At 41.7% G+C, this 487,587-nt stretch overlaps 6 protein-coding genes and 1 long non-coding RNA gene across 13 annotated transcripts; 4 read left to right on the top strand and 3 right to left on the bottom strand.

Annotated features, from left to right (window-relative positions):
• Positions 1–70,403: 70,403 nt before the first annotated feature.
• On the bottom strand, positions 70,404–81,510 carry GDF6 (growth differentiation factor 6). The gene is given in 3 exon segments (XM_038129879.1): positions 70,404–70,950; positions 70,952–71,402; positions 81,073–81,510. Coding segments are annotated over 3 exon segments (1,200 nt in total). The 5' UTR covers positions 81,410–81,510; the 3' UTR covers positions 70,404–70,538.
• Positions 81,511–113,971: 32,461 nt separating this feature from the next.
• LOC119697080 (cytochrome b-c1 complex subunit 7) lies at positions 113,972–118,583 on the bottom strand. Its single transcript, XM_038127187.1, has 4 exons — positions 118,497–118,583; positions 117,225–117,296; positions 115,351–115,517; positions 113,972–114,211 (listed from the first exon to the last, which is right to left on the bottom strand). The coding sequence occupies exons 1-4, from the start codon at positions 118,513–118,515 to the stop codon at positions 114,134–114,136; spliced, it is 336 nt and encodes a 111-aa protein (XP_037983115.1). The 5' UTR covers positions 118,516–118,583; the 3' UTR covers positions 113,972–114,133.
• Positions 118,584–118,893: 310 nt separating this feature from the next.
• MTERF3 (mitochondrial transcription termination factor 3) lies at positions 118,894–135,241 on the bottom strand. The gene is made up of 7 exons (XM_038127186.1): positions 134,333–135,241; positions 131,883–132,035; positions 130,712–130,901; positions 127,561–127,708; positions 126,279–126,350; positions 123,369–123,530; positions 118,894–121,055 (listed from the first exon to the last, which is right to left on the bottom strand). Exons 1-7 carry the CDS (start codon positions 134,655–134,657, stop codon positions 120,861–120,863), a joined length of 1,245 nt encoding a protein of 414 aa, XP_037983114.1. The 5' UTR covers positions 134,658–135,241; the 3' UTR covers positions 118,894–120,860.
• Positions 135,242–135,336: 95 nt separating this feature from the next.
• PTDSS1 (phosphatidylserine synthase 1) lies at positions 135,337–164,097 on the top strand. Of its 2 annotated transcripts, none has more exons than XM_038127183.1 (13): positions 135,337–135,677; positions 141,069–141,160; positions 142,661–142,705; positions 144,826–144,950; positions 147,958–148,116; positions 150,720–150,871; positions 152,773–152,914; positions 153,823–153,935; positions 155,393–155,458; positions 158,288–158,387; positions 159,563–159,631; positions 160,162–160,231; positions 161,590–164,097. In XM_038127183.1, exons 1-13 carry the CDS (start codon positions 135,499–135,501, stop codon positions 161,700–161,702), a joined length of 1,425 nt encoding a protein of 474 aa, XP_037983111.1. In that variant the 5' UTR covers positions 135,337–135,498; the 3' UTR covers positions 161,703–164,097. The 2 variants fall into 2 exon arrangements, with proteins under 2 accessions (XP_037983111.1, XP_037983113.1); XM_038127185.1 differs by having other exon boundaries at positions 161,593–164,097.
• Positions 164,098–164,183: 86 nt separating this feature from the next.
• LOC119697081 lies at positions 164,184–164,998 on the top strand. Its single transcript, XR_005255715.1, has 2 exons — positions 164,184–164,486; positions 164,725–164,998. It is a non-coding gene; the product is annotated as an uncharacterized LOC119697081 (long non-coding RNA).
• A 50,085-nt stretch (positions 164,999–215,083) lies between these two features.
• Positions 215,084–275,235, top strand: SDC2 (syndecan 2). Its single transcript, XM_038126887.1, has 5 exons — positions 215,084–215,412; positions 262,960–263,071; positions 270,719–270,852; positions 271,661–271,796; positions 273,001–275,235. Exons 1-5 carry the CDS (start codon positions 215,353–215,355, stop codon positions 273,162–273,164), a joined length of 606 nt encoding a protein of 201 aa, XP_037982815.1. The 5' UTR covers positions 215,084–215,352; the 3' UTR covers positions 273,165–275,235.
• A 10,174-nt stretch (positions 275,236–285,409) lies between these two features.
• Positions 285,410–487,361, top strand: CPQ (carboxypeptidase Q). Of its 6 annotated transcripts, XR_005255819.1 has the most exons (10): positions 285,410–285,493; positions 303,611–304,069; positions 315,095–315,302; positions 338,728–338,935; positions 378,844–378,955; positions 392,303–392,394; positions 403,344–403,545; positions 431,726–431,928; positions 434,320–434,403; positions 487,346–487,361. XR_005255819.1 is itself a non-coding variant. In XM_038128054.1 (9 exons), the coding sequence occupies exons 2-8, from the start codon at positions 303,643–303,645 to the stop codon at positions 431,884–431,886; spliced, it is 1,410 nt and encodes a 469-aa protein (XP_037983982.1). In that variant the 5' UTR covers positions 285,410–285,493; positions 303,611–303,642; the 3' UTR covers positions 431,887–431,928; positions 434,315–441,784. The 6 variants fall into 6 exon arrangements, 5 of the variants coding, with proteins under 5 accessions (XP_037983982.1, XP_037983981.1, XP_037983983.1 ...); XM_038128054.1 differs by lacking the exon at positions 487,346–487,361 and having other exon boundaries at positions 434,315–441,784; XM_038128053.1 differs by lacking the exon at positions 487,346–487,361 and having other exon boundaries at positions 434,320–441,784.
• The last annotated feature ends 226 nt before the right edge of the window (positions 487,362–487,587 follow it).

Below are 487,587 nucleotides of genomic sequence, written 5' to 3' on the forward strand. Positions count from 1 at the left end.
CCTGTAGAGCCAGCAGCTGCAGCAAGGGCTGGCTCTAGGAAGAATTGTCTCAAATTAAATATTTTGGGGTCTCTCTCTCCAGATTCTAAGAGAATAAAGGAAAGACAGGTGACCCAGTCTGGACAGAGGAAAAACTAGTTTTACTGTTTTAGCTGTTTGTTTATTTCCAGCTTATGGCCATGCAAAGGGTTGTATTTTCTCTAGTGCCACAATTTAAAAAGCTTAGACAGTTCTTGGGTCAAAAAGAGATGTATGGTATGAGAAGTTAGGGTTCATTCAGTCTTAGATGGCCATCTCCAGAAGCACAGTCCTGGGCTTGCCATCCTTCTCATTTTGTGGATATCTGTGGATATCTGAAGTTAGTCATGCGTCTACTAAAGTCCTTTTTTGGGATGCAATTAGGCTCTTTGGGTTATGCTTTAAGTGTCTTCTATGCATCTGTACACACTTAAATAGAGATTGCTGAAAAGTGAATGCACTTAGCTGCAAAATCCAACTTGGACAGTTTCTAGTTGGTGAGCTCCATGTGAACTGTTCCTCTGGCACAGGCATCAGTCCATCATGTTTCCCCCCAGGGAAGCATTGGGATATGCTGCCCAGGCCTTGCAGGGAATGCAAGGAAACTGTTTCCTAAGTCTGCCTGAACTGAGGCATTAAGGGAAAAATGTACCTTCTGACCCAGCAGAGTCCAGAAGTGCAGCCTGGCCAGTTGTGTCACTGCTCCATTCTGCCCATGAACCTAGTTTCATTTCTGCATCCTAAGACTGGGGACAATCCAGGTCTTCAGTTGATGCAGAGGTGGTCAAAAGCCAAGATCTAGCTGGTCCACCAGTTTAAGTATGACCTAATCTTGCAGGACAGAAGTCAGATGGGATACCTGGGGTTTTCAAGGATAAGCATGACTGCTGCAGAGAAGCTTTATATTTAAAGCAATAAGGTGTTTCATTAGATAGTGCTAATGGTTGAAAGTTCATACATGCACACACCTTGTTGGCACTGTTTGCCTCTGGGAGCACAAAGGCGCAGGAGAGGCATGACCCAGAGCCCTGTCAGTTCTCCAGTCCACCAGGACACTGAGGGGTTTCCACTGGTCTCATTCTCCCCAGTTGCAACCTGCCTGCTTCAGCAGTACCCAAGCAACCCTTGGCACGTGAGCTTCTTCCCAAACTCAGGTTTGTCAATAAGATCACCAATGCTGAGCACTTTATCAGTCATAAGGTTACCAGAAAAAGCAGCACCAGAAGAAGAAATTTAATTTCTTTCCTGCTGCACTTGGCTTTCTCGTGTTGGGTGACTTTTGGAGACTTCTTATATCTTTAAGGAAATAAGACTGAATCAAAAAACTAGGTTCCACTTTTGCCAGCTAAATTTTCTCTCAGAATTATCCATTCAAAAGCCATCTAAATTACTCTCAAGCCAGGAGTTTTCCCAGACATACTTCAGAGCTAAAAGGACAGAGTTCTCCCATTGCAAGCCTTATTTAGTCATTTACCTCTGAATTTTTGAACTGTTTTCCTTTCTTTTTCTATAGCATTAGTAAGTCATATTTCACAGCATTCACTGTGATGAAAGCAGACTGGCAATAGTTTGACACCAGACCAAAACCCATTTTTAATATCTGAGAGTTTTTTAACCATCTGACATTCATCTGTTCAAAATGTGCAGCAGAATCCAGCATTGTGAAGCAATGAACTCTGAAGTTTTGGGTGATACTGGGAAAATTTATAGAAGCAGATTATTTCAATACCAAGACTTCATATTAGCCTGGGAGGGAAGAGAGGAGTGGAAAATGAAAGAAACAGAGAAAATGATTTAACCTAGATCTAGCTTTCCTCTGTCCGTCCTGTTTCCTAAAACAGCAACTGAAAAGCTGGAGGTAGCTGGACACTCCCGTGCTTCAGACATTTCTTCTTTCCTTCTCCAGCATGACTGACTCTATCAGGGTGAGAACAGGTCCAGTAGGGCTAGCAGCACCAGAAGCTGACTGCAGCAGGGTCTCTGGGATATTTCTGATCATTACAAAGGGGTAAGAGTAGATCAGAGCATGCAGATCAGAGCATGCAGTCCCACAGTATGCATTGTAACCCAGCCTCCATGCTAGACTGGTGTTTTGGCTGAAGGGCTGGTAAACCCCAACCTCTTCAATCTGAGAATGAGGTAAGGTCACTAAGTCTGAACAGAAATGCAATGCAAACTGGTTCCCAGCAGACATTTTTAAACTAATTTTTCAATCAGCTGAGCCTCCAAAAATGCTGTGTTTTTCTTTCTTTGCATCCAGTCATTTAAAATATTATAATAGGAGACACTTTTGGATTACAGCTCCTTTTGGAAGTGAATCAAACCTCTTTGCTATTTCAAAATAAATGCTGAGTTGTTTCAAAGACATTAATAATATTACGTCCAGTGGAGATGTACTACACTTTTCAGGATGCCTAGTTTGTACTGACAACAGTTCAAATATATTTATGTTGTCCCATCAAAAACTCAGTAGTTTCAACTTTCAAGAGGATGTTTTTTAAACATCTCGGGTAAATGGAGAATTTGACTTTCTGCCCGGGACACCCTGAGAGCTGCTCCTTACAAAAGAAAAAAAAAAAGGGAGAAAAAAAGCAACTAATAGGATAATAAATCCCAACATTTTTCTCTAAACAAGAGTTGTTTTAGTTAAACTAGCATTCACTTCATTTATAACAGCTCCCTACATTTCTTTAGGCTATTGTATTTAATAAAAATCTCTGGAGTCATCCATCATTATGCACACTTTACTGATTTCACTTTAAACATTGCTGACTAAAACTTCCATTTATCAAGCCTGTTTTGCCTAGCAGTTGTGGGCTAATTTATTTTCACTTTGAAAGATTTGGTATCTTTGCAACGAGCCTGGGTGAAATCAGTGTGTCCACCCTGCACACAATAACACCAGCTGCCATCTCTCAGGAGCCACCAAAGGTGAAGGAGGAAGCCTGGCAGGGATCTGAGTCGGAGGTGTAATGAAGCTTTGTGCCCATGGCACAGCACAGGTAACAGAGGCAGGCTATGGTTCCCAGGGAATACAGGAATACAGAGGGAGAGTTGGGGAAGTCTCAAATCTGGCATTCAAAGGTTGTAAGGAAAAAAAATGAAGCACAGGTAAGTGTCAAAGGTTTGTAATTTTGAAATTTGGCGGTCATATAAAACCAGAAATTCTAGATACAAAAATATAAGCCAGACTTAGGTAGCCAGGCCAGCAAAGAGTAAGGAGATGTTTTTCTGAGCAAAGAGAGATTTGGGGTTCCTTCTAGCCTGAAAGATGCAATTTCTCCCATGTGAATATCTGGGGTCATGCTCCACTTTTGCCTCTACAACATGATTTCTACAGCACCAGACAACATAAACTCCAGTGAGAAAACATGTGAAAGGAAGAAATCTCAGAAAGCCTCTTCCATGTTTGTTCTGTCAAAGCAAAAAGACATCCCTGCCTTTGGCAGCTGCATGAGCAGAGCCCTGTGCTCACGTCTTCCTACACCCAGAGAAGAAAGCACATGATGACCAAAACCACAGCTCTGCTGGGGTGGATGTAGCAGCAGGAACGGGAAGTAGGCTGCACTACTGTGACAAAGGGATTAGCTTGCATTTCCCTAGTATACTGAAGGGGCTGAGATGTACATCTTCAGCTCTTACCAATACAATCAGCAGCTTTGCTGTGTAGCCTTTGCAAGTTGTCTACTGCTGGCTGAAAAACTTCAGTAATTTCATTTGACTCAGCGCTGTAAAGAAAGGCTGCATTTTGTGTAAAGCCAGCATTGACTCATTCATAATTCTACATTACCCCAAAATTATTACTTCTCATAGGTTTTCTTCATATGCATTTGAATTAGGTTCACCAAATCATTTAAAAGATCCTCTGAAAAACACAGGGTGATTACATGTGAGAAGAAACCAGCTCAGCATTAATCAGGCAGTTCACCTCTGCTCTTCCTTTGGGTTGCTGCATGTGATGGCAACAAGCGGGGTTTGCTGGAAACCCTTTGTTAAAACCAGTAATTCTTAGCAACACCAGCAGCCACTTACCAGATTTCAAATGTAACACATTCCTCCAGAAGTTGTTTTTCTTTAATTTCTTTCAGAAATTTCTAAGCTGACACTCGCAGGCACACTGAACATCAAAATGTAGTTATAAATATCCTACAAATCCTAGGAAATAAACTGGCCAGTCTTATAGAGCTTGTGTTTTCTTCTGACTGTTGTACTGGGGATTCTCCTGCACCACCCCTTGGTCTGAAAGTGCCCCCCACCAAGGCCTCGGGCATGTCACCTGAACTTGCTGTTCACCACTCTGTAGAGCAGCAATGCCAGCAGAGCCCTCCGAGCTGTCCTGCAGATCAGCGGTGTAAGCTTTGGAAAACACACCAGAGATGGAAGGTGCTCTGTGCTGGCCAGGTATTACTGGGTGCCCTTCTTCACCATCATCAGTTCAGTGGAGCCAGGACAGCAGAGAACCTGGACCCAAATACCAGCTGTTTTTTCAGAGGTCTATTTTTTCCTGTGCTTAGTGAAGGTCTGAGGACAGGGACATCTTTTCTGACACAGCACAAGGGAGGTGAAGAAAAGAAGAGAATCATACAATCATAGAATAGTTTGGGTTGAAAGAGGCCTTTAAGATCACCCATTCCCACCCCCTGGCAATGAGCAGTGACACCTTCAACCAGATTAGGATGCTCAGAGCCCCATCCAACCTGATCTCGAATGTTTCCACTTCAGTTGGGCTGTCAGTCATGTCACCACAAGAGGGGAAATGTGGAGAAAGGTCAGTCTCCCTGCTCCAGTGATTTAGGGGTTTAGGGACATTTCCATGGCTCATGGCTGCTTTCTGATGCATGGAGGGAACATGTAAACAAACAGGTCAAAATGTCTGCCTACAGAGGATGATGCCCAATGCAGTTATTTTTCCCACCTAGTGTTTTTGCTGGGAAGTTTTCTCCATGGAGGAAGGAAGACACACAGCAAATGCTGGATTTGAACATGCCACAGTTTGTTATGCAGGTTGTTAAGCAGCCTCTGGTTGGTAGATTCTTATAGACAGATGCAAAGGACTGCAATCAGCAAGTATGGAAAAATACGCTACTCTATTCCAAGGAAGAGAATCTTTCCCCCTTCTCAAGAGCTGGGTTATGAAGCCATCTGTTTCTAGCACAGGAGCAAATCCTGGATTAAGCAGTTTGGGTTGTGCCAAATATCCACATCAGTGTGTAGTTTCTAATTATTTTTTCAACTTCCACAAATTTTGGAGCAATGAGATCTCAAGGTTCAAGAAGCTTATAATTTAAAAGCAAAGATTTAGCTGAGTTAGCTTTCAGTATAATGGGGTAGTACACAACTACTGGTTCAACTTTTGGCAACTTTCCTGGAGGACCCCTTTCTGTTTTGTTCAGTGACAACAAAGATAAAAAGAGGTACATGATGGGGTTTTTTTCCCCCATCATAATTTACATCTCTAGTATATCGCATTTAATTATCTTTCTTTTCTTTTTTTCATTTCTTTTGATAATCTAATAGCCACAAAACTTTATAATATCTCTGTTTCTTCTGTTTCCATTATTCCTTTCAACTACATCAGCCATCTGGCAGAAGAAGGGGTGACCAGAAATGAATGTGAAATTCTACACTCTTGATTCAGTTATGCTTTAATACTTCATCTTTTTTTTTTTTTTTCCACTACCTTCCTTCTATGTCCAACATTTTGTTTGGATTCCTGCACCTCTGCTTCCTGCAAAACAGAGGTGTTCATTGAGCTGTCCACAGTGGTTGCTACAATTTTATTAAGGTTTTTTTGAGTGGTTGCACTTGATTTAGGAGCTTGTTGTGGGTCTGAAAAGTTTAAGGTATTTGCCTACAGCATGTGTTGTTCTTCCTCTGTCTGCCTTGAGTTTCATCTCCCACTGAACTGACCGATGATGGAGCATTGCAGCTTCTCCCCAAATATCAGCCAGATAGATACAAGGGTCAGCTGCCAAGTTCACCCTTTTACATTTCCCCTTTTTCCAAGGCATTGACAAATCCAACAAATTGTCCGGCCAAATTGTCAGCCCAGTTTGGCAAAGTAGTTAAATGTGTGCTTGTTTGCTCTGTTCATAGAGATGTTTGAATGCATGTGTGGCTCAGGGCCAATTCATACATTGGGACTTCAGCACATGCTTAACCTTAAGTACATGCTGAAGTGTTGAACAGAAATGGGATGGGAGTCAATACCAAGAATCCTTTTGTCCATCTTCCCAGTATGTTAAAAACCCAGCCCTTATCTTTGTTTCATTGCTTTTTTGGGAGAACTTCTACACATGCCAAGGTGTCCCCAGATTTGATATAGCTGATTCGACTTCAGCTGACACCTCACAGTCCTTTCTAAGGTAAAATAACTAAGAAGATAGGAAAATCACTTCTTTGAGAGGGATCTTTCTGTATGGCTTTAGATTTTATTAAGCCCCACAATAGCCTAACTCAAATTTCCATTTAATCCTTTGCCAACCAATGTACTTATTATTGAGAAATTAATTCATTTTTAATTCCCTTCTCCCATTGTATCTATAAGATTGTAGAGTTGTTTTTTTCTGAAAAGACATCAGCATAAAGATAATGCTGTCAAGCTCCTTCTCTCAAGAATGCCTGACTCTGTGGTTCCTGGGCACACAAACACCAGTCGTGCTGGTAACATCAGGGTCCTGCCTCAGGTTAGCAGCTCGTGTAAGTCTTCTCTGCTGGGCTAGTGTTGTCTGGTTTTCACCCTGTGATAGCATGACAGCAATGAAAGAAAATGTTTGCTTGCTTTTAGCTAAATCCAAAAGGCAATGCTCACATGGGCCTTTTGGTCAAGCCTGGAGGGACTCTAGCTGGAGCTGTTTATTGAGTGTGACTTGGGTAGTTACAGATTCGTGACTGCAAAACAGAAATGGTGGTATTTTGTATGGGGGAATTCCTCCCGAATTGTATAAGGGTTGATACAAGAGGAGCTGCTCAGAAAAGAGAGATTTCTACATCTGGCAATATTGGATTTCATGTCTGTAAAGCAAAAACGAAATTATGCACATAACAAAACATAAACACGTTGTAAAATGCATTCAGACCAGATTCCAAACACATTGAACACTGCATGATTTAATGATGGATAAACTCAGAAAAATACCCCATTGGGGGGAAACTACAGACTCCAAAATGACAGCTGCTATCATTCCAAAACAAGTAATTGTTTATAAATGAATATTTTTCATGATAAATTATTGAATTACATGAAAATCAGATGACTGCCTTCTGCCAAATTTGTTTTCAGTTTCACAAGACAGAATGGAATGTGCTGCAGATGGTGAGTGAAATTAAAAGCTGCTGGTCTTTTCCCACTAAGGGCTGATATTTTCCCTTAGACATTTCCAGTATCTCATAAACCTGCTAAATAGTGGTCCTGGGGAATGGGTATCTAGCTAGATATACAAAATATTTTAGATATATAGGATTTCAGGGAATCTCTGCCTAATCTGAGCCAGTTGTAGTGTTAGCTAGTATTTCATATTCATTTTATGTTGATTTCTCATTCAAACCCACAGAGCCCCAGCATGAGAACCTCTAATTCTTGCAGAGACTCTCAAGGTTTTGGGGTTTTGAAGTTCTCCTTTATATTCTCTCTTGTTTGCATTTGAAACATTTGAAAATACACATTTCTTTACATGTGTTTGTCTAGTTTCAGTTGAGTCCTTGCCTTCCCCCCACATTTTGAACAAGGTAACAATAACTTGAAGTGGCCATTTCAGCCGAATCACATCTTAGACTAAGTCCTCCAAGTGAAGTTTCCAGCACAAATAGTGCTGAGTTTTTTTGTAAGAGAGATGGCCAAGACCACAGAGACCAGCTGATCCTTAACAGAATTTTCAATTCTGCAAAGTCCTTCCCTCTGTCAGCTGCTCCAGTCACAGGGATGAGTTAACATTGGTGGCACAAACTCTCTGCTGGGAACAAAATGCCACATGTAATCTATCTTGTCCCAGAGAGCCACTGGGGCAGCTGAGCTAAGTCCTGTAATTGCAGGCTTGGCATCAGATCAGAATTTTAAAAGACAGCACATCTGTATCACATTTCTTTACACTGCTTCACATAGCTTCCTGACTGCTGTAGAACTGGATCTTCACTGCATCCTGCTGTCAGGTAAGCACAGCAAAAACACACCATAAGGACATCCCTGCTTCCCCAGCAGAGAAACATAACTGGTCCCCATCCCAGAGGGCCACAGCAGGGGTAAGGCTATAGCAACAAGAAAGTGAGAAACCATAATTTCTCTGATAAAACCTTTCAGTTGCTCTCAGACTGTGGCCCAGAGATCACCTAAACTGTAAATTGTATCTTTGTGGTCAAAAAATCCTTGTCTTTTCTGCTTCTTACCTTTCTAGTAATTTTTAGCCCATTGGTACACTGGTCACAAGCTCCTTGCTTTAACTACACTTTGTGTAAAGAAAAGGATGCTGTTGTATTTGAATCTGAAAGCAACTATCTATGGTTACACATATAAGTGCATGGTTTTATATACATGCACATATATTCACATATACTCACACAATTTGGTATCATACATCTTTTAAAGATGTATGTCTTTTTGTCTTGTCATCAAACTTGTTTGTCTGTGTCATTTGACAGAAAAATAACTGCCAAATTTAATCAAATTACAACAGTTTTAAGAAGAATAGCTTCTTTGTTGTTTCCCCCCTTCTGAACTTCACCTACATATCCTTCTGTACACTAAACTCTAGATTCACTTCCCTCTACTCTATTTGTAAATTATCTAAATCATTGTGGTGGTGCTACAGACAGCATGATGAAGAATGGGAAACCAGATCAAGTAGTACTAGGTAATAAATTGAATGCCCACAAGCTCATTATGAGGAGATCCCCATCTTGACATAAGACTAGTTGTCACAGCAGCAAAAATAAAATACATTGGAAGCTTTCAAAGGTACACAAGGGTGCATACAGACTTCCTCTGTTTCTAAAGACTAAAACCTGAGGGGCATTTCTCTGCCCCTTCTTTCTCCTCTTTTTCTCTTATTTTTTTCAATTTTTTTTACATTATATTGCACTGAAGATCACTTTCTAGAGCATGCTCATGCCGTAAGTGAATTCTGACATCATTATGTGATACAAATCTCTTCACAAGTCAAGCATTCACCACTTAAATAGTTTTGCTTGGTGAAAGCTTGTATGTGATAACCCTGGCTGTCAGTTGCTTCTGGATATGCCATTCTGTTTCTTTTGATGTTTTTTCTCAGAGCCAGTTGAACAGATCACCCTGTGATGAGCTTCAGACTTAGGCAAACCCACTGACTTTCACCAGTAACAGCAGCAGGCCCCAAGCAAAGAGACTCCTGCCAGACTGTGCAGAACAAGGTTGGATAAAGAGGGCTTAGCCTCTCCACTGGAAAAGGGAAGGACAGAAATGGATTGAGGCTTTTAGTCTTCCTGATCCAGAGTTAAACCCTCACAAAGCCTAGTCAAGGTTATCCACCTTGCATTGCAAAGGAAAAAAGAACATCTTCAGATCCATAAATAATCAGTCCCAATGATAACACTGAAGCAATTGATGACTAGCAGAAACTGCTGTTATTTAGCTGCAATGGACCAAGGGCGAAGTTGTACATTCAGCTGCTTTCACCTTTTCATGACTATGCGTGGTTCAGCCAAACCATGTTGTGGAATGTTAAGTTGTGCTGCATCAATAGTAATGGACCAGGAATTATGACATGTTTTATGTTATCATTCATTTAAAACAGATAGTTTAGATTTCAGCCACAAGCAAAAGTTTATATATAATATATTTATTACAAACAACAGTGAACACTTAAGAGCTATTATTTTAAATCTAAATGACATTGTGTTTAGTATCCATTTCCTCCAGCTCTGCAATGTGCAGCCTGTGGTGTCTGTCATCTTTCCCTGGAGTTCTCCTAGATACGAAGTGACAACTTCTCTCAAGTCACCAGAAAGAGGAGAAAATATGGAGCCCTGCTCCAATGAGCTGTTTCACATTACAAGAATTTACAATGAGCATCTGACAGAAGAAAAGCAGTGGAGCTTGAGAGGGAATATCATGCAGTAAATCGCTTGCTATTATCTATGTTGACAGTATGGGGCGGGGAGGACAGTATTTAAACAAAAAAACACATAAGGAAACACATTGAATAGGTGAGTGGGCTCCTTGTGTACAAACACTAAATGGTGCTTCTGAAAATCTTGCCAATGTCCATTTTATAGACAATATTGGGTCTGGACATACAGCTTGTGCAGAAAGCAGTAAATGGTTGTGGAGAAGGAAGGGACTGTGGGTCCTCTTCTGACACCACCAGCATCCACAGCCAATCTCTGGGTCAGCCCATGCAGCTGCTGCTTCTCCAGCCCTTCTCATGGCTGAGCACATGCAAGTGCAGAGGATATCAAACCCTCCTGTGCCCATTGCAGGCAGGGAACCCTGTCTGCAGCCCTGGAACAGCCACACTAGCCAAGGCCACCATCGCCTGCCATCAGCAAAGCTGTGAAACGGAGCCCCGTGCCCCATCCTGCCCTCTCACTGCTACCTGCCTTTCCCATAACAGCAGACCTGACTAAAAGCTTCCAGCTTACCTGCTCTTTTTCCCTCCTTGCCGTACGCAGACAGCCTGCCCTCCACAGCCAAAACAAGGGTCACAGGTGCTAACCAGAGAGGAATGGGTTACCTAGATCCACCTTAAAAATGCCTGACCAGTGAAACCAAAACCTACCATTCTGAATTACGTTTGGTTTAATGATTTCTTTGAACAAAGGCAGTAGTGGGTTGTCCCCACCAGTGTGATGGAGATGTTGCACTAGGCAAATCTGAGCAGTCCTTACCCCCTCGGTGTTCACAACATGAAGTGTAGATGAACTGCAATACAATATGTCTCAGGACGTTGCTTCGAGTGGAAATAAAGCAAGCAATTTAGAGAGTTTTCAGGTGCTTCACATTTTCATTTTTGGCTATCTACACAAATAAAAATGCTTAAACTATTATTCAGTCTCCACTCAAAGTATAATTTTGACATTTGGAAATCTGATTTTGTGATCAGAAACACATGTAGAATAGAATTTAGAAGTCAGCAAAGACTCCAAGCATGATTTTATTGGGAGCTTGGGTATGCCCTTCAGAGTAATTGGGATGTGGAATGTGGAAGTAGTTTTTACAGGAAAATAGGGATAAGGCCTCCTGTAGCCAGCCCCAGGCAATGGAGCGAGTAAAATATAAGAAGAATTCACATTCAACTTGATAATAAGGTTTCCTAGCATGTTAATTAAATGAAGTCTCACATCCCCAGCCCTGTTGTTTTAAACATTTTAAGGCATTAACATTGCACAATAGGAACACAATTTCCCCTCTCTCCAGATGTCTATACTAATTTGATTTTCCTAGTTGTTAGCTTTAAACTTTCTATGAACATGAAAACGTATCCTTTCAGCAGTGCCGTTGTATTTTCCCCCCTTCATTTTGGGTACTAATTGGCAACAGTGTTTTTTAAAAATAAATTCTTCAAATAGGAAAGCTTTGCTGTTTATCCTATACTGAGGCACTGCTTTCCACAGCTTGACTTTGAAAGAAAACAGTGGGAAAACAACATCCATTTGGTCCTGAGGGTCTGAGCCTTCACAGATAACATGAAGGAGATTTAGGGAGTGAGGTAAAGCCAGAGGAAACCTCATAAATCATATCCCATCTTTTTGCTCTTTAAAGTATTGGCTTAACTGGGAATAAGTTACTAAAATCCCTTTAGGAATGCAAGTGTACACACCTCCTTTAAGCTCTGTGCAGTGACTTGGGTGGATTGAGAGGCAGTGACTCACCAAAGCAATTGATTGTATGGGACACAGGTATGTGTATGTGCTGGCAAAATGCTCTTCTGTACAAATGGGAGAACTGGAGCTGTGGTTGTATATACACTGAGAGAAAGCTCTGCAGCTGGTGAGGAAGGCACCAAGATCTTCTGCACTCAGCCATTTTATTCAGGCATTTCTCCAGGACTTGGACAGGGATCATAATCCTGAAGATCATTGTCACCGGTTCAGGGTTCATTTCAAAGCCAGAAGCTGAAAAATCCTGCTATCAACTTATTATTGCCAGGAAAAACTTTTACACATTGGAGACAAAGGAAAACCTTTACTGGCAAAACCCACAGCTTTCTTATTTTAAAATTAAATTTAGAAATACGATTTAAAGACTATAAGCATAGATAGTCATCCCTCTTGTTTGGTCCAGAGTATCTTGGTTCTCTTGTAGGAACCATTCTAGTGGCAGACAGGCCAGAAACCCCAGACTAGGTTTGGTTGGGATAGAGTTAATTTTCTTCATAATATCTTATGTAGGACTATGTTTGGGATTTGTGATGAAAACAGTGCTGATTATACAGTATGCATTAGTTATTGCTGAACAGTGCTTGCACAGCATCAATGTTTCTTCTGTCTCACACTGCCCTGACAGAGAGTAGACTGAGGGTCCAGATGAAGTTTGGAGGGCACACAGCTGAGGCAGCTGACCCCAGATGACCAAGGGGACATTCCAGAACATATTATGTCATGTTTAGTTCTAGTTCTGGGATGGTGGAAGTTGGCGGGAACTGCAGTTGCTCAGGAGCTGGCACTGGTCTGTTGGTGGTGAGGAATTGCTTTCATTTGCATCACGTTTTTTTTCATGGCTTTGTTTGGTTTTTTCCTCTTTCTTTGTTAGTTTTTTCCTCTTTTTTTTTTATTATTATGCTCTTCATATCTCAATTACTTTTCTCACTTTCATCCTTCTTCCCCTCATTCCACTGTGGGGCACTGGGCAAGCAGCTGTGGGGTGCTTAGCTGCCTACCAAGTTGAAACCACAATGGTCCCCAAATTTAAACTACATTAATAAAAGAAACCAGAAGTTTGACTTTGACCTGTGCTGTGTAGATCTCTGCGTTCTCCCTGGTGCAATTTTGGACTATACTACACCATTTTAGTGAGAAAGCATTTTCCTATACGGACATGAGCTATTCCATGTGGCTGTATTCAGAAGCAAAACCAGATTCCCAAACCATACTATTTGTTTCTGTAGTTTTAGCTACAGATTCAGTCCCAGATTCACTCCCAACCCAGAACAGTGGGACCCCAAAAACTTCACTGTCACCTTCATCCTGTGAATTCTTCTGGAGCTTACTGTTCCCTTCACTCTTCAAGGAGCTGAGGAAAAGCAACATTCAATATCAAGGGTCCCTCTCCCCTCCTAATTATTTCTGAACTTTGGACAGACAACCTGACCAAAGTTTCCCTTTGAGTTTTGCACATGGCCTAACTAAACTCTACATTGAACTGTCTGTCCATAGCTCTCAACAGTTCTTGTGTAGACTCAGGACCTGAAGTGCCCATGATCTGTCACTGATTTGTCATGGGACAAAAGTATTTTATCCATATCTCTCTTCCAAATTTTAATCCTAATTATAAGAGGAGCCCTGTTTGCTTCATTTCTGAACCATCCCCTAATCGAAGAAATACACAAGAATTTTCATGGAGGAGTTCCTCCAAGCTTTTCAGGCATGTTACACAAGATGAAGATGTATTTTACTTCCAAATGTTAATATGGAAAGGTAGTTACATGGGAGACCCTGTTCTTCTCCCCTGAAGTAAGGGCTAAAATCCTCCATAATATATAAGGATTCAGGTTTGATTCATACTTTATTTGGAAAGGCATTGAAAGCAAGGCAGTGAAGTGATTTGTCTCATTATAGAATCAGGTCAGTAGCAAAACCTCAACCCATTCCCTTGGGTTTCAAAATTTTTCAGTCACCTCCTCAAATGGGCTTAGACTTTAATGGCCAGTCTGAAATCATATGGGATCACATGAATAATTTTTCTCCTGCCTGGGCAAAGGCTTCAAAGAGAGCTCAGCAGCAAGAGATCACACTTGTGGCATTCAAAAGGGTACTGAGTTCAGATGTGAAGTATGGAAAATCAGATTTCTGAGAGACTTGTTGGTAAAATAAATTATAATGGGAAAACACAGTTAATGATACTGCAGTCATTAAAAGGGTTAGAGATTTTTTAACACAGTATGCAGTACTACAGGCATAATCTTATTAGAATTTTTAAGCCCATCAATCTGACTTGTCTCAGTGAAATGAAGGAAATTCCTTCCACTGCGGTGGTAAATGTTTCATGAAATGGATTGGGAAAGCCAAAGCCTATCGACTGGAACTGGTGAGGGATGTAATGGGCAGCAAGAAGGGCTTCTGCAGGCCTATCAACAGCAAAGGAAGACTAGGGGAAAGCTAGGCTCAGTGCAGAATGGTGTAGGGGAGCTGGTGATACCGAACATGGAGAAAGCTGGAGAGCTCACTGGTTTCTTCACCTTAGTCTTTATGGGTAAGAGCACTCTTCAGGAATCCCATGCTCCCAAGACCAGCCAGAAAGCTCAAAGCAAGGAAGACTTACCCTAAGTAAAGGTCAATCAGGTTAAGGAACACTTTAGGAAACTGAACATAGACAGATCTGTGTGAACTGAAGGATGTATCTGTGATTGGTGAGAGAGCTGGCTGATGTCTTTGTGAGGCCATTCTTGATTATGTTTGAAAGACCATGGCATACAGGGCAATGCCTTGTGAGGCTACTTAGAACAGAAGCTTGACAGTGTTAAAGGAATAAAATAGGTATTTCTTTGAAAGGCCTTCAAAGGATACACCTTGGGCAGTACAAGAGCCTGGCTGAGGCTACACCGAGATGGACACTGAGTCACGAGTTTTCACACTTTTATAAGTTTTGGTCCATTTACATGTTGGGGTTAATTGTCCAATTACAGCTTCAGGTTATGAAGTCCCATCCTCCCAGTTTGCTCTCCTCAATTTGCTGTTGTTTGTACTTTTCAGGCCTGAAGCTGCAACAGTGTCCTTGGTTCTTGGGCTGGAAAAGGATTTTTTTGTCCAACTAAACTGTGAGGAGAACTTGCTAACACTTTATATCAAGTTCAATTATATACTAATGCAGTACAGAATCTGGATAATATGAAAGCTGAAACTTTAGGCATGTTAAGGAGAAACTTACGGAGAGGTTCCTACGAAATGAAAGAGATGAAATATCGCTCTATATTGGAGAAAGGCGAGATGGAGGATCAGAGAACCCTGGATCGGGCATCCACACCTTAGTCATTGGGAAGGTGATGGAGCAACTAATCCTGGAAACCACGTCCAAGCACAGAGAGCGCAAGAAGGTGGTTTGGAGTCATCAGCATAGATTTACAAGGGGTAAGTCCTGCCTGACTGAACCAATAATGTTTTATGATGAAATGACTGGCTTGGTGGATGAGAGGAGAGCAACAGTTGTGGTCAACACTGTGTCCTGTAACGTCCCTATAGACAAATGGAGTAAGTACGAGCTGATAGATGATGGTGATTGCAAACTGGCTGAACTGTGGAGCTGAAAGGGCTGCGGTTAGCAGTATAAAGTCCAGTTGGAGGCCAGTCACTAGTGGTGCACCCCAGAATGGATCTAGGTCCTACACTGTTAATTATTTTCATTATCACCTGGGTGATAAGGCAGAGTGCACATGCAGAAACTTTTTGGAAGATACAAAACTGGGAGGAGTGACTGATAAACCAGAGGGTTGTGCTGATGTTCATGGGGCAGGGACAGGCAGGAGAATTGAGCCAACAGGAGTCTCAAGGAATTCAAGAAGGTGTGAATTCCTGAGCAGGAACAGCTCACATGCACCAGAGCATACTGGAAATTGACCCAGTGGAAGCCAGCTTTGCAGAAAAGAGTGTCTTGAGAGTCTGGATGGACACCAACTTGACCATGAGCCAGGAATGCACCTTGTAACAAAAAAACCCAAACAAACAAACAAAAAAAAATAGAGCAAACAGCCTCCTGCATGGCATTAGGAAGAATGTTGTTGCCAGGAGGCTGAAGAAGTCAATTCTTCCCCTCTGCTCACCACACCTAGATGCTCCACTTGCATCCTCACATCTGGACTCCATAGTACAAGAGAGACATGGACACATGGGAGCAAGTTTGCTAAGGTGTGTAAGGAACTGCTCACTTGTCATATGAGTGGCTGAGGGAGCTGGGACTGTTTACCATGGAGAAGAGAAGGCTTGGTGGTAATCTCACAAAGCTGATGGGACACAACAGAGCTTTTCCATATTGCTTAAGTTTGCTGATCTGCAGAACATTGCATCATGTGGAACAAGTCTATCCTATATCATGGGTAGACTTTCTCAACTGAAGAGATACTGGTTTCTGAAAAGGAGTCCTTTGATCATGGGGGATGCCATGTGTATCTTGTCTGTAAGTGCTTCTTGATATGCATATTGAGACACTAACCCTAAGGATAAAGCACAAAATATGGCAATGCAGAATATAGAAAAAACCTGTTAATTTCCATTCGTAGTTTTGGCTTCCTCCTTCTAAAGAATGAAAAAAACAAACTTCAGCAGCCATATCCAACTGTATTATTCCTCATGACAGCATAAAATAGTGAGATATCTTCACAAACTAGATTAGGAATCATATTTTATATTGCTGTGTAAAATTGCTGAAATTACATAGAAATATTTATTGTGGATCATAAGTTATTTTTTAAAACTCCAAGCTATTTTTTCCCAACACTATCTGTTCAGGCTACTGGGCAAGTTGTTACATGAATAAATATATTTCCTTCCTCTGAAAATGGAATATTAAGTGCTGTTTTATTGTTATAAAATACAAGTTGATCACACAGAGATAATTATTCTGACACCGGTGTGCACAAGAGTATCATTGTACATTGAATTTCAGTGTGTAATATCGTATAATGGTAACATGGCAATATGTAATGGGCACAGATTGAAATACAGGAAATTCCATTTGAACATAAGACAGGCATTTACTTGCTGTGAGGCTGTTTGAACACTGGCACAAGTTGTCCAAAGTGTTTATGGAGTCTGTCCTTGGAGATACTCAGAACAAAAGTGGACTCAGCCATGAGCAACCTGCTATAGCTGACCCTGCTTTGAGCACAGATTTGGACTGGATAACCTCCAGAGGTTCCTTTCAACGTCAGCAATGTTGTGATTCTGTGAAACGCTGTGATTAGATTACACAAAATCTGAAATGAGAAGTTGCTTGCAAACCTGTGCGCTCCAGCCACCCAGAGCCAGAAGTGAACCAAGACTCAGAGTGCTGAGAAAGACTTCAAGACTCTTTGAAACTGAGGAACCTCAAAGAGTGTCTGAACTGTAGTGGCTGGAAATGCCAAGATGTGACCCAGGCACATACATATGCTGCCTTGGCTTCAGCAGTAAAGGACACAGGACACAGTCCAAAGGTGAACCACAGCTTGGCCTAGTGAGCGGTTACCTGGAGAAATGAAAGAACCAGGTCTCTGGGAACATGTAGCAGAGTGCCGGGGCACCTACAGAGCCCAGTTGCATTCCATTGCTCTGAATGTCCCTTCTGGACTGCCACAACCATTTGTGTGCCCTTCAGCATGGCATTATTAGGCTGGGGGTGAGAAGAGAACACAGAGTGAGAACAGCTCAGCTTCCATTCCTAGAAGTTTTCAACTGCCTCAGACTGTAGAAATCCCTGAGAAACCTGGCCTGACCTCAGAGTTTACTCTTCTTTGAGCAAAACATTAGTCTAGAGACCTCCTGAGATCCCCTCCAGGCTGAGTTACCTTGAGTCCTACACACTCACATTTCCCTGAGTTGCTGGATGAATTGCAGAGCTACCCAGTTCTGCCCAGCAGTGTCCCCGGCTGATCCCCTGAAAAGTCAGCATTGTGTTCAAGCCACGACACTGGCACTCACCTCTCAGGTTTTCCTCTGGGATGTGGGCCATGCTGGCAGTGGCAGAGACATTTACCCTGTGGGGAGCCAGGCTGAATGTCCAAGCACTAAGTACTTCTTGCTTTTCAGGGACACTGTTCAGACCAACTGCTAATGACCGCTGGATTTGTACGGCTCACCAAAGGGTGGGTGTGGATGTGAACCCCCCACGCCAGGTCTGAGAATGGTGCTGCTCAGCAGGTCCCACCCAAAGAATGTTTTACTGAGGTGGTTGTTTCCTGCTGGCTTGTCTGGGCCTGTGAAATGAGTCCTGCTGACCTGCTCTTACTCACAAAGGCCTTTCTCTGATTATTTTTGTCTGGGAAAGTTACTTCTATTGTCTCAGTTTATTTATTTGTATCTGCCAAATGGGCATTTCACTTTCAGTTCTGGTCAGAAGTCAGAAAGGAAGTGTCTTGGCTTTTCCCACCAAAAAATCTTGGACGGCATTCCATGGTGGATGACAGAAGACAGCTTTCTAAAAATTTAACCCATTTTAAATTAGTTAAATTAATGGTATTATGTGAATCTTTCTCACTCCACTGCCTGCTCTGTTCTTTTACATGAGCAGATAGTGTTGTGTGTTGAGAACAAGCTGTAGTAAAAGGTTATGTCAATATTATCACCATCCTTCTTCCTAGGACTCTATCAGGACCCAGCGTTTATGTATTTTTTCCTCATTCAGAGTCCTTCCTTAAACCCTCAAGACTTTTGTGTGAACAAAATCAAGTCTTAAAGATTCTGAAGTAAATAGTTTCATTTACACATGGTTGTGTGTGTCTGTAATAAGATCTTTTAAAATTGGTTTGAGATACCGGACAAAATGTTCCTCGCTAATAGCTGGTCTTACATAGCAGAGTTTTCTTTTGAAGTATCAAGCATGGATACATGATCCTATTTAATGGCAGCACTTTAAATTGCAGGCTGGCTAATTCTATGTGAATTCTTCTCATCTGTTTCATATTTCTCATACACGTTACTGTAAAACAAGCTGTACCCATTTCTGTCAGTGAAACCACTGTCCTAACCTACCATTTTTCTTAGAATCTGATAATAATGGTTGACTTTACCTCAAGAGAAAAACCTACAGGCAAACATGTCACACATAGCACAGTTTGACTAAGAACAGATACGTGCCACTGGTCATAAAGGGTAAACACTTAAGACATTTAACCCAGCTGAGCAGTACTAAATGGAAGGCAGTGGTCATCTGGCTTTTGAGTCACCTAATTGACGTGTCAGAAAATAAGCATTTTATTGACAGAAGGTGATTGCAGAGAAAAGTAATTTTTCATTTAAATAGCCAGATACTTCCCTTCCTCCTTCCCTTTGTATTTGCAGTGCAGGGGAACATTTTGTTAAGAAATCAAAACCACCAAAACCAGACCCTTTGTTACATTATTTTTGCCTAAACAGCTACCTTCTGATAGTGATTTTCCTGACTGCAATCATCTATAGAGGATTCCAGCATGGAATCATTTCTAAATTATGTTTGCCCTCAACTTTTCAAAATTTGGATGCCTTTTGAACCATGTTAGGATTCAACTCTCCCTGAGAAACCCCTCAAATCTCTTGCAATGCAGTGGTAAATCTTGTGCAATGAAATCACCCAGTCTTACCCCAGTGTAATTCCACTGAAGTTGCCCTTCCAGCTTCTCTTTGGTACCAGCTGGTGATAGGTAATGGGGAGAAGAGTGTTGAAAAGTAGTCCTGTGATTCTTATGAGAGTCCCCAAAACAGTTTCAAGGATATTCCAGTGCAGGGCTGTGAGGTTTTTATTTGGGCTGTATGCACCACACTTTCCTTCCTTAGTTCTCCTCGGCCATGGCGACACCCTCCTGTTGGTATAGAAGGTGAAAGATAAATCAGCTGAGGGCTGATTATCCTGTAAGGACTGACTAGCCAATGCTAGGCACGTGTACCAACATGGACAACTCTCCCTGTGCTAAAAAGCCACCTGATTTGATTTTGAGCTGGTTTGCCACGAGGGCAGATAAGGATGACTGCAAAGAGGCAAAAGCTGTCACCATGGTTTTCCAGTGCTTGTCTCAAGACCCAGATTCACACCACACCGCCCTAGGCACCCAGCCCCGTATCTACTTACAGGAGAAAGACAACCCACCAGTGACCATCAGGGTTGTCTTTGTCTTGTCTGGCCCATCTGGGTTCTGCCATGTCAGATGCCTCCCTCATCACCAGGGTCTAGGACTGCACTGTATCTTGCCAGACTTGCCAGATGCTTTCCTGCTGCTTGCCCCACCACCACAGGCTTCCCCAAGACACCTATGCCACACAGAATACCTCTAGCTGTGCTGGTGACAAGTATCCTTTGGAGGAGATCTAGATCCACGGTAAGCCAAACAATTTTTTTTTGTCTCAGAAGCCTTCAGTGACTCTGCCCAGGGGAAGCACAAAGAGCAGCAGCTACCATGGAAGAGGGCTGAAGGCGAGGACAAAGAACGAGGATGATGACAGAGAGGAACATCTCACCTTTGTCCTGGTGGAGGGTGGCTGGAGATGCTATGACAAGGCAGCCCTCTACAGCCCAGGGAGCTAATGCTGTCTGACTGTAGTCCTCTGTACAGCCCCGCTTCCCCACAAAAGCATAGCTCCAGCTGTTTACAAGCCCTGTTTTTGTGAGGTTGAAGGCACAGAGATATAAGTTACCACAGTCTGGGAGAGCACTATGCAGTGCTGTCAGCCTGGAGACTCACTCTCAGTGGAGATAAAGCACTGCTTCCCCACGCTCTTGAGAGGAATTTTGCAGATGTTGACTTGCATAAGTTCTTTTCTGAGCAATACTCTTAAAAATTTCTGTTGATAAGGACAGGCAAACTATTTTATCCGTCATACCTAGTTATGATGGCCCAACACAATACCTCTGCTTTTGGAGGAAGCAATGAAGATCAGCTAAAATGCTGTGCCTTCCCATGCAGTGAAACCATCCTTTGTGTGCTGTCCAAATTGGGTTTGTGGCATTCATAAGATTTCTTGCCTATGAAGCTGCTAAGAGATTAAATCAACTTTTTAAAAATTTTGCTATTTACATGCAAAGAAAAGAAAAGAATTGGAGCCTACTCATGTTCATAAAGCCATTACACATCATAAAACTCTACAGGATAATGTTTCTCTACATGAAATGTAAAGTTTTTACATGTCTGTTTTTTGACCACCGGTCCCACACACTTTGTTTTGAAGATGAAGTGGAGTTGTTAAAACTGTCACCATTCTCCCTGCTCCTTGCAAGGCCTGTTTTACAATGTGTTGACTCAAAAAGGCCCTTAAATATGTGCTCAGTGGGAGTCAACTGAGACAGTAGCCATGCTGGCTCAGCACAGCAACTTATATTTAGCATCTGAGTATTGAGCATGAGATTTATTTTCAGAAGAAACATCCAATAATAGAGATGGCTGTTGTTTTTCTCTTCCGTTCAAATTCATCTAGCAAAAGCAGAAATGTGATGAGTATCTGAGCCAATTTCTATTTTAAGAGCCACTTAAGGAGGTATTTCAGCTAGACAAAATAAGAGGTTCAAGACAGTGACAAATGGGTATGGACATAGAAATCATTGCCAAAGTAAAATGTTACAATATTAATTAGAGGAAAAGCCCTTTAAAATACCATCCTACTACTCATTACTAATATTGGTTGTTATGAATACAACACAGTTCTGCTGGGTCATTAACTCAGAAAATATCTGAATGATCACGCTACCCTGGAGAGCTTCGACTCTACATGCTCTCAGGGTTTCCTCTGGAAGTAATATGTTTTCAGAACTGGATGGGGATTTAGACCATTCATCCTCTTTCCACCCAACCATAATTCTTCTCCAAAATATGTTATATACACTCTTAAGGAGAAACTTAAACTACAGGTATGTTGGACTGTCACCATAGATATGTGTATCGTGGAACAGGACCTCTCCTCAGGGCACTTCCTATGCAAATAGACATGTGAACAAGCCCGGGGGGCTATAATGAGAGCTCTCAGAACAAAGATAAGTTGATTATGTGTTCCAGATTTGAAACCCCCCAATGACATCACGCCCCCACTTCCCAAGATCATTTGGCGTAACATCTGTGTGTAATGCTAGTGCGGTCTTGATAGTTACTGGAGCAAAATCTCAAGTAACATCTGTGGCCTCATTAAGAACCAGGCCTGTTTGCCTTCCTTTATAAACGACTTTTGGCTTGTGTCACCCGCTGATTTGTGACTTGTGTCTGTATTTGCTCTGTTCCTAGTGATTTCAGTAAATTGAAAAGTGTTCAAAATCCCTGAGCCCTGTAGATTCCTGTCCCATCTCTGATCTCTTCTCACCTGAGCAAAACTAGAAAGAAATGCTTAATGACCCAAATCCAAAAGTATGTGATTTCTACAGTTGTTCTAAAATATCCCTGCTTGCATTTCAGTCCTGTGTGTAGCAGGGGAAAAGTGCCTGGACAGTGTTTTCCTGGAACTAATTATGCCAAATTCACAGAGGCATCTGGGATCTAATTCCCATTGATTTCCTGGGATGTCTAAAGCTCTTTGTGAATGTAAGGATGAAATCTAAGGATGAAAATACATTCTCATATTACTAGTCCTGGGAGAGATGTCCAGCAGGAACCATAGGTTTTGCTTGCTCATGAACTGGCAAGCATCAAGGCATCTCATTTGGTTTCGCTCATTACTTTCAAATAAATCATAATTTTCTCTAAAAGCAACCTCCATTCAAAAAGTTTTTGTGTCCAAATACCAAAATGGCTCATCTTTACCTGGCCTACTATAAAATATTTCCACTGCATTTCAGGAGACAGAGGTAGATGATTATGAGCCATGTCGTGGACTGTTCTCTCTCTTTCCACCTTTTCCTTCCCTAGCACAGGCAACACACATGTCCAGCTCCCTCCTTGATGTTATGTCCTACATACCAGGCAAACACAGAATATGAAAACTCAAATTGCTATTAATTTTACAGAATCTTCCCTGCCTCTCCCTTCTCTTTTTCCATCTGAGGACTGACTGTTGGAGCTCCCAGTGTCATCCATGCCTGGGGATCTGGGATGGAAATAAATAAAGGTTGATTTGGAGCCTCCAGGGTGCCCAGCAACAGCCCCCTGAGTCTCACCAGAAAAAAAAAAGACAAATATCTTTGCCTGTGCAGGCTTCTGAAATGCCAGAGTTACACTTAGTGACTTATCAAATCATGAAGTCAGTGTCCAGCTAGGAAGAAGTTTGTATCTGATGCTATATGGCATAGCAGATAGTGTGTTAGCACATGCCACACATGTTCGGGCACAGACTCCTTATCTGAAGCATAGTCATGTAGGGAGAGGAAAATATATTTTATGACAAGAATTAAATAATCTAAAACCAGGCATGTTTTCACCTACCTTCATGTTTAGGCACTTCTATTACCCATTGACCACTTTCTGGCAGTTTATTTTAATCTCTCAAAGTATTTAAAATTACACCTCACACCACTGTACAGGGTCATAGGCAGGAAACTCCCTGGAAGGCAGATGAGGATGTTAGGCTACCCAAAAATGGGATATAGGACCCAGATGAGAGATGAAGAAGCAGTGGAGATGTTTTCCATGTACCTCTGGTATCAAGCTTGAGGGAGGGAGACAGTCAAGCAGACAATCAAGCAAGCACCCTCCATCTCTTTCTTCCTTTCCACTGTCCCCAAGGAAATCTGAGCCTGTAACACGGGCTTGGCATGAAACCTGGGCCTGATTTTCAGGTTGTTAATGCATAACACAGCCTTGATAACTCACTGAAATCAAACAAGATGGTAATTTAGACATGCTAGAAATTACCTATGGTGCGAGAAGGGAAAAGCTTCTAAAAACTATACACTGTGTGGTACATCCATACACACAGCTCCCTGTTCAGAGCTCCCAAAGAGGAGCAGCCTTGAAAAGAAAGGCAGGCCTGCAAAACATTGCACACACAACATAAAGAAAAATGGGATACTCCCTTAAGCAGATAGCCCACCTCCACTATAGCTGGTCATATGAAATATGGGAACCAAGTGGCAGGCATAGTAGAACTGTATTGGTAAATTTAGTCTTGCTGGTGAAAAAAATCCACCAAAGACAAAACGCAGTGTCAGAGGTAAAGTAAAATCAATTAGAAATAAGCTATTTCAAATCCCATTGTGAGGAACAATTCACTGCATTATTACTGTTTCACCCCAGGTAATTGCAATATATATATATATATATATATATATATATATATATATATATATATATAATTGCAAGTGGTATGACAATGCTGTGAACATTGGCAGTATAGCAACAGCAGATTTGTCATTTCTCTTATAGCTCCATATTAGTTCTGAGAGTCAAAATAACCTTTTTGGAGGGGCTGGTGGTTTGTTAAATGTGGAAGAAGAGTTGCTCTGGCATGGAGCTTGCACTGGGACCCTCCCCGGGTAGCACAGCATGACAGGCCCTTGGCAGCTGCAGCCAAGGCCTCTAGGAAACCTCTAAGTTTGAGGTTTAAGAAAACCTCAACAAAACAAAAAAAATTTAACAAAATGCCCAACACATAATTTGGTTTAACAAAAAATGCCCAACAAATTAATTTGACTTTCAACATGCCTGCCCTAAGCCTGTCACATCAGGCTTTATAATCAGCTGTGTTAGCTGGATGGGAGAAGCACAGGCTGGGGAGGGCAGCAGGACTGGACAAGAAGCCAAATTAAGCAAAACCAAAAGGAGCTTTGTAATTTCTGCCTAAAGTCCCATTGGACAATTTTTTTTCCTCACTTTTTTGTGAAGCTGGTGCAAAGTTCTCACTCTCTGTAGTGAGGTATAAACTCTAGCAGGTTGGTGAGCGTGCTGGCAGAGAGATGCAATCAGCCAGTTTTTCATTTTTGAGCAACTACTAATTTCTAAAAATGTCCACTTGAAGCATGTAATAAGCACGTAGAAAGGAGTTCTTTCCAGGCCCGTGGAAATGTTTATACTCCCTCTTCTGCCTAAAATAAAAATTATGGGGCAAGTTCCTGGCTGGTGAAGCTCAGTGTGACTCCTTTGAATTTCTTGGCATTTTTCCACCTTCTGCCAGCTGAGAACCTGGACATCCTTAGCTGTTCAGCAAAGTCGGCAGAGAGATGAAGAGAAAGAGCATCATTCCCAGCCACCAAATGCAAACATTTCTGTGCTTTTCTCACTAAAAAACGAGCTGCCTTAAAGATGAAGAACAGGCTGATTCTTACAGCCTCAGCCTGCAAATAGGAGTGTGTGTCCACAAGAGCTCAAAAAGGAAAATTCCATTCCAAATTTTGGGCCTGATAATGCAATCAATAAAGAAATAAATCTGCTGTATATAGTCAGTTAAATTAGAGTTTTAGCAAAAGAGAGATCATAATAATGAAATTCCTCTGAAATTTCCTGTAACTATATATTTGTTTATGAACATGGATCTGGTTGTGTAGAATTTAGAAAAATAAATATCTAGCATTTACAGTAATTAGATCCCAAAAAGTTTAGACTTATACATTTCCAGTGAATAACAGAGTTCCTATTAAATAATATATTTCTTCACCTCTGGAAGAGATGAAAACTAAAATTCTATGGCTATGCAATATACAGAGATATAGGCAAACATGCATGGGGCGTGTTTCTCACACATCACCTTCTGAAGGCATTTCATATATTGTATAAAGTTACACACTAACTACATATAAAAGGAGCATAACTCTGCAAAGCCAATAAGTTAAAGGTTAAGAAATTCTGGAATCAAGGATACCACTGCATATAAAAGAAATTTTAAAAAATTGCCCAGTACAGGAAAAAAAATCAATACTTCAGATTTTCATCCCAGTTTGGAACAAAAATATGAAGCAAACAAAAACAACAATAACAAAGAAGGAAAAGCAAAGGGAAAGGGAAAGGGAAAGGAAAAAAGGAAAAGGAAAAGGAAAAGGAAAAGGAAAAGGAAAAGGAAAAGGAAAAGGAAAAGGAAAAGGAAAAGGAAAAGGAAAAGGAAAAGGAAAAGGAAACCACTCAAAAAAAATTTCAATCACTGGGCTTCTCTGCATGCTGAGAATTGTGGCTTTTTGTCAATTTTTGCCAAAGATTCCATTGGCCAGTAGGAGAGCATGCAAAAGAAAAAGCCAAAGGTCTACAGAAGCAGGTGCTCTAGGAGACATTTTACCATCATCCATCCTGTCTCCTCAGCCTGGGTCAGCTCCAGCCTCTGCTTCACCACCATGCGCAGGATTAATTCTGTCCAGCTGCTCTTTCCCACTCTCCAAACCCTTTACATTCCTCGCTTCCTGTCTTGCTCCTTAGCTGGGAGGCACTGGGAGCACAAGAGAGATGCACTCAGCTTTCTAGGCTGTGCCTGGGGCACCAGGACCAGAGGAAGAAATCTCAGGAAAAGCCCTGCTCAGTCCCTCCCTGCCTGAGCTATGCTCAGGGCAGGCAGAATATTTGGGATAAGAACTACCAAACTTTAGGCAAAACATACACAGATGTGGCAGATTGATTTTTTTTCACAGCCTCATCAAATTTGAACACCTTTTCATGGGAACAGAAAAAGGCATATTCTGAGCCCTTAAGTAATTTTAAGACACAAGGGACAAATGCAACGGTGCTAGAGATCATCGGGAGAGTTTCTTTCTTAGTCTCTTATTGATAGAAATGCCCAGACTACTTAATTTGATTATTTTCCCAGCTAATTCAACATGGCATGGGAATTTCAGCCCAAATATTTAGGTTCAGTCATGTGTGTGGAAGATGAACTTATATGGGAAACTTCTAAGTGGAAGTTGCACTTACCAACTCTTCCTAGGAAAGCCTGAAAAACATCCCCCACTACTGCCTGATGCAAAGAGAACAAGGAACATTTTAAGAGAATTTGTGATGAACTGTATAATAATTGGAAAGGGCAATAACAGTACCTGATAATACCTGACAATAACTACAATGCCTTAAGATTGTGGCAGGGGTCCTAGGCTCTGCATGAAGCAGACACCTGGCCATGCTGTTGTGAGAGTGCTCCTGAGAGACTCCCTGTGCTGCATCCATCAGTCTTCAGCCAGGACCTAGAGCACTGCTTCCTCCTCCCCATCCCGGGGCTCAGCAGCTGTCCTCAGACAGCAGCATGACCTCACACTCAGCATGCCCCACACAGTCCCTGCCTCTCCACCCTACCCACCAAACCCATGTCTCCTCTCTTGACAGCAGGAGAGTTGCTGCAAATCAGAAGGCAAAATAGCTGAAAATGAAAAAGATTTTCTTCTCTCAGTCACAGCATCTCAGGGCAGTGGAGAGCCTGGTCTCCTCTCACTGAAACTACAAAAATTATGGAACACCTAGAGGATGCTGTGGGTGTAAACAGATTAATCCTTGCCCTTTGGGCATGACCAAGTGATGTGTGTCTAGGTATTGTGCACCTTAACAAAAAAGAAAACAGAATAAATATTTGAATTTTTCAGTCTAGGGGAACTTAATCACAGTGCTCTCTGACTTTGTGTCTCAGGTGTTCCAGCAAGCCCAACGAGGTGCCCATGGGAGTGGGGCATTTTTGCCTTTGAAAATAACCCTGGGACACACCAGCAAGGTCTTCAGGAAAGAGTTTGTTTTGGATATTCAGCTGATGAACTTTGCAGTAGTGATACTCACTGAAGTCAGTAGGACAGTACCTGAATTGCTGCAACAAGGAGATGACATCTTGCCCCAAGCATTGTAGACTAATGGTGGTGATGGGATTGGTGCCCAAGCTATGTAATATGAAAAAGAGGATTGAGAGGAGAGGGGTCATTATGCTTCCCAGGTATAACAAGCAAACTCATCCTCTGGCAGCAGTGAGGTGAGAGCAGTGTGGCAGGAAAACAGCAAGGACCGCTCATCTCAGGGACCAGTCATCTCAGGGGAGCTACCTTGGTGGAGATGCCCACCTGAACAATGCAGCTGAAAGGGACAAGAAGGGCTGGATCAGAAGCAACAGCTGAAAAGTGTAGTATTTAACTACTGGTTTCTGCAGGAAGGGGGAAGAGGATGATTGTGGTTATGGCTTGATAGTCTTGTAAGAGCCTGCTGCTTTCTCAAATAACACGGAGTGTGCTCCGTCAAGCAGGAGCCACCAAGCACCTGCTTCCCCTGTGCCTGCATTGGGAGGCTGGGCCAAACATAAACACGCAGGTGAAGAGGTTGAGATGATGAAAGACAATAGACCATTACCAGGGACTTAATGGTGTTGTAAAGGAGATAAATGTCTTTGAAGTAACACCCTTAAAACATGTGACCTTTGGGCTGACCTTTCCTTTCAGATTATGGTATGCAGATTGTTTTATACTGGCTAGAGCAAACAAAGCAAGCAGAGCTAGCATCTCAGCCCCTGTGATGGGAAAGTACTTGGACATCATATCCATTTAGACAGCCTGTTGTTTACTTTAGCTTGCCAAAAGTAAAACTCTGTCACAATTACTGCCTTTCAAGACACATATCTCACACTCCAAATAAAGCAAGTGTATTATTTTGACCAGAATTTCATTAATAAGGCCAAATCCTGAAGACAGAGAGCCCAGCCCAAACCATCCCTCCAGTGATCATAGGCTTCCTCTATTTTAGAAAAGCACTGTTGTGATTGTATGTCACTGGAGCAGGACGGTCTGGAGGACTGAGGTGAACCTGAAGGGGTCACCACTAGAAAGAGCAGAGATGCTGGAAGCACAGTGCGTGAGGCACTGATTGAGACTGTGAGAAAATGAGCAGATCTTACCCATTCCTCTTTTTCCAGCTGGGAGTGTGCCAGCATGAATCTGCAGTTTTCTTCTATGTATAATCACAGCACTCATTTATGCGATTAAGATTGCAAGCTCTTCCAGTCACCAGCAGATTTTCTGCTTTGTGTTTGCATGGTGCTTGGTATAACAATGCTTCAAGCCACAGCTGGTGCCAAACACATAATAAATAAGGGTAAGAAGAATGCTGCAAATATTATTTGAAAGGTTACATGCACACAGTCTTTGCTCCTCTATACACTTTGAGAAAAACCAGAAAACTGGAGTTTTTCTGAATCCAGATGCAGGGAGCTATTTCTGGTCTGCAGAGGTAAAGATGGGCACTACTGAGTGAGGAAAAGAGAACAAATACTGGCAAGAGACATCCCTCACCCCTTTCAGCACCCTTGTAAAGCAATTGAGTCAACTGTAAAGAGCAAGGTCTGAAGATGCAAGCTAGCCTAGAGTTGTCTGCTAGGGCAGATGAGACACTGGACGTGCAAGGAATTGCCGGAGCTTAGAGAAACTGGGCTGATCAGTGCATGCAGAGCTGGAGGGGCAGCACTGGGAATGGTGCCAGGGCAGGGGGTGGAAAGGGGGCCATGGTGGGCTGGGCATGTGGTGGTGCACCTTCAGCAGCCACAGAACAGACACCCGTGGGACTTCTTGGAAGTCTCAGAATTGTGGAGGAGAATGGGGCTCACAGACCTGGGCAGCAAAGCCTGATCAGCTATGCCTCTTCCCCTAGCTGTTGTCAGATGTCCTACATGCAGCTCCTGGCCACTGACCCCACTCCTGGAGCTATGTGAGGAGGCATGAACTCCTGCACCTATTTGCAGCCACATGAATGCAAAACTCGAGAACGCGCCCTGTGAGTAAGTGCTGCCCGAGCCAGGGAGCTTCCTGAAATAATACTCTGCATTGCTGTCCCACCTTCCTCGCTGGGGCTGGGGACATGTTGCAGCCCGCTTCATCCAGCTGGCCTGGGGTCATGCAGGGCCCTGGGGCAGGGCAGCCCCGCAGGGCCGACTGGGGCTGTCTCTGTGCTTTTACCTGTGTTTATTTGGCTCTGATTTTTTGGTGACCCAGTAGCTACAGAAGAGCCTCGGCACCAGGGCCGTTCTGGTTACCCCTTTCAGAAAAGCACCTGTGTTTTCAGTTGGGAAGCAAAGGGATGAGTAGGACCAGCACCTCGGTAAAATCTTTTGAAGGAAGTAGAAAAGCAACTCTAATTACAAAGGGACTTTGGTGTTAAATTGGACCCTGGTCTAAGTTGAGAAAATCTACAAGCTTTCTAAGAAACAAATAAAGGTGCTATATGGATATGTACGTCCCAAGGACTTGATCCATAATTTTTATATGCTCGGCATGTTTTATTCTAAGCTAGATTTTGTTTTCTCAAGCCTTGTCATTTAAATGTCTCTCAGCTGCAAATGGTCAGAGGTTAGGAGAGGGCTTGGAAGACGACACTATGTCTGCTTACCCGTACTTATGCTGTCCCCTAAACTGTTGCTTTGGGATAGTGAGTTAGATGGATCTTTGCCTAATGAACTTGGCTGCTCTCAAGTGCTTATAAAATATATCCTATGTTTGCATGTCACACATTTCAAAGGGGTTTGGGTGGGATTTTTGTTTGGTTTGTGCTTTAATTAGCTGCAAACTTCAGTAAGCAGCAAAGCCAGTGGTATTTGCACATAATGCAAAATCCATCCTCAGACAGAGCTTGCTGCTGCTTTTAACCTTCCCTGATGCCAGAAAACCTTCTCTGTTTGTGCCATAGCTGGAATCAGTGGCATGGTGAGGGTGGGAGTGGGTGGGGTCAGACAGGCATCCCTCAAGGAAGGCACCTGGGCTGGGGGATTTTCTCCTCTAGAACCAAAACAGAACTTGACACTGGCATGTTTTTGACTCTGTGCCACAAACATTTGCACTCCACAGAGCTTTCTTAATTTGGCTAGATGGTATTTATCCACTCCTTGGGAGAGATGGCTGAGACTCCAGGCAGTTTGATTTATGCCAGTTGTTCAATTTGTGACAAATGCTGTCAACAGTTGTTCATTTTAATTACTGTTCTTGGGCCCAGATGTCTCAAAGATGAGCTCAGCACCACATAAATATAGTAAATACAGATAATATTAGCAACTCAGCTTCCTTTCTACAGGAGGAGCATGAAGCAACCTACTGCCCTTTTTTCCCAATATGTCTCTCCCCTGTCTGCCTGTCTTCAGCATGGCACTGGACGCAGCAGTAGAAAGGGGAGGTGGATTACCTTTCCTTCCTCTTTGCTGGTGGGCTGCTCACGCCTGCTGCTCCCACACTAAAATCACACCTTGATTTTTTCATCATATAGGTACATATTACTTTGCCCAGACTACACCAGAGCAAGCCCTCTGGCCTCCACAGCAGAGCTCTTCTGGTCCTCCAGGCTTTTGGCAGAAATGGGAGAAACAGTGGAAACAGCAGAGCTCTCTGCCCGCCTCTGTGCTCTTCAGTATTACTAGAGACCATTGCACCAAAAGGGAAACTATAATCCTAAAAACATTTCAGCAGGACCACTTTCTCAAGGCCTTTGTTCTCTCATTGAGTATACAACTCACTATATGGAGAGCTTTCTTCACGAGAGGTTCAGTGCCTTCCTCATCCCAGCTGGAGCTGGGCTCAGAGAAATGGCCTTAAGGTGATTAATAGTCCCAGGTCATGCATCCCCCTGTCACCTGTGCTGGACACTCCATCACTCCATCACTCCTGTTCAACACTTTTTGGAAAAGGTCACGGAGACTTTGGGACTTTGGTAAAACTCAGGAGGGATGAATACAACCCTATATCCCGACCCAGCTGTGGAAAAGCTTGTTCTCCTCTGCTTCCTCCAGGATAGTGGATGTCGTTCACTAAAACTTGTTAAAAAGTGTATCCAAAGCCACAACGGGATTCCAGTGCCTGTACATAATTAATAAGCAATATAGGCAATTTAATGTCTTTATTCTAACTAGCAGCTCAGAGTAGGAATTCTTTCAAGAGCGTTAAGCCATGGAAGCAACGTTAGAACCTAAGCAAATTATGAGCAAAGTTGTTTACCTTGTGAAACCTCTCATATGTTAATTTTGCTCCTTGGCACTTTCTTAATTTTTTACCGCTGACTCACACAAAAGACTTTTCCCATGTAATTGCAGAAAGCACTTCAGACAGCTCCTGCCTTTGGCTCTTGCCTCCTGTCTCCACTTGCACAAGGAGGCAAATACTGTCCTCTACCTGGCAGGGGTGGGGTTTTACATGCTTGGCCTCCTCCAAGTGGGGTCAGGGTCAATGCCAGGGAAGTGAAGTCCATGATCATCTGAAGAAATACGGGTGCATTGGGAGCCCAAGCCTGAACTGACTCCGGGTGCTTTTTTGGCAGGATGGATGTTTCCCATTGTGGGTGTCTGGGGCTGTGGCTGGGCTCCGAGAGGACATGCTTCTGCCTATGGGTGACAGCCACCCTGCAGCCCTCCCCTGAGCTCAGGTCACGTGCCATCGGCATGCACATTCAGGGGATGAAACCTGGAATGTGACACCCTGGGGTCTGGGGCCAGCTGGAGGTGGGAGGACAGAGCCGGGAGCGCGTTATGACACTTGTAATCACACTGGACACATACGGTTATATTTAAGTGCTGGATGTCTGCTGGCTGAGGAGGCCGAGGCAAGACTGGACTTGATTAGACATAATGACAAAAATGGACCAACTGTTGCTGAGAAAGCCTCTGCAGCAAAGCATTAGCTCTTTGTTATTGAGATATTACTGTCTGAGGCTTCACTGCTTTCAACTCCCCATCGTTATCTTTACAGACTTCCACTGCACTTTAAATAGGTTCCCAAGTTCAGCTCTTTGCCCTCGGCCATAAATTTAACACACTAAATATTTTCATCTGCTGTAGAACACACCACACTGTGGAACTTGTTACTTCATGGCAAATAAATACAGCTTGAAAACAGGACATGCTTTTGAAAATATTTTTTTCAAAACTATAACCCTTCTCACTGTAAAAAAGTTAAAATCAACATTTTCGTGTCTGCGTTAATGTGTATCTTTTATTATACAGTCAGTACTGACCGTACTTCTCCGTATCTAAACATAATGTAAAAAAATTAACAAGTTTAAATCATTATTTAAATATTTATTTATTTATTTGCCTTGTTGAAAGATACAATAAATGTATTTATTTTTCAGGCTTCATTTAATATAATGGTTTTGTATATGATTACATTTATCTGCCTGTGCTCATACGCAACAAATACATCAACTTATCTTCTGTTGTGACTAAATGCACTTTTATATTATCTCTAATATGCCTGAGTTGTTTCTATTTGTTCAAAGGTACCAGCAGAAAAGTGGATTTCTATGCAAAATTTTATACGGGACCAAATAACGCCCAGTTAGACAAATCGTTAAAATATATAATTTAGTTCTTTGATAAATTAGTGGAGATTTTACTTAAGAGTGACCCTGAGAGAGTCTTGCCTTTACTGGCAACTGCAGTAGCTTTTAATCTTTGTGCATTATATAAAAACCTGCTGAAGACTCTGTACCTCCACAGCCGAGCTTCCTGAGATTTATGGAGGCAGAGGTAGAACAGGCAAGAAGCAACACGCCTGTACCTAATGGCTAGGGGACTTCACTTCACTGAGGGATTTTACATGAAACAGTAGCTGGATAAAAACCAGTGATAGACAGAGAATCACAGAATAATTTAGCTTTGAAGATACCTCTGGAGGTCATCCAGTCCATTCCCCCCATCAGAGCAGGGTAAACTTCAAAGTGAAATACAACCTCAAGTTAGATCAGGTAGTACAGGGTCATAACCAGCTGAGGTATGAGTATCTCCATGGACAGGGTTGCTCTTGGGTGTACACAGTAGAGCAGCCCTGCCCAGATAACTACCCTACAAAAGTCATGCTTTTTGCTTAGTTTCCTCCCAGCCCTGTAATTCTGGCTGTGCAATGCTGCAGTTTCTACACAGACCTACAGGCCAGAGAGAGATGAGGGTACTTGCCTGAAATGTGGGAATGTGGTTTAAAATCCCCTCAGGCAGAGGAAGCCTCAAACCCTTCCTTGAATGGTGGTCCATCTGCTGTGGCCAGAAATGCCGCCGACCACAGGCTTTCTTGTATTATTGATTCAAGTCCTGTGTCTGTTGCTAAAAGCATTCGGATGCTGCTTCATCCCCTCCCAGCAGCTGTACTCACTCAGGGGAGTGCCCCAATCCCAGCCCCATCCCTGTCCCTGTGTGGAGGCTCTTGCAGGCCAGCGCTGCTTCTCCCCACAGGCAGCTTTGCTGCTGGATCTCTGCAGCTAAGGGGCTTGGTCTGGTGCAAGCAAGGCAAAAGACACCCACTCAGAGGGGGCTGCTCCCCTCCTTCTATTTGTGAGTCCAAAAGATGTCCTCCTGGTCTTAATCACTGAGGAACAGAACTCAGCCAGCAGAGAGGTGCTCTGGGACAAAAGGTTTTTATCTTCCATGTTTGGGGATGGACTCCCTTGCTTGTGAGTACCACTGGAGAGAGTGCTTCTGTTCAAGCAGCAGAGACAGCAGGCTCCTCTTGTGGCCTTGGGGCAGTGCTGGAGGTAGACCAGTTGGTGTGGGCATCTTACAAACCCTCTATTACCACCTGCTAGAGCAGGTCCTAGTCTGGGGATAGAGACCAGGCAGCAGCTTTCATCCATGCTCCAGATGCTGAGCACAGACAGATCTTCAGCCTGATGGACACAGGCAGCAGCAGGACTTCAATCAGAGGAGATGATGCCAAAGTGAGTTTAGTCCTCTCAGCCACACTCCTGGTATATATTGCAGTGGCAGTCTTAAAATGCCCATTTATACTTTTCCCATGTTACTCAGGATTTCAGGGTCACACTTTTTGTATGACTATCATTAGGAAACTGCTTATGCATTTAAAAAATAATTAGAAAACAGTTGTTAGGAATCACGCAATCTTGTGCCTTACTCAGATCCCTGATGCTAGCAGTGTGGTGTTTTCTGGACTGAACTTTCTTTACAGACCCCTACAGCAGCCAAGGTTGAAGCGCCAACACAAATCTTTATTCCCCCCTACGTTTTCCATAAGGAGTAGTGGGACCACAACTGTCCCCACAGTGACTCGAACATGCCCAGTTAAATATGGATATTCCAACCTTCTGTAGATACAGTCTACATCCCTTACCTCAGTCTGCACCCCTACCACTGCAAGATGCAGAAATCAGGTCTTAGCTTGGCCAGCTCCACGCCATTCCCTGCCTTTCATTTGTCCTGTGGTATGTAACAAGTACTCAAACACAGAACTCTGCAAAGGATCATCTCGGGCTAGGTCCATGTCCTCCTCCTGTGCAGTTACCTGCTTTGGTTATCAGCACCACAGAGATGGTGGTAGTGCAGTCCAAGACTCCAGGCAGGGAGAGACAAAGTAGGCGATTCCCACGTCAGCCCCCAACTTCAGGAAGCACAACAGAACATGCAGTGTGCTCCCTCTGGCGAAAGGATCCCACACAGATAATGGTATGGAGGTGTTTTATGGGGATTAGGGTCTATTATAAAGGTATATAGCATATTACATAATATAATTCAATATGTTATTTACATGTAAATATGCTTTTTATTAATATATATATGCCCATATGCATACCAACTATTGCTGTTAAATAGCTCATATTATGTAGACATGTAATATTGCATATATTATTCTGGTGGCGACAGGAGCTGAGACAGATGTCTCTTGACCTGGGACATATTCTGCTTATCATGCTTTAGTGCCACAGAGCTGCTCTGACTATGATCCTGCTGTTGGGAGTTGATCTACAGGGTTCAAAGCAGAGCCTTTCCAGAAAGAAGCACTCTCCTGGAGCATGGAGCAGTGCCCTTCAGTTCTATGGACTTGTAGCCTAAAGGATGAGGATTTTGTGCCTGGCTGCAGGGTAATTGTGCTGCAGGATATTTCAAAAGGCACTTTTGTTGATCAGCAAGCAAGATGTGCTCCTTGCCTCTTTGGGCATGATGGAAGTCCCAGCTTTTTTTTTTTTTTTTTTTTTTTTTTTTTTTTTACATCCTCTTGAGCAGAGATTGGATTTCCCATGGGGAAGAAATCAGTGACTCAGAATGAGGGGTTTTTGGTGTATAGTGTGCTTCTTTTATTCTTTATCCTCAAACGGTGAAGGGTGAAGTGGCATGGGGCAGTCCCCATTTGGGAGTTGGCACCAATGAGGCAGTGATCAGCCTAGGAGTACTCAGCCCTAAGGTCTGCATTGGACCAGGAGGGAGGAAGACAGAGAGCAAACTACCCCAGAGCCCTCATCCTACAAGGAAACCCCTCAAGGTCACTTCAAAGCACAGATGATGGTCACACACGCACAAAAATAGTGTGCACAATAGCACCATCTTGTGACTTTGGCCATCAGATTGTATTTCCATGGCACCATATTACCCGGGGGACAATTTCCTCTCCAGTGCCTGGGCTGCTGCTTTCCATGCTCTTTTCATAAAATCAGTGGTTTCAGTTCTTCTGCAGAATCAAAAACAGTAAACATGGCAGAGTCTTTCAAAACTAGTCCTGCCAATCTCCCATATTGTTGCTGGTGTGACCCTGAATTTTAACATTCCTATATTTCAGTAAAATTTGGTTTACTTTTTTAGTTATTTGGCACATATAGCACTACTATCAGATGCTAGGAGAACTCCCGCAAACCAGTTATGAAATGAAGCATTTTTCTGGCTTTCTTGATAGTTTGTTCCTATTCCTTGGAAGCAATGTGTCACTGCACTAAGCACATTGCTTCAGGTCAACAATCCCACCCTGATCACGGTCCACTGCTTCTTCCACTGCCACTAATGCAATATTCCAAAGGAAATCCCCTACTCAAGAGTAACCTTTGAGGGAAGCCAACCATGTTGTCACCCTTTTTGGCTGGCACATAGAACAGTCTTGAAGTAAGCAATAAGAAGACAGAATTACAGCCCAGAACTACCACGAAGCATAAGTGCCCAAAGTATGTCCTGTTTCCTCTGCCTCACCTTTCTTTTTTATTCCTTGTTGCATGAGAAGACAAGCAGTGACAGAAAGTTCTTTTTCATACTCCTGAGAGAATTCTGAAGGTCTTGGTTGGTTTGAGGCAGCACTGAAGTAAAACATAAACATGTGAGCCCAGAAAAAAACCTTCCTTGCTCCATTCATCCAAAGCAGAAGGAATTCAATTTATGGATTCCTCTTCTCAACCAGCTGATAGTGATGCTTGCTTATGGCTCACTCCATGACACAAGCCTCTCCTTGGCTGCCTGCCAGTGCCTGCACATCACACTTCAGTCATGCTGGCGACAAAGGTCCCATATACCCCTTCCACTGTGCTCTCCAAACATCTCCTGACTTTTTGTCCTGAGACATCCAGCACATAGAGTGCCTATCAAGATCCACTTCTCCCAGTGCAGTTCAAGGGCAGGTCTGGCCTCACAAGGGGCCCCTGGCTGGGTAATAATTAGCATTGACTCCATGATTCACAGAAGGCTGATCAACCTCTATCTTTATTAAAGAACCTATTGCTTTTTTTATATCCTAGTTCGCTATAGGTCAAGCTAATTGGTCCTCTAATTAAAACACTATCACCATTGGCTAATTAAGAAAGCACCCTTTGGTAAATAAATCTCCATAACACATGCCACATGTTCACAACAGGCACAGGAAGTTAAGATAAGAATTGTTTCTCATTCTTTTCTCTGATCTTCTCACAGATGAGATTTCTCAGGTGATGCCTGGGAAAGTTGTGTGTTTCTCTCTGTGGCCAGAGAACTTCTACCGCACAGATCAGCTCCACACTTTACACAACCTCATGAGCTTTGGCCATCTCTCTTTGTGTGGCTGATCTGTGCTGTACCAGCAAATTAATGGACACCTTCACTGTGATGTATTCAGTTTGTACTACAAACTCATCTTACAAGGCAAACTCATCTTACAAGGATGTCTAATATTACAAAGTCATCATTACAGTTAAATATATACTGACTACTTGTTAGGTTATTTTGAAATATTCTGTTTTGATATGACAAGGGGTAATGGTTTTAAACTAAAAGAAGGTTGGTTTAGATTAGATCTAAGGAAGAAGTCTGGTTTTTTTTACAATGGGGATGGTTAAACACTGTTACAGGCTGCCCCAAGAGGCAGTGGATAACCCATCTTTGGAAACATCCAAGGTCAGATTGGACACTAGCTCTGAGCAACCTGATCTAGTTGAAGATGTCCCTGTTCATTGCGGAGGGGTTGAACAAGATGATCCTTCAGGTTCCTTCCACCCCAAACTATTCTGTGATTATCAGACACAATTGAAACAGCAGTCACCTTTCCTTTGTAGATGAACAAAGCATATCTTGAGATCAGTCTTATCTGCTGTTTCTGCAGTTTTGGTTATGCACTTGCCTAGAGTTTGATACTCAGAAATTGTTGCAAGAAATCATCCAGAAATTAATACCAAGATGAAGAGTTTCCTGTCTAACTACATATGCTGGATGTGGTCAAAGAGCTGGGGCATTCTTCATGACCTGTTTGTTGTCCCTGTGGTTTTGGAATGCCCTGGTCCCCTGAAGGCCTAACTCTCTGCACATCCAGTGCAGATCAGTGCCACCAATTCAGGGCCACTCTGGCTTCTTGCAGAGAGAAATGCTCAGATGGAAATCTGTGGCTTCTTACCCCAGTTGTCATTTTGTCCTGGGCTGAACCGCCCCTGAACAATCAGGTTGCATCCGTTCTAGCAAAACAAGCGCAGCCAAGGCAGAGCACAGCACTGGCACATGGTGGTCCAGACATTGTCAGCATAGGGCTGGCTGGGCCCCCCACCCTGCCCCAGACCTGGCAGCTTTTCCCTCCTCTGCCTGTTCCGTGAACAAGGGTAGAATGTGAAAATGGTATTTTTAAATTACGGTGATTTTCATTTTGTGAACTTTAATTTTGAAGCACTAAGATCTCCACTGGATTTCTTATGGGTGAGTCCCAAAATGTGACCTAGTTGTGTATTTTATTAAATAATTTGTCATTGTTACTGCTTCTGTAAATTAAGATATGAGATGAAGTGTGCATCCTTTCTGGCTGGAGTAGAAGAAAGCCTCTACTGGAGGAACAATCTCTTGGGTGTCTGTTTTTTCAAATTCTTTTTCTTGTAGAATATTTTAAAATTAGATCAGCAGTTTTTTAACCCAATTCTTCTGCCCACATAGGCATTATGTCCCATGCACCTTACCAGCAGCCTTTCCTGTGCTGAGGACTGCTGAAAGGGCCAATAAGGAAAACCCAGCTGTGAAGTATTACCTTAAGCATAATTTGTTTCCCTAAATTTCCTGAGTGTGTGCTTTGTTTCAAAACTTGAGGAAAAGCCAGCTTTTCACTCAGGGAAGAAAGCCTGAGAAGGTGCTCTTAGTGAAGGTGGTCAACAGATAGATTGAAGATAATATCTCCCCAAACCTTGCTGTCTCAGCTGCCTGCAAGGGCTCATACCACACCAGAGAGGAAAGAGAAGCAATATCAACCCCTCTTGCTGAAACAGCTTCACTTGGCAAGGAGTTGTGAAAGATCATTTGGACCACAGGGAGAGAGCAAGCAAGAGTGCTCTCGGCCTCAATCATCTGCCTGGAGAGCGACTTTGAGGGTTTCATTTTTGCCCTAACATCTATTGTTACAGTTCCTGGAATGCCTTTTTAAACTACAACAATTAACTGGTTCTGGAATGACTATTTAACATACAACAATTAACTGGTTACCGGAGCAAGACTGCCACCCTCCCCTGCAAACTCCCACAGAGCATAGCAGGTGCAGGCAGCAATGGCTCAGGCCCCTTGGCCACATGGCTGGAACAACTTCCAGCCTAGGAGAAATGCCAAGCTCTTGTAGGCAGCCAAATGGAGGTGAGGTGCTCTTCAACAAGCCAGTGCAGAGTTTTAGGTGCCTCTGGGCTTGGTAGATGCCAGAAAGAAGAGTCCTTTCCCAAGCCTCTGCCCGACTCTGCTTTCTCAAGCCAAGCCCAGTCCCTTTGCCCCGGGCTCCACATTACTTCCATGTCCTGTTGGCAGAAGGCTGCCCAGCAGTCACACCTCTGAAGGAAGCCCTAAGCAAGGCCCTCAGCCTCATCCCTTCCCATGCCTGTGGGACCTCTGTGAGCAGATTGCCCATCCCACTTTTACTGTCAGAATCCACTGTGGCAGCCAGGGAGGGACTTTTCACCTCTTCCAGCCTGTGCTGAAGCTCAGGTCCAGGAGCCTTGCTAGAAGCAGAGGTCAGTGACCACGAGGGTGCTGCGGGTAGCAATGGATGCACTCCTTACCCTGGATGGCCAATGTCACGGCATGCTGTCATTGCCAGAGTGTGGCTGCTGTGGGAATCAAGACACAATGTGTGCCTGCTGGGGCCACATTGAGCTGGGAACACATTGGCATAAGGAAGTTAATTCACAACAAGATTCCAACAAGATCTAAACATTTTCTATCAAATCTTTTGGGTCAATATGACCCTTTAAGGGTGGTTTTTTCCTCTGCAGAAAAGTGGGCCTAAAAATAAATTAAGTTTAAATGTGTTTTTGTCTACCATATTTTAGTCTATCAGTTTTGATAGGGCATTTCAGCAGTGATAAAGGACAACAGAGGGGTGACACCAGGGTAGAGCCCATCCCTGTGCCCACAAAGAGCTCACTTTTCCAGCTCCTGGTCCCCAGCACAGCAGCCTGCCTCTCCAGCCTCCTTTCCACCTGATGCCTTCTTTCCTTCACAGCCAGTCCCTGACTCTCTGCCCTCAGGCATCAGAGACTCAACTGCTTAATATGAGCCAATGAAACCTCTGTTCCAGGTCTTCTCACCATCTTGTCATCCTTTGTTTGTTTACCTGCTTCATCTCCTGGTCCTTACACACAGGGCTTGCAGTGCTCCTATGGTCCTAACTCAAAAGAAAGGGGTTTTTGAGGGTTTTTTTGCAAAAGCATAATTGGTAGCATGGCTGCTTCAGAGGAAAAGGTGCAGAGGATTCTATGCTTGGCTATGTGCTCTCTAATGTGTTCTGTGAGTCTGAGAGAAGGAATATCTAAAAGGGCTTGCAGAAACCAGGAATAAGAAGTGAAAGAAGATTCCAGGATACAAGCAGAACAATTCTGAGACATGCTAGAAGAAAATGCTAGAAGTGTATACCAAGGTGAGGATTTTTGGTGCTAGGAAAATGGTCCCTCTTGCAGAATCACTGATGAACATGTAAAACTGATTCAGTGTGAAACACACAACTCAGGAAGCATACATTCCTTTGACTCTTTTCAAGGATTTTGAAAGATGAGAATTTTCTCTCCCTCTCCCTGTGTGCACCAAGAGTATGGCTCAACTCTCAAATCCTATCTTGTCTTTACAATTTGCTCTTTAAAAAAAAATCAATAAACACAAGCTTGTTTCACAAGAGGAAGCAGCTCTCTTGTATCCAGGACTGATGTGAGTAAAGTGCTCCAATCTAATTGCACCTTCTCCTTACCATGGAGGTCTTACAGGACTGCTGTTCCCATCAGAGCCAGTCCAGACAGAGCCCAAGCAGAACCTAATAGAAAGAGCTGTGTCAGGACATTCTTGATGGCATTCTCAGTTCACTTGAATGTAAATGGCTGCCTCCTCAGGAGCCAAAGCAGGCAGATGGGCAATCCTTGAAGGTGAGCACCAAGGCCCACTCTTCCTGTGGATTTGGGCAGTGAGGACATGCTGTGGGTATTGGATTGGTGGCCCACAGCAAGTGGGCTTTGAGGGCAGTCTGACCTGTGTGGCCTGGACCAGAGCAAGGAATTGCTTCCTGTTGTTCAGGGTCTTTCCCCTTTCCCTTTTCCCTTTCCCCTTTCCCTTTTCCCTTTCCCCTTTCCCCTTCCTCCTCCCCTTCTCTGTCACCCTCTCTCCCCCCTTCTCTCTCCTGTTCCATTTTTTTTTCTTTTTGTGTATCTAAGAATTGGGAAATGTTGGAAAGAGGAAAGTCCAAAGAAAACATTGGGGCAATAAAGAAGACCTGGTCGGGGGAGAAACCATGAATGAGTAAAGGATTTTATACCTGAATTACATCTGAGTTTCGCATCTGAGTTACTTCTGTTTCAGGGATGAGGAAGTGTGGTTTCCCCAGTGAGAAGGTAGCAGCAGGGTGGCTGGGGGTGATTCCCCAGCAGCCGGGGTTGCAGCAGGGGCAGAGTCACCTCTCCTGACACTGGGTGTCCTGAGGGCCCAGCCTGTCCCCCCCAGTAGCACCTCAGAGAGAGCAGTGAGGGTGAGAGGTGCCTTTCTCAAAGCAGAAATACCAGACATCCTCCACCTTGGAAGGGGGACAAAGGGTCAGAGGAGAAAGGCTTGTCCATGAGAAGATAGAAACAGGTCAGTTTTCTTCCCGTTTCTGCTCCTGCAGGATTTTTTAGTGAAAAATACTGAGCTACACTAAACACTTAACTTTTCTGCAACTATAACAATAGCAAAGTAAATTCTTGTGATTTGCTTATAAACCAAAGTGAGTTCTTTCACAGTGCACCTTTTTGACAAGTCAGGAAAATGTAGCTTTTATCTAATGAACACCCTCTGCCCCCCTCACCCCCATGCACCACACATACTTTCCGAATCCCAGACAGCTCACAGATATCAGTACAAAGATGAAGGTAAAACAGTCATTACTTGCATGGCTAGGGGGCATCTGATGTAAAGTGCATTCCCTGGGTTTTGGGTTATGGTTTGTAAAGAAGTGCAGAACACTTTCATCTCCCCTTTCAGCCTATCTGTGGCTTCAGTTGACAGGACAAAATGTGGCACAACAGAGCCAGACAATAAACTATTGTACAGTGGAACAGGAAGCAACAGGTAGTATTTAGAGGAATTAAATTATTTTTGGATCTGATACTGATAATCAGTTTAGGTGAGGGGTATCCAGTGCAAATTTATACAACATTTTTAAAAGACTGGGAGCACTAAAGAAACAGATAAGTTAAAGTGCAGTATAAATGAACCATTCATGAACTCTGAGACTTCCTTGCCTGCATACAAGGCACATGAGAACAGACCTGGTTGCCTGTCATCCTGGACTTTCTTTAATTAACAGTTGTGAGCCATTCCTGTGCAGCATGTCTGACACTGGTGAAATGGCTTTGTGCCTTTTGCAGAGGAACAGAGAACATATTAATATGTCATTCCTGGAAATACAAAAAAAAAAACTGGCTATCTTTCTGTCTTTGAAAATCTGTATTTCATCCAAATAATAATGTGAAACCTTCACATGACAGTCATCTATTAAAAACTGAGGCACTGGAAGTCAGTCTAATGTGCAGCTATTTAAAACAGCTGCTAGAGTAACACTTATTTAATTAATCTAAGCTTTGTGACATCCTGCATGTCTGTGAAATGGTTCCCATTCCAAAGCCATGCCACTTTTTGAAAGTAGCCACTGTAGATGGGCCAGAGGTCCCACCCCTTGTTCTAGGCAAAAAATGCTGGAATCACAGTGGTGTGGGTCAGTAAAGTTTTCTGCTCTCATGGTGTATATTCATATGTAGAAAATGCCTGGGTCTGCAGCCCTTGCTTCAGGTCTGCTTGGCAGGACCCCTCCCCTGCAAGGCTGTGCTGGGCACTGTCACCAGCCAGGCAGCTGAAGGGGAAGCAGCACTGATGCTCCCTTTACAGGAAGGCAGGGGATAAGAAAGAAAGCAGGCTCCTCCTGGTTATCTGGTAAAAGCAATAAAGGGCTTTCTACAGCTGTCAGGATGACCCAGGGAAATCTACCAGGCACCATCAGCTTGACCCTGTTTTCTGTCCCAAAGCCAAAGAGCTGACACGTCAAAACCTTGCTGTCAATTCCTGCCTGAGCCCAGATCTCTGTGGGGGTTTATCCTGCAAGGTGCAGAGCACCTCTGAGCAGGAGCCTGGAAACCCTTTTTTCCCTGAGAAAGTATTTGCAGTCAATGGGGCCCACAATGTTTGTTCCCATCGTGCCCATTTTCGCTGTCATTCTGCAGTGTTTGCACTTGATACAGGTATATTTTCTATGGGGTGTGTCCATCTGAGGTGCCCTGTCACCTGTTCAAGGCATGCATTCACCTAGAACTACATAAACAGACTTAAGTCAAGTGAAGAGCAGCCCCAGAATCTATTCCATCTAGCCCCAAACAGCTATTGCAAATAAGGAGATTATTTGTTTGTGTGTGCTGTTCTCATCTGGCCTGGCCCTAAGATACCATCAGTACACGTATGTGGAGGAAGTCAGTCAGAACTGAGCTCATGCTGTCAGGGATCCTGAGAAATGAGGGGAAATCAAGGACAGATGTAAAAAAACAGTGGTTTTTTTTTTTTTTAAAGAATGAAGAAAAAAAAATCAGATATTTTCTGAGGATCTGTTGTACCATGTCTGGAGACATCCAAGGGTAAAACAAGAAATTCAAATTCTACTTCAAGTGAAAATATTAACTCAAACTTTAACATGGAGCTGCTACCAACATCTTCATTTTATATCATGTAAGCACATATGCCACCACAGAGCTATTAATTTCCATGCACAGAAACTTTTGAAGGCACAGCACCAGCTGCTTAAATATGTCTATAATTATTCACGCATTAGCACCTACTGAATTAGCAGCATTAGCACCTACTGAATCATCTTGTGTGCATTTAAATGAATTAAGGCTGGGATTTAGTAGCACTGGCCTGGGAGGCTGCAGTTGCAGGAGTTATGGATGCAGTGCTGCTTGACCTGCAGAGCAGGTGAAAGGTGTTGCAAACGCCTTTTTGAAAGAGCCTGTCCTCTAACTGGCAGCAGTGCAACCCGGCAGGCAGTGGTGGTTGGCACTGAAAAACATTTCCTCCAATTCTTTGTTTTTGTTTCAATTGAGGAAGATTCTTATACCCCACCCCCCCTTTTTTTTAATTCCTGCCCTCTTCTTACTAGGCCCCATTAGGAAACTCACATTTCTCCATCCGTCTCAGAGCTTATTTTATGTGGAAATACTTCAAAACTCACGCAGCTCTTGTTCAGTTCCGTACAATTGAAAGAAGTTCAAAGTTGGGCAGGGCACCAAGTCAGCAGACATTAATAACATTACTTGCAACCATTCAAAACCTGTCATTTGTTAAGTCTGTCCCTCTCATTCCAACAGGCATAAATCATGTGTATAAATGAGCTCCTACCCACAAAGGAGAGTTGATTTTAACATCTAAGCCTGCGCTGTCACCATCAGGATTTTTTCTTTCCCCTATTTTATTTTTGAGTCCAAGACCAGAAGGAATGTGACTCAGTGCAAATACACCTCAGGAACGTTTTGGGAAAAGAAGTGAAGCAACTTCTGCATGAAAACTTCAGCTCTTGCCACTCAGATCCCACATACACATCCAGCATAGCAGAAGCATCCTTCACATCCCTCTGTCAGCACCTGCATTCATCAGGTGCGGAGAGAGGCTGCCCAAGGGGAGGGCAGTGGGTGTCCCTGCTGCCTGAGCCATGATGGGGCTCTGGAGGCACCATCCTCCCACACAACCTATCTCACTCTTGCCACCTGCTCTTCAAGCACTGAGAAGTCTGTGTCCAGTGGTGTCCTTCGGCAAAGGAGTTGCCAAATCTAAAAAGAAAGTAAATCTTGACACCACCACACCAAATTGCCATGGGGCTGAGGGCTGGTGCTTATAGAACATCCCACTCATCAGGCAGCCCTCAGCCCTGCTCTCACCCTTCTCCTGCAGGCACCTACATGCTGCTTCCTATGAGATAGCCTCCGAGGCACTGGGCACTGACCTCACAACTTGAAACACAAGAAATTTCATTTAAAACATAAGATAAAAACATTTTTATGTGGAGGGCAGTCAAGCACTGGTACAAGCTGACCAGGGAAGCAAAGTCTCCATCCTTAGAGATATTCAAGGTCTGACAGGGCACAGGCCTTATCAATCTGCTGCAGCTGATGATGGTGGAGCAGGGGTTGGACCAGATGATCTCCAGAAGTGTCTGTCAGCTTCAGATATATTTCCATACTGTGACTCTGTGACTTTGCCTCCCATCTACCCTCAGAGACTGAATTTCTGCTGTGTGCCTCCCAACTCTGATACATCTTTAGTCCAAAGCACCTTGCTGTGGCCAGAAGATGTCCTCTACTGTACTGTGAGGCAACAGCCTGGAGAGCACATTCACCCTGGGCAGGAGCGTCTGCTACCCTGCAGGTTATGGGAGAGAAGAGGCATCCTTCCCTTTTCACGCATTTCTGTATATTCCCTGCTCACGTCTGGTGCCCACAACAAGGGCTGGGAAACCAGGCTCTGGAAGGAGGTGGTGCCCAGGACTGTGCACAGCTGCAGCCCTGCAGCACTGTCATCTTCCCACACACACACAGTGTCTGAGCAGCACATATGGCTGTAGATGATCATGGCAAGTGCTGTCCCAACCACAGGCTTCCTGCCATGAGAGATCATAGTGACTGGGAAATTGTAGCTTTCTGGGACAAGCATTACAAAGAAGCTCTTTAGAACACACTCAAGTTTTTTGTGCTCAAGTAGGTCAGAATCACTCTAGCTTTTTTGTCCATATTTTTTGTCCATACTTTCACTCATTATGAACTTGGGGATTTGAATTCTCTTTAATCTGCAAAAACACCTAAGGATGATTTTTGCTTTAGCGAGAGTTGTGGAATCTCACTCCCTAGAGATATTCATTTTTACATCTCTGGAGCTAGGCAAGATGACTCCTCTAGGTTATGAGTAAACTAAGAAAGTGCTAAACCCAAACCTATTTGGCACAGTAAAATCCAGGGACTGTATGACCACTGTGACCTCCAGCGTCCTTCTCAAAGTCATAATGCATCCTCTGGAATCCTCACATCAGTCTTCTTCTGCTGATAAGTTTCAAACCAATTAGAAGTTTCATTTAGTCACAAGTTGCTTGGGCTTCTTCTTCCTAGTGAATAATCTTATGTGCAATACAGCAATTAGGCTATTAAGAACCTCAGCAAAGCCTTTGCTGATTTAAAATGCTGTGCCTAGCTGGCTTCCCAAGATGGTGAAATGCTTTGTAGATGCTGTCTTCAACAATTTCCAATCTAAGGCTTGTTCCTTTGCCTTTTTGGGAAACTTCCAGACGTTGCTTTCATTTTTTTGCAAAGCCTTCAGCTCATATTTTATACCCTCTTTTAATTCCTTCTCTGACATCTCCAGCTGCTTCAAGTCTTAATTCCAACTGCAAAGTCTATGGGTCTTGTTATAGACCTTGTCTGTGATTTTTTTCTTTCCCTAATTCCAGACAAGTAATTTTGATATCTCCACCATTTGGTTCTTCTCAGTTCAATGACACCATCAGCTCCCAACCCTTTTGCCATGATTGCTTTTCTGCCTGGCTCCTGGTTGTGCTTCCCAACCCAGGCATTACAGGGAGTTCTCCTGCTCATTTCAACTAAGAAAAGTAGATGGCAGAATCAGGGATTTAGCTGACGTGATCCCACTCAATTACAAAAATAAAAATGAGAAAATATGTTCTACAATCATGTTTGGACTCAAAATAGCAAGATACAATTTCTTTGCTATTTCTGTCCCCCATTCCCAGGCAGTACTCTACTCCAAGACCACATTACAAACACTTCCCTCTGGCTGTCTTTAGCTGCTCTGCCATTTTTGCCTACTTTTCTGCTGACCTGGTTTCATTTTTCATGTCATGGTTCTTCAGCATGTAACAGTCAGGCACTGGCTACCTGCCCCCAGCAGAACCTCTCTGCCCACACAGCTTCCCTCCCACCAGCCCTGCCTGCTGCCCACTGTTTCATTGATGGATTTTTTTTGTTTTGCTTGTCATATACTTGCAACGAGCTTCCCCATTTCTTAGAAGTAATGTATAGGATGATTTATGTTGCCTTGAGTTGTGAGTAAGCCTAGGAAATGTCCCTGGATGAGCAGGACCTTTGCCATCAAACAGCTGTACCCAACACACCCCCTTTCCTGCTACATCAGTGAAGGGAGAACTGCAGGATACTCTCAACCACAGGTAGCAGTGGTGTCACCACCTTATCTCAGCCATCCTGACTGACAGTTTCTACTTCTACTCCCTTTCTGAAGTTCTTGGGTCCTTGAAATGAAAACAATCTGTGGCCAGAAGTGACTGATACAAGGGATGAAGGTACAAAGGATGAATTCCATGTGAGGATGGATTTATCAATTATTGCTTGTACCTGTAAAATGCAGGAGCACATCTCATGCCATCCTCACCACTCACCTCCTGACTGCTTACTACACTTTTTGCTTCAGCTTCTGAACTCAACCCATCTTGCTCCTTACAGATGTAGATAGATCTAGATCTAGATAATATAGATATGGATATATCTACCTGCGAAGGCCAAGGCAGCAGCACCAGCTCTGGTCTCTGTCAAGGCACCAGCTTTCCCTGGAGATAAAGGACACCTGCCCAACAGCATCTGTAGGAGCCTGTATCAGAGCTACCAGCATCCATCACCCCTAGCTTTAGATATGCTGCTTAGAAGTGCTTTGGGGTCAGTTAGGGACCAGTCTGGGACACTCTACTGTCCAGCAAGCCAAGCTTTAAGTTTTTCAAAGATAAATATATTTCCAGAGCCAGACGCAAGCAGCTTTTACAACATCTACATTTTTTGCTTTATTCTATACCCTGTTCCTACTATCTCAAAAGACTAAAATTTGATTGCTACTGTCCTGGGAAACCAGAAACTGACTGAAGACCAGTTAAAACATACTTGTTTTTTTCCTGAGCCATCTTCAAAATAGCAATGAGTTTTGCATGTTTGCAAGGGTACCAGAAAAAGAGGATCAGATGCATACATAGCTTAATCACCCCCCTCCTCCTTCCACCCTCACAGGCACACCCAGAGCAGAGACCAGGAGGAACACTAAAAAGCTCTGTAGAAGTATTTATTTTAAAAATAGAAGCCATAGCTCAGCTCCACACTGACTTGCATGACAGTTGCCCGTGCTGATTCTTTGCAGGGGTCTGTGAAGCGTTGCCTGTAGCAGCCAAAGAGGCTGATAAACCCCTGACAGATCCTGCAGGGTTGGAAGGACTCAGCACAGTGATTCTCAGAGCCAGCCAGCACCACCACTCTGTATTGACATTGGCAGGGCTGCGTGGGTCTGTCAGAGGGAAACTGGTGACGTCATGCAGCCTTCATCCCTCCACGGTGACCCACATCAAAGGCAGTTTAATTGCTGCCCAGAGGAATGGACATTCTGTAATATACAATGAATCACGTTTTGAAGTCCTAGAAGGTCATGCACAGCTCCTGGCAAATCCAGTGGAGGAAGGTGATGTGGATGACAACCCTTTACAGCAGATCCCAGAGGGATAGTAACTGATGATGAACTAGCCCCCTCAAGGGCTTAGCCCTGCATACTGTAATGCCTGGGCATGGACTTATCAGTAGCTCTGCAAGGATACTACACACGATCATGGTTATCTCAAGTGTTAACACAGCTCGAGAAAGAAAATTCTACGGTAAATGTTCTTGTAATTGTCAGAAATTACTAGGAAGGTTAAATCAGTTGAATATCTATGTCGTTGGATTTAGCTGCACACAGCTTGGGACCCCAGTGATGTTCCAGGCTGCCTTTCCAGTCCTGTGAATCCAGGTCTGCTGGGCAAAAGGCACGGTCCTTTGGCCATGCCTTCCAGCAGCGAGCTCCCTTCGCACTCTTGCTTCAGCAGTACTGCACCAGCAAGGGCATAACCAAGGACCATTACTTGCTTAGCCATACCCTGCTCTTGGAGAGCTGTAATGTCTAATTGTATCTCAAGGCTAACTTGAAGCTCTGCACTGACATTTAAATAGTGCTCTTTGTTGACCCCTGTTACACGTATCGATTTTTACTTACAATGTTACACACAGATGCACACTCATATGCCTATAAAAATAATGTGTTCTTCATGACTGGATTAAAAAAAAAAAAAGGTAAATAAAAATGTTTGTGAGGCTCCCTTGCATGCCTAGGTCTGCAAAACATTATTTAAAAATTGCAAAGTCCAGAATATGCAGGGGGATATAGCATCCCTAAAGTTCAGCCTTATTGCTCACTGCTAGCTAGGCCTATTCAGAAAACCAGGACTCTATTTCATAGGAAACATAAAGGTCAATATATTTTATTTCCCTATAGAATGAAATCGAAATACAGTATTCTCCATGGATGCTACCATGAAAAAACAGACTTAGAAGACATCTGGTGGCCCTACAGGTGACCTAGATTCTCTAGTTTAGCTGAGGGGGTTGAATCTCAGTCTCTGATATTCCAGGTTCTCTCCAAGGAAAGGTAAAATTCCTTCTGAATGTGAGAAACTTACTCAGCAGCTTCATTTGGGTAGTGCTGTGTTTTAGCAAAATGTTCTACAATTATATTTTTGGATGAATCTGTGATTCTGTGAAGCATTTCCCACTAAAAGCCTTGTTCAGCTGGATAACAAATGTTTTATTCTTGTTAGTCCTACAGATGAACTCATTGGAGTCACACCTTGTCTGTCCACGAGTACCAGCTCCTCCTCCGCTTTAGTACATCTCAGGGAGGAAAGATCATAAACACAAGAGATGCAATTGGAGTTTCTGGATATCTGAAATCAATTGAACATGTGTGGGAAACTCTTAGGATAGAAGTGAATCTGCCCGCTGGTGCAGCTACCCCTCCCAAGTCCATCCTATGCAAGGCCAGGGCTTGTTGGTCATGTACAGGCACCGAGTGCCTCTGAGCCCACCAGCTGAAGGCATTCTGGATTCTCAGCATCTGACAACACGTGCAGGTACTTCAATATACTGAGAACACTAAAGAGCAGGACGTTTGTGAACAGCTGCCTGGGAGACAGAGGTGAGTGGAGACCTTTGCCTTTTTTTATGAGCATATTGCAGCTGCTGGCAGGTCTCTGTTCACAGTTGACAAAACAGCAGAGGAAAACAAAGGAGGAGAGGAGGCCTGTGTCTGCATCTGCAAGGGAGTGGGAATCCAGAGATTATTCACTGCAGCTGCAAGCTTCATCATGGGCAACTTCAGCAGGAAGAAATTTCCTACTTGCCAAAAAGATCACCTCAAAATGTTTAGTTGTTCCGAGCTGTGCTAAGCAAAGTAGAAAAGTCATTATTTCTTTGATCAACAGTTCATAGTGGGACTCAAAATGCTGAGGCTGTTTGCAAACTCATTTTCAGCAGAACCTTAAAAAGTTAAAGGCAGAGCTGGTTCAGAACTGGTAGTTATCATGTGGTGATCCACTCTCCCAACCAGGTTCCAAACAGAAAAGTGAGGATTTTCTCTAAAAACCTGGCAAGTCATGGATTTCCTGAGTCAAGTGAGAGAGCTGCTATTTGCATAAACCGTTTTCAAAGTCCTTGTATGAGAGAAGAGTTTCTTTCTGGTCTGAATACAAACAAATCAGAACATGGAACTCCTCACCAGACTCACTCCAGCTCCTCTGGCCATCTCAAAGGCAAAGCTGATGGTTTGAGAGGAGCTAGGGACAGATTTCCCACTGACATCACTTTCCCAGCTATGGCAGGAAACCACGACATCTTTATTGTTCAGGTGTTTAATGCAGTCAGAGCAGTCAGTAATAAAAAGTAATGACTCTGTGTATGTAACACAGACCAAAATCCAATGAGATGCAATTCTGTGCAGTCCTCAGGCTCCCTCCATATGCTGCTGTCAGTTGCAGTCCTCTGCTGTGTAATTCTAGAATGTCTTTTTCCTATGAAATATAATTGCCTGTGTCTTTTCCTGAAGATCTCTCCCATGTACTGCAGGGTGCACGCTGTAAGGACCTCCACAGAAAGTGGACACTGGAAACCATGTACCTAAGATTATGCTGCTCCAGGCACTCCAGATCACACCTACCTGCTGCCTCCACTGAAACATGTTCTCAGAGCTCATATTTTCTACTACTACTGCTAGTAGGAATCCTCCCACTGTTTATTCTTTCCTGTGTGATTAAGTCAACTTTTTTAGAAAAGCAGTTTTGCAGGAAGTTGTACTTTTGAGGGCATGCTTGCACTCCTGCTTAGACGTAGAGCCAGTCCTAGTACTACAGACAGTACTACCCATACTGCAAGCTTGGCTCTAGTACACAACACATCTGTCACTAACCCTGGGGCCCTGCCCTGGACAATGATCAGCGCTGTGCCAGGAAGCCTTCTGCAGTTCTGGAAAACAACCTCAGCTCCCTTTTCGAGATATAGTGGATAGGATGTTATGTTCATGTTTTGACACAGTAAGTAGGATTTAATTGCCTCAGCACTGGACTTTTTGGCTATTTGAGATGCCCCAGCCAGTGTAACCTGGCCCCAAGCAGCTGGAGAGTGGAGTTTCCCATAAACCCTCTCCCCACCAACCACCAGAGGATGCCTTGGTGTATCAGGTCCTCTCAAGTGTCACTAGATATCTACAGCTGGGAAGCTGCACTGGCTGGTTGGTGCCTTCACTAAGAAACTCCTAAGGAGAGGTTAGAACACAAGTATAAATGCTTAAATAGACACTCATGGTTTATGGCTGAGCTACTTATTTTCTAAAATGGTTTGGAAGTGATTTTGTTGTCTAACTTAATTTGCAAACAGCAGTACATCAGCTTACAGAAGTGAATGTGTATTTTTTTCCCTGTCAGTGAGTGTGTGTGTGTACCAGTTCCAGCACACAGGTAACACTCAAAAAGCACCTAAGCAGGTGGAGATAATGTAGGTCTGCCTTGGCTCTAGATATAGGTCTTAATTCCTTCAAAGTCAGGAGATGCTGGGATCTGAGGTTTTGCAGCAGACAGAGCCCTGCAAACCTCAGCTTTACTTGCTGCCTCCTTCTGTCTCCCGATGTGGAATGATGGAGGAAAGCAAGCAAAACTGATTGCCAAGTGGGCACAACCCGAGGGGAAAATTCCTCCTAGTCTCTGCAGGGGAGTTCATGTCTATGCTGGTGCAAAAGGCCTACTTACCTCAATCTTTGCTTGTCCAGTTCCAAGTGTAATTAATTGACATAAAATTATCCAGCCATTTTTCAAATCCTGACCCATTGTTTGAATCAGTGACCTCCTGCAGCACCAAATTCCACAGGTTGACTACATACTGTGTGAAGTAATATTTCTATCCATTTACTAGCCATTAATTTCTGACCTTTGGGAAATCTGAAATATGTATGATCATGTGAAGGATCTTGAGCCATTCCTGGTTGTGTGTTGTGCAAAACACATTTGTTCATTTAATCAAGCCCTGAGTTCATTTGGCCCCAGCTTGAGTGCCAGGCAAGACAAATTAGCCCAGAAAGCAAGAGAAATAGCAAGAAGCAAGCTGCCAGCTGTTAGATGAGCAAACAGGGAGCTAAAGAGATTCCCAGAGCCAAATTGTTATCTTATTTATGCTAGCATAAATCTAAAGTAACTGCACTGAACTACCCTGGATTTATCCTTCTGTAAAAGAGATCAGAATCTGACACTCTCTTTGGAAATTTCCTGCCTCCGATTTCCATTCTTCCTAGAAACAGAATGAGACACCATTGTGCCACAGCTTTGTCAAATATTTCTTTACAGAAAAGTATCAAATAACCAATGGTTCTGAGGAAAAACAAAATCCCTTGCAAAACTTACAATAATCAAAAGAAATCCCACAGTTTTACAAATCCAGAGGTCGCAATACCAAGAGAACTAGACAGAATTAATTTTTAAAGTGTCTTTGTCTCTTTGGTACCTACAACTATCTGCTTCTGTGAAACCCGCTTTTGGGTCTCAGTCAATCCTAGCTGTGGAACTGAGTTGGATCAGTGGGAAACACAAAAAGAGAGCAGGAATGGAGATGTTGCCAATGAAAGAGAAAGAGACACAGGCAGGTTTGAATGTGCCCTATAAATTCAAGGTCCCTCTTGTTCTTTGCTTTATTTTCTCTTCTCACTGTCCCTTATAATTTTATCACAAGGTTACTGCAAGAGCAAAGCAAAACACAAATATTGCAAAAGAAATGCAGAACAGGTTAAGTGATATAATAGTATGTTATTATGAACCAGCCTGTCCTGAAAAGAAAATTACTACTTCCCTCATTTCCAGTAAAGTCCTCAGCATATTTTTTCTCACACATACAGTTTTATTGCCAGGGTGTTTTATGCAAGATGTGCTCAATTTGCAAAAGTAGGTCTGAAAAGTTTCTTAAATTATTACCTTGCAAAACATTCTAGGGTATTTAATTGAAATGGCATCACTCTGTTTTAAAACATTGCAGTGTTATATAAACTTGACCTGTAGCACCAAAGCACTCATTTTTCTTTGCTGCGTCATACCCTTGAAATGTGTGTGTACAACAGCCTGACTTCTCCAGCTGAAAAACAAATGCAAGCCCCCATCAAAAAATAATGACACTGCCACCTTTCCTCTTGTCACTGAGACTAATAGAGGAAGAAGCTTGAAGGAAGAAGTGGCCTCATCTTAACTACCAATGGAAAATGAGATTGAATGAGACAGGTATTTAAGTATACAATTGTGCTCTGGGTCCAGATCCCACTTGAGCAGTCACAGAGCTCTGCCTACAGCCCCAGCTGGCAGCCAGCTCTGCCTGCCCGTGCTCGGGGGAGCGGAGGGCAGGAGTGAGGCAGGGGGATCACATCAGGAATGTGGGGTCAGGGCCATGGGCAGCAAGGGGACAATGCTCCCAGAAAGACCTGGGGCAACCCGGGAGAGCTCACCGTCTCACATGGTGGTTATGTGGATGGTCTCCAGCTAGCCCTGCCCCTCACAGGGGCTGTGGATGTCTCCAGCTGCCTGCCAGGAGCTGTGTATAACCCTTACAAAGCTCAGGAGGGCATAGCCCCTCATTCCTCCCCCTTCTCCACACTCTGATGGCTGTCCATCCTCCAGGACTGACTTATCTTCAGAATTAAAGAAGAGGAAGGCACAGCTCAGAGCAGTTACTCAAATTGCATAATTGTGCCGTATGTGTGAGGACCAATAAAACTATTAGGTGCTGGCATCAAGCCAAGAATCCATTAATGACAAACTGGTATCTCTCCAGGAATGTAAAATGTTTTATTAAATAAATGTTAAAACCAGGAAACTTTCAACTTCTGTCACGAGGTAAAACTTCATTTTGACTCTGTTGGAAGAAGGGATAGCCAGGAGGTGGGCAAGGAAACTTAGTTACACTGATAAAAAAACTATTTAGTACCAACAGGGGCTGGTGGGCTGTGTTTTTACAGTGGTTTACAAAGCATGATGAATGAAGATCAATGCTTTAATGGGATCAGCACGCTGACTAGATGGAAAGTAAAGAAAGCAGTGGTATGAGCAGGCAGAAGGTTCTATCATGCAGGATGACACTCAGAAATCAGCTCACTGAATTTTGTACCTTTTCCTGCCGGGCATCACTGCACTGTTATTTACAGTTTTCCAGTGAAAGACACCTGCAAATCAGAAATACAGACATTTAAGTTCCCACAATTCACAGGAGGCCAGGGAAGTGGTCACAGCACCAGCCTGACAGAATTCAAGAAGCATTTGACAGTGTTCTCAGGCACATGGAGTGACTCCTGGGGTGTCGTGCGCAGGAGTTGGACTTGATGATCCTGATTGGTCCCTTCCAACTCTGCATGTTCTATAATTCTGTGATAGCTGAGACACAGAAGGAATGAATCTCTTGGAGCTCATGAGGAAAAGAGAAAGCATTGTTATACGGCTACTTCCAGGTCATGCCATTGAAAGGATCGTGGTGCACCAAAGGTGGGATGCAGGACAGATATTAATAAGGCTAAGAGGTGACTTAATGGGCAGCTAAAGACGAAAAACACATGACAGGAAATTCTGAAGGCTTTCAAGGGCAAGACTACTGTGACTTTTCTAAACTCATGCACAGTCAAAGTCATTGCAGAGAAGCAGTTAAAATATATATGCCAGATAGAGCATTGCATAGAGATAAGAGAGCCGAAAATGTATTGTGAGGGTCAGTATAAGCTAGTGTCACCCTTCTGGGAAAGGGTGGGATATCCACCAGAATCTGAAATCTGCGGTGACAATTCTGGGTGCAGCCTCAGTGGTGCCCCCAGCCCCAGGCATCCCACCAGGTGTTTCATGCTCTGCCCAGTTTTGTCTGCAGGGAGCCCATGGAACTTCCCTCGCCCTTCAGCTCTGAAGTCGACCTGTCTGTTTGGCAAGTGGTGCCCCAAATACACAGAATTCTTCCATCCAGGTCTTCCCCAAAGAAGGAACCTCTTTGGTGAGTTCAGAGCACCCAAAATTTTAGATTTTCAGTCCAGACCTGAAACTGTTCCTGCAGCCTTGACAAATCTTCTCATGTCTGTTGTTCCTATCCTCTGCAGAGGAAAATCAGTCTGAGACTGAAAGAGGTGGATGTGGTCTCAGTTGCAGGCTGTGTATGAAAGGCACCTGTGTCACACTTCCATCCAGCTTCCAAGGCCAGCATTAGAGTCTGAGGAGAGTACTCAAGATAAAAGAAGGTAAAAGGAGCAAGTCTGCCAGAGAGAATGTAGCTTGCCATCCCCAAAGGCGGTGTGCTTCTGCCAGGGCGAGGGCGGGAGCTACAGCTTGAACAGAAGTGGAGAGGCAGGGGCTTGTAGGGCTTGGGGGGTATCTGCAAGGGGTAGTAGAGGGACAGTAGAGCACAGCCTAGATCAAGTCCTGTGGTGATTGAAATCCCGAGCTATGGGGGGCAGATCATTTGGGTGCGCTTTGGCCCAGAGGCAGGGGTTAGCTGAACGCTGCCATTCTGTGCTTGAAATTTTACTCCCCCATTTGCTCTCTGTTGATTTTTACGCAGGATGCTCATCTGCACTGACATGTACCACTTGATGACTGCAGCTACATCTATGAGGAAGAAAATGGTTTAGAGCCAGATCCTCAGCTGGAGTGAATCAAGCAGATGTGGACTCTGGCCAACTGAGACCATGAGTGAGATCTCCCAGTTTTTCATCTCAAACTGTTATATTAAACTAAACATAAGATACAGTAGTTCCCTATCTTTGCCTTGATTTTGCACACTGATGTTTTGTCCAACTTCACGTGCCAGGGTAAATACAAGGAAGGTGATCACATGAAAATTGTTTCCAAATTGCCAATGACTCACCCTCTAGACACTTGTAAGGAAATGTGGGGATAGTTGTCACCACTCACTGTTTTAGGAAAGGAGAACCATAATCCATGAGATCCTGCATAGATAACAGACCTCAAAAGGTCTTTATACCTGCACCCCAGTGTACAGGATCTAAGAGCCAGCCCTGCAGGTATGAGAGGGTCTGGGCAGCCCTGCCCAGGCACTACATCTCTTGAAGCTCAGTGGTGAAGAGATGCTGTGGCCCCACAGGGCCCTGCCCACAGGAGAGCACCTGAGGCTGAAATGAGAAAGCAAAGATCCAGCAGTTCACCCTTTGTGGGGATTCTGCAGAATGCCACCATGTCACTCTCCATTCCACACTGAGCCACCTGAAGGCTGCTGTCACTTCTTTGGTAATATTTGCAGAGCTGGTGGGCTCTGTGAGGTGATGGTAGGAGGTGCTTTGCCCTGCCTTTTCCATTAGCACCCTAGTGTGAAAGAGACCATTATACAGCTCCTTTCAGAAAGACAAAAGAATCCCTCAGCACCATGGGCCCTCCACTGGTCAGGCAAGCCAACCAGAAAAGTGCTTTCATAGGCAGACAAAAGCTTCAAACAGCCTTTGCAGCACAGTGGGTGTCATACCTGGAAATCCAAGAGGAGCCATGGGTGTTCCAGCTCACCATGCCCTGGGACAGACCATGGGCACTTCCATCATCTGCAGTGCCCAGAAGGGCACCTCACACCCCAGCCATTCCTCTGAGACTGGTTAAATTTGCTTTTATGCCATTTTGAGAACTCAGGTGTGCTGCATGAAAAACAGCAGTTCTATATAAGGCATAAAGCCAGCGTCAGGCCCCTCGGCTCAGATTCCTTTGGAACAGTATTTCAGTGAGGAAAAGGTTGTAGATAAAAAAGGTGCTGGGTTTTTTCCCTCCAACAGCTTGCAAATAGTACAGAAGTATTCACTGGTCTGGACTTCCTGACTCCATAGAGATTGGTCCTGAGTACAGCCCACCTAATAAACTGATGAACAATGATTGTGGCATCCAAGGGTGGCCAGTGACTTGCTGGTCTGCAGCACTCAGGGGAGGCTCTTTGGTTTTCACATCTGGCCAAAGTCTAACATTTGTGTGACCTTTCAAAATCAGGGGAACTTTCCATGAAATACACAGGCAGCCAAATATTTAGGTCTGCAGAGTTACTGTGTGACATTACTTAGTTATCACAAACACAAAACTCAGGAGAGACAGAGATGTCCAAAATTTGGATAACATGTCAACTCTTCCCATTAATGCATTTTCTCTATTATTAAACAGAAACATTATATTTCTCCAAGGGCTTAGTCAGAGCCTGAGTTTGATAGGAATAGATATCCGGCTCCATCATCCCAAGGTATTGATCAGGACTGTCCTACAGCATTTATGTGCCCTAATTACAGACAGTCCTCTCCCTATAAAGGCACCCCTTCTCCTGTCACAACAATGCTGAGCACTATTCCTCTATAAAGGAGGAAATCATGGAAATCAAAGTCTGTGTTTCCTTCCAGGGTCGATCACAACACAAGTGCACCACACTTACTCCCCACCAGCACCGGTGGCATGCCCCTCCACCACCACCCACGGTGGGCCACAGCAAGACCTGCCACCAACTGCTGTGCGGTAGCCTTTGGGCAGCTTCCAGCAGCCACTTTATTCCCAGGGTCACTTCACTGCCACATGAGGCATACACCACACTTTCCAGCTGGGATTGCTTTCCTCACTTTGGAACAGGTGCTGTTTGCAGAGCTCCGACCTGCTTTGTTGCTCTGGCACACGAATCATCATCTTCTCATGGAGCATCTGCTGCCTCAGAGAAGTGACATGCTCCATCTTCTCCCCATCCTAAATGGGCAGCAGAGATATCCTCTGTAAGGTCCAGGAACTGAGAAGGGCAGGAAATGGAGATGGCCAGGAGCTCTTTGAACTCCCTCTTCTGAAGTAAGAGCCTCTCACAGTGACTAGATACGTTGGAAAGCCATGAGCAACTCCATCAGCTACCCCAAGGTCCCCATGAATGCTTCAGGGGTGTACATGAGCCAAAACCCAGAGCAGAGTGTTCACTACACCTAATTACAGCTGCTGTAGCTTTTTTTCTAACTTGACATTTATGATCAGCCCCATTCCACACACACTTTTGGGCATCATCACTGTTTTGATTTTGGTTTGATTACAAATATTTAGAACTGGGGCTATGCTGTTAAGCTGTTGCTCTCATATAAGTGGCATGACCTCCTGTCCTCTTCTAGCACAAATAAGAGGAATAAGAACCCTGCAATTGGTTTTCTACCTCCTCTTTTTAATTTTTTATAATTTTTATGTTGTTAATGAAACTAGCATTTTAAAATACAGTGCATTTTTTTTGCCCATGGAACTCCAACTTTGCCATGTTCATGCACAAAGGGGACAGGAATATGCATGGAATATGTTGAAAATTGCAATGCCTTTATAGGCAGAAAATATGTTGAAATTTCCATACCCTACCTGCAGGACAACATCTGTCCCTTTTTTTCCTGTTTTCAGTCCTTATTGCAACATGAAAAACCTTTTAGAAATAGTCAGTAAAATTACTCTGTAAAATTATTACACAGTTACACAGTAAAAAATTACACAGTAAAATTATTTTCTTCATCAAGGTACATTACAGGCTGTCTGCAAAAGGGAAATGCTGAGCTGCTCCTAAGTCTCTACCATGGGAGCTACTTATGCCTGCCCTCAGGTCACATACAGATTTCTCTGCTTCCCACAGCCTTCTAGAAGGACTCTCTTTGAATTTGTGGAAACAAGGGACGGGTTGCACCATGCCAGTTATGTCACTTTAGGTGAAACAGGAGCCATCAGCAGGCTAGGGAAAAGCCAATGCAGCTGAGCATGGTGTCTGGGTTTGTTGCTCAGCCATGCCAGGGAGGCGTGCCTGGCAAAGGCACAGTCCCTGCTCTTGGTGTCACTGTCACGTCACAGGGAGCCCCGTGGAGCACCAGGAACCAGCACATTCACCTGCACCTGGCTCCTCAGTGCTGAACCTGCCAGGGCTCAGAGCATCCCAGCTGCCCCAGCCGCTCCTGCTGCCGAGGGGAACAGTTGCTGATTTTGAAAAAAACACCAAAACTAGAATGCTGGGGTGAGAAGGGTTGCTGAGAAACTGAGCCTGTAATGAAATGAAAATGTTCACTTTTTTTTGGAAAAAATTAGGTCTTTAGGATTTTGTGTTTTCCTATTTTGTTTGGTGCATGGTATTTAAATGATGGAGAAGGCAGAGATGAAAAAACACAGAAAGTGGTATTTTACCTCCAACCTTCTTTAATATCAACAGTGAAATTTCTTTCAGTGATATTTTTTCCCCATAAAAATCTCTGTTATTCTTCTTAGGAATATGTCTGTTCCAGTGAAGGGGCAGAGCTTTGCATTGTAAAAATTGTAGCCTTTTTTATGTAAAAATAAGAAAGCAAAATAAAAGCCGCTGGGGAAAGCTTTTTTTTTTCTTATTTGCACACCAGTGAGCCTCCACTTTTGCTATCAGGATTTTACCAGACTAATCCTTTGTGGGGGGTGGAATGGTGTGAATTGAACTAGCAGAATCCCTAGGTTACAGTGCACCTGAAGATAACAAAATTTGTGTAGCTATGACAGTGATGCTAGGCTTTGAATCTGGGACTAAGGAAGGAGTGACCAACATGGAAAAAGCCACAAGAGGAAGAGGGAGAGGAAGGGGGAAATAGCAGATGCCATCATCCCCAAGAGGCATGGTTATTGGCTGCACAAGGTTTTGAAAATCAAACTAAGGGCAAGAGGAGTAGAATCTGCACAAGAAAAAGCAGAGACAAGGGTGTGAGAAGGGAACATTGTTAGCCTGATCACAGGAGAGAAATTGTTATTTACTCACTGTGCTTGGCTGGGATGGAGCAGAGCAAGGTCGGAGCCTGGATGGGTGCAAGGGAGCAGAGAGAGTGATCAGCAGCCCAGGAACAGCAGCATTGAAAAGGATGCATCCCTCCTGGGCAATGGTTTATGCTTGCTTCATTATTTTAAGTAGGCTGAGGCAGGTAATTACTCATGAGTCTGACCATGAGGTATTTAACAGTTGAACCACAGAAGAAGCTGTATGCACAGCCTACCTCTGCCTGGCAGAAAGCATAAGTTGATGATTAATACAGCTTAAGTCACATCTCACTTCTCCCATTGGCCAAGGGCCAAAATGAGCCCGTTTTCCTTGAGGAATAGGTCTATCATGTACAACTCAGCTCCTGCCTGCTTAGGGATGCTGTGAAATTACGCCTGCACCTTGCCAGACCATGCAGGACCCAGGCAGAGCTGCAGCTCCTCTGTCCAAAGACATCATCGCTCCCATCCAGATGCTCACTGCAGCACCACAGCCAGACTGAGCAAGACGTGAGCTGTAGGTGGGTGCTGCACCCAAGGGGATCTCCAGGTTCAGGGGATCCCTGGAGACGTGGGATGCAGCCCCAGATTCAGGGGCTGGTGTCTGGAAGAAGTGCCACACCCTGAAGCAGCATAGGCTATGTTTTCCCTGGGGACAGGAAAGGGCAAAGGCATGGCCATCCAGCCCAAAAGCAGCCCAGCCTGTTTGCATATGTTGGCTTGTCCACATGTACTTGTGGGTGTAGAGCTCAGCAACAGCTTTTTTTTTTTCAGTTGCACTATGCTCATTGTGATAACAGGAGGCTTAATTGTGAACAGCACTATGAAACCAGTGAAATAGATGTAAGTATTAGCTGATACTCAATACCAGGAATGACCTGTCTTTTATGTCCTCTCACTGTTCTGGTGGAAGCCTACCAGAATGCAGGACACATGTTTTCCAACTCAATAGCAGGTATCCAGCTGGAGAAATGTGTTTCCCTGAATTATAGCCATATGCTATATATCCCACTTCAACATATCATATCATGTTCCATCTGCACAGAATTTGACACTGCATAAAACAATCTGCTTTGAATTCAAATGCATATACTTCCTCACACAAAACAAAACCCTCTAGCAAGGCTATGAGTCTAAATGCCTCAGAGCTTCTGGCAAAGCTTGTGCCACAAACAGAAAAGACCAGACCCAAAGCTGTAGGGAGGAGAGACATTATCTCTGGGCTGTTCCATCTGAAACAAATTCTACCTTCACATCAAGGAATTTGTCCTGGTGGTTGCTGATAGAGAACAGAGCAGAACCCAGAGCAAGAAATATTTGCAAACCCGCTAGGACTACCAAGCTGTACAAAGCATAATGCCCTGGAGTACATTGTCCTGGCCTTCTCTAAGCTACTCTGAACCTCTCACATCTGTAACAGTCTGGCACTTAAGGGGCAGCTTGAGAGTAGATGCCTCGACAATTTCTAATATCACAGCTCTCATAATTAGAGAAAAAAATGGGTTTTGTTGTCTTTTGAGCAAATGTGACTGTTTTCCAATTGTCTGCCACACTTCTAATGGCCCCAGGTCAAGCCCATCTTCCTTGACATCTTAGGTGTTCCTTTTAATGCAAAGAGTACCCTTCTTCCTGAGGTAAAATGTGAAGTCAGAAATACTTGAGAAGCCTTTAATTGATGAACACTTCTTCTTTTTTTCCTCTTTCTCTCTCAAAACCTTTCAGCCACACCTACAGTAGATGCCTAATATTTCACAGCTCTGCTGCCTGTTTTGTCATGAATTTGTTTGCATTGTCTCCCAGCAAAACAGCCTTTGGCAGAGATACATCCCAATTTAAATAGGTTTTTAGACTCTACTCTAAAAGAACAAAAAGAAAGAGCAACTGGATAATAGAAAGAGTCACTACACCTTCAGCGCTGTTAATGAAAATATTCTGCTTGTAGAATATTGACAAAAAGGGACAGGAGTATGGTTTACAGAATTCCAGCTCCAGATTATGGTAGTAATTTATTTCTCTCTAAAACAACAAAGCAAAAAAAAAACATTTGGGAGCTTGTGTCATACTGGAGGTTCGTCTTCACTAATCAAAGATGTGTGTAGGAGAGTTGATCAGCAGGTATGCTGTGCTCTGTTCACAGCTGTGCCAAGGGCCTGCAGACACATATACAAGAACTGATTCCCCTCATGTCTGCGGGGTTTCTGGTTCAAGATGGACCAGATTTTTCATTGCTTTTATTTGTCTGGTCACAGTAATATCCAATACTCCTCTCTACAGCTCCACATCTGAACCAATATGAAATAAATGACAAACAGAACGGCAATGTTAGATTAAAACTCTTGAGGACACAAAACCTAGTTTCTGAAAAGTATTTCAAGAGTCAACTGTAGGACACAGCTGGCTGCAGAACATCTGCTGCAAAGTGCAGATAACTGGTTTTAGGCTGATTGAGGTTTGAGAGATTTTTGACCAGAATTGGCAACAGCAGCAAATTGTGCCTGGCGAATTCACAGAAGCACATTTTTGTCATGCTATGACCCATTGTCTGGTTTATGATGGCAACAAGAAACTCTCATCCAGTGCCGGACCCCATCTGAGTGGAAGTGAACAAAGGGACTCCCTCATTGTGAAGCATTCATCTGGCTGCATCAAACATAATGCTTTATATAAAGTTATGAGAGACATTTATTCCACTCTGCTCAGTACTAATGACATCCCAGAAAGCATACAGTCCAGTTTAGGTGCCACAATAGGCATCAAAATAAAACCCCTTTTTCCCATTTCAAGAGGAAAATTCAGATCTGTATGTCTCAAAGGAGATAATTGCAGATGAGTGCATAACAGTTTTTAGTTCTCCTCAGTGTCAGGCAGTTTATGATGTATAGATCTCAGGCACTGTGGCAGTGCAGAGTTCTCCATACAACAGCACCTTGGGAGCTCTACTCCCTCCTCTTTTGATGGCAAAGGACTGAGCAAGGCCCATCCTGGTAGACATATCTGAAAATATTTTTCAGAACACACAGAGAAAGAGCTGGCCCTAAGTGAGTCTTACATAGGTACTTGTTGTGCCCAGATATACTGATGTCCCAGGTCATGTTAGCCTGTGGCCAGTAGGCTACCAATGATCCAGAAGATACCAGAAAACGATCTGTTAGATCATGATCCCTAAAACTGGGAACAGCACTTTACCTGAGCCCTCAGTAGTCTAGATGTCAGAATACTTCTGACACCTAATATTCCAGTTGTTATTCTCTGAAATATCCTGGGCAACTAAATGAATCGTTCATTACCTTGTATTCAGAACTCATTTCGCCATACAGTCCAAATTCTCTCTTGTAGGAGCATTATTAGCTAGGGTTATTTTTTTACATTTTGCTTGATGTTATCCTTCCTTAAGTGTAATATTTTATATGAAGTGCTTTACTGTATATTATTGCTACTACATTTCACTGTACTTCTACCAAACTGTCCCTTTAATGTAGCAAAATCACGTTGGTAACTTGCATGCTTGAGTTGCATGTCACTCTTACCAAGAAGAACATGAGACTCATTAGATATGATTTGTTCTGGATAAATTCACACTGGATATTTTTATCATATTATTATTCTGCAGTTGCTATTTTATGAAGCACTTGAATTTTCTGCAGTAATTCTCAAAGTATTGGAGGTATCTGAGACAGGTTGTCTGGTCTGTAATTCTTGGTACCTTTCAAATCTTCTCTGTGTCCCCAAATATACTTGTTAATATTTCAGAAATTCTTGTGGTTAGTTCTTTAATTATACCAGAGTAAACTTCCCCAGGACTTCCTGGTCTGAGTATGTGTCCTTTATTCAAAGGTTCCTTCACTTCTCTTCCGTGAGCTGCATTTCAATTCCCTTGCTAGTTCTAAGTGTGTTCAGCCTCTCATATCAAGTGTCTCCTACTTGCAAAGGTGGTGTTTCACACTTCAGCCCTCTGTCATTTGTCCTTTGTTTAACATCCCCATGAAGTGATAATCCTTTTCCCTTTTTTCCTAATTTCTTTTTCTGATCCCTTTTTGCACTCTTTATACTTCAGTCCTTCTCTTTTACTTATCCTAGTAGTGTCTTTGCTCACCTGTATATGATGGGTTTTTGTCAATAGATAACACAACTTCTGACTCAGACCCCCTGATTTTGTCCAGTGCTGTCCTCCTTGCCAGCAGGATATGTTCCTATGAGACTTTTAACTAAGAATTTCTTCCAAACTGCCTGTTTTCTTAAGATTCTTTCTCCTTTTGGCTCCTCCCTTCAAAACTCTTCCTATCAATTGCCCGAAGTGAGGAAATCTGCCATACAGGAGTCATTTGGTCTTGCTTTCTTCCTCCACAGACACCTGAGCTCAAATTGCTTTCTAGAAAGTTTCTCTTTAGTAATCATATCTATCATATCTTATCTGGCCATGTCTCCCATAACTGCCTTAATACTTTGAAAGAAAGAGTTGTCCAAACACATTCCAAAAACTTGAGGAACTTTTTGCGCTGTGCTGTTAGGTTTTGTTTTGTTGGTTTTTAAATTATCTGACGGCGGATAATCTAGTTAGATAAAGTTAGATTACCACTACCTCATATCCTCAGGACACTCCCAGAAGTTGCTCAAAAATGTGACATCAACCTCATTCAGTAATCTTTAGCAGGGTTTTACTGTTCCTCTGTTTCATCTCCAACCACTCTGTCTTTCCCTCTTTGCGGCCTTCGAAACATTCCTAATAAACCAGGTAATACTCTTCCCTTTTTTACTGCCTCCACTTCCTACACAGATTATATTCTCTCTGCTAATATTGAAGTGCCACAATTTATTTCACTGAGCCTATGTGATGCTGATTAAACTGTAGCCTTTGTTGTGTCCCAAGACTTCTTGTTCTTCCTGTTTATTCTCCATACTCTTACCATTAGAGTGAAAACATCTCAGATGTTTGGCAGGTTGCCCTTACATTATCCCTTTCATTCTTCTATGGCCCTCCTGCAACTTCCCACTTCCACCAAAGCAATGAGTTGTCAACCAGACCTCTACTTTTCTTACTCACCTGAGGTCTCTCCTGCCCACTCACTCGAACTCTGCTGTCCTAGGAGCATTTTCATTCATTTTTCTCTAGTAATAAAATTTTCACATTCTGGAAAGCAATGTCTTTTTCACTGATTTAACAATGCTCCATAGGATGGAGATTCTCCCTAAGGACTTCCTAAAAAACAGTGCAGAAAGTTGTTAGTCTTGTTGGATAAAGGTCCACAGTCCAATTTCAGATTCCTCAGTTCCAGAGAGGGGGTTGACAGCATTCATAGTTTAAACAAACCCTAGTTGTGTCAAAATGCTAACACATAGGCAAATATAAAGTCCTGTGCTCTGCATCAGGCTGATGTGCAAAATTAGGTCTGGGTAAAACCTTGGGAGAACCGTTTCTAATTCCCAACAGCATAATACATGAAATGGTAATGTATATTAACTAAGACAGTGGTACTTTTCAAGGCTGCAGTCATCAAGCAACAGGCAGGTGATGAGTGTAGCAGAGACAATATGTTGATTCTCCTCCCTCACAATTATGAACAGCTGGAACATCCTCAGTTTACAATGGGTCTGACACTGCAAAGAAACAAGAACAAATATTTGGAAATCTAATCACATAATATAGCTGAATGCTGACAAGAGGACCCTGCTCTAGGGGAATACACTCCTTTATAGCACATGGTTGCTATGTGAGAGAACAAATTACATGCTATTGATACCTGCTGTCCTGCTGCCCAGCCTCTGAATGACTGACAAGGGTGAAGTTCAGTCACTCAACTTCCTCAAAGCTTCAGACATGTTTCTGAAGCAAAGATAAAGAGTTTATGAAGAAGAGGTTTCATTCAATGTGATCAGCTCAAATAATATTTGAGGTTAAACACTGAGTTGTTAAAAATCAACATGCTTATTTTATAAATGCAGTAAACAATCCAACCTCTCATCTGCACGGAGATAACAAGCAGGAAGACTGGATCTGCTCTTGATGGGTAATTTCCAGCTTTTCTCCCCACCAAAAAAAAAAAAAAACCAAAAAAAAAAAAAAAAAACCACAAAAACAAAAAAAAAAAAACCAAACTTTTCAGAAACACTCCCCTCTGACAAATAAATGTAAGAGGGAGTCTGTGGTCCAAAAAGGAGCTTACTTATAAAAGGGCTTAAGTCCCATGCTGGTTTTTTCATTCATGTACTCAGAATTTGTTCCAATGCATATCTGCGCTTCAAAGATGAGTCAGTGATTTTCTTGTGCTTGAGCAGCACAGCCAGTGTGATGGATGAATTGTATAACGTCTGTTGATAAGTATCACACCATCAGCCAGACCAACTTCAGCTGTCTTCTGTCCCTTGTTGTCTATTCCCACTATTTCATAGATTCTGCTCCCTCTTCTGGCCAGCAACATAATAAAAGAAATAATTTCCCCTTTTGAAATGTGATTTTGAGCATGGGGAGTTGAGAAATGGAAAAGAAACTTCATATTACTTTGGCAGGACAAAGAGATCTGAGCTGTGTATCCACTGCATTTCCATATTTGGATTTCTCTGTAACAAAGGCTTGCAGTATTTGTAGCAAAAAAGCTGAAAAAATAATTACAGGTATTTTTTGTTACATTTTCAATTTACTGGGTATCTCTTGAGGGGAGAGCAGGAGAGAGGACGGGAAGTGCAAGGAAAGAAATACCATTGCTCAGCTTTGCTGTATCTATTCACTTCTCCCTCTCAGCACGATATTGCTCCTTCTCAGATTTGTGCAAAAGAATACTGCAGAACTAAAAAAGGAAGTGAGCAGAGATCCCATCTTTAGGAATAGCAGACTTGCCAAAATGGGTTCAGATAATGTTATATTAGCTACAGGATGCAGAGCACATGCTCAAAAAGGCCAGTGTTTTCTCTGCTTCGGTAAGCAATATCCAAAAGGTGCGCCTCCAAAGCAGATACTGCAGTTTCTAACTATCTTTGCCCTTTTTCTGGTTTCTCACTCCTCTTGGAGATTACCAACCGCAGGCATTTGGGACAAAGGGCTTTCAAACATTTTCTGGCCATTAAAGACATCTCCAAAAATTCAGCTAATGTAGAAGAAGGTACAAACTGCACTACACTGTACCCCAGGAGAGAAAAACGTCACCTCTTTAACAATTTCCTTTGATGGAAGTTTTCTAAGGCCTCCCACAGCTGAACTTTGCCTGATGAAGCTCCCCAAAGCCATGTTTGAGGTGGAGCAGAAAGGACAACTCAGTGACAGCACAGCTTGCCACCACGCGTGTGATGAATGGGCTTGCAACAGAAGCGATATTGGTTTTTACATGGAAAGGAAATTGCATTGAAACTCTCAGTGTATGGTTTTAGCCAAAGTATTGTCTGTACACACAATAATTCATTTGCTCAATAGACAGCAAAATAAAGAAATTATTCATTCAGCCTTCTCTAGCTGACAATTTTGTAAAATTTCAGATTTTACATCATGTTCATTTCCAGTTGACAATGTCTTACATACCTCGATTACCTTTCCTCAGAGAGTATACTGCAGCTTGTTGGACATCATTTGCCCATTCTTTCCCTCATAAAGAGAGCAGAGTCTTGATCCACAGCAGACGAGTGAACTGGTGTGGTCAGAACAGCAACCAAAGTTCACACCAGTCAGAACTGCACATGGTGAACCTCACTTTAGAACCAAAGCCCTTTTTAAGCTATAATTTCTAAATCTACTATTAGTAATGGACTTGAAACACTATTAAGTACTAGAAAGCAGTATTCCCCTGGCAGTTGTACCAGCTCTAAGGCTGGAGTCTTCTACAGCTCTCTGAGCTGCTGCTATTCAAACACTTGGGCCCGATTCTGCACTCCTTTGTTCAAGCACCAGTCCAAGGGAGTGAAAGCTGGTCAGAGAAAAACGTGTGGGATCAGATCTTGTGATATGGCAAAAAAATTCCACTTTCCATGAAAGGAACCTTGTTTTCAAACACATTCCACAAGGTGAGCAGCTCTTTCAGCCCTTCTGCATATAAGATGAGGCTTTTATTTTTTTCCCTGAGAGTGGGGCTCACAGCCCCCAAGCTGCCTGTACCACCTCTGCACGCATCACTGAGAGAGGATCCTTCTCCTACTGAAACGGCTAGTCATTGAATAGTTCTTCATTATCTAAGAAATAGCCAGGAAATATTTAATAAATATATTACCCATTGCATCAAAATAAATATCATTTATAAAACATTCATTGTCTTTTGCTCATCATCATCATCATCATACAGTGTATATTAATGTCCCCAGTACAGATGAGATTTACAAACGTTTGCCTGAATTTTTTCCCCTTAATGCATCTCCCACTTACAATAATCATTGCATAAAATGCATAAAAACACAATCCAGCTTTATGCCACTGGCATATACCAAAGACGAAACTAAAGATCTTGTGAGAGTACAAAAAGTCTTCAGACAGGAGGAATGGCTTTAGGTGCGCCTTCAAGTGGCACTTGATCCAACTCAACTCTGCAGCATTTTAGAATTAGAGCCAATATTTACTTGAGAACTCAGAATTACTTAATCAAATAATAGAACATATAAAAGCAAGCTGACTTTTTGAAAAAAAAATGTTTAATAATACAATGATAGTTGTAGTATTGTCCAGTAAAGGTGTATTGTAAAAATGGTCTGAATATTAATTTACCTCAGATAACTTTAGAGCTGTAAATACTTGCATTATATTGAGGTAGACAGTAAAAAAAAATTATTTTCTCCATTATCAGCACAGAATTAAAATCTTGTAATAATATCTTAAGGAAATGATAATGTTAAGCAAGGATGAAATATTTGATTAATGCTTAATTCTGTACAACTCAAATATAAACTTTAAAAATATTAGAAATTATAACATTTCGAGTGCATATCATATTTTGTACATTAAAAAAGAAATGCATGTTGTTCATCTCCATTTTGCACTTTTCAGTCTGTTTAAATAAACAAATATTTACAACTTTTACATGAACAACAGTGCATCCAAAGCAAAATGTGCATTTTAAATTAATGCTCCTGGTCGAGTCTTTTTATTAGCATTTTATATTATTATTCTCTTCTCTTTTTTATCTTTTTCCACAAGTTTGTAGCTCTGCAATACCAGACAAGCCAACAATTCTAGAAATCGGTGGGGAAAAGCCTGAAACTACGAACATAATAATTACATGAAGAAAGGGCTAGGCATAGCTCCGAAGTGCACTTTCCTCAGGTGAAGCCACAGCTGAGACCAAAGGTGGGAAAGAACCAAAAATCTTACATAAAACGCCTTTTCCAGCGCAGCATTTGCATATAACACTGCCACAAGTTGCGAGGGCGGCCGGGACACAGCTACCCAGAGACCTGGCAATGGCATCCTCGCACTCTTCGTGGGACCCGAAGCAGTTTCCTTTCCAATCCACCCCGGCTGTGCTTTCTGCAACACTTCGCTCTTCACAGTGTGCTGTCTTAAAATAGAACCTAGCTGATAATTACAATCTTAAGCAACTCTCGGTTGTTTTTCTCTTTTTTTTCTCCTTTTCTCTTTCTTTTCTTTTTTCCCCTGGGGGGGAAGAGAGGAAAAGGGGGGGGGGGGGGGGGGGGGCGTAGGCAATTTCTGGCTGGTAAGCTTGCAGGAATGTGAAAGAGAGAGGGCAGAAATGAAACAGCCCTCTTCAGAGCAACTTCAGAGAGAGGGACCAGTCTGCTCCCTCTCCCTCCCCCGACTCTTTTTGTACTTGGTAAATTGCCTTCACCTTTGGAGGGAGGAGGATAGATCGCCAGATAAACCCCGGGGGAGGAGAGGGGAGCGGGGAAGGGACCGGGCGGGGGCCTCGCCGCCTGCCCGGCCCGCTCGCCCTTCCCGGCCGGCAGCCGCGACGCTGCCGTAGCCACCGCGGGCAGCCCCGGCGCCGGAGAGCCGCCGCCCGCCCCTCCGCCGTCCCCTCCGCCCCAGCCGCGCTCGGCCGGCCGCGGGACGGGTCCCGCTCGCCGCTGCCGCCGCACCTTCGCCAGACGCAGACCCGGCCGCCGCCGAGGGGCGTCCCGCCCGCTACCTGCAGCCGCAGGACTCCACCACCATGTCCTCGTACTGCTTGTACACCACGTTGTTGCCCGCGTCGATGTAGAGGATGCTGATGGGGGTCAGTTTGGTGGGGACGCAGCAGCTGGGCGGCGTGGAGCCGGGATCCATGGAGTTCATGAGGGTCTGGATGATGGCGTGGTTCGTGGGCTCCAGGTGGGAGCGCAGCGGGAAGTCGCAGACGCCCTCGCAGTGGTGGGCCTCGTATTCCAGCGGGGCGATGATCCAGTCGTCCCAGCCCAGCTCCTTGAAGTTGACGTGCAGCGGCTTCTTGCTGCAGCGCAGCCGGGACTTCTTGCCGTGCCGCTTGCCGTGCCGGCTGGCGAAGGCGGTGCGGCGCTGGCGCCGGGCCGGCGGGCGGCGGGCAGCGGGCGGCGGGGGGTGCGCCCAGCTCGGCGCGCAGCTCCCCGAGGAGGCTCCGCCGCCGGGCGCGGGTGAAGACCACCAGCAGCGCCCGCTCCTGCGGCGGCCGCGGCCGCCGCGCGAAGCCCAGGCCCCGCAGGTCGAGCCAGCGCCGCGGCCCGCGGTCCGCCGAGGCCCGCAGCTCCAGGCACAGCCGCTTCCGGGGCCGCTGCTCCCGCAGGCCCTGCCGCACGTCGAACACCTCCCAGGCGGCGGACGGGGCCGCCCGCGGGTCCAGGGCGCGGGAGTCGAGCGGGCGCGGCGAGAGGCAGGCGGAGAGCTGCACGTGCAGCGGCGCGGCGGGCGGCGGGCGGCCCCGGGGGGCGCCGCGGAACAGCCGCAGCTCGGCCCCCACCAGCTCCTCCGTCTCCGAGAGGGTCGACACATCAAACACATACTGCTGCCGCCTCAAGGGAGCGGGCGAGAGATCGTCTGCGAGATAAAAATAATTACAGTCAGTTGCGCTCGGGGGGATCTGCCGAGAGGTCTCCGAGGCGGGGAAGGGAGGGAGCACCGCCGGCTTGCCCGGCCGGGGCCGCTTCTGCCTGCCTCACCCCCCACCCCCAGCCGGACCGGGATAGGGAGAGGGCAGGGAGAGGAGAAAGGAGAAGGGAATAATATGGAAAGTATGGAAGAGCCCGCACCAGATAGGAGATGGCTCTCCAGCACTAGGGGCAGACCCTGCTCCGCGCACTTCCTTTGCCTATCAGCCCCATATACACGTATCTGTGCTCCTCTGAGGAAAACCTGGACTTCTTTTTTGACACATCGGTGTACATAGTGCAGCTCAGAAAGCAAACCAGATTCCCTTGAGCTGCTTTCCAATAAAATGTTTACAACCCAGCAAATACAAAAATTCCCAAAGCCCCTGTGTTTCCCCAGAAGCTAGTAAAGCTTGTGTAGATTTCTATAGTAAAAGTGTCACTGGAGCCTCTGTTCAGCAGCCCCTCGCCGCTTTCCCAAAATCAGCCCGCCCCAGGAGTAGAGACAGAGGCTAAAGAAATATACACCCGCCTGTAATTTATCGATATCAAAGGTCATTGCGATTCCTAATCAGTATGTTTCACAACCTCGGCTCTACATGACAGATCTCTGGGAACCTCCTGCGGGGCAGGAGAGACAAGGGGATGATTTATGCAAACCAAAAACCTTCAGACGCGACACGGCGATGTAAAAAAAAAAAAAAAACCACAATGCAGATTAACGTGCACTTGTGCGGATTAGCACACTCGACAGTCGCCCTGCGTCGCTGCGTGTTCCCCTAGACGTCAGCAGGGAGATGGAGCGTAGAGTGCAGCACGGACAGGGGGAATTGCTGGGAAAAAGACCTGCCCCGCAGCCAGGCCACGGGATCCTCCGGTGGAGCCCGGCTGCCCGCCGAGCGCGTCCCCTCGCCCCGCAGGGAGCCGCCGTGGTTGGCCCCGCCGCCCGCCCGGACCGCGCCGCGCACCCAGGCGGCATCTCCGGCTGCGGAGCTGGGCGCCCGCCGGGCTCTGCACACCTGCCCGGCTCCCGGGGCAGCGGCCGGAGCACGGCCGCGCTCCCCGCCTCGCCCGGCACCGTGGCACGGGGAGTCAGCGAGGAGAGGGAGTTCCCGAGCCGGAGCTTCCCCGCCTCCCGGGGTCTGCGCGCCGACGGGAGCGATGCGGGATCGGTCAGGCCTTTCAGGCATCCCGGAAAACTTGAACCCGGGCCTTTCGCATCCCTGCCTCCGCCTCCCACTTCAGGCTTGTCTGTTTCCTCGCGGTGGGGCTTCTCCTTCCCAGCAAGGGGCGAGAGGCAGCCTGGTCGTGCATCCCGCTCAGGGAGTGCGGGAGGAGACTGAAAAAAACACCAGCAGAGCCCGAAAAATGTCGTCACAGTGCAGGTGACGACAACAGCTGCTTTATTGAGCTGTGAAAATAAAAGTGAAACCCATCGGGAGCTGCCTAGAGGCGCTGGACAGTTTCATCATCACTGCGAGTACAGACCAGGATTCGGTCCATGAGTCTCCCGTGGGTTTTGGGGGAGCGTGGGGGTAGTTCTGCCCTTCACAGGCGCGGGCCGTGGGCTGAGGTGCACGTGGTTGCAGGAGGAGGGTCCAACAGCTCAGGAGATCTCTGGTATCATTGCCTCCTCCTTCAAGGGGGTCCTGGGAGCTTATGAGAAAAGCGGATGAGCCCTCGGGTAAGAAAACGCAAGTCCTCCTCCTTCTTCTCCTCTTTCTCGTCGTCTTGGTGGTTTTTTTCTGCATCCGACATCTGTCAGATACCCGGGCATCCGACAGGGCGCAGACCGATCTCCTGGCCCTGCCGAAATGCCTCAGACCTTCGTTCAAGGGCTCCAGCGACCGTCGAGGAAACTAGATCAGCATCTTCCTCCGTGGCTTTCCCCAGCATCGGGATGTGGGCAGAACCCGGCCTGGGCACGGATTCCCTTTTAATGCCTCTCGTTGCTTAGGGGATGGAGAGGCGGGTGTCACGCTTGGTCTCAGAGAGAGATGCTCGCTCTCTTTGGTACTCCCAGTCGCCATGGGGTGGGGGTGAGGAGAGTGCTGCCTCCAGGCCTCTGTCCCTCCGGAGCAGACAGCCCCACGTACATTCTTCCTTGTCCTGTTCTTGACCAGCGCCACGGTCCTGGGGTCCCCCCTATCTCTGCCGCGGTGCAGGAGCAAGGCAGCACTGCCCGGCAGTCTTAGCTTTCAGGGAAAGGGCAGCCCTTTCCCGAGGGATGAGGGGACACGAAGGTGACAGCGCCTCTCCCCTTCCCGAGGAACCGTCACGCAGGTGGCCTGTCTCGGCGCAGGAAACAATCCCATTCGGGGGTGACATCCAGGCATGCAGCTTAGACGGGAGGGAAGCAGCGAGAGGCTGAATTCCCCACATGTCCCCGCTGCTGAAAATGGGCTTTAAAGGGCCTGCAGACCCTTGTCACCCGGCGGTGCAGGAGGAAACCAGCTCCGGCACTGTGGGTGCCAAAGGGCTAGCTCAGGGATGCTCCCCAAGCAGCATCTTTTGAGACTCCAGTTTGGCGAGGGTTTGGGGCGTTGCACGGCTGGTCCAGGTTGGTCGGTGGCATGGCACGCTGGCGACACGGCCGGTTTGTAGAGAAATGTGCCCCCGGCCAAGCAGATCTGAGACGGGTTTCAGCAGCACCGAAACTCTGTGCTGGAAAAGTCCCACTGGCTCAGGCAGCTGCCGGCTCCCGTGCCTCTCTCGGGAGGGCAGGGAAAGGGGCAGGGCTGCCGGTTGTTTCAAATAAGCAGCTTTGAATCCGATCAGATAAACGCTATTTATTCACTCTTGTAACCTAATAATTCCAGATGAATACATAATCCTAAACCAGTACTGGCTCGCTCCCAGCGCAGTCGAGAGGGTGGGAAAAGCAGCGGAGGGCGGGGAGGGAAAGCGGGACCTCCGGAACCTCCACAAAACGAGGAGAGACTGGTCTAGGTTGGGGACCCTTTGTTCCAGGGAAGCTGCTGCCTTCCCAGCACACAAAGAGCAGCAGCAGAGAGGGCGTGGGGACACCCTGACTGTCCCTCTCTTCCCGTGAGCAGTGCACAACGGATACGGGCTTGTCCTCTTCAGTTTTCCTTTAAACCCAAGGAGCGACTGGGGTAAAACCCGGGGTTTCTAACAGCCAGCTCGAGATCTGCCTTCTTCTCAGGCCAGCTGAAGCTGTCCTTACAGATATCCCCGTTACCGAAATACTTGGTGCGAACAGCAAGGTCATCCCAGCTGGGCTGGGGAAAGCCACATTGCAGAAAATGCACCGGGGAGGTGTGTTTATATTTGTAGCGTTAATGTAGATGAATGTTCGCTCCGCAGTCAGTATTTGTTCTGTTTCGACTCTCCGTAGTTTATTCTTTTTTTTCCGGGCGAAAATAAAATATTGGGAGTGGGAAGGAGGGACAGAAGGAGGGAGTAGGTCTAGCTGAAATTTAAGAATGTGCCAGTGGCAGATGGGAGAGAGCAGTCCTACTCCGTTCTGCCCCCCGCGAGGCGCTCGGGCAGCGGCGTGCCCGGTGCTCCCGCGGCCGGGCCGGACCGGGCCCCCGCCCGCCTTCCCCCACGCTTTCCTCCGCGGCGCGGTGGCTGCAGTTTCAGCATCTCCGAAGCTAAATGAATGACTGGGTTGGGACGTTTCCCTCAATTCCCTGTGTGAAGCCTCTCCCGTTTCCCGGGTCGCTTTCTCGCCGCAGTCTGGGCTTTGAGGAGAGACGGGGGTTAACGAAGGCTACACAAAGTTTCCCTTTTCATGGCAGATCAGGTACTGGGCTCCCAGCCAATTCATCAGGGCTCAGATCTTAACTTTACATCACTGCAAATTATACCCAAACCACATTCAAGAAGAATTTTCCCATTCCCAAATTCTCTTTCAAGCCATATTTAAACTCGCAAACCAAAAGCACATTTTCAGTTTAAAGACACTTTGCAGACACTCGCATAACAATAATCTGGAAATTAAAACATATATTGTCCCTAATTGCGAAGGTCTGCCCACGCGTTGTCTGCGGAGTCGCAAGGCTGACAGGTATTTCTTTCGGAGCATTACCCAAGCTGTGGAAACAAGGGGCTGACTCTCCATGTGTGGTATTTCTCTGGGTTTCAATTCCACATCTCCCAGCGCCTGCCTCGCCGCGGTTTTTTATTACACAGAGTGATTAGATTTAAATGTATCGTTCACTTCGCTATCGAGTAACCGAGAAAGACCACACCTTCCTCGGACGAATTCCCAATCCTGCCAAAAAACACTAACTAGTTGTTGGACGGCTGTTTCTTTTTGTTTTGTTTTGGTTTTGTTTCTTTTTTTTTTTTTCTTTTTTCCCCTCCTCGGAGCGGGGAGGCACCTGGCTGTGATGTACCTTTGGTCACCGCTGTACCGTACCTGCTCCGGGAAGGCTGCCTGCCCTTGCCCCATTCTCCCGCTCGCCGCCACCTCCCCGCTTGCCCCGAGCAGCTCTCGGCCCTCGGGCATTGAGGGATCGCTGCAACACCCCGGGACACGGGGGACACGCAGGGCTCCGGGCCCTCGGCTGTCGGCATCGTCCCAGGAGATGCGCCGAGGCGGACGGGAGCTTCCTCGCGGGGTTTCTACCTGCTGTAACAGACCTTAACCCGGTATCTTTCCCTTTGCGCATTTGCGGTGCTTACGCGACCCGAAATACTTCGACTGAGGAGGATTCCTCTGAAATTATTCGTGTTGAGAAAATCGGCCTGAATATTCCCAGCTCTTGGAGCTAAGAAATGAAGCGAAAATATTACTGAGCGATAAATGTGGAAGCGCTAAGATACAGCAACAGAGAATACAGCTCTGGCCATAACTAGCAAAGACTGAAACATCCCCTTTCGCTCATAAATCAGACTTCAGGCGCGAGAGGACTCCTACCCTCAGTTTCAGCGTGCCCCGAAATCGCAAGGAAAGCAGGGTTTTCTCCGATCGACCGTTTTGGGGTTTTTTTCTACTCTGAAGGGAGGAGGTGAATGAGGAGGGCGAGGCGCCCCGCTGCCGTGCCCAGCACCGAGTGGCCCTGGCCTGCGCCGGATTTTCTCCCCGCGGGCCACTCGGCTGCCGGCTGGGGCCAGCCCAGCTGCGGCACAGCATCTCCCCGCGGGCGGCGGAAACTACACAGCTCCGAGGCGGAGACCTCGGACCTCTGTCCCCCACGAGTCCCCCTCTCAAAAAAAAAAAAAAAAAAAAAAAAAAAAAAAAAAAAAAAAAAAAAAAAAAAAAAAAAAAAGGAAAATACCCCAAAAAACTAACCAACCAAGCAAACAAAAAAAAACCCAAACAAAAAAAAACAAACAAACAAAAAAATCAACCTCTTAGCAAGCCCCGCAGGAGGGTTTCTGGATTAAAAAAAAATATATATAGTAATAACGAAAAAAATCAGGACCAGGTCCGAAATGAGCCACCGGAATAGTTTGATATGCGTTAATTACTCGTCCTGTTAGCAGAGCGGCTCCGCGGCAGCGCACCGCCCCGCCGAGCTGCCTGATCTGCGGAGCTCCCGGCGCCGCTTCCCCGGGCCGCCCTCCCGTGCGCGAGCCCCCACGCCTTCTCCAGGGACAACCAACAAACGAAAGATAAACTAAAAAATACTCCCCCCGCCGCCAGCCCCTATTGAGGTGCAGCCGCGGCTGCCGAGGGGACGCTCTGCTCCGCTCCGCCTGCGCCCCGGCCCCGCGCTCCGCTCCCTCCCGCAGCTGCCGCGGCGCGGGGGGCGAAACACCAACCCCGAAGCACCGCCCGGCACAGGCAGCGCGGAGCCGCCGCGCCCCGCCCGCCCCCGCCACCGGCTCCGCGCCGGGAGGCCCCGCCGGGCCGGGCCGGGCCGGGCCGCACCGAGCCGAGCCGAGCCGAGCCGGGCCGCTCGCTCCTTTCCCGGGAGCACGGCGGGGATGAGGAGCGGCAGCTCGCTGCCGCGCTCCGGCCGTCTGGTCTGCATTAGTGTTTTTATAAGGGGCTCAAACAAATCGAATACAAGGTCACCAAATAATTAACAGTTGTGAATTCCCTCCCTTCCCATTAAAATACTTCCCTGTTTATATTTCATTTTCCTTCTGCCAACGACAACACTGCTTGGGCAAAGCGCTGCACAGATTACACTACATTGCAGCTTTCGGTCCACCCAGAAACCCGCTGTTTTGCATAAATATGTTTTACTAGATGAACTTCAAGTGAGATTTACACTCTTTTCTTCTGCCACATGCACAGCCGGGCCATTTTCAGTTTCTGCACACGGGATCCCCCTTTCGTCCTAGCCGTCTATTCACCACCCTCACAACCCTCATGGCAAGAGCAAAATAACGATGTTCGGATCCTTGCCCATTCGAATCAGCCGCCTCCCAACTGGAACGCGAAACTGCATAAAGAAAACGGGGAGGGAAAAAAGAGATTATCTTGACCTATTTCGATGCAGCATTTCGTCTGCGGGAGCCCTGCCTTGGTGCCGGTGCTGCGGGCTCTGCAGACACAAAAGGGTGAGGCGAGGAGCACTCGCAGCAGCCAGCCGTCGTGGCAATCCCTTCCCACGGAGATCCTTTCGAAAATCGTGCTCCTTCGCACTCCAGCTATTTCTTTTTTGTTTTCGATTTGCTCCCAGTCATGCCGCGTTTCTTGCTAGCTGTGGGATTGCTTGTTTATAACTCCCTTCTCCAGCTCCCTCCCGCTCTCTCTCTCTTTTTTTTTTTTTTTTTTCTTCCCCTGCCTGGTGGAGTCCTTGCAGCTCCTAATTGTCCTGCCTTACTGTGGAGCTCCAATGCTGGGGGTCCTGAGGCCAGTGAGAGCACCATCTGCGTTTTAATGAGTTACTTCATGTGCCAACAGTAATTTTCCTACATTCAGCTAGGTCCTGTCTGATCTTGCGACCGTAACAAGGGGGAGCGAGTGGGGGGCGGTAGGGGGTGGAGAGGGGGGAATCGCAAACCCTTTCCCCCCTTTCTCCTCTCTTTTTCTACCGACGGGGGAAAAATTATATCTGTATTAAGCAGTAGTGAGTCTTCACTCCCTCTCGCCCTACGCTGAAAACGATCTTATTAGCTTCAAGCGAGAAGGGAAGAAGCGAAGCGACGGGAAGCGGCTGTCGGTGTCTGCACCGAAGCGCTCTGCCCCGCAGCCTCGGAGGGCGGTGGCACGGGCGGGCTCGGGGCTGCTGCGGCCGGGAGCTGCTGCCGGTCAGAGCCGAGCGCCGAGCGGCCCCGCCGGACACGCAGGCACAGCCGCCCGCCTCGTACGGAAAGGGTATTTCTCGGCAGGACTAAAAGTTGCTTCGCGCTCCTCTGCGGGCTGCTGTCCCCCCGAAATGCTGCCATGCAGGATGGCGTGCGGCAGGTGGGACGGGCACCGTCACATCCCGCCCGGAGCTGCCGCTTAGGTAAAGAGCAGCCCATCTAATTGGGTCAATTTTGGCGGCTATACTGTCTGCAAATGAAGTGACAGAAAATCTGCCCCCCCTTCCCCGCTTTCCCTGAGCAAAGACTGTTCATCATCAGCACAACTCCAGCTCGCCAATTAACTGGGCTACGAGCCCACGGGGAGGTGGGCAGTAAAATAGCTACCACTTCAGAGGAACGGAAGCTCTCTTGAAGTTTTTTGGTGATGTGCCATCGGCTGGTCCACTTCATTATGGGAGACTAGACAATATTTGATATGTTATGACATGAACACTCAATTAGATCACTGAGTTGAAATACTCCAATCAGTGGCTTGATGCTAAGCAACCCTCAGAAGGTCCAGCAGAAGGTCACAGCCTGTGACACATCAAATCAAAATCAATGGGGAAAAGTGAGGCTTTTCCTTAATCAAACCAGGACTTCTGTTAGCAATTCGCTTCCCCCGGAGTAGAATCTCACATGCAGCGAGATGAGCTAAATTTGTTAAATTAACTGTCTTTCTTCTGGTTATCAAGAATAAGATGATATCGAGCGCGGCTCCATTTCCTGCGGCTCGCAGAATTAGCACCCCGTTTCCTCTCCTTTAGGGGGAGCGGTCCAGCTCCTTTCTGACGGCTGAATTTTCGAAACCGTGTTTCTAGAAAGCGGGTTCTCTTCCCCCCACCCCCGCTTTTAACAGCGACGAAGAACACAACCCCCATAAGGCGAAGGCGGAGAGCAAAACCCCTTGTCCCCTTTCCCCTCGAAAACGTCTGGGGGCTTCCGACCGCGAGGGGCACACACTGTGGGCGCTTCCACGCGTCCTCCCGAGCCCAGAGAGGCGCGACCGAGGAGGGAGGCGAAGAGCCCCGCCGAGCTCCCTCCGCGGGAAGAACTCCCCCGAGGCAGGGGTAGCAGTGGGGCAAGGGGCTGAGCCTTGGGTGCCGTGGGCGGGGAGAAGCTTCCGGCGCGGGGAGGCGGTGAAGGGGGTCGGTTTGGGTTCCGTTCGATTTGGTTTGGGGCGATCGGCTTCTGCAGCTCCAGGGAGCCGTGTGATTTTCCCGGCGCTGTGCTTTGCCCTAAAAAACGGCTGGGGCACGGCGGGAGGGCAGCGAGCTGCCCTGGCTCCCGGCGCTGCCAGCCACCGGCAGGTACACCAGTGCCCGAGGAGGCGCCGACGGAGGGGAGGGTCTTCAGATGTGAGAGAGGGGGAGGAACGAAAGCGCAACCTTCATTAAGAACCTGTTAATTAGTCTGTTCTTAATGGCTCACAACCAGGGTAAAGAAAAAAGCGGGGGGGATGAAAGGGGCAGGGGGGCGTTTTTATGGAAGGGAAATTTTACTCTGGATCGACGAGAAATGTGCACCCGCGGCCCCGGGTACGGGCGATACGACGACGAGAGAAAAGCCCAGGAGGGCCCCGGCCGGGGCTGCAGGTCACCGAGGGGGCCCGGGAGCCCGGCGGCACCGATGCTGCCCGGGAAGCTCTGCGGCCCGGGGTAGCGGGCCCCGCTGCCAATCCCGGCCCGGGGGTGCGTGAGGACCAACCCCGCACACAGCTCAAAGGATGCGGCCCTGGAGCAGACGTCAAGTCCGGCCGCCCCTCGCTGAGTCCCGGTACCGGGCGGTACCTGGGCTGCACGCTGCCCCCCCGCAAGTGGAGACGGAGGGTCCCAGTCCCTGCGCTCTCGGAAGGGGCCGGGGCTCTTCCAGGTAACCCCGAGAACGCGACCCGAAGCGAGAGCAGCCTCAGGCAGAAGATCTTTGCCTTCGGTCAGTTTAAACTTTCTTTTCGCCGTGCAGCCGCGTCGATAAGAGCCACCCTTTCTCCGGCGGGTGGAAAGAAACCAGAAGAGCGATATTTAATTCTTTTTTTTTTTTTTCAAGGTTGAATTTACACCCAAATTCCGCCTGCAGAGCTGGGGCGTGTTTTCCACCACCCCGTGACGATTCGGGGAGGAACACTCGTGTTTCTCGCACGCAGCACTCAGGGCTGCCTCGACTCGGCTTTAGTGCCGCGGGGCCGTCTGCTTCACAATATAAGACCGCGACTCCCAATTTACCGAGAGATCTGCACTTGCCTGCAATACCGGGGCGGGGAACAGCACCGGTGACCACTCCACCGCGCTCCCCACCGCCCCAGCACCAGGCTCCGCGGGAAGGCAGCCTCGTACCGTGGAGCGCAGCGGGAGGGGGCACCCGCAGCCCCGGGGGGACCGTGAGGGGCGTGGGGGGGCAGAACTTACCTCGTCCCCTGTCTACAAAACTAGTGATGGTGTTGGCGGATTTGGACGACTGAAAAAAGCTGGCGTTGATGCCCAGTTTCTCCGCGATAGAGTAAGTCCTGAACAGAGACAGCATGTACTCGTGGGGTTCCGCCCGCGGGAGCGCCCGGTCCATGGCGTGTCCCCCTTGCCGCGGGCGGTTTTCCCGTGGGGACCGCGGCACTCTGCGGCTGCGACCACCTTTGGAGGAGGCGGCGAGCTCCGAGGAGGCAGGGAGGGAAGCCGGGAGGCAGCAAGGTAAATCCCAGAGGAGGCTGGCGAGCAAGGCGGCTGAGAGCAGGGCCCGGCGTGCATTCATAGCGAGAGGCGGCGGCGGTAGGGAGGAAGACGAGGGCGGCCCGACGTGCGGCTCCGGCGGCCCACGGAGCGGCGCGGGGACTGCGCGGCGGCGTGGCGCGGAGCGGCGACTGCACCCGGGCGGGCTCGGCCCGCAGCCGCCCGCCCCGCCCCGTGGGTACCGCCCCGCCGCGCACCGCCCTGTGGGGGCACCCAGCCCGCCCCCGCGGGGCGGTCCGCGGCGGGGCGGGACACTCCGTGGTCGGGTGCTCGGGGGTCCCTTTGCTCCCTCCCCGCTGTGTTCTCCACGCGGGAAGCGGACGCGAGGGCCGGAGAGAGATGCCGCGCGTCTTGCTGCCACCTCTCGGGTACCCCTTCTCATCAACCCAGCGGTGCTGTCGTCTGTTCAGGTGCCTCACAGGTTCTCCAGGTTTGAGTGTGGGCAGATTCGTGTGATGCTAATGATTTTACTCGAGGCTCTTTGTATTCCCGTGGCTATGTGACCGAAAACTTGGCACAAAGCAGGGGTCTTATAAGAAGGAGAATTTGGTGACAAGTGAGGGTCTCACCTTGGGATGTGCCAGGGCTCATCCAGCAAGCAGCCTTGAGGCTGGCCCTGACACCCGTTAAAGAAGGAAGGGAAAGCATAGGAAGAGCCAGAGATCATTCTCCTTGACTCGAAATCTGCAAATCAGCCACCAAGAGGGGACCAGCCCAAGTGGAGCACAGTGCCAGGCTGGGGCCTGGCAAAAAGCAGTGCTGGGCACCACTGGGCAGTCAGCACTGTCAAGATAATCAGGATAGCCTGAGGCAGGCAGGAAAGATTCCTCAAAGCAGGGCACACATTTGCCTTGTCCTGGGCATACAAAAGACAGCAGTGGAGCAGAAGGACAAGGATTCAGAAATTCACCCACCCCTTTTCATTTGGATTTTCCGAGGTGCATCCTTCAGCATAAAACTGGTGTCAGTTCTCCGGTGGTTTCATCCAGCCACCTGTCCAGGGTTCACAGCCATGACAAAGCACAGTAACATGCTTGCATTACTCCACCTGTCCTGATCACTACTTTCTTCTCCTTCGCCTTCTCATCCTCCTGCCTGAACCATGGCACTGCTGCTGCAGGCAGCCACAAACCACTCGCTTCCACTTGCCCGTGTGGCTTTCCTCTGCCCTGCGCTGAATGTTCCTCCTTTCCTGTCTCAATCTCCCACTGTCCACTTCTTCCTACCTCTCCTATCTGCCCCAGCTCTGCCACTGGTGGATTTTCCTCTACTTCCAGTGAGAGGTCGTGTGTGTTTAGCTGTGAAAGCCTGGTCCATAGTAAATAAAGGGAATCTGAGATCTCTGACCATGCTCCTCCATCGTCTGCCGTTCTTCATGCAGTCACACGCTGGACTTGTGGACTTGTCTTTTTCTTCCCTGTCCTCATTTTCTACCAAGAGAGAGCAGCTCATGCCTGGGCTTTTGGCACCACTCCCAGTGCAACACAGGATCAGTGAGATGAGGCAGACTCTGACAGGGCATACGAAGCAGGCTTCTAGCCCGGCAAATCCCAGTAGGGTGCTTAGTCTGTAGGGTGCTTAGTCCCACTGTGTTCCCTATCTCCTCCGGAGAGATGCTGGAGACTATGAGGAACACAAGGGGAACATTCAAAGCAAGTGATAGGCTCAGGTTCCAAGTGAACCATGCTGCATCTCTACTAGAAAAAAAAGATAATTCCAAGACAGGAGCTCACACTATCCTGAAGCCCTCCATAAATGGCTTAGAGAGCTCCCTGGTGTGGTTTTGGCCCATGCCAACTAGCACTTTCCCAGCCAATACCCAGGTCTGTTACAAGTTATGGCTTGTGCCAGGGGCTGTCCCTAGATGGCCACTTGGATGTGGCCATGTGGATGTGGGACACATCACACAGCTGGGATTAGAGAAAAGGGCCCATCAATGCCTTGGCTTCTTTTTAGCACGATAGATGTACTGCGAGGTGCTGGCAGAAGAACTGTGAAGAGACAGGGCTACAAAAAAGTATCAGTGACAGTGCAGAAATGAGGCAAGTGTTCTGCAAAACCATTTCCCACTTCATTCTGTCCCATTTCTTCACCCCCTTTTATTTATTGTGCTTTCACTCCTCCTGTGTATCCTATGGTTTCACTGACACCCTCCTGACCACTACCCTCCCTTTTCATCAGCTGCTTTCTTCACTGGGAGTGTCCCCCCTCCTCCTGTCCCTTTGGCTTCTCTTTTCTGATGCCTCACTTTTGTTGCTTCTGCTCCCCTTTGCCACTCCCATCCTTTTTGCTTTGTACTTAGCATTTTGGCTATTTTTTTTCTTGCCATGACCCAGTTCCTTCCGGAGCCTTATCATCACTTTTTTGTTTCCTTCTGCCCCTTTTGTGTCCTATTCACTTATTCCATGCTCCTGCTGGCTATCTCCAATCAGCTGCCCAGCTCCAGTTTCTCCTCCTTCAACTTCTGCCCAACCCTAGCCCCCCAGGCTCTTTCTTTTCTCTCCTGCTGTATTTCATTGTCCTGTTTTTCTTTTCTGATATTGTTCCCACTTCCCACATCCCCTCCTTGTGGTCCAAAATGCTGCTGCTGCACGGCTGCCCTTTCCCACTCTCACTCTGCTGGTTTCCAGGGTCCCCTCTGGTGCTCCCGGAGTGTCTGTTCCCTTCCTGCCTTTGTCTCTTGGTCTGTCTCTCCTTTTCCCTCTTTGTTCTCAGCTTTTTCCTCCCTTGGCCTCCTCCTCTCCCAAGGGGAGGTGGTTTCATGCTAATGCAAAGCTGCGAGGTCTCAAGAGCAACTTCCATCAGCCTGATTTAATTCCTACCTGCTGCTTTTGCATGTTTTAACGCATTTTCTAAAATTGACTTGGATGGCTGCTTTGCACTGTCACTTCTTCATCAGGGGCCTGACTTGAAGCCCTCTGCAGCCAACAGGGCCTTTCCTCTGGCTCTTGTGACCTTTCAGGCAGTGTGGAGGGTGAGGCCCCGCTGAGGCAGATGCCCCCCGTAGCACTCCAAGGCTGTTGCTTAGCGGGTGAGAGTGCGCACAGGTAGCAGTAACATAAATAGCCAGAAATAGGCAGTGCTGCTTTCCAGCCTGTTTCTCAAAGCTTTAGGTCGCTCAAGGTTGTCCCCGTGCCGTTTTGGAATACAATGCTATTGTTCAATACAGCTAATTGCCAAGACAGTCACTTAAGGGAACGACAGAGCACGGAACTGTGGGGATATAACAATTGTGGCGCCTCATGGAGCAACACAGTCAGGTCACCGAGAGGAACTTGAATATATTGAGCCATCTTAAGAAGCTTTGGTTTTGAATGTCCCTGAGAAAACTGTGTGGAACTGGACCTGAGAACTGCAGGCAGGAGTGGGCACTTCGTGGGGCAGCATGAGAATGAATCAGCGCCTGTGAGACACTTGAGATCCCCGCTGCAGTGCATGGCAAAGAGTGAAATAATGGCAGCAACAATGAAAAGAGTAAAATAATAGCAGCCACCAGGAAAGAAGAATAGTGTTTTAAAAACTTGTTTCCTTTCTGGTTTTCTCAACAATAAAAGTTGGCCAGATTTCAGTTTATAATTGCATTATATATATTTTGTAACTTTTTTTAAAATTTCAAATATGTTTGTCAGAACTAAAGCAATTTGGAGACTGCAAAAATGCAGTTTTAAAACTAGTTTTTCATTAATTTGCTTGCACTAGCACACATCCCATCTTTCACATTTTTTCTTTCTGTGTATTTGCTGTTCTGGGGAAAAGTATAAATGAATGGAGACAAATTTGAAAGTCAGGAAGCAGTCCAAATCAAATGCGATTTCTTTCATCTGGAAGTTTAATGGAAATTTTTCTTGCTATAACCATAACATGAGCAGCCATGTTGAGGAAGAATGACAGAGGTTAAAATTCATCCCTGCAAAGTGGTCAAGCCAAGACGTAAGCATCACTCATTTCACCTCTGGTTTGTGGTCATTTGTAAGACTTACTGTGGTAGATAAGGGAGATGAGTACAGAGTTGATCAGTTTGTAGACATTCCCCCTTCATAGTTTTTTTTTGGGGGGTTTTTTGGGGTTTTTTGGGGGTTTTTTTGTTGGTTTTTTTTTTGCATCTGGGCTGATGCTTGTTTTAACATGAACGATCTGTTGTAGGATTTTTATTTCTGTGAACCAAAATAATTTTTTATTAGGATGACTAGAAAATGTACCCCCTCAAACTATGGGGTTTTTCCCCACTTTAGCACAATAGGCTCCAAAAAGGCTGTGGTTACACCACATAATCAGGAGGCAGAGATTCCTACCAGCACAGCACTTAGCACATTTTCCAAAATGCCCGTGTAGTCCATATGTACTGGTTTTCAGCAAAACACCAGCCTCCACAAGCCTTGGCTTTGAAAATGGGAATTTTTTTAAGGCCCTGGTTCTGAGGCATTAAATTCTTACCCTTTTAGCCTCAGCATTTTTAGCACCTCTAATCTTTTCTGCAGTGCTCCTGAAAAGGTTGGTTTTCAGTGCTTCACACTGGCAGGAATATTTATTTTTCAGTAGTTATATTTTGGCCCAAGAGTTGTTTGCCCTTCCCCATATGGATCTTCCCTTATGGATAATGGGCCATCTCCTCTCCCTGCCTCCCTCCCAGCCAGGCTGCCCTGCTCTTGGCTGAGAGTATCTTCTGAGATGGAGCACCAAGCCCCTTCTCTGCTGCCCACATGCTGGACCATCACATTAGTCATTTTTTTTTCCTTACCACAGAAAACCATCCTTTTTTCCTAAACATATTTATTTCAGCATGCCCCGTCTCCAAACCATCAACACAAACCTCAAAAGTCTAAGCAGATCAAGATTTTTATTTGCCCAAACTATTGTGCGTGAACTAATAGCAGCCAAAGGAGCATACCCAAATAAATAGGGTTGCTTTAGGAGTCTGAAGTACCTCCTGCATTTTGGTCCTCCAAAGAAAGTCCTGTTTCACTTTCCAAGCATCCCACAAGGGATCTGCACTTCTCCCAGCACCCCACAGCCTGCAGAGCTCTTCCAGATGAGTCCCCCGTGTTCTAGCTCCGTGGAGGCTTGTGCAGCCCCACAACATGGGGACAGGCTTTCCCATTTCTCTTCTTTTTGCTCCTGCTTTTGGCAGTTTGTCTTTTCACAAGAAAAATCGGGAGAAGGAGCAGAGCTCACCCTATGCATCACTGTTGCTTTTTGCAGTGTTTTATTTTGCCACAAAACAGTGGCAACTTTGCTTCTCTGCAAGCTCTCTGCATTTTTGTTACCGTCTTAGATTAGAACCACATTGTCTCTCACTCACAGTTAAAAACTTCTTAATACATGGACGTGAAGAGTGAAGCCACTCCTGCATTCTTGGTGCATCAAAACACATCCTGACATCAGGAAAACAAATTGCAGCCTATAGATCAGGAGAAAGGGAAGAAGTTTGCAACAGTGATTCTGCTTTCATTTGCTCTGGTGTAGAAAATTAAAATGATGTAGGAAATTGTTTTTCCTGTTTAGGATAGATTTGATTTTGAAAAATTACTGCTAACTTTGTAAACATTAAAATAGACTCAATAAAGATGTGAAATTTCACACAGGGGATCCACAATGTTTGTGTAATTATAAGCATATGGTTACTTTACACGAAGTCTCTGTTATACTTTTATTTACTAGTGCTTGGGGAAAACAGAGGTTCTCAAATTCAGTGTTTATTTACATGTATAGGCAATGTCACAGTCTCTATTAACCTGTCATAATCTGTATTTCTGTCTGGGAACTCCAGCTATATAAACCAAACCCCCACTCACACCATCATTACTAATTTGTTTAGGTACTTTGCTAAATCAGACAATTTCTGTAATTTCTAAAGAATGTATATCCTGCTGCTGGTGGCAGGAGGAGAACTGCTTACCACCTCAGTGCCTGCCTATTTCAGCTCTTGAGGGGGTAAAAGTGAAAGCTGTTGCTTCGATGCAGTTTTCTTTGTTCTGAGGAATTTTGAGGGACTTTAATTTGTTGTTTTCTTTTTAGTCTGAATTTCTGTGAGGCTATGAACCAGCCCTGGAGGACACTCAGCATTTTTTCTTTGATATCCATAATTCCTAATTTTATAGGACACAAAAGGAACTCAGATCCAGCAGGATTCAGCCCTCAATTTGTGGGCTGAATTACATTAGTTTTTGTCTTTTATACTGAATGGCCATATGCCTAGGGCTGTTCTTTGCTTCAGCAAGTGTGGGAGCTCATTTTAGAAAAAAGGTGAAATAATTTGCAGACTTTTTTTGTACTTTTCCCACTTTTTCCTTCTATGTAAGAATATGTACAGTTTTGATGAGCTAGATTTAACCGTGCCTTTGGGTTTTTTGGGGGAATACCTCAGCTCAGACTTCCATCTTTGGCTTCACTCAAGCTGGTGCTATTAAATGATGCTTGCTGTTATGAACGATCAGAACCACGAGTTCTGACTGGAGAGGGATGGGGACATAGAGGAAATTGCTTTCAAAAGAAGATGAAGGAATCTATTCAAGTGTTGCATCACTGCAGTCTGGCCTAACAGCATAAAGAAATTTATTTGCATTATTTTATTTTACAATTCCTTTCTCACCCATCTCTTTTTCCTTCACGTCCCTCTTGTCACTTCAGCACTGCATGGCCACGTGGAGCATGGCAGCAGGGTTTTCTCACAGACCCTGAGATGACTTCAAGATGTCTTGGTTACTGTTCTGTTACCAGTTCTGGGGAGAAAATGAGCACTTATCTGACACCTCAGAGGTGTGGGTACCAATCTCATCCCTACTCACACTACCTCAGGAGTGTCACATGTGTCTCCTTACTGTTGTTTCTGCCTGTTCATTGTTTCAGCTACAAAGCCTTCAGGACAGGATCTGCTTCCCACCATGCCACTGTCACATAATTATTTTCTTGGTAGGGAAAATTTAATTTTTCTTTACATTAGTTCAAAGCAATCCACCAGTGGATTACTAGCTGTGCTGAGCCCACTGGGTGTTGCTTACCGCCTTCCCAGACCACAACCTGGAGCCATTTGCCCTAGAGAAACCCTTCAGGAACAATGCACGAGAGTCACTGCATAGAGATCCAAACCAGGGAGGTGCCAATGGAATAGGCTCTGGCAGACAAAACAAACTCCTGGGATATATAAAATTCATTTTGACCCTTGCTTTGATATTGGGAGGAGACGGGTTGCAGCAGTCTTCAGGCTGGGGATATTCCCTTGTCCAGAGAAGTTGTGCCTGAGGATGGTGGCAGTGGAAGGAGAGGCACAGGCTGAACTCTGTGATGGTGACAGCTGTCATGGTAATTCCGCTCTTTTCCCCTTCTTTTTTTTTTTGCTTTACTGAAGAGAGAGTGAAAGGCAGAGAGGGGAAGAGGAGGGGATCAAGAAAAGACAGGAAAAGGAAAACTGATAATGGTTTTATATCAGAAGATTAGATGCCAGCTTGATCTTCCCCATTGAATAAAGGGACTTGCTGTGAATTCTACTCCATCTCAGAAAGCATCCCCACATGTTGCAAGTGTTCCTTTCCCTTTACATTTCTTTTTTTTTTTTTTTTTTTTTTGCATTTTAAAATCTCTGTAATTTTGAAAAGCCACTTTTCTTATCCCTGTCACAAGAGAGGCAGACACAGCAAAAGGAAGCTGATGACTTGCCCTGGAGAGAACATTTTTTACAGTTTAAGTAATTCTCCAAGGAGCAGTGCTACAACACAGTCCCATGCCTGCCAGCAGCCACAGGGAGCCTCCATGCGCCTATCCCAGCCAGCCATAGTGCCCATCCTTCATAGGTCCCAAATTAACTCAGCTATTTTGTTCAGTAAAAGATGATTAAACAAGCAGTAAGATGTTATCATTAGAGGCTTCCTATTAAACTATGACTATAAATACTGGCATAGGAACGATAAAGCTTCCTCAAGCTAAGCATGTCAGAAGATAGTATTTCCTTCAACATTGTCCACAAAATGCATTGGTTGACCAAAGTGTTTATCAGTGCTACCTCTTAGGAAATCAACAAGTTCCTTTTCAGTTGCTCTGACTGCTTTATATTTAATGCAGTAATGTGGTTACCTATTACATAAAACTACATCATTAAATAGATTTCTCAAACCATTTTAACACCACAAAGGCAAAAGACTTACTCAAAAGAATGCCAAGGATCAAAAAGAAGCATTTGCCAGCTAGAGAACAGCAAAACCCTCTTGCCCGTAGCATATTTTGTTTCCTTTGCAGCTTAATCATAATTCTGAATTCCCTTATTTTTAATGCTTGCTCTGGGATTAATTAAATCAGCTGGTCTGATCCTGGAGCTGCTGTTGTGTACATTTATTATTTCTTAATGTATGGTAGGGTTTTTTCTATATACAGGAGCAGTGGCAGCAAGCCAGAGCAATGCCAATGTCTGTATCAAACAAAGAGCTCTAAAGCAGAAGTGTTTGTTGGAGTATTCTTCTTCCCCACTGTTGCCAATGCTGCCCTGGCATGGGAAATCACTTCCACACCTCCTATACGTGCATGGCTGGTGTGAGCAGACACCAGTGGGTCAGGAGGGGACTGTCAGTGATGGCAAAATAAGAATATTAGTGCCTTTACAAGTAAAATTATGGGCATGGCCTTTATCCTAAGTATTTTATCTGTGCCAATCAAGCAGCGAAAAAGTCCTTTATAAATGCCAAGCTGAAACTGCACAAACAGTGTAGATAGCAACCCTCATGCTCACTGCGGCTCAAACAGAATAAATGTACAATGGCGTGGGAGGTGCTGCTTTGCCTCTGAATGCTTGAAGTTTGGACAGATTTGCTCACTTTGGGTGTGGGCCCAAAGCCATCCACAGGCAAGGGGAGTGGGCTGGGGCAGAGAGCTGACCTTTTTACTGCAGGGCTGGCCTACGGGCATCAGAAGAAACCTGCTGCTGTTCAGCCCGCAGCGCCTTTTCATCAGCGCTGCTCTCACTGACAGTAATGGGAATTATGGTTGCAGTTTAACTTTCTCATGTGCCAGGGTATAGCCGCACACAGTTCTCCTCTTTATAAAAGAAGACCAGGCACTCTATAACTGCTAAGAACAGGCTGTCTGAAAGGTGTTTTATTAACTAAAGTTGGGGAAGAAAATGAAACTGAAAAGAATACGACTGCATATTAAACTACATGAAGTGGTCATGACAACTGGGAATCTCAGTATCATAAAATTTTAACAGCTGGATGCAATCAGTGGGGATTTTCCATTTTTCTTTTTTTGTTAAGCTTAAGAAAGAAAAAGAGGAAGAAGAAAAAAAGAAAAATAAAAGCTTCATTTTACTCAAGCAAGCCTTTTATCCAGCTCAGCTTTCTTTGCTTAATAACAGAAGTTGTCTTTACTTCTCTATAAATCTCGGCACTGCCTGTGCTTAGCTGACATCGTCCTTTTCCCGAGGCAGGGATTCCACAACTGGAGGTGTTCAATATCCCCAACAGCAGCACGACAAGGAATGGAAACCAGAGAAATGCATGTTATAGGGAGACTTCCCCTGTGTGTATGCAATTTTCAGAACTTACCAAATAATTAATCAAAATCAAATTTTGCCTCACAATTCATCAAGACTCAACTGTTCCTGAAATCCCACAGTAGTTCTTCAGCAAAAGGACAAAGCTCCACGGTAAGTCAGCAGAAGCACCTTAATGTTTGGCTGGGCATCTTCCATTTCATCGCTGTAGTCTCAGCCCAGGCTTTCACCTAGGTACCTTTCTTTCTTTTAGCACTGCTTGCTTCCTGGTAATGTCAGCACTTGCCTTGAGGTAGCTGAAGAAACATTTCACAGCCTGAGCTTTATCAGACCTATAAAAACAGAGGGCATTACTGAAAATAATGTAATGGATTTCCTACCCCCACAAAAAGCAATGTTTAAAAAACAAGGTCAGAATTGTATATAATTTATGGAATGGTATTCCTTGATCGCTCCACTGAGGACTGGCTTATTTGTCCAGGGAGTAATAGGATATTATTCAGCATACCTGAGTTTGATGGCTCTCTGTCTGACTTGCATGGTTTTGCTTAGGCAGCCTTATAAACAAGCATGTTTCCTCAGTTCACGGTTGTTTCTGTGTCTGTTAAAATGCAAACGGACTCCAAACTTCTGACTTCACCTTTTAATGCTTACATGTGCATTTTTTGTTTACTAAAATAACTTAATTTTTCCTTTAATGATGGCTCATGAAGCCTACAACAGCATCCACACATCTGAAGAAAATCTTCTCTTGTTGCATTTTCAGCCTCCCCAAATCCCACTTGTCTCCAAAGTCATAGGTTCTCCAGAGCAGAGGTTGAATTCTGTATAAACTCCTAAGCCCTTGTTTTGAGGACTGCGGATGGGCTTTGCCTCTCCTGAGAGACTCAGCAATGCACATTCATACTGAGGGTCAGAGCAAGGCAGGATGGAGCTCTAAGGATGCAAAAAGAACAGATGTCACCTGGGGAATTTTCACCTTCAGTCTCACAATTCCTTCAATGGTTGCCCTAAATCATGTTTTCCATGTTCTTCCACAAAATAATTTGGAAACACCTGTAGAAGGGCCAAAATAAACACTAGCACATGGTGTTTGGAAAATGTCAGGGGCTGCGCTTTGATGAGGTGGCTGGGAAGGGAGCTGAGCACATCACCCGGCAGTGCCCATATCAGTGAGCTGTGGAGAAAACTGGTGGGCAATGAAATGCTGCCTGGGCTTGGTGACTGCACAGACCCGGGATGGGGACCGTGTCTGGACTGTGACAGACTTTTGAGTGGTGGGCTTGCTTCAGTCCCAAATGTCTCTGACTGAAATAAGCAAGGATGCTGCGTGTGCTTTGAGCAGAGATGTAAACTCAGAGCCACTAGCACAAGTTAAATGATCAGAGCAAAGACACAAGAAATTTGCTTTTCTGTGGAGAGCCAGTTAAAAGTACAACCAAACCACCATGCTTGCACTACATTATGTATTTCAGAGGCTTGTACAAGGCACTCATGGGGATAAGGCTTTTTTCCCAAGAGAAATTACTGCTCAGGGGGTCCTCGGGAGGATCGCCGAGTCATTCCACACATTGCTCCAAATGAACTAGCGGCATCCAAGTGAAAACCCGGGCAGTCGGTGAATGAACGTCCTCGGAGGGAGACGTCTGAGTGAAAACAGGCATCGTACTGGCACCTGATGGGCGTCACCACTGGGTGACACGAAATGCGCTCTGTGGGGCCGGCACTCCGGCTCCGAGCAGACTTTTTCCCCCTGAGGCCAACATCTGAGGAGGGCGCGGGCTCTGCGGGGGACACGCGGCGGAGGGCGCTGCTCCCTTCTCCTGACCTCCTCCTCGCACCTCCAGCTTACGGACGGCCCGGAGAGCGCTCCGACCCCGGCCGGGAAAGCGGCCAGAGGAGGGCAAGGGCAGCCCCTTCGCCCAGTTCCCGGGACAGCGTCCCCGCTCCGGTGCAGCCCCGGTGCCACCCAGTCCCGCCCGGTGCCGCCGGTGCCGCCCTGTTCCCCCCGGTGCCGCCCGGTGCCGCTGGTGCCGTCCCGCTCCCTCCCCTGTCCCCCCCGGTGCCGCCCGGTGCCCCCCTGTCCCTCCCGGTGCCGCCGGTGCCGCCCCGCTCCCTCCCCTGTCCCCCCCGGTGCCGCCCGGTGCCGCCGGTGCCGCCCCGCTCCCTCCCCCTCCCCTGTCCCCCCCGGTGCCGCCGGTGCCGCCCCGCTCCCTCCCCTGTCCCCCCCGGTGCCGCCGGTGCCGCCCGGTGCCCCCCTGTCCCTCCCGGTGCCGCCGGTGCCGCCCCGCTCCCTCCCCTGTCCCGGAGCGGCCGGGCCGTGCCCGGGGCGACAGCGCCACCTGGCGGCCGGAGCGGGCCGCGCGGCCGGCCCCGGGGAGCCCCTCCCCCACGGCCTCCGGGGGTTCTCCCGGTTGGGATTCCCGCTGGGACTCCAGCTGGGACACACAGGCGCTGGGACACACAGACACTCCGCGCTCTGAGTGTCCCTGAGCGCCGCTGTGACAGTCACACGGGCCTTTTCGAGGACGGTTCCCTTAATTTTGTCTCCATTCCCTGGGGCGGCGCTGCCGCCCTGGGGTTGTTCTGCTGGAGGGCCTCCACTTCCCAAAATTTTCTGGCCTCCTTTTAGTGTCCATTTGTTGCACGTGCTCATTCCAGTCCCCAAAGCAGGAGCCCGCAGACCGATTTTCCCATATGACACTTGCCTTGCATGCTGAGAGGATCTAGCAGGAATGACAGCCCCGATAGGGAGCAGCTACAGAGAGCATCCGAGGTGAGGAAACCAGAAAGTAAAAGCTGAAACAGTGGGCATCCAACTAAATCACACAGCAGGATTATGAGATAAAGGGTTTTATCACAATAGTGAAGAGGAGAAATGCAGAAATATGAAAAATTGAAAGTTATTTTCCTACACTTAGCATAAGTCTGGAAAGAGTGAAAAGTTTGGAGAGAAGCAGCTCAGTATGCGCTGGTCTGTGGGTGTTGGCGACCCGATGGGTGCAGCAGCTATCCAGGGGACTCCTGTGGCCTTTGCAGCAGGTGTTCCTGCAGAGAATACAATTTTTCCAATGATTCATGCTTTTTTTCCCATGTCCTCACAGGACAGCTTTGTAAATAAACCCTGTGTGAGCTCTGCCTGAGACTACAGGCTCACAAAGGTACCCTGCAAAATGATAGAGCCAGCACGAGGTTCAGGAGCGGTTCTGTAACTCAGGCAGACCTGGGCACATATATGAGGTTGTCCTGGAGCCAAACCCTGCCCCACGTGTCACTCACTCACCAGTGCCAGAAACACCAGTTTTGTTTCCAGATTACTCTTTGCTACAGGTGTAAAGTGCTAGACCACAGCTGTGGCAGATGGAGTCATGTTACGTTCAGTTTTGTCACCTCTGCTAGATAGCAATGACTTCTGTCAAACCATCAAGAGGCTGGCAACGCAAACAGGCACAGTAATGTCTCACAGAGCCTGTCTGTCTGCAGGAACCACATACAGGCCAAGCATCCATATTTCATGACATGATATATGTGGCTCTGCTTGCACAACCAGGACTCAGGTGCAGAAGTGAGGTTCTCCCGTGGCACCTGAGCCCTGCAGGTCCTTGTTTCCACTCCTTAGAAAGTTTTCTTCTTGACGTAGAATGAACTTCTAATGATTTTTCTTTTCTAACATTCACATACATTCGGTTCTTTCAAGTTACTGATGAGTGTAGTGGCCTGCTTTCCATTTTCACAATGTGTTTTGCCCATGAACTTAATTTTCTCATCAGATTTTGAGAGCTGCAGAGGCACTTGGAAAGTTCTTGGCTCATATGCACTGCGCCAGACCACACCTTCTCCTTGAGGAATTCCCAGGCTTTCAACTCAAGACTGTGATCTTTGTAAACCCTTGTCTGTGATGTCTGAATATTTGTAATAGTTCTCATTGTTCAGGATTTAGCTCCATCCAAGTGCATGGGGTGACTTGCCATTCACCAGCAGATATGTTCCAGGCTTCCTCCAGCAAATTTTTCTCACCTCTCCAAGCACGGCTGCAGGTCTGCAAGGGGTTTGCGAGTGGGAGCAGAAAGACCACTCTCAAACCCAGTCTCTCAGGGTGTGAGAAACATGGAGTCTTCAAACTGTGCCTGGACTACTCAGTGCTTTGTAAGATTTGGTGCAAGAAAAGGGAGAGCCCGGCATTTTCAGTGAAAGACAAACGCCTACAGAAATAAATAAAATTTAAGATTAATGGTGCTGTAAGGACAATAATTGCAGAACTACATGCTGGTAAATTGTTATCACACAATAATACATATGGCACCAGCAAAGAGAGTCTCTGTTTTCTTTGCTTAAGCATATGTACTACCACACATTTATAAAAGCAACCATTCCTATTCCCTTACACTGTTTGGAATATGTTTGAAACACACAGTGAAGCATGGGGAAGTGTCCAAAAAAGTTGCATCTGTCTGGTTTATGACTGACAGGAAAGGCCAAGCAATTATCTGAACTCCTGATGGGACAATTTTGTTCAGATGTATTTTGGGGTCAGGAGGCAAGGATTTCATCAGAGAGAGTTCTTCAGCTTATGAAACATACAATGTGTCCAAAACAAGGTCTGAAGTTGATTAGACATAAGTATTCAAAAGGAAATGATTTACATGACAGCCCTGGATGTATCGTCCTCTCAGTAAGATCTGACCCAGCAAGGCTGAGATAACTCACTTATGAAATAGGGCTTGTGGACCAAATTAGGCATTTTTTTTTTCTTTTTCCATTGTAATGTTTTGCAGGGAATTAGTATATAAATCTTCAGGAACCAGGTGGAAATGTAGGAACAGTTCCTCAGCTGGTGTAAATGAGCTAAACTCCACCAACTGGAGTGCTGGAAAACCAGGGCCGAGGTTTCTAGATGGGCTGGCAGGTTTTGCTGTGTTTTGATGCTGTTTGGCAGGGGCTTTGAAAGAGGCAACACAGTTGCCCAGGCAGTTAGAAGGCTGCACATGTGCGTGGCATGTGCTGCATCTTTTTCTCCAATGCAGCAGATGCACGGCTCTGTCATGGCCACCGGGTCCTGGGGGGTCTGCTCAGGAGAAAAAACGTTTCCCTTGTTACACAGGGCTTTGCCACCATGAGTATTTTGGGGACACCTGCTGTTGGCACTAAGACGCAGCAAGAGCATGAGAATTTTGTCTGGTGCAGCATTTTCCTCCTCTTTTTCACCCACAAACCATAGAGGCTGAGTGCTTTCATAGGAAAAGATCACACAGAAAGTATAAAAAATAGTACTTGCCCTTCACATCTCCTCTTCCTTTTTCCTGTTGCCTTTTTTGGGGAGAAGGCAGGGTGGGGATGGTAGGACAGCAGACAAAGCAGTCTATTTGCAAATGTTTCTTTCTTGATGTGTTTAAATATTGTTGTTTATTTCTATGCATTCTGCATTTTAGTCTTCCAATTCTGGCATGCACATGGAGTTTACTGTGAAAGATTGAGAATGAATATTTTTAAATTCAAACAGGTTCACTTTTTAAAGCTCTCTTCTCACAGATGAGACCTCTTTCTCACATGTTCTTAGAGGGCTTTGCAAAGGTCCCTCATGTTTTTAGCAAGACAGGCTTGATGTCTCTGGAAGATTTATTAGGAGTCGCAACTTAATCAAGGAACCAAGAAAGATTCATTTTTCATGCAACGTGTACAGCATCATCACCTGAGAAGCTCAGCACTAGTAAATCTTGCTGGCATACTGTGGAGGGTGATCCCAAATTTTCAGACTCCCCAAATGCAAACTGAAGGGATACACTGCTTTATGTCTCCTTCCAAGCTGAAAAGAAATATGTTTGAGAAATAAGCCCTTTAGATGGCAATTTAATTTGGGGCAGATGTGCCCGACAGCCATGACATCATCCTAAGGCAGGTCTTTTCTCCTTCTCTACTCGCCCCCTCCCCAGCTTTACAGGAAAGGTATGGAACATAAAGGGATTTATCAGGTGTCTTATCATAAATGTGCTTTATATCCTGAAGTGCATCTGTGAGCTGGTTCTCATAGGTAAAACCAACTGTTAGCTTTGAATAATGACAGATAAACAGAAAAAAAAAAAAAGATTGTGTGCAGGAAAAATTTCCAGCCGTCATGTATGTTGTGAGAAAGAAGAATAAAACCAAGTATACATATTTGGTCTCTAAGCATGTGATTCCTTTCAATGTCAGAACTGTCATTGAATTTGCTTTCATCTGAAAGGAAATTCAGCTCTGCATTCAGCAGCAAGCAGTGCTGTTCACTGGGCATCTGGAAAGCCATCTTTGGCTGAGAGACGAGGCTCTGTCCATTTAATCACTGGCACCTCTGCCGAGGCAGCCAACACAGGTGGACAGGAATCCCGCCTGTCAAGTGTTTTTGGCTTTATAAACTCCCCTCCTCAAAACCTTCAGCCACCACCACATTAATTTAACATCGATTAACCATTATGCCTGAGGAACACATGGATGTCAGAAGTTGGGTGCCAGTGGCCTGGGAAGTACCCAATTAATTTAAGTACCTCTTTGGAGAATACAACCCTGGAGACTAAATCACAGCCTAGGATCAGGTGGATTTTTGAGTCTAAAGTCCTAATCTAGATGTGTTTTGGGTTACCTAGATCTTGCCCCTATTTCATACCAGAAGAATTATACTAGTAGGACAAAACATGGAGCTTCAAGCTGTGGCAGGCATAAAGGAATATTGTAACACACTTTTGTAGGTGTAGCATGGAAAGATTTTGTCTCAATTTTCCATAGATGTACTGGGGAGCATAGAAATCCCTGAGTCTTTTTTCAGAGTTTTTTATGTTGTGGTTTTGTTTTTTTTTTATGTGGAGGTCTTTCAGGTTTCAAAGAGCAGTAATGTCCAGCCTTCTGGAAAAAAAACAAAAAGACCTCTTGGTATAGTGCAGCTTGTAAAGGGGAATAAGACACCTCATCACTTAGCCAGTGCTTGTGCTCCACCATGCTGAACCCACTATGGGACAGAAAAACCCCTGTGCTTTCACCACACAAACCCTCCCTTGGGTGAGGGGGAAAAGTGCCTGCTGTGAGGAGAAAGGCTGCTGGGACAAGGAGTATTGTTCATCACTGCACGGTGCTTGCTGGGAGAACAAGATGATCTGTGCTGGTGCTAATAAACCAGGGGAAGATTGTCATGTCCATAAAAGCATAAAGATCTGCCTAAATGAAAAAAGAGGAAGGAAAAAATGCTAAGTGAAAAAAAAAAAAAAAGCTAATTTCAGTACTCACTCTTTTTGCTCTTTAAATATCTGCAATGCTCGCAGGGAGTGCCAGGAATACCAAAAGGTTGAGGAAGGGTGAGTGCTAGCAGTCTTGGCCTTTTCACACTTGTTGCTGCTGAATCATAAAAACTCCACATAGCTCCACATAGCCCTGTTTGGGGCTGTGTGAGCTGTTGCCAAGATAGTGACATCTCTGGACCAGCACAGCTTTCCAATGTGGAGAACTGCATTGATCGTTCTGAGGGAACCAGGGGGTAAGATTTATCCAAACATAATAGAAATTGTGTATCTGGGGAAAAAAAACCAAAACAACAAAAAACCAAAAAACAAAACAAAACCAAACCAGAGATCAGGATAAAATTAATTTTTACTGCAACCATTTATTTCTTGGCCTTGTGAAAACTGTTTCAAGTCATTGCCTTTCTTTAGGAGGGTCAGGAGGCCAAGTCCAATGATAAATACAAAACTCTGAGATCATTATTCCCTTCTTGGACTTTAACTGACGAAAAGCTCCATTCTGTTTGGCTGGGCTGCAGTCCAAAGCCCAGTGACCACCCTGCTGCAACAAAATGCTGAGTTAGGGTATTCTTGAAAATCGAAAACATCACTTATGCTTTTCCTGATAGGAAACAGATAAAAGTCCACTGTGTCTCTATCTTTAATTGTCCATACCGTTGTGGTCCTCTTCCTCTAGGCTTAATAGACCCCAATTGCAATTGAAGGGTGTAGCAGCTGGGGCTCTTGGTGCCAGCAGAGATTTTAGTGCCAGGATTTCACTCCTTGAAGGCAGGGGAAGACTGGCTGCTGGCCAAGCAGCATGTGGGCAACGCTGCCTTAAGCCTGACTCTGCTGAGCTTGTGCTGCTGGCTGAGCAGTGACTAAAACACCCATCTAGGTGCTTTTTAAAGGTGTCTACCAAAATCTGTGTTGAGAATATCTTCTTCACTGGTATTAGCAACATCTACAGGATCTTGGTTAAAGTAATATTTGCCTTGTTTTAATCTGGGGCATGAATTCAGTGCCCCAGATTAAATTTTCTGAACAGTCTTCAACACTGATTTCCAGTTATCCTGTGTGTTCAAGCTGGAATATTTTAATGTTAGACTCCACTTCTAACATCCTTACTTCTAAGTAAGGATGAGCATTTCAGGACAAGAAGAAACCCAAACCCTTTAAACCTATCCCCTTCCACTGCAGTAGGTGAAACTCACTTTCCACAAGAATTCCCAAGCAAATTATGGCAAACTTCTCCAACTTCTCTGCAGCTGCACTGGCAGGGGGCCAGCAGGCTAAAGGCAGTATCATGTTGAATGTAAAGGTGTAATATACATAGCCCAGAGCTACCAGCAGAAAAGGCTCTGTCCTGAATCCTGTGGCTGCAGAAGCTGCTGTGACACCCAATATACACTCAGCCCTGGACAACCAAAACTTGTACTAAAAACTATTTGTCTCTTCCCTAGCAATAAAGTTCTGTCACTCCTGCAGCATCCTCTCCAAGCTTGAGGCTGAAAAGCGCAGTCTTCTCCTGTGCTCTCCCAGGAGAATGTTCCTTTTCCCACTGGCAGATCCTTCACTGAAGGAGGCTTCCCCATGCATGTGAGGGCTGCACAGAAATGCTGATCCTTTCTTGAATCAAGGAGAATGCTTCTCACCTTGAATTGGCAGCAATCCCTTGGCCTTTCTGGGGCTGTGGGTGCTGCTGCTCTCACTGTTGGCTCCCAGAGATGTTGGGTTTTCTTTGAAGCACCCACATGAAGATGCAGCATGAGAGAGAGGGAAGGAGCCTCACTATGGGGTGCTCCCTGCAGAGGATGCTGCCTTGCTCTCCTCCTTCCCTTCTTAGCTGTTTCCTTAGGAGCTTGGTGCATTACAGACTCATGATCATTGCAGACCCCAGCACTGATCAGCAGAAAAAGACAGTGGATTTAATAATTTTTTTTACAGTTTTAAAATAGCAATTGCCCAACTGAGTGGGGCATATGAATGTTTCCCCCATGACTTTCTCATACAGGCAGCTAAGGAGAGATGAAATCATTAATCAGTGGGTGCACAAGTGGTTGGAAAACATGCTGAACTTATCATGGTTTGTCATCAAACTGGAAATTCATTTTTAATAGGGTCACCCAGGGTCTGTTTGGGGCCTGTTTCAGTTTGATATTTTCATTAGTAACTCGGATAATGGAATAAAGTATGCTTATAAAATCGGCCCATCACACTAAGCCAGGAGGATTGTGAGCATATTGGGGCCCAGGATTAAAATTCAAAATAGCTATGAAAAATTGGAGAGCTTTTCCAGAATCAACAAATGGAACCAAAGAGAGATACATGCAAAGTGCTAGGAGGTCAAAAGGCCTCATATTGAAACAAGAAGTGACCAACCAGGCAGCAGAAGAGACCTGGAGGTGAACACATCCCAGCTGACCACAGTGACACCCACAAGGGTAGGTGTGGGGTGTGAAAGCTAAGGGCTGAGTGGTAACTTCATGGCATTGGGAACTTCTCTCCTCAAGTTTTGCATCCAGCAACTGGACATCACCTTTTAGAATAGACATAAATGAAATAGGAAAGCCCTGAGAGACCATCAAGGGTATAACAGGGTTTGTAAAATCTGACCTGTGAGGAGAGATTGAAAGATCTTGGAGTTGTTTAGTCTAGTGAAGAGAAGATAGATAGGTCCAAAGGGAGTGGGATAACAGCCTTCAATTTTTTTTTTCTGTAAAGAGGATGAAAATCTGTTATCTTTATATCCACTGAGAGTGGACATAAGAAGTAATGGATTTAACAGGATGCAAGGGAGATTTAGCTTAGATAGTAGGACAAACTACCCAGCTAAAAACAAATATAAGCTCAGGAGCATACTGCCTTTGACTGGGGGAGTGCAGTCGTTAGAGGTTTTTAAGAGCAGATTAGGTGAATGGCTGTTGCAGACAGCCTGTTACAGTTCTTCTCACCTCAGCACCAGAGAATAAGCCACAGGGCCCTTGTTGGTGCTGCTTTATCTTTCCCTGCAGTAATTTGCTGGAATTGCTGGAGCTGAAGGAGCTGTGCCAATAGCTCTTGTTCTGCTGCTCTGTCAGGAGGAAAACCCAGCCGTCTGCCTGGGCTGTGTGAAAGCACCATGGCTGGTACTCACACAGGCAGGAGCCACAGCTGCATGCTTTTGTTTGTAGAGCAAGTCATTGCAGAGCTCCACTTCAAATCAAGCAGTCCTTGGGCTTCCTTGCTCAGTTGGATCTTCCCTTAGCACATCTCCTAAGGCACCCAAAGGCAGCGATGAAGTGCTTCTCTCAAGCCTCATTCCTGATGTTTTAGCAGATTTGGTCTTGGAGGCAGCTCTCACAGACACTGTTCTAACAAGACTGAGTTGTAAACTAAGTCAACCTCCATGACAGTTCCTAATTAAAGGGAAAAAAGTAAAACATCCAAGCTAAAAATGGCAAAGGCAACCACACTGCTGTGTACATTAAAACAACTGTATACCAACAACTCATTGTCTTCTGACTTCCGTTCTTTTTTTTTTTTTCAGAGTGATACAGGCTGTGATAAAATATGCTTTAAAAATCAGATTGTTAAACAAGATGTGCAATCTGCTTATTATTATAGGTTCTACCCCAAGCTGTGAATCAGTGCCTCTTCACTATGGCAGTCTGAGATTATTTAAGCATATAGGTTTGTGTTCTAGGAAACAGTGAAAATTGTCTACTCAATGATAAATAATTGCTTCGTCTTTAGAAGCACTTGTTATCACCTCCTCATACTGAATATTTTTAGTACTAGCAAAGTATCTTCTTTTCAGCTCCCTTGAGACATCTGTTCTCCATATGGTGGACTTGCCTCTGCTTACACAGCCGGTTTCTGGGAAGGAGTCTCCTGGTATGACAAATTGGAATTATTTCCAGGTCTTCAAACACTCCACTAGTTCCTGACTCGTGTAATTGAGCCTAACAAGTTTCTGCAATATTGTACATGTTTTAATCCCTCTTGCCTACCTAATTTTTGTCATATTACCTCCACTGACAGCAAGCTGCCCTTAAAACATCAACACCAGGTTGTCGGCAGCAAAGAGCGACTTAGGAGCCAGTGCTGGTGCTGAGCCCTGCTAGGGTATAACACCCCACCATGCTGTGCTGCCCCTCTGCTCCTTGAAGGAAATCTGCTGGAAGCAGCACTGTTACCCCATCCTGGCCATGACCGTGGGGCTGCCAGCACAGGAGCACAGCCTCTTTGCGCATCTCTGCCAGATCCTTAGCACTGTGACTAGTGCAAGAGAAATGGGGCTACCCCCCATGTCTATGGGCCACACTGTTTGCTTCCTGTGGTTGCTGAACTGTATTCTGTGAAGTGAAGACTCCTACAATCACACAGAAAGGAGACAGCAGTTTTTTCCTCTTTGCTTTGACAGCAAATGCCAGAGGATGAGAGCTAAAAAATAATCACTCATGTTTGTGTGTTAGGCATACATCTATAGTTACCCTCTCCTTCCCCACCGTAGCCCTGATGTATGGGTACTCTCTGACCTTGCACTATAAAACACATGCGCTATTCAGATATATTTCCTCATACCTTATTACAGAAACTGCCAGTTTGAATCTTTCTAGAAGCTGTTGCAGTACAGAGAGAGACAAAGCTCTGTCAAGTGATTCATTCCACACAACGTGATATTGCAAGTAACAGTGGAGGGAAACCACACAGATGATACTTTAGGAGCAAGACTTTCAGTAGAGGACCAGTGTAAGGCACTGAATATTGATATTTCCAACTCACAGTGTTTGTGCATTTTAGTAACATTCAAAGCTTTATTTTCCTTCCATGCTTGGGGAATCAGGGAGGTGCTACACCAGCAGAAGGGAAGAAAGTTATGTGCATGGGGAGGAGCAGAAGCAGTGTGGGGAACACTCCAGAGCAGCAGGCCCTCATCGTGCTGAGCCCCCAGCATGCTGCTGGAGGGGGGTTATACTGAATGAGCTGTGATTTTGTCTTGAAAATCTAATGCTTTCATTAATTCACACAGTATTTTTCCCCAGATCCACAACTAAAACTCTAAGGATACAATATGTGGTCATGAGAAATGTATCTAGGCATAATATTTTTTTCTATGGTAAATATTAAATCCTTCTTAATTAGAAAGAAGTCAATTGTTTTGGCAGCAGAGTGCCATATACAAAGTACCCGGAGAATAGAGAAGTACTCCGGATCCTTCTGAGAATAATGGGGGCAAAGTAAAAGCAGAGTAACCCAGATGAAAACTAAAAGCAGAGGAAAAAAAATGTTTTTCTTAAATCCTTGATTAGTAAGATATTAATCTACCTGTCTTTTTATTCTTTAAATAAGATATATGGAAAAAAGATTTTGTTTCTCACAAATTAATAAGTGGACTTGCTTTTTTGAGATAGCTCAGAAATCTGTATTTTGTGGAGTTGCAAATAAACTTTGCTTATGAAGCAGCAGATAGGGCACATTCAGCAAGCATGTAATTGCTTAGCTTCCACGTATGAGACAATTTCTGCAGCTAAACAATATTAAATGTTTCAGTAAATCACTGCATCATTAAGGACCTAAAGGGCAAAGATGTGTCAAACTGAGTATGCTGCTTTGTCTCAACTTTTCCTACATCCAAGGTTACAGCAGGACAGTTCGGTGGCATACTCCCAAACAGCGAGCCACTGCCAACATTTTCTTAATGGGATTAAATTCTGCCTTGTTACTGTACAAAGACACATTTTAAGTACACTTGGCCATTTATTTGATGTATGATTCTCCTTGGCTGAATTGTTAGCCTGGAACTGTGAATAGTAAATTCTTTATTTCATTTCTTGCTGTCGTTCTCCTAAAATTTATGCAATTAGGAATAGGAGATATTAATAGAATGGAGAAGTAAGATGGATAATTTAGAAATTTTCCCTTTCCTTTAGTATCTATATAAATACTTGAATAAATATGAGGAGAAGCAAAGCATATTGATGTACATACAACTAAAAAACATTGAATTGATAAACAGTTGTCCAGAAGAACTCTTCTGAGTTGACACCCTGCCTTGAAGAATTGGAAGGAAGGGAATACATATGACAGCAATACTACCCACAGCTAAAACAAGGCACAGGCTGGTCACAGACAGGACTCAGAGGCTGGGATGGAGATGGGCATGGAACTTCTGTCAAACTGGGCCTCTGGTACCTTTCTGCTGCAGGCAACAGAGCAGCAGGGATCATCCCTACAAAGACATCTTTGGGCCATGACACACATGGCAGCCGCAGTCACAGCAGATTAAACATGATGAAAATATTTCTGGTTGCTGCAAACACTAAATTAAAATGTAACTAAAGGGCAGTTTTCTCCCCCTTGAAGCTGGCCAAGAAAACCTGTACTGTGGCCCAGGCTTACCAGGCTCTTTCCTCCCAGCTCAGCAGCAGCGCAGCAGCACGGCATAGCCTGGCTTCCCCTGCCCTGGACCCCTGCAGCGGGGATTCCCACCAGGTTCAGCACATCATGTGAGTGCTGCCTGTTGCAGAGGTGGGGAAGAATTAGAAATTAGGAATTATAATTAGATCTATTACATGTAGGTGTCATCTCCAGGCAGGTGACACCCATGCAGGACCCCAGCCAGCAGCTGGAGACCTCTGCATTCCCAGGAGCGGGTGGCTCACCGGAGAGCAGCCATACGCTGCAGTCTGACAACAGTCAGTATCCACTCAGACACAAACTCTTACTGAGGAGTTGTTAACATCATAAAATACATTCTACAATAATTTCTGAGAACTCCACACTCAAAATGAACACGTCACAACTGAGACTCTACTCCTGCAATTGTCCTTTGCTTGCTAAAACATCAATTTATTAAAGACTTGATCCTGATCTTATTTCACAGCTATATAATTCCACTGCTATGACATTATCCCAAAAGACTTTAGAATACAATGCATAAATGTGGAAAAATTAGGAGGATTGCCAAATGGTACATGGGCAGAACATCCCTGGATTTGATCTTGATACTGAAGATTATAAGCCTGATCTTCCCTTCTTGAAGACTGGTAGAAACCAGGGCATGTGTGTGTTGCAATTGCAAGGGTAAATATGAGAGGTTAATTAAGATAATGACTTCTATCACAGATCAGTGTTGTCTTCCATTTGCTTATATTCTAAAAAAACTTCCCATTTCTGTGTATAATCACCAAGGATGTGCGTTGGTGACTCAGTGTGCTTTGTAATGAAGCACAGTTGTCCAGCTCTTTCCAACAAAGGAACAAGTCAACAGTACCAGGGTCTGCACTGCTAACAAGGACTGCACCACTTCCAGTGCAAAAGCCACCATTGGTAGAATTAAAACAAATTTATGGCAAAAATTAAAACATTTATATTTTAACATCTCCAGACTTTATTAGGTGTTCTTTATACAGTCATCTGGTATGTTTAAAGGGTGAGCAATCATATAAAAGGAAATATGGTCATAACTGATTGAAGTAATAAAACCCTGAAACTAAATAACATCTCATAACTCATTACACAGCATATATTAGATTTCATTACATCAGTATATGACTTAGTAGTAAATTCTCCTGTTGGTCATAAACCTCTAAAGTGTTGTCATCCTGAAAAATGAAATTAAAAAAGGGAAGAAGACAATGCCAGGACATTCTGGTGGTGCTTGTACTGTTACAGCACAGCCCCACCTTGCGTCAGGGTGAGCTGGCCTTGACTGGTGATGCTGGAGATGGATGATGTGTTTTTCCCCACTGTTATCATTGTGTCCAGGACAATGCCACCCCTCCACCTGGGGCACTGGCATTGCCAGGCGTTCATTTTTGTGTAGCTGACCTAATGCTGAGTTTGTCACCCTTGTGTGCTGATGAAGCCACCTGCATCTCTGGCACTGGGCAGCTCTTGCAAGGGTGGTGGCTGAGCACACCCTCCCTGACTGCATGCCTGTCTGTACAGGGGTTCAGGAACCCCATGGAGCAGGTGGTGGTGAAGCAGCAATGTGCTGGTAAGAGAGGCCAGAGCCGTGGGCTGGGAGCCTGTGTTCCCTCTGCCGTGGCACTGGGCAGCGTTAGCTGCTGGTGCTGTTTGCTGCTGACCACCCCGGGCAGGCCATGTGGGGATGGTTGCTGCCCACCCAGCTTCCTCAGCCTCACCATGCTTCCACCTGCTCTTGCTCACAGCCTGAGGTACTGCTGCAAGCTGGCAAACATGGCTCTGTCACATGCCCTGGGCCGCAGGGAGCTGGGTGGACACCCCAGCTACTCACCACTTGGGCAGATGGCATGGCTGGAGCCCAGTGGGACTGTGATCTGGGGCTCTCAGAAGGGACCTTGGAGAGGCAGTTCACCAATTCATGTTACCCATGGAAACACCAGCATGGGGGATTTCCAAAATCCCCTCTTTTTCTAAGGCTGAAGCATCTCCCAGCTGATTTCCAAAGGCCATTCAGGATGCTGGTGCCTTCCCAAATCCTTCAAAGGGCTGAGCAGAGGGTCACTGATGACCTGAGCATGCTCCATGAGTCCAGTGACCTGCTGGGGTGTTTAAGGGAGGTAGCAGTCACACGCAGCGAGGAGAGGAGCAGGGCTTATTTCTGGCATGAGCTCACCACGCCCGCTGCTTGTTTGTGCTACAAACAACAAATGCTTCCGAGAAACTGCACAAAAATAAACCTTTCAGCTGGGGACAGGCTCTCCTGGCCTGTAGCTGGACAGGCACCCAGCTACAGCATCAGGGACCTGCTCCCCATCTTCTTGCAGCTCCCAGAGTCTTGAACTCATCTTGCACTGCAGCACAGCACCAACACTTCATCTGGAGCTCTAAACTCCAGCTGCTCTGGCCAGGTCTGAGCAGGGGACCAGCCCTGTGGCTGGGAAGGCTGATTTCCCCCCAGCGCCAGTAAAGTGGCAGTTTTTACCCAGGTTGCCTTTTTCCATTTGAGTGTAAGGGCTGGCATCTGTTGCCTCAGGATCAGATGGGCTTCTGCTAGTGAGGTGGGCAGCAGGTCCCTCTTTCTAGGCTAGGAGATTCTGCCAAAATGATTTCTGAGGAGATTTGCTGCAGCAAACCCCTTGCTGCAGGGCTCATCTCTATGCAGCATGCCATAGCTCAGGTCTAAGATAGGCTCTGAGACATGTCCACTCAGGCATAAGCAGAGACTGTTGTGGCTCTCAGTGTCAGCTGTGTACAGTGGATATCCCCCTCTACAATTCCCCAAAAAGCTTTTATGTTGTTTTATTTGAGAACCAACCTCCCCTCCTCCATCTGACAGTTTATAATTACCCAAAGCAACTGATCGGCAACTACACCATTTGCAACATCTGGGAGATCTTAAGGCAGATCCCAGTCCAAGCTGCAGTGATGTAATTGTTTTGCTGGGTGAAGGATGATAACTCTCCCCACTTAAGATTATACTCCTTCAAAATAATCCAATGGTTTTTTTGAGGCTCACTTATGTCAACACGTGCTTTATTGTGTCTTATGTGTTTTTAAAGTGCTGGGTGGAAGCAGCTGAAGGAGAAGTCCCCTTTCGAAGCATACCTCCTCTTGTTCTTTTTGAAGTAGCTTGTTGAATAAGGCTTTAATGGCTGTTTTGGACACATTCAGATGCACCACTGGGTTTGAGATACTTATGAAAAGCTAAGGATGGAAATTCATGAAAGCGATCCCCCAGAGCTCCAAAGGTGAAGGTGACTGCACCCCTCCTTTCCATGAGAAAGAGCAAGAATCTGTGACCAGATAAAAAACGTACTTCTGAAAGGAAATATGGTCTGTTACTTCTATTTTTCTCAAAAAAATTTTGGCATTGTTGCTATATAAAATATATCAATAAAGCATGTCCAGTTGCTGTCAGTGCAGCCCCATGTCCTGACTTTGCCCTGCCCTAGGTGCCTAAGTGCCCCTAGGCAGGGATGACTGCCTCCATGGAGCTCCGAAATGGTGATCTCACCCCTCCTCTGGTACCTTGGCTTTTGCAGTGTGCAGAGCAGAGCTGAGCCAAGCCTCACCTGGCAGCAGGATGCATCTTGCTTTTTAGTAGAGCCACCTCCACACTGTCACAACAGTGTGGGGAGCTCCAGCAGGCTGGCTGAGTGCCGAGCATTGCTGGGGGCCCACTTGCACATTAATGGAGTTTTCACCCACCTTCTTCAGGATGAGAGACTGCAGCCGAGAAACACGGAGAACTTGGAGAATTTTTGGTTAATTGAAGCAAACCAAACTGATCAAGCTGCTTTTATGACTATTTCATAATAGTATCTTTTTAAACTAATACTCCACTGGGGAACGCAACTTGCAGACAGAAAACCCTCTGAAGTGCCTTGAAGAGATCTGAGCTTTGGACTCTGAACTTTGCTGCTTATAAACAATCATTTCAATCTGCTAGGCTGCAGTGGGAGTATGAGGCTTCATAAAAAGGCTTAGGTGTTGGAATACTGAGTGCAGCAGTGCTTAACTCCACATCTCACTATGCAGCCGCCTCTTGCAATCCAGAAGATTTAGACACAAAGAACCAGATCCTTGCAGGCCAGTGGGGAACCACTTCAGGAAGGGCTGAGGAGAGCGCAGCCCAGCTGTGCTGAGTTACCTCCTTCTGATCGGGTTTCAGGCTCCAGGTCCTTTCCCAGCACAGGAACCAAAGCAGCAACAACAATTCCAGCACCTGCTTAGGTTTTGGAAGAGAAAGATCCAGTGCTCCTCTTTTGCAGCAGAGATGTGAGCATCCAAAATTCAGACCTACCCTGTAACTGTGAGGGCATCTTCTTGAAGATGTTCTGGTTTTCGTGAAAGAAACAGATGAGGTTGGGCTACAGGAGATGGATGCTGAGCCATGTCTGGGCACGCTGGAGGCAGGGCAAGGACAGCTTGGGTTCCACTCACAGTAAGGTTCAGTGGATGACCTTTAAATATTCTTTAGGGAAAACTTAAGCCTCAATGAGTGCCATGAACTTGGCATTCCCAAAGTTAGGACACAGAGGTGTCACTCTCTGCAGTGGCCTGAAAAATGCTCTTGCCTCTGTAAAACCACCTCATACCTCTCTCCACAGGCTCATACTCAGTGGTCCCATTTCCCAAAATGCATTGAGCCACATTTGCACATAAATGCATCAACTCCACCTCATCCTCAGCACGCACCTCCAAAGCAGGCAAAGGGGATTGAGGTCAACTTATATTCCTCATACTTCCTTCAGATCCCTGCACGTGATTCCCTAATCCTGGGTCTACCTCAACCCCTCACCCACCCTGTATTCCTCACTCAAGCCCTTGGCCTATCTCCCTGACCCAGTGCCAGGGCTCAGGTACCACAGGAGAGAGCAGGGCAGAAGTTGGTGGGCAGTGATTGCCTAGACAGACAAGTGCCTCTAGGCAGGTGGAGTCAGGCATTGCCCTTATTTTGAAGCACATGATAAACCAGCTTAGAAAAAAGCCCTAAGCAACTGATTTGAGTCCTCGTGTCTCCTGGTACAGTTTAGCAGATTTTTCATAGCAGAAGAGAGATAACCAAAAGGATTAATAATCCCACTTGCACTCCAGAAAATATGTAAATATTATGTAAAATATGTAAGCATTCACCAAGAAGGGAACTGTGAATACACACCTTTTGTGAAGAAAAAGTAATTGAGCTGACAGGCTACCAACATAACCTAGCATTAAATCACCAGTGAGCAGAAGGCATTGAGGGCTCCTTCTCCAGACATGTCTTAACACGTACCTTGCCAGGAAGGCAGAGGTGCAGATAGCTTTCTGGCACCTTGGGACAGCACACTTGCCTGTCACCTCATCCCATTAACACCAGCAGAGGTTCTGGCTGCCTCAGGAACTTCTTGACACTGAAGGAAGCTTACAGCTCCACACAGCCTGCAGGGGAGTTTGAGGAAAGTTTTGGGATCAGGCCCCATGTTATTTAGATGCTAACACACTGTTTTACAATGAAGTTTGTGGCCTACAATTTTTCAAGATGTTAGCCCTTTGGGCTGTAGATAGCCAAGAGAGGCTATGAGAAGTGAAGTCACTCTGGTGTCACCCTGGAGGGGTTGCCTCTGCCCGTTCTGCTGCCCAGGAACAGCCCTTGCCCCGGCCACAGTTTCAGTCCATGAAAACCGACTGCCAACACTGGAGAAGTCCTGAAGGTCATCTTTGACCTTTGCTATCTAGAGAAAATGCCTCAAGTCAGAATGTGTTTACCATACTAATGCTAAAACACTTCCATTAAAATGACAAGCACGATGTTTCATCAAAATTCTTATGGGATTTGTATCTGCTGTAGCTCTCATTCAGATGGAAGTTGGATGTAAAACAAGCATATGTTTCTTGTTACAGTGCTGAAAAAAATCCATTGTTTTGGGGTAGACCAATTCAAAATTTAAGGAAATCAGTCTGACATAGCAAACATGATCTTCAGCAATCAAAATGTATTCTTATATTTCATTATGTATTTAATAAAGAGAACTTCAAGTGAAGCACAGGTTTGCTCAAAAGTGATGAAGAATAATTTAAGCTAAAACTATCATCAAACTGCAGGACTAGCAATGTCAGCTCAGACTCTTAATTTTACACACATAATTCGGATGTGGTGAACTACAAAAATACCTCAGTAATTTATGGAATCCCTACAAAATTTATATCCAAAAAACTACATTAACAAAGGTGAAGGTTTCAAAATCAGGAACAAGGAGATGCAAGATTCGCTGTGGCATTGTACATGATGATATGACCTTAAATTGCAGGTTCACATTTTAGGCACTCTTCTCATTCAGAAATTCTTTACAATCGTCTTCAGTACATGACTCATCCTTGCTTTCTGCAAGTACCAGGTACAGGCCACAAATACATCATCTTCTATAGAAGTACTTTTGCACTTACCACCAGAGGAATGAGGATAGTGAGAATCCCTGTGAAATTTGCTCCTGCTACCACCACCTGTAGTAACCATTGTGTGTATGGATAAATACCAGCACTCGCACCTAATATTTTCAGAACCGATGAACTGAATCCAGACATAGATGTGATTACTCTGCACTTCTGCAGATGCAGCTCCAAGCACAAATATATTAAGCACTTAGCAAAATTCTTACGGAGCTTCTGTGAACCAAGTGTCTTGCTTAGTATTACAGAAGAACCTTGTGATAGAAGAATAAAGAAATCCCAGTTCTCCAAAGCAGAATGTCCTTTCCTTCCACATCAGACTATTTTCCTTTCCTTTTACCTTTTCTTTCCCCTTCCTTCTTCTTTTTTCTTTCCCTTTTCTTTTTCCTTTCCTTTTACCTTTTCTTTCCCCTTCCTTCTTCTTTTTTCTTTCCCTTTTCTTTTTCCTTTCCTTTTACCTTTTCTTTCCCCTTCCTTCTTCTTTTTTCTTTCCCTTTACTTTTTCCTTTCCTTTTACCTTTTCTTTCCCCTTCCTTCTTCTTTTTTCTTTCCCTTTTCTTTTTCCTTTCCTTTTACCTTTTCTTTCCCCTTCCTCCTCTAGCTAGCTGACCCCCTTTACTGTTACTAAGCTTTTCCTTAAAATGAGGCAACTTTGCAGATAGCAAGCTGATGGCTGCATAGGCCGGGATGATTCAGAGGGCAGGATCCCACAGAGAGATGGACAGGTGGGGTAGAGTATCAATACAGTGAAATTGCAGCTCTGAAACCCCATTTTTGCAAATGCATTCCTTCCCATCCAGATATTTTTAACTGCAAGCATTCAAAATTGGGAATCATGCTGACCCTCCAACTTGTCACCAGCACGATTCAAATGTTACATACAAGAAAACTCCCATTTCTTCAGGCTAAGATTAATGCTTGTCAACTCAGTGTGTACAGAGGGGAACACCAGAAGGTGAAATACGAAATGTCTCCCAAGCTACTCATTCATTAGACAGTAGCAGAAGCATACAAATCTCACACCACATATCTTAAAGAAGAGTTTGGTCTTTAACACAAAGCTGCTATAGCTAGCTCCTGGTTCTCAGGCAGTAGATGCCACTTTTACACAACCTCCTTCCTCCCTATTCCTCATCATTTTTAGGTACTCCTAAATGTTTCAAATACACACCCATCTCTGCCAAAAAATGGCAAATAACATTTTCCTTACCAATAGCCTTCCAAGATACAACTAGACAATAGTAAATTTTTCAAAATGCTTTGACAGAAGACTACTTCAGACATTATCGAAATTTAAAGTTGAAAATTATCAATTCAAATCAGCAGCATCTGAAAACTCATTTAAATAAAGCCTCAGTGAACAGCACAGCTCTTAACATAGCTTCCTTTTTTTCCTCTTTGCCTTGAGCTGCCCAAAAGATCACTTGGAAAGACGCTTTTATTAACTTCTACTACTCACCTCTGACTCTTTGAGATGTTACATTTGAGAGTAAAGGGGTCAGTGATTTCAGATGGTTTAGGCCAACTGTGGTGTGGCTGCTTCGCACTTCACTCAAAGGTCAGCCTATTTTTAAGGACCTTATGCCAACAAAGCCCTTTTGTACAAACCAAGTAATTGTTGAGAGGCTTTTTTTGTAATCAAAACCTGTGGTCAAATAAGCAGATAGAGTCATTCCACAGAATGCTAGCTTTTGTAGAAATTTGACCAGCTATGCTTTAAAAGTACTACTTTCACTATGTAATTAAGTCTTCTAATATAATTCTAAGAGATAATGAAATAGTTCTAATTTCATTAGAAAGCTATACCCTTAATAATTCCATAAAGAGAAGTGTGAAACTTCATGCCCTATTTGTCTCTTGGAAGAAAATCATCAAGTTCCTAAAAACACATCAAATTATGTATGGTTTGATCATTAGATTTTACTACAGGAGAAAAACAAAACCTCAAATTCTTAATATATTTTCCATGCAGACTTAAGAGGAATATTGGCAATGAAGGTATTTTTGCAGAATTTTGTTTTGCCACATGAGGCTGTCAAGTTTTGAGGGATCATTGTATCCATCCTACAGGTGTAAGGGACTTAAGCAAGCAGGTGAAGGTTAGTAGCAGAGTGATCAGCAAAGCTAAAAGCTTCTAATCCAGTATTTTATTTATTTGGTCATACCAATTCAAAACTGCAGATGTGGTTTGCTCCTTTTTCTTTTGGTAAACTGAGTGTTGTATTTGGCAGACAAGCATGCACAAGGAAAAGGGAAAAAAGCAAACCTTGAGGCCATCATGCAGGATTCTGTACTTTATCCAGAAGGTTACACAACAGGCTGTGAATTTCATGCCTTATACCAGTATCTGCCTCAAATTCACACTACCATTGCACTATGGAAGACTAAACTCCAGATTTTCAGCCAGTAAGGGTCAGTATTTTCTGGATATGAATCACTAAAAACTAAAGCATGCTTTAGGTGATGAAAAAACCCATGAGAGATTAACTATATTAAGTGCTATGCTGTTTAAAGCACATCAGAATACCACTTTTACTCTTTAAAAGTATAAAAAGTCTCAAAAAGCTAAAGTGAGACAGTCATTATGGTTTACATAAAAGTAGTTTTTAAAGCTTAACAATGTATATGGTATAAAAAGTTAGCGAAACATTTCCTATTTTATGATTAATGAATCATCTATATTTTCCATTTTTACAATATATATCTGCTTGGGTACACAGAATATTACATCCTGCTGTCTCACAACACCATTGTAACATCAACCACTGGTTCAGTACTGTTGTCTACAGTGACAACTGACGAATGAATACCAAATCTCTTTAACTTAAGAGAGCAACTAGCACCAACAGCCTTGAAAATTTCTTACCTAATTCTACTACTGCAGAAAACAGCTGTATGATGAAAAGAGCAAGAATCAAAAGCTGGAATGAAGACTGCATACCAATAAGCTAATGTGTAATGTATATGCTCACAGGAAAGATCCGAACATTAGCTTGTTAACATTGAGAAAGAACTCTTCCAAGATTTTTATAGTTTGACATGTTTATTTTAGTTGGATGAACAGACTCAATGAACAAGCTGAAACAGTATTCCTCAGCCCCACGATTGCCTCCCTATGGACTTTTACAACCAAATGTTTAAAATATCAGAAATATCTGGGTATTTGCATGAAGTAGTTCAATAGTTACTTCTTGTTCCATGCTTCCCTTTCTTGTCTTTCACGGATTACTTCTTTTAGGTATGGTTCAAGATAACGGTGATCCTGAAAAATAAGAGATATTTAATAAGTTTTATATTTAAACTTACAGCAAGGTCCAGAAACACCTCAAGTCATTCCTACAGATTGTTTCTTTCTCATTCCTTCGCAGGTTTGACTAAACACCAACCTATCAAGGAAAAAAAAAACAACGAACCAACCAAAAAATCCAGTCTTACTTACCCTGGAAAGGTAAACTTTGTATCTGCCAAGTCTGTGATGACAAGTTCTCAACTGCAGCAACCACTAATTCGTAATGCCTCATTAACATTAGCAGGCAAAGTGATGCTTACAGCTATGCCTTTAGAAGCTGTTCCTTTTGGCAGACACACAAATGTACACGATCCACTTTAATTAGTTCAAAGTCCAACAATAATACTCCAGATAATCTCTTTTTGAGCTTAACTTCTAAACAGCACTGTAAACTTGTATTTGATAGAACACCCTGACCATGTTTAACACTTACAAACCAAACTGCTGCTTGAGGAAATATGTGACCAATTATTCAATGTAGCAGTCACCTAAATATGACCTATGAGAGCAAAAGAAACAGCTTCTGCTTATTCAGAGATGCATTAATACCTTTATACTCTCCTACAGTCAAAAGCTTGATGATAAAATTCCTCTCTGCCAGGTAAACTTGAGAAAGCTGAGGTGGACACTGACGCAAAGTCTGTCAACTGATTCACTACCAAAAAATAAATTTTAGTTACATCTGATAAGGAAAGTTCAGTTGGTTTTTTTAAAGTACAAGGTAACACTTATTTTAATGTAAAATCTTTGGCTCAAGATTTTCTGCAAGATTTATTTCTTAATCAGAAAAGCAGGAGACCTTCTTTAAGAATTCCAAAGCTATTTACATTGTATTTCTTTATCTGACAGTTTAGAAGAAGTATTTTGTCTGAATACAAACAAAGTGCTGTGATTCTGAGCTACAGCTTAAGTTTCTGTCATCTTGAGAAGAATTTAGTAATTCATACAGAAAAACAGATTTTTAAACTGCAATCAAAAGTGTTTTCCAGAGGTATTCCATGAGCTATTGACTCACTCACTATAAAGAACAAGTGTCTCCCCGGAGAATGAAAATCCCAACCACCAGTCCTGGCAGTGCCATTTAAGAGCTGCACCTTGGAAACACGCCATACCTCTTCATACTTCACCCACTGGTCTTTGGGAAGGATCTGATGTTTCAAGCTCAAGTCCAGAGCTCGCTTTATGCGAAATACTCTCTCATTGTACAGATTTTCTGGAAGTCTCTTCAGTGCTTCTTTTACATCATCATCTTCATACAGTGTATCATCTCGCATTAGCCCTGTACCAAGAAGAATTTACAGGACCACGGAATAAATGCTCTTCAGTAAGATTTAGGATTGACACTTGCCCATGTACCATGGGCAAAACACTTCCAGCACAAAATTATGAAGAAAAGTCAAAACAATCCAGGAGAGCCACTAACTGCTCAGAGAGAACATGCAACCCTAAACACTGACTTTCACAGACTCCATTTATTTTTTCCACTCCTTTTCTTAAAGAGGAATAAGGAAAATGGGTATTTAATTTAATTCAATGTGTTTCATGAGAATATACATATACAGAACAAAAATTTCCTTGGATCTAAGGGGTGAACTTCTGTGCATCTAATTTTGTATTTTTGTTAAAGATGACTGTCCAGGTAAAGGGTTTTTGAGAGCTCTGAATCCATGAGTCTGTCAGCCACTGATGAGACTCCTTCAGTACTGAAGAATTTTTTTTCTAAACTGCCCTGTTCATAATGACCAGACCTCTGCTGACTATATTAAGCTATGGAAACCTATTGCTCTATCTTGGTGTGTGAGCTCCAAATTAGAAGTTAAATCAGGGAGAAACACCCAGTCTTCTCAAAACTAAGCACACCCACACCTTCTGTGGAACGAAGGATTCTCGAAACTCAACCAACCTCTCTGTAAGGTTCAGTATTAACAAAATAGGACAAAATATTACTTCTGTGGCATTCCAAGATGATTACTACAACACACCAACTGACTTATGGTTAAAGGTTTTCATCTCATGTGACTGATTTGGCAGTAGTGTCTCAACAAAACAAAAATTTATTTTGAGTCACGTTTTCTCAAATTCAATTTTGTAATTTATTCCAAAGGCACAGGGAGCACTGCTGCTAGTTTAATCACTAATATTAAATTTGGTGCTTCTCTAATTTTTTACTTGCATTTCCAGATAAGCAGCAGAAGTAAGAATTTCAGCAGACAGGCATTATCAAGAGGAATTAAGCACTGCATCTTTGGAGGAAGGATCTAAGCTACTTGTTAACAGTTTTCCTGTAATTTTTTTTAACTTCCCCAGGGCAGGTATGTTAACTTCCTTTAAGAGATTTGCTTGCATTTGGTGAGCAATAAATTGCAGCATCTGAATATTGAGATTCTTGTCATACAAGAACTGTTCTGCCATCTAAATGGCTGAAACAAACTCGGTAACAACTCTGAATAAACCAAAGACAATACCATTAAGGGACCCGCTTCTCCTTAAGGAAGCCCTGTTTTGACACCTATTCCACCAGGCCAGGGTGATGCCAGCTGAAGTTATGGTGACACAAAGGGCAGAATAACTATAATCTTTTTTGCACTTTCATACTTTGCATAAGTACTGCAGATAGGCTGACTACTATCAGTGGGAACCTCTCCAGCTTCAAGGGCAGTCTTTGGGTTAGAAGACACTGGCCAGGGAAAGTGACTCGGTGGGGAAATGTAAATAACTGAGTTTTCAGGACTGCTCTGTGAAAGTTCTTTCAGCAACCCCAGCTTAGCCTGTTATAAGTTAATTCACTGGAACATGAGCAAGCACAGAAATAATGGAAATAACAGAAATAACTGAAGCTATTGCTAACTTTTTTTGCCACAGTAGCAGCAGCTAGTTTTGATCAAAAGGACTTATGCCAACCTGCATGTACATATGCCAGCTATGAACCATAACTAGTTTGAGAACTGTTACAGTCGCAGTTTTTAAAACTCAGTGGAACACTTACCGTATTTGTTGAACCCAGCTGCATTGTAATACCACTTGCAAATCTTGTCTAACAGGCGACCACCTCCTGCAACTGAACATGACGATCATCAGTTGCACAGCAAGGTAAAATTCAACATTTACACATTCCTGTGGCAGTACACAAATATTTGCTGGCCTCCAACACATGCAGTAATGTAACACTGCATCAAGTCTGAATTTGACCATACACGACTTGGCCCTTCTCAGCATCACATAACTGACACTGAACTCATTACATACAAGAGATTAACCCATTTCACTGAATCTGAACATTGGGCTGCTTCAAGATTTGGAAAAATGCTACCAATTCCTCATCAAAGACAGCAACAAAATTCTCAGACTCTGTAACACTCACATGAGCCAAACCCATAGAGTCTACATAAAGCAAAACCATCAGGCTTTTCCAGTAATTTATCTAGGTTCTTTGGCTTTCACTATGTGACTTCAAGCCCAGCATATTATTATACTGTTAACCTTCTGCTCTCCTCTCCAGATACTTGAATGTTATTCCTTTTTCAAGGAGCTGCCAAAGTCAACCATGAAATCCACACTAAAACCTCAAATAAACCCCAACCAAACAAAAAAAATATTAATCAGACAAAAAAAGAGAACTTCACACCACATATATCACGCTTAGCTTCCTTTAAATGTGTTTTGGGATGGCAAAGGTGCTTTTACACAAAATTAAATACCTCAACAAGGGGTCTAGAAGGCCACGAACGGCACGACACGGACAGTGCAGCGCGGGCAAGCTGTTTTACGGGACTTTTAAGTCATCTGTCTTACCAGGCATCCCCAAAACATCCCAAAAAAGCTCATTAGAGCACTACCTCAGCAGGTTACTTAGTTATTCATTCGTCCTTTAGGGCCAGACGAGGAATAACCTTAGACCGACTGCGCGCCGAGTCGGTATCCGCGCAGGACAGCAATCCCCGAGGGCCCTCACGAGCAGCCCAAGGCTTCCTCTGGTGCTCCCGGGCACTGTGTACGCCCAGAAGGCTCAGCTGTCGGGGCCAGGCTCCCTCCGCTGCCACGGGAAAGCCGGCGAGGAGACTCGCCCGGCAACTGTGCAACCGGCACTCGCTGTCCCTGTCAAGGGCATACGGTGCACACCGGCTCCCCGGCTCCCCCTCTCCCCGTCACGGCCCGCCTCGGTGCCAAGCGCGGGCCGAGGTGAGCCCAGCACCGCAAACGGGAAGGGGTCGGGGAGAGACCCGGCCCCGCCGCCCCCTCAGCGCCCCCGCAGCCTCACCAGGCGCCCTCGCCGCCATCTTGACCTCGGCGCAGCGCGCGGCCTCCTGGGTAAGGCGCGGGGCGGGGCGGGCCCGCCAATGCCCGCCCGGCGGCCGCGCCTGCGCACTGCCGGGGGCGCAGAAACGGCGACAGAGGAAAACAATAGAAAATAAAAATTACCTTTGTAAAGCACGCTAAGCAAAGCAACCATGGGTCACGCCAAGGAGCAGAAACCTGCCTCTGCTCAGGTATCGCAGCCGCCAGGGGAGCGGAGAGCACAGAGCGCTGCATCTGCCCACGCCTGCCTTCGGGAAGGGAGCACTGCGATTTGTAACAAAATGTGGACGTGGGGGGAGCCCAGAAAGAGGTAGTAGGTAACGCAGTGGGCAATTTCAGCCAGAAAAGTTTATGGTTTCTTTTTTTTTTTTAATCGTAAAGCCACAAAGTTTTTGTCAGGATGCTCAAAAAGTTCTTCGATCCCCCCCCTCCCATTTTAGCACTCCCTTTAAATGTTTTGCGTCCATTCTTCATCGCGGTTCGGGGAAGCTGGTTCGGCAGGAGCTTGCGCATTCAACATTCCAAAGAAACTGGTTTAGCTGTGGCAGCAATCATTCCCACATTTAAAAATATTAAAGGAATTTAAAGCCCAAATTTTGAGACATTCAAAATGTACAGAATCTGTAATACAATTTCTGTTACAATGGTAATACATAGTAATAAGGCTAGTGGAGAAAATCTGCAAAAATTAACTCCAACATTATGAACCCACATATTTTCTATTAACATTTTTACGGTAAACATTATTTTTTACAAGATTATTTGAAGATTACCGTTTGTTACTAGCATTTAATACTGTCAGAAATCCAAGTAAGCATATTGGACTTTGGATACTTTTATTTAACAGGAGGAAATGGGGGGAAGTGCTTAGTCAGCACATTTCAGCCACCATGAAATTTGATATGCACCTCCACCAAGAACTGTCTATTTAATAGAGTATTTCAGACAATCTTCCCATGCCAATGGAACAGAAAACATGAGAAAAATTACAAAAGAGATCATCTCAGATATATATTGCAGAAAATGAATGTGGTTTTTCAATGTGTTTCAAGCACTTGTTAATTTGAAATAAGAATTTATCCAAAGTCATAATCCAGAGATCACTACTATTCTCATTCTTTAAATCTCTTTAATCTTACTTTATGTCACATCTATTAGTAGAATTTAGCCTTTTGGATTTTATTCTGCTGTGTGCATAAAAATTGCTATTTTTAGCTTCAACAGTGAGGTTTTAAAACATTGAGGCATTTTCATTAAACAAGTTTAAATCCAAATTAAAACATCTGGATTTCAGATTTCCTGAGCTGCTTTTAATGAAGGAATTCAAACTTCTAAACAACATCAAACAATTCTGCATGTGGATTAAGGCAGCTTTTTCATTTTTCCCAAATACACTGTGAAGCATTTGATAATTCCATATTAACGTGCTTTGTGTTATGATAAGATTAAGTATTTTCAATATCCCATGATGCCAAATGTCAGAATTTACTTCAGCTTTTACAACTGACCAACTCTATCACCTTAATATATACTACAGCCTCTTTTCATGTGGTTACTTGTGTATTAAAGCCACACAAATCTCATTGGTATGGGGGGTGAAAAACTGAACATGGGGAAGAGAAAAGTAACTAAAAGTTCTTCTAGATTTCAGGGACACTAACAGCTTTTTTTTTTCTTTTTACAATTTTCCTAAATTCCGTTTGCTGGGGTTTTTTTTGACATTTCTAACCACCTTTTAGGATGCTAATTTCAGCAGCCAGCTTCAAAAAGAAACACCTTTGTAGCCTATTGAAAGAATGCCTTTCTGTATGAGGAGCTTCACATATTAATGGTGTGATTCTTTCTATCATACAAGGAAAATAATAACATTATTAGCTCAAGCAGGTAAACACAACATTACTTCACTACCACGCTATCTTGCTATTCTAACTTTTGGGGAAGAGGGTGAAAGGAGAAGATAACACAGGGCAAGACAGGGAATAAGTCACTAGCTAGTTTTCCAATCTCCCAAAATTCTGCCATTATAAAAAAAAAAAAGTATTTGAATTTACCTTTCTGTTAATGTGCTGCATCATCCACTCTGAATTAAGTTAGTGATTAATTAGAAGGCTTGCATTAGTAGCAATCATCATAATGGCTCAATCCTTCTGAAATACATTTTTAAGTTACTATAAGTAATACTGTAAGCCTTTAAATCCTACACGTTTCATAAACAAGGACTTCTTAAACCAGTAATTAAAAAGTTAAGAGACCTTAAGGGGAACTCGTTTTATAAAGTGTGTTTATTTTACAACTTAATTCTATAATTTTTTACATGTGTTACTAATCAAAGTGTTTTTAAGAAATTTTCAAAGTCCTGCATAGACGCTTTGGCAATCTCTGTACAAAACACCTCATCGGGCAAGGATACCAGCTGATCCAGGGAGATGTAGCTGGGTTGTGCTGGGTCATACTGGGCTCTTCCCAAGAACGCAAGAAACATATGCCTCTCTCTGATTCGTAATAGCTTTGAGTTGAAAACCTAAGAAAGAAAAAAGGGAAAATTTTTTTAGGTTGTCTAAATTTCAGACCCTGAGGCATCAAAAATAAGAGCATTTTTTAGACAACCTGAAGATCTAGGAAGCAAAAAAATAATAGGTTTATTTTCCTTTAATTTACGTCAAACACCAGGTAGGTTACATTTATATATAAAATACGTTTATTTTCCTTTAATTTATGTCAAACACCAGGTAGGTTACATTTATATATAAATTATCTAAACTCTAAATAAATACTTCAATACAATATGCTGACATACACAACAAAAAACAGGGAGTGATACAAAAATCCTAATGTGCTTGAGAGTTGTTTCTGTATAACAACCATATTACTTTTGTGTAATCACAGCCAGGAAAGTGGAGGCATTCAGTAACAGGGAGCACTTTCCCTCTAGCATCATACAGATCCAAATGATCACTGCTACAAGGAAGAAATGAAGAGGTGACCACATGGCATAATGCAAATAACAAACTGGCACAGTGGCAAGGGTAAAGGTGAGTGGATGTGACTCCTGTCATGATAATGTGGCCAAGAGGCACAGTGTGGTGGTTCAAAGCAACCATTTGTCTTCTGCTGCACAGCAATGCCTACCTTTGAAGATACCTGCCACAAAAAAAAAATAATCTAGACAGTCAAAGATGAGAACAATGGTAAGAGAAACACAAATCAGCAGAACATTTAAAAAGAGAGGGAAGCGGGGAAGATGAGATGCACAGTTAAGTCGTAAAAGCAAAGATCTAAGCTCATTCCTGAGCAATACAACAGAATAGAGAGAGATGATATAGAGGCAATAATGATGAAAATATGAATAGGAAGTAGAGATTTTACTAAAAAAGAGACTCCATTAATGGAAGAAGAGCTTAATGAGGATGCAAACTAATTTGAACAAGGATGGAAAAACAAAACTACTGTTCCTCCTCTGCCTTCCTTGAATTTTAAGAGGCAGTCAAAATACTGGAGAAAATAAAAGAAACACTTAACCACCATTTATAGCTTACAGAATGGTTACAAGAGAACTGTAACATCAGAGAGAATTTGACCAAAAAAAATCCTGTATACTTCCTATTTTCAATATTACTGTCATTGAGGATAAAAGTGAGTACAGATGGAGATAAATAGGCATTTGTGAAGGCACAAGTTAAAGGCCCAACCATATATAGACTGATGTGCACTACCTGTATCCTGGAATTCACAGTTTTCCAGGGTGAAAGGGAAGAACAGGAAAGAGAGGGAGAGACTGTGCCAAGTATAAGGAACAGAGGAAACATTCCCCTTATCCTACCAAACAAAAGGAAGAAAAGTAATGAGGTGAACCACCATAAAGCCAACAATAAGACAGCTGAGAAGTGAGCAAAACTTGCGGTCACTTACAGATCAAGGAGGGCAAACTGACAAAGATGAACATAAAAGCAAGCATCCTTGTTAAGTAAAGATAGATTAAATAGTAAGATAATCAAAATCCTGAGGAATGGTTTTATTCCCCCATGCAATTTTGGCTTTCGAGCCACTTAGATTCTCTCCTAAACTTGCTTTAGAAAGAAAACTACTGCTGTTCAGAAGCTGTAATTTCTGCTTTCATTTTTGCCTTGTAAGAAGATAGTGCAACTGCATGTAGGCATTGAATGAAGTGACTAACACTTTCAGCTTTTAATTTGTGATGAAATAGCAGTAATGAGGAGGTAGAAAAAAAACCCCAAAATAGTAATTAAGAAACGAATCTATTTTCAATCCCATGGTATTTTAGCAATTGCTGCAGCAATAAGAAGACCAATGATAATCTGATTGTCTAATGGACAGAACTTCTCTTATCTTTACACTGTATTTCCAGATCCTAAAATTTCTAAAGCTTATTTTTTAACTAGACAAACCTGAAAGAAATGTTTATATTTACATATATATATATAATGTTATCTACTGAACAGATCTTCTGCATAATCTGCCTTCTCTTGTGTCTCTTAGGTAAGATTTCAGGACAAGCAAATCCCTAAGCAGGCAGTAATCTCTCTTGCATGAACACAGACGAGATGAGCATGACTACCTCTGTTGAAAACCTTAAATATCACAAGGCTGTGGGTAGTGATGTCACATGTGCTAAGGGAAAATAAGCACCAGTTCCATATGGAAACCCTCAATGGTTTCTGGATTGCTAATAAAAGTTATCCCTATTAGAGTAAAAGCCACAGGCTAGCTGAAGAATACACTTATGTTCTGCACAGAGCAAGGCTCCACCTTCAGCACATTAGTGAAGTGGCTATGACAAGAGCACCTACAATTTATTCCCAGATTAACAGCTCACCTGAGGAAAGCGAGTAAGCATGTGGTGGGGAATGCCCATTATGTTGTGTAAGTAGTCAAACGTCTGTTTGAGTCTCTTTTTACTTGCAGTTAAAATCTTGGGAGTTTTACACACTATCTGCTGAATTTCATTACGTTGAAAACCAAGTTCAATTTGACAAACCTGAAAAAGAGCACAATTTTATCTTTGCAAGTACAGCAAACTTAGCTTGTTTTAATGTGCCACTGAAATAAATTAATGCAAAATTCTTCTATCCTTTTTCACACAGCCACAAGAATGCAAACCACAAAAATATCTGCCACTTCAGTTCTTCTAAAGTCAGACAATGCAAATTATTTATTGTTCTAGATAAAAGTGTAATTGTTTTATAGAATAACCTCAAAATAAAGATAACTTCTGTGAATGTCATGTATTTTTCAGTTTGTCTGAGATATGAACAAAAAAACCACATCTCCATATGTATGGCAGTTAAAAGCATAAAAATTCTCCCCTAAGAGTCCTTTATCATTTTCAACACCAAGCTGTCAAAAGACTTTCTTCCTGTGGAGCTGATGAGCTCTGAAAAGCACAGCAATCAAATAGCTAGTGACTACTTTTGCTAATGTGTTACCTCTTTTGCTAATGTATCCAAGGTACATTTTTTAAAATAGGGAGTATAATCTCTATAGTCTTCAACTCAAGACTGCTGAACCTAAAAGAGGTGTGTAGAATACATAGTGTATTTGATTTATTCTACAGTTCAATAAAGTCTCAAGTAAGATGTCTTTTTCAGAGACTGCCTTGACTTCAATTATGATTTCCCAAAAGGCAAACAAAACACATTTTTTCAATAAAATCATGAGCACTCCTCCCAAAGTGCAGAATGGCAAGCAATTCATTGAGTTGTTGAGAAAGAATTCAGCATACAAGAGTGTCTGTTAACTCAGTCATTTCTTCTATCCTCCAGTGACACTTACAAGCAGCTTGTTTTCAGTTTAGTGGGTGTGCTTGCCAGCTAACATAACCAGACTTTCATATCAAACTAAGGTACTTCAATTGGCAAGAAGGTGGTGTTTTTGTTTGCCCAGTTTGATGGGCCAAGACTGCAGCTCTTTTCCAGAACTGCTTGTCAAATGGAGGGAAAGGCTTGGAATCTAGGTTTTGAATTTACCTTAGGACTTCCAAATTCTTACAGGGAACTGTTTCTAGAGGCAACTATAATCAGGTCTTTCAACTCCTCTTTTTAGCTTTTCTGCTTTATAAATATGAGTGCACCACACAAAATACCATTCAACTAAGACAGCACTCAAGTATGGAAATAGGTGTTTGCACATGAGTGGTATCTTCCATGGACCTGAGCTGACAGGGGTAACTTCCTGCATCAAGATACACAACCAGAGTTAAGACCCCATGTTAAATCACTGCAGAGATAAAGCTGGGCCCACTACAGAGGTAATTGTGGCAAGAATCTTGAGCTTTTATCTTCTACTCCATGACATGGAACAGCTCCCTCGACATGATCAGTGACCTCAGGTGTAAGTTGCTTTGACTGCACTCAGTCTGACTGCAAACATGTTTAATATTCAGTAACTCTCTAGGCCACACATGCTAATATCCTTATTGCGTAAGCCTCAGCAATACTCAACAAAGTATGTTTTATTCCCACAACAGGCAGTGGTAATGAAAGCTTTGACAGGTTTTACCCTGTCAATGAATCTCTAATTGTGCTTGATTAAACCCTCAGAGGATTGATTAAGCAATCCTTCAGCACATTTAGTCCATGACTGGTATCTTACGACAGCCAAGATCAGCTACTGTACTTGTTTCTAAATAACAGTCCGTTCAGAAGGAGGGATACAACCTGATCACTCCTGAACTGTTGGTAAGTGATTTCACTTTCCAAGTACTGTCCTCCCACCACCAGTTTAGGACATACAGGTCTGAACACAGATTCTGAATCCAATCTCCCGAAAAGCTTGAGCTTTTAAGAATTAGTAGATTCCAACAGTGGGGACCTAAAAATCCTTCCTTTCTTTCCCTTTCTCACACATTTTAAAAATAGAGGTGCTATGCTGTATTTCTTGGTAGATAAACAAGATAGTCACAGAGAACTAAAGACCTCAAAAACACATTCATTGTAATAATGGCTCCCTAGCCTGTGGAAACAATGTGTGTTTAAAAAGAAAGCACTATTAATTAGAACAGTCTGCTACTTTCCAGTCTCCTCCCTTACCACACACACATTTCAGATTGCAAGATTTCTACAGTTTAATAGTTTCAGAACACTGAGTCTGTCTGAAAATTATACATTTTGATTTATAGTTATTTGTTATAGAATAATGGAATTTCACAAATTGTTACACTACATCATGCTGTTTGGCCTCGATGGCTTTACAGCACAGTAATTAAAGCAATACACTTACATTTTCAAAAGGGAAAGGAATCCCCATGGGTTTGAAGTTATTTACCCAACAGTTGTTAATAACGACCATCTGCTATCAGACAATAGGTGTCAAATGCACATTTTGGCAGGCTAGGTACCTGCCAGGAGAAAAATAATCAACTGCACATTTCTTGCTCCTAAATACTCACAGGACAATCCAAGTTAGCAAAGAAACATAATAATTAAGAGGAGGGAAAAAAAGACTGAGTATTTTTCTACTCATTAAAAAAAGGGTAACCATTTATGTCATCATACAGCAACTTTTGGCAGGAAGGCAATACATCAGAGTAGAAGAGAAAATAAGGTAATGCTCCATGCATTCAGCTTGCATGCTACAGAGGAAAATACATTGTTTAACAGTTATTTTATATCACCACTAAAATTATTTCATTAAATTCTTTCTGTACACAATCCCCTGCATGAATTTTATCTTCTGACAACTCTTAAACTATATACAATACACTTTTCATTTCTATTCTTAATCTCACCTGAAGATTTTCTTTTACAGGCTCTATTTTGCCAGTCAGTAGCCTTGGAAGACGAATTACCAGATCCTTTGTCTACAATCAGAAAAAACACATAAATTAAAGAGTTTTACTGAAGGCTTCTTTGTAAATTTATCTGTGAAAGAAAGATCCTATATAAACTGTTTTTTTTTAATTTAATTTTGTATTTCATTTTATCTCTACACCAAGGATGAGTTTGCATGAAACAGAAGTATGTTAAGATGCAAAACATTACTTAAATATGTTCTTTTGGAAAACAAAAAATAATACAATTGTAAAGCAGACAGGAAGAGGGAGTACAAGCATGCATCAAAAGGAGAAAGTACGCTCCATTGCCCAATTTCTCTCAGCCCTCAAGTTGTTTCTTCCCATCTTTTTAAAAAAAGTAAACAAAACACTACCCGATGGAGGCTATAAAAGGATTTTTTAGTGGCAGTGGAGCTAACTTCTGAATCTGGTTAGACCACAGTGTAACAGCACTACAAGAAATACTCTGCATTCCCTGAAGTGTCTGATTACTTGTAGTCCACCGTGAGTACAAGGCAGTGGCTAAACTTTTTTCCGAGATTTCTCACCTCAAATTTGGAAAGGCCAGCAATAGCGCACTGTAGTAGCTATGACTGTTCAGCTAACAGAAAAACCCAAGATTCCATTTGGAATTTGGTATTCATTGCAATCCCCACCTACTGCAGGACACAACTAACACTGCCCACTTACTCCAGGCAAGTCCAGCTACTACCTGCCCTGAAGATCCCAAAGCACGGTGCTGAATAACCGCTAAACACGTAATGTGGTATGGACCCATGAGCAAACAGAGGCCACTCTTGGTGAGCTGAGCATTTATCTAGATCAGATATTCACAGATTAGACTATCTTTTAAATTCTTTAAGTATGTTAAAGTATTTTGAAGAGATGAAGAGCACCAAATAATTTTCCAGAAGTTAAAAGAGCTGCTTGCTGTTTCAGTAATTAAAAAAATTCAGTCCTTTGACTCACGTCAAATAACAGAACTGGACATACACATGCTTATTTGATAATAACCTGTAGAAGGTCATCTTGAGAAACTGTACTTCAGGTCCTCTGAATGATAGGGGTCCATATCAATTCCACAGACAGTTAAAACCATGTTACCCTTCTGTAACCCTCTAGTGACATTACTGATGTTAGCACAATGTTTGTTGATAACCTTCAAACACTTGGAGTATTCATATTTCAAGACCTTACAACAGTCATTAACAAAATACCTGAACACTTCAGTCGTTACCTTTTTTACACTGAGACCAAGTTCATTTTTGAAGAAACCCAGTCTGTTATCCAATCTTTCCACTGAAAACAACAGTAAATATGGAGCTCTTGAGACCATCTGAGCAATTTCTGACTTACCAAATTTTTTTGATTTTAGGTAAGCCACTCTAGAAAGAGAACAAAAACAAAATAAAATCCAGTGATGAAAATTATATTGCCTCCATTTATTCAGTGATCACTTAAATTCCTCAGTGATATCTTATAAATGGACAGATGTTCTAGCATTAACATGCAACTCTGCCAAAAATAATTAGGGTGAAATCTGCAGTTATCGTAAAAGCAAAATACCCTCCCTTCCAATTAATTAGAAGTAAAATAAACCTCAGAGCAGAATGTCAATACTGAAGACAGATTTTAATTCCTTCCAGCTGTACTTAAGCAGATAACTATGTTAGCCTACAGTTAACTACCAGTCTGTCTCCTAGATTGCAAACACATTAATAGGGTATGGACAAGAAGATATATACAGCCTTTTGCTATTTTAATGAATTCCATTTCTACTGCTGAAAGAGTGGAGTCCTATACCTCATACACTCCTGTTTTGCCAATAGCATTGGAGTAGAAATATCATACAATGATGCTGTGTGTAGAGATATTGTCGAAAAACACATTTCTACATCAGCTGAAGTTGTGTTTGCCACAAATAGGTCCCTACTTTTAGTCACTGGTCTAACAAGTGAGTAACAAACATCTGGTTGTCAAAAAGCAAGAGGAGTTGACTAAAGTTTTGATATTTAACAGAGCTTGCTTTCTTTCCTTCTTTCCAAGTCAAAACTTTTTCCAAACTTTGATTTCAGTGAAAGTGAAATCCTATTTCAAGTACCCCTTGCAGTAGATGATTAGCGCAGCTCCCAGAAAAAAAGGCTTGAAGAGGGGAAATACCGCACACCAAGTAAAGAGACACAATTAATCCACATACTACCATGTACTAAACAACTAAACTACAATTTGGAGAGGCTTCCTCTGGTTATAGATCAGAGTAGTTGCAATATGAGAAGTATTTGCAGTCAGAACAACTTAGAGCATACAAGAATTGGCTTATCTGGTAGTAATTAAGATAATAAATGGGTTGCAGAATATTCTGCAGAAGCAGATATTCAGCAAAAAATGGGCTTTCTGTTAAACCATGTCTTGTGGAGAGAAAAAAATAAAATTACCTTCCAGTCACTACAATTTCCCTCTTTCCACAAATCCTCAGAAATTAAGTTATCACAAGCCTAAAACTCCCAGATGGAGGATATAAAACAAGCTCTAGAGGACCAATTCCTAACGGAGCAGGCACCCCAACACAGAAGATAGCACCCTAGGCTCCAGACAATGACAATGGAACTGGCACAGCTTCCAAGCATCCCAGAAACAGCTAGATGGGCAGATTAAAAATCAAACCTTTTGGCTGTCCTGACACTACTCCTTTTCTGTTAACAAGTCATTAAGATTCACACTTGAAGTGTTTCTTTCTGGAAAGGCAAGAAACTTAAAAGAGGAATGGCGACATAATAGTAACCTGACTGTAGAAACGAGAATATTCAAAGGAACACAACTATCCAACCTGGCCAAAGCTTAAGATACATCTGTGAGTGCTGGCACTGAGGTTAGCCCTCGTTCCACTACAGGGCTCAGCAGTTCTATGTAGCATGTTAACAGTTTTAAGTCATCATTAACACCAGCATAAAACAAAGCATCTGGTGCAGCTGCAGTACAGACACTGATTTGCAACTGTCAAAATTGTCAGGAATTATGGAATGTTTTGACTTTTACAGTGTTTATCTGAAGTCAAATGCCAAACCTATTGAAATTTGTGTTTTGTTTCCTGGCAACATGGCATCCATAGCAATAAAACATTCCAGAGTGATGTAACCAATACTACGTCCATCTGCACTGAACTGTTTATGCAAAGGTGATACTCAGCTTTCAAAAGACAGCTATTTGAGACACACTCACTTCACAGCCTTTACAGCACACTTACTTTAAAGCTTGCAGGAAATCATTCACCAGTGTCAAACTTACAGAAGAATCATACTGCAGAAAATTAAGGAGAAATCTGATTGCTCTGTTTAGCCTCTTCTTTACTAACCAGCCAGTGCCACAGGAGTGTCACTCAAAATAAAATCTGACTTGATTGAAGATTTAGGATATTTATCACAAAAAAACCCTCCAAACCTCCTTTCAGAAGAACATAAGCAGTCTGGTCTGATATGTAGACTCAAAACTACTGCTGGAAAATGACACAGGGTATTTTTTTGGATATTGTTTCTGAAAGGACACTTATTGAACACAAGATTAGAAGAACAGAGGGGAAAGAATTTAGATCTATGTTACACAAGAGTTTACTCATGTGCCTGTTTCTGAATACCTGTACTCTCAGATTTCTGTTTCAGACAGAAATGCTACTACATGCAAGAGCCAAGACGACAGACTTTTTCTCTGGAGTACTGCGAAGTTTTGAGTTCATGTTAAACATGCACATACATACACACATGAGTTGTTCTGAAAGAAAACTATTGAATTAGGAATAATATTATAAATTAATGTTAATTTTAAGGACTGAAGAACAGTATAGGGCCATACAAGTGTGACACACATACACACACGCAAATTAGTTCTTTGTAGTCTTGTGTTGAATTTCAGCTCGAAAACAGGAAAAAAATCACCAAAACCCCCTGCTGCTATTAGATGTCAACACAGAAGAGATCTGGTCTGCTTCTTTGATTGCAGAACTCATGAAGTTTCAAATTGTGACTGAAGAGTTTAATATTGTTCTACAAATTTACGTAAAGCCTCAGGGATGTCATTTTGGAAAGAAAGCTGACAAAAGAAAGAAAGTAAAGCAAGTGGCCTAAGATGGCAAGCGGCTTCCTCTGAGGCAGATAGACAGGGATGGGCAGTAAAATTTGTTAACAGGCAGTTTTTAGGTGGATGAAGGTGTTTCCTTATGATACCATCACACATTAGTGCCAACAGATGGGGAGGCACAAGAACACGGAGCCAGGGGTTGAGTAAGAAAGGAGGCAGCAGGCAGCACAGGTTCCTTCAGACATGGTTCAACCAATTGGGAAACCAGATCTTCAAGCCAAGGGGCTTAACACCCTGCTACTACTTGAAAGGCTGACCTGGTTTCTAAAGCTTCCAGATCTTCACCAAGGATGTATGGATTTTTGGTCAGGAATGATCCCAGCTGATTGTCTTCTACACCCACATCCTTAAGAAACAGAAGTATTTTTTTTACATCTTTTTCAAAGTCCAAGGTCAGTAAGAGCTGACCTGCCTTTTGACGTTTCTCCACTTGGGATAAGTCAACTCCTACAACAAACAAAATTAGAAGTTGTTTTAATTAAACACAGACCCTGCTTTCTGTAAGTGTTTCCCAAAGGCATGCTGGAATTTATAGGACTACTCAATTTTTTGCACTGATTTTGCATACTTTAATTACTCAACACAGCAAGGCTACACCACCTTGTGTATTGTGGAAAGACTCCAGATAAAATAAGCAGTCATTTTAGAAGCTTTTGCTGAGTTTATTTTTTCAAGACAGACCTTTGCAGTGAATCCTGCATGTGCCACATTTAGAGACCTGCTCTTGTTGCACAGAAGAATGTGTGCATGAAATTTCCAAATCTGTTATAAAAGGGAAGATGACCATTTTGCAGTGAAGTGACTTAGTATACTGACTCACACATGACAATTTCTTACCACATGGGGACAGATTCCCCCTCTCAAATATTAATTTCTCCAGCTTCTTTCTAGTCTTCCTTGCATGTTTGGGCAACAAGGTGGTGAGAAAGCTTGAACTTGGGTATCTCTGTAGTACAAGTGTTTTTTGATGAGAAGGAAGGCTCTTGTCAATCTCTTCCCTTGCCTCTCCAGGGTGCTGTGCCTCACTCCTAATGTTATGCATAGCAACCATTCTCATTCCTTCCTTCCAAGGATGAAGAGCTGCACCTTGTTTTGCAGCAAATTAAAGCATCCTTAACCAGCCCAAAAGAAGAAAGACCAATTAAATTACACAGTGATCCCCACCTCCTGAAGCTGTGGGAGATGCCTCCTTCTAACACGCACAGCACTAAAGGACTAACACCAGCCAGCTTTGTTTCCCAGTAGTATGGCATTGCTAGTGACACAGTCCCCTCTTTTTGTTAACCTGGATAACATTCTGCAGCTTTTTACCATTGGTCACTGTTCCCATTTTCAAGTTTATGAGGTAACCAGTAAGAGCAAAGCACCAATTACAGGATCTGCAAAGCTCCTGCCACAGGGAGACCACACAAACAAAATCACACTTACCTAGGTGGACAAGTTTTGCAAGGGTTTCTGAGTGATCAACATAATCTCGGAGCGTGGAAGACTGAATGGGGAGAAGTGGTTCTGCAATGATCTGTACAGCTTCTTCCTCGGAAATCACCTCCAAAGCAGATGAAGGTGGGATGTCATCCCAGTCTGAGAAACAAATATAGAAGACCCAAATGCATTTTGTGAAAGACAAAGACACTCCCACCAAATGCTATACAAACCTCTTAAAATCTTTTCTAAAATGCAGGAACACTGTGCCATGTGATAAACAGCCAACCTATTATTTGAAAACATAAAAACATAGACTCTGCTCCCAGTTTTTGCCTCTGTTCCATCTCCTGGTCACTGTCCATCAACTTTTACTCATATGGCCAAATCTGAGAGTAGCACCCAGCGAGCCTGTCTTCAGTCTGCTGCCTAGACCACTGCAGACAACAGATCAGATCACCCTCTGGAAAAGGACTGTCTTTCACAAATGTCTTCACAAATGCATTCTTGCCTGATCATAGCCAGATAAAAGGCGACTGCAAAGATTATTTTTCATAACCTGACCAGCCCACTACTTTGTGGCTCTCCTGAATATGATGCCTGAAATGCACCTGTTTTAACTTTCAATGTATTTCATAGCCAACTCCAGCCAAGCTATTATGTCTTATCCATTACAGAAAGGCAGCTAAATGCCACTATCTCTAATAGTAAAAGAAGTAACTTCCTACTCACTAAGCTTTCAAAGGGAACATCATTATGCTTGTTTTCCCCTAAGTGTTCCAAGTCACAGAACTCAGTATCTTTAAAAAACAAATTCTCTAAACAGATCTGTTTTTCCATTGATAGGAGCTCACAGCAGCAAGATTAAGATTGCTGTTTGCAGGCTAGCTGCCAGCATCCACATCAATCATCAGTTTGATTACTGATCCGATGCCCTGATTATAAACTCTTCAGGAAGGGGATTTTTGGTGCTCTATAGCTTTGTATAATGGCTTCTGAGAGACCAGGGTAATACTCTCCCAAGTCAAGAAATAAAGGCATATCAGAACTCTACTACAAGTAATTCCAAAGTAATTAGCATGTGCCTAATGCTCCAGGAAGAGTTGCAAAGACTAGCTTCGTAACTGTTGAAGGTCTTGTCTTTTTCTCATAGCCTCAGAAACAAAAGCACAGTAAAATATTTTCAGTAACATTTACACATTGAACAGGAACTCTCTAGGAATCTATAGAAATATCAAGTGGTTTTTTTTTCAACTTTTTGAGGACGAAACCAATATACAATAAAGTCCGTTCTAGACGCATACATGTCTTTTATTGCCAGTTTAAGGTCCTTATACTTCCTATTGGGAACCACACTTCAAATTACCAAACCCCCCCAAAAATTATCAATTATGTTTATTCCATTATATAGACTGTCAATTGGGCAAACACACACACACATTCTCCAGTCAGTCTGCTGGCAGATAAAAATCTGGCAAGTGGATAAACTGCATTGAAGGTGCAGCCACATACCAGCTGGCTGACCCATCACTTTGGTGCAGCACTGTTTCAGAACCAGTACACACACAGATCTCTGGTGCAGGTCTGAGCCACCCCAAATAATAAGCTCTGTATAATCCAGGCTGGCTGGGCTCAAAGCAGAATCTGAACATACAAGGCTGCTTAGAAATTCAAAGCAAGTTTTCTCAGCATATCCAAAGTAATTTGAAAGGATGGAAATATTATAATCCTTGTTTAGGTGTAAAAGTAGGGGGGGAAGGTGAGTAAATTTCCTCAGAGCAACAACACCAAGGCGCCGCTGCGTTTATCTCCTTTCGTGTCCTTTCCTCAGAAGACAGCTGGGCGAGCATTTCTCATCAGAGCAGTGCCTAAGGAGGCTTCACACCACTGCCTCCTGTTGGTCATCCTTGATCCCTCAAACCGTGGAGTGGGAGCGGCTTCAGGCGTGCAATCTCCCATCCTCGTTCAAAATAAAAAAAAACAAACCCAAAAACAAACCAAGAAAACAAAACAAAACAACCAAACCAACAAAAAACCCAAACAAACAAACAAAAAACCCCAAACCAACCAACAACAACAAAAAAAAAATTTAAAAACCACCAAAACCAAACACCCAAAAACCCCCAAACCAAATCCCTTTAGTTTGTACCACCACATCTGTGAGGGAAAGGCAAACAGATGCAGGTAGGGTTATGAAAACTCCTTCAAACGGCAGCTCCAGACCTACATTTCTACCCAAAACCTTTATCTCACTTTAAAGGTATTCTTTGCATGCCACATCGACCATAACTATCTGAATTAACTAGGGAGATAAGCAGAAGTGAAAGTCAGGAACTCCACATACATATTTTAGGCAAACAGGGCAAAAAACGAGAACCCAGCTGGGGTTAAACCGCAGCATACTGAAAATATAATTTGAAGATTTGGAAGAAATGGTATCCCTTAAAGCCTCTTACCTTCGTCCAGTATTTTCGCATTCAGATCAGGTAATATTTCTGCTTTTGCTTGTTCCTGTTGTACTGAAGGCAAGTTATTTTCGGGAGAAGAGAAGGATGCATCCTTGGCGCTGCCGGGCGGGGAGCAGCTCCCTGTGGACGCTTGCCTGCACGCCTGCAGTCTGCGCAGAACAACCTCCTTGCGGGCGGGCAGCGCGGCCAGACAGGGCAGCTCACGGCAGGCCCCGGCGCAGCCGCCAGCCCTCAGCCTCCGAGGAAGCTCAGCAGCACGGGCCGCGTTCAGCAGGCAAGCCCAGCGGGAGACGTGCCGAGCCCACACAGCCATGGTCCACCTCAGCGCAGCATCCTCAGCACGCTGTAGGCCGAGAAAGGCTGCGGAGTGGCACAGGCGCCGCCGGCCCCGCCGTAGAGCCGGGAGCGTGAATCCCCCGGGCGTTACAGCAATCCCTCGCTACAAAGCACCACCTAGCTGCCTTCAGGCTTTAAACGCGCGACAAACGGAGGAGCCGGGTCTGAGGCCACCGCCCGCCCCCCTCTCTGACAGCCGTTCCCTTGGGAGCACGGGGGAAGCCCAGCCAGGACCTCAACCCACCCAAGGGGACGGGGCCCTCCGCGTAAAGCCGCGACCGCACACTCTCCACAGGGCGGGGAGGCTGAGTCGGGCCGCGCCCGCCGTCCTCCCCTCGCAGGGTTCCCCACGCCGGCAGCTGCTGGATGCAGCCTGCGGGAGAAAGGGCAGTGCCGCCCGGCCCGGGAACTGCGGGACCCACCAGGCCTCCCCTGCGCGGCACGGCACGGCACGGCTCGGCGCGGCACGGCCCACGTGTGCGCCCCGCTCCCCGGCCCGGCCCGGGCGAGACCACTCGGAAGGAAACGGAGGGAGGAACAGGCCGCAGCGTCCTTCTCTCCGCGTGTTGTAAAAGGGCGGTGTGGCCCCGCCGCCCCCCCTCCCGCGCTTCGTTGCTCTGTCCCTCCCTCGCCTCGTGGGCGCGGCAGGGCGAGCTCCTCCCCTCCCCTCGGCGCGGCGGGCGCGGCGCTGCCCCGCTCGGCCCGCTCGGCTGCGCTCGGCGGGACGCGGCGCGGGCGGGCGGGCGGCCGGGCTGGTTCGGGCCGCGCCGCCCCGCGTAACCACAGCCGCGCTGAGACGAGGGAAGAGAGGGGGCGAGATGGCGTCGTGCGTGGGGAGCCGGACCCTGAGCAAGGACGACGTAAACTACCGCCTGCACTTCCGCATGATCAACGAGCAGCAGGTGGAGGACATCACGCTGGAGTTCTTCTACCGCCCGCACACCATCACCCTCCTCAGCTTCACCATCCTCAGCCTCATGGCCTTCGCCTTCACCAGGTGCGCGGCCGCCGCCGGGAGCCGCAGCCCCGCCTCTGGGTGCCGGCAGCCCCGGGGCGCAGGGGGTTCCCGGGCAGGGAATGGGGAGGGTCGGTGCCGCAGGGGCAGCGCGGCTCCGGCCGGGCCGGGCCGGGCCGGGCCGTGCCTGCGGGGCGCTCCCCGGGCGGCTGCTGCACCGCCCGGCACCCGCGCCCCCTGCTCGGCAGGCCCGTGCTGGAGAGCGGGCATCCTCCCCTCCTTTCCAGAGCGGTTATCATCCTTACTGCGTTTCCTGGGAACTTATTAATCGTTTTGAGGATCCCCGCTGAAGTCTCTACTAAAATGTGTGTTTCAAGGAGTTGCCAGAAATGGGCTTTATTAGGCTATCGAGCAGCCCCGCAGTGACATCACTCGCGTAGATGATTTCCCAAGCGTGCGATGGACGGCAGTGACTGTTCTGCGGCACCGCTTCTGTACCCCGCGCTGTCTGTGGCACCGCTTCTGTTCCTCACACTGTCTGTGGCACCGCTTCTGTACCCCGCGCTGTCTGTGGCACCGCTTCTGTACCCCGCGCTGTCTGTGGCACCGCTTCTGTACCCCGCGCTGTCTGTGGCACCGCTTCTGTAGCCCGCGCTGTCTGTGGCACCGCTTCTGTAGCCCGCACTGTCTGTGGCCAGCCTCAGGTTGGCTCCGGCCCTGGCACGGGTGGGCTTAGCCACATCCTTCGCGCAGCACAGGCAGGGAGGGCTCTGTGGGCATCACCCCTGCAGTCATTTGTGGCGGTACTGCCAGGAACGGACAGGTTTTTCGGGAACCTTGCTTGAAAACAAAGAGTATAGCAGTGCGGTCCGAGGGGTATCCTGCATGGTTTTTGAAGTTGCGTATAGTTTTTGTTGCCTTCTACTGGATGTGAAGATGATTGTATAATCCTGCTGTAGACTAAGTTGTGTAGTATGTAGGCAGTGATTCCTGAGAGGTTTTGGCTAGGTAGTGCAGTGCGTTTTAGGCTCATTTAAACTTTTATATCATTGTGTGTACGCAGTCATGGATTTCAGTGGTCTTGTGGCTTAAACTCTGATGATGGTGAATCCCCCCCTTGAAAGTCACCTTAAAACATTAATTCATGACAACTCTCCATTTGATGTTAGAAGATTATTGTTTGTCACTAAGCCTGATACACCGTTCAGTGTGTAATCTCGTCTTATTCTAAGAATTCAAATGTATAGTTTTCATCAGCTGTGAAATAATGGCCAAGCCTGGCTTGAGTTGAGACAGGAGCTTAAGGAAAAGTAAAATAGTGTAACTGCAGATGGTCTGAGGTGTGCCTTTTCTTGTTTCAACATGTGTATGGCCCCAAGGGAGATACTTTTGGTGAGCACATCCCTTGTCCTACTTGGATCCTTTCTTAACTCCAAAATCAGAGACATATTTCTGTGCTCTACTACAATGTTTAATTACAGACCTTTGCTACAAGTGCTCCTCATCCCCTTGCCTGATCACTTTTCTCCCTGAAGGGCTAATTTAGGTCAAACTTCTGAGTCACTAAGAAATTCTCATCACAGTGTCATTCTGGAGGATTAATGGATTGCACACCTTTGGGGAAGGAATTTTGCCATTAATTCTTCCAAGCAGAAGATGAGCTAAGAAGAAATTTCAGCACTTTGGAGTCTTCTAGGCCCAAATAAATTTCTTCACTTCTGGCATGTTTGTTTGCATTTTTCCAAGAGGATTGCTGGTTTGTCTTTCCATTTGTTTTGCTGTCTTTCTAACTTGACTTCTTCAATTTCATTTTCTTCCCTCTGTCTCTCTCTACCTCACTTCCCGTGTTTAAATACCAGTTGACTTGTCTTTAACTCTCCTCTATTTTTTCTCAGGTTGTAGAAGGTACTCTGATTTTACTTTCTCACCTCTCCTCCTCCTGCTATTTTCAACTATTGTAGGAGTTTCGTAGATCTCCTGAGTGATACCAGAGTGCTGCCTCTGAGCCTCATTTGGGACACCATCCAAACCATATACACTCTTTGAGAAACTGGGGAAGAGGAGAAAATTTCCCACATGCTTTTACAGTCTGTGCTTCTTTCCATCAGCTTATTGCATTGAGTCTATACTGACTCCTGCAGTAAGGTGATATTTAAGTTCATTTTCCCACTTCCCTGGGTGCCAGGCACTGTAGACTTCCCTCTGAGGTGTCACAAGTGATCCTTTGCTTCCCCTGTGCTGTCAGTTGTTCCGTAGCTCTCCTGGGCAGTTTGTTGAGTGGGGGATTTTCTATGACAGATTCATGCCGATGTTGAGAAGTAAAATTTATTTTTTCAGGAACTTCACCATAGACAGAGGAAATTCTGTGTTCCTTAAATTCTTGTCTCTTCTGTAATTGCTTCTTTGTGTCAGAATTATGTGGAGGGTTCTGAAAAACTTAGAAAGTGCTTTCCCCTTGTGTGTAGCCATACATAACATGAAGTCCTCCTTAGGATCACTGAGACCGGCTGCTACTGTCTTTGAGCTGACAGATAAGGGTGAAACTGAACTTCAGATAGCAGCAATCTTCAGGTATGATGATGATAATAATATTAATAATAGTGGTCCAAAAAAAAAGTGTTTTTAATTTTTCTATGTTAAAGTAGGGAATAGAGGGTATTTTGTTCTTTAAAGCACATCCTTCTAGTGCTTCTCACAATGGCTGCAGCTTCCTTGGTTGTTTCCTGCTGAATGAGCCAGACAGAGGCTCCTCTGCTTCCATCCTGTGCCTTGGGGCAGTGGTGGGGAGTGGCTCTAGCTTTCCCTGTCCTCTTCCACCCTAGACAGAGGTGTGTGGCCCTCTCTGAGCCCAGAGGCAACCGGCAGGAGTGAGTCCGGGGGAGATATTCTGTGGGACACAACAATAGGACTGAGAAAGGTGACAGACTAGTGACTTCTGGTATGAAGCTGCCGGGGCTTGTAGAAGCAGGAGTAAGACCTGTAGGATGTAGGGCTGTTGTCTTCCATGTCCCTTGATTAATGGCCTTGATTAAACTGGATTATTGTGTATTTAGGTTTGGCTGAGTTTATGGAAGATGTTTTTCCTCTTTCTCCCACATTCCAAATTTATTGTCCTAGCTATTTTTTCCTCAATTGCGTATCCGCCCCCCTCTTTTTTTTGGTAATGTAATAACTCACTCATGGACATTTTTGTAATCTACTGCTCTGGAGAAGAACAGAAGAGGGATAAAGATTATGCAGTTTTTATACACTTTGGTTTTTTTTATTTCTTCTCTAAAAAGCCACAGAATTGATAATGCCCTTATAAAGTGGGTTAAATTTGAAAGAATTTTCATCTATCCTCCCATGTAAGCATTAGAAACCTTGCTTCTGCTACATGAATGCTTGTATTTCAAAAACAGAGTCAACAATTCTTGGGCTATGTGGGAGATGATTTAGCACATTTTCCCAATTGCAGCTTGTTATGATTGCATCTTTCCCTTTGGCATTCCCCAGAATAGTTCTTCCAGGTAAACACTATAATTCTTATACCAGCTAGTGCACAGCAGCAAGATTCTTGCTCACACCTGTTCTTACCTGCTCCTGGCAAGAAGATAGGGTGTCTGTCCCTTGTTAAATGTATCTGCAAGCCAAAATAAAATGCCTTCCCACTTACTTGGAATGATTTGTAATTTTACTTTGCATGCATCTTTGTTGATTTTGGGGGGAAGTGGTGCCAACATGAGTAGGAGAGCTTTTCTGAAGCTGAGTAGTACTCAGAATCCTGATATGCAAAGGTGAGGACCTTTAGTCTCACTTGGTGCAGAAGTTAAATGATGTGATCACAATGTCTTTCACTTCTTTGTTGGCCGTGATGAATTGATGTGATGCAACTGTAGTTATTTGTTCTATCTAAAAAAAAAAAAAAAGTTCATCCTCTTGGTGGCAGCCATGACAGAATGTTCCAGTGTGTTATTTACATGTGTTAAAAGAGGGATATGGTTTTGCTGTCTGAGGCATCAGAGCTGGAGGCTCTGGCTAGGAAGTGCACTGGATGGCGTAAGGTCTTGGGATTGCCAAGGGAGCCTGAGTTAAGCTCTGGGACTTGGAGTTCACAGCTGGTATAAAGTGTCAGCCTGTGCAGCATGGCTGCTGGAAAATGACTGGTAAAGCTGAACTCAACTGGTTTAAAAAAAATGCCGTGGGGAGTCCCTAAGGCCTGCAGAGAAACCATTTGTGTTTAATGCACTTTTTCTTTCCATACATTTAAACTGACACAGTGCTTAAATGCCTCACAGTGATGAAAGCCTGCTGTCAAGCTGTTAAGGTTCAGTTCTGAGGAAAAGAAAAATTATTTGGCTAAGTGAGAAATATTTTCCAACTGCAGCGAGTATCTAATGTGGAGAGCATTTATACTGTCTTGGATTCTTTACTGAACCATCCAGAAATGTGACAGATGCTCTTCCAGGAAGAGCTGTATACCTTCAAAGTTTGCTAGGAATTCTTTTGTTACTGTGTTGTGAATAAATAAACAAATATATTCAAATGAATAGACTGATCCTAAGTACATGCTAACTACCCAGATAGTAAAACTTTGACTTTAGTTGTAGTGGGTGATATATTATAAAATATTCACTATTTATGTTACGATAGTCTGAAGTTTGTTTGTATTACCGAAGTGTCCCACAAGCTGTCTGCTGGTTAGAAAAGTTAGGTGAGAGTTTGTTAATCTTCTACCTGCCTGAAAAGAAAGGGCTCTGTCAAGTTTGCCTCAGCATTCCAAACTGAATTCTTAGGTCTCTCTTCTAGCTATAATGTAACAGTAGCACAACTAATGCATGATGCTATATTCAGAGCTTTGGCTTAATAGATCTAAAAGCAAATTGACATGTTTACTTGGGTCTTTTAAGTTGTGCTGTGTCTCTGTTACAGATTCTAAGCTGTACATTCATTATTTCTGAAGACTGATTGTAATAATTGTTTCTCATCTCAGGCATTTGATGTTGAGGATCAGCAAAGGGAAGTGAAAGGTGCTGCAAGTAGCACCAAAACAGCAGAAGGAAACCTAAATATTGCACCCAGGCTTCCAGAGGCTTTAGTTTAGGTGCAAAAGTTGCTGTGTAAAAATAATTTGATGATGTTTCTATAAAAATTAAAGGAGGAAGTTTTTTTTCACCTTATGTTAAATTTGGTCATTGCTTCTATACTCACTTCTAACAATGCTAATGGCTTGCATGTGTTTACTAAATAGTTAACCCTCTTGTAAGAAAGGGACACCCAGAAGTGTAGTGTGAAAATCATTCAGTGCAATTACTATCTTAACTTGTTACATAATAGGCATGCATATTTCTTGTATTTAATTTCCATGTATTCTTTATTTAAATAATATATCTTGAGAGCCTTTTGACTTCGTCCTTATAATGTACTTTAATACTGTGTTGTCTATCTCTTTAGGGATGATTCTGTACCAGAGGATAATATTTGGAGGGGTATCCTCTCTGTGATTTTCTTCTTTCTAATCATCAGTGTTCTAGCTTTTCCTAATGGTGAGTAAGGTTTATACAGCTTGTACTTCATGGTTTTTTTATGTGAGTTTCTCTTTATTGCCACTATATTTACTTTTACTTTTATTTAAATACCAATTTTCAGAGTATTTTTTCATTACTCATATGAATTCTTTTATATTAAGGAACAGTCTAAAAATGGGTTGCAGTCATACTGAGCAGAGATAAGTATTATTTATAGCTTGTTATTTATAGTCTGTATTTAACAAGGAAGTCAAGTTCTCAAAATCAGTGTCCTATTTGCAGATGTGCAGTTGCAGCTCAGATTGTAAGTAATGATGCTAACAGACCCTTAAATAATGTTTAGGAGAACCTTGCCTCAGTGTGTTTCAACAGAAGTGTAATTCCAAAAGTTCTCAGCCAAAACACCTTACCAGAAGATAGTAACATAAATGGTTTAAGTTGCATTTACAATGTAAAACCGCAGTTGCTCAGTAGAAGTTAAAGTTGCACAAAAGTTTTGGTAGTTGTGTGAGGAGCAGAAAGTATAAAAATGTGAGAACATTTGTGTGTCACTTAATTCTGTGGAAGAAATGCTTATACATGGTTTGTCTGTTTTGGTTTTTTAATTTTTGCTTTTTTCTGTCAGCAAAATCGTGATTCTTGGGTCAAGTGTAAACTGTCTCACAGTTGGCAATGTTCAGGAAAAAACAGTGATCATGTTCAGGGCAGCTTTGTACTGCAGAGTTGGGATGTGTTTTTCCCATATATTAAAAATCCTACATGCATGCTTTTCACAAAGTGCTGCCTGAAAAACTGAATGCCGGAGAAAAAGGAGCTTGATGCATACAGTGGTGAAAGAGTGGTCTGCAGTGTGTGCAGAAAATATTTGTTGAGCCACTTCTTGCTACCTAAATTTATAATTCATCTTTAGACGTTCTCCAGTTTCACCAGATTTACCTTCTCTGCTGTTCACATTAGCTGAGAGGTTTTTAGTCTAATAAATTGGTTTCATCCCTGGCTCTAGAGTAAATAATTTGACACCAGTAAAGAGCATAGGTGTGTTCCTTCTTGTCAGCTATGTATGATACTCAGTTTGGAAATTTCAGGAGGCCTGTTTGGTAACATTTCTTGTTGATCTGAAGGCTAAGCGCCATGTTTCTTTCTTAACACAGACAAATTTGTATGGGATATCTTAATTGTGAGCAAGCTGCAGTCTGGAAACCAGGTCAGGACATCCTCAGGTGACACCTGAGATGTAGTTTCTGCTGAACAAACAGCATGCTACTGTAATGGACATGGCTCCATTAAAACAGTGAAAAATTGTCTTCATGTTACCAACTGGCAGTCTCCTTTTTCCACTTGGAAATCTGCTGATTTTTTTTTAACAGCATGGAGCTCCAGCTTTCAGGTGTGTTACATAGTTTGATGAAGAACTGATCCACGCTCATGCCAAGTAGTCACATGCGATATACTCAAAAATAAATGTTGTGGTTTTTACTGCCTGTCTAAGCTAATAAGCTTTTTGTTTGCTGTCTATAGGACCCTTTACACGTCCTCACCCTGCTCTATGGAGGATGGTTTTTGGTAAGTTTGTGTTTCCAACTTCTGCATTGATTTTGCAGGACCTGCCTTTTTAACTTTCTGATGAATGGAATTGTCATGAAACATAATTGTGCGTCAGACTTGTGTGAATGTTACTTTCCTCCTGCTCCTGAGCAGTTGCTTATAATCTGTTCTTAGTTATGTTTGGGAATATCATTGTAGTTACTCTATGTCAGGATGATGGAAATGAAATCACAAAAAGGGATCATTCATTCTGATACAGTTTTAATCCTGTTTTGTGCTTCCCAGTCTCGTTCCCCCACACCTTTCCTACTGTCAGCTCTTCCAACCCCAGCTACTGCATATACTGTCTGACTCCTAAACACAGTTGAATAATTGGTTTCTTTTCATTATTGGCAAAATATGCTGTTACTTTATCTGTTTATTAAATTGTAGCATTGCATAGGTTAACATTTATTAATATTCTTGACATTTCTATATTCATATTCTTATTTCATTAAAAGTATCTATAAATATCAGTTGCATTCATAGTTCGAAAAATAATTCTGTTAGCTACAAAACTAACAAGTGAAATCCTGCTCCTTAAATATCTGAATTACACAGCAAAATCATGAGGAAGTTTATTTTCAAATAATTCAGGGTTCACAGAGCATATGCTAGACTGCACATTTGATTATTCTTTAGGCAGACTGAATGTTCCTCTCTCCTGCCACCTTATATCTAAAAATAAGTAGGTTCCTAAAGTAGCTGATTACTCATCTGTTGACATTGAGAGCATACTGCTGATAAGACAGTACTCATTAAACAAACCTGCTTCTTGGAAAGTTTGGGAAACATTACTCCTGCTGGAAACACTAGGTCCTACTGCTCACTTCAAGTTTCACCACGTGTAGAGTGAAAGGTCATTCTCAATGTTGAAACTGTCAGAGCTTGACCCCTGTACTTTTGGGAAAAGGCTGCATGCAAAATCAGGAGCAGCATTTTTCCCTTTGTAATTCTCCTTCTTCAGGTGTGGCTCATTTAGCTGTGTTTGAGTTATCAGACCCTTCAGTAGATGAAGGGCAGGACTGGTGCATCCTCAACATTTCCAGATACATCCTGGCCTGCAGGCTGTGCTTCATTTAGCAGGGTGACATCTGTTGCCCTCGTGTTCCTGGGAGGGACTGTGCAGGACCGTATAGATACTTCCTGTGCATGTGTGTTTCTCTGAACAAAAGTTACTTTCTGGTGTACACTGGTGGGTATCAGCGTGTGAGTCCTGGTTATAGTTTAAAAGGCCTATTTAGACTTGCTGCGGTTTATTTTGAATGGCAGATCCTAAGTTTATTCACATTAATCTTTCTGTCTTCCATGACGTTGCTGCAGAATACATTTGAGCCTCAGGAAATAGTGTTTGTATGCCTCCTCCAAATGTGGTCTTGGATATCTGGGAGCTTGTGAATAATGTAAAGATACGGTCCCAACAAAAGCTTCATCTACCCACAGAGCTATACACCTAGGAATCAATTTCTAATAAGTTTTTCTTTTTTCAAAAAGAATTCTTACTCAGACTGGAGGAGAGAAATGGTACTCCTAAATGCAATCATGTTTCATAATTTATAGTGGTGTGAAAATAAATAATCATATTTATCTTTAAAAGCTTCAGGCAGCAAATTTTCCAGCTCACAAAAGTAACTCAGACATGCACTAGTTTATAATTACTCTTTATTACCAGCACAGCTCAGATTTGCCAGGTGGCATTATTAAATTGATCTTTATGTTGAAATCTGTGTAAAGGCTTAGGGACCTACATTAGTGAGACCAAGAATACTTAAAGCAAGAGCTAATGCAGTCCTGGATCCTAATGTATCTCTTACTAAGGAGCTTCTGGATCACAGCCTTGTACTACACATGTCTAAATTGACTAGAATGATTTTATCCATGCAGTTGAGCATGTGTTCTATCACTTGTCACAGGAGGGGATATGAAGGGCTGAGTGCTCAGACATTGCCATCTGACTGGTGTCTCTTCAGCTTTTCTGTATGTAGCTGCTGCATATAGAAATTCATTTGTAGAACAACTGTTTGAAAGCAGCTTTTTGAACTCTGTGTTCAAAGCAGTTTTGTGAGTGAGCATGATTTTAAAATTGAGTCTTTTTGCAGGTCTCAGTGTGCTTTATTTTCTGTTCCTGGTGTTCGTGCTCTTCCTCAACTTTGAGCAGGTAAAAGCAGTGATGTACTGGCTGGACCCTAATCTTCGATATGCCACAAGGGAAGCAGATATTATGGTATGTATCCATGGCACTTTATTGTACATACTTTAGCCATGTTTTATATGAGTGGGAATGAATAAATCTGAATTTGTCATGAGTTGTGCAAGTTTCTGCCTATACTTGACACTCAACGAGTCCTTTGTGTCAGCAATTTGTTTACATTGAAATCAGCTGGTGTGAAAAAGAGTCTTCTCAGTATATTTTTTTTCCTAGTATAGATGTCTGGATGAGTGTGGAATTTGGAATAGGATATTTGTTTGCAGTGGGGTGGCTTTGGATGCTTTTTGGTAATAGATATGAGCATGGATACTGAAAATGGACTTAGCAAGGTAGTATCTAAATGAAGCCTGTATGGTATGTGTCCCACATCAGTGTTTTTGATGCCACAGTGCTGCACTCAAAAACTTTGGTCTCATCTTGCTGCTCTGAGCTTAGTAAATTACTGTCATGCTATGGAGCTTGTGGAGTGTGTGTTTGTATGGCAGCTGCAGGACTCAGCTCCCTTCCAGTCAGTCAGCAACTGAGCACTGATGCTGTTACCATTGGGAAATTATTTCCATAGACCATAACCTGGAGTGGCACAGAAAGCCAGGCTTGTTCTTCTGCTCACTGAGCAGCTTGCAAAGAGAACATTCCCCTTCAGGTGGGGACACGAACACAGGGAGCTGAGCTTGTAAAAGGAGGCCTGGGAGAAGGGTGTGAATTATGCAGGGAGGCAAGCAGAACACAGTGTGAGCAGTTGGGCACCAAGCAGAAGAGGAAGCTGCATGAGGAGGCAAGAATCACCAATCTTGCCCTCCTCACTATCACATCAAATTACTCCTCATCATCTGACCAACATGTTCCCTTGACCTTGCGTTTGTGCATCTGTCCACCATGGTCATCTGTTGAATACTAGGTGCTTTTATAGGACTCATGCCTCATGAGTAGGAAAATTGACTGTTTGTCTTTCACACGTGGCAATTTACTGCTTATGCAAACCAATGCACAGCACCTCATCAGCAGTGGCTGCAAACTCGTGCCCTGTAGCACATAGGGGAATAGAAATCTTTACAGTGCAGTAAGCTCATGTTAGCTGATTGATAGTGAGGGCTGCGTGCAGGCTCCTTGCCTGGAAAACTGCATGCTTCAGGTATTGCACCTCAGCCTGTCAGCAGTACGTGCTGTGCAACTCTGGGCTGTGACTTTGGGTTCTGTGAGGAACCTCCTGTGCTGTTGGAGAGGTGAGGGCTGCCTGCCCTTAGGATGAGGGGAGGGCACAGGGCTAAATGGAGCCCCAGCACCGGTGTCAGTGGTGTTGCTGAGCAACAAAAGGGTGCTGAGACAAGGAATGTGTTGGTTTGTCAGATTCACCTGGCTCTCCTGTCATTTAAATTAGAAATAGATTCCAGCTAGGGGAGGACTAGTATTACTACTGGCACAGACCCACAGTACAGCAGATTCCCTAACTGTAGTCAGTGGAAGCTTGCCCTGGTCTACTTTGCAATCCAGATATTGTAATTTAAAATTAGAGTAAATTTTTAAAGTGCAGCTGTAATGAGGGCTGCGGCTTGGTTGCTTGCACACAACTAGCAAAGTTGTTTGGGTATAAAAAAAAGTTCAACACATTTCACTATATGGCTGGCTGAACTGCAGCTGGAAAAATGAGATAGAGAGGGAAAAGCCCCAGTAAATATAAAAGCAAAAAAGCAAGAGCTGTGGAAAAAACCTTACTTTTGGAGTAGCCTCATTGTGTTCACTTACCATAGGTATCGTGGTGTAGCAAGGAGACTGCACCTTCTGTAGTGTATTCTGTGCTTCTCATGCTGGCAAAGGAGCCAGTTTCAGTTCTCCTGGTGCACAAGCTGCAGGTTTACCATCCCTAGAACAGGTGGTGCATCTTTCTCTGACCAGCAGCACAGGCATGCACAAGAAAGCACCAGCAGTAAGGGTTACTTAAGAGTAACCTACACAACTCCTGTCATCCCACAGTGGGACTTAGCTGCCTGCTGATAGACTGATTGATATGAAATAGTGCATTCTTCTCTTTGTGGTGGCCAGGATTTAGATCTTTCTCTGCTATCTCATCTTCGATTTGATTAGTGTTCATTTGTGCAGGATTAGCAATAGTTCTGGCCTGAAAGAGAATTCTTGATTTAACAGCACTGAGCAGTGCTGAGTTGTCACCTGCAGGTGGCAATGTGTATTTTAGGAGGATTGAAGAGCAGAGATTTTTTAAAATGTGTGTTTCCTGTTAGGAAGAGTTCAGTTTGTGCCCAGTGATGAGACAGAACCCCACAAGTGCAGCCTCCTGATGGCATGCATTTTTTTTCTTTTTGGGCAGTGATTTCTAGCACTTGCTGTCCAACATGTTTTGAGAACCCGGTTCCTTTGTCATTGGTGACTAGAATATTAATTAGTATTCTTAAGGAATCTGCTGCTCATCTGCAAAAAAAACGTTTGCAAGTTCCCTTTAATCTTCCCCTAAATTTTTTTTCAATCCAAGCCTGGGACTGAACATCCTCAATATGATTGGGTTATAGGAAATTGCTTTCATGAGGAAAATAAGACACAAATGATACTCAAGTAAACATTGACATGAGTAACATTACATCAGAAACTGAGAAGGATTAGCCACTAATGAGCCACATCTGAATACCAGACAGCATGAATGTGGAGAAAAGTGGTTCTTTCAAATCAAAACTCCAAAGAAAATCAGTATTTTCTGGAGTATTGTCTGCTGGTTTTATTGTTATGGATTTTATTGTTTTTGTCGCTTCTCTGTCACTTAGGAAGTGCATGCTTCTTCAGGCACCAAGGTTCCATTCTATTTCCCTTTAAATTAGAGCTGTACTGTGATGGCACTGAGTTTTAATACTAGAAGTTTTCTGCCACAATTTAAAAGGATAAGAAAATGAAATAATGCTAATTTTAATACCTTATCATTCCAGGCTTAATGCACTGGATGGAAAGCTGTTTCTTCTTTCTGAAGTTGTGTGTTGCTGGAGTAATTTTGTTCTGGTTTTTTTTCTTTTCATAACAGGAGTATGCAGTGAACTGTCATGTTATCACCTGGGAGAGAATCCTCAGCCACTTTGATATATTTGCTTTTGGGCATTTCTGGGGCTGGGCTATGAAGGCTTTGCTGATTCGCAGCTATGGGCTCTGCTGGACTATTAGCATCACCTGGGAGCTCACTGAGGTAGGCCACTTTCATCTTAATTATCAGCAAAGGTACGAGATATTAATTGTTCTTGGAGGAAGAGTGAATGTTACTAGAAGGATGGCTTCTCAATTTAGGTTTACATTTTAAGTCTTATAAGCCAGATGCTGAGTAATTTATGCAGCTGAATGAACAGACAACAGCAAGCTGGGTTTTATGTATGTGATTTGTTACTGCTTGAATAGAAAGGAAGGCTAGGTCAGCCTATTTGTGCCATTCATAATTTATTTTCTGCTGTTATGGGGATCATGCTACTTTTTCTACTTCACATATTTCCTGATTCAGAGCAACTGTTCCCCTTTTTCACCTTGCAATATCTGTGATCTACTCTCTTGGTCCCTGTACCTCACATACAACAATATCACACATTGTGTATAGTCATGCATAATGTACAAGGGAAATGGAGTTGAGGGATCTTCCTGATGTAAACACCTGAATTTAGTCTTTAAAATCCGTTTTCTGTAAAGATTGCTGTCATGAGAATGCTTGGCTTATCTGACAAAGCATTTGTAAATTTGGAAACATAGATAAGGATTTATTAGTCTAAAATTAAATTTTGTGTTTGAAGATCCTGGTGCTGTGAGTTCCTCTTCAAAATATGTTTCTGTTCTGTGGCATTGAAGGATACTGTGTTTTCTAAGTGATTTTAAAATTGCTCAAGATTGGGATTTCACAAGTAGCCATTCACAGAAAAACCTCAGCTAGTTATTGTACGAATTTTTTCCCTCTGGAAAATAATGTATTTGGATTTGTTTCACTCTTACTGTTCATCACACAACTCTTGTCTGCAATTTGACACAGAATCAAATGTCTAGTGTTCCCCTTCTTGGAAGGCAGATTATTGGAACAGATAATGTGTTGGACAAGGTTCAAAACCTAGATATGTTATCACCACTCAAATAGATTTTTGATAAATTAGATAATTCAGGAGAGTAATTAGAAACCTCCAGAAGTTATCAGGGCAGTTACATAGCGATTTAGCTGAGTATTTCCTATTAGCATTCACAGATTGCAGCCAGCTCCTTGTTCAGAAATGGGAAACTTGGCTCATGCTCCATACTGTTGGATTAAAGTTGGGAAGCAGGCAGACCTTGGTCTCTCACTGTGAGAAAGCAGCTAGAGAGCCTTAGAGGCTGTCAGGCTAACACCTGTGCTCTGGATCTTGCTGCCTCATTTTCTGTAACTTCCAGCATCTTTGCCTGGATCTGACTGACATTTGTAGGCTATTGCCCCTCTCGGGCTAAATTAATGAAAAATATGAAAAGGAAACTTTACCAGGACAATGAGCAACACTGTATCACTTGGTTCCTGAAGAGAAACTCAAATTTTCTTTTTTGTGAAGGTTGAAATCCATATAGCTGTGTCAAAGAAAACCAACTGCTTTTGATACACTTTTGCAAGAGCTTTCACAGGAATTGTCATTGCCAGTATTAGTCACTGTAATGTACTATAAATGGGCCAGCATTCATTCCTGTTATACACAGAAAACATTCTTGTTCCTTTTTTCAAATCTGATGTTTTTCCAGTACTTTATGCTTACATCTCTGAACAAAAGATACTTTATTACAAAATCATACCAATAATCTTCCACAGCCACAGTGCACGTACATTAACTGGCAAGAATTGCACTGTGTTTGTGGAGGTACATTCTTTATGTACCTCCACAAATACCTCTATGTATTTTGTTAATTATCTCCTTGAGTATTGCCGAGGGGCTGCTTAACACATGGCTGTCTTGATTTCCTGTCCATAGGTAACTTTTCCAGTCTATTTTTTTTTTGGATTGCAGTGATTTTTCTCATAGAATAACAGAATAAAATTATATTTCTTAAAGGAGAAAGAGAGGCAGTGAATCCGTTTCTAGCTCTTGGTAAAACATGTTTATATCTTGCCTTAATTCTGGCCAGTTGTTCCCCTCACTGCATCAGTAGAGTGGAATGTCCTCTTAACTTCTTGAGCCATTCTGTATTAAGTATAGCAGCAAAGCTTGCTGAAATGTTGTCTGAAATGTTGTTGAACTCTTAATTTTTTTATGGTCACTAAATTTCCTGAAAATAGAGTTTTGAAATAAAGAAGTCCTGTGTTCTGAACGCCACCATGCTTTAGTACTGACAGCTTTTACAAATGCATCCATTTTTCTTACTGCATCTTGTTGCTGGTTTAGAACACTTAATAGTTAATACTATTCAGCAAAAATGAAACAGAGATTCTCTTAATTTTATTTTTTTAAAGCACAAACCACCTTATTTCCTCCAAGAAACACAGTAGTTCTGCTTGTTTCATACATTTCTATTAATGTACTGCGTATCATCTTTGAGAAGCCAAGAGCATGATATCCTTATATACAGCATAGCCTCAACAGGAAACAGTTGAGAAGGAAATCTCTGATGCCCCTTGTGTGATTCTGTTCAAGGCCTTCTGAAATCAATAGAAGGATGTCTACCAAATTTCAGTGGCTGTGGCTCATGCCCTTGAAGTATGCTGTGTACTGACAAGCTGATTTTTGAATGTGTACTTTAAAAGTGAATTTATATTAATTCTGTGCTGTTCCTCACCCAGAGTCTTTTTGCTGTATTCTATAGCTCTTCTTCATGCACCTTCTGCCTAATTTTGCTGAATGCTGGTGGGATCAAGTCATTTTGGACATCCTGCTTTGTAACGGGGGTGGCATCTGGCTGGGCATGGTAGTTTGTCGTTTCTTGGAGATGAGGACCTATCACTGGGCAAGCTTCAAGTAGGTTTAAATTAAAGCTTGATAAGCATTGTTTTGCATGTATAAAAATAGCATAGAATCTGCCTGTGCTAACAGTGCTGTAATTTTATTTTAAATGTTGAATATCAAACATTCCTGTATGTATATGTTTGTAAATGTGACTGTATATATGATTTTCCTTTGCAATTTTAAGTTACAAGCATCGATGCCAATGCACAATACAAAATCATAAAGCTATTTGCATTTTCAGTTTATTTTGTATACATAAAACTTTGAAGAAGTCAGGGAGCAAAAGCAAATTGTGATTGTTTTCTCATCATACATTTTTTAGCTAGATTTGGGCTCACCTTGGTGATGCATTAGTGTGGCAATCTGTCAGCACTAGTTGTAATTGCAGTAAGGGCAGGGGGCTGATGGTGCCTGTGTTGTGAATTGCTTTACCTCATTGCTGACCTTCTAAAACAAATGGAGTAATTGTAAAATAAAGAGGTATTTGCTGTGTAAAAGGGCAACAGCTTATGGCCTAGTATGTCAGTTCCTAGCTGTCCAATTGTGGTTTCTTCCATAGCTTTTTGCCCCTCTCCTGCCTTCTTCCCTGCTAGCTGGTAGCAAGCATGGTTATCTGCACATTACCAGTGGTATGCATGAAACAGGGTCAAGTGCAGTGAATTGCCTTGAGAGATGGAAAAGGAACTCAGATCTTGACTTCCAAATTTGTACCTTGTGTGAATTTCTGTACTGCTTTCTTTTTTTACTCACAGATTTGTTAATTACCATCCAGCCTTTAGTCTGAATTCAGTTTTCCTGCATTTCTATGAAAGTTGATGGTCCTTCTGTTTTTAGAGGGTTCACTGAAAGTTTAAACAGCAGACTATCTATGGCACAACTAGACTTTACTGTCTTCGTGGAATAATTTTTCCTCATGGTCTTTTAAATGCATGAGTAGATTTTTCTGACCTTTGACATGAAGATGCTGCTTCATGAGAATGAGCAGCTTTTGCTTGTGCCCTTTTAGTTTATTTTTCTTTTTTTTTTATTTAATAAATAAAGATCTTAAAGTTTAGAAGATTCTCCCTAATCTAAGCTCTCTGTAGTATAGAAGAACACAAATATTGGAAATATCAAATCTGAGGATTTTTTTGGGTTGTTTTTTTTTTTTTTGGTCTAGAAGGGCCAGAGAAATAACAGGGTGAAAAATGGCTTCTAGTCCTGCTAGTCTTCCTTCAGAAGAGGAAGCTGAGTTTTTCTTAGATTCTGTGTCCTTTGGATGCTGTTGTTCATCTGAATTAATATTATCAAAAGCAAGAATCAGTAACATGTCAGATGAGCCTGCATTAAAATCCCTTTTCAAAATGGAATTTAAACGCTTCCTAGCTTTTAACACTGTTATCACACCTCTCCAGGAGGTCCACATGCATCTGCATCTGCTGAGCTTATGTGTGCTGGAGGTGTAGTATCATTAAACCTGTGGAGCCAGTCCCTGATAAAAATAATGAATCCGACAGATTCTTGAAGGATTAATGTCAGTGAGCTCTAGAACAAGGAGTGTTTGGGGTAAGAGCAGTGACAACATAAACTAGGAAGAAATAGCCTCTAGATTTTCCAAGGAAGTTGCAGAATTGCTGTCCTCATTTCTTTATGAAGAGAATGATAAAAGTGTTTTGTAGTTAGTTACTGAGTTACTGACTGAGGATAGAGAAGGGTAGACTTTTATACCAGAATACACACCTTGACTGACATGCTTAATAGGTTATTTTTCTGAATTTCCCCTTGCCTGGTACATAATTGTGTCTGAGAAGATCTCTGCTGTTGGTCAAAAAAAAGTGATTGTTCCTCAGAAACATCAGTAACAGGGCTGTTGCTTTTTTGTTTTTTCCTTCTGGCATATTCCTTGTATTTACTCCAGCCATTCTTTTTCCCAGGGACATTCACACAACCACAGGGAAGATCAAAAGAGCTGTGTTACAGTTCACCCCAGCCAGCTGGACCTATGTCCGCTGGTTTGACCCAAAGTCTTCATTTCAGAGAGTGGCTGGAGTCTACCTTTTCATGATTATTTGGCAGGTAAGAAATAAATTCTGTGAAATCAGAGCTGACATCAGCTCAGTTACTTGCTGGCTATGTTGGACTAAAAAATATCCCGATGGAGTGTATGTCTGTTACTGAAGCATGCAGTTAAATGAATTGATAATGAGGAATTGGACAGGGCACTTTCATGGGAGTTATGTGGTAGTTCAGGAGTGTAATTACAGAATCTGTGGAAAAAGCCAAATGTTACAGATTGCTGTATTGGCTTTTTGCAGTTGACAAAGATTTAAAAACTGCTCGTCAGTAGGGTTTAGGTGGTGGAATTTTAATTTATTTTGGTTTTGTTGTGTTGATGTGGCAGGGGATTAAGTTTGGTTTGTGTGGGGGGTGTGTGTTTACTTGTTTTGCTTTGCTTTTCCTTTCCCATTGACTGTTAAATGGATCAGTGGTACTCAGAATACTGTCATTGATCCAGCAAGACTCTATAGTGTGTCACAAATGCTTTAAAATCTTAAAACTAAAACTTTTGTGATTTTTAAAAAAATTTCTTAATTTAGTGTTTTAAAGGAAAACCTTAAATATTTAATAAAGTTGTCTGAAGTTTGGTTTTCTTTTTTAATATATGAATCTCTTCTGCTTCGCTCCCAAAATTGCTTTGGTTATTTGTACTTGATTTAGGATGTGCAAACTATCAGAAGACCTCTACAGGGTGAAGTAGTGTCTGGTCCCTTAATGAGTTTTGGGAAAGAGAGCAAATACTTTGATAGAGGTTTCTAGGGGAGAATTTTTTGTTTTACTAGTATATTACTTGCTTGTCCTAGCAAAAGACAGAGCAGGAATTCCTTATGTTTTAGTTTCCATATTAATCTTTGCACGTTTTCTGTACTAACTCATTAGGAGTTATGTAAGTTGAACACTATTAACTAGCTTTTTTTTTGATCTAGCTAACTGAGTTGAACACATTCTTTTTGAAACATATCTTTGTGTTCCAAGCAAGCCACCCTTTAAGCTGGGGGAGAATTCTCTTCATAGGAATCATTACAGCACCCACTGTAAGGTAATTTTTTTGATTCAGTGTTTTTTTAGTTTAAAGTAGTTTAGCTTCCAGGCATCCAAGAACTACATATAGTTCGTGAATAAGTATGGCACATTTCACAAAATGTATGTTTTTGCCACCATGAAATGCAAAACAATCATCTCTTGTCAATAAAATGTATTTCCTCACAAATAAACTGATGAAGTAAAATGTACGTAACAACTGTGTTGCCATAGGGATACAGAGCCAGTCTGTTCCTTCTCCTGTTTGTGTAGCATCTCCCTGTTTTGTGAGTTAGCTGCATATGTTATCCTTGAGGACTGCATGTGAAAGTATTCAAGTTAATGACTCAGGTGCTCCCAAAAGTGTAGATGAGGAAAACCAGAGCTGTTGGTTTTTCTAACAGCTCCTGATTGTGATTGAGCAGTAGCTTATTGTGAGAACAGGACCATATATATGCAGCATTGACAGCTGTATAGGAACATGAATCTGCTTTTTGTCATACGTGCCATTTTACCTTAATAGCAAAGTTCCTTTTTTTTCATTTTCCCCCCATTCCATACTTGGAGGTAGACAGAATACACACAGATCTGAAGTTAGCAGCAGAGAATTCCCTGTTCATGTCCAAAGTGATGTTAACTTGGACAGTTAAATGGCAGCCATGAATTGGTTATTCCTCAAATAGTGTTTTAAGTTATATGCAGTGATTTCACACTATTAATTAAAACACCCTGTGAGCTCTTGTGTAGGTGAATCTGTATGTTCTTTTTTTCCTTTGTAGCACTTGCACACCTGTAGAAGTCTTTATTCTTTAGCAGTCCTTGTATTGTTGGAGTAATAACACTTGTCTTCCCCATCTGTCAGTGGAAATCAGAAACTAAAAACAGGAACTTTGATTCCGCTTCTTTGGGATTCCCCTCTCTAAACTCCTAAATTCTGGAGCATAGAGAGCAGAGCAGAATGGTCTCCATACTTCTACTGTTCTTGAGAGGAAAATATGCCAGTGGTTAGACCATTCAAACAGGATATGGAATAGCCAGCCATATTCTTTCAAGATTCAAACCCACATTTCTCAAAAAAATGTGGTTGTTAATAAATGAAAGACGATCTGTGGAAAAAAAATGAGGGATTCTCTAATTCTTTTGACACTGTTGCAGTTTGCCTATAAGAATTGGAGACTCAATGGAGAGGCAGGGGACAAATGTTGCTAGCCTACTAGTTCAGGTACTTTCCCAGTCCTTGCTCTCAGGATTGTTTTCTGTGTTGTCTCAAGCTATTTGCTATATGTGATAATCTGTCCTACTAGAATTGAAGCCATCTGGTAAACATCCAGAATGATTGCATGTGAATTTAACCATCAGCACTTCATTTTCACTATAGATACATCTGTAACACTTTTTTTTTTTTTTTTTTTCCTAAATGTAAATATTCTGGGAACTTTCAACTTCACTGAAGAATTTTCTTTCTTCCCTTCTCAGGCAATACTATGCTTACCTCACAGACACACAGTGCAAGAGGGTGGGAACTCAGTGCTGGGTGTTCGGGTAAGTGTTCTTGCTGCATTCCTGAAGCACTTGGACAGGTGTCAAGGATGGGTCCAGCACAGGAACAGGCAGTTCCCATAAAGCCAGTCCTTGTCTTGTTTTGGTTTTGCAAGTTCAGAGGAAAGTGGAGGTAGAACATGGGAAGTAATGGAATGAGTAAGGACAACAGAAGGAATAAACTAGGGACTGCTGGATAAAATTAGGCTCTTTCAAAGCACCATTGGCCTTTCTGCCTATATTCTTAGTCAGGTGAGAAGGAAAAAGCTTTTACCTCTACAGCTTGCCTTTGCTTGATGGTTGTGAGGGTAATGTTTCTCTGGCTGCCAAGGTGGGCATTGCTGCTGTTAGCAGAATCACAGCAGAGGACAGTGAAACAAGGCATGGTTATCCACTGTTTCTATGACTGTACTATGAGCCATGGTGACCTTGATTACAATCTCTTTTTCTCTTAGAGAATACCTTTAAATGAAGAATTTGCATGGCTGCTTCTGAAAAATTGTTAAGGACTACAGAACCCATCATCCTTGGTCCAAAGCTCTCACTGAACACATTAATGTAATATGTGTTAATAAATAGATACCCAAATATGTCTGCAGGATTGCTTAACAAGAACTGGAATAGAACATTCACCCACAGTCTGATCTAATAATGGGAAATGTGCATGGAATAAGTATTCTCCTTCCTAGTGCTTACTTCTGTAATCTGCTAGAAACAACAGAGCAACAAGAGTTCCTGTTGATTTTGGAAAAAGAGGAGATCTTCCAGTAATGTAATGTAATGTAACCATCTAGAATATAATTTCTGAAGCAATTAAAAGAAGTATATGGAACTTTCATCTCTGTGGTAACCAAGACACTTCTAAAGGCACAAATGGAATTTTAAGCAGCCTAACTACGGGTATAATTAAAGTTAGTGCCTTTCATTAGTACGAAACTCTGTCTTTTCAACTTGACATAACTATTGCATCACTCTTGATAGATGTACAATAAGTGATGTAAAGCATGAACACGGCCAGTGCAACAGCCCTGCTGAAATTGCACTATTTTCATTAAGATGAAGCCTTTCAAAAAGAAAAATCTGTTAGAATGTTACAAGACCATTTTGCTTGAATGAAAAGTTACCATATTTAGTTCTATGGAGTACTCTCATCACCCTTCAGTAGGACAGTAACACCCTTCACTGTTAGCGTCCTTCTTTCTCTTGATTTACCACTTCATCAGCTGTAATAGTTTTCCATTGTAAAATGTGCTTAACCCAAGTATTCTTGACAGGAATAACAGAAAAAATGTATAGGTTCAGGGCAAACAGCTGTATTTTTTTTGAGTCCTCATTAAAAATAGCCTATTGTTTTGTTTATGCTTTTGAGTGTATCATAACCCTATGCTTGTTTCCTGATGGTGGTCTTTCTTTTCCCAGTCTAGTTTCATGATTTTTTTTACTCTGCAGCTGGATCAGTAAGAATAATATAAAACCAAGAAAGAAAAATAATTAGTGACTAAAGAGGGGAATGCTGCTCTCAATTTTTTGCTAATATGTATATCATTGATTTATGTTTTGGTCAGTTGAGTGATATTGCCACATTTTTAAATTTTGCCCCCACTCATCGTGCTGGAAGTCACATTAAATAGTACAGGGAAAGCGGTGATTTATTACTTGCTCCAGGACCATCTCTGCAATACGAGTGATTTAGTCAAGCACACATTTACCTTCCTCTTTCATGGGGGAAGCTGGGTCTTCCCTGACAGGCAGTAGTGCCATGTTTTTGTGAACTGGTTATTGAGAGTGCTGGTAGGGAATGTGTCCTGCAGTGTCAAGCTTGGGAGACTGGAACACTTGACGTAATGTTAAGTGTTTCTGCACACAGGTGAGGAGGAGTTTTCATACATTGCTCAGATGTACAACCTTAAAGTCTCTACTGAACAAGCTAACTATTACACTTTAAATTTAATAGCGTTTTTCATTATTTGCTTCAGATTGAGATGAGTCAGTTTCCTACACTTTTAATGCAGGTTTTTAGTGTCACTTTTCTACACTTGTATTGTTAAACATATGTAATTTTCTCTTCAGGACCTATACAAACTAGATTTATTTTCATGGCAGACAGTAGAAACTTGGATTCATAAACAAGTGGTGGAAAAGCCTTCTTAACTTTGAACCTGAAAAGATGTAAGCACATGGTAGCAGGGGGAGAGATGGAGATACATTTTTTGATTCTTTTAATGTCAGAGAGGAAAGTAAAAACTGCATTTTTTTTTCTCTCACAATCCTCTGAGGTTGTTGTGTGGACCTGAGTGCAAAGATAAACCAGAGCCAAATGCATAGATTCTTGGAGAATTTGAAATGTTTCAAATGAATTTTCTCATATGTGAAAATATGTGCAATATATGTGAAGCAAACAAACTGGACAGTTTAGAATTGTAGTAAATTTACATGTAGTAGAGAAATAAAGCACAGTTCTAGTTCATCCATCAACGGAGTCTCTTGGGTATTCAGCATGGACAGGAAATTCATATGTGGTGAGAGCTGAAGCACAGTGGTAGGCACAATTGAAGATTCTCTGCTATTGGCACACACTTCTTGTTCCCTTGAGCCCCATGGAACAGTGAACTGCCTGTCAGTCACTTTTTGTGTGCTGTTTATGCTGAGAAAAGTATAGAAAGAAAATTACATTTGTCAAAGAATTTCAGTTCATGGTGCTGTCAGGGAGGCGTGTGCTCACTAGAGGGTAGTGCTTGCTTAGAGTTGACAGTCTGGGGTCTGAGTTGTGAACATGTGAGTTAAATCCTTAGTGTTTTTAATCACTCTCCCCCTGCCTTCATTTACCCACAGGGTAATTGCCTTCCTTGAAGCTATTGTGTGCATCAAGTTTGGACAAGATCTTTTTTCCAAAACACAAATACTGTATGTTGTGTTTTGGCTTCTCTGTGTGGTAAGTGAAATGTCTCATGTGAAACATAAAGCATGACAAAAGCATTGAAAGCATCTAAATGGCTTCCTCTCTGGAACACTGGCAGCAGGGGATCATTGTGGGGCAATGCTGGTAAAGAGCCTTATGCATGTCCTAGTAAAAACAAATGCTAGATTGCTTAGAAGTCACATTAAAGGGACTAGAATAACTTATTTTCTCATTTCTTGACATAGCAGATTACTGGTGCTTAACAATGAAACAAACAGTAGTTCTAGGATGCTTTATCTTTATGAGAGATGATGTCAGTTCGATTAAGCCTAGCTTTGGTGGAGCTTGCTGTAGTGCCTGCTGGAAATGAACAGGAGTTAATGGATAGTGTTAATAAGCAATGTGTGTTGTGCTACACTGAAGTCTTACAACTACATAAACAACCCTCATTTATCAAGCAAATCATTCTCACTAAGCCTGTAACTTTCTGTACTTCAGTGTGATTACTGCAAATGCAGCATGAAATGCCCATTTTATAACAGTAAGTGGACGTTTGTCTTGCCAGACTTGAAACTCTGATGCCAAGCACATTTTTCATGGTCAGTGGAAAATAAGGCATTTATAATGGGCTGACAGATAAATACTTCTCTCTTCTAATTGGGAACACAGTTTGAACAGGTGATGGGGAGTCAGAATTTATTGTTCTCTTATTTAGCATGGTGATTTCATTCTTTATACTTCAGAGGAGAGAAGTATTGAATTGCTTCTCTGATCAGAGTACCACAAAACCAAGTATGTAACCTAGCCTGAAGCATGGGCAGAGAAGGAGAATTTTGTTTTCTCCCAGTCTGGTGGTTTCTGATAATATACCTACAAGTGCCTATCAGCTGCCTTTGTGTGATGACTGTACAGAATGTGCACAGAAATCCTGCTGGCAGTGTTTCCTGTGGGTGATCTGGATGTATTTTCCTGCTCCCATTGAGAATTGTTCTGCCTACCCCATGGTGGCAGGCTCAACTTCAAGCATGTAGCTTGAAGTTGACGCATGAGTCCTACTCATCCTGACAAAAGATGCAGGGAGGAACGGAGCATGACAGTCTAAATGTGGCATCTCCAGGGACTCTGAGACCTTGAATCAGCAAGGAATTTGGGAAAAATTATACAGATTGTTTTTCTTGTTGTTCTTTTTCTTCTCCTCCCTTGTTTAGGCCTTTACAACTTTCCTGTGTTTATATGGAATGGTTTGGTATGCAGAGTACTATGGCCACCGAGAAAAGGTACTTACATAAAAGAAGCCTGATTTTTTTTTTATTCCAGAGTTAAGACTCCAAAGCTCCTAGATTTTGGAATTCTTTACCAGAGTTAGCATAAATAGGGATAAAGGGGGGATGGTCTAGAGTGTAACTGAAGTCAATAGAAAGAGCTCTGAATTCAGCAGGCTTTGGACAGATCCCAAATTACACTGTGGTTTCTAAAGAATGCTGTCCTCTTAGTGACTCAAAATGAGGCCGTAATTTTAGCAAAGCGTTCAAGGATGAATGGTTAGCTAATGTTCCCATTGTACAGGTGGAATGCTAGGGGAATATTAAGAATACTTGGTTACACAAGAGATCATGTGGCAAGTGGTGAGTTCTTACTGTAATCAACTATGTGGCGCTTTCTAACTAGGAAGGGAAAAGTCCAAAGTACTGTCTGATGTTTTATGAGGAGTTCTGCTACAGTTTCTAAGTTTCTAAGTTGCAAATGGGAAGAGAACTGATAACATGAACCACCAGAATCCCAATGACATGCGTCCTTGTTTTTGCAGACGTTATCAGAAAGTGAAGACAGTCCATACAGTCCAGATGCTTCCTGGCTTCATTCTAAATTCAGCAGAGGTATTGGTACTTCTGTAGCTGTATTCCTGAAATGGTATAATTAAAACTCAGCACTAGAAAATGAGGCTTGAGAAACTTACCTAGTCTCAGCTGGACTTGTTTTAACATCTCTGCAGGACCAATGCAGATAAATCATCTGCAGAGCTATTTTTCTTTGCTCACTTTTAAATTCTGATTCTTGGAAATGTATTTATTTTTAAATGTGTCGACTGATTTTTTTCTGGTGTTACTCCAGGCCATTATTGTAGGTGTTGGGCATTATGCATTTCATAACTGTTGTGAACAGGTTTTCTCTCTGAACATTGCATGTTTGATTTGCTGTACTTTTATTTCTTCTTGGTAAGAAATAGTCAGCAGTGGGCCCTGGAGCTTGTGTTCTTACTTACACTTGCCTTGTCAGTGCAGCCCTGATGGTCGTAAGCAGCTTTCTCTGCACTAAGCAAAGGCAGCTTCTTTCTGACTTCTTTTCCCTACAGCAGAGGTATCTGCCTTCTCCATAGGCTTTTTGGTGTGGTCTTGCTTATTGAATAAATATCAGAAATTCACACCTGGAAGTTCTCTGTCAGAGTTTATGTTTCAGGTGTTTGTAAAATTAAAAGTATTTCTTATTTATCATAAGCTTGAAAAGCACCTAAAGCAGATCTTTATATTTCATACATAATTTTTCTGGATGTTTAGAATTCTCAATTTAGTAAATTTGTGGACTTTTCTATTTTGGAGAAAAATGATTTGCATTCAGAATGTTTTTCCCATTTATGCCTGCTGGAGAAATCTGACCAAAAAAAACCCTTCTCTGTAACTTCCTCTTACTTCATTAATTACAGGCTTCAAGCTTCTTTCACATTTTCTTCTTGATTTCTTGTTTTGGTGCCCACTGCCTCTCATTTTTTCTCAGAATAAAACATATTCTGTCACTTGAAAGACTGAAATCTAGAAGTGTACTCTTAGAAGACTTTGCTTACATAATTCTTAATTTCTGCCACTCAGAAAAATGGAGAGGTTTAATTATTGATATGATTTAAATTGGAAGATGTTTCACCACTGTACTCTGCTATAGGAAACTTCGAATTTTTTTTGGGGGGGAGGAAGGAATTTTACAGGAGTCTTAAGAATTGCTTAAAAAAAAATAGGCCACTAGATGGAGTACAAGTATCAAGCAATTTGTATTAGCCTGAAATAATCCATACTGTTAACACTGTAGCTCTAAAAAGCCTTACTGCCTTTCAGATAGGAGCTTGACAATGTCAACTAAATAAATAAATAAATAAATAAATAAATATATATATATATATATATATATATATATATATATATATGTGTGTGTGTGTGTGTGTATTAAATAAATATTTATTTCTCAGCAGGTGCTGACAATAGTCCACCAAAACATTCAGTCAACAGTGAAAGCCATTCATCTAGAAGGAGGAATCGACACTCCAAATCAAAAGTATCAAATGGAATTGGCAAGAAATAAAAATGGTATCTAAAGACATCCTACAGTGTGACCAGAAGTGACAAAGAAGATCAGACCTGGCTCTGAATTACCAAATGGAAGATTGATTTTTAAATTAAAGTTTGAAAAAGGAGGTGTTGAAGAGAAGGATGTTGAAGATGGAGCCACCAGTGTAGTGCAGATCATTGCCTGATGACACTTGCCATGCACTGATATAAATCTAGTTTCTTCAGTGTGTGGCAGCAAAAGTTCATGAGGGGTATACTGGAAAAAAATGTCATTTTGTCATAGCAGGTACTCCCTGTTTTGTGTTCAGGTGTTGCAAGGTCATTTTTAATACATTAATTGAGGACTTCAACCCAGAGGTTAGTAAACTGATAGTGAATTGCTGTAGTTGATTGCATTTTTTTTGTTGGTTTATTGTGTTGTTTTCTAGAAGAGTATGCAACCCTTTGACTAAAAGCAACTCTGCCCTTCTTTCTCAGTCTCACAACAAAACTTTCCCATGCAACTGTTAGTAAGTATTTAAAATTTTCATATTGCTTGCTTTTATTCAAAGGTTCTCTAGGCCTTATGTTTTACCAGGAAGGAAATGGGTCCAGGTTTCTTGTAAAGGATGTGAAATTGATCTTCAAACACAGAGGTTTTTTTTTTTCTACATAGTCCTCGTGCTTGAGTCATACATATTCATTTTTTTAAAGTTTTTAAAATACATTTATAAAAATCTGCTTCATAGTAGAGGACCATGCCTCCTGTCCTCAGTGACAAAGGTCATGTTATTTCATTGTTTTTCCTTCTCTACTGTAGTGTATTTTGCATTTTCAAGTGTAAATATGTCTTTTTTTTCATCTGTGCCACATTGTGTGCAATATTTCTTCCTACTTCCTTCTATTTGCTTCCATCCTAGCTGGACCCAGAAATCTTGTTGTCTTCAGACTGATATCAGAAACTGCTTTGAAGGCTCAGATGCCCTACTGAGCTTGGTGATAAGGCAGTTTTTTTTACTGAAGCCGAGTTGCTTACCATCTCCATAAACGTAATTATTTGTGAAGACTTGCAGTAGTCTTTGGTGTCTGAGAGGCAGCATGATGTGATAGAACCCATTGCTCTGGTGTTTCCTATCATGCATCAGATATTCAAAAGCAAAGTTTCTCTTTCTTTTCTTTCTTGCAGGTTTTTTTTGTTTGTTTTTTTTGGTTGGTTTTTCTGTTTGTTTGTTTTTTGTTTTGGTTTTTTGTTTGTATTTTTGAGAGGGGTGATTTGCTTTTTGTCTGGGTATTCTTTGGGTTTTTTTAATGTATTGATTGTTATATCTAGCAAAGTGGATAGTTCTCCAGCAGTGAATGTAATGATTAAGTCAAGAAGTAAGCAATCATGAGCAATCAGTTTCTGTATTAAGTTATCAAAATGTTTTAGTGCCAATTAAATTTTGGGATTCAAGGCATTCAGAGGGGTAGGTAGCTTAAGCAAGGATAAGTAATACCCATTAGTTACTTAGTCTTTATGAGAAAATAGGATTTGCTTTTTCTTTGACTAATGTTACTGTGATTTGCCACAGGCTAGGTACTAAAGAAAAAATGCAGCAGAGACTTCTATACAAGTGTATGATACTGTAAATAGAAGAAAGTATCCTGTGTAATCCATCAATTCCTATGTGCCACAGATTATCAATGTTTTCAATGCACTTAAGTGTTGCTGCTGAGCTCTTCAGAGGCCTTTAATTTCCTACCCTACTTTTCAATCAAACATGGAGCATACAGCTTGGAAAGTAATGTAGTAGAAGCTGCTGTATCATCATCATTGCCACAGTGACATTTAATGTTACATGAAAAAATATGTTAGGAAGACTTTCAGGCTCTCGTACAACTACTTGGTTTTCATTCATGCTATAGCAATTCCATATATTGCATTTGTATTTGTAATGTACTACATATTGATGAATGTATTTGTAGATTTTGTTGGATACTGAGACTTGTTATTTCTTTTATTTCCTTGGTTGAAAACTCAGTCTGTGTAAGACTGAAGAATGGCATTGTACATTTTCTATTGATTCAATACCAAAGCAAGAGATTTGAAATCTAATAGTTTAGGTATTTTAAGTACTGTGGTTTTCCAGTGTGAGAGCCTGTTTTGTATTGCAAGGGGTATACACACCAACTATGTATACAAAGCTTATGTGTGTAAACAGTTGCTAAAGTACAACATCTGCCTGGCTCGGGGACAAGCACATGTTTTGTAAATGTAGGCCTGGTGCTCACATTGCTGAACTGCACCCTAAAAATACTGGAAAGAGAAATATTGAAGTGTCATCTTGATGGAAGCTGACTTCTGTACACTATTACAACAGCTTTGTCCTGAAAAAATGTTGTTTGACAACACATTTAAATTATTTCCAATTAAGTATTTTTACTTTAAATTTTTGTGTTTGGTTGGGTTTTTTTTTTTTTGTTGTTGTTGTGTGGTGTTTCATTTGGCAGGGGGGTTGGGAAGGGTGTTGTTTGTTTGGGGTTTTTTGTTATTTGTTTTGGGTTTTTTGGGGGGGGTTGAGGGTTTTTGGGGGATTTTTTTTGTTTTTGCTAGTAGTTTTGGGTTTTTTTCTTTCTTTACTTAAAAAGAGAAATTGCTAGGGAAAAGGGAAACGTAAGTAAATTATTCAAGTACTGCTTGGTAAATGGCACTTTTTCTCCTCTGTCAGCAGTTCTGGCTGGAATTCACATGTGTTCTCACAAATCCTCCACTGACTGACAAATGTATTTTCAGCCCATCACTTTGGATCTGAGCTCTGCACTGGAAGGCATTGGAAAGGTGCTTTTGATCACTGCTGTAAAATTAGTGATCTCGGTTTTATCAGCTGCTGTCTATGTGTTTAACACCTATAAATGACAATCACTGAGCTGTTTAGCAACAACAGCGAGTTCTGCTGCTTGAACAGTGTTTTGTAACAGTCATGGGTGTGCTGTCCTGTTTTAAACTACTTGTTCTGCCATAGCCTCTCATTCCTACTTTCCTGCTTCTGATGTTCTTTCCTTTCTCTGTCCTCCAGTGACTCCCGTGCTGCTGTGGAGAGATTGGAATTGGCCCTCCAGAGGCTGTCCATCAAAGTCAGTCATTGAAGGGAGGCTAATTTGAGGCAGCGTGGTGTAAGCAGAGGGTAGTGGCAAGAACTTTAAGTGGTAGATTAAATAAAAATGGAGAGTTTGAAAATGGATTTGTACAATGAACCAGAGCTTGTGTTGAGTACTGAATTCCAGTATTAAGGTTGCTGCACGGATCATACACCACATCTTATTAAATATTTTGAGTGTGGTTTTGACCAATTCTTTTGTTACTCTTCTGTGAAGATTATCATTTGATGTTCCAGCTGTTAAAACTTTTTTTTTTACTTTGTTATCACAAGAGGACACAGATGTCACCACATATTTAATAATTTTTGAACAGAACTTCTCTGTATTGATTGCAAAGTATTGTATTTTGCAATAATTGTGTAAATCAACCCATGTCACTGGTATGTGTATTTGTCTGTACCTGTAAGGCATAGGAAATTGACATACTGCCTTTAGAAGCTCTTATGTTTTATTGTAAGTAAATGAATTTTGACAAATGCAGTGGTTCCTGAGCAGCCTACAGTGCACTCTAAGGTTTTGCTGTAATTTATTATTTTGGAGCAGCTGATCTGATAACAAGAACAGTTGCATTATCCCTTCTGCAGTTTTTCTAGTGTACAGGATCAGTTCTTGTCTTACTAGTTCTTTTTGGGTTTTACTTACTGTTGGATGGGAGAGCTGAGTTGCAAGATGGTTCACAACAGACCTTCAAAGAAGAAACAAGGCCTCCTGTACAAGGACTGTAGGACAGGCTGTCACCTAGTAAACAGCCAGTATAAAGGTGCCACTGAGTGCCTAAATCACTTTGCTTTGGCTTCCACTGCTGACAGTTCCCACAACAGCAGTTTCCAGTTCTGTTATACCTAAGACCTATTGTGAGCTGTTGATTGCTCTTCAGAGCCAGATGTGTAGTTTGTAAAGCAGCATAGCCTTCCTTTTCTTCTTCAGTTCCTTCTCTATACAGACATTGAATACTGGGACTTCCTGATTTGCTGGGAAGGACTTTCCTTCAACATGACTTACCTTTTGAATTCTGGTTTACAAAGAGGCCATACGTTCTGAAGTTGTAGTAAAGTTGGGGATAGCCTGACTTAAGCTGGTTCATAGTGTGGGAAGAACAGCTAAAAGTCAAGTCTTCATTTGTAAACCTCTTCTGAAGGGTGGGAAAATACCTGATTAAAAAATTTATAGGAGCCACCTCTCTCAGAACACTGCTTACTACATTAGAGAAGGGGAGCGGAGGGTGTTTATCTTTTCATTCTTCATTGAAGCATTAAAAATAGTGGGGAAAATTGGAACAGTAGAAGAAACTTTGTATAAGAAGCAACACTTCAAAAATGTGCTCCTTTATAAGCATGGAGCTCTACTGCAGTTGAATGATCAATCTTTGTTTTATGCCTTGGTAGTTGCTGTTGAAGGTGGAGCTTAATCAGCAGTGCCAGATGGGCCTAGTAGCTTCATTTGTGCTCAGTCACCCTGTGGCACAACTTGCACACTATTAAGATCATATGATTTGACCCAGACTAGAAGCTGGAGCCAAAAGCTGGCAGTGTGATTGAAGTAGGTGTTGGTGTGCCTAGTTCAGTGTCTTGAGTGCTCACATTCAGCTATGTCTTGTTAATGTGTACATGGGCCTAAGCACTACTCTCCTGAGCTACCTGTTCCCTCTGGTATATGCTGGAGCACCCTAAGGAACACACAATTAGCTTTAACCAGAGGTTTGTGAGCTGCTTGGATGCTCAAAATACCTCTTTGGCTCCCTTTGTCTGCAGGTGTGATCTGCCTTCTTATCCACATCACAGTTTTCTTCTCTGGAGCCATGGCAGGCCCTAGTCCTAATTGAGTAAATTAAAGTAGTTCCCTAAAGGTGCAGTTTCCCAGTTGAGTGGAAATGTGTTTTGGACAAACACCCTGCCCATGTTACTATGGTGGTCAGGAATTGGGCACTTAGATATTACTCAAAGAAAGTAGGACTAGAAAACCATAAGCTCTTCATACAATGGGCTGAAAAGTACAAGGACAACCATGCTCCTGGCTTATGCCCAGCAGGGTACCTGGTCTGTTACCTTATGCCTGCTCACTCATCTGTCAGTGCTGTGGCTGTAGGTGCACCTCAGGTGTCTTCCCCTGTGCTTTCACTTGTATGAGCCCCCCCTGAAGCCAGCTGATAGGCTCGGCTGCTTCCAGCTTTTTTTGGACTGAGTGACACACCTTTCAGACATGTCAGCACAGCTGGGGCCAGAGGGCTTACCATTGGCAGTGTGAAAATAATACATAGGCTTTCAGGCTTGCTCACATTTTCTATTGTACCAATGAAGCCAGTACCCTTCCTGTACATAAGAGCCATGCATAAACCATGAGGGTGAGTCTAGGAACCCACTTTGGTCTGGAGAAAGTAGTTTGGTTTGGTTGGTTTGTTTTTTTCTGGATGATTCTAGATCTAGATTGCTTTTTTACAATTATGCTATCCATTTGAAGAACATCACAAAGAGTAGATCTTGCACAAGTCTTCTGTTGTATCTTTGTGACCTGTCTGTTCACTTAGGGCAGCTGCTCAGCAAAATGTATCAAATTCCTTTGTACTCTGAGTCCAAGTCATGATTATCTCAAAGAACTTTGGAAATTTGAGGTGTTAATTTTTATTTCCAGCTCCTTCCTGTGTCTCTAATTTGGATTGTATCTTCTCCTGTTTCTGTCATTTCTCAGTGAAAGACCAGAATTGGTCTCTCATGCTTGGATTTTGTTTTCCTCACAAAGGAGCAGTCTTGCCCTCAACAGTCTAAATTATATTATGGTAAGACCAAGTCAGTTTTTACTTCAATGCAGAAAAAAAAAAAGCAAGTGTGGGAAAGAATGCAAATTATAAACATTGAATTCCTATAATCAGCAACAATGTGAGTGCCAGACTATACTAAGGATACACATGGGTTCAATTTTCATCGTTTTTGAGGATCTCAGTTTTCAGATGATCATGAAATAAGTAGATGGCTTATTTAATGTTTTTAGAGTAGGGGAATTTACAGCAGCAGCATTCCTGTGGCTGTGATCCAAAGTATGTTCTACAACTGCTATGCCCTCCAGTTCAGTATTTTAGTGGATCTTGCTTAAAAAAACAATGCATAAAATAGTTGTGTGTGTTTGAATATGTACATATAAATCTACCAGATGAACTTTCTCATCAAAATGCTCAGAGCCTGGTTCAGTACAGTCTCTGTGACAATGACTACAGCACACCTGAGCGTTTGGAAGCATCCAAGTCTGTCTTTACCCCTGGAAGCTCCAGGAGCAGTAGGCATTAATCTCAGTTGCAGCCCCTAGGTGATGCTGTAACACAAACACACAAAGAATATGACCTGGATTTTCAAATGCTGCTTCTATATTTGGGCTACTGGCTTTAGCCACCCAGGCTTGGTTTTAAAGATTTCATAACTCCCGTTGACTTTAATTACAAGTGCCATGCGCACAGTCCTGCAAAGTGCCCTTGTTGTCAAACTTGCTACAGAAAAACCAAAGCAAAATAAAATCAAATGAGTAGCTTTGAGAAGACTTTTATTTAAAGCATTAAATGATAGCTCTAGGCTTTGGAGAGCAAGAGCAATAGACTTCTATTCTGGTTTCTACCATACACAGACTACCAATTTCTTGTCTGAGTACTTTGCTGATTTGACGGGAGCGCTACTTTCTCCCGAGGATCTTTGGGATGAAGCTCTGTGCAGGGTTCTTATGGCTTTCCTCCTATTCCCACTGGGCTTTGTGTAGGGCACCGGGAGGGATAGGATGACTGCTGTTTGAAAAGGTGGTTTGGTTTTTGCTCCCAGGAGCTCAGCTGAACCAGGGCATGATCTCCAGTGCTGCCCATTCCCTTGAGTTTGTGGCTGTAGCCATGAAGTTGTGAGTTTATCTCCTTGCTCAGATAAGCCTGTCCCTCATCCCTGGGATGCAGATTGTTATTGCTTCATGTGTTTATGAGGCTCAGAGTTTTGGATGACTCAGAGTATTTATCAGCAACCATTCAAAACTTCATACCATCTGCAAAGAATTCCCATTTCTCCTTGAAGTGTCATTTTTTCTAAAGATTTGGAAAATCCTTCTGGTCACAAGGCACCCAACTTGTACCAATTACTATGACTTCTATCTATTAACACTAAGATGGCTATTGGGGGAAAAAATCATTTAACTTTTATATGGTCAGCTGGAAGAAGAAATTCCAGCCGTCATTCCTTGCAGGAGGAAACAGTGCCCTTACTTTTCTCAGGCTGGTTCTGCATAGGGAAGCCACTAATATAGGTAAGCCTGTATTGGTTTTTGTTGTAGCCTGACTTCAGTACTTAATGGAGAGTAAAAAGAATACAGTGAAAAATATTGCTAAGAGTAATATTTTTCCATTAATCAAATAAATAACCTGGAAGAAAGCCAAGACCTTTTATTACATTAGCTGAAACATTTAGGTTTGTGTTTTTTCTTATTTATGTGCTGTAAGGGTTGTAGGTGATGCAAAATGATGCTTATAACATTTAAAATACTATTATTTCTATACTATTATTTCTGCCCTTTTGCTGACTTTGCCTTATTTGGCTCCCAAATCCACATCTATGCATTCCATTTGCCCACATTTAAAATGCATCTGGAATAGCAGGACAGAGGTTGGGGTGGAGAAACCAGCTAGAGCTGAATTGCAATTTCCTGGTGACATGTTCTCTAAACATCCCAAAATATCTCTCAGGGTGAAATGTTCCACTTGGTGACTTCGGGTTTCGGCAGCACACGCTGTTCATTCAGTCCCAGTGCTTCTCACGGGGATGGTAACATGATTACCAGTAATGATCTTTCATGCTGTAGAGTTTTTTTTCTTGTACCACTTCCATCTTGAAGAAATTTCTTTGGAACAATGCACAGGTCACTGCAAACTTGATGGGGGGAGTGGCCAGTAAGTTCATGTTAAAGAATAGAAATGGGGACAAAGGGTAAGTCACTTGTCTACATTTCCTCAGGAAGCTGAAGACAAAGAGAAGAGTAAAATCCCAGACCTTTGGGTTCCATGCTGTTATCTGAAAATTACCATGGGACTTCCTAATAAAGGGCTTGCGTAGTAACTCCAGGAATATTATCCACATCTCTTAGTCCTTAAAAATTAAAATATAATGTTAGATGGAACAGGAGCAAGGTGATACCCCCTCCATTGTTATATTCTGATCTTCATTTCATTTTGTTTCACTGGCTTACTTCAGTTTACCTACCTTTTCCAGTGAGCTTTCATGACCGATACCTTGGCTGTTGATGTAAAATTAGGGTTTGCTAAAGGTGGATCAACACACATAGGGCAAAGTAGAAGATCCTGCATACAAACTGGGAGAACTCATTGAGAGCCCTTTGGAGGAGGACTTGGGGGTTCTGGTGGGTGAAAAACTTGACATGACCCAGCAATGTTTGCTCCCAGCCCAGAAAGCAAAATGTGTCCTGGGCTGCATCCAAAGCAGGGTGGCCAGCAGGGCAAGGAAGAGAATTCTGCCCCTCTGCTCTGCTCTGGTGAGACTTCACCTGCAGTGCTGTGCACAGATCTTGGGTGGACAACTCCAGAGAAACATGTTTGCTGTGGGTTTTTTGCTCAGGCAATGCTTTCCTGCATGAAGAAACTGTAATTTGTGAAAGTGGATGATTTGGTAAAGGCCTGCCACTAACACCAGGACCTTAAGGCCCTCATGGTTTTGGTTTTGCATTTATTGCAATTGCTGAGTGAGCTGATCTTTGCATGAATGTTTTCCATATTTTGTTATAGCAAGAATTAAAGAGATAATGACCCAGGTGTCTTTGTACCAGGTTAAAAAGTTTAAATTCCTGTTTTTTAAATACTGTTCTTGAGCCTGTCAGACCCTGGTGTTTGTTTCCATCAGCCATGCTCTTCTGCCTTGACACATCAGAGATCTTTCATTAAGTACTAATTACTTTTTGAACTTGATAAGAGGATAACAGCCATTTTAAAGTGAAAAGAAAAAGGAACTAAAATAAAGTCTTTGAGCTGGGCTCCTGGCTCATCTCCATCTTTCCACCTAATATGGTTCCACAAGGCTTCAGCTTTGGGCGGGTGACAGTCTGGATCAGCCTCTGTTCTGCTCCCCTAACAAAGACTTTTCACTCTTCTCCCTCGGCAGCCACATCACTTTCTGTCATGCAGCAGTCAGCCTCTCCCAGCAGCAGATGGGATGCTTGGATTCATCTCCACTTCAGACAATTGACAGAAGAGCCTCCATTAGGTACAGAGTCCCCATAGACTTCCTTACCAGTCAAGAATATTCTTTAGGCATCTTCAAAGAGCAAGGGAGGTTGTAGGTGGTTTAATCACTCTCTGGAGTTGCAGGTGACCTCCAAAGGAGCCTTCACTGCTAAGAGCAGGTGTGTAGCTACACCAGCTTTCTTCACATTGCATCACCTCCTGCGAGCATCCAAATTACAAGGGATGAGTCCAGGTACATACTCCTGGTGCTCCACTGATTTGAAGCATCCATCTCTTTTTCTCATTGGTCCTCACAGCATGATGCAGTTATCTAGATACAGGAATACTGTACTTCAGCAATGGATAATTCCATCTGATGAGATGGGAATTACATGTCACCCCTTTTCCTGATGGTGTGCTTTTAGGATGCTGCTGATACTCTGAGCCATTACGGCACAAAAAAGGGAAACTAAGGGTTCCATGCTGGAATGACATTCACCTGTTTTCTTACTGGACCTGCTAAATTTGAGGCTGCATTCCTACTAGTGTGATAAGCAATATTCAGCATGGCAAAAGATAAGAAACAAACATTTATTTCTTTCTGCTTTCAACTCCCCCAAGCTGTAACTCATCTTCTCCAGCTTCCTTCAGCTGTTAGAAGAGGGTTAAACAACCTCACTAGGAAGCAGAGAACTTTATCATAGCTAAAGAGGATTAACGCATGCATAATCCCCTTACAAAGGCACTTGCCTTCCAACTCCAGTGTGTAAAAATAAAAAAAGGATTGGATCAATGTTATTTTTCTTATATCTAATTCAAGAACAATAGAGCACATTAAGTAATTAAACTGTTCACCTGTAAGGTGCTTAAAAGCAAAGCTGCTGGCAGATATATAATTAGCTCCAGTTAGCTGCTTGCTTGTTTACTTCTGTTAATTTACCCAGAGTGGGGTCTTTGGGCTTGGAGCTTTATTTAGAAAACATTTTATTACTGCATGAAGCAGTGCTGTGGATAGGCAGGGACCAAAGACAGAAAAACAGAAATTAGATAATTTACTGAGCCAACATACATGCTAATAAATGATATTTCAGGTTCTCTTTGTTATGCCGTCCTCAGTTACTGGCAATTTATCTTTCGTCAGAACTACAGTTCCTAATAGGTTGGGTAAAATCACCCCAAATGTTACTAATTTTCCTGTGTTGTCTTTCTTCTGCGGAGGACCCAGTCTGTTCTGCTTGTCTCTGCACATGACATGCAAAACAGCAGGCTTTCAACTTTCTTTAAAGGAAGGATGACTTAGAAAGATGCAGAGCTGTGCATTCCCAGACCATGACAGCATTCTGAAAACAAGGAACATATCAGGACTACTCTCTGTACCATTTTCATCAATGCCTGTGAAGGGGTGAAGAGCAGGATTTTTGCCTGGTTTCCCATGCCACCTCTGCCAGACTCCTGACTGCCCAAAAGCCAGGGGCTGTGGGTTGACAGACCACGGCAGGACAGACAGACAGACCTTAGTGGGTGGAATGGGAGAGGAGAGAATGGCAGGCTGCAGCTAACAAACAGCTCCCTTGTCATGAGCTACAGGCATTGTTGCCCATGGGTCAGGACAAGTAATTCTGCACGGGTTTTATAAAATGTCTTGAAAAAATCTGGCAGCACTGGGAAAACCAACCTTGGGAATGATTTGCAGTTGTTTGTTTGTCTGTGTCAAGGGGTGACTCTACAGAAGAGCCCACAGTGTATGTGATCCGAGTAAGACATATGGGAGGCTGGAAGATAATGACTGACACCAGGGAGGAGGGGGAAATAATATTATACTGATGTTGTGTGAGCACTGTAGAGGAAGTGAGTCTTTAAAGTGTGAAACCTCTAGCACTGGAAAAGATAAGCAGTGCCTGCAGAAATCAGCTTGTGGGATCTGTTTCTCTTGCTAAGCTGCCTTTGAAGATTGAGGGGCTGTTTTGCTTTCAATACCCCCAGGGAAATTTTTCCTCCTTTCTAGTCTTGCCATTGATCTGAGCTACACTCCCAGATCTGTAGGTGTCTGTACTCCTGTGGCAGGCTGTGATAAAGCCCAGTGGTTTTTTGAACAATATAAAATGATTGTACTTCACCTCCCTTTAGGTCTCGAGTTCAACGGCCACAGGAGACTGAGCCTGTCAGCAAATGAGCCCTTCACGGCTTCTGCTTTCTTACTGAAGTGTTGGTTTCATGGCTCCTGACAAGTTCATCTCGATATAAAAATGTGTGCAAGTTGACTCTTCCCCCTCCCTTTTTCCTTTTCCTGTGGAAAACTTTGCTGTCCCGTATTTACTCTCTTGCTTGGGGATCAAGGACTAAACATGTGCCTGCCAGCTCCCCTGCCGAGTCCAGGGCTCCACCTTCCCTCCAGGGACTGCATGTTCTTTAAGAAATTGGTTGATGTTGAAGTGGCCTTGGACAGACTAAAAATCTGGAGAAGCTCCTCCATCACAGAATCATAGAATATTCTGAGTTGGAAGTGAGCCACAAGGATCATCCGGGCCAACTCTTAGGTGAATCACTGCCTGGTTCAGCCTTTCCAGCTGTCAGTAAGCAGGAACCAGATGTGGACAGCTGCTGGTCTAGTACAAGGCCACCAAGGCCGGGGCAGTTTTATCAAAGGTGGATCCATCCATCCATCCATCCATCCATCCATCCATCCATCCATCCATCCATCCATGTGAATTCTAAGGCCAAGTTACTCAGGTTACCTATTTACACCCACAACTTACTAGCTTTGATTCAAAGGTTGAACTAGAAGATGTACTATCCTGAAGATGTTCTCTTTTTAACCTGTGTCTCACAGAGAGGCATAAGTTGCTTAATGCAAGGTTGTCATCTGGTGCCTGTGACACTTGACTGGTGTCACAGCTCAGTATGTCCAGGGACATCAGACCTACCAGCTCAGCAGGCATGACTGCATCAGCTCCCCCAGCCTACAGCCACACAAACACCTTTCCTTGCACAGCAGCTGCGGCCTTCCTGAGTGGACCCAGCCAGAGCCATGCCTGGAAAGCTTGGGACCTCTTGTCCTGCTCTGCTCTGGAGCTTGCACACCCCCAGCACTGCAGGATGTCACAGCCCACCTGCTGCTCCTGCTCTCAGCTGGCAGCCAGGCACAGGTACAAGGCCTTGAAACTCAACTCGGGCAACATGCACAGGGTGGAAAAAGGACAAATCCCAGATATATTGTTTTCCCCTTCTTTTCTATCCCTTAATCTTTCCTCTGGCAGCCTATGTTTGACTGATAGTGAGTCCACATCAGCTAATTACAGTGTCCTAAGTATCTCCAGCTGTTCCTTGACAAATGAAGAAATTGTCAGAGCTTGACCCTCATCAAAGAGACTCCTGGTCTCCTTTGGCTTTCCCCACAGGGCATGGAGGCAGCAAGTGGCACACTCAGCCACTGTCACATGCAGACATCCTCTCTTCAGCCTGCACACACAGCTCCACATCAGCAATGGGGAGTCCTACACGGGAGCCCCAAACCAGGCTTGAGTGGGAGGCTGCAGGAGTGAAACAGGGTCTTGTTGACCAAGCAACAGAGCCGGCTACCTCAGGGAAGACAGAGGTGCTGTGAGTGCAAGAGCAGGCCAAGAAACCAGTCAGCTCCATCAGAAACACCTATGGGAACAGCTGGGTCGGAGCAGGAACTTGAAGCCACATCTCTAGATGAGAAGCTATAGACCTTGAGAGACTGACTTGGAAACGGGACAAAAGGTAGCAATTGTGTTTGTTTGCCTCGCCCTCTGACTTCACCCTTCCTGTTTCAGATGGGTCACCCTGACTTCATTTTCTGACTTCATGGAACCACGATGAAGTCTGGATAAGAGCACTGAGGGCTTTCCTGGTAGGTTTGCAAATGCATTTGGGCTTGGATTCCATGGGGTGGAAAAAAAATCTTCAACTGTATTTCTTTCCCCTGGTCCTGGAGTATGGTGTTTAATTTACAAATCTTTCAGGCTGCGGGCAGGTTGCAGTGGTGTGACCAAAAGGGCCAGAATAGGAGTGCATGGGGCTGTGGCTGGAGAAATCTGATGTGGGGTTTTCCAGTTAAGCTAAATCTCTTCCTCCCCAGCAGGGTTAAAGTTAACTCAGCTGTGCAAACTCATTTATATTCAGCCACACGTGGCTATAAATGGTACTTTTTGTTCCTGACAAATATGAATATAGTATTTGCTCTGAAAACTCACCATTTCTCATGAAAAATCTTTCTCCCTTGCCATTTGTCTCCAAGATGTTGAATTTTACTTGGCAGATGGACAGTGCAGGAGGGTGGCCATGCTGCGTGGGAAAGAGTGAGTGAGTGCCTGGGATATGGGGCATCCTCTTTTCTTCTGAACTCTTGTGCAAGTTTTACTCATTTAATATGGTGAAATGCAAATGGCAAAAAAAAAAAGTGTTCATCCAAACTGTTGAGGACAAAGAGAAGATATCCTCCAGTGAGAGGATGGACAGAATAGTGGGTGATACAGTCCCTGACAGAAAACTTGTTTCATCTTATTTTCCAGCTTGGAGATTGGATTTAAATAAGGGAGCTGACAGGACTCAGCGCTGTTATTCAAAGGTGTAGTGTATTTTTTCAGCTGCCCTTTCTGTACTGCTGGGTCTGTAGTCTGGATATAATGGCCTGGCACACAGACTTTGCTAACTAACTGGAAGAGAGTACACACATTCACTTGACTGGTGGTTGTTACCAAAGAACATCCATCATGACTAGTAAGTCACGGGACCCATGATATAATTTTTGATAGCATTAAGAGAGCCATATCTAACACATCTCTCAATTACACAGGCACTCTTGCCACTGCATAACAGAGCTAGTTGGATGGGGTCTGTCTCAGTCTGGAAGGTACTCAATGAAGACTTTTTCAAGGATTTGAAAATTTAAGTTTTAAAACTTTCCCACTCTCAAAATCAGCAGACTGTTGTTTTTGTTTTAATTTTGTTCTGGAATTATCATCTCAATCCTTCAAAAACTATAACATTATCTACATAATGCCAGTCAGACAAACCCATCTAAGAAATTTCTGCTTGAGCTTTGGAAATAATGGAAAAACTCTCCATATGAATATTTCATGTTGTAATGTCAGAAAATACATATATATAGGTGTGTGTGTGTATATATATGTGAACAACTGCATATCATTTCCCTTGCTCTGTGAAAATAATGAAGAAAGATTATTGGATAATACTATGCTGTTGGCCACAGAGCTGTTGTTCTCGGCACAGAAGGGCTGACTTTACATTCTGTTTACAAACCCAACACTTTAACCACAGGCACAGAACTGAGGAGCACAGGAGAAATGGAAAAGCTATTCAAAAAGCTGGCAGTTGACAACGGGATCTTGAAAAATTATTTCCTTGGATTCAACTTAATTTCTTCTTCCCCCTTTCCAGACAGGACTCTGCTAGGAGACAGTTTGGTTCACTGTGGTTGAACCAGCTGTTGAAATCCCAGCCAGCTCCTGAGTAAGCAAAACACTAATCAGAAGCTGCCTTCAGCAAGCTTTGCTTTCCTGAGCACCGCTGTCTCCTCACTCAGGCAGCGTGCTGCCCATCACCAAATCAACAGGCATCTTACTCCTGCCTGGCTCTTGAGCAGGTGCCTCTGCCTCCTGGCCCCCTGCTATGCCCTGACAACCATCCCCCTGCCACTCCCTGTCCCCCCATTCGGTCCCCTCAAACCATCTACAGCAGTGAAAAGTTCCTTATGCTCTGATGGCTTAGACTCTAGACTTCTGCCAGCACAACACTGTTGGTCTAGGACCAGGGGTACTTACAGCCCTGACAAACAGGACATCTTTGACCAAGGGGCCAGCAGTCAGAGCCCTCCTGATGGGCTGTTCATGGCCTGGGCAAGGAGGTGCTCAGGGAAGCAGAGCTAACTGGAGGCAGTTTCTGATTAGTTTATAACTCATTCAGGAGCTGGCTGGGATTTCAACAGTAGGTTACAAATCCTATTCAAGACCTCAATTCTGTCTGCTCCTTCACCTTAGAGTTAAGTGCGTCTGTGCACCTCCAAGACTGGAGCCAGCCCTGGATTCAAAGGCTGATTCAAAGGCTTGAGAATTCAAGCTCTGAAAGTACAGGCTGTCATTCCCATTATTATTTTTTTGCAATTCCATTCCCATGTCCTCACCTTTAACCAAATGGAGGATATTCCAAGGCAGCAGTACAACACTGCATGCCCCCTCTCCATGCCATTTCTTGCAAGACCAATCTGCATTAAGAGGGGCTGGTGTTTCCCTGCTTGGCTGTGGAACACTGGGTGTCCCTACCATGACTGAAGGGGGCACTGCAAAGCCACCCCACCTCTTCCAGCTGCACAGACACAAGCTCAAGCTTGCCCTGCCATATGGTTCTGCTGCTAATTGTGTGGAAACTGCAGAGATGCTAAGGCTGGACACACAGATTTAGCAGTTTAAACATAAGCCTAGCTAGGGCTTGCACTGAAGTCCTGGCCCTGATGTAGCACCAGACACGAGGACACCTGTGGCTGTGTACCTGGGGTCCTCCTGCTGCAGAGGTGGCCCCAGCTGGATCTCTCCAGTGGTCCTTCTCACTCACATGTTCTGCAAACTCTTCTCCAGTGATTAGATAAGAGTGCCCATTGACTTTCATTTCAATTGTTCGTGACTGGATCAAAGGATGTATGCTCTCTTTGCTTCAATTATGCAGTTTGGGCTAATGTAGTCCAGATGGCTATTTCATCTCAGCCTTTATATTTATTCATGGCCTTTCTATTTAACTTTCCTAAAACAAATACTCACTTGTAGGCATATATTAATTCAAGGAAAAGAACTGCCTCAATCAATATGTTGAGGTTAAGTTTCTATACCACAATAGGTCCTATGTACATAATTTCTATTTTTATTACCCCACTTCTAGCCTCAGATATAGAAGCAATTTCTTTAAAGTGTTTACTTTGGCTTTTTTACAAATTTACAGAAATGACATCTTCTCTGATTATTAGATTTACAATATGCAGATATTCTTTCATTGACCTTTTAGCTAAACCCTTCTGCAAACTTTGGCTGAATATTAATAAATTTGCAAAAATACCAAGGAGCCCAAATGTTTGCCAACATGATATTGCACCATCTCTGACCACAGCATGCCTGTCCAGCAGAGGATAAAATTTGTTGTTGAATTTATGTGCCATCTTGCAACCAATGTGTGAACACAAAGAGTGGAAAAGCTCAAGAGACCACCGAGACAAAAAGTTTTCAGTTAGCATTTACATCATCTTTTAAACTGGATCCGCAGGTTGGCTGTTGTGAGTTGGCTCAGAGGCTGCTGGTGGAGAGCCGAAGGCAGCGCCTGGCAGGAGATGTCCAAGGAGGGGCAGTGCCTGGCTCTGGGCTCAGCCAGAGGGAGGGGACATGGGAAGCCTCAGTTTAATCTGTCTGGTATTTAATTTGGGCTTTTGGTCCTTGTCTGGATAACAGGGTTGTGATTCTCTTGGTACACTTACAATAAGAATATCTGAAACTCAGCTGCAGCCAGGCAAGATTTTCATTTTGGGTAATCTGATTTTAGCTTAGGGGATTAGCTGCTCCATAGTCAATGGCCAAATCTAATTGTCATTGTAGTTTTTCTTCTGGAGCCAACAAGTGTTAATGTCTTACAAGCTGGGCTTTACTTCACACCTTCTCTTCTTAAGCAACCTCTCCCAGAGCATTTGTAAACAGAGGAGGTGATTTCAGACCCAAGCATGAGGAAAATGGTAGCAATCACTTATCAATTTTTCTGTTGTGTGAAACGGACACAGTGGGCCACCTTTTAACATTCTGGATATTAATATTGGCCTAAAAATCTTATATATATATTTATATTTAGCATTTGTAATATAAACATACTTTTCATGACATAGGTTAGATGAAGTTTTCCAGAACCAGATCCTCTTCAGCATTTTACACCCATATTTTTATGTGTGAGTGACTGCTCCAGAAATCAGTGTGAAACTGGGACAAGACAGCTCTCCAAGTTTCATTAAAGATTATTTTTTTGGTTTGTAAAACAGCTTCCTCCAAAGTTTGTTTGATTTAGAATAATAATTTAAAAAAAGGATGGTGAAGCAATTTATGACAGCTCTTCCCTTTCCTGCCACCCCTGTTAAATCAAAAAGACAGTTAGAAATGTAGAGTTAACCTAAGCACAAATCCTAGCCTGAGAAGAAAAGGAGACAGCAATGATTGTATGAAGACAAGTTTTCTGTAATGCCACTTTCTTTTTGGTTGGATTTCTACACCAAATGAAGCTAAGGTTTAGATCCATAACCTGGCTGCTCTCAGAGAAATTATTCCAATCTTTACTAAGACTAAAATCAGGGAAAAAACGCTGTGATGTCTTGGAAAGGCAGATAGATGAAAGACAGCTTGCTCTGCTTTGTGTGGAGGGATAGCATTGCTAACACCACATGAATGTAAAAAAAACATCCACACAGCGATGCTCACCAGCCTTCAGACTCTCTGCCCATGGAGCTCCCTGGGGGAACCCTGAAAAACCAGTTTAAAGTCCCTCCCAGTCCATGCTTCAGAGAAAACCCCAAAAACTCCTGCCTGAGAATCTAAGTGCTTTCCCATGAAATTATCTCAGACTAATTGGAAAAGCAGTAACAGTATGCAATTGCCCTCAATGCAGTGATATTTAGAGTTTGCCTGCACAAATTAAAGTCCACCCATGTGTCAATATTTCTCCAACTTTTAGGCCACTGGCGTGCTTACTTATCCCCAGCCCCGAGCAGCTCCAGCTGCTGTGGGTGAGCACACCCTGTCTGTGGCTGCTGGGATGGATGGAGGCAGGACCTGCTCAGCTGGGTGCCCTCTATTCCAGCCTGTGGAAGTCTCCATGTACCTAATGTGCTCCTGCCCCACTGCTAGCCAGCCTGGGTGAGGTGTCTTGTTTGTATCCAATGGCATGGGTAAGACTGGGGCTGGCCTCAGGTGCTTGACCCAGGGCAATATTTGTCCTTTCAGTTGGGGCCTGCTCTGCTTACTCCCATCAGTTCCCTGTCAGGAGTAGTCGCCACTGGCAAGGAATTGTAAGTCTTGGTGGCACCACGTGCACAGATGGTGTGGGAACAGGGAACAACAGGGAACAGAAGAGAGGATATGGGATATTCAGGGCTTAAGAGATAGTCTTTCCAAGGAAGGATGGGGAGATTATTTCACTTCAAAGCCCCCAATGGCAAAGGTCTCAGTGAAGAGCCTAGGCTAGAAATTCAAACTTCAGCTTGGTTTCAGAGTCACTGTGCATACCCTGGGCAGTGCAAATACTTTTAGTTACTGTGGATACAGGAAGAACTGTTAATTAGTCCGTTTTCTGGGTAAGCAATAAGTATTACAATAAAATCTGGCCACAAATTTGGTGGTTTGGATTTCTGTGTCTTAAATAATATCTTTGTGAACATGTTTTCTAGATCTCTTCCCAGACTTCCCATGGCAAACTACCCAGTACTTTGGAGTGTAGGCTTGCCCAGGGCCAGCAACATGGGAAGTCAGCACAGCAGTGCCTGCATTAACAGCTGAAATCTTCTGCAAGAATTTGGATTGTAAATGTTTAATCCTTCCTGTGGTTCCCGCCCCCCCACCCCTGTAATGATCACACAGAATTTTCATAACCCTTTATGTGTTGAAAAGAGGAGCCAGGTTTCTTGCTGTTTACTGTTATGCATAATTTCTCAGATTCACTTTCCTTTATTGTTGTAGTTTTCTTTCCTCTGTTTTAACTCATCCCCACAGGCAGTCTTCAGCCAGATTACTGACAACTGATTTAATCAGTGTTATAGGGATGAACTCTGAGAAGGTCTGATGGCACAGCATGAGCTGCCTGGAGCTGGCAACCAGTTGTAACATACCCCAAGTAACTATCCTTTTCCATTTATTTTTGCAGTCTTGAGTGATGATGCTCGTCTTCATAAATGGATTGGTTTTGGACAGCAGGATGCTACACTGTTTTGAGACTTCATTATTATTTTAAATAAACACCACTGAAGTACCAGGTGGTAATTCTACTAATGGTCGGAAATCAAGTCCCACACCCACCTTGGACAGGCCAAGTCAAATCTTCTTTTGAAGACGATTTTAAGAGTACCTCTTAAAAGAAAGATAGTGAAAGATAGTGTGAGTGCTGTGCTGTAGAGCTGGAAACAAGGCAGGCCATTAGGAGCCTTGGGTAGGGTGAAGGGGAAAGGACTCTGCATGGGTCAGCTTGCACCTTAGGGCAGGTTGACTTCTTCTGGCAAGGGGCTGCCTGGGAGGAGTGATGCATGTGGCTGGCTCTGAGTCAGTGCTGTTACCAGCTCCTCTGGCATGACATCACTACTCAGGAAGCATTAATTTTAGCAACAGAACGTGACTTTGTGTTGAGGGGAAGTACACAGAGAGCTTTGAGTAAAAAGCACATGACTACAAAGGAGTGTGATTACTTCCGAATTGTGAAATAAATGAAAGTGGCTTGTGTATTGTCTTTCTGTGGTGCTGCTTATAGACAGCAGTTGTACGGCAGCACTTGAGTTTCCTTTCTGGAAATATGCTGCAGACCACAGGAAATTGCTAAGTTTAAATAAATGTGTTTATTAACTATATAGGAAAACTACCAAGTCTGGACCCCTTGTGATCACATTTCCCATTACATTCTGGTAACTGTTTGAAACTCAGGCAAAAATCCTGAAACTCCAAATAGTAGAAGCCACATGGGCTGTTCCTGGCTTCAGCAGAACTGCGTGAGGATTTGAAGAGGGACTGAAGCATGGAGTAATGCAGCCTTAGATATTTTGTCCAATCTTTGCAGCATGGGATCTCAGATGGCTCTGGCTACACAAAATTTTGGATTGCAGCTCTCCAGTTTCCTTGCCATGTTCTCAGTTCCCTTACCTTGAATGTAGACTAACTTTGCATTAAAGAGATAATTGCTTCTGGCAAGTTGGAATGTGGTAATTGCCATGTGCCAGAAATTGCTGCAGTCAATCATGCCTGCTTCTGAGATCCTGCCAGAATTACCTGACTCACCTTGGAAACCCAGCAGGTAATGGCAGGATTGTATAAACTTAATACTGCCATGAGGGGAAAAAGGAATCCCGTGGAGGCAGGCACAAGAGGCTGCTGACCACAAGACATAATGGAAAAATATAATGCCGAAAAAAAGTTGTTTTAAGGCCGTTTGATTCATTGGTTTCCTCTTTAGAGATGTAAAAGAAGTGAAGAAAACCACCTCAGAAATAGAAGAGAACTTGACAGTACCCATAATGAGGAATAAGGAGGAGCCTTTTGCCGCCATAGTGTGGGCAATGACTGACTACATGCCATTATCAAAGGTTAATATCTGAAAACAGTACTGGCCAGCATTTCTGTGACTGTACAATGCTCTGAGATTCAGCTGTTTGATGCTGCCTGTCATCCTCTGGGAACACAGCTGGTACCACACAGATAGAAAAACACAGAGCCTATAGCTTCCTAGGAACTTGGGTCTCCCAGGTTGCTACAAAGCAGCCCAACAACTCGTTGAAGTCCTTTACTAAAAGGATCAAGCTCCATCTTAAAACCCATTAGCTTATCTTGTCCCTACTGCCTGACTAGGAAGCTGACCCATGACCTCCATGTCCTTGGATGGTCAGGTAAGATTTTACAGAGAGCAGCTCTGAGGTCTCGCTTTGCTAAGCTGAAGGAGCCAGCTCCATGCATTCCTGTCTATTAAGAGGAGCCTGGCACAGCCAGAAAGCCAGAGAGGTGGAAATACTCTTCTGGAAGATTTTGAGGTGTTATTCCCTTCATTACTGAGGTCAAGGAGCTGTCTAGCTGTGCTGCTTCTGTCCTGACCAGTGGTGCTGGTGACATGCCAGCTCTGTGCCATCCCATGAGCACATGGCCATGGAGGGCAGAGCTGAGCCCTGTGTCGCTGAGCAAGAGGAATTGTCTGACTCTGCCAGGGAGGAAATGAGTTCAGGCCTTAAGGACAAGGCAGGTCATTCTTCTTTTGTGGAAGGAGCTTTGATGTCCAGTTATGATGTCCAGTTATCTGTCTGTCCAATTAAGAAGCAAGGCTCGTGAGGGCTGTCCTGCGGGAGGGAGGCTGCTGGCCTGAGCCACTGCACTGCCCAGAGGTGCAGCACTGGGGATGAACCTGGAGGGCTCAGCTTGGCTGATGGACACCCAAACGCCCTGCAGATCCCTCCCGAGGCAGCCTCTCCACCAACCTTTTAAAGAGCTGAATCTCAACATAAATTTCAAAGGCGGTTTGAACTACTTGCAATTTTGTATTAAAGCTATATTATGCTTGAAGGCCCAAGTGTCCATGAGGGTTGTTCAAATGCTATTTTTGCTTCTGCAAACAAAGGAACTCTTGATATCAAATGAGTGACTACATCTCCCAAGTATGCTGTCCTGTCTAAATATGGAGATATTAGTAAGCATTTGTTTTCATTGTCCGAAAAAGGAGGAATTGCTTTTTCTTTTTTCCCCTGAATTTTAATAGAGAGAAGAAAAAACTTCTGGATGAGGACAGTTTTTTAATTTTCCCAAGAAAAATTACTTCTGTGTGTGCAACACTGGCCTTGCTTCTGCAACAAAAATATTCTTTCAGGATATTTTGATGATGTCCCCTGAGGGGACATCATCATCAGCTGTTTTCCAGATGTTTTAGCCTTTCTTAATCATACTCTCTCACTGGCCACAAGATCTGATTCAAAGCTGAAGAACGTCATTCCATCCGGCACAGCCCTTCTGAGTCCGCAGGAAGTATTTGGTTTTTGCAGCTTACAAACATGAATTTAATTAAAAGATAAACTGAAATAAATCTATTTACAGTGCAGTTATGCATACGACACACCATTCATTGGCAGTCTAGACCTACCAGCATTGCCACTAGGTGATGCATGTTCAGTTTTTATCGTGTGTTTTATGCATCAGGTTGAACTTCATAACCCTGCCCTGGTAAATGCAGGGCGCCTCCCTATCCTCAATACTTGCTATCATCAGAAAATGCCCCATCTTGCTACTCACCTTTCTGTATAGGTCATTTATAAGTCTATTGATCAGCAGGTCCCAGCACAAATTGATAAAGTCTGTCCGTGACCTTCCTCCACTGTAAAAAAGTTGTCTTTTGTTTTGTTTTTTGTAACCAAGCCTGCAGTGGCCTGAGGCTCTGGTGAGGAATATTGTCAGAAGCCATTGGTCAAGAAGCAAGGTGCTCTCATTCTTTGCATCCGCCAAGAGTCAGCACACAGTGGTTTCCCCACCAGCTCCACGACGCAGGGGTCTGCCTTTACCCTAAACACCAAGCTTTGGCTTTTAGCCTGAAGATCTCAACCAAAAAGAGTGTTTTCCCCATTGCTCCACTCTCTGTGTAGTCATTTATTCCTCCATGTAGTAGCAGTAAACTGCTCCTTAATCAAAACCGTACCCTCCGCATCCATTTCCTATTGAACAATAATAATAATAGTGACTTGTATATTTCTGCTCTTAAAAGTAAATTGGCTCTGTGTGTCTCAGGGAATTTATGCAGGGCCTATCTGGGGGTGGGGGGGCAAGCTGTGAATGAGGCCCCTGGGTTCTCCCTGGAAGCCTACCATGGAGATGACAGCCCTCTGTGTGACTGGAGTCATGTCTGCTGCACACATGGCCATCCTGATACTTTCTTTGCTCCATCAATGGATGTAGTCTCCGAATAGCAAAACAAAATGTAGGAGAATTTTTTAAAAACTAAGCTCTGACTATTTTTATGAACAGGCCTGGGGATTTTTTTGAAAAGTAGTTTTTTGGAAGCTTGGGGATTTTTTGAAAAGTAGTTTTTTTCCATAATTTCTGTAAAAATTGAAACACTTTCTTTTCATTGTTCTTATATTGTTTCTCCAGGAATCTTTGTTTTAAGTCATGTTGAATTCAATGAATTTATCTTGTTTTCATTCATTAAGGACCAAGTCCTACAAGCACCAGAACATAGCAGAGCTTTGTGGGAAGTAGGCATATCCAGCTTTGTAAGCACTATTGCTCTTGTTAGCTTCCTGGAAACATATCAGCCAGTATTTTTTCCTTTCAGAGGGGAGGGAAAAAAAGAAAGATCCTGTTTATGTGGATGATGAAAATAAATATTTTTTTAATAGATGCCAAATGTTAGGCTAACAACCTTGAGAGTTTGATCACACCTCCTAAAAATGCAGATGAAGGAAAAACTCTGTTAAAAGTTTTTTCATGTTTTACTCTGGATTTCCCCAGTAATCAGACTCCTGGGATTTGCATTTTTTGGGAAGAATGATGTGGTGTGGCCCCTTGGCTTCACAGAGGCTGAGAGTGAGGTGTCCTTTTGCCAGACTGAAGACAAGACTTACCAGCTCCTTCCCACTTCCCTAGCTCCTGTGCTGGTTAGAGCACGTCAGAGCAGAAGTCATGCTGAGGTCACAATGCCACCAGCATCCTAGGATGAGCCCAAGGCTCGTTACTTGCCTGTTCTGAGCACCCACTGTCACAGTTTCATCCTCCCCAGCCCTCTCATTGTTTCTCCAAATATGCTAGCCAACTGGCAACTGGGATAGCACCATCTTATTTTTGTGTCCATGTCTCAGCATTTTGCTTCTGCACTGGGATTGTGACCCCATCCATCCTTGACCTGCCCATGACAGGCTCAGACAGGAGGAAAGAGTCCAAACATGAAAATTCTCCAAAATGTAACGCAGAATAATTTTTCTGCCATTTATTTTTTTCTGCTGTCTACCACTGCTGTGGAAGAAGTCCACAAAAGTGAACAGCAGAGTAGGTGGATTATGCAAGCCCACGGGCAGTTCCTGTTACCAATGACCCGTCTCCAGGGGCTACAGAGTCCCACAGAGTTGGAACGGGAAGTTTTTCTGATGTGGGAATGCTTGAAATTGTTTAGGCACCTGTTCACATACTCCCACAAGTCTCAGTTAGAGGGAGAAAGAGCCACAAAACTTAGGATGAAAACATATACATTGGAAAGTAGGAATTGGTGAGGCCTTTATTTTTTTGCATTTGTAAAGGAAGTAGATGCAGGTAAGTAAAGAAAGGATTCTAATTTCTTGGTATTTGATTATTCAAGGCAATAAGAGGTACAGCAAAAATCCAGCCTGCAGTTTGGCAGAGGACAATACCATTATTCCATAGGAAGTAGAGACCATTTATTTCAGTGCTCTCTCTTCCTGATTTGTAACTCCCATGTAAACTTTACACAGACTTCACAGAGCAGGACTGTGGCAGGTTCAAGGAGTAAGGTCTTTCCTGTACACTCACATTAAAACAAAACTTGTATTTGCCAGAGGCAGCCTCCAGTTTGTTTTCATAAAGAGGAAGTGCAGTGAACTTCTTCATGGAGGCTTCACTTATGATCTTCCTCATTTTATTTGCACTTCATATTAAAATAGACCTTTTAGGCTGAAAGTTGATGATTCCACTTTGTACTCGCAAAGCATAACAGAATAGTGTGAGATGAAAAGTAGAGGCTAGTCCAGAATAATACATGGAAGAAAACAGCTTCAGCTGCAAATGCTGAACCAGTCAGGATGTGAAAATAATTTCTCTCCTTCAAGTTGGAACAAAAATGTAGCAAGAAATATAATGTCCAGGTGGCATGAGCAAAAGTCCTGGGATCAGATGCTTAAAAACAAAGGAAATTGTTTAAGTATATGAAGTTTGTCTTAGGAGCTGTGGAGGGCAGAGAGGAAGGAATCATTTGCTAATTGTGCTATACATTTTAGAGGTTCTCCTCATTTATTCTAGTCACATACATATGCACTCTTTTACTATGGAGAGCTATTTAGCCTGCAGAGAACCACATTTCAGTGTGCATGCATTGTAAAACCACTATAGGAAGAGTGTTTAGTGAGCAGCTAATGACTTCCTTAAAAGGATAATACAGTTAACAGTTGAGAGGATGTACAGCTAAATATGGCCTTTGTAAAACTTAGCAGATTCCATTAAAAAACAGACATGCAGGAAGTGTCTAGTTCCTATTAGAACTGATTGTACACAGTTGCATGGGAAGAAATAAATTTAGTGTACAGAATTTTACATCACATCCTTTGAAAGCATTGAAATTCTCTGGGGTCTGCAAATCTGTGCATCTGGTCCACATACACACACATACACACACAAACAATTAACTGGTGTGCCCTTACATTAAAGGAAAATGTGCATCTCAAACTCAGTCTGCACATCCCAAAGTGAAGGGGAACATCCTACTGACTGCAGCAGGCCTGGGTGTGGTTACACCTGAACCTTTAAGTTAGGCTCTCCCCTTACAGATCCTACACTCACCCAGAGGGACTCCAGGTCCACGTAAAGGAGGGGGAAATCCATCCCCATAATTTCTGTGTTAGAAAAGCAATTCCATTTTCTTATTTGATATAATTTTCTATTTTGAAAATTAAAACAGAGCTAATGCTAAAATTTCCTTCATTGGATTAATCATTTATTATGAACAGCAATTATGCATTCAGTCTTACTCAGGTTAAATGATTTTATGAGACTGTGTTTATTTTCAAGGTATTTTCAAGGAAAATATTTGGAGCCAGAATCATTTAGCACTGAAAGGTCGCTGTTCACAGGAACCTGAAAAACCTTTCTCAACTGTATTTGAAATGATTTTTTAATTCATTTGCAAGGACATCAGAGAATCAATTTGCCTCTAGCCACAGTCCTGACGCCAGCAGGTAAAGCCAAGGAAATGACCCAGAGAGCATCAAGATAAATCTGTGATGAAATCCAAGGCAGAACTGCCTACCGGAAACCTAATGAACTGGACTCAGAGGACCTTCATGGACCCAAACAAAAGCTTTTTCTTCCCCCAGAAAGACTCAATTTCCACTGACACAGTGAAGCTTCAAGCTTGTAGTGTGAGGATGCCCCAGCTGGGTTCAGGACCTTAGGAAGGAGTGAAGTTTCAGGCATTTGAACAGCAAGGGCTCTCACTGGTTATTTGTGCTGCTCTGCAGACTACAGTGGGAACAAAACTCATGGGGCTTCCTTGCTCCATGCTGCCTTGTGGTCTGGCAGCTGAGTGATCAAGGAAAGAAATGTTTAAAACAAATAGTTATAGAATTGTTTATGTTGGAAAAGACCTCCAAGATCATGAAGTCCAACCATTAACCTGGCACTGCCAAGTGCACCATTAAACTAAATGGCACATCTACATGTCTTTTAAATACCTCTAGGGGTGGTGACTCCACCACTTCCCTGAGCACCCTGTTCCAATGCCTGACAACCCTTTTAGTGAAGAAGTTTTTCATAATATCCAGTCTAAACATCCCCTGGCACAATTTGAAGCCATTTCCTCTTGTCATATAGATTATTACTTGAAAGAGGAGACTGACCCTCTCCTCACCACAAACTCCTTTCAGGCAGTTGTAGAGAGTGAAAAGGTCACCCCTGAGCCTCCTTTTCTCCAGGCTAAACACCCCCAGCTCCCCCAGCTGCTCCTCACAGGACTTGTGCTCCAGCCCCTTCACCAGCTCCACTGCCCTTTTCTGGACACCAGTCTTTTGAGTAGTGAGGGGCCCAAAACTGAACACTGAACTGAATTCAAGTTGTGGCCTCACCAGTGCCTGGTACAGGGGGACAATCACTGCCCTGGTCCTGCTGGCCACACTGTTTCTGATACAGGCCAGGATGCCACTGGCCTTCTTGGCCACCTGGGCACACACTGGCTCACATCCAGCCACTGTCAACCAGCACCTCCAGCTCCTTTCCAATGGCCACCTTCCAGCCTCTCTGCCCCCAGCCCGTAGCACTGCCTGAGGTTCTTGTGACACAAGTGCAGGACTTATCACTTCACCTTGTGGAACCTCACACAACTGGCCTAAGCCCAGCCTTGGCCTTCCTATCCTCCAGCAAATCAACACTTCTACAGCCAAACATCCTTTAAACATCTTGCTCTGCAGCACCCCAAAATAATTCCTTCCTCTGGTGCCCAATCCATCATAAACAGAGAAGTTAAAAACTCAGATTAACAGAAAAAAGCAGCAGCTGTCGAATCGTGGAAGGAGTCCTTCTTTGGCAGGTAAATAACAACGTATCACTGGTAGCAAATATTTTTCATATTCCAAAGAGAATATTAAACCAGTGTGGCAGACACATCTGGGCTCTCAGTACCAGTAAGCAAGAGGGAAGTGAAGAGTATCACTATTGCAAAGAAGAAGGTTTAAAAACGAAGTGGAATTTTCATTGTGAGGCCTGGGTTTTATGTTGTATTTTCATTACTACAGATGGCTTTGTGGGGAATATGATGGCCATCCTGCTGTGATGGATGAATTACATTCAATTTAGAAGCCTGAATTTCCAGTCTATAGGTTTTGAAGAAAATAAATAAACAGTTTCACACAGGAAATGAGCAGAAGTCTCTCTGTGGCACAAAGCATTTGCACATTATTGATTTGTGATCTGATATTTAATGGACTACCTTGTGTTGAGAATATGCCACTGACATAAAATTCACAAACAGCACAACAACTACCTTCCTAAGAGCCCAGGCAAAATGAGCGCGGTCTCCAGCATCTCTTGTCAACCCTTTTCCAACTCTGCTGAAGTGCTTGGGCTAACAGCTACTCTACCTGTGGCTTTTGCATAGTTTATCCAGAACTGGAGTGATACACTTACGTTTTTACGCACATAAAAATATAAGCAGGTTATAGATGCGCTGCTTAGAAACCTCTTTTAGCAACAGAATCATTATGGATGTGCTTCTGCTCAGTCTGAGTCAAAACCACTTAACAAGGGCTAACATGAGCTGCTGCACAAGACAGTGACTGGCTCTGGTGGGCCTCTTGTAGGGCTGTCACCAACCACTTCCTTGCCCTTCCAGCCTAACCAAAAAGTCACTGATATTATTATTAGCACAACAGAAATCCTAGCACATATTAAAAAACCTTAGAATTTGCCATATTTGCCCAAGATGTCAGGGAAGGCTCAAGAGTTTCTTGCCTCTTCCTTCCCAGAATCAGTACTTCTGGTGGGATTTAGGCTCCTAGTCCAAGGGCAAGCAGCAGCTGCCCAGTCTCATGACCTGTGAGGTTTACCTGGTGTCATTGTGGAGGGAGTTCATTTGCTCAGTTCTGTAATGTCACATCACTTCATGTTCTCAGGCATAAGATCACCAACAGCCATGGCTGTCTCTGGAGCCTTCTCAGGCACAGTGGCTGTCTCAGGAGCATTTCTTCCTCCTCCTGAAGTCTGGAGAAGTTGAAACTTTGTGCACCCAAGGTGACATCCTCATACAGCCTGAGCACCCCCAATCACTTTCTCCACTTTCTGTGAAGAAGTATACAGGAAAGAAGTAGTCTTCTTTCCAGTTGATGGTTTGTTCACCCTGTTTCATTATTCTCTGTTGCTCTAAAGCAGGGACATGGCAGACACCCTCCAGGCTTGTGACATGCTCTTCACAATACCCTTAATGGGTGGAGAACCTGCACTGTCCCTTTTGTTTCATATGGCTCCGTGTAGGGCAATGTGACTTTTCCCAGCTTGTACCATTTGGTGCTGCTTCTGTGTGCAACCCCAGTTCAGGCTCCCCAGATTTTCTGCCTGATGCCTCTTTTCCAACAGAGCCATAACAGTGGCTCCAGCTCAGGAGCAGGTCAGCCTGTCCTCTGTCAAGTCAATTCTGCATTGAGTGATTTCCTTTGCCTGTCACACATTAAACAGGAGGCTTCCAGCTCCCTACTACAAATGTCTTCAAGACACAAGTCCTCTCAGTAAAGATGATAAGAAAAACATGGGAGAGGAAGAGTTTATAGCAATGAGTGAAGAAAGAAATTACAACTGTCAGATCTGAAGTGACTTTTTCTCACAGTCATTTTTATACGCTAGCACAGTGGCATGTTGAGACTCATGAAGTTACACCACCACACTTTGCATTAACACCACAAAGAGCCATCAGCCACTGTCTTCTCTGTAGCAGTGTTCAATCTGGGAGGGTCAGCCCTTCAGGACTTGCCCATGTTACCTGCTGGCAGCAGGAGCTGAGGGAGGCAGTCCGATGATCACATCATGTCTTAAGATCACACCCTTGTGCTGACTGCCCGAATGATCCTTAAACAATATGTAAGATGACCCTAGTGATACAATCCTGTGGAAATCTCAAGTATATCTTCAGGGTAAGGGTGTTCTCCAGCAGCCTCAGCAGAAGCATGGGTGCCCATCCTTCTCCCAGACTAGTTCACCAAGATTGTCCCAAATCCCTCCCACAATCTGCATGGACACTGAGGCCAACACCTCTTTAGCATGTCACCACTGTTATCAGGCTTCTTTTACCTATGGAGATGGACTACACCATCTCAGTTAGTGATTTGGGAAAGCTATGAGGCCACAAAGCATCTTCTAAAGGGCTGTTATCCTAAGAAAGGCTCCATCAACAAAAAGAAGAGCCAGGTCTCAGCCAGGCTCAGGACACCTATGCTGGTCTGGAAAGCACTAGGTAGGCAGGCCTGGAGGTCACACAGAGGGCTAAGAACCTTGCCTGTTACTTTCCTCCATCTGTAGCCAGCCAGAGTGGATGAAGGTGTTGATGAAACCAGTTATTGCAAAGCTGACATAAAGCAAACAGCCCAGCTGAGAGCTCATTAGCCATAAAAGAGGATGAGGAGTGGAAAGTGCTGGTCACTGCTGGTGGTCTGCAGCCCAGGCTCCAGGGCTGGGCCAAGGAGAGCCTAGCACTGAACCAGAGCCTTGCTCAATTCCCTGATGAGCTCTGGGAAGAGAAGGAGAGGAACAATGTCTGAGGTCTCTCCCAGAGTGTCCAAGACCCAGACCAACATGCTACCGTGAGTCTCCACTGGCAGTTTAGTTGAGGAGGAGGTTGGAAATGTAGTGCAGCAACAGACCTTGACTGATGACAGATATGTTGACTGTGCATTTAAGTGTGATCTTCTGTCTTCATCTTACTTTTATACTCACTCTCTCTTGCTTGCAATCTCTGAGTGAAGCCAACCTTTGTTAGAGTGGGAATATAAACCCTTATTTTTACGCATGTAAGTTCAAAGCCAAATCATGCAGCCATAAAGAAGACAAACAGGACATACCATGACAAGCAAAGAGACAGAACTCCCACTCAACTCCTCAGAGGCCACTGGCCCCTGAGAGGTCTAACCAAGGGGAAGCCACCCTGCCAGCCACCCCAAGACATGCCCCAGCACAGCGGCAGCATCAGTGATGCCTTAAGTTTGCAGCTTCTATGTTTTCAGATCCTGTACTGCATTAGTGTATAACTCTGAACTCCACAGAGAATGTTAGTAAGCTCTCTTCACATTTTGGTCAGACAAAACAATTCTTCCAGGCCTGAGAACCAAGGTCATCCTCACCGCCTCAGGCCTGAAAAGTATAACCAAAGTGAATTGGGGAGGAGCAAATTGAGGAATATGACTTCATTACCTGACGCTGCAATTGGAAAATTAACCCCTGATATGCAAATAGACCAAACTTACATCTGTCTGAAAAACTCGTGACCATTGTCCGTTTTGGGTATAGTCTCTGCAAGGCTTTTGCACTGCCCAAGGCCTTCAATAAGGCCTATTGAAGGCCTTCAATAAATACCTGCTTTATTCTCTAACTGTGTGTAGCCTCTGTTCTGGGTAGCCATTCCAAGGCATCATCAGCCCTCACCCCAAGGTGACTGGGGCTCCTCTCTCTGCAGAGCCACCTGGCTTCAGTGTCCTCAGCCCCGTGTGCCCGACCCCTTGCACCTGAGTGTGGACAGCAGGAGCAGTGCTTCACCTTCAAACTTCAGAGCACAATCATGCATGGGGGTTTGAGGGTCTTTCTCAGGGAAACATGAACAGATTCCTCCAAGTGATAAACAGCTGCAGCATCGCAAACCAGGGGCAGATCAGCCACTCAGGTGCTGCAGCAGCACCTCCGCAGCCTGTCACCCACACTGAGTTCCCAGAGAGCACATCAGGGGCAGCCCTGGCTAATTACTGGGGACATCCATGCTTAACAGGGGTCAAGCCCTGGCCCTGTCTTTCTCAAAACAGGCTTAATAATTATTAACTTCAGGCTGGAAGAGGAAAAAACAAATGTTAACTAATAACCTTGATTTCCTAGTACACACAAGCCATGGGGTTTTAAAAAACATTGTCTCTGCTTGACTTTCTATTTGCCTGGGAAATACTGATCTGATGCTTTACCCCCTTCCTGCAGTTTTATACCAAGGGAAGGACAGAAAATCTGGTGTGATGAATCAACAGCACAAAGTGAAGTCACAGATGTGCCCGAGTCAGTGGGTATGTGGCCGCACTGACAGAACCAGGACTTCCTTTCTTCCTCTTACCTTATGAATTAATTTGCCTTCATGTCAGCTCACTTGTAACTAAACCGGCTTCTTTTCATCCTATTTTTTAATGATGCACTCTGCAGCACTTCATATAGCCTGAGGTGCTCAAATGGCATGTAAATGGATATTGCCCTGCAAGCTTCACTCTGCCATACAATTGCTATCGTCTCTTAAGTCTTAAAAGCCTGGGCATGATGTGAATTACAGGCTTTTCTTCTCCATGTAGAGCTCACAGCTTATAGTCCTAAATTACATTTTGTCAGCCTGTTGTCAAAGCAAGATAGAAGACCATTAAAAATAAGCTGCAGTTATGTAAGTGTTCATGAGTGTCTAAATATTAATGTCAGGATTTTGCATAATGGCAATGCTCTAAATAATCCTTTTTAGCCTTTGTAGTTTAATCTTTGTTCATATTTTATCCATTAGTTACCTCTAAATAGCATGGTTCTTTTGAAAAGTAAGAGGCTGTGAATAACATTTACTGAAATTTCAACATTCTTGTCTTTCACAGCCACAATCGGAAATGACTCTGTTCCTGGGGCCGCTTGCTCTTTCGTATTTTAATTGCAAATGAACTACACAACCTGCAGCAGTTTAAACAAAACCCAAACACAAACCAAAATAATTTTTTAAAAAGCATACATTCCAGTGCCCATCTCCTGCTTCTACCATCTGCAGAGGTATTTGAAATCTCAGACTGCTCACAATTATGAGCACTTAATTCACACCACTGTTCTACACAATGTTATTTACCAACTTCCAAAGCTTACCAATAAAATGCTGCCTCCATGACAAGGTGATGAGATTAAATGATAAAAGGCAGGAATTGAAAGTTTCATATTGTGCCTAACTAGCTGCCAGTGTCCCCATCTGATTTGTTGTGTCAGTGAATTGCTGGCCTTGACTGGAAGCCCCAGCAGTGGGATCCATGGATGCTGGATGCTGTAGCATCCAGCTGTGGAAAAGGAGTGTTTAATTTGTTTTATGTGATCTTGATATGGTACAATCCTACTCTACCAGGGCTTTCATCTAGAAAAAAAAAAAAACCAAAGATCAATACCTGGATGCAAGAGGTGTAATGTGCTGTGAGCATGGTTTTGGTCAGGGAAAAGTAAATTCTCTAAATATCCTAGCCCTCCCTTTCTCAACAATTGCAATGACAATCTCATTGCTTCAGTATTTTGTAAACAGCCAACTATATCAGCTGGTTATAAAGTTTTGACATTTGTTTCCAAAATGCACAGTAATTATTTTGTTAATTTATGTTTCACTTATCTAAATAAAAATAACCAAGAAAGAGGGATTGATAAACTGCAAGAGGTCTTCCAGCACGAGAACTGTTACCATTTAACTCACTCCATTACCATTGTCTAGGGCCATAGACTTTCTCATGTCCCACCACTGTCAAAGGAATGCCACACATATAGCTGAGAAGAGCATTAAGGAATTCTTCACCATTAGATTTGTGGACAAGGTTATTTTCTAGGTTGAGACAGCCTCATGTCTGAAAATCCTACTGTGCAAGCTTTGCCACTGTGGTTGGGTTCTAAGAAAGGTCTGTCATGGGTACAGGCTGTTGAGAAAGCACTAAACGCTGGTGCTGAATGATTCATGGTATCACACTGGAGCCTGTTGCAGAAATAACTACTGAGAGCAGAGCATCCCAAACTCTGGCCTACAAAGCAGATTCTACAGTGTGAATCACTGGGGAGTGTTTCTCTCTCCTTATTTCCAGATCCTAAATTACTTAAAATGTTGCTAAAAATATGACTATTGCCTAATATTACCCTTATAAGTAGTCTTTTTGCAATGTCATCTTGCAAGCTGTATGGGGAAATTCTCCCACCCATGTGACAAATATATTTGATAACTCTTCAGAATCTAAATATTCCACTGAAGGCATTCACTTTCCCTATTTTAAGCCCATTCTTCCTACTTTGGTCAAATGGAAGTGAGCATTAGATCATCAACAAGGTGAAAAGGAGCCCTAACTTGCACTTCTTGTTAGCTCTGGAATCTCTTGATGTAGGGAGGACTTGCAGGAAGGATGCACTTCCAAGCTTTGCTTTTCCACAGCCTTGAAATCCGGGGGTACTGGAGCTGCTCAGTCCTCAGCATGAAGAGTTGTGGAGCAGTGAGAGGGGCACAGCACGGGGCAGTGCTGCCCAGACCCAAAATGTCTGGGACAACTATCACCCTTTTTTGGAAGTACCCATGGGGAATAGCTGATTTTATCTTATATCAGAGCTTCTGTTCACTGCAATGACTCAAATTTTCACTCATATTACCCAGGCTCTCCAGAGCACTCCAGTGTCCTGAACAAAAGCAGAATAATTAGGTACACTGCAGTAGCTAAATATTATTTTATTCTGAATATCAACTTTAAAGAAATTGACAATAAAAATTCAGCACTCTAACCTTTTTTGACAAGGATTTTGGACTGCTAATGGAGTACTAAATCAAGACAGCATTAACAGATTCTGCACAATAATGAGTAACACCTCAAACTTTGCAGAAGGATTGCAAAATTGTATATTTTTACAGTAAATGCCTACAAACTGTTTGTCCATATGGTATTTGTACAAGGTTAATATTTTTTTCTGGTTTTGCATCCACTCGTGTCCCTGTACAAATGTGGCTGTGTATGGAGACACATGAGGTCACTTGGTAAAAGCAATCCACATTTTTAGTGTATTTTTTTAATACCTGGGTACAGTGGAATTTTCTTACTGACATTTTTACAGTATTTGTACCACTGCTCATGCCTACAAAAATTCCATGGAAGTTGATGATGAGCTGTAGAAGAAATGTGTCTTTGCAGCAGAATGGCATTGTTTTCTGTCTGCTGTTCTCACCTCTTCTCTTTAAAATACTTCAGCCATCTAATCCAGGATCAGAAATGACACTGTGTCACTTAAATTGCCAATTACATAAAACAGGTCCTGAAGAGTGAGTGGCTGAAACAAAAAGCAAAAACAAACAAACAAACAAAAACCCCCAAAAAAACCCCCAAAAATCCCCCCAAAACCAACCAACCAACCAACCAACCAACCAAAAAACAAAAAAAAAACCACCAAAAAAAGCCAACAAAAAAAAAAAATTGTGTTGTTGTGTTTGTGCACAACCCATATTCTCCAAATCATGTGTTCAAGAGTTGTAACAAGCACCTCTGCAGAAATGGGTGAGGGCTCACAAGCTGACCTGCTAACCACTGCCCAGGACAAAGGATTCACACAGCCCCACAACATACACTTTACTATCATGGAAAATTGGAATGCAGTACCTAGGAAATACTTCTAGGGGAGTCTGCAGAGAACTCTCTGTGCTGCCTAATATTTTGAATGGGGCGAGGTTTTTGCAGTCAGAGCTATGAAGCTCTGATATCCCCCTGATGTGCTGCTGCCTTGGGGAGGAAGGCTGGGGGAGAGGGGATGGCCAGACACCATGCCATCCAACACAGCTGGAAGTGGAGGAGGGATGATGCCCACTCCATGCTTTTGGATGTTTCCAGCCCTGTGTAGGATGTTTTACTGGGAAATGCTGGCAAAAGGTACCTGGAGACCTCTGCAGGATGCACAGGGAGGGATGGAGAGAGAGGAGGGATGCAGGGAGAGGCACAGTGGTGTGGGCAGGGAAGCAAGAGCTATTGCCCAAGCAAGGGCTGAGGCACTGTACCCATACCCCAGGCCAAGGAAACTCCTCCCTTCTTTACTACCATGTCTTACACGGGGCCTGCAAAAAGCACACATGAAGACACATGGAGTAGTTCCTATTTTCAGCAGCTGCTGCATGCGTGCCAGAAATAGGCTGTTAGTTCTTTTCTGGCTTCCAGTTCATGTAAACGAAATACAATGAAAGGAATTGCTGAGCAAAGGCAGAACTGGAGAGAAATGCAAAGGGCTGGGAGACTGTAAAAAATGAATGGCATCCCTGCCCTGCTACCCAGCAAGAACCACTGCATGGCATCACTGGGATTCTACCAAGTACAGTCACTGACCAGGCATCACATAGTTTCCACCTCTCTAAGCAAAAAAAAAAAAAAAAAAAAAAAAAAAAAAAAAAAAAAAAAAAAAAATTGCTATTTTCTCTTTGAAATCCTTGGAAACTCTGCTAGAAAAAACTCTCTAATCCTGTTTGAACAAGTGTGATTTTATATTCTCAGTGTTTGCTTTGTGTTGCATTACAAACTCCCATAGCCACTCACTTGAAAAAATGATTGTGGCTCAAATGCATTGAATAGTCAAAACCAAACACTGTTTACTCGTCTGATTGAATTAAAAGCATTCTATTTAAAGTGTTTACAAAATCTTCTACATGTAATAGGGATTCACTGCAAAGCCAGAACAGCATTTTTATGACTTTTAGAAATCGCTGCCGAGGAATCGGGGTAATTTGATTATGTTAGCAAGGCTGTTTAAAAATTCAGGAAATTGGGACTCTGTTCAGTAAAATGAAAATAGGTTGTAGGAAAGAGATACTTGGGCATTAAATGCTACAAGGCGTTCTGCTGTAAATTGCCAGATGTTCCCATTCGGTGAACTGAACACAGTGAAACGTTTTGATTGAGGATTGCAGCATGCAGTACAGAGTCATCAAACCTCCCTCAGGCAACGGGATGAAACTCCTCGTACCCTGCTGGAATCATTCAATGCAGTAAGTTCCTGTAAACTCTCAGCTCACTGCATGGAAGTGGCTCACACAACTAACTCAGGTCACATGTTTAGAGTTTGTTGCTTTGCATCTCATCGTCCTATGCATATGCTTGACAACAGGTACTGGATCTGGACATCTGCTTCTCATTCAAAGTCTGCCTGTGTGCATGAGCCATTTAAAATTAGAATTGCTGTGAAGTAAGTCCTGAGGAATTTGAGTTTGTATTGGATTTTTCACACTTGGGGTACGTAAAACTGCAGTGGATATCCATCAGCTGGCAGCAACCATACAGCAATATTGCATAGGTAATTCTCAGGCACGGCAACTCCAGTAGCTCTGGATGGCTCTTTCATTTTGTTTAATGGTCAAAAGGAATTTTGGTGACATTGCTGAGGTTACACATTTACTTTTCTGTTTTTTAAGTAATGCCACAGGATTGATCCTTGACCTGGAGGGCGACACAGAGGTGACCTCCACCTCTGAGCCCCCCCTTCCTCCAAAGAACCCAGCTGGGTGATGGGCAGAGCAGAAGCCTGCCAGCCCTGGGCTGTTCTGCCAGTGCCACCCTCAAGAACAGGATTTCCTGTGATTCTGAAGCAAATTTTACCACTTGCCTGTGTTTCAGTTTTAGTAGCAGATATACTGAGATCCCCTGCTGCTTGGCAAAGATGCATCACTGGAGGAATAACAGGAGGATTTTTATGCAATGGACACAGCTCAAGAAGATACCAATGCACTGAACCCACTGTGATTTTGGCCTCATTTCCTGCTGAGATAATTACAGAGCTTCTGAAATTGCTCTGCACCAGTGTGGCGTTTGAGGGGCAGTACCACAGGCAGAGGAGCGTCCAACAGGAGAGGTGCAGTGGTTCAGCTGCTCTCTTGAACCTTACCTCAGGGTCTGGTTCTGCTACCAGAGGGCAAGTGAGGACTATTTGAGCCGGATTAACACTGAAATCCAGAAACCACCAAGAAAAGGTCATTCTTCCCTGAAATAGCTGTGGCCATGCCCGGGTCTCCCTTGAACCCTTCTTGCTGGTATCAATTTCCGTGGGAGGCTGAACATTTCCCTCCCCTCAGGTGTACAGATTTTGGATCAGATACAGATCTTCAGGAAAATGTACAGTTTCCCTTAAGTCAGCATGCCAGCACTCTTGCCTTCCTCATGTTCACCATGGTGTGAGCAGCCATTTCTGACTCCACATGATGCTCGCCCACTCTTTATAATCAGTTTCTACCTGTCCTCCCTCACTTTTGTAGAATTTACTGCCAAGCTGATACAGATGTGAACCTCCACCCAAGAGGTCATAACTGATGAAAATCCCTACACTGTTCATACCTCCCAAAGGTTTTTCTTGAAGCACTTTTATCAGCAGCAAATTTAAGGTCAATTTCAGATTTACATTAAAAAGGCACACCCCTCCTCTCTTGCATTGTCACTACTTGGTACAGCTTTCTAATAATCTTCAAAGACCAGGTCAAGACTAGAAAAACGGGGCTTATGTAAACTTTAACAATTTCACCATGAAGCTGTATCATGATGAGGTTACTTTTCTTAATTCCTTTTTGTTGCTGCTGTGACCATAAACTCCAGTGCTCCTGGGAGAGGAGTGCAGGCAGGGCAGGCAGCTCAGCAGAGCAGGCTGCAGAGACGAGCAGGAGGCCCGGTCTCCATGGCTGTGCTCATACTGTGCTGCACCATGGACCATGCAAACACCCGTGAATTACAGAGGCATCAAAATGCAGCAAGCACTTGCAAACACAAGTTTTGCAAGCATGTTGTCATCACAGAGAGCTGGGGGTGCAGGAGCTGCTTAGATGTTGACATGAGGAAAAGCATCCTTGTGAGGCATTTGTGGACTTCAGCCACACTCTGGCCTGCAATTGACACCAGCCATTCAGCAGGTTTGGGGATCTCTTCAGAGAGAAAGGACCCACAGTATCATGTTTGGAGAACTCCCTACAGGGGCTTGCCTGTTCTCATCAAGTCAGATCCTCAGACATGTACAGGTGGAGGAACTGAGTCCACCCTGATCTTCTTCCTTTCCTATCAAAATCCAACATTGATCCTGGCAGTAGCTCTTTCTGTGCAAATCTCTTCAGCTGCCAGTACCTGGGCAGGGTTGAAATCAAGCTAAATGCGCTCGTTCAGCTTCATCTTCTCCAGGCAGGACTGCCTGCAGAGGCTGGAGTCGTGCCCCATTGCTGCCCATCGCCCACTCAGCACTTCACAAAGCCCTGTGAGGGTGCTGATTCTGTGGCGCTCTGTGGGCACAGTGATGTTCTCATGGCACGTAACTTCTCATGGGTGAGATACCAGAACACCGGGAGACAGCAAATTGAATTTAGCCTCTTAATAGCATTTATTTAGATTTGCTTTAGTAATGGGCAAGAATAAGGGCCTAAGAGCCCAGGAGACTATAATCCTTTTAGACACTCAAGCTCCTGAGCAGAGTGAGGTGAATCTTCCAATGTCACGTAAAAGACTTGAGAGACTCAGAACCACAGGAAATGCAGGGAATCCTGTTGCCTCTGAACAAGGCAGCAGATGATGGATGGCTCAGAGGTATTTTCCTCTCCTGCTTTTTGGTACTGCTGGGCAGAAGAACAAGGGTCATAAAGACAAACTGAAATGGCATGAAAAATAGCTTTCTAATATCTATAACAAGCTTTCTCTCTTTTCCAGAAATTTTGTGAGAAACAAGAGAGATTTTGCTAAATCTGCACCTTGATTATTAAGGCTTGAAGACACAGTGCTCTAAGCTGCTGAAAAGGTATCAAATCATTCAGCAAGGGATTTATCAAAACATTTAAATGTACTCTTCATAATGTGGAGTGGAACTAGTGTCCTCGATAAGACGCTTTCTTACCAAGTTAAATAAGAATGTAGGACTTTTGAAACAAATCAGCTCTTGGAGTCTACTACTGTCACTGTGTTTTTTCATCTCAGGAAATTTCTGGGGACTACAACTGGTGAAGATTTATTTCATTGTGTACTTCTGAAGAAAAATCCATGCTAGAAAACAAGGGCTTGAGCTGTGGCAGATGGTGCTTTTCTGAAGAAGAAATTAGTGTTTAATAAGGACTGCAATAGTGCAAACCAGATGTTCATCTCACATTTTATCTTTGAAAGGATTTGGGAGGATGCCATATAGATACATATGTGCATCACAGATCTTGAAAAAATACACAACTGGATCCCCAGAGGCTCATTAAGGGAGGAGTAACTTTTTGTGAGCCATCGCACTCCATCGAAAAAGCAAGGTCTGTTTAAACTATGACTAAAGATCTCTTAGGAATCCCCTTTCACCTCTCACATGGACAGGGCAGCAGTCCAGAAGAATAAGGGTAGCAGCAAACTGGTTTACCAAGGAAAACGGTGACTGTAGTTTCATCAAGTATTTTGGAAACTAATAATTAAGGAATGAAGGCTCATCAAGAAATGCTACTCTTACTGGGCTTTGTCTAGCTCTCCGCTGGGATGCAGACGTGACTTCCTAGCCATTCATACTGTGAACAAAACACAAAGCTGTAGACACATTGCTCCTGCTACATGACAGCCTCTCAGCCTTCAGTGTGCTGTCCCTGTTTCTTCCTGGGCAGTGGAGAAGTGTTCCCCCTCCTTTCTCCTTCCACCTGCAGCTGAGCCACCTGAACCTTCAGCCTCATGGAAGGTGCTCCTGGCAGAGCAGAGGCCTGAGGTCAGAGCTCCCAGCCTGGTGCTGAGGTCTTGCAACAAGATAATTTTAAGCCACATGTGGCTGTCACTCCTCTGCCTGGGCCAGGGACACCTTCCCACAGTGACACATGGCCTCAGCAGCACATGGACAGCACAACTGTGCCTGTACTTCCCCACAGGTACCAGCCCCTCCTGCCACGCATCCCCAGGGCTGGCCGGTGTGAGAGTGGCTTCACTGGCAGTGCTGTAGAAGATTATTACCTTGCCTTGTCTCCCTTTTGCACCTGCAGTACACAAGGCCTTGCTTCCAACCAAGATTCTCTGCCTTACTACCTTCACTGAGCAAAACCACACCCTGCTGTAGAAAATCAGCCGTGGATGGATAAATGTCTACCCACCTGGGAAAAATCCAATTAAAAATGCAGGTGGCCAATACTCCAGCTGCAGGGCAGCACTGTAGCTCCTCCCAGTGCTGGGAGCAGCATCCTGGGACAGACAGAGGCACCCCTGCACCCTCTGAAAAGAATTACTCCTTTGCTTGTGCTGCAGGCCTGGCTCCTGGCTCCTTACGGGGTGGGCAAATTTCAGGGATTTTGTCCTATGTCAGGGGCCTGGCAGCACCCATGGCTGCCTACCTGGGAGTGAGAGGAGCTGGGAGTCCTGCAGGAAGAGGCTGCTTCTCCAGCAGTGCCTGCTGAGCTGCTTCTGTCCTTACTACAGCAGCAGCTAGAGTTGGTTTTATTCCAGTTTTTTAAACAAAGATTTTGTCATAGCACTGAGATAATGACCAAGAGCCTGAGCATTTTAGTTGGCTCTGCTATGGTTACAGGTCTCTTTCCTGCAAGCCAACAGGGAGACCAAGTGGGTACATGCTCCATTTGTTGAGGAAGCACCTCTGAGTTCCTGCTGCCCTCCTTTTTCACATCTCTGCAAGTCTCCCTCAGCATGCAAACAAATTCAGAAAGCGAGGATGCTCAAGTTATGTGAGACACATTGGAGAAGCACACAGAAAAATATCTTACCTAAGAGTCCACGGTAGATGTAATTACCAGAATACTTTTTCTGGGAATGGCAGTTGTACTTCTACATATTGCTGGCGCATTCAATGCCATGGTTCTTTTTGCAGAGTTCAAGGTATAATACATGAAGAAGTTTGCAATATGTATTGTATAAACACAATAAATACATTAATTAATAGGTTTTTCATTGAGAGGATGAGATACATCTTGCACCCTTAAATTGTTTGATAACTGGTTTATAAATTCCTTTGCTATTAGTAATTTGTAAGTCAATTAAATATGTCTGCACAGAGGACCTGGTTGATATAAAAGGCAAGAATGATTCTCAGATTGCTTGTACTTTCATTCCAGTTCAAGGTCTCCTCGCAGTGGGGCCAGACACTATCCTGTAAACAAAAGGGTTATCTTTTCCAGATATTGTTTTCTTATGACTCAGATACACAACTGAACTCCTGTCATTCAGTTCTGGAGGAAATGCTTTAGTTTAAAATGCTCCCACCAGAGTTCATGCTTAGTTGTCTCACCTTGCAATTAAAGCAGGTGAGGAGTGAAATGATTACTGACGTCTTTAGGAGCTCAGCTGATGCAAGGTTAGTTACTTAACTCAGTTATCTGCTAGAGCCCTTGAACTAAAATAAAGGTTATTCTCATTGACAGCATCTTTTGTCTGTGCAAAAGCATAGGAGGACTCATTAAGGACTTTAATCTTTCAAATTCTTAGGAGTTGCACCAAAACCCTGTGGCTGCTAAACGTGTCCTTCCTGAATTAGGATTTAATGAATTAAAAATGTTGTTCACTACAGAAAACAAGAAAGAAAGAAAAATAGTAAGTGTCACCATCTAATATTAGTGAAGAATCTGGAAGGCAAATAGATATTATTTTTTTTTCAATGTGAAGATATTTGCAAGTTTTTCCAGCGTTCCTGGGGTCCTACAGAAGGACAAGCAAATCCTACTTCTGTAAGTAGCTCTGTAAGTTCCTGTCAAGCAAATCCTACTTCTGTAAAGAATCTCCTAAGAACAACAGAGTGAAAGCATCTGTGATCTCAGAAGTGAGGTTTACTTTAGAGAGACCACACCAGTATTCAGAGCCCTCCAGCACAGGCTGGGAGCATGGGCTCATTTCTGACCAAGTCATTACACCTGAAAATCAGCAACATCCTCTACCTCTGTAAGTCTCTAAGGCTTTGAAAGGACAAAATTATTCTCCTTCTTCAAGCCTATTGCTGTTAACATGGGAAAGTCCTACCAAATTTCAACTAACTGGTTGGAACTGTAGGAACATCTCTATGTGCTCATTCATCCCAGATGTGGCTGTCCATTACCCCTGTTCTTCATTCATCAAACATCTAAACCTTGTCTCGTGGGACAGAAGCAATGATCTTCCTTGTGCCCAAAGAGCTGTAGCTGTTGTAGCGTTTCAGGCAATGTCTAAGCAGATAATTTGAATAGCATGTGTGTTTATGATTTTCTTGGCTGCAGAAGAGCTCTTCTTTGTTCTGGATCCTGTCCTGAAGGATTCCAACACTATGCAGTGTCCACTGCAAATCAGCATGCTGGCAGAGCCTGCCACTGCAAGCCAGCGTACAGAGGAAGGCACTCACAGAGCAATCCTAATGACACATGTGGGAATATTCAAGGGACTTCTGTTGCTCATATGGGTTGCCATTAACAAACATGAATCTTTACCATGAAGTTTATGACTGTGCCTACTACCCCATGTAAAGAAAGAGGGGAAAGAAGAAAGCACCCACTGCATTTGTCAAGGTGATAATTCCCAATCCAATGCACATTAGTCTTTTTTCTCCCTACCGCTTGCATCCTTCTCCCTCCCTCCTATGCTCCCATTTCCTTCCACCACTACAAAGCCCTTCAAAGATCAAAGTCATCATTGACCATGAGTTTCCACAATGTTTCTGCTTCAACACTGGCTGGGAGCCAGCTGGCATGTGTTGAAAACCATCATCAGAATCTGTTTAATTACTGTTCCCAATGCAGTGTTTTAACAAAACACTGTAACGGACATAGCTCCAGCAAGCTGATGCCCAGTGATGAGACACTGCTGCAGCAGCACAGCCATGACTTTGATGTTTGCTGTTTTAATTCTTTTTTATTCCATACTATTAATCTACTTTTTGGCCTGTTTTCAAAAGATAGCTTTGCAAGAATGAAAAAGGGTATCTCTAAAATTTTCCTCAATTTAGTATAAATTTACTATTAAAATAGGTTCCATGTTAGATTTGGATTGAAAATATATCACTCACAAAAAAAGACACTCTTTCTACTATGTCTCCTTGATCGGTGACCTATTTATTGTTGGATAAGGACACTCTCCTGGCTAGCCTTGGAGCTGCATGTTAGTATGATGATTGGCTGCTCCAGGCAGTGCTTGCAATTCATCCACTTTTTAAATTAGGCCCATTGTGGCCGCATCTAAGCCTTTTCATGACCTTTGATATGTGTCAACTTCTGGTCCTTCCCAGAAGCACTAGTTGGCTTCTGCAGCTCACACCTTCTCTGGGTTCTACCCTGCTCCAGGCCCACGTGTTTTTGCTGCCTCAGGAAATCACAGACAATAGGGGCCAGGTCAGCCATGCTCCATGCAGACAGTGGCTACCTTCATTGAAGGACCTCATGCTGTACCAGTGGCACGCATTTCCTTTCCCACCACAGTCTCAAACACCTGCAGGCCACATGCTGCCTCAGTGAGCAACACTGTCTGGCACCAGGGTGCTCACAGCTACCACTACCATTGCAACAGGACAACCAAAACCTCCACCCTCTTCAAACTGCAGCTAGACACTCTTCAGGTCAGTATCTGCATTGTGTCTAAGACTTTGCACCTCCAGAGACTCTGCCTGTGAGCCTCTGTGGTTACACCCACTGGGTCACACTGGATCTCCTTGAGCATCTGCACTGTTGCCTGGAATTATACCACAGGATTGACAGCTGCACTGCTCCAAACCATGGAAACTCAAAGATTAGTCTAAACTATTTGGTAGTGGGAGAGCATCCCACCAGAGCGCAAGGGAAAGGTGACAGTTCCACTGTGCCACTCAAGATGGAAATTATGTCTGTGAGGCAGTGGCGCCATTCACCGAGAGACATCGTCAGAGCAGCCTCTGGCTGATGTACAAGTTATCTCTCTTTTGAGGAGTGAAACTGTTCTCATGACCACTTTGACAATGCCTATATACCTGTTATGCTTCTTGTCACCCAGAAATTTGAACTGCAGGTGCCCAGGACTGGAGGACAATGACAAGGCAAGTCCTGCAGCTGAGGACACTGCTGTCCTGGCAGACATGGCACTCGGCTGAGGACATTGCTGTCCTGGCAGATGCATCTTCCCGTGAGCCAGAGAACCACTCCTGCTGCTCTGCAGTGGACAGCCTCTTTGGCAGCTTGAGGGACTGTGAATAATCCTTTTGAGCTCCTGCCACCAGTCCCAAAGTGTGATCAGTACATAATGACGCCAATGGCAGAGCGTGAACCTTCTGCTTTGAGCAGCTGGGTTTGAACAACAGTGACAAGAAAGAGCTGGACGTAAGGGACATTCAAAGGGCTCTGTCCTCCACACAGGTCTCATGACAGGAATGTAATTGCTACATCATATCCCAGGACAGTGTTGCACACAGGTCATTTGGGACATATTACCATGGCATCTTTACCTTGCCCCTGTCTCGTGTGACAAGTACATCTTCTTGTCCTGCTTCGCTTGCTGCATCACACAGCCGGATGTGGAACTCAGCCCTGAGAAACCTCACTCCCAGCATCTTGCCACAGGGCTTTTGCCCATGCCTGGAGCAAACAGACTGGGGAAAAAATGTGCCTTCAAGACAACCATGATGTTGGACTGAGAATCTCAGCAGCCAGGGCCTGCCAGCAGGACACAGCATGTGTGGTGGCCAAGACTCACAGTACCATGCCCTGGGACATGGCCATTTCATAACTCCTCTGCTGCTCCTTTTTGTATACTAATACACTTCATTTCCTACATGGTGGCTTTAATCGAGGGTTAACTGCTCTTCAAAAAGACATCAGAATCTTCAAATCCTTGGTCACCCTATCTCAGCAATTAGGGTCTGAAAAACAATCTGGGGATTATCCTGAGGATGAGCATAACATCTTGTCCTTGGAGAGATCAAATGAAAATTTTATCATAGATTTTGTCATATCCCTGGAGGTGGGATTTTCCCCAGAGATTTCTTGCACCTTAACTGGGTATTCAGTTAGAAAGACCGCACACGGTGTTTAATTTTTCTGCTTCCAAGATTTGCTTGACCTAAGATGAGAGCTATGAGTGGAGGGGAGGAAGGGGAGACAGGCTGGGCAGGAAACAGAGTCCAGTGAACTTCTACAAACCTTAAACAACTGCAGTTGGCTGGCATTCAGTATGTGAGATGGACCAAGGTTCAGGGTGATTTATTTTATCTGGAATTGTTTCATGTCTCTGGATGTAATGTGTGGGGTTGGCTCTCGCTCCAAAAGCAAGTGGTCTTCTGAAGAAGGCTTTCAAGACGATCTTTCATTTATCTGTAGGGCAGCATTTGCCTTCTCCACATTCACAAATTTGGAACTAATTCCCTGTATGACATAGCATTTAATGAGTTTGTCTCCTGGATTCTGCAAAGCATTTCAAATACTTTGATGGCATTTTCTCTTTAGTAATTAATATCTTATCAGTGAGTTTTGCAGAGAACAATGGCCTGATTCTCCCCCAGTGGTGTTTTACATCTCTGTAGCCTCACTGACTACAAATGAGTTACTCCTGCTTCACATAGTGGGAGATGAGAATTAAGACCTTAAGCCTACCACTATTTAATCACATGCTTTGAACTCATTTTCTCTCATTCAGAATCTGTCCTTTGCTTGTATCCCTGCATAATTGCCATTTTACTATCTTACAAAGCTGGTCATTATTAAGAATGTGTGTACTAACTACCCTTTGATTTAAGAACCCCAAAACGAGGGATACTCCAGCCAGGGGAAGCCCCCCACTGCTCCATCTCATGGCAGTAGGTGGTGGTTCTTCTCACCGGGGTACCAGACTCCCCTGGAGACTGTTCTACAAGTTCTGAGGGAGAGTGGTTATTATTTCATTTCACCCCTAATAAACAGCTTTTTCTACATACCTGAGGAGTTTACAATTAGACTCAAAAAATAAAAGCTTGCTGCAGGAAAATGAAGCTTTTTCTCAAGCACGAAAAGTCCAGCTGCATTTTCTCTTGAAAACAGCCAGACCATAGACTCTCCTTGTACTGTAGACTAATTTGTTTTGATGCTCACAGGATGTATATCCTGAAGTTAGAATAAATATGCTGAAACATGCACAACCCGGACACATCTTTATTTCATTCTTTTGGCTCTGGATCCAGTTCCATCCTGAGAAGGTAAAAGCAACACCAACAGAGAGAGAAACAGAAATGCAAAAAACCCAGATAGTTGTGATAAAGCTTGACATAGATGCTCACTTGCTGTTGGAATATATGTTTATTTAAAATATATTTATATCTGAACAACAAAGTAGGAGCAGGCAAGAGGTAGCAGATACTGTTTTAAAATACTTTCATTAATTACACAAAAATCTGGACTAACTTTAGCATGTTCAGTGAATTAAATGGGCAAGTACTTCAGGATCTGTTTACTCTCGTAAATTAGGAGGTGATAAGTGGTGTCAGCTAATTCTGGTGATTTTTTCATGTGTGCAAGCATTACTCATATGGGTACAGATTTCTAGGGCCAGACAACAGAAATTAGTTAAGTGGGACATGTTGGGCATTATATATTGAGAACAATATGAAGAAAATTTTTGCCATAAAAACATTTAAGCTACAAAACAAAGTGCTTGAAGTTGAGAAAAATCAAAATTAAGGTTGTCCTTGCAACTAATGCTTTTTGATGCCATCTTTAATTACAGTCGTCTGTGTCATTGTCTCCATGGCTTTACATTTCTGCAACAAAGTACTGCATGGATTGTACTGCTGCATGGGTCTTACTGACAACATTATCTCTCACTGAAAAGCCTTTTATTTATACTGATCAGCCAATGCAGAGCGTTGGGGCTGACAGACATCTTCCCTTTGCTATTTGCTGACAGCAAAGGAAGATGGTGCCTTATGTCTGGCAGTGTGATTTCAAGGTCTGGAGGAGAACGCAGTTATTCAATGTTGGAAGTTACCATCTTGTCTTGGTCAGGACTGTATCTTCCCCTTCTCCTCCCAGCCACCCCAGACACTGCAAGGTATGCTTTCCTCCCTTGCTGCCCCCATGGGTATCACCTACCATGGGCCTGATGTCCTGACATTTGCCCCTCTGTGCCAATGTCTCCTTCTACCCTCACTCCTGTCCTTCTCCCTCCCCACAGCCCCCCTACATCCCCTCCCTCTTCTTCTTCTTCTTCTTCTTCTTCTTCTTCTTCTTCTTCTTCTTCTTCTTCTTCTTCAGTCTCCAACTCTTACAACCACTGAACCTCTCTTTATTCCTCCATGAGTAAACCAAATTCCTCTCTCTTTCCCCTTGCTGCACAGGCACACACAGCAGACCTTGTCTCACAAGTGCCAAGGGGAACTCTACAGCCCTTTTATTTGGAGACCAAGCACAGAAAGATTTCTATGGCTCTGAGCTGGAACATGTCCGGCCCAGATGGGATTTTTAGATGTCAGAATTTAACAAGTCTCTACTGAGCATGTACAAACTGCAAAGAACAGTAATGCTTAGACATGGTCCAAAGCTGGGAATAATTTCCCAAATGTGTTGAAAAGAAAATTTCTAGTGTTTGGTTGACTTCTTTTGCCAAATTTTTGTGCTTTCCTTCCAAGCATGGAGGTAGAACATCTTCTTAGGGAAATTTTGGAGGGAATTTGTATTAATATAGACAAAATAACACTCTTTCTCCTAACCTTGCTCTTGGAAACAGATGCAGCATTCTTGATAAAACTTGCAAAACAAAAATAAAATGAAACAAACTAAGTCAGCTGGAGGTTGATACCCAGTATAGGAAATTTCAGCTTGCTGCATTAAATTTTGGCAAATGTATAAGCAACTGACAACAAGATATAATAATGAAAAAGTGTTGGGCAATCACTGCACCTCTAATTCATAACTCCTACACATTTTAAGATAATGGAAATTACTCATGTTCATCAGGAATTGAATAGATGCTTCTGTAATTACTTGTATTATTCAGTTAGCAACAGCAGCCAAATGTATGTCTGACTTTCATTAACTTGAGCAGTATACCTTGCAGTATTAAAATCTATTTCAATTCAACCCTTCTGTATTTTTCTTCTGATGTACTGCATACAAACCTTAACTATGATATCATCTTCTGGGATAATAAACTAAATCAACAACGCATTTCATTTGCAGAGATCATCACATATGAGACATTTTCAGGTATGCAAAAGTCTCAGGCAAATACTGAGCCGTGGCTCTAAACAGAACTTTCAGAGATAAAGAAACACCTTTTCTATTTTAAAGGTACATTTACAATTGTCAGAGTGGTAACTTTTACTCTGTTCAGGAGGCCAGCACCAAGTGACACTGAGATTCTTACTGCAGTTAACGTCCAAAGACAAAGCTTCTGTACCCAGGACAGAAGTGGAGACTCTGGCCAAGTTTTATAATTTTTGGTAGCTCCAGCTGTCAGCATTGTGTCATTCACTTTACTTATGGTTCTTGGTAGGCACCTACCCTGGAAAAGCAAGGCACCTGGGGCATGTATTTTACATTTAAAAGATTCAGCGAGTTGCTGAATGGCAGGGGATGAGCCCTACTCCAGGAGTGCTGCCAAAGCTGGACTTTATTGCCAGGTGTAAAGGCCATCTTTGAATCTGGATTAATGACTGGTTCAGATGTTCCCCTCTAGGTAGGGGGTCGGGACTTTTTGAAAGTAGCTGTCCTGGAAAGCTGGCTGACACCATTCTCAATTAATACAGATGACTTCAGATCCCCCTGCTGCCCTCACATCCCCCTGAATCCCCTCATTGCAGCAAAGCCCCCAGCCCAGGTGCATGTCTCTATCTCTTTGCATGGATACTCACTCCTTTTGTTGCAGAGTGACAAACACAAACCAGGCCCATTTGCAGGCTGCTTCTGGACTGTTTCACCCAACTCACCATCTCGTAGGAGGCTGCTGCTTGTGCTCTGCCTTTAATGCCAGCCTTTTATTTTCTTATTACGTCTTCCTACCACTATACTTGTCTATGAAAAATGAACAAAATTAAGTTTTGTCAGCTGCATGTTTCTCTTGTCAGCTGTTGCAGGCCAGGCTCAGACTTTCTGCTGCATTCATATAAAGCCTATTGCTATAAACCCCATACAGTCCAGCTGTGCAGCCCCAGAGTTGCCACAGCAGACACAACAAGCACTGGCTGCTCAGCAATGCCCTTAGCTCCGGCTGCGCTGTTGTTTCAGCTATCAGGGATGCCTGGTTTTGTGCAGACATGTTTTGAACTTCATATCTAACCAAAATAAAACTATAGATACAATAAAAATTAAATAACCTGCATATGTCTATGATTCAGAAACCGCATAGCAAAAGAGGCCTTTGGATCAAAGACGAGCAAGCATGTCCTAAGGTATTTTGGGGCTGCTCAGAAGAGCTACCCTTTAGAACAAGAGCCTGTTGAGGAAGGATCCATGTTTATGTAATTACACTGTTAAGAACTGATGGAGAAAAGAATCATTCATTAACGTGTTACCAAAAATTGCTGGCACCTCTCCTGTGGTTCAATGGCGCCATGAGTACCAGTCTCATTCTACCACATCCCTGAATTCAGATTATACCACAGAAATGAACACAACTGCACTTAAAAATATTACATAGAAGAATATTACTTAGAAATATTTCTATAGAAGAGATGAGCAGTTCTATTGCTCTTAAATTAGAAGCATAAAATTTGGGAGTTTGGGGATGTGGTAATAAATCTCTTTAAACTGTCCTACCAACACATTTTAGCAAGATTTTTTCTGGTCATTGTCAGTGTGTCTTCAAACAGATTTAATGCCAGCTATATTTTTCCTTATCATAGGTTCTGTCTCTCTTTGAATAAGTTATTTGAGAAAATTTGCCCCTTCTTATGATCTTTGAATGTGATGCCAAGTCTACCCCATCCTGGGCACAAATACAACCAGTCAAATACAACAAATACAACAAGTCGGTCATTTACATAACAAACAGCTCTGGTCAACACCGCCTTGTCACCCACTGCAGTGTGAGGCCCAGGGCTGTGCTTTGGGTCAAGCATGCTCAACCTCAACTCGTATTACCAAACAAATCTTAATGGAGAAATGGCTTGATTAGGAACTCTCCTCCCCATGTAGATCTCTTTCCTTAGCCCTGCTGGCTGTGCAAGTCACCTGCAGGATTGGCCATGAAAAAATGAATGCTTGGGAAGCACTCAAAAAATTGTGATGCACATTTATCCTCAATGGTGCCTTGGCAACCATGGGCTGGAAACTTGCTCCCGAGATTTCTCAGCTTGCTTTTAGCACCATGTATCTCTAACTATGACTCTTCCCTAAAATTCCAGTAAAACTCTCCCTTTAGGAGAGACCCAAAACTGAATTTTCAAATTTGGTGGACATTTGGATCTTCTGCAGTTGATAACCACAAAGTACACACTACACTTGAGGTGTTCTTGTATCCTTCCAGCACATAACATATTTTGGAAAAAAAATGGCCTTTGTTGAAGTTTGTCCCTTAATCTCATCTGAATCCCATTCCTGCCTGGTTTGACTCAATATTGGTGTGGTGACTGGGTGGCCTGTGCCCTGTAGGGCTGGGGGACCCAGGGTGACACAAAGGCAGCAGGGTGAACACTGCCTGACAGTCTGTGTAAGAAATGCCCAGGCCTGCAGCTGCTTCTCCATGGCACCACATGTGGAAACGCTCTTAATGCTCTCTAGTGCTCTCAGACAGAAGACCAGAAGACTCAGGAGAGTGGGCAGGGAGTAAGTGGGATACAGGACAATATTTTGTTATTTCTGTGAACTACAAGGGTTAATTGTTTTCTATTTTTTAATCCTCATGCTCATTTCTATCTTTTCAAATCACCTGTCTGGCTTCTGGTCTTTAGCTCTGCTCCTTCTAGCATTAATGTGTTGCGTCTATCTTCATGTTTGGCATCAGACATAGTCCCCACAGAGGCTTAAGGATTTGGAGGTTTTGCAGGTCTTAGCCCCGGATCCTTCAAGGGCACTGGTGGTCCACGAGGAGCCCATTTGTTGCCATCATCTTTGCCTGAGGAAGGCCTTCTCTTCGTTTGTTGCACATGATATTTTGATCTGTGACAGACTCTGCCAAGTATGTAAAACCCTGATAATCATGCATTGTAACGTGGAAGTAAAGCTGAGCTTGGCTTGTAAGTTAAAAGACATGCCTGTTAAAGAACACTAAAAAATGTTCAAGAATGCTAAAAAAAAATACCCTAATGTAGTAAATCACCTGCCCCTTGGTGTCTGATGACCCTTAGGATGCTTCCTGCAGGCAGCACCTTTGTCTTCACATTTGCTCTTTCATGTTTTTTGTTTCTAATGTGGTGTTCTGTTTTCCTACTGTTAAGGAATGCTTTTTCTGTTTCCCCCTTGACTGGGGGCAAGTTGCAACCTCTTCATCTCTCCCCTCCCTGCAGACTGGGCTGCCTGTAAGACCCCATGCCTATGTGAGGTCCTACAGATTTTGCCCAAACGGGGTTTTACTCCCTTTGCTTCACTGTACTTCACTCACCCACATCAAACAGCGCTGAAATTGTTGCTTAGTTGTACTGAAATCCGGCTGCCTACAAAGGAAGGGGATACACAGAATTAGGTTTTAAGTATTTGCAACATACTTTGAAGAAGAAAGATTATATTAAACAATCTGTTTAATATAAAGAATATATTAAACAATCTGTGTATGTGACACCAACAAGGAGCAGACCACTGAAAATCCGGTAGGATTGCAGTGGGGAATGCAGCCTAAAAATCAATGACATGGCATGTCCAGAAGGTGGATCTAGAAATAGCAAGTGTGGTAACTGCTGAGAGGTATCACGTTCCTGGGAGTGGGTCGCACAAAGTAAGAGCAATCCAGGCATGGCCAGCCCCCTCTCTGAGGAGAAGGATCCTGCATTGTCCCAGCACAGACCCAGCCACTGCGCCCACGCTGCGCAGGGATCGCCAGGGATGTGTTTGTCTGGGAGAGGCTGGGAAAATGATGAGTGGGGTGAGAGACTGCTTGTGCCAGATTATTTTATTTTCTTACATGGCATGCCTGTTTTGATAGGAAGGCAACCAGATTGAGAACTGGAGGCGGTTGGGATCTCAACACAACCCGTTGGCCAAAGTCCTTCACAGAGCACAGGGTAAGCAAAGTGAAGGGCATGGAAAAACATCTGCCTGGGGAAAACATCTCCCCAGGGTTTCTCCCTGGGCTTTTCTTGCCCTCTCCGGGACCCGGGTCCTCTGAGAGAGATAGGTTTTGCTCAAACAAAAGAGACCATTATGGTCCTTGTGACCATTTGATTCAGGCTATAAAATGCTGTTTGCTACCTTCTGACTTAAATCACCAGTTGTAGTTTGCAAGTGAGACTGAGATATTTTGCTTTCCTGCTTGTTGCTCCTTTCCCATGTCCAATGACTGATCTCATGTGCGTACACGTTCAGTGGTGCAAACATTCTGGCATATGCAAGTGGATCGGGCTGAGGCTCCTAAGCTATGCAAAAAGCACTATTTTCCCCAGTTGAGAAATACCATGGACTAGTTGTAGCAAGACTTCTTGTTTTGGCTTCTGGAGAACACATTCTTGGTGCTGTCAATTCCTGCAATATTTATTTTGAAGACATAGCTTCTGGATCCATGTAACTAGCTACAAATCGCAGCCCTCTCTTACTTTACCACCCCTCACCCTTCAAAGTTTCTAGTCTTCTTGTTGAGGGCAAAAACTGTAAAAAAATGAAACCCGAGGTAAAAAGCTAAGTGGGGATTCACAATGAGCTGGCATTTTCGGGAGAGCTCCGCTTCCCGTGATTTTTGACCCCTCCATTTTGCTGTTTTTCTGACACTTGAAGCTGCCACCGAGGCTCACCGGGGAGGGTGGCGCGGAGCAGCGGAGCGAGCCCCGGCAGCGCAGCGCTAACAACACGCGGCCGGATTTCTCTTGCGAAGGGGGAGCCTTTCCACGTCCCCGCTTTTATACGGGGCCAGCCTTCTCTTAGTCGGTCCAGTAGGTCCGCGGCGCTGCTCATGTTTTCCACTGGGGGGGAGGACGAGAGAGGGGTGACGAGGGCGGAGGAGGAGGAGGAGGAGGAGGGAGGGGGGGAAAGTTGCTTGAATTTGCGAGGGGGCGAGAGCCGGCGGTGGCGGCGCGCTGCTTCTTTCCACTGGCTGGGGGAGCTGCCAATCTGTGTTGTAATCCTGCAGGAATTTCTGCGGGGTTTAACTGGGAGCCGCGGCGCCGCCGCCGCGCACTCGGGGCGGAGGGAGGGCGGCGGAGCCGGCAGCGCGCAGCCTGCAGCCCGCGCGCCCCAGCGCCGCGAGCACCGGGCCCGCCGGGCAGCGCCGGAGCGCAGCGCGGAGCCCAGCGGCAGGAGCGCGGCGGGCCGGATCCGGGGCGCCACCGGCCCTGCCCCGCGCCCCTCGGGCGCTGCCGAGCGCCGCCGGCCCCCGGTTTCTCCTTTGTGCCCGGCCCCCGGCGGCCGCCGCGCCGGCTCCGCGGGAATAATGCGGGGCGTGTGGCTGGCGCTCACCGTCAGCTTCGTGGCCTGCGCCTCCGGGCAGCCGGTGAGTGCCGGGGCAGAGGGGAGGGGGCGGCGGCAGCCCCGCGGGAAGGGACGGGACGGGACGAGGGCGGCCGCCTCGGTTCTGCCAGCCGAGCGCGGGGCGCGCAGCCCGAGCCTTGCCCCGTGGCACCGCCGTCCGCGGGCACTGGGCTGGCTCGGGGGGCATCTGTTGATAGTTGAGCGGGCTGCAAACGGCAGGCACTATTCCGTCCCACCCGCCAGGAAAAAAAGAGAGGACCCCCCCCCCCCAAAAAAAAAAAAACCAACCAAACAAAAATTCCCCGACTACAACAATCCCAAAAAGCAACAAAACCTCGAACACCCCCACGAAGCCGAGAGGACCACCCTGCCGCAGCGGAGCACCCTGCCGCCCTCCAGCGAACCTCTGCCGAAGTTTGCCGCGACGACCCAGCCGCCAGCCGGCCCCGGAGCCCCCCCGGTGCCTCTCTCCCTGCCTCTCCGGAGGAGGGGCGGCTATCCGGCGGCCGCGGGGCGCCCGAGGGGCCGCGGCGCGGGGCTGGGTCCGGGAGCGGGGGCTTGTGCCCCGTTCTGGAGCAGCGCCGGGAGCCGCCGGGCCGCCCCGTGTCCGAGCGGCCGCCCGAGGACATCGCCGCCTCCCCGGCTTCGTAGAGGTGAAGTGGAAGCGTCCCTTGCAAAATCCACTCCTCCGGGCCCGTGGCTAAAAAGAGAAAAAAGGCAGCAACTACCCCTGGCTGCGCGGCTCGGACCTCCCAGAGCCCTCAGACAGAGCGCCTTGCGCGCCTCCCGGCCAGCCCCGGTCCCGGCTCCCAGAGCCCGAGCCTGCTGCGCGCCCGGCCGGCCCTTCCGCAGGGGCTCACCGCGAGGTGCTCGGGATAATGCTGCTGTTTACACTTTTTCCGTGCCACGAGTGTATTCGCTAACCGGGCCCTCCGCTTAATGCAATTAGCTCTGTTGCCGGGATTTGTACCTCTGGGAAAGCCTCTCTCCGGCGAACCTCCCACCCTTTCGTGGCAGGAGCCGGCGAGGACCGGCCGGAGGGTTTTGGTCTTTTCCATCTGTGGATCTGAGATTGTCTTGAGGGAAGGGGTATGCAAATGACACTGGTGCAGTGTTTGGGCAGATATTAGGAAATGATAAATTGAGGTTTCAATATGAAATTAAAAAAATGCCATAACAATTTAATCCAATTAAAATGAGCCGCTTCACTGAACTAAATAACGTCACTAGCTTGGGTTAACTTTTGAAGTTCTCTAGCTGTTGTATAAATTAGCCAAGTCACAGCCTTCATAAAATCTGGCTCATCGTTACGGATTTCTAACGGTACAATTGCAAAACACTTTCTTAAAAACTGATTTAAAAAGGGTTGGGTAGAACACTGACCTTTGTTTCCGCTAAGTATAACTGTGCTGCAGAAACACCCTTGGCTAATGAGCTGTAATATCCTTTAATTTTATAGAAATACTGTTAGTACGAAGTTCTCTGATGGTGGAGTAGCTATTAAACTGCCGCAGTAATTAGCAGAGTATTAAGTTTGATGGGTTTTTGCCTTAGGATGAACACACTGTGGCAGTGTGAGGTGGGTTGTTGGGGCATATCCCGTGCGGTGTGGTTCAGGGGGCATGGGGGGGAGCCTGCCTGGCTTTGCTGCAGCGCCCTTACTGCTGCCAGAAAGTTGTGGAGGGGCTGAAAAAGTAAAAGGAGGTTGGTCTTTTTCCTTTTCTTTCACCTCCCTTCTTTTTCCTTTAATTGTGCCTGGCAGCAGCTTCATGGCCCCTTAAGATAGGATTTTGTAGACCAGACTCTGCGAAAAGACAGATGCCAAATCTGTGTTCTCTGCAGAAGTCTGTCCTTGTCATAAGAAGAATTCTATGTGGATGCTTAAAAAACCCTCCCAGCTCTCCAGACCACTGTCAAATGGATTTAGCTCTAAATTTCTTCATGTTTTTAGATTCTGCTCTTTATTATTATCTAGGCAAAACTGTAAGGTAAAAATCTTGTTTCTGGTGAAGTAAATTATCCACGAGTCTTCTGAGCAGAGGAGTGGGAAGCTGCAGCAGATTTTGTTTCTTAAAGCAATGAGTTCCCTGTGTTTGGTCCGCATAACCAGCCAACACTTTTACTGGGGTGGGCCAAGGAGAAGTTAGCACTATGTTAAGAATGCCCTGGAAGTGAGACCTGCCACCGAAAGACGACCGGAGTGGTTTGTCGGTGCTGGGTGCGCGCTTTGTGTGCCATGATGCGGGCTGTCGCACCGCAGCTGTGCTCTGCTGTGCCGTGCCAGCTCTCCCGGGGGAGCAGCTGCTTCAGGACCGAGCTGTGATGGAGAGGGAGAGAGGGAGCCCAACCTGTTAGTGCCAGCGTGCACATGGTGGCAAGTGTTACCCACACCAAAGCTGGTGGATTGCAGCTGGGGCTTGCAGAGTGCTTTGCGCAGTGTGCAGTGAGACGTCAGATTACAGTGGGTTCTGGTAACCTATGTGGGTCTGGAAGGACATGGGAGATTTACCCACACTTGGCTGAATGGCAGAAAATGTGCTTTCTAGCTACCTTGAAAGTTTCTTGGTTTGCTTATAAGAGAGGGAAAGACAGTGACATGAAACTGTTGGAAAGAAAAGGCAAACTCTGCGAGTGAGAGGCCTGATGCACCTTTTAAAAGGTTGAGCCCCTGAGCCCAGTCCTGATGATGCTGGGAGCCAGCTTTTGCTGATTTTAATAGCACCAGAGAGCAGTGCCAAGTAGCCAGCTGTAGTTGTCAGCTCTCTTTCGGAAGAGGCTGACAAACCTTTGCATTTCATTCTGGTTTGCAGCAGTGGGACGAATGGTTTTCCAGAGCTTGTGTGACAGTCGCATCCTCTCTGCATGCCCAAGTGCACATTGAGAAACTTTGCTGGCTAGCAGGCTGTGCTGCATGATGCAATGTTATGGTGCTGCTCTCCTCGGAGAAAGTTGAGTCCATCTCTCCCCGGGAAGCATCTGGAATCTGGAGAATACTTCACATCATCAATACACGTGTGTGTGGCTGGATTTGGGACTTTGAATGAAACAGAGCATTGGGGCATCACCTGAGTGGTCTTTTGGTTTCTTGTGTAAGCATCTGATTGCTGAGTTGTTAGCATAAATGCAGTCATTGAAAGATGATCCAAGGGTGATATTTGGTATATTTTTCAGAAGTATTTAGTATTTGAGAACCATGATGCTGTAATTTCCCTACATTTGTTTCTAATGGTTACTTTGGTTTTGGAATTTGGAAAATTGATGCTGTGTTGGAGAGGAGGAATTTTTTTTTAAAAAGGCAGTTAGACTTCAGAGATAGTAATTAAAGAAAAAGAAGGGCTGAAGAGATAGCTGGTATTTAGATTTATAATGTGTCTCTCATATGTGTGTTAAATTTGCTTTGTCAAATAAGTTTCAAAGAAGGGAGGAAGTTTTTTCAGTCTTCATTTATTTCTACCCACCTCCAATTCACATGTACCTTTTCTTCTCACTGTAGAATTAATAAATGTTCATCCATTGCTTTTTTTGTGGTTTGGCAACACCTGGAATCTGCCGTGTTTGCTTCCCTTGCTCTGACTGAACGTCTGGGTTCTGCCATCCAACAGCTGACTGCACCACCATGCCGTGGAAATTCTGGGGTACTCTGGGGTTTGCCACCAGTCTTGGGTATTACAGCTACCCCTTAGATGGATGTTCTCAGGATCCACTTTCTGGAAATGGGTTTCCCTCTCAGGTTAGATTATAATTTAAAAATTAAATAATTAAATAACAGATGAATCTTGACCCCAGACCAAACACTGAAGTTCCTCTTTTTAATATCTTAGCCCTGCGGTCTGCGTTGGAACTGACTTAGTATTGAGGCCTGAAGTGCAGAGATGTTTTCTCTGCATTTTTTCCTAGATCCTTATCAAAGAAGTAGATGAGAGCATCATCTTCAGGAACAAGTCAGGACAAATATCTTAGGGTTTGAAGTTGGGGGCTGGGATTGTGGTTCTTGGGCAGATAACACCTCTGTGGTAGGTTTGAGACAGTTACTGCAGCTAATGGAATAAAGATGGTGGACTTTGGAGAATGTGGAGTAAGTCCGGATTTTGCTTGGAGATTTGGTGGATCTATGTTTCTGTAGTCCTAAATTAAGTGTAATCTCAGCATGACAAGATAAAGACCTAATTTCTTGACTAGTAGAGGTGCAAGGCATGAGAAGGGACATGTCAAACATGCACCCATGATCTAATGCCTCTGGGAGGGTGGGGTGGATGGCCTGCCATCCTTGGTGGGGAACGTGGCATTTCGGCAGGGCTTCCTGAGCTTGGAGAAGAGCCTGCAGAGAAGCCAGTCGTTTGCAGAGTTCTCCATTTGCGCTACTCTTTGTGGCGAGTTGTCTTTATAAAATGTCAAGCAGAGGCATATGGATGGCATTTATTAATTACATTTTCTCACCAAATTGACTTTTGCCATTGAGCAACTTAAACATCTTGCTTTTGGCAAAGAATTGCAGGCTTTAGTAAGGCTCAACAACTGAACAAAGAGCTCTTGTCTTGTTATGGAGAAGTGCACTTTTGTCTTTTGAATAGATTTGTTTGACAGACTATGATTTTTAACATAAATGTTGTGTTTGAGATTGGCAAGCTTATCTGAGACCTCATATAAGACCTTACTTGAATCTGAATCATAAAGATGCCCTCTGTGCTGCAACATTTGAGAGAGGATGCACAAGTCATAAGCAAGTGATTTGGTCCACATTCAAGTCACTTTGCAGTCAGTGTTGTAGGAAGCATGAGAGAATTACTGGAGGCTGTTGTGTGAACAGCTTGTTGTTTGGTTATTTTCAGTTCAAGCTTACAAGATGGTAATAAATTGCTATCTATAATCTTTTCAAGACTAGTAATTTATTCATAGGTTACATGACACTATTCAGTGATTTGGGAACATTATTTCTCCTGCTCACATTGAAGTATAATTTGCAAGCTCTGGAGTACAGACTGCATTGGTGTTTGACCCTCTAATAATGACAGTTCTCTGTATGTGTGTTGTTTTCTTGATTAGCTCAGCCCTGGGGGATACTTTGAAAAGCATACTAGATATTTAGGCAGAAAAACAGAATATGTGTAATTCTCAGAAGTACTGGAATACTGATTGCAGTGGGAGAAAATGTAGCATTTAACAGCCATTTGCAACAAGTGCATTTGCGCTGAGCAAATTATTTTTGTTGATGTCTCAAGCAGGAGTTTCATTTAAAATGAAATAATGACTAATAGGGTGATGATGAATCTGCAGAAATTGCCCTTGTCCATAGATAGGCTATTAGAGTGTAGTGTATATAAGCTGTGCTTAACTAAAGCCTGAGCTGGTCTGCTCCATCTTAAATCACTATTTTTAGTTTATATATAAACAACTTCTGCAGAAACCTCCCTTCTAAGCTAAATTGTTTTGTTCCCAAGGTGAATTGATTTGGGGAAGTTCAAATAAAAACCTGCTTGGCTGTGTTTGAGTTGTGATGGTGAAGATAAATACATTGTACTTTTATTAATAGTAAGGAGACAAAGGGAGTTACAGAAGGTCAAATAGCCTGTGGTATACACAGGCACAGAATCAAAATGCTCAGAGGCCAGCCTGTGATTAACAACCAGAATATATTGTGTGTATTTAAATATTGTGTTGTCAGACATGTTTTGTTCCCGTTTGATTAACCATAATAATGCATAATTTTCTCTAGAGGTGCTTCCACACTAATGGAAGTCACTTGTCACCTTTGAGATCGGTGTGAGGTGACCCATCCCTGTTATATGAAGTGTATTACAGAAGTGTGACTGTCTCAGTGTGGACTGAGAGGACTCACTCTCACAGAGCTGTAGGAAAGAGTGCTGCTAAAGTAATATAGCCTGGGAGATGAAGTACTTCTCAGGGAGCAGTTGGGTGCATGACCAGTGTAGCCTCAAGACTAAGGATGTTTCAATAGAGAATAAAAAAAATGTATCATACTTGCTGCCACATGAACGAATAACCTAACCAGGTCTTCCCTCTCCTACCTTCAACAGGATCTCTTCTCGTATGTCTTTCCATTAATTATACAAGTAGAAGCAGGCTTTCCTCTTTCCCTGGGCTGAGCTGTATTAATTCCAGCTGTGTTGATTCTTCAGTATCTGCAGGAGTAGCTGGCTGGACACGGAACCTGAAGGGCACAGCCAAACCCCACTCATTTTGTATCTTTTGGCTTTAAGAGCTGAGTCCTGTTGGCTTTTTGGACTGGGCTCTGCAGGGGAAGGCTAGAAATGGGTTTGGATACATGGTGTGTGTTGCGGGCTGTGGAGATGAGCAATGTCCAGGAGACAGATTCTTCCCTTTCCAGCTTGTTTATTTGTGCTCACTCTGCATTCAGAGATTCCAGAATCAGTATGTCACTTAAACTGATTACCAGGTGGAAGCATCCACAAAGCCTTTCCATTCAAATCCTTTTCAAGTGTGGTTCCATGTTCTAGTACGTAGTCACTGGGGTGTGACATTAGTGGTGTTCTTATAATTCAAAATGAAAGCCTGCAAGGGAAGCAAAGCGGAAAGGTGAAGGTAGTTTGCAGTAATGGAAACACACCATCTTTGGAATAGCCAGAAATTGAGTTTCTGTTGAATATAAATTTGTGACATTGCATAAATAAAAATAGATATGTCTTAGCCTATAAATAATAATAATAATAATGTATAATTCCCGCAGCAAGGATGTGCATAAGACAATGCTGCTGAGAAGCAAGATTCTGACGATTTTTGTGGAAAGCAGATTGCAAAACCTTCAGGTCCTATCCTGCCCGTGGACTGAATCTTCTCCCATTTGGGACCTCAGAGGCACTTGATACTTGCCGGTGGTGGCAGTGCAAGCACAAAGGAAAGCGTTTGTCCAGCAAGAAGGAGGAGCATCCATGAACAGTGTGTGTGAAATTTGGTTGTGCTAGTTACGGGCTTGTGTAAATGTCATTGAGAGAAGGTGTAAAGTTCTCAGGAACTGCTGAGGCAGTGTCCAAAGTTAGAACATCAGTGCTTTAGAATATTTGGTAGCTTAAGCATATGTAGCATCTGTAACTCACAAATCTCCTTCTCCATGGTATAACAAGAAAAATTGCTAGTCCTGGAGATAGACAGGAAAAGTTATTATAGTGCCATGTGTATATTCTAAATTCTTGTCTTTGGTGAAGCTGTTTATGATTTTCCAGACATGTGCTCTTTGATTATTTCTCATCCACGAAGGCTGATTTATTTTTTTCAGTGTGATATCTAAAATGTCATGAAATGAAACCTCTTGGGGTACTTTTGAAATTATGTGTTCACAGAGCATTCAGCACTGACCTCTCTCCAGCTGTTGCAGCTCTAGCTTGAAAGGTCTTTGAAAGTTTGTGTGTTTTATATAGAACTTTATTCTATATGGAGCACTATTTTACATATTTTTTTTTCTTCTGTTGTGTGTGTGTGTCTTTCAAGTGTCAGGACAAGAAATGCCCCAGAGAACATGCTTCCCAGTTAAATAAACAGAACAAAATTTCTCTCAAAATTGTGTTAATAATTTTCTTGGCCTGAAAGTGTGGAAGGGTCAGTCTCTCTGACTATACTTACCAGGAAGAAATGCCTTAAACAAAAGGTGTTATTTTCATTTTTTTCCTTGTTTCTTCACTTGTAATTTAATACACCAGTTTCATACATTTCTCCCCATGTGTGTGATTTGATCCTCAGTAGCTCCCATTGGTGCTTTTGGTTTGATTCCTCCAGCCTTTTCCACAAAAAGGCCTTCCACAGCCTTTTCTCTGCCCTCAAAGCCCTGGTAAGGGGACAGGCATGGTCATCACTGCAAAATGTGAATGAGTTGGAAAAATTTGGGTCTAAGCAGAAAAACTGGGAGTAGCGGTTAGCATAGGTCTGTTCCTGACCTGACCAGGCTGGGAGGTCCCACCAGAGCTGCTGTGACCTGAATGGACTCCTGGCTCAGCAGAAATTGTCTGTGTTGCAATTGAATTTGCCTTTTAATGGCTTTTGACCAAAATATTTCAGTGGACATGCCTGTCTGCTGCATGGAAGCATGACAAATGTCTCCAGAAATTACCAGAGAGTTTGGCAGTGACCAAGCCCTCTGGCAAACCATGAGATGGTTTTTGCTCTTCTGGTATAGGAGCTGTGGTCCTTCCTGCAGCACAGAGCATCCATTGGTGTGCCGAGGAGAGGAATGCTGTGAAGGTGTTGGAAGAAGGAACAAGTCTGATAACTGACTATAAAGAGATACATTATTTCACAGCCTTAAATAAGGAAGACTCATGATTAGTATTTGGATCATGTTTTGACATCTCATTATTGCCTGATGGTCTGACTGTGCAGTGTTTGAGGGAGAAGAAAGTAGGTTCCCTGGTCACCTGGTTAGAACAGACTTATCTCCTTAAAGTCTGCAGGTGCCAGGGGAGGCAGGGCATGAAGCTGAGTTGGCTCGTTGTGTCCAGTCACACTGCCTATTGCAGATGTTTTTTCCTGGTGCTGATTAGCCCAGCCAGCCATGCCCTGCTGAGGAGCAGGGCTGTGTCTGCAAGGAGGATCTTTGCCTTTGGTGGGGCTCAGGCTGAGTAATAAATAGCCTTTCTGCTGCGGTGGAGAGGCAGTCGTGTGCCCATGTCCTTGGCTCTCCCTGATGGAGGGAACTTGTGAGCTTCTGGTAACACAGAGCATTTGATTCAAAATGGTTTGAGAGAGTACTCTTTAACAGTGTTGCTGCCATGAAAATGCCACTTCTTATCTGTTTCACAACTCTAGGGCATTAGAAAAGGGAAATTACCTTTATTTTCTTTTGGTTTTGTTCTTATGATAATTCACAGCTTGAAAAGCTTATTCTGCCCTTGGATAATTTGTGTTTCGTGCTTAACACTAATGTTGCTTGACCATCTCTCTGCTGTTTTATCAAAAGCTGGTGACTTGGCATCTTGATGTTGGTCTCTTCTGGTGGACACCTTAAATTGGCCTTCTGCCTGATGGCATAAACTTAATAGTGATGTAGATTTTCTTTTTTTTGAGACCCAATAATGTTGTCTGTGGGTTAAAGAAGTCTTCTGGGTTTCTGAGTATTTTATGATGCTACTGACTTCATGTGCCAGTCAGTATTTAACTTCAGAGAAAGAAACGTGGTGGTTCTATAATGTACAGGTAAGAGTCTCTGTGATTCTTGTTTGCCATTTCTTCTTGTTTCACCTAATATCTGAGGCTTGCTTCCTCTGGTTTACATGGGTAAATATATTTGACTTGAGGAACCTGATGAGGACTGAGGAGAACTTCTGGCAGACACTGTCATTCTTAAAAAAAGTAGGTAGGATCCCTTGTCATGAAGGTTGTTGCTGCACAGACAGTTGGAGCTGGCACAGTTCCCACATAGTAAAGTTGCTCACATGGCATTTCTGTATTTGTGATCAGAGATGAGGGGTCCTATGGGAGGATTAGCAAGAGTATTTTTGGGGATTTCTCTAGAAGAAGCTTCCTAGAGATGCACAGAAAAAGCTAATCTCTCTCTCTGTCATTATTCAATTCAGCTAATCTAATTGGAAAACCTCCTTAGAGCAGTCTCTGGCAGCTAGCTGTAGCAGCTGTACAATTAGTAGTGTCACCTAACAGGAGAGCAAAACAAGGAGCAGTAGGAAACTGGAGTAGGATGTTTCAGTGTATCTTAAGAACCCTCCAAGGACCAAGCTTGCTAGAGTGAATTCAGCTGTGAATTTTAAGAACTTAAAAACCTGAGGAAAAGTTTGAATTTTCAAAGACTTAAAATTCTGAATGACGTGATGAAATAGTTTTGATGTTTGGCCATTGTTGTCAGTTATTTATAGATTGATATTTTTTAATGAAAATTTACACAAACATGACTGGATATGGGTCTGGTGGGCTCTACTGCCTATTCCTCAGAGTGTAAACTACTGTTCACACTGAGCAGGGAAGAGGTATATAATTAACTGAGCACTGTTCAAGCTGAGCAGGGAAGAGGTGTATAATTAACTGCTTTATATGTATGGAGACATTTCTGTGGCCTTTTTCCTCCCAGCTTGGCTACTGGCTTTATTTGCAGATGGCCCTGAAGGCCATCAAGAGCAAGAGCTGGCATGGAGGAGAGCACCAGCCCCATCGGGAGGTGATGGAGCCATTGGCAATGATGATCCCTGGTTGCACAGTCCAGGGCTGTACCTAGGCACAGGAGGGCAGAGGCAGGTTTGCATTTGAATCACCAGCTTGGCACTTTACAGCTTCACATCGTTAATTACACTGATGCTAATGCCATTTAGCCATCTCTGTATATTCAGGGAGCATTTAGATAAGAGTGTATGTGGGGCAAGTTAACGATTTAGCAATCTCTGTGGAGTTACGTGGTTGTCCTATTTGGAATGTGTGACCTGTGGTTATAAAGGATAGGTTTTGGAAGTGCTATTAACCAAGTGGCATATGTCAGGGACTGGAAAATCTAGGCTATTTATAATTATCCACAGGTGGAGAGGGAAGCAGCAATGCATAATACCAGTAATAATTATCAGCAGTATAGAAGTTCATCTCTTAAGCCTTTGGGTCTAATGCACTAAAAAGTATTTGATCAGAAGTCTGGCACAGCCTTCAAATGGAGCCGTTCAAAGGCGTCCTGACCTAATTTTGCTGCAGAAGTGTGTGAGTCTTTCTCATTCCCCTAATTTCTTGCAGAAGGTTTCAATGATAAAGTCTTCATCCTCTACACGTGCATATATTTTACTGCAGAGCTTTTGAATAAAAGCAGCCCTTGCAGGCCAGGTGGTAAATACAGTGCTTGGCTTAACAGAAAAGACATTCAGTTTATCAGAGACATGTCCTCCTGTGTTTTGCAGTTGTCAGTTAGCTTTCCTTAAGACTTCTTTTTATTTGCTGGATTAATTTTTTATTTTTTGTGATTAATTGAAGTTCAGTGCTGGCTCTGTACCTATGAGTAAAGGCTTCGTATTATGCTGAACTTCTATTTTAGTGAAAACCTCTAAAATGTAAAGCAGCTTATAAATAAAATTTGCTTTCTTTTCAAGGGAAATAAATAATTAAATTATAAGGCATTGTCCATGTAGCTATGTAAATTTATCAGTTAAAGCATAAAGCATAAGTGCTTTGACTTTCCTCTGAATAAATCAAAGTAGATGTAAGACATGTCTTAATGGACTTTTGTCTTCAAAAGAAAATGGGGAGAAAACAAGTTTATTTTTCAACAGTGGCAAAATAGAATGTACTGCAGGGATGGGCAGTGCTCGGTGTTGTTGTCTGTGTTGGTGTAGACTGTTTCTATGAGAAGATAAAAACTAACAGAGCAACGTAAACTGAAGGCTTTTAAATTCTGTCTGACCTGTCACTTGTGCAATTTCTCATGCCATTATCACCACGGTGGTGGTGTAAGACTACCAGTTTCCTACCAGAAGTGTTTCTTTTTGTTTAGTGTGGGGTGTTTTAAATTGTGCTGGTATTTCTGAACTATAGAGTGCAGTACACGGTAACTATAGTGCGCTTAATTGTAATTTATAACTTAAGTTATTTATTTGCTCTTTTTCTTTGCAATCTCTTGTCCTTCCAACCTCATTAGAGTGATTTTTTTCTTTCCCTCCTACTGCTTTTGTGCTATCAGGCACAAAAGGTAACTGTTAGCATTGGCACTGCTCTTCAGTCTCATGTTGCAAGTACAAGATCCAAGAGCTGAAGAAAAGGTAGATGAAAATCTGGGCCGGCTCTGGGCCTTTGCCCACGTTCAGGAATCCTTCTGCTCACTCAGCTTACAGCAGTGAAAGAGAGGGAGTGGGGAGGAGTTGGTTGTGAGTGACCAAAGTATTGGCAGTGCTGTTGGCAGGAAGGGGATGTTGGACTGCTGACATGTCTTGGCCAGACGTTAATTAAAGGAGAAGCCTGGAGGTGACTGGTTTGGGCTGGAAAAGAGTTGCTGTATCAGGGATGCTGATTCCATCTTTGACTCTTCAGCCGTGTCCGTTCAACAGCACTGGAGCACGCAAACCAAGCGTTTAAGCAGACATGGATCATTTGAGCACTGCATCCCGCATCCCCTTTGCTTTTTGGAAAGTGAGTGTGTGGAGCCAAATGTTGCAGCTTGGCATTTCTCTCTGTTCTTTGGATTTTCTTGGAAGATTTCCGTGTTCTCCCTTCTGACTATGGAAGGATGGGAATGCTGGGTGCAGGTTGCTCCTCCTCTGATCTACAGCCTCGCTTCAAAACTTATTTTGTGCAAATGACCATTTGTCTGTTTAAGTGATCAGTAACTGTGTTTGCTCAAATGGAGGGGGAGCTGTCTGAGGTTGGGACTAGCTGAAGTGTCAGATTACCGAGGGCACTATAATCAAGGTGACAGCTGCTTTCCTTATGCTGTACTGAAACAAAATACCTCAGCCATTCAACAGAGCCTCACCAAATACATTAACTTCAGTGTTTTTACTCTTTCCACAAGTTGGTGGATTACTTAGCCCTCCTGGCTAATGAAATACAGGAGTGCTAACCTCTCTCCATGGATACCAGAGGGGAAAATGTTGAGTGTTGCTACCCCAGGAGTGCAAATGTGTGCGTGAGCTAATGACCGCACTCAAGGCCTGCATTGCAGGGAGGGAAGTGGTTTCTCCCCGAGTGCTTGTGCTCCCTCTGGAGATGCTGAGCCTGGCACAGGGAGGGCTGGGATTATCTGTGGCTCAGCAGCTGCTGTGTGGATGCACACCTCTCATACCCTGTGTGGTGAGCAACCTGTTAACCCAACCCTGTCTCCCTCCCACCCCTTCAAGGTATTTGCACTTGCCCTTAAGTAACCATTTCTTTCTTTGGCTTCTTAAGCTGACACACTTTGACGCACTGGGGGGTGAAAAATGGGAGGTGCTTCTTGAAATAGCCTTGTTGTGCTGTATAGGAGAAGCCTTGTTTGAGGAGCAGGCTGTGAGAGTCCTCTCTGAGCTGAGCTCTTTTTTTACCTCCCTTTGAATAATACCAGTTTGTTTTATTTTAAAGAAAAACTCATGTGGGTGTCTTAGCCACAGAAAAAAAACCCCACAAAAATACCTTGCTGAGGTTTGGGTGCAGTTTATTTCCAGTAATGAAGGGCAGGCCTGTGTAGGAAAGATGTTTATGTGAAAGAATGGGATAAATAAGATTATTAGAATATGCTGGTCCTGGGCTTTATTGTGGGACTTCGAGTGAAGCTCTGGGAATAATCATCTGGTACAAAGCCTTTTCTTAATATTCACCCCTTCAGAAAAGATTTGGTGTTTGGCCTTATTCTGAGAGGAGTCAGAGGGCTGTAAGCTGTGGTTTCCTTTGAGGCAGAGGAACCCTTTCTCTGGCACCTGAGCAAGGGTCTGCATGAGAAGAAGAGAGGTTGAACTGGGAAACCTGAATCTGTGGAGACAGCAGGAGTAAGAGACTTAAAAATTGCTGGGGGATAAAGCCAAGAATAATCTTCTAATTGCTGAGCTGCACTGTACAGAAAGCATAGCTTTAGCTGTAACATCCAACTGCCACATCCCCTCTTGGGTTAGGAAAGGCAAGAAGAAGGAGTAAAGGACTCTGAGAAAATCATCTTGAGTCAAACTTGACTCACACAGATCTGAAAAGAGCGCTAGGAGTTTCACTGAGTATATTTTAATAGCTGGCTGTAACAGGAGGGAAGCTGGGCAGCCTCCGGCTGCAGAGTTTGCAGGAGACTCCTTCCTTGCTCCCTCCCTGCAGCCCTCCTGGTCCTCTGCACTGCCAGTGTGACTGAAAACCCACCTTTGCCTGGCCAAAGAGCCTCCAGCTTATGGAAAAGTACATTTGTGTTACTTCACTTGTGGTCAATTCCATGAAATGTTTCCAGAGTTTAGAGCATGCACTGAGCAGTGCTGATACTCCAGTCAGGGCAAAGAAACGGGATGAGAATTAAGTTATTGGCAGAGCATGAACTTAGTGTTTTCTGCGTTTCAGCTGCTCAGCTATTTCAAAGCACCTAGTTTATCCTTTTATCTTTTCTCAGTCACACCTAAGTTGAACGAAGCCTATGCTCTGCAGAGACTCTTGGAAGACATTCATTTTGAAGTGGAGAAACTGCTCACTAGTGAGCGAGCATGAAGATCTGACAGACAAGTTTGGTATCTTGCAATTTTTGCTCACAGAAGATCTGGAGCACAAGGTGCCCCAACAGCAAATTCCCCATCAGCAGACTGGGTGATGCATCCAGGCTTTCCTGGGGAACTGTTTAACCTTTGCAGGAGGATGGCTGGGGTGTGCCAAGTCCCTACGTGTGCAGCAGAGACCCCATATGTCCCTATTGTCCAAATTATTGAGATTTTTTTGCTTTAAAATATAAGCAGAATCTGAAATTGTAAGGCTGACTTATCATGTGAGGAGACATCTTCCAATGGAGGGGGAACAAACCAAGAAAATTAGAGAGTTGTTTTATTAAGATTTTTAAGGTTTTTTTTATTTTATTTTTCCATAATTATTTTTAATCCTCTCTGCAGGCCATGTAAGATGCATCAGAAGAAGGCAATGTGTTCATTAGGTGTGGTGCAGGACTTATGATGACTGACCAAAATGAATAGGCTTCACTGGATGGTCATTGAGTACATGCTCTGGAAATAACTCCTCCGTTTTCTCTTGGGGTTTGGGAAATGAAGGGAGACTTTCTTTCAGCCCTTCTACTTATTTAAAATAATACCGTGGCATGCCAAGCAGAGCAGGATTAATTTTTTTCTAATGCTGGGAGAAGAAGCCTGTGATTAAGAAACTTGGCAGTATGTGACTTAGTTTTCTTGTTTTTGATGCTTGTGTTTGTATGCTAGGGTGTTCATAAAAGCATAAGAAAGTGTATTTTTGGGAAAGTTTTGAAATGGATGACATTTTCCGAAAGGACAGTGTGTCTCTTGGCAGCATCATGGTCAAACAAGTAAATATGTATATATACTATGTCATACCCTCCTCACTGTGATTGCAATTCCAGGCAGTCTTGGAAATACCACAGATATCAAATCCAAGTATTTTTTCTCTGTATTTCATTAATTTCAAATTACTTTTTAATTTTATGATAATGGCTGGGTTGATGCACAGTAAATAAATACACTGGATTTCTAGTAAAGTTAGCGTAAGTTAGGGGTGAAGTAGCCTGGAACTCCAGTGATGTCTCAGCACTTCCTGTGAGAAAAAGGTATCAACTTCTGTTCACTTTTACCTCTCAGCTGACTCCTGCCAGCAGAGCTGGTTGGGGTGTCTGTATTTCCAGTGTGTAGAGATCTTCGCTCAACTAATAAAAAGTGTCAAACTCTGCTGAAGATTTTGTAGAGGAGATGGTGTAATGCTGTGTTATGCTGCTGATCTCTTGCGTGTACAGAGGGCTCTGAGAAAGTCAGGTGGAGAGACACAAGGAAAGATAAGAGCCGTGGTGTGACTTTACATGCTGAAAACCATTCTGTGACTGCTCACAACTTAATTAATGCCATTCCAGAAGATTATGCATGTTTTGAAAGTGGCTGCAACAGTAGATAGGAGAATGGCAGCTTTCCCTGAAAAGGGAAAACCTTGAAGATAATGCATGTACTGTAACTTTTGATTCCTTCTGCTTTTGGTTTTGTTGGGGTTTTTTTTGTTTGCTTGTTTGTTTGCCTTTGTTGCGTGGAGGATGTGGCTGTGGTCATTTCCTCACTCTACTCTGTCCAAGGGCCAAGTGAAGCCCTGATGGAAAGTCAATGGGTGCATGGCATTGTCATTCCCACTACATGTTTCAGAAGGTGAAAGAGCTGACTTCTCTCCAGTCCCTGAGCCGCTCACCTCCTCCAAACCCTTCCTTCATCAAGGAAGCATGATAGTGTTGCAAGTTATGTGAAATGAGAGAGATGGTAATGGTGGGACTTCAGAGGATGACCCAGGGAAGTGGGGATGTTCTTGTGTAGCTCTTGTGGAAACAGAGGACTGCCTTCACTAGGAGAAGAACTGGGACAGACTGGCATGTTGGAGCTGACTGCTTGGGTGATAAAAACCACAAATACCCATTGTGGTATTTAACATCTGAACTGATATGGCTGTCATGGCAATACTTCGGCATAATCTAAGGAATTTCTAGTTCTTTCTGCAGTAACAGCAAATCAGTTATTACTTTGTTATGCTCATGTAGGAAATACACTACCTGTATCTTATCAGTTTTATCTTTGAAATCAATGTTATTCAGGGCTTTCAACATATGAATTAACCAAGTTGAAATCTATGTGCTACAGTGCATATGGTTGTAAATTCTTACTTACATGGTGAAAATTAGCTAATATTTTAAATGAGATATTAAAACTTACTTAGCTCTTACCTAATAAATATTTATTAGCTGCTAAATATCAGTCATTCATGCTTGATGAATGAGGTTCTCCAGGAGGCAGCTTCAGCTGGGAAGGCATCTCTTCCTGCCCTCCCTGCCCAGATCTACATGAGGCAATGTATTTCCCACCTGCTGCTTTTTGCTTGCTGTTGGAACGTCCCATTTCAGTGCTTGTCAGTAGGTCTGGATGGAGATGTGGGTATCTGGCACTTCCCAGCACTCAGAAAGGGGCTAGTTCTCCAAGACAAATCCTTTTAGAGATACGAATTTGTTTGTTTCTCAGGGAGGATTGAAATGGATCATCTGCTCAAGCAATGCTGTGGTTTTTACTGATTAATTTAGGTGAATATTACGCATGTCACACGGCTGAGTTTCTGAACACATTTTTCTTTATAAAATCTGTTTGTAAATGTCAATAGATTAATCTCTGAAGCTTAAGCATCCAGAATTGACAGGTGTCTTTTTAGGACCAGAGAGTCTTTGTGGAGAGGGAAGTAGGAAAGCAGTACTGAAGTGAAGCATTAGTCTATTTGGGATTGCTATTCAGCTTTAGTGTCAGAGGATGGCTGGGTGTTCTACAGATACCATTATCCAGAACATCCAGAATGTGTGAATGCATATAGAGAGGTCAGGTTGGAGCAGGCAGGATATTCTTCAGGACAGGTAAACAGTAATTCATCTGTATGCATTATAGCTGTTTGATGGCAAAGGCAAAACTCCATTTGTAAGGCAGAACAAAGGGGAACCAAAAGGAATTGCCTAGGATTGTATTGGTTTGTTTCTTAAAAAAACAACAGACTGGTACAAACGAAGCAAAAGAAAAGATCAGCCCCAAAATTTGAACTGATTTTGCCATAATCAGCAAAGGCATAGCAATCTAGCCTCAAACAACGGCTTGGGATGTGTTGCTGGGTCTTTTGAAAAGAAATTATTGGTAAGTGGTCCTTTGCTTATGCTTCAAGTCGCAGTTTGCTGCAGGCTTGCCTTGAGGAGTCAAAACAAGGTAGGGACTTTACTTTTTCAAATGTACAGTTCCTGTTGCCTAGCAGTTCAGGGATTTCCATGCATCAGCATGATCTGCCTGGATTATGGAGACAGATTTAGTTATATACTTTTACCATATAAAAAAGTCAGTGCTTCTTGTTTTATTAATTTCCTTTTCAGTCAGTGTGTTCCGTGTGAGGTTGGTTTTTTTTTTTTAAAGAAACCACAGCATATAAACTTTGAGGATTAAAAGTAACTTTCAGGGGCCTAATTCTAAATATAAAGCATATTATTATACCAATCAACCTTCTACTAAATCTGTATAATTTCTTACTCAATAACAACACCTAATTACAAGGCAGTTCTCTGGTGTGTTACACTTGGTTTGTAAACTGTGACTGTCACTTTGCAGCTGAACTTACCCTTTGAATAAAGCCTTATGTACCACCAGAGTTAATATTTAAACCAAACCACCCGCTTAAAATTGTACCCCAGTTACATTACATTAGAACCTCTCATAACAAAGTGAGAAGGTTCTCGTTTTATAGCATAAGCTGCTTTCCCACCCTCAGGCAGCAAACTTGAAGTATTTTAAGTCTTCTGCTCAGAAAAAAATAAGAGTCTAGACCTCCAGCTGCACATGGCCATCTCAGCACCACGAAAATAGAAACCGGTGCTATCCGAAATGCATAATTCATCTGGTAGCTTGCAGGCATTCATGCAATGCAGCAAACTCAGTGGCTCCTTGTTGAGCATGCTGTGGGTGAACAGCAGCACTGGGCCGTGGTACCTGCGGTTGTGCAACTGTTCCCAGACTCTTCTGTCTTGTGCATGGTGAGAAAGGTGCCCTAAGGATGAAATGGCCAGCCTGGTAGGGTCGCCTGGGCAGTCAGAAACTCCTCTGCTTTGGGGAATTACAGGCTGACCTTGCAGCCAGTTAAGGGGAAACCTGACCTGATGTCTTGGTTGAATGCAGAGTGAAGAGTTGTAGAAATACTAAATCTTAACTTTCTGGTATCCTCTGGATGAAAATGTATTGGTTCAGGCTTTGTAAAACATGATTATGTTCTGAATCTGTATAGGAAAAAGCAGTTTTGTAAGCTATATGATGACTTTTTTTCTTCCTTCTCTCTTTCCCAAAAGCCAGTATTTGTTTCTCCCCCTCCATCACATCAGTGTTAGTCTAATTACTGAAAAATTGGGATGGTGCTCAGTGTTGAATATTAGAGCAGTGCAGCATAAAGTAGCTCATGTTAATAGCATCTTTCACCTTGTCTGCTTCTGAGCAAAATTTACTGGAGCATTTACTAATTTCTATTGGGATACTTAGTATTGCTTTTACTGTTGGTTGTACCTGAGCAAATGCCATTGACTTCAGTGAAGTTTGTGTTGTAGGAATTGGAAATCTTATTCCAGAGGGGAAAAAGGAAAAAAAAAAGCTAGAGCTTTTTGTTCTTAGAGATTCTGAAGGATGGAATAACCTCAGGTAGGAAGCAGCTTATGGAACGGTGTTGTTTTTCTTAGAGTGAAAGCATGACAAAGATAGCTGACCTGTTACTTGTTTTGATAATAAATACATGCACATCTGTTTCTCTACTACTTTGATTTAGAGGAATAAACATTGAGCAACAAAAATAAATATGGTATGACAGAAAAAGATAGAAGTTTAGGTGGCATCTCAGCCAAGAAAGGAAATGCTTTGAAGTATGTCCTGTAAAAGTGCATGGTGACAAGCACGCAGAACTTCATTACAATGCCTTTCAAAAGAGATTTATTTTAAATACATTTCGCCAAAGTGATTCTTAAAAAGAAGTTCCTTACATGCTCACAGCTCTCTTCACTTTTCTTCCAGGCCATTTTCTGTAGCTATGACTCTGTGTGCACACAGTATATAGATTTAGCAGAACTTCATTTATATAGGAAAGGAAGGTGCTTTGGTCATGCTTGGTATCCATTGATAACTTCAATAGATGCAAGCAAATATTGACTGTTTCATGGTTATGGCTTAATGAAATTAACCCCAAATTAAGTTGATGCTTGAACTGGCAAAATGGCATTCAGAGAACTGCGACCATCGTAATTTCCCAACTACATCCCTAGTGCCCACAGTGGGGTGGACAGCCCTCTTGCCTGAGCTCTGCCACCAGCTCCCCCTGGGGATCATGCCCCAAGCCCCCTTGTCACCTCTGCAGAGGTAGAGGAGGGCTGGGGTGGCTTCGAGGCTCATGGTTCTGCTGCCAACTGTGTTCTTGCAGAGGAGCAAGTGAGCTGAGCAGGTGAGTTTGGCATGTGGCTGGACGCCCCACACTGCCCCATGGTCCCTGAGCCTTTCCTCATCCCACACCAGGGGGTCTGGGTGGCCCTGCCATTGGCATGTGATGGCCATGTGGGATAAGTGCTGCCTGTGGGCCCAGGGGCCGTGGCTTGGCCATGTGGCATGAGTAACAGAAGCCAAGATAAATTGGGATGCTTGAGGATTTCAGTCATCAAGGGAGAGAGGTTGAAATGGCAGTGATTCCTTGTGCAGGAGTCTACCTCTATTAGTGTGCAAACTTTGCTGTGCTGGATGATGGTCTTTATTTTGCTGCAATTTAGGAAAATCCCAGTCTCTGCTTATGACTAGATACTGCTGAAAAAAAGTCTTTTGGTTGCATAACACTAAATACTGGTTGATCCATCACCTCACTTGCATGTCTTCAGCTTCTGATGATTGTTGACCTTTAAATAAAACTTTGTGTGACTATGATGGCGTTCGTGTTGTGACAGGTAGGCTCCTGGGCGTCATGTTGGATGTGTGCAGTAGGTACTGTCTAGAGAGGCTGGTGGTGATGTTCAGGTTAGATGGATCCCAGATGTTATTCTTTTGTTTCTCTTGCATGTATCTCATTTTTAGGACTGTTCAGTTGTTGATGATGCCAAATAAAAAGATCTTGGGGGCAAGCACTTACTTGTATGGTGTCCTGAAGTATTCTGGAGTTGTAAATAAGTAAATAAAAGAAAAAATAAAGAGAACTTGTATTTTCAGATGAGTTTATTTCAGCATGAATCAAAAATTTAAAAAGAATCAGATGCAATTCATGACTTAAGCACATGCTCTAAGTCATTAAGCCCATTGAGCAAGCCCAGATGGAGTCCCTGGTGGGACTCCTTGTGCATAAAGTGAGACATGAGTGCAGGCATCTGATAAAGGTCCAAGTTCAGAGGCACAGGTGCAAAATCCAGAAGTAATAGCAGGGTACAGGGCCAAAACTGACCAGATATGTTCCTTGGAGAGTTTGTTTGCTCTATTGCTCCATAACTTGTTTTCACAGTTTTGGATTGATCCAAGACAGGCCAGAGCATGCTGTTTTCTGCTGCTTAGTTTATTTATGAACTTACAAAATAATGTAAGCAATTTTAGTGCTCTGAAGGGAAGAGAGAATGGTACAAAATTCAGTATAAGTATGGAATGGTGTGAACACTTAGACTAACACTGCACTGGTTGCTTTATTCAGTGTTGTGTCAGTGAAAAGATGGAAGTAAGGTGAAGTCGCAAAGTGTTGTGTTGAGAGGAGCAGGCTGAGTAGGAGGAGCTGAAAAATGCAGAGAACAGGCAGCTGGCTGCTTGCAAGTTTGTCCTAGGAACTGTTGCTTCCTATAAAAAGTAAATTTTGTATACTGAAGGCAGTTTACGTGCTGTGTTTGGCAGTAAAAGTTAGGAATGCAGCTGAGATGGGGGATGCAGATCACTGCAGACAAATATGGGATTATCTCAGTGGAAAAGATGAGTAACTCCAGAAGAAAGTGCTCATTTACTTCGGTCAGCCCTTGAGAAGGGAAATCAAAATGACAGAAGTTCGTGAGTCTTAACAAATCTTCATTGGAAGAAAGGATGTTTCTTCTGTGCTTCGCATGAAGGAAGCCAGTGGTTGTGATTGCCTGTGTAACTCTGTTAACTCACCATTCCTATGTGTGACTGAATTAAAACATGTGTCATGTTCCCATTTCAGTTAAGTAATACTTTCCATTCCAAGCTCTCCTAGCTAAGTATTTGTAAAGCAGCCCTGCTTTTCTTACTTGGTAACTGGCAATTGTCTGCTGTGCTCTCTTTGCCCTCACCCCTGCCCCAAACTCAAATGACTGAGCAATGTAGGGATGAACCCATGGGGTCTCCCCTGTCTCTGGTACTGCCACACGGGCCTGGTTGAAGCCCAGGCTTTTGGATGGCCACTGCCTTGCTCTTGCTTAAGGATACTCTTCAGGGCAAGATCAGAGGATGTTTGCAAGGGCTGGAGTCTCACTGTGGCATCTGGGAATCTGCAGCTGAAGACTTTGGTCTAGCATTGAGCTGGCCAGCTCACACCAGCTGTAGGTACTGGTGCACATGAACCTCAGCAGCGTTGCAGAGTGGGTCCTCTAAATCTGTGTCACATGTGTCACACTAATTCTACTTCTACATACTCACTGTCCCTGAAAATTGTTGATGTTTCTGGTTCTCCTGTTTCCTACCAGAGAAGCTTTGGTGCTTTGTCCCATGTAGATCAGGTGCAGATGAGTTCTAGTTTATTGAAGCCGAGAGTTTGCTTGAAGCTGCGCTCACGCACGTGTTCCTCTGGAGCTGGATGTTTTGCCTCTGGCCTGGGGAGCTGGCAGGATTTGTAGGCACATACATACACACATATAATGAGTGCAGTAAGGTTGTACCTCTGAAGCCTGTAGTCAGTTCTGCTCTGTTTCAGGGGATTTGGGTTTGTCAAATCCTTCACTCTCTGCTGTTAGGCCTGATGACAGATGAATGTGATTAAAAAAAGATCTGGCTGCTAACTGTTTGAATTCCCAGGTGGCTGAATTTTCATGTAATGGGACTTTCACCATGATTTATCCTCTTGGGGTGTATTAGCAATGAAATGCTGCCTTTCTGCAGTCACTGTTTGATTCATTATATTTTGTTTTTTCAGTTGCTCAACCTTTTTATCATTCATCTTTGCTACTGGGTTGATTTTGCTACTGTAAAATTTGAGGTACTCTATTGCAGAGAAGCTATACTAGAGAATTATCCCTTTATTTCACCTGCCCTAGTACATCCTTTCCTTCCTTCCTTGTATCTCAGTTTTTCTCACTGCCATGCCTGCTGCTGCTATGGGTGGGTCTGTCCTTGGCAATGGAGGGCTGGGCTGCTCCTGAGGCTGCCTCACCAGCAATGCAGGGACAGTGGTGTTTTGGAAGTAGAAGTAACTGGTGTAGGCTAAGTGGCAAAATGAATTTTGGTTTTGGCAGATCTGCTTTACTTGAGGAATTCCAGTAGCCGTGCTTCAGATACGACTCTTGGGGAAGCAGGTTTCCAGATTGTACTGGCGTGGTGACTTAGCTGGTGCCAGCTGTTGGTGTGACCTCTATTTGTTCTTCAGAGTTTGTGACACCTGCTGGAATAATGCTTAGAAAAGCAAAATAGGCAGAGGAAGTTTTTCCACCTCGCCTTTTCCAAGTGAAGCTTCAGCTTTGGATCTCTCTCCTCTCAATTATGCCATGGGAATACACCTCAAAAAAAAAGTGTTTTGTGAGTTTGAGAGCACAGTGTAATCTGTAGTGTGGGATTTCTGTTAGCATGTCCCCTCACTCTGCTTTACTGGCCTTTTGAAGAACTTGACAAGGAAGGTATAATTTATAGTTTATTACAGGTTTATATGGAAACAACAATATTTTACCATTGTCTCCTATTTTTCTTTCTCTTCCAGTAATTCAGACTACTCAATTTTAGAAGATGTATGCATTATAAATCAGTTTTCTGTTTCTATATCCCCCACATATATTTTGTGGGAACTTTTTATAAAATATACCTTTTTTAACATTGCTTCTTTCTATAATTTTTTTGGTGTTGTGCAGAGCTGAATGAGCATTCCTCCTGTTTCTTGAAGCATCTTGCCTTTGTTAGTGTATAATGTTTCTGCAATTCATTAAGCTGTATATGAGTTTCTTCCTAGTGAATGAAAAGAATTGCAGGTATTTCAGGAATCTATGAATAGCTATTTCATTATAAAAGGCTAATAAGAGGGGAGCATTTTTTTTTCCTGGTAATCTGAGTTTCAAGAGAGGTGAGTACTGAGAGCTCAGTGTTACAGCCTCCTTGCTAGAACTTGATACTTCAACTGTGTAAAAGAAAGCTGTAGTCTTCAGTGAGATTGCAAAGAGATAAAAATACAGATCCAGGCTGTGTCAAGAGTATTTCTCGCCACAGCACTGAGTGAGCACTGAGGTCTCTTTATCTAAACCATAAGTGACAGCGCTGTTGCCTTCAGCATGACCAAGAGCTAAGGTAGAGAGAGGAGGGCTGGATAACAAGTCCCATTTGAGTGCCTGTAAAAAGTAAACAACTAAATTACTTGCAAATTCTATAGTATGCTACAAGTCTTTCTCTGTTAAGAAGCATTAAATAATTCTGATTTGGAAAGACATCTCAGGATGACCATTTTACTTTTTAGAAAAGGAATTCTGCTAGATTGCTTTGCTTTGTGTAGTGAATTGTGGTAGCTGCTGTGAGAGCCCTTCAACCTTAATGCCTTCCTTTTAGGAAGTGGTATTGGTAATGGGAAGTTGTTCAGATTAGGTTGTATAGGTGCCTGGTTTCTATCAAACAGCTTGGCAGGAGTTGCTGCATTCCCTTCTAATAAATTTGTTCCTCTAATGGCATCTCTTTCTAAACATAATCTCAGATGACATGCTGTAGTACAACTGTTGTTTCATGACTGTTCTTAAGAGCACTGCCTTTAAAATGTGGAGGCTTATTATGATTTAGTTTCTTTATGTTTAATTTTTAAGCAGGGGTTCTCTTGAGCGAGATACTCAGTTTTACTTAAGGCACATAATAAGTAGGTATTCGATGTGGATGGTTGTTTTACTGGCTATGGATTTTCACAGTATAATTAAGGTTAATGTTTTCCTAAACTTATTTGGTTCTGTATCCTTTTCCATTAGTGTCTGATATAAAAGATAGGTTTGTATGCTACCTCTGCTCTATTTTTTTTTCTAATGTTATTTAATTATTTCTAAAAGAAAAAAAGTCCCTCAGGTTTCACGTCAGTGTTTCCACAACCTATAACTTTAGAAGAATATGCTAAAGCCTGAACTTTCCTTTCTTTACTCTTGTCAGTGGTTGTCAGGAACAAGTTCCCATAATTTAGGGATGCCTCTCCAAGGGCAGTAATATTATCTGTGCTTTGGATTCAGCACACACAAGGTGGGATGTCATGGTTTAACCCCATCCAGCAACCAAACACCAAGTGAGATCAGGGAGAGAAGCTGAAGGGTAAAAGATGGAAAACTCATGGCTTGGAATGAATACAGTTTAATAGGGAAGGCAAAAGCTGTGCACACAAGCAAAGTTAAACAAGGAATTAATTCACTACTTCCCATGGGCATCCATCCCCAGGAGAGCAGGGCCCCATCAGGTGTGATGGTGGCTTGGGAAGACAAATGCCATCATTCCAAACATTTCCCTTTTCCTCCTTCTCCCCACTTCATTTACTGAGCCTGATGCAATATAGTGGAATAGCTCTTGGGTCAGTTTGGGTCACCTGTCCTGGCTGTGTCTCCTGCCAGCCTCCCATACAACCCCAGCCCCCTGCCACTGTGGCAGTACTAAAAGCAGAAAAGGCCTTGGCTCTGTGTTCAAGCCCCTCTCTGCAACAACAAAAATGAGATTGTTGAAACTATATTGCTGTGTTGTCAACCCTGTGTTCAGCCCGAACTTGAAACACAGTCCCATGCTAACCACTGTGAAGAAAACCAGTTCTATCCCAGCCAAAACCAGCACAGAGGGTTTCATTACAGGTGCTGAAGAGGGGACATCTCTCAGTCAGTAGTTCCAACAAAATGAAGGTGGTTTTTTTCCTGCTGCCAGAAGCAGCCCTAAGATTTTGCTGTTTAAGAAAGTTACCCCAAATAACTTCAGTCTAAATTTACGTGCAGTACTTATGCTGGATTAATTTTGAAAATAACACTCATTCCTTCCCTAACTAAGAGACATTTGATTTAATGTTGCTGGTTCAAGGTAATATCAGGAAGACACAAACAAAAAAATCTTGCCTGTGTATTTGAAAACAGTGGAGACATTTAGATGATGTCTTGCTTTACACAGGAAAAATTTTAGGCCCAGGTAATAGAGTTCATTGAGCAAGTTTAAACTTGGAACATATTTTCTGCCTATAAAGGACAGAACATAGAGCAAGCAGCTTGCTTACAGCTTTTAGATACCTGGGACTGTCATTGCAGCAACAACACTTCATGGGAAAATCAAAGAAATATACAAGTATACTAAGTTTTCTAAATTTCTTAATAAAGATTTAAAAAATGACTGAATATCTAAAGAAAGATTTTTTTAAAAATCCTGTGTTCCTTCCCCTGTGCCTCATCCTGTGCTGTGATCCTCAGGCTGTTGTGAGGAGTTTGTGTATTGTTTTTTGTTCATCATAAGAGGTACTTATATTGAAAAGAAATTAAAACCCCTGTGGGAATGGCTGTTCTGTAGGAAACTGTCCAGGCTTCCTAATGGTATATGCAGTAAAGCTTATATGATACTTGCACTAAAGTTAATTGCTCATATGTTTAATTTAATCACAGAATTCAAGCTTATAAAGGAATCAAAATCTGTGACTTGTCCTTTTCTGGTGATGGCTGGACTTTTTGAGCAGGGTTTTGAATGCATTTCTTTTGTGTGTATGTGTATGCAGGTTTTTGGCGTTTGTTTAAAATCTAAAATGATCCTTTTATCCCCTTTGGAATTATTGCAATAAAGCAAAATGCCTATTTTTGAATAGAAGTGAATGAGGTATGGTATACAGTATTTGTTTTTCTTTTTTCTTTTTCTTTTTTTTTTTTTTTTGACTGGCTGTACAAATTTAATTCTGCATGCCATGCTGCAGTGTGTTAGTAGACAGCCTGATTTATGGTTGAAGAAAAATACCATTGCTAGTGTTTTTGAGAGCCTGGGAAGGAAGGAAATAGGTAACCTTTCTGGTTGGTCTTTAGTGGAGTGCTCTGAAATGCTTGGACTTCAGTCAAGAGAACAAAAGCCCTCTTGTTGGTTTGTGCGGTTTTGGGGTGTGCCTACGCCCTAAAAATGTCGTAGTGGGATTTATTTTGGAAGCCTTATTTGGAGCTTTCATCACCACCTTGATGAGGAAGGGAGAGCTACTATCGACTCCCCTGTCTCTCCAGTTTCTGGCTTAATCCAGCCAAGACAGAAACATCAGTAACAGTCTGGGCAAATTCTGCCTGGACCTGTCTTTCTGGCCCTGAAAAAAGAATGAGATGTTCACCAAGATTTTTTGCTGATGTCTGTGTAAGTCTGGCTGATGATCTGTACAATGGGAAACTCTGGAAGTAGAAGATCAACCTGTGTTTTAATACAGGCAACTGGTAACGCTTCACTGTGCTGTCTTCAGCTGCTCATTTTATACAAGATCCAGTTTGGGATTGCAGCCTTTAAGTCCTTCCTAAAATATTTTTCATTATGGCAAAGGGGAGGAGGATTGTTCCTCCTGCAAGAAGCTGTGGCTGATGCAGCAGCCTGAACTCCCACAGCCTCTGACACAGATGTGTTGGAGGCAACAGGGGAAGAAGGGACCTGATGTCTAGAAAAGCTCCACTGGGAGAGCTCAGACATGTATCTTCACTGGTGCAGGAGCTATTGCAGATTCTCAGGGTTCTCTTGCAGATTCTCACAGAAGCAAGGATAACCAGTTTAAGCAAATTAAAGTTGTGGGGAAGTAGAACATTGTGGGGAACCAAGAACATTTGGTTTCTTGGTTTTCTACTTGTTAAAGAAGTTTTTAATAGATCTGTGTTACAAAGACATTAGTGTTCATTTCACTTCTTGAAGCAGAAAGTTACTTAAATTAGCTTTAAAGGTTTGGAAACTTTCTGTGCCTGGCATTTTTAGTTAAAAAAATCACCATGATAGGGAAAAAAACTCTGAGCATAAGTCTTGTATCCTGTGTAATCATCTTGCACGCATGGGATGCAGAAGTTTAGGTGGATGTCTGCTGCTGTGAGGAGCTGGTGGGGATTTGACTCGCCAAAGCTTGCCTTACAGTGTAGGGGTCCTGCCACTGAACGGTGATAAGCTGAACTTTGTTTATGTTGCAAAGCTGAGCATTCCAGAAGTGTTTCAGACATCTGCACAACTTCATTCAGAGTCTTCTGTCTCATATGCCACAGACCAGTCCCCAGTTCAGAGACAGCCTCCTCCTTCTGCCTGCTAATCCAGCCCTCCCATCATGGGACACAGAAGACAAATAATCTTAACCTTTTTGTGACACTTGAGTAGCTTCTGGCACTGGGAGGTTTGCACGGTCTAGTCCTGGAAGGTGTGATGGGACCTGCAGGAGGCACTTGTCCATCTGAAGGAGGAACTGGGAACAGGGCAGTATGCCTGAGGCATCTCAAGCTGTGCTAGGTGCCTGTGTTTAGGAAGCTCAAAAGGACTCCCCTGGCCACAGCTACAAGCTTTCCAGTGATTAAAATAGGATTTTGGGCACGGAGCTTAATACCTGCCTAAAAGTAGGTGTCTCTAAAGCTGAATGCCCCACTATAAGCCTGGCCCTGTGGGCAGCTGGGGCTTTCCAGGAATGGGTTTTAAATTCTCCATGCTTGTTTGTGCTTCTTCTCTTTTCCTTTTTCTCTGTTGCTGATGAACAGCAATGGTACTTCACCTTGGGGCCAGGAAGCACACCAGTATCCTGTAATTGCCTCTCAGACATTTGTTGGGAAGTTGCTTTTGTATAATTGTCTTGTTTTGTTCTTGCCTTGTTTGTTCCCACAGCCTCCTATTACATTAGGACAGTTTGTCCCTTTTGGAAGGTTTTCTAAGCCACTGTAAGGTAATTTCATCTGTGCTGACCAGGACACCGTTGTTTGTAAATGCATTATATGCAGGTATCCTTAGGGGATTTTCATACTGTCTGGGCATTTATCAATAGCCTAGGTCTAAAATGAAGACGGTGGCACAGGAGTAGGAACTGGAGTGCTGTCTTACACTGAGGGAGTAAGTTCTTACTGTCTGCATGTAGAATAGGTGTGCCTAATTACAAGAAACTTTAAGCACTTTTTAACACAGTCTCAGCTCCCTTTTAGAGGTTGGCTTTAGGTCAACTTTTCTGCTTTTTTTTCTGTAACTGATAGGTGTACAAGGCTCTTTTACATAGAAGAGAATTGTGAATTTTGAACTGGTTTGACTGGTTTCTGTCCCGTGGCATGATAGATACAGGATATTTAATTTAAGCCTTAGTAGATTATACTTCATTCTCATTGTGCATGAGAAAGTACAGTGAAATACAGAGTCTGCAGGTTTTACAAACCATTGCATCCTTCTGGGATAGCACAGGTCTGAACAGTTGTGTATCTTAAGGATTTCAATGATTGTATCACAGTGCAGCTACTCCTTTGTTTCCTTTCCTCAGAGTGGCACATGAAAAATCTTGTTTCTAAGGCATTATTTTCAGCATGCATTCTCTACACTCTGGATGGTATTTAGAAGGGATCTGTGTTACTGTTGATTTCATGACTGTATAGGGTAAAATTAAGAACTGGAGGAGAGTTATAGTTCTCCAAGTGTGGAACAACATACTTTTCATATCCATCAACAAGTGACTATAAGAAGCAGTGGGGAAGGTAAAAACTTTACCTGGAAGATTTTTTTTTGGCATGTAATGCTGTGCTAATTATCCAGCAGAATTGGTTTTCTATACAGCTAAGTCTGCACATTTAGTTTCATGACAGTGACATGCAGGTGCTTATATAGCTGGAATAGCTGCTGTTGTACATGGCCAGAGAAATACAGCTGCTTCTAGCTGAAAGACTCTGCAGTCAGGAATTATGCTGTGGTTGCTGTTTTCCCCCTTCCTTATAAACTGTCCAGAGAAATGAGTACTTGCTGTTCCAGCCCAGGGACAAGTCACCTACTTGGTTGGGTTATACTGTGTCATTGCAAATGAACAGAGGTCTCTTACTGAAACCATTAGTTGCACAAGTATGTGTCTGGAGCCCCAAGTCACGGGGTTTGGGTTTTTCTTCAGCACATCTCCTGGCAGCTCTGAGATACTGAGGTTTTTTCAGAGTCTTGTAAATGTGCTGCTGTCACAGTAATTGTTCCCTTGGAAGATGCAGATAATATGCTGGTTTTGTAATGTGCCTCTCTACCATTATTCCAAAACTCACTCAGACCTACTGGAACCTGATGTCATACATGCTGTTTCAGTCAGAGTTTGACTCCCTTGCTTACCATGTATTGGAAAGACTGTTCAACTGTTAGCTGAGGAGTCTGAATTCAAACATAAAATCAGGACTGTGAGCACCCTGCTGGAGTATGCCTCTCTCCATTGATGTGTAGAAGGACCTTTTGGTCCTAAATTTAGATGCTCTGCATAGAAGTAAAATTAGGTGCTTGAAATGCAGAGTGACTTTGTCTCTCCGCCTCCTCAGTCGCATTTGAGAGTGCCAAAGCTCTGACCTGGATTAACCAGCATGAGGCCAGTGGATTCAAAATTTCAAGTGAACTTTGTCTGTAGTGAACAAACCTAACTGTACATAGATGTTGAGAGGGAAAGGCATGTGTATACGACTCTTCAAGGACTTGCTTTGATCCTTTGTCTCCCTGCACCAAGCAGAGGGACACAGTGAGTAGGAGTAGGTGCAGATAACACTGGAAAAATACCTTAGATTTCATCCAAGGCTTCTGTTATGATTCAGGCTGTGGAACTTCCTGTGAGGCTGGCTGAAACCCCCATCCCATGTAGGAGACACCATTGAGGTTTGGTGACTGACTGCAGGGGCAGCAGCAGAGCTGAGTGAGGAGCAGTGCCCATTTTCTGAGCTCCTGGTCCAGCCCACCATTCTGGGCACTTGCTAAGCACTCAGAATTTATTTATTAATAAATACATAGGGCAGGGGTTGCTTTTAAAGTAGTTGTCAGCTGAGACATGTGAATTCAACCATTGATATCCCTGTTAAGAACTGTTTCACTTTTGCCACACTGAATTGAATGGTGTAACATAGTGTGTTTGTGGGACAACCTGTATGATCACTTCAGTAAAAGCGAGGGTCTCTGTCACATGAAGCCGGGCATTGGGGCAGGGTGAAGGTGTCACCTTTTTGGTATCAAAGAGGTGAACAGGTGGTGATGTTAGTCATGCTTTATATACCATGTCGGAGAGAACTCTGCAACAATCTGTGCAAAACAGAATTAAGGAAGGTGGAAAGGCTGAGCGTTAATCCACTCTGGAAGCTATCTCTTGCCTAAGAGGGCTGGCCTGGGCCTGCTCATGTCCAGCTGAGGCAGCAGTGTAATCCAGGTGTGATCCTGTCACAAGGTATACTGAGCCTCTGGGAACTACCTGTCTTTAGCTCTGGCCTCGCTCCAACCTGGGTCAGAGTGCCCATGTCTCCTTCTTGGTCTTCCTCTGATTAAATGGAATCACCTTCCATTTTCTTGAGCAAGGACATCAGCTGCCGATCTGCATAGCTTTTCGGCGTAGTGTCCATGTAGCTTCCTAGAGCAAGGGACACTGACACGATAAGCAAAATTTGTCAACATTGTTAAAAGAAGTAAGCCTTTGAATCCCCAGCGCCACAGTCTTAATCCCCCAATCATTACAACGTCAATCAACAAGTCTGAGAAAGATGTTGAGTTTGATGCTGTTGCTTGGGATGGCTTCCCAAGCTGGAAGCAGCCAGACTCCACTGGTGTCATGGGACCACAGCTGCATCCTGTGCTTTCTCTGAGCACCTCTCTTCTGAGGTGCTGAGGTTTCAGAGAGTAGGAGGATGAGGGCTCTGATGGGTTACTCTTATTTTGTTTTGGCAAGTCCTCAGGGTATTTATTGAATGGTGCATTCAGAGGGGAAGTAAAATGCCAAATAGCTGCCATAACTGGATGTTTCACGGTACTTTCTGTGCTTTGCTTTGAAAATACAAGCCTGAGACTTGAAGTGTGCCAGGATCACTGTGAATGCAGGCTGAATCTGTGTTTAATTCCTCTTTAGTGTTGGGGTATAAATAAGAAGTATGTGCCCTGGAAATTTTTCCAGCTACTCGCAGAGAAGCAGTAATGGAAGCTCAGCATTGAGACTGATTGATTACTCACAGATTATGGAGCAGAAATTGCAGACAGTTTTACTGTTTAAACACTGCTTGGTATTAAACCACTTTTATAGCAGATTGGAAATGCAGATGTCCATTTAATCTGTTTGGCTCCTTCAGTGCTGCATAATGTCGTGAATGACAGCCTTCTCCAACAAAATGGAACCTTCAGCTGTGTGATTCAGTGGAGGAGGCTTGAAAGTCAGGGAGAAGCTCGCTCCTTTTAGCGACTCTTTTAGTGACATGAACTTTAATTTACAGATGATAGGGCTGATTATAAATTGATAATGGGCTATCCCAAGATATATAGGATACCGTATAGCTTGTTTATACATCAATAGTGGATATTAAATTTGTTTCCTAAGATATTGTAACGTAGAGAAATGGGGTAAGATACTCTAAATTATACCTTTATTTAAATCTCATGTATTGATTTAAAAAGAGAACAGACAAAAAAAGCAGTACTGTTGCACCCCTCCCTCTGTATGCAGTCTGTATGTATTGAGGTTTTGTGGTCGGATCTTTAAGTGCCACTTTTATCCTTTTTTTCACCAAGTGCCAAAGGACTGCTTTTGGCTGTTCCCAACCCAAGTGCTTTCCATTTTGTGTTACCTCTGAAATGTGGCACAGAGAGTAATGAACACAGAGAGGGGAACAACACAGCCCTCTCCCATCCTCAGAAAATGGGGTTTCAAAAAAGCAAGTCCCAGTGGCTGGCCAGTGCCTTGCTGGGCTTGCGTTGGAGCTGCCACAAAGCAAGTGGGGACAAATTAGTGTCCAGTGGGCATGTGCCTGAAGATGGCTTGCTGGAAATCTCTCCACAGCTTTCTGATGACAAAATGAGATCTTTTTTTTCTCTCTGAGTGCAAATGTTGTGCCACTTCAAACTGGCCCCGCTGGGAAAGTAATGAAGAAAATGCTACTGAAATTTTGTGTAAAAGCAAGCTGCAGCTTGCCTGAAGGGACGCCTTTGGCTCCCAGTGCCATTTGCTGCCTGCCCGAATCCGGTGGCTGCTGAGATGGTGCATGTGAGGAGCAGTAGTGTTACTGTGGTATGGCCAGGAGCTGCTGGCACTGTGGGCAGGGGTCAGGTGGGTTGGACCTTTTCCTCTCCTTTCTGCCTCATGGCCTGCCATAGAAAAGGGAGTGACCTCCAAAGCAGATTTTGATAATATTAGACCTGCAGAACATGGCTTAGTCTTTTTAAAATTGTAGATCACCTCACAAAGGACATGGTGTTTGGGGAGAAAATAAAGAGCATGTTCTGACTTTCTGGGAAGCATTGAGGCTTCTGACACAGATCTCATTCCAGAAAGTGAGACCTGAGGCATTATCCCACTGCTTTGTGCTGTGTTTCATGTCACTTTTTTTGGTGATGTTCTTCATAACCATTCATTTCCCCCCCTTCAAACTAACTTAAAAATAATTAAATGGAGGCTTGTTAAGCCTTTCAGTTACACACATCTGAGCTGTAAGCCAGTACTAATCGGCTCTCCCAGCCCACTAGAGGTTTCCTAGGGCTTGCTGCGTGGGCCTGTGTGTGTGCACATGTAATTAGTGGAGGAAGGACAGTCCCGGTCAGGAGCTGGGCTGGGGCTGCGGTCTCCAGAGGGGGCTGTGCTCTGTCAGGATGTGAGGTGAGCAGTTTCGGCACAGCACACGCGGGAGATGTCAGCATATCTTGATAAGACAGTTTTTTCTGCAAGTGAAGTGCAGCTATGTATTTCGCTGGACAAGTATCATTACTTTTGGTGGGATATGTCCAGTACAGACTCATGTTTCTTAAATGAAATGGGTTGATGACTCTCCTTTATCAAATAACAGTAGCTATTCTGTTCCTCTGCCTAGTGGTCCTTGTTTATCATGTCATTATGAAGTTGAGTGAAGTGACATGACTTTACTTTTCAGCAGAAATGATCTTCACCTTCTCAGTTCTCAAATGCTGCTTGGTCATCATCTGCCCTTTTTCAGTTGCTGTCCCTGAGAAAGGCATAGGAAAGTGTTTTTCTGATCTTTTCTGTCTTGTCAAAGCAAATAATCAAATGCTGCCTTCCATGATGTAACATGTTGCAATTGCCTCCTTATATTCTTCTTCCTCAACTTCATTATGTTCCTCCATAAAAAGCTGCTTCCATTTTGTTGTTTGAAGAATTGTATTTATCGATAACTTCTTGATCTAATTTGCTCATGTATGTTTATGAGGAAACCTGATTTACACACTTCTTGCCCTACCCTTTGAGGAGAGGTTTATTCTTGATCACTCCTGTACGTTTTCTACTAAAACAACACTACCTGAGCATTCTATACTTCTAGCTGTATGGATGCTTCTGTTTAAAGGTTGCTTTGTGTTGCATTGCTGTCATTTGGAATGCAGTTCTTGACCTCTGTTTCCTTAGATGTACACATGCAAGTTTGTGCTAGTAATACTGCAAAACTATTCTACATTGTCTTGAAGTGGTCTGAATGTCTTGCTGTATGGTCTCCCTAAGCAGAGTTTTTACATCTTCCCTCTTTGTCCTTGGATTTTTTTTTTCTAAGCTCATAGAATCCAGGGAGGTGAGCAGGTTTGTGCAAGGTCAGGTCTGTTGAGCAGCTGACATCCATAACACTTAGACTGATTAAACCCCTTTTTCTTTGTTCCATTTCTAAGTGCTGGGTGACCCTTTTCCTGAAGCAAACAGAAACAGGAACTAAGAAGCTTTCTAATGCCATCAGTGTAGCTACCTTTTTTATTGCTTGCAGAGAAAAATGTGTGATTTGAATTAAAGTTTTGTTATTAATCTTGGGATACCCTGGCAAAGTGCAATTGCTTTAGACATACGCAATGAAAACTGAAGGGAATTTGTCCATTTGATTGACAGCTATATGGAGCAGATTATGCGCTGTATTTTTGAAGCAGAACTGTTGGAAATAAGGTGCAGATAATTGGAATACCTCTGCACTTTATCTAGAAAAACACAGGATTGACAGGTTACTTATTCATTTTGTCTGCTATTTTTGCCAACCTTTAACCATGTTAAGTAGCAGAAAGATGTCAGTGCTGAATGAGTTACTTCCATAGGACATTGGTTAAAAGCTGTTTTTATGGTACTTGCAAGTATTGTAGAATTTAAAACTTATAAAACATCCATTCTTTCCATTCTTTCTCTTCTCTCCACAAGGTACGGGTTTAACCAGGAAATAGGAAAGTTGATCTAATATCTAGAAATAAAAAACTACTAGCAAAGACTTGGTGGATTAAAGTTTAAATCTTTCTTTTACCCTTCTCCCTGGGCAGCTTCCACTGTGTATCTTGGTCCTCAGCTGGGAGTCTAGTCAGCAAGTGTGATACAGAAATTGGTATCAAATCTAAATCTTCCCTGTGCCTGTGTGTGCTGTCAGTTTAGTAGATTTTATGATGTGCCCTTCGATTAAAACGACTTAGGTTCTAGTAGTTCTGATGACACCAAGGGATAGTATGGGTTACTGGGCACACAAGCTTTCAAGATACGAAGCTTCAGAGTAAAAGTACAAGCAAGAGCTGCTCCTTCAAACAGGATCGCCTCGTAAATATTTTTGTGGTAGAAAAGTAGAAGCAGCATGGATGTGGCTGCTCGACTGTGGCTGTTCATAAGTTTCATCCAAGGAAGACTGCTGTGCTAGCACTGGCCTTCTCCATTGGTGCCTCCAGGCATGAGCCTGCAGAAGACCATGAGATTGCTTTTTGATGTATGCTGATATGTATCAGGTTGAGATTTGCTTTTCCTACCATGCCAAAGAAATCTGATCCTCAGGCTGGAGACCTTTATCTGATAAGGGATTTAAGAATTGAGCAGAGTGTGCAGGGTTCCAAGTATGAGTTCCAAGTATGAGAAATTTACCTCTATTGTTCTCTTCCTCAGCACCCCCATCCCCAGCCAGGTGATGTATTTTCTTACTCAGTAGGTAAATACCCTTGCCAGGTTCTGTTTCTCCACATGGATTCAGTCTGCCTTGACTGTTGTGCATTCACGTTGCCCCCTTTAGGATGTGGCTCAGGTGCATGGAAGAATTCCTGGCAGCAGGGCAATGTTCTGTAGGCTATTAGAAGCATAACAGGAAAGTGGAGGAAAAAAAGAAATAAAAAGAGAATTTGACAGACCTCACTCTGGTTTCTGCTTAGTTGCTCCCTGTTTTGTGCTGTATTGTAAGCAGTGCTTTAGCAGTCGTACAGACAAAGCCTAACAAAGAGACTTGCTTGCTGGCAGAAAGTTGCTTAAAATAACTTACTGAGGATAAAGAGGCTGCCCAGGTCAATAATGCTGTGAAATCCTCAATGTGTAACAGCTCCCGGAGGTTTTGTAGGCATATAGATTTTTAAAAGCTGTAGACTGTTGATAAGGCAGTAAAGATTGTAGAGTGGTGCTAACCTTGTATTGATGGTGCTGGGACAGATATATGAAGATTTGAGATTTGGCTATAGAAGTACAGAAATCTTTGTTCCCTCTAGCAGAACTCTGATTTAAAGTATGAATGCTAGAAAGAAAGATAGAATTCTTCTTTGTTAGAAGATACTTAATACCGTTAAAGAGTCTTTGTTGTATTTTACTCTTCAGTCAGATCTATGACTGTTAAAAATGCTGTCAAACAACTTACTTGGCTTGCTTTCCACTGAATCAAGGGAAGTAGATTTGTCAAATGCAGTGTAATTTATCCTTACCTTCATTAGGAATGTATTAATTTTTTGGTGCTCATTTTATGTAGCATTATATTTAAAACATCAGCTGAAGTTAATCGATATGAAGCTTATTTCAGTCCTATTAAAAGTAGTTGCTTATGAGAACTTGGAGAGATTGTTATCAATAAAACTTCAATTAAATCAACATCGTTCTTAACCATGCTTTAAACCAAAAAAATTATGTGCTGTTTGAAAATAGTTCCTTATGTAATTCCAGTTGAAACTTTAGTTTTGAGAAATTCCTGTATCTTCAGAATTTTTTGATCCATGTTCTGCGATGTGCACAACTCATAGGGAGGCAGTAGCACAAGGGAAAGAAAGAGGAAAGGGGAGCCTGTGTTGGAATTTCGGCGTCAGCCTTTCCACTGCTTGTGGAGTAGCCCTTTTACAGTGCCGTTTCAGCCTGATGCACTCCATGTCCATATACATTTGTGGGGGGGTTTAAGAGCAGACACATTTGCTGGTTCTTCTCAGGAATAAAAATGCTTGTTAATTGTTACAGTGTGGAAGTGCAGTATGGAGGCTCCCAGCAGACTGCCTCACCAAGGCTCTGCCTTGGGTTGTCTTGCTGTGCAGTTGGTATGGGCAACCGTGTGGGGAGGCATTCCTAACTCTACAGTTAAAATTCTCTTTCAGTGGTTCTGCTCAGTGTATCTATCTAGTTTCTGAACAGAGCTGTGGGCTGTGGATATCTTCAGAAGAAATTGTCCCCATGGTTTCCTTGTCTAGTCTGATGCTGCACTGCAAGCCCCTGAGAGACGGCAGGAAAGTCAAAGACAGAGGGAGGGTAGGAGAGACAATCCTTCCTTCTTGCGTCAGCCTTGATGGCTAGGAATTTGTCTGGCATTGCTTGCAGGATGCTGTGTCCCCCTCAGCACTACCTGTCTGCTGTCTCTGGCTGGGGAGCCAGGCGGGCTTGTGTCAGTACTGCACCAGTTCCTTCTCCCTGGTGGTGGAAGGAGGGGAGTCATGCCTGAAGGGCACCATAGCAGACAGAAGACTGCTTCTGCATAGCTTGTACAAGCCACCCCATCTCTGATTTCACTCAACTGCTTTTACAGTGGAAGTTTTTAGAATGATGTTTTATCCCGTGTGAAGTAAACTCATTTCTTATCTTTGTAGGCATCAAAGAGGATATGAAAACCAAGCCTTTGTAGCAAAAATTCAGTTAAGTAAGATGGGATCAGAGTGCTGAATCCAACAATTTAATCTTGGAAACCAGTGAGATGAGTTGACACCTGGAAATAGCAATAAAATCATCTTTGTTGTCTTTCTGTTTGGGGATCTGGAATACAAAGAGGTATCTCACATGGATGTACCTGGTGTCTCAATGCTGTCTGTGTTTGCTGTTGGTGTCTGAGAAGCCTGTACCAGTGGAAGTAGTAGTGATACCATTGATCCATCTGGCAGCAGAGACTGTGGCCTAATTTAACCAAGTTTTGAATTTACCAGTGCTTTTGACCTAGGACAAGTTAATCCTCTACCTCTGTGCTTCCAGCCACACCAAACAAGCAGAAGTAGTTACCTAAATAAATAAGTGATTGTTTTCCTGGACTGGAAAAAGAAGTCAGCATATCCATGTTCTGGCTAATGCAAAATTCACATTGATCTGCAGTTCAGTTTGCATTTTGCATCAATATACAGTATCACTTCCAAGCAGATTATCTTCTCTACTAGCACCCGAAGTTATATCAAGATGTTGATTTGGGTGTTCTTTGTATATTTGTTTAAAGAGTGATTAATTGTTCTTGTGTTGAGTGCCCAGTCTACATATTCTGTTGCAGTGAAGCTGAGAGAGCTGGTACAAAGGTGTTCCATTTAAGCATGTTTACAGCTTATTTGAGCTCTAGTTTCCTTAACTAAGAATCTGGCGAGCCTGGGATATGTGCTACCAGCATTCCTCTCCATTCTAGAGAACCCAGGATTTCTCTTAATTTAAAGGAGTTAACCTTCTGAAATAGGTTGCATGTGTTGGTGGGAGGGAGGGGAGTTCCTGCAGGTAATTGCTACAACTGCACACAATTTTAGAAAGATCAAGCAGATTGTAGATCTACCATTTTTCTGCTTGTGGGCAGCTTTGGTGGGATGTCACCCGGAGTGCTGGTGGCTGCAGGTGACAAACAGGAGTGTCCACTGAGGTAGTCACAGACCTCGTTCAATGAGTAAGGCCCTGTTGAATAACAGATGGTGCATTACAGAACTGGAAATGCTCACTCCTTGAACTGTGAAGTCTGATTCCTCCTCATCTCTGACAAATCTCAGTTGCTGTACATAACGTTTGCTAGCAGTATTTAATTGCTGATTAATGTAACCATAATAATATAGTTGTTTTATATGTAGCTTTCCTATTTATGCAGAAGGAGTGTAACTGATTGAGACAGTTTATTGCTAATTCTTGCTACCAATGGCAAAGAGATCTTAATTTAAGTGATTACATGTTAGTTGACTCTCATTTCCTCAAGTGGGGTTATTTTGCTGAAGTCCATGGACTGGAAAGGAATTAATATGGGGCTTCTGAAACCTGGTGGAGATTTGCAGTGCTCCCACTACGATTGATTACAGCTGCTTTTGTAGAGCTTTAAAAAGAACAATCTGTATTAAAAACATTATTCTTTGGTATGAGCTAGAACAACTCCAAATAGGTTTCCATGGGGTCTGCCCTGCAATTTGACCACTTCAAGGGATTGCAGTAATCACCAGTGGGCCAGGGCAGTGAGGCAGAGGAAAGGCTATTAGGTGGGGAGTTATTGGCATGCATGCCAAAGAGGTTACCCTGGCAGCTTTAATCATTCATCCACACTCTCAAGAGGAGGGAGGAAAATGTAAGTGTTAGTTCTTCTGATTGATTAGCAAAAAGGATCAGTAAAGCATGAAAGGAGAGGGGAGGTGTGCGAGGAAGAGCCAGTATGCATTAGACTTAAAAGCACTGACTGGGGCAGGTACGTGCAGCTATGACCTCTACACCCAAAGCTACCTGCTTCTGCTGTTACTGTCAGACTTGTGACTGGTGATTCAAAGACAGGCTGACCTCTGCATTCAGCATTTTCAAAGGAGTGCATTTAGTTTCTCAGTCATAGCTGTGCCTTAAATTTAACCTGTCTGCACATGGGCTGACGTGTCCTTAAAAAAACTGATTAGCATTTTGAGCTGTGACAACAATTTGCATGGTGATTTTGATCCTATTTTTAGGGAAACCAATGGATGCTTCTTGGAAAATGTGCAGGAAATTGCTGTGCTAATTGAGATTAATCAATCTGTGATGCTTATTGCTGGCTTCTGATGCTGTTTTACTTGTATATTGCCCTTCAGTATTTCAGTCTGTAGTAGCACTTTGGGAGCTGATCCAGCTGTAGCCCCTTTAAAATAGTTTCCCTGTTATATTGTGCCTATGTCAGAGGCAGAGTTGAAGAATAAACTGTTCTTTGCACCAATTGATGGCTTGGCATGAAAGTTTGGAAGGGCTTTGAATCTTGTAATTTGGGGATACCCAGAGAAACTTTGATACTAAACTTCTTCTTCATGGGGAACAGAATTCCTGTGTACTCTAATTGATTGTTAAGCAGTCTTGAGGTTTTCAAGGTGAAGGAGAAACTGCAGTGTTCATTTCTGGGTTTCACATACAATAATAGACCATATGGGATGGAGACCATCAGGCTGGGGGGTTCACATAAACAGCGCAGCAGTACTGTTTGACTCAGTTGACATCAGATTTGGTGGGCCCCTCTATAATTTCTAAGTAACCATTTTGAAGCTGGAGTAAATTTTATGTGGTCATGGAATTAGGAAGGTCTCTTGATCCTAACCTGTAACCTGTGCAGAACTGTTCATCAGTGTACTGTAGTGGTGGCAAAGATCCACAGAGGTGAAGGTTGGTTTTTGCAGAAAGTTATTATAACTGAATGAAGATACAGGTAGCTTTCTCAGGGTAGATGATTATATTTTTGGAGTGGTTTAACTATGGTCTCATTCAGCCAGGAGTCCTTTAACACTGCTCATGAGCTTGAGCCTAATTAATAGCCTAGGCAGGCTGTAGGGCAACTGATGTGTAGACTGTGAAGGAAGTTTGATGTGTCCTTCATCACACATCATGCTGTTGGTACTCCAGTAAGGACAGAAAGTTCCACCTTGTCTTGCTGCTATTCTTGCTCATCTCCCTCCTGCATCTTCATACAGAAACCTCTGTCCCACCATGGGAAAGACAGTTTCTGGGTAAGGACTAAAGTTTGGTCTCATTGTGCATCTAGTAGATAAATGATACACAGCTGGAAATCAGATGCTGTGAAAATAAATAGAAAAAGAGGCTTTTCCCATTGAAATTCATTACAAACAGTCCAGAACTTCAGAGGACATTTGTCTTTCTCCTCAAGATAGGACAGGCTTCAGCTCTAAATCTGTAAGCAGGCCAAAGACCCACTGCACAGATCTGTGAGTCTTTATAATGGGAAGAAAAACATTTAAGGTTAAACAGGATTTCCTGTTGCCATTTTAAGTTCTGTTACCACACAGTGTACCATACGGCATGTAATTGCACATTAGGGAATATTTCTGAAGGCACAGATGACTGTTAGAAAAGAGGCACATGAGTTTCTGTGGCTTCATGAAGAGTGTGAACTCAAACCTATCAACTGCAGCACCGAAATTTCTTTGGTGCATGGCCGTAAGTGAACAGTAGCTGACATGGTGGTGGTTTGTTGGTGTCTCCTTGGATGTGTTGTGTTTTTTTTCAGTGTGAGCCATGACATAAACTGCTGAAATTCCTGACACCAGCAAGAGTTGTTTTATTAATGCCATCCCTGTCAAACACGCCTCTGTTTTTGTAATTAGTCTGGCGTAACAGATTGTGTGCATCCTAAAAGCCAGCATATTTAGACTCTTGGCTCTGACATGAGGCAATCTCTGTAAATCAGCTCTTCTGGTAGACTTCTGTATTGTTGAGCACTAGCAGTAGTAGAAGCAGTTTGCAGTGCTGGTGTTTATTTTGGGCTTTCTGCCTTTCCTCAACAGCCACGAATGGTCAAACCCTTTCTTTATCTGTCATGAGAGATTGTAGGCCTAAGGCTATAGTTTTGTGCAGGATCAGGAAGTTATACATGAGGTACAAGGAGCGTGAATAATCTTTCTGGCAGGTGCTCCAGCCGTAGTGGTGGCTCTGTTGTGCACCGTACAGGATGACAGCGCCACTGCGGGCACCAGCACCATCGCTAGAGGCAAACACTACACTGGTAAGGACACCCAGCAAAGCCAGTCTGCACTTCCACTCTTACCTGAGGAAGGACAGCAAATGTCCTCTAAGATTTTAAAAATACCTGTGGAAACGAGCTCTCCAGAATGAGTCAGGGCAATCAAGGCTTGTTATTTAATTGGTCAAAGGCAGCAGTGGAGGAAGGGCTGGTTTTTGCAAATCCAGGCAGTTCCCATTGCAAGGTTTCACACTGGATGTGCAGATAGGCACAAGGATTGTCAAGGGTTTAAAGCCATTTTAAAATTGGGAAATGGTAACTGTCAGAATGATTTGGGGGAAATGAGCAATACAGATATTGTCTTTTGTATAAAATCCTTGCTCTCAAACTTGGAAAAGTCAGTCTGGTGCCTGTCGTTATGGAAAGGATATTTTGGCTGTTATCACAATGACCCAGACAGGGGTGCAGGGCAGCTCTCCTGCAGCCAGTACCTGTTCCACTAATATCAGCATTGTGCAAGCAGGATGGTTCCTCCAAGGAAGAAAGTTGGGAGTCCTTAGAGTGTTGGGCTTAAATGATGTCACCACTTATTAGCATCTTACTTCCCAGAAGATCCCACAACTGTACATCCCACCAGCACTTCCACTGAAGGTTCCACCATGGTTGGCACAGTACACCTGAGGTGGGGTTTGCTGGGAAGACTTTGTCCTGTGAGTCCTTAAAAGTGGGCAGTGTCACCTTGGAAGGAAATTAATGGGGACTACTTCTCTCCTTTTTTTACTGTGGCCAACCGTAGGGCCTATCGGTGAAGGGAAAGGCAGACATCTGTACGGAGACAATTAGTGGTAAACGTACCTTGTAACATAAAATCCTCCATCAAAATTACATGTGTGTAGCTGGATTCATGTGGGCAGCATAGGAAATTGCAGACTGAAGGAGCCAGGAGAGCCTCATCTCTGACAACCAGTAGCACAATGAGAAGTGGAAGTGGATGCTCTTCTGGTTGTCATGTTTCTCTGGAAGAACATGGTGGTTTTGACGTTTTGTACTTTTTTTGTTTTGTTTTGGGTTTTTTGTTGTTGTTTTTTGTTTTTGTTTGTTGTTGTTGTTGTTTAAAATCATGCCTCTCATTCCTGGACAAGGTTAACAAACTCTTAATGGGACAGTTTCACCTTTCCTAGTGTGATGAAGGAAAGCAAAGAACTGGCATACAATGATAGGAATACACCTGCCAGCTTCAAGGTCAGCAGTGCTGAGGTCTGTTAGGGGCAAATCCTGTTGCGTGGCAGATGATAGTTCCTTACGCAGGAAGCCTAGAGAGAAATACAGCTTCACACAACTGCCTTTTCTCCAGCCTTCAGTGGGAAAGTCTGCCATGACTCTCAGGCTTTAGATTAATGCATTCATATAGTTATCTCTCCAAACATGTAGTGTACAGCACTTCAGTGAACTTAGACTCACCAGCTGAGCATGCTTTTATACAGGCATATATGAAACTGCACTGTGGGTTAATACAAGAGAAAATCTGTTTTCTTTCTCTTTCTTACATGGGAGAACTCTGCCTAATCAACAGCTGTAATGCTTGCAAGTTTTCAGAGACTTCTGGCTTAGATATTTGTAATACAACATCACTCTTAAAATATTAGTCTCTGGTTCTCTGCATACTATATGGGTTACATCTAAAAGAATTCCATCTGGGGGAAAAGGGAGGCAAAGTATCATTAGTAACACAGCTGCAAACCTCAAATTCTCTGTCCCGTGCATATACCCAAAGACAGAGAACAAAAATTTGAGTTCATCTGTAAATAATGAAGTGTTTCCTTCCACGTGTCAGCTACTCATTGCTCCAGTGTCTGAGTTTGAGCAGCCACGAGAGCAATGGTAGATATTACTCCTTCATTGCTGCTCACACCAGCTTTCTTGGCTTCATCCACGTGGCATAAGTCTTTAATGTCTTACTCCTAAACCACCCCCATGGAATGGGAGGACTGACAGTAACAGCAGCACTGGAAAAGGGAATGGCTATGACAAGGCACTTTGTCCTTTTTCAAACAAAATATGCTACCCATTCCCAAACCTCCCTGTTGTCTGATGATTGTTTTCAATTTTTAGTTGTTGTAATTTTGATGGATGATTTATATATTTTATGAGATGATGAGACAGGAAAAAGGGTTTTTTGCTTTGTTTCCTCTCTCAGTGTCAAAATGAGGGGTTTGGGTTTTTTTTTTTTTTTTTGAGTGTTTTTTTGGGTTTTTTTTAATATGTCCTGGATGATCCCAGTTTATTAAATTAAAAAGTACTGTAAATGTAAAATACAGTAAAATAAAGACATTGAGATTTCAAATTCAACATATTGGTATGGAAATATCTTTTATCTAGTACTAAATGGATGCTAATCTACACTACTTCCATGAGATTTAGATTTATGCCAATGTAGCCAATAACCAGGCAGGAATCAGTGATCATTGGCATGTAGCATGTGAAGTATTTAGGTCACAGGATTTTGCAGCATTATATTCTTGGAATAAAAATGTAAGTGGGATAACAATGATAGATGAGAATGCAGTCTCTGTCAAAAGGTAACGAGCAGTTTTGTGGCTTCAGGGCCAGATTAAAGGACTGATAACAGAGACATCCTTGCCTGGTGTTCCTGCCATTTTAATAGGTCTGAAAATAAGGCTGTTACATAAAAGTGACATGAGCGCTCTCGTTTCAATTGTTAGCCACAGGAAATAGTCACTGAAATATTTGGTCTTCATAATACCAAAAAACAGTTTTATGGAACTAGAATTTGCTAACTTTTTAAAATTTTCCTCCTAAATATATTGAAATGCTAGTACAGACCTTTCTGTGTCCAAGCCTACTGACAACAGATTTGTTTTTCCAACTTGTCTTTTGTGAACATCCTGGAAGTAGTCCATGGACCCCCATGGATTCCCAGCTGACAAGTGAGAAAACATTTCTAGAGCAAATACTAAATCAAGTTTATTTTGACATAGCTTTACATAGAATTGTAAAGCATGGCTTCAGTGCTTGGTACTGACTTCAACACCATAAGGTATTCTTTTATTTTCACTATTTTTCTCTCATTTTTCTATGCGTAATAATCACAGAATTCTTTTAATGACTGTGGGGTTTTTTGTTAACTGTTGGGCTTTTATTTTTATTCTGAGCCTTAAGGCAGTTTTCATTCCAAGTGGCCTAAGGCATCTGTGTGTTTCTGGGCAACTGGGATAAAAGGTGCAAGCTGTGGGTGTAGAGGGGGTGCTTCTACCCCAAGTCTACCAGCCAGCTTGCAAAGACAGTGCAGTGAATGCATTTATCTATGCAGATGCTTGTAGATTTTTAAGCTTTTATATGCTTCCTTTGCCTTTGATTTGAGAGGATGCTTCTGTCCTGCCCGAGTTCCACCAGACAAGAATAATTTGAACTGAAACAGGCTGAACTGAGGCAAGGGGCTCTGGTCAGAGAGGCTGCAAAGCATCTTCCTCCTGGAGCTTGATGGCTGATCTGAATACATTTACAATTCACTGTACCATGTATTTCTTCCTGTAGTAAATATTGTGCTGGTTCTATAACTGTGGGCAATAGTTTGCTCATTTGATGGAGTTGTGCCATCCACAGTACTAGATATTAAATAACGTTTCACATTGTATTCTTTGCATCCTCAGAATAAAATACAACAGATACTCAAATTCCTGCTGAAAGCTGCCCAGGCTTCTCTTCATTTCTGTTCCTCTGTGTTCAGCTGGTTTAAATCCTCAGAACATCTCGGCATAGTGAGAAATGAAAGCTTTTGGCAGCCGAAGAGACATAATTCATTGAAAGAAAGGGAGTGACTATGATGGTGGGGAGCCTGGCTGACCAGGCACTTGCAGCTTGGGCTGGGTTGGGTTAGCTGCTCATCTGTCTTACAGAAACTGAGTTGTTAGGAGAACTGTCACGAGTCATTTCTGTCTTTTCTGGGTTCTCTGAGGCTGGAAAGAGCAAGAAAACAGTGTGATTGTTTTGAGTGAGGAAGGAGAAGTGGGTGTTTGTTTCTTGAATCCTCCTTATATAGTTTGTTTCTGGTACAGACAGACGTTGGAAATTGATAAGTTCATATTTTTACTGAACACGAAAAACTCTTGGCATGGTTGTGTGATGCTTCTGTTCTCATGAAGACTACCTTACAGGCTGTTTCTCACCTCTTACCAAAAGCAACTTCCATTGTTGGGAAATTCCTGCATGTAAATATTCTTTTTTTTTTTTTTTCCCAGCTTTGCATTGGGTAATATTCACTGCCTCTGATACCTTTTGAATATTGTATGCCTTTTCTATACTCACAGCCAACCACCTGCATGTCCTTTTAAAAAAGTTTTGTTTTTTCCTGCCTGATATTGAGGAGTGGTCTGTTTTGTACCATGATTGTGTCTGAAAGCAAAATAGGGTGAAGTGGCTTGGTCCATTGTGGCAGCTGCATCAAGAGCAGGATATTTGTCCTGTGACAGGGAGTTGTTTTCCTATACGGAAGCAGTCTCAGCTGTGTCTTAATTACAATACCACCTATACACCTACTAAGTACTTCATGACTTCCCTTGGAGACATCTTTTAAAGGAATTAAGTAGTTTAATAGTGACCAGACATCATCTTGAATTTCTGCTTTGGACTGCAGCCAGTTCCAGGCAGACCATGTGAACTAACAGCAGCAGAATCGGAGCACATCTTTGTAAGCTTATCTTAATAACAGGGCACTTTTTTTTCCCCCTATATATCCCCCACGTAAAAGTGGCCATAGGAGGAGTAGACTTTGACCAAGAATCAAGTGGGTTTTCTTCTCCTCTGTAGAGGAGAACTACAAGGGTAATACTGTTTTAGTTTAAAGCTGTTCAGACAGGTGTTAAGTATCCCCCATGCAAAGATCTTTTACTCTGAAATACAGTGATAATCAGGATGGCCTTTCTACTTTTCATAAAGAATAATTTTTTATTGTCGATCAAACTGAAGAGCAGTGTTTCTTCATGAAGAAGCTTTAAACAGGAATCGGTTGTCAGAAAAAAACTGTAAAAAGACATCACAAATGTCTTCAGCAATAATTTTAGATGTCTGGGGAAGACCTCTGAGGAAAAAGTTACCTTGTAAAGTCAGTGTTTGCATACAGGAATTATCCCATTCACAGTTTGGTACTCCTTTAGGAAAGTTACAGTAAATATTGGGTGGAATAAAAGGGGTAGTCAATGCCATGCAGTAATAAGTAAATTGGAAAACTTTGGGACTCAGAGCATCGGAATTGAGTGCTTATATGACATACTGAATAGATGAATTTTGGTATAGCATTTTTTTATTTAGGGTTTTTTACTTGAAATTCCATTTGTAACTGTCATCTTTTCTTCAAAATTCATGACAAACAGGCATTGACAGAAGTGCTGGTTAAAGTAATAGGAACAATAGTGGCAGGTACCTTCTCAGCCATCCAAGATACCTGGCTGTCCCCAGAAAGTTTATTCTCTGTTAAGAAAGTGCAAGCTGAGGTGGAGGAAGACAATTCTTAGTCTTTCTAAGCCTGAACTGTCAATTTAAAAGGTGGCTGATATCTTGTTCTATTTTGAGTTCATTTTAACAAAATCTGTCTTTAGTGCGGAAATACCTGCAGATGTAGAAATGTGGTGATAGTCACTAGAAACCTGATTTTTAGCCTGTTGAAGAGGCAGTTAAATTTTAGGAGAGATGTGTTCATTTAGTAATTGGAGCATGATGCTGTTTGATCTGGCTGGAAATGTCATAATCCTTAATCAATACCACTGTCTTAGAAACATTTGTAGTTGTTCATTCTAACTACTACTGGAGAGTTTAGTGAGGTTTGGCTTGATTAAACTCTGAGATAGTTTTTTCATACATGCTTTTGTTCCTTCTCATCTGAGATCAAATGAACAGACTTCATGTGACAGCCTATAGATTTGTATATTTGAGATCCTGAAAGAAGCTTCAGTCCTGGGATTTGCTTCTTGTTACAGAAGCTCTGCAGAGTATATTTGCAAATCCTATTTATTCATTCATGCATTTAATGAGATGAAGTTGTGGTTTTCATTGTGCAGCCTTGGGTTTGTTTTTTTTTTTCACTGCTGTAATTTTTAAAAATTTCTTTAACAACTTAGATGAATGCATGGCATAAACTGAAAGTACAAACTTCAGTGTGTCACGATCAACTTAGAAAATAGAACTGAAGATGAAGAGACTGCTGTGCTGGAGAACTGGTGTCATTTTAACCATTCCCTCTTATCTGTTTTCCAGAGAGCAGATTTGACCTCTGATAAAGATTTATACCTTGACAACAGCTCTGTTGAAGAAGCATCAGGCGTCTATCCAATTGATGATGATGATTATTCTTCTGGGTCAGGTTCAGGTGAGACAACATGTCACAAATTGATTTTTGAAAAGTGTAAGAAGTAATGCAGTTATTTGAGGGAAATCTGTGCAGTTTTGCTTTATAAGCTGGAGATGATACTTGCAGTGAATACTGTGAGTGCTTTGCTATTTACAGAGCACTGGGCACCCCTGTGGGCCGGGTTTTAAGTATTAACTTTCTCCTCTTTTCTCTTACTCCTGAGTTGAATCGTTTCACTGTGTTATTTTCTCTTTGCTGGCTCTCTACATTCCCTCTGATTTCTGTGTAGATCTCCCTGGAGTTTAGAAATAAGGATTAGAGAAGGCTTAGTTCTCCCATGACATAATACTAATTTAGCACTCTGTAAGAAAACATAGCAGCAGCGTTCTTGTTTTCTCTTACATGCAGTCAGGTTCACGTAAACATGGTGTCCATTCCTCTTTTGTTGTTGTTCTTTTACATTTAGAAATCTAGATACTGCCAAAACTGTGAGTTTTCTCTGAGGAAATTACATCCACATAATGAATAAAGAAATTCTTAAATACAACATCCTGAGTTCTCAGACTTAAACACTCATTAGAGACATGTAGCTAGCTCAAAATTTTTCCAAAAAAGTGTCAGTGAAACCGCCTTAATAATTTCTCTTTAAAAGTCTCTTTGAGGAGCATCTTCTAGACTTCCTTGGAGACTCCAAATGTTAAAAGCTAAATGCAGGATTTTATGGTAGTTCTGGAAAAGACATTTCCCTATTGTTGTATTTGCTGAGCTGTTGTGGAAATCCCATTTATTTTCCCAAACCTACATGTTTGTTATTGTACTTTTTTTTTCCTATGTCTTGATGCTTGTATATATTTTGTGTACTTTTAAAGGATGAGCTCTTCTTCTGGTGCCTTGTCTGTGTTACTTGTAAGGAATGTGTGATATTTTTCTGATGGATTTTTGGGTTTTTTTCTGCAGACATCTGATTGTGTTGCCAGGCAAATCCAGGCCCATCATCATTCATACCTGGATGATGTCCTGTGTTTTGGGAGTCCTCTGTTGGGGTAATTTTACATTCAGAGGCTTAATTGGACCTCCTTGATGTAAACCTGTTTGAGGAGAAATTTAATATTTCATTTAAAAATATATTATTGAATATATTAGTGAATCAGTGGTTTTATTCAGTTCCCAGGACTGTCTAAGGGCTGTTCTGATCTCCAGAAAAATGGGCTTTCAGTCACCATCCCATTCTGTCATGTCTTCAGATGCTGGTGACTTTGTAAGCTTCAGAAAATAGGTTGACAATAAATAGTTGTATGAGGAATGGTCTAGAGTAGTTTATCTGCATCCCTCTGTGGTAATCTGGCTGTTTCTAATATGGAAGATTCAAAATTCAGACCTGCTATTGAAGTGAAAAAGACTACACAAGAACTGGCTTCAGATCTTACTAACCCAGGATTCCACAAAGGAAGTGTAGGATAGGATCCTGCACCTGGGGAGGAGTAACCCCAAGTACCAGCACAGGCTGGGGGTTGACCCAGCTCTGCAGAGAAGGACCTCGGAGTTTTCGTGGGTGACAAGCTGACCATGAGCCAGCAGTGCTCCTATGTCCAGGAGTGCCAGTGGTATCCTGGGATGCATCAGGAAAAGTGTGGCCAGCGGGTCGAGGGAGGTGATCCTGCCCCTCTGCTCGGCCCTAGTGAGGGCACATCTGGAGAGCTGTGTCCCGTGCTGGGCTCCTCAGAAAGACAAGGAGCTACTGGAGAGGGTCGGCAGAGGGGCACAAAGATGTTGTGGGGTCTGGAGCATCTGAGGAGAGACTCAGGGGGCTGGGCCAGAGAAGGGATCTCATCAACTAAAAGTGTTGATGAGATCCCTTCTCATACCTCAGAGGCAGGTGCCAAGAGGATGGTGCCAGAATTTTTTCCTGCCCAGTGACAGGACAAGGAGCAATGGACATAAACTAGAACACCTCAACAGGAGGAAGAACTTAGTGACACTGAGGGAAGCAGAGCAAGGCACAGGCTGCCCAGGGAGGTTGTAGAGTGTCCCTCCCTGGAGACGTTCACATCCCACATGGACACATTCCTTTGTAGTTTGCTATAGGTTACCCTGCCTTGGCAGAGGGGTTGGACTGGATGATCTTCAGAGATCCTTTCTAAGCCTAACAATTCTGTGATTCTGCAGTAAAAGGGAAGCCAAAAAGACAGAAACTACCTCTCGACTTCACCAACAGTAACACCTTGTCTTTCTTCTTTCTTTTCCTGTGCTCAGCTTTGAGCCATGGGTGGAAGTTGGAGTGCACTTCTGCTGTCTCTGGCAGTCTCCATTTCTTTCCTACAAGAAAACAGGGAAGATGTCCTTGTAGACTGAGACAAGCTGGATGCCCCTGCTGAGAGCGCATATGACAGTATACCCAGATCTAATATTTTTGAACCAAGCAAAAAGTCTTTAGCTCAGGGAAGCAAAGTAGCATCCTTTGCACCCTACTCCAGCTACACTTACTGCTCTCTGTTTTCTGTAGAAAGTGTCCTGCCGATGTCCCATTGATCAATGTTTCTCATTTTATGTTCAGTCTCTCTTTTACTTGATACTCAGTGATGTAATGTAATGTTTCTAGCAGGAAGAGCCTTCCCACTCAAGAGTGGTTTTTTTGCTATGTAGCAAGCATAGTCCAAGCAAACAGATCCAAGATGACAACACTGCTGACTCCTTTCTTTGCTGTGAAAATTGTTAGCTGCCACTAGGCCTATGGAGATAAACAGGAATTGTCAGCACCACCATTAATGCCCTTGCAGGTCTTCAAACAGCATTAACATGGACAAATGTCACTGTAGGCATGACACATTTCAAACTAGAAATTGGCTGAGGGCTTATTGTAAGGAGTAGTGAAGGTGATGGTGTTCTGGTTTTTTTGGTTTTTTCTTTTCTTTCCCTCCCATAGCCTCTTTTTTTTTTTTTTTTTTTTTTTTTTTTTTGGGTACATTTAGCTACTGCTGTGCATTTGCCCAAGTGTTGAATCGAATCCATGGGTCAGCAATTTCCAGAGAAGCCATGCCTGCCTTCTGATTGTCCTATATCAACTGTAGAATATCAATAGTGATTTAGTTAGTCTCTTGTTTCCTTCTTGTAGTCTCTGTTTCTGAGGAGATGATTCAGTCTATCATCACTCTTTTTTGCATTGGTGTTTTATGTAACACAACCATAAAAAGTAGAAATAGTTTTCCAGCCTATATACAACTTGAAATGCTTTTATAACTACTACTTTTTCATCTGGCATAAAACATTTTAATAGAGCCTTGGTCTTGGAGATAAATGAAAGTAGCTGCTAAGCAGCATGACTACCCATTACATGAAGGAAAGGTACCATCTATGTCAGATTTATCTACAAGTTCTTTGAAAAACTTGCTGTCTTGTTCTTGTGTCTTCTCTAAGATTAGTCATGGTAATATATATCAGAAAATCAAGCAAACTTTTCCTTCCCCTTCTTCTCTTCCCCAACCTAACATTTCTCAGTCAATAGCAGCTGGAGTTGAGAACATTGGCTCAGGATGAACTGTGTGTATTCTGATATTGTGACTGGGGACTCTTCTGGGAGAAACGTTGTGATGGGGTTGGAGCTTTTTCAAGAAACACAAGAGCAGATCTGCTTTGGCTCTTGACTGAGAGGGAAGCTGACACTGCACTCCAAGGCCAGCAGGCAGTTTGGGAGTCCTGTGGGAATGGACTGTGGGGCTTGGGGACAGGGGTGATGTGGCTGGGGGTGGCTGAGGGACCGTGTATCATGGTTATGGTGCTGGGGAAGCTGCGGGGCATGGGTGCTCTCCCGGGTGCTGCCCCGGAGCCAGCACGGGTCCAGGGCTGACCCTGGGTGCTCTACGGCAGCACACCCAGCAGGCACACCTCTCCTGATGTGCTTCCCCTGCCGTGGTGCAGGCAGCAAGGATTCATTTTCCATTTGCTTCAGTCCCACTCATAAGTGCCCTTCAGATTGTCTTGGAGCAAGAACTTCAGTCCACCTGCTAAACCAGCCCCAAGCATGCTCATGACATTTACTGCCTGGCTCTCCCGGTCTTCTGACATAGTAATCTACTGTGATACTGTTTGAAAGTGTATTTTTGATGTGCTGGACAGAATCTTACTTCAGTATAGTTAGGACTGTTCCTTTTAATCCTTCAAGTTTTGTTGGTTTCTTGGTTTTTTTCTTCCTTGTGTGAGAGCTATCAGAGATGTACTGTTGTTGCACTGTCTCATTTTATTTCAGCTGCAGTCCCCTGGCAGGGCACAGAATTATGTTTACAGTGTCATCTCTGGGTGCCTTAACACTATGTTGATTAAGGGTTGCTTTGGGGACTGTTCAGTGAATGGAGGTGAGATAAGTTAGCTAAAAATATGTAATTTTGGTGTGTGTCACATTGCTGATAGAGATGGGAGGCGTGAAAGTGATGGTTGTTATGTGTGTGCCCACCTTATCACAAATTTGCTTATGGTAGTGGTACTCCCAGAGTGTGATGTGCAACAGCAGACAAAGAGGATGCCAAAAGATAGGGTGAAGTGATTTGATTTTTTTGATAGGAGGTGTTAATCACTGCCTGCTTTGCAAGTCAGAGTGCTAACTACTGTGGGCTTTTTTCTACAAAAAAATACTATCTTTACAGTCATTTCTACTTTCTGTGCAGTAATTGAAGGTGGCACAATCTTGATTTCCTGACAGGTTTCCTCAAGCACTAAGAGTGTTAAAAAGTATTCACATTCCTGTCATCTAAGGGTGGCTAAAAGACACATCACTGAGGATTTAGGTATTTCCAATACTACAGCACAGTTTAGAGCTATTTTGACCACTATGAAGACAGCAGTTGGACATCCTGAAGAAGTTACAGTGGATAAAGGATGGTGTGTGATGGTCGAGAGCTCTCAGCTCTACCACAGAGATGGTTATGGGTTTAATTACTGTAGGGTTTTTGTGGTGCCCTCAATAAGAGGGACTCGAAGGCAGTGAATAGCCAGCACCAAAACCCAAGCTGACCAAATCCAGAAACCAGCTATAGTAACAGTGATATTTTCCAGAGGAAGAAGTAAGTTCTTACACTCCAACCATTCTTCTTAACAACCTACTTGGAAGTAGCAGTCATGACACTGTAAGCTTTTTCTTTCCAATCCTACTTGGATTTGGTGATGCTCTTTTTTGTGCCTTTTGGGGAACATGATACTATGTGAAATGCTGTGGCTGTGTTCTGGACAGGACTAGTGAGACTTTTTTTTGGTCCCTCAGTCCTATTTACAGGTAATTCAGTTTAGCAAGGGAAGTGTCTTTTCCTTGTTTAGATCTATTCCATGCCAAGCAGAGACCTGTTTAGATAAAGCTAATTAGAAAGCAGGAACCATGGGGAATGTGTCTTAGCCGGTACCCAAATCAGGCCTAAATAACAGTTGCTTGAACTTCTTCAGGATTTTCAGAATTCCCCTGAGGCTGGATGGAAGAAGAGCTGGGTACCTGTGGTGCAAATCTAGTGACTAGTCCAGGGATTAGACTCGTTGCCCATTTGTAGAGAGAATGTGGATCTGCATCCTCCTTAGCCAAAGAGGTTCAGACTGTAATGCTCTCCATTATGGCTGGCAGACACAACTATTGCCTGAAGCAAAGGTGGCATTTAAGGATTTGGAGGAGCAGTTGTGATTAAGTAGGACTTCTCATTTCATAAAAAGAAGAAAATACATTTCTGTACTCTGAAGATGTGTTTTATCAGATCTCTAATCTGATAATCAATTTTAATTTCCTTGCCTGTGAAAGCTTTGCGTAATATGGAGGAACTTCAGAAGATAAAGTAGGTTGAACTATCCAGTGAGCCATTATTTCTCAAAGAAAACTCTTGAGTCAGAGCCAGAAAAATTTTCCTGTTGGATGCCTTTCCACACCTCTGTTTTGAAGCAGGATGTTGATTTTTTGATCTTTGAGTTGCATTTCAGGGAAATACCTGATTCTTGTTGTGAGGTCTTCATTTTAGAAGTTGTGTTGTAATTTTGGTATCTCTGAAAGTTTTTTTCTCAGTACTCTTCTGTGCCAGTATTTTTTTTTAATGATTCTAAGTTTTCTTTTCTACCAGACAGAGATTGTTTTAGTTGTTGTCTTATTAATGCCTCTCCTTTAAATGCCAGATGTATGTAATTCTTGATCATGACTTCAAAACATCATTATTGTGCTCATATTTTCAGCCTGTCTTCTTTCTTTAAAAAAACAAATTAAAAAATCAGTTTGGAATGAGTGAGTCATACTATTCTGTTGTAGGAGAGTTTTATTTGTTAGGAACTATTCTTATGCACATTTGCTAGATTTATTACCCAGGGGTTACTTGGGTAACTGGTGCCTGTAACGAGCAGAACACATTGAGATTCCTAAGGAGTGGTCCAAGAATGGGTCAATTCTTTTTTCCTCTTTCAGGCCTTGCTAATAATTTAGTCTCTTTCCTGTGTCTTCTTCCTTTCACTATCACTAAAGGATATTTATTAGACATGTCCATTACCTTATTCTAAAGGAGCCTCCATACTCCAGCACGGCTTTGAATGTGGAGGAAATTAAATTTAAGATAATCTTTAGGGAGTTTTTTGTCCTCTTACTCAGTTCAAAAGAAAAGGCCTTCTGAATTATGTGGAGTTTAAAACCATGTGAATTCCTAGTGACTGAAGCATAAAGTAGTAGTAATCTTCCTGTAGATAGAAACTGCTTAGTTTTTTAGAATTCAACAGATGTGCCGTAGAACAGAAATTCTGTTGAAGCAGTATGTGACGGGCAAAAACTGCTCAATTCATATGGTTTAAGTAAGGATAAAGAAGTGTATTGATTTTTTTATGGTATGCAATTAACTAGCAATCACTGAACTATACTTTCAGGCTTAATATCAACAGTAAAACAGACAACCACAATACCTACCATTTATAAAACGGTAACAAGCAACTATAAATTTCTAAATCACTTTCTGTAACTGATGCAGCATGTGTCACGTGCACACAGCCACCCATCTCACAGGCCATGGGTGTGGAAGCTCCCTTTATCTGAGCGTGCAGGACCCTCTGTCCACACACCTTTGCTGTTGGAGACTTGGGTACCCCATATGAGCCTGGGGCCCCACCAGCACCTCCTGCCATGCCCAGGAGGAGACTCTGCACCCCAGGGTGTGGGTTCTGGGGGTGCCCATGGTGGCATGGGGAAGCTGGAGGTAGCTGCTGAGGGTAACCACAGGGTGGGGGGTGGCACTGCCAAGCTCTAGCAGAGCCCCTGATGCCATGGGACCTCATCAGAACCTATGGCACTGGGGTCTGCCCATGTCACACAGGCCTGATGGCTGCTGCTTTCACTCCAGACTTTCTGCCCCTATTGCAAGTGTTAAAGCTTTTTTCATACCTCTTTTCAGGAAGGGTTCTTTTGTTTGAAAAGTGTCATGGTAATTTCCTGGTTGCTACTTATGCCAGCTGATGCACTCCCTTTTTCAGGGGATCGCTTGGGGCAAGTATCCCCCTGACAGTTTGGATGCACTCTTTGCACACACATCTTTATCTTAGGCATTGTCATCTAGGCCTTTGCCTAGGGGAGGCTGTGCAGCCATCTCTACCTTGGTGGTGTCATAACAAAAAATGTAATTGGTATGAAAAAATTTCACAGGTCAATTAAGTGTCACATTTTGTCTCCAGGTGCCGAGGAAGATGAGGATAGTGCAGTGATAACAACATCCAGAACAGTTCCAAAGTTACCGACAACTAGTGATGCAGCCAGGGCTGAGACCACCACAGTGAAAATGCAGACCAAGGTGCCTGCACAAACAAAGGTACGTGGAGAGCAAGACCATTTGAAATGATTCCATTCTTGATGGTTTGATGTTAAGTCTTCTATTTATATGGATTAAAAAGCACCCCTAAACTTCACTTACTACTACAGCCTGCTAAATGACTACTGAGCTGTTTTCTACTAGAAAGTCTGTATGGGAACATCTGGATTTCACCTCAAGATGAGATGCAAAATCATCTTGATTTCATCTCAAGATGAGATGCATCATCATCTCAAGAGAGATGCAAAATAATGTATCATGATACCTTTGAGTCTGAGCTGTACGGGTTTTTTATATTTTTCAAAGAGTTATTCAAAAATTCTTTGTGAAACTTCCCTTCTCAAAGGAGAATGCTGTATGGTTTGGCAGTAGTTTGAACACTCTGCAGGTTCCATTTAGTATTTTAGTATTTCCTTCTACCACCATAGATGATATTGTCTAAGTTACTCTCAAAGGTGTTCTGCATATAACATATCTGATTTGTTAATTTCAGAGTTGTTATTTCTTTCAGAGGCTGTTATTCTGATAAACACAGGCAATATTAAGAGCTGTTTGCTAAATGTACTTTCGGAGGTTTTAAACTTATGGGCAGTGTTTTTCATTCTGACATGATGACGACAAATAGATCCAATTACAATGTCTAGACCAGCTTTCTGTGCTCTAAAAGCTTCCTATGTGTTGTGTTGCTATTGTGCAGTATGTGCATGAAGCCACAGCTACGTGACTGCCCACAGCAGGCAGTGACTGTGCCAACTTGTGGTCTGCCCTCTCTGTAAGCAATGCTCAGTTTTCTTTTTTTGTGCCACAGTCACCTGAAGAAATTGATAAAGAGGAAAGGCCTGAGGTGGATGCCAAGAAAAAGAGCGATGAGCCAGGGGATGACACGGACGTGTTAACTCAGAAGCATTCAGAAAACCTCTTCCAGAGAACAGAAGTTCTGGCAGGTGAGGCAGTGTTTGCCAAGGTCTATCTCATGAGAAATAAAATGGAAAACAGAGAGGATCCATATCAAATAATGCAAGCTCAACATTTGAGTTTTCTTGGCAGATTCATACTATTAAACACATTAGTACTAAGCACACTCATAGTGGGCAGCCAGTGGTTGATTTGATGAGAATAAATTTGGCATCTTGGGGAAATACTTAGTAGTGAAGTCCATTGCTAATTGATTTGGTGCCCACAAGTTGAACACTGCCAGCTGACTATCTGGAGCTTTCACAGCTCAGAAAAGGAGTTGGAATTTGATTGATGGTTGTAATGAAGAAATGTATTTCTCACCTCCCAAGAGCACATTGCTGTCTAGTTGATGTGGTGCAGGTGAACACTGCTTGGGAGGAGCTCATGGCAGGCATGGGTGGATGGAAGGGGATGGATAAGAACAATCCATTAAGGTATGGAAAGCCCTTCAGATAAAGCGGTCTATTTCTGTTCATAACCCAGGGAGGCACAAGCTGGCCACCAGTGTTTTCACTAATTGTGAGATTTTTTTGGCCTAAGGACAGTGTTTATAGGTGTACTTTCCCCCCATATACTTGGAAAGGGAGTTGAGAGCCATCAAAGTCACATGGTTTTGGACCACATCTTCCTATGAGCATCAAAATGTCAAATAACCTTAAATCCACATCAGTGAAAGCATGTGGGTTTCCTCTTGAAGTCTGATTGGAAGTTCACACTTCTCACACACAAATGCGTGAAGCGTTCTCTCCTATTATTGATCAATAGGAAGTTTATTTCAGCGTAGAGTCAGAGTAAAAACTGACAGAGAAAATCTTAGCTTAGGGTAACAAATTCTTCTAATGTCGAAAATGTAACTGTTGAAAAATGAGTTTGAAAGACAGCTTTATGCTCTGGCAGTGCTAGTGGTGGTCTTAGTTGAGGTTTTGAAAAAACTTTATTAACTTTTTTAAAACTGGGTTGTTGGATCTCTGACTTGTAAGTGGAATGTAATTTTAAATGATTGCCTTCATGAATGCAAACAAGCTTTCTGACAGTATATTTCAGGATATTAATAATGAAGACAGTCGTATAATGGGAGCCCTTTCCTGCAATTTGAAAATAATAGCAAACTTACTGTGTGAGATGAAAAAGAAGTCTGGTGCTAAGCTTGTTTTACTGGCATATTGTGAATCTCTGTTTCTTTGATTACAGCTGTTATTGCTGGCGGAGTTATTGGTTTTCTTTTTGCAATCTTCCTTATCCTGCTGCTGGTGTATCGCATGAGAAAGAAGGATGAAGGCAGTTACGACCTTGGTGAACGTAAACCATCCTGTGCTGCCTATCAAAAGGCACCAACTAAGGAGTTTTATGCATAAAATTCCTACTTAGTGTCTCTATTTATGAGATCACTGAACTTTTTTAAATAAAGCTTTTGCATAGAATAATGAAGTTTTTTTTTCATTAAAGAGCCGTTACGGCACCTTTATGATAAAACCCCATTGTATTTAAAACTTTTCACATATTCGTTTAAAAATGTAAAATTAAAACTTAACATTTGCAGTGTTCTGTGAATAACAGTGGCAAAGCATTATTTTATAAAACCATTGATGTTCACTGAATGATTTTTAAAACTTTATGCATAAATATAAAATAATGAAAATTATTGTTTTATCCTATGGTTCAATGAAAGTTGTTTAATTTTGGTCAGCATGTCTCAGATTGATCTTACAAGTTAGTTTTTATTTCATTAATTTATCTGTTTCCAAAAAATGCCTTTTTGTAGTTGTCATGGTGCAATTTGTCTTCAGATAATTCAGATAACAGTAACTTTTAGTGTAAATGTAATTTTTCAGCTATGTAAACTTCAACTTCCACTTTGTATAAATTTAAGTGTCAGAATATCAATTTTACACTTTGCATTGTTTCTCAGCGTACCTGTAGCTTCAGTGAGATTTGTAACAGCAAATTAATGTGTAAAATTGGATTATTACTACAAACTGTATAGTCATATTCTTACTAAACAAATCTCCTGTAAGGAAGATTTGTAGTAAGCTACTGACAAACCTAAGCAAACCCAAAGACTCTTAACAGTATTTTGAGAAGTTGCTGCAGATTTCTATGGCCACTGTATTTGTTAATTATTTGCAATTTGAAGGTACAAGTAGAGGTTTAAATTTTTGTTCTTTAAAAATGCATTTAAGTTGTAAACGTCTTTAAAGCCTTTGAAGTGCCTATGATTATATGTGACTCGTTGCAGACTGGTGTTAATGAGTATATAACAGTAAAAGAAAATGTTGGTATTTTATAAGCACAGACAATTCTAATGGTAACTTTTGTAGTCTTACATGGATAGACATAATTGTAATTTGGGAACATAAACACTACTGAATAAATCATGTGGCCTAATACTGAGAATTCTATTGTGATATACTTTTGTATGTTTTTCATTTTATGTCTGTTTGCTTATGTTTTAATGTCACAGAGTACATCTAGTAGATCTTAAAAATCCAGACCAAAAAAGAAAGGTGGCTGATGAGGGTGATCCTCACACCAGATTTATTGCTAAGGTGGCAGAGAGAAGTGGGAATGTTTACGTCTTGCATCTGGTGTATTAGCTGTGAGACGTTTGACTTTTGCATATATTTAATGGCAGTGTTGACACAGGCCTGTTCTTCCTGCAAATGTTGTTTTCCCTCCTGTAAAATTCAGAGTACCCCAGTTCATTTACTGTGTGTATTTGTTTTTGATTTGTTGCTCGCATTTGTTTCCCTCTCCCTTTGAAGAATTTTGGTTTATTCTGCTCAGACTCCAGCAGAAGAGTTGAAACAAGTGGAATATCTTCATAAGAGAAGAAAGAAATATTCTGAGTGGAAGAGAGAAGTGTCTGTTGCTTAGACCTTAGATAGGTGCTGGATAGAGGGACACAGGGAGAAGACGACAGTCTGCCTCCTTATATTATGCTTTGTAACAGACAAATGGCTTCGTCTTCTGCTCTGCTGACCTTCTAGTTTTTTATTTTTGAGATTCCCAAAATACAGGTGTTCAGGATGTCAAGCTGAAGTGCTTTTCAGAAATGGCAATGTATTGTAAATAAGATCTGATAGCTCTTCAGATAAGAGTTGTGCAACTTGTATTTGTTGCTGTCCCAAGTTCAGTGGTCATTTAGGAACCAACAAATGCTATCCTGTGCTAAAATATTTAATATATTGCTTTTTACTTATACTTAACTGGCAAGTTTTTCAAAGCCATACAAGTTCAGCAAGTAAAAACAGGGTAAGAATTTAACAGGTATATATTGTGCAATATTTAGTGAACTTCAATTAGTAAAACAACTGCTTGAAATAACTGTGCCAAGAAAAGAAAATTTCTGGCAAATGCTGTGCCACTGCTGTAAAATAAAGCATTTGTTAAAGTGCCAAAATAAAGTCTACTATGCCTAAACTAATACCTTATTTGTATAGTCTGACATCCAGTTTTTTGAAGCCCACTTTGATTAAGGTAGTAGATCTGAATTTCTTTCAAGGGTGCAGTGAATATTGCTGTAAGTATAGCTATAAATATTAAACACCAGATAAGCTGTCTTCTCCTTTTTCATAAGCAAATTGATAATAAGTAGCTGTTTTGATTTTATTTATGTATGTTAGACTGCCTCTATATCTACTGTACAGGCCACTTTATCCAACATAGACATCTCTTGTAATTATGCAGACTACCAAATATTATGCTTGTCTGGTTCCTCCTGCATCTGTTTACAAACAGCAGCAAAGGTAAATTTCAGCTTTATTTCACCATTCGCCTTTTTTTCCCCTGCACATTCATTATCCACTCTGTTATATGCAGAAGAGGTTTAACGCTTCAGCTGTGTAAGTGGAACTGAAATGTTGCAGTCTTCCCACCCTCCCTAACAAAAACCTGAAACTTTTGAACATGTAGTAGGTGTGTTAATAGGATTTATCATCTCATGATCTCTTTGCTTTTCTCTTTTCAGTGCCAAACCGTACTATTAGGGAGAAATTTTAACAGTTATCATCTTAGTTATAAACATAACTTCAGTTTTCATCAGTCTGAAAACCAGTCTGATGCAGGCACTTGACTCCCAGCAATGCTGTTCAGAAGAAATTGGCAATCCAATGGATGTCTCTTATGCTGAGGCTTCCTAGCACGAGTTGGTCTTCAGTTTCCTTTCCCTTTTGTTCTCTGCTTCCTGGATGTGTTTCTAGCAATACTCTGGCTGCTGGTGGATGTTGCTGGGCAGCTGGCAGTCTCGGTGCCAGGCTGTGGTGCTGCGCCACCTGCCCTCAGCTAGTGATGGCTTTTCCTAGAGACCCTTGGCTCTGCTCTGCTGGAGCCACTCTAGCAGCTCTGGAATTCCTCAGCAATCTGATACGGTGTCTCCTTGTGATTGATACGCTCTAGTGTTTATCAGAACGTCATTTTGCTTTGATTTACCCTGGGTTATAAATTAATACTTCCTCTTAGATTTTTAGTAAAAGAAGCCAAATACAATTAGTGTAAAGCTTATGCAAAAGAAGACTCTTGCCTTTGCTTTATTCATGGCAAAATAACTTCAGAAGTTGGGTGCATGGTTCCTCTGCTTGCCAGCTTTATGAGTGAATTGTAGCTCATATATATAAGCTGCATAGCTAGTTTTTTTCTTCACTTTGAGCATTGCACTCCACTGAAATAGGATAAACTAAAATAAAAATTTTTCTTTTGCATCTCCTAACAAGAGAGTAGCATATTTGTAACTTCAACTAGTTGTTCCTTTTCTTCTTTACTTTAGGCTTTGTATGGAAATGATGGTGAAGTGCAGTCTTAAATGATAGATACTATTCTTCAGCAACATATGGAATACAGGAAACTTGTAAGGAAACGAGTACCCAGATAAATATTAAATAAAAGATACTGGAGTGAGGCAGATTATGTATTATGCTGGGTATTTATGTATTTTGCTTAAGAAAGCAAGGGAGGAGGAATCCAAAGAAGAAAGCTCTCTGAGGAAACTATTATTCTTATAGATGGAAATAATGTAGCAAATTTTTTAGACTTGCAATCAGTTTTATTTGTTAATTAACACTTGCTTAACCAGATTGGCATAATTTCCTTTAAGGAAATACTTGTGGTCCACTTTTAATGAGCATTAATATTAATTTTGTTACACTTAAGCTCTTGGCTGTGTATCCCAGAGCTCTGAACCTTGGTGCAAAAGCTCTGTGCTGGGAACCTTTAGAGTATTGCCTTTCCAAAACTTTCATCAGGCTGAGCGAACATGACTTTGCTGTACAGTTCATCTGAGAAAACACACAGCTAGGACACCACTCCCTGGCATGTCTTCTGGTTCTGGGATGGTTTGAGGCTGGAGCAGGAGAGAGGATACTGACATGTGCATTTGATTTCCTCACAGCTCTCAGGCTGACCAGGCACTGGGTTCAGCTGCGTGGGTGGGAGTGGGGGAGCTGTAACCCAGCCCTGCCAGGGGGAAAAAAGATGCTTTGCTGAGGTTTCTTCCTCTGTGAAGTAAAGTAAGTTGTGTATTTTTTGCTTTGAAAGCAAATAAATGATAAAATTTAAGCTCAGTAGAGCTAGAAATGGAGATGTGGGTGCCTGCCCTGGCCCCTGTGAACCAATTTCACATGTGCATCAGATGTGCCAAGTAGCTGCTTATGTGGGTGGAAATCTGAAAATCCCTCTCTGTACTTGCAGTACCTTGAGTTTACTTTATAGTGGGAATGAGGGGGAGGGGACAGGACTCCTTTAGAACTGCAGACATTAATTGGGGATGAGTGAAAAGAAGGCAGGAAGAGAAACTGTCCTGACAGCTCCCGTTTTCCACTGAAAGTTATAAAGCATTTTGTTTTCTTGAGTTGTTACCATTGCACTGAAATTGTCCTTCACAGAGAGAATCTGTAGGCAGGAGAGTGAGCAGGTGCTGGTGTCATACCCCAAGAGATGCTCCTGGATGCACACAGCTTCCCAGCGCAGCAGAGATGTTCCCTATCACCGCTTCTGCTGGTGGCTCTACCTTGGAATTCTGGCTACAGCAAAGCAGGTGAAGCACCTGCAGGGCTGACCCTGGGTATATCCTGCTGCCCACACGAGGGGCTGGGAGGCTGACAGGGGGCCATGGTTGGGGTGCTGCGCTGCACATGGAAGGCTCTGGGTTGTCTTGTCCGTGGGAGGTGGGAAGAAAGGGTTGAGATGAGCAACAGGGGCTTTGCAGTTATGACATGCTGTGCCTATTAGAAGCAACTTTCCATTTCTTTCCCATGCTTGGAAGATGTCATACTTGCACTACATTGGACTCTTTTGATACATCTTTTAGTGGCATAGCTTGCACAAGTCTTCAGTTTTTCAATTCACATTGCAGCTTGAAATCTGTAGATGTAATAGATCTGTAAAATGCTGTAGTTGTACTGGGGCTGGGTGCCTCTGTCTCTCATGACTAAAGGTCAGGTCCAAAGAATTCCTCCATCCTGGCAGTTCAGCCCTGGCCTGAAATAGAGGAAGTAGGAATGTTTGTGAAAAATATTGCAAAACCTGTAATAGTTTGTTGAAAATAAACAGAGCCCAAGTTCTCTGTAGGGGGTGACTTTAATTAATTTAGATTTCTTCTGGGGCACTATGCAGGTTTTTTCCCATGGATTTTTATTTGATGAATGCAGAGGAAGCTTCTGATATTTTTCTATGTTTAATCCAAGCGCTGACGTATGAGGAACAATAATTCCACCAGGCAACCTACTTGAAGTTTATCTAGTGGTGGGAAACTAAGCTCAGTGGAGGAAAAAGCTCTGTGTCCTAGTTACCCACCCACCTTGTATGGCCATATGTAGTCCTGGAGTGTAAACAAAGTTTGGTACCCATTTTCCTAAGTTCCTGTGGTGGAATAGGAGGTTTTACTAAACACTGCAGATCCCCAAAGGATACCAAAGAGAAATGAGAACAGACTTTCTTTTTGATGTTTTTGTGTCATACCCCATAATACTAACACTCATCTCCTTCCTACTCCCCTTTCTAAGTATAGCAGGAGGGAGAAGTCAACAGCCATCACACTAAATGGTACTGAAAGAATGTAAAACAGCCCAAAGTGCAGTTTTCATCATTCATCCCTATAATTTTCAATACCACAGAGCAAACATGAGTCTCTTATGAAAGGAACAGAGGCAGAGCATGTGCTTTCTTCTGGACCAGCCCACAGTGCCAGATGAGTTAATGCTGACTTGGGAAAAGTCTCAGATGGCAGAGGGAATGGCTCACTCCTGCTCAGACCAAAAAGCCTGAATGAAGGACCCTGCTTTGTGGTATTGCCTCCCTGCCAGGCTGGCAGCTGTGCCACTTCTATGCTGGTGAGCCGAGACTTCAGGAGCAGTTCTAGTGAATCTTCATGATCTGAGCTCCATCCCGCAGGAAAACCTTCCCTGAGAATCACTGCAAACTTAAATGATTGACTACAATCAAAGCGGCAGCTAGAAACTTGTCTTGAAATCATCAGCTTTCACTCTGTTTTGCATTTGCTCAGATATTTTCCTAATGAAAATTAATTTTTATTGTCTGGTAAACAAGATGGCTTGTTAACTCACAATTTATTTAATCTTTACACTAAATTTTACTCTGCAATAGTACAGACTATTTTCATACTTACACCATTACAAAGCTTAACTTCCATTTTTCATATTTTAGTTTTTCCATTCTGTTATGTTAAAATGGTAAATATTTATTTACCAGCTAATTCAGTTTATAGCTTTTATTTGTTTCAACTTGCTTTTCAATGTAAATTGAGAATTCATTATGAATGCATGAAATTAGCACTTCTTATAAAATAAAATACATTAGGCCCATCAGAACAAAGATAAGCAAAACTATTTTGACTATAAAACAAATTGTGCAATTATTGTAACTTATTTATTACACAGAAGCATTTCTGCTAGTTACTGAATTGAGTCATTCCAATCACAATGTCTGTTAATACTTTAGAACCAGCAACTCTCAATCTATCTTTTCTTTTTATCATAAGTAGGAGAACTACAAGCTTTCCTCGTTTTCAGCTTCCAAGTGGTTTTATAAAAAAAAAAAAAAAAAAAAAAAACTGAAAAAAATTATAGCCACAGAAGAGCTGTCAAAGTGTCTAAAGTTTTCTTTTATCATCTCAAAAATCGGTTACAGGTGCCCAGCCATGTGACTTCTTACGGTTCATGGTCTGATTTTTGTAAAAGCTCTAGCAATAGAAATCATAACTTTTTCTCATCCAGTCTGTGCTTTTTATCACACATTTTCAGCCACTAAAAGCCAAGCAGAATTTTCCTTCCGCCTTTCCTAATGGGACTTTTAATGCAGGTTCCGAAATTCCATAGACTTGTTCACCTCTGGCTCTTCTAAGAAATGCTGTACCTGTTCTTCAAGAAGCAATATGTTCTTTTAGACAATCTCTCAGTTTATAAACTTTGCACTTTTCAGCATCTTATCAACTTATCAAAACTTTCAAACCATGATCAGACAGACTTTGCAAATTTGAATAGGACTCACGCCACCTTCTAAATATATACCATAGAGGATCAGGACTCCAAAATTTTAGTTAGTTTCGTTTTGGAAGTAACACATTAACTCTCTTGCAGAGTCACATTTTTTTTAAGTTTAGATGATTAATGCGTGACTTGAACAGCCTATTCAGAGTCTTGTAGTTAAACCTAGAATGCGATATTGGTGGAGCTAGGTCTCAAGGCATGAATCCACACATTGAGTTGTGTCTGTGCTCAAAACCTGTCACAAAATAAAGTACCCTCACTTTTGGGCCTGTTCAGATGATAACAAGCTATTTTAGCGCTGTTTCTGTCCATCTGCCTAGTATCTGCCACTCCAAGAACATTTCCCTTCCCAGTAAAATGGCTGGCTGAAGCTTACTGAGAGAAGTCACACTTCTACGCGGCCTCCCATCTGCCTGTTAGATGGAGGTTTCGTGTTCACATTGTGTATGAACACTGTAATGTGTTCATAGAATCATGGGATGGTTTGGGTTAGAAGGGACCTTAAAGATTATCTAGTTCCAACCTCCCTGACCTGGGCAGGGACCCCTTCCCCTAGACCAGGTTACTCAGAGTCCCATCCTGGCCTTAAGCACCTCCAGTGATGGACATGGGGGTCTGTTCAATACAGTTCAATTCAGGCCAAGTCCAGAAATAAAGCATGTATTTTATCTGCATTTTTAAAACTCTCCATGGATTTAAACTTGCCTGGGACAAATATGGGTGGAATAAGTCAAATTTGGATTTTGAGTAATTTGAACCTGGGTTTTATCCTCACTAAAATACTGAGAAGAATGAAGGTACCTAGCTCTAGGGAAGAGAGTTCTTGAGAGAAACTACAATTTATTCCTGCAATGTAAGGAAAGCTCTTAAGGGCAGTATTTAATGTATTTTTATGCAAATATGTGATAATTTATGTCAGACATTCAAATACCTTTGTATATTGCTGGACCCATTGCTACCTGAAAACTGAAAATCCACAGGAATGAACAGGGCTCCCTGCACGTCTGGTTTTATATCAGGTGCCCATGCTCTGTTTTCCCTCCATGGCAGCACAAGTCACACAATTTATAAGAAGATTCAAGTGGGAACATGTTCCACCAATTTTTACCAAAATCCTGTCTGTGGTATGGCAAACCCATTGCCCCTGTAAGATAACATGTAGTAGTCTGCAGGAAAAATCACCCTGCCAGACTGCGTCTTTAGTAGCAAGTTTTGCTGCCAGAACTTTTGTGGGGTCATGAATTGCAGACATTTTTATGTCCCTGGAGCCATGTGTGTTCACCATGGCTTTTTGGAGATGCTGTGTGCCCTCGATGCAAGAGGCTGTAACAGCAGAAGGGCTTGCAGTTGCCAGGAGCACGCATACAGTGGCATTTTGCTGCTGGCTATTTTGGCTGGTGTTATTCAGAGAGGAGACTTCACTTTGGCAGGAGAAGGCTCAGTTTGTTGGCTTGTATCAACTTTTGTTGGCTTATATCAGCAATGCAGAGAAACTTGAGGCAACTAAGGCTGACTTCTGACTGCGAACCTGCATTGCACTGGCCAGACTGCAGCTACGGTTTCCCCCAAGCAAGGACCCCCTACCAACCCACTGCTGGCAGATGCTCTCACCTGATGATCTGACTTGATACCTGAAATAAACAAGTCTCTGGCACAGCAGCAGAAAAGCAAACAGACCCATGTAGAAAAATACATGTTTTGAGGTGCTTGTTATTTTTCTTTCACAATGTCCCTGCTTTTTTTCCCCCTTCTGTGCATTACTAGGATATATTTATTTGCTGCTAGGCTGCATAAATGGAGTTATGTAAGTCAGGATCAAACTTAAATACTTCCTTCTACAAAGAACTTAACAAAAATTATTCTTTGAAACTTACGAGTAATTATTTTCAACTCTTGAACTGAAAAAAAAAGGAGGAAATAAAAGCTGAAGTTTGCATTAATTAGCAATCCATTTTTACCTGCCTACAGTGCAAAGCAACAGAGAAAAACTTTAAATGAAGAAAACATCTTGTAGTGATATTAAAATCCATTGTGGACTTAGAGGAGACTTTTGGGACACTGAGTCAAAAAATAAAAAATGCTATACTAAAGTAAATAAATGTCATAAAATGATAATTGAGAGCATACCCCTAAACAAGGGTAACTGGTATATTGGTAATTCTTCAGTCTGGTACACTGTGCTCCCACTTCAAACACCTTTTGTATTTGGTCCTGTGCTGGCAGCTTTTCAAAGGAATCTCATACTTTCTTCCCTCCCCCTCCCTACTTTGCATAATAATTAGAATGTGAATATGCTTGTGATTTCTTCTTATTATTTTAATACAGTCACATTTTAGAGACTTCAATAAAGTTTGGAGGACAACAAAAGCAGTTCTTGCTCCAAAAGCCATGCAGTCTAAATGGAGTAGAAAACCAAAGCACAGCAAAGTAGCATCATGTCACTCCCCCTTCTTTGCAGGCAGAAACCTTGTACAAAGCAATTTCCATCAGAAGAGATTCAGGAGCCACTCAGGCAGTGAGTGTTTTATGGCTAACAGCACACTCCACCAGTTGCTTCATATGCTCTACAATAGGAGGTGAAAAAAATTCAACAGTAAGTAGTGTCATATGTCCCATACATCCTCATTTTAGGCTGAATTCCCCTTTTCAGGAGCTAGGTACCAGCTTATTCCTTGAAGCACCAAGTTACAATCTGATAATTCTGAATATTATTGACATTCATATATATCCAATCCCTTTCTTTAATAGTAAGTTCTTGACTCTGACACTGTTTCTACCAGTATAATCATAGCAGTCTCGTAAAGATGCAACCTTCAAGCACCTGATAATCTTTATGAGTTCAAGGGTATTCATGATGGATGACAAAGATGATTTCTGGATGGTGGGGCTGGGATTTTGCCCAGCGTAGTAGCCTGTAAAGTTTGTGAAACTGATCACAAGACTCCTCAGCTGCAGACTCTCCCAGATTTACAATTACAGTCCTGAGGAGGGAAAACCCAAGCAATCTGAAAGTCCTGAGGTTGTAAACAAATCCATGCATTTAGTGAATAATGCAAAATAGAGAAAATCACATAAGAGGTGGGTATAAGGGAAATACCTTTCCCGAGGCTAAATGGGTATTGATGTGTTTCAAACCTGTAAACAGATTTGTGCATGTTGCTGGCTGAAGAGGGGTGGAGCTCTAGGTTTTGCTGTTATGCCTCAACTTGGTTTTGTCACTCCTCTGGCAAGGACAGCAGAAGACTAAAGCAGTGAGTTCTCTACCCTCTGACCTGGGATTAATGACAGCTACACCAAGATATCTCCATCCTTCTGACTATTTGATGAAGGAGAAAAAAAAAAAAAGATGGCCTGACTCTCAACTTGTTGGTATAGAAGGATTAACAAAGGAAGCGAATTAAGGAAAAAATAATGGGAAACCAGTTGGGTGAAGTGATTTAATTGCTAAGGGAGCAATGAAAAGAAATCACTCTCATTAATCGATTTATATACTTTATATACTGCAAGTACAGTTTTACATGAGCTTGTTCATGAAGACGTTCTACGTTCTCTCTTGCTGAAAGTGAAAAGGAACGCTGTACATTGGCAGTTAAGTTCAAGTTGTTGTGGGTGTAACAGCCGAACTTTGGGGATGGAATATTTTCTTGTATGATTTTCATATTTATCACATTAATCATGGTATAATCTCTTTCCAGAAGTACAGAACTAGATGAACCCTTGCAGCTTATAGGGTACTATATGTAAAGAATATCCAGAATGTGCAGCCAAACAGGAAAATATCTGACAGCCTTTTCCTTGTGTAACATTTTTGTTGAAGCAGTTGTTTTGTTACCCTTAATGGAACAGGACTCTTAAGGACTGTGGCAGTTTGAGAAATATGTTGTTTCATCCCACCAGCACACTCCCTGATCTGTATGGCAGAGGACAAAGTTCCAGCTGCAAAAACATACTATTCAGATGCTGTACTGAAAAATAAAACTGAAAAAATACAAATGAGTCACCTCAAATACAGAGGTGGAGGAGTGAGGTTGGCAGGAACAGCCATTATCTCATAATAATGTGTTTTAAACCCCTCCTCAAGAACACACCCATGAAGCTCATTAGTATAACAGTCTTTTCACTGAGGCAGAAAGTTCATTAATATTGGAATACGGTGTTGAATATTAGAGGGAAATTCTTCAATGTCTTCCTCCTACAGCAGCTTTTTGGAAATGCACCAAGGGCTTTGATCCTAAAAACCCTTACCTCTGAGCACCTGGGTAGTCCCATTGACTTAAACAGAATAAAATGAGAGCTTTAATTCAAGTGTTTGCAGATTAAGACTGATGTTTGTATTTTAAGATCTTATCTACAGAAGAAATTGCACTCATTTACCTAAGTGTTTTATAAACACACCTTTATTTAAATGAGTGCAATGTTACTTCTGCAGGCAGCCACCATCTGAGGAGCAGTGGCCCTGCCTCAGTTCCCAGGAGCGTGAAGGCAGGAAAGGCTCTCAGACAGCTGGAAAACATAAATAAACTGCACAAGCAAAAATTGCCATGCTCTGAAATACTCAGAAGAATGCTGCCACTTTGCAGCCAGCAGGAAAAGCTCCTCATGCTTCATCCATTTTCCATGTGCCCTTGCACCACTATCACACATCCCCTATAAAAGCGCAATCATAGAATCATCACAGCATCACAGAATGGTTTGGGTTGGAAGAGACTTTAAAAACAGTCTCGTTCCAATCTCGTTCCATGGGTAAGGACACCTTCCAGTAGATCACGCTGCCCAGCGCCCCATCTCAGCTGGCGTTGAATATTTCCAGGGATGGGGCATCCACAAATTCTTTGGGAGGCAGATTCGTCCAACGCCTCACCACCCTCACAGCCCCTCGCACGGAAGCTCTCAGTCCCCTGGAAAGCCCGGTGGTGATCGATGATGTTTTTCAGGCCCCAGGGGCTGGGCGGCAGCGGCCGGGCCGGGTCTGCCTGGCCTCGGGACGGGCTACGAGGCGCCGGGGGCACCGGCGGCTCCCGGGCGGCGGTGGCGGTGAAGGCGGCGGTGGCGGTGAAGGCGGTGAAGGCGGTGAAGGCGGTGAAGGCGGCCGCCCCCTCCCACCCCGCGGCGGCTCCGCCTTCCCGTCCGCAGCCGCCCGGGGGTCAGGGCTGTGCCGGCGCCGCCGCCCGATCTGCACGGGGAAGGTGCGTGTTTGCTCTGCCCACCGCCTCATCCTCCTCCTTTTTCTCCTCCTCCTTTTCCCCCTCCTTCTCCGCACAGGGCGTCCCCTGCGCTGCTCCGCCGGGCTGTAGCGCTTTTTCGGGAGGCTTCTGCTCCGGAGGAGGGACACCTCGCCGCCATTCCCGGCGCCCGGCGGGGCTCAGCCCCGGCTCCCTGTCTTGCGTTAGAGCCGTGCAGCGTGTGCTGCCTCTCCCCAGCCCGCAGTGGGCCCTTCGCCCGCCGGGCCGCAGCCCCGGTGCTGCCGGCCCTGCCCCGGCTCGGTGCGCTGGAGCCCCCGGCCTGGCAGCGGGCTCGGCACCGCCTCGCTGTACCTGCTGTCCGCCCTTTGCCGGGGGGTGACTGACACCAGCCTGGTCGTACTTCAGGAGCGTGGACGTTCCATCGGTGACACAGCAGGAAAGGATCTGGAGGTGCTTGTCGACAGCTGGCTGAACGTGAGCCAGCAGTGAGCCCAGGTGGCCGAGATAGCCAGTGGCATCCTGGCCTGTATCAGCAGTAGTGTGGCCAGCAGGAGCAGGGCAGGGATTGTCCCCCGGGACTGGTTAGGGTACACATCAAGTACTGCATCCACTCCCGAGCCCCTCAGTACAACGAAGACATTGAGGGGCTGGAGCGTGTCCAGAGAAGGGCAACAGAGCTGGAAAAGGGTCTGGAGCACAAGTCCTGCGAGGAGCAGCTGAGGGAGCTGGGAGTGTTTGGCCTGGAGTAAAGAAGGCTCATGGGGACCTTATCATTCTCTACAACTACCCGAAAGGAGATTGTAGCCACATGGGGGCCAGTCTTTTTTCTCATGTAACAAGTGACAGGACTACTGAACATAGCCTAAGCTGTGTCAGGGGAGTTTTAAGTTGGACATTTGGAGGAATGTCTCAGAAAGAGTGATTAGACATGGGAATGGAGTGCCCAGGAAGTGGTGGAATCACCATCCCCGTCAGTGTTTAAGGAAAGACTGAACGTGGCACTTTGTGCCAGGGTGTAGTTGATGTGGTGATGTTCAGAGACTGGACTCAAAGATCCCAGATCTTTTCCAGCCTAATTGATTTTGTGATTCTGTGAAACAAAATCCTTGCTCACCCACTTGTTCCTCTTAATTTAAAAACAAATATGGACTCAAAGTTGGCAGTCACGCAGTGCTTGGGGGATGCATGGTCAGTGTTAGGCAAAGCATGATGCTCTGCCATGATCCTGAAGTGAGCAAAGTTGACAGCAGTCACTGACCAAAAGCTAAAAAAATATATAAATATTGTGAAAATAATAGATAAAAATATAAAGAAACATATAAAGTAACATAAAAAAGATAAAAGTTCTGTGGGCTGAATCAGATTTGACTAAGGAAGCATTAGATGCAAAGGAACCTTTTGAATGTAGTGGTTATATCTGCTGAGTTGTACATGTGCTCAAAACTACAAAAGAACAAGATACAAGCACAAGAATTCAGTTTGTGTGTTAATTACTTGTTTTTTCCTCCAAACTGCAATATTTTGAGGACCTGACTTTCCTAAGTGCTGCTTGAGCGCCAAAAGTGCCTGCTCAGATAGTGCCATGCACAAAGGCACCTAAAATCCTAACGTTTTGTTAAGTGAGCCTTAATTTTCAAAGTTTTGCCTGTCTGTTTTTTCCCCTTTTATTCAAAATTAGATTAGTTTTTTACTAAATTTCTGGTTTACTAGTTTTTACTAATTGTTTCTGAAGATAGTTTTCTAGAACTTTTGTAGGGGTGTTGTAATCTGTTGATTAAAGGGGACTGTGCAAGTGTTTCTTCTTAAAAAGCAATACTTGGGATGGCTGTAGAGCAGACTTCCTGTGTGGAAATGGAATAACTGCTTATATCTTCATCTATCTGTAAGGTATCTCTCTATTTTATCTTGTGAAAATTCATAAGATTTAAGTTAGGGTGACAAAAGCTGGCCTTGATTTTGTTCTGGGTAATTTTCTGCAGGGATGAAAGCTTTTATTAGAAGTCTTTCTCATGCTTACCTGTCAGATCTTAAAATCACCTTCCAGTCTTGTCTGCTGCTCCTTCTTTGGATTATTATTTTTAATAAAATCTCAAACCCTTATTTCCTCAAAGAAACCCCTGCCATGTGCATGAGAGTTTTTACATCCCTTGTTTCCTTGTAAATTTTGTCTAACTCCCTTATACATATCCACCCTGTGTTGAATAGCGTCTATCTGTTGTCCCTTGCAATCAGTTTTACTTTACTCAGACTTCTGTCTTTCAGATGAAGGCTGTGCAGTTAAACTTGGATCAAAGCCACCACAGCTTTAGAGATTCATACAAAGCCTTTGTCTTACCTGATCTTGTTTCTTGTTGTTTAAAATACATATCATTCTTTTGAACAGCAAAACAATAAGATACCGAATCAGATAAGAACAGATTGCAAATTTGGGCTGGGGAAGAACAACCTGTCATTGACCCCTGTTGGGAGACATCTGTTAGCAAAAGCTCATATAAATCTGTATTTGTTTTATAACATGATTTTGCAAATGCCTGCATGTCTTTAATGTTGATTTGAGAAAGGAAGCAACTTATAATATCTTACTCATGATATAATTGCAGAAGCTCATAATGCACATGGGATTCTTTTATCTATTCCTCCTATATTGTATAAAACTTTCTTGTTTTAAGGTTGAAAACTTTGCCTTGTCATTTCTTCCTTTCTTCCCAATTGTGGGAGGATGAAGATGAAGGGTGGCAGTACATCTAAGAGGTAGCAGCTGCAGGGGTGAAATATTTTGCCTAAAGAAGTACTTTGTGGGTAGGAATGTACAAAACGATTACAATCTTGAAGCTCTACAGTTCTTTCTGTTCTGTCTCGACAGGAAACATTATCTGTCAAAAACTGCATTGCAGTAATCTTTCACTTTTTTGTAACCAAATGTCTGCAGTAATCTCAAAGTAGTGAAATAAATGTAAATTCTTTCTTCAGCTGACCCCAAGTCACTTACATTTTCACTGTGATGGCAGTAGTGAAGTTTTAGCTCAGATTTGTAATCTCTTAAATGCCAATTACGCGATTAAGTCAGTATTTTTGCCAGAATCTTTGAAGAATGCTTTGCTCTTTTTTGTTTCAGATTTACAGCACAAGAGAAAATTGTATGTGAGCTTGAGAAAAATGTTAACCTTGTTAGCCTGTAAAGAATGTTAGCCTTTTTTAAAAAAATGGTAATTTGGGTACCTTGCTCTTACAAGAGACTTGATTTCTGATGTTGAGATGGAGAGAATGGACCAGTTGTGGGAGATTTGCTTTTAATCTATCTGTCTGTCTATCTATCTATCTATCTATCTATCTATCTATCTATCTATCTATCTATCTACCTACCTACCTACCTACCTACCTATTTTTTTTATTTAATGAAGAATATTCAGATACCTGGCTCATTTGGATTTTTTCCTTTTTTTCCTGTACTGGTATTAATAATAGTAATATTTTATCAGACTCCAGGTCGAACTAACATGGGCCTCTTCTATGAATTTTCTCCACAGTGGGTGAGAGAAAAATGTAGAAATCCCTTTGGTGCTGTTGCTGCCAAGAGAGGCTTGATAGAAGTGTCTAATGAATAGACATGTAGATTAAAATACAGCTCGAAGAATTTATGTATTTTGGCAAAGTGTTTTATTGTACTACACACTGCAGTCAGAGGTATGGCAAAAGACTTGTGAGCTTACAGCCTGACTAAGAGAATACTAATGCTGTTTTAAAAAGGAAAATATATCAGTCAAATTTCTCTCAATTCTCTAAGATAAATTTTAAATTGGTGATCATTATGTTATAGTAAGAGGAGGTTAATCTCAGGTCACCTATCATAGACATTGCTTGCATCATAGGAGTTACAAACAACTAAGATTATTTTAAACTTTCCTGAGTGACCATCTTGCATTCAGTACAAGAGTGCTGGCTGTTTCTGCAGGCTCAGGATTTGCCCAAACCTGATTTCTGACCCCACAGACTCATCATCTTGTCCAACTGAGAATTGTTGTCACCCTTTTAAAGCTTGTTTTAGTACTGATATAAGAAAACAGTTCTGGGTTTAAATCTGTTGTTGTCTATGTGTTTGGGCTTTCTTCTTTCTTTCTTTTTCTCAAGTTGATGGTTAAGGTGACTGATCTTTTACTTAAATGTAGTGAAACTGCATTTCCTGCTTGAATACTCTGTATGAAAGTGAATGAGGCCACTCTTCTGTCCGCCCCGAATAGCCCCACAAAAAGGGGCTTATATACTATTATGCATGTGCCAATTATAATTTGAGAAAGAAAAGTTCTTTTTTGAGGTCTTAAAATATGATCTGAGCCAATAGGCTCCAGTGGGAAAGCATCCACTATTTTATCTGTAACATTTGCAGACCAGAACTTAAATTTGATTTGTCTTAAATGGTTTCCCCTTCTACTCTGCACACATTTTGAGATTAGTGTTTCTGATTCCGTTGGCTTATTCTGTTCTGAATCACAAGGCTGATCTTCTCGTTCTCTCTCTGGTCATGTTCTCCTGTACAAAACACAAGTCCTTTTTTGTGACAGACAATGAAACACTTCTTGGAGTTTTAGTTTAATGAAAATCTTTATTGCTTTGGAAGCAGAAAGAATTGTAAGCTAACTAATTTCTTTGAGATTGATCATATGATTAGTCTTTAAGAATGATTCTGTATATTACTGCAGTGGGCTGTTAATATTTTCTCCTATGACAACTAGGTAAAGCAGACAAATGTAATGCTAATCTTAGGTAATCTGTTCAGTGCTGTTGAAAAATACACAGAGCAGACAATTTCTGCCTAAGCAATGCACTGTGAGATACCCAGGAAGGAAAACAAAGTCAGCTTGGTTGTAATTACTTGTTCAGTTTGATTGTCTTGAAATAGCCATTGAGTTAGGAATCTCTAGAGGGTTTTCAGTTGAAAACAGCTTCAGAAGTAGGATTGGAAAATTCTATGCAGGCTCTGGGTTACCGCCCTTGTGCATTTTACCTGCAGCTGCTGCAGAGTTTTCCACTCCAGCAACCCAAGTGGCCTTTGGTCAGCCATTCTCACCCATGTGGCCGTGAAAGAGCAGAGCTGTCTGTTCCTCAGAGCGCAGGGACTTCTGCAGTTCAGTCTTCCTTTGAGTAGTGTCACCATGATATTTTATGAAAATCCCTTTGCCAGGATTTTTTCTCCTGAGAAGCTGAGAAGCCTCGGAGGAAAAGAAAAACAATAATTATCTGCTGTTGTGGAATGCAACAGGTGCATCTTGGATTGGTCCATGTGAGTTGTTTCTACTTAATGAGCAGTGTCAGTCCAGCTGTGTCGGACTCTCTGGTCAGTCACGAGCTTTTGTTATGATTCATTCTATTCCTTTCTAGCCTTCTGATAAATTCTCTATTCTTTTAGTATAGTTTTAGTATAGCATTTTAAATATAATTTATATCATAAAATAATAAATCAGCCTTCTGAAACATGGAGTCAAGATTCTCGTCTCTTCCCTTGCCAGGGTTGCCTGCAAAAATCCCACAGAGTAGTACATCTCTGTTTTCTCTTTGGAAGTAACCTCCCAGTACTAATGCTCATTATTAATTTCTACAAACAAAGCAAAATTGCTTTTTATGGATTGGTTCTCAGCTGCTGATCAGATGGACCAGGTTCTGGTCTAAGTGAATGTCAATTTGAAGGGCAGAATGACTGTAGCTGAGATCTAGATGTCCTTAAGCCACAACTGATCCAAATCTGTGTCCCACTCAGTCCGGGCTGGTAAAATACACCTACACTGATTTTAATATAGGTTGCTCCAGCAGCTAGAGTCTGTGATTTGTGCTTCATTTTGGACTTAGGTCTTCTAGCTGAAGAGAAATCTTGCAGAAAGAGTGGTAGTGAGCAGGAATGTCTCTGTGGCTGCCCTTCAGAGAGTAACTGAATGAGGGCAGATGGTGCTGGTCTCCAGCAACCAATGCCACCCAAGTCAGCAGATATATTTTTCTTTGCAGTGCTCTGTGGTGTACTCTACAGTTGTTAGAAGACCTGGTGTAGCCAAATGCAATGTATCCAATACAGATGGATTGTACTGGGCTCTTTGGTAGTTGTACAGGTTTGGACTGTTCATGCAAATCTGGCAAGGAAAGAGGCTTATAAGAAATATTGAGAGAGACGTTTTAACAGGGCATCTTGTGATAGGACAAGGAGTAATGGTTTTAAACTGAAAGAGTAGAGTTTGACTAGAAATAAAGGAGACATTTTTATACTGAAGGTGATGAGACTCTAGAACAGGTTGTCCAGAGAGGTGGTAGATGCCCCTTTTGTGGCGACAGTCAAGGTCAGGTTAGGTTGGGCTCTGAGCAACCTGATCTAGTTGAAGCTGACCCTGCTTGTTGCAGGGGCGTCGGACTGACCACGAACATGTCTTCCAACCCAAACCATTTTACCACTCTGTAGTGACTTTCCTGAAAATCCAGAACAAGAGCAGTTGAGCAGCTAAAGACAGAAATGGGAGCATAGGAATCTTACATAAAAATAACTGCTGGGAGCTTATCAGTATGTGAATTCTAAATAAGAAAAACAGGTGCATACTGGGTAAATAAAAATTAGAGTAAGCACCTGTCTAATGTTACTTCCCGAAATGATCAAAATGAAACATGCTGTCTTACATCGCCTGTTTCTACAGACAAGTGGCATAGGAAGGATGAAAGTCAACTATTTTCCCTGGAAAACATTTTTAGATGTGATGCAGTAACAACTGGGCTGTTTGCTGCCAGCATCACTGCAGCTGTGGGGAACTGTCTGTGTAAATTCAGCTGCTCTTCTGAAAGCAAACGGTAACTGCTGTAAAAAAGGCCTTAATCTAGGAATTAAATAGGATGGTAAACTTGAGAAATGTAGGCTTCTTGCTGGCCTTGCTTGCTCTCCAGGTGTTTATATCCAAGTACTTTGTGCTCAATAAGTATGACTTGTTGGTAAACATGGATTAAGGGCTGTAGGGTTATTGTTGCCATCAGATCTGTTTCAGGGAATAACTGGGAAGTTGTCATAGGGGAGCAGAACCAAAACGTAAGTGTAGTCACACATGGTGAAATCATCATCCTGAAAGGATCAGCACTTTATGAAGAAGTCAAAGATGCTTTTGAATGAAGGAGCATTAATAACTTCATGTGAACTCAATTTTCATCAATTGCCTCTGCTTGCAAGCTGATGTATGTGATAAAATCGAAACCAAGTGTAAATGATCCTCCAATACTGGTTCCATTTTAACTTGGAATTGCTTTTAATTAATCAAGAGACTGACATTTGCAACATCTGGATTTACTGAAGCATGCAGAGGCTTCATTTTTAACTCACAGTAGTAACAGTCGGAGTCCCAAATGTTTGATAGTTGCTTTTTTCATGCTGGGGATAAAGCCCTCTGAATTTGATGTAGTTATGACTGAGCAATTGTGTGGGTTTGAAAAACAACATTTATAGTAAATCAAAATAGACTGGTCCAAATGCTTTGTTTCTTCAAGCTTTTGTCTCTTCAGTGGTAGGTCTTGTGACTAGAAACAGTTTAAGGCCACATTCCCAAAGCTTGTGCTTGCAGAAGGCTGTTTTGGAGGAAGAACCAAAGCCAGAGATGTCTTAATTCCCTGAGCTCTGCTAATTTAGGTAGAACTGTATATAAATATCAATTTAAAGAGTGTTGTAAGTAGATTCACTTTTTGTTGTGTACCAGGCATAACTTGTCCAGCAAAGCCAGGAGGAATTTGTGGCTGTCACCTGCAATAGCAGAAGGATAGGAGGAGCAATGGGGCTATGGAAGTGAAGTGAAGCTGTGGGCTCTCTGGACTCTGTCTGGCTGAAGTCCCTGTGTGCTTCCTGAGCTCAGCACAGTCACTGACCTGAGCCTGGTGTGTTCTTGTCAGTGCTGATGGGTTGGTTTTCTCAAACTTTGGAGTTTGGGAGCTGGTACCTGTGTGTTCGCTTTGCCTTATGCAATCTGAACTGTGCAGAAGTATTTAAGATCTAGGAGGAAACTCCTGTCTATTTTGTTTTCTCCCATACTTTCTTGGCATAATCTAATCTCTGAGTATTATTGTTCAGGTGCAGTATCAGAATCATGTGTAAAGTCAGGGAGATATCTTAACATTTGTAGAAAGGGTTGATCACATTCTGTCACTGACCTCTTTATATAATTAGTGTGTTTACTCTATGGTATATTTTGGGGGGGTGGTTGTTTGGGATTTTTGTTGGTGGTTTGCTTTTTGTTTGGTGGTTTGTTTTTTCTCTTTTCACTTTGCCAGTTGACATTTTGTAATGTGACCATTTGCTTCAGTGCAGCAAGCTTTTGGTCATCTGCTCTTGGTAGTGTCAGAAGAAAGGGGCTGAGGGGTTATGCTAATGTCTTTCATGTGGCAGCTGAAGCACTTGGAGGTGTCACTTCTGGGTCCCTCCTCTTCCAATTTTTGGTTCACTTTGTCTGTAGTTGTAAGGCGTGTTTCTGTCAGCATGTCTGTGCAGTGAGTAGCACGGGGGACCCTGGTGATAACAGGGATTTGTTGAACCTTGCTCAAAATAAAAATTAAAAATAAATTAATAGTGATACATGTCTATTGTCCTAGCTGGCATTTTTATCCTACAATAGCAAAATGGTGTGATAATTTTTGTATTTTAAATGATAGTGAAAAGTAATTAGAAGTTAAATACAGGATCAGATCTGCCTTATGCAGGGTAAGTGTGGTGCTTCATGATCAAATGTGTGCTGCACTGGGGAGTAGCTTTGATGAAAAAGTGGTGCTGGAGCTTTCTTCCACATCAGAAAGAGGTCTGGTTTTGCTAATTTATTTCCCAAAATTGGCCAAAACCCAGATTTCTCTCAAGCTCTTTAAGTAAAGTGTATTTATCTTGCTAGCAGTCTGTTACACTCAAGCTTTTAAAGTTTTTTTTTTTTCTTTCTTTCTTTTATTCTTTTTTTTTTTTTTTCACATTTCATTGCATTCTGCAGTTGGATGGTGGCCCAATTGTACATTGCCACTGAACTGTAGCCACTTGTTTCTGATGCTGATATGCTGGAATACAGTGTGATATTTGAGTACCAGTATTATGCTCTAGTGAACATGATGAAGTCATAAATGACATACTTCATAATATATCTCATCGAAATTAATATCTTTTCCCGCCCTTAATATAAGTAAAGAAATGTGTGCATCATGAAGATAATTTTTCTGTCAATTATAATGAGAAATTCTTGATCCTTCACTTTCTTGTGTAGTTTCATTCATGAATTTTTGTTGCTTTGGAAAGGGAAGATTCATTGGGTGTATCCTACAATAAGGAGGGGAAAGACTAAAACAAAAGTTCTTAACAAATCTAGCAATATGTTGACCAGACTTCTCAGCTTCCCAAAACCCCTTGATTGCTTTTTATTGTAGCAGTACAAGGAACTGACCTTGTCTTCTGACTGTAGAGAAAGACTGTATGAAAAAACATGACCAATTAAATACTCAAAAAATTTACAGTTATTTTCATCTGGAAATTTTATTTATTAATATTCTTAAATATCTTATATTCAGCATTACTGAATGATTATTGACTTAATTTGGAATTATGGTGCTACTTAAGTTTGTACACTGGGATTGTAGATGTAGGAAGTAAAGTAGCTAAAATGGTTGGATACTTTTGAAAATATTGGTATTGCCCTTTTTTGGTCTTTTTCTTTAAAGTGTTTAATGTGCATAACTTTTCTCTGAACCTGCTGACTTAAAACGAAAAATTTTGTTCCATGTGCAAAGCAAAAAGTGCTTTATAGATGTGTGGTTGTAGAGGCATATTATTCTTGTCATATATGAAAATGCTAAGAATTTAACTTAAAAGTTTCTAGTTCTGAGGTGGTATATAATATATATGTAGCTGCAAATATCTGGTGCAATTTTTGTTAAAATTCAGTAGAAGAGTTCGTCTGTTGAACTCCTGTTACACATTACATAATTAGTAACTAAGGTTGCTTATTTGGTGGTTCATTTTGGTAAATGTCCTGACCCTTAGCAGTGTAATGTGTAGTTGTCTTTAAAACTGAGATTTAGTTGTTGGAAGGAGAAACTCAAAGTATTTAGATTTTCTGGCCAAAATCTAGAGCACACACGTGTTCTGTAGGACTGGACAGCCTTCTGCTGGAGCGCTGCTTGGAGGCACATCAAGAAGTACCTGCAAGTGCCAGATGCATGGCAGGGGGATCCCTTTTGGCTTTCACAGAAGTGGCAGACCAACCTTTGTCAGTAATGTACTGACTGTTGCTAGCAGAACTTGGTTTGCTCCTGTTACAATGTCTGTCCATCAGTTTTAGCTCTTGCTATCCAGAGGTGTGGATTGCTCATTTGCTCATGGCTCATACCTCCTGTCATAGGCTTCCTCCTGGTAGGGAGATAGGTTTCATCATTTGGCTGGATGCAGTCTGCTAGTCTTTCAGTAAAAACTCAAAAGGAAAATATTTAACATCTGATTTGTGGGAATGATTTAACTTAATACAGGATGTAAGATGTCTTGTTGAGCATGTTTTCAAACAGAAACTTAGTTTTTGGGTGCAAGTTTTTGGGAAACTTAGAATTTTGGGTGCAAGAAGTTTAAGCATAAGTACTGAAAGGGTTGTGAGAGAAGATTTCTGTGGTTATGTTGCTTCTTTAAAAAGGGAGCCTTTTTCACCTGTAGGAAAGGCTGACACAAAAATATGCAATTCTGAAGAGTTTGTGTCTCGGTAGTTTAGGAATTTTGTGAAATGGTACAAGATAGCTGTCTCGCTTTCTACAGTAGGGCAGTAGTGGATTTGAGGGAAGTTGAATGTATAAATACCAGGTAGTATAATTGTAGCCCTGTTCTTGTATGAGTTGATTTATTTGTCCAAAATCATTCCCTCCCCCTCCCCTCAGTTGTCTTTCAACATTATCAGTTGTCTTTAGCTTTACATTTTGGCATTTAATGTAATATGAACAACATTGTATTTTGGTGTCATTGTTTCCTAACTGCCTTCCATTCATTAGGTCTTCAGTTCTCATCTAAAAATCCCACTGAATTCCTGTCTTTTTCCTCTGAAAAGATAATGTATTCCCTTTTGAGAACTGTATTTTCCATGCTTATTAAGAAGAATAATATCAGCTGGTTTGTGGCTGAGGCATTGTTCAGTGCTTGTGGGGTTTTTTTGTTATTCTTCATTTTTGTCTGGACCACACCACTTCTTAGAAAAGTAGCTGGCTGATCATTTCTTTGGCTTTGCTGATACAGAATTTGGATACAGTATGCTGGATACAGTATCCAGCACATGGATTATGGTGTGATTCTTCAAGATTATTGCCATCCAGCAGCAGCTACGGAGTAAGAATATATCAAGGTAGCCTGTTACTATTCTGAGGCTTGGAGGTGAAGAAAGAGGGAAGAGTGGCTTCTTTGCTGCTTCCTTTCTGTGTTAAGCTGTAGTACTTCCCCCATACTGACTATAAATAGGGTATGAACTTCTGCCAAATGGGGAACTGTGGCTGCAGTGTCTCTTGGAATGTTTGGACTTTCTCAGTCTTAATCTTTATAGAGTTTCTAAAACTTTTCACTTCCTATTATGTCTGCATAAGTCAGTATCACTACTAGAGCCTATATGGTCATAGGTCACGGATTTCAGTATGTATCTTCAATTGTAGAAAATCAAAATAGTTCTGAAGTTGGTAAAAGTAAAACAGCTCAGGTGTTTCCTTTGGTATTTTAGACTTTTTGGTCCAAGTAATAACATTATCCAAAACCTTATATCCTTGTTGTGTTGTACTCTTCTTTACCTTAGTTTTACAATTCAAAAGGCTAATTTTAACGGCTTTGTGATGTAAATGATAGTTTCCTGTGTGTGTTCCCAAACCCAAGATTTTCCAACTGATTAAATGTTGTCCCAGATGAGGAATTATGACAATTCTGGAAAAGCAGTCTTTGAGGAATGTCTGCTTTTCTGCTTCACTCTTCAAGATCATAAAGCTTGTATTTCCTTCACCCCCCCATTCATCCCTCCTCCTTATCTGTATAAGTGATGGAAGAACTCTATGACTTTATTTTTAGGTAGAAATCTCCGCCTCATTTTGCGAGTTCACCTAGCCTCCCAGCCATCCTACTCCACAGCTGTCACAACAAACTTTTTTCCGGTGCTATTAAACGTATCAGACATCACTCTGCAGCATGTTAGTTTGTTACCCTGAGGCTTTTCAGTCTATTCTCATGTCATCAAAACCGCTGTGTGATTTCAAGATTTCCTCCAGTCCCTGAAGGAAAATCAAATGGTGATTAGGAAACTGATAGATACTCTGCAGATATAGCAGATCTCTAGCAATTTAGGGGTTAATAGCCTCAGTTTATTGTTTTCATTCCTCATTTCCCCTAAGCGTGACTTCTGTGAACTCTCTCTATTCTTTTGTCTGTATTTTCAACTGGGATTTTGGGAAAACCTTGCCACACTGGAGAAGAAGCAGTGCTCTGCTCTAGCTTTGTTTAGCCTGTTTTTATGTCTTCTGCTTCTCTTTCTGTTATCTGATTGCTGTAGACAGTAATCAATCAGACAGTAATCAGTCTCTCATCTGTGAGATTCTTTTGTCCTCTTCCTCTTATTCTTTTCCATCTGTAACATTTAAGTATTTTCTATTGTAATATTTTTAATGGTGGAAATGCCAGTTAGCCTGATTAAAGTTTGGATGTGCTCTTCCTCTATATAAGGGCACCATTAAAAGATGAAAATCCCAATGAGCTTGCACTTTAGCTTCAAAGACGGCAGTTAGGTACAGACCAGTTGGCCACAAAATAAGTAGAAGTATCCTTAAAGTAACTGTTAATAAATGTATCCTCTGATATCCTCTGCACTACTTGCATTGTATTGTTTTGTACATTTCATTTTTTCATACTAATTTGAGTTGGAAAAGACCTATTTTCTGCCTTCAGTTTATCTTTTTCTTCTACATATCTAGAACCTTTCTCCCTTGATTTTTTAAAAGCCTTTCAGCTTGTGTCTCTGGTCTCCTTTCATATTCCAAATTACACATCTAGTTTGAAAGACATCTTTTGAGCTCTAGTCCTTTTTAAGGAAAGTGCCTTTTTAAGCAGGGTCAGCTGCAGCAGGTTGTCCAGGTCCTGGACAACCATGACATTCCATGCCTAGACAGGTTTGGAATATGTCGCTGTATGGACACTTCACAACCTCTCTGGACAACCTCTTCCAGTGTTTGACTACCCTCATTAAAAAAAAAAAAAAAAAAAAAAAAAGGAAAGTGTGTTCTTGTGTTCATGTGGAATTTCATATATTTCAGTTTGTTTCCATTGACTCTTGTTCTGTTGGTGATGTTGGTGAGCACCACTGGAAAGAGCCTGGCTCTGTCTTCTTTGTTCCCTCCCATCAGGTATTTCTATCTACTGATTAATCCCTCCCTCTCCTTCTGGAGAAGAAAATAATATTTTCTTCTCTAGACTGAGCAGTTAAAGCTCTCTCAGCCTCTCCTAATAGGGATACTGGATACTCCAGTCCCTTAATCATCTTTGTGGCTCTTTGTTGCACTGTCCAGCATGTCCACATCTCTCTCATCATTTCACATACTGGCAAGCCCAGGAATGAAGAAATAATCCAGGTCTGGCTTCTCTAATGCTGCCTAGAGGGAAAGATCACATCCCTCTGCCTGCTCTCAACACTCCTGATGTGCAGCCTGTTGGTCTTTGCCAACATGAGGTTTTGCTGACTCATTCTCTGCCACCTCCTTTCCAGCTGGGTGTCCCCAGCCTGTCTTAGTGCATGGGGGTTAGTCTTCCCCCGATGCAGGACATGTTGAACTTATAAGGTTCCTGCCTGCGTGCCTCCTCACATGACCATCAAGTACACAGCCACTCCTCCCAACCTTCCCATCATTGGAGGCCACACTCTGTCCAAGCATCCAGATTATTAATGGAGATTTATAAGAGTTCTGGACCAGGTATGGACTTTTAGGGATCACCACTAGCTACCATCTGCCAGCTAGATGTCACTCAGAATCCTCTCAGCTTGGTTATTCAGTAGATTTTCAATCCACCTCACTGTCTGCTCATCCAGCCTATACTTCATCAACTTCCCTGAGACTTTTATGTAGACTGTCAACTGCCTTACTAATGTAAAAGGAAAACAAATCCACTGCTCTGTCCAAATCCACTGCTCTGTCCTCATCTACTGAGCCTAAATCCATGCTAACTATTCTGAGTTACCTTCTTGTCCTTATTTGTGGAAGTCATTTTCAGGATTTTTCTCCTGTACACTTGCCAGAGCTTGGTGTGAGGCTGACTGGTCTGTAGTTCTTATTGTAGTTCATTTTACTTCTTGCCCTTCTCAAAGATAGGAGTGACATGACAAGAATGGCCTCACAATGACATCAGCTCTTAATATTTGTGAGTGCAACCCATGAGGCCCCATGGATTTATATATGTGCAGTTTGTTTAAGTGCTACCCAACTTAGTCTTCCTCACTCCAGACTTTCCCTTTTAAATGTTCTGCTAGGATTTTGCAGGGAAAAATCTCTCCTTCTGTGAACTATATTCAGAGCATTCTATTCTTTCTGTATGGATCCAGGTACTACTATGGCTGGATGCCCTCTTTCTGACAATAAAACACATTAAACAATTTTGATTGCCCTGTTATTCTTTATTAATTTGGCTGGCACTGTGAGGTTCATTTGCCGAGTCTTAACTAGTTAGATGTGGAAAAATAAGTAATCTCCTTTGCTAGATGATTCACTGGGGTGATAAAGTTGCAGAGACTGGGAAAACAGATGTTTGATTCTTTCCCTGGACTAGCAGCGGAGTGATTCTGTATTGCAGTCTGAGTATGATGTTATTTTACCCAGCAGGGAAATATTTCAGATAGTTGCTTTTGAACAGATTATGTTGGAGTATTCAAGGAAAGCACAATAAATTACATTCTTTTTTTTTTTTTTTTTTTTTTTTGTTCTTGACCAGGGTTTGAATTGAGTTATATTCCTCTTACAATGCATTGGAGGCGGTGAGATGCTGTGCGACACAAAAGTTGTGGAAACATGTCTGTTCTCAGTGTTGAGTGGGAAATTCCTGGAAGAAGTATATCTCTTAAATGCAGGTCCTCTGGGGAAGCCTTTGGAGTGAGGATGCTGCTGGTTTTGAATGAGGCTAGGAAGAACAAAGAAACCATTTCTTACTTAAGGGAAATGTGATAACTGCAGTTGTACTGTCCATTGAAAAAAATGTATGAAGTTGGTAGCTCTTTGAGGTGGCCAGTGCTATTTAGATAATCCCTCTGTGTCTTCGACATAACAGCTAAGTGTATCTGCTTTTTCTAGTAGATTTTGCAAACCCTTAAACAAACAGACCCCCAAATATTAAGTTTTTGAAACTAAGTCTACAGAATTGTTTTACTCCATTCAGCACTTATCCATTTTTTTGCTGGCTTCTTTGTGAGTGATGAACTTCGCAAAAATCAGGGAATGAGCATGGTTGTCCTGAAAAAATGACTGATGTCTCTAGAAGAGGATGTCTAAGAGCATGTAATTAAGTGGTTAAGGGAAAGTACATGAAGAAAGTGCAGAGCATAGCAATAAAAATACACCAATACTCTCTGTGTAGTATAACCACAAATAAACAGTAACTCAGACTATAAAAGGCATTTTGCAGTTCTCAGGCAGTGTCCTGAGATAACCCAAGTCTTCCTCTCCTGGTTGTGTAAGACCTTTGCCCTGTCTGTGTCAGGGAAATCTCTGTCATAGATTTATCGTTCACAGATAAAATCAATGATGATTTTTTTGTCATTTTGCAAAAACGATGCTTCACTGTGAAGAACTTATTACTTCCTTGATCTCAAGCTTAGGAGACATTTGAATAGTTAAGGAGAATACCTTAATATTCCTCTATTGCTAAAGCTATTGTTTAAATTGCTGTTTGTGAAAAGATCCATAAAGGTCTATGGAAGGCCAGCAGTTTGTGTTGGTAATCATGTGAACTAGGCTTGGTGACTCCAAAATGATTGCATGAGTGGTTTTTAGTGGGTATTGGGGTGTTTTAGTTTATTTGTTTCAGAATTCTGGTGGTTTATGGATCCTAGAAATGTGGTTTGTACTTTGACTCTTTCTGTGTTTTACTTCTGGATTGCACAGCCAGTGTTTCACATGGCATCTCATGGGTGCATGCCTGGTGGCTGTTTCAGATGGCGTCTTATGGGTGCATGACTGGTGGATTATCCCCCCTTTTTGGGAGCTGATTGGAAGCTCTCATAAATGTTGTGGGTTTCCTCTTCCCACAGACAGCACAGGGAAACAGGGTGTGAGGGTTTTGGTCAGTTCATCACTGAGATTTTCTCCTGCTGCTCGGGAAGAGGAGTCCTTCTCCTATGAGGCGGGGACTCCCTCCCACGGGAGGCAGTTCTCCATGAACTTCTCTGATGTGGGTGCACTCCCATAAGCAGCAGCCAAACCGCACCTGCTGCACCGTGAGTCCCTCCCACAGGCACACAGTCCTCCTAAAACTGCTGTGGCGTGGGTCTCTTTCCATGAGGTGTAGTCCTCCATGGACAGGCTGCTCCAGCCTGGAGCACTGGCCTGCTCTCTCCATCAGATCTCCCACTGGATCACAGGCTCCTCTAGGTGTCCACCTGCTCCAGCCTGGGCACCTCCCCATGGGCTGTGGGTGGATCTCTGCATTCCCCGTGGATCCCCACAGGCTGTGGGTGGATCTCTGCATCCCCTGTGGATCCCCATGGGTTACAGGGCCACAGCTGTTTCACCTTGGTTCTCACCACAGCCTGCAGAGGAGTCTTGGCTCTGGTGCCTGGAGCACCTCCTCCCCTCGTTCTCCACTCACCTTAGTGTTGCCATGTTGTTTCCCTCACATGTTCTCACCTCCTTCTCTGATTAGGAGCAAAAAACCTGTGACTTTGTTTGGATTTTCTTCTGAAGTATGCCATCACAGAGGTGTTACCAACCTCATTGGCCCAGTGTTGGCCAGCAGCATGTCCATCTTCAGAGCCATCAACCACTGGCCCTGCCAGACATGGTGGGAAGCTTCCAGCAGCTTCCCACCAGAGACATCTTTGTGGCCCCCCTGCTGCCAAAAACCAGGCCCTGCCAAACCAATAAAGGTACAAAATCTTGTGGGTTCAGGAAAGAACAGTTAAGTAGATGAAAAGAAGTAAAGTGTTATAACAATAATGATGATAATAATAAAAAAAAATTAAAAGCCCAAGAAAATCAATTGATGGACAATCCAGTTAATTGCCACCTGCTGACCAATGCCCTTTCCCTGAGAAGTGATCATGTCCTTCCAGTCAACTCCCCCAGTTTGTGTACTCAACTTGGTATGGAATATCCCTTTGGTCAGTGTAGGTCAGTTATTCTGGCTGTGCTCCCTCACAGCTTCTTTTGCAGCTCCTCATTCACAGAGCATGAGACACTGGAAAGTCCTTGATTTACTTAGCAACAACCAAAACATCAGTGTGTTATCAATGTTATTCTCATGCTGAATCCAAACCAGAGCACTGTATCACTTACTAAGGAGAAAATGAACTCTATCCCAGCCAAAACCAGGACACTTTTTTACTGGAGTGAAGGGCTGAGCCTGGCAAAATAGGGCACAGGAGAGCCTGTGGACACTGGAGGCATTGGATCTAAATCTTAAATCTTTTTAGTACAATAGAAAGTACTTTTCTGAATATTGAGATCAGGAAGAACTTTTATTCATGAATGGTATAAGAAAAGTTTTTGTCTGGATGTGTTGTGTAAAGACATTTGATTTGACACTTCTGAAAAGTCCTGCTCCTAACAGAGAGGAGATGCAAAACTCCTCCTGCATGGGAGCAGCCCTGGGTTTTGATTAATTGAAGAATGTGTTTATTTAAAGAGATGCAGCATTCCAAGGATATTTCTAAAGACCACAGAGATTGTGTCCAGTGGTCTAAATATCTTTTTCATTTGCTTTCAATAACTCTCTCTTCAAGTTGAGTTTACTTTTCTGCTAGTTCTGATCAAAGCATTTTTATGATAAACTAATTTTTTTTCATTTCATTTCTGTCTGCCAATCCAAATAACTAAAAGTATTGCTGATAGGTGTATGATTTTTTTAACTTTCTTTTTTTTTTCTTTTTGCCTCTCCAACAGGCCATCTGTGGAAAAGAAGAAAGAGAAAAAAAATGAAGCACTTATTGTTAATATTGCTCATGAATTTATTACACCAGTATACTGGGAAATCTTTGAGAAGAGATGGAAGTTCCCTGAAGTCATTTGAAGACATTAAAAATGAGATAGCTGGCTATACTGATATTGCTAAGGCTATTATTGATCTTGCTGTTCATGGAAAGGCTCAGAACAGATCCTATGAAAGATTAGCAGTTTTTGCTGACACCATAGGACCTAGACTCAGTGGTTCAAAAAACTTAGAGGCAGCCATCAAATATATGTTCAGTGCCCTGCAGAAAGATGGGCTGGAAAATGTGCATCTAGAGCCTGTGAAAGTACCACACTGGGAAAGAGGAGAAGAGTTTGCAGTGATGCTGGAACCAAGGAATCATAGCATTGCTATTTTGGGACTTGGGAACAGTATTGCAACTCCTCCAGAAGGTAACACTTCCTTTTCGAATTCCGTATGACTTGCTTTTTAACACAAACTGTATTGTACCCCTAATTACTTCTCTCAGTGGTCAAACTGTGGTTTTCATCTTGCTGTAATAGTTCTGCAAAACAAGGTGCTATTTTCCTGGGACTTTTCTTTATGGCATGGTTGTGACTGGTGCAGTTAATATTAATACAGTTTGGTTGAACAGACTTGTAAAATTAGAGTTGATTCCTGAGCTGTTCATTAAATGTTTACCCCTTTTTTTTTAATGCTGCTGAACATCATTTGCAAAGATTCTGGTCCTCCATTGTGGTTGGTAGGAAAGAAGTTCTCTATGAGGTGTCAAGTTGACACTTAATTTCTCCTTTTCTTCGTGTGCCCTATTTTGCCAGGCTCAGCCCTTCACTCCAGTAAAAAACAAGGCAGCAGGAAAAGGAGGTGATCTTGGAGAGTTTAAGCCCCTCACTAAACATAGCAGTTGGCATCTGTGTGAACTTCCCTTCCCTTCCCTTCCCTTCCCTTCCCTTCCCTTCCCTTCCCTTCCCTTCCCTTCCCTTCCCTTCCCTTCCCTTCCCTTCCCTTCCCTTCCCTTCCCTTCCCTTCCCTTCCCTTCCCTTCCCTTCCCTTCCCTTCCCTTCCCTTCCCTTCCCTTCCCTTCCCTTCCCTTCCCTTCCCTTTCCTTCCCTTCCCTCTCATGCTCAGCTTGGAACCTACTGTTCACAGTGTTTACATGCTCGCTTTGTCACCTGTCACTGAACTGTGTGTTGCCTTTTAGATGATCATGTGTGATTTGTTACTCAGGAGCAAGAATAAGCAATAGCTGCACTTAACAAGATTCTCGTCTTTTAAACCCCAAAATATTAGATTGCCTACGAACAAAATGATTTATAAGATTCTCTATTTGTACTTATTGATGTGAGGCTTTGAGGATTGTTATTTAAAGGCCAGATGAGAACCTTCTTCTGTGACTGCTCTCCATAAAAAACAATATACTTATTCCTAGACCACTTCAAAAGCATTTGTATTTCTTTATGAGAAAATAAATTTAGTTTAGGAAATAAAAGGTAACATGACACTCATACTTTTTTTTATCAATTGTAAATTTTTGTGATAGCATGCTTTCTGTTTGAAATGAAGCAACATATAAAACTGTTCGGTTAACAAAAAAAATATATAGATCGTCAAAATGCAACAAATAAAACTGGGTAATTTAAGATATGCTTGGAATAAATTATACTTGGTTTGCAAAGCTGCTGCTGTGAATTTTATCTGAGATAACTCTGTCATATTGAAGTAAACACATGCCTAAAATGCGAAGCAACTAGAACCATTACTATCTGTCCCATTATATGTATAATAAGTCAGTGTTCCTGTTTCATTTACAAACCACGGTCTCAGTACAGCCCAAACAGATCCCTTCCTTGACACTACTGATGCCAGTTAGAGACAGAGTTGGACTTCTTGTCTGTTAAGGTCTAGGAATGGGGTTTAGATGAGAGAGGCTGACTCCCCCATCCCAGCAGGAGGTATAGGAGACCATTTCTTGCTTTTTCATCATTTCAGTTAAGTCCTGTATTCCTCTCTTGCCATGATTTGGCCCCAGGCTTGTGACCCAAGAAGCTAAGAAAATAGGAGACATTGGCAGAAGCTTAAAACTTGGTGCTGGATTTGGTGGCCTTTGGTTCTCTCAGAGTCTCTCCTGAAGCTCAGCACCCCAAGCAAGTGCTCAGGAGTGCTCTTCATTACCATAGCAATAGCCTAACAGCAATTAGAAACCTGGTGTCCTTGGGGTGCCTTTATGATGCTTGTATCCCCAATGGTCTGTTCTGTTTATGCTGGATATTGAGTTCTGCACCTTCAAGACTGGTTCTGACAGCTAAGAAGGGGAAAAAGAAGTACACAGTTTGTTTTCAGAAACTGCACTCACTCCTCTGCATTCCTGCTCCTGGACTGTGTTGTCTGCAGCATGGACAGACAGTGCAAAGAGAGCTCTTCTTTGCTTTTTACTTAGTGTTTTTTTTAGCTAGCTGAGGCAGAGAAGTTCCCTGGACTGTGGTTTTTTTTTTTTTTTGAAACTGTTCAAACCTGCTCTGGACTGAAAACCCAGAAAAACACTGGGAGCTCACACCTGTGGCCCACCAGGGCCCAAGAGACAGCATTCTCCAGCACAGGAGGGACTGATAAGAAACTGAGCAAGCTGAGTTACACCCCCCCAACAAGGACTTTCTGAATTTACCATCTCTTCAGAAGAGCAAGAGGTTTTATTGTTTAATATTGTTCAATTTTTATGCTTGTGAATACTTTTCTTGTTAAATAAACAGTTTTTTCCACTTTTCTCCAAGGAAATCTTTTCCTGAACCAGCTGGGGGCGGGGCCACTTGAATTTGCTTTCTAGAGGGACCCCATTCGGAGGTTGCCTCCCAAATTTGCCCTAAACCAGGACACCTGGCTTAGGATGTTGGAAATTCAGGGTTTAATTTCCCTTCTGTCCATGGAAATTCAAACCAGTGTTTCCTAAGAGTGATCCAATGGCTAGAGCACATGCTGAGGTTGGTTACTTTCCATTTCAGCATACACCATGTGAGTGTAGAAAAAAATCCGCAATCCTTCAGGGCAGGAACAGGAAGCCCTAAATAGTAGCAGTATTTTTAGCTATGAAGTCCAAGCCAGTCCATTGACTCCAGGATACCAGGAGTGTCTCTTCCTGCGGGTCTTCTATCTCATGCCTATGGCATTGAAACCCTACTGGGATGTGCACAGAGCTTTTCTAATTTATTTGATTTTATGAGATTTGCCCACTTTGGCTCAGATACAGAACAGTTGGATGATGTGCAGGAGGCTTTTCAGTACCTTGTGATCTTGTGGATAAAATCCTACTTTCTTCTTCATGACTGGGAAATATGCCAAGATGTCAAGTTCCCAGATTCCATCTGATTGCAGCAAAAGGAGAGTACAGAAAAGGTTAGATTTTTCTATTGAAGAGGAAAAACCTCCAGCATTCTCCCTCTCCAAGTGTATTCCAAGATATGAAGATGTTGGGTCAAAGAGAAAGTTTTCACTTCCTTTGATCTCTTTACAAGGAGGGAGTCACTTCACTGCCCGCTTTAGTGACAGGGAGAGAAGAAACATGAAACAGAGTGACCTGGATTTCCAGAAGTCCGCAGGGGCTGAAAATAGTCATCACCTCAAAGAAATGGATTCCTAGGTAGCAAACGGGATTGAATGATAGAAAGTGCTCTGTTTTGGGGGCTGGAAAACTGAAGATTTGCCATACTTAGTCAATGTCCTTGTCTCATTTTCAGTGTTTCAACATTGGCAAACATAGATACATATATATAGAGAGAGAAACTGTGTTGATTTCTGGTGGTACTGATTATATCCCCCAAATATAATTGTTGCTTTGAGAATCCCATAATTGAAGAGTAGTAGTTTAGCAGATGTTTGACCATAAAGTATCAAAGAGTTCATTTTTTTGCATGTGTTTTAAAATGCACTTTTTTTACCCTGATGGGTGACCATGCCCTTTAATTTTAAAGAAATACTGACAAGCAGAACCAACTTCAGAGCAGCCTGCCCTGAAATGTCTCCTCAAAAAACAGTTTCCCCAAGAAAGAGTCTCTGTTTTTTTTTATATATTGTTGGTTGCAGCAAAACTGAAATAATGTAAATATGAAGATGATCCATTGGCAGACTTTTCCCTAGTTTTTGTGTTCAAGTTGTGGGGATTTTTTTTTTAACTGTCAACATTTGCTCCAGCTGTGCTCTTATAGAAGGTGATAGGAGCTTTGCAGTTCCATAATATGAAAATATATATGAAAATATAATTCCAGCCTGTTCTGTATAAAATGGGGATAATGCATGTTGTCTTGAAGTTATTGGTGTGGGCTGTTGCTGTTGGTCCACCATTTTATTAAACCAGGAATGCTGCTGAAAGAAGCGGTCTGGCTCCTGTCCTGCTTGATGCATTTTGTCCCCAGTGTTGACTATCCTCCTTTTTATCTCAGTGGTGAAGTGGATTAGGGAATTCAGCTAGATAAACAAAAGGCCAACAAAAAAAAAGTTATTTTTAATGTGTATCAGAGGATTTATGCTTAAGTTGCCAGCATCTTGGATGACCACTGATCTCCTGTAAGAAAAGTGATGCTTCTGGAGGGACTTGGGTACTCCTTTGATGAGGGGTTCAGTGATGAGGACAGGGGTTGGGGAGAGTCGTAGGCATGAGAGCACAATGCACAGGAAAGCCCTCCTGTCTTCACTGGATTCCTCTTCTTTCATGTGTGAGGAGCTATTGATGGACATCTTGAGACCATGAGCCTCAGTATTGTGTACCTGGATTGTTTATTATTATTTAGAGTAGCACTCCTTGTGCTATGGTAATTACGCCACTGTTTTTCGTGGAACGTAGAAGGTGACATTTATGAAGGACATCAGACACTGTGGTGTTCAGTGGCCCAGCATCTGGGCTAAAAGTTAGTGCAGTAGCATTTCAAAGATTTAGAGGGTAGAAGTATCTGCATGGCTTTGAGATGGACATGCTGTCTAGGGAGAACGTGGGTTCCAGTTGCTACTTTAACCAATGTTAAGGTGAACTGTGTGGATTGCCAGTGGTAAAGAAGTGAATTTTCTGGTCTTGTCCTTTTGCAGTATCACTGAGTTGGGGGTGGTTACCTCAAGGATGTTAAGGCCAGGCTGAAGCTATTGAAGGCAGGATTTTAATATGATTTTCTGCATGTGTGGGGTATGCAGACACAGCTGGAGGGCCATGTTACCTTCATCCCAAGGGATAGCCAGCGGTGACTGGCACCTTTGGCGCACTAAGGAGAGAATGGTTGTCCTCAGCTCTTCCTGCCTTGAGCATCTGTGTTCTCAGAAACTCATTTTTGTGGATCTTGGTTTTGGGTGTCTGATTCTCCCTACACATTGCGGAGCAAGCCTCTGCTCTGTCCAGGGCTGCTCCTGGGAGAACCTTACCTGTTGCCCCACTCTTGGCATCCAAGGCTTTATGCTGGGGGTTGGGACAAACCCATTTTCTCCTTGGATTTGTGCTGCACAGTAAACTACATGTCATTGAAACCAAACTGTTCAAAAGAGATTCAGTACTTGCTGGAAATTTTAAGTCATATTTGTCAAAAACCTAACTATTATATAGTGTATATTTTTCTCTGTGTTCTTAAGGAATGGTACAATATGTTTAGTCTCTGTGCAAAGCATCAGCGCTGAATAGCCTCATATCCTTTTTTATAACTGTCTTAGATAATTTTATTTTCATGAAGTAATTCTCTTTGCTGTTCCACAGAGTAAAAAGGTCACATTTTCTAGAAGTATTGTTCATATTTTATAAAATTCTTCTTCCTGATAAAGCCCTCTTCTTCATTTCACACTTCCCTTAAAATATTTTGTATTTTCTTCATATTATAGTTATTGTATTAATACATATTTATATGTGTGGACAGAGCAAATGTGTTTCTAGGTTGTGGGAGGCGGGCGGAGAGAGGCTTCGGGAATGCCTTGGGAGACAACATGTGTGTAAGGCAGTCCCTGCATGTCAATCAGTGTGCCACTCACCTGCTCCCCCCTCCCCCGTTCCAGAAAGTTCTGTAGTTCTCTGTCCCCCATTGGTCCCCTGCCCAAGACCACGCCCTTCCCTCCTTCCCATTGGCCCGTGTTATGTCACCCCACCCTGACTCCTCCCCTTTTCCTCTTGCTTATATACCCGAACCTCTCGTGGGGTTGGGGCTTTTTGCCTCTGCTGCGGTGTGAGTTGTGCTCCTGCTTCCCTCTACCTCTTCCCTTGGAGTAAACTCCTCTGGACTTGGCAAGCAAGAAGCCCTCCTGCTCATTATTTCTGGTGTGGCATCAACATTATTCGGGCTTGGGCGGAAGGTTGGCCGAGAGACACCCACCAAAGGGACCTGACGGGACCGGCGCAAGGACACGACACCCCCTGCAGTAGGTGTTAGAATATTTCAGATTTTCAGTACATGCTAATGATTTTTGAGTGAGAAAAAAAAGGAGTGATGATATTGATCTTTCATTTGCTTCAGCCTGACACAAAAACAAATTGGATGTGGTCATTAGAGACAAAGAATTTGGGTCTGTTTTTCTAAAAAATCTAGTTGAAGTTTGTGGAGCATTGCAGGAAACCTGAACAAATTCTTGGAGACTGTTAGAAAGCAACATGTTTTTAAGAGTGGTATGCTAGAAGTAGAGGAGGAAAATGTTTTCTGAGCTGATTTTAGAGGATGTTGAACTTAAAAAAGGATTTAATGCCAGGTCCCTAATCTTACTTAGCTTTGAAACATGTATTTGCATTTTCCCTCTACTCCCAAAGACCTTTTTTCCTTTGACCTGTCCCAGCAACTACCTTATCTCCAGACATACATACCTACCTTTGTATCATATGACCCATGCAAAAAAATTCTAGGCTCTGTGAAAGAAGCTGCCTTGCAAATGGGCACAAGACAGTGCTTGTGGGCTTGTGGGCTGTGTCTGAAAGAAGCAGGGGCATGTTACTTTTAATCTGGAGAGGTGATCAAGTCTGAAGGGCAATGGGAATAGCCAGACTGAGGTAAGAAAACCTTGGGGCTACTGCTTGCATATGTTCAGGGTCAGCATAGAATACAGTATACCTGATGAAGCAGCTTCTGGGCTAAACCGGCTTTGTGGGGAGAGCTGAAGTAGAAACAGAGAAATCTGGGATGTTGCAGGAGATGAGGCATGAGAGTGGCCTGACACGGCTGGTCTGTGAGGCAGAGCTGTGATCACCACATGGGTGCCAGGCACTGTGGCTGTGGTGTGTTGTTGCCCTTGTTCTACCATAAAGAGCTGTCTTGGTTTCCTGTCCTGATATCCTGATGCCTGGTTCTGATGAACGGGGAGGGAACGTCCTGTCTCCTTCTTGCTCTCATGACTACAGAGGCCAGGACATGTTTCAGATACATCTCCTCCAGTTTCAAAATTTTCACTGTTATCAGAACAATTCGATGTGTTGTTGACTTTTTGTGTTGATACTTCTTTTCTAGCTTTGTCTTGTCTAGGCTTAGAATTACTGTATTTTAGTTATTATAAGCAAAAATTGCCTTGCTCATCAGCTTATTTATTTGGCAGTGGTAACTTCAGTGCATGTAAATCAATAGCATCACTGTTTCATACTGTGATTTGTAGAAGAAATCATAATTCTTACTTTAGTGTGAAGTAAATTAAGTTTAGGAGGTCCATAGGAATGAGTTGTTTGCTTGCTGCTATTGAAAAGAATTTATTGTCAAATTAATGGTGACTGCATTTGGCTTTGTAACTGGATCTCTAAGGTCCTGATTCTATTACCTGGATGACAAAAATGGGACTGGGGGAAAAAAAAGAAGAGAGTAAAGCCATAGTTAAGTAATGAGGAAATTGGTATCCAATAAGATTAAACAGTATGCAAATAATATTTCTTTCTGGGTTTACAAAATCCTTTCAAAATAGTAATAGATTATAACTAACTTGATTGAATATCTTTGTGTTTGTAAATAGAATGTTTCTGGGATAAGTAAAAATGTATTCTGTATCAAATTTCATTGATGTTTTAATGAAGATCCACCAGTTTCTAAAATCTGATAATAGGGTGGATTTTCCTTTTTTTTCTTTTTCTTCACTGAAACCTGTTAGTAACACAGACAGATGCACATCTCTAGAAACTGAAGTGACTTAAGTATTAGCTGCAGTTAATCTTGGGGAGAAGTTATCTTGTGAGGAATCCCCTTTGAACTAATCTACTCCTTCATTGCTGGCAGGTAAACAGCTGTGAGGAGGTGACTCTCCAGACAGAATTGTTCATGCCAGGAATCAGACTTCTTCTGTACTGCAGTATTACACACAGCTGATTTATGCGTGCTTTTATAAATATGCGTGTGTGTGTATATATATATGAGTACAATATATATATATACGTGTATGTTTATATATATATACACAATCAGTCTTGTGTTCATCCCGCCTGTGACAGATTTTAGATTGCTAATGCATACCATATTACTTATTTTAATTGGCAGTGTGATCATCCAAGTTGTGACATATGCAAGTTTTGAGATAGAAACACACATTTCAGTGTACAGACGCCTTTGTAAAATAATATGTTGTTGATAACTGAAAATTGCCTGCTTGTTCCCACCATTAATACCCTTCCTATACTTAATTCTCACAAAGAATAGGGTACAATTTTCTGTTTAATATGAGAAATGAGGGAAAACTCATAGTACTACCTAGATTTATTTGTTCACTCGCCCAACTCAACAATATGTTTCATGTGATGAGATCAAGTAGTCTTCAGCTTTATACCCTCAGCCAAGTTGATCATGTTTGTAATTGTGCTTTCTATGATTCATGCCCTTTACTTTGCTAATTCCCCAAATACTCTGTATTCATCTCTTGGACTGTGTGTGTTAGAATCTTTATATCTTGCTTAAGTAAGCAGACATTCTGTCTTCCTCCTTACATGGGGTTTCTGAAGAATTCTGTTCACTAACACACAGCCAATAATGTAATGATAGGTGTAAGAGACAATATCTTTCAACATGGGAAGCAGAGCCGTGAGGCACTGAATTGGTAGGAAACGCTAGGGTAGATTTCTATTAATTTGCTCAAAGACTCAGTAAGGTGAAACATTTCCAATTTCTAAAGGGATTAACTTATTCTTATACAGGTAAACTGTTAGGGTTTTTGTTTTATTTCTCCTTTTGCAAAAAAAGGTTTAAGGGTGGTTTTTGTATGTATGTCCACATATTTGTTTAAGATAAACTTACTCTTGTAACTTCAGTCAAAGAATCTGAAATGGCATAAAATGGCACTAAAATGCAAATGAGTAATTGAATTAGTCAGAAGCTACGCAAGAGTGAAGTTTTACCTTGTTCTGGAAAGCACTGTAATTCATGTTTTATGTATACCATGCTGCCATTAAGTAAAACTTGCAGAGAGAATGTTTGTTGGTTTTTTTTTTCATTTTATCAAAGGATGGCTTTATTTAGCTTATTTGGGGACATTTGAGAGTAGAGATACTGATCTAGAATTTGCAACTCTGTGTTCTTTCCCTTAGCACAAATTTTCAGTAGTTCTCACTGTACAAACTCCTGATGCCTGTCATCTAGGAAGGGCCATAAATTTATTTCACCATTATATTTCTTAGGAATTATAGATACTTACTAGCTGTTTGTGGCTTCCTTAAAAAGCTTTGCAGAGTGTTTGTTCATGTTTGCAGTAATGCCCAGAAGAGTTACACTCCTTGCTTCCCTTGACGAACAGTCACCAAGACCTGTGTCCTTCCAGTGCCTGCTGCACTATCCAAGTGGAGCACTGGGGAGAGATAAAATGAAATAGAGATTGCAGTATCAACCTACTGAGACCACGACTTCTCTCGTGGAAAATGAAATTTTTCAGATACCTGCCTTTATTTCTAGTTGCGTGGTTTCATACCCAAATTATCCTGTTGCTGGAATGTTCCTTAGCTAGGTGGCTGAACCTGCCATTAATTGCAAGCAGTTGGAGTCTGCTAGTATGCTCACCTGCCTGCCAACAGCAGCTAGTAATATGTGAAGGTGATTCTTTGTTTTGCCTTTCTAAAACATTGCCAGGTTAAGGTTAGAATCTTAAGAATCTGAATAGTTAAAATTTTGATCCCTCTCACACTAGGCTATTTTTGTAGCTAAAATTCACTTTTGTTGTAGTAGTAAATGTCTGTTCTACTCTTAGTGGTGCATTCTAATGAGACCAAACTTCTGTGGAATGGTTTCTTTAAGGTTTTGAAGTCTAGTCTCATCTTAAAAAAGCCATGAGCCTGGGCACACTGATGCTGGGAGACATTACGTTTCTATTTTTCTAAGAGTTTTTCTCATTTATTGTGATTTTACAAGTCTTTGAAATCCTTTAAATAACTCTTATTTCACGCACAAAAAAAAACCAACAGCCAACCAACTGGAAAAAAAAGGACTTTTTCAAGGAGAATAATTTTATTCTTAAAAACATGGTAGTTTCACTTTATTCTGAAAAAATCCTTCCTAGAGGATTTGTTATTAGTTTCAGTTTCCGTTGATGTATTTTGTGACTATTAGGTGAAATGTACAACATTAAAATTTCAGACATCCATTACTACTTCTATATTTAGAAGCAAAGTACCAGCCCGTGTAGTTAAGCAGTCTCTACTCATTTCTGTAACCAATCAACAAAATTGAATTTTCAGCATTGTGGTCATTTAAATGAATTACTTCTCAAATGCTGTGAAATATAGTTCCTTAATTAATGTCCTTAAAATTTAAAAGGATTCTCTGGCTTATCTGTAACATTCTTTGTTTTTTCAAGTAAGATAATACAGCAATTTAAAACTATTCCAACTATTAAAAACAAAGATCTGGGTGGGATCTAACTTAACATGTGTGAATAGTCCTGCACAAGAACCTGCCTGGAAAACCTCCCAGAAGGAGATCCAATGGAACTGTTATATTCTTCTGGCTAAATATGAAGAAGATGATGATTATTATTATTATTAAGCACATTGCAAAATTTGTTGACACTGCAGAGCTTTAATTTTTTTTCATTTATGGATTAAATAATTTTATCGGAGTTACAGTCTAAAAAGATGGGCTTCCAGCTGTCTCATGTTAAGCTAAGTTGTTTAGCAACATATCAAAACATTTCCACAAAAAGATTACTATCTTTTTTTAATTAATCCCATAGGCAGCTTTTGCAAATGTTTTTATACTACAAATGATTAAAGTAAGACAATAAAGCCTATGCAAAGAGCAAAATTCCCCCTATGTATCCTTCTTGCCCTTCAAGTTACGTTTTAATACCAGCCTGATAGCATGGTTTGCAGGGTTCTATAGCATCTGTTTAGTACTGATCCCTGATAAACCATTTCACGTCGTCTTCCTTCCTCAGGACCAAAACCTAATGCTGATTTCCTGAGTTCTGTGCAGTCCATGCTTTTCTGTCTGTTAGAAGTGGCCATAGGAGAGCTATAGGAAAGCATTGCTAAAACCACTGTAATACTTTTTTTTCAGGAATTACAGCAGAAGTTATAGTTGTAGCCTCATTTGATGAACTGCACAAACGAGCTCAGGAGGCCAAGGGGAAGATTGTCGTCTACAACGAACCTTTCATCAGCTATGGCGAAACTGTGCAATACAGGCTACAGGGAGCAGTGGAAGCTGCTAAAGTTGGAGCAGTGGCATCCCTCATTAGGTCTATTGCTTCTTTTTCTATTCACAGGTAAGCATTTTTCTATTTTCTTCCTGCAACTCACGTTTCAATATTAGCTGACATGTCATTTCTGGGCAGGAATTTTTGTTCTCCATGACTTAAACAATGCCAGTTATGAGTGGGCGTTTGGTTTTGAAACTATTGGCTTCACGATAGTTCTTTTCCCCTGTGTTTGTCATTCTTTCAGAATGTTTTCAGTTTTTTTTGTTCTTGATCCAAGTTTCGTATAATATTTGTTTTCAAGAACTTTCTGCATTCTCAAGGCTGCCGTAAATATTCTGAGAAGAACCAAAACCAAATGTCTTTGGTGACAACAGGCTGTCAGTGATTCAGTGATGATATGAACTGGTCATTCTGTGTGTTTGACTAGAATGTACGTGTACAGTTTTCAACGTATTGTTAATTTTCCTAGCATAAGGCTGACTTGTACTCGATAAAGGAGTAGTCTGCTTTGAACATAATTATTTAGAACTCTTTAGGAGCAAGGTTTGTAATTCTCACACTGCTTTTTAAGTGAGGTATGTGGAAATAATGATTTTTTTCAAAAATGTTAATATTCTTTGATTTCTTAGTACATTATTTGTTTATCACTGTAGTGTTGTTACTGAAATTATATATTTTCATTTTCTGGTTGGTAACAGAATTCCTTTTTTATCTGGTAGTTTTTTCCAACTCTGAAAGCTTACACTTAAAATGCTTATTTATTGTGAAAAAGACTAGTTGAGGCATAGAGAGGAAATGGAGGAGGGTTCACCATATAGTGGAAGGCTGACAGATGCACACTGTCCTTTAACACAGTATTTCTAAAATCTTACACTGCTATTGGTGACCTTAATGCCTGCAGTGATCTTTGTGTAGGAGCCTGCTGGCTGTGATGGGAGTTCTGGTCAGGCAGGCTCAGGCAGCAGAGCTCGACTGAGGACTGGATCAGGACAGGCCCACCATCCTGTCCCTGGGCTGCAGCCTGAGCAGGACTGGCAGGACATAAGTGATGCCACACACAAAGCTTGCGGCTTCAACTGTAGAGCTCTGTTAATAAAATCATTTACATAAGAAAATATGAAAAATATCCAGTTTATACAAGAGGTGCTATATTTTGTAACATTCTTTCTTTGGTAAATACCTGTTTACAACAATACAGATCCTTTATTCCTCCCCCTAGTTGCCTGCCCAGTAACTCTTTACCCACAGAGGTGTCACTGGCAGTAGCTAACATGTCCCTGAATGTGTGCCACAACCTAACCTAGACTTGTGTTCTGCTTAGGTAACACCATGGCTTCTTTTTGATCTCTGCTCCTAGGTTTCCTTTCTGCAGAAGTCTGGGCTGGTAGGTGGAAAGCATAATAAAGCTTTGAGTCTCTCTTGAGGCTGGGACTGGGAGGTGGCTTGGGAGGCATTTGGAGGCATGCTTGAATCCACTTCTTCAGAGAGAACATGAGTGGTCACACTTCAGCACTATGAGAAGTGTGCAAGCTTCTCCATTTGTAATGCTTCAGAGAGTCAGAAAAGTCAGTAAAGCCAACTAACTGTATTGGAACACATGCAGAGAACAGCTCTGCTGCCTCTGTAGTTGCTTGGTAGCGTTTTTATATGCTTTTCCTGGTTTCAGCTGGGATAGAGTTCATTTTCTTCTTAGCAGCTGGTACAGTGCTCTGGTTTGGATTCAGCATGAGAAAAGCATTGATAGCACACTGATGTTTTGGTTGTTGCTAAGCAGTGCTTACCCTAAGTCAAGGATTTCCAGTGCCTCATGCTCTGTGAATGAGGAGCTGCACAAGAAGCTGGGAGGGAGCACAGCCAGGACAAGTGACCCACACTGACAAAAGGGATATTCCACACCACAGGATGTCATATTCAATATGAAAACTGGGCAGGGGAGGGAGGAGTTCAGAAGGTGTCAACCTTCTGAACCTCTGGAGGAGGCCAGAAGGTGCCAACCCCTTCTTGGGAACAGGCTGGGCATCAGTCAGAGGGTGGTGAGCAATTGCATTGTGCATCACTTGTTCTTCTTGGATTTACTTATTTGCTGTTGTTAGGGAAGTTTTGTCATTAAATTATATTTTTTTATTATTTTATTTCACTCTGATTTTTCCATAATGTTTAACTGTTTTTAACAGTCCTCAACCCATGAGTTTTTGTATTTCTTTTTCTGAGTCTTCTTCCCATCACACTCAGGGAAATAATGAGCGAGCAGCTGTATGGTACTTAGTTGCCAGCTGGTGTTGAACCATGAAGATGCTCCACATTCCTCTAAAGAAGTCAAAATTACCTGTTAAAAATGCTTTCTGAAATATGAAGGACTTGAATTCAGATACTATCCAAACTATTACTAGTGTATTTCTTGGTGTTCAGCAAAGATGATGTTTACAATGTATTTTCTAATATTTCTTGGAATTTTCTAATAAAGCTCATAATAATGAACAGATAGTGGAATGTGTTTCAGCAACAGTTTTACAAAAAAAATATGGTTTTGGAATAGCCTTATTTGGTATCATCAAAGAATATTGCAATATATAATATGTTGATTTTCTGAAAACCAGAAGATGGTCTCTGTCCTGTCCGTAGTTATGGTGCTAAGCAGAATTGATTCAGTTTAAATTTACTGTGTCTTCTGTTTGCTACAGTATTTATGGAAGTGCATTTAGTATGGAATGAAAAGATTAGAGGTGAGGAACAGAGGTGGAGATTGGAGGAACTGGCATTACAGCTATTTGAAAATTGAATGGGCGTAGATGCCAAATGCATATTTATTTAGAAGTATTGAATCCTTAATTGATACTGGGGGCAGAGGTGTCACTCCCAAAAGTAATTTCTTATGTAGATGCTGGCATGAAGCATTTTTTATGGTGTACTTTCTGTACTACTTTTCTTCATTTACCTTCACTTAGGGTTTTTTGGTTGTTGGTTTTTTTTTTGGTTTTGTTTGGGTTTTTTTGGGGTTTTTTTTTTTGTTTTGTTTTTGGTTTTTTTTTACTATGGAATGGATTGGTTAATGTATTTTTCCTATAATACAGAAGGTACTCAGGTCCAGTCCCTCCCTTTGGTTACTCAGTGATGACTAAATCTGTTTCTCTTATTTTTAACAAGTAGGTATTGCTGTAGGCAGGATGGATTTTCTTATCTCCATGCGTTCTCCTGTGTTTTCTTCTAATCATCAGTGGAGTGTCTCCTTGTCTGTCCTGGCAGTGTGGTGTACAGGATAGACTATGTGCTGGGTGTGGTGCTTCTTATCTCTTGGTGTCTGGGGCACTCTTTCTTCAAGTCACTTGCCTTCTTAGTTGACTGGTGGGAAATACTGCCTTGCGGCAGGGAGTAGTGTGTTAGAAGGGTGAGGGATGAAAGTCAAAAGCTAATAAAAGGTTTCTAAATGTTGTGAAAGTAAGTCTTGCATTTTTGCAATTTGTATGCTGCTGCATTGTTAACCAGAGCCTTTACCTCTTTGGCTTGTGTGTTTACTTGTTCAGTGATAAGATGATTAAAGTATAATTGGATTGTGGAGTTTTCCAAAATATCCTGGAAACGTCTTAGAAGAAAGTATCTTCCTTTTCACGCTACACTCTCCCAGTTTCAGGTAAATGAAAGGTGTAATTTCACAATTTTTCCTAAACTATATAGTTTGGAAACTAAAACTAAAACTTAGTTTTCCTAAACTAAGTTTGGTGTATGGGATTTTTTTTTTGTTTCGTTTCTTTGCTTAAGGAGTTTTGTTTGTTTGTTTTTCAAAATTTTCAACCCCTTTTCAACAGGGGGTTGTTATTTAGTTACTCTATTTGCTGGAACCATGTAAGCCAACTTTGTGGTGTGATTTCTAGATGATCTTGCAATTTGAGTAATATTGATAGGTACTGTCATTAACATCCTTGGCTTATTAGGGTTCATTATTAAAGCTTACTCACAAGGTGGAATTGGTGAAATCACAACATGAATTAAATCACTGATTGAATTAATTGAATTAAATCACTGTTCTTTTGCTGTTAACTTCATGGCTGTTCCTGGTTCCAGAAATGGCAAGTGGCTGCTGCATTGTCAAGGCAAAAAGTGTGAAGGGAATATTTGACCTGGGGATAGTTTAGTTTTCTTTAAGGTGTGGTAGTGTAACTGTGCAGTTATGAAACACCCTGGGGAGTCAAGTGTCCCAATTCTTAATAAGGGCAGGAAGGGATGAGTGTCATTATACTCAGGAAAACTTATTGATGTGTTTGTACAAGGACTCATGACACTCACTGGTGACAGGTATTTGCTGTTGAGTTTCAAGGAGTTGATTCATTCATTTTGAACAGCATTGCTAAGCAATAGGAAATAAAATTAGGGACCACGTCTTCCCTGACCTATGAAGAGATTGCAGTAGTTATATGGTATTGCAATGTTGCGTGGTGGTTGTGTCTCGTGGCATTGTCTGCCTCTTGTGTTAAATGATTCTGTTGTTTTTTTAATTTCTCATCTCTTTATTGATAGCATGTAAGAGTAGGGTTTTTTCACGTAGGAGAAGGCAACTGTAATGAATAGATAATTGGTGTAAGGGACACTCTGCACTAGACCAAGCTGCCCAAAGCCACATCCAACCTGGCCTTGAGCACTGCCAGGGATGAGGCATCCACAACTTTTCTGGGCAACCTGTTTCAGTGCCCCAGCACCGTCCCAGTGAAGGATTTGTTCCTGATATCTAATCTAAACCTATTCTCTAAAAGTTTCTTGCAGAAAAGCCATGCTGTGAAATGCCAGTGTCCATAAAGGACATGAGGAGTCCTGCAATTTTATTCTAATAAAGGGAGAGAGTCCACTAGGCCATTCCCCCTGGGGTCTCTCTTGAGGTTTTAAGAAGGTACAGCCTTCCCAAACCGCCTACTACATATTCCCCCATAAACATGTATCGTCATTTTCCCCTACAGTTTGGAAGTTCAGGGTGTCTGGGTTTTGCGGATCCATCAGAAGTTCAGACCATCTGGGCTCTGCAGTAGATTTGTGTGGACTCATTTCTCCTATTACCTTTAAGTTAAATGTCTGAGTTCTGTAACAAACTTGGAAGCTTGATTTTCATAGAGACATTAAGACCCATTTCAAAGACATTAACACTCATTTCTCCTAAAGATAGCCACAGCCATTCTGGGTGGTTCTTTCAGACCTAGTCATTCCTGAAGACATTAATATCCTATTTCTGCTGTCATTAGTGAAGACCCCCATCTGCCAAGTCTTTTGTGAAGATATTGGGACCCATTTTTTCTATCCGTTTGAAGCCATTCTCCCTTGTCCTACCACTACAGACCCTTGTAAAATGTTTCTCTCTATGTTTCTTGTAGGCTCCTTTTCCCAGTAACGATTTTCTGAAGCACTGGCAATTTGGTGGTGAAGTATTTAAACATGGGTATTAGGAGTTAAGGGTAACAGAACTATTTTAAATGAACCTTCTCAAATAACATGTGTTATTGTAGTAATTCAACAGCATCTATAATATTTGGCCTTTTGTAGAGATCTGGGTGCTTACTTTTTTTTTTTTTTTTGCTGCTTTATTAACTTGACTGTGCTGAGATTAATGATACATACCCTTACTGTAGTATAAAACAAACTGATGGGTGTTCCCAGTTCTTAGTGGATTTTTTTACAGTGAAAATACTCAGTTTACAAGGTATGGTTGAAGTTGAGCAGTAATCTGGATGACCAGTCCCATGCTACAACAGGCAGTGTTACTGAAGAAATAGTGATGAAAAAATTATTTTCTGCTACCATATTCTTGCTTTTTCACAGCAGTTAATACAACTAAATAATCAAAGGGAAAGAAGATAGGTAAAGTGAAGTGTTTAGCTGTAAGGCTCCTGAAATTATTTGACTGTAATAAGCTAGCCATAAGTCTTTGGGGTTTTTTGTTTTCTAGCTGTACATTTTTAAAACATTTCATAAATAAAAAGGTGTCCTTTAGCTATTGGTCCAGTATTTATTCTGCAGTAAATGTACTCTTATGAATTTAAAACTTTCAGTAAATCCTTCTGTTCTTCAACAACCACAGATTAGATAATGTCACAACACTGTATCTTGTAATAATAACTCCTTTAAGGGCTCAAGAAAAAAGCAAAATTGAGTGCTTTTCTGAGAACTCAAAAAGAAAGTTCCCAAGAATCCTCAGGATAAATGCTGAGAGCCCTATTATTACATCTTTTAGATGCTGCAGAGCAATCTCTCCCATATGCAAGAAATTCAACAGGGAACATATTACAAGGCCAAAATAGACCAAGTAGTACTTTGACACAATCTTGAGATTCTTAACAAGGACATATATTTGGTCAAGTTCTTTTCTTTTTGGGCTAAATTCAGCATATACTTACCTGAAGCGTTTTCCTTCACTTTTTCTTTCTTTCTTCAGTCTACAGGTGGCCAGGACACACCACCAGCTTGTGAAGCTCCAGTAACTCTAATAAAAACTTTGTCTGGATTAAAGCTGAAGTCCTTAATGGCATGGTGCAACTCAAGATTTATGACTGAGGTTGCATTGCTGATCCATGTCATTACATATGGCACAAGGCTAGTACATAATCTCATGGGATGTATGTGAATTTGAAAACTATTTCTTTTCCATTGTATTTCCATTATCTTAATTTCTCCTTTCTGTAATCTCACTTCATTTATTTTCTCCTGCCATATATAGTCACGGATACCTTTTTGTATATAAATTGTTTTCCATTGTATTCCTTATGGGTTGAAGACAGGTCATGCCCTTCTCAATCTTGCTGATGGTGTGTGTGCATTAGTGGCATTTTTCAGCTCTCAGGTGCTTTCATAGGGACTTTTTACCACATGACCTCTTCCACTGCTTGGTCTGCTGCCTTTGATTCCAGGCATCAGAATTGCTTGCTAAGGAGATCATCTTCCTTTCCCTAAAACTCCATGTCCAAGAAGAGTTAGGGCTTATTCACAGCAGTAGCAACAGATTCAGCTTCCTCTTCTTGCCCTGTCATGTTTTCTGAATTCTGGGATGATACAGTACTTTTATTAGTATTTATTTTGCTTTTTGGTTGGCTTTTGTTTGGTGGGTTGGTTTAGTTGTTTGGTTTTGGTTTTTTCTTAATCACAAAGAGATGCACCTGGCCCTTTAAATGAATATTCAGTCTTTGAAACTCTATATCTTCATATTGTGTCTTGAGCCCTGAAGGTTTCTTTCCCTCCTGTCCTGCCCTTCCTTCCACTATGAATACCACTATGTCCAATTTTTTGCTGCCATCTTAGGAATCTTTCTTCTTGTGACCCGTTCTGCTGTCCATAGAGGGGAAGCAGTGGCATGTTGCACTTGGCATCTTCCCATTCCCCAAGCTTTGCACAGGCTTGGGGAATGCACAAAGCCTAAGGGCAGCAGGAAGCAGTGTGATGATTGTAGGGATACAACAGTAGTGATGTAGCATGACTGAAGAAATCAGGAAGTGCCATTGATTATTTGTGATCACTTTTCACTTACTGGATTAGACTAGGAACAAGAATTGATCATAAGAAAAATCTCAATGAGAGACTGTCCTAAAGCAATATCCCGTGGCAATGGAATACAGCAGTATTGTCTCCTCTTCTACTAAGGGAGCAGAAAGCAAGGATAAAACCTTTATTTGGGGTCTAGCAAAAGAAAATAAGTGCACCCCATGTTTTATGAGTGTCTGGGGAGCTCATGGAAAGATTCTAGTTATGTTTTATAGTGCTGTGCATGTTGTCTTGCTGCCCTTAGAGATATGAATTGGTGGTGTGCTGTGGGATTAGCTCTGCACTTAGAGGCTTTCCCTCCGGGATGTCTGTAAATTTTCTTGACTGACAATTTGTTAATTTTTACTTTGCTTCCTATGTTCCCTTCAGGCCAACATGCCAGACTGAATTCTGCAGTGCAGTCATTGTGCTCACTTTTGGGCAAAGCCTCGCTGCCAAAAAGAGACTTAGAAGAAGTCGTTAGAAGAAATGCAGCCTATGTTTTAGGAGATTATTGTATTGTGCAGTGGGTTCTTGCTATTTTCGCAGCAATTAGGAATCAAATTTCAGGTAACTTCATAATAGTGAGAAATCTGTAGATGTTTCTTCAGTCCCAATCTCTTTGGCTTTTACCAAACTTTCTTCCTCTTTTTTGCTTTGAATTTCATAACTGGATTTTGGTTGTTTTTTGTTTCCAGTAGATGGGGCCTGATGTGACATTGCAATCTCTGTGTAATATCATACACCCGGCATATTTTGTTTTCTTACAAAGTCACTAAAATTTTGATGAGACTAACAGGAGCTTTCTCTGCTTCCTCCTAATTTTGACTCCTGTTCAGGAATATGTTCATGTAATTGTGAAGAGTTTCATCCATTTAGTGTCTAGTCATACAAGCAATGTCCTGTAACTTGGTAGAGGTAAGGGCTAGTAAAATCTCTTTTGATAGACTCTGTTATCTAAAAAGATTCTCTGAGGATAACAACCATATTGAAATCCAGGCTGCCTCACCAATAACTTCCCAAGGCAAACCTTTAGCAATGTAGTATTCCATTGTTTTTTTCCATGTCTTCTGGACTTTCCTAATATTACTGAGTCATACATTAAGTAGGGGGCTGGATGGCCACCCATATCACAGTTAACTCTGATCTTGTTTGAATATAATGATCACCCACTGATTAGGTTTGGTAGTATTCTGAAGTTACTAAGTTTTATTCCCCCTTTGCATTACTGGTTCATGTATATAAAGATGTTCAGGGTATAAAACTTCCACGTTTTGGCTTTCACGTACTGGGCTATAAGAAGTTACAGCTGCGCTTGTTGTGGGCTGAGCACCAGCAACTTCAGCAATTTCCTATGATTTCTTGTTTCTCCCTAATCAGCTCCATCTTTCTTCAGTGCTGCCAACCTCTTCTGAGTCTGTATGAGTTGTGGTGCCTATGAAAATCTGTTAGTAAGTTCAGAACCCTCTGACATGCTTATAATGTCTGGACCTATCAACTTCAGCTTTGTTTTAAAGTCCTCACAGTATTTGGTTTTCTTGATGTTATGTTTGCCCAATTATCCAATCACAAAAAAACCCCAAACAAAATTAAATGTAGCAGCAGTTTTAATTAAGTAGCTTAGAATATATAAAATTGAATACACTCAAGATATTGACGATAGAATTGGGTTAAAATGAGGAATAATCTGGTTCTGATAATAACGCATAAGCAAAAATTACAGCGCGGGGTGCGGAGTGCAAAGGCTTTTAGACCCCTGCCACCTCATGTACAAGGTCCTCAAGTTACAATTCCCCTTTTTATGCTGTATGTCATCACCATCTCCTCCCATTTTTGATTCGTCACACTTGTATCTCCACCCTCATCACCTTCATCATGCATGCTCCACCATTCTTTTAGGTGGTCGCACCACTCTTTGGGGGTCGTCCTGGAGGAAGGCCTATAGTCTTCCTCCTGTCCTTTATTTCACCTTTTGGATTACACATCGTATGGTATAAGTCAAAACTAACATAATATAAGCCAATATTATGTTCTAACATTAAAGCAATAAATGTCATATAATTAACATTGTCTTGGTGTCCAACTAAATTTTCCTCTCTTCCAGATAAATTTAGCAATAGTTATCTCTTGCTTCTTCCTGTTCTGAACATCTGGAGGAGAAGGTGGGGACAGACCCCTCCTCTCCCTTTTTTTTTTTTTTTGGCATTTACCTTTTAACTGTTTTGTTACTTCCAAATATTGATTACTGTATCAATATTGATACTGTTTCAATTTTGTCAACACAAATCACACCTATTTATCACATTGATTACACCAACAAGGGTCTCACTAGTCTGTGGTGACCATTTTGTGGGGGATTGAAGGAAAACCTGACAACACAAAAGCAGATAATGATTACAGAGATATCCAGCTAATACAATGCCCGTGAATGTGTTTCTCAATCTGTGTATTTATTTTCAGCTGCTGATAAGATCTGAGAAGTATGTGGACTGTTATTTTGTTTCCCTGTAATTCTCTGTGTTTCTTCTATAAAAGTGCAGTAACTGTGGATTTTATCTGGTGTGTTCATATCCAGAGCACATGAACATTTGGCCCTGAACAACTGGGAAAGATTAAATAGTCCCAGAATGTTTGTGCCAGAATGCTACAGAATTTGGGTGTTTGGGGTGTCCTGGCCTAATAGTCTCTTTTTTTCATTTAAAAAAAGAAAAAAAAGAAAAAAAAAAAGAGTGAGGAAAAGAGTGTAAAGCCTCTGTTTCTTCATGTGTTCTAGGATTACTTCCAAGGTACACAGCACCTCACTTTTTAAATTTTAGTCCAGACAATGCTGAAACAGCTCGTACAGAGGTCTATTGTATTGATTCACCTGCCTATCCAATTTTATTTTTTCATGTCTTTTACCATTATTTTTGTGGTTTTACAGTTCCTATTTCCCACTGAGTATTGTTTCTACTTCCTATATTACTCAAGATACTTTTTCTGAATGTTTGTCATTATTCTTAATGATGTTACTAAAATTTATCTACATATTGCAAAACCATTTCGGCTTATATGTATTGAAGTTTTATTTAGGAAACATGATGTATCTGCTCTAAAGCTCCTGAAGTACTCTTCTTCCCTTTTTTAGGTTTACTGCTGATTTCCAAAAGTGAGCATAGATTTTTGCAGGGACTTTGGCTGTATTTACATGCATGTATACAACATAAAATTTTATTTTGATATATAGCTTTTTTACTTATGTAAAACCAACAAGCAGCCAAATACAGATGCCAATTTTAAAATATATTTGATTGCTAGTCAACTGTTAACACAGTTAATCTCTCTGGTCAACACCCCAGGCATGAAGAGGATTTGGAAATGCTAATTCCTCATTTTGTTTTGCCTTTTTTGCTTAAACATGTGATCAAATGTGTATGGTTTATTCCAACATATTACGATTTCTCTTTACATGAATGCTTACACTGTTTTTCAGAGGGCAGGTGGCCTCTACTTTCTGCTGTTTCTTCCACTTCCCACAGTCTTACTTGTGGCTTGTCCATATGGCAGGGTATTTCTATGTTCTTTCATTAGATGTTGTCATCTTATAGGATGGCCTCACCCTGCTGTTATCTGTACTACAGTGTATGTCAGACATTTAAGTATGATTAGCTAGACCTATTTGTGTGATGAAACCCCTTGTTTGTGGCACACAAATTTTGACTTGTGTTTTTAGGAGGACTTGTGTTTTTAGGAGGACTTGTGTTTTTAGGAGGACTTGTGTTTTTAGGAGGACTTGTGTTTTTAGGAGGACTTGTGTTTTTAGGAGGACTTGTGTTTTTAGGAGAGCCAATTGTTCCACAGCTGTTCTTTAGAATTGTTTTCTAGATGTAGGCTGGTGTTGATGGCCAACAGTAATAGTGGGTTCTTCCCTGTAGAAGCAATGTCTTGTGCCTCAGAAGTGTAACCATTTCAATTACTTTAATTCTTTTCTCCAGATTTGTTTTCCCCATCAAATCCAATCAGTCACCTGCGTTTCTCTTATTGTGTCCATCTTGTTGCATCAAATACTAATGCTTTTGTATTGCCTCCAGGGTACAGCTAAATGGTGAAAATCCTTCTCCATCTGGTTTATTAAATGAGAGGTGCCAGCTCCTGTCTCTGCTCTGCCTGTGATGCCAGCTTTGATTACTTGCCTGTTGTCCACTCCTTCAGGCATCGTATACTTTCTCTCTTTTTGTTCCTATATTTAGGATGATGGTACAAACCTAAAGCTGTAACCCAAATTTGCTTTTTAAATTTGACTTTTGTTTGGTATTTATAGATTGTTTCCTTTAGCTCGTTAGGTGAGTAGTCTGTGACTTCTGCTAAACTGTTTCACCTTGCCTTTCTTTCCTGGTCACTATCCACAGTACTTCTGCCTTGGCTGTCTAATGTGAATACTGCAAATACCCTGTGAAACAGAGAGGGGTTGTCTTTTATCTGCTTCTGTTCATTATTATTATTATTAAGCAGGATTAAGCTTTGACTGCACTTCATGGATTTTTTTATCCATTGTGAATGTAAAAGAAGAACTTTTCTTTTAAGAATAAAGAGCAGAAAGGAACTATATCATTTCTGACATATTTCTATTTGAATTTCTTAGCAGTAATTTGCTTGTGACTGTGAAGCACACAAAAACACCTCAACAAGAAATATTGAAACTCCATACTGTTCAGCTCTGAAAAATTCAGATTGATTCTAAACATTTGTGCACTGAAGAACAAAAGGATACTTCTGTCAGATAAGGGAGAGTAATCAAGTGAATCAATTAAACCCAGGGGTTCTGAAGTTCCATTCATCACTCTGCCTTGTGCCTCCACGGTATCTTGAGCAGAACACAACATTATCTCTCTTTCTCTGTTTATAAGCAATATTAATATTTCTTGAATGTTAATTTAGGATAGCATTTGTACATGCTTTACTGTAAAGAGGACAACATTAAAAGTCAACTCTTCTAAACTGTGTGTAAGTAGTCAGTAGTAGATTATGCAACAATTTGCACGTGCCAAAACCAAATAATGGTTGTATTGCCACGTAAGAGTGGGTGACTACTGCTGATAAATAATCCATTATATAACCATGGGGGGTTTTATTAGGTTGATTGTTGAATTCTGCTAGATTGAGATTCAGATCTGTGGGAAGGCTCTGGTAGGAGGTGAATGACAGAGAATACAGTTCCTTATGTAGGAATATTGTAAACATCTAAACATTTAAAATGTTTAAAAACATCATAACATATAAAAATATCTAAACATTTAAAAATAATTTGTTGACTGTAATTCAAAGGATTTGAGTTCAATTCAGTATTAACTCACCATGAGAGAGTTAAACCCACTGAAAAGAGCACAAAGGAGTTGGAATTTCAAAAAAGTAAAAGGCTTTGTCTTAGTAACATTTTTATATCAAGAACAACATGAACTTGAGAAATCAGGTTTTTGGATTCAAATGTGATTTTGCCAAAAATCTGAGTTTTGGAAAGAGTGAATTCCCAGGAGAGATGTAAGGAGGTTTTAGTTGTTCTTCTGTAATCTGTGTATTGGATAGAAAGCAGTTTGTGATCCTTCTTTGAGGACAGTTTGTGTCTCCCTCTGAGTATCTCTATCTGCAGTCTCTATAGAAGGAAAAAAATTTTCAGGCTCCCAGTCTGGGGTTTTGAGAAGGTTGCAGTTGCTGTTGGGGGGGACACTAAAATGCCAGAAATTATGTGACGGGACCAGGAAACTTGAGTACATGCTCTGTATCTCCATAAGGGGCATTAGAGGCATGAACGTTTTCTGCTCAAGTTCAAAGACCTTGGGAAGGGATGCAGCACTGTCCATATGCAGCCAGAGTCCTGGGCAGTCGAGTTCCTCTGAGACCATCCAAGGCTGTAACTCCACAAAACTATGGGGATTTTTTCCCCCTCTTCTTTTACTTAGTCTATAATGTTGACACTCTAAGAAAACAGAAATGGTGTGCTGCAGCATGTGAGAGAACACTACCATTTCAGTCTTGCCAGAAATGCAACGTGAATAGACAGACCCATGAGAACTTTAGCAGAGCTACTTGGAATAACAAGTGCAGCTTATGTTTTTAGAAGTGTAACTGTTTCTCAGTGTCTAAAATTAGGTTTCAGTCATGCAAATCTTTGTACTTCTGAGTGACAATCAGTGATGGATTCCTTTAACCCTTCCCATGTAGAGTGGTATTTTTTTATTCCTTCACTGTTATGATTTTACTTAATGGACTGGCTTAATAGTTAGTGAAAGGATGCCAGAATCCAGGCAATTGCAATAGGATGACAAGGAATTGGAGAATACCATTGGAAAGCACTAGACTTGTAGGTCATGTTTGTCTGCAGAAGTTTCCTGAGAAAGGAAAGGAGAATTCCATTCAGTCCTCTAGGATCTCCCACATAAGGTATCTGAAGCTTTTAGTTTTGTTTGGTTTTAGTCCAAATATGTTTGGGGCAGAAATTTTAGCCACAAATACACTATTGTTTCTACCTCCTCATGAGTTTTTCAGGCCATTACAAAAGTTAACAGGGAGCAGAGCTTGTGAGCTGGAGAGTCCAACTGTCATGGTTTCCTAAGGATGGTCCTAGACAGGTCTATTTCCCCCCAGTGTTTGACGAATCATGAACTTCCAAGGAGAAGTTGTTTTAGCAGCATTTTTGCAGTTAAGCTGCTCAACAGTTTCATAGCTCTGGCAGCAAGAAGTGCTAACCTGTGATTTGCAGTATATCCTGGGTCACATCAACCATCATTCATTGCAGGTGAAGAGTTCTGTGGTTAGATCAGGGATCAAGCACTGTCCCCTTAAAACAGGAGGTTTTTTTTAATACTGGTATTGATCAGTGTATGGGCTACATCACAAGATTCACCTGAAGGCCAGTGAAACTTTAGCTTCATGTTGATGAAATTATTAAAAGCCCATTTTGAGAGCTGGGTGTACAAAGGCTGCAAATTGCAGGTGATCTTTGTGCTGCACTTACAGCAAAACCAGAACAATTGTTTTAAACTATTTGATCAATAGTTATGAATTGTACACATTTGGGTTTGTTCTGTAGAATTTGCTATCTGTTTATAGACAAGTTAGATTTGAAACAAGTACAATTTCCAGTGAATAATTTAAGTAACTCCATTGCACTTACACAGAAGTGTAGCATAGAGTATTTTAGAGGAAGAAATTTTTTCTTGACTGGTAGCTGCAAGGTAATGCAGCCTGCATATATTAGCTTGTAAACTAATGCTTCTGCTTCTAAAAATTATATTATACACTTCTTTCTAAGTAGGTATAGTTTTTTTCAAGATTTTCTGTTTATATTATTCATGAAGTTATATACATGGTCTCAGTGTTAACAGTCATTTGCAATCAGGAAGATAATTTTCTTGCACAGTGTACTTTGTGGGGTGGGGAAATAATAACTACTTAGTACCTGAACATTGGGAAGAAAATTCACACTTTTTATTCTGTTACTGTCCTGCAGTGAGATCTAAGTGATCCCTAAGTGATCTTCAGTGTTTTCCTGCATTGAGCCCTAAGGCTGTGGGGTGCCCACGGGGCTGAGTGCAGGTGCCTTGCTGCATGCCTCTCCTCAGGGAGGCTGCCTGAACACGAGTGAGACCCTGGACACATGGGTGAGGAGGAAGTGGGGAAGCCTGTGGTCCTCTGTGACAATCCTCTTCTCCTGGAGCTACCAGGGGTGGACTTGGAGAGCTCTGGCATTCTCACAGCTGTCACTTTTCAGGTAGTCTGGAGTCTCATCATGTCCCTAAATCCATGTCACCTTAATAATTCATCTGATCTGACTGGCTGTGTGCCTGTATCTCTTGGTTCCGGTCCAAAATCATTTGTGTATTTTAATTTATGTACAGCCTGTAAAAGTGATGATCATTATTGTACCAGCCTCCAGCCTGCTACCTTTTTTACAACATTTTCCTGAGCAATATGGATCAACTAATGAAAATGAGAGAAAATTATATTGTTCCAGATAGTCTCTCTTCCAACACAGACTCTCATAGGCACTCTTTATTCGATATTAAAGAAACCCATAGATTGCAGAAGTGGAATTCTCTCTCATTCAGAAGATGATGAAGGAATTGCTGTATGTCCAGGATTAAATGGGAAGAGGAAAAACCATCAAACATTACACAAAACAATATGACTATATAGTGTATGCTGCAGAGCACAACAAACTTGATAGCAAAAAAACAGTGAGAAAGTGTTGCATTTTGTCAGCAATTTCTGTTTTTCTTTTGAGGAAGGAAAATTACCTCTCAGACTGAGCTACTTTCTCAGAAAGCCCCTACGTTAATTTCCTTATGAAAACTGCCGTGTGCCAGGTGTTCTTCCTGCATACTCCCAAAGACACCAAAGATCTAGGACGGCAAGATCCCCAAAACTTATTCAGTCAACCATGGTTTGTATTTGGTTTGGTTTTTTTTTAACCTGACACTCTTTGTTTCCCAGACACAATTAATTGCCAGGAAAGGAGCCATACCTATGGGGACAGTTTTAATATCATCTGATGAAGATTATGAAGCTTTTGGAAGACTCTGCCACTGTCAAAAAATACATCTGGGGAAAGAACACTCACGCTTGGCATGACATTTTGTGAGGCTGCTCAATATTTAGTTGTAGTTCACCAAAGTTAAAATACTATAATGAACTGTAAAAATACACTCTGTTCCTAAAAAGAATTTTTCTGCTTACAGTGGATTTCAGGTTCAAAAGTTAAAAATTCAGGGTGTCAGTAAATTTGAAGTGATAGGCAATTGCCTGAATTTTGGAAATAAAAAATACCATTTATTGGAGAACAAGTTCATCAAGTAAGCGTAATATACTAGTAGATAACATTTTCTTATTAGGCATTTATAGTGCAATTTACATTGCATAAGTGGAACTGTATAATGTGTGAACTAGGTGACAGGCAGATGCAATGGTCAGGTGTAGTTAAAGCAATCCCTTCCAAGTGACACTACTAAAATTTCTCAGTTGAGAGAAAAAATAAGTGGTACCCCCTCTGTGTTATTTTTACTAATGTATTTTTATTCTTTTTTATTTGAATGGTAAGAGTATTGGATTAACAGAATATCAAAAAGATGTTTAGTATTCTATAGTAATTGGAAGCGTGGGAGTGAAAAAGGCATTTATGTAGTGAAGATTTTTCAGAGTTTCAGTTTTCTTCAGAAAATGTTGTGGCTCACCTGGACAAGTATCTTGCAGGGGCTTTTTTTTTTTTGCTCACTCCCTGAAATTGAATCCAGCCTGTCCCTTCACTTTCTTTTCATATCCAGTTAGGTTTTAAAGTCTTCTCCCCTGTTGTCCCACCCCCTTCTGTTGAGGTTAATGGAAGTGTTTCAGTGGAAAAGCTTGTACTCACAAACAGAAGAAAAGATAACTATTTTCTTCTCTTTTACTTTTGGGATTTAATTCCTTTCTGTCTGAGATGATAATAACTATGTTATTCTACTGTTGAGTTTTTTATTTTTAAAAGTTCTCCTCTTTAGTCCATCCACATAGTTGCTTTTGGTACAAAGATATTTTGTCTCCTGCTGACTTAAGAAACATGTTTACTGTCTGTCAATGCCATTTATACCTTTTATGTTTTTTTCCTTGACTACCTTTATATTCCTGTTGATACTCATCTTATTTTTAACACTTTAAAAGTGTATCTCCATGAGGCTTTGTTTGCATTGCCACAGCTTGTTGAAGGGAGACGTTCCTAAATGCATATGAGTTTAAGATTGGTTTGCTTTTTATGGAGGACAGTGTCCAAAGAACACTCTGCTCTGAATGGTGGGTTTGCTCAGAGAAGGAAGGAAAGAAGAAAAGCACCATCCATATCCTGTTCTGTGAATCTGAGACTTTCTTCTGCCTCCTTTCAGACCTTGCTCCCCTCTATTTACCTCAGGGGTCGTCTGATTAAAAGGGAGAAGTTTTATGGTGGTAAGACAAATATCCTCTATCCCTACCCTTTTCCTTCAGCTGAGTGTTGGCTGCATGTTACCTTTACCATGACCATCCTTTGAAAGGAGGAGGGAGCTCCCTGTGCTGCCCCACGATGTGTTCCGTTCAGTGCCAGGGCTGACTCGTGTTTCTGGTGTGTATGGATGTGCCTGTGTGTGGGAGAGCTTGACCCTCTTTGCTACTCCATATCTCCAATGAATCAGAGGGTTGGGAGGACTGACACTGTACCCTGAAAGCTCTAATACCTCTTCACACCTATTTGTGCTTGATCATTTTGATATAAGAGGTAATTGTAACAATGAAAAACATCATTAAATGGAGACAGACTGGAGAGCAGATCAGTATTCTAGCTCTTAGTTTGCTTTTGTATTGCTAGGCTTGTGATGCTTCTCTGTCTGATTTGCTGCTTTCCAAATAAAGAAAATGGTGGGGGGTTGTTGTTTTGAGTTACGATTTCTTTTTTGTTTGTTTGTTTGGATTTATTTATATCCTTCCTGTAGGTGTAATCTATAACATCTCTTCTCAGTGAGATTTTATTGAATTTGTTCTCTGTGTACATTGGTCCCTGATGATTGAAGGGGTCATTGAAGATATAAATAGGACTTATGCCCACGGCTGAGAAGCTAGGAATTCAACAAAAAAAGTCACAAAGCCCATGAAGCCAGAATCCTTGCAGCTGCTGGCAATTTGGGTTGCCAGTGGTGTTCACTCCAGGAGCCTGCTCCTAATATACCTATTGTAGCACATTGCAGGCAGCTGCATTCTCACAGGGATGTAAACATGGAAGGACAGAGCTTGGTGATTCGTACTGAGCATAAGGAGGCCAAACAGGTGTATGACTTAAATAGTTCCCTCAAGATGTCAGCTGCTGGAGAGTCATCCTCATGTCTGTAAGATCCAGCAAGTTTCTTTTTCAGTTGAAGAGCAGCTGATGAGCAAACTTTCATTTTCTACAGATTCTTGGGAAGCTGTTCTACTTTCCCAGCAGTTGGATAGTCCCAGGGTAGAATGCATTGAACTTCATTTGATCATTTTACTATTCAGAGTTGTTTTCTGCTTCTTGTTTGGCAAACCATATCTAATCCATGCTATTTTAAAAGGTTCTATACTTATTGGAGAATTCTCTTGGTGCTTGTGTTACTGAATATTATAGTGAAATGCAAATATATATGTGTAAGTTTGGGTTTTTTTTTTTGAGTGCTCAGCAGTCATTAAATGTGGTTTTCTAAATGTTAATTTAATTTGCGTCCATGTGATAACTGAATAATGCTGTGTTCTTCTTCAAAGTGAACTTTCCTTGGTAAGGCTGGTAGCCTCTGGAGCCTTTCTTACACTCTGTTGCACACCATTATTTATTTTTGCACACCATTAATAATTCCATATTTGTATAGTATTTTTACTCTGCAGTTTCTTAACATTTTCTGTGCATATTCCTATTTGGTTTTGAATTTGACAGTCTTGATATCTTTTCAACTTACTGTGGACCAACAAATCAAATCCCACCAAGACAATATAAGAAGCAAACAAAGAAAGTGAGTCTTGGGACAAATAATGACAGAAACACAAAATTAGGCTGAATTTATTTCTTTTATGTTTTGCCAAGTGGTTGTAAATGGGGAATAGTCTTGATTTTATTTTTATAGACCTAATTCTTCTGAGATAATTAATAATACTTTTGACGTTTTGACTAATTGCAATTACAGTTGGCCTCTCTATCCAGATATTGGTGAGACTCTTGGAAGAACATACACAGTTGGAGTGCACACAAGGGCAACTTTTGTTTTGTAAGGAGTTTGTGGTGCTGGAAAAGGGAATTTATTTGCATGGAGTCGGGGCTTTGCCATGCTGCTCGTGACGCAGAGAAAGTTACAGGAGTGAGGCACTCGGGAGTAGCTGCTCTCTGTAGATAACTGTGAGAGCAAGATGTGTGGTTTTCCTCCTGTTTTGCTGCAGTATGTTCCATCACCCCCTTCAAAGTGAAAAGTTTTGTATGTGATGAGGGGATTTTCTGTGCTATGTAGAATATCCAAGTGAAAAAACAACAGCAAAGTATGTGGAAGATGTGAGCCTGTTGCCGAGTTAAGGCTGTGATCTTGCCGTGGGTATAGCTAGTGATTAATGTAGTCATGGCTCATTCCTGTAGTCATATATACAGGAATGTATTTTATGATTTAAGTCAATCTAAATGAACTAGCTGATCTGATATGAATTTTAGTTTACATGTGGTTCATACAGTGAATTTTACATGGGTCCTATAGAAAATAAGTGGTCACATATCTAATTAGAGTCTTGCAATGTGTTTGTCTGAATGAGCAAACTTAGACAACACTGGCAATTCTTAGACAACATTGATTTTGTATTTCCCAACTCTAGATTGCTTTTCTAGGTTGATGTGAAGTATAGTGCACTGGGGGTATGTGCATACACATTATAGCTGAAATAAATATTTCAAAGCTTTCATATAATCAAGTTTGGATTGGTTGGGGTTTTTTTTTCCCTTTTAGCCGTGTTAGAGTTCTTGTAATGTCATGCTTACTTCTCCCCTTAGGAGATTGCTATCGTTTTCCAAGGCTTCAACTTGAGATCTGTTTTCTATCAGAGCATCCAGTTTAGCTTGAAGCACTGGCTCTTACACAGTTTACTTTTCCCTGGGCATTTTAGCTTATCTTAGAGATAAGGGTTGGAAGTGCAGGAACAAAGTAATGGAGCAGGCAAGGTCAGCTACCACAGTAAGAAGAGTTAGAACTGACCTGACACCAGCAGCACATCTTTTCATCCACATTTTTTAGTTTCTCCACATTTGATTTTTTTACTCAGAAAAGAAACTAACTAGCTGCTTTTTGAAATTTTTATTCTCCCTTTACACTTTTGTGTAAGATACAAGCCACATCTGTTTCCTACTAGCTATTTGACATGTACTTTTAACAGAGAAAATGTGGGGGTTTTCCTTGCTTTTATTCATACCATGACACTTTTCTTAACGACTTTCCAAGATGTGAAATCTAGGGGTTTATCAAAAGCAAAACTCAACCACTTTATTTATCTGAATTTTGTCAGCTGTTGAACAAGAATGTCAGGACCAAATGACTGTGAGTTTGTAGTAACATTAATATGCTTTCAATTAATACTTTAAATATGGATGTGAGGTGATTCAGTAGATCTAAAATCAAAACAGATGCTTTTGTTAAGTAAATACAAAATAATGGGAGAAGAACTACTTGCCATCTCTTCTGAACACCAAATTACGGTATTGAACTGGGGTATCGTATATTAAAATAGCCAAACTACCCTAAAGTTTTGCAGGATTATTTTAGGGTTTGTTGTATAACAGCATTTTTTAGAGAGTGTGTGTTTGAAGCAGATGCTAACATGACTCTCAGGTGTTAGTGGGAAATTCCAGAGGTGCACCTTGCTTGCCTGTAGGTACCAATGTTTTTAAGTTAAATGCTGATTCAGTCAGGGTTCTTTGTGATGTCTATAGCAGCTGTTAGGAGAAGCTTTCCTTTCATTTCCTTTTCAAGGTGCCAGGAATGGTAAATGCAAGAGAGTTTTATCTATTTTTTTAAATAAGATCCTTCTTCTTTTGAAATAATAGTCCCAAAATAATTATTCAGAATCAATGAAAAAAAATCCTTTCTTGTCATTCCCCCTGCTTCCCCTCCCCCCCCCACCAAAAAAATTCTTTCTCCTGATTTTCCCAAACGACATCCTGTTTGCCCTGTTTTGAGCCAAACTCAGGAATGCTTCTCTCCATCTGTTACACAGAGTCTCCTAGTAATTTCTATTTTGTTAGTTCTTGCTCAGGTCTTGCCATATGGTCAGTAGCCTTTCCAGTTCTTGGTTATCTCTACATAAAAGGAACTTAATTTGCTTTGCTTAGATTTTTTTTTATGTACTCTTTGGCACTTTATTAAGCAATTTATTATGCAAATGGTGTACTTAAAACATGGCATGTTTTGCATGCATGTAGACTTTAATCAGGTGCATCCCAGGATGCTTAGTGTCTGCCACAAATGTTTTCTATGTGAGTCCATCTTGCAGCATTAGGAATCTACAGTACTGTGGTATTGCTTTGTGTCTTTGTACCGGTCATGCTTAGGGTCCGTTTCCCTTTTTGTAGAAATAATTTGGGCCGTCATCCATTCCTGTCAGATCCTGGTATCATCCGAAAAGTTGCTGGCTCTGCCAGCTCGTGCCAGTATGGTTTAATTTGGGTAATAGGGTTTACCTTTGTAATCTTGGCAGAGTGGTAGTTTGAGCATACAAATGTCACTTACGGGTAACTTCAAATAGCATACAAATGGCCCAACTTATGGGCTAGCTGGGTAAATTTTGTACCCGCAAATGTTCCTTCACTTGAGGTGTGTAAGCATGTGTGGATCATAGTGAATAGTCAGAAGCCTTATTCACAATTGAGGTGGAACATCAGGATAGAGTATCTGCAATAAATGTGCTTGCTGCTTAAACTGGAGAAACAAATACAGTTTTAGGGATTTCTTTTGTTGAGAATCTGAGAAATAACAAGGACCTTGAAATCGGTGATAAAATTTGAATTACTGCAATTCAGCATATACACCACATTAGTACTAAGACATAAACTTGCCAGAAGACACAGGCAAAAACATTCATTTAAAATTACCAGAAACAAACAGTTTCTGCTCAGCTGTTGAATGTAGGGTTTGGGGTTTTTTAACGTTAGTGCATGAAACTGTCATCTCTCTTTTTCTTTTCTTTCCATTCTGTTTATTTTACATTGTTTGGAAAGACTCTTGGTTAACATGCTGGATTTATCCCCAAACACTCAAAGAAATATTAAACATGTGCAGCAAGCTATTGCAGTTTAAAAGTGGGGATGAGGGCTGCCTTTTTTTTTCTGACAAAGAGAAAGAAAAAAAAAAAGAAAAAAAGGTCAGAACTTGTAAGTCTACATGGGTTTATCCCACTCAGGGAGTATTACATGGCACAGGAAATGCTGAGTTTCAGGTTAAATGTTATTTCAAAGACGAGCCATGGGTCACATGACCTGCAAAGCTGATGGGAACAGACACTGGCCTTTGATTGAGGTTCAGCTGTACACAACTGGGAGCAATAATTTCCTGAACTGTTGTCACTTAATAGACTGATCTGTCTATTTTCTGAAGAAGGTCCTGTAAGACCTCTGTAAATCGTTTTTACTATTTCCATGTGAAACAAATATTTACACATATCTACTCTGCAGGTTATGTTATTGATTACAATATGACTTGTTATTGTTGAGAAGGGATTATTATTCATAATAATTGGAACTGAATAATCTCTCCCATTTTACCTAATCTATAACCTTACGAAGTAGGTTTCTCATTTTATCATTAACATCTCTCTTCCAGGAATTAAATGTTTGGGTTTTTTTCCCAGTTTAGAAGGCTTAAAAATCACCCAATTTAAATGTTTTATTGTTTGTTTAAATGTATAAAAAAGTGTGTCTGCTGCTGTGAGAAGGCTCACAGGTGAAGATTTTCATGCATTGTGCATGGTTCTGGGCAACTGGTTTGGTTTTATTGATGCGATATCGCCACAGAGATGGGTTCGCTCAATAAAACCGTTGGTCCAGATGATCTCCAGAGGTTCCTGCGAACCTCATCCATTCTGCAATTCTGTTATTTAGAAAAGAGAATTAAAATTTAATTTCACTACTTGCCACAGGAAAAAAAAATGCACTTACGGTAACCTGTTCATTTAAACTTTTCATTGCTTTTCTTTCTGGTAAAGCAGTGAATGGAGTGTGATATCAAAGCATGGCAATGACCTAAATAGAGCTGACAATGAATAGAATTCTAGACATATATAGTAGTAACAGTCAGATATTCTGATTAGTGTAAAAACACTTGATGTATTTTGTCAAAAGATTTATTAAAAATTGTAGCTATGTCCCTTTTGAGAGTGTGGCAGGGATGGTCATGATGGTCATTCTTTTTAATAATTCTACAGTAATGCTAAAAAATTACAGAGCAAAGTTGTTAACACTGTGTTTTGTTGGTTTTTATTTTAACAGTCCACATACCGGGGGGCAGAGTTACCAGCCTGATGTACCCCAAATTCCCACTGCTTGCATCACTGTGGAAGATGCTGAAATGATGTCACGAATGTCTCTCCGCGGCACTAAGATTGTTGTGCACCTGAGAATGGGGGCTAAGACTTACCCAGACTCTCTGTCCTTCAACACTGTGGCAGAGATAGTTGGAAGCAAGTACCCAGAGGAGGTGGGTGAAAATATACAAAAACTCCTCATTTTTTCTTTAAAAATATGGAAGAAACAATCAAAAAATCAAACCGGCCCTTTTGAAGAAATCCCTAAAACAAGTAACTTTTATTTACACGCTGTTCTATATTTTAGACATCTTAGCTTTTCAATCTTTTACAGGTAACAGGTTTCATGGCTATGTTTAGCAGGTATGTATGGTTGGATTAAACCGTCTGCTCCACAAATTCTATTTGAACATTTTATAATTCTACATTGTTGTCTTCCATTTGTAAGACTTTTCTTCTTGCTTTCTCTTTTCTTCAAACTTCTTAGCTAAAAATCATACAAACCAAACTCTTGGTGCTGAAGGATTTGTGCCTGGTACAAGGTCTTCTGTGTCAGCTTACAACAGGGAATTACTTCTGGCAGGATGTTTTATTGTGAAAATTTTGATGAAACTTCAATTACAGCAGCACTAGAAATTGCTGCTAGAGTACCTACTGAGCCACAATGCTTTGTTGAACACTGTACTTTTATGGCTTCAGTGGAGAAGAAGAATGACTATCTCCGACTGTTAAACCAGGCAAGAGATTTTATCTTTTCTGAGATGACAGATCAGTAGCTCTGGCTTGTGGTGTCAGAGATCCTCTGTGTTAGCATGAGTGTTCAATTTCAGCAGCTTGGTCACTGGGCAGGGAAAGAGTAACTACCCTGATGGTTGATTGGTTTACATAACATCACCTGTGAGTCTAGCTTCATGAAACACATATTTACCAAGTTAAATGTTCTAGCTTTCTAATTACAGTGCATTTAATTTAATTTAATGTCATTTGCATTTTTAACAATATTTCTAACCAGTTAATTTGCTATCTTTCCTGAATTATGTTTGGTGTATTTCAAAATTTGACATTTCAATTCAGGTTATAAAGTGTTCAAATGTAGCCCTCAAAGATATGTAAGGTGCTTGCCTGGACTTGATTTTCTCTTTGCTGTCCTTTTCTGTTTCTTTAAGTAATGAAGTGGATTGGGATCTCTCCACTACTTCCACTGACAAGCTCATTTTTCTTAAACACTGGGTAAAGGCTTATTTACAAGCCCCCTGCTGATGATAATGGGAGTGGTAGTGCACACACTTTGAAAATGTAACTAAGAAACAGAAAAATAAAACAAGTGAATGTTTAGGGTTTTTAGTACTCAGTTCCTGTTGGATCCTCAATGGGTCCTTCACCGTACTCATTCCATTGCGTTACTCTGGTAAAAATGGGAACCATCTCACTATTTAGGCAATAAAATACATTGCAGATCCAAACTCTTACAATGCCCTCTATGCCAAAGTGTTTCAAAATGCAGTACAAATCCTGGGGAACAGAAAGGTGCCCTTTCCATGGGCCAGAATTTCAGTTTAAGTTTTGAAACAATCCCAAATCTGGATCTCTGAACTCTGGGTGAGAAATCAACAGTGTGTGGTATTGCTCTTACAAAGGTCTAAAGCAAAACATTTTAAAATTAGGTAAAAATCTCTGAAACATAACGGGCCACAGGTATTGCAGCAAATGATAACTTAAACCCCTGAAATGTAGTTGAAAATGAGGATTGCTGTAGGACACTGAAGAGAGTGTGTGAAGTCTGGTGAAAAGGGATTCAGCTCAAGATGTAACTCCACATTTAGGTATACTTGTGTTCATCTATATATTGACCAGAATTTAATATACTGCTTGATTGATAAATAATTAATTGATTTCTTCCATGAGATTTTAACATATTTATTAACAATAATCACCATGAACTGAAATAATATGTCTGACAAGTTTATGCTACAAACAATATTTATTATTATTAAAATACATTAAAGGAGAATTTTTTTTTCCAAACCTCTTTAGAGTTTTTGGGGGGTTCTTTTTTGTTTTGCTTGGGGTTTTTTGGGTTTTGGTTTTGACTTTTTTTTTTGTTTGTTTGGGGTTTTTTTTGTTTTTGTTTTTTTGTTTTTTTTTTTAATTTGACCACTTTTGCAGCATATGCAGTTCAGTTTTCAATCATTTTTCCAAGTGCTTTGTGTGGATTCTTGCATATAGCAATTGAGGATTGGGGGGATAAAACTAGAAAAATGTTAAGGAAAACAGAAAAATAGTAGTTACATGTTTTTTGATATATTTTCCTAAAAGTTTACTGTATTTTAGACTTACCAATCTGAAAGTCATTGCCGCTGCAAGAAATGTCGAAATCATCAGAATGGATACTCAGAATTGTGTGATTTGCAAACCTTATTTTAAGCACCTATGCTTAACTTCAACACATTTGCATTTCCAAGTAACCTAAAGTACTAAAAGAAATGTTACTACTGCTTTGTGAAGCATCAAGCTCTCAGGGGTGCATTCATCTTCAGGGGTGATGATGTGGCATGAGCGCACACGTCCTGTGTCTCTTTGAGGCATCTCTGTACCCAATGTGCAAGTAATTTTGAAAAATTAACCCACTGATACTTCAGGTTTTCTTCCTGCTTTATCCTTTCTGTTTGGCTGGAGGGTGGGCAGTAAGCAATCGTTCCAGGTGGGAAAAATGCATGGTGAAACCTACTGCAAGCTGCAACTTTGCAGGAGTAAGTTTTCAGGTGGTGTAGAAAGCATCTGAACAGAAAAAGGAAATGGATTTTGTCATTCTGTCAATAACGTTCAGTGTCTCACCAATGTCTCTGTTCTGTTTATAATTGTATTATTCCTTCTAAGTTAGGAAAGGACTGTTCACTCCAGACAAGACTCTTCCTATGCCAGAGCAGGTGTGATTGTGTGTGGTCAGAGCAGAGACATCCACCATCCTCTTGGGAGTAGAGGTCCTTGCTTAGTGCCTGCTGAGGCCTGAATAACCTGTAGGTGCCTAAAGGAGGTGAGCCTGTGCCTATAAGATAATGAATTCAAGATCCACCTTTTCTTCATATAAACAAATGGGAAACAGTGGGACCAAACATGCTATGACTTGATGTCCTGGCAACCTTTCTGAGCTTGGGATCCCATTCTCATGGTGCTTAAGACAGCAGTGAGAGTAGAAAACCTGTGGGTTGTGAGACTTAACATATTTAAGCTGGTATGACTGCTGACAACTGAGCAAAAGAGTTTGTGAAATGACAAAGGTATGGTAGCAAAACCTGCTGAGATCCAGACTTTTGCAGGTTAGGGACATTTGCAGTCCATTCCTGACTTTATCTTGGAGGAGTATTTGAGAATTCTTTTGCACCTAGGCCCATGCTGCTAGCATCCTTTTGTGCTGTATTGTGTGCTGGTGAGATGTTTTATTTCAACTATGTAAGCTGACACTGGAGACTGACTGACTGAGAAATTCACAAGTTAACTAATGTGGTTTTCATTTGAAATTCAGGCAGAGTTGGCAGTAAAACATGTTTGTCTTCTCATTTTAATACAGATGTAACATGATTGGTCTTAAAGTGCAGCAGCAACCGTGCCCATCTCTGGGGAAATGCTATAAATAGCAGCTGTTTGTTGTTAATCTGGCTTCAATGTACCAAATGTGCCAAACACGGAACCACAAATATATGTGATTAACTGTGAAAAGGTATCGAAGTGGATAAAGTTATTACTCTTCTGCAATCTTGACTTTCAGTGTCTTTTTGTACTGTGTGTTTCTTGGTGTGCAGAGCTGTTTTACTTATCCTACAGTTACTAAGTGATGGGAAAACTGTTTCCTAAGTGCACTACAAAGTACATAAATTTGCTGCTCATTATTCTGTGATCCAGCATAAATACTTTAGAGCAGAAACAGAGGAACTTATAAGTGGCCTTTTCAGAATCCTGGAGAGCTGTTCCAGGAATTCCGTCTACAAAGCTTTTTGGCCTCCTGGTTTTATGGAATGTCATATCTGCAGTATGTACAATTTGAAAATTGTCTCCATTTTGAACACCAAGGACATGAAAGAGCATTGAAGAATGCACTGTAGCTTAGAGCCAAGTTTGATCAGCGCTTTGAAAGTAGCAGTAGCAGGGATGACCCGAGAAACAGAGATGCTAACGTAGTAGCATGGATTGTGAGGTTCTTTACCAGTCTGTGATTGATGTAACAGAACCTGTTCTGCAAAGGATATAGATGCTTATTTATTTTTTCATTCTTCTTCCTTTCCCAGTTTCAAAGATCAGCCCTGTCTCAGATTTTGTGATACTGGGCAAAGATCCAGGGAACAAGAGAACATAAAAATTGTCCAGGCTTCTGAGCCTGTTAGGCATTCATGCACATAATGGAAGAAATAATTTGTAGACCAAAAATCTACCCCAACCTCAAGAGAAAAAAAATCAACACAAAACAACCACACTTTTCTGAAGATGTGTAATACTCAGTGCAGTGTTGTTTTATGGCCTGGCATCAGTTCTACATATGTTAACAAAATGTCTATCCATTAGATCTTTGATGTGGCTTCCAGATATCCCTATGCTCAAAGTAAATCATGCATACAATAGAGCTTTGAGGAGAAATATTTTAAGAGCCTGATGCCATCATCCATTATCACATTTTCTCCATGTGGATTGTTTTGCTATTCATTCCAAAATGTTGAATGGTTCTAAATACAAATCTGTGAGCCTCTCTCCTGTGACTGTAAGCTGATCCCTGTTGCTGCTACAATTTAAGTGAATTTGAAAGAATTAGAAGATTATTATGGAGATTTGGTTTTAAGAGAGTGCCAGGCCATTACTTTGTGACAGTGAACTGATGGGCAAGAGAAGTAGACATAGAAATGGTAAAAAAGAAACAAGAGAGAGGGTGAAGAAAGAACATTGGCATTGTTAGGAAATGTGTTTTCTTTGAAGTATTTTTGTTGATATTTGCTGAAATAAGTAGTACCTCTGGGTGTGTTTGTTTTAACTGGCTTTCGTACTATTATTGGAGGCTGTCTTTTATCCTGTGCCTTGTGGGAGTGGCAATATTGCTGTCATTTGTTATAAAACAGAGGTCTTATCATGATGAAAACAGTCAAATTAATATGAAACTGATATGGAGGAAATTTTTTCTTTGTAATGTGATAAATTTGTTTGTTTGTTTGTTTGTTTGAACTACCAGAAGGCCTATCAGATTTTAAGACTAAAGTGTATGCTGGATTTTGTCGTGTAAAGTATGGCAAATATTCTAAAACTTGAATCACCTATTTAAAACCCAAGAGCTGACTGAAAGCATTTAATGCTGCTAGGGAAAGCTTGGCAGTAGTTTCCCTCCTGATTAAATGGCCTTTGCACCCCAATGTAATCATGTTTTTAGAAACTTCAGTTTCTGGCTATGCAATAGCTACAACTTAAATTTCATTTGTACATGTGGGGTTGATGTTGTTTGTTGGCAACAGTTGAAAAACATTGTACTACTTAGATCTGGGTGTCTGAAATATTGGTGGAACAACTGAATGTTTATATGTGGAAGAAAGATTCAAAGCAACTTAGATATTTTCAAAAATTATTTTCCTGATACAATATTTCTTGAAGGAATTCTTGAAGGGTCACCAGTGTATTGGGACCTTTATGAAGTTCATGTGTTTTCCAAATAACCAGACCGTGTCCATATGTGGGCAGGTGAGAGTGGGGGAGATGGTCAGGGTGGTAGCAGTCTCTGCTGATCTTGAAGGCACCCAAAGCTGCTCTGTGTCCCAGCTTGGTGATACCAGGGCACACTAAAGGATGTGTTCTGCTAGGTCTGGGCAAACCAGCAACTCTTGGAAAGGCTTCTCCTCTTGCCAGCTGAGGCACAGTTGCTGTCACTGCATATAAAGCATTTCAATATGAAGGAAAAATGTATTAGCTTTAGTGACCACCAATGCTAGCTCCACAGGGAGCAGCACCTTCTTAGAGTCTCAACTCACTGGCATAAAACTGGTAATGGCCAAGGTCACTACAGCACCAGGGTGACAGTGACAAGGGATGAGGACATCTAGGTGACCTTCCTCACTAGAGTCAAGTGGAGTTTGGAAGAATTGAATGGCACTGTCACCCTGCTATATATGTTCTATTTTTATTCTCCTTCTGTAAGTCTAGCCAGTGAGCTTCCTGCCTTCCACCTGAGCATGGTCATGGATATCACCTGTACATGACAGCTGGCTGCCCACCCCAGCTCCTTCCTTTATTTGAGTCTAGACTGGTTTCTGCCCAAAGCTACTTCCTGGACCTTTTCTCTGGGCACTACTGCTCAGTGTCTTTGGTTGTGTTTTAAATCCTTTACATCCTAAACTGTAACCAACTAAATTCTGACACTAGAAATTAAAAAGTAACATTTAAAGTGCTTGTTCTGTTCCAGCAAATTCATCAGAGCATGCAGTTTTGTAGTCCTTTTGATGGTGTGAGTATAAACAGATATGCTATAATATTTTTTTCTTTCCATCCGTTCTTTTGTCTCTACTCCCACACAGCAGTTTAAAGAATTACTGTGGGATTTTATTTCAGTAATAATTTACAAATACACATAGGATTTACAAATGATTGTGAAAGCTCTTTCCCTCCACATTGTAAAAGTTATCTTGTAAAATTACACTGTGTCTTTCTTGCATTCTGATATGCAAGAATGTTTAAAGGGTAGTCCTGTGTTTGGCAGATGTAAAACTAGCCTGAGGTGTGAAGTAAGAAACACCACAATATTGAGGAGGGAGGAGAAAAGAAACAATATTTTTTCTTTTCATTGTGAGTAAGTAGGTGCCAGAAAGACTAGTGCCAAGTGTCAAGGGTTAGTCTCAAAACAACTGTTCTCTACCGGAGTTTTCAAATACCTGTACTTGTATATTTGTATTTGTTAGCTGCAGACTATGTGCTTAACCTTGTACAACAGAAGGAGGACTACCAAGACCTTGTCTTTTCATGAATGTCATGTTAAAAAAGTACATATATTCCATGCAAGTTTAAAAAAACTGCTTGTCTAAGAGCACGTGGGCTGGATATTGAGGACTCTTCAACACAGATTCAGAGATTCCCACATGCAGGACCAAGGTGGAAGAAATGTTAAAAGAAGGGAAATGAAAAATGGTCAGGTTGGGACTGAGGTGAAAGGGGGAAAGAACTTGGTCCACTAGTCACATTGAGATACCAACAGTAGAGTTACCCCAAGAGCAGTGTGATTGCAGCAACTGAGATGGTTACTCAAGGATGTAGTGGAGTATGTAGCAGAAGTCATAGTTTTGGTGGACAGAGAGAGCTGGTGAAACATGGAACCAGCTCCTGAATTGTGGGTAGACTTCTAGGGTTTTAGGCATCACATTGCTGGTTCGTGAGATCTGGGAGTTGGGAGGGGTGGTGTAAACACTAAGCTGACCACACGCAGTTGGTGTGGTCTTTAATGGACCATATTGGATGGAATTGTTCTCAAGACCTTGGTTTACTAACAAAGTACATGATTAGAATGTTACTATCATTTGTTCTTTTTCTTTTTAAAAGCTTTAAAAAATGCTTTTAAAATTCTTTTTCTATTGTCATGTAGTTTACACTTCGGTCTAGAATGAGGTTCCCAGGCTTCTGAGACCTTAAAGGTCTTGAGCTTTGCTACTCTAGCTTTGTTGTAAATGTAGTTGCAATGGTACAAACATATTTGTATGGCAAAGCAAAATACCCTGTAAAACATGTAATACCAGTAAAATCTGTCCGGGATGCTTGTTATTAAAATGTTAAAGATCTTGTGAGTCTGGCAGGCATAGATCTTAAATCAAAGAATGAGTTTTGTTCATAAAGTTTCTCAATTATTTTCGGTACTTATACCAATATGTCATGATATAATATGTAAGTTATCTAGAATTTCATTGTGCACAAATATAATTCGAATTCATTGTAACAGGTAAATGGAATTTTGGACAAAAATCCTCTTGCCTCTTTTCAATAGTATTTGTCACAAATGTAAACTGATTTATTTGCTTAAACTGAGATCCCACTATTTTTTACTGAAGTTGCAAATGATAAAAGGATGTTACGAGGTCTTTAACAGAAAATGTATTTTGTACTACAGGTTTTGTAGATTTGCTTCTTTATACATGCTGAAAAGCATGTTCCTCACAGTCTGCATTGGCTTCTCACATTAGTTTTTAATCTGTCATTTATTCCATAGACTAATTTACAGATTTGAACAAAAATATACTAAAATGTGTATTCTTCTGGTAGTTAATTAATTCCTTGACATCTGAATTCTTTCCCAGTGTTTGAATTTACAACCATCATTGTGAAATATTAGTCTCAAAAACAGTTTTCAATGTTCTGGTATAAATTATTCAGAAAAACCCTGTGTTCCAACTCATTTAATCAGATATGATCATGTAGAGGGTGAATGAAATAATATCATGATGTAAGATGAAATAGTCTGAAAACTATATTGTGTTAGAAATTGCACCACATCAGTGGGCTTTTTTCCCTGGTGTGCATATAAGGAAATAGAGGTAGAATTCTCTGTGTATTTTAAATATTTTAATGTGGGGAATTATATTTATGTTGTCACATTTCTTCTGTAATTCTGGGCTTTATTTTTTTAATTGTATACCTGGCCTTAGGATCATTGTGCTTCATTTTTACTTTCAGTGGTGTCAGCTGGACAAAGATTTTTCTCATCCTCTTTGTGTGCCAAGTTTAATATGCTGCTTGTGTGAGAAGGCATTTCATGAAACAATAATCTTTCACTGTAAAGGAATTTGTTGCTGTAAGATGTATGTATATATATACATAAGATAGTTTTAGGACACTGCCTTCTGTGACATGCTGCTCAGTAGAGTAGAGCATATTCTACCATTCCAAATGGGAAATTTCAGTCATCCGGCTTCTTGCCAAGAGAAAATTGCTCAGGTCTGAAATGTGATGTCCTCCGTCCTCTTCTTTCACCTTTCAAATAATCAGAAAGAGGACCTGAGGTCACATTATTCTTTCTGAAGGAAAGGAAAAACTGTATCTTTAAACTGTTGTCAAGTATGTTTCTCTCTGTCTTATCTTACAAGCAGATAATACTTGCTCATGGTCTCTTCTGCTTGTATGACTTTGTATTTTTGGCATTGTGAACCTCAAGTCTTGGATTTATATTCTCCACTTCTGCCTGAAGTCCACTGACCTTATTTTATATGTTAAAGTGCTCCAGGGATCTGTTCACTTAGCTGGAATTAACGTGCAGATGATACTTTATTTGACTGTCTCTTAACACGTTCTGCAAGTGGTTCTGCGGGTCCTCGTGGAAGACTGCAGCTGTGCATATAAATAGGCTATAGTTAATAACCCTGTTTATAGCAAGCCCAAGTCTGATGTTGTTTTCTTGCTAATTAGACTTTCCAGCCTTCAAATAAGTTCAACAAAATAATTGGATTGCACCCTTATCCACTAAGTACGATACATTTACTTTTTCATTGATTAATTTGGTAGTTTAAGTTAAAATTGCCTAGACTAATTTAAATTATTAGTTCCAGGAAAGAGTTACAACTAAGTATAAAGAAACATACATAAGATGTCTTTGATAGATTGGTTAAATTTTAACACAATTGGTAAGGATTATATTCTAGATTATATGAAAATACATTAGCTTTCTATTCTTTTGTCTGTGGACTTCAATATACACAAAATGTCCTGCTAGGGATCAACATAACAGCCCTTCTTGCTCCTTCAAAATACCCAGCAAACCTTTCCGAATGCTTGAGAATGCTTTCAGAATGCTCCAAGTCAGCAATGGTTAGGACTCAAATTACTTCAATTTTCTTTAATCTCTAACAGAGTTTTCAGTGAATTAAGAACAATTTGAGCTGAGTTCACAGTCACACTTCATTGTGACCTTCTGAATCTGGTGGTGACTGGACCATGGTGAGGGAATGTGATTACAGGTGTTGCCAGGGTCAGAAACATGAAAGCGCTAAGTACTCTGAAGAAGAAAACAGCAATTCAGAATAGTCCTGGCAAATTCATAGGAATCACTCATACTCATCAGGATGAAATGGGATCTGTTAATCTTTAGGAAGCAGAAATGTAATGAACAATGTGCCCCTGGCAAGGTGCCTCATACAAGATCCTTGCCCCTATTCACTGAAAGCAGTTCTAAAGTACTTACAATTTAGCAGGCATGGCACAAATTGTATGATGAGATTATATCCAGCTTTTCCTTGGAAGGTCTGCCCTGCCCTGTAAGAAAGCATATTTTAGACACATTCACAACTTGGGGAATTGAAGAGTCACACTTGAAGAACATGTTTGTACCGGGACAAGTGGAGGCATCTAGACAATTTTTCATGAGTGCATAAGTTCCTAAGAGAGCATCTGGTTGGGCATGCTGTAATTGCTGCTGTTTGTTTCAAAAGCCTCTGCATGAAAGAGATGGCTTTGTTTTCTAATTATCTATGTAGCCCATTTAAAAATCCTTTAGTGACCTTTCAGCATAGGATTCTGCAACATCACAAAGCACAAATCTTAGTTATTTAAGATCCAGACAGTAATACATACTTGGGAAAATACAGAATTTGCATGTCTGTCAAATGAAATAATTTGCTATTAAATTCAATGTTGGTAAAGGGTAAAGGAATCCAAGTTTGCATTGAAAAGCACAGAGACCTCTTGTCTTTGGTTTCTAATAAGAAACTTTTCTTTAGTTGGGAAAGGCTGTACATGTTTAAAGGCAAAACAGAAAGAAAATGCTAACCAAACCTTCCCCTGCTTAACTGAGGGTCTCTTAAGGCATTTAATTAAGATGATCTCTGAAAGCCACTAAAATGTTGAAGAACAAGGAGCTAGCTTGCAGTAATTTTAGCTGTTAAAATCTAGTGGCATAGAAACTGTATAAATTGCTATAAATACAGTTTTAGTGGTTTGAACAGACCTTCTTTGTCTATAATTGCATTTGCATTTAAATGTATATTTTTTAGGAATAGATAAAGATTTCTTCTCTCAGGGTGGTACAAAAAGAAACTAGCATGGTTTCAATAACTTCATTTTGCTTCTTCGAGCACTTTATAATCGATTGTTGAATCTTTGAAGCAGAGAACTGATTTTTTTTTTCTTTTCCCTTATCTGAAACCACATATTTGATTGTAATGTGAATCATAATTGCTAATGCCAACTTAAAACTGGGCTGCTGAAACAACCAGGACCAGAGATCAAAGGATTATCTGTGCTGTGCTCAATAAATACAGCATGCTTCTTTATGGATGCAACACTGACTTGGGATATGACTGTAGTGACTCTGATAATGTTATGTCTTTTCTATCATGTAACTCAAACCATCCATCTCTTGTGGTGTAGAATAAAAGACATCTTTGTCTCCTTTTTCGTTGATGAACCAAGCGCAGATAGAAACTCTGTCAGGTGATCATTCACAGAAGTTCTTTTTCTGAAACAATTAGCATAATGTGCAATTGCTCTAAAACTGACCTACTGAATTAGTAATTAAGAAACCTCCATTTATCTCAGGTTCTCTAGACAGTCCAGTGAAGAACAGCCATTTTTTCAGAGCTCTCTTCATTTTCTTTCAGTGTCTCAAGTTTAATTAAATCTTTGCCTCTAGAAGAAAAAAAAAATTCTGCCACAGTTTTAACAAACATGCATGCTTAATGATTTTGGTCTGCAGTTAAAATTGGAATTGATTGAATGCGTATATCCATACATAAGATCAATATTTTAAAATGTGATACATGTAAAATGTTTATCACAATCTTCTTTGAACCTTGGAAAAAGGATCTTTTCACGCTTTAATGCTTTTTGAAAGAATAAAAAGAAGAAATGGTAGCATAAATAGCAAAATTTACTTAAACTGTGAACAAAGAACTGAAATACATTTACATCACTTTTTTCACATGCATAATAAATGACACAAAATATTTAATTGTTAATAATGAATCCACTCTGTAGGTAATTCAACTATCACAAATTTACAAATCCATAGCAAATGTGAATTCAAGATATCATGTGATATCCTGCTTCAGTCTTGGACCTGGAGTTGCAACCTTTACCACTGAAACGCTACCTACATAGCAGATATCGCACTGCATTGCATTGGTGGGGTGCCAGATTTCTACCTTCTTTGCCTCACATCCTGTCATCATAAACCAGCAGCCTTCCCCAAGATGTAATCCACACCATCTGGCTTACTGCAGTCCCTTTTTGAAGTGGTGTGGATTGTCTGTCATCCTTCTCCCATTTGTTTGAAATTAAATGCAGGAATTGTTTAGCTGTGTGCTACAGCCAGATTCTCACACTGTGGTCTGCAGAGTACCAAATGATGGAAACCTTATTGGTGGTCGACCGAATGAGTCAGCTGGTGGGCAGGCTGCAGTTTTGGGAAGAGGAAGGAAGTGTTGTGCAGGTCACAAGACTGTGCCCCTTGTGGTGCTTTGGCTCAGTTTTGCCATGAATGGAGTCATTTTGTGGGCCAGGAGCGCATTTTTGAATGAAGAGGTGTGCTGAAATACCTGTTGTGCTTCTTGCTGTCATCCTTATTTATTTTTTTTTTTTTGTGATGCTTTAACTGTGTGCCTGCTCTGCTGTTCCTCTGCTGAGTGCCTGCACATGTGGTGAACGTATCTTCCCCACCCCCCCCAGCTGGTTTGGCCTGGGGAGTGCTGACTTTGCAAGGCTGGGTCCTGGGAAAAGGCAGTTGGAGGTTGGGAGCTTTCGCTGGGTGTTGCTGAAGAGATTTTTTTGTCTTCAGTTGACCACTTGATGTAGTCCGTACAGTGCTAGCATTATGGGTGAGGCACATTTATTTTGATTACAAATTTTAAGTAACTGCTCTCTGAGTTCAACGTGACCTACAAAGGATTGCTTCTCCTACCCACTTCCAATTTATGCCTTGAAAGGAAATGGGGGAAAGAAGTATTATGAAAGAAGTTTCTACTTTTGGGTATTTAGGCATTAAAGTAACTCCAAAGAAACTGAATGTGCCAGCTACTATTCTGTCTGAACCTCTCATTCACAAGCAAAACCATGGAGGCAGTGCTCAAAGGCTGCTATAAGCTTGTCTGATGGAATTTAGCCTTCTAGAGTTGGCATGGTCAGTGTCCAGGTCAGAAGATAAGATGCCTGTGTTTCAAAGTTAATGGTTAAAAAAGAGATAACATTCATGGCTTCCTCACTTCTCTGTCAAAATGCTTCTAGTCCTTCCTCAAGCAGTCCCCGTGAGTGGTGAGGAAACTCCTGTTGTTCTCTCTTCCTACTTTTCAGCAACCTCAGAGAATTGTGGGGTGAACTGTTAAGAAAACATAAACTCAGGCACCAATAACATGTCAGTGAGAAAAGTCTACATTTTCTTTCTTACTCACCATGGATTTCAGCTGGAATAAGACCAAGATTGCACTGGTCTGGTGCTTAGATGAGATCAGTTCACAAATGAAGAATAGATAGATGAAGGTGAACTTGACATAGGAGAGTTCTAGTGGGACAAAAAGACATGCTGAGAAACCCACAAACCTGGTACTTCTGTCTTCTACTGAAGATATGTACCTTATATTGGTGAATTTTATTTGGTTATATTTAAGGTAGTGATCCTTCTTTACTGCTCTTGAATTTTATGAGCCTCTGTTACCTAAAAACACAGAATGAAAACTTTACAGTCAAGTAGGTATTCTTTTCTTGCATGATGGGCCACCTTCTGACAAAGCTGTTGTAGGAGATGTTACTTCTAAAAGTTGGTCCAAGCCTGTAGAAATAAATTGCTCAGGAAATAAGGCACTCACTGACCTTTTGTTCCAGAGAAAGGCAACCTTCTTTGACCTCACTTTCTCTGCTGTAGAGATACAGCACTATGTCCAACTGTAAACACTGTTTCTCCAGAAAAAAAATAAACAAAACTTTTTAGAAGACATTCCCATGCATGGTTTTGTCTGCTTGAGATAGATTTTAGGACAAATAGTATATGACTACTGTGTCAAACCATCACAATTCCACTGGGGTGTAGTCTGGCATTTGAACTTCCTCATGTAGAGAAGTGTATGTCCATGGTGGGAAACTGCCCAGAGCAGCCCTCCCTGCAAGGGTTCACACACAGGACCTGTCAAAAAAGAGAAACCCGGGTCGCCAGTCCAAGAATGCAAGTTCTGCTCTTGGATTAAGTAATTCCTTTGCCTGGGGATTCTCTTGGATTTCATAGTCCTTGCAGATGCCCAAATATTCATGATTCTAGTAAACACTGGCTTAAGCTTAGTTTGCTCAAAGATAAAGTAGGCCAGATCCATGACTCATGCTGATCTGTATATTCTTTTTCTTTCTCTCTTTCTTTTGCTGGAAGTTAAACAGCTTTTCAAAGATTCAGCAAATACCAAATAGGAGCAGCCTGTGTGCTAAGCTCCCATCTCAGTGTACTGCTGACTTCAGTAGTTTTCTGCTGAACAGAGTCAAGATCTGATATTACACTTTAATGCTCTACATGACTCCACTGTCCATTTTCAAATTTACTGGTCAAAATCTCTACAATCAGATTATCTGCCAGTAGGAGACAACTACCAGAAGAAATTAATATAGTTGATGGATTCTCCCAAGGAAAAAATATCAGACTTTATATCCATTTATTAGGATTTTAACTTTCCCTTCTGCTGGTATCATCCTTGTCCCAGCCAATCAGTCATATGAGTGAATGAAGTTATTTCTTTACTTAGTCTCAGGAAAAGGAGAACTCAGAGATTTCTATTTTTACATTCATGGGAATGTGTTGGTACAATCATGAGGGGGATCTTAGATACCAAGGAAAATGTCTTCTAAATTTATTCATATATTTTTTTAAAAGGAGCATATGCTGAATCCTCCTTTTTTTTTTTTTCTGAAAGTTTTGTTGTACAGCCTGACTTGCATACTTGGGAGAAATCTTTGGCTGGAAATAAATGTTCTGCACTGCAATATGAATATTTTTATCCACTAAAACCTCCTTTTCCTAGAAGACTTGGAAAACTTTGGAAGAAATTTATGCTGTGTAAGATGTTTTGTTTCTGGGTGTGACGGTGCACAAATAATATATATCTGACATACTTGGGTATGGAGTTACATGGTTCTTGGCAATCTAATCAGGAAGATATTTAGTGAATGTTGTCAGAGCTGGGAATGGACCAGAGCACATACTTATAAAACAATAACATAAGAGCAACTCACTTTTCCTTGGAATTATAATCCATCTGAGTTTCTTAGTAGAGAGTTTTTTTAAACTATATGGAGTATCTGAAATTATATCTAGGATCTCCATTTTGATTAATACTTACACAGCTATTTATTCAAGAAGCTGTGTGAAGGATAAAGTGCAATGACCAAATCCAGCAGGTTCACTTGCTCTTTCTTAGGGCATATTTTTGCTCCATTTGCTGTCTCAGTGGTAACCCATGCCATGCAGTGTACTTTTCAGCATAATTCTGCATTAATTGAAGATATTCTCAGTATTTAACTGTATAGACATGTCTGTTTTCAGCTTTTTGCTGTGTCTTACAAGAATGAAAATCCTGTAACTGAAAGTAGATTTGGTAAATTTGATTTATTGTCTTGTTTGAAAGTGTGTGTGAAAGAGCTTCTCAGTGATGCTGCACTCAGAAACCATTACTCTTCTGAAGATAAAAGAAATTGTAATAATCCTTTACTAGCTAATTTCTACATACTGTAAATGGATTGCTGTGTATCCAAGGAAAATTCCTCAAGGATAAAAGAGTTTGTGACTTTTATTTAGTACTTTTTGTCAAGCAGTTCCTAGACTAGATGGAATGATTAATGAATGACTGGTTTAGTATCTTGGAGTGAATTACTTTAGCTGTATCTACATAAGTAAAATCATGCAACAACAAAAAAGGTTTTTACAGAGAAATTGAATATTTGGAGCAGTGCTTTCAGTATTTGACTAGCTAATGCACCCTTTTTAAATGAAATAAATCATTTTACTGTGGGTTAGAAGGGGGACACTTGGGATATCATATAGAATTCAAACATTGTGGAGCACTATATTAAGATGCCACAAGTGATTGTGCTGGAGAAATACATCCCCTTCTTTGTTTTACAATGAGGCTTTAGTATTAGAATGGTTGTAGTATGCTCCTGCCTACCCTGTTGTGCTGTGACAGCAAGTCTGTAGGCCACTTAGTGAAGTGGAACCTGCGCCCTGGGAGGCTGAGCAGTGGGGAGAATGAAGCCAAGTGGAATTGCTCAAGACCCAGTTGCCCCACTGTAGTTATACCCAGTCTGCCCCCGTTTTGTTTCCTTGAAGTCCATGGCATTGACAGTATTTCCATGAAGCTGGGAAAACTGAGGTAGATGCTGAGGAAGCAACGTGGCAGTCTTACACCTGGAACATCACAGTGGTTTTAAAGCATATTTTGATCCTTATTTATTTTTCCTTCCTGAATGAAAGTGTAAAGTTTACCTGACAAGAGTGTAGGTCAAGTGTTTCAAGATTCTTACTAGGTGTTCATAGGCTAGAATATCAGTTCTGCTATATTTTCCAGGCAGAACACGAGGCATTCTGTGTTTCATTTTCCTAACTTGGTTTGTGTCCTTTGTGCTCATCAGGTTTCCTCTAGGCTTTTAGCCATCTCAGCTAAGCTCTTTTGTACGTACAGAATACTTAACATTTATACAGGCTTGTTGTTTAACGGGGGTTTTGAGCATGTTTTTGTCAGGAGAAAGCAGACTTTATCATGAGCTGTGCTTTTGGTGATAGTTGGAGCGAGCAAACAGGGTTCATAGTTCACCCAGTTTACTTCTGTGTTCAGCAGTTCCGGCACAGAAACCAAACAGCCGTATCTGTTTAGACTGCCTCCATTCTGCTGAGCCTTTGTAGCCCTGCCAAAGTTCTCCACATCACTGAGCCTCCCTGTGAAAACCAGAGACCACTTCACTTTGTTAACGGGGCTGAAAGCCACTCACAGTGTGGGATCTGGAGAGCAGAATTCTTTCAAGAATGAGTTACACTCAACCAGTTAGAGTCGTCAGAGGAGTAAATCAAAGGGATTATTTGTTTTGACTGGTGCCTGATTTGTTTTTGCCAATAATCTGCTCAGTCAGAAATTTTTTAAAAGCCCCTTAATTAAGTGTGATATTTTTATAAGCAAAAAACAAGCAGAAGAATCTGGTTTAGCTTTCACTGTGCCCTCCATGCAGCATCTTTATCATCTGAACCATACTGGCTTCTTTCTGTTAAGTCTTATAATGAACAATAATCATGCTTTAAAAATTGGGTGAGAAGATTACAGTTTGTATAATAAAGGGCTTAAGCAGGGGGCAAAAGATCATACTTATATCTAAAAATCTGATCATGGGAACTGCTCGGCTTCTACAAATTGTTTATAAAGAATTAAAACAAAGTGACAGAAATGTAGATGCCATGATATAAAGTGGGCAAAGCACAAACATTTTAGGGGGGAAAAAACCCTTATCTTGTTTTTCAGTTTTCTCAGCATTTTAAAGGAACTTTACTTCAGAATTATTAGCAAATATCCTTACAAATAACCACTGAGGAAACTTCTCATCTCCAACCTTTTTTTAGCAGGTTGTGTTTGTAAAGCTCCTTAAGGAGACTTAAGAGAAGATAATAGGAATGAACTATTGTTCATCATCATTACAGTTGTTAAAAATTGGGCTGATACAGTGAATGCTACTAGCTCAGAATTCTCACTTGTAGCTTGACAAGCTACAAGTCATTAATTCTTTTATTATGAACTTTAGAAACATTCAATTGAACTAGTTAAATAGGCTATATAATGGCAAGTGAAATTTATGAGGAACTGCCACTGTGTAATCTTTGCTAAAGAGATTTCAGGAGATAAAGCAGGTAGATGTCTTTATAATTTTATCCTTAATATCAGATCAGTTGTACATGTGATGAAATGGAAACAGACCTAAGTAATATTAAGGAATAGTGTTCAGCTAAATTACAGTGTTCATAGCTGGAAAATATTAATACCATGAGTCCTGCAGGATTCAGAGTAGGTTCAAACACTTACCATAGCTATATTACATGGGGTAAAATGTTCTTGAGAGAACACTTGAAAATTTGATATTTATCCAACAGCAGGCCTGAAGGAGAGGATGGGAAGAATCTGCAAGTTAAAGATGTGATGGGTGCCAGCTCTGACTCTACACACAAGATACAAATATATCTAAGTGCAATTACTGTGTTCTCTCTCTCATTCAAAACTGTGTCTTTTGGAAATTCATTTGGCAGTGAAAATTTTTAAGCTTATCAAATTTTTATCGGAACAGAAAATGCTTTGAACAGAGCTCATAGGTGACACTGCCACTTTATTTGCCTGCTCATTATGATAAATGTTTATAGTGTGTTAGTTACAGCAGCAAATAACAAAAAAGCTTTATACTCATTGCTACTTCAAAATCAAATGTGATGACCAAAACCTCTTTGCATTTGCTGGATCAGGCGCTTTGACTCATTTTTTTGGAGAAAGTATTTTTTCTGAAAGTGGTCCTGTTAACTTGTGCAAATGTAATCTTATTTAAGGAGCCAGAAGTTAGTTGCATTTTAACCCGTACAGTGTGTTTCATCACCCTGAATGTTGCTGGTGACACCACCTGTGACCTTGACTGTTCTGTTCCTTCCTCTGCCACAGTAGCTGCAGCTGTGACACAGCACTGCCTGCAGCATTTTGTCATCCTTGTCAGTTTTTAGGTTCAGGTCACTGAGCATCTTGCAGTAAGGACCGGTAGTCTGAAGCTGATTAGATGTTCTAGAGAAATGCATTTAATGGGTTTATTGCTTTGAGTTTAGTCCATGTTGCTGAAAAGGTACCATTTGTGCTGGTAGTAGGGTAGAATTTCACAGGTACTGAAAAGTCTAGGGTGTGTTTTCTTAATCTTGAAATCCAGATAGAGTTATGAAGTTACCCCCTGTGGGAATATTTGATACTTTCCAAATTTACAATCCAATAATAAGAAAAGGAGACTGAGCTTTGTTCTCACCTAGAACAAAGATTATGATTGCACTCCAAATTTTGCTGTATGCAGATAGCTGTAGTTGTGTCCATAGTATTCCAGCTTTTCAGGACACTTAAGCAGAATAATGGGGTAGTTACCCTACCAAAGATTTTACCACTGAAAGTAGGGATTCAAGAAGTGGATGACACATAGGGAGCAATTAAAATACTGCTTTGTTAAAAGTCTAGAAGTTTTTAAAACAGATTTTAAAAGAAAAGTTCCAGAAGTTCAGAGCAAGTACAGAAAGCTGTTTGACAAAGTGGGGGAAGCTGAGGGATTAAACTCACTAAGAGGATTTTGAGGCATGGGGAGTGACATGGTTGGGCAGTAGAAAGAGAAATCCTTTACTCTGTCATGTTTAACTGTGGAATTAGGATTGTCAGAAAAAAGGAAGTTACAAAGGGGAGGTAATGAAAGGGATGGAGGGAGGTGTGAATCACGGTATGTGCACAGGGAATTAAAACAAGAATGACTTCACAGGATAGTAAGAGACAGAAGACCCAAGTTTTTTAAATCCTGACAGAGAGAAATGAGAAATGTCAGATAATATATTTGACAATCTCTAACTGTTCAGCTCTTGTGAAATGGAAGTCTGTTCTCAAAGCCAGCATTCCTTGCAGGCTGCTCTGGGTCCTAGAGGTGTCTGCCAGCTGGTCGTCTTATGTGCTCACAAACTCTCCTCTTCAGATATTTTGTTCTTGATGGTTGCATATAGGTTTAAATTCTCCAAATGTAGTAATTTTTTGGCCATTTCTATTACTAATATTTTCAAGAAAAGGTAATTCTTTTCTATCACTCCTTTTCTCAGACTGATACAGAGGTTTTCTGACATTGAATTGACTCAAGCTGCCACACCACCACATGATGAAATGGCGAGGATTAGTTGCTATTTTTTGTATCTTAGATGGGACTTCATCTGGAAGTCCATCTTTAGCTTCCAATTTTCAGTCCTGCAAAGGAATAGTATTTATCACTTTAAAGGAATTCAGTGGAAAGAACACAAAATGTAGACACAAGATAGGGAATGACAGGAAAAAAATGATTGTAAAATAATTGTTTCTGGAAGTAGGTTGGTGGGAGAGGAAGAAAAATGACTGCACATAACAAGAATAATTGCTAGGGATAACCTAAGCAGGGAATATTAGATGGAATATCATCAAAAGATTCCTGACCATGACGTTTAGCTGTCTGCAGAATGGCTGATCACTTAGCTCCCTGAGTTTGCTTGGTTTATGTTTAAATGTTTCAAATGCTGCAAAATACTGACAAAGAGAAAAGTTTGCTGTCATATTCCATCTCTTCTACCTCTAGATTTTAGTCTGGTTTTGTTAGTTCCACTAGCTTAATAAATTAAATTCTACTTTAAAGGCAGAACAAATTCCAGTGTATGAAAAAATTACCTTTGCTCAGCTGTCTTGTTACTGGAGAGGCCTTGAGACATGCCCAGCCCAAACAGAATTGTGGGCTGTCACGATTAAATCAGGCTCGATTTTGGGAACTGTTGCTTCTTCTCAAAGCTGATTTTTCTCTTTTTCTTACAGCCAGTGGTTTTGGTTTTTCTCCAGATAGTGAACATGACAGAAGCATGTCAGAGCTAGTAAGAGATGTTTTCATTTATTTAGTGTATGATTGTTTCCATGGCCTGGAAAGTTTGAGAGAAAAGCATGAAAGAGAAACAAATTAGTTTCTAAAATATCTGCATATGCAGCTTGTGAAAGAGTGATGATTTTCATTCGATAATTGCCCATTTATGTAGCAGATAGTGAATGAGCCAAAGGTGGCTGTGGCAGAAGTCACACAGCTGTTGGGAGCAGAGTCATTGCAGTTGTCTTTGTAAGACACTTTGGAACAGGCTGAACTTCTGCTGGCCTTGCATTTGCAGCCTTGTACATCTTTGATGCTGCTTTGGTATTCAAAATGTAGTTTAGTATATTTTCCTCTTGCTCATCCAATCCTTTGATCACTTCTGTTTTGATGGAAATTGAAACTTGCCTGGACTATTTACAGCAGATCTCTGGAGATGATGACTTCCACCTTCTGAAATAATCCATCTTTTCCCAATATATATTTTAGGGACCTGCTTTTATAGCTCCTTCAGGTGCTTCATGGTGTAGTGAAATCTAACAGGACAAAGTATTCTGCCTTTAGGGTGATGTTAACACTGACTTATCCAAAATGGTACATTTTGCTGAATTAGGTGAAAGCTACAACAAAATTCTTTTAAAGACACTTTGTCCAACTTGGGGATCAAGGCAGATCTGGTTATATTCCCATCTAAGCCTCTCATGGAAAAGAGAGATTAATTGACTTGCTGCTGTCTAAGAAGTGTTACATCATGAGGGTACTGAAAATTTGAGGACATTTGCTAGACATTGGTCCTAATTGCTGACTATTTACATGGGAAGTTAATGCATGGAATGCATGATATAAACCAAAAGAAATAATAGATACTATAAATATTGCTTGTTTCAGAAGGATGCAGCCAGACTAATCAGAACTATATTTAAAGTGCATTAACTGTAAGTGTTTAGACAAGATCCAACAGATTGTTTCTTGGCTGCTGTAGAGAAGGCTTATGCACTGCTTCAAAGGCTTTCATACACAGGGCACTCACAAGGGTCAGAGTGTCCTTGTATCTCCCTTCTGTAAAAGCCATGAGTAAAAAAGCTGTCTCCTTCTCTGCTTTCCTGCTCTGTTGATATGAATGTACACTAGTTGTGTTACACTTTTCCTTTCATAAAATTAAAGGGCTCCCACCTTCAGCCACGCTAGTCAAAAGAAAAATGCTTAAGATTATTGTACATCTTTTGCTCAAATTTTATTTTTTTAAATCTGTTAGCACTGTCCTCTGCTGCCTTTATGCTTTTATTTGTTTATTTTTAAAAATCTGTCAAAATTTGCTTCTTCTTCTTCTTTTTTTTTTTTTTTTTTTTTTCTGCAGGAGATGTTATTTAACACGCCATCTATCGAACAATTTAGGTGTGTGGCTAGTGCTCAGTGTCAGATATATACTTCCAGCAGGCACTGGGAGAAGAGGAACTTCCAATCAAACCACCAGGCATACACAATGGTTTCTTTGTGCCTGTGTTTAACATGTTCCAACTAATAAAGCTAACTAGAACTTTCATTTATAATGGATGCACTGCCAAAGCTCCTGACACTGAAAATAGTAACTTGTTAAAAGTAAGTATATATGAACAACAATTTAAAAAAAAAAAAGAAAATTGCAACCCAATTAATAGAATGTGACCCTTGCAGAAAAAAAAAACCCCAAAGGTCAGACCATGTTCTTTGTTTATTGACTTCCTACCTACAGAATGTTGCTTGAAATTATTCTCTGTAGAGACTCATGTTTCTCTGGCAAAACTTGCAGTCTATTGTGGTAAGCATCTGCATTTTGGGAGGGAAGAGCTTCTTGGGAAAAGGTCAAACTTCATACTGCACCAAACTAGTGTAACATGCAAACAGTGCTATTTAATCAGCAAGTGATTTGACACTCATAGCATCCTATGAGGTCAATAATAAGGGAAATTATAGGGGTGCTGGACATGTCAAGAAACACCATGGAAGTTGTTAAGATTTTGAGATGAATTCTGAGAAACTAAGTGAAATTAAATAGTCCTTGGCTTTAGGTTTGGAAAAAAAAACCTAAAACCAAACCAAAGCAAACAAAACAAGCAACCACCCCCCCCCAACCAAACAAAAAACCCTCAGAAAAACCACACATAACCACTTCCCCCATCCCTCAGAATGTAGTCCAGACCCTGCAGAGGGTCTTGGGAATTGGCTCACATATTAATTTCTTTAAATGTCTCTTACATCATATGTTGTCTGGATTAAAAACATTTGTGTTCGAAAGGTCTTTTGCTTCTATCTCTAAACAAAATACAGCCATACATTCACTAGAATTTCAACGTGGTCACTGTTAAATACTCCTGATGTGATAGTAATACACTTAGTAATTTCCCTTCTATTGAGACCTTTGGAAAAACAGTTTTCTTGCTATGTTTGCTTGCCATGAAGAAAATACCTTTAAAATTTATAGTAGTAGTCTGGAGTCAAGAAATATGGTTTAACATCCAGTGAATTGTGTTTTTATGAAAAGTTGTGTATACTGTCCTGGATTTAGGGGGAAGGCAAACACTGCAAAAACAAAATGCAGAATCACTGAGGCTGAATTCTTCATTTTACTTTATCACATTTACTATTACCAGCCTAGATAATACCACAATCAATATTTCCCCTCAAATATAGGAATAATGTAGTTCTCTGGTTTTCGTATAATCCTGGATTCCAAAATGTTACTTCAGAAAAGAAATTTGCTACAAATGTCATGTGAAATGAACTTTCATCTTGTAACACTCTACTGTATTTTGTATCTGCATTCACTTTCTCATATTGAAAAACATGTGCATCTCATTTTATAGATAAGTTGTTGTTGATTTGAGTCTTTCATGATCTAAGATTCTGAAAACTAAAAATTTAATAACTTGTCAGACGTTTAAGGACAATTGAAATGTTACATTTTCTGGTTAGAAAGCACACATGTCATACCTGAAGATGTATAGCCTGTTATGAAGTTCTAAATATGAACAGTGCTTTATGAAGTGTTTTCTTCTCTGTATCCTCCATGGTGGTCAAGTTGTCAATAAATAGGCTCTTTGGTTGAATAAACTGAGAGGAAATTCAAGCTGAATGTTGGAGATGCAGAAGAAAAGGCTGAAATTGATTTATGGAATATTTTTCCAGGAATGTGATACAATTTCTGCATTTTTACTCTCTCTGGTTGCCAATTTAAGTTGCCCTCTCCCCTCTGTCCTTTATTTGATTATTCATTTTCCTGTCTTTCAGACAAAGTTACTCTGATTCAGCCTGAGATGAGTAGTGGGAGAGGAAAGGAGTATCTTTTGGAGATAAATGCTCTCTTTTGATTTGCTTGGTAGCCAAAGTAGTCCACTGAAGAAGACTGACCCCTCACACCTGTCAGCCATGCTGGGTTTCAGATTCCTCCCTGAAGTTTAAAAATTGAGAATGGGGAAGATGGCAGGGAAGTTTTAGTTACAACCAGGTACTTGGGCTTTTGGAGACCAGTGTGTACCTACAGGTGCAACTGATGATCAAGATAGCCTGGAGGGCTAGCAAATGAAAGTCTCCAGATGGCAGCTATGGTAAGGATGGTATGTGGTGTTGCCAAGATAACCTGATGATGGAAACTCTTTGGCATTCTCTAATGCAACTTTTGTTATTACATGAGAAGTCTAATGTGTTTAATACCCACCCTTTGCCAGTACAGTCGTTGTTCAGTGTACCTTGAGCTTTTATTGGGCTGTGTTGTTCTTTCCAGAGGAAACTCAGGTCTCTGATAAACACTTAAAAGTTTTTCTGTAACATTTGTAGCCTGGTTTTCCATCCTGGTTTTATTTCTCAGTGTTTCCTTGGGACAGTTTGAAGATATTGTGTCCTTAGTACAAGAATCTTCTGTAGCTCAGTAAAGATCATTACTGTGGCAATCTAGCACACTTTTTTTGTAGATGTTCATGTGTGTACTCATTTGTACTTTCACTGGTGATATGCTCAGAACAAAGAGCATGTTGCAAAAACACCAGCCAATACCTGCTTCCAGGGAGCAGTTTCTATCAATCTCTTCACCTCAAACCTATGCTGTTTTGATGATTCTGGCAACAAGTCATGTTCTCTTGACATACTTGAATTGGAGTCAACCCTTTCTACAGAATCGTGGAAATTTTTTATCTGCTGCTTTCTCTTTACCTCATTTGACTTCTTTACTGTCTCTACTAACTTCTTCCCTTGTGTATTTATAAAGAAATTAAATATTAGTTAGCTTCTTTTGAAAAGCGTGTTTATTAGAACATGTAGAATAACTGAATCAGTTGTAGAATAGGAAGTGTTAGGTTGGTTGTTAAATTGCAAAGTTTGTAGGCAAAGTCCTGGAAATATTTCAGTTCTGTGTCTATTTTCCTTATGTGTGGCTCTGCTATGATTACAATGGTGTAATTAAGATAGATTAGTATTGAATGTCCTGAGGCTGGGAAGAATAAAAGTGAATTACTCGAGCGAGATCTGCAACTACAGTCTGAGTTTTGTGAATGTAAGTAGTTTCAGAAAATGATCATGCAACTTAAGTGTTTTGGGGATATAGGCATTGCAGAGGACCCGTTTTTTGGAGTAGCTTTTTCCAAGAGGATGTTTGACACATATTTCAGTATGGCAGGAGTAGCACCTGCTAGCAGAGTTGTTTTGTCTTTTTTCATTCCTAGTAATTGAACAAGTTAATTTGCATTTTGTTTCATTTGTAGAATGCAAAATCCAGGTGAACACTTTTACTTACTCTTGAAGATCAATTAAATAAATGCCTAAGTTTCATTGTTGTTCTGACCTTACCTTGGAATTGACAAATTTTAAAAGCCATAATTAAAATGTCCTCACTTTTGAACAAATTGGTGACTCACATTCCCTTTGGTCTGTCCCTGTCTTATGTGGTTAAAAAATGAACTGTCCACCTGAAGACTTCAGTCTCTTGAGAAGAACATGATGGACATAAGAAATGCTGGCCAACATTCAAGCATATTTTTTTTGTTTCAACAGGTATGAAGCTCCCACGAATAGCTTGGAAAATGAGTAGTAAGCTGTGTAAGACATCAGTGGGAGGAGAAAGGTTCACAGATAGCTACAGATTCCTATCAGTTATTCTGAAATTTTTGTGTTATTAACACTAATAAGTGGGAATTAAAAATTGCTGAATGTACTCAAATAATTAAAAATACTAACCAGATTTTTCATGCAGTTATGTCTGATAACAAGAACTGGAGTGGATGCATTAGGAGAATCTTGTTCTTTGCATCTGTATTTCTCTCTGTGCAATCTTGCCAGAAGTTTATTTAAAGGATAGAATAAGTTTCTTTTAACATTCAACTATTAAAATATTTAAGCAGGTACAGCCCTGATAAAATCTTAAGTAAACATGCCTTTCAAGCTTATTAATTCAGGACATACAATTAGTTTTGTGTACTACTGTGAAAACCATTGTGTTTAATTTTGAAAGTTAGAGACACAAAACCTAATAAAATTAGAATAGGAGCCTCTGAGAAGAGTGCCTGAAGGAGAAATTAAATTCATTCCAACACAAGGAGATATGAAGTACAAATAGAGCAGCAGTAATAATTTTAGTATGACACAAGGTTTCATTAAGAATCTATTTTATTGCATTCGGTGTCAGGGTTGTGGAAGCTGACTGAATGTAGGGTCTTTTTTAATACTTATCTTAGAGAATAGACTAATGTCTAATAGCAGTTTGTGGCACTTGCCACCTGGTTAGCCAGTGCTATATAGATGTCAGAATTTCTGTAAGCACACATTCCTCTGGCATGTGTGAAATTGGGGAGTGCAGGGATATTTAGGTAAATAAGTTATTTCAGCTTGCAGCCATGGGAAGAGAACGAGAAGGAGGTGACATTGGCAATGAGACGCAACCTTTCAGATGAAGGTCAGGGATTTAAGTCTAAGGCGAAGTGACAGGAGTGTTAGTTAGTACTGACAGATTTTATGTGGCCTAGGGACATAAATTTGATGTTAAGTCCAAGTAGACAGAAGCCCACATCACACAAACCTATCTGTATAACCTGGATCGAACTGGTGTTTCAGATGTTTTTTCTGATTTCCTCTCTCCTTTCTGATGACCCTCTGGACATGGGGGAGAAAAAAAATCACCAGCTCAAAAGGTTTCTCATGCTATGGAGGACATAAAGAAATTTGTGCCTTTGAAAATGCAGAGATATTACCAACCTGCAGCCATTCCTTAGGCATCTGATAGGAGGGAGGTGGAGTCCATGTACAAAGCACAGCTCAGTTTGATTCCAGAGTGTGACCATGAGGACAGCTTTCCCACTTTTTGGGGAAATGCTGTAATCAATCTACGTATTCCTTCTAAAGACTACTCAAATGTTTCACATATGCTGAACCAATTCCAAGTGGGATAACTTCAATTTTATGGTCCCCCATCTTTGGTAATCACACTGTGATTTTGGAAAAGAGCAGGACAAGGAACCTTTGTATCTCCCCCCTTTCTCTTAATGCAGTTGACTTGTTTTTCACATTTCTGCAGGGCTCTGAGTTATCCATCTGCTTTCTATTCTGTGTTGGGAAAGCATTGGTTTGTGTCTGGCATAGAATTATCAAATCATAGAATCATTTAGGCTGGAAAAACTTTTGAGGTCTTGGAGTCCAACTGTTAACCTGGTACTTCCAAGTCCACCACTGAACCATGTCCCTAGGCATCACATCTACATTCTTTTAAATACCTCCATGGATGCTGGTTGCACCAGTTCCCTGGGCAGCCTGTTTCAGTACTTAACAACCCTTTTGGTGAATAAAATTTTCTTTCTGTCCAATCTGAATCTCCCCTGGCACGAGGTGAGGCTGTTTTTCTTGTCCTATTACTACTGCTTGGGAGAGGAGGCCAACCTCCACCTGGCTACGACCTCCTTTTAAGTAGTTGTAGAGAGCAATAATGTTACCCTCGAGCTGCCTTTTATCCAGGCTGAACTACCCTGGTTCCCCCAGCTGCTCCTCATAAGACTTGTGCTCCAGACCCTTCACCAGCTCTGTTACCCGTCTCTGGACACATCTGTGCATGCATTAAAAGATGGTAACAGGCAGCAGATATACAGAGCCCAGGCAACTCACGCACTTGAACTGTCTTTCAGCCTTGGAGTAGGCCAAACATGTTGGAGTGCATATTGTCACTCTTTTTTCCTGCTTTGCCACGTCTGTACTTTGCACCAGGTTTACCAAAGTCCCCTGCACTCTAAATGCATTCCAGAGCCTCTGGGTTACTGCTTCCAATAAAGCAAATCTCTTTTAACTTAGAGCAGAAATTCCACCCTGGAAATCATCCTGACAACAGTTGTCTCATCTGGTCTTTTGCAGACATTGTTTGAGTTTGAAAATCAGCCTCTTCTTTATCTTGGTGAAAACTTGTGTCAAGCATACTTTAAGTTTCACAAGAGTATATAAACAAAGAAATTAGGGACAGATAAACATGTAGGGCGTGCTATTGCTTTGTATCAAAACTCTGGTTTTTTGAGATACGCTAATGGAATTGAGTAGGGAAATCTGCCAGTGTTGCTTGCAGCTACTTAGCTGTGTCTTTGTGACTTTGGTAGGTACTAGAAATTAGTGGACTGAATTCTTGCTTGTGTGAAGACATACAGTTCCAATAATTTCTATATAAGACGGGGTTTCAAGTCTCTATTTCTTAGTATTTTCCATAGAAGCTGTCATAAATATAAGAATAAATATTAATCTTCACTCTATTCCTACATAATAAACAGTTGCTTAGTCCCATTTTATTGACAAAGAGATCAATACAGTATAATGAACTAATGTGAATGTAGAAATAAGAAATAATTATTTTAAGTCGACAATTAAGCCTCAGTGGAAGTGCTGTTTTAATGATCAGCATCAAAAAGAAACTGAAGGGACTACCATTGGTGAAAGAAGACTTGTAATTTGAAAGTTGTGTTGATACTTTGAAGACATGTTTCATACAATATATAAAGTAATTATTTTTATGGTCAGTAAGATATTTTCTTTCATGTTGCAAGCCAAGTAATGTTCTGTTTCTGTGGATTCATTCATCAACTTTAATTTTTACTGTGGTTTTGACTGCCCTAAGTAGAAAAGAGGTCTTTTGTCTTTTGCTAGTGAAATACTGTATTGAAGATTACAGTTTTACTTTATCCATATGGACCTTGACGGACACGCTGGGCTTTGGTAGAATTGATTGCCAGGTTGTGTTCTGCTTTTTGTATCTCTAACAAAATTTTCTGAGCAAAAGAAGTGTGGATTATATATTGATCCAGAAGAAAATGTGAATTAATCTTTCTGGAATCAGTGTCTGATTACAAAAAGTGATCTCTGGAGATCACATAGCCTGACCCTGTACTCAAAGCCATGTCAACTAGAGCTGGTTGTGTAGGGCTTGCGTCTTGAATATCTTCAAGGACAGAGACCCCACAGACTCTCTGGACAGAAGTTTCAATGTTCTACAGTCCTTGTAGCAAAAAAGCTTTTTCTTATTTTTAAGTGGAATTTCTTCTATTTCAGTTTCTGCGTGGTGCCTCCTGTTCTATAAGCGGGCATTGCTGACAAGAGTCTGTCTCCCCCTTCTTTACATCTGCCACCAGGAATTTATGCACTTCGATGAGATCCTGAAGCCTTTTTTTCTCCAATCCCAGCTCTATGTTGCCTTTGTTGGAAATTATACAACTTTTTTTTTTTTTTTTAACTATCTTTAGTCAGGGATTTGTTCTTCTTTGCCCAAGGAGAAGGGTATTGAAGTTTCTTTTCAAAAGACTCTATTCCCTGGGTGAGGCCTGATGAGCTTAACACCTCAATGGACTGAGAGTTGCCAGAATATGCACAAGTGACCATTAACAAAGATTACCCTCAAACATCATCCCCTGGTGTGTTGGAGACCCTTGGTCTGGGAAAAAAAATCAATAAAAGAATCAAAGAATGAGGACAAAATTATCATAAAAGGTAAAGGGATCAATAACCAATAGGAACCCAAATATTAAGAATTGTGTAATTTGGGACCAATGAACATTGAACCAAAGAATTGCTTTGGGTTTATATGTATAAATATGTGAAAAATATAGTAAAGAACCATGTGTGATGGGATGATTTTCACTGCATGACCCAGGCATGTGTGGATGAAATTATTTCTATTGCACATCCTGGCCAGAACAACATCCTGGCCAGAATAAACTAATGCCTTAATTCTCTAACACTGAAAAGATATTGTTGGAGAGGTTTTTTCGTGCAGTTTCGGTGACACCTCCATCACGTCTGTGATCCAGTGTAGTCTTGTCTTTCTTGTTCTGGGGAGCTCCAGGCTGGACACAGCTCACAGATGTGTCTCAAAAATGTATAAGATGTGTCTCTCCAGTGCTGAATGGTGGGGAAGGATCACCCTCCTTAACCTGCAAGCAGCACTCTGCCTGATACAGCTTGGGTGCCATTGGCCTTGTTTATGGCACAGGCACCCTGCTGGCTCATGGTCAATTAGCTGTCCACCAGGACCCTGAGCTCCTTTCTCTGCCAAGCTGTTTTCCAGCTGGTCCCCAGCATGATCCTTGAAAACCAGCCAGCTCTCCTGGACTCTTATCTCTCCAGCTCTGTCTCCCATAGGATTCTTACAAACAGATCCTTGAACAGGCTAAACACTACTTTTTCCAAGACCAGAGCTCACATCCTGCCATTTGCCTTAGTCCTTCTTCTCAGGATCCTGAGCCCCACCATGTTATGTTTACTGCAGGCCTTCACTGCATTCCAAATCAGTTCTTCCTTGTTCTTAATTATGAGATCTAACAGAGCATCTCCCTGATGGATTTATTCCATGGTGGATTCCTGCAGTTTTGGGAATGCCTGAAGTTAGTGCTGCATTGACACATTTATTGTACAGTTTAGAAACAACGTATATGGGAAAGAGAAAATGTTACATGCAGATTTTAAAAATCCATAATGAATAATGAGAATCTTTAAAAAAAGCCCTGTAGATAATAAGAGGATAATCTTAGCAAAATTCTGAGAAAACTTGTGCAGGTGCCAGGAATGTAGGATAAGCCATAAAAATAAAAAAGGGTTATAGCAATCAAATGAAAGACTAATTGAGTGTTTTAGCATACTAGACAATGAAATCCTTTGGGCATGGAGGAAATGGCAAGAGCCTAACCTATGTGAGGATTTGTGGAATAAGAGAGAAAGATCAGAAAAGCCTCTGTCACAGACTGTGAACACAGGGCAGTGAACTGTGTGAAGAGTCTTTGCTATCCCAGCAGAAAGGCCTGGAGCCACTATCCACTGTGAAGAAACAAGGACAAGTGGAATCACTAGTTCTGATAGGTCGTTGTGACTTTAGAAGTGGGACACTTCTGGGAGAATGGATTACATGATCAGCACTCCTTTTAGTATGTGTAATGGTGGGACCACGGTGTGGTAAGACACAAAAATTTCATTGTGTTCAGTTGTTGGTGATGAATAATAAAAGCATCTGGAGGTGTGGCTCACAAGGCAGGCTTGTCAGCTGACTGTGTTCAAAATCCACAGTGATGGCCCAGCAGGGCACATTTTTTAATAAGGCTTGTGTTATAATGGGTATTAGTGAAAATATTTTCCTAAGGGTAAGCACTGAAACAGTTTTTCCAGAGAAGATATAGCATTTTTAATGTGAGAAATTTCAGAACTTGACTGGACAAAATTCTAACTGATCAGATACAAGTTGATCCTGCTGCAAGCAGGATGTGGAAATCAATGCACAGTCAGAAGTCCCTTCCAACCTCAGGTTTTCTCCAATGACTGCTGCCTGCACAGGGACATAAGTGCTAGTTTTTAAGCCTCCTCTCTTACAGTGCTCTGCTGTTCATACAGCCATGTAGGGGTTGTTTTGACTTGCTTCCATCAGCATTCTTCTTGGGGGATTTTAAAGTCTATTTTCTTGAGGTCAGTTGGGAGGTAGCTACTCAGGATGGCTTTCAGGACATTTTAGGTCATCACAATGCTCTGAAGCAGTGCTAGTGAGGCAATGTTATGACTTATTAAGGGGTTCTCTGGTGTTCTTGAGAGGAAACAGTATTTTTAATTTGTTTTGGAGAAAAATCTACTGTTTTTACAGTTTTAAAAAGGGAAGCTTGCTAGTAATGCCTAGTATCACTGTGTACAAATAGGCTTTGTAAATGCTTCCGCAAAAGTAGTAGTACTGGATATTAGTGTTTATTTTAGCTGAGATTAGTTTTGATATCTGAAAAAGGGAATTTCAAAGATAGAACGTTTGAGGATGTTGCTAGATCTGTAATAATGTGGAATCCTTTATATCCCTGAAGTGAAAAATATATAAATACATATACTCTAGATTATACAAATTATCTACTATATAAGTAAGGGAAGTCTTCCTTTGACAACTGTAGAAAAAAAGAGCTTCTCTATTCACATCAACTCAGATGCCATTTTAGCTTTCCTACAGGGATATTGCAGAGATTCTTTGCTGATCTTTGAACAAGAAAAAAAGCAGATACAACATCTTTTTTTATTCAAGGGTAAGTGATATTTCATTGATACCTGCTTTTGTTTAGAGGTAGTTACTGTTACAATTTTCCCACTTAAAACCTCTAGAAGTGGGTTGAAATATGTAATTTTAAACCCTTATTTTCAAAATAGAGTATTATGAAGAGTGATATTATTTCTGAAATGTCACAGCTCAGGAATAGGAAATAAAAGATGCTGGAGGATTAAATATGGAAATTCTAAGTCTTATAATCCAACATTTAATCTGAAAATGGTAGTCATTTCAATACTTGCTTATCTTTTGAATGCTCATATAGTTTCTGTCTTATTACCTTTACTACTATTCTCTTATCAGTAATAATTTATTTTCAGACTAATTTTGTCCTTCACTGTCATACATACTATAAATGATACCAGCTCATTTACTACTAGTAGTTATTAACTACTCAGTGGTTTTGAGACTCACTTCAAACAGGGAGGTTTGATTGCAGTACTTTCCAAGAACACTTCAGTTTCAATCACTTCTACAAAGTAGAGATACAACTTTATAGAATTTACTGTATGTTGTGACACAGGGGCTCTTTGAAGGTTAATCAGATTTTTAGCAATAATAGGGTTGGATTCTTGTGTGACTGAGTCACTTCTGTTTCATGTGCAGATCTGTCATTTAATCAGAAGCCTGGAAGTTAAGACTTAATACACTGCATATTAAGTAGAAAAGACGGTTGTTGTTTTAATCATTTTTTTTCCTTCTGAACCTCACTATATCTTTAGGACTGTAAATTAGTTGAGACAGCTAGACTGATTATTTAAAAACCATTCCTAATGTGCGTAAAATCTAATAAAAGGAGCTGTACAGTGAAGTCATATTATTTGGGCACCAAAGCTAAAACTAATTTGAAGAAATATCCTTATATATACAAAATAAAATCCACTAAATGTGGTAATGTTCCTGATTTACATGTAGGGCATGATTTAATCTAATTGCAGTTTAACTGGGGGCAGTTTGTGTTTTCTTAAAGGCAAGTACAAAAACACACAAATCTTTGTAGCCCAAAACAAAAATTTGGGGAATGGCCAGAGTAGACTGTCATAAAGAGTTTTAATCAAGTAAGTTTTTTTACAACTGAATATCTCTGATACAGCTCCATGCTTGAATTTAGCTGTTGAAGTTGATAAAATTACACACAATAGAGTAGGCTTATGTTTAAGCATTACTGGACAAAGTATTTTTCTTCTGGTAGCAATGCCCCACACATCTTCAAATACAGGAGTTTATATTCAAATATGTGCATTATGTGTATATCTTACCTTGCATGTGAGTTTAATCCCATGCCATATGTACTATGTTACAGTACTCAGTACTCTGTGTTGCTGATGGGCACTCAGCTTTGTCATCCTGTCGTCCTCAAATGTTGAAATGCTGAGCTTGAATAATGATAGTGTATACAAAACACAGTGTCTCAGCAAGAACTGTTTAAATGGTTATCTTTCTAATGCAGTGCTTGAGAAGTTTCGGTCAAGTATTTATCCTGCTGTTGGAAGAGCTGGGTTGGATTCCAGAATGGAAGATGATGTGTGATGTGTTTGCTGCAGTCAATGTGGTGCTACAGCACATAGGATTACAAATTCAGATTGTTTAGGTTTCGGAAAACCTTTGGTGGAAAAGCCAAGGGACTGATTTACTGTTGTAATTGTGCTGCATGATACAAATTAAATAACAATTATAAATATTTTAAAACTTGAGGAATGTTGGTTTGCATACAGGACTGAAGTTCTGCCTGGACACAAAATATCAAGTAGGAAGGGTTGCATTTGTTTTGCTGTTTGACTTGAAGAGAGAAAGGTTTGAGGCGGAGTGGGAAGAGAATGAGTCAGGGCAGAAAAAGCTATATATTTCCTTTCCCCCCCATAAGAAGAGGGAAAGGAAATATAGTCTACAGATTAAGAAGTGCTTTAAGGAAGGATGCTGTGAATACTGGTGCCAGCTTTGCTATGTGGGTAAGGAGCACAAATGCATGTTGCTTGGTGTTGCCATTTTCCTGAATATATTTGGAGGCTACTACTGTGGATGATGCTAATACATCCTAAAATTGCCATGCCATATTTACTACTCTATATCTGTAAACCTGTGTATATGAAGACTTTATTTAGTCATAGTTTTGAAAGCAAGTTAAGCATGATGGGCTTAAATTTAGTCCTGCCAGCTGTTTTATGTGCCCACTAGTTAGGTACATGATATGCTGCCTTTCTTTTTTTCCTTTATTCTCATGCTGTTAACACAGTGAAATGAAGAAAATCTCTAAGTCCTTATAAACTGAAGCCATCTGGCTGTTCATAGCTGTAATGCTATCCAAATGCGTAAATTACTAAAAATGTATTCCCTTATGCTTAGGAGCACAGGCCTGAATTTGGTGCTGGGTTCCTCTGTCGAGAGAAGCTGGGATTAAGAATTTTTTTAGTCATGGTTTATTTAGTGCCATAAATTTTTTTGGGACTAGAGAGAATAGGAAATTGTGAAGTGAGAGAATATTTGTGAGAATAAAAATGAGTAATGAATATCTGGGGAAGGAGAGAAATTATGGGCAATTTTTAAATTGGATTAAATAGGGGATCCTAATCTGACTTCTGTTTTCCTCTGATTTTGGTCCAAACACAAATCAACTTTATATGCTGTTTATATGTTTAAGGTAAGTATTGCACAAATACCCCTGCACTGGCAGGGGGTTCATGCAAGGAAAATATCCAGTTAAATAATGTAAGACCTTGTTTTGGTACTTAGAATTTCAGATGGACTTACTTGGAAGCAAACTGGAGAAAGTGAACCACAAAAATTTGAATAGAAACGTTTTTCACGGGTTTCCAGGTAATTATGAACTGGATGAGAACACTGTAAACTTTTGTTGCCTGAGGAAACAACTAACTTCTAGCATTATTTAACTGAAAATGTTCATGAAGAGTTGAAAAGAACTTGAGTTACAGTCTAAAGGACTTCACTGTTTAAGCTCAGTGTTTTGGCATACAGATGCTTGGGGTTTGAATGTGTCGTGACTAAAGCCGCTTGATCTGTTTCTAATATCCTGTTTAGTTCTTGGTCATACCCCGTGCAGCACTACTGGCTGGGGATGAAGGGCCTGGACAGGGGCCAGGCAGGAAGGGACGTGGGGGTACTGATTGACAGCAGGCTGAACATGAGCCAGTGTGTGCCCAGGTGCCCAAGGCAGCCAAAGGCATCCTGGCCTGTATCAGCAATAATGTGGCCAGCAGGAGCAGGGAAGTCATTCTTCCCCTGTACTGGGCACTGGTGAGGCCACACCTTGAGTGCTGTGTCCAGTTCTGGGCCCCTCAGTTTAGGAAGGATGTTGAGGTGCTGGAGCGTGTCCGGAGAAGAGCAACAAGGCTGGTGAAGGGTCTGGGGCACAAGTCCCATGAAGACTGACTGAGCAACCTGGGGTTGTTTAGCCTGGAGAAAGGGAGGCTCAAGGGAGACCTATTCTCTACAACTGCCTGAAAGGAGGGTGTAGGCAGGTAAGGCTTTGTCTCTTCTCCCAGGCAACCAGCAACAACAAGATAACACAGTCTTAAGCTGCACAGGGGGATATTTAGGTTGGACATTAGGAAGAATTTCTTCACAGAAGGGGTGATTGGACATTGGAATGGGCTTCTCCAGGGAGGTGGTGGAGTCACTGTCCTTGGAGGTGCCTAAGAAAAGACTGGATGTGGCATTTAGTGCCATAGTCTAGTTGACAAGGTGGAATTTGGTCATAGGTTGGACTTGATCTCAAATGTCTTTTCCAAACTTACTGGTTCTGTGATTCCATGATTCTGTGGTTATATGATTTTTTGTGTATGTGATGTTTAAGTTTTCTTTCCTCTTACAAGTTAAGGTGCTCTTTATCTTCACTGTCTGCTGGAGGAAGATGGAGAGAAAAGTACTTTTCAGTGTTTTGAATAACGAAAGTTATTAATATGCTTTTTTAAGAGTAATGTATTGATAGGCAGATTCATTCAATAAAAATTCTATTCTGTGAACCCAAACCTTCACCCATGAAGTCTTCTTCATCCATGAAGGGCAAAGATGAAGAATCATTACTCTTCCATTACTCTTGCATTACCTGATATACATCCACTAAATACCTCTGCATGGTGGTTTTCAAAACTTAATACAAACGTTATTCTAGATTAAATGAAGTGACTGAAAATGTTGCTTGTAGTTCTTTCCTAATGTTTAATATTTATGATCTCTAAGGTTGCATAGAAAGAAGCCTTTGCTTTAACTAAAAAAGGGATAGACATTTCTTAAAATTCTTTTTAATCAAGCAGAAGGTAGTTCACCTGCATTTTATGAAGTTGTTGCACGACAAATGCAATTTGCCTGTGTGACTACACATGGAATGCGAGATTATTTAGTGGCATAAACCATCCTGCTTAGAAAAGGATGACATATGCACATGTATGTGAATATGTGGTTCCTCTTCCTAATATTCTTGTGTTTGGAATATTCATTTTTTTTTTCAAAATATTTCCATATGCTTGATTGAAATGCACATGACCTAAAGGCAGCCTATAGAAATCATCATGCTGATGCAGAAGGAAATAGAATAAGAACAATTAATCTTTAAGTTGTCCTATTACATGCAAGCTGTCTTATTCCAAATTTATTTTTAGTCAATTTGGCAAATATGTATTGCTGTATTTGTACTGTCCTGTACAGTTGCTTATGGTTTCTCTGCATATTTAAAACAAATTCTTATACTTACAGATACTTACAAGCATTGCTTTGCAATGCTTTTGTTCTTCTGGCATTTCTATAGGGTTGTTTTGTAAAAGTTATTAGTGTCTGTGTAGTTTTAGAGCTGAGAATCACATAACTGCATTTTCCACATTGCTTTCAAAGCTATAATCATATGGCCTTGATAGCTTTAACTGCCTTTGCTATTAGCCCACCTATACAGAGTATTACAATGCTATTATTTTATAATATTACTTTAAAGAATATAGTGGTTTAGACTGAATTTCAGAAATATTTCCATTCATTGCTGAGACACATTCCATCTACTTAAAGACCAAGATAAACACAGTGGGTTTTGTTATTTTATAACTGGATCTTTTTTTAAGAATGTCTATGGCTATCAGCATGATCAGTGAAACTTTCATTTCAGCAGCTGCTATAAAAACATCATAGTTTGAAAAAAAGAAAAACTGTTTTGAAGAAACTTTCACATAGAGGTACAATGGTTGTATTTATGTAATTGCTCTTGGCAACAGCTTCAGTAAATTTAAGTCGAAGTTCATCCATAAAATTAACTGACTTTCTCAATCCACTTGAACTTTGATCTGTTTTGGTGTAGTGTTCTGGAGTTAGTGAAGAAGCTTTACAATTGGAGTCTGTAACCCCAAATGAGATTACACCACCTTCTTCTGATTCAGAATTTCCTGCTGTTGCAATATGTGTTGTTCCACAGAAATGAGGAGTAATTCCCTCTCAGACACTGTTGAGAATGCTCCCAGGGAACAGCATGAGTGATGTATTCTTTCACTGCTAAAGAAAAGGCATCCTATTGTAAACTTGGTTGTTTCTCAATGAGTTTACCAACTTGTTCTAAATAATTCCCTTAATCTTGAAACACTGTTTCCCAGGAGACAAAACAGTTATTTTCTTAAAACAATTTTTTTCTTTAAGAACAAATAAACTACATGGTGATTTTGAAGCTGTGGAATAGACATCCTTTATACCACACACAATTGTGTTTTCACTCAGAGCCTTTTCTGTTCTTTTTAAAAAATTATTATTATGTGTGGATTCCTTATTGAGTGGATTGTATTGAATCTGCATCTGTTGGCTGCAAAGCGTGGTGGTGTTTGAGCTCTCTCCTGCATAGGCAGGTTGCAGTGGGGCTGCACGTTCAGGAACGAACAGAACACGGAGCAGAATTCATTCATGCATTGCCCTCACTACCAGCAAGTAGTGCAAAGTCCTCCCTTAGAAGAAAGCAAAAAGAACAGCCACAGAGAGCATTTCTCTTCTCTGCACTCGTTTCAGGAACGTTTCTGCCTCCAAAGCTGGTATTGCTTTTCTCAGATGATCTGGTTTCAAGCTATGTTGCTGTTAAGTACTTCTACTGCAGGGCAGTGTCCCTGAAAAATGTGCTGTTTGCAGTCTTTTGTGTTGGCCCTTTGAGGGTCATGACATTAAATCACAAAATCACAGGAATACCCCTGAGAAATTCTGAGGCTTTTACAGAGGGGCCATCCATCCAAGTTTAAGCACTTTTAAAGGAGGGGACATTTGGAATAAAGATTGCAGCATGTCTATTTTCTACCAAGAAAATGAGTCTGTGCTGGAAAGCAAACACATGTTAAGGCTGGATAACCAGAAAAGGGAGTTGAGATGTGAGAAGGAAAGAGTAAGCTGTTCTTCAGATTTTGATCACAAGCTTTTTCTGCTTCTAAGGCATGACTGTTCTGTTTCTTGTAGCACACACATTTATAAAGATCTCACAGTCTATTTTCCAAATTTAAAGGGGTTTGGTGCATTCTGGTTGGACCCATGGCAGTTCAATGGGTATGATTATTACTTTCTCATGGCCTTTGTTTAATACTATGGGTATTTCAGTTCTGTTACCTGAGTTTGTGTTTGGTTAGATGAAAAAACAGTGTTGTATGATGAGTACTTGATACTTTTTATCTTGCCATGATAGTCCATTATTTTAATAACCAGTGAAAACATGCTTAGATTTATCTGACATGAAGAAGAAAATAGAGATTTTCATGTCTGGGCTCCAAGTTACTTCCTTGCAATGTTTACTGCATACTTTACAGCATAGGCTCTTGCCCTCCAGGAGTTATAACAGGAAAAATGCATTATGTTCTCATTTACAGTGCTAGACCAGTTGTCCAGTGATGAATGGTAGATGAGATAATATGCCAGGAGATCCTCATCCCTCAGGGAGAAAAAGGTGGAAGAAAGAATGAATATTTTTTACATTTTTCTGGATCCCACAGCTCTGAGACTTGCTTGACATCAGCTAACCAGAGAGGGAAGAGCATCCCTTTGTGTGTGGCCAGTTCTGAGCAGAACACAGGTGGTTGCTCCAGGGTTTCCTTCAGTTTTTCCTTACTGCTGAGTTGTCATAGGCTGAACACATCCTGCTCTTGGCCTTGTGCTGTTGTACCATTTTACCACACTGCCTGCTTGGCTCAGAGTTTTTGTCCCTCCTTGACCTTTCCATCGTAATCATAGATCCATCAGCCCTTCAGCTCAAGGCCCAGCTGGGGAACTGTCACACTTGTGGTATTTGTCTGATGCTACTTGTCAACATTTGAAGGGTTCAGATCTGAAAATAGATTTTTCTGGAGATGCCCATACTACTATTCTCTACTGTAGTCATAAAACCTTTGCAGAAAACCCATCTGGGACTTGCTACCATGTTTTAAAATATCCTTATGACTAATGAACTATAAAATATCTTGTCATTGTTGTAGCACATAGGGGATCTGCTAATAAATTAGAGATCCTCTGTGACAAGTACCATAGGTATATGGTAAAACAAAAACCTCTGGGAATGATTCAGTCTAAGTTCATAGTTTTTCCTTACGCACCCAAAAATAGAATTAATCAAATTTCATGCCTAAGGGCTTAAACAGATGGAATATGAAAGAAAATTTCACCAGTCAGCAGTGTAGTAGTCCTGCACCACTGGAAAGTATGCACTTTCGTAATGTACGAGATAAAACCTTTCATTTAAACATTTCTCACAGCTTATCTAGTTTCACTTAGACAGTGGTTTAAAGTAGTAGAATCCCAGATTAATATTCAGCAACTAGAGAGCAATGTTTAATTTTATTTGAAATATTTCTTTCCTCTGGTGCTAAATGAAAATGCAAACTTTGTGACAATGTCATTAAAATGCTTAAATACTAAACAGAATTTTCTGATTCAGTGTTTTCATGTAGATATGTTTTCTCATGACTACTTTTCCAGGTCGTATTGGTCAGTGGACATCTGGACAGCTGGGACGTTGGGCAGGGAGCTATGGATGATGGTGGTGGAGCATTTATTTCATGGGAAGCATTATCGCTCATTAAGGATCTGGGTAAATCTGTAATTTTAAAATATTTTTAATGCATTACATTTCTAGGATTTTCCTTTTATTCCCCCATATTTTATATGATGTCTAAACTGGATTTTCTATTTTATCCATGCCTCTGATCACAAATATTCATTTTGTCACTATACCCCTCAAAACTAGTTCAAAACAGACTTTTTAGATTGTTGAGTTGATATCCAAGGATGCTTTTCCTCCTTATCAGATGGAGTCTATTTTTCCTCCTTATTCCCTTTTTCCACAAATGTAACCTGTGGTCAAGAGGAATGCCCAATGTATTCATTAGAAACTAAAATCAGCTGCTGCTCCTGCCCTGGCAGCCTTTAAACAATAAACTGTCTTTCCCTGCTTCCCAGTGGAAAGATTTGTGCACTTCAACAATCTCAGTCTTTCTTGAAGAGCTCTTTGTAGACAAGCTCTGTCATATGATTAGCTGCTTGCTGACTGCAGTCATGAACATCAGACATCCCTGTGAGTTCCTATTCCTTTATTTTACATTGTTTGAACCTCTAATCTCTTAATTTCCCAGCTTTGGAATGATTGGATTATCAATCTGTAACCACAACAAAGTGCATCTGTTTAAATTTTTGGTCTTTTAGAAGCAAACTAAATAGGATTCTTCTACAAAGAATACTGTTTTTTGATTTTTTTTATGATGCTTGGAAAAATTGGCTGTGTTTTCTCCACTTTCAAGGAAAAGCAAGTTATTCTGCTGTGTTGGGTACTCTATTCCACTCAAAATAAACTGTTGTGTGTTTCTTAAGGGCAAGTTCATGGTGGCATTGTATAATTTTTATTCACTGGGTTTCCCTTCACGCATGACTGAAATGCATCACTTTCTTCTTGTTTAAATACTTGATTTCGTCTGGTAGTATGTTTGCTGTGCAACCTGTGGTGAAATGCTGTTCTCTCAGCTGGGAAGTGCTGGAGCCTTTGCTGATGCCCTCTGTTCTGGGCAGGTGTTGTTTCCTGCTCTTCTTTTTACCAGTGTTCTGCAGGAACACAAAGCTGGGAGAGGACTTCTGGGTCTTCATAGCTGTAGGTAACCAAGGGGCCTTTCATAAACTGGCCTCCATAGTAGATTGGTTAATGCATATTTAATATCTTATGCATTTAAAATCTGACCAAAAAAAAAAAGAAAAAAAAAAGGACAGCAAAATAAAAAGATGTGAAGATTGTGTGAGAAACAAATTCATGACTTTTATTTAAAATAAATTCCATAGATTGTGTTTTGAATGAGCATTGTGTTTTGAATGAGCATTGTGTTGCACTGTGGAGACTTTGTTTGATATTCTTTTGGACCCTGATAAATTTAGTCTCACACTAGTTCACCAAATACATTTGAAATGAAAATAAAACAACTCAGTTGACTCTATGCATGTGTAGAAATTTTTTACTGTGTCCAGGGAATCCTAAAGCCATAATACATTGTGTAGCCATAAAACTGTGTCAGCATTTACGAGTATAACTGATCTTACAGCCGTGGTGATATGATCCTCAAGCTGAAATGAGCATTCTGAAATATGATTTCCAGAATATTAATTTATTTTGTGTAGTAAGACATAACACCACTACTTCTGCCATGGTCCTTTGGGTTAATGAAGGCAAAATACTATTACACTATTAAAGCAGGGTTTTCAGTGATGGTCTAATAGCATTTCATCATGACATCACTGTGACCCTTGGACATGTCTCATGGACAGGACACAAATTACGCCTGTTAATTTGGATTCTGAAAATTTCACGTAATACTTGAAGAACATCCCCTTCAGCAGTGTATAGTTAAACTTAAGTACCAGCTTGTGCACCTGTTGGTGCTCATGCTGGCCGTAGACATCTCCTAACAGAGTAAAAAGAAGCATTTTCCCTAGTGCATCCATATCAAGTTCTCTGTGTCAACTAAATTCTCATAGCTGCTTGCTCTGCTGGTAGCTAATCTCAGAAAAATTCACCGAGCAGTGGTCATACTGACTATGGGTGTTCAAAGGGGTCTTTTCTCACCATTCATAAGGAAGTGTAATGAAACACAAAGGAAAGAAAAGCATGAATTAAATTCTTGAAGCCTTTATATGCCACTGATAGGCAAGATCTGTGGCAAGCTGCTTCATGGCTGATGTGCTTAAAAAAGGAAGAACTAGAAATGTTTCCACAGAAGTTGTTTATGTGAAGCAACATGAACATCTCAGCTGGTCATTACTTCTTATTCCTTTTACTGGGAATAAAGACATTTTTAGAGTCACTGAGGCAGTTTGTGAACTGGTCTGAACTGGTAAATTCCCTTTCCTTCAGGGAAGCCAAGGCTGTTGTGATTAGCTGAGGATTTCTGATGCTTAAGAAATTACCCTTTTACACTTGCAGGCAGAGTGTCCATGGCAGTAAACTTGTGCAACATGCAGTTTGTCTTCTGTGATGTCTGGCAGCAGCTGCCCTGCCCAGTCCTCTGCAGGCTTTAATCTTCTGATCTATTTTAACTAATTTTGATGGAAGCATAAAAATATTTAGAAAAAGAAGTTCTGATAAACTCTTCAAATATGTGAGGGGAGATGGACAAGTGCATTTATGTGCCACTTGAGGAGAGGCAGGAGAAGTCACTTTTATTCTTTTCTTAAAGATGGCAAACACCTGGTTACCAGAACACGTGTAGCATCGTGGTAATCACCAGTCTCTTTCCTTTTAATCTGTCTGCAAACTCTGTGTGATAGATTGCAAATATCTCCATGGCAGTATTGAGAGCATTATTTGGGGTAATTAAGAGATGATGGGAAGACACTGGAGGGGTTTTAGAGAGGAAAGGCTAACAGGTTCCCATCATTAAGCTGAGGGAATCCATGGGGTGTTGGATGAGCTGTAATGTGGTGTGATGAGAGGCTTTGGAAGCTGTAGGAGAGACAGCACTCAAGCAAATTGCAGTTTTCTAGTTTTACAGAACAACAGCTGTGTTGCTAATTACAGCCTAGAAATCTCAAACCCAACTTCTTTTCAGGTTCCATTTATAGTTCTAAACTTTTGTTACTTTGTTAGTTTATTTGTAAGGAAGAGCATCTCTGGAGCTGGCCAGTGCAATTTGCCTCAGCATTTTCATGTTGGTCCAGTTAGTGCTCTGGTGTTGTTTGAAACACAGCTTCTCATGTCCCTCTCTCACACAAGATGAGATAAAAGGTGAGATAAAAGACTAAATAATCAGCTACACATAGAACATCACCATAAAATCTCACAAGATTTATTTTGCTGCCATATTTTGTCTTTGGTTGGACAGTTTGCAGGACTTGATCCTGCTTTGGCTGTTGGTTGTCAGTTTCTGTGAAGGAGATGTTTGTCCTCCTTTCCCACCATTTCAAGCCTGCGGCTCTTCTTGCTTGGGAATCATACTTGTGTACAGGGTATTTGAGCAAGAAGCAGCTAGTATGTGTCCAGTGGATTCAGAGCTTTAGCCAGTGCTTTCTTCTGAAAAAACTTCAGAAATTATAATCGTTATGTCTTTTTTAATTAAAACATCTGGAATAATTTTTTTCCTCTTGAGAATAGGAACTGATTGGATATGTTACTTGACACTACAGTCTGGTTTGTTTTCAGAGTCCCATCTCTGCTAGCACAGGAGGAATCAAACAGTCAACAGGTTCTTTGTTCACATCCCAGGTTTCTTTCAGCAACATTTACCCACAAGCTCTCTTTCCTTGTTCAAGAAATGTGTTTTCTACCTTTCCCTGGCTGTGTTTGGGTCTCTCTTGCTTCATTGCTAGCCAGCTCTTGGTGCCCTGCCAAGCCCAGAGGTGCATACCTGTGCATGAGCTATTGCTCAGTCTGGGGACATCTTCAGAAGTCAATGGCTGAGCTGTGAATTTGTCAAATGACAAACATTTCCTCTTTCTCTTCAATAGCTTGAGCTGCAGCCAGTGTAAGGAGTTGCCAGTGGATGCTATCTGAACCCCTGCTTCCACTAAAGTAGTCAGTGCAGACTCCAGGAAAGGCTGCCCTCCAAAGACCACCACAGTGGTGGGCTGTGATGCAGAGTGAACAGTTCCCTGTTCGTGCTGCTGTGCACTGAGCTCATGTTCAGTCCTGTCTGCATACTGCCTCAGACCAGGAAATCTCTGCTTGGACTGTGCCTCAAAGTGCTTCTGGGAGTCCTGTTCTTCCATGTAAGAAAACACTTGCTATGGGGAGCTGCCAGAGCCAGTGAATACAAGCAGTCAAGTAGATGAACAGGGAACATTTTCCTCTTTCACAGCCAGGGTAGGATGGTGATAGAGCTAGATAGCTGCTAGAGTAGCTTGATGAAGGAAGAATGATTGTTGACAAAATCTAATCCCAGTCATCACACCTTTTACACAGCTTTTCTGCATTCTTAGACGATGATGAAACATGAAAAAGGGAGAAATGTATGGTGATAGATGATGGGTGCCATTTCTCTTCTTTGAGGATTGCCAGGATTAAGCGAAGTGGGGCTTCATAAATCAGCTTTCCTGTAGATGTAGACACGGATCTGGCGTGACCAAATTACTGCTTTACAGGAAAATGACCCAGAAAACTACAGAAATGTTTTTAAAACAATGCATGTAAGAATTTTAAGGTACTTAGTTCTCGTTACTCATAAGGAGTTGATTAGACAGTTTTTCCCCCTGAAAACTTATTTAAAATTGAAATTATAACTCACATCTAAATTAGACCCATGACTAATGCAACTGGAAAACCATTAGACAGATTTTTGTACAGTTCACTGTAGTCTTTGTATGAAGCTACTTTTCTCCAGTCCAAATTCACTGGCTAATATATGAGGACTAAAGATATGTTTTATTAAAAACACGATCACCAGAGTAATTCCTTTTCTGCTAGTTTAATTGAAGTCAAATAAATGCAATTTTAACATGCTTGCAAAATATTTTGTTAAACATTTTTCTGAATTTCTTGTAGTGGTGTAATTGTTTGCTGTCTAGGAGATATGTTGTGAAACATAATTAAATGACTACTTTTACAGTTTCTGGGTTTTTTTTCTTTAATCAAATATGCCTGATAATAACTTCTTGTTCTTACATTCTTTTCACTTTCCCAAGGCTGAGTGTTTTATTCTGACCTTCACGTTTTCAATTCTATTAAGTCTTCTTGATATGAAATATCTGCATATGCTGTTACACTACAAATGCATTTATTCCTTCATTTTAACATTTGGTTGAGTGCGTATTTAGCAAGTACTTAAATCTTCAATTTTCGTATTGTGTTGACATAGCAGAGGGGCAACTACAAACATAAAAGGTTGCTAATCTGGTGGTAAATTTAGATATACAGCCCTCCACAGCAATTTTAATCTCTGTCTTGTAGACTGCTGCTTCTCTGCAAGATTTAATTTACCCAGAAAATTCAAGAAAAAATTGGAGCTTTGATTATCTATAAAAATCTTTAAAGACCTGACAATGCTAGCTGTTGTGTGTTACTGGTTTTGTTTTTCAAGTCTCTAACATGGTTGACATGGTGAAGTGCTGAAATCCCTCCCAAATGAAGAAAGGGGCATCTTGTCCTTTCTGTCATTTTTTTTAAGGTATAAATGTTCAGTATGGAGACAGAAGTGTGCCTGCTTCATTTTCTGACTCATCAGCTCTCAGAATAGCCTAACAGATTTGTTTTCTAATCCAAAGAGCGGGGCAGCAGAGGCAGAATACAGACCCACCTCTCATTAAGATCAAACCATGTCTGGTATTTATAATCCCATAGAGTGTGGGAGTGGGCCCCACATTGTATTTTCTGCTCCACAATTTGATGAGATCACAAATACCCTTAAGGAAGAATGTGTTCCTGAAGAGGAATGAAGTGTGTTTTAAAAGGGGACAGTGTCTTATTCCTTTTGTGGGACTCAGGGAACACATTCACAGGACCAGAGCAAGGCATGGGGTGGAAGAGTTCTCTGCTGATTCTGTGCTTGGCTTTTTTACACAGGCAAGTTTGTGTTTCCTTTTCTTCTCCTTTTTTTCTTTTTCCTTTCTTTTTTTTTTGGTACACATCACTTGTAATGGCTTCATGACACTACACGAAACAGTTCTTAGTTTAAAACCCCATGTGCAGACAAGCACATTTGGCAGTACTTCTCATCTGAAGTGCCCCTCAGCTGTGCTGCCAGGTGGCAGGAAGGAGTCCACAGAGAAACCCTCTCTCTGGCACTGTTGTTGCCTGACTTGCAGCCCATAAGCACCAGGCTCTGGGCTTGGCTTGCCTCTTCTCTCCCTCACCTCCCCAGTCAAAGTGCTTAATCCATGTTATTTTTAGTTACTAGACTTGCAAATCATTCACAGATTTCCCTTCCAGTCTTGTATACCCTGCTCCTTCCTTGACATTTCCTCTTGGATATTGCATTGCTTTTTTAAAATAAATCTATCTAAAACCTCTCACATTTCCCTTCTCCACTCTTCTGTAAATCTGCTCTTCTGTCATAAGATCATCAGCCTCCCTAAAAACAGAAAAAGAAAATTGCTTGTGTAATCTCAGTATCTTGCTGCACTGCTGTTAAGGCTGCCAGTGCTCTGCAAATCCAGTCTTTCCCTAGGCTGGCTCACCTTGGGCACTGCCTTGCCCCTGTGCCCTCTTTGAAGGGCCTGTCCAAACAGCTGCTCACAGTCTGTGCCAGTGGCAGTTGTGTCCTCTCAAGCCCCAAAACATGTTTCTGAGCAAGCTGACAGCCCCAGGCGAGACTGAGCCGCAGTATCCGGCTTGGCTCATCACTCCACTTTGATTTCCCCCTCCCCAGCCCCAGACCTGACCATTTTGTGTCTTTTTCCTGCAATGCTTCATCTCCTCTGCTCCAGACCTCATCTCTCCTTATTCCAGACTTTCGACACTCAGAGGTTTACTTGCTTCCCAGTGCTATTTTTTGCAGTGCTTTGTCCTCAGTGCCACCAAAAAAAAGCTATCAACAGACAGAAATCAAGAAGATTGCACTGCATTAGACTGGTTTAAGAAGAAAAGAAAGACAGTTTCCAAAGTTAAAAGCTGTTTCCCATGTCTAATTTGAGAGTCACTGAATTAGAAATATATTATAATCAAGGTTTAAGTAGTACTAAACCGTTTTTTTTTTCAGCTGTTCTTTGCCTTGTTTTTTGGAAGCTTTTAACTTTGAAGCTCTACGAAGAAGGAACTGGAGGGTTCTGATTGGTGATAGAGTGGACATGACCTGGCAATGTGCACTTATAGCCCAGAAAGCCAAAAATGTCCTGGGCTACATCCAAAACAACGTGGCCAGCAGGGTGAGAGAGGGGATTCTGTCTCTCTGGTCTCCCCTTGTGAGACCCCACCTGTGCTGCATCCACCTCTGAGGAGTCCAGGATAAGAAGGATGTGGACCTGCTGGGGTGAGTGCAGAGGAGGGCCATGAAGATGATTACAAGGACAGAGCATCTCTCCTATGAGGAAAGACTGAGGGAATTGCATTTGTTCAGCCTAGAGAAGAGAAGGCTTAGGGATGACCTGATTGTGGCCTTCCAGTACCTGGTGGAAGCCCGCAAGAAAGATGAGGAGAGTCTATTTAGAAGAGCATGGTAGTGACAAGTGCAATGGCTTCAGACTTAGAGAGGAGGTTTAGATTAGATATTTGGAAGGAATCCAAATTCCTTGGTGAGGTGGTGAGGGTGGTGAAGCACAGGTTGCACAGAGAAGTTGTAAGTGCCCTGTCTCTGCAAGTGTTTAAGGCCAGGCTGGATGGAGCTCTGAGCAACCTGACCTAGTGAAATGTCCCTGCCCATGGCAGGGACGTTGGAACTAGATCATCTCTAAGGTCCCTTAGAAAATCATTATATGATTTTCTCTGTGAAATCATTATTTGTCACTCAATTAAAAAGCCAATTTCTTCTTAAATAAATGAGTACACAGGCACTTCCCTGCGCAAGTAGTGAGGTCAATTGTTTAAACCATAGATGGCTGTGTTTCTAACAAGAGTGAAAGCCAAAGTCCTTCTGGTTTAGAATGGAGATTTCTTCTGGAGGAAGAGGAAGGAAGGAGTCTTCAGAGGAAAAATCTGGACATCTTCAATTAACTGTGTTATTATTATCATCCTATTGATTACAGTTTATTTCTATATGTATATTCTTTGAAATTAGACAGGGAAACATGTTGCTAGTGGTAAGAGCTTTTTCTTTTCCTTGCCCATACCACAGGGTACATAAATCAGGTATTAGCAGATCGTACCACTGTTTTTGATGATGTATTCTTATCTTCTTTAGCAAAATGTGGAGTGCTAGTTTTATTTTTATTTTATGCTGTGTCATAAAATCCAGGTATTTATGAGAAGTGCATGCATGATAGAAATATCTCAACTAATGACACTCAGTAAATCCCCTATGTCTAATCAGCTCCAAACTTGAAAAAGGTAGGGAGTATAATAAGAATTTAAAGAATGCCAGTAATATCATTATGCATCTTGATATTTTTTGCTACAAATACTTATAAATATTTTTGTATAAATACCTTTTAAAGAAATTAAAAGCCACAGGGTAACAATGCAGAAAAAGCCATAGCTTATGTATGTTCACTGCAGCAGAGGACAATACTTGAGGATGATATATCTGTATATACCTCCCTAGTAGCTCCTAAAGCAAGTACATTAGTGACTTAAGGAGTATTAGAAGTAAGAGAATATAGAGAATAGTTTGGGTTGAAAAACATCATTAAAGGTCATTTAGTCCAACACCCCTGTAATGAGCAGGAACTGCTTCAACTGATCAGGTTGCTCAGAGCCCTGTTGCATCTGACCTTGAATTTCTTCATGGATGGGGCATCTACAATCTCCCTGGGCACCCTGTGACAGTGTTTCACTGCCCTCATTGTAAAAAGCATCTTCCTTAGATTTAATCTGAATCTACCCTCCTTTAGTTTAAAACCTTTGCTCCTTGTTCTTATTGCCACAGGCCGTGCTAAAAATCTGTCCCCATTTCTTGTTGATTCCTTTCAGTTACTGGAAGGCTCCTCTAAGCTCTCCCTGGAGCCTTCTCTAGTCTCAGCCTTTCCTCATAGGAGAGAAGTTCCATCCCTCTGAACATCTTTGTGACCCTCCCCAGGACCCACTTAAACATCTCCATGTCTTCCCTGTGCTGAGGACTTCAGGGCTGGATGCAGTACTCCAGGTGGGGTCTCACCAGGGGAAGTAGAGGGGCAGAATCACCTCCCTCGTTTGGCAGCGCAATTTATTCTACTTTATGCTCAGATCAAGGCTTTTCTAGGCCATTTATGCAGGGTCTTAGGAATGCATTACTTCCTTGTTTTGCTTTGCTTGTGTGTACAGCTTTTGCTTTCCCTATTAAATTGTCTTTATCTCAACACACGAGATTTTTAGCTTTTATCCTGCTGATTTTCTCCCTTGTCCCATTGGTGGGGGAGTGAGCAAGCAGCTGTGAGGGGCTTGGCTGCCAGCTGAGGTTAAACCTTGACACCTGTTAGTCTACTCACATCCATTTGCAATTTGCTTGTATGCCTCATATAAACTGAACAGGTACTTGACTTGCTTGTGTGTGATCCCAGTGTCTTGATTTGCAGGGAAAATATCTGTTTTTACAAAGGTGGAATGCTTTTTGTTTTTGTAAGCTGGTCAATCTTCAAATGACATTGAAGAAGCCTGTTAGCCATCTACACACTATATTCTTAGAAAATGTTTTATCTTTGTGATCCTCCCCATCAGTCAGGATTTATGTTTATAAAATAGGAAAACAGTTACTGAAGAAAATTTTGCATTTATAGTACTGATCTCTATTTTGGTTTTTAAAAGATGATTCAAGTTCTCCTTCCTGACTTGTAGGCTATATTGAGAATGAAGTGGGTTTATTTTTTTTTTGCTTTATATGTGACAGGCCATTATGATTTGTCTCTACATGTACAAAACAATATATTTCAGTTTTTCTGTGTGGGAATGTCTCAATTCTGTCACACATGAGCAGGACATGTAGGACATAAAATTCAGGTCTTGCTGCTGTTATCTATGAATGTGGGCAATCTATGATGATTTAAAAGAGAAAATAGAGTCAATAAGCCCTGCACATTGGTATGACAGAAGTGTTTGTGGTACCCAAGGAGAAGGACAGGATAGCAGCCACTCCAGCACAGAGGGAATGTAATAGAGCAGGTGTCCTGCTGTGCTTGCTACAGATGTAACCTTAGTCATAGATCGACCATATAGATGTTTTTATTTCATTCTTTAACTTGTGATTCCACATGCCCATAGGATCTTTTATGCTTGAGGTAAACCAGAAGAATATAGAGGCTGATCACCAAAATGCACTTTTGTGGTAAACTATGATTTTCTTTCAGTTAAGGGCAAGATAGAAGGGAGAAAAAAAGATAATACATTTTTCTAAAACACTGGAGTTTTGGAAATTCATCTGTAGGTTTTTTCTTCTGATAGCCTCTTTATTTTAATACTATGTAATAAGTAATTTATTCAGATAACAAGAAAAAAAAAGCGCAATTTTATTTGTATAACAGTTTTCCTTCATTTTAAAATTGCCTACCCACCCTTCTATGTTGTACCCATCATAAAACAGTTTCCTAGCCCAAATGCTATTTTATCATGTCTTTTCAATATATATTTGGCCTGTGATCTGAAAGACTTTTGATTTTGTGAAGATGATACCTTGCTTAGGAACCAGTAGTTTTAAAGAAGCAAACCAAAGTACTTACTTACTTTGAAACTTTGTAAACTTACTTTGAAAAAGTTTTGTAACTTTAATACAGTACTTAATTTTTTTTCCTAATAAAAACGTGCATTGAAAATATTCTCAGCAATTTTACTTTTGGATACTGGATTTGTTTGCTGTTCTTTGGTCAGATTAGCTCTGTTTTTAATAACAGGTAGATAAATACTTATCGCTTTCAGATTAAGATAATGAGGAAATTAAATTTTCCTCTGTAGACTTTCTTTGTATTTAAAATAACTGCCTCCATAGCTTATGTATTTTTATTTTTTTCAAGTTGCTCATTTAACTTCAGTAGAACACACAAATGAATTTGCTGACAGGAATCTGTGAGATGGGAAGAGCTGATACACCACGTCCCGGACTGGAGAGACCAAAGCTCAGCAGAGCTTTTTTATTTCCCCAGCTTCAATGGACAGATGCAATGATGGGTGAGGAGGGGGCCATAAGAATCTCTAATGTCTTTTCCACACGTGCACTGAGACCATCTCCAGCCCCTGGAGAGCAGGAGCTGAGGTTACAGCCCATCTGAGGCAACCATGAGGATGCCCTGGTCACTGGCCCAAGTCCCCCTTAGGGCAGCAGTGGCAGACTAAAGCAGCTTGATTTTTGCCTGGGAGGAGCCAGAAGATGCCGCTTCCCTGTCTTAAGCATTTCCTACCAAAGCTGCACTCACAGGCTTGGTGTGCTGGGCTGGAGATTGGACTTTGCTTTGCATTTTGTGATACGAAAAATAAGCCTCCTTTTTCCACTTAGACTGCAGTGCTGCTGGAACCATACTACAGACTGGCCTCTATGTTTTATACCAGCACTTCTTTTTTGCAGCCACCTCTTCTAACCAAGCTGCTGACACATTTGGGGTTATTTTGGGCTTAAATCTCTCTGACTTCAAACTGGGAGCTATTTTATTATCTCAGTTTTACCTCATAAACCATCTGACTAATTTGAAAAGCAAAGGAGGCTAATCCTTAACTGTTGTGATTTAGGAGAGCAGGGAATCTGCTGGGAAGTGTGCAGAAGGTTGTCTTTGAAGTAATGAAGTTTGACAACCTTTCTGTTTACAGTCAACAGATGAACATTCAGAAAATACACCTTTAAACTTGTTTGCACTTCTTCATTAAATACTGGAAAATCCAAGCTCTTTTATTTGGATTTGGGGTACTCCTTCTTTATTCTGCCTTCAGTTCTAAGGATTGCTAGCATGTAGTTTCGAGAAGAAATGTTCAGATCATATTCATTGTGTCAGAAGAAAAAATTAATGAAGGTCAAGTCTATTGGCAGTCTTCATCCATTTCAGTTAGGAAATGAAATAAGTTTTGACAGTGATACTGATATTATTTCTCTTCAGCACAAAAGTGTGTGTGGTACTTTATCACTTGTGATAATCTCCTCATGTTTTTTCTATATTTTTTTCTCTAACATAATTAGCATTCCACTGCACAGAGAACAGTTTTTTCTTTATCTGTTTGCTCTTCCATGCTCTCAAGTTTCTCTCAATGTATTAATTTATGAATAGAAACAACCAAATAAATAGAGGGAAGCAACTTCTATCTGATCAGTTCTGCCATGGCAAAAATGGCCTCAAAATATATCTGAGAACTTATCTTTCTGATTGAGCTACTGTAGCAAAATAGAAAATGGCTTCATGTTCGCCTTGTTTCAGAAAGTCGTGCATACATTTAGCAGCCGACTCAGATTCCAAAGTACAGATTGCTGCTTTTCATTTCTCTGATAAAAAGCAAAATGATATTACATAGCCCCTCAGTTCTTGAAATGGATAAACATTTCTCATAAAAATCCAGCAGCTCATTTTCAATTAATTGTAATAAATTAACCATGACAAAGCAATGGTAGTTCTCATGAAAATTTGATTTGGATCTGCTACGAGCAGATATGTATTACTTATTGCAGACCACCACAATGACAGGAGCACATGTTTCAGAAATCTATCAAGGTAGTTACTTTCTGGTGTGGTTTTCAGACACTTCCAGTATGTCCCTAAAATGTGCTTCCCTTGGGCTACTGCAAGTGGCAGCAGCACTTCAACTGCACACTTCTTCCTCATGTGGGCTCTCTCCCCACACACCAGTCTTTCACAGAAAAACCCACACTTGATATAGGTTGGTTTGTGGAAATACAGGCTTTTCATCCAATGGAGGCTGGAGACTCACTGTCATATTTTCTGGAAAAATCCCCTTGCCCAGGATTCTTCTCCTGGGAAGCCCCAGAGAAAAAGGAAAACAATATTATCTCATTTGCTTCTCTTGTGTTTTGCTGCTTTGGAATGTGGTTCGAGATTGTTTATCCAACAGGTGGTTGTTTCATTGGTTTCATTTGACTTGTTTTGACTTAATGACCAATCACAGTCAAGCTCTTTCTCTCTGGAAAGAGTCCTAGTTTTCATTATTATCTTTTGAGCCTTCTGTAAGTATCCTTTCTGTATTCTTTAGTATAGTTTAGTATAGTATTCTTTAATATAATATAGTATTATAAATACTATATGCATACACAAATATATAAATACATAAATAATAAATTAGCCTTCTAAGAACATGGAGTCACATTCACCATTCCTCCCTTCATCTGGGAACCTCACAAATACAAGAGGAGACCAATGCAAAAAATGCTCAAAATATATCTGTATTTAATACTAAATATTAAAAACTGTGTTTTAGGACTTCGTCCAAAAAGGACACTGCGCTTGGTGCTATGGACAGGAGAAGAGCAAGGAGGAGTAGGTGCCAAGCAATACTATCAGTTGCACAAGGTAAATATGTCTTTTCACCATTTTCTTGACAGCACTTTTCTCCCCAGTCTTATGACTTGGCTATTATTTTTGTCAAAATGTTCAGCTTAATAGCTCACCAATACCAGTGATTCCAGTTCTGCCTGAAAGTATATTTTCTGGTTTTAATCAAAAATGTAAACCTAATTTTACATGTAACAATAGGCCATGTAACCACACATGTGCATGTTCCACTTGACCTAAGATACTTTGTCAGAAAAGTCTTCTGAAACAGATATTTCATGGTGATATCTGCCATAGCTTTCAAATATAGCTAACCTTCTGAGAATGAATGACGAATGGTCCACATATGTTTGCAATACAAATAAATTTTGTTTGCCTATTATTTCTGCTTCATTGCATTTTCCCATAATATTTTACAATGTAAAACATAAAATAATACAAAGAAAAGTATTTTCTACCTTATCTTGATAGTGTTTAATCTATAATGTGCTTACCAATTGTAAGTTTTGTGGCATCTGGAACATCCTAAATGGTTGATTTCTGGTGATACAAAGAACACACAAACTCTATGATTTATGGCTATGAGGATAAAAATATAACATCTGTCTCTCCTGCCAACAGTTGCCATTTCAAAATACATCATGAGATAAAGGGCAGTTGCCAAAACTATTTTGGAGATGAGTCTTTGGAATATGCGTGTGTTTGGGTGTTTTTTCCACAGAGAAATTATACTTGAATAATTATACCTGTATAATAGAATATACAGAATAGTTTATACCTGTATAACTATTCTAATATAATCTTTTATTCTTCTCCCTAATTACATAGTATAACCCTCAACAATGGCTAATACATCCAAGGCAGTGACAAGGTGAATGCAAATGTGCCTAGGAAGTTAACTTGTCTACAACAACATGAAAGCAGACTTGCAAGCAATTCTTAAGAGCATTTTTTAATGCTAAGCAATTTATCAGAATAAATAAATGGAAACCTCACTTTGAATCAAATTCATTGTGATGAACCAAATTAGATCAACTTGCATCTGCAATAGAGTTGTCAGAGATAGGTTTAGAGCAGTGAGAGTTTTCTTAGTAATTGATGAACAATCAAATATTTCCCACTAACTAGTTTTATATTGCTAAGACGTATATTTAACTACCCATGTATAGTGTACCTCCTTGTATCTCCAAATTACAGGGATAACTCAGCTCTGCCCTTTATTTTGGAAGAGATACCCAAGAGCTTGCTTTCTCAGCTTCAGGGAGGTGAGAGGTTGCAGTTTAGTATGTGTTAAGGACTCTGGGTTTACTACTGGTACTCTGATATTCAGCAGGATTAAACTAGAATAAAATATTCTGGAATAAGTAGCACATGAAAGAGATGCTTCTTATGTACAGAACTGCATTTTGGAGGAGCTGGAAGGATGGTCTGTGCACACCACTCATCAGAAATGTATCTGAAGATTTACCTCTGTAGATGTCCATGCTGGACAATAAGATCCATCCTATGGTGGTGATGTCAGCAACACATGAAATTGTCTCATGTGTGTCTCATCTTTTTCCAAAATGGCTTTGTTCCACTGTTGTCTCAAAGATTTCTATTCTGAAATAATACCAAAAAGCAGACCTAAGGATCAAATAGGGAAATATAAAGCAGGCTGGGTGTTACTTGCAAGATATTTGGTTACTTTTTGCTTTTAAAATGTTGAGACAAAGATGTGTCTCAGTTCTTGTTCTGCTGGTGAGATTTCATCTGGATGTTGTGCTCTGCAAAGAAAGCCCTGTCTGACTTAACAGTTTGTAATTTACATGGAGAATTAAAGCAGAAATGACATCCGTCTGTTGTTTGTTGTTCTTGTTTCCCCCCTGCCATGTGATCTGGCATAATTATAAATCGATTTGACTATAGGATGTTGCATTACTCATAATAATGAAATAAAGTTGATTAATACTGTACATTAAATTTAGCATGAAAAATAACTTAACCTTTTAATGATTTACTTGCTCAAATTTCTGGCAATTAGGATAGTATGGCACACACATTGCTTGCTGATGGTAATGAGTACAAGTTAAATAAGAGTGGTATTTAAAGATGCCTTGTAAAATGAAAGACAGCCTGTATGACTCATCTACATAGCTGGACTTATGAGTTCAGTTTGCTACAAACAAGTAGAAATATGAATGCAGTAATTCAGCACAGGCAGACACAGATTTCCTTGGCATAGTAAATTACCTCCTCATGTCAGTGGAAATGTGGCAAGGGAGAAGAAATGAAGACAATATAGTACTGGACAAGTACAGATGCTCTTATTTTTGTCACTTATTTATTATTTCTTTCAATTTAAGTTCAGGTTCTTCTTCCTCATCCATCATTGTAGGTTGTCACTGCTAGAAAGTGGATGAGTTACTGCAGAAATAACTGAGATAGCAGCATAGTGGTTTTACTATGGTGCAAATAATTAACACATATCCCTGTGTAATAGCATTATTTATAACACTCAAGCTTTTCTCTAGATCCCAGTATTATAAGTTCTGATTATTAAAGCTAGTGATGGGGTATATTAGCTGTTCAGAGCTTTATCAGAATGTAAGAGCTGCCATATTTGTTGATCAAAAGCTCTAGTGCTTTAGACAGTCTAGTGCTGTCTCCTTCTTTCTGATAGCATCGAGTAAAAATGTGCTTAGGAAAAACATATTTGCCCAGCTGCAGTCAGGTGAAGCTCAGACACATACGTTACTCACACAACCATGCTTTTGGTTTGTCAAATATTTTTCTGGAGAGCATCACATGGTCCTCATCCATTGTTTTCTTTGCATGATTTTTCTAAGCCATTTCCAAGAGTTGAAAGCCCTGTATTTTCCAGCAGTTTCACTGCCTCCATTTGTGCAAGGGTACCTGCAACCCACCAGGACATCACAGAGCTCAGTCTTGACCATGGAGTAGAAGCCTCTTGGAGGAATCACCAGCACCTTTGTTTCCAAAGGAGATACCTGTTGAAGTGCTCACTGCTTTTAGCTGTCAGCCAATAATTAGATTTAATCCCAGGCTAGAAAAAGAGTTGATTTTCCTTAACGTTAAAGATCCTTATCTTGATAAAGAACAGTGAAATCAAAGTATCTAAGCTCAAATCAGACTGCAGAGCTTGGAGTTTGATGCTACATCTGAAGTCTTCTTCCAGTGCTTAGTGTTGTGTTACCCAATTGCTGGGTAGGGCTCTTCTGTACAGACAATACAGTAAATAGCTTCAGAATCAAGAAACATTGCAATGCTACTTTCTCATACAAGTCAAATTGAACAACTAGAGGAACATAATTCTAGAAGGCCTCATGATGCAACTCTTCAGTACAGATTCTGCTACAACCTTTACCAATGACACCTGAGTGCCCTCAGCCAGGGTTTTTTATGTGTTTACTCTTATGCTGTCTTTGTGAAGGGAGAAAGAAATATATATAATGAAGTGTCTGTCCTCCTTTTCATTGCTTTGGACTAGATTCTCTGAAAGGTCTGTGTACCATGAAACAAGGTTACAGTTATTTACCCAGCTGAATTAAGGGACTCTGAATGACTGATAATATTTATTTTGGAATAGAAGTATTGCGTACAATGTCTTGGAAAAGCAAATATATTTTGTAATGAAAAGACTAAGAGATCCTAGGCCACATTCAAATTTACTTTAGTAACTTGGTTGTGATCACTGGAGACATTAATTTGTTATTAATTCCATTCAAACCCCATTACAGAAGACATTCTCAATATTTCTGCATGTTGGTACTCTTATATTAATGATATTTACAGTACTTACCTCAATTTCTGGTGCAAATACCATACATTATTTTAACTTTTTAGTAAAGGTTTAACTACATTTAAAAAATCAATCATGAGTGTTTACTATGGTTTCTTTTTTGTATTTATTACCAAGATCTGATATTTTACTCAAACTGTGTCTGCATGAAAACAGGACTTTCTGAAATGCTGGCATTTATTTCATGCTAGTTTAAGTACACTTTGTTGATGATCCTACAAGATTTCTACTGTGATTTGCTAATGAGTTGCTTTTTCTAAGAAGCGAATATCAAAAAAATATCTTGTCACTTTCAGGTGAAATGATTCTTCTCCAGAAAATATTGTCTCCTTAAAACCATAGTTTTCAGAAGACTTTATATCCTGAGGTACCAAATATTCTGGTGAAATGTAAGACATGAATTTGTGTCTGATTTGAACCAAACACATAAAGGACTTTAGTGGGGATTCTTTTATGCCAGGAAAATGTGTTGACCGTTAGCCTTTTGATTTTCCTCAGGCACTGCTCTCTGTAATCAAAAATTATGTAAAATTATTGCTGCCTTTTTAGGTCATTGATGTCCTGTTGATTCCTTTCATTGCAAAGGGAAAGAAATGCTGAAAGAGTGAAATGTCCATTTGCAAAACTACAGAGAGAAAGAAATCACATTGTGTTCTCCACTATCACAACAGGTGACCAGTGGTGCAGTAGCACCACTGATTGTATTAAGCACAGTAAAAATAGCATAGTCACAGAATTATCTTTTACACCAATTCTAGGTCCATGGGAATTCCTAATTCCCTAGTATTTAGGAATAAGCTTTCTTGTGAAAGGTGCGGAGAAATACAGATTTTTGCTAAAACACAAACCCAAGTTTATTCCTTACACTGCCTGAAGGATGGAAGACCCCAAATCAGTTATGACAGCATGTCTCCTGGATATCTAGTCTTCATTCCATGTAGATAAAATTCATACATACCTAGTGTTAGAAAAACTTTTCTCTGTGCATCTTTCTTCTCTTTCTGTCAAGCAAATCTTCTGTGTGCATCTTGCAATCTTCATCCTCCGTGCATCTTTCTTCTCTTTCTCTCAGCAGAGCTGCCAGTTGAATCTGGTAGAGATTCTAATAGAGAATCTTCTGAAGATCGCTGCTTCCAGCTCATCCTTCAGGCAGATTCACCCATCCCCAGGTCCTTGGTCCATTGGGGTGTTCAGTTGTAAGAAAGTTGGCTTCTTCCTTTCAAAACTCCCTACATCTGTGAAAGATGTAGAAAATTATGTACGTGCTCTGATTGTTTTTAAGGTGCTGCAGATTTGTTTTCACTTATCTTTTATTGAAAGTTGCAGAAATACTCATTAGCCTCTTGAAGGAGTAGTGTGATTTACATCTTTGTTTGAAAGATGTAAACCACAATTTTTAATTTTGGCATTGCTGCCTATTTTCTAGTGAAAACCTAAATCCTCGCAAAAAAAGGGCAGTGGTGGGATGGTCATTCAGAGCCCTAGACATTGTTTTGATACCTTTGCATTTGAGCAGTAAAAGGTCTAAAGTTATGGAACATTTTCCTGGAAGAGAACTTATCTTTGATATGCCCATTTGTCAAAGAAAAAAAATCTCCCAAGACAAGACTTTAGGCATACCTTACTTAGCCTGCTGCCATGTTCAGAGCTCTCTGCTTTCTGTTGTCTATCATCCCAGGGAATTACAGTACTGAATGGTCACCTCTGTGAGTGCTGGCAAATCATTGTAGAGGAAACAGCCGCAGTATTGTACAAGGCAAGACATTGCAGTAGCATGTTTTTAGAGTGAAGTGCTAATAATTACATGACCAAATTGCTCCAGGGCTGTTGAAATTACTGGGAGTTTTGTCATTGGCTTCTCAGAGGTCAGAACTTGTAACTGTCCTACAGAACAAACCCCTAAACCTGTAGGCTTTTTTACTTACTGCTTCCCCATAAAACGTGGCAGAAGAATATTTTATCTTGTTACAAAAGGATGAGCATTTTTCATACCTTGTCATCTAGGAAAAATTGTGCTTCTAAATCTTCAGCTTTACATCAGCTTTCTCCCATATAATGATGGGATAATTTACAAAAATTAATAACTCACAGTGTTCCCGATTTTCCCTGTCTTCATTCAAAAAGAGTGTAAATGGTATGATCACGCTTGTGGCTGGTATTTATTATGCCTTGATGCTGGTGCATCTCTGCTTCATAACAGCTGTTGTGGTGTTTTTTCTCTAGTTTCAATTTATCCTGTTATGCTTCATTAAATTACCTTCATACTATACAGCAACTCACAATTACACTACATCATGTTTATATATTATTGAATACTTAAAATATGTTATTTATGTTGCTTTTTTTTTTTTCTTTTCTAGCTGTCACATGCATTTAGGTGTTTCCAGTGTTTTTTCTTGTCTTTCCTGTAGTCTTAGTTGCCAGCCTAAAAAATTGAGATGCTGATTTAAACCTTTTTCTAGTACTGCAAGTGGGATGACCACCACTTCCCTGTGAGTTCTACAACACGGTTGCCATGCTGTAGTTGTTTCCTGACTGCTCTGGGACAAATACTGGAATACAAGTGTTGTTGTTTCCTAAAGTTAAGTGTAAATCAATAACAGAAAGCTGAAAGCACAATGTCAGATTAACTGATGTCCTTTATCACTGGAACAAATGAACCATTAGTCAAGTGCTTTGTCATTACAGACTTCAGTATTTTTCCTGTAAAGTGGTGATTCTTCTCAGTAGAACAAAAAAGAAAACAGTAAATGAGCTGTTGGACAAGTAATACTCTATTTTAAACAGCCCCAAAGTATTGAAGGCTTTTAGGATAGTTGTTCCCTGCATTAAACTTTCAGGTATGTCCCTGCTTAAGCTGAGTAAGAGGGATTGCCATCCATGACTCAATTGATTAGTCATGAGATACTGCAGTCTAGTTTAACATCTGGTAAGAATTAACAATTGGGATTTGACTGAATATTAACTACTGTAAGCTATACCTACTTGGGATTACCAGTGGCTATCCTAGAAGATGTTTCCTACCAACAGAAGTACCAGTTGTATATATTACAAGGGTTTGTTTTCTGAATGGAAGGAGTTTACTGTAATTACAAGCTAAATGACAGACCACAGAGGGTGGGACAGTAATCAGAGGCAAAGGGTCTGGTTGGAGGCCTGTCACTGGTGATGTCCCCCAAGGTTCAGTACTGGATCCCAGTATCGTTTACCTTTTCACCAATAACTTGGGTGAAGGAACTTGCTCCTCAGCAAGTTCCCCAACAACCCAAAGCTGGGAGGAGCGGCCGATACCCCAGGGTGCTGTGCAGCCCCTCAGAATGACCTCGGCAGGCTGGAGAGATGGGCAGAGAAAAACCATCTGAAATTCAACAGAGGTGAGTGCAGGATCCTGCACCTGGGGAGGAATAACCCCAGGTACCAGTACAGGCTGGGAACCAACCTGCTGGAAAAGAGCTTCATGGAGAAGGACCTGAGGGACCTGATAGACAGCAAGCTGTCCATGAGCTAACAGTGTGCTCTAAGAAGGCCAAAGATATCCTGGGGTGCACTAGGATGAGCACTGGCAGCAGGTTGAGGGAGGTGATCCTGCCCTTCTACGCACACCTGGTGAGGCTACAACTGGAACACAGCATCCAGTTCTGGGCTCCACAGTACAAGAGAGATGTGAAGCTCCTGGAGCACGCAGAGGGTGAAAAAGATAAGGTGAGAAAACAACTGCAGCTGTCATAAATGTCTGTAAGTATCTGAAGGGACAGTGTCAAGAGGATGGAGCCAGGCTCTTCTCAGTGGTGCCAAGCAAGGACAAGAGGCAACAGGCAGAAACTGATGCACAGGAAACTCCATGTGAACATGGGGGGGAACTTATTTGCTTGTGCAGGTGTAGTGGAACAGATTGCCAAGAGGCTGTGGAGTCTCCTTCACTGGAGATACTCGAGAACCATCTGGACACAATCCTGTGCCACGTGCTCTGGAATGGCCCTGCTTGAGCAGGGAGGTTGGACCAGACAATCCATTGTGCTCCCTTCCAACCTTGTCCATTCTGTGATTCTGTGATTTCATGTTATCAGGTTTTTGCCTTAGAGATGACAAGTACTCATAGAACTTGTACTATGAGTACTTTTTAGTTCTGCTTAGCAGAGACAAAAAATAGATTGTTTATAGAGAAAACAGAAATAAAATGAATTAAAATTAAAAACTTAAAATAGGAGAAGTATTGGTAAGGACTGTGCCTAATTGGGTATTCATTGAGAATAGCAAGCTATAGAAAGCCAATTTTTCCATGCAGTATTTATTGAAATGTTTCATTTAAAAATTCAATTGAAGAGCTAAAGATGACATAATAAAGACAGATGATCTCCTCTGCTACAGTCATAAGAAGGCAGAGGATGAAAGTCTCTTTTGATGTTCAGAGAATTAGGCAGCAGGTTACACAGAGAAGTTTTAATTTTCTGGTACATACCAAGAGAAGTGGCACAATATCAAGATGCAGCAGATGAGATTACATTCTGAAAAAAATTACCTGCTGGTTTAAAATGCTTATTTAGATGGTACATTCACTAGGAGAATGATTGAAGGAAGCAGCTGAGCCTGCAGTTATTTTTTTTAAATCTTTCTGGTTTGTTTGTTCCTTTGAATTAGTCAAGGAGAATGTATGGTCTCACCTCACTTTGTTAGTAGCAGTTAATCCTGCCTCATCGATGGCAAATGATGACAAAGCATCTTCACTATTTTTAAGCAGTATATTTTAAGCATATTTTCCAGCATGTTTTTTCTCTGTGTAAGTAGAAATGCCAATGTAGATGTACAAAAATGGGAAAAGGGAAACCAATCTAACTTTTTTTAAGACTGAAACTTTCAAATTTGATGGTGAGTAGTTTTATAAGTAATCCTATCTTCTAGTGGACCAAATATTGAAAAAGCTTTCTCAAGGACACATGGTATTTCAAGTAGCTGTGACCTGTTTCTTTTTTGTTCCCCAGTGAAGTCAGTTTCTCTCCCTAGGGTGTCCTGTTTTCATGCCTCTCCAGCATGTTCTCAGAACTGAATAGCTTTCTTACAGAACAACAATATGGTGTAATGTATTGTGGGTGGTTTGTTTACTCAGTTTCATATTAGAAACACATGCAAACATTTATGTGAGAAAACACAACTGAAGAGCACAGCAATTCTGCAATAGTAGCAGTTTATGAAGTTTAGAAGCAGTTTATGTTCTTAGGATTCTGTTGTTTTGAGTGATAAGAGAGATTTCTTTTAGGTGTCCATGCTGTTCCCATGCTCGCTCTTCTCACTTCACTGCCCTTCCCCCGGCCTTACTGCTTTCCTCATTTCAGCTGCTCTGAAAACAGACAGAAGTCCTGCTTTGGAAACTCAACCAAAGAAGCTGAGTACTACAGCATCATATTTATGTAGGGCTCACTATACTTAAGTTAGCTTTCACTGGCAATTCAGAAGCACACTGAAATGTGTGTTGTCTTTATTAAGACTTCCTCCTTGGGCATATGATAAAGAATATTTACATTTTGAGACATTCTTTTTATTATATCTTTGTCATTGGAGCATCACTGGTTCCTTTTAGCCTACAGTGTGCTTTTCTTGGCCTGCTTCTCTCCCACCATACTCAGTCTGTAAATCATTATTCATGTTGATGCTCATAACCTCATGACTGCATTTTGTGATAGGCCTAGACACCATATGTAGCCTAATTATTTACATTTAACCTTTCACAAACTGAAGATGCTTTTCACTGTCTAAAAATGGTGATTGCCAATGAAGTGACTAGATTGGTTATTTACACATTGATTTCCAGTAGTTAAATTGGTGGATAAATTGGTTATCTTAAGATATTACAACATCTACAGTTTCTTTATCATGCAAAGGTTTTACATTAAATTTTCTAACTACTGGATACATTTCAAAGTTAAAAGTAAATAGTTCTGCTCTGTTAGGATTGTTTCACTCAAAAGAAAAAAGTTTTGGGAAAGTGTTAAACAGTTCTTGGCAAATTCTGTAAAAGACATCTGAAAACTTATGTGGATTATTCACAGCCACCTGTAGTACATATTTTGGTTTATATACAGAAAAATGTAAAAGAATTATTTACTGAATTGTAGGCTTACATATGCTGGTAGTGACATGGATCTTTAGTTGCTGCTGTCACACACCCCTTGTAATGATTTTCTTGTAATAAATAACCCATGGCAGCCATAAAATTCAGGCATGAGATCTGGGCATAGGAGTAAAACCTGCAGTAAGTTTTCTTAGTCACATTCAAGGACGCCTGAAGTATAGCCTTTTTTCTGCCTGACTAGCTTTTTAAAAAGTTATGTGCCTCTCCAGGTCTCATTTTTTAATGAGATCTTCATCAATGTAAAATCCATATGTATTTAATTCCCATTAGACCTTTGTAACTGAGCCATCTAAGCAAATACGGTAAGTAAATAAAATGCTAATATTTGTTCTTTTAGCTTAAAATATTCTTCCAAATACACACTAAAAGCGAATGTTATTATGCTACTTGTACACAAAATCTTATCTTTCATGTTTCTTGTGAGGATTTACCTTGGAAGCACAAATTTTCCTTAAAATAGATATTATTCCTTCAGGTCTGGAGGAAAACCTTGGCATTTGAATCCTCCAATCAATATCAGAATTGACTACATGCTATATTGAAAATGATGTGTTTCTGAACAGGCAGCAGCTGGCTTTTAAATAGACTGTTCCTCACAGTCTATGAAGGTTTTGGATGCCTCTAATTTTAAAGTCAAAGCACTTTATACCCTCTCCACTGCAACAGAATTTCAGAGTCTGAACTCTGAGAAGAAAGGGAGAGCTGCAAATGAAAACTGCAGTATGGTGGTGATGGCTTAACTTTCTAGGTAGCACTTCAGAAGTCCGAAAGCAAGTATTTGGGAACAGCAGACCAGTCATCTTGTGGGTCATACAGAATATCAGTGCCTCAGAATATAATTTGAACTGTTTCAGCCATTCCCATACAGAAAGATAGGTCCCTTCATTTATGCTTACATACACATTTTCACAGGGAGCATTTCTCTGCTTCTGGAAACAAATTTGTTGTGGTATGCTCACAATGACAACTAGAATCCAGTATAGGATGCCGGCTAAAATAACAACCACAGCATAATACCTTCTTTTCTTGCATGTTTAGGAAAATATCTCCAAGTTTGATATCGTTATGGAGTCTGATGAGGGCACCTTCCAGCCATCTGGCCTGGGTTTTTCTGGCAGTGCTGAAGCCCGGGACATTGTGAAAGAGGTCATGACTCTGCTGCAGCCCATCAATGCTACGGATGTTTTTGACACTGCAGATGGAACAGACATCGCTTACTGGATGAGAGACGGGGTGCCTGGTGAGTGTCCCTGGAGCCTGGCAGGGGACGCTGCTCCCACTGAGCCCTGCCACATCAGATGGGTGGTCCCATGTTTTCAGAGTACTAAGAAATTCTTTCTGCTACGGAGTAAAATTTACCATAAGTAAAATGCATAAATGTTAAAAGGTGACCAGAGGAAATAGGACATAAAGTGTATTTGAGCTGCAGTTTAATAATGGTATAGATTATACGTAGAATGAAATGCCTAAAATCTTCTTTTCGGCTTTAAGGATTTATAATAATTAATCCCAGACTGGTGGTTTATAAATAGTAAACCAAGGCAGAGGGGAATTCTCCAATGCAGAAGAAATATTTTTTAAATTATTATTAGTTTTACTTTGAAATTCAGGACTTTTTCTCTCTGTTTTATATGCTGGAGAAACAATGTTTTTGAGATGTGACATTTAAAAAGCTATGAGTCATTAAGGTGTGATAAAGGGGTAAAACTCTGAAAAGCTTGAAGTAGTTTAGGGGTTTATTTTGAGGATTATATCTGGCTCCAAGCAAGGAGCAGCTTGTTGACAAAGAAACTTGTAAGCTGTGAGAGAGATCCACCACTGGCAGCGCCCCCATGCAGGAGACCCCCACACTAGCACAGAGACTTTCAGAGCACAAGAATCCCAACCTGAGGCCAGCCTGAGTGAATTTCCACTTGAATAATGGTAAAAAGAAAATTTCATAACAATGGTATTAAAAAAGTTATGATCAGTTTTAAATTTTAAGGTTTTCTCCTGTGTTTTATGGCTGAAGTAGGCAGGCACATTTCTCATGCTAGTTTTACTACTTGCTACTATGTGCTTAGAATCTTTTAATATTTAATTAACCACTGTTTTTTACCTTGTGGAAGAGAGTGAATCATGGAATATATTATTCTTATTTATGGTCAGAACCCCTTGCTTCTCACTCACTTAGGGTGTACAGAGATACCATAAAGTTGACTGCTTCCATAAATGTATGGATGTCTAATTTTGAGCCCAAAATATCTCTGCTGGCAAGAAGTACGGATGAATGGATATTATTAAACAGTTAGCAATTCAGCTTCTGTCCTGCTCTCTGGGTGAAGTGGAATCCGTTCAGCACCATGTCAGGCAGCTGTGACAATGGCATGCTGAGTTGATCTGGGAGACTGTGAGCACTACTGAGAGTCTGTGGCCATGCATCATCCTCCACAGCCTGGAAGTGCCTGTGAAAAGATGTCTGGTCCAGAATTTCAGACCAACATATCTGTGTTGTAGGTGAAATATAAGAACTCATCACTCAGCCTATGTTTAGAAAATGCAAGGGTATCAGAATTATTTCCTAGGTAAGGTGCTGGCAGCATTCCAGGGGGTCCCTGGGGACTTGCTTTGTGCTTCCCATCTGAATGTGACAGATTATGGAAGAAGAGAGAAAAATTTAGCATTCAAATGCCTTATTTTCAGTTGATGATGTGAGTGGTGCTTGTGATGGCAGTGGGTATTGAGCTCTTGCACACCACTTCTCATCAGCTGTGGTGCACCTGGAGCATAAGCAGCTACAGCTTGCCGTGGTGCTCTTGATTAGTCTTTGGGCTACTCAGCAGGAGCAATGCAGGAAAAAGCCCTCTCTCATGGACATCTGTACTCCTCAGAAAGCACAAACTATGAAAAATATAAACCTTGGGAATATAAGCTCAACCTTGGGAAAACACGAATACACCAGAACCAAGACCTCCGTTTTTAAATAAATCTGATTTGTTTTCCTATTAAGAATTTGCCACATTAATTGATGGTAGAATTTTTTTTCTCTCTGTAGCTTTGGTTCATTTAACTTCCTGTTAAGCAAATAGCAAAGTGTTCTGGCAGCATAAAGGAACACTGATTCTTTTCCTCATAAAGCCCCAGTGAAAAGAAATTAGCTCCACTAAAAGAAATTTGGCTGCTTTAGATTGTATTTCATGCTGTTCCAGGGAGAAGTCTAAGACATCTTCTAATCTTCATGCCTTGTCTGCAATATTCTCCCTGCTTGAATGAGCCTTTATGATATATAATATTGAAACAATTTGAACACTCTGTAACAGCTTTTATAATTATGTTCAATTTAAACAAGCAGTCAAGTGTTGACACTTCATCAATTTTATTTAAATATTTTCTTGAAAATACACTTGATGGCTTTGTTTCTGCAAAAGGGAGAGAAAATATGGTGTACTTCTAGAACAATGAGAATGGTTTCTGACATAAGTTCACTTGAGTTTTCCCCTTTTCAGTGTGAAATAGATTTCAAGATTCACCTTATTAAATGCTATTAATATTCTCCTACATCTTTTGGTCTGAAAGATCCGCAGAGGGCAACACTACATGTGTTTTCCAGAACTGTTCATAGCTGAGATAGGCAAAGAGACTGTAGCTTCTTAATCTCTGCTATTTTGAGCATGTTTATTTTTGATGGACATTCAATGAAATGTTACTAAACAGCAGTGATTATTCTGAGATTTTAGGATGAGAGAGGCCATGAGTTCAGTCCTTAGCAAACCATAGACTGAAGCCTAAATAATACCTCTAAAGCACAAGCAATGTGATCTGCACCAAACACAGCACTCTGGTTCTTTGTGACTGCAGAATATTAGAAATACTTGTCAGTGGCCTTTACATTGGATTGTTTTGAGAACAGTTTAGCCCAGCAGTGAGGAATGTCTGTAGTTGTGGTTTTGCACTGATGGCCAGTTTTCAGCTACTGAAAATATTTGTATAACATTTGTTTTGCTTTTTCATGAAGCATAAATCAGAGGAAAGGGGGGGTTTGTGGTGTTGTATTTTATGATGTGGTTTCACAGTTTGAGGTGACCATTGATTCTAAGACTGCTCATTTAATAATTATGCAATTATCTTCCTCATCTTACTTTTAAAGTGTTCGATTCCATTTTATTTTTTTTTAATTAGGGATGTATCCAGATAGTGGCGCATAAAGCTGTTCCTTTGTAACACTAAATCCCAAATTAAGTTGGGCTAGAATTTGCAGATATAAGTGGGAAGATAGGTTGGTTAGCTTTATTTATTTGATTTGTTAACATACTTTTTCACAACAGGTTTCCTCAGTCTCTGAAAGGGTTAAAAAGTGATTAAGCAAGCCCTGCTAAACCAGTGCTAGGATATTCTTGTTGAAAAAGTGAAGTATCTGATGATCACACATACTTGATGATGACCAAAATGCTTTGAACATGATTTAGTGCAGTTCCTAAGGTAACAGCCCTGGCTCTGGATCAGCCTTCCCTGCAAGAATCTGAACAGGGGGGATGAAGTGGTTTTATTTGTATTATGGAATCCAGTAAACATCAGTTCAGCTTCAGGTGTTTGGGGAGATGAAAACAGATGCTTTTGTATTTTTGCAAAGGAATGGCTGTTGTGACACTTTATTTCCGAGAAAACTGATTCAAGGATGCTCCTTTCTGCTTGTCAGGGTGGTTATCTGTTGTTGCAGTGCTTATGATGGGAACACTTATCTGTTCGGAACTAAGCTGTATTTGAGATCAGTCTGACCCAGGACATCAAACAACTCCCAAAGGCATGTTTCAATTCCTCTTTTAAAAATCAACCAGTGGCCTAAAGGTGAAACTCCTTTTACACTATCACTTTGAACCTTGATATTTGTTTGTGTTTCTCTGTCTCCACAGTGACTTGATTTTTTGTTACACTGCATAAAAGGAAGAATTGTTCTTCCAGAAATTAATAAACTAGTAGTCCATTTAATTTTAATGTTTCTTCAGAAATCAAAAATTCATTGCTAACCCAATCTATTAGTCATTCAGATGTGGCAAACAATGACTATAATATATAATTTCTCTCATTTTTTACATTTTCATAGTGCTTTTTTATTACCTTCATCTAAAATATGCTGTATTTTGGCCTGGGATGGGGGATTTTAACTCGGATTATTTCCTTTTGTATTATGTAAGAGGTTAAATCCACCCCTTTTCTGGAGCATGCTGCCCTCTCTTACCCCTGTCACATCATCCCTGTAGCACCAGACTCAGGTGCAAGCCTGCCGCCACGCTGGTGCAGGCAGAGCCTGCTCCTCTGCTCGGTGTCAGCCAGGGACATGTCTGAGAAAGCAGCGTAACTTGAGGACTCAGGACCTCAGGACTTGAGGTTGCCAGCTAGACATGAAGAAGTGAGCAAACTCTCCTTCCCACATCATAAGTGAATAACCTCTGTTCATTCTTGGCTGTGTCACTGTTTGGAAGCGATTCTCCACTGTGATGCTTGAAATGCTGCCTGTCAGATTACCTGTTTTGTACTGCCCACAGGCTCGGGCAGGCTCTTTGGATCCAGTTTCTAAGCTTCTCTTTATTTCCAAAAGAATAAGCCCAGAAGAAATATCATTTGTACAGTCTAGGGCTTCATAGTCCAGTGCTGAAAAGCCTTGGACTAGATGCTGCAGGGGTAAGGGGTGTTGCACTAGACAAAACCTTCCTACAAGATGAGAGAGGGGGAAAAAAATATCTGAATAGTAGGCATTCAACTTCTTCACTTTACTAGGTAGCATTTGTGTCACTTGCAACTTAGCACAGGAAATGAGAAGTTTAGCACAGGAAATCACAGGTAGGGCTCCAGGTACTTGACAAAGTGACAAACTCAAGGCAAATGTTTCCTCATTTGCAAAAAGCAAAACTAAACTCCCGAACACTACTCACAGAACTAAACTTTAGGGACACTATTATAAGTACCTAGGTAATTTTAGGTACTCCATAAGTGCTACATTTTTATATTTGCTGAGTTCCCCCTGCTCTGGACATCTGTTGAGCACAGTGCCAACACAAACTACAATTTGCATGTGGAAATGAGGGCTAAAGGACTTGTGGTGTACATGCACGTCTTGCCTCAATCTTGATCTCAATAAGTCTGAGATATACCAGAACTATTGTTTGATAATTAGCAATATAGTGTTGCTTTTTCTGGAGCATTCTTTTCCTTTTAAATGTCTTATTTTATCATTCATAAATTCATATTTATCATCATGGTGAATGAGTGTGTTCTACTGCAAAAGCCAAATCATTTGCAACTTGGGTGGTATTAAATTAAACCAGTATGCTAAGAGAACAATTATAATTGCTTGGCACTTTAGGAACCTACTGTAAGTGCTAAGGCTATTAGACCCATTTAAAATCTTGATTGCAGAAAGAACTGTGTGTATTAATCTGTAAAATAATTCATCTATTCTCTAATTTATCATTGTTCCAATAAAATGGGCTTTTGAAATAAGAAATTACTCTGGAGTAATTAAATAAATTTAATATGTTGCAACTTTTTATGAAGGTCAGTTCCTTAAAAGGCACATCGTTTAACATAGTATCTCAGTTATATTAGCCTTTCGTATGACCTTCTCTGTTTTTAATAAGTTAATAAAGTCTTTCAGAATTGTCATTTAATGAAAGGAATAGTCTGTAACTTATGACATTGTCTTATAAGTTGTGCTATGAGACTACCAGACAAATTTGACAGTACTTTACATACAATTCCTTCCGCCTTTGCTCTGCTTGGTTTGGTCTTGTTCTGGCACAATGGAGTATTGTCTACTTCTAATCATTAACAGGAAGCATCAGATTTGCAAGGGTATTTTTGTTTCGCATAAACTAGACACAGACCATGCAAAAATGCATCTGGGATAATACTGCTGGTGAGAGGGATGGAGTTGGGCAATTAGGCACAGTGCCTGAATGCAAATTTTCCTGGTAGTTTTAAGAGGGCTTTTGTATTATATTTCTCATTAGCAATTCAGGCTATTTGAGTCTAAACAAAGTCAAAGTGGATGAAAGCAAACCCCTTCTTCCAGTAATGTTAGCGAGCTCTAGAAGAACGTTGCGAACTTGGTGAATTCTCTGTCATTTTCAATCTGTAACAGAAGATTTAGGTGTCCTTCAAAAAGTACAGTGTAATTCAAGCAGGAGGGATGGGCTTGATGCAGTAGATAGAAGATGAAATTCTCTGCCATGTGTTACTCAGAAGGTGTGATTGTAATGGCTTTTGCTGGCCTTAAAATATCTGTGAATCTGCTGGTGACTATTACAAGCATTTTCATAATGAAATGCTTTTCTTATTTAAGCCTCACCCATTTCAGAGTAGCTTTTTAATATCATAAACTCTTGTATTTCATTTGTACAACATTTAGATAATCCTAGTTACAGTTACAAAAATAGAACTATCATTAACTTGCCAATCCCAGAGGAAATTTGAACTGTGAAACCAAAAATATTTGCAAAATGCTATCATACATTGCTGAACTTCTAAACACATTGCTGAATTTCTAATTTTATTTCTGGGTATTCTTTTCAGTATCTGTGATTCATTTTATTTGACAAAGTTTTCTTGGTGGTCACAAGTAAAGAATAACAGCACATGGGTTAAGTGGCTGGTATTCCATGACTCTTAAAATTTGTTTTTTAATAAACTTAGGCAAGACAGCTTTAAAATAATTGTGTACTAATATTACAATAAATTAAAACACTGACATTCTGATTGCTTTTAGGACCCTAAAAGTAAAACTGTTCCAGTGCTTTCAACCCTGTACTAATATTATATATGCTCAATCATTACATTAATCAAGTAATGAAAGTTTAAATTGGGGTATTTAAAATAAAATCATAAATTGTAGTGGTTCTTGCCCTTTTTGGCTAGTGGACTTATTTCTCTTATTTTGTCACTCTTTTTCCCTTGAATATCACTAAGTTTATATTTCTTCTTTCCTTTTAGATCTTACTCTTCAAAAACTTTCATGAGATGGATTGGCATAAGTGACCCTTTTAATAAATAGGTGCTTCCTGGGAGCATATGCAATTCCTACACATCTCAAAAAACATCAATAAATTTGCTTCTCCAACTCACCTTTTTAGTATCAGAATATACTTTGTCTCGGAAAAGAAACACTGAAAATAGCCAGCTGAGGATCTCATTCGGATGTGGGGTGTGGTTGTTTTTATTCTGGCTGTGCCTCTGAGAGACATCTTAATTCTCTATTGTTTGCTGCTTAGGAAAGCTGAATTCTGTTTCTGTGGGTGGGAATATTCTTTTTCAGATGGAAGTATTTGCCATTTGTTGATTCTAAAAAACAAGTGTTCTACATTAACACACAGAGCTCAGTGTTAACATGTTAAATAGGCATTTCGGAAGTACCAGTTAGTCAAGCCGTATTCCTAGAACCTCCTTGGCTTCGGTGAAGCTTATGCAAATAATTAGGTAAACAGAAAGAAAACATAATAATAAAAAAATAGTTTAGTCAGAGTTCTGTAAGGAATTTGGAGATGTTTGCCAATGGAAAAAAAGTAGGAAGTAAAATAAGATTCTCCCCACAATTTATTTATTTTTTTACCTTTAGAAATTTGTCTGTATGAAAAATAAGACACATTGATAGTATGGAAATGTTGTGAGATTTCTCACCAAACGTATAATGGCCTAGAATGGTTGTAAGTAACAACAGCAGAAACATCTGTGGATTCATAGATTTCATTCCTGGAAAACAAATTGTAATGGCATCAGTATTAAAATCTGAATATAAATAAAGCATTCAGTAGCATTCCAGGAAGACCACTTGTATACTACTCTTGATGGGAGGGACAGAGGTTAACTGTATTAAGGTCTGGCTTGCAGCTCTCCAAGTACTTTCCTAAATGAAGTCATATGATGAGTGTTTCTAATAGGATTCTTCAGGGCTTGCTTCATCCTCAACTATTTAGAGTTTCCGTTGGTTTGGAGTCAAGTTTAAAACTAGAGCAGAACACAGCTGGTGTAATTGCTATATTGGATTGATAAAGAATTATGAGAACAAGCTGATCAGCCAGCCAGGGTGATTATGTCTCCTCTGGCCAGTTTGTTCACACCTTGTTCTGAAGTCACAAAGAGTGTAATATTTAGAAAATGTCACTTCCTTGGACCTGTTGGCTGCCCTATGTCCAAAGAGGCCCCTACATTACCTCAGTGCCGCAAGGTTTTGATGGTGCCTCTTGCACAGTAGCTCCCGTTCTGCAGAACTGCTGGTGCACCTCCCACCAGTTCTGTGACCATAGGTTAATACAGGACTTTGGTTTTGTCTTCGATGAGTTTTCTGTAGTCCATGTCAGGCCACTTCTGGATTTTGAGCTCTCTGAACAGCAACTCTGCCTTCCAGCATACACAGCTGGTACTTTCACAGATTTTAGGAAGACACAGGCCACTCCTGTCATCTGGATCATTGCTGAGGATGCAAAGGGTGCTGACCTGGCAGGGACCCCTGGGTGTCACACCGCTCATAACCAGCCACCTCAAACTGTTGATGGTGACCCTTTGGGCCTGGCCATCCAGGCTGTTTTCCACCCACTTTTATTCCACTCCTCCAGTCCATAATATTCCTGGGGACTGAGTTTTTCTAGTTTATAGTTCACAGAATCATCACAGGATTATAGAATGGTTTGTGTTGAAAGGGACCTTAAAAATCATCTAGTTTCAACCCTTGTGCTGTGGTCAGGGACACTTCTCACTAGGTCAAGTCGCTCAGAGCCCTTGGACACTTCCAGGGATGGGGGCACACTTCTATCCACAACTTCTCTGGGCAGCCTGTGCCAGTGCCTCACGACCCTCACAGTAAAGCATTTCTTCCTAACATCTAATGTAAACTTACTCTATTTGAGTTTGAATCTGTTCCCCTTGTCCTGTCACTACATGCTCTCCCACTCCATCTTTCTTGTACCTTCAGGTACTGGAAAGCCACAATTACATCAACCCAAAGGTTTCTCTTTTCCAGGCTGCACAATCCAATTCTTTCAGCCTTTCCTTATAGGAGAGGTGCTCCATCCCTCCAGTCAACTTAGTGGCCACCTCTAGACACGCTTCTGGATCCTTCTGCTTTAGATTTTACAACAGGCATAACATTTGCCTTCTTTCAATCATAGGGGTCTTCCCCCAGTTGCAGTAACTTTTCCTAGATGATAGATAACAACTTCCCAGTGGCATTGGCCAGCTTCCCCAAGCAGTACATCCAGCAACACTGATTTTTATTTGCCCTATTTGGCTAAGTATTCCCTAACTTCATTTTCCTGTACCATGAGCAGTACCTCTTCCCAGTCTCTCCAATTTTGCTGTCATGCAGAGACCTGAGAGTTCTTAATTTTAAGCTACAGAAATTACTTTCTTAGTATTCTTTCCTTGCTTATTATAGCTAATATAGCAAATAATATAGCACTTCAACAGCAGTTTTCCCCCCAAGGTTCCACAAGTTTTACATGGAAAGGAGCCTGTAGAAATGTCTCAGCTGACTGTGCAGAGCACACTGGAGACTTAAACCAAGTATGATTGTGATTCAGGATCTGAATACTTTTTAGTGACAGATTTTTAGATATTAATCAGAAAACTTGTTCCTTCCTGAAGCAGCAAACACAGCACACTTCCATTTGCAGGTGACATTATAGGTGTAAATGTCTGAGGCCTTTGAAGAACGCTTTTGATAGTAGTCCAAACTGAACGAGTACAAAGCTCAGAAATAATTTATAAAGACATCTTCCTCAAAAGAGCAGGTTCAAAATTATTCCAGTTGCAGCCTTTCCAGAACATTGTTAACATTTATGAACCACAGAATTGGAGCCTTTCTAAGTGTTTGTCTTCAAAACTCATTCTTCAGATGGGGCTTACAGTGCAATTGAATTTCTGAAGAGCAGAATTTATTGAATACCAATTTATTTTTCCCATAAATCCCTTTCCAGTGGTATTATATGTGTTTTAATGTAATAATTTCAGTCAATTCAGACATGGTCAATTCAGACCACTGAATAAGTATTTAAGTGTGAAAGAAACTGAATATTCATTTGTATTTTGTATTGGCAAACCCTCACGAAAGGATCACGGGCTGCATAGGAGAGAAGGTACAGGATTACTGTTCTGTCTCTGACATCATCTGCCATAATCACTGAACAATTTATAGTTCCTCAGATTCCCTAATGATAAGTTGCCCAAGGGCTGCTTGTGAGTTACCTTCTGTCTATAAGGTGCAATAAAGAGGAAGGAGTCATTATTACCTTCCTAATTAAGCTGGTCCATCTTCTGCTGGATTCATCAGACCTTGCAGCTGGATTCATCAGACCTTGCACCTATTTAGCATAAGAGCTTCACCTGAGCAAATGTTGTAGAGTGTGAAGAAAAGAGCAGCCAAGGTGAAAGCATAAGCTTCCTATATATGTATTAGGGGCACATAAACAAATTTCTCTGCGAGGACAAAGCATGAATCTCAACAAGAGAATAGCAGTTTATTGGAATTCCCTATGCAAAGAGGCAGAAAACCTAATTAAGATTTACTATACATCAGGGCCAGTCTGTTCACAGCTCTCAGCTGTTTTCAGTGCCCATGACAGAGCTCTGTCTCAATTGCCATGTGGGGCCTTGGAAATCAACCAAAGAAAACAGGCACTTTTCCTTTTGCAGTTCAGTTCTGTTAATTATGTTAAACACAAGCAATGACCTTCTGAGACAGAAGAATTTTTGTAGTTGTTGCTGTTGTTTTTAAAGAAAGAGGAAGTAGAGAAAGCTAGGGATTTCCAGACTCTGCTCTCCAGACTCCTGAGGGATTGTGGATTACTCCTAAAAATGTACAACCTCATCTCCTACTAAGAGCACAAGCATGTTGTCAGTGGACTTGATTATCCACTTGTTGTCAGTTGGGATAATCCATGTGTTGGAAAATGTTTATGGATTTAAAATTGGAAGCAGTTGAAAACCATTAATGTGGCATTGTGGAGGAGAAAGAAGTTGAGCAGCTTGATTTCTCAATGGATAGATACTCTGTCCTACAAGCAAAGACATGGGAGTTTAGAGCATTGGTATTTTACAGCTATCCCACATTCCTTTGGGGATGTGCACAAGAACCTCACCTCCTGAAAGATACTGAAAACTACTTAGAGTTGTTAATTAGAGAGAGGAGACAGAAAAACTTAAATTCTTTGAGGACAAAGGTTATTATGAAGAATTCTAAAGCAGGGTGGTTTTACCTAAACAAGGGTTGTCTCGATTGCCTGCCTGTTTCCCGCCAAATCCAAACCCATAGCAACAACAACCAAAGCTCAGTGGGAGTTGATGGGAGTTGATGGCTGAGAAAGGACAGTGCTCAGTTGTCCATCTCTGATCAGAGGCATGTGAAGAAAAAAAAGCCAAAGCTATCCCTGGTGAAGTCACAGAAGTGATTTTTGAGATTTTTTTGCCTTACATTCTTTAAATTGGTAACTCCTAGAGAAATAACTTTTAGTACTGTTTTCTGCACACTTATTAATTGCAGTTCATGTGAAATATATAGGAGTCAAACATTTTTCTGATGTAAAGCTCTTGTTCATAAAATAGAGCAAGGTTACTCCAGAAATTTGGTGTCTACTTTCTTTTTACAGGGTTTTCTTGGAATAGTGATCCTGAATTTCCCTCTGCCTCACAGGCCAAACTTCGCTGGAGCCATGGGTCAAGCTAATTGCCAGAAAAAGATGATCTCTAGTCTGTTCAGCAGCTATTTCAGAAAGCCACACAAACAGATGAGATTTCAAAGAACCACAGAGCTGGCAAGGAGGTTTCTAGAGAACCTCTAAATATTCTTGATTCCAGTATGATCTTGCCAATGTCTCTGTCATTTCTTTCACATTTGTTTAAGCTGAACTTGAAGACTTAACTGTAATGGAAACATTATAGACCAGATGGCCTGTCCCAGTGCTATTCATAGTGCTTAAGGTTTTTCTCCTATCTACCCTATTCCTGCTGCAATTTAAGAACTTTAACTCTCATTTCTTTTCATTGTGAACCCAAAGACGTGGTTACTTCTTTCAACTTGCAGCAAGTTTTTATGTCAAGTTGATTTTTTTCCTTCCTTGGTGTATTAGTTTATGCTTGCACTCTTGATGATTATCCTGAGTTGTCTTTTCAAGTATCTCACTGGTGAGCATCACTTAAGAAATTCTCATCATGCTCTCAGTGCGCCTGCCATATGTCCCTGATTAGTGCCATCTCATAGTGAAGGAAGACTCTCCTCTATTGCTTCGGTCTGTAATGAAAATAGAAAATAGTTTCAGACCCATATGATGCTCCAGTCTGAAGATCCTTTAATTTTTTAATCTCTGAGCATATTTTTCATGTCATTTGGATCAACCTTGCAGTATACATAACTTCCTTTTTCACTTCTGGTGTCCTTAGTGATTAACGTAACTTTGAACTTTTATACATGTTTTATAGGATCAGAACATTAGTTCAAAAGGAGCTGTTATGTTATGGGCCATCCTATATTCTGGTAACATCCGGAGATCACAGTGCTTTGGTGCCTGACATTAAAGGCATTGATCCTAGGTGTATGTTTTGGGTCTCTTCATAGATAGAATGCATTGCAGAAGTAGTTTATCTCAGTAGATTAGCTTTTTTGTTCAAGAAAAAAGATACTGAGATGTGTTCATTTATATAAACAAGATCTATTTTGATGAAATTAGAATAGAAAATAACAGAATTGTGAATATTTCACTAAGAAAAAGCATTTAGATAAAATATAGAGTGGTGATAAATATGAATTTAAGATTACATTTCATATATGTTTTGAGTCAAGAAAATACGCACGATTGGAGTATTTGTTTTTGCTGGTTTATTTTTACTTACGAGAAAAGTTTTGTGTGCCTTTTTTCATTTGAGTTGGGAAAAGAGAAAAGCAGAATTGTGTCATTTGCTGCAGCATGGAAAGCCCAGTGTTTCCTAGTTCTGCCTTTCATGGTCTGCCTCTCCTATGGATTCCAGGAAGCTGCAGTTTTTGCATTATGTATCACTGCAGCAAGATAATATGGATTACAAATTATTAGTTTAATCAAAGGAAACCCATCTTTATCCTATACAAGCTGCTGTCTGGACTTTGATGTAGACAGGAACCAGGCTATTCCAGGTTTTATCAGATTGACCATTTAATTTAAGGTAGAATCCACCAACTAAATGATTATAATCTCTGGGGGGAAAAAAAAGAGAGAGAAAACTATATGAGAGATATATATAAGCAGCACTATTATATGATAGAGAGTAACTATTCACCTTTTGTAATGTAACCAGAGGATCAGAGCATCAGCACTAACCAGCTTTAAGACACACTTCTCTGGACAAGATACAATTGAATGGAGGAAATCAGCATCACAAGATGTTTCAGAGACCAAGATCAAACAGACGTTTAATGAGGATGGAATACTGCATGGGGGAAAGGTCCAGCAAAGGCTGTCCACCACAGGGATATGAAGGCAAGCTCCTACTCAGAAAGTCCTTAATCTGCTGATGGTTGGACAGATGTACTGAAGGATGAGACCCCTTTCTCCCATTCTTTCTCAAAACATTGGCTTCTACCAGAGAGAGGGAAATAGGCTGACTGAATCTTTGAGGTTTTCCCCAGTTCATCTGGTTTTCTGTTCTGTGCAGTGCTAGTCTGCAGAGAGACTAAGCACTGCTAAGTAATCTGGGTAACCATGCTGACAACAGATGTTACAGTCAGTACCCTTTTAGATGCAGGAACGTGCTGTGAGTTAAAGTGTTAGGTGAATTAGTTTTTAAGTAAATTATTATGAAATCTTTCCTTTGAGCCTTTGTATAATGTAAATCCAATGTTCTCATGCTGCAGAGAGGCTCCTGCAGCTTCCTGCGTGGCTCAATGTATGGCAGATGGGAAAGGAAAAGGCTAAGAGGGAAAGTGAAGTGGACATGCATAGAGCTGTGGAAGGTCTTGGACATTCAGCTTTCTGGGATAACTACTCTTAAACAAAAGAATCTTTTAGTTGATTTTCAGATTTAAGCCAGAGACAAGCAGGAAGTGTTAATGATACCAATTACTGTTATTGACTCCTTGTGCATTATTTCTGTTCTGTGCTTTAAAAGTGGTAACTGAATCTGTGTGCAGATAATACATTGCAGCAGCAGCCCTTCATTTCCAAATTACAGAGACTCTGAGATAAGCTTTATGGGTTTGAAACATATTTTTAAAAATAATAAAAGACAGTTGTTAACCAATTGTGTTTTCATTTATATTGCAGAGCAGAATTAAGGGCTGCTGTATGTGCTACAGGTGTCACTGAAGGAAGTCTGGAGACAAATACTGCTGAAGGCTGGGCAGTTGTGATGGTGATTTTTATTGCACCCAGGCATTGACTGGTGCATCTTGCAGCCTGAACCAGGCCCTTGCATCCGTAGCAGCCACTGGAGAAAGAGGCAGAGTCTTGTGGGCTGCTTTGTGCACTCACACAGTCAATGCTGGTCCCTCATTTTGTTGTCACTGTTCAAAGGTTGCAGAAATAGATGATCTCTAATAGCTGAAATCCCTTGTTTCGTCAAAACCTTGATTAGTTTTTGAGGTGGGTTTTTTTCCCCATGCAGAAGGACTAGGGAAGTTCCTCAGATATTTGCACAGAACTGCCACTGCCAGCCTTGAAATTGGTATTAGTGCTCCAGCCACCATTTCTCTTGAGCTTGGAACCCCCAAAAACATGAAAGATGTTGGACAGGGCAGCTCTCAGTCTCTTGCTGAGTTGCAGTGAGAGGATCACAGGCTGATCCTGTCAGGGCTTCAACATCCTACTGCAGCAGCTTGTTTTCTTGGCCTGAACAATTTTAGCCCTCTGACTTCAACTAAGAAACAGATTTAATTGTGCAGCTAAAACTAATCAACAAGTTTTAAATATCTCAGTCTTGATAACAGCCTGAATTATACACATCTTTATTTTTAAATCCCTAAGATATGCTAAATGGGAATCATTGAGAAAACTTAATTAGTCTGCCTGCTTCTTCCTAGAGTTCCTAATTACTGTGGGTACTTTTCTTGTCCACCAACACTGCTGGCTGGATTTTAGGGCAGATGTTCTTGTGCAGTCATTGTTAAAAGCACATGCATTGGATGCTGTTGAAGCCTCCAAGCACTCAGCATTTATGTCTTTCATTTCAGGATGCTTGAGGGGAAGAAGGGATCATCACACAGTTAAAAATGTCATTTGCTTTCTGTACCTTTTCCACGCAGCTTCTCTCTTTCAGTCAGACAAATAGTTGCCAGGAAATTTGTTGAGGGTATAATGCTTTTAAGACATAGTCCTCTGTTTTTGAGAGCATTATCTCTGATTAAAAGCTTTTTTACTCAGTATGCTCAACCCAATGACAATTTCTCCATCCCTTAACCTGAGTAGTGACTTCAGGTTTCTAATTAGAGAGCAAGAGGGAAGGGACTGCCTGTGGTTCCTGGAGGCTGAGCTAAGAGAGTGCTAAGAAACACTGTAATAATTTAACAGGTATGAGAGCTCCTGCCTGCTGAGCCAGCTCTCCTGCATTTGTGGAAATGGGCAGGATCCCTGCTTTGCCCATGGCTTGTGTCAGTCCTCCCCAGCCAGACCTCTTTTGGTTTCACCTCCCTGAGATCTGCAAGTTGTGACTTGGCTCCAGCCCTCATTACATTTATCTGGGCAAAAACATCTTCCCCCGAGTTTCAGGTGTAGAGCATCATTTTTGCAGAAAAAAAAAAAAAAAATTGTAAGTGTTGAATACATGACCCCATCAGGAATAGCGTTATTCCTTGCCTTTTGCTGCTTTTTTCAGATCATTCACTTTTTCTTTTGATTTGCATTGTGTTTTAAATTCATTGAAATAGGGAGATGTGTGGCTGCTCTTCTACTGTTTCATGGAGTGAATGTTTGGCCACTCCATTTGCTAAAATAGACAGTGGTAAAGACACTCTGGGTGCCTCATCTAATTCCACAAAAGCCTTGGGCTCTCGATACACAGCACAAGAATCTAATTATTAAGTAGTTATTGTTGTCTCCTTTACTACACCCTATTTTTCCAAACCTAGAGCCACCTTTGGAGTCACAGCAGTGAACCCTGCTGGCAGTGGTGGGATGTAATGGCAGTCTGTCAGCCTGGAAACAGCTTGACTGTACTTACCTGGAATGAGTTACTTATTTAAAATCTCACTTGCGTGCTTTCTGACCCTGAAAGGAATACGTGACAGGGGAAATATTCTCTTCTTCAGTCAATGCTTTCTAATTTCAGTGGCTGCATTTCCAAAAAGGTTGTGCTTTTTCTTCTCCTTTTCTGATGAATCTGATAATAGCTAAGGCTAGGGTTAGACTACCCAGGACTAATGAGACCTACCACGTTTTCTTCTTTTTTTCTTTCTCTTTTAGGAGTGGGAAATGGAAACTATTCAACCAATAAGCACGCACAATTATTTTGCAATGATGGTTAAAGCAAGAAAATGCTTTTGCTGATTAAAGCAAGAAAAATTATCCTTTTTTTTTTTTTTTACCATCAGATGCCTGTTAGTCTTAAAGCAAGGATGTAAAAGTAAAAGGAGGATGTCAAAGTAAAATAAATATTGACTGGAGTGTAAAATTTTTTCATTCAGGTTATTTTTAAGCAAAGCTTATAATCCCAGTTTGCTGAGTATTTGTTGCTGTCCTTTGAATATATAGCATGCCATTCTGTTTTGCAAATGTGCATTTGGCTCCTGAAAGGTTTTTAATTACTTGTAGGTTGGTAGATATATGTGTGTATATATGTTGATACTTATTTTTATATAGCTGGTCTGGAAAAAAAGTCTGCAATTTAGGTATTTGAAAGGAACCAATAGCCTAATGGTATTCTGGTGATGAAAACTTGCATTTGAGGAGCATATCTTTCTCCTGTGGAAGGCAAGCATAGCAATGCAGAGATTAAGGGGTTTTTTTTAATGAATGTATTAAATTCTAGCTTCTCTCTAATAATTTGATAATAATCTTGCTCTAGGCTGCTAACAATCATCATCACTGGGTCTTTTTGTCCCGTTGCATTAGTCTATAGGTGGTATTTGAATGTGGCAACTTAAACAATTTTACGAGAGTGTGCTTGTGCTTAATTTCTTTGACTAAATCCAAATTGAAATTACTTCCATTTATACAGCTGTAAACATTGCTTTAATTTTTAGCATGGATACAATGCAGCAGAAGGATGGTGGGTAGTATTTAAACTAATAGAGCTGTATTTGCTTTTTAGTGTGTAGAGTTTGGTCACTGTTATCAAATTATCTGCATTTGTTGCATCATATATAAAACATAGGATCTTTTGGAGTTGCTTAAAAATTTCTGTAAAAGTATATAATTTTAAATAGGCCTTTTCAGGTTTTTATTAACAAATGGAGAAAAATATATATTGGTCCTTGATTACTGAAAAATTATGATTGTGGTGGAGGAGGATTTTCAAAGCTGTACTCAATAGCTTGGCACTCATGGCAGCTGGACTCACTGGTGCTTTGTTCTGTTTCTGTTTCTTGTTCTTGTTCTGTTTCTTTCACCCAATGAGTATTTGCTTTCCATGTTTTAAATGAGGCCTTCAACCATACAGGTTTAATTTGAACAAAACCAAAGCTCAACTTCATAGGAAAACAGCATAGAAAAGCATAGAATGCAGTAAGCCTGTGTTTAAGACAAATGCTATTTGCACTTACTGATGTGACTGAGGATCTTTCAGTGAAAGCAAACAGGTTAAACTTTCAACTTGAAATTAATTGTCAGCTTCTCTTAGTGGTTTTCCTGAGCTTATATGCTTTTTTTTCCCTCTTAATATATTAGCATTATGACAAGCAGATTTGCTCTGTGGCAAAATAGCTATCACAGCAACTCAAATTTACAGGCTGGAAGAGTTGTGCTAGTTAGGGTCATTGTTTTATTTGCTTTGTCTTCTTCTAGGATTAGTTCTGCTCTGTGGATTCGCCAGAGCCCACGTACAAGTAGTGATACACTGCCAAGATTAGGTGTTAGGAATTTCTCTACTTCCTTAAAGGACAGAAATTCTTTAATTTCCCCCTTTCTTTTCCTAATGAAGGCCCATGTAATTTCATGGACTATTAAAATAGAGAGAGTCTGAGATTGTGAAGAACAATGTTGCAGCAGGTGTCTTCACTGTACCTTAATTATTTTTATCTTTCTTTTTTTTAAAGTGTATTGTTCTTTTGTAGTTTTGCTGACAAAAATATGCAATCTGTTGCTTAAAATATTGAATAAATATTCATTCCTGCTACTTTGTGTTCATCACCCAGTGGATAACATGATTTTAGACTAGAGCAGAAAGGTTTTGGGGTTCTCTGAACTCTAATCCCAATGGTGGCTTGCAAGTGAGGTGCCCTGCACTATGGGTGGGCCAGTAGAAAAAAGGTGTGAAGGGAGCAGTGTTGGTGCACTGCCATGCTCCATTTCACATGCCTTTTGCAGCCCCAGAAAGTGTCCCTGGAGCTGTAGGCTTTGTGGTTCTCTGAACCCCAACCTTAAAGACTGAAATTTCCCACATTTGGATAGTCCTGAACCTTGCAATAATCTTTGAACTTTGTTTCAAGAACTTCTCAACATTTTTGTACTAATGAACTAGCTAAATATACAATGGTTTGGAGATCAAATGAAAAAGATATTTCATCACCAATATCGGGAGCATTTGATGTGTTATGAAATAACTTAATGGTTTAGAACTCAAGTATGAATTACTCAAGTAACCACAGATATTTTAAAGGATATTTTATTGTTGTAGGCATAGTATATTCTTCCAGCTTTGTATAATGGTCCCACATCTAAAATCCACCAAACTTGAAGAGTTTCATAGTCTCAGTGGGGTGCAAAAATAGAGACAGTAAAACCATGCTCATCCTGTGGTTGAATAAATGCAGTTTTGATTTCTGTGATATAAAATACAACAGATTCGTAGTATGCTTAGGATATGTCTTACTTTAATTAGGTGGCTGGTTTGATGGTTTCGAAATTTTTTTCATAACTAGTTAAGCACCAGATGCTCATTAACTGACTCTTTTCACCCCTATCTGGGCAGAAGGGAGCTCTGCTTAGTTGGGTCCTGTGACCATTGGCATTTCTAGTAGTGGACTACTTGGTGGGAAGGCTCCTACAGGAACTTTGTGGTTGAACATCTGGCTGTAATCGTATCGAGGAGCGAAGGCTACAGCAAATGAGAATCTGTGTGTTTCCTCTCTGTCTCCAGCATCCTCTAGAAAAGCAGGCCTAAAGGCTTGCTTTAAACTGGTTTGTGAGTTTGGCTTAGGAAATAGCTCCATTTCTTGTAAAATACAAGGAAGCTTCTTGAATGGATTGAAAATGCAAATGAATGCAAATAATTACTACAAACAGAAATGCTACAAAAATCTTGACAAATGGGTCATTTTCACGGTTCTCTCTCCCCACATGTGACTTCTAAACAGTCTAGGGGGTGTCTCTTTCCACAACATTTTGGGGGTGATTTTGGAAGTTGTTGGAACAGGGTGGAGCAAGGGTCTAGCCCTGGGTATTAGCAGGAAGCTCTTTGGCCAGCAGAGAATGTTGAAGAAAGCACTTCAATAGTTTGGGTTTCTAAGCAACCTTATAATGTCAGCTACATGGTGCAGTTATACAGAGAGTATAGAAACACAGAAATGCATTTGGTCAGGAAAAGATGGCTCAAATGGGTCCCAGTATTCACTTGACCCTTTTGTGTGACATTTAAAGCTTAATGACATTAAAATAAATCACATGCTCTACTCAATATTTAACTGCTTTACTGAGCTGAGACATAAACAAACACATGAAAAAGAATTCTAAATTAGAGAAACTGCTGATTTTGCAATGACTTTCATTCCACTTACAGTGTTTAAAAGAGAATGCAAAATATAAGGGATTTTTAAATCCAACAATCACTTTTACAACTATCAACTTTTTAAGTAGTCCCTGCATAACATATGTAGGTATATACATAATTTAAAAGAAATCACTAATTAAGTAAATTATATTAAAATATACACAATATCTAGAAAAATAAACTGGCATATAATACAGGTACTTAATCCTTCTAAATTTATATGCTGTAAATAGAGAATCCCCTAAACAAGGATCTGTGTTTTAGTTAGCTAGGGTGGTCACAGAGCCAGAACACAAAATACAAAAGTAATTCAAGAGTCCATGTTGCTTTGGAAGAAAGAAGTCACGCCTCACCAGTCTAGCAAGGCATTTTCAGAAGAGTTTGTAACCATTTCTGTAGCTGGTCAGTGTAGTACACCTGAGTCTTCAAAAGCCCCTGGACCAAAGACCATAGAGGAAGAAGGTACTGTGAGGTGAGAGCTATTTTCCTCCTTTGTGGTAAATACCTGATTTTAAAAAGGTAGAAATAAATTGTCGGTTTTCTTAATGGAGAAAGTCTTTATTAGGCTGCCCAGTCACCTTTTTTTTGTCACTTCAGATGTTCATAAAACTCCATGTTAGCTGCAAAGGGAGTGAACTGCAAGGATAGCAAGTTGGCAAAGTTTGTTTCAAATATTTGAAATCAAAACTAAAGCTGACTGTGAAAATGGGACAGTAATCTTATAGTAGAAAATATATAAAGAATACAAAAAGCAGTGACATTTTTGTGTCAATAAATGTAGAGTGATGCAGTATAGGAACTATGGATACAGAGCAACAGGATCCATGTTATCTTCAAGAAGAATGATCTGGGAATCACTGTGGATAATTGTCTGAAATTGTCAAGTCAATACCCAGGGAAGGTAAAAAACACTGTTTCGTGCAGCTGAGGAAGGGAAGGAAGGGAGGGAGGGAGGGAAGGAGGGAAGGGAAGGGAAGGGAAGGGAAGGGAAGGGAAGGGAAGGGAAGGGAAGGGAAGGGAAGGGAAGGGAAGGGAAGGGAAGGGAAGGGAAGGGAAGGGAAGGGAAGGGAAGGGAAGGGAAGGGAAGGGAAGGGAAGGGAAGGGAAGGGAAGGGAAGGGAAGGGAAAGAAGGAAAAGGATGGATGGATCTTTAGGAGATGTGTCGTGGTGTGCTGTAGTCACATCACAAGCCCATTCACGTGATGGTGTTTGCAGGCAGTACTGGGGTTCTCATCTCAGGAAGGGTGAAACACAGTTAGGAAAGGGAGAAGAAGAATTACCAGAAGCCTGAAGAGATACTGAATAGTTTCTGCAAGAGGAGGATTATTCAGCTTGGGAAAAAGCTGCTGAGTTAGGTGTGATTAAACTGTATTAAGCCGCCAGTGGTAGGAAGCTGAATGAAAAAAAATGGAAGGTGGTGCTCCTACAGCTCACGAAGTGAGAACTGTACTGAGCCCACAGGAAATGCTCAGGCACACCATGCATTGCCACAGGGAGCTGTGGACAGAACTGTAAACAGGTTCAAAAATTAGTGATGAGTGGGCCTGTGGAGGATCTCTCTGTCCCAGAGAGTGAACCTGCAAGTGGGTCATGTTTAGGCAGCACTAGCTAGGGAGACTTACCCTTTTCTCTTTTTTATTAAAAAAGAACCTTGACAATTTAAGATGGAGGTTGGATGAATGAAGGAAGAACTTCCAATGCTTTTTTACTGTTGAAGATTTATCTGGGGTTTTGTGGGGTTTTTCCCAGTCAAGGGCTGTTTATCATATAATTTTAGAGTCTAGTCAGACTGTGCCCTATGAAGTAGAACTGCTTCCTTCCCTGTCACCTCATTTCACAGCATTTCATGCAAGTTTAGGTTGGATCCTGCTGTCACTGGTCCTCTGATGCAATAAGTGAAAGGTTAATACATTGCAAAAGTAACTGTGATAATCCTGAGCTGTAATTTAGTCCGTTTAGTGTATCCACAGGACTAATTCTGAATTGCATTAAGCAAAACAAGAAGTAATGCAAACTTCATATTGTCTCCCTTATACTGTAGTGTCATTTAATTAGTCACTGAAACAACCTCCTGAAAGCTTTCCCTCTGTCTTGTTGTTTGAATCATGAATTTTAAAGACTTTTGAGAGAGTGACTCAGGAGGTGAAACAGCAGGGCTTCTGATGTCATTTATAAGCTCTGTACTGGAAACTATTTCAGTGTCGGTAGCCATGAAACTCAAGCAACTTAGCCTGTAATTTCATCATTTGAGACTAAATGACAAGAAAACTAATGCTGTCAGTGCCCCACTAAATAGCATTTGCATTCTCCATTGCCTCTGCTTACTTGAAAAATGGATAATGAAATAATTGGCATTAAAGCCAGCTGTCAGCTACAGGTTATCCCACAAAGGAAGAGGTTAATATGACCACCAAAACACATGCAAGAGATGCCCACAATAGTTAGGTCTTCATTACAGTAGTAGTTCTGCAGACTGAGGTTAGGCAGGGACAGCACACAAAACATCTGTCCAACACCTTAAACAAGCAGTCAAGCACTCTACAGGGCTTGCGGCAGAAGAGATGTTGAAGAGCATTCCAGCCAGCCATTCCAGCACCTATGGAGCATTCCAGCCAGCCCACCCTAAACACAGCTACCATTGCAGCAGATTCACTCCTTGACCACTTGAGATTGTGACCTATTGGGCTTTAGAAAGGCACAAAATGAAAATAAAGATAAAAATAAGAAATTGTGTTCCTGTTCCTATCTTTCATCCGTTTTTCCTTTTGTAGGTCTTTGGCACATAGCCTTTGAAGGAAAAGCCATGTGTCTTCTTACTTCTGCCCTGAAGTTTTGACCTTTCAAAATGTGTGAGACAGAAATGCTCCAGCTATGAGAAAGGAGAGGCTATTGATTCTAGTACTGTGTGTGAGGAATAGAATGCTCTTAACTTCTGTGTTTATGCTTTCCTGATGCATACCAGTTTTTAACTGCATAGGAGATTGTGATATGTCCCTTTGCCTCTTAATTATTTTTGAGTACTTGATGTTAAAGAAAAATATATGTATATTTCATCAGTATTTGCTTTATTTTTAAGGCACTATAGACTTTTATTATATTCCTGAATAATGTCATTGGCATGAAAAAGGTCTGAGATTAGAATAAACTTGAAAATTAAGTAAAAGCATTTTCCCTGTTTCTTAAAGAAAAAGCAGGAAACAAAAGCAGTATTTAATAGATGGAATAAAAGGAATCTGTCTTTTATAGCCAGCGAAATCACTGCAGAAATAAAAATAAGGTTTCAGATCAGGCATCTGATATCTTGACATCTTACTATAAGCAATCAATACCTTTGATAGCATGTAGGTTTGTCTTGACACGAAGGTGAAGCTCAAACAGGTACTTGGAAGATGCAAGTGAAGCCCGTGTTATAGCTGCTTTCTGTTTGTAAACTTTTGGAAACATTGATCAAATTATGCCTTGTTAAGTAAGGCATTTCCAACTTTGCTGTTAGGAGGTAGTACAGCTTACTCAACAGGACACTGGCCTCAGCTCAGATGTCTGGCATCTATTCCTTTCTTAGCTGCTGTGAGAAAATGAATCTGTCATTTCATCTCTGCATGCCCCTTTCATCCTTCAGTCCCTCTTGTCTGTTTAGAATGTATGTTCTTCTGACCTGGAGTCTTTTCTCTTTGGAGAGGTGTATAATACCACATAAAATAATGGAGTGGCAATTCTGTCAGGTCCTCTAGGGACTGCTATAAAATGAAACCTGAAAAAGTTACACACTTTTTAATCAATAATTTGCATATTAACTTCACTGTATAAGGCAATGTACATGCAGAGATAAGTATCCCAGAGATCTAGCTGTAATTATGAAGACCCAGGACACCCAAGAGAAGTTACAGAAACAGTGGGGATTTTCTCATTGTATCTGAAAGATTCATGGCATAGCTGTGAAGTTTACTTGAAAGCAAAGGCAACAAAGGGAAGCTATTGATAGGACTCCATAGCAAACGTGTACTGACTTCACAACCCACATTTGACTTCCTTTGCCAACTGAATGCTGTTTGGGGTATTAAAAGAAAAAGAAAATATAGGGAGGAGTGTAATGCAAAATTACTCTGAAGTTACTGCATGCTTTGCATGCTTTCTCCCCTGAAGATAATCTGTGTTTTATGGAACACAATTTTATGGACACTTCCATTGTAATCATTCTGATAATCATTATCTGCTTTTCCAGTCTTTTTTTTTTTTTTTTTGCACAAATGACAGTAATTTGAGAGCTTAAATATCTGGCAGTATAGTTTTGTTCTAGTTATGACTTATGACAGCAGTGCTTATGAAGGCAGTAGTGCCTGACTGAGTATGACAAGAAGCAGTGGTCATCACTGACATGCCCATCATTCATTTTGTGGTTCATGCATCCTTTTACCTCAATAGCAGCATCTCACCTTCTTAAGCTGGCAATAAGACCTTTGTCAGTTTATTAATGTGTGAAGAATTGGTGTTTGATATTAACACATTGTAAGGAAATAATATCCTTATCATCAGCTAATGAGTGTTTGCATTGGGCATTTAATGCATAGATCAGAAGCTACAAGGGATGGAGTGTTTTTCAGAATTCCTCGATGTGTGTATATTTTCATGAAGACATTCTTCAATAGCTGATTAGTAAAAGTACATGGTCAGTATGAATTACCAAAGCAGCTGCTTTTACCGGCCTTGTACAGTGCATCAAACCAACTATGGCTTAGCTGGTTATGCGGAGAATCATCAAATGAGTTCAAGACAGGTATGAATTTGAATTGAAGATTTTTTTTTAATGTTGTGTGAATTCTGAGAGATGTCTGAAAGACCCAAGGCACCATGGGTTAGAGTGCCACAGGATGGCTGAGTTTGGCAGGCACTCCTTAAACTCGCCTAGTCCAACTCCCCTGCTTGAGCAGGGTCAGCTGCAGCAGGTTGCTGAGGACCATGTTCTGTCAGGCTTTGAATATCTCAAATGATGGAAGCTCTGCAGCCTCTCTGGGCAACTTCTCCTAGTGTTTGACACTGGGGGATCACCAGTGGCACTAGATGGCTGCTGATGCAGTAACATGCATTGAATTAGGTAAATAAGCTGTGCTGAAGAAGGTTTTCTGTCACCTTGTAATGGTGCTATGAATTATCTTTGTATTATTTTATTGAAGCTGTAAATTTTTTATTTCCTTCAGTTTTTAGTTTCCAGTACTTTTGATGCATTCAAGTAATACATATGGCGTTTTTGACAACAGTTTTTAACATTCCCTCTTTTCATGCCACAGCACCTATTATATCCAGCTAGAAGCACTTCCTCACTGATCTCCTTTTTGGTCAGCAGTGTTCCTCATGTGACTTGCATCACTGTAAAAGTGAACAGACTGGAAAAGGACAATTAAAGAGGGTTGTTTGGCAAACATCGCCTTTTTTTCTTTATGGCTGCTCTGCAAATGCAGGAAAAAGAGCAAAGTGCATGAAATGTGACAGCATAGCACCCAGCCCCTCTCTTGGTTTTCTGTTCAAGTATTGGTTCCACCTGGAAATCAGAATTAGATATGTGGTACACACCTACATAACACCACCCAAATGAGGGGTTTTAAGTACTTAATTAAAGCTTATGGGCTCTTTCAAGGCTGCATGCCATTCCCTTTCTACGTGGCTAGCATGGACATGGGTGAATAATTTATAGTTTTGTGAGCCATGGCTCCTCATCTCTGTTACTTGACTCCTAGCTTGGTAAAAATAAGCCCCCATTTGTTATTGACTCTTGTTCCTGAGACAAATGTTACATAACAACAACACAACAACAACATTTGTGCTCACAGCATTGCTTCTTCTGTTGGATTTTTAGAAAAGAGGCTGAAGGTCCCTATGGACTTCATTGAGGTAACCCAACATGACTGCAGTCTGCAGGACCCTGCAGAACATCCCTATTCACGGTCGTCTGCAAGGGCTGGTCTCAGCCCTGGATGCATTTACTGGTGAAAGGGCACTCGTCAGTGTCTCACTGAGCCTGGTGACCTCTGGCAGCAGCAATGTCTGCAGACAGCTGACATCAGCTTGGAGGAGTCTCAAGCTTGAAGCAGGAGATTTCCGTGCAATGAAAATTGCTTGCGGTCATATGCGTGCCTCAGAGTGCTTCATGTCCAGAGGTTTGTGTGAAGCCCTCAGGTATAAACTCTTCCTGTGCTCAAAGCCAAGAACATGGATTTTCACTTTAGTTTTTAATTACAGAGGATAAAACTACTTTCTTAGGGTTTTTTTCCTTAGTGTCTCAAGACGTTTGCAGGTCACTGGTTTTGGTGCTAACCCACAACATCACAGAGACACCATGGCCAGTTTGAGAACCTTTTGATTTTCTTGCACAGTAATTGCTTGATGTCAAAGTCAGCAATTTTCTGATTTATAAAATCAATTCAGAGGAAAAAACAATCTTTTCCAGTGTTTCAGAGAGTTAAACATGACAAAGCAAAGGGTGTTTGTTTTTGTTCCACTCAAAGGAATAAAGTGCTATTCTGTAAATCCATAGTTACTCTGATTAGTGAATTTTCTATGACAAAATCTGGGCAATTTTTGTCTTGAGTCTTACAGAAGTGTTCAAAAACAGTAATGGAGTTGCCTCAACAGCTTAACTTGTAATGTATCTGTAGTGCAGAAGTCCATCAGTTAAAGAATTTACCATTGTTCAATCCTTTTAAGATAGAATATATTTAAAAGGATTCAGAAAAAAAATTTAAAAGTGTCTATGACTTCACATAAATTTAATGCTAGAATTATTATAACATAATTCAGCACCTGTAACCTACCCAGTGACTTCTGTGGGATTGCAATACTTCAAGTCAGGAGCAAACAGGTCATTTAAGATCAAGAAGAGCTTCTTAAAATAAAATCAATCACAGTACTGTATAACCTTATGCTGTAGCATTTGGTCTTTCAGCTTATCATCCTTCTTGTGAAGGGATCTTCACCTTGGGTGGAATTAAAATGCATTAACTTTCTATTCCTTCTCTCTAAAGTAGCAGTGAACTGAGCCATCCAAGTCAGTCCCCATTACAGCAGGAGAAACCTGCCTGTTACCCACAGGGAGAGCTGGACTCTCTGAATGATTGTTTGAGTGATCAAAAGATATGTATTATAGGAATGTACAGTTATGCTGTGGGAAATTTTGCTTTCATTCTCTTCAAAGGCTTCAGGCATCTCAGGAAAACCAAGAAAAATCATAACAGTAAGTCTCACAAGCACACATGAGTTTATCAAAGCCTTCCTCATCTGATACTGATTTCCTCTGCATGTAAATAAATACATCAATAATTTATGTACTTCATCTTTATAGTCAAACAGTCCTGGGGTTTTTTTTTTCCTTTTTACTTGTCATGGAAGGAGTATCCTCAGTCTGTGTTTCTGCCTGGAGCCCATAGCTCTTACTTGTGAATTCACACAGTTCTCTGGGTTTGCAGACCAAGAAAGGAGTGGGTCTTGTGCCGAGTCCTTCCCTGGGAGCTGTGCACATCCTAGCCTTGGTCAGGGAGCAGAACAAAGGAATCAGTGCAAAGGAATTGCAAGCAGTGAATGAGTGTGGTGGGGGAAAATATCAAATTTACTTAATATCAAAATTTGATGTGGAATTCTGTTAATGCTGGAATGGTTGTTGACATTAAAACAAAGCTGAAGGAGGCTGATAAAATTGAGAAGAGGCAGAGGTAATGAACTGGGAAAGAAAGAAATTCAAGAGAATAGGGGGTTAGAAAGGGTCAGTGGGTACTGGAGCAGAGAATAGCCAGGGTAATAATCCTCTGCCAGCATCTCTGCTGCAGCTCCTAGTTGGGTGGCAGCTTCTCCAGCTCATCTTGGCTTTAGTCTGCCTTGAGTGATGCCTTGCAAGCATTATTTGTGCTCCCTGAACCCACCTGGCTTGGGGAAAAGTAGTCCTTTCCCTGCCCAGGTGGTCCCAGAGGGAATCAGTTGTTCCTGAATGGGAAGAATTGTGATTTCACTCAACTTGTTTCTGCCCCAGCTGATGAGGACTCCTGACTGTGAGAGGAATGTAGTCCTGGGCTACCTGGGATACCCCAGATTATCTGGAAACTTGTTCTGAAACGGCACATCCTTGTGATGTAGTGGGGCTCAAAAGCAGAAGCAAATTCCAAAGTGTTCCCCGACACAAGTAACAGGAAACACAAGGAAAGGATACATAAATCAGTTGTAACTCATCAGTGGAGAACAGGGGAAGCAGAGCTGGAGTTACTGCAGGGATTTTCCTGCTTGAACTCTGTTAGTTTCAGAAGAAAATGGATGCATACTGTTGCTGAGGAAACGAGTCTCCCAGGGGAAGCTTGGCTTTTCCCCAGTGTGAATTTTTGCTGCCTCATGCTCACACCAGTCAATTAACCTCAAACCTACAAACTGCACATGGCACGGCTCTGTACAGTTACTTTATTTCAAATGTATTATGAATTTTATACAGTTGCATGTGGCTTTAATCATTAACAGCCAAGGAACAGATTCAAGTTTATATTCCTATTTAAAAATTTGTATTCCTATAATGGAACTTCGCCCATTTTACTTTGTAGGTGCCAGCTTGCATAATGACATCAATAAATACTTCTGGTTTCATCATTCTCAAGGGGACACGATGACAGTTCAGGATCCAAACCAGATGAATCTCTGTGCTGCTGTTTGGACTGTTGTCTCCTATGTAATTGCTGACATGGAGGATATGTTGCCAAGGTAGTAAAACAGCAAGAAAGAAGATTTCTGTTCTTCAGTGAAGATTGTAAGTCCACTAATGCGTGTGGACTGCAGCTGCAGTAAATTCTGCTACCCTTGGTTTTCTGCTTTATTATTATATCTGTTTTCTTCCAAACACACTCTCTTTTATGCATTCCTGCTTCTTTTTGCTGTTTTGATCTCTTCCATTTGTGATTTTCACTTAAATGTATTCCTTTAAGTACTTCTTATATTTCAGATGAAGATAGGATACCTCTTTGACTATGATATAATAACCATTTGTATACACAGTGATCTTGTGCAGCAGGAAAAATATACCAAATACATTTTTTGCATCTGACTAGTGTATTGATTTTGTGTACACGTTTACAGGTTTTGTTTCTTTCATTCTATGCATTGGAATTATGTACTATTAACCAAACAGCTCTTTCTTTTCACTGTTTTAAGGTAATACTGTAGTTTCTAGAAGTTTTCAGGTTATAGGACAAATTAATCTTATCTTTTTTAATGGTAATATATGGTAGAATGGTCAAATTTATAGTCAAAATGCTTAAATAGTATAATAGCTTCTCAGCTATTATACTGTACATAAGACCTAAAGGTCTTATGACCTAGACATAAGACTCAGGTCCATTTTTAGGTCTTATGAGAGGTTCACCAAAGATTCAGATAAACCAGGACACAGAGGATAGAAAGCCAAGAGAGGATTCCCAACTCTCCTGTGTATTTTGGGCACCTCCTCATGGAAAGCCATGTGTGTCTTTTCTTTCTCATGGAAGACTCACCATCGTGACAGGCAGAGAATTTTGTGTGGCAGTTTTTCTATGAAATGCCATGTTTCAGGAACAACACACAGCTGTGATTTGTGACCTTCAGTACTTGCCAGCTGATATCCAAACAAAATGTAAGAGCAGATTTTGATTCAGAATCCTGAAGCCATTCCTAGCTGCCCCTCACTTGCAGGCATGGTCTGCCATGCTGAAGCTGGGCTGGAGGATGCTGGTACAAATTTACTTTGATGGAGGGATTAACCTGGGAATTTGGTTCTTATATACTTTGTTGGTTTGGGGGGTTGGGGTTTTTTCTTGCTGATTGAGATTATGAATAATCAGATGAGTTTCGGGCATATTTGCAGAGAAGGTATGACTGGTCTTGGGGAATGTTTTAAGGCGTATGATTTCTGCTCATTTCCTTGTGGCGTGATCCTTGTTTGTGATTTTAAATTTTACAACAAGCAAACTTAGTGTGTGAACAACTGCTGCAATGTAGGCAGCACCAAACAACTAATGTTATAAACATGGAGCATTATACCAAATAGCAGGCAGTCCCTAGTGCTGTTAATCAGTTCTGCTGTTGAGCAATAGCTGAATCATGAGCAATTCATTTTTATAGAATTCATAATCATGGTATCCGTTTACTGTGATAATAGCTGTTTTCCATCAAATTTATTAACTATTTCAATATTCCCTCCAAATCATTTCAAGAGCATAAAAGCTGCCTGGAGATACGCTGCTCTATCTTTCTAAAGAAACAATATTGAAATAGAGTTAGCAAAGATTTCCTCTGCTTTCAAGGCGTGATGCCTGTGTTTCTTTTTGCTTGACAAGAGCATACTTGGAGGTGCTCACCACTGACAGATCCTCGACTGTCTCCAAATCCAGCTTTTTGTCCTTCACACAATGTGTGTTACTGTTTCCTGAATTGGTATTCCATATTGTTTTCCCTCAGGGTATGAGGCTTTGTACATCAGAAATTCAGAAGGATGTTCTGTGAAGTTGACTATATTGTTGCAAATCTTAACCTGTGCTCTCTTGGAAATGGTGTTTATTTGTGTTTTTCTCCATTGCCTCAAGTCAAACGGAAAATCTCTGGAGTCAAGAATACTCCTTTGCAGAGGAGAATAACACTCCAAGTGTGCACATGGCACCACAGCACATGTCAAGATGTGCTTGTCAGCTCCTAAGTAAGAAAATTAACCATTCCCAAGCCAAAAGCAACACAACTATATAAGATAGACTCTAGAAATTAAGACCATGATGCCCCTGAAGAAAATGTAACCTTCATGTCAGCTTCAGATACACAGCTCTAGAGAGAAGCATTGGTTTTGGAAAAAAAAATGTTCAAAAATCAAAACTGCCATCTTATTTTTATAGAAATAAGAAAAATAAAAATATTTTATTTCTGAGATTGAAAAACAAAGATTTTTCTTACCTTGTAAAACCAGATTTCATTAAAATAAGACATTGTCTCTGGTTCTTCCTTTTTTTTCCTGATGTGTATTAGTTCTCAGACTATCTGTCCATAGATTTCTCCTGGTAATCTGCCTATCAGATGTATCTCCCTCAAAACTTTCCATAAACAAGGAGATGCTAATAAATTTCTTTTCTTTCCTTTTCTTCGTCTTTTTCTCTTTCATCTGTACCACTGCTAAGTGTAGCAATCATGTTATTCCAATTAGTGGCCATTAAACATGGATCACTTGGTCAATTTTCAATTCAAGAGCACTACTGAGGTCATCCAGGTAAGCCAACATAACTTTTCCTTCCACTTACATACCATTAATCTTTGAGAATCTTTCTCAGCTTTTAATCAGGAAAGTAGTAGCTTAGGACATTATTTATATTACTATTATTGTGAGGGTCACCTGCCATAAATCTGCGCTTATCATAAGTAACTTGATAATATTCTAGATCAAGGGGTCCATGGGTACATTTCCCTACAACAAACATTTCGGGCTTTGCCTGCAAAAATCTGTGAGGTGAGAGCTGAAAAAAACAGCACTAGTATTTAAATATATGTCAAAAATTTAAATTTCAAATAATGATCTTCCTCAAGGTATTACAAATCTCTTGCATCTGCTGAGAAGGGAGGCCCCTGGGTAGTCTTCCTTTCAGCTACAACTTGAAGCTTTCAGACATAGTTACAGAGGGATGAGACCAATACATAATTCATTTACCTGACTAGACTATAGTGCAAATGCTGATGAAAAATCTGTTTTCAATACTGCATAATAATGTAATGTAAGTAATTTTGCCAGTAATAAAAGGAGAATTGTAGGGTAGGTTTGCTTTTGTCCTTCATTGTGCCAAGACAATTGTGACATTTCACTGTCTATTTGAATGATTCTGTTCTATGTGTTCTCACAAGACTTTTAGCTCCCTTAAAATAATTAAAAACAAAGAGAGAGTTGAAGCAGTGCTGATTCTGCTGCTCCATTACAAACATCCTTGGCTGTGTATTTAGTTAGTATGCTTCCCCCATAGCGATTTGAGACACTTCCATTTACCATAAGTAAATATCAAACTGATCTTGATATCTATATCTGTCTCATGAAATATACATACCATCTAAATGTGCCCAAATGATTAATTTACTGCTGTGTAATGATTAGCATAAAAATCTCATCACTGCACAGGATAGAAATGTTGCCACTAATTGCTGGTTGGAGTGAACAATGTTTTCTGCATAGAAGTTAATGATGCATTGCAGCTCTTGAATGGAAAAACTCAAGACTTTTTGGGAGACATTTTTTTCCCTTCTTTTCTGCTAAATGTTAGGAAACACTGATAATATATAACAAAAAAAAGAATAGATAGAATGTAATAAATATGTATAATAAAAAGGAAATTACACCTTTTGTAGTGTTCTGTCTGCTGCATAGACATGGAAGCACTGTCCACACACACACTGTGGATGTTTTCATAGTCATGATTTCTGGAAACTCCAGCTTTTTTGCGCAAAGGTATGGCCAGCTATGGGCCTGTGATTTGTAGTTACAGTGTTTAATAAGTACATTGTGCTAGCACCTGTTTAAGGTTTCTTGACAATCATGTTTGCATTTGGAGGAGGGGCCTTGATGACGGCCTTATATCCAACTCTGTGTCCAGCTTGCAGTTTGATTTCACTGCAGGACAGATCAACCTCCTGTAGTTTATGCTAAGTTTATGTCTTCTGGAGAGTTTTTTATCTTTCCCTTTATTTCTCAGCACTTGTACAGTGACATAGATATCAGGAATGACAAACCGACTGAAAAATAATCTATGTATTTTGTGCATTAGGGCTCAGGAACTGCAAGATGCAATTGAGATGACTCAGTTGCACATAAGCACACGGTAGAGAGCTCCATCAGGGCCAGCACTTTCCAGTATCACTGACCTCTGTTAACTGGCAGACAGAGCTTTGTACCTAATGCAGTGAATTTTTATCACTGGTCACGGTTGTCTCCATCACTATGTGAAAATCAGGCTTATGAAAACTAAAGAGGGAAGCTCTGGAGGAGGGACCACAAAAACCACAAAAGAGCAAGGTTATACTTACTCAGGAACTGTGGCTTCAAGTACCAATGTTTTACTCTGCTTTGCTGTGTGAGTTGGGGAACACTGCCTAAACCTCCCTCAGTTCCACCATTAAATGTTGGTGGTAGTGTTTGGTGCTGGTGTTTGGTGTAGCCTGATTTAACAACACTGTTAAAAGACATGATGCAAGTAGAATCTAAGTTCATAGCAGAGGTGAGGTTCAGTTGGAGGAGAGAAATAAGAAGTAAACACCTTCCAGCTACATGACAATTCACCTGTGGAATATGTCTTTTAGTAATTACTCTTTGCATTTCCAATACTTGCATTATTCCCATTATTTGCATTTACTATTTGATATGAAAAACAAAAAGAAATTTTCCTATTTCAGATAATGCTGTTTTGAAGTAGGCTTTGGACATCAGGCATATCAGTTTTAAATTAATGGTACTTTGCATCTGGGAATGATGTGGGACAATTATGTGTGCAAAATGGTCACACAAAATGCCATCTATATATATCATTTCACTGCATTGAACTATCACACACATACTAAGAATTTCCCAGAATCGGGGGCCACACACTGGGGCAGTTTGGGAAAAGGGAATAGGTGAAATGATTTCCCAACAGTCATGCAGCCACTCAGTCCTAAAGCTAAGTATAGTTTAGTTTCTGCTTCAGTCAGTCTGTGATGCTGAATGAGTTGCTACTTTCTTTTTATATCACTGAGAAAACTTTGTAGCTGAAGTGTAAAATTTTGTGCAAAAATGACACTTTTGGGCGATTACGGGCAATGTATGTGGACTGAACTCTCAGGAAAGTCTTCAAAACTGATTTCACTGAGTTTCTTTGTGACTCAAGTTATAATCTCTGGAATATGTCAGCTTCAGCTTTGTGATTGTGATTATGCAATATTTTGCTTATTCTAAATTGTCTATATATTTTGCTTCTTCTAGAGATACTATGTCAGTAATACAGCTGCAGAGAATTGATATAATTACTGGAATTTAAAAGCAAATTTCACCGTTCTTTTACACTTCATAGTTTTTTTTATTTTGCTTAAATTTCTGTCACTGGGGCAGAAAGGTTTCACAAATTTTAATATGAGACACAATGCAGAGACTAATGATTGTTCAAAAGCAGATAACAAAATATTCATAGCTTTTAATAAAGTGTCATGCTGATATTTCCGTGGCTATTATTGAGCTTTAGCTCATCAGGAAGGTGAATTTAACAAGAGGAATTGCTAGAAAGGGAGTCGTGAGACATTTAACCACGTAAAGTTAAATGTTAATGCTTTACCCCTCAAAACTGTTCATTGTAGAAGTATAGAAAGCTATAAATACCCACAAGAAAATGCTTGATTGTCTTCAGCAGTGATTCCCAGTGCTGATCCTACATAGAAGGTATTTTAAGCCTTTATAATGTAGCCTGAACACTTAATATGAAATGCTGAGATGCAAACACATTAGCTGTGAATTCCTATATTCATTTTTCTTGGTGTAAACAGGATGCAGCTCTGTTGGGAATTCAGCTTAGCTTTGGTATTGCTATCCCTCCAAGCAGGACTGCTACTGGCTATATAGCAAGCCTATTGGAAGGATAACTACAAGGAATAGAAGAAATTACTTGAAAGTCTTGTTAGATCTTTCTAAAACAATAAAAGTATGGGGGGGGGGTGGTTAACGCAAAAGTAATTTTTGTTTGTTAAACAGCTGAACCTAGGTTTCAGCATGTGCAGTTATTGGAACTCTTTTCTTTCATAAACAGTAGTCTCTTTAGAGGAATGAGAAGATAATAAGTGAAGTCATTCAATAGGCTCTGTATAAGTACCACATGTATTAAACCACAGCCTAAGTTACAAAAAACGTAACTTAGATCAGCATTTGTCAACAGGAACTAACTTTTAAATATGAAGAGAGGATTAATTTCCAAGTTGTTGGAAGGAAGCAGATATGATAGAAAGAAGTATAACCTTTTACTTTCAATACAGCAAAATGTTATTTCAGGTGTTCCACATAGTGTGTTTGCTAGAACTCATTGGAGAAATTAGAGAGGATATGCATAGCCTTCCCTGTTGAACAAAATTCCAAGAGTGCTTGCTGGCATCAGTAGAGGCTGCCCCTCCAGACATCCTCTAGTTAGGGGGTTGTCCATCCCCTGTGTATTTGATAACACTGGGTGTGCAATATTCCGAGAACTATGTAAGCTTGAATTTATGGGGTGAGGACCAGAAGCATTTATTGGGAATGTTCTGCAAGAAGTGTGTGACACAGCTGTTCCTGACACCACATCTTCATGTGACAAGCAAATAGTGAACCAGCTGTTGGTAGCTCAGCCAGCCACTGAGCCTGTGTGGTTCTGTGGGATGTGTGAGCGTTCCAGGCTTCACGTAGAGGAAGGAGAACTGAAGATTGCTGATGAGAGTCCAGGTGTTTGGTTGACCTTTCTCTATACCATGAATGTGGGGTTGTCATAGAGAATCTTTCTGCTCATCTCCTGGATGCAGAGGACCTTTGCACCCATGCTCCCATAGAACTAGAATGAGGAAAGTTTTCATACTTGGGGACCATCTGGAGGTGAGTACTTTTTTTTTGCTCTCCAACTTCTCAAAGTTCAGGAAGAGCTTGGGGTCTCAAGCTCTTTTTTTTTGCCTCCCAAGCTGCAGTAGTTGTATATCTTTTAGACTTGGATTTGAAATGGATTTGTAATATACAACACTGTCATCACACTGTGGAATCACTGAAGTCTAATACTTTTCATGTTCCATATCTCTGCATTATAGAGCTGTGTCTAAACAAGCAGGAACAGTAATGGCTGTCAGCAGAGTGCTTGACAATATCTTCAAAGCAGAAGAGCTGAGTAAACATTTGCTGTGTGTGCTCTATTAGGTGTCAACAAAAATTTTATTCCTCCCTCCCTCATCTGTGAAGTGATGGAGAGGGAGAATATTATTGCTCTGTGATTCTGCAACAGTTAGACTGGCTGCTACAATACTACTAAATCAGTTTGAGGCATAAGATTATATGAGACATCAGAATTTGGCAAACTTCAGGGAAATCACAAATGTAGCAGTGTTGTTTATTGCATAATGTTTATTCACACAGTAGTGAGTGATCCTTTAAAACAGAAGTGTAAGTGGCTTATAGTATTTGCAGAAACATTCTGGTGACAAACTAAAGCTTTGTAAGACTGCTGTTACCTTATTGTAATAAACTGACAAAAGTAAAATTAATACCTGGGTTTTTTTAAATTACACTTTTAGATTCCTCTATGGAAAAAAACCCATGATCTTAGCTTAAAATAACTACAGAAAGACTTCCCAGGGGTTCTTTGATTTACACTGGCTTCAAATATCAAGAAACAAAGATTGAAGGTCCAGATAAGCATTGGTCAACTCAGTAGGAATTTCTTCAAAAATATTTGCAAATGTGAGCATATGGTGTTGGGGTTTTCTGCAGAGTTTAACAGAGAAAGCAGTTATATTAGACATTTTCTTTTTCCCAAAGTTTTCCCAATTTTGACAAAAATCCTCCTATTGCTATTAATCTCAAATATTCTAACATGCTCTAACTTTACTACCATGTTGTAAAAGTTTACTTTCTGGCCACTTTTTTTCCCCCTTTGAATAAGCTCAGTTTAGAGGTTTAACTTAAGACAATAAACTAGGAACTCCCAAGTTCTAATTCTGCTGCGGTAACCATCTTTCTGGGTGGTCTTGGCACACCCTAAAGGTATGCCTTCTGTGTGGACTTAATTTGTTACACACTGAAAACCCCCAAAAACCATCTCTTTCCTAGCCTGGGTGCAGCCCAGAAGTGTGGGCCACTGTTTTGTTTTAGAGAGATGTCTTTTAAATTCACTCACGGCCGAAAACAACTGAGACTTGGGCATTTTCTAATTTATGCTCCATAGGTGAATTAACCTTTCAGATGAATAAGACTACAGCTTGGCTGAAATATGGATACAATTGTGGTCCATCTTCACGGTGGCTGATTCACAATTTGGAGTGGAAAAGACATCAAAATATCATGGATTTTTGATCTCAAGACCGATGAAACCTTGGAGTTTGGGGGTATTTTCTGTTTATTAAAAAACTAACTCCCTGCATATGAAATTGAAGCTCTTTCCCTTCCAAGTTCTGCGAAAAGACTTCTAGAAAATAATATTAAGGGAAAAAACTAGAAAAGGTTAGTACAAAAACTGTCCTGTATGGTAATATCATGAGCCTGAAAACAGGGAATATATTCCAAACTTGTGGAAGTGTTGAGTTTGTTGGGGTTTTTTCTCAAAGAGCGAGAGTTAATGTAAGTAATTTTAATGAAGTGTCTAATTTATTCTTAATTCAAATTCACTTTCTTATGGCTATGGTAAATATCCCCTACTGCAGTCAACTCACACAAAATTCAACAGGAAATGTCCCACCTCTCTTCATTATCCTGGACAGAAATCAACAAAAATCACACAGATTCTGCTTCTGTAGCTGATGCTTACTGAGCACAAGTAATTAGGAGTCATCCCTCTTGAAACAGTTGGAAGCTAGTGAAATGTCAGAGGATTCCCCTCCATGTTCAATTTATTACAAATTCATGTGCTGTCCTCTCAATTTTGCTTAGTGGATACAATTAATAACACTGAAGACTTCTCAGGTTATAAATTAGGGTTTAAATTTGAAGTAATGCCAGTGGCTTAAAGAAGACAGTTTACTGATAACTTGGTCTTCAAACTGCACAATATATCAATTATTCACTTTCTCATCTGTCAGCTCCGGCTCTGGATTTGTTACGTGGTTTAAACGGCATCTCTTTGGTAAAGGAAATTGCAACAGAACTTAGTTGTATAAAACAGTTCTTCTTTGCACTTTAAGTGAAAGAACTTTGAAACCAAAACTGTCTTTAAAATACCTATTGTCCCCAAATTTCCAGGAACCAAAAATAAACTCTTGTCTTGTATTTAGAATGGAAGAAAACTAAACATTTTTAAGGAAATGGGATGCATATGCTAAAATAGCTAGAAGTGCAAATGGGAGGATGAGAAATTCTTACTATGCCCAAGGAAGGTAATGTAGTGCCAAGTACCTGAATCACTTAAATATTATGGTAACTGGAAAAAAACAAATGAGAAGCTGAAGATAAAAAAGGCCTGTAGTCAGTACATCCAAATAAAAATATGAAAATCATAATCCAGAAAAAACCTGCAGTTGTCTCAGATGTTGTTGCAGGACCAAGAGGTGGGCCATGCTGATTGCAGGCTTGGAAGTTGAAAGCAGATTTAAGCAAACCTGAGCCAGCTGGATGGAAGAAATGTTTAACTTATGGGTTCATTATCTTTCATCACTAAGAAGGTGCAAACTGACTAATCTCAGTGCACTTATATTACAATTTTGGTTCAAGAAAAATTTGGATCAACAGTCCCTGATACAAGAGAATTTTTGGGTGAAGCTGTGGTTGGAAACTGCAGTGTGTACCACTGCTGTAGCAGGGCTTTTCACCTTTTTCCTTTTGCTGAGGATTATTTCATGCAATCACTGCTTTGTCTCATCAGAGCTTACTTTAAAGATTGAAACTGGTGGTCATCCCATGATTTCCCCTGAGCAAGTTTTCTTTGCAATGAATCTTGTCTACAAACTTCTTTGGAGCTTGTAGCTTGTAGTGTGGTAACACTGGCATTCAATGTGTTTGCACAAATTTCATGCCCAAAAAACTTACCCTTGAATATGTCTTCTAGGAGAAAATTATGTTCATGCAACCTCAGGTGTTGATTATTTGCATTACATACAAGGATTCCTAACTGAAGAAATAAAAAAAAGCAAACTCAACTCTTTTGCTGCTTCTCCAGCCTTTTGAGGTCGATGCCTCTGTGGAACCTCAGCAGCAGCCTGGAAGTAGCAGGTGAAAGGAAAACTGCTGCATGGAGAGTGTAGGCAAGGCTTGTCAGTCAATGCTGTGCTGTGCTATTTGCCTTTGGTATGTCACTACAAATTCAGTATCCCAACATCACATTCAGAGAAGCTTTCCAAAAGCCAAAGGGCATTCATGTTTCACCTTCCTTTATAAAGGATGTTCTGAAACACCAAAACCTGCCTTCCTTCCCCACAAAGGGCTTTATGTGTGTAACATTGCTGTCTAATTCATGAATGTAAACAACAGGAATAGAATCTCACCAAAAATTGTTTCTACACTGTAATCTTTAGAAGAAAATTGTACATTTTTTTACATGATTGAAGCAAAGGTTCTGCACAGATAAAGTGAGACATTTCCTGGCAAAAGAAGGTGTGGTTCTATGAGATGAAAGGGAGGCGTATGTTTTCTCACCACTGAATTTGCCTAAAGATATGTCTTAGAACACACTTCCCCTTAATGTTGTGATGATCCATAATTCAGGTCAATTTAAATAGCCAGCCGGTCTGCATTTTAAATAATGGTTTCATTAATAAACAGAAAAAATCTCAGAGAGCTCTGATGTATCAAGTCCTCTGAAAGTCTCTTAATGGCAGTTAATAAAAAGAACTTCTAAATCAACACATCAGTTTCCTGGAAGCCAATGGAAAGTCATTAAATCAGAAGTACTCTAATACAAACTCTCATCCCTGAAAGATTTCAAGCACTCACATCATGATCACTTTGTGTCTGGGGAAAAAAATGATCAAAACTTCTGTGAAGAAAATCAATGTGTTATAACACACTAATTTCTTCAAAACCAGAGTTTTCACAAGAAATTGAAAATCATTCCCTCAAAGTAACTATATTATTGGCACCCCTTCACAAAAAGCTGCATTTTCTCCCTAACTGGCTGCAGAGGGAAAGATTGTTTCATTTGGTCTTGAGAAAAGCCCACTTCTATCTTTCCTTTGTAATATGTGAAATGAAAGGACTGTGCCTGGCACAAAGATAAGCACTCCTGTGAATGCACTGCAGATTGTTTTTCGTTGTATTGTTAAAAGTCTTTATTTCTAACCTGTCCCTATTTCCTAGACCTGATTACCAAAGCTCAAGACCTCAAACCAAACAAGTATTTAACACAACAACAAAGAAAACACAACTGTATTTGAAGACTTCAAAATACTTTTCTTTCCTCTTTCAAACAGCTATTTATTTACCTTTAAACACAGACAGCCTCTAAGGTTGAAGCCGTTTAGATCAAGAGGCTCCTCTCCATCCCCATCACAGTAAAGCCTTCTGAATGTTTGATATAAACCATAGCATATTTATGCAGCTTAGTGGTGTTTTGTTCTGGTGCTGGTTTCACTAGCACTTGGCAAGGCTCCTGAAGTTTCCTTTTCCAGAGGGTTTTGTATGTTTTTCTCCAGCATCTTGGTTCCTTTAGATTTGGATTGTGACAGCCTGCAAGCATGCCTTTAATCCTGACCATGGCTTTGGATAAGAAATTAATATAAAAATTTTTTTTAAAGCAGAGAAGAGTCTGTCCCTTGAGACTTCCCAATAGACAAGTGTGCTGTTTCTCTTGGCTTCATGAAGAAGATATGGTAGAACAACCACAAAGTCCCTCAGTGCCTGTAGGTTGTTGCTACATGCATACCTGGTTTCATGTAAAGGCACAGGAGATTAGGAAACCTGGTAATGAAATAGATGTTAAGGCACAAAGTCAGTTACATTCAATACAGCTTCATGTTTTATAGAGAAGACCCTACAATGTCTTTTATAGAGTGCATAAACCTGCAAATGTGAGATATTCAGACACAGATCTTGAATGCACAGAGGTAGGCTGGCTCCACTCAGGACAAAATTCAAATACACTCTCTATTAGATCTTCTAAACACAGGATCTTGCACCAATAGAGTGCAACACTCAAAGCTACACTCACTTACAGAAAGTGGTATAAAAGTATACTAGCTTCTCTGAAATTGAAACCTAAGTGAATTAGATTCACTTACATCATTGAAAACAGTGTTTGCCCATGGTTTTGCACTGCAAATTTTAAGTTAGTGTGAGATTTTCTATTCCTGATGAGCCCCCTAAGGTTCTCTGCTGCTGCTGTGCTCATGGTCTGTAGCACTGGCTGCCCATTCGTGGGCAAGTGTGCTGATGTTTGATCAGCAAACCCTGTCTGGTAAGGGTGAAATAACAATACTATAGCAAAAAGAGTTCCAAAACTGTCCCTGGTAGCACTGAGAAAGGACCACTGGTGGCACATGCCCATGGCCTGGGCTGTTTCTGAAACAAGAAGAGTTGATTCCAACATTATTTCTCTGAGGGGATCATTTCCAAGTGTGTTGTCCAGGCATGCAGGACTTCAACAGCATCCAAGTGACCAGTTGGATGGTACCGCTATGGTGAAGCAGGGGTTTGGCACTCGCACTCTCCTACTCGATTGCTGGAAGTGGAAACTATCCAAGAGCCCACAGAAAGTGTGCAAATGTTGTTTGCACTGAGGGCAGACTGCCGGAAGGCACAGAGGCTGCTGAATAGGATTTTTTGTCCTTCTGGATGGGGAACTTATCTTCCAACAGGAAAACTGCTGCTGCTGCTGCTGCTGCGGCTGCTTTGGCTCCGCACGAGGGTGTAGTGACAGCAGTGGGTCCTTCCCCTAGTCCTGAGATAACCTGTGTCAACACTGTGACAGATCAGCTGGTAAAGTGATAGTGTAAAGTGCACTCATGTGAGAGACCACCCCAATCTACTCTTTTATAATCTGGAAGTTATTCCTTGGAATAGTTTCTTCTCCAGCCCTGGTAGAGGACTCAACCCTCTGCAATTTTGTACACAGAGAGATGGAAGTGAGTAGAAACACATACTTCAGGTTAATCTTTGTTTACTGTTTAGCTTTTTTTAATAGGAAAGCAGTTACACATGATCTTCAAGGACAACTCTTATGATATTGAAAGAAATAAAGTTTTTTTGCCACTGAAATAAAAAGATGAGTGTGAAAGTGTTTCACAGGTCATACCAGGCTGGGAGAAGGGGTGATTACTGAGAACCACATAGAGGGAAACCTATATAGCTCTGTTAAACTCTGTTAACAAAGTGTATATTAAAGTACTGTGTATTTTTAAGGTGTTGTTGTAATATGTGGAGGTTTAATATCAAACATATTAAATGGAAAACACAGATTTTGCTTGCAAATTAATATTACAAAGAATATAATGGTTTTGATCCCATAAGAAAAGTAATTAGATGTATAAAGGATATGTCTGGAGGCACATTCCTGACTTACAGTTACTTAAGAGAGGTTGTGAAGTCTAAAAATTTCAGGTCACATAATCTGAGAAATTACTAATTGCTTTTAAATTGAAGTCGAGCCCCAGTGTTTTGTTGGCAAATAAAAAATAAGGTTATGCTTCTTTTAATGTATAGGACAAAAGTAGTTGAAAGTATGTAGCAGATGTTTTGATTGAACTAGCAGACTTTTTTCCAAGTGTAAAAGGCTGTGCACCAAGCAGAGTAGTTCTTGGAAGAAGCAAACTGGTGGGTACAAGTGCTGTGAAAAGGTGTCTAAACAGGGAGATGGAATTGAGTTTGTTCATCTGGTTCATGTAGTCCTCCCAGCTACAGATTCCTGTTTTCAGGTAAATTGAGCTGGGCTTTAAGAGCCCTTCTGTCTTTGTTGCTTCCCATGTGAGCAGAACCAGCTACAGAGCATGGCAGAGCCTTCAGCAGCAGTCCTGTTCAGCTGGACCAGCACCGTGTTTGGATGGTTTTTCACATACAAATGAGAAGAAGAGAATTTCCTTTCTACCTTCTGTTTGGCTTTTTCTCATAGGAAATTTATCAAGGGACATAAAAGCAGCAAAGGACAATCAGTCACTGCCAGTGAAAAAAAAAAAAAGAGGCTGCAAATGACAGCTGATCATAGTACTTAATAAAACAATTCCTTGATTTTTTTATTCTTCTTGTACTGGGTGATAGATGCTGCAAAAATTGCAGTATTTTGATCTCTTTCAGTTTCTTTTACAACACTTCAGATAAAGAACAGAGCAGACCCCTCCAGCTGCCCTTCACCAAGAGAGGCCTCTATCTCCCTGCATTATCTGACAATTATTGCATTGACAGCTATCAACACAAGTCTTAAGCAAAGAAGCTTTCCTTAATGCAATCTCCTAGAATTCAGGTCTTTTCAAAATGTGTCTCAGTTTCTGGATGGCCTACACATTTGAGAGCAATTTTGAGGTTTTAATTCATTCAAGAAGCAAAACTGCAGAACTGAACTGAATGTACTGCAGAACTGAACATACTGCAGAAATTTGCTTGGCCTGTGTAGCACTTGGAAATACAGGCAGATCCTATTGGAGTTGTATCAAAATACATGCACCCATATCTAGGCAGCAACTGCCAAGTGAATGCCATATTCTTCAAAGGAGGAACAAGCAGTATTCATTATAATTAAGTAAATGGACCCAGAGTGCATTAATAATGTCAAATGTGGGAAATTAGCTGGAATCTGGTGTACAGAGTGAATATTTTTGGTTGACTGACTATGGCTTATTCCACAGTCAGGAATGCCAAGCAACTGACCTGGTAAAGGTTCTTGTCCCTACTTATCCTCTCCAGCTTTTGACAACATTGTCTGGTTGGTTGGTTGTTTTCCACAGCTCTAACATATTAATTCCATTAGGGAGGTATTAAGAATATTGGCAGAATTAACCCAGTCATGTCTTTTCATAACACTCCTACCAAAATACACTGAAAGTTAAAGCAATTTGAAACAATGAACTTTCATCCCTTCATCTCCTTCCCACAGCTGTACTCAAAATTGGAGTAAAACTACAGGTCCTAATTATTGTAATAAGCTGTAATTCAGGTAGAAACCTGTGAGTCACTCTCTTCCCTGGTACAGCAAGTCTGTGGATATGTGTGAATGTAAATGCCATTCAAGGAACCCAGAACTAGCAGTACTGAAGTTGTGAAAGCAAGAAAACACACATTATCATCCTGGGCCTGTGTTTTGTGTGCTTGCTCTATCAGGCAAGCCCCGATCCCAACAGGAGCTGCAAATGCAATTGGCCAAACCTGTAAGTGAGCAGATTGGATGCACCTGACCTGACCAGCCTGATGCCTGGCTTTGTCCCTTGGACAAACATTTCACTGACTTCAGTGGGACCTTACCCTAGCCTTAACATCAGGCCTTGTGCTTTAGAGCTGAAACTATAGTTAAATATTCACTAGTTGTTTGTTGTTGGAATTTGTAATTTTTTTTTTAACTAACACACAAGAAATACTGACTAGAAATCTAAAATGCCATCGATATAAACACTGTTTTGGAAATGAGTGAAAACAAATTGCAGTGCAAGCTTCACACTGTGTACTTCCTGACTTGCACAGTACATGCCTATAAAGAGAAATTGCTGTGGAATGACTTTCTGCAAAATAGCTCTATTTTCATGCATTGTAGAGGTTCATCATCTTCTCTTCCTGGGCTGTGTTACTTACCACCCATATGAATCCTTTTCAGTTTGTAATTTCAGCAAGATCCAGTTCTAGTTTCATTTGTCAAGATACTCTCTTTTTTGAAATGGTCTGTTAGTGAAATATCCCTACAAGATGATGTACAATTAATTAACCTGATATCAGCTCATATTCCTATATGTAAATGGATAAGTTCAAAGCTGCATACTCTGTGTAACATAAATATCCATAAATGGATGTAAGAGTGTAGTTTGATTACATACCAGTTCAAATAGCAAAGATGTTACAACTGGACCCAGTGGAAGTTTTCTGCATGAATCATTTTCCTTTTTTTCCCCAAAGAAGGATTTGTGAAGAAAATTCATTTTCTTCTAATGTTTGGAAGGGAAGGAGAATGCCCCAAACCAAACATTTATGTATTTCCACATTTGACACTTAAATGGGGTTTATTCTTTCCTCTTTTCCCCCCATCTTTCTTCTGACACTGAATATGACAGCATAAATCTTTGGTCTGTGAGATTCCACTGTCTTTTATTCCCCTCACTAACTTTTCAAACAATGAGGAAGTAGAAGAGAAAGTTGAAAGGTAAAACTCCTCTATATTAATGCTAATGCATTCAGGAGACAACTCACAAATTCCTTTTCAGACTTTTTTTTAATATGTATATATATTGGGGTGTGGGATTTTCTTTTCAGATGTTACATTTCTTTGAATTTTTCCATTATACTTTTTTCCTTTATTTAGCTCACCCTTTTGACAGTGTCTTGAAATATTGAAAAATAGCCTAGTATTAAATTATGTTACAGTAAAATTAAAAATATAACACAGTACATTACCAGTACATTTAGAATTACAGCAAATCTCAGAATTTTAAACTACATTTCAATCATATTTATAGTTGTGATTTGAGTTACTCTTGAGTAGGCTATACTTTTCCCTGTTTGTCATCGTGTGCTGCTTGTTTGCAGCCTGTAATTACCAGGTATGTTCAGCCGAGGGGTGGATCTGAGCTCAGAGCAGCTGGAGCTCGTGGCTGGTTCTCCAGTGCCTGAGCAGCAACAAAGTTCAAGCTATTCCTGTTAACTTTGCTCAGTATCCAATTCACTTTCTATTTTAACTGGGTGAAAAATATCCCAAACCACTGCCAAAACCCTCTGCCCAGCCTCTCCTCCTCTCTCCCTTGGACTGCCTCTCTGGGCAGGCCCTGGGGCAGAGACTGCACCCAACTGAGCTGTTCTGGGACTAAACACCTGCACCCTCAGGTCATACCAAGACCATGCTGGAACAAGCCAATTCCTGGATTTTTACAGGAGTCTGTGCCCTTTGGGCACAGCATGGTGTATTTCCATAGATCTCCATCACAGCTTACACATTTCTGGTATATCTGGTATATTTCTGGTATAAGGGTTTATAAAACTTATAAACCCTTTATAAAACTTCATAAACTTTTCAGTTTAACTCAGGAAAACAACCCACTTGAAAGGTTGTCTGGATTCCTTTAGAAATACCATTGGATCAAATCAAAAGCCAGAGTGTTGAATTTATCCTAAAGGTGAAACAGGAAGGAGACACAAGCTGCCTTCCCATCCTGTGCAAAGGTGGTGGCCACACCCTCTTTGCCTCAGAAGGGCTTGTCTCACCACCACTGCCACCAGCAGGGGCAAAGCTTTCAGCTACAGCTGCTCTGGGAAGTGGATGCCTTGTACCCAAGTTCTAGAAAACTAAGGAGTCAATTTATGAGCAGGGATTGTGGCTAGAGGGCTGAGCTAGACCGTATCCAGTTGAGGGCATGCAGCGTCCACACTGCCCCTTCTGGGTATCACCAAGCCCCCAACCTCCCTCAAAAACCCTTCTCAGTGCTCTCCTTTTGAGTCTCTCTTGGCACGTGGAATGCAAGCAGGACTCAGCAGCACCCCCTCCATCTGGACCTTAAAGGCAGTTTTAGTGCTGCCGCAGGTGGCAGCCTCCATCCACACCCCTCTCGCATCACTGCCTGAACTTGCACTCGTGCTCCTGCAGGTTTGCCCAAATGTCTGCCCTGTACAAAATAATGTCATACCTCGAGCCTTCAGTTTCCGTCGACTGACCAAAGATGCTGCTGAGGTTTCAGCTCTCACCCCTCTCCAGCTGGCAGCAGGCCAAGAGGAGATGGGAGATGCCTCTCTCTCCTCAGCATGTTGGCTTCACCAGTGCTGAATCACCCGAAGAGGAGACCTGTAAAGGAGACATGCCAATTGTCCAAAACCTACTGCCACCCACAGAGGCCATTCTGCCCACCAGAGAAGAGCAAATATGGAATTTTGAGGTAAGATCACCTGTTCTGAGCATGCACTGAAGACCGGGTTAATTAGCACTTGGTTTTGAGATGAGACAGCTCTTTTTGTTTGTTGTATGTCACCACTGGAGTTTATCAGCATGTGAGTTAGTCAGAAGAATGGGAAGGGAAGGCCAGTCTATCTCAAAAGGAGTCAGAGATGCCGGAAGGACGGTCCATCTGCAAACCTAGCTGCTGTTGGGATATGTCTGCTTTCTGTCTTCTGTTGAAACGCAATCAAGACTAGGTGGGCAACCTGGCAGAGCTGGCCATCTCTTACCTTTTGTGGTGCAGGTGTAACTCCACTGAGGTAGCTCACATATTGCTTCTCTGGAGAAGCATCACCTGGGCCTCCTGTGTCGTGATGGAGGGACCACTTTTATTGCAGGCAGTAGGCAAAGGGGAGGCTGAAAAGGCAGAGTCTGTCACAACACCCTCAGGAGCATGGTGAAGACAATGTGTTTGGTTTGGCCCCTGGGGCACTGCAGAGACTGCACCCTTCAAGCACAGCCACAGCAAAGCTGGGCCAGGGTGTGGGATGAGGCTTTGGGGTAGGGTGGTGAACACTTGAAAGGATGGGTGGGACACATCATGGGTTGGAGAGCAGCTGTACAAGTGAGAAACAAGAGCCCTCTGTTTTCTTAGGACTGTTACAAGTTCTGCGGAGGGTGAGATCCTTTGAAAAGCATCTTGCACTGAAATGCTGATGAAGTATTTTGGAAACAAGCTAAGCCAAAAATACTGGGAACTAGGAAATCCTTATCAATGGACTAAATTTTTATTTCACTGCCTATTTTAGTACCCAGATAACTCATATAGTCTTGATATATTGATGGGGAAATAAGGGTGAGGCACTGGAGATAGATGCAGGTGGGGAGCTCAGCCAGGTGGCCAGCAGATCTGTGTTCACTTCTGCTCCATCCTCTCCTCTGTAGCCCCTCCTTCCTCCACTGGAGACACCTCAAAGCAGAACTATGAGGCTCAAGTCTTTACTGCTGGTAGAAAACCACACTATATTTATTTCATGCCTGTGGGATGCCAGGGTGGGATGCCAGGGACCTTCACTGTTCAGTGAACAATACAAATGGTGGCTGTATTGGGCTGCCCGAAAGGTGGGTTGGTCATTTACAACCAGAAGTGATTACAACCTCTGAGAACAGTTGAGAATTAAGTAAATAATAATTTGTCCTTCTAATTCTTCTTTGGTATAATGCATAATTATTGGCTGGCAGGGACATCTCTGCAACAGCCACCTGCCTCTGGCTGAGCCTGGATTAATTTCTGTGGTGTGACATGATCCCTACTGACCACACAGGGGCCATAATTAGCAACACAGCATATAATCCTCTTTCATAGATGGGAAGAGACCTCTGGGTGAGGCCAGGAGGCTGCAAAATGTTTTGGGGCATCTTCAAGACAAAAAAAGGTTAGAGCAGTTGCTGTTATCTGCTGGTGAGGAATAAGAGGACAGAGAAAGAACATAAAACAGAGAAGGAAGAGAAAACTACTGGAGTTAGCTGGAAATGCATGAGGTAGTAAATAGGTGTGATGTTATTAAATAACAGATACATTGGAGGGTCCAAAGCCTAAAAATCCCTTCATTATCCAGTTTAAGGCATCAAAAAGCTGTGGCTAAAATGTGAGATATCAGCCTAACAGGTCTGTTTATAGAAACTTCTCTAAATAGTTCTCCAGTCAGATCTTTTGCTTCTGCAAAATCTTTCTTTTTTCCCTTGTGTTTTGATTCCTTTCATCTTAAAGGACACACTGCCATTTTCCAATCTGTAAATAAAACTCAATATGATAAAGGTCATGAGCTCAATCTCCAGGAAGAATTACCCAGCAGTGAAAGGTAAAGCCCATTTGGGGGTTGCCATTGCTGCCCTTTGCATCCACTGATACCAAGGCCTGATGGACACTGCCCAGCTCCCTGCAACTGTTGAACTTGCATCAATATCTGATCTCACCCCAGCCATTATCCTGTGCCACAAAGCCAGGACTTTTGGAGATTTGCTATAGGGTCTGGAGAGAGCTTTGTGGTGGGCAAAGCTACAGTGGGCACTGGCTGCTGTGGTAGAATTGTCCCTCACAGGCCAGGTGTGGGTTTTGCTGGCTGTGCATGGTCATGCGTGTGTGCAAATGTCTCAGTCCCTCCATTAGAAAGCCAGCTCTGTTGGCAACTCCTGCCTGAGTTCCACAAGAAAATATTTGGCAAATCACATGCTGACATGTTTATCTTGTTAGCTGTCAGGATGAGTAAGTGTGAAAGCTGAATGCTATCATTCAGCTTGAATGGAGCAATAGCTACCACTCATGAAATCTGACAGAATAAATACATTTTCACACATGATTTTTGTCAGACTCATATTAATCCTTTGTTCAGCTGCTGTCCTAAGTGACTTTAAATAGACCTGTGCTCACTGGCAACCCCAAACTCCAGCTCAGGGGTCATATGGTGACTCAACACAATGCGGAGATGACAGAGTGATGCTGTTGCCTGCTCAAAAATGACAGATTGAGTTACCTTCTGCCCTGGCATATATACATTTACATGTCTTCTAACATCTAATTTCAGTGAAGCATCCCACAGAAAGCTCATATTTGGGCTTTTAACACTAATCCAATAAAAAGCAATGCAACCATTTCAAGACGGTTACGGCATCAGCCACCCCCTGCCTGCTTTCAGGCAGGCATTCATGGGAACTCCTCGTGGGAGGTCACACGGGGGGAGAAAATAGCGAGCATTGAATCTCATTCTGTGGCACAAATATCTCAGTGTGTTAGAGTACCTCAGAGCTAAGAAATCTCTGCAACATCAACATTTAGTTTCCTGCTTGATCTAAGCTGGCCTCGCCTGAGGCAGAGGTCGATAACACACAGCGTTGTTGTTTGCCAGAATTAAGAATAGCAGAGCTTGTCTGATCATCTCCCTCTCCAGCAATATCAAAGTGCCTCATTCACATTAAAAATCATCAAGCTTTGGCCCATTTCCTTTCTGATATTGGCAGAAGTGCTAGCAGGAAAGGGAAAGGGTAGATTGAAGGTTTCCCCATCCCTAGTTTGTTTTGCTCTTTGCTTGCCCTAGTGGTGCCAGCATATCCCATCCACAGCTGGAATTTGCAAATGGCTTAAGCCATTCAGTGCAACTTTTGCTCATGAAGGAGTAAGGCACTTAAAAGCTCTGGCCAGATTTTCCATGTTGAGCAGGTAAGGAGAGGATTAGTTCAGCGGTCCGTGCAATAGGATAAGGTCTGGAAATCAGCACAAGCTCTGGAAAGACAGAGTGGTCCCACAGCTCAAAAAGAAAAATGTGGCATATCAATGTGAAATGGCAGTGATGAAACTGGGGCTTTTAGCAGTGCTATGCTCTATTTTAGCAGTGACAAAAGATACGCCAGAGAGAACTTTTTTATTACCAGATCACATTCAGAGCACTTTAAGGGTAAAAGACAAATATCTGAATCAAAGAAAGGCAGAAGATGGTACTGGGACCCACAGCTTCTCTCTTTCCACATCTGCAGCATCCTGTGTGCATTACAACTACAGACTGCCTCCTCCTGGATCCCTGCCTCCTTTACTGTGCAAGGTGAATGGTGCGGTCTGAACCCCCAGCTGTTCAATATTTATCTGCAGTGTGTGGCCTTGCTGGCTGTGCCACACAGCATTGAAACCCTGCATCTCCTGGCTCCTGCAGCGCACAGGGCAGCAGGGGGCCAGCAGCTCCCTTCGCTCACTGTGCCTTGGCCCATGCTGGGTGCTGAAAGAGGTGGAAGGGAAGGATATCTGTCTTTGTTATTTAAAGATTTTGCCCTTTTGAAATACCATTTGATGAGAGGAGAGGCATTTGTTTTGGGAGGGGACCTTTGCTGGTTTTGTTTGGAGTAATATTGTACTGAATGATATGTCAGAGAAAGGGGAAGGTTTGTCTTGTTCTAAGGAGAGCATTCATGTGAAGCAGAGTGCTACAGGAATCTCTCAGAGGTTTCCCACATTCACCCACTTCAGTAAATCCAAGACAGCACTGTCCCTCACATCAGTCTGATTTAAATTAGGGTAAAGTCCTGTGTGGCACTGCTGTGGTAGATGACACGACAATTACCTCTTGTCCCCTTTTTCTCTCTGCTCTCAGAGAAAGGCAGTCAAATTATTCAGCTCAGCTTATGAGTTGCAGGACTGAGCAGCACCTGCAATTTCACATCATTCAAACTAGCTTTTATCTCTCTTGACACAAATGCCAGAGCCTCGTGTGCCCCTGAACCGGCTGCCGGCAAGAAACCATGAGTGAGCTATGCCAGCAATCCTGAGGTCTGTCAGCCAGCACGGCCTTCCAGGGAAAGAGCAGGTTATGTTGGGACAGGAGGGGAAATCTGATGTATTTATTTTTTAAGCTGAACGGGCAATTCTTAATGCAGCTGTCTGAGCCCAGGTCAATTCTCACTCAAGATTCAAGATTTTACCTGGAATAAACAATTCAATTTGTTATTTCACAAAGCACTACTATGACTAATACATTTGTTCTCCTCTTCCAGTGAAATGATCTATATTTGCTTTTGATATAAAATTTTTCATAGTGAAAGATTTCCCGTTCAGTTGTGTTTTACTTGCATTTGTCACATGCATTTTACTGGCAGAAAATTCTTTTTAAACTAGACCTCTTCTCTTTCATTCTATTCTCATTACTTATTCAAAAGCTCACAAGAACTACAGCCAGTTCACAGGCATTTGAAGATTAAGCATCTTCCCAAGGAACCTAACATCTACATTTTCATTTCCAATTTAAGCCAGAAGAAACAACCTCCATCTTTAAATGCAGCTCTGCTCGTTATTTTACTGCTCCATGGTTAAGTCCACCCCTGAGCCTTGGCCCAGCAGTTCTTCCATCTATGTACCTCAGCTCATTTGAACAGCACCAGAGGGACCTGGTCCTGAGTCAGATCAACCCCTCAAAGCAACCAGGAAAGGGCACGTGCTTCCTGGGTGTTTCAGCAAACACCTGGAGAATGTGGTCAGGCTGCCATTGCTTCTCTGGGGTAACTGGGGCATCAAAATCCCACAGTGGAGCTATTCTGACTTGAAGGGGAATTCCCAACACATTCAGAAGTTATTTTCCTACTTTATTCTATGTTCTGCAGATGTGTTGTTCAGAATTAATCCAAGGGGCAGGCATGCATTGCCATTTCTTGTTCAGAAATGTTGCCAGCCAAAGGACTACATAACTGAAAAGCACCTTCAGTACAGAAAGGGGAAAGAGGGTGTTCCGCTGGTGGGGAGGAGGCCCACCTCTCTTTTCCATGTTTAAATGGTGTTAAATTGACCTCTTCAGCTGTTCCTTCCTGTGTCTGCCCTTTTGAGGAGAAATCTCCCAGCCACAGGAGGTTTCTGAAGGGCAGGGATGTTATCTTGGACAGCCAGGGAAGACTTGGTATGCCAGGGTTGTCCGTCTTCCCAACACCTGAGTGCTTTGCTCTCCACAAGGGAGTAGTCCAAATACTGGCCTCCTTTCTCAAATTCTCCAAGCATCTCCAAGTTTTGAGTCTCTTGTGCTTAAAATTCATTTTCTCTCTAAAACAAACATATCTGCAGACCAGCACTGGATGCACCCATCAGGGGAAGGGCTGTATCTCTCTTGTGCTTCCAGCACAAGGGGAGGCAGCCTCAGCAACACCCTGGCAGGCCAATGGGTTGAAAAAGTCATCTTTGTTTCCTGAGCAATTTGTCCAACCAAAAGAAAAAGCTCCATTTGAAACTTGTCAGGCCTTTCAGGAAAACCTTAACCAGGCCAAGCGGAGCCTTTGGAGACACAGAAGGAAGGCTTGCAAGCTGGAGCAGCCAAGCACTGCCATTAATACTCTCAGACAGCCGTGGCTTCGGAGTCACCTCCCACTTCTTTGAACTGTTTTGCTGGTGCTGAAGCTGCATCTGCCTAAGATAAACTGTGCAGCCCTGATCTAGCTGTGGGGTCCAGCAAACTTCAGAGAGAAGCCATTGTCATGCTCTGTCACATTAATCGAGCTTGCAAGCCAATGCTGCTGCCAAAGGTCCTTGTAAAATATACTCTAATTAGACAATTTTACAAAGCTTACAAATTGGGAGGGGGCGTGGGGTGAAGGGGGAGAGCTTGAGGTTTTTAAAAGCTGCTGGATTATAGCATCTCCTAACAGAGCAGTTACGGTTTAGCGTTACAGTCTTGCTTAGTTTGCTGAATCTGCCCTTTAGGCTAACCCGTCAGCTGCCATCAGTTTATGCAAACTGCAATCAGAAATACGTGGGTCATTTTCATAGAGAGTCCTAAGCAAGAGAAAATTATCCATTTAATTTACATTTGATGCTCCCCAAATTGACCAGTTTTCACTAGTAGTCTGCAGTGTGAAGTGCTGAGGTTTGTACAAATATGGTCTTGTATAAATCTAGGGAGAGACCAGACAAAATGAAATCCCAGGAAAGTTCAGCCAAGACCCTCAGATTTCAAGAGCCCACAGCTCTTGCAAAAACAATGCTCACGAATATGTGTCCTGCTGCCACAATCATCAACAACACCATGTAGGCACATCCTCAATCCTTAGCCACTGCAGGAATCTTCCTGCCTTTGCTTTTCACATTGACTTCTTTTACAGGAGGTTATCTTTTAATTTTCTTTCTTTTCCTTTTTTCTTTTGTCTCTTCCTCTCTTTTTTCTTTCCTGCCTTCTTTTCTTTTTCTTGCACTACACCAGGCAGATCCTCACTCAATTCACTCCCACTTCCAAAGTATGGGAAGATCATCAGCAGCTGTTGTTGCCAGCTTTACTCTCCTAAATTTCCCTGTAGAAGGTATAAATGGCATGTTAGATTTGAGGTTTGGCAATACTGTATTTCCTTTCAGGAAAAAAAAGGAAACACCCAGCTCCCACGATTTCCAAATCTGTAATATTTTTCTGTGCAAGTAAGGGCATTTAGTGAGGGAGAGGGTTTTGAAAAGACAGCTCACCCTTTGAAAGACAGCTGCCACTACTGGCGTTCAAGGGGAAACTTAACAAAGAGTAAGTAAATAAATAAATTTTAAAAACCCTTTATCTTCCAAATCAAGAGATAGTTGATGATTTACTTAGCCATTGTGTACTTTGAGCATGTGAAAAACCCCCAATGTTTTGGAGGGATCACCAGGGTAACCATCCATGGAGGTGTGCCCAATGTTGTTGTGGCCCTTTGCTGCTGCAGGTGGCAGGAGCAAAGCCATCATGCAGGAGGAGATGATACCTGTCACTGTCACCTCTTTACCCTGCAAGTTCACAGGATGCCACATTGAAGGGGCCACCAGGCACTCCCAGAGCACTTTGTGGAGCTGTGCAGTAACCTGTCTTCAGGATTGTGTTTTTTCTCCTACTTGTTTTTACGCAGTTGGTGTACTCCAAAACAAGAGTCTCCCACTCTGTCCATATTGGACTATCACCCCCAGCAATGGGCTGTAGTCCTGCTGTGCCTGTAAAGTGTCACAAAAATGCTTCCAGAAATTGCAGCCCAGCCCTAACGTGGGTTTCAAACAAGGACAGAGACTCTGGATTCGGAGCAATAAGTCTCTGTCCTTCTCAGTGTGAAAGAATGTTCCCTGAGTTCCTGTGGGTTTAACACAACTATGCTTGCTCTTCTTATCCCTCTGCTGATAAGAATTACCCCATGTTTGTCTGTCCTCACCTGAATATGCCTCCTGACCTCCCTGCCATCCCAGCACTGCTTGGGTGCGCTTTTGGTGGTGGAAGAGACTGTTCTGCTGGAAGAGGTCTGGTGTAGGACTGGGATTTTTCAAAACTGCCCAGTGCCCACTGTTCATCACCATAGTAAGGATGGATTTGCTAAGCTCTTTTCTCTCTCCTTGTTGCCCTTCTGTAAAACTGTGAAGTCATTAACATGTTAATCATTTTCTAAATTGGAAAGGGTGTTTTAATTGAATTTTCTCTCCAAGTGGATATGGAAAAAGAGAACAGCATTACAGCAGTTAGGAATGAAAGACTATTAGCTCTTGCTTTTCCCTCTGGTACATTCACTATGTTTAAAATTGGATTCCACTTACTGGTGGACTGGTGGCCATAGAGAAGAAAGCAATATGTGTTTTCAGCTGCCTTCACAGACCACTAGCTTCATTGCAATGAAGACCTAAGACACCCATTGAACAAACTGGAGGAGAGTTGTCAGTGAGTGAAATAAAATGATCGTCACAGACAATGGCCCTAGACCCCTCTGTTCGAGGATCACTGGCCTTGTGTCCTTGGTCGTCCTCAAAAATAAGCAATGATGATCTCCTGGCAGTCTCCTGGTCATGGTGAGGAAGGTTGAGTGTGAATTAGGTCTGATTTGGAGCCAAGGTCTCCAACAGTTGTCCTACCACTGCACTACAAGCTTTGGTGCAAGGCTGGATGTGGACTCCTGGTTTTACAGCATCCCTGTCCCAGGGCTCCCTGTGCAGCTGGCCTGAGCACTGCGCTGATGGGAATGAGCTGTCAGTGCACTTTATTATTTCCATAGGCAACTACTAATCATCCTGTTTCTCTTAATTCTGGTATTTTCAGGGGCGCAAGAGGAACATTAAGCAAATAATAAACTTCTTATGAGTAAGGAGGATTAGAGTCAAATGCTCAAAGGACTGTGGGGATTTAGGGAAAATTATATTTTCCATTTTTCTTACATCCACTCTAAACCCCAGGGCAACAATCTCAGACAGCACATTTTGCAACTTTAAGGGCGCTTCAGCTGTTTTATTTCATCTCAAGTGTGGTACAAGGAAAAGTTGTGAACAGGGATCCGAAAAAGCCATTGAAGTTCAGCTCAATCACGTGCTTTGGAGAAAAACTTCTGATACAAAAGGAAATGTTTTCAAAATAAGCTGAAAAACTCATGTTGGAGTCCCACACCATGCTGGGAACCTGCCCTTAAGAGCTACTTTGTGGCTATTGAAAATGTTAACCATACAATTTTGTGTGGTTGTTTCTCTATCACTCAAGACCAGGAGATATTAAAAGAGAAGTGAGAAGATTGCCCTCACAAAGCTCCTCTGAAGATGAATGTAGCAGCCGAGCCAACAGAGGGAAGGTGGGGAGGAAAGAAGGACACATCTTTTTTCCTAGAGAGGGACATCTCACCTGAAACCAAAGCCTCCTGGCAGCCTACAAATGTGCCCTGTCTGCAAAAGTCAACCTCCATGTTATTCTCAAAGGAATACAGCTGCTGTCAGAAAGCCAAGAGAAGATACTCCTAAACAAATAATTTTAAAAATAATTTCCATATTCATCTGGTGGTCGATTGATGTAGAATTATGCCTCCATAGCTGAGGAGATTTCAATTGTCATACATGTGTCAGTAGAAAAAGTGACATCTATGAATTATACGTGGTGGGGGTGAATGAGGATGATCTGGGATAACAACGAGTTCCTGACAAACTGAGGATTGTGGAAAACTTTTGAAATGGGCATTCACACACCTTTGCTTACTGCAGCTGGGTCTCAGTTGCCATTCCTTCCTCTGTCCAGAGTTTTTCCCTTGCACGATCCTACCCAAGACAAGTTAAAGGGTAACTGCTTAATGGCATAACAGAAAGTTTAAAAAGTGAAGAAAAAGTTTGAGAATATCCTATCCTTCCTGAAGGATGAGCTGCATTCTAGAAAAGGAGGTGCAGGATCATCAGCAAAAGAAAAAGATGGAGGAGATGCTTTCTTTGTCTTTTGGAGTCCAGGCTGCCTTAGTGCTTTTCATCCTGCCTTTTCATAATGGCACTGGAAGCCTGAAATGCTTTTATTACTGCTGGAAGTGCTGAGCCTGAACATGGGAGACGTGGGACAATGGAGGTACTACAGAGCAGAAGCTGTGAATGCTGACACTGAGTGAGTTGCCAAAGCTGGTCATGAATAATGTAAGAATAGCTCCGGTCCTTTTCCTGCCCATGTGGAGAGATTTGAATGAATTCAGTGCTAATGTGTTCTCTGAGAACATATGCTGCCAACTGTATTTTCATGGGGTAGAGTGGGAAAACTTAAAATCAGCCATCAAAGCTAAACTGCTTCCCATTTCTCTGTGAGATGGTTGCTGCCAAGCATAAATGCACCGAGGATAAAAAGGTCCCTTTTTCTGGGCAGAACAACTGCAGGTAACTTCTCATCAGTGCAGGATGCTGATGCTGCAGTGAGAACTCCTCTGCATCCCCCCTGCAGGCACCACTCAGTAGGGATGATATTCACACCCCCTGTCACAAATGAACCATCTGCAGCACTGCTGCTGGGGCACAGAGAGCTGCTGGGGCGCACACAGTGCTGCTGGGGGACAGAGAGTGCTGCTGGGGCACAAAGAGTTCTGCTGGGGGACACAGAGTGCTGCTGGCACAGCCACAGCTCTGCTGGGGCACAGACAGGCACTCTGCCCTGCTCTACTGGACGGGAGAGAACGGACAATGGAACAAAACAGAAAAAATCAAGGGAGGCTAAGGGACGTGGACAAGATGTCATCACAGGTGACTTTGGCAGAACAGGGTTTGGGCTAATTCCTGTGACAGCAATTGGCCAACTGCTTCCAGACTGAAGGCCCACATTTTGGATGTGCAGAGGTTCAACTGTGTTTATGCAGTGGGACCCTGCAGTGCTGCCTTCAGGGTGTGCTGTTGCAATGTCACATGCAGGGAGGATTGAGGCTGGAGGAAAAAGGTGGTCACTCTTCCTCATGGTCCCATGGATGCATCAGAAACTTCTCAGGATTCGCCAGCCAGGTTATCCAGAAAAAAATGAGGAGGATTTGACAAAATTCAGCTTGTTATTGCTCTCCCTGACTTAACATCATAGCAAATCCCAATCAATTCACACAGTTTAAGCCAAATCAGGGTTGGAGTGCTGCATTGATTCTTTAATGATGTCTAATGAACTAGCAATCTTGAACAGTACATTCAGCATCAATATCAGTCACAACAGATAACCTCAGTCCAGCCACAAGTGGTAACATGCAGCTACAAATTTCTAAATTACTTTCTCTAACTGATGCAAACACGTACACACACACAACCCCCTCCCAGACTGTGGGGGTCACTCATACCCCTCCTCATCTGGGCAGGTGGGATCCCCTGCCTGCACAGAGAGGTGTGGGTGCCCCAGCCCTGTGCAATCCTGCCCTCTCCCATACCCCTGGCACCCCAGATATGGGTGAGCAGCCCACCCTGGGAGCTGATCCCCCTGAACGCAGAGCGTAGGTTCCTGTGATGCACCCCTTCTGAAGAGGACATTTTGGGATCCCAAGACATCCCTTCTAAGAAAATCCATTTCGTAGTGTGGTCATGTGATGATAAAATTAAGGTCGATTTTTGCGTGTCATTGTGCAACATTATTTCCTAGTTAACACAACTGCATAACCACTAAGAAAGCCTAGAACCACTCTGTATTCAGGCTCTGGAGCATCATAATAGAAGTGGAAGGGTTTATCAAAGGATCTACCAAAGAGTAACACCTTGGACTCCAACCCCTTTCTTTAGCAACCCCTTCCAGCCTCCAAGGGGAAGTCCTCTCCACGCTGTCCACTATTTGTGGGGTTTTCTTCCATGTTGGTCCTACCCTTAAAGTAGTCTCCATGAAACTTGTGTTACACAATGTTGCTGCTAAAGGGAAAAATGTATCTCTGTCTGCCAGAACTTCAACCATTGTTATTGCAAAACAGTGGAAACAAGTTGGAAAGAGCTTGCTCATCTAGGACACCCTGCAGAGCAGTAGACAGTCGTGTGTCGGTACGCTTTGGGCCTGTTGAGCTGTGTGTTGGTACAACAGGCTTCTGCCAAAAGTCATCTTTTTAATGCTCTGTACCAGTCTTCAGTGTGAGTCTTACTCTGAGGGGCTAAGAAAGCAGAGCCCTCACTGCCCCATCTCACAGTGGCGAGAGCTTTACAGTTTGAGATTGTGAAAGCATCTGACCCATATAGACAGAATTCCTTTCATCATTCATCTGTCATCTTTACAGACCTCTCTTTCCTGCTAATAAGTGTGTTTTCAGATCCTGAGGTAAGGATTATCAGCTTTTAAGCTCTGAAACCAAGATATATTTTAACAGGTTTTAAACATCTGACATCTGATTCTTTAGTGGGCCCAGAGTCAGGAAGTCAAACAAATCAGAGCACAGCCCTTTCTGCAAAGATGTTGGGTTGTGGTTAATGGAAAGAGCAGAGCTTGCAGTACATGTGAACTGTCTTGGCCAAGTTCTACGTCTTGTTAAAGTCAGTGGTGGTGGGGAAGAAAATCACCTGATCTCTAGAAAGCTTCAGCTCACTGTTCAGAGTTTATTTTAGAAACACTTGCAGAAGTCAACTCAGCACACTTTAGTATTGAGATCTCCATCTTGAATGAGGAATTTAAGGGTAGTGAATTTTGGAACAGAGTTAAATTTTACAGCATGAGATATCAAGCTTTTTCAAAAGCTTGGAAAAATGCTCCCTTTTCCATGAGCCTTGTCTGACTGGGAAATAACTTCTCCTCTGTTGTTTTTAGGGAGAAGGGGCACTTAAGACTGATATATAAGCATCTTCTCTAAGCAAACAACATTTTACAAGAATAGGTAATTAATTAAATTTAATTTTAAAATTAATTTAAATTTGTAGTTAATGTAATCCTGAGTTTGCTTACAAGAAGGCAGGGGATGCAAAACTCATTTTGTTTGCCTTTTTCATTTTGATTCCTGTGGGCTAATTGCATTGGAGAGTTTGAATTAATTCAAATAGTACCAGGAGCACAGTGGCTGAAGAGCATCATATTTCACAGACAAGGAAGAAATTCACTGCAGAGTTGAGTCTTGAGGGTGGAAAACCAGGAGAAATTCATGGGAGCCACTCCACTATAAACATCTTGACTTGTGTCTACACAGTAATAGATGTTACAGGTTTTTTAAAAATAGACACTAAATTTGAAATGTCTGTCCTTGTGTTTTGAAGAGAGCAGTTGTTCTCTGATTCAAATGAACTAAACTAAACTAAATATGTAAGTGAGAAGGTGGATCAGCAGTGTTATTAAATCATTTAAGATTTGTACCGACTCGTAGTCTGGGATTTAAGTTAAAAATATATTTAAAAGGAGCTATTAAATTGAAGTCAATGTATGTAGATAAAGCATTGGTTTGCTTTTTAAGGGAAACATCCTATATTATAATAGACTGTTGACTCTAAATAGTTTTGTAATGTATTTTGTGAAGGCTAAATGTGGCCTTCCAAGGAAAACCTGTTGTGTCCTGGTATCCAACAGTGCCAGAAATACAAAATACTATTAAAGTGTAGCTTTGGTTTCTAAAATATTGCTGCTTTATTTTGTTCAACTAGGAATAGCAAAAGAACATATTCAGCTCACTGCCTGGAAGTCAGTATCTCTAACTGTCCTGTAAGATAATCTGATGTGACTTAAAATTCAGTGCCTTGTTTCTGCACTAAAATTGATCAACTCTACTCGGCGAAGATTTCTGCCAAACCAATGTGTAAATGATTGTCTAACCAGAAACACTTCACAAAAAAATTTTAGTTTAAAAGTTCAGATTGCCCTCAGAGTCTCCCTTGCAGTAAATATAGAGACTTTCTGGTGATGTTAAATACATCGTTGCAGCTGAGCTTATTGGGCAAGTGGCAAAATCTTTTGAGTTTCTGTCTGTATGAGATGTGTTATGTGAACCCTTTAGAATGAAGCAGGCCCTGACACCAAACATGATCTAAGCATCTCTGACATCTTTACTTCAGGCTTAAGTTTCTTGCAAATCTTCCTAACATCTGGTTAGTACAGCTAACATGTGTCTGTGTTAGTTCTGTGCATCTTCTGTAGACCTAAATGCCACCAGCCAAGAAAAACAACTTTGTGCTTTATCACTTGCACTTCTCTTCACTATGAGGCCCTTGAGTGACGCTTGGCTTTTGGGTATGGGTGAAAAGAGGAGTTCAGAACAAATTTGTGAGGCACACGAAGGGATACTTTGTGACTTCTCAGTCTGCTGACATTAATCTCCGATAGCTTGCTACAATAACATCTGGACTGATAAACACAAGCCCTGGAAATTATGGGGCTCCTATTCATTCCAAAATTCAAATTGGAATTTCTAGCAAAAGGACTTCTAGGATGGACCCATTTCTAATTTAAAGCAGACTGGTGACCATGAATAGTCCAATGGTACCTGGCTGCTCAACGACCAAGCAAGCACATTGCAGTCTTTATACGTATAAAGTAAACTCAGTACTCTGCCTTTTGATTACACAAAGAGCATCCCTATCCCTCAGCATCATACTAACTGATCATACACTTAACTGAAAGAAGGAGCTGATAGAAGTCCTCCTCTCTCAGTGATCCAAATATCCTATTTCTCAAATGTTCCAAATGCCTTACTTCCCCCAGGGCTTCACTAATGCTGGAATTCATTTGCAAACAGAATCCTAGTAATAAGCCTTGCCACCAAATGCTATTTGCAGCAAAGCAAATATCCATAATAAAATGTAGAGAAGTAACCAAATTCTAAAAGGGAATGAAATTTATCACAGAAGCTAAAAATAGCAACTTTATGGGGTTCAGATTTATCTAGTGATGTAAATCAATTTCATTTAGTAGGATTATGTGTCAGAAATATAGCCTAATACATCTAAGCTTACCAAATGTTGATACTTACCAAACACCTAATCTTCCTTTAATTTTCCTGATGTGTATTAACAAATTCTGTATTATTGCAAGCTATTTCTTGTCTGTAGAATGCTGCATAAATAAAATCTTGATCTTTCTCTTGAGTTAACTATCTATTTATTTCTGCTTTGTTTGTGTGGTGACACAGAATGCTGGCAGCAATATATATAAATGGTAACATTTCTCTAAGTAATGAAAACAAATGTGTATCATTCACAGCAAAAAAAAAAAAGCCTCTTTTTTATGATCCTACTTTATTTTTAAAAAATTATATGTGTTTACTGACATTTTTCTGAGACAGAGAGAACCGTTTAAAAGGACACATCTAGAGAGCTGAGTGATGTTCAGTGACTGCAGGTGCTCAAGGGGCCCCTGCAAAGGAGTGGTGTCCATGCTAGAAAGTAATCCTTCTGCCCAAGTTCACCTCTTTGCTGCAAAACCTACGTGGTGTTTCCAGGAACCATGGTCATGTCCCAGATCAGTGATTAAAGGGTAGTTGCATGTGCTGGGAAATGGAAATCTTCTGTTATCCTTCTCAGCTCAAGAAGTTGTTCTTGGCATCTGTTAAAAGGAATTGGTGAGTTCTGACCAGGTTGAAAAGCAGCTTACAAAGCAGATGGATGCAGTGGCTGAGCAGGAGGAGGAATAATGTGCTCCTCACAAGGGATGAGAGCACCACAGCAACCTGTACAGGAGGCTGTAACAAGGTTTCAGAAAAGTGATGTTTCTTTTGATTAAGAGCTGAATCTGAGGGTTCTGACACTGGAAAGGAGCTGAATAGACATGACTTTTGTCTGTCCTACTTGTGAGAAACAACTTCATCTAATGTCATGGGTGAAGTTGGCAAGGAGCCAGGACTCCTTTGGTTGTGAATTCCATCTCTAAGCTGGTTAACAGAGGTAGCTTTCTATGTGACTCTGCCACATAATGGTAAGATTGAAGTAGGAATTGCAATATAGTCAGGGCTTGGACAAATGTACTCACAGTGACTAAATAGCCCCTAATTTGTGGTCTCCTGGTTGTCCTTTGACAGCTAGGCACTTTGGAGTCTGTCAGCCAAGCTGAAACCCTGGTGAGACCTATTAGTATCTTCCAGTTGCTATCTGTAATGGTGGGGCCCATCTCTACCCATAAAAATTCAGAGAGTACTTGGGGAGGCAGTGTCAGGCCCCAGGAGCAAGGTGGCACTTCCTCAGGTTGGCGTGAAGCCTCCTCTGCACTCCCCTTCCTTTTCCCTGCCCACGAGCAGAGTGAAGCTTCTGAGGTGAGGGGAAGCCCACAGAGAGGTCCTCTCCTCCTGCACCAGGAACATCCCAGGGAAGTGATGCCTTTGAGATTCCATCCTGGAGCTGCCACACAGGAGAAGGCACTCCCTTGTTGTGTCTGACCACACTAGGCACTCTGTCAGTCCTAAATAGCAGCGTGGATGGATTGTTATATGCTGACTCCACTGCTGTGCCAAGCAGCCTACTGCACTCCTGCCTGCAAGGACTCCAGAGCTGCCTGCAAGGACTAGCTGAAGGTCTGGCAGCCTGGCCCTGTTACCTAGCAGTGATAGGAGTAGATGTTTTCTCCCATGTGGGATGTGACAGCCTCACACCATGCTCACAGCACCAGCTTTTACCTTCAGTGTCACTTGGGCTGTTGGGATTACTAATAGCTGCATGGCAAACTTCACCTCGCTCCCCAGGCGTTAAAAGGCTGGTGCCTTCTAGGTGGTTAGGTATGGTCTGACATGCTGCCCTGTGCTACTTGGTTACATTTTTATTCTGCAGTGATCAGGGCAATAATCAGTGGTACAGGTACTTTATAGCTTCAATCTTCCACCACTTATCTTCTCCCAGAAAAACAATTTGCACATCTTTGCTCAGCTGATTTCCCCAAACTTACCTGAGAGCCTTATCTCTGTTAAGTCAATACAGGACAATATGAAAATTTAAACAGAAAGACACTTTCCTTGCTATTTAATTTGAGACATGGGAAAGGAGGGTTATTAGATAATTTACAGGACTCAGATTGGAGGGAAAATCAATTCTTGATATAAGTTCATGGTTCTGCAGCAATGGATTAATTCTGCCTAGCAATAGGTAAAACTGTTGATAAAGCTAAAAGCCAGGTAGTGATGAGTTTCACGGTGTGGGGAGAAATCAGTGTCTGGTTGTAGGTGATATATGCATAGCAGAACACTCTTCTGAAAATATGACAGTGTTTTCCTTTTGTTTTAGCAAATATGATTACATCTGATATAGTGCACTGTTTTATGTTACGCTGTAATCCACTAATAATTCTTTTGTTTTATACATATAGTGAGTAATTCTGATTAAGAATTTCATTTGTTATCTCTTAGCTATCTAATAAATAATTCATTTTATAAAAAGATCTGATTTGCCATTATTAGAACTTGCAAGCCAGAGTGACACTTTAAATTTAAATTGTTGCCAGAATAGGCCAAGGCAGGGCTTGTCTGAAGCTTCCACTCTTTCCAGACAGCAACAATGCTTTAGGAAGACCTTCCCTGGCACCTGCTTGAGATTTAATCCAAAAGCAGTATTTGACTTCCTAAACTACCAAACATGATTACCTGTTACCAAAAGGCCTATTGCCCGTGCACAGTCATAGTTTAATGAGGAAAATGTAGTAAGACAAAGAGCAGCAGTATACTGACTGATACTTCTCCTTAGGATAGAATATGGCTTAAAAAATCCTTTTATATCTTTGAAGGTACAAATGTGCCTTGATAATTGCTATATTATTGAACCAGCTTCTGTTTTTCTGTTCTCAAGTTCATCCCCACAAATAGCCTCCTCATGTTCCAGGCTAAGGTTCTCAACACCCCAGGAAGCAGCCTGCAGATGGGCAGAGCACTTTCAATGAGAGCAGGAGAGCAGTGTGCTGCTCCCCATCCAGCAGCTGTGGCAGACTGCTCCAGCAATGTGCAGGCTGCCAGGGCTGCCAGGATCCCTGCACCCACCCTGCTGACCCACCCCAAAATTGCTCAGGAGTTCAGGAGGTTGCTCAGGAGCCTGAGACTCTCAGATGGACCTGGGCTTTACCTGCTCGAGTGGGTGGTGGGGTTGGCTAAAGGAGATGGTGTGAAAGACTAGAGGGACAGCCCTAGGAAGGAACCCTCTCCTCATGCCATGCTCACTGCCTTAACCCCTTCCTTCACAGCAGGAGCAAAATGGCTTTGCAATAGCACATGGGACTGACCTTCTCTGTGTGTCTCCTCAACCACATGCACCACCCCGTGCCTCCCCAGCAGCTGCATATTCCTTTGGCCTCTCTCATCCCTCTCCCATCTTTGGCCCAGCTCTTTCCACAGGCCAGCAGCTGTTTTAATGACTCCTGCACTACAATAAGGCAAAATCCCACCTAAATAAGGGGAACAGCTGCTGACAAAGGGAGGCGAATACATTTATCCTCTATTTGGAATATATTTGCCAATATCCAAGGCTTATGGCTCAGCTTTCACTTTTGCTGTCATTACCATCCTCATCTGCACTGGTCAGAGAGGTTCTAAAAAGCCCTCCAGAGCTGCATGCTGGGCCCAGGCAGAGCACACATGACCATAAACCAGCCCACACTTCACATCCAGCAGGGCAAATGCACAGCCTGGCTCCTCTTTGTTTGTCCATGCTCCTGAGGCTCTCCAGCAGGAAAACTCTTGTAGGAAAGAAATGTGTTAGCAGTTTACCCTCAAGCATTCTGATGAAAATAAGCTCACTTAAATGGTGTCAGTCTGGGAAACCTGCAGGTTGGTTTTGCATAATTTCAGTATCCACTTTTGTCTGAAATCCTCTTCTCTCCCTGCAGTCCTTGGGCTCCATAGGCTGTGCCTGTCCTTCTGAGCTGAGCTGTCTGGAGGCACCTGGCAGTACCGTGGCCAAGAGCCACTGCTCACAGTGTGAGCGAGCTCTACCCCCTCCAGCCGTGGCAGGGGTGTTGTGTCAGTGGTGCTTGGCACTGTCCCATGAGGCATGGCTGGGCAAGGGCCAGGAGAGGGCCTGTTGGTTGGCATGGCCAAAACTGGAGCTGCTGAACATGAGAGTCAAAGAGTATGGACAGCTGGAGGAGAGTGCTCCATGCGAGCCCAGCCCAAGTTCTTTTTCACAAATTCGTCTAGATGTCCCTTATTTGCAGCTACTATGGCTTCCATCTATAGCTGGCTGAAATTTCTTGCATAGAAAGTTTCCTTATTAAAATTATCTATTAATTTTTTCCACTGGAAGATGTTCATTCAGGTGAAAACATTTAGATTTTCTTGAGAAATTTTTGAAAACAATGGCTTTGAATTTTAAGCATTTACAGCATTAAGCACAGCCAGCCCAGGAAAAAAAAAAAATAAGGAACCCCTATAGTCAAAATGTTTCTCCCCTGATTTGAATTCATTCTTAATTTCCTGAAGAAAAAAGAGATGTTTCATTTGCCATTTTTCACTTTACATTTCCACCAAAAGAATGTCAGTTTACCAAATAGCTTTAGTTTTTCTTCTGAGAAATTGTCAGACGTAACTTACAACTTACATTAAACTCTCATCTTCAACAGACGTGATATAAGATCCTTTAACTGTGAAAGAGGAATTGGTTTTGTCTGAATTACAAATATATTAAAAACACTTTTCTCTTGCTTGGGAATCCAATACTTTATATCTTATTCAGGGCTGGCATAGTAACATCATTATTTAGACTCGGGACTACCAAATGGGATCAATTTTAAGCAATCAATGTCCAGAGCTAATAAATATTGAAAGTGTTTTTAACAACTCATGAATTCAAAATCTTTAGTGCTTTTCATGCAAAACATATGCAACTATGCTTCAGCTCTAAGACTTCTTTCCCTGAATGTGGAGGTTGTAGCAAAACCAAAGACTCTCAGTAAGAATTCTGTATGCCTTAGGTCACCCTGTGCCTTTCATGAACACACCTTAATCTTAGGACTTCTCTTCATTTCCAGCAGAGATTCTAGGAATCCTCTTATTATCTTTCCATTCCAGCTGAAGCTGTAATCAGTGGTTGTGAAGACCAAGACTTTTATTAGTGTAAATCAGACTGGCTCATTGCTCTGCTTTTTCTTGTCAAGGGATCGACAAACTTTTCCTCAATTCCCTTTTCCACTAATGAGCTCAGAGCAGCAGGAAAAGCCCTGAAGGCATTCAGGCCAGCCACACTGCCGGGATTGCCCCTTCCACACAGATACACTGGGATCTAGAAATAACAATCTACAACACCAGAAATGTTTTAACCATCTAACATGCTGGGACCAGTTTCAGTATCCTGTAATTCCCTCTGCCTAAGTTGAATTACTCCAGGGTAAATGTGGCTCCCAATAATATGTCAAAACAAGCTGGCTGGCTTCTAATATCTACAGACTCTGGAAAAAAAAATAAAGGAAAAGTACTTAGAGGAAGATGACATATATTGTGGCAGCGACTTTTGCTTAGGAAAAATATCCTGATTTATCAGAATTAATGAGTTTATTTAATATTACTGTATCCTAAAAATCTAGAATGAAAATTGCCCAATTTTTTTTTTTAATAAACAAGACCACTGATTTATGGAAAATTTACATGGCCTATAAGGCTACAGTTTCTGGAAGGAGGAGAGAGAATGTAGATGTAAGGCCAACAGTCATAATTTAAAAAGAAAAAATTCAACAGCACAAAAAAATCATTACTTTAGGAAAGGGAAATGCTGCTTCTGAGTATGGGGCAGTTGCAGAATGGGCAATGAAAGGAAAATTAAGACTGTTGCAACAGAGGCATTGCTCTTCTTCTTGTCCAAGAGGAAATGGCAGGTTTCCTCAAACAGGTTTGCGTTTAGACACCAAACAAGCTGAAAAGGACCTTGTGAGCAGCCTCTGGCATTCTGGATCATCCTGCCTTGCTGGAAACACACATCTCAGTTGGTGGCTCCCTGAGGACAGTTTTCCCTAAGAGATCAGGCAGTCCTGACATCCTAGAGGGTCTGTGAAAAGGCAGTGGTTTTCCCTTGAAGCCTGGGGTTGGCAGGAACACTGGTGGAGCTTTTAAAGCCATCCCCTTTCAGGGGCATTGGAAAGGGTTGTCCTCCAAGGACAGCAATGACACAGGCTCCCTGGAGAGCAAAGGGCATTCAGGAGCATATTCCTGGAGGAACAGGAATTATGGACACCTTCAACCCACCACAGTAACAGCTCAAACCCAACACCTCTGCATGCAGATTTTCCACTGCTGGGCATCTCATGATGGCCTGTGCCTCCAGCATTACAACACTGAATCTGTCCCATAGCCAAAATGCTCATGGTTCAAAGTAATGAGACATTGCTCTTTTGGCTGCAGTAGAGTGATGACCTTGAATGATGGCAGGACTACTAATCTGCAGAGTGTATTTGTGCAGTTCTAAATTAGATTAACATTTGCTGTGTATTTGGGTGTTTGGTAATGGCCTATCATTTCACTTTCAAAAAGGGAGCAGAAATTATTTGAGTGATTTTCTAAAGAGCACGAAAAGTAATAAACCCAGAGGTGGTATGGGATACCTGCAGAGAACACACTGCCCCAGAAACACTGTACTTCTCTTTTGTATCAAATCCCTTGTTTTGAAAGCAGACTTCAGAATTTTTGGTGTATCAGATGTATCAGAAAGACAGTGGACAGTCAAAAATAGATACCACTCACAGCATAAAATATTTGCCCAATCTACCATCAATAATGACTCTCATCTTGCTTGTGAACAGCAGTGGTTGTGCTTAATTGTTTAGGTTACAAAACCTTCAGCTCAGCTTTTGTCTCTTGAGAATCTTTTTTCTTTTAAATAAAATCAGCTTAGTGATTCTCTGGTCAGAATTGCCCTTGCAATGGCAAAATGCAGAATTGCCCTTGCAATGGCAAAAACAAAATTAGTTTTGCAGAGCCTTGCTCAGTTCTCAAGACTTAAAGACCAATAGTTGTGTCTTGGTATTTACAATATGATGTGTTATACAACTTTATGCAGCAATACATCAGAGTGAAAGGACACCCAAACAGCTGATGTCCCTTAACAGTTAAAGGCCATGTATAGCAACCCCACAAGTGACACTTGCATTTCCCATGGGAATTGAGCAGGCAGTTTGATAAGCTGTTCTGCAAAGCATCCTAAAGCTTTCAGGGAAAGACCATGTTTAATTTTTGCAGTAATGTTATGGTCTCGGGAAATCAGAGTCACAGTGAAGTGAGGTGTCAGGGAGCTTTAATCTCACTGCTGAGTAAACAGTTCTGAGAGATGTTGATGGGAGCACCAGCAGTCACTGCCACTGGCTGGAGTGGCACCACAGTGCACAACTTGTATTAGTGACCCCACATTTGCATGATGAGGGCAGCAGAGACCTACAGGAGATGGCACATGGGCAGGTGGTGTTGGAGCACAGTAGGAACCATTGCCTGAATATGGCACCTTCTCACAGGAAAGGACAAAAAGACAGATACACTTATGCTTGAGTCCTCCATTTCCATTGGTTAAAAGCTTTTTACTTTGTATCTATAATGGAAAAGGACAACACTTGGAGAAGATCAGACTGAACCTGAGACTGGAACTGTGCACCCCTCCATGCCCTCTGCTACTCATTGCTAGGAAAATGCCTTTTTTCTTGAAAAATTTTTAAGAGATTGTCACCTCTGCCACCTCTACTGTTTATTCTCTTTGCACCTTGCCAACCAGCATACTGGGTCCCAGCTCAATAGAGAGGACTGCACTTGCCTGACACTGAGCAAGCTCCCAGGGAATGGGAACTGCTCTGTCCAGTCTTCAGCTCTGCTCAGCAGAAGTATCTGAATTTTCTCCTCTCTGTCTTTCTCCTCTCTCCTCTGTGAGCTAGGCACTTGCCAAAAGGTTTTTGACAAATTTTTTTTAAATAAAAAAAAAATCTCAAATCCCCAAACATGGGAAATCAGACAAAATTTTCTGTGTCTTAGGTTGCATTTGGGCATATACAACCAGTAGTGGCCCAGTTCTTTCTATTCTTTCTTTGCTTTATGCCTTCTCTTCTATATGTACCTTTTCAGTGGCAGCAATTTTGTACTAGCACCAAAATTGCTACCCTAGAATTTTGTAAAAGTAGATCTGATTATGGAGAATCTCACTGAATAAAATTCTAAAAACATTTCCAATGAAGTTTTTAGTTACCTTCCAGCAACTCCTGATGGAGCTACTTCAGTTCCTGGGAATTTTTTTTTATTGCATATCCTATTGCCTAAATGAATGGTAAACACAGGAAAGGGAATGCCCTGAGGGAGATTGATTTCTATGTTGCAAGAAGGACGTATAGATACTCTTCCTTCACTTACATGCTCTTGAAAGAGTGTGATAGACCATGGAGAGAAGAACAGATCTGGGAGGTATGTTGTCTTGCTGTGTGACAGGGGTCACATGTTGCTTTCTTCTAACATGCAGGAATGAACACTGTTAGCTTAGAGAAAACAGTGCTGGCAACCCTTTTTCCTGCATCCATCCCTTCTGTTTCTCTGCGAGACTCCTTAAATATTTTTTTCATCTTTTCTACCTGATCTCCTCCCTCAGTTTTAAAGGGGGATCATATATAACCTACTAGCTCTAAAATGTTAGCTATAGGCAGAACACAAGACAGCTAAGCTACAGAGGTAGAGAAATCTTTCTGTGTCTGGGTGCTCAAACATTTGCATGATTAAACTCAAAATAGATAACACAGTGCTTTGTGGTTCTCCCTTGCTGCCCTCAACAGCCTTTGAACTCTTTAACCTTTCACATTCAACTTTCACTTTATTTCTTAAAAAAATGCTGACACTTGCCTCAACAACAATATCTCCTTGGCCACAATAATGGCTGAAAGCTTGGTACCCCCAAAGCAAGTTCTTGGCTTGAAGACTGTGCTAAAGGGAAGCCAAAGACCTCAGTCCTAACCAAGGTGCTGCAGTTTAGCTCTCTGTATATCTATCTCACTGCAGCCTTGCAGTTTTCATTTCAAAGCAGGCTTATGTTTGCCCTCACAGCCCAAATTTAAAAACAAAATCAGAATTTTATTGTTAGACAAGGATGGCATTGAGTATATTTCTCTCAGGTGTAGAAAATCCCTCTGTTGGCCCCTTCCTGAGCAGGGAAATTCAGAGGGAAATGTAAAATACCTCTCTCAGTTTATTCTAGGGTCTGTGGTCTATTCAAGGATCTTTAAGAGGATGCATGAGCTTGCATAAGACCTGCAGCATCATGCCTCAGCTTGAAGCTCTTCACAGGAGATGGGGAGAGGGTGTTTAACATCTCACAGCCACCCTAGGCAGCTTCTGTTGAGCTTCAGTGTCTTTAGGGCTCTGTTTACAAAAGAGCAAAATCCCAAGTTTCCACTTGGAGTGCCACTAGTCATTTGTAACCTTAGAAAGCACAGTGTAGCCAAACATGAAATTTGCTCCTTTTTCATTTCCACTCCACCAGCCCCTCTCTTCCGCTCTCCTTTGAACTGCTCTCACCACTTGCCAGTGTAGTACAGCTTGTTAACTGGCTGCCACTCTGATTTTTCACAAGTTTGCCACGTTGCAGTGACAAGACCATGTCGGGGGCCAGATGCTTCAGAGTAAATAAATAGCACATCTGGAATTTGGAAATGGGCCCGCTCTATATTATGGAAAAAGCTGGCGTGGAAACACATCCAAAGAATACACAGCTGGAAATTGTTAACTCTAGAAAGAAAGGGAGGGGGAAAAAAAGAAAAGGGAGACAAAAATTCAGGCATTACTACTGCTTGAGATCTTGTGCATTATAATTGCTGAGAAAAAGAAACTCAGTTTACACAGCAGTTAAATTAATAGCATTCCTGAAAAATTGATAGTTTACAATAATTGACCTCAAGCAACATAAAGGCAGCACAGGGTGGGAAGCTTGACTCCTCACTGTCTGGCTTTCTTGGATGTGTTTGGTAACTTCCCAGCTATTTCACAGGCGAGCTGGTGGGAGGATGTTGGTGGTAGATGATGCGACTGCCCTTCTGGAGCCACGCTGCTGAGAGCTGCAGCAGTTTCCCAGGCCCCCGAGCAGCCCGTGTCACTCAGGGAGTGCCGGCCCCAGAAACGCACACTGCAGGGAGACTGCAAGGAAGGCAGCCCTGCTCACAGCATCGCTCCCACAGCCAGAGGAGCAGCACCGCTGGTAGATGATTCAGGAGGGTGAATCAGCAGCAGCCACACAGGGAGCTGCTCCCACCCACTCTCTGAGCCAAAATCATGTGCTGCTTCCACCAAAGGAACAGTTTCAGCAAGGTAAAACTAGGACAGGGGAGGCAAGAAGGAATCCAAAATAGATTGAAATCGTACCTTTGGACTTTTTTTTGTTTTGGACAAGGATCTCCTCACTTTTGAAAAAGGCAAGCCTAAGCAACAAAGCCTTCAGACAGTGAAACTACTGTGAGCAATTATTTTAAGCACTGCTCCAGGGGAGGCAGGCATCATACAGGAAAGCTCCTACTTTCCATATGGGCACCAGTCCTTGTGAGAGCAATGGATGGAAGGCTAGAGGCTGCCACAATCCCCATGCTCAGAGACCTCTTCTTCAATAGCTTGGAAGGAACCTGTTTCTCTCTGATGAGATAAGCATTGATTGCAGCTCAGAGCCAGGAAAGCCAAGACACCAGATACACTCAGTCCTCAGACAATGCCTGTGCTTTTGCAGTAAGTTTGTCACATAGGAGAGAAGAAAGCATTTTTTCACTGACTTTTTTTTCCTTTTCCTGGTACACATTATTTTCAATTTATCGTTGCACAAATGGAAAATGGAGCAAACCCAGATTTCTTGACCAAAATATACCAACTTGAGCAATTTTGAATCTATTTCTGCCTATGTATAAAATAGGGCTAATCTGCAGTAGTGTTAGGGAGTGTTTGACTGTATGTTTTCTTGTATGTTTAAGAAGCCCTTTATTGTGCCAAGAACAGATGCCATTTCATTTCCTGCATGCCTCTCAGTGATGCCTGATTATTTCCTAGCGTTTATTTTATTTACCTTAACAACACTCTATTTTCATTTTATAGTTAAGAAACAGGATATTTTGGCAAAATCCTTAAAGGATTTTGGGCAGAAGAACCTAAGGACTGTCTCTAAAAGCTTCCTGAGCTGCAGACATAGGGGTGTGCAGTGGAGAGATGTGTTTGGTGCCTCTGTCCCTTGCACGGAGCATGGGAAGGACAGATAGCATTCCCCTTGCACACAGCCCTTCCCACATTTCTGCTATGCCCTCATGTGTCCCTTATTTAACCCTATGCCCTTATTACCTTAACCTGGGTTAGGCTGAAGGCAAGTGCTCGCTTGATTGCAAGGAAAGGAAACCTAAAGCCTGAGGCTAAAAGCATGGTATTTTGAGAGAGTCAGAGTTAGATCAAGCAAACCATGCTGAGCATGCCCATGTCAGCAAGCCTGGGATGTTTGCTTGACCTGCCACAGGATGTTCTGACCTTCGTCTGTGTATTACTAATGATGCCAGCAGCAGTTCTAGTTTTTACGATGGTCCTTTCTTAAAGCCCCGTGAAGAGTGGGCATTAGCTGCTCTACAGGCACAGTAGGTCATACACCAGGATATTGGGTTCAGTTGTGTAATTCAGAGTTAAAGGAAACTAATTGTACAGCCTGGGCAATACAGGAAATACATACCATAAAAGAAATCTGACAGAATTTCTGAAGCTATGTTAATCCAAGCAAAACAAACTAACCCACAGAAGGCTGGAGGCAAGTCCTGGCTTCCCAAACACTCAGCTCCCTCTTCCTCAGAGCTGTTTTTAAAGTGACCATACTAATTTTCTCCGAGAAAGATCTGGGGTACTCACCCTCAGGAGAGGATGTAGGAGGAAAGTCCAGAGTGGAGAAGATGTCGTCTTGCAATGCTATGTCCATTTGATCCTACTGCAGCATCACATTTACTTGGCAGTGTGGTTTTTATGGATCCTCTTAAAAGGGTCCAGGCCCTCCCTCAGGGAATCCAAACCTGATTTCTATGTCACCAATGATGTAAGCTTGTCACAATGATGTAAGCTTTTACCCAATATGCACTGAAAGAGAGCAGCTGTGACTCTGGCACCAGGAGAACACTCCTGCCCCACCTGCATGTCTGCAGCCACACAGCAGCTGAGTCCAGAGTTAACAGAGGAGCTGGGGGCTGTGTTGAGCAGCAGACAGACACAGTGGGACAACAGTTGGTTGCACAGCTGGTGCTGACTATGTGGATTTGTTTTCTAAAAACCCTTTGAGAACCAGGGACTTTGAGGGTCAGCCAACAGGCTTGCCAACCCAAAGGAGTTGTTTAAATGAGGGGCAATGTGGAAGGAGATGATCACACCTTACCAGGTGAGGAGGAGATGGACCAGCCGGCTGAGCAGAGGCTACGGAGTCATGCAGACAAGGGAGACCTCATGAACACCAAAACAAGGGTGAAGGGAGTCCACCACTGTGTCCTTCCCTCCCATGGCTGGTAGGAGTAGGGTGTCACACAGCATGGAAGACACGGTCCTGCTGCTGTTATGCCAGGCACTGCAGAACGAGCACTGCCCTTTGCACATGATGGGCCGTGGTGAAGCTGCTGCCTTCAGTCTGTCTTCTAGGGTACCCCCTTACACAGTCAGCTGTTGGCAGGCTCAGTCTGCCTTGTTGCTGTAGGAGAACAAGGAAAAGCTGAAGCACGTATTAAGAGTCTCAACATGTGGTGAGCCAGAGTAATAGGGCCTGTGTGAAACCACGCTGGGATTAGGGCTTTATGGAAGCTCTGGAATAAGGGCAAGGAGCTACTAAGAGCTAACTGGGAAATGTGTGTGACTCTTAGGCTAGCCATCTTACCCATGAATGTTTTGTGGAGATCAGCAAGGGCCATCAGGAGGCTGAAGGTGATAGAGCCATAAAAGCCATATGAACAAAATATGGACTTGTGAATCCTGTCAGTATCACCCCTTCCTAGCAAAGGAATTGCTCTGATCCTCTCAGGGGGTTGGTATTATAGCTATGCCAGGGACCTGCAAGATGGCATCACTGGCTGCTGTCCCACAGCAAATAATTTGTCAAAAAATGGTTGGGTGCTGCTGAGTTCAAAGGACCATGAACGCCTCTTTCTTGGTGGGTAGAGGTGCCCAGAAGGCAGCACACTGGATGACAGATTGCATCTTGGACTAGTGTGAGTGAACATGAACACCCTCAGTTACTTGCCAGTTGTTTGGCTGCTGAGGCCAAGCTCTGCTCTCTGAGAAGAGGATCCTGTCCAGGCTGCATCCTGCTTCAGTCCCAAAGACCTCAGGTACTTCTTCTCCTGCAGCTCCTGCAGCATTATCTCCTCCAGACTGGGAAGATCAGCCTCCCAGATGTCCTCTCCCCAGCCCAGAGAAGGAGGGCAGCCAGGTGCTGGGCTCTGTGGGAGCCAGGGGACAGGCAGCAGCGGTGGCAAGGGCACGGTGGCAGGGGGTACATTGTCACACTGAGTGCCAGGTGTGCTTCAGAGCTGAATGGAGAATGCAAGGGCTGATGAGTGAATGAAATGCCTGTGGTTGCAAAGGCTGCAGAGGAGATGTTGCAGATGATGTGCTCTGTAGAACACTGGGGTACCTGCTCTGTGCCAGACACCTCTAACCTTGACTATTACATACACGTGCAGTTTGGCAAAGATCTCGGTGGATTCTGTGCTGTCATCACAAAAGCCAAGAATCTATTTGATTTTCCAAACAATTACTTTTAAGGAGTAGAACTTCTTTGGTCAAATATTTTTGTGTGTGTGTGTAAATAACTTCACAATAACAGACTTGATTTTTTTTTCTCTCTGAATCCTCACATAGAGACAATAAAAATAGTTTTACTTGGTACTGCTAAGTGTAAACAATTGAATAATAGCCCAAATACAAAAGTCTGGGACTTTGGTAGAGCTAGAGTTCAGCTTCTAGAAACTTCAGGGCTAATTTTACATTAGTGATGCTTCTTCCAGATGCTGACTGTTTACAGAGGTATTCCACATTGCAGTGGTCTGCGTGTGTTTCACAAAATGAACTACAACTCCCTAGTGAAAGCTTGAGGTTTGGAGCAGTTTACAGCTAGTTAAACTATTGAAGTAAAACAAAAAGCTGAATTCACAGACCCCACAAGCAATGGGTCAGTGCCTGTCAGTCTGAACTTGCCTGTACTTATTTGAAAACATGCCTTCAGCCCATCTGGCTTTGCAAGTTTGTTTCTTTGTTTGTTTGATTGTCTGTTGGGCTTTTCTTCTTATTGCAGCACATTTGTTGCTTCTTAAGGATAATGTGACTTTAGAATTAGTACATAATGGAAAATCTTATGTCAAGCATTTCCCTGCTTTCAATTTACTGATATACTGATTGCCTTTATTAAAAAGAGAGACATCTCTATTTTGAAGTTTGTCTAGAGCTGGACTTTGTTTGTGTACAAATTCCAGTATGATATTGCTGTCTGAACAGTCTTTTAAAGTATCACTTTTTTTTAATTTGTTTTTACAGTGTTCGGTTTTTTCAGTAGGATAGGTTAGGACTTGTGTGAATCATGGACAAAATAATTCTGGATAACAAACCTCAGGTTTTCTTGAGGCTTGTTTCCCTCCTATCCTCCCGAGACATCAGCACATAGCACTGTACATCCCTGAACTTGGCCTCAGAGGGTGCACGTTTTCCCTCAGGCAGGAGGCTGAAAAGCTTGGAAGAGGGGTCAGCAGAGTGATGGACCACCAATTGCACTTGTTTCCAGGGTTGCCAAGACCAGCTCCTGCCCAGGTGGGAAACAGCTGGTTCTTCACAGCTTGAGAGCATCCCACACAATGCAAAATGAGAGGGCCTGTCAGAAGCACTGAGCATTCCCAGTTGACCGGAAAATGGCTAATCTTGTCCCAGTTTAAAAGAAGGACGATAAAGATGGAAATTGCAAGCCTGTCAGACTCACTTGAGTAACTGGTAAAATAATGGAGAAGATTATTTTGGGAGGTAATGAAAAACACCTGAAGGACAATGCAGTTGTTGGGCACAGCCAGCACAGCTTCATGAGGGGAGAGTTCTGCTTGTCAAACCTAATTTTCTTTGATGACAAGGTAACCCACTCAGCTGATCAAGTGAAGTCATTACATGTAATCTCTTTAGATTTCAATAAAACTTTCAATACTGTCTCTCTCAGGATCCCTCTGGACAAAATGTTCAGCACACAGCTGGATAAACACATCATGCGATGGGTGAGCAGCTGGCTCAGGGGTCAGGCACAAAGGGTTACAGTGAATGGGGTGACAGCAGGCTGGGGACCTGTCACTCGTGGGGTTCTGCAGGGCCCCATCCTCAGCCCAGCTCTCTTCAGCATCTTCATTACCAACTTGGATGCAGGAGTTTAAGGGATACTAAGTTTGCAGATGGTACTGAACTGGGAGCTGTTGAGTCCTTCAAGGGCAGAGAAGCCCTGCAAAGTGACTTTGATGAATTACAGAGATGGTTAATGACTAACTGCATGAAGTTTGACAGAGATGTGCTGGGTTCTGCACCTGGGATGGGGCAATCCTGGATGTACGGACAGCCTGGGGAATGAGAGGCTGGAGAGTGGCACCACAGAAAGGGACCTGAGGGTCCTGGTCAGTGGCAAGTTGAATGTGAGCCAGCAGCGCCCTGGCAGTCAGGAGGGCCAACCCTGTCCTGGGGGGCATCAGGCACAGCATCTCCAGCAGGGCAAGGGAGGGGATTGTCCCACTCTGCTCTGCACTGGGGCAGCCTCACCTGGGATGCTGTGTGCAATTTTGGGCACCACAATATAAGAGAGACATAAAGCTATTGGTGACCGTCCAATGAAGGGCAATAAAGATGGTGAATGGCCATGAGGGAACCCCATATGAGGAGTGGCTGAGGTCCCTTGATGTGTTTAGCCTTGGGAAGAGGAAACTGAGGGGAGACCTCACTGCAGTTATGACTTCCTCATGACGGGAAGAGGAAGGGCAGACACCGATCTCCTTTTTGTGGTGCTCAGTGGCAGGACCTCAGGGAATGGAAGCTGTGTCAGAGGAGGTTTAGGCTGGATATTAGGAAAATGGGATTTTCACCCACAGGATGTTTGGGCACTGGAACAGGCTCCCCAGGGAAGTGGCCACAGCACCAAGCCTGACAGAATCAAGAAGTGTTTGGACAATGCTCTCAGGCACATGGTGTGACTCTTGGGGTGATCCTGTGCAAGGCCAGGAGTTGGACTCAGTGATCCTTGTGGGTCCCTTACAACTCAGCACATTCTGTGATTCTCTAATTTTAAACCCACAGCTTTGGGGCAATTTTCACACGGCAATTTGACAGCTTATATCAATCCATCTCTGGCATGCTCAAACAACTGGGACTGTCTCTTCCCAGACATAGTCCCAGTTGTTGACCAGACACTGTCCTGGCCAAATAAAATGGTTATCCTTGCCAGATTTGGAATATATTATGTATCTGTATTTTTCCCATCTACAGTCCCCTATTCATTTGCATATGTTGAGTGCCAGTGTTAATTGCTTTCTCGTCCCATGCCTGTGAGGTAGGAGAAGTCATCACTGGCTGCATGGTGGTCTACAGCTGTTGTCTGGTTTCTACCACGACTCTTTTTGGATTTTAGGAATGTACATTTCCCGGAGACAATCTGTTATGTTCTTGAAGATAAGGGCTTGAAGGCTTGAAGGCTTGCAAGTTTGTGTAGGTCAGAGCAGTGGAGGAGTTTCATCGGTTGGGTAATTAATTTCTGGTTTTAGGATTAAACTTTTCTTTTGTTGCTCTAACATTTACATGTATTAGATGTCTGAAAATGTCTTGGATCAACACAAGCCTCTTATTAGCATTGTATGGTAATTCACAGTGTTGTATCTGCACCTTCACCCTCTATGAATCTATTTTATTTACTTTTCATCTTGTCTTTTGTAGCTTGAGATGTACATTTCCCCCCCTGCTGACAGCCTGACTCTACTACTGAATGGCTTTATGAGGACAGCAGTTCAACTTCACAGTGAACCCCCGATTTCACAGGCATGGAGTTACTAGAGATCATATTCACTGGTTATTTTTCTTCAAGTTATATTTATGAAAACCTTGTAGAAACATTCAGCTAAAGGTATAGGATTTGGGGGTCTTTTAATTTTCATGGAATAAATAAGAAAAAGAAAAGAGGAAAAATATTATACTAAAGTTGAACTGAAACTGTGTTTTGGGGGACTGGTAAAATTAACTGAAATATTTGCTTTTGTTACCAAATTTTCTAATTTTACTAAATTATTCACCTTCCGTTGGTTTCTTTTAATCCTTCTTAACACAAGCTGAAAAGTTTCATTAGGAAAACACCTGTGGTAAACATTATAGCAGTTCAAGATATAAATGCTTCACATCAAAATAGTTCTGCATTGACAGCTTTATTCCCTCCTCAAGTCTTCTTGGCTCAAAAACTTTCACCAAACTAACTCAAACCAAAATCAGACTCACTGATATTCCCTTTCTCATATGTTTTTTATATATAATCTCTGCTACATATGTAGCACCTCTGATATAGATATAAAATCCATCTAACAAGCATCTTGGTACAGAAGAGCCTTTTCTTTGCATTAACAGAAGAGCCTGTTTTGCATTAACATTAACATTTTAACCTTTTTTTTTCTTCTTCTTCTGCTACTATTAATTCCTGGTAGGTGTTAAAACCTTTCTTTCAGTGCTGAAATCTTGCATCAGACCAATGATGTCTCCCCACAAAGTATTCAGTGTACTGCTTTTTGTGACTAGCACTGCTTTTTGTGTGTATTTCCCAGAGTGCTAATCAAAACAAATGGAAATACTAGACAAAACCACTGCCACTAAGGAACAGAAAAATCTGCTCCTACATCTTGCCTGCCCTGCACAGGAATTAAGTTGTGTTTTCAGGGTAATTGACTTCTGGTGCACCAGGCATCTCTCTATCACCACCTCCCTGCTGTCACTGGGGCATTGTCAGGCATGTTTTGAACACTAATTCTATTCCTTCTGATGTTCTTTTTCAAAGGGAATACTTGTTTCTGGGCATTTTATTTTATTTACTCAGTAGTAACTCTCTTCTTTTTAATGCTTATTGGTCCATGCTTGCTTTACTTTCTTCTTCTAAAAAAAGAACACCCTTTTCTTTATCTTCTGGGTTTTTTTAGTCAGATATTTATATCTGAACTGGAATGGACATCCCTATGTGGTTAAATATTCGTGGTTCACTCTTTTTGCAATCTGCTGACAACAAAGCAGTTAAGCAAATATTTCTGGAGGCTATAGGATTCCTTTCAACAGGAGATGAGGTCTTTCTTCTTCATAAAAATAAAGGAGGAACCAGAAAATCCAAGAAGAAAGAGGGAAAATATTTCCTTTCTTGCTAAGCCTAACTATATATATATATATATATGTATATGTGTGTGTGTGTGTGTGTGTGTGTGTGTATTATATGCATACACCCAGATATATATGTGACATTTTTCAAGGATTTCTGTGGTCCTGGAAGAGCATCTTACAAAAAGTTTTTAAAGTCTGTGTCCTTTCAGGACATACTGAATTCTCACCTTATGAAGGACAAGCTAACAATGTGTTGAGATGCAAACTCAGTCACCAAGCTCTCATTTCCATATCTGGCAGTGACAATACCTTATTTTCCTTTCTCTGATACACTGATAAACAGTCAAGATAAAGAGAATTATATTCTGAAGAGTCATTCCCTGAAAAAACCCACAGAGGTTTGGATCCCAAACCACTCCCTACTTAAATCCTTTCTCCCCTTTTAATTTAACTATATCCTCAAGCCCTGAAAATTTAATCAAAATAGCTTGGTACTCTGAAATTTCACTGGTCTTCCCGTAGCACTAAATGGTTGGTGGATGTTTAAAGAAATGCTGTTCTGCTTTACCATCTATAGTGATACTAATGGGAAACTATGAATAAAATATTTATTGAAAATCATGCTCATTTTTTCTCTGTTGTTAATGTTAATATTAATACCTTTATCTCTGGACCTCATAGAAAAATACAGTACAACACGGCAGCATTAGCAGCAGGAATACCACTTGAGGACAGCTCCAGCCTCCCCCTCTAGAATATGGCCAGACTTCCAGAGCTACAGGGTCAGGCTTGCTGGCCTGTGCCCCTCTGGCCACCTTCTTCATCTCCTTTTCCAAAGACTGGCCCTATGGGCAAGGACAGTTTCATGTGCATCCACCCTCCTTCCCTCGTTTCCCATTTTGGGTACCTTCTCTCCCTCAGCAGCTTTCTTCACTTTCCAACACAGCTCTGTCACATTTTGTAAGGAAAAGCAGACACATGCAGATGTAAAATGATGACATTCGCTAGGTTACCTGTGAGCATCTGGAGGAGGCAGTGTTTGTGGAACATCATCCCGAGCCAGTCCAACAGAACAAAGTTACCAATTCGCTGCCCTGTGGCCTGCAGCAGGGCAATCCTTACAGTCCCACTACTCCTCTTCTTGTCTCTCCCCACATTTGTCGCCTGGGTACCAGTCATGAAGTTTGACACCATTGCAGAGTCAGGTGTCTCCCCAGGATCCTGCTGGGTATGTGGGGCACCATGGTCAGGCTACTGGGAGGAGAAGAGGAATCCTGCAATACTTACCTGGCATAAAATCAGTAGGGACAGATCTCAGTCTCTAAAGAGCAGGTTCATTCAGGATTACAAGCAGAGATCTGAGAGGAGAACATCACACTCAAAACCATTTTAAATGGGTTTTTTCCCCCACTGATTTGCTTGTTCTCCAGCTCAGGAACTTGATAGAACTCAGCCATTCAATGAATGCCAGGCAGGAGCCACATCTCAATCCACAGGTTTTGTAGCCCACTGGAAAATCTCCTTTCAGAGGCATGTGTTCCCCTGAACTGAAGCTATCTGTTCCAAACCACACCTTGGACCATTCTGGCTGCAAGAAAAATCTTTCAGAAAAATTACTAATGCTGGGCAAGGTGCCACACTCCACAAAGATGCTAAAACAATAACTTCCAGCCTCAGGAGCTGCCTTGTAATTTTCATAGGACAATAGCCCAAAACTTTTATTCAGATTGCAGTACTTATCTTGATGAAAAAGAGAAGCTCAGTGAGAGACAGCAATAAAACAAAAGAAATTGAATGAGTTGTTCCTCCTAGCTGATCACACATCTTCATGGGTAAGTCTCTGAAAGTTATGGTTACTACAGCTGATCTTTCTGAAATCAGTGAAACACAGTCCTGCAAACACATCCTGGTACAAACTTCTACTTTCTGCTGTATGCTGCATCTTTTTGCAGGGTTGTGAGACAAACATGAAAAAAATATTATGTAATGAGTAAATAACTATTCCCAAATCATTCCCTGTCTTTCATGCATTTGTTTGGACACTTTCAGTCGTGAAAAAAAGCTACATCTTGCTCGGCCAGCTCAAAGAGTCGAGAGCTGTCAAGGTAACAGAACATGGGAATTAGGATATAGGACATTTGATTTATCACCCCTAAAACACTGTTGTTATTCCTAAATGGAGTGCTCATAAGATTGAAATACAGGATTTTGGTGTGGTCGCTTTCTCACATAGCTTTCTGCCTTTCTGGAGATGGAAGAATAATCAGAATTCATCTACATTTGTACAAAAGGAAACTATTTATTCTTGTCAGAAAAATCAGAGAAAAGAAAATCTGAAGAAATATTAAACTTGTAAAAGGGTTTGATCAACTGGAATGAGATAAGCTCTTCAGTCTGATGAGAAGTCTGGAAAAACAAGAGACAGTCTAAAAACTAGGAAATTAAGAGTGAAAGGGGAATTCAGGCACAGCTATTTCAATCAAAAAGTAGAATAAATTATTGCTAGGTGAAGATATTGAAGCAAATAAGAGGAATTAATTTAAAAGACAGCTAGACATCTTTATGGAGAAAGCAAAAACTTCACATTTTTCCTACTTATGTTCTTTGGATTAGATCCAGGACACAGTGTCTAAAAAAAGGACCTAGGAGGATTTGAACTGCTTAAACCCAGAAACATATCCAAAAAGTCCCAACTGACTACTCCAAATGCTAGAACACCTGGGTTACCTAGTGCCAAACATGTTGAGACCTAGAACAGGATCTCCATGTCCCCTGGGGCTGTGTCAGTCCATTCCAGAGCATGGTGCTGGCTCCCACCCCAGTCCAGATTTGAGGCAGTGCTCCCCAGGGGCCTGATGCAAAGCCTGGTTTTCCAGCATGCCAAATGCAAGGCAGGGTACCAGCTCCCACACAGAACACAGCAGCAGCTGGCACTTGACTTGAAAATTATGAGAGGTGTAGTGCTAATCTCTGCTATCTTTGATATAGTGCTTTGATAATAACATCATGAGATGAATGTAGAGGACTCTGATGCTTTTTTTTTTTTCTGGATTGGACTGAAATCTGAATGTCCTGAATGTAAGAGAAAGGGTGAATCCCTTTTCTCCAAGGGGGGTTAATCATGCAAAAGAGCATTTCAGACTCACTCAATCAGAGAAAAAGTAGGACGTTGCATGAGTACATCCTACTAGGTGGGCAGATGGGGAAAATTCCTATGGTGGAGCAACAGTGGTTGCTCTTTCTCAGGATTGTTGCTATTTTTCATATCATACCATCTGGTTATTTTTATTAGTCTGGGATACTTCTACCCTGGCTGAAAAAAATGCTCTTATCACACAGGTTTTCAGAAAAGCTCATTTCATTTCCTCTTGAGCAGCTTCAAGCTGCCAGTGGAGGACACCACAGAGACTGTGAGGTGGCTGTGGCTCACTCACTGGAAGATATGAGTGACCTGGGCAATGTAAGCCTTGGATCATAAATACATGTTGGGCTCTGACTAACATTTACAAGAGCCAAAAAGAAACTGTGGAATTGATTTCAGAAAATTTTGGGACATTTCAAGCTGTCTGCAAGATGTCCCCTTCTATCCCCCCTACTCCCCACCCACTTAAATTGCAATCATATGTTATCAGAGTGACTCCACACAGGCTACAATGAAAAACCATCTTGTCTTTCATTTAGGCTGAGTCACCCAGCACTCAGCTGTTGGGATAGATTTTCCTCTGGGTGCTGGCATTGCATACCCTGTGCATCTGAAGCTGAGCTGGAGGCAAACGGAGGCAGACAGAGGAGGGTAGGAGAGGCTGTGTGCAGCTCTGCAAGGCTGCCCAGGCAGGATAGGGGATCCCAGGGGTACCCTCCTGACAGGGAGAGAGCACCCCAGTGAGGCAGCACCCCATTCCTGACTTCCTGTGACTCAAATTACACTGTGTAATCTCTGCAAGGCCACAAGTGGAAAGTGAAGTGTGCAACTGGAGCTGTTTATTAATGAGGTCCAGGAGTTGAGGGAGTTAAACCTCTCTGACATTTAAACTGATTCACACACTACTTGCTTTAGTGCTGAAAAAAAACATCTTGGCAAGATTTGCACTGATAAGAAAATATCCTGTTAAATTAGTACTGATAAGCACTCTGCATTGATTTTCTGAATTAACTCTGCATGACCCATAAAAAAGTGCTTAGTGATGTAATTATATTGTGCTTGGATAAGACTTTCTCCTGTGTATCTAGTTCAGAGGTCAAGTGAACACTGTTAATGCTGCGGAAAACAGGGCAGAGGTAGTGTTGGACCAGGGCTGGCACCTGGCTAGGAAGGGGACTGGGTCATCATCTGGAGGTAGGTTTGGGGAAGGCTTGACTGGAGAAAAAGGCAGAGGCTGTTGAGACACAGAAACTCATCTGGTAAAGCAGGTGGGCAAGCATTCCTGCCACACTGCAAAACACAGCAGGGTGCTATTTTTAAAGCACAGAAAGTAGTTATGATTTGGAGGAAAGATGCGAAATTACTTCTGAAACACACAACTTCTGTTTTGTTTCTTTTAAAGAATTTGCAATGCTTTTATGTCTGAATTTCTTTTATAGAATGGTGAGTGACTGCTCGTATGAAGATCATGGCTTACATAAAGAATGTAGAGGCAAAAATCTGCTCATATCTAATCCTGGCTCTGAGACTGATACAAGCTTTAACCTTGAGCCCATCACTTAACCTCAAAGGAGCAACTTGAGGATTCATTAGCTGGTCCTTGAGGAGCGCTTTGAAGATGAAAAAGGCTTTATGAGTGGCAAATATTATGTGTTCTGGGACCTGGAAATTTTCAGTGTTT

The sequence above is a fragment of the Motacilla alba genome, chromosome 2, assembly GCF_015832195.1.
Source record: "Motacilla alba alba isolate MOTALB_02 chromosome 2, Motacilla_alba_V1.0_pri, whole genome shotgun sequence".
Classification (NCBI taxonomy): Eukaryota; Metazoa; Chordata; class Aves; order Passeriformes; family Motacillidae; genus Motacilla; species Motacilla alba.

Coding starts and splice junctions, on each gene's coding strand:
- LOC119697080 (XM_038127187.1), bottom strand. Junction 115,518..117,224: donor AGCTGGGTTCAACAAATACG/GTAAGTGTTCCA, acceptor TTCTTGGTACAG/GGCTAATGCGAGATGATACA. Junction 114,212..115,350: donor AGTGGGTGAAGTATGAAGAG/GTATGGCGTGTT, acceptor CTTATTTTTCAG/GATCACCGTTATCTTGAACC.
- MTERF3 (XM_038127186.1), bottom strand. CDS start 134,657: ATGGCTGTGTGGGCTCGGCACGTCTCCCGCTGGGCTTGCCTGCTGAAC. Junction 132,036..134,332: donor TGCGAAAATACTGGACGAAG/GTAAGAGGCTTT, acceptor TTTGTTTCTCAG/ACTGGGATGACATCCCACCT. Junction 130,902..131,882: donor TGCAAAACTTGTCCACCTAG/GTAAGTGTGATT, acceptor TGTTTGTTGTAG/GAGTTGACTTATCCCAAGTG.
- SDC2 (XM_038126887.1), top strand. CDS start 215,353: ATGCGGGGCGTGTGGCTGGCGCTCACCGTCAGCTTCGTGGCCTGCGCC. Junction 270,853..271,660: donor AGGTGCCTGCACAAACAAAG/GTACGTGGAGAG, acceptor TTTGTGCCACAG/TCACCTGAAGAAATTGATAA. Junction 271,797..273,000: donor GAGAACAGAAGTTCTGGCAG/GTGAGGCAGTGT, acceptor CTTTGATTACAG/CTGTTATTGCTGGCGGAGTT.
- PTDSS1 (XM_038127183.1), top strand. CDS start 135,499: ATGGCGTCGTGCGTGGGGAGCCGGACCCTGAGCAAGGACGACGTAAAC. Junction 150,872..152,772: donor TATCACTGGGCAAGCTTCAA/GTAGGTTTAAAT, acceptor TCTTTTTCCCAG/GGACATTCACACAACCACAG. Junction 155,459..158,287: donor ACTCAGTGCTGGGTGTTCGG/GTAAGTGTTCTT, acceptor ATTTACCCACAG/GGTAATTGCCTTCCTTGAAG.
- CPQ (XM_038128054.1), top strand. CDS start 303,643: ATGAAGCACTTATTGTTAATATTGCTCATGAATTTATTACACCAGTAT. Junction 304,070..315,094: donor TATTGCAACTCCTCCAGAAG/GTAACACTTCCT, acceptor CTTTTTTTTCAG/GAATTACAGCAGAAGTTATA. Junction 403,546..431,725: donor GATGAGAGACGGGGTGCCTG/GTGAGTGTCCCT, acceptor TTTACTTTGTAG/GTGCCAGCTTGCATAATGAC.